This window comes from Schistocerca piceifrons, chromosome 5 (assembly GCF_021461385.2).
Source record: "Schistocerca piceifrons isolate TAMUIC-IGC-003096 chromosome 5, iqSchPice1.1, whole genome shotgun sequence".
In the NCBI taxonomy this organism is placed as follows: Eukaryota; Metazoa; Arthropoda; class Insecta; order Orthoptera; family Acrididae; genus Schistocerca; species Schistocerca piceifrons.
The window spans coordinates 519,717,351-520,276,966 of record NC_060142.1 but is presented as its reverse complement, the minus strand read 5'-3'; the positions used below and the strand labels follow the sequence as shown (position 1 = coordinate 520,276,966).

Genomic DNA, 559,616 nt, shown 5'->3' with positions numbered 1-559,616 from the left:
GATTCTGTTTGTTGAATTACTAACAAGTACGACATTCTGCATTATTTTGGTTAGATATGACATGTTCCATTCGTTTACTATACCATCTGTCCCATAAAACGTAAATTTATCTAGGAGCATACTATGATTCCCATGATCAAATGCCTTAGATAGGTCACAGAAAATACCTACTGGTGCTATTTTGTTATTTAATGCTTGTAATATCTGGTGTGTGAACATGTAAATGGCATTCTCAGTAGAGCAACCATTCTGAAACCCTAACTGTGATTTGCTGAGGATTTTATTGTTGCCAAGGTGAGATATTATTCTAGAATACATCACCTTCTCAAAAATTTTGGAAAATGCTGTCAGCAGTGAAATAGGTCAGTAGTTACTGATGTCTCTCTTATAACCTTTTTTAAAGAGGGGTTTAACAATAACATATTTTAATCACTGTGGAAAAATGCCTTGAGTCAGTGATGCATTACATATTTTGGACAATACCAGACTTATCACATGGGAATAAGTCTTTAGTACTCTATTGGAAAAACCATCACAACGTGAAGAGCTTTTATCCTTGAGAGAATGTATGAGACTCTTAATTTCAGAAGTAAAAGTTGGTGGTGCATTTATATGATGTAATTTATTGAGAGTTACTGCTTTTTGATACCTGTGACTTGGCATTTATAACCCTTCCTTTCAGTTCAATAGAATGTTATCCATTTCTGTTGTCAATTGCTCTGTCCCTTGCTTCACTATATTCTATATTGCCTTAACTATGTTGTCAGTCATACTGATTTCTGTCGTCATATATATGTTTCTTGATTTTTTAGTAACCTTTCTTAGTAATTTTGAGTAGTTTTTGTAGTACACTGCTGCAGGGTCTCTACTTCTTCTTGCTAAAACATACATTTCCCTTTTCCTTTACAAGATAGTTTCATCCCCTTAGTGAACCATGGTCTTTTACATGGCTGTTTAATGACCCTTCTGATTAGCTTATGGGAAATGACCTCCTCATAAAATTTCTTTATAGGTTTAAAGAAGCCACCAAGTATTCCAAGTGGATAAATCACATCATTTTTCTTACTATTTATTTTTCCATTATTAAATATGTCATTCCATACTTATTTTATCAGCAAGAGATGAAATTAAACATAAGAAAATTGTTGATGAAATAATAGGGTGTTTAGTCCTAGACAGAATATTGTTTCCTTTCTTCATGGTTATAAATTCAAATTGCTCTACCAAATAGCCATCAATTAATTTTTTATTGAATGTTCCATCATATTTTTGGTTGTCTGATCCATCAACTCATGTATAATTGAGCGTGGTTGGGATGTACCCATCCATCATCAATATTAACCTCAGTATACATGTTTGAAGTATTTAGATTATTTTTTTCTTTTCTCAATCATAAGGAATGAGTAGAACTGATGGCTCTCTATTTTGTTCATTATTTATTAATCAATAACATTTTATTAAGACACTTCCAATATAACTGTCAAACAAGCTCCACTGAATTCAATTAAATTCTCATTTTCATCACTTATAGTAATTTCTAAATCCTGTATAGTATCAAAAATTGGAATATAAACAGGATAATATGGTTCATGAATTAGCAGTCCACCAAATTCAGCATTAAACTTGACCTAAGCTACGATATTAGTTTCTCAATGAAAATGATTAGTATGTTTAAAATTTATATTCATTATCTTGAATGGAACAATCATATGGAAAATCGTTAGCAACAGATTTTATCAGCTTGAATAATTTGGTTACTAAATCCAAGTGCACTTCCAATACTATCTTTTATATCCATATATAATTTTACCTCACTCTCAATAATAATTCTATTTGAAATTTCATCTGCTTTTATGTGTACATTATGCTTTTATGAATGAATAATTTTTTCCAAGCTTTTCAAACTATATTGGCCAACAGCAATTTCTGTCGTTTCTTCATCACAATATAATGTATTATTTTCTGTGTAATATTTGGAGTTACAAGTGTTGCATAAAAATCAGCTAGTACAACATCATCAAAACTTTCTTGTATAGGTACAATAAATTTTTTTTAACAGGTGACTACAACTTAATTGACATATGTGACTCATTTAATATTATTAAAAACTAATTTAATTAAATGAAAACTGATTAGGAACTCATCCAGAGACGAGACCAATAAATAAAGACAGTAAGTCTTTACCTACTTCTATTGAATATGCCATAATAGGCCAAAGTGGTTGTGGGAAAACAACATTAATGATTGATAGTTATATTCTAGCTCCAGCATGGGTGAACTGAAATAAGATAAATCACTTGTAACTTCACTCCAAAATTTTAGACCAGCCAAAATATCGAGAATTTATGACAATGTGTAAAAAAGTTGAACATGATATGATGAGATGATTACTACTTTTATTGAGAATAATGATGATTTGTATCATTGGATCAATCCCAAGTTCATCACTTATGGTATTCGACGATTTCGTTCTTGAAAGTAAGAGTGTAGTTACAGTATATTTCACTTGAGACAGATGTAATGAAAGAGATTGATTTTATTTAGCTCTGACATATTCTAAAACACCTAATCAATTAGTCATAGATTATCTATATTTTTTAAATATTCTCAGACAAGATGACAATTACATATATCATATCAACCGCGAGTATGTTGGTGCTGATTTAAAATATATGGTTCGTAGTAAATGTTGGAAAGATCAGTTTTGGATTTTTCACGATAGACATTTCAGAAAACCCAAAGAAATTCTGGTCATATGTAAAGGCTGTTAGTGGGGTTAAAGATATTGTCCAGTCCCCAGTGAGTGACACAGGAAATGAAATTGAGGACAGCAAAGCAAAAGCTTAAATGCTTAACTCCATTTTCAAATGTTTCTTTACGAAGGAAAACACCAGAGTTGCTCCAATTTAATCGTAGTACCACTGAAAAGACGAGTGAAGTAAGTATTAGACTCAGTGGTGTTGTGAAATAACTGAAGTGAAACTTCCCAGCAGATTAAAACTGTGTGTTCGACCGAGACTCGAACTCGGGACCTTTGCCTCTTGATTAGATTAGATTAGATTAATACTAGTTCCATGGATCATGAATACGATATTTCGTAATGATGTGGAACGAGTCAAATTTTCCAATACATGACATAATTAGGTTAATTTAACAACATACTTAATTTAATATAACAACTTTACTCTTTTGTGTTTTTTTATTTTTATTTTTTTATTTTTTTTTTAATATTTTTTTTCTTAATTTATATCTAAAAATTCCTCTATGGAGTAGAAGGAGTTGTCATTCAGAAATTCTTTTAATTTCTTCTTAAATACTTGTTGGTTATCTGTCAGACTTTTGATACTATTTGGTAAGTGACCAAAGACTTTAGTGCCAGTATAATTCACCCCTTTCTGTGCCAAAGTTAGATTTAATCTTGAATAGTGAAGATCGTCCTTTCTCCTAGTATTGTAGTTATGCACACTGCTATTACTTCTGAATTGGGTTTGGTTGTTAATAACAAATTTCATAAGAGAGTATATATACTGAGAAGCTACTGTGAATATCCCTAGATCCTTAAATAAATGTCTGCAGGATGATCTTGGGTGGACTCCAGCTATTATTCTGATTACACGCTTCTGTGCAATAAATACTTTATTCCTCAGTGATGAATTACCCCAAAATATGATGCCATATGAAAGCAATGAGTGAAAATAGGCGTAGTAAGCTAATTTACTAAGATGTTTATCACCAAAATTTGCAATGACCCTTATTGCATAAGTAGCTGAACTCAAACGTTTCAGCAGATCATCAATGTGTTTCTTCCAATTTAATCTCTCATCAATGGACATACCTAAAAATTTGGAATATTCTACCTTAGCTATATGCTTCTGATTAAGGTCTATATTTATTAATGGCGTCATACCATTCACTGTACGGAACTGTATGTACTGTGTCTTATCAAAATTCAGTGAGAGTCCGTTTACAAGGAACCACTTAGTAATTTTCTGAAAGACAGTATTGACAATTTCATCAGTTAATTCTTGTTTCTCAGGTGTGATTACTATATTTGTATCATCAGCAAAGAGAACTAACTTTGCCTCTTCATGAATATAGAATGGCAAGTCATTAATATATAATAAGAACAACAAAGGACCCAAGACTGACCCTTGTGGAACCCCATTCTTGATAGTTCCCCAGTTTGAGGAATGTGCTGATCTTTGCATGTTACGAGAACTACTTATTTCAACTTTCTGCACTCTTCCAGTTAGGTACGAATTAAACCATTTGTGCACTGTCCCACTCATGCCACAATACTTGAGCTTGTCTAGCAGAATTTCATGATTTACACAATCAAAAGCCTTTGAGAGATCACAAAAAATCCCAATGGGAGGTGTTCGGTTATTCAGATCATTCAAAATTTGACTGGTGAAAGCATATATGGCATTTTCTGTTGAAAAACCTTTCTGGAAACCAAACTGACATTTTGTTAGTACTTCATTTTTACAGATATGTGAAGCTACTCTTGAATACATTACTTTCTCAAAAATTTTGGATAAAGCTGTTAGAAGGGAGATTGGACGGTAATTGTTGACATCAGATCTATCCCCCTTTTTATGCAAAGGTATAACAATAGCATATTTCAGTCTATCAGGGAAAATGCCCTGTTCCAGAGAGCTATTACACAGGTGGCTGAGAATCTTACTTATCTGTTGAGAACAAGCTTTTAGTATTTTGCTGGAAATGCCATCAATTCCATGTGAGTTTTTGCTTTTAAGCAAGTTTATTATTTTCCTAATTTCAGAGGGAGAAGTGGGTGAGATTTCAATTGTATCAAATTGCATAGGTATGGCCTCTTCCATTAACAGCCTAGCATCTTCTAATGAACACCTGGATCCTACTATATCCACAACATTTAGAAAATGATTATTAAAAATATTTTCAACTTCTGACTTTTTGTTTGTAAAGTTTTCATTCAATTTGATGGTAATACTGTCTTCCTCTGCTCTTGGTTGAGCTGTTTCTCTTTTAATAATATTCCAAATTGTTTTAATTTTATTATCAGAGTTGCTGATTTCAGACATGATACACATACTCCTGGATTTTTTAATAACTTTTCTTAATATAACACAGTAGTGTTTATAATTTTTGATAGTATCTGGGTCACTACTCTTTCTTGCTGTCAGATACATTTCCCTTTTCCGGTTACAAGATATTTTTATACCCTTAGTAAGCCATGGTTTGTTACAAGGTTTCTTACGAGTATATTTAACTATTTTCTTGGGGAAGCAGTTTTCAAATGCATTTACAAAAATGTCATGAAATAAATTATATTTTAAATTGGCATCAGGTTCACGGTACACCTCATCCCAGTCTAACTGCTGTAGGCTTTCCCTGAAATTTGCAATTGTTAAATCGTTGACTGAACGTACTACTTTGGAGGACTGTTTAGTATTGCTGAATGGAGCTATGTCATATATTGTAACTAGCTGTGCACCATGATCAGAAAGACCATTCTCAACAGGCTGAGCATTTATCTGGTTAAACTTATCTTGGTCTATAAAGAAGTTATCTATCAGTGAGCTGCTATCCTTTACCACCCGAGTAGGAAAATCAATAACGGGTGTCAAATTGAAAGAACCGAGTAATACTTCAAGGTCATTTTTCCTATTACCCTCTTTCAGAGAATCTACATTGAAGTCCCCACAAATAATAATTTGCTTCCCCCTGTCTGACAGATAGCACAACAAGGAGTCCAAATTTTTCAGAAATAGATGAAAATTTCCTGATGGGGACCTATATACAGTTACAATTATAAATGTGCCTTTATTTAATTTAAGCTCACAGGCACATGCATCTATATGTTTCTCTACACAAAACTTTTTTGTTTCTATACTTTTTGCACAATGATAACTTTTGACATATATGCCAACTCCTCCTTTCTCCATATTTTCTCTCATTACATGTGCAGAGAGCTTATAACCACTTACATTTACCTTATCCATATCAGTAACAATGTGATGCTCAGACAGGCATAGTATATCTATTTCATTCTCAGCTTCTAAATCTTCTAAACAAACCAGAAGCTCATCTACTTTATTCTTTAAACTCCCAATATTTTGATGAAATATACTTACATTATTTTTAATTATACTTTTATGAGAACCTTTCCTTATTCTAACATTTGCAGTACTCTCCTGTCTGAGTTTCTCATTGTACTTAGGCCTAGTTCCTATACCAGTGGTCACATGGTGTTCAGAGAGGCAGATTATGTCAACTGGGTTGGGTGACTTTAATTCATCAATGGAATTACCTAGGACTGAGATACAACTTGGTGGAGATAAAATTTCTGGTGATTGGTGAAAATTTATAATTGATAGCTGTGATTGGTGATCCAATGTGCTAGAATTGTGCTGTTTAATTTCTTTCCTAAACTGAAGATTTGTTTCAATCCTGACCTCTCGTAGAACTTGACATCTTTCTGTCGTACCTATCCTAAAAAAGGTGCTGCTCCAACACCTGTAACCACTGGTATTTTACCATTCATGGCAGTGCCTCCCCCCCTTAAATTTCCTGCTATTACCCCAGCCAGTTTCCCCTTCCCTTTCCTGTTGAGATGTAGGCCGTGCCTGGTATAGTCCCACCTACTGAGATAATCAACAGGAACCACACCAATATGAGCCCCCGCACCCGATCCAAGCAGCCGTTCCAACTCCAAATTAACTCTCCCAACAGAAGAGTTCAAATGAGGCCGGTCATGGCGTCTCAGGACAGATACAAATTCAACGTTGGTGTGTCTCGATGCTGACGCAATCTTTACCAGGTCACACTCTATACTGTACCCAGGATCTCTGTCGATGCTGTTCCCTGGCCCTCCCACAATAACCACGGAGTCTTCCCTAGTAAATCCTTTACAGAGTGAACCTAAATCCTCTGTCACCTGATCCAGACTAACACTTGGTTTGAAAAAATTTGTGACCTGGTATTCTGGTCCTAATTCCTCCTGCAGAAGTTGGCCTACACCTCTGGCATGAGAACTGCCTAACAACAAAACTTTCTTCCTTTTCGATGACTTTCCTACATTCTTTTTCAATTTCCTATTGAAAGTTTGTTGTGTCCTGTCTACACCTACCTCTGCTTGAGGCTCATCAGTTTCTAACTGAAGCAACAGGTCAAACTTATTTTTGACATTCACCACAAAACTGTCAGACTTAGTTCTAGGCCTATTCCTTCTGCTACCTGTTGCCACTTCCCACCTCTCTTTGCCCTTCTCCCTCCTTAACCTGTCCAGATCTTCCCTAGCCTGATCTAGCTCAGCCTGAAGGGCAGCAATTTTCCCCTCCTGTTCCACTATCTTCCTATCTCTGCTGCAAATTCTACATAACCACCGATGAGCCTGATCCACTTTCCCAACACCCACGCCACTGCAGTCCCCCCAGTGAAAAAAACTACTGCATCCATCACACCAAACCCCGGAGCTAACAATTCTATGGCAAGTCAGGCACTTCTCACTCATGGCAAAAATAATACTTTAGCTAGAATAAATCAATTAAATTACCGAAAATCAAAAAAGACGTTACAAGAATTAAGCCTATTCACAAATGTATATAAGCAAGTTTCTGATTTAAAATTCCGCTGTTTTTCTGAGATCTGTATTAAAACAACGACGGTATACGCTATTTATTATATATTTCACTCGATGGAATGAAAAAAAGGACAATTAAACGAGATACGTTAACTTTGATTCTCCAAAAACGTTACGAGAATTAGGCCTATAAACAAATGTATATAGGCAAGTTTCTGATATAAAGTTACGCTGTTTTTCTGAAATCTGTATTAAAACAATGAAGTTATACGCTATTTACGGTAGTTTACTTATTTGTTAGCGAGAAACTAGTTAAATTACCGTGAAACAAGAAACAAACACGTTTACAAAATTTAAGCCTAAGCGCGACTTCGCGAAGTTACGATCTTTTCGTGTTTTCTGAAAAAATACGCAAAGAAAAGTCAAACCTTTAACGGCAAGACTAAACGATACACTAATGCACGTATTTCATTTGTTGTCGGCGTTAAACTAAATTATATTCCTGTCTAAATCACTTAACTTTCTGGAAATGGTTTCTGGCGTCACTTACTCGGCGGCCATCTTGGAACTCCAAGTGCTCTACCACTGAGCTACCCAAGCACGACTCACGCCTCGTCCTCACAGTTTTAATTCCGCCAGTACCTTGTCCCCTTCCTTCCAAACTTCACAGAAGCTCTCCTGTGAACCTTGCAGAACTAGCACTCCTGGAAGAAAGGATATTGCGGAGACATGGCTTAGCCACAGCCTGGGGATGTTTCTAGAATGAAAGACTCATGCTAAATAACTGAAGTCATCAAAACTGAACAAACCTCCAAAACTGAACAAACCTCCAGGGCCCGACAAAATCCCTATCAGATCCTACACTGAATTTGCTCCTGAGTTAGCCCCTCTTCTACCTATAATCTGTTGCAGATTCCTCGAAAAAAAAAGTTGCACAGTTCTTGGAGAAAAGCACAGGTCACACCCATCTACAAGGAGGATAGTAGAAGTGATCCACAAAACTACTGCCCAATAACCTTGATGTCGATATGTTGTAGAATATTTGAATTCTGAGCTCAAGCATAATGAAGCATTTTGAACAGAATGTCAACCAGCATGAATTCCGAAAATCAGGTGTATGCAATATTTCTTGATTTCTGCAAAGCATTTGACTCAGTATCACACTTACCTTTATTGTCAACCGTTGGATCATATGGGGGTCCAAGCGAAACTTGTAACTGGATTGAGGACTTTTTGGTAGGGAGGACACAGCATGTTATCTTGGAAGAAGAGTCATTGTCAGATGTACAAGTAGCTGGTGTACCACAGGGAAGTTTGTTGTGATCTTTGCTGCTCATGTTGCAGTCAATAGCCTTAGTCATTTTAGAGACGATCCAGTTATCTGTGATGAAGTACTTTCTGAAAGAATCTGCATAAATATTTAGTCAGCTCTTGATAAGATTTCAAAATGATGCAAAGATTGGTAACTTGCTTTAAACGTTCAGGAATGGAAGACTGTGCTCTTAACCAAACGAAAATATGAAGTATCCTATGACTATAATATCAATCAGTCTGTTGGAATCGATCAACTCATACAAATGCCTGGTTTTGACACTTCGTAGGTATATGAAAAGGAATGATCACAGTCGTGGGTCAAGTTGGTGGTGGAGTTGGGTTGTTTGAGGGAAGAGACACAAACAGCGATGTCATCAGTCTCATCGGATTAGGGAAGGATGGGAAAGGAAGTCGGCCGTGCCCCTTCAAAGGAACCATCCCGGCATTTGCCGGGAGCAATTTAGGGAAATCACGGAAAACCTAAATCAGGATTGCCCGACGATTTGGTGGTGGACTTTCGGTTGATTAGTAGAACAGTGAGGAAGCGCAATCAGTCTATAAGGGAGATTGCATACAAACTGCTCATGCAATCCTTTCTGGAATACTGCTCATGTGTGGAACCCATTCCAAACAGCCATGAGATTCCATCATTGTGAGTGTCTCACTTCCAGTAAAATGCATCACTGCACTGGCGTTTCGGACTGGAAACTGACGTCACGTGATCATACCCACCTGGCATCAGAAAACAAATGCTACGCATGTTCTACCGTTCTGGAAGTAGCTGCTAAGATGTGTGCTATGTGTGTCTCATTCCAAATTGCTTGCTTATTCTCATTTCGTTTGCTTTCTTTTTTATACTGAATGTATACAGAGAAGGGCAAGTAATGAACTGGAAGACTCTTGAAGATTTAAATTATATCTCTAGAGAGATACCACAATCCCCTACACATCACTGGCATAGGGATCGTGAGAATAAGATTTGAATAATTATTGCAAGCACAGAGGCATTCAAACAATCATTCTTCCCCACTCCATACGCAAATGTAACAGGAAGAAACCCTAATAACTGATTCAATAGGTTGTATGCTCTGCTATGCACATCACAGCGGTTTGCAGAGCACAGATGTAGATATATCGTAAACGGATTTATAAATCTATTGTATCTGTATTTCTGCATTAAAATCTACTGTTTGCAACTGACACTGTATCTTCAGGAACAAAGTTATGTGTTATTTTTGTTATATGATATCGGGAATAAGAAAATTATATAGAGAGGTGAATGTGGCACGGGAGCCTTTTGGTAGTTAAACAAGTTTAATAAAAGATGAGACAGGGAATATAATAAGTGATGAGAAAGGAATATGTGAAAGATGGTGCAGGTGTTTTGATAGTCTCCACAACCCTAGAATAGCTATACCAGGGAATCCAATAGAAACGAATGGGGCAGAGGATCCAGACAACAACATTGCCCCACCAAATATAGAAGAAGTGAAAATTGCCACGAAGAAACTGAAAAACAACAAGACAGCAGGGCCAGATGGTATTCCAGCAGAACTGTTTAAGCAAGGAGGCAGAGAGCTGCAACGAAGCCTTCTGAAAATGGTCACCAGAATATGGGAAGAGGAGAAAACGCCACAACAATGGAAAGATTGTATCATATGTCCCATATATAAGAAAGATCAGATGGAGTGTGGCAGTTACAGAGGGATCACACTACTAAATCTGTGATATAAAATATTCTCTAAAATACTATTCGACAGAATCCTTCCAAACATACAGAGGGAGACGAGGCCATACCAATGCGGATTTCTCCCCCTGAAGTCAACTATAGATCAAATATTCACTTTAAGACAAGTCCTGAAAAAAAAAAACAATACGGGGTTGGCATGCGCCACCTCTTTATAGATTTCAAAGCAGCTTATGATAGCATAAATAGAGAGCAGTTATACCAAGCTCTAGATGAACTGGGAATATCGAGAAAGTTGGTAAGGCTGGTAAGAATGACAAAGAGCGAAACACAAGGTAGTGTAAGAATAGGAAGAATAATGTCCAATGCACTGAGTATTAAAAACAGAGAGCGACAAGGGGATGCATTGGCATGTCTTCTCTTTAATGCCGCCCTAGAGAGGGTGATGAGAAACACAAATCCTATGAATAGGGGAACGATTATCTATAAATCAGTGCCGATACTGGCCTAAAAGGATGACATGGATATAACAGCAAGAACCCAAAAAGCAATGGAAGAGACTTTTATGGCTCTCGAACAGGCTAGTAGGAACATGGAGTTGATTATTAATGAACAAAAAACAAAATATATGGCAGCTGGAAAAGCACATAGAGAAAATATGCCAAGTGCAATAATAATAGGTAATTATACGTTTCAGAGAGTTGAACATTTCAAGTAACTGGGCCCGACAGTTAGCCATCTAAATGATACGTCCTATGAAATTAAGAAGAGATTAATACTAGCCAATAGAGCCTATTTTGCCCTAACAAGACTTCTATACTCAAGGCTCCTGACTTGTACCACTAAATTATCTATCTATAAATCACTTATACGACCAGTGCTTACATATGCCTCTGAAACCTGGACATTAACAACTAAAGATATTGAAATACTGGATGCATTTGAAAAAAAATTACTTAGCCAAATTATCGGCCCAATCTGTGAAAAAGGAAGATAGAGGAGGAGATACAACCATGAGTTGTATATCACATACAAAGACCAACCCATAAGAAGGATAGTGAAATCATCCAGACATGTGGCTTGCATGAATGATACAGAAGTACCAAAACGAATATTACAAGGAAAGTTAGGAGGGCAGAGAGGACGAGGTCGACAAAGAACCAGATGGGAAGATGGAGTAATCGAAGATCTTAGGAAGATGGGCTATAGAAACTGAAGAGTATTTGCAAACGAGCGAGAGAAATGGAAGCAAACAATAGAAGAGGCCTAGGCTCATCATGAGCTGTAGAGTCAAGAAAGAAGAAGAATATTCAGATATAGAATAAATTAATATCTGGATTCTCTGTTCATGAACAGCATCTGTTCCTCACTCCTGTCTCCACTAAAGAAGCTCGCAGCATGCAAAGCAAGATGTAAATTAATATCTGGATTCTCTGTTCATGAACATCATCTGTTCCTCACTCCTGTCTCCACTAAAGAAGCACACAGCATTCAAAGCATGATGTAACACTCTTCACACTACTTTATTCCATGGAAGCCTCTTCATCTCTGAATAACTGCAGCAACCTACATCATTTTGAACCTGTCTCCTGTAGTCTTTTCTTTAATAGCACAAACTGTTTAAAAACAGGTAATTCCAGCAGTGAATATAAAACAACAGAAACAAAAACAAAAAATAAAAAGGAAAGCCAGCGAAATGAGAATAAGCAAGTGATATGGAAGCAGACAAGCGCAGCACACGTCTTAGGGGCTACTTTCAGAATGGTAGAACACACACAACCACGTGTTTTCTGAAGCCAGGTGAGTATGCTCATGTGACGTCACTTTCCAGTCCAAAACGTCAGTGCAGTGGGGCGTTTTACTGAAAGTGAGACACTCACCTGGGTGGGATCTCTTGGTTCAGAGTAAATCACCTTCTCTCACCTGTATGTTGATGATGAGCTAGCAAGAAGATAAGGACATTGGGTGCTCAGTCTGCTGTTATATTATTGTCATTTCAATTCCATTGAATTCATATGAGCTCAAGTTAAGTGTTATGTGGCTATGAACAACATGAGATGTATGCTGGCAGCTGTGGAGATTGGCAAATGACACAGTAAACCAAAGTTCATTGTCAGATTGGCATAATGTTGTAAGACTCACGTAGGAAGTATAGTCGAAGCATGGGAGAATGACTGTCTAATAGAAAAAAAACATAGAAGAACTTATTATTTCTTTAATTCTGACAGCAGCTCCAGTGACTATACAGATGATAGTGAAACTGATTCAGATCCAGCTGACGTTCGTCCATTCGTTATATAGTACGTTGCCAATTCAGCTGTGTTCAACTCTTACAATTTTCTACCCTTATTTAGATAATCTGCTACTCTGGGACATGTATGTGAACATTCTTCTTATTGCTGTTATTTTTCTACAACGTGTAAATAAGGAATCTTGGTAGGCACTGTTACCAATTGGAGGATAATTACCCAGTTTTCGTGTAAAACCTTGATCGGTGGGTATTTTAGAGAGTTGTGTGAAATGGTGGGTATTTTCCAGATAATCTGATAATTTTGATACCAAACATTTTTGTTCATATTCAAATCATTCTTTAATTTTTAAAATGCAAGTACAGATAAATGGACTGGACAGTATCTTGAAAGAAAGATTTAGATGAACATCAACAAAAGCAAAACAAGGAAAAAAGAATGTAGTCTAATTAAAATAAGTGATCCTGAGGGAATTAGTATAGGAAATGAGACACTTAGAGTAGTAAATGAATTTTGTTATTTGGGAAGCAAAATAACTGATGATAGTTGACGTATGGAGGATATAAAATGTAGACCAGCAATGGCAAGAAAATCGTTTCTGAAGAAGAGAAATCTGTTAATGTCGGGTATACATTTCAATGTCAGGCAGTCCTTTCTGAAAGTATTTATATGGAGTGTAGTCATAAATGGAAGTGGAACATGTACGATAAACAGTTTAGACGAGAAGAGAATAGAAGTTTTGGAAATGTGGTGCTACAGAAGAATGCTGAAGATTAGACGGGTAGACACGTAACTAACGAGGAGATATTGGCTAGAATTGGGGAGAAGAGAAATTTGTGGTACCACCTGACCAAAAGATGGGATCGATTGGTATGATACTTTCTGAGGCATCAAGGGATCACCATTTAGTACTGGAGGGAAGTGGGGAGAGAGGCGGGAGGGGGTTAAAATCGTAGAGAGAGACCAAGAGATGAATACAGTGGGCAGATTCAGAGGGATATAGGTTGCAGTAGCTACTCACAGACAGAGAGGCTTGTACAGGATAGAACAGCATGGAGAGCTGCATCAAACCAGTCTATGGACTGAAGACCACAACAACAACACAGGTATAGGTATGGTATCAGCATAACAGAATTGTAAGCCGGCCGCGGTGGTCTAGCGGTTCTAGGCGCTCAGTCCGAAACCGTGCGACTGCTACGGTCACAGGTTCGAATCCTGCCTCGGGCATGGATGTGTGTGATGTCCTTAGGTTAGTTACATTTAAGTAGTTCTAAGTTCTAGGGGACTCATGACCACAGATGTTAAGTCCCATAGCGCTCAGAGCCATTTGAGCCATTTAACAGAATTGTAACACTGTTACATTGTGGAATGGATCTGGAAATTCCTCAGTTTCTCTTCTCTTGCTTCCGCTGTTTGAACTTCTATGTGCCGCAACTCGTAAATCTACTAGTCAGCTTGTTGTTCTTGTGATAGCAGTATCTCACAGTTTCAGCAAATTACTGGACTGAATGTTCTGATGCGAGCTATACTTCCGGTCAGTAATAGTACAGTTATTAAACTATATCGGTTTTATTTCACTAAAATGGATAAGTGGTTGCATAAAACATATGTTAGTGCGAAATCTGTAGAGAGTCTGCATACTCCTCCCGAATTTCCTTCCTCACCTAATTTACCTGAACCTCCTAAATTGCAAAGTGAGCTTACTGAAAAGAACCATAATGCTACATCTATGTTATCATCGTGTTGTTTGAGTGGGAAATCAAAGAAATCCAAAATAAGTGATTCCTGGTTCAGCTTGTCTGAGTGCACTGGTTCGTTACAGAAGAGCAACACACAGAGGAATGGACCTGATTTGGCATACAGCAAGGTATGTGATAGTGTTTCAACAGTTTGAAATTTTGAGGCTCAAAAGTTTTCCACACATATTAATCAAATGAAATCTGTTGCATCTACTTCTAATATATCTTCAACACCAAATAGCAATGCTGAAGACGTAAAAGAAGCTGCTGATTTGCTACTAAACATTGTGCATTAACAGCCATGTATTTTGATATGGATTCAGGTCAGATTAAAACTAGTTTCTTCAATGTCTTTGAAGCTTTATTGAGTTCTGCCGAACGCATTCTACAAGGCAATTATAAATTCTTTTAAATCATAGAACATTAACCTTGATAATCATGATTGGAGTGCATCATTCAGTTTTCTCGAGCCTGAAAAGCGACTTTCCACATGTAGTGTGTATCAAATGCTCATGTCATCTGATGCTTCTTTGTGCTTCAAAAGCATGCTTAAAACTTCCAAGAACTGGCGAAGATTAGGTTCTCATTTCTGTAGAAAATATGGCAGTAGAGCGACATTTAAAGAATTTCAAGTGTTTTTTCGAACCGAAATACACAATTGATTGATTGATTGATTTTTATTGCCCAAAAACAGACATTTACAGGGATGTAAAGCTTCTATAAGCAACATCAATAAATGTACAAACAACAATACAATAAATATACAAATAATTAATCTATGTTAGAAATTATGCTCACAGAAATCTTTCATTGTATAAAAACGATTTAGATTTAATAAAGTTCTTACAAATATCTTAAATTTTTTCAGCTCCAGACTCTTAACTGACGCTGGTAGTTTATTAAATAGCTTTACAGATGTGTGTTTGAAGCTGTTTAGAGTTTTGGTAAATGAGCAGTAGTCTTTTCTTACGTCAATACAGTGCCGTGTGTTATAACTATGTACATCAGATAAAAGCTAGACAAGTTCTTTTTAATGTATAAGACACATTGAAATATGCATATATATGGTAAGGTCATAATACTAAGTTTAATAAATGATTCTCTACAGTGAGTTCTAGGTGGTACTTTACGTATCAGTCTGTTCTGGGCTGTAAATAAGCATTTTGAGTAGCAATTATTTCCCCACAAGATTGTCCCATACGTCAAATGAGCGTGAATATAACTATAATAGACTGAAAGCAAAATTTTCTCATCTACTGTAGCTTGTAATTTTCTGAGCATAAATATTCCTTTAGAAATTCTTGGTGTTAAGTAATTCACATGTGCCTGCCAGCCTAAATTACTTTGCAAAACAATGCCAAGAAACTTTACAGGAACAGTCTCTTAGGTGATTCTTTTGTTATAAGAAATGTTTAATTCATGTGTTTTATTTATGTTCATAGACAGGCTATTGGCATTGCACCAGTCAGAAAGTATATCTACCTTGAGTGAGGTGTTATTGTTTGTAGGCACTGTAACACTTAAACTGATATCATCTGCATAGAAGTAACAGTTTGTAGTATCATCTATTACATTGCAAGGTAGGTCATTCATATATAATATGAACAAGAGACGGCCCAAGATTGACCCTTAAGGAACACCATGGTTAATGGGTAAGAAACTAGAATATTGTTTATAGAAGTAAACAGTTTGAGATCTATTAGAAAAGTATGACTGAATAATTTTAACCGCAGAGACTGAGAAACCTACAGTTTTTAATTTCAGCAGCAGAGTGTTGTGGCACACAGTGTCAAATGCTTTCGATAAATCAAAAAGCTTTGTACTTACAATAAATTTTTCTTCTTTTGCTTCCAGACAGTTACATATGTAGCTCATAACAGCATCACATGTTGATGGATTTTTCCTAAACCCAAACTGGCTATTTGAAAGTAATTGATGAGAATTTAGAAAACTGATTATTTGAATACTCATTAGTTTCTCAATGACCTTGGATAAAAGTGGGACAAAAGAAACTGGCCTATAATTGCTAGGCAAATTATTGTCACTTTTTTGTGGACTGGGATTACTTTAGCTACTTTCAATTTTTCAGGGAAACAACTTTCATCAAAGCAGTAGTTTATGATGTGACAGAGAACCTCTGCTATATAATGACTACTAAGTTTTAATATTTTAGAGCTGATATTGTGAATATCCAGTGAATAACTCTGACCTTGTGCAGCTCGATGGTTGTCTGTCAGATCATGTGTGTCTGGGGTATTGGAACAGTTTAATACACTTACTGCTTACCTGAGAAATGTTGTCATGGAAGATCCATCTTCAGCCACAGAACATATGCTTTCAATTATGGATAATGCATTTACTTTGGCATATTCGGTAGTTACGTCATATGTTTTAGTCATACTTCCAGATTTTAATTACTTTTCTCAAAGTGAAGTCCCTCTCCTTCACAAACAGAAGTCAGAAATAGAAAAAAAATGCTAAGAGATCTGTGTTTTAATTTTATTAATTTTGATGTTATTAAGGCAACTCCAGTTTTGCTGTTAGATCACACAAATTGAAGGCACTTCGTTGGATTAGTTACGATGTACTTGGGTATCACTGTGCAGGGAACATTTCATGGAATCGAAGCCAACATCGAAGTACAGCAAGACATAAATTGTTTTTACAAAATTTGCTTGAATTTCTGTGTAGAGCTTGTATCACAGGTCAAAAGACGATTTGATTTCTCAGAACCTATTTTTGAAATAATTTCCATAGTGGAACCTAATGTAGCCGATTCCTACACAGTTAATTGCTCCCTGTCCTAGAGAGGTTGCCTGTTCTTCAAAAATTAATCAACTGTCAGCAGCTGGATTCTGAATGGAAAAATCAGGCTGTGCTGGAGCTTGAGAAACTTGGGTTTGATGTATCTAAATCTGCTACTGTATATTGGAAGAAAATCCCAAATTTACAAAAGGTAATCTTCCTTCTCATCTGTTTTACCATTTGCAATGCCTCGGTGAAACGAATGTATAGTATTCTTAAAAACTTGAAAACTGCTCATATTAACACACTGAAAATTGAAACAATAGTATCATTGATGGCTGCAAAAGCGGGACTTGAAGGCGATGGCGGATGTGTTTCCTTCAGTGATCACTGGTTTGCTTCGAACCGACGAGAGAAACGATGAGCAGTAGTATATGGTAGTGCTCAGTGACAATAAACTCGGATCAGATAAGTAAAATGTTTATTTTTTAATGCAGTTTGTAGTCACATTTCTTGTATGTTAGCATTTTCGCAACTGTGTTTGAAACGGAGGGTATTTTGAGGTAAAAGCGGGTAATTTGACGATTCTGAGTGGGTAATTTAATGTATAAGCATTGGCGATACTGTCGGTAAGCAAACGACTTGTTTCGTTTGTTTTTTTTTTTTTTTTTTAATTTTTTGTGCGCGCGAAGCTATCGGTGTTCGGTGGTGTCTAGTACCTTGTTCGTGAATCAGCTGGCAACTGTACACAACACAAATACCATTTTTCAGTGTCATTCGCAAAGTAATTGTAATCGGAGTGTGGACTTTTTGATGGGTATATGATATGTACGTTCCGATTAAGAAGTGGAATGAATGACGCATTATCAAGTCCGTGTTACAAACTACTTGTGAAGCATATACGTTCATGCACTTGGAATGTGGCCGATTATTGGCAACTTAAAGTCACTGCTGATAGTAACCATACAGCCACGCTCACATTCAAAATGTTGTGGCTACAGGGCATAATTCAAGATGTTTTAGATGAAGACACTATTGTGATTAGAGACGAGTCAGGCGTAGCAAAAATATGCAAATGTCGTAACTCTCCTGGAAACCATGATTGGATTACAAAAGGTATAGTTCAGAAGTGGTAAACATTAAATTGCGAACGGCTGTAGATGTATTCGTTACCTCGGATTACAGTAATATCAGTCTTGTCACCATAGGCATGATTTTGTAGAAGGGGGGGGGGGGGGGCGTCCACCATCTCGTTTTAGTTACGTTGATTTTTGGTAACCTGTGTTTGTTCTTTTCGATTTCTTTGTATGCTGTGTTATCTTTAGATTGTGTAAGAAAAAGCAACACTCATTTGTTAGAGGAAAGTGATTGAGATATTATTTTTATATTGTCTGCACCAATTGACAGTAACACATTGCCCATCATCATCATATACACTGAAGATTGACTAGGCCCTAATTACCACTTGGGTTTCCTCTCTGAATGTACCCGACATGGTTTTTAAGAACAAAGCAACCTTTCCTGCAGAGGTTACCATTTACTTTCCTTGTGTTCTCTGTTAGTGTTTGTATTTGCTGCACTAAGTTGTTAACATCCTAGCAATACATTTATGAGTACTTTTGCAGTCTGCTGTTTCTGTCTACTTGGTAAGCCCACATTCTACTAGTGCACAAGCAACAGTAATTTTCCTGTCAAATACGGTGAATTTTTGCAGTTGTTTGACTACCTAATTACAGACTTGACTTGCTTGTCCCGGTTCACAATGGTTCATAGACTTGCCCCAACATATTTTAGCTAAGTGCCAGCCTCGAGATGTTTACCACTAATCTTGTAATCAGATATTATCTGACTCTCTGTTACATTCATTATCTTACACTTGTCCATATTTAAAAACTTGTATCATTACACCAGACAGTCTTCAGATGGCAGACCCAACATATTATTGTAGAAATGTGTGTGTAAAATAATTGCAAGCATTTTTTTGGTAGCAGTATTTATTTGTAAACCAAAATACGTTAGTTGTGCAACTGTAATATTTTATTCTGTACTAGCACTTGTTATCAACAATCATTTTAAAGTGACAGGCACCCTTTGAGCAACTAATAACAAAACATAGTAGGCCCCTACAGCAATCTGAAGTGGGGTTACCGCGATGAACATCTGTAACTGGTGAAGTAGTTACACAGGAACAATATTTAAAAAATTCTAATTACAAGAAACAGGTCATAAGTTTTGATAGGAAAAATCACATTTTCACATAATCAGGCCATCTAACTTCAAGGTACAGTTTTTCCAAAATATAATGAAATCACAAAGTGTTTGTAGTCTCAGGAAGTTGTGTTTGTATCTCTTCACATTTGTGCTTTTGCAGTAAAAGAATCTCTATATTTTTTATTTTAAATTTTTCACATCTAATAGGTATTTGAGAACCCAATTAGCCAAATGAGAATAATGCTTATCAGATATTTAAATGTAATATCTGTACTACTTCCAGGTATATATTGTTCCATCATTGGCACACTTAAAAAGCAGCTGGATGTGCCTGAAGTAGAAGCTTTGAAGCTGACAAAGTTGGATGGATCGATACACTCTCGTATGTGGACAGAGGAAGTGGAGGATTTGAAACTATTTCTTACAAATAAAGCCAAACCAGATATGAGTGTTAAAAATAAGTAAAAGTAGCAAGAAATGTTACGCTCCTCAAACTGACCATAATCTGTACTTTCTCTTGTCTGTTATACCAAGATAGTTGATTTACATAACTAACTTTTGGTATTTTTTACTGTTCATTTACTTTTGATGATTTTCTTCATGTCTTTTTGTGTGTGTTGTAAGATGTTAAGATGAAATAATATTAAAGGCTGAAAATGCATATTTTTTAAAATAAAGTTGGTCGACGAGAAAAAAAATTCTTTGTAAGTTGAAGGTATTGCATTACAACAAAATTTGGAAGAGATGTAGGGTGTTATGTTAGTAACGTGCATTGTTGAATTGAATTTTCATCCTTTATACTTTTACATTATCGTGGATTTAGTCCTGTAACCTGAAATGGCCATTCTTGGCCAAATTAGTGAGTTATGGTGTTAGTATTTTATGTATATAGACTGAAGCAGCGAGCTTCCAAGGCTGGGAATCGAACCCGGGTCTCCTGCTTACTAGGCAGTTGCACTATCCGCTAATCCAACTTGGCACAAGGGTTTGCACAACTGCATCGAACATAAATGGAGGATCCAATGAAACCCTGGTGCAGGTACTTGTGACAAATGAAATGACACAATTTTGGAGATTTTACTCGTCTCGTACAGATGATTTTGCGTATACAGACTGAAGCGATGAGTGAAAATTTGAATCAAGGCCAGAAATTTCAGGCTGGATCTCTCACATTCGATGCTGAGGTGCTAATCCCGATCATGGAGGGCGTTAGCAATTCTGTTGGTGTGTAAGGGACTGGAACGACGGTGAGAATTTGGATTGGGGGGGGGGGGGGAGGGGGGGGGGAGACCTGACAGGGTAATCTGTGCAGTTGTGTGAAAAGCTATGCCAAGGTTGCTTAGTGGCTAGCACACCTGCATTGTAAGCAGGAGATCAGAGTTTGATACCCAGCCTTGGTACAAATTTCAGTCGTTTATTAAGTCCATATACATAAAATCATATCTGTATGAGACCAGAAAAGTCTTCGAAATTGTCCCATTTCATTTGTATGATATTAGTAGCCCAGTTCATAAAGTTTAGGGTTCCAAATTTTTTCACAAGAACTCAAGAGTTCTCAAAAGTACAATGAAAATAAACCATCTTTGCATTGCTGCATTGATATATTATTATCTAATGAGTGAGCAAAGTGTTACTGTGGTCTTCAGTCTGGAGGCTGGCTTTATGTAGCTCTTTGTGCTAGTTTATTCTGTGAAAGCCTCTCCCATCTCTGCATCAGGAAGTTACTGCAACCTAAATGTATTTGTACCTGCTTACTGTATTCAGGCCTTGGTCTCCCTCCACAAATTTTAATTCCTCTCCGCTCACCACCTACTCCATGACTTTCATCTGACTGAGCCCTTAAAACTAATTGAGGGAAGTTGTTGTTGTTGTTGTTGTTGTTGTTGTTGTTGTTGTTGTTGTTGGTGGTGGTGGTGGTGGTGGTGGTGGGGGGGGGTGGTGGTGGGGGGTGCTCTTCAGTCCAAAGGCTGGTTTGATGCAGCTCTCCTCGCTGCTCTATCCTGTGCGAGTCTCTTCATCTCCAAATAACTACTGCAAACTACATCCTTCTGAATCTGTTTACTGGATTCATCTCTTGGTCTCCATCTACTTTTTTTACCCTCCATTACTGAACTGGTGATCCCTTGATGTCTCAGAATGTGTCCTATGAGCCAATCCCTCCTTTTAATCAAGTTGTGCCAGAGATTTCTTAGTGCCTCAATTATGTTCAGTACCACCTCATTAGTAACATGATCGACCTATCCATTCTTCAGTGTCCTTCTGTAGCACCACGTTTTGAAAGCTTCTGTTCTCTTTTTGTCTAAACTATTTATTGTCCACATTCCACTTCCATACATGGCCACAGTCCACACAAATACCTGCAGAAAAAAGTTGCTAACACTTAAATATATATTCAGTGTAAATAAATTGCTCTTCTTCAGAAACACTTTTCTTGCCATTGACAGTCTACATTTTATTCGATCTGTAATTTGGCCATCATCAGTTATTTTGCTGCCCAAATAGCAAAACTCATCCACTACTTTTAGTGTATTGTTTCCTAACCCAATTCCCTCAGCATCACCTGATTTAATTTGACTACATTCCACTATTCTTGTATTGCTATTGCCAATGTTCATTTTATATCCTCTCAAGACACTGCCCATTCCCTCCATCTGCTCTTCCACCTCGTGTACTGTACTGCCTCCGACAAAATAGCAGTCTTATTGGCAAACCTCAGAAGTTTTTGTTTCTTCTTCCTGAACTTTAATTACTGCTCCAGATTTTCCTTGTTTTCCTTTACTTCTGGCTCAATGTACAGATTGACTAGCATTGGGGATAGGCTAAACCCTATCTCACTCACTTCTCAATCACTGCTTCCCTTTCGTGCCCCTCGACTCTTATAACTGCTTTGTGGTTTCTGTACAAGTTGTACATAGCCTTTCACTCCGAGTTTTACCCCTGCTACCTTCAGAATTTGAGAATATTCCAGTCAACTTTGTCAAAAGCTTTCTCTAAGTCTACAAATACTATAAACTTAGGTTTGTCTTTCCTTAACCTATCTTCTAACATATGTCGTAGCGTCAGTATTGCCTCGTGTGTTCCTAAATTTTTGCCAGTATCCAAACTGGTCTTTACCTGTGCAGTGTCGGAGACTAGAATAGACTTGCACCCATTCTTTGCTTGTCATAACAGGCAACTAATTGGAGTCCTTTATTTGGTCACTTTTTACTGTGGTATTTTGGGCTTCTATAGGTTTTCACTTTTTTAATGCTTTACCCTCTCCTTTTTTGGTTTTTAAACTCTGGTCCCCACTTTGGGTTTGACTTCCACTTTCCAAATTTTACGGAAGTGTGGGCCATGTGGAGAAGAGTGCCTTACTGTGGCACTTTAACTCTCCACTGTGCACTGTTATCTTTTGCACTTAACAATCAAGTGGGTCTACCTTTGCACCTGAAATCCGGTGTGGTAGACAGTCAGTCATGCTGGGGTTGTTGTGTATTCTCTCGATGGTAGCCCCCTGACAATGCAGGAATCGCACTGCCTTTGCCTGAGCTCTAACTTCTCCATGTCAGCCAAGGAGTAGGTACCTATCCACTTTGGATTACTAGGACTGCAGGCAGTGGCTACTGTAGCAGGTGGCCTTTGCCTTTGTGGGATGGCGACCTCCAGTTGGATGCTCGCCAATGAAACAAATCAAATTTTACGGTGGTCATGCCAACATGGCCGTCTCAAAAGTCAGGAACAGTGATTTAACTGCAGAGGTTTACAATCCTATGGCATTTCCGTCTTTGACAGTGCCTCAAGATGAGAGCCAGGTAAGGAGAATTGGAAGTGGGCAGTTTGCTGTGTTCTTGGTTTGTTCCCAAACTAGACTGCGTGTCTTACCAAGGTGCAAAGAACAAGTTTCCGATTTCTTGATATAGTCTCAAATTTTGCAGCTTTAGTGTGACAGTGCATACCTTATGACAGAGTCTCACGCGACACATCCTGGCCTGTAAAATTGGGGCAGGGAATGTCAGATCCCTAACCCCCCTACAGCCAGAGATGCCTAGCTATCCTGTGGCATCATCAGGGATGAGGATACCTGTCAAGCTGCCCCCCCGCCCTCTTATGACAAGGACCAGCAGCCACAGGTTGCTAGTGAAAAAAAAGTTTGATCTTCTTTGCTCCTGGAAGATAAAATTGGGAAATCTTCATGTAAACTACTTTCTGCGGCTTCGGATGTTCTGGTTCCCATCCCTGCAACACCAGAGGGGGCTCTCCACCCTTTAGCAACCACAGGGCCCCAGTCTTTGCAGCATCTTTTCTCTTCCATGCTGCATGTCTATCCTCTTGCTGTTCTTTTCCCCCTCCCTTGGGGAACATGTCTGGGTATTCTGCATTTTTGGTATTCAGTATCAGAATGTTCGCCACTGTTTTTCATTCCTTTTTTCTTTCTTGATTCACCTTCTCCTATCCTTCCTCTGCTTCGGTGTTTGAGGTTCCTCTTTTTCTTCTTCCTCCCTGTGCGCTCCTGAAGGCTGGCCCACACTTCTGATGTGTTACAGGTGACTGGGTAATGCATAATTCTCAACCCTGGGTAGGGTTTGCTCGTACCCCTGGTACAGGCCAGGCCCAGGGAGGGGTGATTGCCTGAGCTGCTACCTTTCCGAATTGCTGATTGGTCACTCTGTCAAGTGTTCAGGTGTGTTCTGAGGTGTGAACAATCACATAAGCCGAGTACACTCCCTTCTGGAGGGGGCCCCCAGTTGGAAGGAGCGCGCCATCGGAGACGCTGGCAATCATGGGGATTATTTTCTTGCATTGAGCCAATGTTCTTCACAGTCAACGGCTACGAAACTTAAATGGAATGAGGCTAAAGATTCAAAGACCCTCCCAGCTGCAACACAGTTCCTTGTGGTTTCACATACAGAAGACGGTCAGTCCTTCACCATGGTAAATCAGTTTATTATGCATACAGGTGTTGATGCAGTTGCTGGGCTTGTGAAATCCTGCTCTATTTTACACAATGGCACTTTGCTTTTTAAGACTACTTCTGATTCTCAAGCACAACAACTGCTTGCAACTTAGCTCCTCCATGGCTATCCTGTTCTTGTCGACACCCATCTATTTATTTATTTATTCCATGTGATCTGATGGTACACAGTGTGTTACAGATGTCAGAAAATATCAGTTAACATTGTTAACATATAGTATCCTAATGTATTATATTGCAAAGATTCGTTAAGTCTACTTCACTCCATTGCTCAATGTTTTCAATTTAACATAAATAGCAAGATTACTGTTACAGGTGTTCATTTATAGGGTAAAAACAGTGACACAACAAATATGACTTAACGGCTTTGCTAAATTTTATGTTGTCTTCAATGGACTTAATGCTAGCGGGAAGATTGTTGAACAGTTGGAGGCCCATGTGGAAATCTCCCTTTTTGCACAGCTGAGTGTTTGTACGTAAAATATGCAGATTTGAGTTTTTCCTGTTGTGTTTATGTATTTCATATTTTTTACGTCTCTGGAGTCGGTTGGCACTATGTGGTTTCTGAAAAATTTTAGTCTCAAGAATGTATAAGCAAGGCAGTGTAAGGATTTCCAACTTTCTGAAGATGGGTTTGCAGGAGTCTCAGGGTTTGCTCCCAGTAATAATCCTCATTGCTCTCTTCTGGATTTTGAAAGTGTTAAATTCTTCTTGTGTTATTTACACAAGGCTGTTCAATGGTCTGACTGAGACAGAAATCCAAACATACCTCTCTGATCAGGGTGTCATTGCAGTCCATCGGGTGGTGAAAAAAGTAGATGCCTTCTTAGTGCTCACACACACTTTCTCATTTTTGATAGAGTGGTTCTTCCATCAAAGATAAAAGCAGGTTATGAAGTTTTCAGTCGGACCATATGTTCTGAACCCGATGCGCCGTTACCGGTGTTTTCATTACAACCATACTCGAGAGTCCTGTCGACATCCAGCCAAATGTGCAACCTGTGGTAGGGGTGCTCACAAGGGCGATTGCCTCCTCCTCCATGCTGTAATGATGACCATGCTGCCTCCTCCCGTGATTGACCCGTGTATCTTGATTAGCAGGCTGTCAAGGAGATCCAGATGAAGGAAAAAGTGCCTTACCCTGTCACTTGCAAGCTGTTGGGTGGTTGGAAATCCTTGTTCTACCATCTGACACCTACAGTTCTATTCTTGCTACATCACGCTCCATGATGGACATGGCCATACAGACATGTGATCTCAAATTTAGCACTGCAGTTATAAAATCGTCCAGCATCCCCATCTCCTCCAGCTGTGCAACATGCCACCAAACTTTTGCCTCATGGGGCTAAGTCACCAGCTGCACAACCAGCGGGCCGGAAAGGGCAGAAGGAATACTCTTAGGAAGACTTCTTACGTCACTCCAGCCAACCAACATTAGAGTCTTCCTCTGCCAACCAGAAAGGCTCCAAAAAGTCAAAAGGCAAACGGTCTTCTCCTTCGGCGACTCGTAGATCCTCTTCGATGGTGTCGCCACCTGATGCCCTTGTCTGGCCGACCTCTGTGTCACCAGTGTGCACCACCAACTGTTTTTCTGCCTTGGAATCCTCAGACTGACAGAAGGAGAATGGTGTCGCTTCTGTAGACCTCATGGTGCAGAACCCTCCTGCCCTGTAGCAGTGAGTGTTCAAATTATGTCACTTGTGAGCCGCTGGTGTTCGCCTTGTCTTTTCTCACTTGATCTTTCCCTGTTGCAGTTTGCTGTTCCTTCCTCACTTGACCTTTTCCCTTTGTACCTTTTACATTCCTCTGTCACTCAGTGTCACAAGGGCAGACTAACTTCAGCTTATTGGGCAGCCATCTCACCCCTTTCTGCTGTTTGGTGACTAATGCACACCATCCACTATGAGGTTCCCCCAGAACCTGTCAGAGAGGTGCCCTCTAAACCGACCTCAATCAACCTAACCGCTTCTGCCTTAACACTGGAGCACCCACATCCTTTCAGACTCCACGCACACCTATTTCCGTTGGGACCTATCCTGCTGTGCCCAGCTTGCCCATCGTCTTGAGTGGTCCATTCTCTCTGACACATGCTCGAACGACCATCTCCCGTGTGCTATCCATTTGCTGACTCCTACCCCACCTACATGCACACTCAAATGGCAGCTTACTAAGGCCAATTGGAGGCTTTACTCCTCCATGGCAACCTTCGACAAACATTTTCCCAGTTGTGATGACCAGGTAGAAAATCTTACAAACATTATACTTACCGCCACAGAACATTCCATTCCTTGTACTTTCTCTTTACCACACTGTGTCCCAGTCCCTTGCTGGACTGAGGTGAGCCGCATGTGGAGATGTGCTCTCTGCATTTTTAACTGTCGTCTTATGATGGCGAACTGCATTCATTATAAACAGTTGGATGCACAGTGTTTTCGCATTCTTCAGGATAGCAAAAAAGCTAGCTGGATTTCATTCAATAATTTTTTAACGGTTCCACTCCCTCTGCTGTCATGTGGACCAACCTCTGATGGCCCTCCATTCCCCAATTTCCAGCTTAATAGTAGTAGATGATTTCATTGTGGACCCTATTGCTGTCTCCAACACCTGGGGCCGCCATTTTTGCAGAAATTTCAAGCTCCTCCCGCTGTCACCCTGCCTTGCTTCATCAGATAAGAGCGGAGGAGGCTCGGGCGATACCCTTCTCTTCTCCGAATTGTGAGAGCTACAATGCTGCGTTTACTTTGAGGCAGTTGATCATTCTTTCACTTCATCCCAATTCCTCCACCCCAAGGCCAGACGATGTTCACATTCAGATGTTGCAGCACCTTTCTCTTGCAGGCAAGCACTTTCTGCTTCATATGTACAAGCACATCTGGGCAGAGGGCATGTTTCTCAGATGTTAGCATGAAGCCACTGTCATACCCATACATAAGCCCAATAAGGACAAATACCATCCTTCTAGCTACTGCCCCATTCCTGACACCAGTTGTGTTTGCAAGGTGATGGAATGTATGATCCATGCCTGGTTGGTGGCTCGAGTCTTGCAATTTACTAAAGACTGCACAGTGTGGATTTTGAGTTCGCCGTCCTGCAGTTAGCCATGTCGTCATTTGTCCACCCATGTCATGAATGGTTTTCTGCGGAAATCTTAGACTGTGACATGTTTTTCAACTTGGAGAAAGCCCCATTTCGTTCAGGAATGTTTAAAAGATGTAGTTTTCAAGATATGTGTAGGTTCTGCCTTGTCGGACACCTTTATCCAGGAAAACGGTGTGCCTCAGTTTACGGTCCTGAACGTTGTCCTCTTTGCTATCGCCATTAGTGCTATAATGGCCTGTCTCCCACCAAGCATCTCCAGCTTCCTTTTCATTGACAATTTTGCAACGTATTTCAGTTCTCCATGGACATGTCTCATTGAGCGGCATCTTCAGCTGTCTCGATCGTCTCTCCCCATGGAGTATTGACATTGGATTTTGTTTTTCCACTGACAAAACTGTTTGTATGAATTTCTGGCAGCACAGTTGGTATCTTCCACCATCTTTACATCTTTGGCCTGTTGCTCTTTTGTTCATTGAAACTACGAAATTCCCAGGGCTCATGTTCAATAGGAAACTCCCACATGTTCTACCTGACAGCCCACTGTATGTGGTCCTGTGTGTCCTCAGTGATACTTCTTGGGGAGCAAATCAAACCCCCCTCCTCCATTTGTGCTGGTCCCTTGTCCATTCAAAACTAGACTATGGGTGCTTTGTTTATGCATCAGCATGTCTGTCCCTCTTATGCCGTCTCAGTACTATCCAGCATTGTGGTATCCGTTTGGCCACTGGCGCTTTGTACACTAGCCCAGTTGAGAGTCTCTATGCAGAAGCTACCGAACTACTGCTGTTCTACAACTGTGACTGTCTCCTCGGCAGATATGCATGCCATTTGTGTGCCATGCGTGGCCACCCATCCTATGCCTCCTTCTTCGATGACACCTTTGATCGCCCCTCTTCTGTTACCTCCCGGAATTTGCTTTCTTCTCTTGCTCTGGCAGCTTAATTTCATGCTACCTGCAACTTTCCCAGTGGGTATAAACTGTTCACCTTGGCCTTTATTTGCTTCCTAACAACACTACTCCAGTCTTGCTCTGTCACCTTCAGTTTCATGACCTTCGCATGGAATTTCACGATAGTACCCGTGTGTACACTGGTGTACCATGGTGTTGGGTGTGCCTTTGTCATTGGCACATGTTTTTTGGTTTCGGCTTGTGGAACACTGCTCAGCATTAAAGCAGAGCTCTGCACCCTGTATCAGGCCATGGAGTACATCCGGTGACACAGGCTTTTCAGTTGCGTCATCTGCTCCGACTCTCTCTGTGCCCTTCAAAGCTTCTGTTTGCTGTACACAGTCCATCCCTCAGTGCAACAGGTCCGGGAAAGGTGTCAAGGAAACTAGGCTGCTGACGCTGCTGCCGTGGCTGCAGTCCTCGTACCTCCGCCTGCTAGTTCTTACATTCCCTCCGATGATCTTCATGTTGCCATCTGTCAACAGGTGGTGTCACTTTGGCATTACCAGTGGTCCTTCCTTCATGGGAACAAACTCTGGATTGTTAACCCTCGCATTACCAAGCGTGGTATTCTGAATACCCCAGGTTGATTTTTTCCGTATAATGTTATCTGAAGGGCCACATGCCTGTGGTTTCATGACTTTGCACTAAAATGATTGACGTTGAATTCGCACCCACGACTGTCTAATTTTTTGGCTTTATCGTTGTTATTAAAGTCATTTATTGGTGGGATTGTGAGACTACCCCGCTTGGTATGAAACGTCTTATTTTCTTATTTATAGAAAAAGAAGATTTTGGGAAATACATCGGTCATTCATCTTCTTTGTTGAGTTTTGCCATAGATCCAATGTTTGTTATTGTTGCTGGTTACTATTGTTGACTTGAATTTTACATTCAGTGTTGAGCTGACATTACACGAGTCAGTATTTCATCTGCAAGTAAGGATGTCCAAAGGACTTTCTAGGGAAGAGATCATGGAAATTCTATACAATTCTGATGTCAGTGACGATGAAAATGAGTGGGACATTGATAATGAACTGAATGCATATGTGGAACCTCTTGACAAAGACCATAGCATCAGATGAAGCTGATGATGAAATATCAGAAGACACTACACATTCACGTGAACAAGAAGAAGAAGAAGACACTGGAGATTTGTTTGTTTCTAGAAGTGGACTACAATTTTCTAGTGAACCACCAAAAGGTGGGCGGCGTAAATGTCACAACATTTTGAACATAACACCTGGCCCAGTGAATGATGGAAAAACAATCAAGACACCAACAGAGTCATTTTCATTATTTATCTCACCAGAAATTGTGAGCATCGTTGTAGAAGAAACAAACAGGGAACCCAAACAAGTAATTTCTTTGTGGAATGTAACTCATTCTTCGAACAAAACGACATGGAGAGCTATAAATGCAACTAAAGTGTACGCTGTGTTAGCAATTCTAGTAGAAGCTGGTTGAACTCGTGGACATCGCCCAAGTGCTTCTGATCTGTGGGGAGGTAATGTTGCCTTTTCGCAACCATTCTTTTCTGCTTCCATGTCAAGGAACAGTTTTTTGTCTACACTGAAATTCTTGCGATTTGACAACAGAGACATGAGCACAGAGATTTGAAGAATCCAAGGAAAAGCTACAAGCTATCAGAGTAGTGTTTGATAAATTTGTCTAATTTGTGCAAGAACTTCTATCCTTATGAATATGTGACTATTGATGAACGATTAGCAGCGTACCAAGGAAACTGCCCTTTTAGGGTTTATATGAAGAGCAAGCCTGGCATGTATAGCATTAAAATTTGGGTTTGTGCTGATGTGAAGACATTTTTCTTATTACAAATCCAGGTTTACACAGGAATGGTGGACAATACTTGGGGAAGTGAATCAAGGACAGAGATTTGTTTTGGATCTGATGGAACCGTTTCTGAATAACAGTCATGTTGTAACAACTGATAATTTTTTCTTCCATTGGCTGCTGAACTACTAAAATGAAACACGACATTGATTGGTTCCTTGCCTTCCAATAAGAAAAAGATTCCGAAGGAATTCCTGCTAAACAGAAAGAGAAGTTCAGTCTTCAATGTTTGGTTTCACGAAAGACTTGACCCTAGTTTCCTATGTTCCAAAGAAGGGAAAGGCAATAATACTACTCTCTACTCAGCATAATGAGAGACAAGTGAGTGATGAAGAAAGTGAACACAAACTCGAAATCATGCTGCACTACAACAAAACCAAAGGTGCTGTAGATAATGGGGACAAAATGACAAGAGAATACAGTTGTGTTAGAGGAACAAGCTGGTGGCCTTTAAGAATCTTCATGGAAATGATAGATATTGCAGCACTGATTGCATATATTCTGTACACTCAAAGATTTCCTGACTGGCAGAAGAATAACCGAAGCCAACGTAAACTCTTCATGACTGAACTGGCATTTGGACTCGGCAAAGGCAACATGGAAGAAAGGGCCCAAAATATCAACAATCTTCATAAAGATGTACAAGATGCACTGAAAGCTTGTGGTATTGCAATTCCTACAACAGTGATCCAGACCCAGTGTTCCAAGTTACCAACGCCACAACGATGTCAAACTTGCAAGAGAAACGAAGATCGGAAAACAAGATTCTGTTGTGCAATGTGCAAGAAACCTGTTTGTAATATACACAGAGAAGAAACTGTTACTGTGAAGTGCATGCAGTGCAAAAATGTACTTGACTGAAAAGTTGAAAAAAATCTTGTGTAATTTTACTGCAATGACTGTTGAGGTACACAGATTATTAATTTTCTGTTCGTTGAGTACTGAATTTAGTGAAAGATATAAAAATTTTTTGTGCTTTGTGATCTGATTAAATACTTCTGATAACCTGAAATGTTGCTTTTCAATACTAAATAAACCCATTCAATGGATATAACGAAATCTGAGAACAAATATTACAATAAAACACAAAACTCTTTTGGGGTAGTCCAAATACCCCGCTTGGTAAAATTGACTTGTGAAAAAGCGTGGCAGCGGGAGGGTTAAGCCTCTCCCAGCGGCTTAGACGACTTCCCGTCAGCCCTCTCGCTGTGAGGACATCATTTTAGCTAGGTTGCATATCGGCCACTATCTTTTTAGCCATCGCCATTTGTTAAGTGGTGCTCATTGAGGTCCACCTTTGATAGTCTGCTATTTCCTGACGGATAGCATTTTTTTAACCATTTACGTTCACATTTGCATTTGCCATCTGAGATATTGGCCGTTTAAGTGAACGACGCGCGGGCTATTAAGTGCATTTTACTTTTTATCTGTTGTAACAATATGGCGAATGCCATTTGATTTTTAGTTCATTACCTCTGTGTCTCTATGGCATATTTTATAGACCTTTCTCCATGTCCCTGTTTTTAGCTGTCTTCTCTTCCGTTGATTGGGATTAACTTGTAGTCGTTTTTAACTCCTCTTTGTCTTAAGAGATCTACAGTTCTGATGTGGGTGCATATGACCCTAGTTGTTTTTGCACTCTAAAACAAAACAAAACAAACTAACTATCCCTGCAGAGGTCAAGACTATGCATACAGATGATGGATCACTCGTTTTCATTTTTTCACTTTCTCAGACATTTCTTCAATGGAACTGTAACAGCTGCTGTCGCCATTTGACCGAAGCTTTTCATTTAACGACTGCATATTCTGTAATTGGCATAGCACATCAGGAAACATGGTTTACGGCAACACACCTCCCTTCTCTAAAAAAACTACAAACCCTACTGTACGAATCACATTAACATAGAGAGAGCTTCTAATGAGGTCTGCAACCTCATACACTTTGATACTTACAGTTAGTTGGTGCCTCTTGCCACTGCCACAGCCGTTAGTGTCTACTTGTCTGTTCTGATGTTTATCTACCCCCAGATAGACTTTTCCAATATCATGAACTGTTAGAGTTAGTGGAACAGCTACCTTCTCATAATGCTCATAATCCTCTGTGGGGCAGTAACACTATGTCTCACAGAGGCCGAGTAATAGAACACTTCCTTTCACAATTGGACATGTGCCTTCTCGACACTGGAGCTGAAACACAATTAAGTGCAACACATGGAATGTTTCCAACTATTGATGTTGCAGTTTGCAGCTTGAGTATCTTGCTCCTGATTCAGTGGTGCGTGCATGGCAATCTTAGTGACAGCAACCACTTTCCTATTGTTCTCGCCCTCTCCCCCCACAGACATCTGGAACATACTCCAAGTTGGTTGCTTCAGAAAGCAGACTGGAAAGCTTTCTCCTCTACAGCCACCAGTCATGCGACGGATATCACCACGATGGTACAGTATACTATTGATACTATTATTATTCATGCTGCTACAGCAGGACAATACCCTAATCCTCCGGCTCATACAGATGACCATTGGTGCCATGGTGGTCTGAAGATTTAGTCACAGCTATCGGAGAACACCGTAGGGCACTTCAATGGCACAAACACTGTCGCTCTATGGATAATTAATTGCATTCGAGAGACTCAGAGTGAAAGTGTGGTTTTTAATAAAGAAAAGGTAGCAGGAGTGTTAGGAGCAATACATATCATATATGCGATCCCACACTCAATTGTCCCAGGTCCGCATTTGCGGCTGCCCACTACCCATGATAGTTCCTGATGCCCTTGTCAATGGTAACAATCTGCACTAAAACCGTGTTACTTGCTGAATGTATTGTGGCACACTTCGCTTAAGTGTCCGCTTGCAGTAACGATCATCCTCATTTCGTGACCTGAAAAGTCTTAAAGTGCTGCCCTTCCATACACATGGCTCTCTCTCTCTCTCTCTCTCTCTCTCTCTCTCTCTCTCTCACTCTCTCACTAAATGTCCCTTTTAGTGAATGGAAGCTTCACAGCACTTTGGCAGTGTGTCAAGATTTGGCCCCAAGACCCAACAAAATCTGCAACCAAATTCTCGAACATCTTTCTGCTGACAGCAAGGAACATATCCTTGGGCATTTTAATTGTATTTGGTGGGAAGTTGGCACGATTCCTGTTCTGAAATGGGGAAAGGACCCACATATTTTAACCAACTACCAGCCAATCTGTCTGATGAATGGTCTGTGTAAGTTATCTGAACAAATGGTTAACTGCCATCTTTGTTATTGCCTTGAAGCTGGAGGGCATACATCACGATTCCAAAGTGGCTTTTTGACTTTCCGTTCCACCACACACCATCTTGTTCATCTGGAATGTGTAGTGTGCAATGCTTTTACACATCACCGTCTGATTCCCATGTTCTTTGACCTACAGAAGGCATATGGGGTTTCCAGGGCAGTTTACCCATTTTTCTCCAGAATTTCCTATCTCTCTTACTTTTACGGGTCCAGATAGGTTTGACCCTTGCAACCAATATGTACAGGAAACTGGAATTCCTCAGGGATCAGCTCTGAACATAATATTGTTCACTATGGCCATCAATGGTATTATAAATGCTGTGGGCCCCACAGTCTCTCTATCACTGTATGTGGATTATCTTTGTCTTCTGTGCCTCTGCATCACTGTGCACCTCTGAGCACCAATGTCAGGGGGTTGTCTGGAGAGTACATGATGGCACTGAATCATGGCTATCAGTTTTCTCCTCCAAAATCACAAGTTGTACATTTTTGCCAACTCTGTGCACGTGCACCCAGGAATTTATCTTGGTGACGAGTTACTTGAAGTTGAAACTTTCAATTCTTAGGTATTTTGTTTGACAACAAGCTAACTTAGCTGCCATATGTCCACTGGTCAAGGCATCTTGCGTGAACAAGCCAAATGCTGTCCATTTTCTTAGTAACTCCTCGTGGGGTGCGGACCACATAGTACTGAGATTTTACAACACACTGATTTTATCTTGCTTGGACTATGGGTGTGTTGACTATAGGTTGGCAGCAACATCCGTACTGAGCTTTCTGGACTCCACACTGGCATTCGGTTGACAACGGTGGCCATCCGTAAGAGCCCTGTTAACAGCATACTGGCTGGAGTTGGTATCCCACCACTGCAGGTTAGACAACAGCAGCTTCTGGCAAATTACGCAGTCACAATCTGTGAGTTGTGTACTCATCCACGTCACTCAAATGAGTTCTACAATCAACAGTTCAGACTGTTCGTGCATCACTCAAAACTGGATAGACCAGCTGGGATACCCCTCCCTTTCCCTGCAGGTCTGGGGATTAGAATATGCCCAAGGTATTGCCTGTTGTAAGAGGCGACTAAAAGGAGTCTCACACTTCTCGGCCCCATGAGTTCAGGTCCCATTATATGGTTTGCCGTGCCACTTTCCAAAGTCTAAGGAAGTGCGGGCCACATGGGGAACGACACCTTACATGGTGCACAAGTCATCCATAGTGTCCATAGATTCGATTTCCTGAATCTCTTGTCATGGCTTTGCTTCTCCATCTGAGATTCAACTGTTTGGGCAAGGACACTTTCCAGGGTTTTCATCTTCTTCCGTTGTCTCTTGTCCTCTTTCTCCCCTTGACAATATTCGATCTCTCTGTGCCCAGTTTCAAGCATGGTAGCCAGTCTGTTGTGGTGGGGCCGTCGTGTACTCATTTGGTGGTAGCCCCCTGACAACACAGGGATCGTACTGCTGATGCCTGAGCTGTAAACTCCCCACGTAGGCCCGTCTTCCTGGGGCATCAGGACTCCCGGCAACAGCCATCATGCCAGGTGGCCTTTGCTGTGGCTGGGTGGTGCCTGTGGGGAGAGCCCCTGATCGGATTGAGTGGCATCAGGGTGGATGACCCGCAATGAAGCAGACTAAGTAATCTCTTGCTGGTGCCCGTATGGTGCCAGCAGTCTCTAAGAAGGGCAAGATCGAGTACAATGCCAACAGGTATGACCCTAAATCATTTCCCTCCCTCGCTACACCATGGGAGAAATGTAGGGCTACGGAACGAAGAGAGCCATATTCACTTTGGTTTTTAGTCTGCAGCAGAATTGATGGGGTCTCCTGTCTACCTACAAAGCCTCAAGTTTTTGTTGAACACCTTGAAGGATAAATTAGGAGAAGTGACAGCACTGCCCAAGATGCGAAACAATGCAGTCTTTATTCAAATAGCATCCCCAGCCCAATCCCAAGCATTACTCGCCTGTGACAAGCTGGGTGATATTCCTGTTTCCATCACACCCCATAAAAGCCTCAACATGGTCCAGGGGATTATTTCCCATTGCACTCTCCTCTTGCAGTCTGTTGACGAGCTCTGCGCCAATTTAGCACGGTGGGGTGTTCATTTCATCCGGCACATTTACAGGGGACCCAAAGACAACATGTTTGCTACTAGTGCCTTCATCTCGGCCTTGCCTGAAAAGGTCAAGGTGATGGTTTACCGCTGTGACGTTAAACCATACGTCCCTCCCCCTATGCGGTGCTTTAAGTGCTGGAAATTTGGGCACCTATCTTCCTGCTGCACATACAGCACCACATGTCAAGACTGGACGTCCACTGCACCCAGATACTCCATGTGCGCCATCTCCCACTTAAATCAATTGTGGAGAGCACCACTGCCTCTGCTCACCAGACTGCCCTGTACTTCAAAAGGAGCAGAAAATCATGGAGTACAAGACCCTGGACCCATTAACTTACACAGAGGCTAGCCACAAATTTGAAAGATTACACCCCATTCGGTTGACGTCGACATTTGCTGTAGCTACTTCACTATCACCGTCCCGAGTGCCAGTGGTTCCTCACTCTGTGCCATGAACAGTGGGCCCTCCGGGCTGCCAGACTAAATCTGATCCTTTGGTGGTAGGGGCCAAATCACTTTCCGTTGCTCCCAAAGTACCTACTTCGGGAGCAAGCCACCCCTCACCCCCCAAACGCAGTGGACATTGGTCCCCTCCCCCGTGCCGGAGAACCAACAGCCTCCTCCGGCTCCTCTCGTGTGGAAGGGGTCTCTTGGGACCTTCTCTGCTGGACGAAGAGCTTCATGTTCTTCCTCCGAGCCTGAAGCTACTTTGGAGAAGTCCTCTCAGCAAGCTCCTAAATAGAAGTGAGGGGGCAAGCAAAAAAAGTAGTAGTCTGCTAAGAAACAGGACCCTCTGGTGGCCCCAACACCACCACTCCCTACCAATTCTGCATCTAAGGATGAAGTGGAGATCTTAGCATCCCCTGAGGACCTGGATCTCATTGATGGCTCGTCCACCATAGAAATGGATACAAATACTCAGTCAGTGGAAACAGGTGACCCTGAGGCATAACCTGCCTCCTTGCATACTTCATGCCTTCCCAGCCTCACGTTAATGTCATCCTCCAGTGGAATTGCTGTGGTTTTTTCCACCACCTGGCTTACCTATGGCAACTGCTAAGCTTCACACCTGCTTTCTGCATTGTCCTCCAGGAAACCTAGTTCCCGGTAATGCAGACCCCTGTCCTCCATGTCTATAGGGGATATTACAAGAACAGTAGTGACTATAATAGTGTGTCAGGTGGAGTTTGTGTCTATGTCCTGAACTCAGTTTGCGGTGAACCTGTGCCCCTTCAAACCCCTCTTGAAGCTGTGGCTGTCAGGATAAGGACAATGCAGGAAATAACTGTCTGCAATGTGTATCTTCCTCCAGATAGCGCAGTAGCCCTGAACCCATTGGCTGCACTGATTGCTGAACTCCCTAAACCTTTCCTACTTTTGGGAGATTTTAACACTCATAAATCACTTTGGGGTGGCACCATGCTTACTGGCTGAGGCAGAGATGTCGAAACTTTACTGTCTCAGTTTGACCTCTGCCTCTTAAATACTCTGAGCCCCACACATTTCATTGTGGCTCAAGGCACTTACTCGGCCATTGATTTATCCCTCTGCAGCCCAGGACTTCTCCGATCTGTCCACTGGAGAGCTTATGACGACCTGTGTGGTAGTGGTCACTTCCCTATCTTCGTGTCACTCCCCCAGCGTATTGCCCACAGGAGCCTACCCAGATGGGCTTTCAACAAGGCAAACCGAGAAGCCTTACCTCTGCTATCACCATTTAATCTCCTCCACATGGTACCAGCGATGTTGTGGTTGAGCAGGTTCCTGCAACGATCGTTCCTGTGGCGGAAAATGCGATCCCTCGTTCTTTAGTGTGCCCTGGCGAAAGACAGTCCCTTGGTGGTCGCCAGAAGTCGCTGAGGCCATTAAAGAGCGTCGGTGAGCTCTACAGCGACATAAGTGGCACCCTTCCCTAGAGCACCTAATAGCATTTAAGCGGCTCCATGCCCGCGTTCGGGAACTTATAAAACGACAGAAGCAGGAGTGTTGGTAGAGGTACGTGTCGAATATTGGGTGCCATACGTTACCTTCCCAAGTTGTGCGAAGATCAGATGTAATTTTGGGTACCAGATCCCAACAGGTGTCCGTTGCGTTAACATCAGTGGCATGTTTTCTAACGACTCAAACACGATTGCTGAGCACTATGCTCGAACCTCTGCGTTGGAGGAGTACCCCCCGGCCTTTCGCACCCTCAAACGGCAGACAGAAAGGAAAGTCCTCTCATTCACTACACGCCACAGTGAAGCCTATAACACCCCATTTACAGAGTGGGGGCTCCTCAGTGCCCTTGAACATTGCCCCGACACAGCTCCTGGGCCGGATCGGATCCACAGTCACATGATTAAACATCTTTCGCCTGACTACAAGCGATATCTCCGCATCATCTTCAACCAGATTTGGTGCGATGGCGTCTTTCCATCGCAATGGCGGGAGAACACCATCATTCCGGTGCTCAAACCTGGTAAAAACCCACTTGATGTGGATAGCTATCAGCCTCATCAACGTTCTTTGTAAGCCTCTGGAACATATGGTGTGTCGGCAGTTTGGTTGGGCCTGGGGTCATGTGGTCTACTGGCTCTACGTCAGGGTGGCTTCCGCCAGGGTTGCTCTACCACTGATAATCTTGTGTCCCTCAAGTCTGCCATCCGAACAGCCAACACCTGGTTGCTGTCTTTTTTGACTTACGTAAAGCATACGACATGGCCTGGCGACATCATATCCTTGCCACATTGTATGAATGGGGTCTCTGGGGCCTGCTCCTAATTTTTATCCAAAACTTCCTGTCGCTCTGTACTTTCCATGTCGAAGTTGGTGCCTCCCATAGTCCCCCCCCCCCCCCCCCCCCCCCTGTATTCAGGAGAAAGGCTTTCCGCAGGGCTCCATACTGAGTGTCTCTCTATTTTTAGTGGCTATTAACAGTCTAGCAGCAGCTGTAGGGCCGTCGGTCTCACCTTCTCTGTATGCAGATAACTTCTACATTTCGTACTGCTCCTCCAGTGGTGGTGTTGCTGTGCAGTGCTTACAGCCATTCACAAGACGCAGTCATGGGTTCTAGCCCACGGCTTCCAGTTTTCAGCCACAAAGTCGTGTGTCATGTACTTCTATCGGCATTGTGCTGTTCATCCGGAACCAGAACTTTACGTTAATGACGATCCACTCACTGCAGTAGAAACATATCAGTTTACCTGGCTACCTCACCTTCGTCAGCTTAAGCAGAAGTGCAGACAGCACCTCAATGCCTGAGCATCACCAACTGGGGTGCAGATCGCTCTACACTGCTGCGGCTCTACAGAGCCCTGTTCAATCCCGCCTTGACTATGGGAGTGTGGTTTATGGTTTGGCAGCGCCCTCAGCATTGGATTTACTCAACCCAGTGCACCACTGTGGCGTTCGCCTAGCGACGGGAGCTTTTAGAACGAGTCCGATGCTCAGTGTCCTGGTGGAGGCCCGAGTCCCTCCATTGCAGATCCAATGTGTACAACTGCTCGCCAGTTATGTTGCACACATTCGTAGTTCTCCTGAGCTTCCGAATTACTGTCTCCACCGGCGGCAGTTCATCTCTTGCATCAGCAGCCCAGGTCAGGGCTAATGATTGTGGTGCACGTGCGATCCCTTCTGTCTGAACTGGAGTCCCTCCCCTTACCACCAGACTTGAGGTCCATTCACGTACACTTCCATGGCGTACACCTCGGCTGAAGCTTCGTCTCGACCTTTTGCATGGCCCGAAGGACTCCATTAACTCCGCCGCTCTCTGCTGTCACTTCCTCTCGATTCTTGACGTGTTCCAGGGCTCTGAAGTTGTTTACACGGACGGCTCGATGGCTGATGGTAATGTTAGCTTCGCCTGTGTCCACAGAGGCCTTATTGAACAGCATTCCTTGCTGCTGGCTGCAGTGTATTCACCTCAGAGCTTGTGGCCATATCTTGTGCACTTCAGTACATCTGTACCTGTTCTGGTGAGTCATTTCTTCTCTGTTCCGACTCCCTGAGCAGCTTACAAGCTATCGATCAGTGCTACGTTTGCCATCCTTTGGTAGCGACCATCCAGGAGTCCATCTCTACCCTGCAATGGTCCAGTCATTCAGTGGTGTTTGTGTCGACCCCAGAACATGTCGGAATCCCAGGCAACGAACTTGCTGCTGACAGGCTGGCCAAACAGGCTACACGGAAACTGCTTCTCTAAATGGGCATCTCTGAAACTGACCTGTGTTCTGTCTTAAATTGCAAGGTTTTTCAGCTTTGGGAGATGGAGTGGCTTAACACTATGCACAACAAACTGCATGTCATTAAGGAGACTGCGAATGTGTGGAAGTCTTCCCTACAGCCTTCTCGCAAGGAATCAGTTGTCCTTTGTTGGCTCCATATTGGCCATACGTGGCTAACACGTGGTTATCTCCTCCATTGCGAGGACCCACCTCAGTGTTGCTGTGGCTCGCAAATGACGGTCGTCCACCTTTTCCAGGACTGCCCACTTTTAGCTGCTCTGTGGTGGACTTTTAATTGTTGGGCAACAATAGCTCAATAGCAGCTTTAGTTTTATGATTTACTCGTGAGGGTGGGTTTTATAATTTGATTTAAGTTTTAGTGCATGTCCTTTTTCCCTCTGTGTCGTCCACCCTTGTGCTTTTAGGGTGGAGGTTTTGATGTGTTTCAGAGTGGCTGGCTTCTCCTTTGTATTCTCACAGTCAGTCACTTATGGTAATCTGCTTTCTTGTTTTAATCTCTTCTACCTCTTTCTTGAATCTCTCTGTGGTTTTCTTGTCCTCTTTTGTTCTTTGTAGTGTTTGTTGCCTTTCTGTCATTCTTAAAAGTAATATTTCCTTCCTTTCAGTATTGTGCCATATGTCTCGTTTGTTTTCTTCTTTCCCTGTATGATTATTTTAACAGGAACTAGGGACTGATGACCAAGCAATTTGGTCCCTCCCCCCCTCTTTTAAAGCAAACCAAACCAGCTGGGATTCGATTCAGTACTCTGTTGAAGGACCTTCAACAGTCTCCTTTAGTCTGTGTTTCTCGAGCTCACGCTTGAAACCCTCAGTGGTCTGTACCGTGTCCTATGATACAGGTGGAACTGTTTTGTGGCCCAAGAAGGATACTGATCCTACCATTCTTCGACAGCTGCTCCCTACAATCCTCCTCAATTTTTCTAATTTGGTATTTGTGTGAGAAGTAGTAGAAATGAGAACAGTGAGAAACTTAAGATCAGGATTGATGGTCACGAAATAGAGGCAGTAAAAAAACCAATGATGGATGGAGCAAGGAGGGCATCAAAAACAGACTAGTAATGGTAAAAAGGGCATTCCTGGCCAAGAGAAGTCTACTAATATCAAATATCAGCCTTAATTTGGGGAAGAAATTTTTGAGAATGTACGTCTGGAGTATAGCATTGTATGGTAGTGAAACGTGGACTGTGGGAAAAACAGAACAGAAGAGAATTGAGGCATTTGAGATGTAGTGCTACAAACAAATGTTGAAAATTAGATGGACTGATAAAGTAAGGAATGAGGAGGTTCGGTGCAGAATCGGAGAGGAAAGGAATGTGTGAAAAACACTGGTAAGGAGAAGGGACAGGATGAAAGGACATCTGTTAAGAAATGAGAGAATGACTTCCATGGTACTAGAGGGAGCTGTGGGGGGCAAAAACTGTGGAGGAAGACAGATTGGAATACATCTAGCAAATAATTGAGGACATCGGTTGCAAGTGGTACTCCGAGATGTAGAGGTTAGCACAGGAGAGGAATTCATTGTGGGCCACATCAAACCAGGCAGAAGCTATGAGATAAAAAAAAAAAAAAAAAGTGCCTACACAGACAGATCGAAAGTAAATGACAGGGTTAGTTATGCTCTTGCACATACAAGGGGACATGAGAAGCACTCTCCGCTGAGTGCTGGTTGTCATATCTCAGTCTTTGTAGTGCATCAGACCCCCTGGTCAGTGAACTTTCTGAGCTGTAGCAATTCCATGAGTTGCTTAAAAGGCATATCCTTTGGCTATCCCAAAAAGTAATTTGGTCACCAACATCCAGGACCTACCGGTTGATAGCTGCAGCTCTGGAAAGACAGTGACCCTCATCTGAACATCGGGCCACATAGGCATTCCAGGAAGTGAACTCCCCACCATCTAGCTAAAGTGGCAACTACAGAGATCAACTTGATGTCAGAACACTAGACACTGACTTACAGTAACAACTTTGACACAATATTTTGAGGCTCTGGGAAGTGCAATGGCAGGTTACTGTGACCTGAAACAAGTTGAGAGTGATTAAAGGGTCCACTAAGGTGTGGCATATATCCTTTCAGGCTCTCAGAAAGATACAATTGTGTTGTGCTGACTTATGCATCTTCCACATGAGACTCACCCACGAGTTCCTTCTGTATTGGGAGGATCCTCCTCACTGTAGGTGCAGCAGTCTACTGATGGTACCATGTTCTCATCAGCTTGCTTACCTCGCTGCCTCAGATCCTTGTGGAGGATGAGAACCACTACCAAATGGGTTGCACTTCCTGAGGGACAGTGGATTTTACGGTGAACTATAATACCCTTCCACTTTCAGTGTTAGGAGTGGTTGTGGTGGGTGGGTGGGTGGGGGGGGGGGGGGGAGGGGGGTCTCCTCCTGTGGCAGGTAACCCCCCATCCCCTGTGCGGTTTAGGTTACTTTCTTCCCTCCTCATATTGTTGTGCCTTTAGACCCTCTTGTGCAAGTTGCTGCCTGGATTTTTTTCTGTTACCTGTCATGTTACAACTACTGTCATGCCCTTTCTTAAACTGTTTGACTTGCATATATAGTTGGAGGAGCCAAGTCCCCAATTTTTTCGCTTTTTGTGAGTTTCTCTCGTGAAGTGGAGGACTGATGACCCAGTAGTTTAATCCCTTTAAACACATAATCATCATCATCAAACTTATCTTCACTGAGGTCGGCTTCCACCAGTTTTTCCATTCATCTGTAAAGAATTCGTGGTAGTCTTTTGTAACAATGATTTGTTAAACTCACAGTTCAGTAATTTCACATCTGTCAGCAACAGCTTTCTTTTGAAATGGAATTACTGCATTCTTCTTGAAGTCTGAGGGTATTTTGCCCTTCTCATACATCTTGCACACCAAATGAAAGAATTTTGTCATGGCTGGCTCTCCCAAGGCTATCAGTAGTTCTAATGAAGTGTTATGCACAATCTTAAACAGTGTCTGAAAAATCTCACACATACAAATGTTGTAATTGTGAATATTTTGCATCACCACGAGCTTATGAGGTAATCGTGTGCTAATAAAGAGATACAGAGTGCCAATAATCAGTTTGCTATCTACAGGCATTTTAAAAATGTGAAAAAATGTGTTGACAAGAATAATATAGAACATAGATTCTTCACACAATATGGACTACACCTGAACGGCTGGAGTAAAGCATATCTGGTGAACCTGATAACCAAGAAAATAAAAAAAAAACACTAAAATAACTTCAAAATCAAATCCATAGTCACAAAACCATCACCAGACCTGACAGGAACAACAAAACACCTCAAAAAATGTAGAAGCTGATAAAACCATCATCAGTAACAGAAAAACATGCAAAAATTTGTGAGGAGTCAGCAGAAACAACATTGGATAATGAAGTGAGTGACAAGGAAACTGTAGCTCCTTATCATCCAAATGATTTTTTTAGAGGAAGACAAGGAAAATGAGAAGGCTCAAAGGTAAGAAGTGCTCAGTATTTCTCAGCTCTCCACCAAAAAATCCTATCCATAAGAAATAAAGTGCAACAGCTGGAAGTGGAACTGCAGACTATTGCATAACAGAACTGAAATTACGCATGTAGCTCTAAGCTTGTATAATCTAGCATGTAATTATAGTAGAACCACTATGAGAGGTTTTGGATCATGTATATATTAAATGAAGGGATTATGTATAGAGTTAGAAATGACATTATTTCTTCAAGTTAGGAAAAACATGTAGAAATATCAGCTGTAGAGATAAGAAAGCTGTATATGTTCCAAAGACTAACTGTACTATGTACTTACCATTCTCCCAGTGGTGACATAAATACATTCATACAAAACTAATGGTATTGGACAAGGTTATTAATCCTAAGGGCAAAATTCTAATTTTTGGAGATATAAACATCAACACATTGAACCCATATGGGTTATGTGACACATTTTTGAACATTATGTACAGCTATAGAATATCACCATTGATTAACACAGCCACAAGGGTAACTCAGCATCAGTCATTGACCATATACTAATTGACTAGGAGAAAGAAAATTGTGTTTTTGTAGGTAACCCCAGAGCAGTCCAGTCAGCTCTTAAAATTAAACATAGGTGGAGAAAACAAAACTAAATTACTCACATATAGAAGGGTCTTCTCTAAACAAAAAAAGGGTTGAATTCATCATGCAAATGAAGATGTTAGATGTTAAGAAGTGTACTTGGAGACCAATACAGATAGGAAGTTTTCAGAATTTCTATCAAAATTTAAATTCAGGTTCAAAGAAGTGTTCTCAAAAGTACTATGAGACACTAAAACACAAAACAAAATTAAGTGGGTGACTAACGGGATAAGATCGTCTGTAACACTCAAACACCTCAGCAGCATAAAAAAACAACAAAAATGGCCCTGCATTTCAAAAGTACTATTGCACATGCATAGAAAAGTTTTAGTAAAGACAAAACAGGTTTCAATATGGTAAAATTACAGAAAAGGCAGAAAACAAAATAAAAACAGCCTGGAATGTCATCAAATAGGAGACAAATGGAAAAGACAAAACAAGTAAACATAGAATTACAACACAATGGTACTACAATACATGATCCAATAAAAATTTCAAGCTGTACAAACCAATATTTCAAGAACATAGCTACCAAGCTACAACACAAATTTGACAAACTACAGCCTGTACTAACACTAAACTATGTTCCAAACCCAGTGACATTGCAACCCACCAGCTCAGAAGAAATAAGCAGTGTTGTTCAGAAACTAAAAAATAAATCCTTAGAAGTTATAAATGCAGTGCCTGTGTGCTTGCTGGAGGACTTCATAAATAGTAACAAAGACCTTTTAGCGAACATCATAAATGAATTGTTCACCATAGGCTGCTTCCCAGAGGCTCTAAAGAATGCAAAGGTCCTGCTCCTACATAAGAAAGGAAACCCTGAAAGTGTAGAAAAATTATAGACCCATCTCTTTACTGTTATTATTTTCAAAAGTAATGGAAACCATAAAGAAAATTACTCATAGGATACCTAACAAAGGACAATCTTTTGTGTAAAGAACAGTTTGGGTTCAGGCCTGGTAAAAGCAATCAGCTACAGCTCATTTTACAAATGGTGTTCTGAAAGCACTAGATAAAGGAGATCATATTACAGGAATGAGATTTTCACTCTGCAGCGGAGTGTGCGCTGATATGAAACTTCCTGGTAGATTAAAACTGTGTGCCCGACCGAGACTCGAACTCGGGACCTTTGCCTTACGCAGGCAAGTGCTCTACCATCTGAGCTACTGAAGCACGACTCACGCCCGGTACTCACAGCTTTACTTCTGCCAGTATCTCGTCTCCTACCTTCCAAACTTTACAGAAGCTCTCCTGCGAACCTTGCAGAACTAGCGCTCCTGAAAGAAAGGATACTGCGGAGAGCTTCTGTAAAGTTTGGAAGGTAGGAGATGAGATACTGGCAGAAGTAAAGCTGTGAGTACCGGGCGTGAGTCGTGCTTCGGTAGCTCAGATGGTAGAGCACTTGCCCGCGTAAGGCAAAGGTCCCGAGTTCGAGTCTCGGTCGGGCACACAGTTTTAATCAGCCAGGAAGTTTCATATTATAGGCATCATTCTTGACCTCAGAAAAACCTTTGATACCGTAGAACACGCAGTCCTGTTAAATAAGCAGGAAGTTCTAGGTATAAAAGAGGGAGCAAATAAGTGGTTTCTTTCGTACCTAAAAAAAGCCGAGTGCAATGGGTACAGATCTCTCAAACTAATTTCAATCATACCATAAAATACCTTTCTGACCCAGAATACATTAATGTTGGAGTCCCACAAGGAAATGTGCTTGGCCCAATACTCTTCTTGATATGACTTTTACTCAGTGTTGAACATAGCATTCCTCCAGCATGAAACAAGGGCATGTATGCCCTGCAAGTACCAGTCCTTGTTCTGGTGGCGGAGCCAGTGCTTCACTGTGTGAATCACCTCATCGTCCTCAAAAGTCCTCCATGAATGGCATCCTTTAACTGTCTATACAAATGGAAGTCGGAGGGGGGCTAGGTCAGGTGTGACAGCCGTGAATGGTCTCCCTGACCACTGCAAATCATGGAGCTCTGCCAAACCACCTTCTGATGACTTCACCCTCTGTGCCCAGTGACTAACTGTACTTCTGTTGACAGCAGGTGCTCCATAGGCTTTGCACAAGAGTTTGTGAATATTCCCCACAGTTTCTTTCTCTGCAGTGAGAAATTAAATGATTGCACGTTACTTGTCATGTACATCACCTACAGACACCATTTTGAAACTACCCTGCAGCTGCGCTATCTGTCGGAAATGATGGTATCTGTCGGAAATGATGGGAACTTGGCGTGCTCATTCTGGGCAACCCTCATAAAATGGACTGAGCATGTTACTGCCCTTGGAATTGAATAGCTTCAGCATTCCTTGCACTGACAATAGTAGATTGAGTGTGTAGTAGCTCATGCAGCAGAACAACATATTTTGCATTTGTTCATTTTCCGATGAGTTATGGGATAATTTTCTGGGGAACAAATGGGCAGAACAGACAAACCATCTATTAGCTGCAAAAAAGGGGTGTACGAATTACGACAAAAAGTAGCAAGAGAACTCAATGCATTGAGTTGTTTAAACCTATGGAAATTTTGACTTTTCCATGTGAGTACATTTTGCAAACAGTGATTCACATTAAAAAAGACATTTATCAGTATCCAACAAACCAGTTTCTACATGAACATGGAACCAGATACGGCCACCTCTTACATCTCAATAGAAAAAACAATACAAAAACCCGAAATAGTGTGCTGTATAATGGAATTAAACTATACAATTAACTACCACAAGAGATCAGAGATAAAAGTGAAATACACGCATTCAGGAATACCCTAAAAATTATTTGCTATAAAAGTGTTTTTATACTGTAAAAGATTACCTAAAATGATGTGTAAATTTTGTTGACAGTAGTGCTAATGATTAATTACTGCAATTAAGAGGCATTTTGCAACGTGTTCAATAGAAAAGTGAAATTTAACATCCAAATGTGTAACTCAGGAAGACAAGAAATGTATGTATCTATGTATGTGTGTAATTCTGTATGTTTATGTATCTCTGTGTTGGCAACATCCATACAATTTACATTGTGTACTGATGGATAAATAAAAACAGAATATCGTCTATCTCTGGGCCCTTGTTTCAATTTAATCTTTTGGAGCTCTGCCCAATTCTTCTTGCAGTAAGATATCTTCCATCTTATCTTCCTCTATGTCCACTTCCCTTTCTATAATATTGCCTTAAAGATCATCTCACTGGTATAGACCCTATGTATACTCCTTCCACCTTTCTGCTTTACCACCTGTACTTAGGATTGGTTTTCCATCTGAGCTCTTTATATTCATACAGCTTCTTCTCTTTTCCCCAAAGGCCTCTTTCATTTTCCTGTAAGTGGTATCTAGTGAAATCTACACCTATACTCTGCAAACCACCATGAGGTGCACATCAGAGGATATGTCCCATTATACCGATTATTAGTGTCTTCCTGTTCCATTCACCTATGGAGCGTGGGAGGAATGATTGATTGAATGCCTGTGTGCATGCCGTAATTAGTGTAATTTTATTCTCATGATCTGTATGTGAGTGATGTGTGGGAAGTTGTAGTATATTTCATGCTTCTAATTCCAAAATCTGTGTCTGACCATTATGTAATCAATCTGAAGCCTTTTGATGTCTCTTCCACATGTACAGTCTCCTTTTATTTATTTTTTTAATCAAATGTTAATGGTGATTACATTATGCTCTGTGCAAAATTCTACCTGGCAGCTAGCTCTTTCATTCCTTTCCCCCAGTCTGTATTCACCTACTATTTTTCCTTCTCTTCCTTTTCCTACTATTGAATTCCAGTCCCCCATCACAATTAAATTTTCACCTTCTTTAACTATCTGAATAATTTATTTTATCTCATCATATATTTCTTCAATCTCTTCATCTGCAGAGCTAATTGGCATATAAATTTGTACTACTGTTTTAGGTGTGGGCTTTATGTCTATAAGGCAAAATAAGAAATACCTAGAAGTGGTTTTATCAGCCAAGAGGCATTGTAGTGAAGCACATAGATGTAGAAACAAAAATATCCAGGTAGACCAATTAACACAAATATTAAACATAGTCAAGTATTTGAATTGTCTGTATTTAAATGTTACATGCATTCAGCACCCCGAAAGGTTAATATAATACATTTTTGCATACCGTGTATATTGTATTGAGTATTATACACGTATTTCAAATAGATACACCAGCAAAGTACACCAAAAGTAATGCATCAAAATCTGTTTATTAATAGAGAAAAACATATGTTAAGGAATAAAGACCCAAACTCAAACATCAAGGAAAAATATATCTTTCAAATTAACAATTAACATACTTGAAAAACTAAAATGAGGCCCTTCACTTTATGAATCTCTTACTTATGTATACTAATATACATAAAGCATAAAGAATACTGGATAAATGATATGTAGTTAAACATCAGTATCTCCCATACGCGGTTTGACTAAGGTAGCATCAGGGATTGAGGAATGTTTCAATCTATAATAACACTTCCTATACAAACAATATCCAAGTATTCACATGATTAACAAAGCTGTGATTGTTAATGAGGTACCATACAATGTTGGTTTGAGTATTTTGTTGTGATTGATAATGTGTTGTGATAATGCAAGTCCATAGCATCCCTCTACCAATGAGATTTGCTCTTTCCCTTTGTATGATAATTGTTCTGAAGAAATAATCAGTTCACCATAAAAAAATCTGTCATTTCTGACAGTGATTCCTGATGTCCTAAACTGGATGTGGAAGTAGGAGATATAACAAGAAGGGCTGCAGTATACCATTGACCATTTTAGCAAAAGAACAGTGAACAAAACGGTATTCTATTTTCATTTATATTAACACATTTTATCTTTAAGTAACATATATCTGTGTTCCTAAATGCTTGATGAGCAAAACATGCTTGAAGCCTGTTGCAGTATGTTAAACATGAAATAAATAAATAAATAAATGTGACTGGTAGCAGGAAATCACAAGTAATTAATTACACGATGAGATTTCCAAAATGATTATTCAAACACAAGAATTGACAGTGATTGATCAGTTTTTAACATAGTAGGTGAATTTCATCCAGCTGTTATGTTTTTCTTCCACCCCATTTTTTATTTTATTTTGCCCAAATATCTTGAATAGTGTTATCTGCATGACATACACATTTCAAAATCTTGAATATTAATTTAGGGTTTTTCTAACTAAATATTTGTTACATTCTGTTGGCTATTAGGAGTTGGTGAGCTAATTAGTTTACCTAAAAACTGTTCTAATTACACATTCACAGTCAGTAATTTTAGAACATTGTTATCATTGTTCGTATGTAAACATTATACCCAGTTACATACTTTCAGATAAAAGAAGAGCTAAAATATATATACCCGTGTGGGGTTGCTAGTCCCCCATCGGGCGCCTCCCCGTGTGGCGGATTGGGGAATGCTCTCCAGATATGGGGGGTACCGGGGAAATAAAATACCCGGGGTGGACCAAAACTAGCACGGGTAGGGAAGACTCGTTAAGCCATGGTGAAGGCAAATCCCTAGGGGTAGAGTACCCCAAAATCAAGACTCCTGGTCCTCCAGGTTGGGGGTTGTGCAGAGGGCTACCAACCCACTCATGTAAAACAATGGCCGGTCAGGACACTCAAGGTATGCCTCGGAAACAGGACAGAATTTACTGGAACAGAAATTGGCGAAGTCACAAGGATTTCTCTTTTGGTTCGTGGAATGTCAGAAGTCTATACCGCCCAGGAAGCACACAAATACTAATAAACAAACTAGGAAAATACAAGGTACAACTGGTAGCGCTCCAAGAAATAAGATGGCAGGGAACTGGATCAATGAAAATAGGAGACGGGACAATAATGTATGGAGACTGCGGTCAGCGCCATGAATTTGGAACGGGCTTTTACATTCATAAAACAGCAATTGACACAATAAAGGAATTCAAATCAATTAATAACTGAATATCACACATTACAGTTCAGGCTCAGTGGTTTGATATTACATTTATAAATGTTCATGCACCCACAGAAGATAAGGAAGATGACGTGAAAGAAGAATTTTATAGTCAACTGGAACAGACATATAATTCAATAAGTAGACATAACGTAACAATAGTGTTAGGAGACTTTAATGCCAAAGTAGGAAAAGAAGAAATCTAGAAACCAACCATTGGGAATTACAGCTTACATGATGAAAGTTCAGAGAATGGTGTGCGACTCATAAACTTTGCAATGGCAAATGGTCTCACATTAAGCAGCACAAAATTCCAACACAAACGCATTCATTTAGGGACATGGATATCACCAGATGGAAAAGTAGCGAACCAGATTGACCATGTCGCCATCCAAAGACGATTTCAAAACAGTATTAAAGACGTTAGAACTTTTAGGGGAGCAGATTGTGAGACAGACCATATGTTAATCATAGCTCAAATGAAAATAAAGCTAAAAAAGAAACAAAGTACAAATAGGGTTGAAATTAAAAGGTATGATGTAGAAAATCTGGCAGAAGAAAAAATAAAAGAAAACTTTAGGAAAGAAATAGAAATTAACCTATCGGAATCTAGACTGACACATAGTGACCAGCAAGACGTGGAAAGTAGATGGAGACACCTCAGAAACAGTATTCAAGATGTAGCTTCCAAAACTATAGGTAAAAGAAAACGAACTAACAAAATCTGGTTTAATATAAAGTGCCAAGAAAGAGTACTGGAGAGGCAAAATGTGAGGAAGGCATGGTTACAAGACATGGACAATATTACACTAAAGGAGAGATACTATAAAATCCGCAAGGAAAAGAAAACACTACAACAACATGGCAAGAGAAGCGGAGGATGATTTCAAGCATCACAGAGCAAGGCAGATGTACCAGAATATAAAAAAGTCCTTGGGAAAATTCACTAAAAGGGAACAGTTTATAAAGGACCATAATGGGAAAATACTTACAAACAAGAATGACATACAAGAAACATGGAAGACATACTTTACACAGCTGCTCAACTGCAATGATCCACAATATTACTTTACATTTGAAGAACCAGATACAGTTGATATACAAGTCACCACACCATCAGTAAATGAAATAAGACAAACAATAAAGAAATTAAAGAACAACAAGGCCTGTGGGGAAGACCAGGTATATGCTGAGCTTTTAAAAAATGGAGGACTACAATTGGAAATAGAACTACATTCCTTAATTGAAACAATTTGGGAGACAGAAAACATACCGGCCGATTGGAAAACTGCAATTATATGCCCCATCTTTAAGAAGAATGATCCCCTTGTCTGTGATAACTACAGAGGAATTGCCCTACTCGATGTCACGTATAAAATTTTGTCGATGTGTATACTACACAGACTGATTCCCATAACCGAAGAACTGATTGGGGACTACCAATGTGGTTTCCGCACTAACAGATCCACTTTGGATCACTTATTCACATTGAGACAAATAAATGAGAAGGCATGGGAATTTAATGTAGATATCCATATTCTATTTATAGACTTCAAGAAGGCCTATGATAGCATACACCGACAGACACTCTTAAACACCATGAAAGAATTTGAAATACCATTAAAATTAATCAAATTAGTTAAAATGTGTTTGGAAGAAACCATATGCAAAGTTAAGACACCTGCGGGAGAGACTGAAAATTTTAAGGTGTACACTGGACTGAGACAAGGGGATGCCATCTCACCTATTCTATTTAATATTATCTTAGAGAAGATTGATAGAGAATTCACCAAAACTAATCCACAAGGGATCCAACTGCAGGGACAGAACATTACTAGACTTGCTTATGCAGATGATGTAGCCTTAATAAGCACTTCAAAAGCTGAATTAATCAGGATGATGCAAAATTATTACAAAATAGCTGAAAAAGCTGGACTTCATGTGAATGAAGAAAAGACAGAATATCTAGTCATAAGTAAAAAACTCCAAAAGAATACACCACTGACCGTAAATGGTCTCACTTTCAAGGCAGTTGACCACTTCAAGTACTTAGGGAGTCTTTTTAGCAGAGACAATAGAGCAGAAATAGAAATAGACGCCCGTCTAGCAGCAGCTAATAGAACTTTTTACAGCTGTATCAAAATTTTAAGGATGAGATCACTTAGTACTGAATTCAAAATCCGTTTTTATCAGTCAACTATTGTACCAGTAGCATTATATGGATGTGAAGCTATTACATTCAGGAAAAAAGATGAAGAAAAACTGTTGATATTTGAAAGAAAAATACTAAGAAAAATATTTGGACCAATCTTCGATGAAAATGTCATGGAGTGGAGGATAAGGAAAAATGAAGAACTACGGGAGCTGTACAAACATAGTACCATTGTGGAAATGTTAAAGAAGAGAAGACTGAACTGGGCTGGTCATGTAGCAAGGATGCCGGAGAACAGACTACCCAAAATAGCATCCACTAAGAAATTAGAAGGAAAGAGAAGAAGAGGAAGACCTTGAATTAGGTGGATGGAGAATATCCGGGAAGATGCAGCTAGGATGGGCATCAACTCTGATTGGACAACAATTTCCCTGGATAGAAATAATTGGAAGACGCTCGTAGAGCAGGTGTATGGTCGATAAGGCCTTAGCCATGTGTAAAGTAAAGTAAGTAAAATACATATAAATAAGTGAAATATCCATACAGCTAATGCTGAACACTTGTTAGTAACTTTTGCACTCATATTTCAGAGTAATTAAGTTCTTCCATAAAAAAACATTGTTACTGAAGAAGAGTCTCATATTTTGGCAAACTAGTCAGTATAATTTAATAGAAATTATTGTTGTATCTAAAAGTCCTCAGTCAAACAAATCTTATTATGTTATTCAGAAATGGAAATCTTTAATTGTAAGTAATGAGAGTACAGCAAGCAACAGTAGCTGAATGTAATTTTAGTTATTGAAAACTTATGTAAGAAGCCATTTGAGTCAGTCTGTGGAAGGTTATGATATGAGCGAGATATGTGCCCAAAATTAGTGCACATTTTACGCGGACAAGGTAATACAAGTTACAGGTTGGGGAATTGTATCGCCTTTTGTCTAAATTCTGTGTCCAAGAGTTAATTCAGTGACTATTTTTTAATGATTTTCTGTGAACTGGTAATTATTTTCAAGAACTGTGTTTATCTGTAATAATGCCTTCTGCCAACTGTGACAGTACGGCCGAAATGTAAAAAATTGCTGCTTCCATTAGTTATTTGCTGTGGACATCGTTTTCATATTTATATGATTGGTATATTTCAAGGACACTATTTTAAGAATTCATACAGTGATTGTATTAATAATAAAACACATGAACTTTGCTGAACAATTAAGTCTGCATTAAATTACTGCACTCAAACTGTTTCGATATAGGTCTGAACAGAGTGTAGTATGTGACTAACCATTTATCTGTGCATAAATCATTATAAATGAGACTCGATCTGACCATAAACAGTAAATTATTCAACACATAAGTGCAATTACAGGGTGTGAACTGCAAACCTAGAGTAGACTCATCATTTAAAACAGCCTACCTTTGAAAACTGCTTTTCAGCCACATTTTGCTGTTACCAAGAACATATTTGCGCAGGTAAAAAAGGTTATATTGAAATTTTTCAAGTTAGTGGCTATCAAAGGATCTTTATCCATTTTGTTCCAACAAAAAATATTTAATATTCGTAATTTGAAGTAACTCTGCCAAAGCTGGTCCCAAGCCCAGTTGAGAAAGGAGGAGGGGGAGGAGTAACACCTCGTAAAAAAACCTGGGTCCAGCTGGCCCGGCTGGTAGTACCTTGTAGGGGCCCCTTACCAGGGTACAGGTGAAGAGGATCAACAGCTTTAGTGGCGAATGAAGATGAAGATCTCACCGGCAGAGAAGGCGGAAGAATTCTCTTCTTAAAACCCAAGCAGCGTCTGTTGCGAAAACTACTGGCAACTTGGTCAGTGACTGTTCATCCAGTGAGTGTGGCTGTAGCAACTGCTCCAGGAACTAACAATCCCTAGTTCTACCCAACCAGCCTAGGTGGACAAAATTTAATAACAAGCACTACGGTTCGTGAGAACAACAACATTACCCCAGGTGGGAATCAATCCACCTGTCGGCAGGCGGCAACTGGGCATTCGGATTCTGGGGGACCTGGGCAACCATGAACTCTACAGACAAAAAAAATCCTTTTACTAGCACTTCAGGAAACACGATATACTGATGATTCCACAGATTATGGTAACTACCACATATTCAAGAGAAAAACTGATAGGCAAATTGGCAAAGGTGCCCCCTTGCTGGAAATGGCGATACTTGCACACAAGAAGATCATAAGCTCCGTCAAGGAAGTCACTCCCGTCAACAACAGACTCATAACAGCATGTATACAGTTCGCCAACAGAAATTATAAATTTGTCAACTCTCACACCCCAGCCAAAATGGACAACAAGAAAAACCCTACCGAAGTGGAGAATTTCTGGAACCAACTAGAGGAGACTATGGCGAAGATTCCCAAGAAGGACACCATCTTACTACTTGACGTTAGTGCACAACTGGGCAGAGAGAAAGAACACAGGAAGACTATAGGCAGATATCCTGCACACAAATTTACAAACAGAAATGGAAGGTGACTAGTTATCTCTGCTATCAATTCAACCTGAAGGTATTGTCGACATCTTTACGAAAGCACCCCAGAAAGCAAAAAACTTGGTGCTCTCCTATTCAAGAACTTGTGGAATTCCAGATTGACCATATAGCAATCACCCACATACAGCAATGAGAAATTCGTGATGTACAAGTCCGAAGAGGTGCCAATATTGACTCAGACCATTACCTTACATGAATCAAAGTAAAATTCACTCCACGAAAGTACAAGCCCAAGAAATCGCATCTGCAGAGATTCTACGTAAATGGTCTTCACAAAACAAACATAAAGGATGAATGGAAGAAAGAGTTCAGAAACAAGATTATACATAGAGCACAGGAACTACCACCACTGAGAAAAAAGAAAAAACATGCATGGTGGAACAACAACTGTGGAAATGCCCTTAAAGCATGCAAATTGGCCTTCCAGAAATACAGCAGCAAGAAAACGCCAGGAACACAACAGAATTTCTTCAAAGTATGGAAAGAAACAGCCAGAACCATCAGACAAACCAAGAGAAGATACCTAAATGAACAACTGGAGAGTGGCTTTTGGAATGACAATATAAGAGATTTCTACAGGACATTTGCAAATAGGATAGAAGGATACACACCACAAAATCTCTGCTTGAAAAAACAAAATGGAAAATTAGCACTTACTAATGAAGAAAACTGTAAAGAACTCACAGTTTACTTCGCCAATTTACTGAATTGTCCAGAACCCACAGAACGATTCCGACTTATTGAACCCGCACACACCAACCAAGACTCAATACCACCCTCAAAAGAAGAAATCCTCAAGCACATCCACCATCTCAAAAACAACAAAACAGTTGGTGAAGACAATGTAGTTGCAGAACCACTGAAAAATTTAGGCCCTAAATCACTTGAGAAGCTCACAGAAATTATCAAAGAAATGTGGACAACCGAAGAATTACCTGACAATTGGAAGTGTGCACTTATCCACCCCCTGCACAAAAAAGGAGACAGAATGGATGTCAACAATTACCAAGGTATTTCACTACTACCAGTCACCTACAAGATCTACTCTTCTTGCTTATTGCAGAGAACACAGGAACAAATTGAACACAAGATTGGGGAGTATCTTTACAACAAAAAGTGCATGTTAATGCATGCAAAAATCAGGCAGTAGAGCACTGTCATTAAGCCTGAGGTGCTATACGCTGCAGAAACCTTGTCACTCCATAACAAGATGCTACTACAAAATCTACAAAAAGAAGAACGAAAGATCATTAGGAAAATCCTTGGACCACAAAAACCTGAAGCTGGATATAGACTGCAAACCAACAAAACTACAGAGGAAATTTCAAATATTGCTGCTGACATTAGAAAAAGATGCCTTAAGTTCTATGGACACATACACAGACTCTCTGAGTGTAGAGTCAGATGCCAGATACTCACAGCCACTGAAAACCTTAAAGGTATGACATGGCTGAACAAGTACAGAGAGACCTTACTGATGGTCAACTCACCATTCAGGACATTGCAGACCGTAACATCTACAGAAGCAAAATAGACAAGTGGGAAGTCCAGCCAGAGACAAGAGCCAAAAAGACTGGTAAAAAGTGGACGGATGAAACAAAGAAAGACATGAGTGAGAAAATGAAGGTTTCATGGATAAACCACAGGAAGAACTGTAGAAGCTTCATGTAATCCACAAAGAGTCCACTACATGTATAATAATAATAATAATAATAATAATAATAATAATAATAATAATAATTTGAACTTTAAAGCACTTCCTAAATACAAACTGTTGTTGTTGTTGTTGTTGTTGTTGTGGTGGTCTTCAGTCTAGAGACTGGTTTGATGCAGCTCACCATGCTACTCTATCCTGTGCAAGCTTCTTCATCTCCCAGTACCTACTGCAACCTACATCCTTCTGAATCTGCTTAGTGTATTCATCTCTTGGTCTCCCTCTACTATTTTTACTCTCCACGCTGCCCTCCAGTACTAAATTGGTGATCCCTTGATGCCTCAAAACATGTCCTACCAACCGATCCCTTCTTCTAGTCAAGTTGTGCCACAAATTTCTTGTCTCCCCAATTCTGTTGTGAACCTCTGCATTTCTTCTGTGATCTACCCATCTGATCGTCAGCATTCTTCTGTAGCACCACATTTTGAAAGCTTCTATTCTCTTCTTCTCTAAAGTATTTATCGTCCATGTTTCATTTCCATACATGGCTACACTCCATACTTTCAGAAACGACTTTCTGACATTTAAATCTATACTCGATGTTAACAAATTTCTTTTCTTCAGAAACGCTTCCCTTGCCATTGCCAGTCTACATTTTATATCCTCAACCATCATCAGTTATTTTGCTCCCCAAATAGCAAAACTCATATACTACTGTAAGTGTCTCATTACCTAATCTAATTCCCTCAGCATCACCCAATTTAATTCAACTACATTGCATTATCCTCATTTTGCTTTTGTTGATGTTCATCTTATATCCTCCTTTCAAGACACTGTCCATTTCGTTCAACTGCTCTTCCAGGTCCATAGTTGTCTCTGACAGAATTACGATGTCATCGGCAAATCTCAAAGTATTTATTTTTTCTTCATGGATTTTAATTCCTCCTCTGAATTTTTCTTTTGTTTCCTTTACTGCTTGCTCAATATACAGATTGAATAACATCAGGGATAGGCTACAACCCTGTCTCACTCCTTTCCCAACCACTGCTTCCCTCTCATGCCCCTCGACTCTTTATAACTGCTGGTTATTGTACCCCCACTGAGAGAATCTCTGCTCTCACAGACCAACACCTTCAGGCTATTTACCCAAAACATACCCTCCCATATAAAAGATACCAACCATTTCCACCACCAACTATCTACAGTATCTGTCCCTTTACCACACGGTGCCCTGCTCATCACTATTGATGTCACCTCCCTTTACATTAACATCTGTAATGCCTATGGCATTACATCTGCTGAACACTACCTTTCCCAATGCCCAATGGATTCTAAACCAACAACCTCATTCCTAGACACCATGACCAACTATATTTTTACCCAAAATTACTTCTCCTTTGAATGCCTTACCTACAAACTAATCCGGGGTATGGCTATGGGCACCTGCATGGGACCATCCTATGACAACTTATTCATGGGCCATCTAGAGGAATCCTTCCTAAACACCCAGAATCCTAAACTCCTTGCTTGGTTCAGATTCATTGGTGACATCTTTGCAATCTGGATCAATGGTGAGGACACCCTGTCCACGTTCCTCCAGAACCTTAACAGCTTCTCCCCCATTTGTTCCCCTGGTCCTACTCAATCCAACAAACCACCTTCGTAGATGTTGACCTGCACCTCAAAGATGGCTGCATCAGTACCTCTCGCCACATCAAAAGTACTAACCACATCCAGTGCCTCCACTTCGGCAGGTGCCACCTGTTCCATACCAAGAAGTCCCTTCCATACAGCCTAGCCACCTGTGGTCATCGCATCTGCAGTGATGAGTGGTCCCTCTCGAAATATACCGAGGGTCTCACTGAAGCCTTCACAGACCGTAATTATCCTCCCAACCTTGAACAAAAACAAATCTCCCATGCCTTACCTTTCCAGTCTCTGACAATCTCCCAAAGTCTCACCCTCCGGCCACAAAGGAGCATTCCCCTTGTAACTCAGTACCACCCAGGACTGGAGCAACTGAATTATATTCTCCACCAGGATTTTGACTCCCTATTGTCGTGCCCTGAGATGAGAAATGTTCTGCCTACTATCCTTCCCACCCCTCCTAAAGTGGCATTCGAACCTACACGATATACTCATCCATCTATACACAACCCCTGCTCCCAACCCCTTACCTCATGGCTCATGTCCTTGTAACAGACCTAGATGCAAAACCTGTCCCACACATCCTGCCACCACCACCTAGTCCAGCCAGTCCAGTCACAAATATCAACTGTGCCATTAAAGGCAGGGCTACCTGTGAAACCAGTCATGTAATCTATGAGCTAAGCTGCAACCACTGTGCTGCATTCTATGTGGGCTTGACAACCAACAAGCCGCCAGTCTACATGAATGGCTACTGACAACCTATGGTCAAGAAACAAGTGGACCACTCTGTTGCTGAGCACGTTGCCCAACATGACATCCTACATTGCAGTGACTGCTTCACAGCCTGGATCCTCCCCATCAACACCAGTTTTTCGGAATTGCACAGATGGGAACACTCCCTGCAATATGTCTTATGTTCCCGTAACCTCCTGGCCTCAACCTTCGTTGGTCATTTTTCTCACCCACCCAGCCCCTTCCCTGTTCTCAGTTCAGCACCACACACCCTTCATTCCACCAACACATCCAGTCTTTGTACTTTTCTCCTTTTCCACCCTCCCCCCACCCCCCTCCACCACTCCTCTGCCCTCGTCTAACCTCCTGACTGCACCTAGCTGCCCTATCCTCTCTCCACCTCATCCTTGTGTGCTCCACAGCAGCACTTCGCTGTCCCCCACCCCTATCCTGCTATCCCTCCCAGTCCCCACTCTAGTCTCCTTACCCCCACCCAGTTGGCACTCCCATCGTGTACTGCTGCTGTTGCTCACAGTGTGGCTTCAGCTGCCAGCAGCTGCGGTTATGTATATGTGAGTTGCATATTTGTGTGTGTGTGTGTGTGTGTGTGTGTGTGTGTGTGTGTGTGTGTGTGTGTGTGTGTGTGTGTGGGCGCGCGCCTGGGTGTGCTCTAATCAACAAATGCCCTGTTGGCCGAAAGCTTATATTGCGGCAGTCTTTTTGTTGTGCCTGTCTGTGACTCAGCATCTCCACAATATGGTGAGTAGCCACTTTCCTTTTCATAATATTGTCACATTCCATCCTGGATTTTCCGTGTTCAACTGACATCTCTAATATTCTGTAGCGATGGATGCACATTTTTATTCCTTGAAAGAGACGGTATAAAATTGCTCAAGGTAATGCCCATTACCAGGTTACCTGCCATTGTCACATGTTGCCTAACAACATGGGCTTCTGAAGTTGAGCAGTTGCTACAGGAGGATTTATGTAAACTTTTTCATTCCCACCAGACATTTACCTCATTTACAACATACTATCAATGCTTCCCTCCACAACTGAAGTTCTTCAACTGCATGTATCTTTTCCCTGGGCTCTAGTCTTGACCATTATTTTTCTCAATATACGTTCTGAACACGTCCCAACTTCCAAACAAAGAGTAATGTTATTAAATAAGAATTACTCGTTTTTGAAAAAAATATACATTGTATGCTATTGACAGTCTGCATTTTATATCAGTTCTACTTTGCCCATCATCAGTAATTTTGGTGCCCTAACAACAACAACAACAACACTCATTTACTGCTTTTAGTGTTTTGTTTGTTAATCAATTTCCTTAGCATCACCTGAATTTATTTGACTACATTCTGTTACTATTGTTACTTGACGATTAAAAGACATACACATGTAACTTTCGACCACAGCCTTCTTCACACACACACACACACACACACACACACACACACACACACACAAAAGCAAGCAAGCACATCTCAAGCACATACAACGACCAACTCTGGCATCTCGGGGTGTCTACATGAAGTTTCCACTGTTAGATAGTTACAATGTCATCAGCAAACCTCCCTCTTTCTGCTTCCTGAACTTTAATTCATTTTCCCAATTTCTCCTTGGTTTTCTTTGTTGCATTTTCACCTACATGAAGCCTACAATAATTTTTAGTCAGATCCTGGTTAAAGATCTACGAAAATCTGAGGAATATTTACATAAAGTCAATGAAAGTCTCAAAACTTATTGTTTAATAACTCAGATCCCCTGCTGTTGAAACTAAAGACAGCAGACAGAAAGCATAAATATGAATTGCACATTTAAAAATATATTTATGCAAGAAGCTACTGTCATACCAATAGTTTGACCCAGCCACGTGTATCACATATGACAGATAAGACCTCCCTCCCCCAGTATTGAAAAACAATTAACACTTCTTAAATTGAAAAAAGTACTAGCCCTGATGAAATTCTGATTAGATTTTACATTGAGTACACCATGGAATTAGTTCATTTATTATCTCAAGAATGTCTTTCACAGCAAAGAGTCCTGCAAAGGTCACTCCTGTTTACACAAAAGTATGCAAGACCAGATGCACAAAATTACAGATTAATTGCAAATACAGAATTGCAGAGGTATGTTTTTGGCAGGATCTTAATATTCTAGGCTCAATCATTATGATTTTTGTGGAGAAAACAAGGTTCTCTCAAAGAATCGGCATAGATGGGACAATCATGTAAAATCTGTATTATGGATGGCTAATGGAAGACTCAGATTTGTTGGAAAGGCTCTGAGAAAGTACAGTGTACCAGTAAAACAAATTACTTGAAAGATACTAGTGCAACCAGCTGTAAAGAGCTGTTACAGCATCACATTAGACATGGATAGTAATCTCTGCATGTCTAATCTAAAGGTGAGCCTGAAAAGGCTCATGAACTAGTTAATGATAATAAATATTTCCTAAGTGACAGGTTGTCACTACATGTATCTTCATTTGATATACAGTCACAGGGTTCCACATTATCAATAAATCAATAATGGATAAGCTCACTTTTTTGTTCCTTCATTTGAAGTCTTTATCAAGAAAGCATAACGACTACCATGAAACAAATTCTGAGTTTGTAAAAGGTTGGTGTAGCCAGGCCCATATTTAGGATATATGACGAACCTGTCCAGTAATTTATTTTATGCTCTCTTCCTAAATTTTGACATTGTTATTCATTTACAGTCTACCACCGTTTGCCTCTTTCATCAAATTTGTTACTGTACTTACATTGAACACATATGGAATTCAAAATTCCATCTGGTTTTGGTATGTCCATGGGCAGTTTGAGGTGGCAATCTTCTTCTTTGGTCTAAGGAGCGTATCTCGATAACAATCCCTAAGTTTTCTCCAGTCTTCGTTTGCCATTTCCCCTGCAAGAAGAAATTCTTGAATTTAGTTTCTCATAGATTTTCGTAGAAAGTGACATAAGAAATGCGAATAGTTATATTTTCAAATAGTATTGCCCCAGTTCCACCTCTTGTCTCAGAAACAATCTGTGATTTGTGTACACATACCATAAATGTGAAAACACATAATAACTTGTTGTCCACTCTGTTTATGCGACAACAGATTGTTATCTTTTCTTCCGTTTTAGGTCTTTAATGATGATGGCCATGTTTAAAACCATCACTCTAAGTTACCATGTGGGTTAAAAGGGTAATGTCCAAGATAGTATATTATGATGTGTGTAACAATATGGAAGCATCTAAAACTCATCTATCTACCTGAGCTTACAATACCTGTGTGGGAAAATATTGCTTCTGACTTTTAGAGGAAATGGCAGTGTCTTGGAGCTGTTCATGGGAAACATGTCACCTTGTGACAACCTTTCTTATCCGGTCCAGTATTATAAAAAGGATAGTTGCTACTTACCGTATAGTGGTGATACTGAGTCGCAAATAGTCACAACAAAAAGATTGTCGGAAAGTGAGCTTTCAGCCAACAAGGTCTTTTTTCGAATAGACAACACTCTCTCTCTCTCTCTCTCTCTCTCTCTCTCTCTACCACAGTCTCTGGCAGCTGAAGCCAGACTGTAAGCAGCAGCACTTGATGGGCCACCCCTCTCTGTCTTCATTCTCAGTGCTGGGCATGGACTGTTCTTTATATGCAAAAGTTATTGCCTGTTTATACTCAATTAATCTTTTGACTTGTTCTTTGGAACCATGTACTATGTTTGTGACACTAGTGTTTCACAGTTCAAGTGCAATACAAAGGCTGGACACAAAGTTACAGTGGTAACACCACTTTAATGTCAAACCAGTTAGTTGCCGAGCTACGTTCTATGTTCAATCAATGAAGGACTGCAAGACAAGTTTGTACAGCAAGTGGGGACAGTACTCTGTCAATATACTGCAGTGTGTATACAATTGAATGTCATAGCAATAGTGCAACTGCTCTAACAGCATGCTTACAAAGATAGAGCAATGTTCTTGGCTCAAAATTGAAGTGGCACAAGATCAAAGTACGCAAGAATGTTCCCAGTGACTGCATGAAGCATGTGGTGGTGCAGTGTTGTCATACAGCACAGTCGCATGATGGGTTTAAACACTCAGATTAGGCAGAGATGCTGTGAAAGATTACCCTCATACAGGATGACTCCATGTGGAGGACAATATAGTTCAACTTCTTGTTTTCTTGTTAGACATTGATCACTGCTTCATTATGCATGAGTTAGCAGAAGTCACAAGTACGCCACAAAACTGCACTCCACATTCTGTTCAACATCCTATAGCACCACAAAATTGCAGCACATTGGAGACACCATGAAATGTCCAAGGTACAACTATGGCACTGCTATGCCATCGCACAGGCTTTGCAGGGCCAGTACCAAAGGGAAGGTAACGACTCTCTGTGATGCATCATCATTATCTACAAAACTTGGGTGTGCTTGTACATACCAAACCTGAAACGCCAGTCCAATGAATGGAGGCACCCGGGTTCTCCTTGTCCACTGGAAATGCACACTACACCAAGTGCTGCGAAGGTGATGTTCATTGTGGTGTATTACACTGGTGGGGTAACAATGCATCACATTGTACCATCAATGGTAACGGTAGATGCTGTCTATTAATGGACGTTCTTGCAACCCCACCTTCGTCCAGCACTCGGGCAAAAGTGACATCATTTCATGAAACAGCACCCCACCATTCTGTATGACAATGCATGATGCCACACCACTGCTGCTGTCCAGTATCTCTTGCATCACTGACAATGGGAGAGTCTGGAACATTCACCATATTCACTTGACATGAATCTCTTTGCCAAAGTGAAAGAACAACTGCGAGGTGTCCGGTACAACACCAGAGAAGACATTATCCACATGACTCAATAAGGAATAGAGGCACAGATAGTATATGACACTTTCCAAACATTTTGCAAAAAGTGATAAATAATAAGGTAGCTTACACTGAAGGTGTGTAACGGTAAGTACCCCTGTCAATAAAGTCATTTCAGAGAAAAATAATAGTTCTCATTATTCTTTATCCAGACCTTGTACACCAGTGGCTGATGTGGGTCACTCTTATTTATGTTATGAGTTACAGCACAAATGGCAACAATAATGGTCGAATATAGTGCTATGTTGTGTGAACACAGACCCAGAGCAGCATCAGCTGCCCTCAGGCTCATCCATGGAGGCCATTTTTTCAACAATTCTTGCCACAGCAGTTGAAAAGACAGAAGCACTAGGAGGCCCTCTTGGCCAAGTTGCTTTCAGATCAGATGGCTATACATCCGCTTCTTTTCCCGCCACGTGACGAAATTGCTGAGGAGGGAGAGGCATATGAGAAGTCAATGCAACAGCATTTTGCTGCATTAAGATACCAGATTCTTGAACCGTTAAACTGCTCTTTTTGTCATGGGTTCAGCCCCATACATATTGGCTGTTTTAAAAACTTTGCCTCCTCGCTGGACTGGCCCAGCTCAATTTTTATGAGATGTGTGCTCTCTTAAATGAAAATTATTCCATTCCATCATGGCATGGTGATATAACAATCTTGTTGTTGTTGTGGTCTTCAGTCCTGAGACTGGTTTGATGCAGCTCTCCATGCTACTCTATCCTGTGCAAGCTTCTTCATCTCCCAGTCCTTACTGCAACCTACATCCTTCTGAATCTGCTTAGTTTATTCATCTCTTGGTCTCCCTCTACCATTCTTACCCTCCACGCTGCCCTCCAATGCTAAATTTGTGATCCCTTGATACCTCAGAAAATGTCCTTCCAACCGGTCCCTTCTTCTTCTCAAGTTGTGCCACAAACTCCTCTTCTCCCCAATTCTATTCAATACCTCCTCATTAGTTATGTGATCTACCCATCTAATCTTCAGCATTCTTCTGTAACACCACATTTCGAAAGCTTCTATTCTCTTCTTGTCAAAACTATTTATCGTCCATGTTTCACTTCCATACATGGCTACACTCCATACAAATACTTTCAGAAACGACTTCCTGACACTTAAATTTATACTCGATGTTAACAAATTTCTCTTCTTCAGAAACGCTTTCCGTACCATTGCGAGTCTACATTTTATATCCTCTCTACTTCGACCATCATCAGTTATTTTGCTCCCCAAATAGCAAAACTCCTTTACTACTTTAAGTGTCTCATTTCCTAATCTAATTCCTGCAGCATCACCCGACTTAATTCAACTACATTCCCTTATCCTCGTTTTGCTTTTGTTGATGTACATCTTATAGCCTCCTTTCAAGACACTGTCCATTCCATTCAATTGCTCTTCCAAGCCCTTTGCTGTCTCTGACAGAATTACATGTCATCGGCGAACCTCAACGTTTTTATTTCTTCTCCATGGACTTTAATACCTACTCCGAATTTTTCTTTTGTTTCCTTTACTGCTTGCTCAATATACAGATTGAATAACATTGGGGATAGGCTACAACCCTATCTCACTCGCTTCCCAACTGCTGCTTCCCTTTCATGCCCCTCGACTCTTATGACTGCCATCTGGTTTATGTACAAATTGTAAATAGCCTCTCGCTCCCTGTATTTTACCCCTGCCACCTTTAGAATTTGAAAGAGAGTATTCCAGTCAACATTGTCAAAAGCTTTCTCTAAGTCTACAAATGCTAGAAATGTAGGTTTGCCTTTCCTTAATCTATTTTTGAAGATAAGTTGTAGGGTCAGTATTGCCTCACGTGTTCCAACATTTCTGCGGAATCCAAACTGATCTTTGCCGAAGTCGGCTTCTACCAGTTTTTCCATTCGTCTGTAAAGAATCTGCATTAGTATTTTACAGCTGTGACTTATTAAACTGATAGTTCGGTAATTTTCACATCTGTCAACACCTGCTTTCTTTGGGATTGGAATTATTATATTCTTCTTGAAGTCTGAGGGTATTCCGCCTGTCTCATACATCTTGCTCACCAGATGGTAGAGTTTTGTCAGGACTGGCTCTCCCAAGGCCGTCAGTAGTTCCAATGGAATGTTGTCTACTCCCGGGGCCTTGTTTCGACTCAGGTCTTTCAGTGCTCTGTCAGACTCTTCACGCAATATCGTATCTCCCATTTCATCTTCATCCTCTTCCATTTCCATAATATTGTCCTCAAGTACATTGCCCTTGTATAGACCCTCTATATACTCCTTCCACCTTTCTGCTTTCCCTTCTTTGCTTAGAACTGGGTTTCCATCTGAGCTCTTGATATTCATACATGTGGCTCTCTTTTCTCCAAAGGTCTCTTTTAATTTTTCTGTAGGCAGTGTCTATCTTACCCCTAGTGAGATAAGCCTCTACATCCTTACATATGTCCTCTAGCCATCCCTGCTTAGCCGTTTTGCACTTCCTGTCGATCTCATTTCTGAGACGTTTGTATTCCCTTTTGCCTGCTTCATTTACTGCGTTATTATATTTTCTCCTTTCATCAATTAAATTCAATATTTCTTCTGTTAGCCAAGGATTTCTACTAGCCCTGGTCTTTTTACCTACTTCATCCCTCAGAGCTACCCATTCTTCTCCTACTGTATTTCTTTCCCCCATTCCTGTCAATTGTTCTCTTATGCTCTCCCTGAAACACTGTACAACCTCTGGTTCTTTCAGTTTATCCAGGTCCCATCTCCTTAAATTACCACCTTTTTGCAGTTTCTTCAGTTTTACTCTATAGTTCATAACCAATAGATTGTGGTCAGAGTCCACATCTGCCCCTGGAAATGTCTTACAATTTAAAACCTGGTTCCTAAATCTCTGTCTTACCATTATATAATCTATCTGATACCTTCTAGTATCTCCAGGATTCTTCCATGTATACAACCTTCTATCATGATTCTTGAACCAAGTGTTCTCTATGATTAAGTTATGCTCTGTCCAAAATTCTACCAGACGGCTTTCTCTTTCATTTCTTACCCCCAATCCATATTCACCTACTATGTTTCCATCTCCCCTTTTCCTACTCTCGAAGTCCAGTCACCCATGACTATTAAATTTTCATCTCCCTTCACTACCTGAATAATTTCTTTTATCTCATCATACATTTCATCAATTTCATCATCATCTGCAGAGGTAGTTGGAATATAAACTTGTACTACAGGCGTGGGCTTCGTGTCTATCTTGGCCGCAATAATGCTTTCACTATGCTGTGTGTAGTAGCTTACCCGCACTCCTATTTTTTTTAATTCATTATTAAACCTACTCCTGCATTACCCCTATTTGATTTTGTATTTATAACCCTGTATTCACCTGATGAAAAGTCTTGTTCCTCCTGCCACCGAACTTCACTAATTCCCACTATATCTAACTTTAACCTATCCATTTCCCTTTTCAAATTTTCTAACGTACCTGCCCGATTAAGGGATCTGACATTCCACATTCCAATCCGTAGAATGCCAGTTTTCTTTCTCCTGATAACTACGTCCTCTTGAGTAGTCCCTGCCCGGAGATCTGAATGGGGGACTATTTTACCTCCGGAATATTTTACCCAAGAGGACACCATCATCATTTAACCATACAGTCAAGCTGCATGCCCTCGGGAAAAATTACGGCTGTAGTTTCGCCTTGCTTTCAGCTGTTAAAATATACATGCCGTTAAAATATACATGCAAACGTTAAAATGAGAAGTCCTATCTCTTCTGCTGTATTCTCCATATGTTGCTCTCCCTGCCTACCACCTTGTCCGATCAGTAGCATACAGTCTAGCTGAGCAGCACTTCCAGTCATATGAACAAGTGCAAAATTGAATCGATTCATGGATCCCCACAAAAGATGCCCAGTTCTTCCGCCACAGGATTCATATGCTATCTGAAAGATGGGAGAGTGTAATGGCCAGCGATGGGCAATACTATGAATCATAATTTTTTTGTAAGTTTTTCACAATAAAGTCCTGAACTTCGAGAAAAAACGGTGGAAGCAAAGTTGTAGACCTAGTATTATTTGTCATTTTCTTCTTCCTGAACCACCTCCAGTTTCCAGATGTGATGAATGAATGCTATCCTCATATTTCTATCCAAGTAAGCATTGTTGGCCATTAACTGCTGCATATACAGGCTTTGTACTGTTGGATAATTTTTAATCTGATTGATCCATTTCTTCACTGGTTCTTGTTGGTCTCTTGCTTGCAAGTTCTTTCTAGTCTTTTTTGTGAAACTATTATTTTTTGATGGCTGTACTATTTCAATCTGGCTTCAATGTAAATCTCATCAAGGGATAATTTCACTTGGACAAAAGGGTGTATTTCATAATTATTTTGTTTTGCCCCTACTAATTTTCTGAATCAGTTCTTAAGAAACTTCTTTTATGATCTAATTAACATTTATTTAATGAAATATAAATGGATGTGAATAATCTACACAAAGACAGAAACAAAGTTTAAAGATACTGCAAATGCTGCATTGGAGATGAAAGGTCCTCTGCACTGAAACTGCAGAGTCACTGCTTGCAAAATCAAAACTGCAGAAAACTTTACACAGCACCATAGTCATCTTACAACATAAACTGGATGTATGTTGACGTGAGCATTCTAGCAGTTTACACGACTGTCAGTGTTCTAGTAGTGGTAACAAATTTTCAAATGGTATAAGGTTTATTCAGGTCAAATTTATATTTCATGATATAAAAATTAATGAAACTGAGTCCATCTTTTTAAATAACCCTGTAGTTTGTTGTTTACTGTTGGACTGGGTGCAGTTCACTAGACTGAATGAGGTAAATGGTATGAAAAAGATCTTGTAGAGTATGAATTTTGTCTTAACTGAACTTTATCCGGGAGAAGTGTTCATGCAAGATGGTAAAACTGTGTTCCATTTTGTACTCTACTGTATTACACTGCTAAGGTATGTGAACTGATATATTTTTTCCAACTTTATTCAATGTGATATTAGTAAAACTGTTCTCTCATTTAACATACAAAACTAAAGTTTTGAGTGTGTTTATCTTGAGTCTAAATTGTTTGAGTATAGCATTTCAAAGGTTCAGTTTCTGTTGTAATTCAGTCTTATTTTCATCCTGAATGTTAAACACATTGACAGCAATTTAATTCTGTTTACTAAAACACAAAGTACAGGTTTATTCTCAAGTTATTCTCAGATTTTACGTCTGTATGCATTGTGAAACAATTGTGATCATTACACTCCAGGCTGTGTTAATCACGTTGACTTTGGCATTGTCCATACCAGTCGTTTTGGCTTTAGACATGTTCTTCGGTTTGTTTTCATTTCCGCTTCTGACCATATAAGAGAAAGTTCAGCATGCTGAAACCTCCTGCTTTTGTTATCTCCTGTAATTTTATATTTGAACTTTCAAACTTACATACTGTTTTGGAAAAGTATCACACATTATGTCTTTGTCTATAATGAAAAGAGTTTTAAAATGAAGGAATTGCAGCAATAACAGTAAAAATGTAGAACAAAACTTTAAGTAGTTCTAGGGAGAATACAACAGAGTAGAAGTGCCTAAGAAGGGATTAGATATTGTGTTCAAAGACACCTTCAAGAAGTTGCGATATCTACAGAATAGTTCAAGATACAGATCTCAGTGATGAAATATATGCAGTGGTCACGACAGCAAGCGGTTGCAATACAGTGTGGCAGCTGTTGTAATTATTGGTCATTACAAGTGACCAGAAGGCATGTGAGAAGCAGATGATGTACATGAGAAGAAAGTATGGAAATAAGAAAGAATAAAATATGTACAAATAAGTTCGAGGTAAGATAAGTTTAAACGAAAATAGGTGCAGTTACAAAAGAGATTCAGGAATCAGTTTATCCCTTTTCTACATCCCCCCCCCTCCCCCCCCCCCCCCCACACACACACACACACACACACACACACACACACACACACACACACACACACACACACACACACACACACACACACAGAGAGAGAGAGAGAGAGAGAGAGAGAGAGAGAGAGTGTGTGTGTGTGTGTGTGTGTGTGTGTGTGTGTGTGTGTGTGTGTGTGTGTGTGTGTGTGTGTTGGGGGGGGGGGGGGGGGGGCAAGCGTGTGCATGCATGCGTGCCGAGGAAAGAGCATCAGCTTGAAAGCTAGAGAAATTTTGTTCATCTCATAAATTAAATATAATTGGATTTGTGAAAAAATCTACTCACAAAGTGGTGGCAGGAGACTGAGTAGATTTTTCATCTATCCAGTTACATTATATTTTCAAAAATTTATTATTTTCATAAATGAAATAGGTTACTAGGTGTAATTAAAAAGCAAACTTAAAAGTCAACATTATAAAAAAATGTGACTGGCTATCCCTTATTCGAGAGCAGTTTGCAGTAAAAGAGGGTGGGATAGACTGCGCTGGTTCTTTTTCATATATTGAAAAAGCCCGGGGCTGCTAATTATGGGAACATTGCTTCATATTTTTCTTATTGATCAAAGATAATATGTGCTTATGCCAGACAACAGAGAAGATTCTAATACGAGTGATGAAGGCAAAAAAAAATTTTTTTTTAGTTATCTAAATCTTTAATATAGTTAAAAAATTTTCTCTCACATTTTAGGCTGTTTCTTTACTTTTTTCTCCTTATCTCAATCCCCTAATTCTCTCCTCACCTCAAGATATCAGACCAGTGTTGATTATGAATGGTCACACTATTCATGAAGAAAGGACTTTTAAAAAATGAAGAAGTGGTAAGTACAAGTGCAAAGAAGTTTGACAAATTAATACTGAGGAATGTTGTTGAAATGATAAATGAAATAATATTGTTTACAAAAATTATTACTTTTCTTTATTCTGCAACAACTGTATATATACAATATAAAAAGTATACAACATGAGTAAAACTCTATAAAAATTAGTACTTGGTTCCAACAATTTAAGATATGTACTTAAAAACAGTAAGTTACTGATAAGAGCTGAATCCACTACACTGAGTTTGTTAGACAGTCTTACAGGGAAGACTAAAATTTTTGTTCTTCAGAACATAAAATTACCATCAAATAAGAAACCATTTTAGTGGGCTAAAATATGTTCCTCATGCATACTAACAAATGACTCTTTGAAGTCAATGTTTTTGAGGTACAATACCAAGTATATTTTAACATGGATGTAAGTCTCAGACAATGGTCTCTTGACAAAATAAAGTAAATTATTTTGTCAACTGGTGACTCCTCTTAGATATGTACCTCACAATTTTGAAGCAAAACTTTTTGACACTACTGAACAGTTAACTTTATGAAATAGCATTTTAACCTCTTTTTAACACTTACTGTTTTATTTTCATTAGGTAGAGGATAAAATAATTAGATTTATGGCAACAGTTTGGAGAGTAACTCTTCATGTGTCCACTAAAATTTTTCTCTCTTTTCCTTCAATACATATATACTCTTCTTGAACTGTGAACTTAAGTCTAATGACTGACTACTCCATAAACAATTTAAGTGTTATGTTGTCAATAAAACTTGATTTCACCACAAAAGTAAAATGCTATTTAAATATCTTCATAAGTAAATAACAAGTTAAATTGCTTAAATGTAATTAAAACAATAGTTTTCCAACTCTAAGTAGTATCTATAGAAAACTGTTGTACTAAATCTTGCAATCATTAATTAATTAACTGAAACAGTGAGGCGGATGGGAGAGGTGGGGGGGGGGGGGGGGGGGGGACGATGACTGAACTGTATGTCACAACACTAAATTTCACATGAGCAATTACATTATTTTGATTAAAACTCCTGAGTAGATAATGCCATATGTATGTAAAACAACATCTGTTTGCGGTTATTAGAACATCTTAAATTATGTAGCTGAGTATGAATCTTTTCATTAAATACATAAATTACTTTAAAATATCTGTCTTCATAATTTCATTGGTTACTGCCCAATGTATTATATCTGTTGAAGGCGTGTTTCATTCTCTCTCTAGTTTTAGAATCAGGATGAAAACTTGAAACCTCCTAACAACACAAATACTGTTCATCCATATTATTAGATTTTCAGATAAATATGCAAAAGTGTGTGTAGAGGATTAATCCAATGGAAACTTTCTAATCTCAAGCCCTACATACATCAAATAATGTAACTAATTATGAGCAAGTAATTCATATCATTAGATTTCTTCACTTGGTAATGAGAATTCACAACTGTTCATAGAACATATAAGCAGGAAATCAGTCATCAAGTTTATATCACATTTTGATTCAGGTATATAGTTATAACTTTAGCCCATCATAGTTGTCTTTCCTGATATGCATAATGTATGGAGTTCATGAAATACACTTCTTGTCTTTATTGGCCATATTATCAATAAATGCAGCATGTGTTACAACCATACCTCTGGTTTCTTGTATCTAAAGTTGAAATTTTACTTGTGTATAAAACCTCTTTCATTTTACAAAGAAAATGGAAATCACTCTACCTGGTACTGCATAACACCAAATGCTGACATTTTGTCCACATTTATTATAAATTAAATTATCACCACAACTTACTGACGAGTTTCAACAGAAGGGTGGACCAGTCTTACAAAATTTTGTAAGGCAGGGTATGGCAAGGTAGTGTGGGGTGGGGACAAACTGCATAAATAATGTTTTAATTACAGGCAAATAATCTCAATAAAGCAATTTTAAACCAAGGTGCACCTTTATCTGTGTAGCAAACTGTGATTGATAAAATATTAAATAATTTAAATATATGCAAGACAAAAAGCTGTCATCATGACTGTCAGAAACCACTGACAACAAGATCAGGAATTTTTCTTCAGTTTTAGATAAGATATGAAAGAAACTCAAATGCTAGAGAACCAACTGGCATATATACGTTTTCATGAATGGAAATGAGAAACCTCACATGGTGCAAGGATTTTTTTGTGTCACCTATTATTTCTTTCATCTTTGGCAATAGTTTGTGCATGTGGAAAAACCAAATTTAACCATGGTTTGGGGTTCATGTATGTCCCTAACAATTGGCTAAGTAAGTCATTTCCAAGATGGCACAAAGGTTTGAACATACTGCCTCTAATAGGATCATGACTAAGAAAGAACTGCAGTATTCATACTGACATTTGGTTTTATAAAAACTTAAATTACAAACAAAAGCTTAAGTGACCAAAAATCTTAGGGTGTCCACAATTAACCCCCACAGTATCAAGAAAAATCATGATTCACATAAGTATGATGACTAAAATAAATGGAAGGGCAGCAATATGCTAATTGTACATCACTCCAATAAATAATCATTATTTCTAACATGTCTATTGGAAGTATGGAGACTAAATCTACAAATGGAACAAATCTGGTGGGAGCTGTCACATACAAAGTCTGACTCATATTTTTCAGAGTAATTTTAGAGCTTTCAGTTATAAGCAAGGGGGCATGTTATGTTATGGTCTGTCAAAAAAAAAAAACCACCCACAGTGCAGTCTGGAGTAGTGAACTACGGCAGAAGTCTGGATTGGAATTGGAACATCTACCATTAAACTTTGACTTAGAGGAAAAAAGATGGTAAACATAAGACATTTCTTAGAATGCACTGGAACATTCAGAACTACTAACCATTACACATGAATAATGAGTACTATTAGATGAAGGTTCTTGATTGCACACAAACAACCCACTTTGGAACCAATTTGACTTTTTAATTCACTAAGTTTATGTTCATGCACAGTGAGTATGATTTAAATAAAAAGATAGCATACCAAAAGGAAGTAGTCTGTCTAAAAGAAGAGATTTGGGCGCAGCAACAAATAAGGAGCAACTAGGGTATTACAAAACCTTTTAGTCAGGCTATTACAAAATATGCCAGCCATTACAACTAATTATGGAATTCAAGGAAGCAATATTTTTAGTGTAACAATACTCCAGTTTTGTACAGACAATCTACTTAGTAAAAATGAAAATACTGTTTAAGAAACAGCTTAGGAAGTCTTGACACAAAATGCAATGTTGATTGTAAGTTTCCCATACTCTGAAACATTTATGAAGCATGACTATATTAAAAAGTAGTTCGCAGATGCCACAAGTTCAGGTGATTCTAGAGAAGAGAAGAAAATTGTTAGTGGACTACCTCTACATCTACATCATTGCCATTAGAAACTTTTAGTGGGGCAATTCATTAATATTTTAGTTACATAAGTGGCTTAATTGATATCATCTAAGGAACACTGTAAAGATAATTATGCTACCCCTAACAAAGAGTTATGATACAACTTTACTAAAGAAGAACAGGGAGGCAGATAAAAGCTGAACACAGCAGGATGAGGATTATTAGGAAAATTTTAATTCTGGCATATGCAATACGTTAAGGAACTGTGATTTAAGTTGAAACCACACCCAAAGTGAAGAGAAATATATACTTCTCAAAATACTCAAAGTGCTACAAGCTTCTTTAACGTGAGAGATACTGTTATGGAATCAGATACAACATACTGGTTTGCTAGTGTTATATTTCACCTCAGTCGGACATGATAGTGTGGTCATTTACTAAAATTAAAAAACATTCCAATTATAAGTAGAGTGTACCCTGGAGTAGCAGTTGACAGCTGGTACAATGTTTGCAAGAAGTCTGGTACAGATCTGGTAAAATACTTTATAATTATGTGATACTATTTTTGATATGAAATTAATTTGCTGTTAAATTGTAACAAAGGGATAAGACAATTAGTGAATGAAAGCTGTCATATTTCCAGATGAGCAACAGTAATTTTTACAAGTTATATCAAAATGCCAGAAAACTATCATTGAAATGTTAACCAAATTCCAACATCTGTCACCTCTTTAAAACACAGCTTGCACCACATTTAACATAGATATTTTTTACAGTTATATTTATACCACATACATTCAAAATTGTCAGGCAGGGAATACACTATTGCTGTAACTAAAGTTAATGCTTTTTATATTGTCAAAAGAGGAATAGCATATTTACCCCATATGAAATTAACAGCAATGTGAGAATTTGCGCAATTCCATGGAAATGAGTTATGACCACCTTTCTTTGTCAGAATTCTTGCCTGACCTGTCAGCAAACACAAAGACCTGATGCTACACATGAATGGAGCAGAGCAAGATGAATATAATATTTTCATTTTGAAAAGGCTATGAAGATTTTAATGGCTCAACAAAATGAGATCATTTACTTTCAAGCAGAACATATTCTGAAGCAGCAGTTCTCAAACTGTACTTCTTGAAATCATAAGGTTCTATGTTAAACAAAACAAATTAAAGTAACAAAATTCATATTTACAGCATAGACAATTAAATGTTTTTATACCATACTTCATTGAGATTGTGAAACAAGTTGTGTGTTTTAGTGCTCATTAAAATTATGATTTGCTCAGTATTCCCTTGATGGAGAGCTTTCTTAAATGTTCATGGCTAACAATATTTGGTAACTGCCAGATGCTACAACACAGGTACTTAGAATTAAGACTGTTGAAAGTAATGCCATCACAGATTGAGAAATAGCAAAGTCAAGTACAGTTTTGTTTTAAAAAATTCCATTCAGCATCATGTAATATGCTGAAGCCAGTCCTCAATGAGAAATTAACATCACATGTAAAAGTGGAAATAAAACACAGTTCAATAAATTACAGTGACAGCAATGAAAACACTAACATATATTCAGTGAACAGCTTCAGATACATTAGTCAATCACTTATTCCCTACAGAAATTACAGCTACTGGTGACTACATATGTATATGTAGCAACAGCAAAGGATACCACTAGATTGAAAACAAGGGCCATGAATATTCTATATACACTGCTCAACAGAATTAGGGGAACACATGTATCAATGTCCAGTTTTTGCTGCAAAGGGTACCTGTGGTCTCATTGCACGGTTTAAAATCTTTGCTTTCAATGTACGCAAGAATTAAAATCATTGCCATCTATTGGTTGTGTTATGCATTACAGTGCCAGGTGACCCCTCAGAATGAAGCGAGTACTGGTGTCCCAGTGTTTTCTAGTGAGGTAATACAGACGGCAGATCTCATTTTATTCAAAAAAGGACATGCAATGCAACATCTTAAAGCAGTGCAAGTTGGAAGGGCAGTCTGTTTGACCCAAAAAAGATAGACTTTTGGTCATGTCGCTGCAAATGCCAATACCTTTCCATGTGTCATCCATTGATTATGGACATGCTACAGGGAGACAGGTCAGTACCCAAGGCGAGTTCCACAAGGTTGCGTAACACCACGTGAAGAACGATATCTGGCCATCTCTGAGTTACGATATCTGGCCATCTCTGAGTTACGGCACTGTACGGATACCATCAGGGCATTGCAAGATGATCTCAGAAGAGCCACTATGTCTGATCAGACTATTAACTAACATGTTAAGAGAAAGGACCTTATGGTACAGACATTCTGCTTGAGTACTCCACTTTACATGACTGCATCTTGGAGCTTGCCTTCATTTCTGTTTTTCCCATGTTAAGTGGCAACACCACTACTGGTGAAATGTGTCAGTCACAGATGAGTCCAGATATCCTATGACACAAGGTGATGGCTGTGTTCATGTTCACAGACAAGACGGGCAGTGTGTGCCAGATGTTATGCTCTGTTATGTTGTGGGGAGGCTTCAGTGTAATCAGCCACACGGATCATATGAATCTCGTCATCGTCCATAGTGCGTAACACCACGTGAAGAACGATATCTGGCCATCTCTGAGTTACGATATCTGGCCATCTCTGAGTTACGGCACTGTACGGATACCATCAGGGCATTGCAAGATGATCTCAGAAGAGCCACTATGTCTGATCAGACTATTAACTAACATGTTAAGAGAAAGGACCTTATGGTACAGACATTCTGCTTGAGTACTCCACTTTACATGACTGCATCTTGGAGCTTGCCTTCATTTCTGTTTTTCCCATGTTAAGTGGCAACACCACTACTGGTGAAATGTGTCAGTCACAGATGAGTCCAGATATCCTATGACACAAGGTGATGGCTGTGTTCATGTTCACAGACAAGACGGGCAGTGTGTGCCAGATGTTATGCTCTGTTATGTTGTGGGGAGGCTTCAGTGTAATCAGCCACACGGATCATATGAATCTCGTCATCGTCCATAGTCACCTTACTGCCATGGAGTACACTGAACAGATCCTTTTCGAGCAAGTGGTGGGCACTGCATGTGTGTTAACCCGGAAATCCTACTAATGCCAAGGCCTATGTGGTGGATGTCAGCAGGGATGTCTTTGCGAAGCCTGGACGATGAAGTAATGGAATGGCCCGCAGTGAGTCCCAACCTAAGCTGCATTGTGCTTATGTGGAACATGCTTGACAGAAGTGTTAATCGTTGTCCTGTTCCACAACAGACTCTCCAAAAACTCTCATGTGCTGTCATTGAAGAATGGGATAGGATACTACAGTGTCACCTCCACAGACATATATGAAGCATGCCACGTGTCGGGCAGTGATAAATGCTCACACACGCCATACTTGTTATCGAAGCACTAGGTCCAATGAAAAACCCCCAGAACAATGAGATGAAGGACTGTTTTCACTTTGTTTTTGACACGAGTCAGACTTTTCAGTTCTCTTTATGTAAATGATCGAGGATGTAATGATGTTTTGTTGTGTAGTTCCTTTGTGAAAGATAATAGAATTTGGTAACATATCCAATCATCAATTATTGCGCAATGGAGTATGGCAGATGCCCAAAGTCATGCCCCCTAATTCTTCTGAGCAGTGTATTGATGAATCACATCCTGCAGAAAAAATTCAAATATTAAGAAAATGTTGAAGTATGCCATGCTCTTCAAGATAAAAAAGTAGCTGAGAATATACAGTCTTTATTCCATTTCCACAAACTGTGTGACTGTATTTACACTCAAACCTCTGGATGATTAGGAACAAAATGCAGAAGCCTCATTATAATCAGTATGCACTGAAGTATACTGTTATAATTCCTGGAGAGTAATCACATTGAAACCAATGTAGATAAGGCACAGAGTCACTGAGCAAGATGGTAAGTTACCAAATATATATTCAGTGTTTATATTACAACTGGCAAAGTGAAACTGTAAAACTGATGCCTGCTAATCTCAAAGAATATGTGCAACACCATCAGGGAAAAAAGAAAATAAGTATTCATAGTTTTACATTTGACTACTATGGTGTTTTACATGTTATAGCTACCTGTTAAGGAATCAGTTATGGTAATTCAATAAGTATTATTGCTTAAAAACAGCTGTAAAAGAGATGCTGTTAATCATTTAAAGTTTTCATTTTCTTAAAAAAATAACTTGTTATATACAATTTTTAAGTCCATACACCAACTCGTCACATGATAATTTCACTGCACATTGTACAAAAAACAGCACACCAGCACTAAACAAATAGAGCACACATTCTTTCACTAACTGTGTTTTGTTTTACAATGTTAATACAACCAGGACTATGACACAGTGCAGACAGATCGCTCAGATTCTTCTTTCCCGTCTTCTATGGAATCAGTTTCTTGTATTTCATTTTCTGCATCAGTAGCTTCTCTTGCATCAAAGACGGAATGTAAATTTCTTTCACGAGTCCTCTCTGAACGGTGCAATTCATTTCTTAACGTATCATGGAATCCCCCTGAACTGCTTGAATGGGAGGTTCTTGCTTGTTGACCACTACTGTGATGGCTGCTGACATCTACGTTAGAACTTGCCCTTCTAGAATGAGGTGCAACAGCTGGCAGTAATTGGGGTGAACTTGGATTCTGCTGAAGTTGCTGCTGAAGATGTTGCTGCTGTTGTTGCTGTTGCTGTAATATTTTCTGTTGTTGCAGATACTGTTGTTTGCTGCTCAAGATTTTACTTAATACTGGAACTTGGTTCTGCACAGCTAACAGGAAAGGCCTATAACCAAGGCTGTCAGGAAAAAAGTATTTCATTAAACAAATAGAGAGAATAGCAACTGTTTAAAAATACTAGTCATCAAGATCAACATTATATGCAAGGTAACATACACAATAAACCATTATAAAAGGAATACATTTATGATATTAACTTTGCATATTATATTATCCAACAACAACACGGTTTTCATGATACAAAATTCATTACTCCAATACATAACGTATTTGCTATAAATCAAAATTTTAAAAAACTAATGAGTTATTCAATTTTAAATTATTAAATACATTCAAAGTTATGTAATATGTTGTTGTTGTAAGCTTAATGGAGAAAAAAATCCAATAAATATAGAATAGTTAGGAAGTACAACAGAAACGGCATTAGAAAAAACTCATTCCAATACTGTGCCACTTATCTGTGTGTGTGCATAGCAGGATGGAATGATAGCAGCAAGGTAATTTAATCATCAACAGAACAATTTTTCATCTTTGCTGGTTTTCTGTTTATGCAGAGAATCCTTCATGGAGGCTCTTAAGGTGGATGATATTAGTGTCAAAACAGTTGGAATCATTAAAACTGAACAAGGCCTTATTACCTGAAGGAACCCATGTGAGTTTCTATATTGATGAAAATGGAAAGTGTTATATCATCAGGCAAACCATGACTAAATGCTACCAACACAATACTCCAATGTTTCCATGCCCGTGAGAGATGATGTTTAAAATTTTATCCTTATGCAGGCTTATTTTCAGTACAGAAAATGGCCATTCCTACAGATGAAAAATGGTGTGAGTACAAGATGGCTATCGGACGTGTGTAATGTTACTGGAATTATTCAGGCGAGAGATTGAAATACAGCCCAGAGGACACACATGTGCAGCTTACTGGCATCATCTGGACTTAGAGGAAGGTCGAATCGTTTGAATGAGAGAGATGCGAGCACCACCCCAACAGTCTGCACTGATAGCTGGCTGTAGATTAGTGACTGCAAAACTAGTTATGACGAGTTGTTTTAGATCAACAGTATGGCAAGAAGCATAGACTTGGGTCCTTCCAGTAGGATTCCACCACAAGAAGAGCAGAACAGCACAGGATTGTCTGACAGGCTGTGAGAGAGATGGAAACCAGCTGAAACCGAGGCAGACACATTCAGAGTACCAGGTAGAAGGACTGGTGGTGCATGTAAACACGTTCAGAGCACAAAGGGACAGGTACAAATGATCGCGTGTTAACACGTCCAGAGCAGTTGAAGGGTTAAGGCTAAAAAGGGCTAAGGGAAACAGTAGAAACCTCTAGGATTGGAAAGATACTCCAATGGTCAAACTTAATGCCTCCAGTAATAGGGCTTGCAAGTAACCGCTTCCTAGAAGCGTGCAGATGCAGTCCACACTACATGTGACACAACCAACTGAGTGCTGATAAATCAGTCACATCAATGTGGAAATATATGAATCAGGTGAGTGATTTCACAAGCCTTGCATTAACATGTTCCAAGGAATGATTCATCCTGATCTTGTCATACCACTCAAACGCTGCCATGATTTTATTTTAATATGAAGAGCATTCTCAGCAATGTATCCAATATCATTCTTAATTTCACACATCTACTCTAGATCTACATCTTTATTCTGTAAACCACCATGAGCTGCGTGGCAGGGTCTCTCCCTGTTCTGTTCATGTATGGAGTGCCAGAAGAATGAGTGTTTGAATGCCCCTGTGTGTGCAGTAATTATTCTAATCTTGTCTCACAATCCCTCTGTGAATGATACATAGAAAGTTGTAGTATATTCCTAGGGTAATAATTTAAAGCTGGTCCCTGAAACTTTAACAGATTTTTTCGGGATAGTTTATGTTTAACTTCAAGAGTCATCCGGTTCATTACCTTCTGTATCTCGGTGACACTCTGGCATGGATTAAACAACCTGTGACAATTCGTGCTGCCCTTCTATGTATATGTTCAATATCCCCCGTTAGATCTACCTGCTACGGGTCTCACACCTTTGTACAATATTCTAGAATTGGTTGCATAAATGATTTGTAAGCAATCTCCTTTGTAGACTGATTGCACTTCCCCAGTATTCCACCAATAAACTGAAGTCTACCACCTGCTTTACCCACAACTGAACCTATGTGATCATTCCATTTCATATCCCTATAAAGTGTTACACCTAGGTGTTTGTAGAGTTGTCTGATTCTAACAGTGACTCATTGATATTAATGTCATTTATGTGAGATCATAGTCCAAACTGTCACTTGGATGCCAGTTTCCTTTGGCCGAAATTCTTTTCCCAGTGAATCTAAATCAAAGGAGATATCACTGATAACACAAATTTTGTAGGATTTACTCAATTAAACAAACTTGTTTGGTGGAAGAGTTTTTAAAATTCCAAATTATGCTTTCTATGTCTAAATACTTTCATAATTTAACATGTTTTGTGAAAGTCAATCTTGAGATGAGTTGACATGATTTTGAATGCCTTGTATTTGGCCTGAACAATTTAATTAATGAAAATTATTCAACAGGAAATTACATTTTTGAGACTTTTTTACTGTTCCAGAAACTGACCTTCAATAGCTCATGATCACCACACAAACAGAACTGCACTAAATGTACCACATCCAGTAGATTGTTCCCTCATAATTAACTAATGAAAATAGGACCATCAACGTTTTAAAAGAATGTGAGAATGTATACACCAGTCGGCTAGATATAACATTAAAGGACACACACTGAAAGTAGGCATCACATTATTTGAATTAATCTTAACTATGAAAATTATGATCATGATTGATACCACTAAATTTTCTGAACTATCTTGCTTTAGTCCTAATTTGTTCCCACATAGCACATTTCAAATTTTTCACATTTTATTGCAATCATACCTCCTCCTTTAGGAATAAATAACATCATTATTCACAACCAGTGGTTTTTATTTATTTTTCCATTGGTGATTTAGCTTGCTAGTGTAATGTTTTCCGAAAAAGAATGACCTGATTTAACTATTTATGCATACTGGTGGAAAAATTCTAGAAAAAAGAGCTAAACATCAAAATACTTATAAAGCTTTAAAGTTGTATGCTGTGTTATCACAATTGCTCTGGTTGTTGCCCACCAGCAGAATGGACGACATTTAGACAACTACTAAATTAACCTACACTTCATGAAAGATTTCTTCATCTATACAAGTCATTGCTGCTATAATTCTGCTTGAGCTCATTTATGGTCAGGAACTAAAAGATGAATATCCTATTCCTTCATGTATTCCCACACATTACGGCTGAAAATCTTCGAGGCCAAGAATGTAGGGAAATATCTTGTTCTCCTGTGACCCCCGTCCAGTGTTGAGACAGTGTGTCATTGGGAAACTGTCGTACACTTTTATGTCAGTCTGTTATAACCCCATACAGTGAGCAGGTATAATTTAACATCATGGGCCTTCAAGGATAGGCACAGATGGCGCAAAAAGTGCTGTGCTGTGCGCAAATATGGCCTCATATCATCTGGTGCACCGGGCCCTCAGCTGCTCTAATTTTCATGGGACAAACACATATTTCACTGTTATGTGTCTCTATACTGATCACTATGTTATTTGGTCTCTTATTATACACCATCAGGTGGAAGCGGGATAAAAGTTGGTCGGTGGGAATTTTGATGTTGTGTTTGCGCAAAGTTACAATATTTTTGGTGACAATGTGTGTTCATTTTGCAGTTCACTATGGCCAATATGTCAGCGGAAGAAATTCTCGAATATCTTGTTGAGCAGCAGTGCACTCTCACCAATCACCAGCAAGCTCTCTCCATGGTACTAATCACTTTGGCAGCATCATTGATGCACCAGGGTTCACTGCTGTTGACACAACCCCCACAATTTCCTCCATATGATGATTCTGCGGAAGATTGGGGTGCATACAAAAAATGCCTTTGGCAACATCTCCTAGCTTTTGGTGTCACTGATCCTAATGTGTGTAAGGTTTTCTTTCTATCATGGATATATCCTCATGTTTAGCATCTTTTGTGTCAGCCAGCTCATCTTCAGGTACCTGCCAGTCTCTCATCTGATGAAAGCTGTCAGTTGCTCTCTACTTATCACTGCAAACATACTTATGTTACTGCTGCTCGCATTGAGTTCTACCATTGTCAAAAGTGGCTGCAACAGTCGTACAGAGCTTGTGCAGGGAACTTCATGGCCTTATGCTTGGTCCCGATAGAGAAGTTCGTGACAGTGCTTTACAATGTGAAAATCCCTCTCTCACATATGCTTCGAACACTTCCCAGTCTTTTGAAATAAAATAGAAGCTTGGAGTGAAGTAGCCACCACTGGTTCTCTTCATCAGCTGCCTTCAGTTAGCTCACGTGGGAAGATGATGCTGTAGCCATGCAATCGTGGTTTCCACGACACATGGGGTAGCACCATGCTACACAGCAACACCAGTCAGTGCCACAATAGCAGCCACATGCTCCTCTCCTATAATGTCCTTATTGTTTCGTGCAACTCTCAATCTCATTCATCAAACATGACCGTGGATATGAACAATGTTCCCAAGTGATGGCAGCCCCAAACAAACCTTATATTGTAGAGCATATTATGGACAAGATGTTAAACATGCAAACAGACATGAGTGCAGAAGTGACTTTGTTACATTCTCAAATATATGTGGATCTTGGATCATCAGCATTGTCCCGTCCCTCTTTGGTTACAACAAACAACAAATACTTATATTGGGACCATTTTCTACTCCCTTAGCATATAAAGCACTTGCCTGGCCTTTGACCTTTCTAATTTTGGTTTCTCTATTTCTGACCAAGTGCAACTGGTATAAAGATGTGCTCTGCTCAGAATTTTCCTCATTGTTATAGGAAAGTTTAGGGTGTGCTACCAGTTTCAAGAATAACATCACAATGAAACCGAAGGCACACCCCCATTTTTTCTTTTTGTATCTATCCAGTCCCATGACTCGTCTAGTGAATAGTCTACCCTGTTGGTAATTGCCGAAAAACCTAATGGCAACCTTCAGCCCTGTGACGTTTCTAAAATGTGTATAAATTCACAGTCTCTTATTGATACATACTCCTTATCCCATCAGGATGAAGTCTTAGCACAGCTTTCTTGGGAACAATATTTTTCCAAAATAAACTTGAGAGAAGCCTACTTGCAACTACCTTGGATTATGATTCCAAACGCTTCACCATAGTGAATACCACACCTGGCATTTGGTGTAGCTAACGCCTCTGCTATTTTCCAATGATTTTTGGAACAATTCATGGGGCCTTTGAGCTAGAGTGCATTAACTACCTGGATGACTATGGTCTCCAGTTTCTCAACAGACAAACACTTGCGGAACCTCTGTGCCTTATTCACAGTACTGGATGTCGCTGGTTTGAAATGTAACTTGGACAAAGAGCAATTTTTTCAGCTATCTGTTGTCTATCTTGGTTTTGAATTCTTGTGTATTGGGGTCAAACCTTAACACCAGCATGTTGATGCCATCGTAGCTTTGCTGCATCCTACCAATGTCAAAGAATAGCAGGCCTCTCTCAGAAAGATTGCGTACTAACAAATTTCTTCCTGATGGGGCCACAGTGGTCCAGCCTCTTAGTGCTCTCTCACATAAAGGTATTCCTTTTCACTAGTACCCTGCCTGTGAGCATGCTTTTACCCTATTGGAGTCAAAGTTACACTCGGTACTTTGCTTGTTACCTTTCAACCATGCCAACATCTTGGTTTGGCCACAGACGTCTCCCAGTATGGCCTTGGGACGGTTCTTTTGCACAAATACAGGGACTGTTGTGAACATGCTATTGCATATGCTTCCCAAACCCTGAACCAGGCACAACAGCACTAACTACACATAAAAAAGCAGCCCTTGCTATTGTGTACGCACTCAAAATTTTCATGTTTTTCTATACAGTTCCATTTGATTACTGATCGTGAATCTCTGGTTTCTCTTTTTCATCCTTCAGCTGCTATTCCAGACAAAGCAGCCCATTTCCTGCAATGCTGGGCTCCATTTTTGTCATGCTACAACTACGAGATTCACTTCTGCCTCACAGCACAAAATGCTAATTTGGACCCCCTTTCTCTGTAGCTGGTTTGCCACAATCCAGCATTTGATCAGGATGAATTATTGTCGCTTTCTTCCACTGCCTCTCTGTTCTTGATGGTGTGTTATTGTTGGCTGCTGAAGAGGTAATGCCCTGGGTTATGTTCCTGTTCACATTGTGGTGGGACATCATGTCTCTTCTCCACCAGGACCATTGGGGTTTCTCTCACACAAAATTGCTGGCCCCCTGCCACATCTTTTAGCCAGGTATTGACAATGACATACAAGAGTTGTGTCAGCCTGCCCATGCCCACAGTGCAACAACCATTGAGAGGCACCATGCGCCCCCCCCCCCCCCCCCCCCTTTCATCCATGGTCCCATTCAGTTTCACAGATGTGATGTATGGAGTAAGGATTGCAAAGTAATAGTGTCTTGCAGAGGGAGAAGACATGGTTCTGGGATGCCTGTGCCATGGAGATGAGTTTTTGTGGTATCAGGTTTGTGAGGGCCAGGGATTCACAGAATCTGAAAAGGTGTAGGTCATTGTGAAAGGAGGGATGGGATTCAGAGAAAGGAATCTTAACAGTTACGCTGTTTGGTGGGATTTCTAGGCAGCATTTGAGAAACATGATGTGGGACTGGGTTTTAGCCAGGAAACTGGATACTTTTCTGAACTGGTGCAGAAAGAAGGAGCAAGGGTCCATTGTGGCAGGAATGGTGTCCAGGCAATAGGAATAATATATAAATGGACAAAATAGGTATTGATGGTTGAGAGGAAAGCTGGATAAGGGAAAAGATGCGTAAAGATGCATAAAAATATGTAGAGACACACAGACACATGCACAGATATGCAAAAATATGCAGACACACGTAAAAATATGCAAAGATACATGAAACCATGTAAAAATACACACAAATGCATTAAAAAGCTTACAGCAACATGGGTGAAAAGGAACACTGAGGTATGGGAATTTCAGCCCTCATTGACCAACGCCTCCAACCAACTGCCTGTAACCTGGTCTCCCACATCAAAGACACCAACCACTTCCTTCACTGACTTACCACAATTCCCACCTCTTTACGTACTGGATCCCTACTCATCACTGTTGATCTCACTTCCCTATACACCAACATCCTTCATGCCCATGGTCTTACCACTATTGGACACTACCTTTCCCAATATCCTTCAGACTCCAAACCCACTACCTCATTCCTCATACATCTTCCTAACATCATCCTAACCCACAACTACTTCTCATTTGAAGGAAATGCACCTGCATGGCATCATCCTATGCCAACCTTTTTTGGGCCATCTAGAGGAGACCTTCCTAGCCTCCTAAAACACCAAACCTCTAGTCTGGTTCAGGTTCATTGATGATATCTTCATGATCTGGACTCAGGGCCAAGACAACCTATCTTCGTTCCTTCACAACCTTAACGCCTTTCTCTCCCACCTGCTTCACATGGTCCTTCTCAACCCACCTTCCTAGATGTTGACCTCCTACTCTCTGATGGCTCCATCCACAGTTATGCCCACATTAAACCCATCAACCACCTACAGTACCTGCATTTGGACAGCTGTCATCCATTTCACACCCAAAATCCCTCCCATACAGACTGGCCACCCGGAGACAGCACATCTGCAGTGACAAAAACTCCCTTGCTCTGTATGCTGAGGATCTCACCAAGGCCTTCATAGACAGGCATTATCCCAGAGACCAAGTCCGCAAACAGATCTCCCGTACCATTTGCCCTCACACCACCAATCCTCCCACCATCCTCAAGAATTGGCCACAAAGGAGTGTCCCCTTCATCACCTAGTATTATGCTGGACTGGAACAACCGAACCACATCCTTCACCAGGGCTTTGATTGCCTATCATCATGCCCTGAAATGAGTGACATCTCACACGAGATATTTCCCACCCTGTCTAAAGTGGTGTTTTGTCCCCTACACAACCTCTACAACATCCTAGTCCATCCCTGTGGAAGACCCAGGTGCAAAAGCTGCCCAATCCGCCCATCCAGCACATTCTATTCCAGTCCTATTACATGTTTATCCTATTCCATCAGGGGCCGGGACACCTGTGAAAGCAGTCACGTCATTTACCAGCTCTGCTGCAATCATTGCACTGCTTTTTATATTGGTGTGACTACCAACCAGCTACCCACCAGGATGAATGGCTACTGCCAAACTGTGGCCAAGAGCAAAGTAGACCATCTGTGTCAAACATGCAGCTGAACAGAACACACTTGATTTCAGTGGTTGCTTCGTTACCTGAGCCATCTGAATCCTTCCTTACACCACCAGCTTTTATGAACTGTGTAAATGGGAATCACCCTTACACCACATTCTTCATTTCCATAACTATCCCAGCCTCAGCCTACAATAACATACAGTCCCCCCCCACCCAACAGTTTCTATTCCCTCTGTCCTATCTCCTCCTCCCTCTTCCCATCTCCCACCCTCTGCCAACATATCCACCAGCCTTCCCCACTACTCTCCTTTTTTCCCCCACCTCCCTTCCCCACAACCTCCTGACACTGTACCTGCTGGCAATCTAATCCCTGCACACTCCACCAGACAGTGTGTCTCTCTCTTCATCCATACACTACTATCCCTTCCCCTTCCACACCCATGCAGACTGCTGCTTACATTCCACATGATAGTTGCATTCTGGCTTGAGATGCTGGAGGTGGCAGTCTTGCGTGCATGAGGTGTCCTTGCTTATGTGTGTGAATGGTATTTGTCTTTCTTTTACTGATGAAGGCTGTGGCTGAAAGCTTTATGTAACTGTTTCTAATTGTGCCTGTCTGCAACTTAACATGTTTTCTTTATGGTAAGTAGCAATCTGTCTTTACCTAAATTATTGATATTTGTACAATGAGTGGCAACCAGCACATTACAGCCCCTCCATTTCACACTCACTCCAATGGAGATGCAGAGCAGTTGGTCCGTACTTTCAAAACTCACATAAAAAAATATATCACATAATCTTCTCCTGAAGAAGCTGTCAACAGATCCTTCAGCTCATAAAGGTTCACTTCAGTCGACAATCGTAGCCCAGTGGAGATGCATGCTTCACATCTAATACTCGTCCACCCAGCAGCACCCGCCTCGCAGCAGTTCCATCTGGGCTCTTCCATTTGGGCCCACGGGTTTGGCCAGTGCCCTTAAGTAAACACCAGTTGTCATCGATCACTACCAAGACTGCCGCCTGTACGTTTTGCACACCTCCGATGGCTTGGTATCATGACACTATGACCAGCTCTGCTTATGCGAGACCAACCATGTGGTGGAGACTACGCTGGTCCCATGGTTGCCTCCACAGTGTGCTCCACACCCCCTCCAGCTCCTGCACCACCTTCATTCTGTGTGCTGCCACCACCGGGAAGAATAGTTAACGTCTCCATCTCCACAGCCTGTCGCCTTTGCTGCCTTTGTCTTCTCTGCAGCCTCGATCACAAGAGTGCCTGCCCTGGTATGGACATGGATATGGCACCTCCATCACCTCTCCTGTGAAGGCATGACACTTGTTCCAGCAGTCATCCTGTTCTGATGAATACATTGACATCTCCACAGTGAACACTTTTCACCAAGGGGGAAGGAGTGTTGTAACCATTTTCAGTGCGTGTGCATAATTAAACAGTGCATGTGTCAATGGCGTACCCCAAAGAGGCTGCCTCACACTGGCACAGATGGTGCAACAAGTGCTGCGTTATGTTCAAACAGCCTTACATAATCCGAGGCACTGGACTCTAGACCACTCTAATGTTTATGTGACAAATATATACTTCACTTTTAGATTACATCTTAATGTACACCTTGTTTAAGAGTGTTTATACTGATTACTATGTTATTCAGTGTCTTAGTATATTCCTTCAAGTGGAAGTGAGATAAAAGTTGATTGATGGGAAAACTGACATTGTGTTTGTGCAATGTTACAATATATTTTGATGGGGTTCTAAGCTGTTGGAATATGATGTCACAGAATCCTTCTCAAATTGTGGAGAAAGGCAATCATCTCATTTCACGATAGTTCATTCTGGACACTTTGTTATCATCATTTTAAATAAATCTATTTCATGGTCAATGTTTTCCTTTGTGTTCTGTAGTCCTCTTGTTAACATCTTATGCAAGTAACCTTTATTGATAACACAAAAATGTTACTTCATCACTAGAAGTTAACTGGTAACAGGTATAACAGACGTTTTTCACTAAATGTGGAACAATCCCAAAACAATGACAAAAAGTATGCAGAATGCAATTACTTAGGCACACTTGTTCCACTGCAACATGCAAAAAGGCTTGTGTTCATTGGACACCATTTAAATTCAGAATGAGGCTATAAATATTACCAAAGCACTTCCTGGCACATTAAAACTGTGTGCCGGACTGAGACTCGAACTCAGGACCTCTGCCTTTTGTGGGCAAGTGCTCAATCAATACATTTCTCCACAATTCTAGGCCATGCCCATCTTTCTACACATCTGCTTCCCAGAATATCCACAGTAGGCCACAGTGCAACTAAACAAGAAAAATATAGCAAAATAACCTAAGAAAAGTACTCAAGGTTTCACGAACATTTTTATAATTTGTCCTTATTTCTGTAGTATTTGTCCATCAACAAATATATATAGTTAAAATCAGGTCATTCTTTTTCAAACAAGCTGTATTCTAGCTTCTGTTTATAACACCATTCTACACAGAAGTAATGAACATGAAACTCCATACCATTCACTGCTGCTCCACTGACACAGACTAACAAGACCATTCTTTACCCTCAGGACAGCTTCATAGGAATGTTCTGTAGAGCGAGTGCTGTTAGTGATACGTACAACAGCCAGAGCATCTCGCAGCAAGACAGATATTACCAATGCCCACTCAATGCAGCCGGCTTCTGTGAATAATTGTAAGAGGTACCTGGAACAGAAATGTACAGCTATGTACATATAAACAGTTCAAGAGCAACATTTAGTCGCTGATAACACTTCAGTGTACAGATCCTGAAATTTCACCATCAGCATCAACTATCTGACTGTGTTGTTCTATCTTCCAGAACGTTCAGACTGTTTTGACACAACTCGCCATCATGTGAATCTGCGATTCTCTCAAGCTCACTGGACAAAAAATTAGTCATCCCTAAAGAAATGAATACAAGCATCATTTAATACCCTGTACTCTGCCCCTTGATTTGAAAACTGCCTAGATTCAGTTAGGATGTGAGTCCACAAGGTTGTGCAGGTTTGTTGCCACTGATCGAGGATTTAATCACACAACTGAGGGGATGCTGATGTAGTATCACCTGCTGTTCTACCCTGTCCCACAGACTTTCTATGGGGGTTCACAATCGGATGATTTTGCAGGCCTATCAAGAAGTAACATGCTGGAAGAGTGTTCACAAAACCAGTCACATATTCTTCCAGCCTGATGAACTTTGCTGTTATCTTCATGCATGCAGTTCCTGTTACAACGTTCTCTCACTGTCGGAATGGACCTTCACTCATGTTGTTGTTGTGGTCTTCAGTCCTGAGACTGGTTTGATGCAGCTCTCCATGCTACTCTATCCTGTGCAAGCCTCTTCATCTCCCAGTACCTACTGCAGCCTACATCCTTCTGAATCTGCTTAGTGTATTCATCTCTTGGTTCCCCTCTATGATTTTTACCCTCCACGCTGCCCTCCAGTACTAAATTGGTGATCCCTTGATGCCTCAGAACATGTTCTACCAACTGATTCCTTCTTCTAGTCAAGTTGTGCCACAAATTTCTCTTCTCTCCAATTCTATTCAATACGTCCTCATTAGTTATGTGACCTATCCATCTAATCTTCAGCATTCTTCTGTAGCACCAGATTATGGAAGCTTCTATTCTCTTCTTGTCTAAACTATTTATCGTCCATGTTTCACTTCCATACATGGCTACACTCCATACAAATACTTTCAGAAACGAGTTCCTGACACTTAAATCTATACTCGATGTTAACAAATTTCTCTTCTTCAGACACGCTTTCCTTGCCATTGCCAGTCTACATTTTATATCCTCTCTACTTCGACCATCATCAGTTATTTTGCTCCCCAAATAGCACAACTCCTTTACTACTTTAAGTGTCTCATTTCCTAATCTAATTCCTGCAGCATCACCCGACTTAATTCGACTACATTCCCTTATCCTCGTTTTGCTTTTGTTGATGTTCAACTTATATCCTCCTTTCAAGATACTGTCCATTCCGTTCAAATGCTCTTCCAAGTCCTTTGCTGTCTCTGACAGAATTACAATGTCATCGGTGAACCTCAAAGTTTTTATGTCTTCTCCTTGGATTTTAATACTTACTCCGAACTTTTATTTCATTTCCTTTACTGCTTACTCAAGATACAGATTGAATAGCATCATTGCCTGTAGAAATCTGTGTTGGGTGTGAAAGCGATTTTGATTCACGAGATGTGAAATGCATCTCTGGTACCTCTCAGTCAGAACCTTTTCCTGACAACAATTCTCACATTGTGTTTCGTGGCCATGTGTGTTACACCACTAATTGTAGACATGTTGAACAGTTCATTGCAAAACACTAACAAAGTCAGCAACTTCAGACATTGTATGATCATCTGCATGATCAAACATGAATGTCCCTTTTTGACATTCTCTCGTGTCCTTATATTTACCCAAGTTTATGTACAGCGTTGCAGCAATCACTGTGGCCTTATGCTCACAGAGGCAGCATGTGTGCAGTGGGGCACATGACTCGATCTCTGCATAGTACATAAAGTGTAATAATTCATCTGTGCACGTATTGAGGTGACTAACTTTTTGCCTGGTGAGTTTATATACAGTCCTAGAAAATGAGACATATGGAAATGACAATTCCACAGAGCTCAGCCTTGAACTGGAAAGCAATTTTCTAACCTAAGTGATGGTGGTGGTGATTAGTAGGATGATGATATTAGTTTTACGGCCCTCAATGGAATGGTTATCATTGTCCTTGCAGAAAACAAACTAAAGTGAGCTTAGTTAGAACAAAGTCTTTCTCATAAGCATTCGTCTTTGGCAACAGTGCATGGACACACACATATTAGACATTTTAAATGTGTCTGGCAATGACAACACAGGGGTGGTTGCTCATCAATATATTAAAATTGATAGCAAAAATAATGCATGGGAGCAAGCACACCTACATTTACTTTCACACTCTTTCCTCAAGCTTAAATAAAATAAATGTTGTGTGACTAGCGCCTCCCATCGGAGTAGACCGTTTGCCAGTTGCAAGTCTTTCGATTTGATGCCACTTTGGCGACTTGCTTAAATAAAGCTATAAGATAGTCATGACAAAATACTAAATAAAACAAGGATTAGTTCAAAAAATTGCTTTAAGTTATTCTCCAGTACGTGTGTCCAGCTGACCACCAGTGAAAATACAGAAAGAGCTGTGAGAATGGGAACAAGTAAATACTGATTAACAGTTCTATACATGAATGTTAAAAGTGCTTAAACAAAACCTGAGTGTCTGTTTAAAAATTTATATTAAAAAAAGAAATGGACAAACAATCAAATATGTAAAACTATTATTCTGATAACTGTGGCTGGCTTGACCACTGACTAGGAAGGGATGAAACAGTTAATCTGAGATCCACTAAAATAACCAACCCAACAACATGATGAAGAGTGCACACAGCATACAAAATCTTAAAACCTTACTGAAACTCATCTCATTGATATTTAGAACAGTGGATGAATTGTTATAAAAAAAAATTGCTGGCCTCTTGTCAAAATATGAAACACAATTATGTAAAATACAGTGCTATGACAATGGTACATCACAACACTGCACATTGGTGGATCCTCCTGCCGGAGGTGGTGTGCCTGTGTCAGAGGATGGTGCATTTTTCTCAGTCATATTACAGGTATTTCTTTCCATCTGTCATATTCACCATTACAGAACTGTAGGCATAACCACCCTTCATTTATTACTTTGTACCTCCAGCCACACAGTCTCTCATAGATACATAATTCTCTTTCTCAACAATAAGGCAACAGCACATAAGAAGAGACCACAGAGCAGTACATTATTTTCATTGTACACATCTCTTGCTAACATGTCAGCTTGCCCATTGTCTTGGATTGCCACATGGTCTGGTATCCAGCACAAAATAAATGCTTCACTTGATGTTTTAGTATGTGATGAACTATTATGTTTTGACTGAGGAAGATTAAAGGCTGTAGACTGTGGGACTGACAGTATCTTATATGTGAGTCGCACCAGGAGGTACTTTTGACAGATGGCTAGGGGCAGTTCCCCTGCCTCAGAAAAGAAACTTGGTATAGGGCTTTCCCTGAGGACCCCTGTCACCAATCTAATGCCCTCATGAAAAATGGAGTCGAAGTCCTATAAACAGAATTTTTGTACAGAGCCATATACAACATGGCCATGGTCCAGCTGCAAGCTGTAAAATAGCAACAGGGAGGGTATGTATGTATGTGTCTGCAACTAGGACACTTTATGATGTTTACAGCCTTTAGAGCTGAGGTGCTTCAGGTGCGGCAAAAATGGGGAACACTTCATAATTTTGCTGGTCATCCTTGTGTAAAGCCATGTTAATAATCTCTGTACCATTTCAATCAAGTATATGTAGTTCCAAAGCAAATACTTGACTTATGCATATCAAGATAATCTGTCACCTGGTTAAAAATACAGGCCCTTTTTTAGTTTGGAAATGGTTCAAGTGCCCTTCTGAAAAAACAGTACATGAACAGAGTTCCCACAGATTGTATTGGCTTTTTCATATATGTTAATATAAAATTCTGACCATTACTTAATGAGGTACTAAATTCAAATGAGGATGAATATGAAACAAAATCATTGATACAATTTGCTACAAATTCTATACTCTGGATGTTGATAAAACTAAGCTTCAGACTACTACATCACTGAACATCTTGGAACAGACTTATAAAAATATTTGGAATAACATCCTACTCAAAATTCCTTAGTAAGCTGAAAGAAACTTTTTACAGTGAAGAGAAAATGTTTTATTGGTACTTAGGCTGACAACGAATTATGTTCATATTTGTAACCATTTTGACTGTTAATCAACTTACTGTTTATTAAAACTAATAAATATGTTCCTCAGGAACCACTACAATGGCTTTCCCTGGATGTCTTTGTTTTGAAGTGTGTGTGTTATTCAGTCACTGGTCTGCTAATGTGTGTGTGTGTGTGTGTGTGTGTGTGTGTGTGTGTGTGTTCTGGGCACTCAAATGAATGGTGATGTTACCAATGCCCTTAAAAATACTATGAGGAATAAATGTGGTTAAAAACATCACAAAACAAGGAAGATTAAGTCTTACACAAATAAATGTTCTAAACACGGCAATTAAAACACAAGTAATATAAGAGGAAACCTAAAAGAACTACACAAGGAAATGTGGCTGGCTGATCACTAACATGAATGTGCCAGTCACTATGACAACACGTTAAAACTTCCTTCCTAAAATTTTTGGAAACAAATCGGAAATTTCATGAAACCTGGAAAGTGATACCACATTCATTTGAGTGTTAGTTAAAAGAGAGGGCACATCTTTTGAGAAATATGCTCCCACCCTCTTCTCTGAATATAAAACACTGTATACTAAAGTGTAGGCCACTGTGATCTGTATGTCACAAGCATTACACATTCAAGTTTCGTTTTGCCGGAGCAAGAAGCCCTGTGTCAAAGGGCTGTGTCCTATGTGAAGATGAGACGACTGAGAAGGACATCAACCCACCGGCATGGCTGGAATAAGGTACACCATGGCTGAGTTGTTGACTTTAGCAGACACAGCTTACTATCAGCTACTTATAGCCACTCTTCTTATCATCAACACATGGCACTGCACCACAACAATGAGGTGATAGCATGTACGGGGATGACTCACTGAACTATCGGAGTATCACAACTTGAGTCCTTGGCTGCGTCGGCCAGCATTTTGGTCCCTTAATACCTATGAAATGCTTAACTCCATTTTTAATGTTCCTTTACCAAGGAAAACCCAGGACAATTGCCCCAATTTAATCCTTGTACCACTGAAATGATGAATGAAATAAGTATTAGTGTCAGTGGTGTTGAGAAACAACAGCAATGGTTAAAACTGAAAAGGACTCCAGGGCCTGTTGGATCCCTGTCAGATTCTATACTAAAATCTATTGTAGATCTCGCTCACAAAAAACTGTGCCCGGTTCTTGAAAAAAGGCACAGGTCACACTACACGAAGGGTAGTAGAAGTGAGCCACAAAACTTCCATCCAACATCCTTGACACTGATTTGTTGTAGAATCTTATATCATATTCTGATCTCAGGCATAATGAGGTAACTTGAACAGAATGACTTTCTCAATGCCAACTAGCTTGGATTCTGAAAACATCAATCATGTGAAACCCAACTGGCACTTTTCTCACATGACATACTGAAAGCTTTTGATCAAGGCAACCAAGCAGATGCAGTATTTCTTGATTTCCGAAAAGCATTTGACTCATCATCACACCTACGCTGATTGCCGAAAGTATGATCATATGGGGTATCAAGTGAAATTTGTGACTGGACTGCAGAATTTTTGGTAGGAAGGACACAGCATGTTATCTTGGATGGAGAGTCGTTATCAGATGTAGAAGTAACTTGGGTGTGCCCCAGGGAAATGTGTTGGGACCTTTGCTGTTCATGTCGTATATTAATGACAATGCGGACAATATTAATAGTAAAATCAGGCATTTTTTACCTCATTATAGATAACTGCGGCATCTATAATGAAGTACTACCTGTAAAAAGCTGCATAAATGTTGTCAGATCTTGATGAGACTTCAATGTGCTGCAGAGATTGGCAAGTTGCTCTAAATGTTCAGAAATGTAAAATTGTTCACTTCACAAAATGATAAAATGTAGTATCCTATGACTATAATATCAACAAGTCACTGCTGGAATCAGCCTACTCATACAAATACCTAGGTATAACAATTTGTAGGGATCTGAAATGGAATGATCACATAGGTTCAGTCATGGGTAAAGCAGGTGGTAGACTTCGGTTTATTGGTAGAATACTGGGGAAGTACAGTCAATCGTGTGACCGGTTCTAGAATATTGCTGAAGTGTGTGGGACCAGAACCAAATATGACTAGCAGGAGATATTAAACGTATACAGAGAAGGGCAGCATAAATGGTAACAGGTTTGTTTAATCTGTGGGAGAGTGTCACAGAGGTACTGAAGGAGCTGAACTGGAAGATTCTTGGAGATAGATACGAACTATCACAAGAAAGTCCATTAACAAAGTTTCAAGATCCAGTTTTAAATGATTACTTCAGGAATTTATTACAGCTCCCTACATATCACTCACATAGGGATCATGAGGACGAGATTAGAACAATTACTGCATGCACAGAGGCATTCAAACAATCATTCTTCCCACACTCCATACATGAATGGAATAGGAAGAAACCCTAATAACTGGTACAATGGGATGTAGCCTCTGCCATGCCCCTCACAGTGGTTTGCACAGAGTAGATGTAGATATGCCCTGGCACTCACCATGAAGACATCAATTTCCGCAGCCTTTGCAAATGGAGAATGTCATTCTGGATATCCTGGACTACTTTACCTGCTGAGTACAAATGCTGTAGAGAGTGAAGTGCACTCAGGGAGTTGGAACAGCTGAGGAATTTGGCAGTCACACACAACTTGTTTCATCTGCTCCAGTTTCTGCAAGACCACAATAATTCTGCATCCAAGCTAGTGAAGTCTTGAAGCAATCATATCTCAAGGAAACAATCAGAGAAAACAACAGAGCAATAAATGGAGTCCCCCTTTTAGATCCATCCTTGATTGCAGCATCAAAATCACCTCCCTTCATGAATTGGGCAATTGTCCTGTTAACACTCGTGGCCAGCCTGATCTCCTTTTGGTGTGTAATGTCAATGTTCTTCAGGTAAGAAGATCTTGAAGATCCATACTGCACACCCATAGTCTAGCCACAAGCCTAAAAAAAGCCCTTGAACACTGACGCAGTTGTGCCCTGTCCATTTTCGTAGATCTGTGACAGAGGCACTTCAAGATATTTAGTGACTTCTGGGTCCTTGGCTTTATGTCCTTTAGCACTAGAAGGACTGAGGGGCCAAATTGGCCCCTTTTCGATCTTTTCACTTGTGTTCTGAGCAAATCGTAAGTTCGACTGACTTGATATTTTGTGACTTTTCGTCAGTCATATGAAATATTAACCACCGCATTTTGGAGTGTCCTATTTTAATTAGGTTGTGAAATATGAAGCTTACCACCTAGAAGGACGGCGGGGCCAATTTGGCCCTCCAACATTTATTTGTATTTAGAGGCCACTTCTTTGCAATACTGCGTATGAAATTACATGAACTGTTGCCCCTCTGTTGTTCAAATGTGCGACAACAATGTCATTCAATCCAGCGCTGATTGTTGGTTAGCTGATGTAAGGATTTCAGTTATTGTCTGTTGTGACGGTATCTGAGAGTCGTCCCTGCAGTCATGACCTATGAATACAAGAAGTGGCTAACAGACGCTGAAATACTAGCAGAACTGAGAAAAATAGAAGATAAAAGTTCAGGTGAAGAATTTGAGTTTTTTGATAGCAATCAGGACAATGAAGAAAGTCTAGTAGTTCCAGTGTGTGCAGATGAAGAATGTGATTCATGCAACGAATGTGATGATGTACACACAGCCAAGAACAGTTTTCTGCTAAATTTAGGGGAAAATGAAGCTTCTACATCCAGCACGCCTTCTGATGTTCCAAATTCTAGCTCTATAAGATCAACAACCCGGACAACATTTGCTTCCCCCGGAAGTCAGTCAAAAACTGATACTGGGCAACCTACTAAACAAAAAGAAACAGCAAAAGATGGGACTGTGTGGAAAATTGTACCAGTGAGTTCTAATGCAGGTCAGTAATATTTCTGCTCTTTGTATAGAGTTTTAGTTTTTAAAAATTACAAGAACATATATACTCATATAATATCAGTACATTACACGTTCTAAAAGTACCGTTCTTTTTTCACATGTTTTCAGGTCATCTACAAAAGTCATAACATTTTGTGGGAGAGATCAGGACCAACATCATATGCTAAAAGGAAAACTCAAAGTGGGAAACTTCTTAGTGCTTGGCGGTTAATTTTCAGTGCTTCCACGATGCGCCACATCAAGCACTGTACTGAAGCTGAGGCTTGTCGTCGAACACAAGACGATTCCTGGACAGTAGACACTGAAGAGCTTGATGCTTTTGTCACCACAATGTATGCAAGAGGAGTGTAGGCAAAGAATTTTCCTCTCAAAAGCCTATGGTCAACAGTATGGGGTCCTCCGTTTTTCAGACAAACTATGGGACGAAACAGAGTTATCGAAATAATGAAGTATATGAGGTTTGACACTAAGTCCACTAGATCTGAATGCCTCAAGGCTGGCAAATTTGCTCTTGTCTCAGATACTTGGAATGCTTTCATAGAAAACAGTGGGTCATGCTATAAACCAGAACCTTATCTTACAGTTGATGAACAACTTTTGCCGTCTAAAACAAGATGCCCATTCACACAATATATTGCAAGCAAGCCAGATAAGTTTGGCATAAAATTCTGGTTACTTATAGGTGTTTCTAGTAAATACATAGTGAATGGATTCCCATACACTGGTGCTGATCCCCTTTAACCAGCTAACCAAGGCATAAGTGAAAATGTTGTTCTTAGGCTTATGGGATCATACTTAGGAAAAAGTTTGAGTGTCACTACTGACAGTTACTTTACTTCGCTAAGCCTTGTGAACCATCTGAGGGCAGCATCCACAACTTTAGTAGGTACTTTGAACCATAATTGAAGGGAGGTGCCTCCTGCTGCAAAGACCAAAAAACAACCACTCCACTCGACTACTGTGTATAAAATGATGATGGAACAACACTAACAGTTTATCAAGGAAAAACAAATAAGAATGTTTTGTTACTGAGTTCACTTCACTCTCATGTATCCCTGTCCGATAGTCAGAAGAAGACTCCTGAAACAGTGCAATTCTACAATGAAACAAAATTTGGGGTCGACGTTGTTGATCAAATGATAAGGATGTACTCCACAAAAGCTGGTACAAGACGTTGGTCAACGCACGTATTTTACAACATTCTTGATTTGGCTGCCATAAATTCCTGGGTGTTGTATAAGGACGTATATTTTTTATTTGTGTGAAGAGTTTCGAGAGTGGTATGTATCATCAAGAAATAAGGAGCCAGACCAGAATCATGCAGACACTAAAGGCAGACCACAGAGGGCAACTAAGAGAGAGAAGTGTACAATTCGTACCTCATGTAAAGAAACCATACTGCTACTGTTTGTTCGGGTTGTGAGAAAGCAGTATGTGGCAAATGTGAGAAGAGAAGACGAGCATGGTGCGACAAGTGCAGCAGTAAACAGCAGTGAACTGATAGCTAGATAGATAGAGAGAGAGAGTAGTGCATTTATTTTATTAATAAAAATCAACTAAAGCTATATATGAGTGTTACATTCCATTGCCTATCACAATTTGATCAAATAATCAAAAATAAACATGTGACCAATTTGGCCCTGTCGGTCCTTGTAGGTAGTAGCCTGCTTGCGGTCCTCCTAATGTTAGGTGTGGTAACCACAACAATTTCAAATAAAAAATCAGGCCCAGAACCCTCGCTGAGTCTTTAAAATGTGGAATGGTGTCCTTCATATGCAAGCTGGATAAAAATGAAAACCTGCCTTTGCAGTCTACTCTTCCAACCTCTTGACAACAAATCGTAAACGACAAGAAGTGCAAAATCATCCACAAAAAGGAGCGTTGCACAGTTACACTGTTAATGGCTACAGCAAAGAGGATAAGACTTAAAACATTTCCCTGGGAAACACTATTCTCTTGCTTGAACCTATTTCATATTGTGCCATTAATTCAGCACCGAAAGAAAGCATTCTGATAAGAAAGACTGAATGAATATGGGGAGATGGCCACAAAAGCTCCATTGGCAGAGCTGTCCAAGAATATTGTGCCTCCAAGTAATGTCTAACACCTTACTGGTGTTGAAAAACATCCCTGTACAATACTGTTTACATAGAGAAGCTCGTTTCTAGCGTGGTCAGGTTATAGACAGTGGACTGATACTTCCTGAATCCACTCTGTAAGCAGCTGAGAAGCTGCCTGGTCTCTAAGATCCATGCCAGATGACTGTCGACCATTCACTCCAAGGTATTTTCTACACAGTTCCTTAAGATGACACTCTGGTAACTACTGGGACAGATTTAGTCCTTTGCTGCTTTGAGGAGAAGCATCAAAATTATCTCCCTCCATGAATTGGGAAATTGTCCTGTCTTCCAGGTGAAATTGGAACATTCTAAAAGCATTTCCTTTGATGCTGCTTACAAGTTTCGCAGCATATTGGTATCAGATTTCGTCATGACCAGGTGCTGCACCAAGAGCTTCAGACAGCAGCAAATCCAGCTCCCACAAGGAGAAAGGGTAGTTATATGACTCAGGATTGTTGGATCTGAAGCTTAGTTCATCCCTCTCTGTAATGGCAGAACGCTGGGTCCTGGCTGGACATAGGAGGAATCATCACAAAATGCACTGCCATCATCTGAACGATGTCTCCGTTGATTGGAGACATCCCTGCTTCAGCACCACTGATATGTAAATGACTCCATTTACCAGAAATTCTCCTGATGGTCCATAATTTTGTAAAACTAGTGGAATGATTGATAGAGGCCTGGAATGTGTGCCATGATCTCTTCTTGCTCTCTTTGATTATGAGTCAAATGTTGGCTCTCACTATTTGAAAGGCTGTGAAGTTTTCTGATGTCAGGCAGCATTTAAACCACCACAGAGCACATGCCTGGCTCGAATTGCTCAGTGGCAATCATAATTCCCCCGAGGTACAGGCTGCCTTCTAAGATGATCTGAGGTCTCATGGACAGATGAGTCAGACACATGGCAGACCACACTTGTGATGTACTCCACCCATGATAAGATGCTACAAGGGTGTTTGAACACAGCCAGCTATTGGAACAATGTCCAGTTAAGCTTTGCTGATCATCCATCTTGGCAGTCAGTGGAGTGCAGTCAATAGTGAGTGTGCACAACAAGCAGTTAATTTTTGTGCAGTGAAGTATTGCACAATGTTGAATAGAAGTGTCAGCTCAGTGCATTTATAGTAGGAACTGATATCAATCATGTAACGGCTCTGATGCAAGATTTTTCGAGGCAAAGTAATGTTGAAATTGCTTTGACTACAACTCTAGACAGATTTCGATTCAACAAATACAATATGGCTAACAGTGATAACATATTTAAATATGAGATGTGAAGCTACTGTAAAATATTAACTGCTAACTGCCTACATATCTGCGCTTTAGTGAAAAGGCAAGAACATTTTTACACTACTATTAGAGCTGTAGGACGGGGGTCAGTTATGTTAGGGAAAGTTTTTATTATTTAGTTTTGGACAATACAAGTGTGTGATATATAATAACAGGTGGTAGTACTACTTGAAAGTTTATCATTTCCTTTCTCCCAGGTTATCTTCCAAAGTAATTTTGTTAATTGAAAAATATTATTTGGAGTAAAAATGTTCATGAAGTAATGCTAATGTTTTTAGTAGTGGTATAAATGAAATGCTTTCAGCAGAAAGAAAAAGTGGTTAATTTCTAAACGCAAATTGCTATTATTTGGGTTCTGAGCAGTAACTGCTGCAGTTGATTGTTAATTTGAGTGTGCTTCATTTTTTCACTAAATTCAAGGCGAATTCTGTTGTTGATTTGGAGAGCAAATACAAAAACAATTTTCAGTTTTGTCCATTTAGAACTGGTGAACATTTTCTTTAGCTTATAATCCTTTTTCTCAGATGGAAAAGGCACAAGGTAATGTTGCATTGATTTTTGACCTAGAATTGAATACGAGCGCTGAAGTTTAGAGGATGTTTCAAAGTCATTTGAGTAATGGCTAAGATAAGAAGTGCAGGATGACCCAACCGAACATTTGTTAAACACTTTGGAATGACATGACTGCCTTAACAACAACAACAACAATAATAATAATAATAATCCATACAATTTTTAGACCACAGTTAAACATTTTTTAAATCCAAAGTCCTTAAAAATTTGAATATAAAGCAATCGCTTCAAAGTCTAGCTGTTACAATGCTAAACTGCTCATATGTAGAGCTAATCCACATTTAGTATTACATTAAGTATACTTAAATGACAAGTGTAAAGGTGTGGCATGACACATGGAAATTAAAGCCTTATTCACAGAAATTACAAAAGCATCCATGTTAGAAACTGACAATAAACAATCACTTTTCACGGTTAAAGACGACACAGGAGCCAGTTGTATTGGCCTAGTTGTGGTTTACTTACACTGCAGTACACACATTTGTGGACATGCCTGCAAAGCCTAATTTTATATGTAAGAAGCTGTAATACCTCAATAGTACAACAGTTCACAATAAGATTTGGGTCATTCCATGAAAAGTTTGTTTAGTAACAAATCAACACAGCTCACACCATCAAACCTTTGCTGTATACAGTGTCATATTCAGGTCTATAAGTTTTTTATTTTCACATTAATACTTAAATATCAAATGTATAAATTATATGTCTGAAACCACAGAATGACCCATTTATAATGTCTTAAACTCAGAACATAGTTTTAATTAGCATATTTTACTATCTACCCTACATCTAATTGCCTGCCAGGGTACCTGATAAAGTACCTGTAATGAAAGCTTACCTAAGCTGGACTTCTGATTTTGCTGAGCCTTTATTAGTTAGCTCCTGCGATAGTTGCTCCAGTAGATTTGCACTTGGAACATCAGGCCATGTTGTGTTAGAAACATCTTGAACTGAGCTCTCTCTGTCATCACCCCAATAGGAACCTTCTTCGCTCCGTATGCTTGCCTCTTCTGCAACAATGGAACACCAAATTAACAGGTTTCTCTATGTAACACACAGTGAAGCTATTTTTCTCACAAGAAGCATCTTTATCCAGTGGTCTTGTTAATCCTTGAGCGGACACTTTTTTAACATGAAAGGGTGCTTGACGTACTTCATACAAATGTAAGAAATACCTGTCTTTACCTAAGGAATACTTGTCTTTATGTTACTAAGGTAAACATTTTTGAGCAAAATCACAGTTTAATTAAAGAGTGATAACATAAACTGAAATTATATGAGCTAAAAACTAAACTCCGTCTGAACAGGCCATTAAGACCCAATAGTGCTGACTGGCCGCCATGTCATTCTCAGCCCACAGGCATCACTGGATGCGGATATGGAGGGGCATGTGGTCAGCACACCACTCTCCCAGCATATGTCAGTTTATGAGACTGATTATATGAGTTATATCACTGTTTGGTTAAACAATAATAATAAAAAAAAAGTTCATTATCTCACTCTGATGCTGAGTGCAGTTGCATCAGAGCACAGCTGACCACTTATTCAACTGCTAATTATCTCTCACATAATTACTTCATAGTGGGATTGTGACCCTATCTTGGAATCTGGGTCATTTTGTTGCACAATTCACAAATTCTTTCTCACCTAGCTCGTCATTTGTTTTATATTACTGCAGCACACTTGGATGTATGACAGCACAGTTCATCACCGAGTGAACTGAAGCAATAATCAAGGAACAGGTACGGGTTGCAATTGCAAAGCAACAATGGAACTGTACAAGAGTTTGTGTTTGGCACACTTTATACATAGGCAAGCCGGTTCGAGTGCAAACAGAAAACTGACATGCTAAAAATAACACATGATAACATTAAGAAAGCACAAGTTACTTTCTCAAATACATACAAATGAAGCTAGACATATTTGGAAAAATAGAAGTAAATTAATGTTTAATTATAGTAAGGAAGGGCAAATAACAATTCATGGGGCCGGTACAAATACAATACTAACAAGACGTTCATCCCAGTATTATCTGAGATTGGCATCTGGCCCTAACAATATTTATCTGCTTAAATAATCTACAAATCCTACAGTTTACTACAACACTTTCCATTTGAATTCATTCACAAGGAAAATCATTTCACCATTGTGTCATGTGTAGGCACATCCCTGTGGTTGTTAGAGTGAGACAAATGTTTTACGTTAAATCTAAAATTCAGACAGAGCATTAAAGGAAATTAAATTGACAAAGACTCCCACTTCATCGTGCAAGAGCAGAAGGAAATGGGAAATTAGCTTCTTTCATTAGAATAATAGGAGAGGAAGGAAAAAAGTAAATGAGTTATTAGTTAGTTTGAAATCTCTGCGGTTGGAAAGAAATTGGTGTCATCTGTATGTCTGAAAACCATATAACCAATGGGACAGAAAATATTACAGAACATACATACAAAATCCATATCAGCTGCAAATTCATGTAGATAGAATATGAATAAAGAAGGAGTTACTATTCCATAAAAAATGACCATAAATTCAAATACAGAAATAAGTAAATTTTGTACACACTGAGATAAAGAAGTCTGTGCTTGTAAGTTAGTATTGGACAGTATAACATTTACAATGCACGAAAAGACAGATTGCTACTTACCGTAAAGAAGACACGTCAAAATGCAGACAGATTGCTACTTACCGTATAGAAGAAACGACAAGTTGCAGACCGGCTTTCGGCCACAGCCTTCGTCAGTACACACACACACACACACACACACACACACACACACACACACACACACGACCGCCAGCTCCAGCATCTCGGGCCGGAATGCAACATCACATGGGATGAAAGCAAAGATCTCGAGGTGAGGGGAAGGGGAAGGGATAGTAGTATATGGGTGGGAAAAGAGAAGAATGCTGCCTGGTGGAGAGTGCAGGGTCTAGATTGCCAACAGGTACAGTGTCAGGAGATTGTGGGCCACGGAGGTGCGGCAAAAAGGAACAAAAAAGGAGAGGAGCAGGGAAAGACAGGTGGATGCAGTGGCAGAAGGCTGCAAATAAACAGATTGGGAGACAAGAATAGGGAGGAGTGATAGCACAGAGGGAGGGGAACTGTTGGGCAAAGGATGCAGGGACAATATGTTACCATTGGTTGAGGCTGGGACAATTACGGCAGCAGCAGAGAAGGTGTTGTAAGGATGATTCCTATCTGCACAGTTCAGAAAAGCTGGTGATGGAGGGAAGCATCCAGATGGCTTGAGTAGTGAAACAGCCACTGAAATCAAGTGTGTTATGTTGTGGCACAGGGTGATCTTCTTTGCTCTTTGCCACAGTTTGGCAGTGGCCGTTCATCCTGGTGGACAGTTGGTTGGTAATCATACCAATGTAAAAAGCTGTGCAATGATTCCAGCAGAGCTGGTAAATGACATGGCTGCCACCACAGGTGGCCTGGTCTCTGATGAGGCAGAATAAATCTGTGACAGGACTGGAATAGAAAGTGCTGGGCGGGTGAACAGGGCAGGTTTTAAGCCTGTGCCTTCCACAGGAATATGATACTTGTGCAAGGGGTTGAGACTGGGAGTGGCATAGGGATGGACTAAGACGATGTGGAGGTTGGGTGGGTGATGGAACATCACTTTAGGACAGGTGGGAAGTATCTCGTGAAGGATATCCCTCATTTCAGGGCATGATGATAGGTAATTAAAGCCCTGGCGAAGAATGTGATTCAGTTGTTCCAGTCCAGGGTGGTACTGGGTGATGAAGGGGACTCTCCTTTGCGGTTGGTTTTTGGGGTTTCCATTGTTTGACAGTACATTTGTTGTTTTTACAATGTATAGGTTCCCAGAGATTAACTGATAAATTTTCATGAAAAGTTTTGATAACTTATTGTGCCTCCTGTCAGAAGGAAAGAAGGGATTTACCATTTGTGGTGGTTTTAAAGTAAATTTCTTAAAGAATATAATAGGAAAAGTGATCTACAGATATTATTAGCCACATCTGATTTACTGTCAGTTATACATTTCCTTACTCGAGTAGCTCACTGTAGTAGTACAATCTATTGAAACAACAAACAAAAGTTAAGCAAACACATGTCTACCAGTCACACTGTAAAACTTTGCTATTTGCACAGTCCAGAAACACTCAATGAAAATGGGGTGGGAGACAAGAATGCAGAGGAGATGATAGGACAGAAGGGGTGGAAACTGCTGGGAGGAGGATGTGGGGACAGTATGTTACCTTTGGTTGCACCCCTCTGCCAATGCATCCGCCCATCTTTCCCTGCTTCTTTCCTTTTTTTGTTCCTTTTCCCCCCACCTCCCTGCCCCACAATGAGGTTGAGCAATGATGAAACCATGGAAGGTTTTAAGAAAAGCTGTAAAATAATGACTGGGATGAAGTTTAGAATGAGTCTAATGCCAGCTTTAAATTTGACATATTTCTTAATACATTTGTAACCAAATTTTCCAAGTACATTATTAAATGCAGTACTATAAAGTCTACACATACATCTTGGATCACTGCATATGTTAAAGTATCTTCAGAACACAATACAAAATAGAACAAGTAAGGATCCTGAAGCATTTTCTTAATATACACAATACTGTAACATTCTAGGAAAATTTGTAAAAAAAATAAAAAAAAAATAAAAAAATAAAAAAGTAAAAATAAAAAAAATAAAAAAATAAAAATAAAAATATAGATAATTAAATAAATTAAAAAATTCAGTAATTAGTGGATCAGAGAAATCAAATCACAGTACTATGGAATCTTGTTAAAAGACAGACTGAAAAAGAAGCCTCAGAAGATCAAATGATTTTTGTAAAGAGAACAGGAGCATTATAGAAGACCGTCTGGGTAGCAGATATTTTTAATAATTTATTTTTAAAAGCAGGTAAGAAAATTGGTCAAGAATTTCAGAAGTGAAAGGGAAACAACACACAGAAGAAGCAATACAGAGGAGATTTTATGAAATGAAAATTTGTCACACATCACCATCTGAAAGAAGGAAGATGATTATGATCCTCAATAGGGAAACAGCAAATGGAGTTGATGTAATCTCCAAAAGACACTAAATTTTCCAACAGGAGTTATTGCTGAAATGAGTAGTAATGAAATCCTTACCCACAGTTTGGATTTCAAAAGGGCTGCTCTAGTGAGAAGACTGGTTATACATTCCCCGAATACATAACATTTTTTTTAATGATAAATTATCACCAGTTGGGATCTTCTGTGCTTTACTGAAGGCATTTTACTGTCTGTCATGATATTCTATTTTAGAAATCAAGTTTTTATGGAATATATTATTCAGTGTCTGCCTGATTTAGTTTCTATTTAAGAAACAAAATGCAGAAGGTTACCTTAGGGTCTTTGAACAATGCAAACAAGGTTGCCATATCTCTGTCATGAGGGCACATCGCAATGGACATGCCATTTTCAATAATGGCCCCTTTACTCTTCTTGCTCTATCTCAGGAATGTTCAAGAACTCAGTTCATGTGCAGTACTCATGCATGCATGCATGCATGCCAGCCTTTCTCATGTGGCTGTGCACTTCTCCCTGTGTCACGTCGTGTTGTCAGAGGGAGAAGGTGGGGAAGCTGCAAAAATGTTGCATGCAGCTATGTTTTCTATTTTTTAACAACTCAGCAGACAAACAAAAACTTTTAGTATTATTTAATTATTTTTGGCATGCTGAAGACAAAATACATTTTATATCTGGCACATACTGTTGACATACGGGCAGAGACAGACAGTTTTGCAGATTTTCGTCACTCAGGTTGCCAGGTAATCACAGCCTATTTAGTATCACAACTGAAAAAAAGCCTATGCTGATGAAATATTGATACCAGTATTACGTTTACAACATCATCACACAGGTGTGGAAACACTTCCTGAGAGAAACAACATAGAACTTCTGGGCAGTTTCAACATAAAAGTGTTTGTCTTTTAAATGGGAATTACACTGCTGACTGACCAGTTACATCTGCAAATCCACAGGCATCCTCTAAAATTGAAATGGTAAATGATCTTGAAACAGGTCAAAAACAGATGTAAGATTGCCAGTGTCCTCAAATGTTATGAAAGCTATTACTGTAATTCTGTCAACACACAATGGAGTGCTCAAAATTTGCATTTTCTTTAACACCAGAGAGCTTAGGGAAATGGATAGTGTTCCTTGTCAGAAGTTCTCCCTTCCACAATAAGATTTTCTTTTTAAATGCGTCCACTTTCACGATCCAGTCATAAATGAGTCGCTTCTCACCATGCAATGTCTTACTGAGGGCAGTCTGCAGTTAACTCTATTTCGAATGTAAGGGCTGTAACCCATTCCAAATGCACCAATTTTAATTGTTGCTTTCCTTTTTCCTTCAGAAATTCAACAATAATGGGGCTTAAATTGAAAACTTTTTTCTGGCAAATCCGTGTATTTTGCAGTAATAAATAACACCTCCATGCTCTCTGTTCATTTTTTTATAAGAAACTGCTGCAAGTGATGATGTAATAATTCTGGCAATTTCAGAAAATTTGCTATTCACACATGTTCCATGCCTGCACATTTAAAACAAAGGGTTTCTTGATGTACTGAACAATGCATCCTTGCTGACTGATGGTTGGTAATTACATTTTTTTAACTGTTTCATCATCAACTATATTTTTAAATTCTTTCCATATGGCACTGCAAAGCTGTTTCATAGCACATTTGTGGTACCCATCAATCAAGCACCCATAGTCAGTCTGCAAACTCATGAGCGAGCAAGACCCCACTGGGTCCACCTAGCTACTTCCCAAGGTACTTCTACAGTCTAAAGTTGTACCATTCCTGCTGCACAGCACAATTTAAATCCATGGTGACGAAGTCTACAGATACACCCGGGCAACATTTATTTTTGGATAAATGCATTAATACCATACAGAATAGAGAAGACAACTGCCTTTTTCAAAACAGAACATTATATAGTAAATTATACTAACATAGGAATGGAAGTCAGGATGCACATATATATACTACAAATATAGAACCGAATGCCTGTTCATCTACTACCTCTTCCTGAAACTGTTTGGGACCTATGAACAATATATTTTGTATTTGAATGTGTGTTCAGCAAAATATGCTGTATGGAAGGTAATAAACCTCTATGACTGTGCTTGTATACTCTGTGGCGTTACTCTAACTACAACAAAAGAAAAACAAAGATAATGGAATGGAAGATTTGAAACAAATACTAACAAAGAGATAGAGGGGCTGGCCAGTACTTACCTCAGCTCAGTACAGCCAATAGATACACAAAAAACAGAACCAAAAATTTACATTCCTAGCTTTCGGAACAAATGTTCCTTCATCAGGGAGGAGAGAGGGGAAAGAAAGGGAAGAAGGGAAAGTGGGTTCGGTTACTCACAACCCAAGTTATGAAGCAACAGGGAAAGGAAAACAGGGAGGGTAGCAAGGATGGAGGCATGGTTGTCAGAGGGAAGCCAAAGATATTCTACTGTAAGTACTGTGCCAGCTTCAAACCAAAGAGGATTCATACAGAAGTAAAGAGGTATACAGTATAAAGATAAACACAACTATGTAGGATGAAAAGATGCGTGAATGGCTAAAGACGAAAGGGAAAGAGGAGAAGACTGAAGAGTACATGGGAGTGAGGTGGTTTAACGTAGGTTCAGTCCAGGGGGATGGTGGGATGAAAGGATGTGTTGGAGTGCAAGTTCCCATCTCCGCAGTTCAGAGGCACTGGTGTTGGGTGGGAGACGCCAATGGCACATATGGTGTAACAGGTTCCTAGGTCCCTAGAATTATGCTGGAGGGCATGCTCCGCTACTGGGTATTGGACATCTCCTAGGCGGACAGTCCGTCTGTGTCCGTTCATGGGCTCAGCCAGTTTAGTTGTTGTCATACCGATGTAAAAGGCTGTGCAGTGCAGGCATGTCAGCTGATAAATGACATGTGTAGTTTCACACATGGCCCTGCCTTGAATTGTGTATGTTTTACCAGTAGCGGGGCTGGAGTGGGTGGTTGTGAGGGGATGCATGGGGCAGGTTTTGCTGCGGGGTCTGTTACAGGGGTAGGAACCGCTGGGTAGAGAAGGTAGTCTGGGAATATTGTAGGGTTTAACAAGGATGTTACGGAGGTTAGGGGCGCGACGAAAGGCAACTCTGGGTGGTGTGGGGAGAATTTTGTCAAGGGATGATCTCATTTCAGGGGTTGACTTGAGAAAGTCATATCCCTGGCGGAGTAATTAGTTGATGTATTTGAGGCCAGGATAATATTGGGTGACAAGAGGGATGCTTCTGTGTGGTCTGGGGGTAGGAACATTGTTGTTGGGCGGGGAGGAATGCATTGCTCGGGAAATCTGTTTGTGGACAAGGTCTGCAGGATAGTTGCAGGAGAGGAAAGCACTGGTCAGGTTATTGGTGTAATTGTTGAGGGATTCATCACTGGAGCAGATACGTTTGCCACGAATACCTAGGCTGTAGGGAAGGGAACATTTGATGTGGAATGGATGGCAGCTATCAAAGTGAAGGTACTGTTGTTTGTTTGTGGGTTTGATATGGACAGAGGTGTGGATGTGAGCTTCAACAAGATGAAGGTCAACATCCAGGAAGGTGGCTTGGGTTTTGGAGAAGGACCAGGTGAAATTCAGATTCAAAAAGGAGTTGAGGTTATGGAGGAAATTAAGGAGTGTTTCTTCACCATGAGTCCAGACCACAAAGATGTCATCTATAAACCTATACCAGGCCAGGGGAAGCAGCTGTTGGGTCTTCAGGAAAGCCTCCTCCATGTGGCCCATGAAGAGGTTAGCATAGGACGGAGCCATCCTGGTTCCCATGGCCATTCCCCTGATTTGTTTGTAGGTCTGGCCTTCAAAAGTGAAGTAATTATGGGTTAGGATGAAGTTGGTAAGCATGATAAGTAACGAGGTGTTTGGAAGATCTTTGGGTGGGCGTTGGGAGAGGTCGTGTTCAAGGGCAGAGAGACCATGGGTATGTGGGATGTTTGTGTAAAGGGATGTAGCATCTATGGTGACAAGAAAGGTTTCAGGTGGGAGAGGAGTGGGGAATGGATTTGAGGCATTCTAGGAAGTGGTTTGTGTCTTTGATGTAGGATGGGAGTGTGCGGGTGATAGGTTGGAGGTGTTGGTCTACCAGAGCTGAGATACGTTCTGTTGGGGCTTTGAAGCCTGCTACAATGAGACGGCCAGGATGGTTCTCTTTGTGGATTTTGGGTAACAGGTAGAAGGTAGGAGTACGGGGCTCAGGTGGAGTGAGTATGTCTATGGAAGCCGTTGTGAGGCCTTGTGAGGGACCTTGGATTTTTAGGATTTTCTGCAGCTCAGTCTGGATGGAGGGAATGGGATCCTGGGTAACAGCTTTGTAGGTTGAGGTGTCGGAGAGTTGATGCAGTCCGTCTGCCACATACTCCACACGGTCAAGTACCACAGTTGTGGAGACTTTATCTGCCGGGAGGATGACAATAGAGCGGTCTGTTTTCAGCTCCTTAATGGCACGGGATTCAGCTGGGGTGATGTTGGGGGTTGTCGGGATGTTCTTCAAGAAGGACTGGGAGGCAACACTGGATGTGAGGAATTCCTGAAATGTCTGCAAGGGGTGTTTTTGGGGGAGGGGAGGAGGATCCCTTTGAGAAGGCGGTCAGAACTGTTCTAGACAGGGTTCAACACTGGGTCTTGTATTTGGGGGCTGTGTTTGGGTAGTGAAGTGATATTTTTGCAGTTGAGGTTCTGGGTGAATGAGAGAAGATCTTTAACCAGGGCATTGTGGTTGAATTTAGGCGTGGGGCTAAAGGTTAAGCCTTTTGATAGAACAGATGTCTCTGGAGGAGAGAGGGATCTGGATGAGAGGTTTAGAACTGAATTGGGACTGGTGATATGTGGCATTTGACTGTGGTTATAGTTGAGATGTGGTCTGTGTGGGGTATGTGCTGGGATGGGGAGACTGAGTAGGGTGGCTAGGCTAGGTTTGTTGGCTATACGGGGGGTTTGTTGAAGGTTCTGTTGTGGTTGGTGTTTGTGAGGGATAGGGAGAGGGACCCCACTTCTTAGGTGTTGCACTAGCACTGTGGATAGTTTTTTCAGGTGGTGTGTGGCATGGAACTCAAGTTTGCAGCTGGCTTCTAGGATGATGTTCCTGAGTGTGTTCTCCAAGCAAGGGTTTGAGAGGTGGAGGACTTTGGAGAGAGATAGGAGCTGTTGGGAGTGGTGGTTACATGAAGTAGTGTAGAGATTCAGGACAAGTTGGGTAAGGGGTAAGGATTGAAGTTTCTGGAAGTCCAGGAGAGACTGGTGGAAGGAGGAATTGCACCCAAAGATGGGAACTTTTAAGGTAAGTCCTTTAGGGGTAATTCCAACGGTTAAGCAGGACTGGAGGAAAAGTATGTGGGATTGCAGTTTGGCTACGGTGAATGCATGCTTCCGGAATGAATGTAAATAATGTGCTACAGGATTAGGGTACATAGTGAGTAACTGGTGGGTAGGGAAATTAAATAACTAAAGTTAAAATAGTGATCATAAGAAGGAATAAAACACGGAGGGAAGGACAAGAAAGAAAGAAATTGTGTTGGTAATGTTCAATACCAAAGGAAGACCACTAAATAAGAAAAATACGGAAAAAGTTGATCAGACCAAGCAAGTATGTCCAGATCAGGGGAAAAAAACACACGTTGCTCAAAAACTGAGATAGTGAGTGGCGAAAAAAAGATCGCAAGTGCCGAAAAAAAGATTGCGCGTGCCGCAAAAAAAATCGCGCATGACGCACAAAAGATCGGGCGTGCCGCAAAAAAGTTCACGGGTGGTGCAGAAATGTTCCAAACAAAATTTCCTGTGGCAGAGAAAGATAGCCAATGGCACAAAATTATCGCCAGCAACACGAAATCGACGGAAATGGATGATACTGGTAGGTGTGGAAGGGATTGTTGGCAGTGATTGTTGGCTGGAAAACAGCGAATAACGAACGTTAAAACTATGGAATGTTAAATCAATAAATAAAAAAAGAGAAGTGGACTAGAAATGGAACAAGATAATAGGAGGAAAATGAAACTAGCACAGTTGGTGACGAACCTATATATTTATGTATATATAAAACACTGAAGAAGAGAAAGTGTTTAGATGACAGATGTAAGTGATAGCTAACAAAAGCGACAAAACAATAAAGGATGTGGACCATATAGGTGATCTAAATGATTAATGGAAAATCACTTATAAAGATGTGAAACAAATACTAACAAAGAGATAGAGGGGCTGGCCAGTACTTACCTCAGCTCAGTACAGCCGATAGATACACAAAAAACAGAACCAAAAATTTACATTCCTAGCTTTCGGAACAAATGTTCCTTCATCAGGGAGGAGAGAGGGGAAAGAAAGGGAAGAAGGGAAAGTGGGTTCGGTTACTCACAACCCAAGTTATGAAGCAACAGGGAAAGGAAAACAGGGAGGGTAGCAAGGATGGAGGCATGGTTGTCAGAGGGAAGCCAAAGATATTCTACTGTAAGTACTGTGCCAGCTTCAAACCAAAGAGGATTCATACAGAAGTAAAGAGGTATACAGTATAAAGATAAACACAACTATGTAGGATGAAAAGATGCGTGAATGGCTAAAGACGAAAGGGAAAGAGGAGAAGACTGAAGAGTAAATGGGAGTGAGGTGGTTTAATGTAGGTTCAGTCCAGGGCGATGGCGGGATGAAAGGATGTGTTGGAGTGCAAGTTCCCATCTCCGCAGTTCAGAGGCACTGGTGTTGGGTGGGAAAAGCCAAATGGCACATATGGTGTAGCAGGTTCCTAGGTCCCTAGAATTATGCTGGAGGGCATGCTCCGCTACTGGGTATTGGACATCTCCTAGGCGGACAGTTCGTCTGTGTCCGTTCATGGGCTCAGCCAGTTTAGTTGTTGTCATACCGATGTAAAAGGCTGTGCAGTGCAGGCATGTCAGCTGATAAATGACATGTGTAGTTTCACACGTGGCTCTGCCTTGAATTGTGTATGTTTCACCAGTAGCGGGGCTGGAGTAGGTGGTTGTGAGGGAATGCATGGGGCAGGTTTTGCAGCGGGGTCGGTTACAGGGGTAGGAACCGCTGGATAGAGAAGGTAGTCTGGGAATATTGTAGGGTTTAACAAGGATGTTACGGAAGTTAGGGGAGCGATGAAAGGCAACTCTGGGTGGTGTGGGGAGAATTTTGTCAAGGGATGATCTCATTTCAGGGGTTGACTTGAGAAAGTCATATCCCTGGCGGAGTAATTAGTTGATGTATTCGAGGCCAGGATAATATTAGGTGACAAGGGGGCTGCTTCTGTGTGGTCTGGGGGTAGGAACATTGTTGTTGGACGGGGAGGAATGTATTGCTCGGGAAATCTGTTTGTGGACAAGGTCTGCAGGATAGTTGCGGGAGAGGAAAGCACTGGTCAGGTTATTGGTGTAATTGTTGAGGGATTCATCACTGGAGCAGATACGTTTGCCACGAATACCTAGGCTGTAGGGAAGGGAACGTTTAATGCGGAAAGGATGGCAGCTATCAAAGTGAAGGTACTGTTGTTTGTTTGTGGTTCAAAATGGTTCAAATGGCTCTGAGCACTATGGGACTTAACATCTGTGGTCATCAGTCCCCTAGAACTTAGAACTACTTAAACCTATCCAACCTAAGGACATCACACACATCCATGCCCGAGGCAGGATTCGAACCTGGGACTGTAGCAGTCGCGCGATTCCGGACTGAGCGCCTAGAACCGCTAGACCACCGCGGCCGGCGTTTGTTTGTGGGTTTGATATGGACAGAGGTGTGGATGTGAGCTTCAACAAGATGAAGGTCAACATCCAGGAAAGTGGGTTGGGGTTTGGAGAAGGACAAGGTGAAATTCAGATTCAAAAAGGAGTTGAGGTTATGGAGGAAATTAAGGAGTGTTTCTTCACCATGAGTCCAGACCACAAAGATGTCATCTATAAACCTATACCAGGCCAGGGGAAGCAGCTGTTGGGTCTTCAGGAAAGCCTCCTCCATGTGGCCCATGAAGAGGTTAGCATAGGACGGAGCCATCCTGGTTCCCATGGCCGTTCCCCTGATTTGTTTGTAGGTCTGGCCTTCAAAAGTGAAGTAATTATGGGTTAGGATGAAGTTGGTAAGCATGATAAGTAACGAGGTGTTTGGAAGATCTTTGGATGGGCGTTGGGAGAGGTAGTGCTCAAGGGCAGAGAGACCATGGGTATGTGGGATGTTTGCGTAAAGGGATGTAGCATCTATGGTGACAAGAAAGGTTTCAGGTGGGAGAGGAGTGGGGAATGGATTTGAGGCATTCTAGGAAGTGGTTTGTGTCTTTGATGTAGGATGGGAGTGTGCGGGTGATAGGTTGGAGGTGTTTGTCTACCAGAGCTGAGATACGTTCTTGATTTGAAACACAATCTTCCCAAATCGCTATATAATGAGTGACAACTTTCCTTTTCGTGATATTGTTACAGTCCAAAAGAAAAGTGATTTCAGAAAGGATGCTGGGGGAAAAAGGGGCAGGGTGGGGAATTTCCTTTCACATTTGTCTTTGATTTTTTTCCCTTTCTTTTATAGCTTTCATTTCTTTCCTGTTTGTCACATATTTATTTCTTAACAATTTACAATTAAACTCACATCTTTCAAGCTCTTTTCCTTCAAGCTTAGCTTATAATTTTGTCTAACAAACAACTTCTGGCACATTATCAGGAATGTGTAGCAGTTTGAATCTAGGTGGTAAAATCAATATTACTATTTCCTATTCATTCACTGTGCACTATATTTCTTCTTGAGTGACATCGTCTTCCTTTAGCATAAAACATATAACCTACATCTACAGCTACATCTACACTCTATAAACTCCTGTGAAGGTGCACATCATCAGAGGCATTTCCCATTGCACCAGTTATTAGAATTTTTTCCCGTTCCATTCACGCATGCAGTATGGAAAGAACAACTGTCTGAATGCCTCTGTGTGTGTGTGTGTGTGTGTGTGTGTGCAGTAATTAATCTAATCTTATCCCCATGGTCCCTATGTGAGTGATATGTACGTTTTAGTATATTAATAGAGTCATCATTTAAAGCCGGTGCTTGAAACTTTGTTAGTAGGCTTTCTCGGGATGGTTTACATCCATCTTCAAGAATCTGCCAGTTCAGTTTCTCGAGTGTGTCTTTGACACTCTCCCATGGAACAAACAAACATGTGACCAGTAATACTACCCTTCTCCGTACATTCAATATCCCCTGTTAGTTCTATTTGGTATGGGTCCCACACACTTCAGCAATATTTCAGAATTAGTCGCAAGAGTCATTTGTAAGCAATCACCTTTCCCAGTATTACACCAATAAACCAAAGTCTACCACCTGCCTTTACCCATGATTAAGCCTGTGTGACCATTCCATTTCATATCCTTACAAAGCATTACACCCTTGTATTTGTACGAGGTGGCCAATTCCAATATTTACTCACTGTCTATGATTTACTGTGATGAAAGACTTTCAGAAAATTAAGAAGTTCAGGATTCAAATGTATTCTTAAATTTATCTATTAGTCCAGGACCATTTGGAACTTCTTTGGGTCATCGGTAAACAATCTTCTTTAGATACAAATATTATTAGTATTCATATCTGACTCCCTCCTTGAGTATGCCATTGCATTATTAGTGAGTAACATACCTTGTAACAGATGAGGAAGCAGCTGGGCTTCGACAACAGCACTACTGGGATAATCATTGCTTGCTGACACACTTGGAATGTAACAATGTGCTGCTTTAGTTGGTATAACTGCACCTAATGCACAAAGTGCCTCATTTTGAGCTCCTGTGTAACTCATATACCCACTGTCACCAACTCCACTTCCAGACTGTGATGTGACTGGGTCAATGGAGAAACTTTTCCGGCTGTTGTCAACAGCAGGCGAAGCCGGCGTTGAGCCTGAATCCAAACAAGAAAGAAATTGTTTTAGGATTCATTACAGATTACTACAGCAGATCTGTTACTTAAAGCTATCAAATTTCTTAAAAACACATCTGTTGTTAGTTTTACATGTTCTTATGAAATATCCACCAAGTTTTTCTTGAGATTAAGTGTTTAGAATTTAGGTTTGTATATAAACTTGCTAAAGGAGTTTACATTAGGATACTATTATTTCAGAATTAGTGATGTACTTTTGTCAACTTTAACATAAATTTAAGGTTACACCGTAAAAAATCCAAGTTCTAAAACAGTAAAGATTACTCCCACTATGCTCAGCAATTGTTCCTTTGCTTATGTGGTGTTCCAAAGGGACTTCAATTCTTAAATAGTAAAATTTACTTAACATCAGACAAACATACGAGAGAGAGATTGTGGCATATGTAGAATTAGTAGTAGTTGCCGTAGTCTCAGTCATTGTCGTCATCATCATATTACTGAAACATGAAACTAGCTACCTGTTACTAACACCCAAAAGAGGAACAGGTAGTGCTTGAAGGCATGTGAACAGAAAAAAATAGTTATCAAATCCGTAGATGTCCGAATTTTGTACATCGATCCACTGCTGGAAGAAACAGTAACAAGAAAGAAGAACATGCACATAGTTCAACTAAATGAAAGTGGCTAAGAACTCTGGACGAGAGCAGATGCAACGTATCTGTATTTTTTATTTCTGTATTTTTACACATGTAACACAAGTAGCTTGTTTTGCAAATGATATGGTTTACTGATTAGTGGAAGGGTGTTCAGTATGTTGCACAACTGCAACTAATTCCTTCGATATGGCTTCTTCGCTTAGTCAATGAAGATCAAAAAAAGGGGCAAATAGGGGAAAATAGGGGAAAAAATCCTGTAGTCACAAATTTTTGTGCAGGGGAGTGTCATGAACAACCTACTACAAATCCCCACATGTAGCTTGCAGCACTGGGGTTCAGGAGGCACTTAAAAATCACTTTTTAGTTTTGTCTTGAATAACTCGAAAACCACAGCTTGTAGCGAAAATGTTTCCCAGCTCAAAATTAAACTACTTCAAACATCCTACAAAAAAGGTCCTAATCATTTTTTCTTTAGAACTAATAGTTTCTGTGTTGCAGGGGATGGAAGAAACACAACTTATTAAAAATAGTGTTTCAATGGTATAAAATTAATGTTTAATGTTAAAATAAGTTGTTTAAGACCAAATATTTAATGACTAATACCATATCTAAGTACATTAGAGCCTACTGAGAGAGATTTTGTGACTGCTGCCAGTGGGAGGCAGTGGGGCTGGAGGGTAGAAGTGTGAGGCACAGTAAGTTGTTGGAAGGAGGGCACTTACTTCCCACATTTGTGAGTCTGCAAAATGAAGAAAATGGAAGTGAGTCCCCATTCTCTCTACATCACACGAAACAACTGCACCCTGTTTCACAATCATACTGATCCCTCAGAAGCATGCCTTATAAATCACTGGTGACGCAGTGTGCAGACACATCTGGAGAGTGTTTATTTTCCACAAAATGTGTTAACACTAAATGGAATACAGATATTAGTTACTAATAAAACTACCCATACAGAGAGAATCTACTTAAATCTCCGCATACTGCCATGCACTGCTAGTAGGGAAATTAATTGTTAGTCGTCCTGTATATCTGTTGTGGATTTCTTCTGGGAGAGGTCAGTTCCCCCACCAGGAGAATTGCTTATCTCTTGAGTTTACACACAGAACAACTCACTATATACTCCCCTGGATTTCCTATCCAGTTCTATTGTGTGAGCAAAGTAAGTTCACTGTGCTTATGTTTAAATAGTAGAGTGACTTTCAGTTTATTAAGTGAGCATTTATTTGTCATAATTAACCCTTGAGGGAGTATGAAGATTTTCATAACATGAGTGGGTGTATGGTGTATTTTATACACATGGAAAGAATAGCTGTCTTTATGTTACTAAGGTAAACATGTATGAGCAAAATCACAGTTTAATCTTAGTTAAATTAAACAACAATATTCAGATCCAGCCAAACACTTATTCAATTATTAATTATCTTGTAGGCAACTGCCTCAGTAGGTGGTGTGCTGCAAGCTAGGAATCTGGACCATTTTCTTGAATGGTTTGTAAATTTCTGACTTGGTTTGTTTATTTTATATTCCTCCTGCCCACTTGCATACATAACAACACAGCTCATCGCCATATCAGCTGAAACAATACTGAAGGAATAAAAGTGGGATAATAAAGGAATACAACGGTAGATTATCAATGGAATGGTACAAAATAATGTTATTTGTAGTTGGCACACTTTATAAATAGGTACGCCTGCTCAAGGATTAAGAGAGCTTTTATATAAAATATGTTCCTACAAACAAAGGCTGAGAAATGTTTGATCTGTGTTAATTATGTTGTCAATGACCTCTGCAATGTTGACGAGGAATGAATAGGTGGACTGGTAAATGCCAGTTATTTGAGAAAAGATGGGAAAGCTGGCAGTTCTAGGAACAAGAAACATGGTGGGCATTCGTGTATCTTACAGAAAAGATTACAGTAGAGTTAAGACAATTAAAAAGTTTCTACGAGAAGTTGTTTCAGAGCGAAAGCTGACTGTCAAATGTTTGCCTTCTGTGGGATGGAATCTGATTTTAAAACTAGCTGTTTGTTTTGTGTGGACGCTACTGCAGATGAAGATTTTGATAAAAATAAAAAAAAGACAGAATAAAATTCACAGAGTCTGATCCTTCAGTTATGACCAGATAACTACAGTTTGTGTAGAAGAGAGAATAGGTGAATGGAATGGGAGACACCATCCAAAGATGTATCTGCTCTGTTGGGGATCTACACGCTGTAGATGCAAGATATCATAAGAACTGCTATAAAAGGTTCTTTATAGGCTGCGCACCTAAATGTAGAAAAAGTGGTCACCCTGAGGATGAAGGAATTAATGCGTCAATGGACGAACCATTCAGTTACATTGAGGGGAATGATGACTGCCAGTTCACCTCAGATGAGTTGCTGAAGCAAGTTTCGGGAACATTACGTCATATAAAGACAGTCACGGACAGATTGAGAGAATAAGTGTGGGGACTACATTGTTTTCAGCACAGTCTGCAACAGAAAAACCATTGTGTGCTTTCATAGTTCAGGTGAAAAAAATTTCAAATGATACATGGTATTCTACAAAGTGCAAAGATGAACAAGCAGAAAGGGAAAGAACTGTAAAAGCAGCCGCCACTGTAACTTTAGAAGATATGATAGTTCTGTTTTTCCACCTTGTGACCAGTTCTGTAGTGGGGCTGAGGGAATGGTACCTCATACACACTGTGTCATCATGGACTGCATTTCAGCTAAGAAAAGGACAAAACAGAAATTTGCAAGGAAGCTGACATCTATATCACACACCCTCATTGATGCCACTCTCCCTCGATTACTCATTAAATGCTAGCGCTATGTTCATTGACAGGAAGGATGGACTGCTCTACCCAGTAGCCCACTAGCACAAAAATGTATACTGAACATCTGTTTCCAATGTTCTGCTGGTGGGGGGAAAGAGGGGGAGGGGCAATGTGGATGCCAAAAAGTTAGCATTACACATTCTATGGCTTGCGGCGTGTGGCATGGTATGTGTATGAGTGGGGCACTGTTACTCAATCTGATCTGCAAGATGACAATAGACAATTGTTCATTTTTGAAATGTACCCATTCAACCTGTTATTTTATAACTAACATGGATTTTTTGTTATTTCTAAGTTCAATGGGCATTAAACATTTACTTTAAATCATTAAAATGCTATTTTTAATCACATGTGATTTTTACTTTATCTGTAACAAGGAAATTATTTCTTCTAGAGGAAAAATGAATAGGAATTTTTTTTTTGTAGTAAGTTTCATGTAGTTTAATTTTGTACTGGACACATTTTAGACAGAAGCTATAGTTTTTGAGATATTCAAGAAAAACTTTAAAAAAAGACCTTTAAATGTCCTCCACTTCAACATGTAACACCCCACAGGTGGAGATTTTTAGTGTTGATGACACTCTCCCCCGCCACTGTAAAAATTGTGTGACTAAATGAATTTTTTCCTCTGATTATCCTTTGCTGACTGAACTATCGTGTTGCTTATTGTATAAATTCAGTGTGTGTGTGTGTGTGTGTGTGTGTGTGTGTGTGTGTGTGTGTGTGTGTGAGTGTGAGTAAGGGGGGGGGGTGCAACACTACTCCAAGCAGTATTTGGGCCATTATGTCCTATGATAAAGGAGATACATATCGTAAAGCGAGTGGTGTTTTTTTGTATGCAATACATTACTAAGTTCTTACAGAATTGATAATTTAATATTTCCAATATTATTCATAATGAATACGTTCCTATGAAGTTCTGATTGCCACATAACTTTTGTTGTTTGTATTGACTTAAACAGCCAGTGTAAACTGTATTCCACAAATGCCAATGCCAGTATGCCAAGAAAGGAAATTTGACTAGTGGCTAGCAATACGATATTCATGTTGCTGTTGACAAATGGCCTCCATTTTAGAGACCTTTCAGCAGTGTACCTTGTAAGTTAAATACCCCTGAATAATTAGGACAGTTAAAATTTATAATGGATGACGCTGAAGGGCTTCAGTGTCTCTGAGGAATCAACTATGGCTGTCAATTTGATTAACAGTACAGATTATGTAACCAAGCATTTAATGCCCTTGTTAAACTGTAAAAGATCTTTGTGGAAGACTTTGTTTAAAGACATTGTGTAGAATCTTTGACAATGCATTAGGATAATTTTATCAGCTTACTCAAAAGACAATACAGACTGGCTCATATATTACAGTACTGTAATTTTTGAGATGATGTAGTGTGTTCAACTTGCAAGTCAACTCAAAGTGACCTTTAGTCCAGTCAACAAAAGGAGTTCATGATGAACTGTGGTGTCAATAAATGTATCTTCAGAAAGATAAAGACAGTGTTTGTCAACACTGCAAATGTAGACTAGCCATTCTCTACTGTAGAATACTCTCTTCCTGCTTTAATGGAAAATATGAAAGTAAATGATGATGTTTTCTCTGATTGTCCAGAGAGCAAAGCAACACATTTTGTAGTGGATGCACAAAAAGGTGAGGATTTTTCCTTCTTGCAATCTGATTACAGAATCATAAGTGAGAGCTCACATAAATTGTTCTCTCTTTGCACTGAAACAGCTAAATTTAGTATTCTTATAATGACCTCACGTGGCAAGGTGTTGATACAAAAGCTTTTATTATATCATTGCTGGTGTTAACATACAACACCATCTAAGATTTCTCTTAGCAGGAAAATATTTTACAGTTTTTTTAAAGGGGGGGGGGTGATTTGCATAGAAAGTAATTTGACCTACTTAGTACAAAAGATAATTTTATGGATTAAAAAGTAGGACACAATTCCTCTAAGTTATGAAAAGTGATTTCAAGCATCATACCTGTTTCAGCAAAAATCAAAATATCAACAGACACACGCCCCACCCACCCACAATGGTGTCTGTCCTTTCTTAGGAGTCTGGTGCATTTCACTTCAATGAAACCACTATAAATGCATGTGCTTCCTCTGAATTACAAATTTAGTTTTCCCTGGGCAGGGCGGGTTATTAAATTTGCCTGAAGCTGTAAGATGACATTCATACACGACAGAATTAAGTCATATTTTTAATCAACTGACTCATTAATTTGCTTAACATTGCTTGGAATCATCATACCAGCTCTCATACATTCTCAGGAGGTCTACAAGTGATGGTTTAGTCAGCAAGGTTGAATAATATCTGGATCAAGCAATTTCATCAAAACTTTTTTAATTATTCATAACATCCTTATCAATTCTCTGTTAATAGGTCCATGGCCAATTATTGTGATGACTGATGTTTTCCAAGGTCATGCTTAAATATATTTGTTTTCTGCATTGTAGTATTCTTAGAACACCAATAAAATAATGAGCTATCTCTCTTAGTTTTGATTTGAGTGTTCAGTCATTGAATGACGAACTTAACAAGTGGTGATGTAAAAAGTTTCTAATGGTGTTGAGCCACATGCAATACCTTTTCAAATAGTAAACTGCCTTTTGACTGACAATTACAATATTTATCTTCTGTATTATCTAGATTTCAGCTTTTATGCCATTATAAAGTGCAGCGAATGGGTGAGCTATCTACACCTTCCGTTAGATATATACCTAACAGTTGTAAAGTAAATCATCAAGAGAAGAAGTAAAGGTTGCATTGCTTTCTATCAGACATACCCATTCCTAAAGCATGAGGTTAGGGGTTTTCAGAAGAGATTAAGCTACAGATCAACAGGAGTATGATCCTTCTTACAATGCTGTACAAATCAGATGTTTGATCAGTGTCAGGAGATACACATGTAGGAAAACAGCAATCACAGCAGAGCATAATTCTCTCAACCATAGTTGATGCTGATCGGTATGCATTTGAGACACCTCCTAGGAGAACTATCTATATATACCTACACTAAAAAGAAGTCAGAAAAATCTCTATGAGAAGCCTTCTACTTAGACTCACCAACTCATTCATCAGGTACACAACAGCTGTACACTACAGATAAGAGATCCAACTCGACACTCACCAGCCAATTTACATTATAATAGTTTACAGATGATAGTTATATATACACACAAACATTTAGAACTGTAAAAAAAACACGAGTTTCATTATCATCAAAATCAAGCTAGAACTCTGACAGGCAAAGCCCTGTGGTGCTTGTATGGAATAATGTAAGACATTCAGATGCTTCTCCAACAGAATAGTCAGCATCTGCTGTAGGGTTCTGCAATGTGTACAGATTACTGATGTTGTTCATACTATATCACCACAAACAGCTGTTGGTTAAAATTTTCAGTAATCAGCAGAAATTTTATTTCCACCCAGTTTTATCTAGGCCATGCAAAATGCTTGCTATCTTTATTGCATCAAAATTTTCAAAGGCTACAGATATAAAATTAATTAACTACTTATCTGCATTGATGAATTAAGAGTCATCAAACCCATTTGACAATCTGCCACTCTGAACACCATGTGACCACTGATACAGATCTGATAAGCGTCACAGGATTTCGAGTAGCATCTCACTTTTATACAGCAGGAATAGAGAAAGAAGGATTCGCCACATTAATCAGGAACTGTCAAAAATTCAAAAGCATAAAGCATTCATAAATGTCACCTACAGCAAGTAAGAAACCATGTACGACAGAAATAGAATTTCGTAATAAATGCTTCATAACAATAAGTGTATCACTGCACCTGCAGATATTTTTAATCTGTTCATAAATCACCTCCAAGCTCTATTGTCCTATTTAACAGCAAAAAAGCAACAGAATAATAGCTGGTGTTTTAATGCAGATTTCCTAAAAAAACTCTTCCAGTAAGAATTGACTACAGTCAATAACACTACAATTCAACTTAATTCCCAGTAATTTCTTTCCTTCTCATCCTGTCCAGGAAGCCTCCCATGACATAGGATTCTGGACAACTTTTCCACAACTTTCCATTTAAAGGACCTGTGGACAATGCAGTGGCTCTTTAACAAAAAGTTATCAGCAATAGCACCCCACAGTTATCCTTACCTTCTACTACATTAAATGAGATTGAAAGAATAACCGAATCATTAATAATAAGAAATCCATTATTGGGGGCAATATTTCTAGTAAAATATTGAAATATTGTTGTATACTTAGAAGTCCAGTCTTATGCAACATATTCAATACACCTCTCCAAGAAGGAACAGTCACTGATAAAAACTGACTGCAACTCTCTTTAAGAAAGGTGATACAAATAGTCACAAACTAGCACCCAATCTCCTTTTCAACTATCTTTTTAAAATTCTTGAAAAACTCATGCACAGATTGATTGTAGATCATCTCAACTGCAGCAATATCCTCAACAATAGTCAATTTGGGTTTTGTGCTGGTTTTTTATACCGAAGAAGCAATACTCTCTTTTAACAATCAAGATTTGAAAGCCATTAGCAAAACATGTGTCCAGTACGTATTTTTTGTGATCTCTTGAAAGATTTTGATTGCGTAAACCATCAAGTTCTTTTGAAAATGGCAGAATATTATGGACTAGGTTGTACTGTTGGTTCATGGCTTCAGTCATACCTAGAGGATTGAAAGCAGACCATAATGCTGAATAGCTTATCCGGAGAACCTAGCTCATTTTATTGGGGGACCTTAAGTTGCAGTGTGCCACAAACCTCTGTTTTAAATCCACTGTTACTTCCTATTTTAATTAACAACCTGAGTCTTTCTTCTCATACAAAGTGTAAATTTACCCTTCTTGCAGATGATAATATGTTTCTCACTGATCAGTTGTCAGGTAACAATCTTGAACAAACTACGAACAAAGTTTTTCCCTCAAATTTGAAATTGATTTTCTTCAAATGGTTACTCACTCAATTTACGTGGTGTTCAAACCTACCAGTAACAAATCTAACAGCCCACCTCTGAATTGCTTCGATGTCTTCCTACAATCCAACTGGGTATGAATCCCAAACACTCAAGCAGTACTCAAGAAGAGGTCGCACCAGTGTCCTATATGTGGTCTCCTTTACAGGTAAACCTCTCTTTCCTAAAATTCTCCCAATAAACCAAAGTCGACCATTCACCTTCCCTACCACAGTTCTCACATGCTTCTTCCATCTCATACTGGTTTGCAATGTTACGCCCAGATATTTAAAGACTTGTCTACGTCAAGCAGGACACTATTAATGCTGTATCTGAACATTACAGGTTTACTTTTGCTATGCATCTGCATTAAATTACATTTTTCTACATTTAGGACTAGCTGCCATTCATCACACGAACTGGAAAATTTTTTCTATGTCATCTTGTATCTTCCTACTGGCACTCAACTTTGACACCTTAACGTCTTACTGTACAACATACTGGATTCTATTACTTAAGAAGTCTTCGAGCCACTCGCATATCTGTGAACTTATTCTATATGCTCATACCTTTGTTAACAGTTTGCAATGGGGCACGACATCAAATGGTTTCCAGAAATATAGAAACATGGAATCTGTCTCTTGCCCTTCATCCATAGTTCACAGTATATCACGTGAGAAAAGGGCAGCTGAGTTTCACATGAGTAACGCCTTCTAAAGCTACGCTGATTCATGGACAAAGGCTTCTCAGTCTGAAGAAAGTCTATTAAATTTGAACTGAGTATACATTCAAGGATTCTGCAACAAACAGAAGTTTGCTTGTCTATTCTTTTCACCAGACTGTTCAACAAGGGAGTGAATGGAAGCCTTAGACCCACTTAGCTATTTTACATAAGATCAGAATATCCTCCAGTTCTCTGCCAGATCTTTTGCTAAGGTGTGACGATGGTAGGTGTTGCATGCTTCATGCATACATCTTTTCACAGACGCAGTAATCTCTACTAACCTTCACTTGTTGTCATTTGTGCATTCCTTTGTGAACCGAGAGTGCAATAGCCTCTGCTTCCTCAGCATCTTCTGAATTTCATTATTAAACCAGGGTGGGTCCTTTTGATACTTTATCCACTTACTAGGCACATAACTCTCCAGACCACGATTTACAATCTGCTTAAACTTTGCCCATAATTCCTCTATTGTCTAAGTGAGACACTGATAACTGCTTATCTGCTCTATTTTGTAGAACAATTTTCCTAGCCTTCTTGACTGATTTATTAACTTTTGTAGTCATAGTTGCTATAAAGACATTATGACTGCTAATCCCCATTTCTATACAGACATTATCGATAAGGCTCAACCTATTTGTAGCTACAAGGTCCAAGATATTTCCAATGCACGTGGGCTGTCGAGCTAGCTGCACAAGACAGTTTTCAGACAACATATTCAAAGGTATTTCGCATGACTATCTGTCTGTATCCCCTGCAATGAATCCATAGACAGCCCAGTCTATACTCGGTAGGCTGAAGTCACCTCCAATTAGATTGCATGATCTGTGTATTTACGCACTATTGGGCATAGACTTTCTTTTAATTACTCTAGAACTGTCACAGCATTATTGGGTGGCCGGTAAAAACACTATTAACTTGGTTTCACCTACACCTATTATATGTGACCAGATAACTTCACTGGCACATTCAACTACGACATCACTAGAGACAATATTCCTGTCAACTGCAATGAGCACTCCCCCTCCTATGGCCTCCAATATGTCTTTCCGATATATGTTCCACAACTTGCAAAATATCTCAGAGCTTTCCACTTTATGTTTCAGCCAGCTCTCACCCCCAAGAATAATTTGTGCGTGAGAACATTCATGGGGGCAGTAAATCCAGGGACTTTATTACAAATACTTCGACAGTTTACTGATAAAATTACGTCAGTCAAAGAGTCTTTATTCAGAATGTCATTCGATTTCCCTTGCTGCATATTGACTGGTGAGTGTTCATCAGAGCACCTCAAGCTACTGCCTAACCTATAATCCCCACACAATAACACAGGTCTAGAAATCTCCAACCAAGACCACCACAGTGTTGACAAAACCTTCGCTTGAGACCTTACACTAGACTCCAAACCAAAGGACCCCTATCAATTCTGGGAACAATGCTTCAAATTGTGAGCTGTGCTTGCACCCATGCGAGGCTAGCAGTCTTCGCCACCTCTGCCAGCTGCCTGTACAAACTGAGGATTGCCTCAAAATCCATATAACAGATGTTGACATAAGCCACAACTTGCAGATAATTGCACCCTGCACACTTGATAACTGCAGGCATGGCTGCCTCCACATCTTGTCTCGGATGAGCCCTCTGAGCAGACATACCGAGTGCACATTGGCTTTCTTTCCAGTCCTGAATGCAATCTGCCTAACACACCTAACTTTGGAGCTTCCTATAACTAGTGAATCCCTCCCCCCATGTGCCTGCTCAGACCTTGTTGAAGGAGCAGCCACCTGCCCACCCACAGGATGAACGGGCAAGGCCAGGCGGCCAGTCTCCGCATTGGCCCTCTGTCTCTAGCGACGAAATGCAATACCAGCAGCCACTCACCCTGATGTGAGGGCAGACCACCAATCGGGTGCACTAGTAGTTGCCTTGGAAGCAGAGGCTGTGGGTAAAACAATTGACACCTAAGGTGTACCATGTGACACATCAGATTCTCCACCACTGCTACACCCCAAGGCTGAAGGTGATTGACCATAGCCAAAAGGGCATTCAGCTGTTGGTGGACTGTGGCCAGCCTTTCCTGCATTGGCATACACCCTAGCCATAATAGCAAGACTAACTGAAGAAGTAATCTATAAAAGCAGACAGACAGTAAATAAATATGGTTTCCCAGGAGGTTCTATCTTTGGGCTCATACTTTTTCTTGTGTATATAAATGAACTTTCATCTGTAACATTACCGGATGCCAAGTTTGTTTTATTTGCAGATGACACATACATCATGAATATGACATTTCGTAATGATGTGGACTGTAACACTTTAACAGAAGTTTTCTTTATGTGAAATAATTAATTAATTAACTTTTTTACAGTTATTACTTTATATCTAAAAATTCATCTATTTAGTAGGAGTTGTCATTCAGAAATTCTTTTAATTTGCTTTCAAATGTTGGTTGGTTATCTGTCAGACACTTAATGTTATTGGGCAAATGACCATAGATTGTTGTGGCAACATAATTCACTTCTTTTTGTGCCAAAGTGAGATTTAATCAAGAATAGCAAAGATCATCCTTTCTTCTAGTGTTGTAGCAATGCACTTTGCTGTTATTTTTGAATTGGGATGGGTTATTGATGGCAAATTTCATAAGTGAATATATGTATTGCGAAGCTACTGTGAATATCCTGAGTTCCTTAAATAAATGTCTGCAAGGTGATCTTGGGTGGGCTCCAGCTACTATTCTGATTACACACTTTTGTGCAATGAATACTTCTTCTCTTAATGACGAATTGCCCCAAAATATGATACCATATGAAAGCAATAAATGAAAATAGGCTTAGTAGGCTAATTTATTGATATGCTCATCAATAACCCTAATATCATAAGTAGCTGAACCTAACCATTTCAGCAGATTGTTGTGTTTCTTAAAGTTCAATCTCTCATCAATGCACACACCCAAAAATTTTGAATATTCTGCCTTAGCAACAGACTTCAGTTCATAGTCTATATTTATCAATGGTGTTATGCCATTTATTGTATATAATTGTATAAACTGTGTTTTCTCAACATTTCGTGAGAGTCCATTTGCAGAGAAGCACTTAATAATTTTTTGAAAGAAGCTTTGTATCTTCATGAATATAGAGTGGCTAGTCATTAACATATATTAAGAACAATATGGGACCCAAGACTGAACCCTGTGGAACACAATTCTTGATACCTACCCCATTTAGAGGACTCTGCTGATTTTTACAGACTATCTGTACTGTTGATTTCAACCTTCTGAATACTTCCACTTAAATATGAATTTAACCATTTGTGCACTGTCCCACTCATACCACAATACTTAAGCTTATTTACAAGAATTTCATGATTCACACAATCAAAAGTCTTTGAGAGATCACAAAATATCCCAATGGGTTATGTTTGGTTATTAAATGCATTTAATATTTGATCAGTGAAAGCAAATAGGCTTTTCAACAGAAAATGCTATTTCTGAAAACTGAACTGACATTTTAATAAATAACAAATCGAGTGCAGTCTCACAACGAATGGTTAATGAAATTTTAATTGAGTGTTGTAAATGGTTCACAACCAATTCTTTGTCACTTAACTTTGAAAAAAGACACTCTATGCAGTTTAGAACTTTTAAGTGGTTTCTTGCCAAAACATACCTAAAATATGGGGACAAATAGATAGAAGTAAGTGTTGAATTCTTGTGGTTATAGCTTGATTTCAAATTCAACTGGGAGGAGCATAACACAGAACTGCTGAAATGTCTACCAAATTTCTATTAGCAATCCAAATGTTGTCACACATAATTGACGTCAAAGTGAAAAAGGTAGCACACTATGCTTATTTTCATTGTGTAACGTCCAAAAATGTTTAATAAGAATTATTTGTGGTGTGAACTCAAGGACGTCCAGTGGAGGCCTGTTCAGGAAACTAGGGATGCTAACTAATGCTTCCCAATACATTCATTCATTAATGAAATTTGTCATTAAAAACATATATCTTTTTCAAACCGACAGCTCAGTTCATGGTATCAGTACTAGAAACAAGAATAATCTTCACAAAGATTTACAGTCACTTACTTCTGTCAAGAGATGTGTGTATTATTCAGGAATACACACTTTCAACAACTTGCCAACAGCCCTAAAAAGTTTAATTATAAGTTCAGTTAGGTAGAGCCTAAAATATTTATTAGAGGCCAACTCCTTCAATTCCATTGAGAAACTGCTTAGTAAAACTTTCTGATGTACATATGTTACTAATAATATCAAATAATCCAGTGTATTACATGAAATCTAACTTCTGTACAAATTAATTGCAGTAGTGTGATCATTGTAAATGTGATGATGCATGGGTCAAACAGCCTAAGAATTATCATATTCATTTAAGTGTATTGAACATTTTCCTGTTATGTGAAAAGTGTGCTGTTATCTTGCAAATGAAAATATATTTAATATTTTATACTCATTCCACAACTATGAGGACCATTTCACTTGGTATTTGCAAAGGTACATTAGCATATTTGTTTTTCTTTGGTAATTATAGTCTGTTCTTGTTTTTGACATGTTCGACATCCTGGAGGATATCCTCACTCAGAATCTTTAGGAATGAAAAGTACATCTAACCTAATTTAACTAGTGCAGTTTCATCAATTACTGCCTGTCACACAGTCACGTCTGGAAGTCTGGATGAATCTACAAAAATACATTTTATTTCTTAAGTAATATTTCTAGTAAAGGTTTTTGGTGTTGCCTGTCTTTCTAATTAGCTTGTTTTAAAGGGAAAAACAGTTTAAGTTTGTTACTGTAACACAATAATTTTTATGGAACAAACTATGCACAAAATGATGACCATATTATACACAATAAATTAAATACCAAGTTGTGGAAAACATGCAGTCTAACAGAACTTGGACATTATTTGCACTAATTCTGGCATATTTGTGCATACAGTCATACCTGAATTTGACATACTTCGTTGCAAATAGTAAGACACAGGTTGAGTGAGAGCTGGGTATGGCCATGAGAAATCATTATGCAGTTGTTTTAAAGCAGCAACAAAATCTTCAACTCTGGCAACTCTATCCCTTTCTTTTGCCAGCCATGTGACTAAATGAAAATCCAAATGAGCTGCAAAATGTCCTAAATCTGCCAACTGTCGTGCAGAAAGTAAACGTCGAGCATGGCGCTGTAGTATCACATCAATAAAGAAGTCTTCAGCGGACTCGGAAGACTCTCTGAAAACACAATACGTTTCAGAACATGTAATTTATTAGAACTGACAAATGTAATGGAATAATCATTACCTATCATCTCCACGCCCAGTAGGAACAGACTTTTTTCGCCTTGTTGGGACTGATTTGCTGCTTTCTGTTCCACTACTATTTGACCTCAGGAGTTCGTGATGAAGCCCGCCAACACTGGGTGTTCCACTTTCCACTTGCTTAATCTTAGGTGTACTAGTTGTACTGAAGCTACGGCCTCGAGAAACCTATTGACAGAGTAAAGAAAGCTATGAAATTTTAACAAAAAAGTGAGAGCTTCAGTTATGACACAATTACATGAAAAATTTCTACATTCTGACATAATTGTCATAAAGAAGTGTGACTATAATATAAGATGAATGTTTATTTGACACTACAATAGTGAATCCATAGTCACAGTACATAAATTTTTCTTTAAAAAGAAGGGGTTACATTACCAGTTTCAACAAACTACGTTGTCATTTTCAAATTTCAATTTACATTTGAAAATGATGACATAGTTTGCTGAAACCAGTAATGTAACCACATCTTTGTAATGAAAAATACACGGATAATAACTGCAACCTTACTTGGCAAAATCTGATTTATTCAGTCAAATATTTCTATTGAACTTTAAGTGAAAGTTGCTTTCATCAAGCTGGAGTGAGAAGCAGAAGTTCAGGATAATTCTAACTACAGAGAGAGACCATAGGCAATGAACTGCTTAATTCCTATATATTGTTACTTCATGTTGTGTTCCCTGAACACGCTCTATTTGTTACTGAATTCCAAGGAAAAAAATTGTTTTTCAAAATTTGGTACACTAAAATATTACATACTTGGATGCTTCTTTCACAAACTGAGAAAGTAATGTGTCGCAAAGAAGTGCCCTGCCTGAAGACTTTTCGGCTTCAGTCCAGCTCTGCTGCCACCACTTTTCATGCTTTAGTGTCATTCCATAATGCACAATTTTTAATATAAAAAGCATAATAATATACAATAAATAAATTAATGAGGCTTACTTAATAAATGTAAGCTGTACCCAGTTTTGCTCGAATCATCAAATGGCTCTGAGCACTATGGGACTTGCTTGAATCATGCTTTCATCTTTACCTATCATGTGATATATCACACAATTAGATTCCCTGGTCATTATTTATTCCACCTCAATATCAGCTTGAACCTTGTGTGTCTGTGCATTTCAATCTGCCTTGTGTACAATGCAAGCATACATTCTACAATTTAACATAACATTACTTCAAACAGCATATCGAAGAAGTTGATCACTCTCTGGCATCAGCAACATTACATCTCATCGGAACGACATTCAGAAGGTGTATGGAGTAGTTCGTTCAGGAAAACAGGTACTTGTTTGAACATCCAACTTGAACAAACATTCTCCTACCATAACATCTGCCTGAACACAGCCAAGTACATGAAGCATGTTGCATTCACCTCAAAAACTTTGAAAGTTTCGGAGTCCCTAATTAAAACTGATAAAAATTTGATTTAAACTTATTTGTACACCGTTGGTTTAAGTACATCAGCTACATGATAGGAAAAAATGTTCTAATTAATAAATTATAGCTTACTGCTACAACTCATAGGAAAAGACCTAAATAAACTACATTCATAACTCTGCAGAAACAGTAATAGTTTGTATGTTTACTTATTTAAATAAACATTCTTTTCACTTATAACTTTGTAAGTTACAGATAAATCACCTTGTTTGAAAGATACTGTATATTAATAGTCTTGTACACTTGAAAATGGCAACATAGTTACAACTCGCCACTAATTGTTTAAATACACACTTATCTATGCAGATAACAACAATATTAGGATAAGAATATATTGCTAGTAACTGTAAAGATGACTCATTGAGTTGCAGACAACTCAACGGGTCATCTTTATGGTGAGTAGCAATTATCTGTTTTCTAATATTGTTAATATTCTAAACTGGAATTTTGATTGTTTTATCTATACAAATATACAGTCTAAACAGAAATAATATTGCCTTTCAAAAAATTTTCCCATGAGCATACACAATGATAAGCCAAATCATCATTACTGTTGCCCACCATGAGATCGAATACCACCCAGTGGCACTGTGGGCATGCGACTTTGAAAGGGAAGTGTATATGCAAAATAGAGATGAATGGTGAATCTCACTAACAGTGATAGACACTGCAAATAGAGAAATCCACTAACATAAGCAACTATCACAAAGGGTAGATTGTGAAGTCCGCTCAATGTGAGACTGGATGGCTGGTCAAGAGTCTATTGCGAGCATCTATGGAAAATATTCGACAGACAGTGAAGCCACGAGTAGGTAACAAGGTGTTGGATGTTCAGCCTTAATCACAGTACATGGAAGTTGAAAGTTGACCCATTCTATAAAACAGGATAGACAGCAATCTGCGGCAGATCTGATGACACAATACAATGCTGGTGCAGGAACAGTATTAAACATGGGGCTTTGTAGCAGATGGCCACTACATATTTCCATGTTGATATGATGCCATCATCAATTACAATTGCTCTGGACATGGATAATTGAGACTGGACAGTGGATCAATGTAAACACGCCATCTGATCAGATCAATGATGTTTTATGTTACACCAGGCCAATGGTAATGTCCAGGTATGCCGCCATCCAAGCAAATGGCTGCTTGAAACATACTTCGCACCACAGATGCAGACCGGAGCTATATGGTACATTCATCTGGCCTTCCCTGGGACCTACCATAAGTTCTGTGACAAGCTAGGCTAAGACTTCCTGGACTTGTGCCTTAGGGTTGAGAACTGTTGCGTCCTCCTTCATGGGTCAGATGTGCACTATACATCAGAGGCAGCTACCAAGGTAGCTCACTGCATGTGGGGTACACACACAAGTCCTTTAAATTAGATGGTTCTCCATCCAAGCTAGATAACAACAGTTGTAAGAAACCCAGAAGTATTAGTGTAAGATCAAAAAGAAATGTCTTCCACAAATGAGAGTATTAAAATCCTAGTGGTTAACTGCCAGAGCATTTGCAACAAAGTGCCAGAGTTTGAAGTGCTTCTGAAAACCAGTAAAGCTCACATATACTAGGTAAAGTAAGCTGGTTGAAGCCTGCAATTGACAGCAGTGAGATTTTTGGGGAAAATTTGTGTGTTTACTGAAAGGATAGGTGAATAGGAAATAGAGGGGGTGTATTCGTTGGAGTAGACAAGAAACTCAAAATCCTCTCTAAGATGGAAATTGAAGCTTCATGTGAGATTGTTAGGGGAAGACTCATTATCACTGTTGGGCATAAAATGATAATTGGGTCCTTCTATCACCCACCAAACTTATCTCGTGATGTAATCAAAAACTTTAGAAAAAAACCTCAGGTCAGTTGTATGTCGCCCTCCGCCACACACTGTCAGGTGGCTTGCGGAGTATGGATGTAGATGTAGATGTAGATATGTAAGTTCCCCAACCATACTGTAATCATCAGTAGAGATTTTAACCTTCCAACAATCAATCAGGAAAATTACAGTTTTGTCAATGATGGGCATGATAAGACATCTGTGAAAGATTACTAAACACCTTCTCTGAAAAGTACCAAGAACACATAGATCAAATCTCACTCATGATGTGAATATATCAGATATAATAGCAACAAATAGACCTGACCTCTTTGATCACCGTATTTTCTTGAATCTAAGCCGCACTCGAATCTAAGCCTCACCTGAATAATGAGACTCTAAATCGAGGAAAAAAAATTTTCCCGAATCTAAGCCACACCTGAAATTTGAGACTCTAAATTCAAGGGGAGAGAAAAGTTTTAGGTCACAGCTCCAAATCGAAACAAAGTTAGTCCATTGTAATATGAGACACAATTTAGGTCGAATGAATGACAATACAGCTACAGTAGTTTGGTTCAAGTTGTAAGCTTAGCAGTTAAGCTTTACCAGGTAGCCATTGCTATGCGTCAGGCACTCCGTCCGTATCTATACGGGTACCCTTCCTTTTTCACGTGCTTCGTCTGGTTTGAATTGATTGCTAATTTTTCTTTGATCTGATAAGTGCCGTTCTCTTTGTTGCAGGTGTTTCCGTCACTTAAAGCTGAAAATGCATTACTGTACTGTGTCATGCATTGTTTGTCGCATTCTCATAATGAGTGTTTACAGCCTGTCGCCTCTCGCGGCATGGCTTGCTTTTGTACGCGCTACCGCCGCTTACAATTAAAAAAAGAGAGAGAAAGAGGAATCGTCTCATTAGCAAAACAATGGCAAGAGACTGCTATTTGTTGTTACTTACACTGCTGCTTTCTTTGATAATGATCAACAAGAACCAACAAATATGATAGAAGGTGCTGTGAACGAGAGTTTAGTGAAAATTTTTCTCCATTTGAAAATCTTTGCAGATGCTTCTTTAGTACATTACATTCTGCACAGAAATTAGAGTCATCTTAGATTTAAAAATCTAGTCAATTGCCGTGCTTCATTTCTGACTGTATCACTATTAGGCATAAGAATAATATGAATATAAACATGACATGATATGTATATTCTTCCACGTTTGCTTTTGTCTAACTCTAGTTTCGTAGTTTATTAGACAGACAGGATTTAAATGAGATAGCAGCTAACACGAAAGAATACATGGCAAAATGTTTGTATTCGTATGATGCTTATGGTGAAGAGAATACAGCATGTGATTCACAATTCATAATAGATTAATGGAAAATCTCATATAAAGATGTGACACAAATACTAACAAAGAGATAGAGGGGCTGGCCAGTACATTCCTCAGCTCAGTACAGCCGATAGATACACATAACACAGAACCGAAAATTTACGTTCCTAGCTTTCGGAACAAATGTTCCTTCATCGGGGAGGAGAGAGAGGGAAGAAGGGAAAGGAGATTCAGTTACTCACAACCCAGGTTCTGAAGCAACAGGGAAAGGAAAATAGGGAGGGTAGCAAGGATGGAGGCATGGTTGTCAGAGGGAAGCCAAAGATATTCTACTGTAAGTACTGTGCAGCTTCAAACCAAAGACGATGCATAAAGAAGTAAAGAGGTATATACGAGGGCGGTTCAGAAAGTAACCTCCGACTGGTCACAGTGCGGGTTGTGGGGGGAGTAGCGACGCCATCTGTGCGTTCACGCACTCAACACGTCAGTCGGCATCAAGCCGTGGTCGAGTGAACATCGTACCTGTGCTAGTTTAGTTTTTGTGACAGTTTGAAATGTGTGCTGCAATAGAAAACCCCGCCAAATGTGAAGTGCGTGCTGTCATAAGATTTTTTACAGCCAAAGGATATTCTGCAGCAGCTATTCATCGTGAGCTTTGTGCCGTGTACGGACCAAGAGTTATGAGTGAAGGAGTTGTCCGTGAATGGGTACGTTTATTTAAAAGTGGACGAGAAAACGTTCATGAAGAAGAGAGGAGTGGTAGACCATCATTGGTGACTGACGAACTCGTTCAGACAGTTGATGCAAAAGTTCGTGAAAATCGACGTTTCTCAATGTCGGAGTTGTCTACTGGTTTTCCACAGATTTCTAAGACTCTCTTGTACGAGATAGTGACAGCAAGATTGGGTTACCGTAAGTTCTGTGCACGATGGGTGCCCAAAATTCTTACCGACCACCACAAAACTCAAAGAATGGCCTCTGCATTAGACTTTCTGTCACGTTATGAGGACGAAGGAGAACCATTGTTAAACAGAATCGTGACCGGTGACGAAACCTGGATTAAGTACGTGAACCCTGAGACAAAAGAACAATCAAAGATGTGGGCACATTCAAATTCGCCTACCAAACCAAGAAAAGCCTCGCAAGATTTTTCTGCCAGAAAACTGATGGCAACGGTGTTTTGGGATGCCAAAGGGGTGTTGTTGGTTGAATTCACGGAACGTGGTACGACCATTAATCAAGACGTGTACTGTGAAACAATAGAAAAGTTACAACGGGCTATACAGAACAAACGCCGTGGTATGCTGACTTCCGGTATCGTTTTTTTGCACGATAACGCCCGTCCTCACTCTGCTCGCAGAACAATGGCCCTTCTTGAGTCCTTCAAATGGGACGTTATCAACCATCCGCCTTACAGTCCAGACCTGGCGGCAAGTGATTATCACCTCTTCATGCATTTGAAGAAATGGCTCGGGTCACAGCGGTTTGATGACGACGAAGAGCTCAAAGATGCGGTCACAGGCTGGCTCCAGGCACAAGCGGGTGATTTTTATGCAGAAGGAATTTCAAAGCTTGTGAAGAGATACGATAAGTGCCTCAATCGCTATGGAGCTATGTAGAAAAATAGTGCAAAGATGTAGTTGTAAGATGTATATATTAAAATATTTTTATTTAACTTGGTGTATTTTTTTAAATCAACCGGAGGTTACTTTCTGAACGGCACTCGTAGTATAAAGGTAAACACAACTATGTAGGATGAAAAGATGCGTGAATGGCTAAAGACTAAAGGGAAAGAGGAGAAGACTGAAGAGTAAATGGGGGTGAGGTTGTTTAACGTATGTTCAGTCCAGGGGGATGGCGGGATGAAAGGATGTGTTGGAGTGCAAGTTCCCATCTCCGCAGTTCAGAGGGACTGGTGTTGGGTGGGAGGAGCCAAACGGCACATACGGTGTAGCAGGTTCCTAGGTCCCTAGAATTATGCTGGAGGGCATGCTCCACTACTGGGTATTGGGCATCTCCTAGGCAGACAGTTCGTCTGTGTCCGTTCTTGCGCTCAGCCAGTTTAGTTGTTGTCATGCCGATGTAAAAGGCTGTGCAGTGCAGGCATGTCAGTTGATAAACAACATGTGTAGTTTCACACGTGGCCCTGCCTTGAATTGTGTATGTTTTACCAGTAGCGGGGCTGGAGTAGGTGGTTGTGGGGGGATGCATGGGGCAGGTTTTGCAGCGGGGTCGGTTACAGGGGTAGGAACTGCTGGGTAGAGAAGGTAGTCTGGGAATATTGTAGGGTTTAACAAGGATGTTATGGAGGTTGGGGGGCGACGAAAGGCAACTCTGGGTGGTGTGGGGAGAATTTTGTCAAGGGATGATCTCATTTCAGGGGTTGACTTGAGAAAGTCATATCCCTGGCGGAGTAATTTGTCGATGTTTTCGAGGTCAGGATAATATTGGGTGACAAGGGGGCTGCTTCTGTGTGGTCTGGGGGTAGGAACATTGTTGTTGGACGGGGAGGAATGTATTGCTCGGGAAATCTGTTTGTGGACAAGGTCTGCAGGATAGTTGCGGGAGAGGAAAGCACTGGTCAGGTTATTGGTGTAATTGTTGAGGGATTCGTCACTGGAGCAGATACGTTTGCCACGAATACCTAGGCTGCAGGGAAGGGAGCGTTTGATGTGGAAAGGATGGCAGCTATCAAAGTGAAGGTACTGTTGTTTGTTTGTGGGTTTGATATGGACAGAGGTGTGGATGTGAGCTTCAACAAGATGAAGGTCAACATCCAGGAAGTAGGCTTGGGTTTTGGAGAAGGACCAGGTGAAATTCAGATTCGAAAAGGAGTTGAGGTTATGGAGGAAATTAAGGAGTGTTTCTTCACCATGAGTCCAGACCACAAAGATGTCATCTATAAACCTATACCAGGCCAGGAGAAGCAGCCGTTGGGTCTTCAGGAAAGCCTCCTCCACGCGGCCCATGAAGAGGTTGGCATAGGACGGAGCCATCCTGGTTCCCATGGCCGTTCCCCTGATTTGTTTGTAGGTCTGGCCTTCAAAAGTGAAGTAATTATGGGTGAGGATGAAGTTGGTAAGTGTGATAAGGAATGAGGTTTTTGGAAGATCTTCGGGTGGACGTTGGGAGAGGTAGTGCTCAAGGGCAGAGAGACCATGGGTAGGTGGGATGTTTGCGTAAAGAGATGTAGCATCTATGGTGACAAGAAAGGTTTCAGGTGGGAGAGGAGTGGGAATGGATTTGAGGCGTTCTAGGAAGTGGTTTGTGTCTTTGATGTAGGATGGGAGTCTGCGGGTGATAGGTTGGAGGTGCTGGTCTACCAGAGCTGAGATACGTTCGGTTGGGGCTTTGAAGCCTGCTACAATGGGACGGAAAGGATGGTTCTCTTTGTGGATTTTGGGTAATAGGTAGAAGGTGGAACTTTTGAAGGCCAGACCTACAAACAAATCAGGGGAACAGCCATGGGAACCAGGATGGCTCCGTCCTATGCCAACCTCTTCATGGGCCGCATGGAGGAGGCTTTCCTGAAGACCCAACGGCTGCTTCCCCTGGCCTGGTATAGGTTTATAGATGACATCTTTGTGGTCTGGACTCATGGTGAAGAAACACTCCTTAATTTCCTCCATAACCTCAACTCCTTTTCGAATCTGAATTTCACCTGGTCCTTCTCCAAAACCCAAGCCTACTTCCTGGATGTTGACCTTCATCTTGTTGAAGCTCACATCCACACCTCTGTCCATATCAAACCCACAAATAAACAACAGTACCTTCACTTTGATAGCTGCCATCCTTTCCACATCAAACGCTCCCTTCCCTGCAGCCTAGGTATTCGTGGCAAACGTATCTGCTCCAGTGACGAATCCCTCAACAATTACACCAATAACCTGACCAGTGCTTTCCTCTCCCGCAACTATCCTGCAGACCTTGTCCACAAACAGATTTCCCGAGCAATACATTCCTCCCCGTCCAACAACAATGTTCCTACCCCCAGACCACACAGAAGCAGCCCCCTTGTCACCCAATATTATCCTGGCCTCGAAAACATCGACAAATTACTCCGCCAGGGATATGACTTTCTCAAGTCAACCCCTGAAATGAGATCATCCCTTGACAAAATTCTCCCCACACCACCCAGAGTTGCCTTTCGTCGCCCCCCTAACCTCCGTAACATCCTTGTTAAACTGTACAATATTCCCAGACTACCTTCTCTACCCTGAGGTTCCTACTCCTGTAACCGACCCCGCTGCAAAACCTGCCCCATGCATCCCCCCACAACCACCTACTCCAGCCCCGCTACTGGTAAAACATACACAATTCAAGGCAGGGCCACGTGTGAAACTACACATGTTATTTATCAACTGACATGCCTGCACTGCACAGCCTTTTACATCGGCATGACAACAACTAAACTGGCTGAGCGCATGAACGGACACAGACGAACTGTCAGCCTAGGAGATGCCCAATACCCAGTAGCGGAGCATGCCCTCCAGCATAATTCTAGGGACCTAGGAACCTGCTACACCGTATGTGCCATTTGGCTCCTCCCACCCAACACCAGTCCCTCTGAACTGCGGAGATGGGAACTTGCACTCCAACACATCCTTTCATCCCGCCATCCCCCTGGACTGGACCTATGTTAAACAACCTCACCCCCATTTACTCTTCAGTCTTCTCCTCTTTCCCTTTAGTCTTTAGCTGTTCACGCATCTTTTCATCCTACATAGTTGTGTTTACCTTTATACTATATACCTCTTTACTTCTTTATGCATCGTCTTTGGTTTGAAGCTGGCACAGTACTTACAGTAGAATATCTTTGGCTTCCCTCTGACAACCGTGCCTCCATCCTTGCTACCCTCGCTATTTTCCTTTCCCTGTTGCTTCATAACCTGGGTTGTCAGTAACTGAATCTCCTTTCCCTTCTTCCCTCTCTCTCCTCCCCAATGAAGGAACATTTGTTCCGAAAGCTAGGAACGTAAATTTTCGGTTCTGTTTTATGTGTATCTATCGGCTGTAATGAGCTGAGGTAAGTACTGGCCAGCCCCTCTATCTCTTTGTTAGTATTTGTGTCACAATTCATAAAAGTTCCTATTAGCAACCATCTCTTCTCACAAGTAGGAAAAAATTCAGAACACAGAGTTGGCCATATTGACAAACATCCCAAACAGTCTTACCAGTCGGATTTTTGTAGTACATTGAAATGCTGCTACATTCGAAGATGAAATTTGTATTTACTTTGTTGGATAATGTATGAAAATGCAGTGGTTGATCTTGGGGCGGAGAAAAAAAGCTCGTCTTCCACCTTTTTTTTAATTTATTTACTGACGCAGAGGTTTTGGCGCCCGTATTTATCTTTGTGCCTGCAAAGCATGCCTGCGTAGTGCTACATATATTCGCCGACAGAAGTTAGTTGTGGCAGCACCTACCAACATTTTTCAGAACTTCCGCTTACTTTGCACTCGATTCTAAGCCGCAGGCAGTTTTATGGATTACAAAAACCGGAAAAAAAGTGTGGCTTGGATTCGAGTAAATACGGCAAGTCCACATTGAAAAAGGTATCAATGACCAGGATGCGGTTGTGACAACAATGATTACTAACGTACAAAAGACAACTAAAACAAGCAGAAAGATATATATGTTCAGTAAACTAGATAAAAAAGTCAGTAGTGTCATATCTCAAAGAGGAAGCTGAAACTTTCAGCACACAGCAGGGTCATGTACAGGAATTATGGCTCAGGCACTGGCTGGATACGTACCTAGTAAATAATTCATAATGGGAGAAACACTCCGCAGTATACAGTTACTGTAAAGAAACTTCTAAAAAAAACAGAGACTACTGAGTAATAGGTGTAAACAAAGCATAGAATTATACATAAGGAGGTACTAAATGAAACATGTATGGCTGTCAAGAGAGCAATGCGTGAAAGCTTCAATGACTTAACATAGCAGAATACCGTCAAATTATCTTTCACAGAAACCAAAGAAATACTAGTCATACATAAAGACTGTTAGTGGCAGCAAAGTTAGTGTACAGTGCCTAGTGAATGAGACAGGAACTGAAATTAAGAAGAGCAAGCAAAAGTTGAAATACTTAACTCTGTTTTTACAATACGAGAGAAGGAAAGCTGCTACTCACCATATAGTGGAGATGCTGAGTCGTGGTAGGCACAATAAAAAGATTCACACAATCATAGCTTTCGGCCATTAAGGCCTTTGTCAGTAGTACACACACACACACACACACACACACACACACACACACACACACACACACATTCATGCAAGTGCAACATGCACACCCGTCTGCAGTCTCAGAGAACTGTAATTTCATTTACTGATGTGAAAAAAAGAGCACTGCTGCTATAGTGTCTTCCCAGTTGACTTCTCTTGCTGTATTGACTGGAACTAGACTGTGAGTTTATGTGTTAACTGGTTATCATTAAAAAATCTCAAATGTTTTCTTGAATATAGACAACATCATTTTGCAATCCGTTTCATTGAAAGTAATACTGAAAGTGTCCATTTTTGGTCAAGGTGAATTATTTAAGTACAGAGGCTTTTTGTTGGGTTTACAAACTTTTTAAGCACAATTTTGTGTGGGATTTCAATTCAGTGATCATATCTGATAGAAGCTGCAGTCATTTTAATTTAAAAAGTCTGATATTATTCCTAAATAATGTTTCCTGAAGGGAAAACATTATTTCTTTCCATAGTTCATTAAAAATTACCAAAATAATGTTATGGCAAGCTAATCGTGGGCTGTAGCTACTTTAAAAAGTACTATAATAAACGAAAATCATAGCATCATTATCTTTTTCATGCACTCATTTACAAAAATGAAATATTTTCACTTTCTGGCCCCAGTTTCTCTTATTACATTACTACCAAAGACAAAATTCTCTGTGTTCGATTTATGTAACTTACAGCTTGACGGTTACAAGATTCAGAAACTAAGTTCAACATTCCAAGTTACACAGACAGTAATGTTATAAGAGAACAGACAGTGCACTACTGAGTACCTCATTTTATCTGTACCCTTTATTAAAGAATATCAACAATGTAGGAAAAGACAGATTGCTATTTACTGCAAAAAAGCCACGTTGTGAGGACACAAGCTCTATGGACTTCCGTCCCCAAGAAGATCACTGCAAGAACAGTATCTCTGGACCTTGGGCAGTGTGATCTGAGACGCCAAGTGTTTAAGTTGTATCTGTCCACATAATGTGTATAAATAAATAGTGTGCATGTGAATCGGTAACACTGACAGTCATTACACATCATGAAGATCGTGTCAGTTACCCAAATCTTACAACATCAATTTGCAGATAGGCACAATTATAAGACACTCACACACAGCTTTCTGCCACAGCCATCATCAATAAAGTGCGCGTGCGCATGCCCACACACACACACACACACACACACACACACACACACACACACACACACACACACACATTCTGGTCCGAGATACTGGAGTTGGTGGTCATGCATGAGGTGTGCTTTGTGTGTGTGTGTGTGTGTGTGTGTGTGTGTGTGTGTGTGTGTGTGTGATAAAGGCTCTGGCCGAAAGCTATATGTGAGTATTTGTTAATTGTGCCTGTCTGAAACTTGACATGTCTTTTTTATGGTAAGGAGCAATCTGTCTTTTCCCACATTGTTGATGTTCCTACCAGGAGTTTCCATTGTTTGGCTTTATTAAAGAAGAAATGATACTGGCAAAAAACTCACTGCAAATGAGGAAGGAAGCATGACTGGATTGGATCATGTATTCCCTAAGATTATAAAACATCTGAGAAACTCGGCTGCAGGCTGGCTTAAACATTTGTACACCAGTATTCTAAAATCAGGACAGATGCTGTGCCAATTCGAAATATCTAAAACTAATGCCAGGGAATCAAGTGAAGACCCAGCAAGTTACTACCTAACAGCACCCTCTTATCTTACAAACTGCTTGAGAGGATTATTTATAGCAGAATGCACAGTCAGCATTCTTCTTCCTGAACAATATGGCTTTATAACTAGCTACAGTTGCTGTAATCAAATTAACTTAGCTTTGACAATACACACTAAATCAGGATTCCATAAAGGACTAAAACAGGAGTTGCATTCATGGGCTAGACTGCTGTTTACGTCACAGTGGGAGATATTGTCTCATGAAGCTACACTAAACATTTCCCTTTGAAAGGTTAACAGGTTCATGAACATCATAAAGAAATCTATGCTTCAATAAAAATAGTCAGCCATCAAGTATTAAAAAAAAAAGTGCTACCACAACATTCCAATTTAGCATGTCTTCTATTTAATCCTTATACTTCTGACATGCCTGTAAAGCTTCGCAGAAATTATGCTATGCTGATGATGCGAAGGAGAACACGTTCTGATAGTGGCTCGCAACAGCTGAGTATATATTATAAGAAGTGGCAACTGTGTCAAATCCAGCTGATTGCGCATTTCACCTCAGCAATCACCTAGCACATACAAAGCTTAATGTTTCACTTTGCAACAAACAAACACAGCAAACACCCAAAGTACCTTGGCATCATTCTGAACTGTGCTTTACAACACAAAAAAGGCTTGCAGCTGACTGGGCAAAACCGAAGACCAGAAACAATATAATAAGGAAACTGACAAGAACATCCTGGTGAGTGCAATGATATCCTATTCACTGTTGTGCAATCCCTAGTGTGCTCAGCTGCACGGTATTGTGAACAAGTATGGTGTACGAGCAGGTGCACACTAACAAAACATATGTCCATCTGAATGACTCAATGCATGGTGAATGCAGAATGCCTTATCAAGTAAATTTTTTCGTAGAATTTTTTTGCCGAACACTGAAACATACATTCCCACCTTCACTCCATTGCATCTGAACACTGTTCTACCAGACCTTAGAAGACAGCAGATGACAATTAAACACTGGAACAATCTTCATGCTCCCTTACTCCCAAGAGTAAGTCTACATCTAAATCTACATCAACATACACTCTCCATAAGCGACTGTACTGTGCATGGCAAAGTGTACAGTGTACCACTACTACTCATTCCCCTACCTTTTCCACTCACAAATAGACAGGGAAAAAAAACAACTGTCTGTATGTCTCTACATTAGTCCTAATTTCTCTTATCTTGATGGTCCTTATGTGAAATGTATGTTGGTGGCAGCAGAATCATTTAAATGTCAGTTCTCTAAACTTTCTCAGTAGTGTTCCTCAAAAAGAATGTTACCTTCCCTCCAAGGATTCCCATTTAAGTTCTCAAAGCGCGTCTGTAATACTTATGCATTTTTTAGAACCTATTAGTAACATATCTAACAGCCCACCTCTGAATTGCTTCGATGTCTTGTCTCCTTGTCTCAGATGTACACTGAACACTGGCAATCAAGGACAACATACTGGGTTCTTGAACCACTCACATACTTGGGGAATCTACTTACCTTGGTTAACAGCCTGCAGTAGGGCACCATGTCATATGCTTTTCGGAACTGTAGGAATACAGAATTGGCCTGTTGCCCTCCATCCATAGTTTGCAGTACATCATATCAAAAAAGGGCAAGTAGAGTTTTACACGAGCAATGCTTTCTAAAACCAAGCTGATTTATGGATAGAAGCTTTTCTGTCTCAAGAAAATTATATTTGAACTGAGAATATGCTATAGAATTCTACAGCAAACCAATGTTAAGGATATTGGTCTTTAATTTTGAGTCCATTTGTTTACACTTCTTATGTATAGGAGTCACCTGTATTTTCTCCAGTCATTTGGGATTTTGCTCTGGGCAACAGATATGCGATAAATGAAAACTAAGTAAGGGGTCAATGCCAGCTAGATTGGCCATATGGGAGACTGTGCAACTGTCAAAAGACATTGTGTTTGTATAATTCTCCAGCATGAATGATTTCTTGCATGCAAAATATAAAACTTCAGCTTTCCTTTTGCTATCTTCTACTGCCACACAAGAATGGTCAATGGGTGACTGGACAGAAGCCTTAGACTCGCTTAGCAATTTTATGTATGACTGGCATTCTCTACTGACTTTTGCCTGTCTTCATTTGTGTGTTCCCTTTTGAACCAAGAGTGCAACAGCCATTGCTTCCTCAGCATTTTTCGAATTTCATTCTTACCTACACCATAGTTGGTCTTTCCCATCCTTAAGTCCACTTACTATGCACATACTTCTCCAGAGCATGATTTACAAGGCATTTAAACTTTATCCATAATTCCTCTATGTCTCGTATACAGGAATGAAATGATGTCAATTCATTGTCTAAGTGATATGTAACAACTGCTTACCTGCTCTTTCTAGCATAAATACTTTCCTAGCCTTCTTGACTGATTTAGTACACATCGTCTCTAGGATGACATTATATTAGCTCACTCAGAAGATGACTGAATGGTATACAGCTGAAATATCTTATGAAGAAATAGGATTTCTGCAGCTGCATGCTCAAAATTTAATGGAGTATTCCTTGTTCCGCAAAAACAAGAAAATGCAAATCAACTGGATACTTGATAACAATCCATGCTCCAACCTGAAGCCACAAATATCTGTGTGAGGATGTGATCTACTGGAGTAGGGTCAACCAGTTCTGCTGGAGCAAGCATGTAAAGAGAGATGAAAGTATTTCAAAGGTTTACACTGTAATGGTTATGAACACCTCACTACATCAGTGTCATGGTCTGAACCAACAAGCAAGATCTGGTGCCAACTAAACAGGTTTTGAACAGGCCATATCAGAACTAAAGCTATCCTACAGAAATGGGGTGTCATTGTTAGCCTTGGACACTACTGTGGAACAGCAGAGCAGACTGTGAGGCAGAGTTTCCACCACCGCTCCAAGAAAAAAAAAATACTCTCAGAAATGGAGTGATGTCTTGGAAGCAACATCTGAAGCTGTTAAATTAACATAAAATGGTGAATGCGGAATGCTTTATCAAATAATTTTTTTTTGTAGAATTTGTGTTTTGTTTAATCCATAAGTTCCAACTTTTTGGGATACTAATGTTTCTTTATGATCAGCACTGCAGAATCAAAATCCTTTTTGGGACTCAGTAGTGAAAGAAACTATGGCAATTCATTTGGAATGGAATTTAATTAATAGAGATAGCAGTTTCAACCTGGACAAAACAGGTAATCTGGAGTTTGCTTTAGTAAATGTGAAAAGATGTATCTAAAAGTACAGCCCATAGTGATATATCAATATCCCAGTAAGGATAGACCATGTAGTCACAAGTGCAATTTATGAATAGTTCTTTGTTGTCAAATAAAGTCTGCATGTTTGAACAGATGGAGTGAGTGCTGCAGCTTCAGTCTGCTGACTCATTCACAAGATGGCTGAAGGGTATACAGCTGAAATATTTAATGGCTCATTCTTTGCACTGCAAAAACATGAAGATGCAAATCAAGTACCCTTTCTGCAAGCACAAGGTTTTAAGCGTTCAAAGTTTGGATAAGTTATTATATTTGAGAGTAAGATTATCAAGCTCTTTCAGCTTTTGATTACGATACTAGAATCATGGCATAATTCAAAAATTTGCCAGGATAGTACACTCATCTTCCGTAAATAACAAAATATTAACAAAGGCTGGTTCTGCTATTATTAAGGAGAGGATATGGTTTACATGCTGACGCTTGGATTTGGTTTCTAAACAACTATATCATCTGCACCTGGAGTTGTCTGTGGAGTTATTCTACAACTCACGGACTTGGATTGATGGTATGGCGTAACTAAATCTGACTGGGTTCACATGATGGCCACAGTGAGACAGACTGTAAAGTTTAACAAACTTAAGATGTTTTCACAGCACAAAACTTATTCAGGCACCATCATTAATGTGAAGGGTAGGTTTCTGGACAATGCAATGAACTTGTCATCCACACCAAATGTTTTGCCAACTCCCACAATAATCAGCGCTGTCGCAGGAGTTTTTCATCCACTTTCCACAAACTCAGATGAAACAAGATGAGAGACTTTGTTAATACAATATACAGGTTCAGTTCCTATGATTTCCTTGTCTCTTGTGTTAACAATGCAAACTCCTGGTAGGAATATCAACAATGTAGGAAATGACTGATTGCTACTTATCGTAAAGATAACATGCCAAGTTGCAGACAGGTACACTCAAGACACTTATACATAAGCTTTTGACCACAGCCTTCGTCGGAAAAAAGAAAACACACCCCATTCATTCACACAAACATACACACCTCACACACTCATAATCACCAACTCTGACAGCTCAGATGAGAATGCCGCTGCTGGAATTAGCAGACATGAGTGAGTGAGGTGTACTTGCTTGTGTGAACGAATGGTCTGTGTTTCTCTTTTTCCAATGAAGGCTGAGGCCAAAAGCTTATGTGTAAGTGTCTTGATTGTGCCTGTCTGCAACTTGGCTTATTACTTTTATAGTAAGTAGCAATCTATCTTTTCCTACATTGCTGATACACCCTCATTCAGTCTTCCATGTTCCTGTTAGTTCTTCCCCTCGATGGAATCTACAGAATGTGAATGAATGAGCAAGATAGTATTTGAATACTCTAATAATTGGATTGGTTAGTTAGTTAGTTTCATGTTCGTTGGATGATTTGCATGATAAATCATAATGATTTCTTCTTCAGTAATCTTAAACAAGCAGTAAGCATAAAGTGCACTTAAGACTCCTTTCCTTCTAATCCTGTCTGGTAAGTCTCCCCTGACCCAGGTTTCCAGCCGGCCGGAGTGGCCGAGCGGTTCTAGGTGCTACAGTCTGAAACCGCGCGACCGCTATGGTCGCAGGTTCGAATCCTGCCTCGGGCATGGATATGTGTGATGTCCTTAGGTTAGTTAGGTTTAAGTAGTTCTAAGTTCTAGGGGACTGATGACCTCAGAAGTTAAGTCCCATAGTGCTCAGAGCCATTTGAACCAGGTTTCCAGGTGACTTTTCTAAAATGTACCCCTTTCCTAAACCTCTCCCTTCCCCTTCAACTGTTCCACCAGGAGGACGAGCCACTAACTCCGAAAGTTTGTAAAAGTTAATTTTTGTGTGTGTGTGTGGGTGTGTGTGTGTGTGTTTTTTCCCTGCTGCCACTTGGTGAGTAGATATTTTTTATCTGTCCATTTAAATAATTGATTATTTTCATTGTTGTAATTAAATATGAAGTATCCCAAGAATCAGCAATGGGATCACTTCTGCTCCTTTGGTAGATTTATAACTTATGCTAAAACATGAATGCTCATAAAGCTAACATATTTGCAGATGACATCACAAATCTATCAAATTGGAAAATGAGGATTACAGTAAATGGTAAACACCGTCAAAAAACAACTTAGGAACTGGCCACAGAATAATCCATTTGTAATAAAGAGTAAAAAAACTGCCCCACTAAGTTTCAAAAGGCTCAAAACAAAGACATGAACAACCCATCTATCTATAACACTGATGAACAAATAATAGAGGACAAACTAAGTTCTTAGTATTATCCTTGCAAAGCAATTTTAAGTAATATAAGTAAAACCTGCTAGCTCATTTCTTTGGTCACTAAAACCCTGCTTTACTGAGAAAACAGTAAAGTGTGCATATCTCGCCTACTTTCATTCTCACCTTAAAACTTTACTCAGATTACAAAGCTGCTAAGAAAAGATTTTGCATGAGCATAGACTGAGTCAATTCTATGTGCAACACAGAAGCCAGTAAATGACTGAAAACCACATGGCTTTTGTACAAGAGCTACATATATTGTCTGCCTACTCACACCTTGGTTGGGGCTGCCCACCGTGCTCCAATTATAGAATTACTTCGAAACAAATAGGAAGTGATGAGAATTGCTACAGAGACTGCCCATATCATTCTGAGCATGTGTCGTAGTCAGATTAGCACAGTTCTTGTTCGTGTTTGCCGTTCCAATAATTCTTCTCTCAAATGTGTCACTTTTTTGAGTGAACAGGAAAATTTGGAAGTTTTAGAGCAAGAACTGAATAATTCTGGTTCAAAAAGAGTAATATCGGAGTGTGAATAGTGGGCAGAAGATTAATATTCAGGAAAGCTGCCATCTAATACAATTTTACCATGTTAATATTACTGCAACTGACAGTTTTGGTAGTGTTTTTGTTATCAACTGACTTATTGGTCTTTGTCTCAACTTTTCTGCAGAGGAATCTGATGGTGAGCCTGAAGTTGTTCAGACTTTGTTTAGTCAACCAAGTATGTCCTCTGCAATACAGTCATCTACACATTCAAGAAAGAGGCAGCTAAGTTCTCAAAATAAACCAACTGATGCTAAATGAGGCTGGACTTTTGCTGACCACCAGCCTACTACGCCAGAGTTTTTTTGAAAAAAGTAGGGAAAGAGCAACAGGTGATGAGCATTCTATCCATCTGGATGTATCTCTAATCTTATTTCCTCAACCCATGGTGAAGAGTATAGACTTTTTTAAAAAATAAAAAAAGGGAAAAGTTCAGTGTTGATGCATGAAAGTTTTTCTGCATCAACAGACTTGTAGGACGGCACTTCCCGGGAGGGGGGGAACCAGCCACTCAGAAGGAAGAAAGGAAGAACGTCCAACAAGAGTGCGCAAAGTTGGTTTGGAAAAGACATATCAATCTAGTGGCACATCAGGGAGGAAGGAAATGACCTGATGGTGCTGAAAGAGAGCCAGCTGGAATCTCCCATCTGCTTTATTATACCTCTACAAATAATTATTATTTTTTTAATTTACTTATTTTTCAATTTGTGTACATTTTCTAAGTAGTATGCAGGTGGTAAGTGCTCAAATATTTCAAAATCTTAAATAATACACCAATGAAAATAGCCGCTACCTAATACAGTTTTTCCTTGCTATTATTACTGCAAGTGATATTTCTGATGATGTTTCGGGTATCATACAACTTATTTGTCTTTGTCTCGTCTTTTTTGCAAAGGAATCTGATGATGAGCCTGACTGAAAAGACAGAGACAGAGGGTGTATACTGGCAACACACGATATGCTGTTGCAGAACATGTTCTACAACACAACACGTGTGACCTCAGTGCCTGTTTTGAGCGTGTCATGTCTGGATTCTTCCCCCCCAACACAGTTTCCCAGAGCTCCGCAGTGAGAACTGGCATTACAAAATGTTCTTTGTTCTTAATTTACATTAATTTTTTCAGACCCAGCATTTCTTCTCAGTAACTGTTCCTTCCTTCACTCCTTTTTAGTTTTTTATATCTTTTATTTTTCCCCACCCCTATTTCTACCTTGTATAATGTACTTAGCTTTAAGGCTGTAACTCTTGCAAGATGTTTGGTCAGTAATCCCAGTCTTGCTTAATACACTATCTTCCAATTTTAAGCTCCCTGGGTTTCAAATTCGATACAGTGCAGTCTTCTCTTCTCATCCTGCCTAGTAAGACTCCCCTGACTGAGGTTCTGGCCGCCTTTTCTGTAGTTCTCCCCATTTCCTAAACCTCATCAGTATTTTCCTTCAACCCTCTTCCTTCCTCTTCAACCCTTCTGCCACAGAAGGAGCCACTGGCTCCATAAGCTTCCACATTTCCTTAAGTTTTGTATCTGTTTGCTTCTGCCACTGCTTGGTGAGCAAATTTTTTACCTATCCAGTTATACACTGACAAGCCAAAGAAACTGGTACATCTGCCTAATATTGTGTACGGCCCCCACAAGCATGCAGAAGTGCCTTAACACAATGTGGCATGGACTCGACTAATGTCTGAAGTAGTGCTGGAGGGAACTGACACCATGAATCCTACAGAGCTGTCCATAAATCTGTAAGAATACGAGGGGGTGGAGATTTCTTCTGAACAGCACGTTGCAATGCATCCCAGATAGCTCAATAATGTTCATGTCTGAGGAGTTTGGTCACCAGCAGAAGTGTTTAAACTCAGAAGAGTGTTCCTGGAGCCACTCATTAGCAATTCTGGATGTGTGGGGTGTCTCATTGTCCTGCTGCAATTGCCCAAGCCCATCGGAATGCACAATGGACATGAGTGGAAGCAGGTGATCAGACAGGATGCTTATGTATGTGTCACCGGTCAGAGGCATATCTAAACGTATCAGGGGTACCATATCACTCCAACTGCACACACCCCAAACCATTACAGATACTCCACCAGCTTGAACAGTTCCCTGATGACATGCAGGGTCCACAGATTCATGAGGTTGTCTCCATAACCGTACACATCCATCCGGTCGATACAATTTGAAATGAGACAAGTCCAACCAGGCAACATGTTTCCCATCATCAACAGACCAGTGTTGGTGTTGATGGGCCCAGGCGAGGCATGAAGCTCTGTGTTGTACAGTCTTCAAGGGTACACAAGTGGGCCTTCGACTCCAAAAGCCCATATAGATGATGTTTTGTTGAATGGTTCACACACTGACACTTGCTAATGGTCTAGCATTCAACTCTGCAGCAATTTGTACAGTGGTTGCACTTCTGTCACGCTGAACGATTCTCTTCAGTTGTCGTTGGTCCCATTCTTGCAGGATTTTTTTCCAGCCACAGCAATGTTGCAGATTTGATGTTTTACCGCATTCCTGATACTCACGGTTCACTTGTGAAATGTTCGTATGGAAAAATCCCCACTTCATCGCTATCATGAAGATTCTGCGTCCTATCGCTCATACGCCGACTATAACACCATGTTCAAACTCACTTAAATCTTGATAACTTGCCATTGTAGCAGCAGTAACTGATCTAACAACTGTGCCAGACACTTATTGTCTTATATAGGCATTTCCGACCCCAGCACCATATTCTGCCTATTTACATATCTCTATATTTGAATACACATGCCTATGCCAGTTTTCTTCGGTGCTTCAGTGTATTATATTTTCAAAAACCATGTATGTATTTATGGAGTTTGAAAGGCTGGCAATACAACTTTTCACCAACATATTTCAATTTCCATGAAACTAACTTATCAGATAACTAACGTTGAAGTTCAAAAGGAGCTACAATATAAATTGCACATTTTGCCCCTGTGCTTGTTAGATTCCAATCTTTATGATTATACTTTCGTTGAACTAATTTTCATGCACAAGATGACATACTTTACAAATTTATTAAGCCATTAATTTGGATTTTTGTATCATTTACCTTACTTTTCAATGAGGCAACTGTACTCATAATCAAGGTATTCCAAATGTGGAAGCACAAAATGATTTCATAAACTTTTCTAATTTCCTAGATCACCACATATTTCATAAACAGAATTACTGTCAATACTCCATAATCCATTCTGATTGGCAAAATCTAACCTAACCATTTTTCAAATGTCTATGTAGTTTCAGAGATCGCAAAATGTTCGTACACCAGTCTTTAAATAGTTGGATGTTACCCAAAATCTTCAGTCTGGGTTCAGATTCAGCAATGGTAATATTACATGCAACAAATCATAAGAAGTCTACAGGTGGAAAGTAAACATTTAAAATCTGTGCTTTATCATGAAAGTCCTGGTGAAGCAAATAAACAAGCATACCTATGTTGAAAGGGTCTGAAAACTGCTAGTATTTGCTCAACACTTATGTGCAATTTTGAGAAACCACAACCAGCCTGAGTAGCATTTAAAGTTGATTTACCATTTGAGTTCTATCTCTCCTGTGTTGCTGATTTACCATGTTGACATTCACACAACTATTCAGTATTTGCTAAATTTGCATTTAACATTTCTATGAATAACATCAGACTATGTACATATGATTAACAGTGTGTGTGGATTTTATGATGCCTTTTATCAAGCAGTTGTTGCGCTAAGTCTTTTAAACTGACAAATGCCTGGTATTGGACTATGTACTTTGTGTTCAGTCAACTCGGTGATACTCTAAAAACTCGAGTGTGTGCACTGTTTCAACAATTCACGACCACTGTGCTCTGCAAATACTGTGTCTAAAAAGGATTGTAATTTCAGACATTAATGGTATTTGCCACTGTGGTACTGTGCCGTAATAGTGCAGATGTCTCCTTGCACAGAAACATTTGATACTGTAACGTTCCCTAGCAGCACAGACACTATTAATAAAATGAAATGACATTTAATTGTACTATGTACGCCGCTATGAAGCAATTCGTATGTACTGTAATTGTTTAACAAAAGATATTATTTAATTTTGTATAAAGGACGTTGTTTATTATTGTAATATTTTCTGTAATAATATTCTCGATGTATTTATGATTGTAATATTTCTATACTCATAATGTAATTACGAAATATGTTAATATCTGTGATGAAAAAATGTAAAATATAGCCACAGAGGAAAATAATGTTCTAAGATTACAAAGAGATATGTATTATCAGCAATACTATAAATAGCACTACATAATGTGCATTCTTTGTCGTCTTCCTCGAGAGCTGAGAGAGAGAGGAAACTGTGACGTAGCATTATATGAATGAGTAGACTTCTTTTGTCTGTATCTATCTTTAGCCGCCATTAGAGGAGAAATTATAAAGGTGTGTAATTTTAATTATTGTTATGGTCTAAATACATTATAATTTATCAAAATTGTGTATTACTAATGTAAATTAGCTTGCCCATGTCATCTATAATATTTCTTTAAAGAATTTTCAGCATTTTTAGCGATTATCGTTGGTGTTGCTGGACTGTGCCGCGACCGAACGATTTGCAGCGGCGGCACATTTAAAAAATTGTTCCGCTAAAAAATTAACCAAACCCGTAAATCGGGAGCAGGTAAAATTAGCAGTGAATTACGAAATATTTTTCTTTTACAGCGATCCTGAGGCTGACTGGATTTATTACTGGTTTTACATTTGTGCATTCATAGGCGGATAATTAACGTTGAAGTTGTTAATCTGTTGGTTCTTTCAATTTCTAAAGGAAATAACTTAAAACGTATAGTGAAGTGTGTTTCGTCAATGATAATTAAACGTTCAGGTCGGCTTGGCAATATTTAACCATTTTATGCTAACAGAGACAGTCTTGTGTTCCATAGCTAACGCCAGGAAAGAATTCAGTAAATATTTAAAAACCCACTGCATCTAGAAAATTTGTGCCAAGGCCGAAATATGTAAAAAATTTAATTTAAATAATTTTCAAAGTCATAAATGTTATTAATCAGTTAGTTTGAATTTATCAGCATGAGAGGGTTGCTAAAGTTCACGTAATTTTAAATGTGCTTAATTCTGTCTAAATGAATTTTTATTACCACACATAAAAAAGGGGTTCTACAACAAAGTTTGTATTGAAAGATTGTGTCTAAAAAGGATTGTAATTTCAGACATTAATGGTATTTGCCACTGTGGTACTGTGTCATAATAGTGCAGATGTCTCCTTGCACAGAAACATTTGATACACACCCAGATCTGATCATCACAGTGTTTTTGGTGGTAATGAATGTGAAAAAAGCCATGGTACCTGGAAATCTATATAGTATACTTCATTTGCACAATTTCTAGAAATCAATTTACAGCTGTTCGACAAGACTTAGATTGCTGAGACTCCGAGGGTTTAACAGGCAATGCAGGCAGTGTCATGACTGTAACATACCACTCTGCATGCCAGAATGCTTCAAAATCTTTCACATTTGAGGCAGTTACCAGTGAAATTAAGTATCAACTGAAAAAATATTTGTTTTGTAACAAACATTTTACTTTATTATGAAAAGGAAAGTTGCAATTCACCATATAGCGGAGATCGTGAATCACAGATAGGCACAACAAAGAGACTGTCGCAATGTAAGCCTTTGGCTATCGAGGCGTTTGTGAAAAACAGACAAACAGACACAAACACATACACGCGAACACACACATGCAAACGCAACTCAGTCACACATGACTACAGTCTCTGGCAGCTGAAGCCACACTGTGAGCAACAGCAGCAGTGCAGGATAGGAGTGGCAACTGGGTGGAGGTAAGGAGGAAGCTGGGATGGGGAGGGATAGCAGGGTAGGGTTTGGGGACAGTGAAGTGCTTCTGTGAAGCACACAAGGATGAGTTTGAGAGTGGCTAGGGCAGCTAAATGCAGTTGGGAGATTAGACGGAGGGCAGGGGAGAGGTATAGGAGGAGGAGGGGGGGGGGTGTTTGCAGAAAAGAAAAGCAGTAAAGAGATTGAGTGCAATGATGACTGTGTAGTGCTGGAATGGGAACAGGGAAAGGACTGGATGGTTGAAAAAATGACTAATGAAGGTTTAGGCCAGGATAGTTGTTACAGAAACACAGGCTATATAGGAAAGAGAGTGTTCCCACCTGCGCAATTAAGAAAAGCTGGTGCTGGTGGGAAGGATCCATACGGGACAGGCTGTGAAGTATTCATTGAAATGAAGGACGTCATGTTCGGCAGTGTGCTCAGCAACAGGGTGGTCCACTTGTTTCTTGGCTACAGTTTGTCGGTGGCCACTTATGCGCACAGACAGCTTGTTGGTTGTCATGCTCACATAGAATGCAGCACAGTGGTTGCAGCTTAGCTTGTAGATCACATGACTGATTTCACAGGTAGTCCTGCCTTTGATGGGAGAGTTTATGTTTGTGACTGGACTGGAGTAGGTGGTGGTGAGAGTATGTATGGGACAGGTCTTGCATCTAGGACTATTACAGGGATATGAGTCACAAGGTAAGTGGTTGGGAGCAGGGGTTGTGGAGGGATGAACGAGTATATTGTATAGGTTCGGTGGATGGCAGAATGGCCTTCAAGACTGCAAAAAAGATGGCAAAAAGAGCAGTGGCAAAAGAAACGGCTAAGGCAATGGAAGAGGTGTATGAAGAGCTAGAAAGAAGACAGGATGACAGGCAACTCCTATGGATTGCTAAAGCAAGAGGTAAGGTGACTAAGGACATAACATCAATGAGGCAGATAAAGGATAAATCAGGTGTAGTATTACACAATCTTGTGAAAATCCTGAATAGGTTGTGGGAGTACTTTGAAAGGCTAATGAAAGAGGAAAATGTACGAGAGAAGTATGAGGATGGAGATATAAATGAAGGAATGACCCAAAGTATAAGTAGGGAAAAAGTCGAACACACAATGAAGAAAATGAAAAATGGGAAGGCCCTAGGGGAAGATCAAATCCCAATATAAGCATGAAAAATTCTGGGAGAACAGGGAACTGATATTACCTGGGGTCTAATGCAGAAGATCTGGAAAGGAGAAAGAATGCTGCTTGTGTGGAGAAGCAGTACTTGTTCCGATACATAAGGGGAAATGGGATCTCCAAAATTGTAGCAATTATAGAGGGATAAAACTGATGTCCCACACAATGAAGATCTGGGAAAGAATAATTAAGAAGAGGTTGCGTCTAGAAACTGAAGTATGTGAAGAACAGCTTGGATTTATGCTGGGAAGAGGAACAACCGATGCAATATTTGCACTAAGGCAACTGATGGAGAGGCACAGAGTAGTACAAGCTGAACTGCATATGGTCTTTATCGATATTGAGAAGGCATATGACAGAGTGCTGAGACAAGACGTTTAGAGATGTCTGAGAAGTAAATGCCTGCCAGAAAAATATATCAGGGTGATGGAAGACATGTACGAAGGCGCAATGACATAAGTCAGGAGCAGTGCAGGTGCAACAAAGGTATTTCCAGTGTGAGTAGGACTGAATCAGGGATCTGCTCTCAGCCCATACCTCTTTGACCTTGTCATGGGTGTACTAGTCAAAGATGTGAAAAAAGAGGCACCTTGGAGCATGATGTTTGCCGAAGATGATGTAATCTGTAAACTCACCCAGGAGGCACTTTAAGACAAGCTTGAACAGTGGAGAAAAGCTCTAGAGGAAAGGGGAAATGAGAATTAGCAGGATGAAAACAATGTGTATGTGTACCAAGAATGCCAAAGATCTATATAATTAACCTGCAAGGAGAACAACTGTAGCTGGTCAAGAAATTTAAATACCTAGGCTCTTAAATGCAAAGTAATGGAGGACTGGAGGCCGACATACAGCACAGGATAAAAAGTGAATGAATAAACCGGAGGAAATTGAGCGGAGCACTGCGTGATAAGAAGATTAGCTGCAGAATGAAAGGAAAGCTTTACAAGTGTGTAGTGAGGCCTGCAATGCTGTATAGTGCAGAAACTTGGCCAACTACAAAATCCCAAGAGAAAAAGATGGAAGTGGCAGAAATGAGAATGTTAAGGTGGATGAGTTGGATGACACGGAAGGATAGACTAAGGAATGAGTACATCAGGGGAACAGTAAAAGTGGGGCCCAGAGGGAAGAAGTTCCAAGAAAGTAGGCTAAGACAGTACGGACATGCCCAGGAAGAGGGGAGTAAAATGTGGGGAGAAGAATTGAAGACCTAGAAATCGAAGGATCAAGGAGAAGAGGAAGACCAAAGCTGAGATGGAAAGACAAGTTAGCAAGGGACCTACGGGAGAAAGGATGGCTCAGAGAAGAAGCACTGGATAGGCATTTATGGAAGAGAAGGATCCAGCAGAGCAATGCCTACCCCACATGATGTGGGAAAAGGCTGAGATGGTGATGGTGGTGCTGGTGGTGGTGGTGGAGGAGGAGGAGGATGGTGGAATACCACTGTGGGATGGTTGGGAAGGATAGTGGACAGGACATTTTTCATTTCAGGGCACGAGAGGTAATCATAAACCTGGCGGAGAATGGAATTCAGTTGCTCCAGTTGTGGGTGTAACTGAATTATGAGGGGAATGCTCCTCGGTGGCCAGAGGCTGAAACTTTGTGAGAGACTGGAAAGATAAGACCCAGGAGATTTGTTTTTGTACATGATTGGGAGGATAATTACGGTCTGTGAAGGCCACAGTGAGACCCCTGGTATATTTCAAGAGGGACCGCTTGTCACCGCAGATGTGCGACCAGGGGTGGCTAGGTTGTGTGGAAGGGACTTCTTGGTATGGAATGATTGGCAGCTGTCAAAGTGGATGTATTGCACATGGTTAGTGTGTTTGATATGGGCAGATGTGCTGATTTAGTGGTCTTTGAGGTGAAGGTCAACATCTAAGAAGGTGGTTTGTTGGGTTGAGTAAGACCAGGTGAAGCAAATGGGGGTGCAGCTGTTGAGGTTCTGGAAGAATGTGGATAGGGTGTTCTCACCCTCGATCCAGATCACAAAGATGTCATCAATGAATCTGAACCAGGTGAGGGGTTTATGACTCTGGGTGTTTAGGAAGGATTCCTCCAGATGGCCCATGAATAGGTTGTCATGTGATGTTGCCATGCGGTTTCCCAAAGCCGTTCCCCATATATGTTTGTAGGTAATGTCTTCAAAGAAGAAGTAATTGTGGGTCAGGATATAGTTGGTCATAATGACTAGGAAGCAGGTTGTTGGTTTGAACACTACCTCTCCCAATACCTGATGGATTGCAAACCAACAACCTCTTTCCTAGTCGCCGTGACCGACTATATCTTCACCCACAATTACTTCTCCTCTGAAGGCATTACCGACAAGCAAATATGGGGTACGGCTATGGGCTTCCACATGGCACCATCCTATGCCAATCTATTCATGGGCCACCTAGAGGAATCCTACCTAAACACTCAAAAACCTAAACCCCTCAACTGGTTCAGATTCATCGATGACATCTTTGCAATCCGGAAAGAAGGTGAGGACACCGTATCCACATTCTTCCAGAACCTCAACAGCTTCACCCCCATTGGCTTCATATGGTCCCACTCAATCCAACAAACCACCTTCCTAGATGTTGACTTCCACCTCAAAGATGGCTACATCAGTATCTCTGTCCATATCAATCCTACTCACCACAGGCAATACCTCTACTTTGACAGCTGCTGCCCGTTCCATACCAAGAAGTCCCTTCCATACAGCCTAGCCATCTGCGGTCATCATATCTGCAGTGACAAGCAGTCATTCCCAATCTTGTACAAAAACAATCTCCAGTGTCTTACCTTTCCAGTCTCCCTCTGGTCACAGAGGAGCATTCGCCTCGTAAGTCATTACCACCAAGGAATAGAGCAACTGAATTACACTCTCTGCCAGGGTTTCAACTACCTCACTTCATTTCCTGAAATGAGATATGTCCTGCCCACTATCCTTCCCACCCCTCCCACAGTGGTATTCCACCATCCACTGAGCCTATCCCATGTACTAGTCCATCCCTACACAACCCCTGCTCCCAACCTCTCACCTTGTGACTCATATCCCTATACTAGACCTAGACGCACGACCTGTCCCATAAATACTCCCACCACCACCTACTCCTACACGGTCACAAACATAACCTATACCATCCAAGGCTGGGCTACCTGTGAAACCAAACATGTGTTCTACAAGCTAAGCTGCAACCACTGTGCTGCATACTATGTGGGCATGACAACCAAAAAGCTGTCTGTGCGCATGAGTGGCCACAGACAAACTGTAGCCAAGAAACAAGTGGACCACCCTGTTGCTGAGCACACTGCCCAACATGATGTCCTTCATTTCAATGACTGCTTCACAGCCTGTCCCGTATGGATCCTTCCCACCAACACCAGCTTTTCTTAATTGCTCTCTCTCCAATATAGCCTGTGTTCCTGTAACCATCCTGGCCTAAACCTTCATTAGTCATTTTTTTCACCCATCCGGTCTCTTCGCTGTTCCCATTCCGGCACTACACAGCCAACATTCCACCAACACATCCAGTCTTCTTTACTTCTTTCCTTTTCGCAAGGCCCCCCCCCCCCCCCCCCCCCCAACTCTTCCCTGCTCTCTGTCTAATCTCCCAACTGCACCTAGCTGCCCTAGCCTCTCTCCAACTCATCCTTGCATGCTTTCCAGCAGCACTTCACTGTCCCCAAACCCTACCCTGTTATCCCTCCCCCTCCCCACCTCAGCCTCCTCCTTACTCCCACCCAGTTGCCACTTGCCACTCCCATCATGCACTGTTGCTGTTGCTCGCAGTGGGGCTTCAGCTGCCAGGTGCTGCTGTTTTGTGTGTGTGTGTGTGTGTGTGTGTGTGTGTGTGTGTGTGACAAAGGCCTTCATGGCCGAAAGCTTATGTTGTGACAGTTTTTTTGTTATGCCTTCCTGTGACTCAGCATTTCTGCTCTATGGTGAATAACCACATTCCTTTTAATAATATTGTTACATTCCACCATGCGTTTTCCATTGTTTGAAAAATTTTACTTTCTGTTTTTGTTATTATTAAGGTTGTCAACAGACAGAGAATTAAAATAAATATGTAACACAAACCTTGATGTGGCTCTTTTACAGAATGTATAATTCTTCTTCTTACTGGCCTTATCCCGAGTCTTCAGGGGATCAGCTTGTTTATCTGGATTTGGCAATGTTAATGGCAGCGGATGGCCAGATGCTCTTCTGACCCTGCCCCCCTCCCAAACTGAAATTGATTGTGTACCCCATCTGTTTCCATTTAGCATTAGTCATAGGAAAGTGTAAGGCTGTTTTTGAAATGTTTGCAAATTGTGTGACGCAGTCGGGATGTGGATACCAGCCTCTTATTCACCCAGTCGGATGTGGGAAACTGTCTAAAAACCACATCCAAGATGGCCGGCACACCAGCTCTTGTCATCACCTTCTGGCTGGATTCAATCTGTGGCCAGTGCAACTCCCTAAAGTTTGGAAATGACATGCTAAAATGCATAAACTAGCTACCAACCTTTTTAAAAATGCCATAAATGGCCAGTTGTTCAGTCGCATAATTGATACAGGTGGCTGGTCTTCAAAGTGTTATATATTAGGCCACACTTTGGGGAAACACTTACGCAGTTATCAACATATTCACATCACAAAAAAGGGCCTTCAGAGTTATGTTTGAATGCAAATATAGAAAATTATTTAAATCACTGTTTCATATATCTAGTATTCCATCTTTACCGGGTATTTACATCACAGAAACTCTTGTTGTTGTTGTGGTCTTCAGTCCTGAGACAGGTTTGATGCAGCTCTCCATGCTACTCTATCCTGTGCAAGCCTCTTCATCTCCCAGTACCTACTGCAACCTACATCCTTCTGAATCTGCTTAGTGTATTCATCTCTTGGTCTCCCCCTACGATTTTTACCCTCCATGCTGCTCTCCAATACTAAATTGGTGATCCCTTGATGCCTCAGAATATGTCCTACCAACCGATCCCTTCTTCTGGTCAAGTTGTGCCACAAACTCCTCTTCTCCCCAATCCCATTCAGTACCTCCTCATTAGTTATGTGATCTACCCATCTAATCTTCAGCATTCTTCTGTAGCACCACATTTCGAAAGCTTCTATTCTCTTCTTGTCCAAACTATTTACTGTCCATGTTTCACTTCCATACATAGCTACACTCCATACAAATACTTTCAGAAATGACTTCCTGACACTTAAATCTATATTCGATGTTAACAAATTTCTCTTCTTCAGAAACGCTTTCCTTGCCATTGCCAGTCTACATTTTATATCCTCTCTACTTCGACCATCATCAGTTATTTTGCTCCCCAAATAGCAAAACTCCTTCACTAATTTAAGTGTCTCATTTCCTAATCTAATTCCCTCAGCATCACCCGACTTAATTCGACTACATTCCATTATCCTCGTTTTGCTTTTGTTGATGTTCATCTTATACCCTCCCTTCAAGACACCATCCATTCCATTCAACTGCTCTTGCAAGTCCTTTGCTGTCTCCGACAGAATTACAATATCATCGGCGAACCTCAAAGTTTTTATTTCTTCTTCTTGGATTTTAATATCTACTCTGAATTTTTCTTTTGTTTCCTTTATTGCTTGCTCAATATACAGATTGAATAACATCGGGGAGAGGCTACAACCCTGTCTTACTCCCTTCCCAACCACTGCTTCCCTTTCATGTCCCTCGACTCTTATAACTGCCATCTGGTTTCGGTACAAATTGTAAATAGCCTTTCGCTCCCTGTATTTTACCCCTGCCACCTTCAGAATTTGAAAGAGAGTATTCCAGTCAACATTGTCAAAAGCTTTCTCTAAGTCTACAAATGCTAGAAACGTAGGTTTGCCTTTCCTTAATCTTTCTTCTAAGATAAGTCGTAAGGTCAGTATTGCCTCACGTGTTCCAGTATTTCTACGGAATCCAAACTGATCTTCCCCGAAGTCGGCTTCTACTAGTTTTTCCATTCGTCTGTAAAGAATTCGTGTTAGTATTTTGCAGCTGTGACTTATTAAACTGATTGTTCGGTAATTCTCACATCTGTCAACACCTGCTTTCTTTGGGATTGGAATTATCATATTCTTCTTGAAGTCTGAGGGTATTTCGCCTGTTTCATACATCTTGCTCACCAGATGGTAGAGTTTTGTCAGGACTGGCTCTCCCAAGGCTGTCAGTAGTTCCAATGGAATGTTGTCTACTCCGGGGGCCTTGTTTCGACTCAGGTCATTCAGTGCTCTGTCAAACTCTTCACGCAGTATCCTATCTCCCATTTCATCTTCATCTACATCCTCTTCCATTTCCATAATATTGTCCTCAAGTACATCGCCCTTGTATAGACCCTCTATATACTCCTTCCACCTTTCTGCTTTCCCTTCTTTGCTTAGAACTGGGTTTCCATCTGAGCTCTTGATGTTCATGCAAGTGGTTCTCTTTTCTCCAAAGGTGTCTTTAATTTTCCTGTAGGCGGTATCTATCTTACCCCTAGTGAGATAAGCCTCTACATCCTTACATTTGTCCTCGAGCCATCCCTGCTTAGCCATTTTGCACTTCCTGTCGATCTCATTTTTGAGACGTTTGTATTCCTTTTTGCCTGCTTCATTTACTGCATTTTTATATTTTCTCCTTTCATCAATTAAATTCAATATTTCTTCTGTTACCCAAGGATTTCTAATAGCCCTCTTCTTTTTACCTATTTGATCCTCTGCTGCCTTCACTACTTCATCCCTCAAAGCTACCCATTCTTCTTCTACTGTATTTCTTTCCCCCATTCCTGTCAATTGTTCCCTGATGCTCTCCCTGAAACTCTGTACAACCTCTGGTTCTTTCAGTTTATCCAGGTCCCATCTCCTTAAATTCCCACCTTTTTGCAGTTTCTTCAGTTTTAATCTACAGGTCATAACCAACAGATTGTGATCAGAGTCCACATCTGCCCCTGGAAATGTCTTACAATTTAAAACCTGGTTCCTAAATCTCTGTCTTACTATTATATAATCTATCTGATACCTTTTAGTATCTCCTGGGTTCTTCCATGTATAGAACCTTCTATCATGATTCTTAAACCAAGTGTTAGCTATGATTAAGTTGTGCTCTGTGCAAAACTCTACCAGGCGGCTTCCTCTTTCATTTCTTAGCCCTAATCCATATTCACCTACTACGTTTTCTTCTCTCCCTTTTCCTACACTCGAATTCCAGTCACCCATGACTATTAAATTTTCGTCTCCCTTCACTATCTGAATAATTTCTTTTATTTCATCATACATTTCTTCAATTTTTTCGTCATCTGCGGAGCTAGGTGGCATATAAACTTGTACTACTGTAGTAGGTGTGGGCTTCGTATCTATCTTGGCCACAATAATGCGTTCACTATGCTGTTTGTAGTAGCTTACTCGCGTTCCTATTTTCCTATTCATTATTAAACCTACTCCTGCATTACCCCTATTTGACTTTGTGTTTATAACCCTGTAGTCACCTGACCAGAAGTCTTGTTCCTCCTGCCACCGAACTTCACTAATTCCCACTATATCTAACTTTAACCTATCGATTTCCCTTTTCAAATTTTCTAACCTACCTGCCCGATTAAGGGATCTGACATTCCACGCTCCGATCCGTAGAACGTCAGTTTTCTTTCTCCTGATAACGACATCCTCTTGAGTAGTCCCCACCCGGAGATCCGAATGGGGGACAATTTTACCTCCGGAATATTTTACCCAAGAGGACGCCATCATCATTTAATTATACAGTAAAGCTGCATGCCCTCGGGAAAAATTACGGCCGTAGTTTACCCTTGCTTTCAGCCGTTCGCAGTACCAGCACAGCAAGGCCGTTTTGGTTATTGTTACAAGGCCAGATCAGTCAATCATCCAGACTGTTGCCCTTGCAAACTCTTATGTTCTTCAAAATAAATGTAATATGTGAGAACAGTAGAACAGTAGACAGAAAAAAAGAAAAAAATGATATTCATGATCGCTACAGCACACAAAATGAGAACTTACATTTGGCTCAGATCGACATTTCTCTACACTTGAATGGTATTTTCCACATGAGAGTCACACTTTATCACTAACTTCCCGAAAACACAGAAGTAAATACTGAAGTCAAAATGTTTACAAAAATTTTAAAGTCATGTTTATGGCAGTTATTCTCTGTTATTATCTTTAAAAGCCTTGCCTACTTCGGTTTCATATTTTACGGTTAGAAGATGCAATCATTGTTGTGCAAGCTAAACATCTGCATGGATTTTCCATATCTGTGACTATACCACTAACAGTCATCAGTGTGATAACTAAATTATATCACATTTCATAACTAATTTTGAGGTTGAAATCCTACTGTTAACCAAAGAAAACCAAGTATTTGCCAACACAGTTGAAGAAAATGATCCAACAGTGGCAGTTGAGATGGCTGGCATCTCAGTTTTTGCAAACACCCAAATTATGCAGTTTTTAAAATTGGAAATTACACTCAATAGTTTTTCAGAGAGTTCGAACTCTCATGCTGACGTATGTGATCTATGGAATGTCATACTAAGCACATTTTAACATAATGCTCACATAGATTTTTAATTTAAATGTTAATGCCATTCTAGTATACAGCTATAAACAGTACAACAGACTGAATTTACAAGATAAGTAATAAATCAACATATGCTCAGTGGATGCTCTAGCTATCATAGTGAAAGTTAATTTCATTTCCATACATAACATTAACTAGGCACCAAAACACTGAAGTATAAACCAATATTTCTAGAAAACCTCCAACCCTGAAAACAGACAGATACCTGCATAGTGCCCAAAACAAGAGATAAATCTTCCTCATTTGGACTGATTGGTGGTGTCTGAGTATTAACTCCATACTTGGCCGGCAAAATAAAAGAGGCACGTGGTGATTCAACATCATTGGGATCTGTAAATACAAACCATATATTAAAGAAAAAGACTTAGCTCTCAGTGCCAAGAGAGAGGGTGGGGTTTCTTAGTGATCGCTCTTTGACAATGTCATAATCTAGTCTGGTACTTTATATTTTAAAATTTTGAAAAAAAATATTTGTTGTTTTCAATGATTTCTTCTCTTAAATTCCACAGCTGTTTTAAAGTTTTCAGTAAAAGTTACCCCAAAAATGTACGTCTTAGCAGTGAATGTTAAGTGCTGTCAGGCTTGGATAGCACTTGGATGGGTCACCATTCAGGTCTGCCAAGTGCTGTTGGCAGGTGAGGTGCACTCAGTCCTTGTGAGGCCACTTGAGGGGTTACTTTATTGAGAAGTAGCAGTACCGGCCATGAAAACTGACAATGGCCTGGAGAGCAGTGTGCTGACCACATGTACTTCCGTATCCACATCAGGTGATGCCTAAGGGCTGAGGATGACACAGCGACCGTAGGTACCATTGGGCCTTCATGGCCTGTTCGGCCGGAGTTACACAACAATTATTATATTCATATTTTCAGGTTCAGGATGCTTCTTACACATCTATATAACTTTCAAAGGTTTGTTGTGAATGAAAATTAATGAAGCTTTTACTTTTTTTTACTTTTTGTGGTGGTCATGAAGAACCCCCCACTCAGTGAAAACATTATGGAAAATGTGTCAGCACTGCAAAGATTGTGGTAAAAAGATATTTTCAGTCCATTAAATTTAGGGCTCACAGCCGCGCAAATGTAATTTCCTCTGCTGGTATTTTGGCCGTGTATTGTCCGGCCATCCTCAGAGTCAGTCACAAGATTAACAACAAGATGCCAAGCACGGCCTTATATGCTCCACCGCGGTGGTACTGCGCATGTGGGTCACAGATACTGGTCATCAGTAAAGAAATATGCTTGTACATACACCACCTGTGGCAAAGGTTTACAGACATTCAATTCACTTTTCAATGTATGTTCAATGGTGGTGATATGACGACAACTTCTCTGCAGTTTCATTACACCAAGAGCTGGATTCCATGATCTGTCCAAATTATAACCATTACCTCTTTTTATTAAATGTCGTAAATTTGACAGGTAAGGATCTGGATGAAGCTACGTTTACGTTATCTGTCTTAAGTAAAGGGCTAAATTTTGCCCCTACTCCAAAGACTTTGCCAATATCATCTTTCTTCAGCAGCATGGAAGAAGCTGTCCGACCACTATTAGAGGAGTCTGCTGAAGAAATCAGATGTGAAACCTGCCGAGCAATTACAAAACATCGTCCACAAAGAAGTAATGTCTCCAAGGAAGAAAGATGTGCAATACAAAAGCTGCTTGAGGATACTGACACAGTCATCCCAGGGACTGATAAAGGTAGTGCTACCGTCCTTTCGTCTCAGTAAGTCTCCAAGGAAAAGATATGTGGTCTACTTAGTTCTGGTGCATACCGGAAGATCAACAAAGATCCTACCAACAAATGATAATAAGGACTGCTGCCTTGCTGAATGCTTCATCACTACTGAAGGAAGTCATAAGAAGTTTAAAAGTGCGAGGTGCAGTAGCACCGAGATTTTATGGGCTTCCTAAACTTCACAAGATGGATAAGGATGAGCAACTAGAGGACTTGTCGATGAGGCCTGTAATGAGCACTGTTAGTTCACCAACATATTTTTCTGCCACATATTTAGTTTCCTTATTAAAACCATTGGTAGGAAAATGTAGTCACCACATTCGTAATTCTATGGATTTTATTCAGGGACTTACCAATGTCAGGCTAAATAGTATGGATGTGCTTATTAATTTTGACATGGTATCAGTATATACCAAGGTACCTTTAAAGGACTATTTATCTCTTATTGGTCAACATTTTGATTAGACCATTACGGCCTTATTTGAACATGTGCTTTTATCATCTTATTTTCAGTTTAATGGTGAATTTTATGAGCAGATTGATGGTTTTGTTATGGGAAGTCCCCTCTCCCCTCTGCTAGCTATATTATTTATGGAAGACTTCCAGGACAAGGCACTGGACTCAGCAAGTATTAAACCAACGGCCTTCTGGAGGTACGTGGATGACACATTTGTGGTATGGCCGCATGGGGTGGATGAATTATTTCAATTTCTTGAGAATTTGAATTCTATCCATGCTAGTATCGATTTACTATGGAAATAGAAAAAGATGGCTGCCTCCCCTTTTTGCATGTTGCTGTTTGCCGTAAAGTTGATGGCACATTAGAACATGCCGTATATCGGAAACCAACATACACAAATCTATATCTATGTGCCAGCAGCTGCCATCACCCTTCACAGACCGTAGGTGTCCTTAATACCTTAGTGCATAGGGCACACTGTATACCCGATAAAGATAATTTGCAAGAAGAGCTCACATACCTCAAAGGCATTTTAAAAGAGAATGGATTTTCTCCGCAACAAATTCATAGAGGAGTCAATGCAAATCCTAGAATGCAGGTATGTGATGGGGAAGAAGATAGTAATTCCTTCAGATCAAGTGCGTTTTGGACCTACGTGGGTGCTCTTGCATCTAAGATAGGTCATATTCTTGAGAAACACTGTGTTAAGGTGATCTTCTGGCCCCCCACAAAGATTGCAGCTTTATTCGGCTCTGTAAAGGACGATTTACTGCTTCGTAAAGTGAGTGTGTATCAGATTCCTTGCAAAAATTGTGATAGGTCAAACACCATTCATGAGAGATGTGTGGAGCATTGAAGATACACATGCTTATCACAGCCAGACAAGACAGCTGTGGCTGAACATTGTATTAATACATTGCATTTCATGAATTACAGTGATGTGAAGATTTTAACATCCACCTCTTCCTTTTGGGAATCTGTCTTCAAGGAAGATATAGAGATTAGATTAGCTAATAAATTAATAAGCAGAGATAATGGTTTTAATTTCAACAAAGCATGGAATCCAGCTATTGGTGTAATTAAACTGCAGAGAAGTCATTGTGGTATCACTGCCGCCGAACATACATTGATACGCTAATCTAATGTCTGTATGCCTTCGCCACACAGGCGACGCATGTGTAAACATATTTCTTTACCAATGACTAGCATCTGTGACCCGCATATAAGGCCATGTTTGGCACCTGAGGATGGCCGGACGATACGCGGCCGAAATATCAGTGGAGGAAACTCTGTTTGCACGGCTGCATCCTCGAAATTTAATGGACTATTCATTATGCCACGAGAAGTTGAAAATGCAGATATTTTCAGGTTCTGTACCCCACTTTTACATCAGTACCTATTTAAAAGGTTGTTAGTAATAAAAGTTAAGCACATTTAACAAAATATGATTTTTTAAAGTTTTTTTTTGTGGGTAGGTACAAAGTTCTTCTTCGAATCTCTTAATATAATTTATGGAAAATATGTCGGTATTGCTAATGTTAACAATGAGACTACAATAAAATAAAGCTACAAAATATCACACTTACAAACCATGCAAAAACTGACAATTTTGCAAACCACTTATTCCTTTATGTTACGCAGCAAAAAGAAAGTAATTGGTTGGAGAGAAATCACCCTGCATCCCTCATCAGGTGAGAAGGGCAGGATACAATGAAAGTGAATTCAGCTGTGTGTAACTAACTTTTAAAGGATTGCAAGCCTAATATGTTGCCTTACCCTGATCAGCCTCAGCATTTTTTGGGATGGTCCCTCTAATGCTGGATTCATACTTTACAATTTACAACCAGTTGTTTCTGGCCACTACTCTACATTCTTAAATGTTAGTTGCAACTGATGTGTGAGATCTGGAAGGCTAGACGAAGTACAAAAATTGAAAAATAATCCAAAAGGAGCACTGTACAAAGTTCCATAGACTATTTACAGCTTCAATATTTAAAAAAAATGATCAAAAAATGGAAAGTCCAGGTTGCAATATCAACAAAATTATGAGGAGGAAAGATTGCTACTCACTGTAAAGATTGCACTTTGAGTTGCAGACATGCACAATGAAAGGACTGTTACATATAACCTTTTGACCAAAGTCCTCTTCAGAAAAGAGAAATGCACACACATTCACACAAACAAGAACACCTCTCTCTCTCTCTCTCTCTCTCTCTCTCTCTCACACACACACACACACACACACACACACACACACACACACACACACACACACACACACACACACACACTTACGCACACGCGTGCGCTTGAGCGAGCGACTGCTAACTCTGGCCATTTCAGCCAGACTGCAACAGAAATGTGTTTAACAGGAGCAACAACCTGAAACAGCTGGGAAGGGTGAGGGATAGCAGGATACAGATGTGAGGAGAGGAATAAGCAATGCCTGGTGGACAATGCAGAGACTAGACGTGGCAGGACAGGGCTGAAAGGTGCAGTGTCGAGAAGCTGTGTGGCAGAGAGAGGATGGGGAAAAATGGGGAATGGAAAGGAGAGGAGCAGAGAAGGGGAAAATACTGGAGAATCCACCAGCAGAGAGCAGCACACAATGAGGGTTAGGGGAGGCAAATCGTGAGGAGGTGACAGGATAGAAGGGCCGGAAACAGTTTTGTGCAGAGTGCGGCGACAGTAAGTTACCAGAAGTTGAGGCTGAGATGGTTTCAGAAGCGAAGAATGTGTTGTAAGGATAACTCCCATCAGCACAGTTCAGAAAACCTGGTTGTGGAGGGGAGGATCCTGATAGCCTGGGTTGTGAAGCAGTCATTGAAATCAAGTACGTTATGTACAGCTGCATGTTGTGCCACAGTATAGTCCACTTTGCTCTTGGCCACAGTTTGGTGGTGGCCATTCATTCTCGTGGCACCTAATTTGTAGTCATACCAAAATAAAAGGCTGAACAATGTTTGCGGCAGAGCTGGTGTATAACAAGGCTGCTTTCACACTTGGACACGCCTCTGATGAGGTAAAATAAGCCAGTGACAGGAATGGAATAGGAAGTGCTGGATGGCTGGATTTGGCATGTCTTGCATCTCGGTCTTCCACAGGGATATGATCCCTTTGGCAAGTGGTTGGGGTTGGGAGTTGCCATACAGATGGACTAGGATGTTGTGGAGGTTAGGTGGGCAACACACCTATTTATGGGCCGTCTAAAAGAAACTTTCTTGGCCCCAAAAAACCCAAACCCCTGGTCTGGTTCATGTCCATTGATGGTATGCTCATGATGTGGACACAGGGCCAGGACATCCTGTCCTCATTCCTTCACAATCTCAACACATTCTCTCCCATTCACTTCACTGGGTCTTCCTCAATCCAGCATGCCACTTGATGGATGTTGTCTCATCCTCTTTGATGGCTCTATCCATATCTTTGTCCACATTAAATCCACCAACCACCAACAGCACCTGCACTTCGGCAGCTGTCAACACTTACACACCAAAAAATCCCTCCAATATAGCATGACAAAAAAATGGGACAGTGTACCTGTAGTGACAAGAACTCCCTTTCCCAGTATGCTGAAGGTCTCACAAAGGCCTTTACAAAGAGAGAGAATCCCCAGACCTTGTCCGCAGGCAGATTTCCTTTGCCATATCCCCACACACCTCTACTCTTCCCACCATCCTCAAGAGGCAGCTGCAGACAAGCGCCCCCTTTGTCACCCAATACCATTCCAGGTTGCATCAACTGACCAACTGACCACATCCTTCATCAGGGTTTTGATTATCTATCCTCATACCCTGAAATTAAGGACATACTATGAAAGATCCTTTACACTCCTCCTAAAGTGATGTTCCATTGCCCACCCAACCACAACATTCTAGCCCATCCCTATGCCACTCCCAACCACAGCCCCTTGCCACAGGGCTTATACCTGGGTGAAACATTAAGGTACAAGAAGTGTCCAATCCACCTACCCAGCACTTCTTATTCCATTCCTGTCAGTGGCTTATCCTACCCCATCAAAGGCCGAGCCACCTGTGATAGCACTCATGTCATATACCAGCTCTGCTGCAATCATTGTTCAGCTGGTACAACTATCAACCAGCTGCTCACGAGGACGAATGGCCATCAGCAAACTGTGGCCATAAGCAAAATGGACTACACTGTGACATAACATGCAACCTGTCCTCCTCAAAATACACTCCTGGAAATGGAAAAAAGAACACATTGACACCGGTGTGTCAGACCCACCATACTTGCTCCGGACACTGCGAGAGGGCTGTACAAGCAATGATCACACGCACGGCACAGCGGACACACCAGGAACCGCGGTGTTGGCCGTCGAATGGCGCTAGCTGCGCAGCATTTGTGCACCGCCGCCGTCAGTGTCAGCCAGTTTGCCGTGGCATACGGAGCTCCATCGCAGTCTTTAACACTGGTAGCATGCTGCGACAGCGTGGACGTGAACCGTATGTGCAGTTGACGGACTTTGAGCGAGGGCGTATAGTGGGCATGCGGGAGGCCGGGTGGACGTACCGCCGAATTGCTCAACACGTGGGGCGTGAGGTCTCCACAGTACATCGAAGTTGTCGCCAGTGGTCGGCGGAAGGTACACGTGCCCGTCGACCTGGGACCGGACCGCAGCGATGCACGGATGCACGCCAAGACCGTAGGATCCTACGCAGTGCCGTAGGGGACCGCACCGCCAATTCCCAGCAAATTAGGGACACTGTTGCTCCTGGGGTATCGGCGAAGACCATTCGCAACCGCCTCCATGAAGCTGGGCTACGGTCCCGCACACCGTTAGGCCGTCTTCCGCTCACGCCCCAACATCGTGCAGCCCGCCTCCAGTGGTGTCGCGACTGGCGTGAATGGAGGGACAAATGGAGACGTGTCGTCTTCAGCGATGAGAGTCGCTTCTGCCTTGGTGCCAATGATGGTCGTATGCGTGTTTGGCGCCGTGCAGGTGAGCGCCACAATCAGGACTGCATACGACCGAGGCACACAGGGCCAACACCCGGCATCATGGTGTGGGGAGCGATCTCCTACACTGGCCGTACACCACTGGTGATCGTCGAGGGGACACTGAATAGTGCACGGTACATCCAAACCGTCATCGAACCCATCGTTCTACCATTCCTAGACCGGCAAGGGAACTTGCTGTTCCAACAGGACAATGCACGTCCGCATGTATCCCGTGCCACCCAACGTGCTCTAGAAGGTGTAAGTCAACTACCCTGGCCAGCAAGATCTCCGGATCTGTCCCCCATTGAGCATGTTTGGGACTGGATGAAGCGTCGTCTCACGCGGTCTGCACGTCCAGCACGAATGCTGGTCCAACTGAGGCGCCAGGTGGAAATGGCATGGCAAGCCGTTCCACAGGACTACATCCAGCATCTCTACGATCGTCTCCATGGGAGAATAGCAGCCTGCATTGCTGCGAAAGGTGGATATACACTGTACTAGTGCCGACATTGTGCATGCTCTGTTGCCTGTGTCTATGTGCCTGTGGTTCTGTCAGTGTGATCATGTGATGTATCTGACCCCAGGAATGTGTCAATAAAGTTTCCCCTTCCTGGGACAATGAATTCACGGTGTTCTTATTTCAATTTCCAGGAGTGTAGAATAGTGTTAAAAACATGGATACACTCAAAACCGTATGTTGGGGGAAACTGCTCTCTTATACTAAATAATTTAATTAGATATTATCAAACTAATATTCAAAATAATGCAGGGAGAAAAATACCATAAACAGGGAGGAATCACTGTGACTAAACAGATATTATGCCTCCCAGTACTATCAAAAAACTTGTCGAAGAAAATATGTATTGGATGATTTTGGCACAGGAAAGCTAGTCATATTGCCAATTAGAGCAAGATCAGGTTACCAACAGTGGAATGATATCTACTGAACCTACATTAGAGGGGTACCAGGATGCCATAATCCACAAAAAAACAGCAGGAGAATATATGTTCCCAGGACTTCCCCACATAGTGAGGGCAACACTGTAATAAGTACCAAGGCAAATTTGATGTTTCTGCATGAGGAGAAGTGTGTGACATGCCACAGATAATGCCAAATCCATCTCCCACATTTAAAAAAGGGTAATTTTGACTTCAGCTTTGCTAAAACTGAAGTCCCAGACACTCCTCTCAGTTTTAGTTCAATGATGCCAGAAAGCTGGTTCATGGCTGGCAGTGGCAATATTTCGAGCAAAATACTCTGCCTTGTCTCCTTTGATGGTCTGGCTATGGAAACCCATTCCTCATTACAGCATTAAGGGAACACCTAATACACTTTTCTAAAATTCTCCTGATGGGCTGGTGGAATGATTTATTGAGAACAGGCATTCTTGTCACAATCACTTCTTGCTTTACTTAATTATTCAGTGGCATTTGGTTGCCACTACCTAGAAGGAAACGAAATTTGCAGCAGTTGGTCTCTACTGAAATTTCTAGAGAACCATCACCTGTCCCCAATTTCAGGGTGGCAATCCCCACTCCCCAAGTGTACAGGCAGTCACTGTAGTTCAGAATACTTAAGAATAAATGCACCAGTGGCTTGGTGGAGAACATTCATGATGTGATCCACCTTCCTGGACATAATGTAATAAAATGGAACACATACAGCCATCCTTACGATGCTATTTATTAAATGGCTACCAGTTTCAGTGCTTCAGTAGACCATCTGCAGGCCTTGACTGACACTGAGGGAGTTAAGTCCACTCATATACACGATTCATCAGTGGCCAACATCTATGAACCATTTTTCACAAGCTACCTGTAACAGTGATGTTGGGTGTGGTTTGAGAGACAAAATCGGTGTTACAGGTACTCTATGAAACCCAGTTCACAGGTGTTAGCCACTGATGAATCATGCATACGATTGGAGTTAGTCCCCTCAGCATCAATTAAGGCCTGAAGATGGTGTTCTGAAGCACCAAAACTGGTTGTCATATAGTAAATAACATTGTAGGGACAGCTGTAGGTCTTCCCATTTCACTACATAAGTGTATGGCCAAATTCCCTTAAACTTCCAATCAGACACATGGACATACAAAAACTTTCTGGACATTGTCTCAGTGTTCAAATACAGGCAGCTGGTTGTATAATATCGTTCTGGCTTTTCTGAGCATCCGTTTCAGTGGCTTTATTTTGAACACTGCTAAGTCAGTCAAATGTATCCACATCAGGAAATGGTCAAAAGGGAGTAAATAGCTCTCTCAAGAGATTGATGGCAGAGAATGACCATACCATGTTTACCCACTTACAAGCCGAGTTTTGTTTCCAAAATTCATCATTCGAAAAATATGGCGTCATTCTATATTCAGAGATTTATCTAGTGTCTCCTACATTTAAAGATGAGGCTTTGGCTACTGAGGTTTCATACAAATTTACTTTGAACAATCCAGAAGAGCAGGGTATATCAAACAATACTTGTGTTTGAATATAGGCTTGAAATTTCACGATATGTTGAAGCGCATGATACAGTAACAGCCTTGCTCGAACAGTCTTGTGACATTTGACCCATGGTGCTAGGACAAGGGATACACGAGAAACTAGGAACTAGCCACTATAACGAACTAATGCTCTGCTTAAAAAATTGACAATTTTGTGAAAAATAGGAGGAAATAATATTAAATTCCATCAACTTACAAATTTTTGTTGTATCTGAACAGGTTCGCAATAAAAATCTGGGCAAAAATCTTCTCTTTCAAAAGTCATTACTCGATTATGAACCCAAGTCAATTTTCTATTGGGTTATCAGAAACTAATGATTCAACAAAGTGGGTTGCAAATGACAAATTCGGTCGCTATACAGCATCAGAATACAGGAGAAAATTGTTACCAACTTTTAATCAGCTTTAGAAGACGATGATGACATTCAGGTGAAACGAAAAGGAAAATTAATCCAGACTGAAATGTCTAGCAAATTTAATAAATCATATTAAACTCACTGTAACTACTGTTGTGAGAATAAATTACTCTGAAAGACCAATGGTGAAGAATGTATGAACAGATGTCACTAGATCACAGGACAAGTGAAAGTTTGAGAATTGGACTGAATAACGATTGCAATCTTTTATTTATGTATTAGTTGCTGTTGTTACATATGAATTGCAACTTACATGATATTGCTGTCAATGTTTCACTGTTGCTCATGCATAGCACGATGGAAAGTTGGATGGGGAATAGTGACCCAGGTTGGGCAGAATTACAATGAGTGTAATGAAGCCTCAGAGCATGTTTTACATTAAAATCTCCATAAAGGAGGAAGACATGGGAGTTATATTGAAAGATGAGTTAGAGCTTCTTGGTCTAATGGTTCATGAGAAGACACAGAGACTGAACAATGAGCTATCCTATGATGGACATACACAGTTACAGTAACTGCTTGATAGTTGGTACTGAGAGTGTGAGGCAAGGACTGATATGAATCATCTACAGAAATTGTTACTCCTCCTCTAGCTTCCACACAACTGATGTCGTTTGTTCTACTGAGGCTGTTGTAACCCCACAGTACAAGGGTATTAGACTCAAAAAAGTGTTTTTGTAAGCAGAAACAATCAGCTGAAAGTTTATCTAACGGAATGCAATCAAAGCACAGATCTACAAACAAACTGGCAACTATTTAAGAATACGAATGTAAAACAGTCCTTTACTGACAAACAAAAACTTGGTGATGACTAATCTTACCTAGGTGCCCCCCTGCCCCCCTCCCCAGAAAAAGACAAACATAAAAAAGTAGTTTCCAAATACATTACAAAGAGCATGCTGGCGTTTTCAGTCTCAACCACTACATATAACACACAGAATTAACTAACTACACCAGGACAGACACAAACTAAATGCCACACTCAACACCCTCACAGTACTTCAGTCAAAAACTTAAGGAAAGAAACTGTTGTTGTTGTTGTTGTTGTTGTTGTGGTCTTCAGTCCTGAGACTGGTTTGATGCAGCTCTCCATGCTACTCTATCCTGTGCAAGCTTCTTCATCTCCCAGTACCTACTGCAACCTATCTCCCAGTACCTACTGCAACCTACATCCTTCTGAATCTGCTTAGTGTACTGATCTCTTGGTCTCCCTCTACGATTTTTACCCTCCACACTGCCCTCCAATGCTAAATTTGTGATCCCTTGATGCCTCAAAACATGTCCTACCAACCGATCCCTTCTTCTGGTCAAGTTGTGCCACAAACTTCTCTTCTCCCCAATCGATCAATAAAAAAACTTTACATAACTTTTCAAAAAATAAAATTTTCTGGGTACATTTAGTATGAGTAAATTAAACTCAACAACAACTTTTCGCAGTAATTTTATTAAATTTTTTCCCTAAAAAGACCAAAATCTAACTGTATACAGCACACAGGTCATTTCTCAACTCAAAACAACGAAACAGAAGGCTTTAACCTTCCTTACCCATAGCCACATCCTGAGGGACAGGGAGAGGTATGTAGCTAACACTTGGCACGTTTACATTTTTGTAGCATACCCAAGACTTGAAAATGTTGATGTATGTATGAAAACTAGAGTAGCTTCCTAATAATGTGTTTTACAACCCTATTTATCTTTGTTTGTAAAACAGATACTACAACTTGTAAGCAATTTTCTAGCTAGTTTTAACTCCTAATTCTATTAGCAAATTAAGATGAATGTGTGTAATAGGACTAAAAAGAACTGCTATGCACAAAGAATGACAATATAATTACACTAAGAGCCTAATGATGAGCCTTCAGGGCTCAAAATGCTATGTGCATTTTAATAAAAACCACAATTTGAGACTGAATGTGGATACTTTGCCTTCTGTGTGTTCTGAATGTTAACTATCCTGTAAGTAACATGTTGTGCCCATGATGATGTTAGGTGCAGTGACCTGGGTCCCACATTCTCCACACTGATATAATAAAGCTTCAATTTTGATATAACCACACTTGGACCTTAAAATGATCCCATCATCTTCCTTCACTCACATGTATTTTTGTATGTTGACCTGGTCCTACCTAGGCCCCACGTATATTTTCACACCTTGTACCTTAAGAGCACCTCCCCATTCCCATAATCAAGCATGCACCTTCTGCCATATCTCCACTCTTATCCAGCCACTCCTCCCCTCCTCCCTCTCCCCCTTACTACAGTGCATTTGCTTTTGTCTTTTATGAGTCTGTAAGATATTTTACCTGTTCTTTATAATCCACTTTGGGTCCGTGCTTCTTCCATTTGTTTGTGCCAATACAGAAATGTCTCCCTATTTCTAAATCAGTATTCAGTCTCACATACTCTTGGCCTCCCCCCTCCCCTTAGAAATAAAATAAAATAAAAATCTGATGATCAAATTACCCATCTCCAGTTGCAGCCTATCCTGCAATGACCTCGACCTGTTCAAGTTACATCAGTCCATAGTCCTCGCTTACATAGTGCTCTAAAGCCATATAAGTAAGGGCCCAAGCCTGCTTGCACTACCACTGCTGCACCCTTAAAATCCTCCTGCTCTGCAATCCCAAATTTCTACATACCATCTCCCAAGATTTAAACTCATGCCCTCCTGGAACTGGAGTAGGACAATGCCACCTCAAAAATCTCTCCATTCTATTCACTTCATAATTGTATTTTGATGTTGCTGATCCTCCTACTTTCTGTGCTTGCTATGAAAAATTAGAGAGAAATTCCAACTTATGCAAGACATGACATTTTGCATAAGGCAGGATTTCTTTACTACTATTCATACTCCACCTATTACTATCAGTATCCACCACCACCAATGACAATGCTGTGAGTGATAATTTACAAGGCACAAGTATTTTTAACAATAACTTTCTACAAGCAAGAGTGAAAAAATGATTAAATGGTTCAGTTGAAGAAACAATAGAATATACGAAAAATGTCATTCCATAAAAATGTAATTAACTAGAAGTAGCACCAATATCCCTCACTGAAATAAATGAAATTACCGTATAAAAGTTCTAAAAAATGGGAGCTCATATGGTACAGTTGGAATCTCAAAATTTTGAAGAGTTGTCTAACTTAATAAGTAATTTCCTTATTGATATACATAATGCATCACTGGTTCAGAGAATTTCTCCAGATTGACCTCTTTACAAAAAAAGCCTAACATTCAAGAAGGAACAATTCACTTAGCATGTAACAGTTTGGGTTCCAGATGGGTTGTCAAACTTAAAATGCTTTTTATATATTCTCTTATCAAATGTAAGGGGCAATCAAAATGCTTTTTATATATTCACTTACCAAACATAAGGGGCAGTCTTGTTTGTCTGAAACCGACATCCACACATCTTTCTTTCTTCAGGTCACAAACGATATGAAAATCACACGATGAATGATCCAGGCTGTACAGAAGATGCTGCATTGTTTCCCAACCAAACTGCTGGAGTGTAGCCTTTGTCTAATTGGTGGTGTGGGGGCAGGAGTTATTCGGCGACTGGATGATTCTATCTGACATCATTTCTACGCGTTTTGACTTTAGGTTCATTGCAGTTTCAGGAAAGTGTCTTCATAGCGCCGTGCATTGATTGTGCTTCCGCACTCAAGGAACTCAACAATCAGAGGGCCCCTGCAGACAAAGCTGCACTATAACACCTGCCAATCAGACAAAGGCTACGCTTCAGCGATTTGGTTGGGAAACACTGCAGCATCGTTTGTACAACCCAGAAGGTTCGCACTTTATGGTTTTCACATTGTTGACAACCTGAAGAAAGACATGCATAGACGTCGGTTTCTGTCAGACGAAGTGCAAGAGTGGGCATGGTTGTGAATCCGTCACCAACCAACTGTTTTCTATGAAACAGGAATCAATTGTCTTGCCTCCAATGGGGATAAATGTCGTAAGGTGTGTGGTGATTAATTTTGAATGTAATGGCATCAAAAACAAATCAGTAGTGTTACTTCCAGCAAGCATTAAATGTGCCAGTTCTCCTGTGCACCCAGTATGAAGGCTAAACAAATAGTAACCAATGATTGATGACAGCCCAATGGAAACTTAGTTTTAGTTCCATCCATGAGGATGAATCATGCCAAAATCAGTTGTGCAAGTTGAACTTGGAGTTTTCAGATATCATTAACATGAGAGAAAAAAAACCTTTGATGACAAGCTAAGGGCAGAAAATTTTAGTACACCATATCGACATCTATGGGAGGAAGGAAGAAAGTAAAAGAACAGAAACCACCAACAGAAGTAATGTCAGTAGAAATAAAAAGGAAGCTAAAACAGTCTGCTAAAATATAAGGAAGACCTTGCAAAAAGTCAGAAAGCTGTCATAATGCAACATGGCGAGTGATTACTAGAAAAATTAACATGAAGTCATCAGAAAGAGATAGAAAGAAAGCAAAGTTAAAGAAAGAAGTGAATCACGGATATATTAACTGAAAATAAAAGAGTGGTGAAAGAACTGAAATGATCAGGACTAACGGGATGCTACAATAAAGAATCAGGAGGATCATAAGAAGAAGGTTAAAGATACAGCCCATGAACAAGATAAAGAGATTTTAAAGCTACAGCTTGTCCACAGCAAGTTGCAGATCTGTGCAGCAGTTTTCAGGAATGACAGGAGGCATGCCTTGCCATTGCATTAGGTCACAGGGGGGAGGGGGGGGGGGAGGGGGGGAGGGGGGGAGGGGGGGGGGTAAGAGTGCACCATTACCCACATTTTGTGCTTACACGAAAACAGAGACAACACTATCAGAAGGACTGCCTGCTTGAGTGATATGTGAATCGGATTGTAAATCATTTAATATGTTGTGATATACTGAAGCACAAGAGCTTTTACAACAACTTAGTTATTATTTATTTATCAAAAATAATGAAAAATGAAAGTAGAGGAACATAACACTTGTGACACTAAGAATCAAATACCAAAACCCAATTTTCAGAATCTGAAGAAACATCAAATTTATACAGCACAGCACAGCAGTAATGACTGGAATAAATAATTAACCATGCCTGAAATAACTGTCACAATGGTGTTTGCTCAAGATCACTGCTATCGTCTGTGTTTGATTCGAGATCATCATCATGACCATCACCACTTGAGGGCATGGCATTGATGACAACTTCAGCGACAGCCACTTCCCATTAACCCATTTCGTGACCAATACTCCTGTTCCAGCTGCTTCACTTTCCTTCAGTAAACTTCTCAGTCCTGTGCAGTAACTGATAGGAAAGCAGCATTAGCAAGACTCTGAACTCTTTCCTTTCACATTTCAGCATGGCATTGTGCTCTCTGAAATTGGTTTTATTTTAGCCCAGTCGCACAGCAGGAAACGGACTATTTGCGGCCTCCACTTTCAGTGATTTTATCCGTGACATATACCTTCTCGGCCAGTTTGTTAGCCTTTATTTTAGCTAATAGTTTGGCCTTCCTCACTGAGTTGTCACAGTCTATTTTATTGTCTCGCAACCACTCTAACATCGTAATCCTCAGATCATATTTGGTAGGCATCCTGCTGTCCTGCCTGCTATGGTTTGATGCATTACACATCAGAATTACAGAGCTGGGATGAGTATTTGGAAAAACTATACCGACAAACCACTTTTCAAAATTAGCAAAGTTCTTTTGGCTGTGGTAACCACCCACAATTGACTTTGCCCAGAACTGGAGGTCTACTTTCATGACAAATCTGTTCTTGGATCCTATGCTACCTCACACAGTAACACCTGTTACACTTTCTGCTTGCCAGTATTTGCCAAATGACATGTAGTTATCTATCCACCCTGCCCCACATTTTTCATCTGAGTCACAATCCCAAGATGGTTCATCGATTCAGTTCATTTCTGTAGTCAATGCCAAATGAAACTCAGTGATTTCAATACTTTTGCCAGGGAAGACCATCCTCATCTCCATCCAATCATCTCTTGTAAAATTGGCAAATGCTTTCACAAGCTGTATACAGTATGTTTGATATTATACTACACCTCCAGAGTGGTACGAATGATTTGTCTATTGAAATAATCTGTTTCATGTATAACGTCACCATATTTTGTCTTAAGTGAAAGAGAATGTATTTATCAGATAGTTGGACTACACTGAAAGCAAAAATGGCTCTGAGCACTATGGGACTTAACATCTATGGTCATCAGTCCCCTAGAACTTAGAACTACTTAAACCTAACTAACCTAAGGACAGCACACAACACCCAGCCATCACGAGGCAGAGAAAATCCCTGACCCCACCAGGAATCGAACCCGGGCGTGGGAAGCGAGAACGCTACCGCACGACCACGAGATGCGGGCACACTGAAAGCATTTCAATAGCAGCAATTTAATAAATCTGTATGTGCACTGCAATTTGGCACTTTGTATGAGGAATGCTAGTAGCAGAGGAATAAGGGAAAGTCCTGTTCATTAACTCTCATCCTTCATCTGATGCACCAAGATTATGATGCGCTTTCCGTAATTCTCTGCTAGGGCGTATATACATTAAAAAAAAAGTTCTTCTCAGGTGAAAATACACTACACCCCTGATGAAAGTACTTTTTTCCAAGTTATGTGGCAATATACTTTCCCTAAGAGATGTAAAACTTACCAATCCTTTGAAGGTTTTATACACTGATATAGATCTTCCAGCACTTTAGGAAATGAAACCCAGCAAAAAACAACACATTTTGGATAGATTTTTGATGCCCAGCTACACTTACACTGTATATGTGCATATTGCAAAAGTATAAAAAAAATTGCACCAAACACACAAAATTGCTTCCAAAGCACTGAAATCAAGACTGCAATGTGTGATGCACTTCCATAGCCAATGATAAATCATGTCACATTATCTCACCAGTCAACAATGAGGAGGAGGAGGAGATTAATGTTTAACATCCCGTCAACAACAAGATGAGTTTTGCAACACTTCCAGAGGAACACAACAGAAATGTATTAATGTCACTGGAACTTCAATGATGTGGTGTGTTGATATAAAAAGGAGATTGCATTTCAAAATAAAAGGGTTTCAAAACATAAATTCTTATTTTCGCTATCAGGAAAAAAACTTTTTGCATCACACTTTCACAACAAACCCATATGATTGATATCTAGTACTGTTTCTGAACTCTGAAATATCTTACCAATTGCTCTCAGGAAGCGAACCAGATCTTTGGAGAGTTCCCATCTGCAGCTGTCTAGTGCAGCATTCAGCAGAAGAGTAGCATATTGTCTGCTAACGGATGAGTGCTCTAGGTTCTAAAAGAGATCATTAACAAATATTAATGCCAGAAATGTGTAATAACTATGCTATCATAAACAAGACTCTGAATTAAAACTTACTTGCAAAATAATTAAATATGAAGCAGCTGTATCCAAATGTTTCTTCATGAGACAGTCTTGAAATAAATCTTTAGGTTTACCAGCTGCTGAGAATAGATATGGCCACAGAGCGATTTCTGTTTTACGTGCACACTGAACAACAGTTTGCAAATAAATAGGAAATTCCTGTATGAATTCAATCACACTTGGAAGCAATGCATCAGGGATAGGCTCTTTACTTGTCGCTTCTTCTTCCAAAACCTGAAAAGGGAAATACTCAACCATTAAACAGAAAATTTTCCTTACTGGGCTTGCTTACAACATATTACAGTAGTTTTTTTTTTAATTTATTTGCACAGTTGTTTGGTTCTTGACATTAGGAGTGGCTCAAAATTGACTAAATTTAAATTGTTCTCTGTTATGTATTTGATTACATATTAGTAAAAGTTACTCGCAGTTCAGATAAAATCCTTACTTATTCATACACTGGTTGAATGAACAAAAAGGCTAGTGACACTGAGCAGGTGCATCTTATTTTCTTGTAGGACACCATACTTATTTATTGTCACTAATAAGTTTTGTTTATACGTGATTAACAAAGATGGGTATGTTGCATGTAATTTGATAGCGTTAAATGATAAGATGCCATTAAGATGACAAAAAAAAAAAAAAATATTGAGAGAGAAGAAAAGCAGCACTATTCTGTTGATTATAAGTACTACACGGTCCAGTCAAATTAATGAGACCACCGCCTATATTCAATGACAATGTGCAATAGTAATTCACAGACTGCAGGTGGTAGCACTACCAATGGAAGGTATATATGAGGGGCATTTGAAAAGTCCATGCTAAGACCAAGAGATGGCAGCATCAGCGCATATCAAGGTCATGTTTAGTTAGTAGCATCTTTGGAAAGAATGCACACCAAGTTTAAGCCATATTGGTCTATTTCTTTGTGTTTGGCATTCGTGTGAATCCGAAGTCAAGTGATTGTCAAAAAATGGACAAAAATGAATTTCATGTGGTGATTAAACATTACTTTATGAAAGGCGAAACACCTCAGGAGACTAAAGAGAAGCTTGATAAACATTATGGTGACTCTGCTCCCTCAATTAGAAGAGTTTATAAGTGGTTTCAAAATTTTTGGAGTGGACATATAGGCACAAGTGATGCTGAATGTTCTGGATGCCCTGTGGAGGTTACGACTCCAGAAATCATTGATAAAATCCATGATATGGTGATGGATGACAGAAGAGTTAAGGCGTGTGAGATTACTAGTGATGTGGGCATCTAAAATGAATGGGTACATAATATTTTGCATAAACATTTGGAGATGAGAAAACTATCTGCAAGATGGGTTCCGCGATTGCTCACACTCAACCAAAAACGGAATCATGTGAAGTGTTGCAAGGATGGTTTGCAGCTGTTCAGGAAGAATCCACAGGACTCTACGCATTGTATCATCAATATGGATGAAACATGATACATTACTATATTCCTGAGACCAAACAATAATCTAAACAATGGGTTACCAAGGGAGAATCTGCACCAAAAAAAGGCAAAGACCATTCCTTTGGCCAGAAAGGTTATGACGACTGTCTTTTGGGATTCGCAATCGATAATCCGCATCTGGAAAAGGATAAAACTATTACAGGTGAATATTATTCATTGTTATTGGACCATTTGAAAACCGAGTTGCAAGAAAAACGCTGGCAACTGGACCGCAAGAGAGTCCTTTTCCATCACAACAATCCACCAGAACACACCTCAGCAGTTGTGGTCACAAAATTCACATCCCCCCCCCCCCCCCCATGCTCCAGATTTGGCTCCCTCGGACTACTATTTGTTCCCCAATTTGAAGAAATGACTGGCGGGGCAAAGATTTTATTCAAACAAGGAGGTGATTGCAGCAACTAATACCTATTTTGCAGACTTGGACAATTCCTATTATTCCGAGGGGATCAATAAATTAGAACAGTGTTGGAAGAAGTGTATAAGTATAAAAGGAGACTTTGTCAAAAAATAAAAAAGGTTTACCCCAAACACGTACATAGTTTTTATTTTTGCACGGACTTTTCAAACGCCCCTCGTAAAGCATGTCTGAGGGATGCGGAAAAGAGTGCAGTAGTTACTGTAATGCAGAAATGAAGCATTTATCTGATATTCAAAAGGGCATGATTGCTAGCTTCTGGGCCAAGGGTGGAAGCAATTTCAAAACAGCTTAGTTTTAAACTGTTCGCATGCCACCATAGTTAAAGTATATCATGCATGGCAAAATGGCGGTATTCAAAACCTGCACTGTGGCAACTGTGTTGGAGCAGGATGACAGAGGTGAACGACGGCTGCTGAGATGCAACTGAACACCCAGATGAACCAAGCAGCTATGTCGTTGCATATGTGCCTCCATAGCAGGTGCTGGTGCTGGTGAATGCACTCATGTTGACTTCTGTTCATTAGCAATGAAGGCTGGACATCCACTGAGTAGTGGCAGGTGACACTCTCAGACGAATCACATTTATGTTACATTGGGAGTGAAATGTCTGAAAGCAGGCACCCTGCAACAATTGTTGGAAGGGTCCATGCTGAAAGAGGAAGCATTATGGCCTGAGGAATGTTTTTGTGGCATTCTCTCAGTAATCTCATCATCCTGGAAGGCACGATGGATCAACACGTAGTTTCCACTGACAAGGCTGCAATAACATACAGCGACAGTATGTATGCGACACAACTCTGTTGCACCTCTTCCTTCAGTGGGGATATTAATGGTGGGGTATAAAGTTGGTAGCAGGAGTGTCATTTGGACAGATGGAGACATCCCACAAATTTGAATGGGTGGCGGACACCACTTTGTGAGGAGTGAGGACTGCAGTGGAGAACGTATTTAACCTTTCAAAAAATGATGAGAGGTAACTTAATCTCTAATGGCAAATGCAGTTCAGTTGTTTGAGTTGTAAACAAATGAGGGAAGTGTTCTTTTGCGGTTGGACAGTTGGTGTGCAGCCAGTGTTGGGTGTACAAACAGGTAACACACAAGGAATCAATTTCTAAAGAAATAAGGGAGTGTTCGTAAGCTATAAAGTAAGTTTAAAGCTGAAGAATGAAAAGTGAAACTCAGCCAGTTACAAATATGATCCAAAAAGATTATTTATCTAAGTTTGTCCGTGCAGTGTTTATGTACTTTCTCATTATTCCTTTCTCTTGATACACTTTCTTTACGATCTACATTTCGAAGTTTATTCCCATTCTTCAAATCCATCTTAATCTCCTTTTGTTAACAAATTAATCTCTTCCTGCATTAACAATTGATTTCATACACTTATACCTACTTATTTTCCAATAATCATCTCAACCAAACCATTCTAAATATCAGGTGGCTATCAGACCCATGACTACAAATAATGCTCCCCCACCCCCCGTAGAAATTTTAAAAAAGTTGCTACTTTTGAAGTACTACAATTAAAAAAGCTCAACAAAGATTTCATATAGAAATTCACAGAAACAGACCAAAATATACAAAATTTCACTAAAATTGCAAATTAGAATTTCGCAGAATTAAAAGAAGATTTAGGCACTTGTTTAGGCAAAATTTCAAACTTTAAATCTAAATTTCAAGAAATTGAAGATTCCGTTGCTGTGAAATCTTTCTGTAGTTACAGTTCATTGTGGAATAATGTTAACATAAAAACAATTTCTGGGGAGGGCACTATACATCCAATTGATTTCATGTACAAGATAAAAGATCACTCGACTGATAAAATGAGCGATAGTTTGAAAATTAAATTTTTTTAAAAGTTTTTAGATGGGGAGGCTTTGTCATGGGCGAACCAATCAATCAAACCCAAAATGTCATTTAATGAGGTAGAACAAGCTTTCATGAACAAATTCTGGTCACAAACTAAGCAAGCCAGAATTAAGTCAGAATTTTTGAATGGGCCAAATTTCAAACTGGGTAGTGGACGCATGAAAATCTTTTGTGAACAACAGTTAAGAACTTTAGTACATCTTGATAAACCACTTGATGAAATGATCCAAATAGATGCATTAAAACGTAGATTGCTGAACAGGTACAGTGGACTCTTGTCTATGGACCTGATGATACAACTGAACAATTTGTTAGATATATAGATAAATTGGATTTAGCATGGGAGAGAAATGAAAGATGTAATGACAGACCTGATGATAACAGGAATAACAACAACAGAGCCTTCAATGATCATTTTAATAGTAGATTCAGAAATGATGACAGAAGAAATGGGGAGAGGAATGTTAGGCAAAGACCTGAGAACAGGAATTTCAAACCAAGAAATAGGCAGTGGGGGTAAAATCGGGAAAACAATAGTAACAATTTTGAAAACAGAAGAAGTGGTCCGGTAAACTAAGACCTGCCTCTTTCGGAGCCTGGCGAAATGGGGCAAATAGACATGGGAATTGCAATCAGGCACACTGTAGTAATTTCAGAAGGGGAAGGGGGAGAACAAATAGACTGTACCAAAATTTTGTATCCAGAATACAACCTGAAGTGAGTAGAATGAAGTTTGATAGGGAATTTTGGAAATTTTTATCATCTCAAAACAAAGGTGAGCAAAAAAGTAAAAAAATCTGAATTTGAATTAGAAGAAAACACTTTGACAAATTTCTTTGACTGTAGTAATGCAGTAATAGTTGTTGATAGTGATGAGAACAGATCTGATGAGTATGGTTTAGTGAGAATGTTGAGTGACTGTGAAATGAGTGAAAATGCTGTGTGTGTGGAAGTTGATGTTCATGTGCTAGGCAATGGAAGCGACTAATTCCAGATGAAATTGCAGCAGATAATAGACAGGAAAATGAGGATGTGATAGAACAGAGTCGTCACAGTGTTGAGGTTGTTGAAGAAGTGTGTGAAGAGAGGGATGAGTTTGGCGTTGAAAATAGTATAAAGTGTGATGATAATGTTTCTGATGAGTGTTTCAGATGATGATGATGATAATGATGTTGATGATGATATGTTACTTACAGAACTAGATGGGATGATATATGTAGGAGTTAAAGTTGATGATTTGATGCTGAATGATTCTGGAATTTCTAGTGTGTGTTTGAGTAATGAGTTATAAACCAGTAGAGCAGTGCCTGATAGATTAATGTTACCAGCTGATGTTAGTCATGTCGTGTCTGGATGTGTTTGTGAAAATGGAAAAGATCTAATTAGTGATAGAGTACTAAGTGCAGTCAGTAACTATAGTATCAAATATCAGTATGGTGATCAAAAGTGTAAGGTCTTAAGTGAAATTTGTCAAAGTGTGTAATCAGATGATAAAATAGCCATGAAAAATGTGGAACAGTCTCCTGGCGATAATATGATTACTAAATGTGTAGAATCTGTAGTAAAAGGTAGTGATTGTGATAAAGTGGTGAAAATAGTTAGTGACTATGGTGACAGATGTAACCATAGTGGCCAAAAGTTTGAAACCATAAATGAAATTTGTCAAAATGTGCATTTAGGAAAGGAAAGTTGTTTTAGCAATTTGGAACAGACATCTGATTATAACTCAATTAGTGGATGTGTACAAGTAGTGGAGGAAGGGAATGTGTGTGTTGAAATCAGTAGTTTGCAGACAGATTTGAAGGAGCTTCGCAAAAAAATTTACCTAGTTAATGAAAGTACCGTAAAACCGAATGAACAACCAGCAAATAGTAAACTTGTGTTGAAGACTGTATACTTTATGCCACACAATACTTTGATCCAGTAGTCAAGAAAATACTAATTGAAAGAAAATAACAACTCATAAAAGGTACAAGTAATGTTCACTGCTTTTTGCAAATGCAAACACTGACGAGTGAGAAATCGAATAACTTAACACATTTGAAGCTAATACTGTAAAATATTTTTTGTAGTTTATATTCATATTTCTTTTATGTGTGGATATTTGCATATTTTACCTATATTTTGTTTATTCATAGAGTCAGGGTTGAAAAGGGTATATTTGAACACTAGTTTATGCTTTTACCTGGCATAGATTGGGGGTTATTTGATATTTATATAGGACCATTTGAATTTGTTGTTATTTGGACCCGTTTAGCATCATGATATTTGTTCTTTGATATTTGAAACAGCATTGGAAATTTATTTGTTATGCATCTTCCTTTACACAGTGAACGTCTTACTGTATACTTTGGCAAACTCCACGGTGAGTAACCCAGTGAAAGTGAAATAAGCAATAAGAGGGAATATATTTTCATTTTTGTAATCACTGAATATTTGAACACTTTTTTTGAATTCTTATGTCCATCATAAATTATGAATTAAATAGTGATTTAAGGAGTTGAAATAGTTGAGAATATATTCTGTGCACTGTATCGTCAAGGCAAAATTTGGGGCTGAACATCCTTTCAGAGATGTTTTTCATTGACATACGTCAACAGGAACAGATAAAATGTGTGACCCGACCGGGACTCAAACCCGGGATCTCCTGCTTACATGGCAGACGCTCTATCCATCTGAGCCACCGAGGACACAGAGGATAGTGCAATTGCAGGGACTTATCTCTGGCACGCCTCCCGCGACACCCACATTCTCAACGTATTGTCCCGCACTACATTCATAGTGCCCCCGCCCATTATACTCATTAGTCGCGGCGCGTTGCCGCTTCCTGTAAGAGTTCGGGCACTTTTTTTGTGCATCGGCACAGAAGAAGAAGATGGTCAAGTGGTCGGTGAGCCATTTATATATAAATAAAAACACAGATGATGTGACTTACCAAGCGAAAGTGCTGGCAGGTCGATAGATACACAAACAAACACAAACACACACACAAAATTCAAGCTTTCGCAACAAACTGTTGCCTCATCAGGGAAGAGGGAAGGAGAGGGAAAGACGAAAGGATGTGGGTTTTAAGGGAGAGGGTAAGGAGTCATTCCAATCCCAGGTGTGGAAAGACTTAACTTAGGGGGAAAAAAGGACAGGTATACACTCGCGCACACACACACATATCCATCCACACATACACAGACACAAGCAGACATTTGTAAAGGCAAAGAGTTTGAGCAGAGATGTCAGTCCAGGCGGAAGTACAGAGGCAAAGATGTTGTTGAAAGACAGGTGAGGTATGAGCGGCGGCAAATTGAAATTAGTGGAGATTGAGGCCTGGCGGATAACGAGAAGAGAGGATATACTGAAGGGCAAGTTCCCATCTCCGGAGTTCTGACAGGCTGGAGTTAGTGGGAAGCATCCAGATAACCCGGACGGTGTAACACTGTGCCAAGATGTGCTGGCCGTGCACCAAGGCATGTTTAGCCACAGGGTGATCCTCATTACCAACAAACACTGTCTGCCTGTGTCCATTCATGCAAATGGACAGTTTGTTGCTGGTCATTCCCACATAGAAAGCTTCACAGCGTAGGCAGGTCAGTTGGTAAATCACGTGGGTGCTTTCACACGTGGCTCTGCCTTTGATCGTGTACACCTTCCGGGTTACAGGACTGGAGTAGGTGGTGGTGGGAGGGTGCATGGGACAGGTATTACACCGGGGGCAGTTACAAGAGGGTATATATATACTAAGATGGTGCAGTTATTATGTCTAAGTACATTTCAACAGCTGAAAACTACTGTTTCCTGTACATTTCTTGACAACAATCTTTACATGATACTATGCCTACTATAATCATATGTTTAATCTGGTCTATCTACACTTAATACAATGATATACTGTTACAAGTAATATAATCCTTTATAATCACCTATTATCAATGTAATTTCAAACTTATGAATGTTTATTCATATGCACGGCTGCTTGTAATATTTTCTGCCTATACTTAATACAATGATATACTGTTACATGCAACATGGTTCTCAGTAATCACTTATTATCAATGTTCTATTCCTTTCAAAAGAAATGCACTTACTATAATTAATCTACCACTTACAGGCACAAAATAAAAAACTAACAAACACAAACATATACACAAAATTCAAGCTTTCGCAACCCACGGTTGCTTCATCAGGAATGAGGGAAGGAGAGGAAAAGTCGAAAGGATGTGGGACCCATCTCCTCTTCCTCAAAATCGCCCTCTCCAAACCTTCCAGGAATTTCTCACTTCCAGCCTTGCCTCTCAATCCTCCTTGAAAAACCTTAATCCTACTCCCAACATCACCACAGCTGAAGCCCAGGCTATCCATGATCTGAAGGCTGACCGATCCATCGTCATTCTACTGGCGGACAAGGGTTCCACAACCGTGGTACTTGATCGTCGAGAGTATGTGGCTGAGGGACTGCGTCAGCTTTCAGATAACACTACATACAAAGTTTGCCAAGGTGATCCCACTCCTGATGTCCAGGCGGAGCTTCAAGGAATCCTCAGAACCTTAGGCCCCCTAAAAAACCTCTCACCTGACTCCATCAACCTCCTGACCCCACCCACACCCCGCACCCCTACCTTCTTCCTAAAATTCACAAACCCAATCATCCCGGCTGCCCTGTTGTAGCTGGTTACCAAGCCCCCACAGAACGTATCTCTGCCTACGTAGATCAACACCTTCAACCCATTACATGCAGTCTCCCATCGTTTATCAAAGACACCAACCACTTTCTTGAATGCCTGGAATCCTTACCCAATCTGTTACCCCCAGAAACCATCCTTTTAACCATTGATGCCACTTCCTTATACAAAAATATTCCTCACGTCCAGGGCCTCGCTGCGATGGAGCACTTCCTTTCATGCTGATCACCTGCCACCCTACCTAAAACCTCTTTCCTCATTACTTTAGCCAGCTTCATCCTGACTTACAACTTCTTCACTTTCGAAGGCCAGACATACCAACAATTAAAGGGAACAGCCATGGGTACCACGATGGCCCCCTCGTACGCCAACCTATTTATGGGTCACTTAGAGGAAGCCTTCTTGGTTACCCAGGCGTGCCAACCCAAAGCTTGGTACAGATTTATTGATGACATCTTCATGATCTGGCCTCACAGTGAAGAAGAACTCCAGAATTTCCTCTCCAACCTCAACTCCTTTGGTTCTATCAGATTCACCTGCTTCTACTCCAAATCCCATGCCACTTTCCTTGACGTTGACCTCCATCTACCCAATGGCCAGCTTCACACATCGGTCCACATCAAACCCACCAACAAGCAACAGTACCTCCATTATGACAGCTGCCACCCATTCCATATCAAACGGTCCCTTCCCTACAGCCTAGGTCTTCATAGCAAACGAATCTGCTCCAGTCCGGAATCCCTGAACCATTACACCAACAACCTGAAAACAGCTTTTGCATCCCGCAACTACCCTCCTGACCTGGTACAGAAGCAAATATCCAGAGCAACTTCCTCATTCCCTCAAACCCAGAACCTCCCATAGAAGAACCCCAAAAGTGCCCCACTTGTGACAGGATACTTTTGGGACTGGATCAGACTCTGAATGTGGCTCTTCAGCAGGGATACGACTTCCTCAAATCCTGCCCTGAAATGAGATCCATCCTTCATGAAATCCTCCCCACTCCACCAAGAGTGTCTTTCCGCCGTCCACCTAACCTTCGTAACCTCTTGGTTCATCCCTATGAAATCCCCAAACCACCTTCCCTACCCTCTGACTCCTATCCTTGTAACTGCCCCCAGTGTAAAACCCGTCCCATGCACTCTCCCACCACCACCTACTCCAGTCCTGTCACCCGGAACGTGTACATGATCAAAGGCAGAGCCACGTGTGAAAGCACCCACATGATTTACCAACTGACCTGCCTACACTGAGAAGCTTTCTATGTGGGAATGACCAGCAACAAACTGTCCATTCGCATGAATGGACACAGGCAGACAGTGTTTGCTGGTAACGAGGATCACCCTGTGGCTAAACATGCCTTGGTGCACGGCCAGCACATCTTGGCACAGTGTTACACCGTACAGGTTATCTGGATACTTCCCACTAACACCAACCTATCAGAACTCCGGAGATGGGAACTTTCCCTTCAATATATCCTTTCTTCGCGTTACCCACCAGGCCTCAACCTCCACTAATTTCAAGTTGCCGCCGCTCATACCTCACCTGTCATTCAACAACATCTTTGCCTCTGTACTTCCACCTCGACTGACATCTCTGCCCAAACTCTTTGCATTTACGTATGTCTGCTTGTGTCTGTATATATATTCGTATTTCCCTCTCCTTCCCTCTTTCCTGATGAAGCTTGAATTTTGTGTGTGTGTTTGTTAGTGTCTCTATCAACATACCAATGCTTTCGTTTGGTAAGTTACACCATCTTTGTTTTTAGATATATTTTTCCCACGTGGAACGTTTCCCCCTGCCTTATATAAAATTCTGTAACATTATAAACACATGAACTATGTCCTTGAACTTGATGTAAGACTTATATATGCCAGGAGATTTGTAAAGGGAACATCTATATCACTTGGCTGAGATTCCAGTAATTTTAATTTTATATCTCAGACCTGCCTCTTGTTTAATTTTGAAAAGGTAACAAAAATTTCTTTTGCCATTATCACACTTGACTCTGTGATGTTTAGAAAATATATTGATGAATACGAAAGTACTTCACATAATGTGAACATTTGTTTATTTTTTTTATATGAGATATGCTGTAATTTGATGCATTTGGCTACCTTATTTCTATTTTTTCATATTTATATAATAATTTATGTTTGAGCAGCAACAGATATCAGAGGAACACAGTAATTCTGTACCTCGCTCTAGTAATTTTCATGTATGTGTCTCAGATTTCAACACTGTATGTAATTTATTATCTTTGATCAAATCCAGATACTAGAGGGACTGCTTATTAAGTCAGCTCATAGGATCTAGCATTTGTTACATGGTTAAACAATACAGCACTGTATTTGTCATTTACTCTGTCCAGCAGAACGCTATTTGTTCACCCTTCGTTGATCACTCAATAGAGAGTGTTGGGGTTAATTTTCGGGGACTGGGATGGTAAAGCTGTGCAAGTCTGTTCTGCAGAGAATGTCGAACACTCTTCTCCCTCCGGCGCCACAGTGGAACACACTGGAACAGTGGGGGTCCTAAGTAGGAGGGTATCCTGTCTTTGGGGTCTGTCGTCTTTTCTTCTTCAACTCCAACACTTCAAACCTTCTATTTCATTTCTTACTTCTCATTAGAGTACCAAGCTACCCTTCCCTCTGTCCACATGCATATGTCTCTGTTGCTGAGACCCTTCTCATTTACCGTGTCAGCTTTATTAAGCAACTAAAACCTATTCTATAGGAGGATCTGGGGAACATTTCTGCATTATTAGATGTAACTATTCTCAGTCATACTATATTATTTATTTATGTCTAATTTTGTTGAATGTTGTCACCCAAGTGGTAAACATTTACTTATGTATTTACTTTGCTATATACTAGCATCTGAATCTTCTGTTTCATTTACTACTACTCATTTGAGTACCAAGTTATCCTTTTCTCTGTCCACATGCATATGTCCTTATTGCTGAGACTCATCTTATTTACCTTGTCAGCCTATTAAATGACTAAAGTCTATTTTATAGGAGAATCTGAGAAACAAGCTAGTATTTCTGCACTATTGAAGATACTGAATTCACTTAAATATGTTATAATATATAATGCTCAAACCAACTTACCAATGTATAAAACCTATTCATATTTTGTCGTGAAGTACCAATCATTTATAATTCATTTATTGTGTATTTTCACCCAAGTGGTGAACACGTACCTGTATATAAGGCCCAACCACATAGTTGTTGCTGCTGTTTCAATTATTTATAAAACACAACTAATATGATTTATTAGTCACTTATTCAAGTTATTGTATATTGTTACTCAAAGTAATACGTAACCACACTCTTATGTCTCATTCCGTTATTGTCAGCACTTACTGTAAAGAGAAAAGCAACAACTGTGTTGTGCAAATATTCCTGAAAAAATACATTAATTTTTGCACGATTGTAAAGGACAAGATTGAAGCATCGGAAGTGTCTTGACAAAAGAAAAATGGAAAGATTGGACATCGTTCAGACATTGCATTCTATATATGTAGGGTGAATTATGTTAAACTGCTGAGGAACTATACTCCAAGAATTTACTTTTACTACACTATAATAATATATTTGTTATTCAATACTAAATGTAAATGTCAATATAAACTGCAGAGAATAGGGGTGTAGCACTTTAAAAAAATTGTACTAGTATCATTTTAGTGATATGTTATCAAAGAACAAGTTAAAACTACAATATGAGATTTAAGACGGGAAATGTTTAAAAACGAACAGTTAGAATTTTTCTGAACTGAACTATTCTATTCAAAACAATCAATTATGCAATATATATGATGGTCATAAATAGTGGAGTATGAGCCACATTTCAGGTTTTGCAACGAAGAACTTCCGAAGAGCTGAGATCTACAGTGTACTTCATTTCAGTGTTCTTCATTGCGCATAGAGGAGACTGAACACTTTGTTATATTATGGTCCAATACTTGGCGTACTTGCCAAAGATAGGAGATGGATAAATACAAACAGATATGGATTTTAAGTATTGTAACATCTGATAGTAACATTTGTTCCACAATGCATCGCCAATATTGAGAAAGGGTTATACACACCAGTGTCTCCATTGCACTCAGGAGAACCTGGAGGATCTAATAACAGACGTAAATATACAGAAACAAGACCAATTCAGCTAACCTCCAACGGATAATTTTCTGACTGAAATAGATCTTCATATTCATGTTGTAATACAAGCTGCAGACAAATTCTGTGAATTAACTTGTTCTTTCTTTGTGCTATTAATTAATATTTTGTTTAATTTAGTTGAATCTTATACAAAATAATTTATGATAATTTTACGTATTTGGTTGCACATATCTTCCACGAATTGTTTGTTAATCCAATTGATTGTAAAATGAAGACTGTTATGAAGATCTGTCAGAAAAGGTTTTGTTTAACTTTCAGTTGCACAAATCCTTTCGGGGGTTGTTGAAACATAACAGTCTAATAGAAACTTACTATACACGTAAATTTTAACCATAAACAGTAATTTTTGACATAGAGGTGTATGGAAATATGTACTTGTGAAAAAGTTACGGAGAAAACAATTACAGAATCTTAATTACACTAATGTGTAGAATTCAGTTAACTGGTAGAAACATTTTATATATCAATCTTCTGCAATTAGTAAATATAACAAGTGTATTGTTAACATTTGACACCTAAGGATTTATACACGATATAATTAGTATATAGAATAGAATTCACTTGTGTTTAATATATTAGAACATACATACTCATTGAAATGTGTCATTTGTTTTAGGATGAGAATTTTAATTGTTAATTATTGAAATAATCATTTTAAACAATGCTGAGGATTGTTCGGGATTGTTAAGAAAGTATAAATAGTTACAGCCATGTTGGCAAAGGAGGTCATTCTGGTTTTGGTTTCTGAGCAGTGAGCATGTAGCTGCTCCTTTTGTATTTTAAGTATAGTTTGCCTTTGTAATAATACTTTAATTTTGTTTTGAAAGTATAATAAAAATTATGAAACTTAACACAAGATTAAACTAAATTAACTCTTCAGTAGTTGAGTTACAGTGACTGACAATGTACTCAGGACGACGGCTGTGGCAGATCATGAGTAACTATGAACAACCCAATTATTATGAGTAGTTAAGACATGTTATAAACTGAAATTTGACTCCGAAATTATTGGTATGTTGGAGCACCACTTAAATAATTTGACTGTTCAGGGGCTTCCTTTACCAGGATACAGATTAGCTGTCTGTTTTTCAAGGAGTTCCTTGTGGGGTGTGGGACTGGCTATGTATGTAAATAACAGTATTCCATTTGAGTCCATAGACTTATCATGACACTACAATGAACAGATACAGTAGAGCGTCGATTATCCGAAGTAATTGGGGGACATGGGTGTTCGCAAAACTGGTTTGTTCGGATAATTGAACTGTACATGTTTATTTGCCAAAAAGAAGTACTGTACAGTAAATTTATTCATAAAAACATGCATCTCTTTTAGTATTAGAAAGTAACATACAAAGGCAACTTCAGTAGGAATACATAATATGTGGCACAGTTTATTAAACAAAAATATATACATATTACATACGCATTTTGCATGAACAATACACACAGTATACAAAATTAACGTTTAAAAAATCCTTTATTTTGGTCTGTCTAAACAAACCTACATGCTTACGAGCAGCTAAGTCACGTACTTTTTTCATTACAGATATCTGAAACCGGTCACTCTCATCTTGGGCTTCAAACCATTGCAAGGCAGTATCTAAACAAGTGAACACCTCAGAAGCTGTTGGTATACTTTCATCTTCACTTTCTGGAGCACTGATTGATGAGATGCTGGCGGCGTCATCTTTATCAGTGACGACGTTTACAATCTCGCTGCCCTGCATGATTTGGTGTCCTGGATCTGCATCATCGATATTCATCCATTCATGAACGTCTTCTTCATCACATTCGTGGCAATCTATTTCTTTTAGCATACCGAGAATTTTGCACATATCATTCTGTTCGTCATTTTCAATCATACCTTGTGAATTTTCTTCTGTGTTCAAAATTTTATTCCAGGTTTTCTTCAAATTCTCTTCCTTTACACTATTCCATGCTGCGCTGATCATGTAGGACGCGTCTTTCACGTCAATATTCTTATGATTTCTTAAGAGACTTTCTTCTCCATCCTCTTCTCTTTCTAACAATAACTTACGCAACAATTCTTTCCTGTAATATCATTTGAAAGTCTCAATAATGCCTTGATCCATGGGCTGTAATAAGGAGGTTACTTTAGGTGGAAGAAATATTACCTTTATGAACTCGTCTTTTTCGTTTAAAATATCACATGACGGATGAGTTGGTGCGTTGTCAAGGAGAAGTAGTGTTTTCTCCCTCTTCCCATTCTTTAGCTGATGAGCTTTTACAGAGGGAACAAAAATGTCCAGAAACCACTTCATAAAAATCGTACTATCCATCCAGGCACTCTTTTGTGAGGTGTACACAACAGGCAAGGCTGACATATTAACGTGCTTGAAACAAAGCGGTTTGTTACTTTTACCAATGACGAACATACGCAGTCGGTGATTTCCAGTAGCATTAGCACAAGCCAAAGCTGTAATACGGTCCTTGCTTGTTTTAGGACCAGGTGCTGCTAATTCATGACGTGAAACAAGAGTTTTTTTCGGTAAAGCTTTCCAGTTAAGTCCAGTTTCGTCAGCATTGTAAACGTTTTCAAGAGCATAATCGTCTTCCCTTAATACGTCCCTTAGTTTGACTTTGAAAGAATCAGCTGCTGAAGAATCAGCCGACAATTTTTCTCCCTGTATTGTTATCTCACGAATGCCGTGTCTTGACTTGAAGCATTTTAATAAGCCCATGCTTGCTTTAAAGTTTGAAGGCCCTCCAAGTTTTTCGTTGAACTGCATTGCCTGCTCACACAGAATGGGACCTGAGATAGGTTCTCCTTCCAATCTCTTTTGTGTAAACCACTTGTAAACAGCATCATCTAGTTCTGTGTTAGTGGCGAGCTTCATAGTTTTACGGCTTGTTGATCCATCAGTAGAATCAAGCAGAGCTATAAAATTTTGCTATGCTCGTCTTTTGTTTTTTTATATCCGTAATTGTCGACTTCCCCACCTTGTACTCATTGGATAAAGTGGTTGCAGATTCGCCTTCTTCTAACCTTTTAATAATCTCTTACTTGTGCCTCATAGAAAGGACAACACGTTTACGTTTAAGCATTTTGTATCGTCAAGTTCACTTCTTCACGCAGCAGCACACAAGTGGTCGTAACAGAGAACAGAAGGTGACTGTTTGCACCGTGAGAAGCTCTTCTTGGGGGCAATCCTTCAAACTGCGCGGAGCAGCACGCCTCAACTCTAAGCTGGCGCAGCTGTTGCTGTGAACAGCTTTGATACTGCCGCTACTTCTACTGCCAGTGCCAAGCCGACAGAAGTGTGATGATTGTTGAAACACAGCGACTGGCGGCTTGGCCGGTCAGCAGCGCCTTGTGAAGGCCCCATTAGAAGCAATGTTCCGCCAGCGGTGGCCCAGTGCGGCGACTACTGTGGGAAACTTGGTTTGGGAGTGAGGGGGTTGACGGACGGCAGGGTGGGAGAGTAACAGGTGCGAGCGAGTACACAGTTCGGTTAAGCGGTCGTTCGGTTGACCAACGTTCGGATAATCGATGCTCTACTGTATTTGAATGTTGTGAGGGACAGTTGAATTTCGTGAAACTAAACTTCTAATTATTGTTGTTTTCTGCTCACACTAGAGAGGGCTCTTGATTCACTTTGTAGGAAGTACCAGAAATTAGTTATATGTGGTGACTTCAGTATAAATTTTGTGTATGATGGTAAATTCATATGATCTGATGCACACTGTGTTTTTCTCCAACTAGTATGGAAGGGAACAGTAGCTCAGTCATAGACAATATTTTTATTCATTCTTCATTACTAGATGGGCATTTTGTTAGTAAAAGTGTGAATGGCCTTCCAGATCATGATGCACAAATTTTAACACTAAAAGGCTTTTGCACTCAAACAAATGTCACATGTAATTACAGACTATGTAGGAAAGTTAATCCAACAGCAATAGAGTGTTTTTTAAACCTCGTCAAGAAACAAGAGTGGCAGGATTTTTATAGTGCTGATAACACGGACGATAAATATAATGCTTTCCTTAACACATTTCTCATGCTCTTTGAGAGTTGCTTTCCAGAAGAACATTCTAAACGGGGTACTAGCAGTAACAGGCAGCTCGGCTGACTAGCAGGATAAGGATATCATGTAGAACAAAGCAGGAAGTACATCAAAATGTTAGAAGTAGTTACAATCAAGCTGTAGTACCCCATTACAAACAATATTGTAAAGTGCTTACAAATGTTATTAGGAAGGAAAAGAATATGTGGTATGCAAGAAGAACAGCTAATTCACAGGATAAAATTAAAACCATATGGCCAGTTGTGAAGGTAGTGCCTGGTCAACAGCACAACGTCGACGATATAAAGTCAGTTTGCAGTAAAAATATTTCTGTTACTGATAAATCAGATGTGTGTACAGTATTTGACAATCATTTTCTGAGAATTGCTGGTGAATTAAATAAAAATTTAGCTTCTACAGAGAATCATATAAACTCTCTTGGCAAATGCCTTTCGAAGACTGATGTCTGAAATACTCCTCTGTGATACAGACAAGGGGGAGACTGAGTCAATAAATAAATCACTGAAGATGATGGAGTGCCTAGCAGAATATTAAAGTACTGTGCTGCACATGTTACCCCTGTATTTAGCCATATTTGTAATTTTTCCTTTACGAATGGTCAGTTTCCTGAGCGATTAAAGTACTCAGTAGTAAAGCCGCTTTATAAAAAGGAAGAAAGGGATAATGTAGACAATTTTAGACTTATTTCTATGCCACCAGTGTTTGCTAAAGTTATTGAAAAGGCTGTGTATGTAAGGATAATTGATCATTTTGTATCGCACGATTTGCTATAAACTGCGGTTTAGAAGCCGCTTAACAATTGAAAATGCTATATTCTCTTTCCTGTGTGAGGTACTGGATGGGTCAAACAAAAGATTTTGAATGCTAGACATATTTTTTGATTTAAGTAAGGTGTTTGATTGCGTTGGTTGCAAAATATTGCTCCCGAAATTGGACCATTATGGAATATGGGGAGTAGCTCACACTTGGTTCACCTCTTACTTTAGCAACAGACAGCAAAAGGTCATTATTCACAGTGTTGCGAATGGCTGTGATGTGGGGTCTGAATGGGGTACGGTCAAGTGGGGGGTGCCCCAGGGATCAGTGTTGGGGCCACTCCTGTTCCTTATTTATATAAATGATATGCCATGTAGTATTACAGGTAATCCTAAAATATTTCTGTTTGCTGATGACATTAGCTTGGTAGTGAAGTATGTTGTGTGCAACATTGGCTCAGTTACAAATAGTGCAGTTCATGACTGAAGTTCATGACGTGTAGAAAATAAAACTAAATCACAGTAAGACTCAGTTTTTACAGTTTCTGAGACACAATTCAACAAAACCTAATGTTTTAATTTCATAAAATGGTCATATGATTAGTGAAACTGCAAAGTTCAGATTTCTAGGTGTTCAGATAGAGAGTAAACTGTCATGGAACACCCACATTCAGCATCTTGTTCAAAGACTTAATGCTTCCATTTTTACTATTCGAATGGTATCTGAAGTGAGTGATGATTTGATACGAAAATTAGTCTACTTTGCTCATTTTCATTTGCTTATGTCATATGGTATTATATTCTGGGGTAACTCTCCCCATTCTAAAAGGATATTTTTGGCTCAAACAGGCAGTTCGGGCAAAAAGTGGTGTAAGTTCAAGAACCTCTTGTCAACCCCTGTTCAAGAGTCTGGGCATTTTGACTTTTGCCTCTCAATATATATATACCTTGCTGTCATTTCTTGTCAACAATATTAGCTTATTCCAAAGAAAATCAGCTTTCACTCAGTTAATACTTGGCAGAAATCAAACCTGCATTTGGATCGGACTTCCTTAACTGTTGTGCAAAAAGGTGTGCAGTATACTGCTGCTTCCATTTTCAATAAGCTACCACTCAAATTCGAAAATCTTAGCAGTAGTAAGCAAATTGAAGAGTTTCCTAATGGTCACTCATTCTATTCTGTCGAGGAGTTCCTTCAAAAAGTACGCTGATTCTTGTTGTATTGTTGATTGTGTTTACTTGAACTTATGGATTGACTTTTTTCAGGTTCATAAACTTTTTTTTGTCTGTTATTACTTTTATGTTTTTTAATTTCATGTACAGACACATTCCATGGCCTTTGAGATTTGCTCCTCAATTTGGTCCTACAGAACTTTACGTGTAAATAAATAAAATAAATAAATGTCAGTTACCTCATGTAGTAGAAGTTCAAGAGAATGGGAGAAGTAGGGAAGATTAGTGCAACTTCGGGCTATTTCCCAAGCATGAAAGCCTAAATTTCGACGAATTAGTTGTCTGAGGATTTGATGTAGATACACCTGGCTCTGAAACACACAGTAATGTACACACAAGACATTTAAGGACATTTACATTTCTTTTGAAGTACAGTATGAAAATTAAGGAAAATCACGTTTTCCTCAATTAACTGACAATTTATAAGAACAACACAATAAAGTGGGGTATTTAAGACATAAAGTCAGTTTCAGCAATCTCCTAACCTATTTATCAGACTAAATGTTGCACTGTTATTACTTGCCTTGGCAGATGCTTGTCTTGCACATGATGTACTGTTCCCTGTATAACATATTATAAAATAATCTAAACGATGAAACCCAATTCACACTTTTCTCACATGGCATCCTGAAAGCTTTGGAACAAGGTAGTCAGGTAGATGCCGTATTTCTTGATTTCCAAAATGCATCTGACTCAGTGCCACACCTGTGTTCATTGTCAAAAGTACAATCATATGGAGTATCAAGTGAAATTTGTGACTGGACTGAGGACTTTTTGGTAGGGAGGACACAGCATGTTATCTTGCATGGAGAGTCATTATCAGATGTAGAAGTAACTTCAGGTGTGTCCCAGGGAAGCGTGTTGGAACCCTTGCTGTTCATGTTGCATATAAATGACCTTGCAGACAATATTAATAGTAACATGAGACTTTTTGCAGATGATGCAGTTATCTATATGAAGTAACCCTACTATCTGAAAGAAGCTGCATAAATATACAGTCAGATATTACTAAGATTTCAAAACGGTGCAAAAGTTGGCAACCTGCTTTAAATATTGAGAAATGTAAAATTGTGCACTCCACAACAAAACGAAAAAAAGTACTATCCTATGATTATAATATCAATGAGTCACTTTCGAATTGGCCAACTCATACAAATACCCAAGTGTAACACTTTCTAGGGATATGTAATGGAATGATCACAAAGACACAGTTGTAAGTAAAGTACGCAGATGACTTTGATTTATTGGTAGAATACTGGGAACTGCAATCAGTCTACAAAGGAGATTAGTAAGCAATCACCTGTGCAACCAGTTCCAAAATACTACTCAAGTGTGTGGGACACATACCAAGTAGGACTAACAGGAGATATTGTAAATACACAGAGAAAGGCAGCATGAATGATCACAGGTTTGTCTGATCCATAGGAAAGTGTCACAGAGGTACTGAAGGAATTGAGCTGGCATGCTCTTGAAGACAGACACAAACTATCCTGAGAAAGTCTATTAACAAAGTGGCAAGAAATATAAATTAAATAATGACTCTGGAAATATACTACAACCCCCTACATATCGCTCACATAGGGGTCATGAGGGTACATTTAGGACAATTACTGCACACATAGAGGCATTCAAACTATCATTCTTCCATGCTCTATAGGTGAATGGAAACAGGAAGAAATTCTAATAATTGGTGCAATGGGGAGTACTCTCTGCCACGCAGAGAATAGATGAAGATGTAGGTAAAGATGTATATGGACAATAAACTTTTCTTGAAAAAAAATTATGACTATCCACTGATTGTTTTAGAATTACCCTCATACTCTACTATTCAGCATGCAGTCTTGCTGTGCCAGAGGATGGAACAAAATCATTATTTATAGCATTCTGTTCTACCTTATCAGTGATCAAATAGTTTGGATTATAACACATATCCTTTAACAGTAGTACAAGTTAATAATGTACTACAATAAATATTCACCTGAAAAAAATAAGAATATTCAATGCTACAAGACTCTGCAGTGATAACTGCTATTTGTTGAGTGCTAATTTGCAGCAACTGATAAAATATAATATTATTGTAATTATCTTTGTATTTTAATTATTTACTTCTTTATAAGTTTTACAATACAATTGTTTGTTTAAAGATACATAGCTATAAGGCAGTAATAAACAAAAGTAACTGAAAGCTGTTAAAATCCATACCGTTTTCTCCAGAAGGCAAAATGGTAAAGAAAACGGTGAGTTGCTATCAGATGTAAACAGCATTGTATCATTTTCAACTCCCAAAAGAATTGCATCTTCAAACAGTATAGCTGCAAGGAAAAAGAAAAAGACTTCTGTTGAAAGTTGTATGATAGTATAAGCAACATCTGATATACAACATGCAATCAATTCCAAGAAATCTGAGCGAAAGCTCAATCTATGAAGAACTTTGGTAGTGTAATGATTTTACAAGGTAGACCACATACACGACTCTCTTGTCTGGTATTCTGATAAGTTTCTGAGACCACGAAGTCAAACTGCAGATAAGCGGCAAGAAAACTATTGAGGCACATAAGTGTGAAAAGCTGTTCTCAACCCAAAGACTGATTTAAACATTTCAATTCTTTCCTAAGCACTATTCTGTTGGACGTAATAATATCCTTGCTTTCCTTCAACTGATGTACTAATTTATCCAGCCAGTCATTGGGGGCAGAGCATGGACCTACAGTTTAATGTGGTAACTAACGAATCATTGTTAGAAGTGAAATAAGCAATAAATAACACAAACAAATCCAAGGACCAACTGGTGGTATAATTGTGCACCTTTGGATTTGTCGTCAGGCACTTACCTACTGAACCATGAAGCCACTTTCAAGATGTTTCAATGATAAAAGATTCCCTAATGAGTTATAAGAGAACCAATATTTGAAACAGATAAAAAAACAAGACTGCTACATTCATTGTGAATATTGTGTAAAGACAATAACAAAAGAGTAATAAAGAAAACAGTATATATGGCCATAAAGCTAGTCATTCCCTTTTTACTCTATTAATGGGTGAAACTAATTCATCGTTAATGCTTAGAAGAGGACAGCAACCTGTTCAATTCTGTAACAAAGTGCACACTAGTATAACAGATCAAAACAATCAGGCCTTGATAGAGCACTAATTAAAAACACTGCTTGTAAAGGAGAACAGTCTTGGTTCGAGTCCTGGTTAAGCATACAATTTTAATCTCTCCAGAAATTCTGTAACAGTGCTCACTTTGCTGCAGTGTGAAAGATTCATTCTGAAAACAACTCCCAAGACTGCAACCAATATTTTTCTGTGATGTACACTCTCCTGATAGTGTTACTGTAGTAATATATGTCAGCAAGTTTGTAAAATAAGAGAGACAATGAGAGAATTGAACCTGTGCAGCCCATTCATGTCTTGAGTCTGCGCAGTTCTGTCGGTAATGGTAAGAAAACCACACTTGGAAAGCAAGGAAGCATGGATTCAATTCTAGCTCGTTTGTTTCTTTATTCTGTTTCTGGATCACAACTATGGTAATCTTTATGATGAAAAGACTGTCACAATTGAACTAACTGAATACTTATTTGCATTCAATAAATCCTTTATGGTATGGAATAAGCTGTAAAGGAGAAACAAATTGAAGCTGCATTTAAAAATATTTCTGCTGTCTGTTACACATTTTTCTCAATTTGCTGACTGTAAAGACTTTTATAGCTGTGTATTTCATTGCCTTCTGTGGCAAAGCAAGATCCACTAGAGGGATATGCAAATACTTTACCCTTCCAATACTGTTTTCTCTTACTACTTATATTATTTTTGAACTGCAATGAACTTTGTCCACTGGATAAATGTAGTATGATGCTGTTTTTTGTACTTCCAATGACTTAAACAGATACCTGCAAGATGTATGTGTGTGAACCTCACAAACAATTCTAATTAGTTTCTTTTGCACAGTCAATAGTTTTTATCTAATTGAGAAGTTAAACAGGAATATTATTCCCCAGAATAGAGGTCTGCCAGCCTGATATTTTGTAAGGGGTAAAAACTAAGAGGATGTGTCTACAATTGAGCAATGAAAATAAATTATTTTTAAAAAAATCATCATACAGTGTTGTTAATATTATTATTATTTTTAAGTGTCCAATAATGATCTAAAATTTTCACCTGTGAGTGTTAATGTGCGATACACTTCACTGCAAGTGAAAGTTTTTGAAACAAGTGTACAAACACCATTATTTTAAATTCCCAAGCAGTCAGTGATGAACTCTCATAACTGCAACCAGTTACTAATTTGACAGGGAGACCCAGAAGTCAGACCAAGCTGTCGTCTCACTTGTCACTCTTTGCTTCATCATTCAGTTGCTGGTTTGTGACCAAGTCATAATATCAGATAATGTGTTTATTTCCAAACTGACATTCCTTTTGGTGTTCCTTGCTTAGGAGTATGGTGAATATTTGAATAGCATAAGGTTGCTAATGTTTTTCACAAACTGAAGCTTCACCAACACAGGGCTGAAGCTTTGCACTACCGTGAAATAGAGGGTAGAGCACCATGGATAGGATTTGTGAACTGGAGTGGCAATCATCAAAACAAAGGTGTTTTTTGTTGTTACAGGATCTTCTCATGAAACTTCATTCAACTTTCCGCTCAGAATGTGAAAATATTTTATTATATTACATAGGGGGTAACAACCATCATAATAAAATAAAACAAAACTCGCACAGAAAGATTTAAGTTTTCTGTGCAAGAGTGGAGCAGTAGGGAAATAGCTTTGTCAGGTACTTAATTGTGAAGTGTAGAATAATCATGCAGATGAAGATGTAGAAGTTGTGTTTTAGTCCTTTAGGTGCCAGCCTCTGGAACATGATTTCAAGGTGGTGGAAGTGGTCCTCTTGAGATGTGACACAGTTGGAGCACCTTGTAATAATTTATCCATAAAACAGAGGAATATGGCAGGTGCTAAAAAGTTTTTGAACGGTGACCAATTATAATGGTAGAGGCCATATGGCACATTGATCACTAGGTAAGCTTGTGACACTGTGTCCAAAAAAATTTGAAATTGAACCTCTATGAGGACAATATTATTGAATAAGGTGCCCTGGCTTAATTTTGCAAAGGGTTCATCCAGGGTCAATAAAGAATAATATTCCACTTCAGCTTTTGCATTAATCGTACTTTAAAATCCCCAGTCTTTAGGTGCTGTTGAGTTTGTGTACTGTTACCAACGGAGAGGTGATTTGGATTGTATGGCATGTACAGTTTCATGAACAGTGCATCTTTAAGTGTGGAAAAAGTCTATCCCAAAAACATTACCCACTTTGGGAGCAGCTACATTAGTTTCAAGGTGCAACTTCACATAGTGTTTGCTTAAGAATGCAACTAAGTGCATTTGCTAGATTTCATTCTGAGAAGTCTGCACTTCTAAAAGTGTCCTCTGGAAATGGCATGTTGTCCCTCAGAACTTGTGCTGGAGAACTGACTGCCAAGTCTTCTTTCATCATAAACAACTCTATGCTACACATGCCATTTCATAAGCATGAGCTATTTGCATTACTCAAAAAAGGATCCGATACCAGCAATAAGTGGTTTCTCACTTCTGAGTGGGGATAAGATGCACTATAACATCCCCAATTAGAGAATCAATTTTAGCCTGGTGCTGACTTGTCAGAGGGCGCACCAGCTGACATGTGCCATCTGGGTATTGAAACCAAGGAGGATGACATGATTGTTCTGCCAGCTAGTAGGTCTCCATAATGATGTCAAGTGGCACTACAAGCTTGCTCCTCTTATTTTCCACAGAAACTGTGTCTCTTCCATTCCCATAAAATGGGTCACATATTTTGCAAAAGAAAACACACACAATACTCAAAAATACCAACAGCCTATACATAGGAACACATATGTATTGTCCAATTTCACAGGCTTGCATGGTGATTATTTTTCCCTTGCTCACATCAGTTACTTCATTTAAAATAAAATAATATACAAATTTTGTGGTGGCTGCCATTCTCTCACGAAAGAGTAAAACACTGAAAAGAGCACGATTCAAAGCAATGTGTGATCTGAATGCACAAATTACACAACTTAGGCAATGTGTTTGTTTAGCTTCTGTTTGTTGTGTGAGTACTTAATGCATCAGGATAATAGCACCTGTCACAACTCAAGTAGGAAAATTTATGGCTAATATTAAATGCAAATGGGTAATGGCTTATCTAATGCACTCTTTCCGTCAGATTCCTTTACAAAATATAGGTAGAAAGTTTACGAGTACTAATCAATACACCCCTTTGTTGCTTTGACACGCCAAAATTTCTGAATTATATATTAACTCGCAATCAAGTGCTTTTCTCTTCTACAACCTGATTAATACTGAATTTAGTTATTTCCATTTTTTAAATTTACACTCATGTATTTGGGAAATCCTCTTTATCCATGTTTGATCTGCAAGAATTTCAGATTTTCTATGCTTGTGGTTATGTGATGCTCAAATAGAAATATGAATTTGTTTCGAACTACTGAGGTCCTTCAAGAAAAATAACTCATATACTTCACTTAAGCCCTTCCTTCCTCATTCCATAATATTCTGAGGAAGAAAGTTGATTTTCCCTATCCCTCTACTCTTATGTGGTGAAATTGGAGTGTTTGTCAGTTTAATTCCCTTCAATTCAGACTGACTGAATCCTGAATTTTTTGCAAATTTCCTAGTAGAAGACATCAACTTGAAGCATGGAGCACAGAGAGATTAGGATACAATACTGCCTGTGATGACATTTGCATAAATTCATAAGACACTATAGGCTTCGAACTATTCTTTCTGCTCTGTGCTTGCAAGGCCGAAATGACAGGGGATGCATTTGGTCCCGGCTTCAACTGGATGATTCTCAGGATGACTATGTGAAACATCCCATCGCCAGGACCAAAGAAGCAAGACACTGGCTTGCATACAGGTCCTGAACACCCAGGAGAAAGATCAAGAGTGCTGTAACATCAAGGAAAGGCCAGTGAGATACAGACCAGAATACTTGAAATGGATTTTTATGCTTGTGTAGAAAGTGCAACTATCAGATGAACTACTAAAATGCTAATTTGGGCCATATCATACATTTTGTTGGTTGTTGGACATCACAGACAATTTGAGGATTATGATCCTATATCAAGAAGATAAAACTGCAGAGATGTTGTCCACATCATCCAATTGAAGCCCTACTAAAGTCATGAGGTACATAAGAAGATTGAGGCTTCTTGTTCAAGGAAACTGAAGAACAACTTTATGACTGTGTAGCTTTGATGGTGGGGAGAGGGGAACCTCTGTAGTTCATCATGAAGAGGATGCAACAACTTGACCACAATGTGAAAATTCATCAGCTCTGTCATACACAGAACCACTGACAAGATTTAAATCCAGGATGCTGTAGATGGCTCCAACGAGAACTTCTGAAATAGTGGGTCACTACTTCTCCAGGAGAGTGAACAATATCACAAACTGCAGTGCATGCAGTGTGGTGCAGCAGTTAGTGCCACTGGCTGGCATGTTGCAGGTTCCCAGTTCAAACCTGATTGATAGTAAGTATTTATTATTTAGTATTTGTCAATTGTGTTTCCAATGTTAGTAATTCTGGAATATTTGATGTTTGTTTGTATAAACATCAGCCCTCTGTTTTGGCTGTACACTGGAGTTTGTAATAAATGTGCTTTCAAGTACTTGTTGTATTTCATGTATGACTCTGCTTTCAGATTTGGACTGTAGTGTGGTTATAACACAACAAAATCTTAGGATCTTGAATAGCTCTCCGGTATTCAGCTGGTTGGCATCGTGTAAAAGGCATGGCATTTCAGCAAGCATACTTGTTGCCATCTTCAAGTGTTCCTTTTGATGGGGTGAAATCTCCTGGCTGCCACCTTTATATTCTCCTTCCTGCCCCTCCTGCTGGTGCCTGCAGGCGTGGACCTAGTGTGGTAGTGGAGGAAGTGTAGTGTCAGGCATTGAGGGTTCGGTTGGGTTGTTTGGGGGGGGGGGGGGGGCGGGGCAGACCAGACAGCGAGGTCATCGGTCTCATCAGATTAGGGAAGGATGGGGAAGGATATAAGCTGAGCCCTTTCAGAGGAACCATCCCGGCATTTGCCGGGAGTGATTTAGGGAATTAACGGAAAACCTAAATCAGGATGGCCAGATGCAGGATTGAAACGTCTTCCTCCCGAATGAGAGTCCAGAGTGCTAGCCACTGTGCCACCTCACTCATTCGGGCATTGATACAGGGCCTTCAGTAGTGCTGCAGGTAGTGCCAGATGGGGATCCCTCCTTGTGTAGTGACAGTTGTTCATCATCCTCTTCAGCTGTCAATGGGAGGAGACCTCCATGTAGAATGCTGCTGTGCTTTGATCACACCCAAAGCTTTGTCCTGGGTCTTTTTTAACTGAAAACAGCTGTCCTTTCTCATTAGTCCATCAGCCAGTCAGATCTCTACAGCTTCTTTGATAATACAATCCCAGAAGGTGTTGGCTTGTTACAACAACTTCTTGTTATCATAATATGTGGTATGTTCATGGGAGATGCAGTGCTCTGCAACAGTGGATTTTTGTTGGCTGAATGTTGCCTGCATGGTACTTATGTTCAGTGTATCTTTCCTGAACTGTCCAGAGAGTCTGGCCTACATGAATTTTTCCATACTGACAAGGGATGTGACAGAGTCTTCGAAGTGTTAGGTCATCCTTGACTGATCCTAATAAGGTTTTCCTGTTGGCTGGTGGGTAGAAATGCACTTGATGTTGAGTTTCCAGAGTGTTCTTCTAGTTTTTGGTGAATGTTCCCAATCTATGGAATAATCTCCATCACAATCACTTTGTCTAAGCCTTCAGCAGGCTGTGGCCTTGATTTCTTAGATTTTAAGACACATTGCGGTTGCTGTAACCATTTGTACGAAACATGGCTTGTAAGAACTGCAATTTGTCTGCTGTCATGATCTGAGATTTTGTGTCCTCTGTGCACTAGTATGCTTAGCACACCTTCTTGTTGTCAAGCGGCTTGCAAGTACAGATTGTATGTGTTTTTTTATGGTAGAAACTGTGCCAAGCATGTCATTTGGTCTTTGGTTGATGACCACATCCAGAAATGGAAGTTCATGCTTTTTCTCTATCTCCATCATGAAATTCGTGTTCTCGTGCAGCGAATTCAGGTGTTGCAGATAGTCTTGTAGGTGACATTATCCATGTGGTCAGATTATAAATGTTTTGTCTAGCTATTGAAAGAAGCACAAAGGCTTGTAGACTGTCAAGTCCAGGGCTTGCTCTTCTAATGCCTCCATAAACATACCGGCCGCCACTGGTGATAGTAGGCAGCCCATTGTTACTTTGTCTGTTTGTTCATAACAATTTCTGTGGAACAGAAAGTAGGTAGATGTAAGCACAAATTCAAAGATCTTGGTTAACGCTTGCCCAAAGTGTTCTACTATTAGGCTTAGAAAGTCTCTTACACATTGAGATACAATGTCGAAGCTCACCATGAGGTCTTCTAGGCACCAGTTGAAAGTTCTGGAGTGGCAGAATGAAATGTGCTGAATTTTGTATGTGGTGCTGGCATTTGCTCACTAAGGGGCGAGCATTACTGTCAGGCATTTCACTAATTCACATGTCGGTGTAACAATGTTGCTAACACTGGACGAAGAGACATTTCTTGCATGTGGACTTTAGATAGTCCTTAAAGGCAGTGCTCGTGGATGAAGTTTCTTCATTGTCTTCTTGTCTGGAAATGCATGTTGGAGAAGCTTGATGGTCTTCCTCTTCACACCCTAGTAGGTAGGATTTTCTTCAATTCTCCTGTATGTGTCATCCTCTAATAGGTCGTACAACTTTTGTTTGTAGCTAACTGCTTTTCTCTCTTCTTTGCAGATGTTTGGCTTTGGTAGACCTGCCCTGGTAAGTGTACAGCATTTTTCACCTTTTATCTCCTCTGTAGCGTCCCATGAAAACGCAAGAGAAACCTGTTCCACAGCGCTGATAAATTCAGCTGTTGGTATACACATTGCTGCCGGTGTGAAATTTAGTCCCTTTCTTTGTACATTGTTAATTACTTTCTCTGTACTCTTAATGACAGATTTCCAGTTTTTCTTGAGATAGTTTAGCTGCAAGGCTTTCAGATTTAGCAGTTTGTCTGCAGGTGGCTGATTGCTATGCCTTGTTGGCTTCAGACCAGCTAACTGCATTTATCTATCACCCCAAGTCAGGGGAGGGGAGAACATTGACACCAACTGCAGGTGGAGCGAGGAGAGTTCTCTTGAGGTCTCACTGAATCTGCATCGATGTACCAGATCCACTCCCTGACCAATACCAGGAGGGCTCTTCTGGTGATCTGGTTGGTGGCCGGAGTTCTGACGTGATAAATGACTTTTGCAAAGGATGGTATGATTTGGTGCTCTCGGTATCTCAGCAGAAACACAAGGGAAGCCAAAACACTCCATCCTGTTCCAATACTTATCAAGCTTCTTAATTATGCTGCACATCTCCTCCCCATAAAGGTACTTGATGTCCGATTTTGAACAGTTCTCGGGTATTCAGCCAGGTGGCATTGTTTATAAGGTCGGATATTTTGGCAAAAAGACTTCTTTACCATCTTCAAGTGTTCCTGATGACTGGGTGATAACTGCTGCGTGCCATCTTCATATCCTGTCTCCCCCCCCCCTCCCACCCCTCCTCCTAAAACTTCCAGCCAGTGCCTTTGGGCGTGGGCATAGTGTGGTGTTTTAATTTTAACTGGCAACTGGTACTATTTCTCCTTATGGATACTCAGTCATCACTATATTAAGTTTACCTGTATCCACCTTGCCACTACTGGCCCATTTGTGGCAGTTTTAAATTTAAATTTTACCTTTAAATCATCTTAACAGATGGTTGGGCACTCTCACTATTTATATCCAAGTATACAATTTTTACATTTTAAATTTATTTTGACGATTCATATCTAACCATGTTTTAATCAGTTATATATTTGTATCCACCTATGTTAATAAGTGGGCTAGTCAGCTCTGATGCTATTTGCCACTAGATTGCTTTACTTTCCCCTGCAATACAATGGTCAGTACTTTTTGTGCATGTTTGTCTTCTACCGCCGTATAAAACCATATCTCGCCTTTATGTGCAGCCGTCACTACCCTGCAGCCCAATGTTTCGTGTGTGGCAGCCACGCATTTCATTGTGCAAATTATTTTGCATTGTTCATTGATATTCTCCAAGTTTTTCTCTTTTTCTCCTCTGACTGCCCATTTCTTTACGTAATTTTGTTGATTATAAGATGCATAACACTTTTCCATCGTAACTATGCCAACCACATTAGCTTCATATTTACAGATGGGCAGTGAATTCAAATGGCTCTGAGCACTATGGGACTTAACATCTATGGTCATCAGTCCCCTAGAACTTAGAACTACTTAAACCTAACTAACCTAAAGACATCACACAACACCCAGTCATCACAAGGCCGAGAAAATCCCTGACCCGGCAGTGAATTCCTATTATTATAACCAAACAAGTGTTAAGTGGTTTATAATCTTTTATTACAGCTTCTCCACGTTCCTACTGCAGTCGTATTTCATCTGAATATGGGCTTATAATCGCCCAAAACCAGTCATGACTGAACAAATAAATCTTTTACAACTGAAATGGTTTATTAAGTGTTTCCAAGTTCTTTGAATTTGTGCTTGCATTAACCTCCTTTCAAAATTATCTTCACCTTCTTAAATTCCACCAGTACTTGTCCCACATAACCCTTTTACCACAAAAACACATATCCATGGCGCAAGCATCCCAAAACCATCTCTGTTCCCTCCACAAGATACTGCTACTGCACAATCCCTATTACATATACCACATCTCTAAAACGGAATTCCTTGCTCTTGTCTACCTGGAAGAGCATTCAAGACACTGTCTCTATAATTTATCCAACCTGCTGACATCCTACTGCCACTTTGGGACACCACTACCCAATCCTTATCCTACCCAAAGTCTTCCTCCTCATCGACCCCTTGTAGTATACTGCCAAGTTGACCTTTTCAAGCTGCCACATCACCAAAACTCCTTACCAACACTAAACTAATCAACAATCTTGGATCAACTAATCAACAATCTTCAGCCTCACAGAAGTTTCAGTCCTATCCAGTGGCCTCACCTTTAGCCCCACACTCAAATTTAACCATTTTGGACTTGTCAAAGGCCTACTCTCCTCCTCCCAATCCCTGCAACGGAAACATTTCTTTGCCACCAATCCTTGAACCAAAGTCAACCTTATTCCAACAGTGAACTCTGTGTCTTCCATTTTACACTACCATCCAACCATGATCATCGCCCCCTCATACATAACCAACCCCTGGTCACCTGCCAGGAATATCTAGCCTCCATCTTGGCCTCAACATCGTTCCCCAAGTCCAGTCCTAAGGATACCGAACTTTCAGCAGAAGAAAGGATAGCCATATACAGCCTCAAAACAATTCCTGACCTAATCATCCAGCCTATCTGCAGACAAAGCTTCAAGCACTGTCATTATGAATCACAGTGACTACCTGGCAGAAGGCCTCTACCAATTATCTGACTCCTCCACCTATAAACTGCCATCCCATGAGTCCAACATTACCTCCAATCCCTTCTTAAGGCCTTAGGTCCTTCCCAGAATCTCTCCCATGAATCCATTTTCATCATCAGCACTGTGACACCATGTACAGCCACCTTCCATATACTCACCAAAATCCACAAGCTCAATGATACCCCAGTCTAGCTGGTTACTGTGCCCCTGCTGAAAGAATTTTGGCCATCACTGATCAACACCTTCAACCAATTGTCCAAAATCTAGCCTCCCAGATCAAAGACACCAACCACTTCCATCGGAGACATCCTAAAAAATAATCCCTAGTCTCATTCCTTCACAACCTCCTCCTCTCCCATCCACTTTACCTGCTTCTCCCCAGCTCAGTGTACCACGTTCCTGGATGTCTACCACCTCCTCTTTGATGGCTCCATCCACACCTCTGTTCACATTAAATCCTCCAATCCACAATTCCTGCAGTTCAGCATTTTCATCCCTCTCACACCAAAAAGCCCCTGCCTTACAATCTGGTCATGAGAGGATGACATATCTGCAGTGATAAAAACTCCATTGACCAGTACACTGAAGGTCTCATCAAGGCCTTGACCAACAGACACTATTCCGCCATACCTAATCTACAAACAGATTCCCCAAGCCATTTCTCCACATGCCCCCAATCCTCCTATCAGCCCCAAGAACCAGCTATGAAGCAGTGCCTTCACCATCACCCAATACCACGCCAGAATGGAAAAGCTGAACCACATCCTTCATCAGTGCCTTGATTATCTATCATTATGCCCTGAAATGAGGAACGTCCTACCTTAGATCTTTCCCACCACTCCTAAAGAGGTGTTCCATCCCTCACCCACTCTCCATAACATTCTAGTTCTTCCCCATGCCACTCCCAAGCCTAACCTCTTACCAAAGGGATCATATCCCCATGGATGACTAAGGTACAAGAGCTGCCCAATACACACACCCAGCACTTCCTATTCCAGTCCTGTCACAGCCATCTCCTATCCCATCAGAGGCCAGACCATCTGTGAAAGCTGCTATGTTATGTAGCAACTCTGCTGCAATCATTGCACGCCTTTTATATTGGTATGGCTACCAACCAGTGACTACCAAGATGAACAGCTACCGCCAAACTGCGGTCAAAAGCAAAGTAGCACAATATTCAGCTGAACATAATGTGTTCAACTTCAATGGCCTCTTCACAGCCTGGGCCCTCTGGACCCTCCCCTACACCACCAACTTTTCTGAATTGCAGATATGGGAGTTATGCTTACAACACATTCTCTGCTACCAAAAATAACCCTGCCTTAACCTACAATAACCTGCTGTCCCCACAGTCTCCACCCAACTGTTATCTCTTCCCTTTTTACATGTCCCCTCAGCCTCACAGTGTGTTGTTCTCTGCCAAAGCTCACACCTGTGTTTTTTTTACGTTCTCTGCTCCTCTCCATTTCCCTTCCCCATCCCTGTCCCACAGCCTCCTGACCCCGAGCTGTATCCTGATAAGCCCCACTCCAGAGTGTGGCTTTCATTCAACATTACAGTTGCATTCCAGTCCAAATTGCTGGTAAGAGTGGTCATGCGCACGCACGTGTGTGTGTGTGTGTGTGTGTGTGTGTGTGTGTGTGTGTGTGTGTGTGTGTGTGTGAGAGAGAGAGAGAGAGAGAGAGAGAGAGAGAGAGAGAGAGAGGTGGGTACTGGCTTGTATGAATGTGTGTGTGTGTGTGTGTGTGTGTGTGTGTGTGTGTGTGTGTTTTCTTTTCTGAAGAAGGCTTTGGCAAAAAGTTAAGACATGTAACAGTCTCGTCACTTCATTGTGCCTGTCTGCAGCTCAAACTTTCATCTTTACAGTGAGTAGCAATCTACCATTTTTAATTAAAATTTCAGGTGCAGAATGGATGGAGTTGCCCACCAATTAAACATGAATTAATTTTGTGAGCCCAAAACTCACTGTTTTCTGTGCTACAGTCATGTTCAGTAAATATTATTGGCCGTTCATTTTTCTACTGCTCTATGAACACAACCACATCTTCAAATTATTAGGATAATTTCTGACAAATAATATTAGGATCATAAGACATCACTGAACGCAACTGCGCTAGATATGTTAAAATACTGATTTATTTATTTTAAGAGCAGCAAACATTAAGGGGTACAAAAGATGTTGAATTTAATTTTTTAGACAATCGGAAATATATATTGTACAAGGTGGCAGCGAGTCAAGGAATGTTTTAGGCAAGTGATTAAAAAAAAATTTGAAGGTCCCAGTAAAATCTTCACAAGTTTTCTCCCTATGTGACAAGTTGCCTGCCTTCCAGAACACAAGCAGTTCTGTCCAGTTAAAGCTGCTGACAAGAGGTGCCCTCAGCCCTCTGATGAAGTCTGCTAGCAAATTCATACCATCGGCTTAGCCAACAGCATTCATGAGAGCCAGTTAACGTGTGTGGACCCTTGGAGGGATCTGCAGAGCAGAATACAGTTGCTTCTCTCTCTTGTGATTGAGACCTGAGTAGAACAGACCTTTTACTTCAGAGGAAAAGCATCTGACTCTGCATCCCATGACCAGCCACCAACAGAACTTAACATAAAATACCTCCCTCCCATTGCAGACTTGATTTAGTTTGTTTTCTTGGACTGGCCTACACCCAGTAACTTGATACCCTGTGCCCACCCCATGTATCATGTACCCTGCAATATATTCTGTTTAATTGACTTAATTTTTTCTGTTGTTTAACGTCAGCCCAGGACACACCTTGATGAGCCCTGATCACTTCACCTCCTGTACAATGCCATCCCTCTAACCGCAATTTTACATTGGTGTCAGAAGTGGGATGGGTCCCCATCATTCACTCCATAGGGCAGCAGTTTACTTTTGGTTCATGTTCGATGTTGTGTGGCCAGTCAGTAATCGCCATTGTTATTCTGTTGTGAGACAAGCCTAGGTACTGCAGTGCATCAGCCAGATGCTGTCTTCACACATTCCAGTGCCAGGGGCAAAGTCTATTGCGCTGCCTCAATGGCTGTCACAGCATGGCAAATGTGTGTTGAAGAATTAGAGTTGAGCAAACCAGTTAATATAATCTGCCTCTCTGAACATCACGTGACCACTGGTATAGATACGTTAAATCTTACAGGATTCAAGTTAGCTGCTTATTTCTGTAGAGAAAATATGGAGAAAGGAGGAGATGTCACATTTGTCAGAAACTGTTTTGATTTCAAGAATAATGTTAATAAATTTTGCTCAGAGCAGCACTTAGAAGCTTATGCAACAGAAGCAGCATTTCATGATAAGACCTTTATAATAATAGGTATACACATATAAACTTCAGAGAATTTTAACCTCTTCATAAAAAATCTGGAAGCTCTGCTGTCCCATCTCTTAGTGAAAAACAAGGAAATACTGGTTGCTGGTGATGTTAATGTGGATTTATTGAAAAGCTCTGTCAGTAAACAATTATTGCAATCAGTAACACTATCATTCAATTTAGTTCCTACTGTGAACTTTGCAACTAGGATACCTAAATGCACTGAGACTGCTACTGATAACATCTTTGTAAACAAATATAGGGAAAAAAGTCGTATTATACAAAACCAATAGTAAATGGGCTATCTGATGCAGTATCTTGTGATAAATGTTGAAACTTGTCAGGATAAAAAAATCTATTAAATCTGAGTACAGGAGGGTAATGAATAAGCCAAAAATTGAGATATTCAGGAAATTACTCAAAGACATGAACTGGATAGATGTTTACAGCATTTCTGACTCAAATGGTAAATACAAAGCATTCATTAATAAAGTTACCTCTATTTTTGAAAACTGTTTTCTCCTCAAGGTAAATCAAATCACACGGAAGTCAAAAAATGAACTGTGGATTACACAAGGTATAAAGATATCATGTGGAACAAAAAGGAGACTGTATCTCCTATCTAGGAACAGCTCTGATGTTAGAATTGTATTGTATTACAAACAATACAGCAAAGTATTGAAGCAAGTAATCCACAAACTGAAGCAGCTTTATTATGAGTAAAAGAAAATTACATCAGGCAACAAAATAAAAACTGTATAGGATATCTTGAAGACAGAAGACAGGTGGGGCCAAAATCAAAGGGGAACAGATAACTATAAAAATAAATGAGACTTTGGTAACAAATGCATGTAGTGTTGCAAACCTCTTAAACAAGTACTTCATTTCTGCTACTGACAGCTTGGGGTTATCAGGTTTGGTGAAAAGTGCAATGGAGTATCTGAGACCAGTCTTTAAAAATAACTCGATTCTCCCAGAGAAGTATCATCCATTGTACGAAATCCTTAAAATCTAAGTATTATAGTGGGTATGATAACATATCAATGAAGTTAATCAAAAAGTGCTCATGTGAGTTCAGTTCTATCTTAAGTTATTTGTGTAATCAACCTCTTATCAGTGGAACATTTCCAGACTGGCTAAAATATGCTTCAGTTAAGCCTCTTTACAAGAAGGGGGTTAAAGAAATACCATCAAACTATCTACCAATTTCACTTTTGCAGGTTTCTCAAAAATATTTGAAAAGGTTGTGTTCAAGCGTCTCCTTAAGCGTCTGACTGCAAATATATATTGTCCAAGTAACAATTTGGATTTCTTAAGTATTCTGGCATAGAGAAAGCTATTTACACTTACAGTGTGAATGTACTTAATTCATTAGATAATAAATTACTGGCTACTGGCATTTTCTGTGACCTGTCTAAAGCCTTTGACTGTATGAACCACAGCATTCTTTTAAGTAAATTACAATATTACAATGTCACTGGCAATGCTGCAAAATGGTTTGAGTCTTATCCATCTAACAGGAAACTAAGGGTGTTGTTGCGAAATACCTATGCAGTAAGCAGTCAGTCTTCATCTGATTGGGAATTAATTACATGTGGTGTTCCTCAAGGTTCCCTCTTGGGTTCTAACGTTCTGATGACTTAAAGTGTGAGTGTGGATCTGGGTTATACCGTCTTATTCCCCCAAACCAACCCCAATTCTTTACGAGGTGACTTACTCGGAATTTGCAACCACTCTTCTTTACTGAACAGCCAGCTGCTGGAAACCCTCTTGACTTCTTCTCCATCTAATAACGCTAGGTACAGGAATTTTTAGACTCTTTCTACTTATGTAACAAGTAGACGTACAAACTTTACTTTTCGTCAACTAACGATGTATTTGACCACCAAACACAATGAAAATTTCACTTTCCACATGAATATGTAACTTTCTGCATGTCTCTCATAGAGTTGTATGTTAGAAACAAATTGAGTTACAGTTAAAAGAAAGTTGGCTCGGATACCATGATCTTTTTTAACGTGAATCATAAAATGAGCCTTGCCTCTAACAAGGTTGCATCAAGAGTCTACAAGAGTACTTTTTCAACTGTTCTTGTTTTAATAACAATAGTCAATAACACAATAAGTACAGAGTTGCATATAAACTCCATGGTTTTTCCTTACACACTCACTAAAACATCTATGGATTGCCCAACAGGTACTTGTCGGTGCCGTCCAACCGCCGCGTGTACTTTCTTCCCGCGACTGATTTGAAAACCTGCACACACAAACATGTGACGTGAAGTAGGTAGGATTCTACCGTCCCACACTCATACCCAGAATATCATGTGTTCGAGACGGTAGAAGGCTGAGCGGTTCTAGAATTTACACATAAATTTTTGAATCAATACAGGGTCCATTGCTTTTTCTTGTGTACATTAATGACCTCTCATCTGTTACATTGCCAGATGCTAAGTTTGGTTTGTTTGCGGATGATACAAACATTTCAATAAGTAGCAAGTCAAGTACAGAAATAAATCTAAAAACAAAGATGATGTGACTTACCAAACGAAAGCGCTGGCATGTTGATAAACACACAAACAAACACAAACATACACACAAAATTCAAGCTTTCGCAACCAACAGTTGCTTCATCAGGAAAGAGGGAAGGAGAGGGAAAGACGAAAGGGTGTGGGTTTTAAGGGAGAGGGTAAGGAGTCATTCCAATCCTGGGAGCGGAAAGACTTACCTTAGGGGGAAAAAAGGACAGAGGACAGGTATACACGCTCGCACGCGCGTGTGCACCCACACACACACACACACACACACACACACACACACACACACACACACACACATATCCATCCGCACATATACAGACACAAGCAGACATTTGTAAAGGCAAAGAGTTTGGGAAGAGACGTCAGTCGAGGCGGAAGTACAGAGGCAAAGATGTTGTTGAATGACAGGTGAGGTATGAGCGGCGGCAACTTGAAATTAGTGGAGGTTGAGGCCTGGTGGGTAACGAGAAGAGAGGATATACTGAAGGGCAAGTTCCCATCTCTGGAGTTCTGACAGGTTGGTGTTAGTGGGAAGTATCAACAAAACCCGGACGGTGTAACACTGTGCCAAGATGTGCTGGCCCTGTACCAAGGCATGTTTAGCCACAGGGTGATACTCATTACCAACAAACACTGTCTGCCTGTGTCCATTCATGCGAATGGACAGTTTGTTGCTGGTCATTCCCACATAGAAAGCATCACAGTGTAGGAAGGTCAGTTGGTAAATCACGTGGGTGCTTTCACACGTGGCTGTGCCTTTGATCATGTACACCTTCCGGGTGACAGGACTGGAGTAGGTGGTGGTGGGAGGGTGCATGGGACGGGTTTTACACTGGGGGTGGTTACAAGGATAGGAGTCAGAGGGTAGGGAAGGTGGTTTGGGGATTTCATAGGGATGAACCAAGAGGTTACGAAGGTTAGGTGGACGGCAGAAAGATACTCTTGGTGGAGTGGGGAGGATTTCATGAAGGATGGATCTCATTTCAGGGCAAGATTTGAGGAAGTCGTATCCCTGCTGGAGAACCACATTCAGAGTCTGATCCAGTCTCGGAAAGTGTCCTGTCACAAGTGTGGCACTTTTGGGGTTCTTCTGTGGAAGGTTTTGGGTTTGAGGGGATGAGGAAGTTGCTCTGGATATTTGCTTCTGTACCAGGTCAGGAGAGTAGGTGCAGGATGCGAAAGCTGTTTTCAGGTTGTTGGTGTAATGCTTCAGGGATTCCGGACTGGAGCAGATTCGTTTGCCATGAACATCTAGGCTGTAGGGAAGGGACTGTTTCATGTGGAATGGGTGGCAGCTGTCATAATGGAGGTACTGTTGCTTGTTGGTGGGTTTGATGTGGACGGAAGTGTGAAGCTGGCCATTGGACAGATGGAGGTCAACGTCAAGGAAAGTGGCATGGGATTTGGAGTAGGACCAGGTGAATCTGATGGAACCAAAGGAGTTGAGGTTGGAGAGGAAATTCTGGAGTTCTTCTTCACTGTGAGGCCAGATCATGAAGATGTCATCAATAAATCTGTACCAAACTTTGGGTTGGCAGGCCTGGGTAACCAAGAAAGCTTCCTCTAAGCGACCCATAAATAGGTTGGCGTACGAGGGGTCCATCGTGGTACCCATGGCTGTTCCCTTCAATTGTTGATATGTCTGGCCTTCGAAAGTGAAGAAGTTGTGGGTCAGGGTGAAGCTGGCTAAGGTAATGAGGAAAGAGGTTTTAGGTAGGGTGGCAGGTGATCGGCGTGAAAGGAAGTGCTCCATCGCAGCGAGGCCCTGGACGTGCGGAATGTTTGTGTATAAGGAAGTGACATCAATGGTTACAAGGATGGTTTCCGGGGGTAACAGATTGGGTAAGGATTCCAGGCATTCGCGAAAGTTGTTGGTGTCTTTGATGAAGGATGGGAGACTGCATGTAATGGGTTGAAGGTGTTGATCTACGTAGGCAGAGATACGTTCTGTGGGGGCTTGGTAACCAGCTACAATGGGGCGGCCGGGATGATTGGGTTTGTGAATTTTAGGAAGAAGGTAGAAGGTAGGGGTGCGTGGTGTCGGTGGGGTCAGGAGGTTGATGGAGTCAGGTGAAAGGTTTTGTAGGGGGCCTAAGGTTCTGAGGATTCCTTGAAGCTCCGCCTGGATATCAGGAATGGGATTACCATGGCAAACTTTATATGTAGTGTTGTCTGAAAGCTGACGCAGTCCCTCAGCCACATACTCTCGATGATCAAGTACCACGGTCGTGGAACCCTTGTCCGCCGGAAGAATGATGATGGATCGGTCAGCCTTCAGATCACAGATAGCCTGGGCATCAACAGTAGTGATGTTGGGAGTAGGATTAAGGTTTTTTAAGAAGGATTGAGAGGCAAGGCTGGAAGTCAGAAATTCCTGGAAGGTTTGAAGAGGGTGATTTTGAGGAGGAGGAGGTGGGTCCCGCTGTGACAGAGGATGGAACTGTTCCAGGCAGGGTTCAATTTGGATAGTGTCTTGGGGAGTTGGATCATTAGGAGTAGGATTAGGATCATTTTTCTTCATGGCAAAGTGATATTTCCAGCAGAGAGTACGAGTGTAGGACAGTTGGAGTGTTGGACAGCTGACACCAACCTATCAGAGCTCTGGTGATGGGAACTTGCCCTTCAATATATTCTCGCTTCCCGTTACCCACCAGGTCTCAACCTCCACTAATTTCAAGCTGCCGCCGCTCATACCTCACCTGTCATTGAACAACATCTTTTCCTCTGTACTTCCGCATCGACTGACATCTCTGCCCAAATTCTTTGCCTTTACAAATGTCTGCTTGTGTCTGTGTATGTGCGGATGGATGTGTGTGTGTGTGTGTGTGTGTGTGTGTGTGTGTGTGTGTGTGTGTGTGTGTGTGTGTGTCAAGGTAAGTTCTTCCGCTCCCGGGATTGGAATGACTCCTTACCCTCTCCCTTACAACCCACACCCCTTCGTCTTTCCCTCTCCTTCCCTCTTTCCTGATAAAGTAACAGTTGGTTGCGAAAGCTTGAATTTTGTGTGTATGTTTGTGTGTCTATCAACATGCCAGCGCTTTCGTTTGGTAAGTCACATCATCTTTGTTTTTAGATATATTTTTCCCACGTGTAATGTTTCCCTCTATTATATTCAAGTCAAGTACAGATTTAGAAATAGCTGCTACTCAAATTTTCACTGACATTAATAGGTGGTTTAAAGCTCATTCACTGTCATTAAACTTTGAGAATACCCACTACATGTAGTTCAGAACCTGTGAGAGAATTCTTCCGGCATGTGTACAAAATATGAAGACATGCAGATCGAAGAGGTTGACAGTGTTAAATTTCTGGTATTACTACTCGATAATAAATTCAGTTGGGAAGGGCATACCACAGAATTGCTTAAGCGCCTGAACAAGTCTGTATTTGCCGTGAGAATGATGTCAGATGTTGGAGATATAAATATAAAAAAACTTGCATACTCTGCTTATTTTCATTCTATTATGTCATATGGGATCATATTCTGGGGCAATCATCAAACCGAACAAAAGTTTTTAGGGTGCAAAAGTGTGTGCTAAGAATGATTTGTGATGTAAATTGAAGATCATCATGTAGAAACCTGTTCAAGGAACTTAGTAATCTAACCACTCCTTCTTAGTATATTTATTAGTTAATGAAATTTGTTGCAAGTAATACATCTCTACTTCCAACCAATAGCTCAATACATAATATCAATACTAATTACATAACTACTAGCACCACAAAAATGTCAGATAAATACCGTAATATCATTAATTCTGGAACAGGAAATTAACACTTACTTCAACATAAATGATATAAATTGCTTCTACAAATGAAACAAAATGCAGTGATGATGTAAGTTATGATACTGGGGGATCAATACAACTTCCTTAACGTAACTGATGTAATCAACTCATGTGAATTAGAGGTGACTTTTATGCTCTTATGATTAATATATGGTGTAGTTTCCACATGAATTCTTACCTAGAGGATAAATTCGAAGCTGAAATGGTAACATAATTCTTTTTGACATGAACGTATGAGATTTGTCACCATCTTTTGGGAACAATGGTAACCAAACTCTCATGCCATGTGAACCACAAAACAACCACAGAGCTTCTGTTAGGTGAGGTTTTTCTCTTCGAGATTTCCTAGGTACCCAGACATTTTCAACACAGGATGCCAAAACTGTTGGAGGTTGAAACTAGGGGAAAAAATTAAATCTTAATAATATCATTAACTCTTAACATTAACCAAAAAACCGACTAGGTCTAGCATAAATTAGTATGTTCCATCCACAAACTGGCATTCTTCATGAATAAAATCCTAAGAATATTTTGTTAAATAACTGTTCATCACAAGACAACAATTAACACAACTACTTGGAAAAGGGGTCAGGGCACAAAAATTAAGTGAATAACTAGTTACACTGTGTTCACAAATGAGATAATTATGGCAATAATAAATTTGAAAAATCCATTCATTTGCTTGAGTTTCAATGTTAGTAATAAATTAACAATTGCATGTTGTATGTTAACTGGGGACCTAGAAACGACGGAGAGGCTCCGTCCCCGCTGCAGCCGCAGTGGTCCACAACCCCCACGACGACTACCGCAGTCCACTACACCCCTCTGCCACCCCACACCGAACCCAGGGTTATTGTGCGGTTCGGCCCCCTATAGAGCCCCCCCCCTCCCCCCCCCCCCCCCCCCCTCCCCCCAGGAAACGTCTCACACCAGATGAGTGTAACCCCTAAGTTTGCATCGTAGAGTAATGGTGGTGTGCGCGTACATAAAGAATTTGTTTGTGCAGCAATCACTGACGTAGTGTAACTGAGGCAGAATAAGGGGGAACCAGCCCGCATTCGCCGAGGCAGATGGAAAACCGCTTAAAAACCATCCACAGACTGGCCGGTTTACCAGACCCTCGACACAAATCTGCCGGGCGGATTCGTGCTGGGGACCAGCCGCTCTTTCCCACTCGGAAAGCCGTGCGTTAGACCACATGGCCAACCGGGCAGGTGACCTTAGCATAGTTGGAGACTTAAATGTTAATGCAAACTCCTGTAGTACAACCTATTTGAAAGTAACAGATTTGTTATACTTATATAATCTCACAAATATAGTGAACTCTGACACTAGAGTAACAGAGTCAACCTCGAGTAAGATGGATTATGTAATAGTCAACAAAAAAGTAAAAGACAGTGTTAACTTTCAAAGGGTTGATTTTCATTACTCAGATCACTATTGTCAGATGTTAAAATATTTAAGGTTTGCTGTACCAACAGCAACTAAGATAATTGAGAAGAAGCAGATCCTGAATAGCACCAACATCAAAGCTAAGTTAGCAGAGGAGAAATGGGGACACTATTTATCAAACTAAAGGGTCAGAAGGCAAATGGGAAAAAATTTTATAGGACAGGGCTGAAGCATTTCAACTGCTGCTGCCCTCTCAAAAAATAACCAGGGTATGAACCAACTCTCATCTTGAAAGTAATATTAAGCTGAAACTTACACCTAGGCTGATTAAGTTAAGGCAGAATATATATGACGTTGACTGTTTATATAAGGAAACAAAGCTACATATATTTACGGAAAAGTACAATCAAGCCAAAAAAAACTTTTCAGACAGATCTTTTACACTTGAGGAAACTGCTAAACAATAATGCAATACAGCATTCAGCCAACATAGGTAAGGCATACTGGAGACTAATCAATAAACATCGTAAAGCCACCAGCAAGGGACAGAGTGAACCAGTTAGCATTAGACACGAGGGCCATCTAGTGAAAGATCCAAATGAAGTATATAATTCATCAATAACATTTTATCTCTCCTTTTGACCAACCAGCCACTATTACAAAGATCTACAGGCTGGCACACCAAATGATATCACGGGTGGTATAGAGTTCGAATTTATGGAGGTGAATCAACATAAAATATTTAACACAATACAATAGCTAAAGAACAAGCATTCATTTGGATGGGATGGTATCTCAGGTATGGTGTTAAAGAAATGTGCCAATGAAAAAACTAAGCCCCTTACCTATCTTATCAACTGTAGTATTAATGAAAACATATACCCAAATGCCTTAAAAATAAGTGTAATACAGCCAATCCATAAGAAGGGAAGTAAAGAAGAAGTTTCAAATTATAGACCAATATCACTAATACCTACCTTCAGTAAAATATTTGAAACAGTTATCCTATCACAAATCTCAACATTTTTCTCAAGACACAAAATGCTTATCGAATCGCAGCATGGGTTTAGGAAAGACCTAAGTGTGGCCACTGCTGTTACCAGTTTCTTCCATGAAGTATATAGCAATATAGTATGGGGTGTACATACAGCCAGAATATTCCTTGACCTGAGCAAAGTTTTTGACTCAGTAAACCACGAGTTTCTCTATTTAAAAAAAACTGTGGGCCTACAAAATCAGTAATGCATCAATGAAACTTCTATCCACCTATCTGGTCATTCGGAAACAGTGTACCAAACTTGCACATCAAATTGAAAATAAGATCTTAACTTTTAAATCCACAAATGAAACAGTGACACAGGGAGTTCCCTCAAGGCTCAATTCTTGGACCTTTCTTCTTTTTAGCATATATTAATGACATTGTCCACCCCATTGACTCACACACTGTAAACTATGCTGATGACACCTCAGTTTTATTTCATGGTAAAGATTGTGAGAATTTGAAATTTTCAGCAAGTAATGGGATATAGAATTAAGTTCATATTTTCATGCACAAGGATTAAAAGTCAATGTAAATAAATCCCAGATGCTAATATTTACAACTGGCACCTCATACCACTCGAGCGTAAATGAGGTATGTGGCGCAGTGGCAGAGGAAGCAAACGAGTGTAAATTTCTAGAGGTCCATCTGGACTTAAACCTCCGGTGGATTAGCCAAATTAACGCTGTATGCAAAAAAGTCAGCAAAGGTCTCTATTTTCTTAGCTTACTATCCAAAATAGTGCCCACCCACATGCTTAAAACTGTGTATTATGGGACAACATATCCCCATCTTAGCTACTATATAAACCATTGGATTGTGCTGCAGGCAGTACATTAACAGGGTACTGTTGCTACAAAAAAGAGGGTTAAGGATTATACATGGACTAGGCTATAAAGACTCCTGCCGTGATGTTTTCAGACAACACAAGTACTTCACCATATACTATTTGTATCTTTATAAATTAATCCTTTTTTTTTTTGTCTCACAGAAAACTGAAGTAACTAAATGTAGTGATATACATGACCACAACACCAGGTCCAAACAGAATTACTACCAACAAAGAACAAGATTAAAAATGACAGACCAGAGCCGATACACTAATGGACTGTATGGTATCATAAACTGCCCGAGTCCACGAAAAACAGTAATAAAAAGCAATTCAAATCAAAACTAAAAGAATTCTTTATTGAAAAGTGTCTCTATTCACTCAAAGAATTTTAAATGGTTAAATTTAAGAGCTGTAAAATAATGCATAAAAAAATTGGCTTCATTAATATGTGTAGGATATAATGTATTTTGACAAGCATCAATTTACTGTTTAATTACTACCTGTAAGGCTAAGATCTAGATGTATTTTATGTTTGTAACTACACTTGGCATTTGCAAAAGCTATCACATTGATGACTCCGCACAAAAAAATCTAAATAAATAAATAAAATAAAATTAACCTAATTGGTACAAAATTTCAAAAAGCAGTGTTCATGTGAAAGTGAAATACAACCTGCATCTTTCACAAATGGCATGAAGACAACCACAGTAGAGGTAATGAAGTTAATCTGATGGTACTAGACTTACAAAAAACTTGTTACACTTATGCCAACTAAAGAAACTTTACAGTGATATCCGAGAGATTTGGTACATGACCTGAAAACTTCATGATTGTCATAATGCTGAATTTTGCCTCAGGCGTTAATTAACAAAAATATTATAATATCCTGGTCTCGGAAACTGACATACAGTCGGGAGAGCAGTGTGCTGACCACATGCCCCTCCACTTCTGCATCCAGTGATGCCAATGGGCTGAGGATGACACAGCGGCTGGTCGGTACGAATTGGCCTGTTCGGGAGGAGTTAAGTGTTTTTTTTTTTTAAGAACATCAGGACAAACTGAGCGATGTTTCAGGTAAGAGGTGTAGTGTAACATAAGATTTCCTGGAATAACATGTACCATTATTCTCCTCTTAGGCCAACAAAAGATGATCGTGTGAGTTGAAAACGTTCTTGCTAGCTATTAGTAGCAGATGCATACTGTGTTCACACTTTTTGGGTTGATGTGCAGATAGTAAGGAAGAAAGGTACATAAGAAGTTACATACTAAGCTACTGAAATCTTCAACTCATAATTTCGAAAGTACAAATATCCAAGTTTCTAATACACGGGATGATGTCAAGGCTTCAGATCATTGTGAAGAATTTACTGAAGTAAATACTATGTATTGATAGCAACAATACCACGACGTAGGTGCAAGTTCATAAGTTGGCCCTACGAGACCACCGACGACAGCCCCTCTAGCCAGCGCTGTGGAGGTCTACGAGTGTCGCTCCAGATTCGGCCCATTTGATTCCGAGGAGACGACCTAGCAACACTGTTTCTACTTCATAGAGGTCATTACTGACTTTGTTACTTCAATGATAGTTTGTCGTACTACTAGTGGCTATTAACATTGATGCCTATCCAGTCGCACCTACAGGCTTTTCAGTGTAAAGTTACATATGTAATTGACTAATAATTAAATGTACTTTCACGTAAAAAGCTGTACTGAGAATCTTACCTCACCTGCTCCTGCTCACTTCCTACATTCGATCTCCCCATTTAGTTTACAGGAGCAGACGCACGCGCCACCTTCCAGGCGGGATACAAAATCTGGCAACGAGGTTTCCCCTTACCTCTCCTATCATTGCATTTTTGGCTCGGTACTGCTTCAGCTTTTTTGTGATATCGCCATGCGACCGTGTGAGTGTATGGCTGCTTCCCCCAGTCGCTATAATACTTTCATTTGTGTAAACCATGGTTTCACCACAGGAACAGGCTTTGCTGTCCGATCTCATACATTTTCAGGCTCAGCAAATGACGCAGCTGCTTGCTGCCATAAATGGACTGGTCACACAACAAACTGCAGCTCCTACGTTGCCTCCGATGCCACCGCCTGTACTGACGCTGTACCAATGCCGTCGCCGACGGCGCCACCATTTAGTGCCTTCAATCTTGACGTTGAACGCTGGCCAGAATACATCGCCCAGCTCAAGGCACACTTCGCAGCATACAAGATACCATGTACAGAGCGGCTTGCCTTTTTCATTGCCAACATGGGTGTTGTGTTATATCGTGTGCTCGTCAAGTTGTTTCCCACCACTCGCTCAGAAACTAAAATGTATGATGAAGTGATTGATGCTTTGAACTCCCTCTTCCACGATACTGTAAATGTTGTAGCTGCACGCTACAAATTCTTTCGCCTCCGGCGTGGCCCTGCTCAGTCGAATAAATGTTGGTTAGCGGACCTTCAGGGACTAACTTCTGATTGTAACTTTAATTTGTCGTGTGGATGATTATATGCGAATATAATGATTAGACACAGAATGTGACAGATCACAGCATCTGCGAGCAAATCCTCGAATTTAAAAACCCGTCTTTGCAGGAAGTAGTGGACATGCTAGACAGACAAGATACATTAGACATGGCTACTTCAACATTCAACATGACCCTGTGTGTGTGTACTGTTATCGCAGCACAACACGTGCCCTTCCGCCTGGCTCCAGCACGGCCAGCCACGCCGCACCGCTCACGCGCACATAAACAAATTTCACTCCTGGCACCTACTCAGAAACCGAAATCATGTCCGAACTGCTTTTATGCCCACCCACGGGACAATTGCCCATCCCATCAAGCACAGTGTTATTTTAGTAATAAGAAAGGACACATGCAAGCTGTGTGTAGTAAGGGAAACTCTAATTCACAACTTGTCTCTCGTTCATGTGACTCGCATGGGTGTCATCACAACGGCAACCGCCATGGTCACGATTAACATCAGCCTATCGGCGTTAATGCCATTTATTCGAAGCCTTCTGCTTCACATGCATCAACAGCTCATCATGTGGATCAAGTTTTGCTAGACACTTCCTCTCGCATTGAGCGTAATGCGAGGAAACTTTTTGTCACTTTGTACATTAGTGGACGTTCTGTTCACATGCAGCTGGACACTGGTCCGTCGGTTTCTTTACTGAACAAATCAATATATGACTTGCTTGGTTCATCCCCGCTTCGTCGTTCACATTCCACGTTGACTGCATCTACTGGACAGGAAATCTCAGTGCTCGGCGTGTGTAGTTTGCAAGCCATGTATGGTACAATGACCCGTACAGTGTTTTTCCATGTGCTCCACTCTAGTGATGCTACGAACATTTTTGGCATGGACGCATTTGAACTTTTTGGCCTCGCAATTCAGGACAATGTACGTTGCATCAACGCTAGCGACCATGCAGACAGTGTTGCTGCACTGTGCGATGATTTTGCTGAACTCTTTTCTGATGGCCTTGGTTGTGCCACAGACTTTGCAGTGCATGTTGTACTTAAAGACAATGCCATGCCTGTTTTCCGGTGGGCACGCCTGGTACCGCACACACTGCGTGACACCGTAGTTGCTGAACTTACGCATTTGCAAGAAGTGGTATCATTGAACCTGTTTCCACCTCGCCATAGGCTTAACCTATAGTTTGTGTGAAGAAACCAAACGGTCGTCTCCATATTTGTGCTGACTTTAAGTCTACAGTAAATCCCCAGACATTGGTAGCTACACTGCACTTAGCAGGTCCTTAAGACATTTTTGATAAGCTGGGTGAGGGAAAATTCTTTTCCACGATTGACTTGCGGGATGCACACTTTCAGATTCCACTCAACGAACAGTCTCAGTGCTATTTTGTGATCAACACCCACCTTAGATTGTTCAAGTTTCGCCGCCTTCCGTTCAGTTGTGCTTCGGCTCCTGCTATTTTTCAGTCTTACTTGCAGCAGTTGTGTGCCACTGTCCCTGGCTGCTCTAATTATCTGAATGATATAGTTGTATCAGGTCGCATCCCTGATGAACATTTGCAGAATTTGCATGCCTTATCTAATGTACTTTTGCAGGCAAGACTAAAGTGTAACAGAGACCAGTTGAAAATTTTTCAAACTGAAATTCAGTATTTAGGACATATGATTAACGGACAGGGTGTCCACCCTCGCCATCACATCTCAGTGCGATTACAGACTTGCCAGCACCCAGGAATTTGTAAGAACTTCAGTCTGTGTTGGGTAAAATCACTTATTATATTTGGTTTATACCAAATGCGGCACAGATTGCAGCGCCATTGCATCGCCTTCAACGTAAGAACATTCATTTTGTTTGGTCTTCAGAATGTGTCACTGCTTTCCACAAGCTCAAATCTGCTTTGTTGAGTGATCGCTGTTTGATTCCTTTTGATCATACCAAACCGGTTGTTTTGGCTGTCGATGCATCTTCTCACGACATCAGAGAGGTTCTCTTGCACCGCATTAATTCTGTCGATCGCCTGATCACTTTTGCGTCTAAGTTGCTCAATTCTGCCCAGCAAAACTATTCTCAAATCAAGAAAGATGCTATAGCTATTGTATATGGTGTAACTAACTTTCATGATTTTTTGTATGGTCGAAAGTTCTATTTGGTCACCGAGCATAAGCCTTTGATGTCGTCGTTCCACCGGTCAAAGCCAATTCCGGCCCGTACTGCACAAAAGTTGCACTGTTGGTCCTTGTTTTTGTCTAACTACAATCGCGAAATTTTGTTTTGGCCTACGGCCCAGCATGGCAATGCTGATGCTTTGTCTCGACTACCTATCGGTCGTGACGAAGTGTTTGATTCTTCCGAATTGTCCTGCATGTTTATAGATTCGCAAGATAAGGACTTAGCTGATGGTTTTCCAGTGGATTTTCGTCGCATTGCTTCTGCGACAGCCGCCGATGCTTCTTTGCAGATTCTTTTGCAGTATATTCATACTCAATGGCCTCCATCTGCTACACAGATTCGAGATCCCCCTGTATGGCATTACTTCGTGCAACATCACAACTTGTCTGTACACCATGGTGTTATCTTGTTACGAACTGACAATGATCAGTTTCATGTGGTTGTACCTCATTCGTTGCAGTCAGAAATCCTCATATTGCTGCACACTTGTCATTGGGGTATTGTGCGGACGAAGCAATTAACGCGTCATCACTGCACTTGAGTCAGCATTGATAAACAAATTGAGAACTTGCTTGCTAATTGTCGCTCTTGCGCGGAACATCAATCTGCTCCCCGCAAGCGCTTCTTTGCGTGACCGACTCCTACTGCGCCCTGGCTGCACGTTCATATTCATTTTGCAGGTCCTATCTGGGACACCCGCTGGTTGTTGTACCTACGTCTTCTACTACTTCTGCCAGTACTATTCGGGCTTTGACATCTATTTTTTGCATTGAGGGCCTTCCTGAAGTTACTGTCTCGGACAATAGCCCCCAATTTGTGTCCTCAAAGTTTGAAGCGTTCTGTGTTGCTAATGGCATTCACCATCTGACCTCGGCCCCATTCCACCCCCAGTTGAACGGTAAGGCTGAACGCTTTGTGCATACGTTTAAGTCGCAGATGAGCAAGTTGTGCTCCATGCACTCTCGTGAACACACTTTCCCCAGCGGAATTGCTACATGGCCACGCCCATCGGTCGCTCCTGTAGCTACAGCACCCGCCGCCGCACGATCCCACTCCTTTGCCTCGTTCTGGCTTGGCGCTGCATGATTTGATGTTCTATAGCATTTTCTCTGGCAGGCAGTGCTGGGAGCAAGGGCGCATTCTTTGCCAGCTTGGCCGCACCCAATTTGTCATTTCTGGTCCTTCCGGCACTGTCAAGCGACACCGGAACCAGATCCGTTTGTGCTGTCCTCTGTTTTCTGCCGCTGGTTGTTTTCCGGCAGAATTGGAGGCTTCGCAGCTTCTGCTGCGTCAGCCCACGACCCCACTAATGGCACCTCTACCGCTCGTGCCTCTGCCGCGGGCGCGCCTGCCATCGTCACCCCAGCCGGTCCAGTCACCTGCACCGAACGGGTGCCTCTTGCCGCCACCACGGCCCCACCTTCGGCTGCTGTCGCCACCGCCACCGTGTTCATCCGCTGTGCCAGAACCGATGGACACAGGCTGCCATCACATCGCCGCCGCCGTCGCCCATTGAGGTCGTTGCTCCGCCTCCTCATCCAAGCATACCCAGTGGAGGTGTGCAGCCTGGGGAGGTTTTACACGGGGTGTTTTACTCGCCTCCTCGCGAGCAATTCGGGCTTGCAGTTGGAAAGCGCCCCGGCAGTTCTGCTGTCCGCCCCCTCAGCTCCGACACCCGTGGGTCCCTCCAACCGCCGTCGGAAGCCATACTCAACGACGGTGCATCATTTCAGGGAGGAGGGATGTGGTTTCGATAGCAATGATACCACGGCATATGTGCAAATTGATAAGTTGGCACTACGAGACACCGACGACAGTGCCCTCTAGCTGGCGCTGTGGAGCTCTACGAGCGTCACCCCAGATTCAGCCCATTTGATTCCGAGGAGGCCATTACTGACTTTGTTACTTCAATGATAGTTTGTCCTCCTACTAGTGGCTATTAACGTTGATGCCTATCCAGTCGCATCTACGGACTCTTCAGTGTAAAGTTACATATGTAGGTAGGCATTCTACAGCCCCATATTTGCTAGACATTTATTTCTTGTTTTGGACCATACTACCACTTCAGAAAGTTCATAGGAGGTGTTCTGCTACATCCTGTATAAAATTCTACATTTCATGAAACTTGAAAATCTTGTAGCCTTTAATTATGGAACTAATAAAATGTAACTTGAACCGGTCGTATCATACATATATACCAGGGAATAACAATGTGTCTGGGAATATGAAGCAGAAATAAGTCACGGGCTCAGTTGTAAGTGAAACAAATCACAGGCTTCAATTAAAGGGAAAATTCTGATATAGCGATACACTGTTCAAATTTGTGGAATCAATATTAGATGAAATTTAGAAAACTGCAGCTTGAATGGTCAAATGTCTGTTTATGTCATGAGGGAGAATAGAGCAAATACTGAAAGTTTTCAGATGGCTGACCCTTGAAAAGAGATACTGAGTATCTTGTGAAAATATTCTTAATGTTATAGAAAAACATCAGATTGAATTCTTAAGGTAGCAAGAATTTTTTTTTTTTTCCAGTGATATGTTGTCGGCTGCTGTGCAGAGCTCCCGTAGACACTTTAAAGACAAAAAAGACTGCACATAGAGAGAAATATAAGCAATCATTCTTCACATGGTGCACAGATTAATGGAACTGTAGGAATCCTAAAACGTACAGTGAAACCCCTATTTTATCTTTTTGTACAGTCCAGACAACAAACACAAAACTGAGGAAAATGTAGAATTGAGGGGAATGTTAAAACCTCCCAAAATATGGGCAAAAACACATGTAATTGGTACATATGATTAAAAATCGCAATCCTTTCCAATACTTTATATAAAATCTGGTTAAATGAAGAAAATTAAATGTACAATACAATGTTTGTACAATAATTTGTGGTAATGAATTTCATCAGTTCTTAAAAAATCGCAGATGTGTAACAGCAAGTAAAAACTCTTCAAAAATTTAAATTGGTATCTGGGCACAAGGTAATCAAGCTGTTTTCCGACATGCCACAAACACAAATTATATGTTCAATACACGTTTTTGAGAAAGAATCCTTTATGCTCACCCAAAAAAATAAAACAAAAATTGATTAACATGTTGAATTAAACCAAAAACATCACAGCAGCTAAGTGGTTAAACCATAAGCATAAATGCGGACATCATCTTAATGACATACTTTGTCACCACTGCTGTTATTGTTTAAAGCTTTCCTTATGAGCCACACTTCATACGCTCACCACTGTTAAAGTGTCATTTTATGCTCAATGAGAGAAACAGAGATGTGAAAAAATGTGATTACTTCCCCAATTGAGGTTACAAGCTTATTAGAAGTCGGCTAAGTGATTTTCTGTACACTGTGTAAAATGTAAATTTGAAAGAAAGCTCAGGTGATACAGTTTCACTTCATGCCCTTTATCACTGCTGCCTCTCCACACATCCAGTAGGCGAGCTCATTTTACGTGTGTTGGTGTGGTGTGGTGGCTGCACTGGCTATTGGGTAGTAACTTAACAAGCTACCAGCCCATAAGAGTTCACTAGCCACAAATGGGCAACATTTCCTCGACTATGACCAAGCGTATTCTTGAAGACTCAGTGTTTGAATTTAAAGGGTTGCTGATTGATACTGTTACTAAATACAGTACATCAGAAATACATGGAAAAAAGATGAGACTGAGTTATAACTGGCACAAGAAAAGGTGGTGGCTGGGCCCCTTCATCACATATCGACTCATTCTGGAATATCTTGCATCAACTGTCTTGTTTTTCCATTACTGCTGCAACCTAGCAGTAGCTGTATCATAACTGCACGGTGAAGCTAAATGTTGCAAGCTGTGTTGACAACAACAATTGTGGATTATGTCAGCATTTCCTCTGCCATGTCTCCCCTCTCCACAACGGCCTACAATATTCGCGTAACTCTGCCACTACTCGCGGTGCGAACCATCTATTTTCTGTGCCACTTATAACTCGTTCAGTCACATCACATGTCAATAGGAAGAAAACGGGACCAAGTTAAGTGAGATGTCCAGTAAGAACTTAGAATCAAGGTAAACCATATTAGGAAGAAATGTAAAGTCAGGAATTTTAGCATTGATGTTATGGGTTTTTAACAGAGGCTACAAATTTATGGTTTAAAACTGCAAAAAAAGTAAAATCAGACAATGTAAAATTGAAGTTCCACTGCTGTACAATAAATGTGCTTTACTATGATGTATGGAGTATAAACATAGTTGCAAATAATAGATCTGCAAAATAATTCTCTCACATCCTTTTAGCAAGAAAATGGATTGTACACCATCATTTAATGAAACTGTTTCCCTACTGTGATCTTTCGGCCTTAAACATGCCTGAAACTCACAACAGTAATTATCACTGCAGCTACACCAATGAAAGAAAGAACCTCACTAAATAAATAATTCCACGAAATGTGCTACTTGATGTAATAGAATATAAATCAGAAACAGGAAGACGGAAGCTGAGAGACAAATACAAACTTACAACATCATTGATTTCATTCACGTTCTTCATTTCTCGCTGAACCATAAGAAGTCTTCCACTTATGTTCAGCATAATACTTTCAAACTCTTTCGAGGCATGACGACCTATTTCTGTACGTAGTGCAGTTAATGTAACAGACACAACACAAGCAGGATGCACACACAATGCACTGATATCCAAGGCCTGTAGTCTTGTTACTTCCACAGCTCCCACTAAGTGCATGAAAGAGAGGAAAACAATGCATTAAAATAAATCACACTTCCTATTGGTAATCTCTATTCATGATAAGCATTAAAATCAAATCTCTAAACAATGATAACAATTTATATCATCTACTAGATGTACTAAAACCATACTTACAAGGTTGGTTATCTCGTGCCAGAAGTGAATAAATAGTAAGCTGTCCATTTGCACAGAATATTATAAGCTTATCCCTGAACATATTCAAAAGTAGTACCTGTGCTGATACTTTAGTGATTTTTGCAAAAGCATTGTCTAGCCTCGCTTCTCGAGGGTATATGCGAATTTCATCTCTATTTTCTATTATGCTGTAACACCCCATCACCAAATGCTCTCGCCACCACATCAGTCCACCAGTCACCACAAAGTCTTTCTCCTGAGTTTCATTTCCAAATAATTTCCATTTGCGGCTGATTAAGGAATAATGTGCTAAACCAGTACGGCCTGCAACAGCTAAATTTTGGCCTTCCGAATCTAGAGCTGTGTACTGCAATAAATGAATTGATTAATAAACAGTATTTTCAGATTTTTTACTGTAAAAAGTAGCTGAAAAGGACACTAGACTTACTCTTATTGGCCAATTTGTGCTAGAGTATGCAGAAGGAATAGGAACAACAATCCACTGTTTACTGCCCATCAATGTGCTTGTAACAGTAACATTTTCTGTATCTAAAAAGACTTCTCCTGAGCTGTAAAGAGGTGAACGTTGGTCCTTAGGATGCTGATGATAAACTTTCATTAAATTTTCTCCAAGATTGATGTATGTCCGATCTCCACCTTGAAGATACAGGTGCCCCTGATGACTCTGTGCACAGAAATTTATGTACGAATATTTTACTATCAAAGGATTTTTGAGCTTAAGGGTAATATGGAAAATAACATCCAGCAATAAGTAAATCTAATGTTGTACCTCAGGGAAATAGTGTTTCCACAATACATAAATCATAAGTGTTGAGGATGGGAACAATGAGGGGGACGGGGAGGGGGAGGGGAGGTGGAGGGGAGGAGGATGAGGAGGGGGAGGCAGTGGGGGAGGGGTGTGAAGGGGAGGGGTGTGGAGGGGGAGGGGTGTGAAGGGGGAGGGGTGTGGAGGGGGAGGGGAGGGGGTAAGGGGGTGGGAAAGGAGGGGAGGGGAGGGGGTGGGAAGGGAGGGGAAGGGTGGGGAGGGGAAGGGTGGGGAGGGGAAGGGAGGGGAGGGGAAGGAGGGGGAAGGGAGGGGAGGGGAAGGGAGGGGAAGAGAGGGGGAAGGGAGGGGAGGGGAGGGGAAGGGTGTGGGAGGGGAGGGGAAGGGTGTGGGAAGGGAGAGGGTGGGGAGGGAGGGGAAGGGTGTGGGAAGGGAGGGGGTGGGGAGGGAGGGGAAGGTTGTGGGGAGGGAGGGGGAGGGGAAGGGTGTGGGGAATGGGGGGGAGGGGAAGGGGGTGGGGAATGGGGAGGGGAGGGTGGGGAGGGGGAGGGGGGGAAGGGGGAGGGTAGGGGAAGGGGTGGGGAGGGGAGGGGGAGGGGAGGGGTGGGGAAGGGGGAGGGTAGGGGAAGGGGTGGGGAGGGGAGGGGAAGGGGGAGGGTAGGGGAAGGGGTGGGGAGGGGAGGGGAAGGGGGAGGGGTGGGAGGAGAGAGGTAACAAAATGTGAACAGTGAAATTCTATATTTTTGGAATTAAAAGTGAAACAATCAGGATTGACTAGTACTATGTACCAAATAGTTGTACCAGCTGCAAGTAAATTAATGCCTTATTAACAAGGGGATGTCCTCAGGAGAGGGATTGACTTTTTTAAACCATTTATTTGGTGGTGTACTTGAGGGTGCTAAGTATCACACTGTGCAGCCGTTCATCAAAGCAGACCCACATTTGTGATTAATGAATGAAACTGAATTTTGCATGATAGCCTAGAGAAGGGGTTGTCACCTTTTTTTCCTTACTGTCCACTTTTATATTTCTGTTAGTAGTAAAATTTTCTAATCGCCCACCAGTTCCTGAGTAATGTTGATTTACAAAGTAGCAAAGCAATTTTACAAAATTTACTAAGCGGTGTTAAAGCAAGATAAAGTGTACAATAGTAGTTATATACCAAGTACTCCACATCAAAATGTTATGAAAAGGCAATCCCTTGCCACCTACTGATCACTATGAAAGCTGGAACATCCACTAGTGGGCATTAGGGCCCGGGTTGACAACCACTGCTCTAGAGCCTTAATAATAGCAGCGTTATCACAGCAGCGATTTAGTGTAGCAGTTAAGATCCTTTCCTGATGTGAAGGTTGGGGGTTTCAATCCTGTAACGTGCTTTTAAACTTTTATTTTTAAATCTTTATCGAAATTACTTTGATCATTGTTTTTATTCAGTTAATTTGTTTAAATTAATGTTTTTATTTCTAATATTTAACACATCATTTTACTCATAACTTTATTATCTGCTCTCATTTTTTATTATGATCATTATTTATCAAACATAATATTTGAAGATCTTAAAATGCTGACTCACTGGTTCAAAAATAAAAGACTAAATAATCAATCAAAAATGTATTTTTCATTACAAGATGTAATTCTTTTTTATAGTAACTATCATACATACATTTAAAATATAAATTTTTGTGTACTTTGGGCAAAAAAATAAAATGAAGATTTAAATGAAAAAAGGTATTATAAAGAAATAGAAATTAAAATAAAATGAGCAACAGCAGTAATGAATACAGTAATATTGACAAAAATGTAAAATGATAAAATGGAAGAAATTCAATCATTAATAGACAAAAATAATGAAAAAAAACACATACACAAATACTCCAAATAAAAAAATCATATAGTAAGAAAAAAATGAGAAAAAATAAAAAGTTAATATGATAATTAAAATGATGTGGCAAAGAATTAAGGAACTGAATAAAAACAACAATCAAAGTCATTTTGATAGACACTTAAAAATGAAAATTATAAGCACGTGATAGGATTCGAGCCCACAACTTTCAGCACATCAAGAATTGATCTTAGACAGTGCACTAAGCCATCACCACAATAACACCATTATTAATAAGGCTCAAGAGCATAATGTAAAACTCTTTTTCACTGATTACTCACCAATGAGAGTCGAAGCAGCTGTTGAAACCATTAACGCTGCTGTGCACAGCATGTTTGGCAACTAGATGGTCAACTTCGCATTTTGCCATATCTGTCAGTAGCCATTCATGCCAGTAGACAGATTGTTACTTGTCATGCCCACACAGAATTGAAGCTTAATTAATACATAACATGGCCGCTTTTACACATGGCCCCTTTTACACATGGCCCTGCCTTTTATTGGGTAGGAAATGCTGGTGACTGGACTGCGGTAAGAGGCAGTGGGAGACAGTGGGTGAATTTTAAGGACAGGTCTTGCACTTGAGCTGACTACAGAGGAATGACCCATGGGCTGCTGCATTGGCAGCAGTATTGGAATAGGAACGAACAAGGACAGTCCGTATGTCGAATGGGCAGTGAAATACAACTCTGAGTGATGTGGATAGGATTTCGGGTAGGACATCCCTAATCTCATGGCATGACGACAGGTAGATGAACCTACTGTGAAAAATATGGGTCAGCTGTTCAAAGCTTTGGTGATACTAGGTGAAAAGGGTGCTGATAGGTGGCTGGCTACCATGGTTACTGTTGTCAGAGGATGAAGTGAATTGTAGCTCTGGTAAGGTTTTTGGTATATTTCAACAACTCCTGCTTTCCAATGCATATTTGGTGTTCACAAGTGGCAAGGCTGTATGGAAGAAACTTTTTGATGTGAAAAAGGAGACAGCTAACAAAGTGGAGTTAATAGCAGTGGTTAGTGAGATCCATATGAACAGACATATTTATGGAGCCATTTGAAAGATAGACATCCCCACCTAGGAAGGTAACTCATTAATTTGAAAAAGACCAGGACCTCCACCTACCCAAAATCCTACTCACGTCACCCCAGTTGTGCTCTGCTGCCCATCCATCCTAAGAATATCTTTGTCCATCCCTATTCCAAGTCCAATTCTTCACATCATGGTTCATTCCCATGTGGTCGAAACAGGTGCAAGATCTTTCCCATGCATCTCACCCACCAACACCTACCACAGCGCAGTAAATATCATTTCCTACCCTATAAAAGGCAGAGCCTTGTGTGAAAGCAGCGATGTTACATATCAGCTAAGCTGGAATTACTGTACGTGACAAGTATCCAACTGCCTACTCACAGGAACGGCCACCACCAAATTATGGCAAACTGCAAACGTGACCATCCAGATGCTTCGCACTACAACACTTCAACAGCTGCTCCACTGTGCGAACCATTTGGATACTCCCTCTCAGCACTAGTTTCTCTTAACTATGCAGGTGGGGATTCTACCTCCAGTGTATGTTGCACTCTTGTGATCCCCCTGGTCTAAACCTCCACTCACCTGTTTTCTGCTGTCTCATCTTAACTTTTTGCTTCTCTCTTCTGTCCACACCATTCCTTCCCCGTCTAAATCATATACTGCATTCTCCCACCACTTTACCCCCAACCCCATGTTGGCATTCCTCCCCCACCACTGCCTCACCCCTTTTTTCCAACTCTCCCTCTTTTTCCGTCTCCCTTCTCATTTTCACCTTTGTCTCCTTTCCTTCTTTCCCTTCCCTTCCTCTCCTTCCTCTACCTTTTATAGGCTCTACTCTCTGAATTTCTTTCACCTTGTTGTGCAACCCCTAAGTCATCTTTCGAGAGACCTGCCTCACACTTTCCTCACCTCGTGTTTCCCTGCCTACCCTCTATCCACATGTATGTGCCCAGGCAACTGACGTCAATAATCAACAGCCAGTCTCGTTGTGGCCACAGGTGCATGCGTTTGGGTGTTGGTGTGAGTGGATGTGTGTACTTCTACCACAGAAAGAGCAAAGGGCTAAATGTTTTCTGTTGCACGTTTGTATGCACCACATGGGAATTTACACATTGTAATACACATACAAATTCAGTATGCACACAGCAGATTCATTATGTAGCAGCATTACCTCAAAACAAAATTTCTTAAAAAAATGTATTATCACGCTAGTTTTCATCACACATCCCTTCCCTTGTAACACACATCTACATCTACATCCATGTGATTACTCTGCTATTCACAATAAATTGCCTGGCAGAGGGTTTAATGAACCAACTTCAAGCTGTCTCTCTACCATTCCATTCTTGAATGGCGAGCGGGAAAAAACGAGCACTTAAATTTTTCTGTGCAAGCCCTGATTTCTCTTATTTTATCATGATGATCACTACTCCCAATGTAGGTGGGTGCCAACAGAATGTTTTCGCAATCGAATGAGAAAACTGGTGATTGAAATTTCATGAGAAGATCCCTTCGCAACGAGAAACGCCTTTGTTTTAATGATTGCCATTCCAATTCACATATCACGTCTGTGTCATTATCTCCCCTATTCTGTGATAATACAAAACGAGCCGCCCTTCTTTGTACTTTTTCAATGTCATCTGTCAGTCCTACCTGATGCACATCCCACACCGCACAGCAATACTCCAGAATAGGGCGGACAAGTGTGGTGTAAACAGTCTCTTTAGTAGATCTGTTGCACCTTCTAAGTGTTCTGTCCATGAATCACAGCCTTTGGTCTGCTCTGCCCACAACATTATCTATGAGATTGTTCCAATTTAGGTTATTTGTAATTGTAATCCCTAAGTATTTTGTCGAATTTACAGCCTTCAGATTTGTGTGACTTATCGCATAATCGAAAATTAGTGGATTTCTTTTAGGACTCATGTGAATAATTTCACACTTTTCTTTGTTCTGGGTCAACTGCCACTTTTTTTACCATACAGATATCTTATCTAAATCATTTTGCAATTCGTTTTGGTCATCTGATAACTTTACAAGATGGTAAATGACAGCATCATCTGCAAACAATCTAAGATGGCTACTGAGATTGTCTCCTATATTGTTAATATAGATCAGGAACAATAGAGGGCCTGTAACACTTCCTTGGAGAATGCCGGATATTACTTCTATTTTACTTGACAACTTTCCATCTATTACTATGAACTGTTACCTTTCTGACAGGAGATCACGAATCCAGTCGCACAACTGAGGCGATATTCCATAGGCATGCTGTTTGGTTAGAAGATGCTTGTGAGGAACGGAATCAATTTGACATCCCCTGACGATAGCACTCATTACTTCATGAGTATAATGAGCTAAATGTGTTTCACAAGAACTATATTTTATGAATCCATTCTGACTACGTGTCAATAAATTGTTTTCTTCAAGGTACTTCATAATGTTCAAATACAGTATATGTTCCAAAACCCTACTGCAAAACGACATTAATGATATGGGCCTGTAATTCAATGGATTACTCCTACTTCCCTTTTTGGGTATTAGTGTGGATTGAGCAATTTTCAGTCTTTAGGTACAGATCTTTCAGTGAGCGAGTGGTTGTATATAATTACTAAGAATGGAGCTATTGTATCAGCATACTCTGAGAGGAATCTGACTGGTATACAATCTGGACTAGACACCTTGCCTTTATTATGTGATTTAAGCTGCTTTGCAACACCGAGGATATCTACTATGTTTCTCATTTTGGCAGTTGTTCTTGATTGGAATTCAGGAATATTTACTTCGTCTTCTTTGCTGAAGGAGTTTTGGAAAACCATGTTTAATAACTCTGCTTTAGTGACACTGTCATCAGTGACTTCACCATTGTTACTGCACAGTGAAGGTATTGATTTCGTCTTGCCACTGGTGTGCTTTATGTATGACCAGAATCTCTTTGGGTTTTCTGCCAGATTTCAAGACAGAGTTTCGTTATGGAAATTATTAAAAGCATTTCGCATTGAAGTACGTGCTATATATCAGGCAGTCTTGGGAATTTTGCGTTCTTTTAAATTTGGCATGCTTTTTCTGCTGCTTCTGCAACAGCCATCTGACCCATTCTGTGTACCATAGGGGATCAGTACCATCACAGATTAATTTAAGTGGTATATATCTCTCAATTGTTGTTGATACTATCTCTTAGAAATCATTCCATAACTTTTCTACACTTTCATGATCAGATCGGAAGGAGTGAAAACTGTCTCTTAAAACAGCATTTTTATCAGCTTTTTTAAATAGATATACTTTACGTCTCTTTTTGGCAGTTGTAGGTGTTATGGCATTCAGCCTATCAGCAACTGCCTGGTGGTTGCTAATCCCCGTATTCGTCACGATTTGTCCAGGATTATTTATTGCTAAGAGGTCAAGTATGCTTTCACAACCATTTATGCTTCGAGTGGGCTCATGAACTAAATGTTCAAAATAATTTTCTGAGAAAGCATTCAGTACAATTTCAGATGATGTTTTATGCCTGCTGCCAGCTTTAAGCACATAATTTTTCAAGCATATCAAGAGTAGATTGAAGTCATCACCGACTATAACTGTATGAGTGGGGTACCTATTTGAATTGAGACACAAGATTTCTTTGAACTGTTCAACAACTATATCTTCTGAGTTGGGGGAGTCAATAAAGCGATCCAATTAATAGTTCAGTCCGATTGTCAAGTATAACCTCTACCCATGCTATTACTCAGGAAATATCTACTTCAATTTCACTACATGGCAAACTACTTCTGACAGCAATAAATACTCCACCACCAACTGTATTTAATCTATGCTTTCTGAAGACTGGTAGATCATTTGAAAAAATTTCATCTGAACTTATTTCCGGCTCTAGCCAGCTCTCTGTACATATAACTAATTGAGCTTTAGTGCTTTCTATTAGGGCTTGGAGCTCTGGTTCTTTCCCAACACAGCTATGACAATTTACAACTACAGTACCAATCGTAACTTACAGTACCGATAGTAACTTACTGTGTTTTACCTGTCCCCTTTTAGACGAACGCCATTACTGTGGTTCCCTGGGACCCTCTAACCTAAAAAAACTGCCCAGTCCCTTCCACACAGTCCCCACAACCTGTGTAGCCACTTCCTGTGTGCAGTGGACTCTTGACCTATTAAGCGGAACCCGGAAACCCGCCACCCGATGATGAAAGTCAAGGAATCTGCAGCCTACATGGACACAGAACTGCCTGAGCCTCTGATTCAGATCCTCCACTCAGCTCTGCACCAATGGACCACAGTCAGTTCTAATGATGATGCTGCAGATGGTGAGCTCTGTCTTAATCTCACAAGCAAGACTGGCAGTCTTTACGATTGCTGCTAGCTGCCCAAAACCAGAGAGAATCTCCTCTGATCCAAAGCGACACACGTCATTGGTACTGACATGAGGTACCACCTGCAGTTGGCTGCACCCTGTACTCTTCATGGCATCCAGAAGCACCCTTTCCACATCCGGAATGACTGCCCCCAGTATGCACATGGAGTGCACACTGGTTTCCTTCCCCTCCTTGGCAGCCATGTTCCTAAGGGGCCCCATTACGCACCTAATGTTGGGAGTTGTCAATTCCCAGCAAACCCACCATTTGTGAATGCCCAAACCTTGCGAGCTGAGAAGCTTCCTCTGGAACAGGGTGGACAACTGCATCCAGCTCAGAAACATCCTGAGCCACAGATAACAACTGAAACTTGTTCGTCAAACGAACTATAGAGGCCCTACAATTGACCCTTTGGAAAGTTTTTTGCTGCCAGCCAGACTTTGGAATGACCTCCCACTCAACCATGGGTGAGGGGCCAACCTCAGTGCAGTCAGGTTCCAGGGCAGCCACAGCAGTGGACCGACTGGGGGACACATGGGACATGCTCGATGTCCCTTGCACCCCTGCGTCCAACTCCCCACAGTGATGCCCCTTGGCAGCAGCCTCAAGCTGTGTGATGGAAGCCAACGCAGCCTGGAGCTGTGAGTGAAGGGTCACCAACTAAGCACACATCTGTACACAGCAGTCACAGCTCCTATCCATTACTGCAGTCGCTCCTGTTTGAAACTCATAAAAATATCTAACAAACTAATGGCATACTCAGCTTATTAGCAGCAGGAATACGAAGCGCTCTCTCGCTAACAGTCTAAATGACACTGAGCTATATAAACTAAAACACACAAAATCCTATATGATACGATGGTTGATAACAGTACCGAATGCTAAGCTGTTGTTAAAATAAAAGCTTGTGCCTAGTAAGCACTTGAACATGCAAGAAATTACAAAAATAATCTAGTAACTGCATAGGTATCTGTAAATAAGTTGTTCCTGTTGGAAGCTCGTAAAAATATATAACAAATGAACATTGTACTCGCCTGCATCAATTGAAAAGATCTACGCTTATCACTTAAATGAGCTTTCTTATTTTGGAGGGGGGAGGCCAGGGGCTAATCAGTCTTTTGACTGGTTTGATGCAGCCTGCCACAAATTCCTCTCCTGTGCTAACCTCTTCATCTCAGAGTAGCACTTGCAACCTACTCCTCAATTATTTGCTAGATTTATTCCAGTTTCTGTCTTCCTCTGCAGTTTTTGCCTTCTACAGATCCCTCCAGTACTGTTGATGTACCCTGATGTCTTAATAGATGTCATATCATCCTGTCCCTTCTCCTTGTGTGTTTTCCACATATTCCTTTCCTCTCTGACTCTGCACAGAACCTCCTCATTCCTTACATAATCGGGCCACCTAATTTTCAATATTCATCTGTAGCAACACATCTCAAATGCTTCGATTCTCTCCTGTTCCAGTTTTCCCACAGTCCATGTTTTACTACCATACAATGCTGTGCTCCAAACGTACATACTCAGAAATTTCTTCCTCGAATTAAGGCCCATGTTTGATACTAGTAGACTTCTCTAGGCCAGGAATGCCCTTTATGCTCATGGTAAGTCTGGTTTTGCTGTCCTCCTTGCTCCATCTGTTACTGGTTATTTTGCTGCCTAGATGGTAGAATTCCTTAGCTTCCTTTATTTCGTGACTATCAATCCTGATGTTAAGTTTCTTGCTGTTCTCATTTCTGCTACTTTTCATTACTTTCACCTTTCTTTGATTTACTCTCAATTCGTATTCTGTACTCATTACAGTGCTCATTCCATTCAGCATATCATGTAATTCTTTTTCACTTTCACACAAAATAGCAATGTCACCAGTGAATCGTATCACAGATGTCCTTTCACCTTGAATTTTAATTCCACTCCTGAACCTTTCTTTTTATTTCCATCATTGCTTCTTCCATATACAGATTGAATAGTAAGAGCAAAAGATTACATCCCTGTCTTACACACTTTTTAATCCAAGCACTTTGTTCTTGGTCATCCACTATTATTATTACCTCTTTGTTTTTGCACATATTGTATATTACCTGTCTCTCCCTATAGCGTACCCATATTTTTCTCAGAATTTCGAAAATCTTGCACCATTTCATATTTTCAAACGCTTTTTCTGGGTCGACAAATCCTATGAACCTGTCCTGATTTTTCTTTAATCTTGCTTCCATTATCAAGCGCAATGTCAAAATTGTCTCTCTGGTGCTTTACCTTTTCTAAAGCCAAACTGATCGTCATCTAGCACATCCTCGATTTTCTTTTCCATTCTTCTGTATATTATTCTTGTCAGCAACTTTGATGCATGAGCTATTAAGCTGATTGTGCGATCTTGAACTTGTTAGCTCTTGCAGTCTTCGGAATTTTGTGTGTGTTATTTTTCCAAAAGTTAGACGGTACGTCGCCAGACTCATACATTCTACACACCAACATGAAGAGTTGTTTTGTTGCCATTTCCCCCTTTTATTTTAGAATTTCTGATGGAATGTTATCCATCCCTTCCACCTTATTTGATTCTAAGTCCTCCAAAGTTCTCTTAAATTCTGATTCTAATACTGGATTCTCTACCTCTTCTAAATCAACTCCTGTTTCTTCTTCTATCACTTCAGACAAATCTTGCCCCTCATAGAGGCCTTCAATGTACTCTTTCCACCTATCCGCTCTCTCCACTGCATTTAACAGTGGAATTCCTATTGCACTCTTTATGTTACCTCCCTAGCTTTTGATTTCACAGGCTGTTGTTTTGATTATCCTATATATTGAGTCAGTTCTTCTGACAATCATTTCTTTTACAATTTCTTCACTTTTTCATGCAGCCATTTCGTGTTAGCTTCCCTGCACTTCCTATTTACTTCATTCCTCAGCAACTTTTATTTCTGTATTCCCAAATTTCTCTAAACTTTTTTGTACTTCCTTCTTTCACAGGTCAACTAAAGTATTTCTTCTGTTACCCAGGGTTTATTCACAGTTACCTTCTTTGTACCTATGTTTTTCTTTCCAACTTCTGTGATTGTCCTTTTTAGACATGTACATTCTTCTTCAACTGTACTGTCTACTGAGCTATTCCTTATTGCTGTACCTATAGTCTTAGAGAACTTCAACCGCATCTCGTCATTCTTAGTACTTCCGTATCCCATTTCTTTGTGTATTGATTCTTCCTAACCAATATCTTTAAAGTTCAGCCTACTCTTAACCACTACTACATTGTGATCTGAGTTTGCACCTGCTCCTGGGTATGCCTTACAGTCCAGTATCTAATTCCTAAATCTCTGTCTGACCATGATGTAATCTAACTAAAATCTTCCCGTTTCATCTGGCGCTTTCCAAATATACCTCCTCCTCGTGTGATTCCTGAACAGAGTATTCACTGTTACTAGCTGAAATTTATTACAGAACTCAATTAGTCTTTCTCCTCTTTCACTCCTTGTCCTAAGCTCATATTGTTCTGTAACCTTCTCTTTTACTCCTTCCCCTACAGCTGCATTCCAATCCCCCATGAATATTAAGTTTTCATCTCCCTTTCTGCACTATAATACCCTTTCAATACCCTTATATACTTTCTCTGTATCTTCATCTTCAGCTTGCGACACTGGCATGTATGCCTGAACTATCTTTGTCGGTATTAGTTTTCTGTCAGTTCTGATAAGAACAACCCTATCACTGAATTGTTCACAGTAACACACTCTTTGATCTACCTTTCTATTCACAACAAATTCTACTCCTGTTACATAATTTTCTGCTGCTGTGATATTACCCTATACTCATCTGACCAGGAATCCTTGTATTCTTTCTATTTCACTTCACTGGCCCCTACTACACTCCTGGAAATGGAAAAAAGAACACATTGACACCGGTGTGTCAGACCCACCATACTTGCTCCAGACACTGTGAGAGGGCTGTACAAGCAATGATCACACGCACGGCACAGCGGACACACCAGGAACTGCGGTGTTGGCTGTCGAATGGCGCTAGCTGCGCAGCATTTGTGCACCGCCGCCGTCAGTGTCAGCCAGTTTGCCGTGGCATACGGAGCTCCATCGCAGTCTTTAACACTGGTAGCATGCCGCGACAGCGTGGACGTGAACCGTATGTGCAGTTGACGGACTTTGAGCGAGGGCGTATAGTGGGCATGCGGGAGGCCGGGTGGAAGTACCGCCGAATTGTTCAACACGTGGGGCGTGAGGTCTCCACAGTACATCGATGTTGTCGCCAGTGGTCGGCGGAAGGTGCACGTGCCCGTCGACCTGGGACCGGACCGCAGTGCCGCACGGATGCACGCCAAGACCGTAGGATCCTACGCAGTGCCGTAGGGGACCGCACCGCCACTTCCCAGCAAATTAGGGACACTGTTGCTCCTGGGGTATCGGCGAGGACCATTCGCAACCGTCTCCATGAAGCTGGGCTACGGTCCCGCACACTGTTAGGCCGTCTTCCGCTCACGCCCCAACACCAACATCGTGCAGCCCGCCTCCAGTGGTGTCGCGACAGGCGTGAATGGAGGGACGAATGGAGACGTGTCGTCTTCAGCGATGAGAGTCGCTTCTGCCTTGGTGCCAATGATGGTCGTATGCGTGTTTGGCGCCGTGCAGGTGAGCGCCACAATCAGGACTGCATACGACCGAGGCACACAGGGCCAACACCCGGCATCATGGTGTGGGGAGCGATCTCCTACACTGGCCGTACACCACTGGTGATCGTCGAGAGGACACTGAATAGTGCACGGTACATCCAAACCGTCATCGAACCCACCGTTCTACCATTCCTAGACCGGCAAGGGAACTTGCTGTTCCAACAGGACCATGTACGTCCGCATGTATCCCGTGCCACCCAACGTGCTCTAGAAGGTGTAAGTCAACTACCCTGGCCAGCAAGATCTCCGGATCTGTCCCCCATTGAGCATGTTTGGGACTGGATGAAGCATCGTCTCACGCGGTCTGCACGTCCAGCACGAATGCTGGTCCAACTGAGGCGCCAGGTGGAAATGGCATGGCAAGCCGTTCCACAGGACTACATCCAGCATCTCTATGATCGTCTCCATGGGAGAATAGCAGCCTGCATTGCTGCAAAAGGTGGATATACACTGTACTAGTGCCGACATTGTGCATGCTCTGTTGCCTGTGTCTATATGCCTGTGGTTCTGTCAGTGTGATCATGTGATGTATCTGACCCCAGGAATGTGTCAATAAAGTTTCCCCTTCCTGGGACAATGAATTCACGGTGTTCTTATTTCAATTTCCAGGAGTGTATATCTAGAGTGAGCTTCTGCATTTCCGTTTTCAGATTTTCTAACTTCCCTACCACATTCAAGCTTCTGACATTCCACACCGCAACTCATAGCCGAATGGGGGACTATTCTGGAATCTTTTGCCAATGGAAAGGTCATCATGACACTTTTTCAATTACAAACCACATGTCCTGTGGATACACGTTGTGTGTCTTTAATGCAGTTGTTTCCATTGTCTTCTGCATAATAGTGTTGAAATGGATGGGCAAGAAAGAGGAGGCCTTTTTTCGCAATAATGCAGTTGCTACCGAAGTCAAAAGGAGCAATGAGTTACGGAAAGCCTCAGTACATTAAGGGACATAGTGTTTTTTATGGGCAGTGTAGATACAAAAAATCAGGAACTACAACTTTTTCTTCATATGGAAAGAAAACAATTTGCAAAGTGTACGCAAAAATCTTTAAGAGGATGTTATGTCTTGACTTGAATAGGGTGCCAAAATGTTATGCCTGATCCTATGCTGAATGTTAAAATGTTATATCTCGCTCCACACTGGGTGCCAAAATGTGACATCAGTAATTTGGATACTCTGATCATATGGCTCTGAGATGTCTTCCAAACAAACAAACCTAATCTGAATTGTTCAATAAAATTTAAGGCGAACTGCTAGATCTCAGTAACATGCTGCCACAATATTTCAGCACAGTCTTCTGATCATCTTTAGGTGTATACTGGTGACAGTACAGTGATCACTCTCTATTTAAAATCCCTCTGATGTATGCATGATATACCCAGATGTCACTGTGCATGGATTGCTTGAGCATATGCATTTCTGCTGCAAGTCTGTGAGCTGCTGAGGGCGTAGACACTGTGATTTTAATTTCTAGTAGAACTAATTTGAATGAGGTTAGTTTATACTAGGAAACACCCAGTTTGATAACTACAAGCCAATTAAAACATTTTGCAGTATGCAAAGAATCCTGAAATAGACATTAGGAATGTTACACCACTCAATGATACTGTATGTGATTCATATAGGCCTTTGCCTCACACAGGTTGAAATGCACATAAGAACAATCCACCATTTTTGAAATGTTGTGTACAAGGTTTGGGAAACAAAACAGTCGATTTTGAATTATCATCATCCTCAACCACAGGCAATTAAATAAAACAGAATTACAATCATATTCTAAAATTAGCTCATCACTGTGTCCAATTGCTGCCAAACAAACTTGATAATCTCAGCATCCTCCTTACTGATGACTGGAGAAATGTTTCAGTTTTATGTATGTGTGAATACTGGGTGTGCAATGGCTATTTACAAAACTTCAAAATTGAGAACTTTAAACTTACAACCTCCTTCTGCACAACTACATCAAAACATGCAGGAAATTGTATGTATGTCAAACAAAACATACTAGACGCTGTTTGTTAAATTTCAAAAGAGAAAGTGTTTGAGGTTACAGCCAAAGAATTAACCACAGCGAAAGTAATAATTTATTGATCACCAGACAACAATATATATATATATGAGTTTTTAAATACCTTGAGCTTGCTGTATATAAACTCAAAAGTTATGAATGAACTATAGTACAATGTGGTGATTTAATATCTATTTTGTAAGTAGTAGTAGTAGTAGTAGTAGTACAGAAAGAGAGAACTTGCTTAATGTTATCAAAAGTCACAACCTCTGTGTAACAATCCACTCCCCAATCTGTATTACAAAAACTAGTGACAGTCTGTCCGACCAAGCAGGTGTAAATGCAGATAGGTACTCAGATCAGACGTTCAGCAAGGGATATAGTGATGATCAGGCACAGTTACTTACTGTGCCCCACAGCTGCCCTCCATCTGTGTAGGAATCTCTTGTATACAAGAGAATCTCCAGCAAGCAAAATATAGAATATTTTCTGCAGTTGCAACCTAACTAATCGTGGAATAATGCTCTTAACACATCTAATACAAATTACAAGTTCTACGATAGCATACTAAAATTCAGTGAATATTTTCAAAAAGCCTTCCCTAAAAATAAAGTCCAAAAACATAAACATAAACCAAAAAAACTGAGTTACTGTAGAAATTAGCATCTTCTGTAACAGGAAGAATGCTTTATTTAAACTTTCAAAAACGAGCAATAGCAGTGTTCAAAAAAGAACAGTCACCAGAATTTCTAAGCTATTCCAAAAAATATAAATTAGTTCTGAATCAGGTCATAACAGAAGCTAAATTAAGAGAAAATGACTGATATATCAGAGAATCATCAAACAGGACTAAGTCATTACGGAAAGCTGTGCAGAAACTTACTGGGAAGAAGGAAACTCATAAGAATATTGCTCTATCCCATAATGACTTCTTATTACTGATCCAAAGTTAATTGCATATCCGTTCATTTTGTAACTTTCAACAACTGTGAGTGAAAATTGGTAAATTAATTATGAAGGACACCCACACATTTGCAAATCTCAATATATATAAAAAAATATAAAAAAAGCTTGTTCCTCAGTCCTGGTAGTCAAGATAAGCTATGAAAAATCATAAGCTCATTAAAAAAAATTCAGCAGATGTTGATGAGATCCCTGATAATATAATAAAATTGTCAACAAGCTTTTTCTCACATCATTAGACATTTGCAATTGTTCATTATTGCAGGGCATTTTCCCAGATCTGCCACAAACTGCTGAAGTCATGCCTCTTTATAAGAAAGGTGACCCCCAGAAAATGTCAAATTATAGAACTGTAGTGTTGCTACTATCTGGATTTTCAAATACTACAGAACAGCTCTGCTCAGCTCGGCTAACAAATTTTTTTCAGTCAGAATAATGTACTATTGGTATGCCGGCATGGTTCCAGAGCATAGCATTCCACTGAGACTGCTACCTTTCATCTTATCAACTATATCTTAAGTGCCACAAACAATCACTCCAAAATTTCAGGTATTTTCTTAAATTTAACTAAGTCTTTTCATGCTACAGATCATTCATTTCTCTTAAAAAACTTGATTGTTACGGTGTGTGACGGGTGCCAAATGAGTGGCTAAAATCCTACTTAAGCAATCGATTTCAGGTTACAGAAGTGAAACACAGACACGCTTACACTACAAAGAACTATCTTTCAGTTCTATCCTCACTGACTCACGGTGTTCCACAGGGCTCTTTCTTAGGACCATTTCTTTTTGCAGTATACATTAATGATTTGCCTTCATGTATTAACAATATCCCCTCATGTGTAAAGAAAGCACAAGCAGTACTATTTGCAGAAGCCATCACAAATGAATTTTCACAATAGCTCTATAGGTAAAGGCATGTTTTAAACCCACAAAAAACAGTTATTCTTCACTTTCAGCCTCAGCAACATAAATATACTGTGAAGCCAACAATTCAAATGAACAACCACGAAATTCAGGATGTCACAGTGATCAAGTTTCTAGGTCTTTGCCTGCAAGACAATCTGAAATGGAACTACACACAACAGCCTTAAGCTTGCAGCTCTCTATACTAACATATGTAATCCGGGTTGAAACTGTAAAAACTGTGTATTTTTCTCAGTTACACTTGCTATTAAAATATGACATTATCTTTTGCAGAAATTTTCCTCCTGCCATAACATCACTCACGAAGCAAAAGACAACAATATGAATAATAAAAAAACAGTAGAAGTTCATGTAAACCTTTTTTAAAAATATTTAAATATTCTCCCTCTTCCCTGCATTTATATGCCAGAAATTGTGCTCTTTGTAAAAAGAAGTACGGTGAAGAAGGAGAATCTGTTTATCCAAACCACTGCTGTATATGAGCACCATACTTGGTTAAGGGGAAATATCCATGTAAATTATTCCAGCACACATCTCCCTCGAAAGGGTGCTTATCACTCTGGTGTAAAAAATCTACAATAAGCTGCCAGAAATTATTAAGACAACCAAACATATAAATGCATTTAAAAAAAGCTGCCAAAATATTTTTATTAAATGACTGTTTTTACAGTTTGTCAGATTATAGGAGTAACAAAGTAGAATAGTTGCCTAATACTATTGCATTGTAAAATATGTCCAACATCAGTAATACACTGTATGTATATAAGATTTACTGTACCAATAAATAAATAAAGATACAGAAATTTGGGTTACCAGGCAAAGAAATATTAACACGGTAAGGATATGTATTCAACCACTGCAAATAACATGAAAAAAAGTCTGTACAATCAAGTAACTGACTGGGAAAACCAAATATTTACATACTTTCAAAGAGCAACAGTCTTCCAGGATTATTTGCCTCAGCAAAACACTAGAGATACATGATATACGATGTGTCTCAAACCTTTTGGGTCGAATAGAAACAAGTCATAGTGAATCCACAACCGAGAAGGGAACCAATTGTCAGAAATGCATATTTAATGTGTTATGGACACATACAGCATACATTGCATAACAACACTGTAGTTCATAGTAATAGTTCAAAGCTATGACCGCCAGGCTCAATGCGTGCATTGCAAGGGTGTATGCAGTTCTGCCACACTCTCTCTAAGATCCTAGGTGTCTGTTGTATACTGTAACAAGCAGTGGGTGATAAACAGCGTACACCCTTGCTTGTTTTAAATTTTGAGAAAAGCAGAATTATGCACTTAACAAAACAAAATGAAATATCCTATGACTAAAATATCAATGAGTCAGAGATGGAATCTAACATCTCACACAAATACCTGAGTGTAACACTTTGTATGACTATGAAATGGAATGATCACATGGGCTTAGTTGTGGGTAAAGCAGGTGGTAGACTTCAGTTTATTGAGGAAGTGCAATCAGCCTACAAAGAGTATTGCTTACAAATCACTTGTGCGACCCATTCTAGAATATTGGTATGTGGGACCCGTAAAAAATAGGACTAAGGGGGAAAAATTATTCCGTTCCATTCTGACAGAGTGCTACAGCGCCCAGTTGCGATTTATTTCAGAATAAAAACAATCATGGCTGCAAAGTTATTTAACATCAATTATGCATTTCATCCTTTTGGGGCATCATCAGATTCTATAAAAGTAGCTGGATGTGCAACACCGCGACTGACTTCCCACCGGTCATCATTCACAACTACGGAGACCTAAGTCTCCTAAACAAGGAATTTAACAATCAGCACAGTCCCACAACATACTACTCTAAGCTCACCGGGGAACACGCCACACTGTACGTGGCGAACAAGGCAGACTACACAAATCTACTGGACTTTCTCAAAGAAAGGAAAGTAGAACACTTCACGTACAGGTAGTGCATTCGGGTAAACCGAATGTCAGAGTTCGGCACAGCAAGACCGTCTCATAACTACATGGCGGAATTGGCCGATACGGCCAAGTCCCGCGACCTGCTGAAGTTAAAGCTATTTCTTCACATGGTCGTCAATGTAGAGGTTTACAACATGCCGCGCACCCCCCAACAATGCCACAACTGCCAGCGCTTTGCGCACGCGGGTATCAGATGTGGTCTCGCACCCCGCTGCCGCATTTGCGCTGGCGGTCACACGAGCCAACGCTGCAAACTCCCCCATACAGCACCTCGCAAGTGTGCCAACTGTGGTGCTGCCCATCCGGCAAACTACAGAGGGTGCATTGCTTACAAAGCAGCTCTGAGGCGCAAAATCGCGAAACATGCAAAACCTACTGCCATCACAGTTCCAAAACCGCCCCCGCGCCTAGTAAGAAGTGGAATATCCTTCGCTGGAGTGGTCGCTGGCAGCCCCAGCAGCACGGGACGGTCAGAGGAGCCCCAGAGCTCAGAACACGCTCGGCAAACACCCCCAGCAACAGACACACAACAGACAAACACAACACCTGACACCAAACCCACACCGGGCACACAACACAAAACCAGCAACAACACCACTCTACCCCCTGAAATCACGAACTGCAGCCCACCACAGGCTACAGAAAACGCACCTACACAAGGACAACCACAGCGCCAGAGGAGGAGGAGGAGAAGGAGAAACAGCCGCAGCACGAGGAACACAACCACACCACAACAAGTACACAGACAACAGGACACCAACACTCACGAATACAACCCGGACACCAACTCAACAACCCACATAACACACCCACTCACCACAGAGAATACACAGGCGCCCACAACTGCCACACGAACAGCCGACTCTCAGGCCAACCCTCACCAAAGGCCAACACTGGAACAAGCGGCCGCTAACACGACCAATAACTCGCAGGCCGACATGACCAACATTACGACAACATTCCAGAGAATAATGGAAACATTATTCCCCGGACGCACGACCACCGAAATAGTCACGAAGATTATGGGGTGTGTCTCACAATTCTTCATGCAGTTCATGTCGGGTACGCTCAACTGGACTAGCTTCCAAGCCACTATCACACCGCTTCTTACACTACTACACGGATAATACACCACACCAGCCCCGAAACGCACAGTCACACAGATCCTGTTTTGGAATGCCAACGGGATCGCAAGCAAAAAAGCCGAGATGGCCGCGTTCATGGAGCGAAAGGGTATCCGAATCGCTCTTGTGAACGAAACACTGCTTACGCCTCGCAAACAACTAAACTTCCCAGGGTATTGCGTCTATCGTACCGACCGAGCAGATGGCAGGAGGGGGGGCGGCACGGCAATCATCATACACAGGGACATAGAACACATGAACATCGAGCTCCCAGCACTTGAAAGACTAGAGGCTACGGCCGTCAGGGTCAAGCTCAATGGGGCCAACATCACACTGGTATCACTATACAACCCTCGTAAAAACATAGTAACACGTGATATCAGCACAGTACTCAACATAGCACCGCGGGTAATAGCCACTGGAGACCTCAACGCAAAACACCCTGATTGGAACTCACGAATACGAACCTCCAACGGCAAGAAACTGTACGAACACGCACTAGGCCGAAACTACATTATACTTGGGCCGGACGTTTCCACGTTCGTGCCTACACAGGCTCGACATAGGCCAGACGTGTTAGACATAGCCCTCATAAAGGGCATCACATGCACACTCAACCTAACGGTTGAAAACGATCTGGACTCGGACCACATGCCTGTAATACTGCACGTGGAAGAGACACTGCAGGACATCGAACCACGCAGGATGCTTAACTACAAGCGTGCGAATTGGACACTGTTCAAAGAAACGCTTGATAGTCGCATTCCTAACACTCACGAAATTAACAACACACAGCAAATCGATGAGGCTGTGGAGGCTCTCACAACTGCCGTCCAAGACGCAATGACTGACGCCATTCCATTTACAACACCAAGACAACACTCGACGGCCCTGCCCCAGGAAATCCTGGGCCTTATCTCAATGAGGAACCGCCTCAGGAGATACTGGCAGCGTACCAGGCGCCCGTTCTATAAACTGCACATCAACAGACTCCACGGCATAATACGGAATAAAATACAAACATTCAGAAACGAGCAATGGGGACAGAAACTCGCTGGGCTGGATACCACATGTCCTGCCGTGTGGCAGCTGGCCAGACACTTCACCAGGGAGAAACATTACATTCCCACGTTACAAGGACCAGACGGCCCGGCCTACTCCGTGACGGAAAAGGCAGAGCTTATGGCCACAACACTTGCAGCGTCCTTCATGCCGAATCTGGTTCCTTCAGACCCAGCATTCACACTTGAAACGGACCAGGAGGTTACACGACTTGTAGCCCAGCCCTCGCGCAATGAAATAAGACATACTAGCACAAATGAAATCACATGGGCTATCAAGCACACCAACGCTTGAAAAGCCCCTGGGCCTGATGGCATTCAAAACCGTGTCCTCCAGGAGTTCACAGATAAAGCCGTAGAATACCTCACACACTTAACGAATGCCATCCTGACACACCAACACTTCCCTGACTTTTGGAAGGCGGCCAAGGTCCTGATGTTCAGGAAGCCAGGGAAAGACCACTTCCTCCCACAAAATTACCGACCCATCAGTCTGCTGTGTTTGCTCAGCAAGATTGTTGAGAAGGTAATACCGAAACGTATCACTAGGCATTGCATCGCCAACGACACCCTAAGACTGGAGCAATTCGGCTTTAGGAATCACCACTCGACAACACAACAACTCCTCCGCGTAGTCGAACATATAACACACGGCTACAACATTAACCTGTACATTAATGACTTCCCAGCGACACAAAACACGACGTTAGCCGTCTACGCGGATGACACAGCCATCCTCGCGCAAGACTGGAAACTGTCGAACATCAATTCACGAATACAGACAGCACTCAGAACAGCTGAGCCTTGGTTGGAGCGATGGCATATCAAAGTAAACGTCGACAAGTGCGAAGCAGTTCTGTTCACACGCAGACCGAAACTACTGCGCAAACACCAACACTGTAGACCAATAACACTTCATACACGCCCAATACGTTTCCGAGAGAAAGTCAGGTACCTTGGTGTCTGGCTGGACCGGAAACTTACATGGGGGGACCACATCGAATACGTTGCCAACCGAGCGCACGTGAGGCTCAAACAGCTCTACCCAATGCTCAACAGGGAAAGCACACTGAATAGGAGGGTGTCGAGGTCCTTATACATGACACTGATTAGACCACTGATGACGTATGCAGCCCCCGTCTGGGGATATGCAGCTCCCACACGACTGCGCCGCCTGCAGATCATACAGAACAAGGTGCTACGAATCATTAGCAATGCTCCACGCTACACACGCACCGTGGATCTTCACCATGAATACCGCCTTCATACCCTCAAGGAAGTATTCAAAAAACACGCCACACGACTATACAGGAACTCGAGACACTCGAACAATCCTTTCATCCTCACTCTGGGAAACTACGATCACAACCACAGGTGGAAACACAAGCGGCCAAAGACACTGCTAGCTAGGGCATAGCCACCTATGGTTAACTAACACACGCAAACAGCGACAAACGTCGGCAAGCCCCTGCATATCAGCAACACTGACTGGCAACTACCAGCTGCTATTAGTGCCGACCAACAGGCCACAGCAGGGACACCGACGAGCTCGCCCAGACGCACAAACAATCTGCCAACATTCCCTCACACTGTGCCTCCGGTATATGACCTATCGGACACAAGATCGATAACAAACCTAACTGTTGCAGGTTGCTGACGCTGAACGAGGACTCTGTACCAGCACCCAGCGCCAGCCGCCGAGCAGCTCAAACGCACAACGTCAAGGTATCGACATGCATGATACCCACTACTAACAAAGCCTATCCTTACACAACCTATCGCAGGCAGCAAGACAACCGCTACTGCTCTTGCCGCCCGACCTAACTTTCGCAGAGATTTTTTTCCCTTGGCCCTTGCCTTGGCACTTTTTTTCCTCTACCCTTCAAACCGCTACCCTTCGTCAGATTTCGACCAATCTATCTCCAGATGAGCGCGTATTAATGGTTAATCCTAACCAGACGTACGCAAACATCGCAGTACCCACATCCTGCGACACCTCACCTTAGTGAATACTAACCCTATGCAGAGAAGGAAGTAGACCTTTTGTGTTGGCCATCATGCCGGTGTGGGCGTGGAGGGGCTCCACCTCTTAAAAAAAAAAAAAAAAAAACCTATTCATCGTAAACCCATATAAAATGGAAGATGGTTGCAACAGTAACTGAATATGTATGATGGATGGATTATGTATTCAGTTACTGTTGGGTCCACTTCCCATTAATATGGCTTTATGAGGGATGGGTTACATTTCCAGATACTTTTACACAATTCGATGATGCATCAAAAGGGTGAAATGCATCAGTGATATTAAATAATTTTGCAACCAAGACTGTTTTATTCTGAACTAATGGGGGATATTGAATGTATACAGAGAAGGGCAGAATGAATGATCACACGTTCGTTTGACCCAAAGGGAAGTCTAACAGAGATGCTAAAGAAAGTGAACTGGCAGACTCTTGAAGATAGATATAAACTATCCTGAGAAAGTCTACCCACAAAGTTTTAGAAACTAGATTTAAATGATGAATCTAGGTATGTACTACAATCACCTACATATCGCTCACATAGGGACTGTGAGGACAAGATTAGATTAATTACAGTACTCTCCCCGCACTCCATAAGTGAACGGAATGGGAAGAAACCCTAATAACTGGTACAATGGGATACCCTCTGCCTCTTCATGGTGGTTTGCAGAGTATGGATGTGGATGTAGTTGTAGATGTACATCCTTGACCACCAGACAGACATCCTGTACACAAATTAACTCACAGCATGTGTGTTATATGACAACCACACATACTGCACTGACACATTAGCCTGTGCTGCATGCACGAATGTACAGAGGATGCTTTCCCAACAGGTGTCATCCTAACTGGAAGAAGTTTATCCCCATGGATAGCAACTTATGTGAGACAGGGTCATTCACACCACAGAGAATCGGCCAAGGTTCCCGCCAAACAGATGCCCAAACACCAGTTTCTATGGAGATACGCACCCGTCAACACTTCGAGGGATACCGTGTGGACGACACTGGTGGAACAGGTACTACACGCCTATCATAAAGGTGCAAGCACTGGGACCAATTGACTTTGAGCACTGCATTCACTTATGATGATGATTATGATGATAATTATGATGATGATGTTTTGTGTGGCACTCCACATCGTGGTTATCAGTGCCTGTACAAGATCCAAATCTTCCCATTTCCAGTCTCAGCACTGCCCAAATGACGATGAGATGATGACAGCACAAACACCCAGTCCCCGGGCAGAGAAAATATCCGACCCAGCTGGGAATTGAACCCAGGACCCCATGATCCAGAGGCAGCAATGCTAGGCACTAGACTATCTGGAAGCTATGTTGTCCCATCTCACAGCAAAAACAAGGAAATAGTTGTTGCTACTGATTTTAATGTGGATTTATTGAAAAGCTCTGTCAGTGAGCAATTACTGCAGTCAGTAGCACTATCATTCAATTTAGCTCCTACTCTGAACTTTGCAACTAGGGTACCTAAATGCACTGAAACTGCTACTGATAATATCTTTGTAAACAGTTCTAGGGAAAAAAGTCATATTACAAAACCAATAGTAAATGGGCTATCTTATGCAGCATCTTGTGATAAACGTTGAAACTTGTCAGGATAAAAAAATCTATTAAATCTGAGTACAGGAGGGTAATGAATAAGTCAAAAATTGAGATATTCAGGAAATCACTCAAAGACATGAACTGGATACATGTTCACAGTATTTCTGACTCAAATGGAAAATACAAAGCAGTCATTAATAAAGTTACCTCCACTTTTGAAGTGTTTTCTCCTAAAGGTAACTCAAACCAACATAAGTCAAAAAATGAACCATGGATTACACGAGGAATAAAGATATAATGTGGGCCAAAAGGAGACTGTATCTACTATCTACAAACAGCTCTGATGTTAGCATTGTAACGCATTACATACTGAAGCAAGTAATCCAGAAATCGAAGCAGGTTTGTTATGACAAAAAGATAATTACATCGTGCAACAAAATAAAAACAGTATGGGATATTGTGAAGACAGAGACAGGTGGGGCTGAAAAGGAAAAATAAATGAGATTTTGGTAACAAGTGCATGTAGTGTTGCAAACCTCTTGAACAAGTACTTCATTTCTGCTACTGACAGCTTGAGGTTATCAGGTTCAGTGAACAGTGCAATGGAGTATCCGAGACCAGTCTTTAAAAATAACTCATGTCTCCCAAAGAAGTAGCATCCATCATACAAAATCCTTAAAATCTAAGTATTTAGTGGGTATGATAATGTATCAATGAAGTTAATCAAAAAGTGATCATGTGAGTTCAGTTCTATCTTAAGTTATTTGTGTAATCAACCTCTTATCAGTGGAACATTTCCAGACTGGCTAAAATATGCTTCAGTTAAGCCTCTTTACAAGAAGGGGGTTAAAGAAATACCATCAAACTATCTACCAATTTCACTTTTGCAGGTTTCTCAAAAATATTTGAAAAGGTTGTGTTCAAGCGTCTCCTTAAGCGTCTGACTGCAAATATATATTGTCCAAGTAACAATTTGGATTTCTTAAGTATTCTGGCATAGAGAAAGCTATTTACACTTACAGTGTGAATGTACTTAATTCATTAGACAATAAATTTGAGACTACTGGCATTTTCTGTGACCTGTCAAAAGCCTTTGACATGAACCACACCATCCTCTTAAGTAAATTAGAACAGTACAGTGTCAGTGACAGTGGCAGTGCTGTGAAATGGTTTGAGGCTTATTTAACTAACAGCAAAGAAAGGGTGTCACTGTGAAATACCTGTGCAGTAAGCACAGAGTCTTCATCTGATTAGGAATTAATAACATGTGGTGTTCCTCTAGGTTCCATCTTGGGTCCATTGCTTTTTCTTGTGTACATTAATCACCTCTCATCTGTTACGTTCCCAGATGCTAAGTTTGTTTTGTTTGCAGATGATACAAACATTGCAATAAGCAGCAAGCCAAGTGCAGATTTAGAAATAACTGCTACTCAAATTTTCATTGACATTAATAAATCGTTTAAAGCTAATTCACTGTCATCAAACTTTGAAAAGACCCACTACATGCAGTTCAGAACCTGTAAGAGATTTCCTTCAAGCATGAGTATAATGTATGAAGACAGGCAGATCGAAGAGGTTGACATTGTTAAATTTCCGGGCCTACAACTCGATAATAAATTTAGTTGGTAAGTGCATCCACAAAACTGCTTAAGCACCTAAACAAGTCTGTATTTGCAGTGGTGAGAATGATGTCAGATGTAGGAGGTATAAATATAAAAAAAAATCTTGCATACTTTGCTTACTTTCGTCTGTTATGTCATACAGGATCTTATTCTGGAGTAACTCATCAAACCGAGCAAAAATTTTTAGTACGTAAAAGCATTTATGGTGTAAATTCCAGATCACCATGTGGAAACCTGTTCAAGGAACTTTGTATTCTAACCACGGCTTCTCAGTATATTTATTCCTTAACGAAATTTGTTGCAAGTAATATATCTCTATTTCCAACCAATAGCTCAATACATAGTACAGGGTGTTTCAAAAATGACCGGTATATTTGAAACGGCAATACAAACTAAACGAGCAGCGATAGAAATACACCGTTTGTTCCACTATGCTTGGGACAACAGTACATTTTCAGGCAGACAAACTTTCGAAATTACAGTAGTTACAATTGTCAACAACAGATGGCGCTGCGGTCTGGGAAACTCTATAGTACGATATTTTCCACATATCCACCATGTGTAGCAATAATATGGCGTAGTCTCTGAATGAAATTACCCGAAACCTTTGACAACGTGTCTGGCGGAATAGCTTCACATGCAGATGAGATGTACTGCTTCAGCTGTTCAATTGTTTCTGGATTCTGGCGGTACACCTGGTCTTTCACGTGTCCCCACAGAAAGAAGTCACAGGGGTTCATGTCTGGCGAATAGGGAGGCCAATCCACGCCGCCTCCTGTATGTTTCGGATAGCCCAAAGCAATCACACGATCATCGAAATATTCATTCAGGAAATTAAAGACGTCGGCCGTGCGATGTGGCCGGGCACCATCTTGCATAAACCACGAGGTGTTCGCAGTGTCGTCTAAGGCAGTTTGTACCGCCACAAATTCACGAAGAATGTCCAGATAGCGAGATGCAGTAATCGTTTCGGATCTGAAAAATGGGCCAATGATTCCTTTGGAAGAAATGGCGGCCCAGACCAGTACTTTTTGAGGATGCAGGGACAATGGGACTGCAACATGGGGCTTTTCGGTTCCCCATATGCGCCAGTTCTGTTTATTGACGAAGCCGTCCAGGTAAAAATAAGCTTCGTCAGTAAACCAAATGCTGCCCACATGCATATCGCCGTCATCAATCCTGTGCACTATATCGTTAGTGAATGTCTCTCGTGCAGCAATGGTAGCGGCGCTGAGGGGTTGCCGCGTTTGAATTTTGTATGGACAGAGGTGTAAACTCTGGCGCATGAGACGATACGTGGACGTTGGCGTCATTTGGACCGCAGCTGCAACATGGCGAACGGAAACCCGAGGCCGCTGTTGGATCACCTGCTGCACTAGCTGCGCGTTCCCCTCTGTGGTTGCCGTACGCGGTCGCCCTACCTTTCCAGCACGTTCATCCGTCACGTTCCCAGTCCGTTGAAATTTTTCAAACGGATCCTTTATTGTATCGCTTTTCGGTCCTTTGGTTACATTAAAACTCCATTGAAAACTTCGTCTTGTTGCAACAACACTGTGTTCTAGGCGGTGGAATTCCAACACCAGAAAAATCCTCTGTTCTAAGGAATAAACCATGTTGTCCACAGCACACTTGCACATTGTGAACAGCACACGCTTACAGCAGAAAGACGACGTACAGAATGGCGCACCCACAGACTGCGTTGTCTTCTATATCTTTCACATCACTTGCAGAGAGATTTGTTGTTGAAAATTGTAACTACTGTAATTTCGAAAGTTTGTCCGCCTGAAAATGTACTGTTGTCCCAAGCATATTGCAACAAACGGTGTATTTCTATCGCTGCTTGTTTAGTTTTTATTGCCGTTTCAAATATACCGGTCATTTTTGAAACACCCTGTAACAATACTAAGAATAACAACAATCTACATAAAGATCTACAATCACTTACCTTGGTCCAAAACAGGGTCCAATATTCAGGAACATACATTTTCAATAAATTGCCAGAAACCATCAAAAAGCATGGTTTAAACAGAGTTTGAAAGACTTTTTGATAGGCAACTCCTTCTACTCTATAGATGAATATCTTAACAGAGACTGTTAGGCCAGCTTAAGTCTATTAGATTTCAGTTTTGACAGAACTTTGTCACAGCAGTCAAGATTAGGTATTTTGTGTATGATAAATTTATTAATAGTGCACAACAATGTTTCATTCTGACACATTTTGATTCTGTAAATATTAGCTGTTCCAGTTTACTGTATTGCATTCACCTATTTTGACACTCTCCTGACAAATGATCAGGGTAGTAATTATTATATTCAAATGTTTTATGTTTTTTATGTTATACTTTCTGGCATGTTCCATACCCATGCGAATTCTCATTTTTTGGGTCTAAGGAATGAAAACTGAATCTAATCTAATCTAATCTAACAGAACAGCTGGAAACTCTTGGGTAGACTACAGCCTCATCTTGATGTGGACAGCTTTCCAAAATGGCTACACTTGAACAGCTCACAGCACAGTACTTCATGAGAATATCCCACCAACAGATAAGAAAAGTAAGCCTATAAAGAAATGGTCAGTGTGAAACTTCCTGTGTGCTGGACCAAGACTCTAACTTGGGCCTTTGCCTTTCACGGGCAAGTGCTCTACCAACTGAGCTACCCTCCTCACAGCTCTATGCCAGTACCTCATCTCCTACCTTCTGAACGTCATAGGTGTTCTCCTGCGAAACTTGCAGGACTAGCACTCCTGGAAGAAATGACATTAAAGAGACATGGCTTAGCAACAGTTTTAATCCATCAGGAAGTTTCATATCAGCACACACTTCGTGACAGAGTGAAAGTCTCACTCTGGACGGGTAGTATGATGCAAGAAGACAGGGAATAAAAGGAGATTTAATTCTGCTGCCAAGACTATGGGTCATGACTGTTTCAAAAATTGCTTCAAAGGTTGCCGCATCAAAAGTTTATTTTAAATGGTCATGTCTGTTTTAAATATAATTAAGGCTGTTGTTAAAAATTCTTGAAAATTTCATTAATTTTGGACAGATGATGTGTGTGTTTAAACATTTCAAGAAAAAAGCTCTGCATTCCTTTACCAGCATGTTGGATAAACTTCTGCCAGTAGTCCATGTGCCTGCATGGAAATCATCAATTTTAAAAATTAAGAAAGCTTTCACTATTTCAATTTTTAACTATAGGTATATAATATTTCATTTCAAACATATGCATAGGACTGGACTGTCCTACAACATAAGTATGTGTCTAGTTTTAAATTAATTCAATGCAGTTCCATAATGTATGTGAATAACAAAATATATTTCATTTAGAGGTATTACCATACATGGGTTGACAGTAAGAGCACTTTTCACAAAATCCAACTGGATGACACTGTCTGTTTCAGCATCTTGCCCTCCAGGATCATGATTGAGTTGCTGTTTCACTAACCATAACTGATAACCCTCAGCTGACCATTCCTAGAAAAGAAAACCAGCCTTAGAGAAGTAAATAAATTTAAAGTATCCTATGTTTAGTACATGAAAAAATTGAAATGCAAAGTATGTGTGGAGATGTTAAAAACAATGAAATGATAAATCTAGCTTGAAAAGGAGAAAAGCACAGTATTATGAGACACACATCTTTAACTGAGACAAATTAAGATACTCTAAATTCTGCTACACACACACACACACACACACACACACACACACACACACACACAGAGAGTTGTTAAAAATGATAAATCTAACTTGAGAAGGGAAAAAGCACAGTATTACAGGACACACGTCTTTAACTGAAACAAATTATGATATCTAAATTCAGAGAGAGAGGGAACACCTTACTGAAGATGCTTATAGCTGGGACTACTTTCTCAAATTGTGCAGACTAGAAGTATCATTCCTATGATACAGAAGATCGCCCCCCCCCCCCCCCACCACTTTTGTACTTGTTGCTAATATCGTTTTTCTTGCTGTTCCAGTTGTTTTTGCTGCTGTCCAGTGAGGTAAAGAAATGCTGCCGCCATCACTGACTTCTTGTCATTATGAACTGGCTATATCTAGATACCACTCAGCACAAGTAATACTTGGGGGGCACTGATATTGTAGATGCATTGCACACATGAGACTAATATCTGGCCACCACTTGCTGTAACCTACAGCAATACACAAATACTTGTACAGGTACATTATTTACTGGCCATCGAGCATTAATACAACATGAACTACCAAACTGTTGTATCCACAAAAATTTAGGTCCTCAAGAAAATAAACAAAGTAGAAGGAACTGACACTTTAAATCCCAAAATTTCTTGATGTATCACGGGATGCAATCAGTGACACTTGATAACAATATAAGCAAGGTTTATTAATGCTCCCTATGACCTAGGCCATGTCAATACAAATATCCAGACAAAATGTATCCAAGTCTGTTACTGCTAGAGATTCAGTGCCCTACAGAATGCAACAGATTGAGATGATGAATTTGTCAGGGTACAACAAAGCGGTGGAAGGTCATAATCAAGAGTCCAGGAGCAGTGACAGCGAGAAGACAGTAGCTTAGTGTCGCTGGCAATCATCTGACTGCCAGAAGGGAACTAACTTTTGCCTCTTCTGCAGACAATTATATCATCATTCCCATACAGCAGACTTGCTTGGATGGTGGTCATATGATACAGTTGTCACCACTTGTGGTGGAGCTGTTAAACCTATGATGTTCACAGAATCTGTCATCGCTGCATCTTTGCCCACTGTTGCAAAGATGTAAAAAGCATATGAAATGCATTCTGTTAACATGTGGCATACTGAAATAAATACATCAGAGCCATCATGAACAGTTGGACGCTTCCATCTTAATAAAAAGCCATTGTGAGAGGTCACTGATCTACGTGAAAACAAAGCTGTGCAATTTCATACCATATCTGCGACCAGAAGACAGTGACACGGCAAGACACATTTACCTACTCACTGCCATTTGTCTCTCTCATTCAGCCACTCTTGATCCCATGACGCATGGCCTTCTGGCTCAGCAATGAGATGACAGTCCACAAAGGACAATTATGTAACCTATATCTCTGTAAATTCTCTCTTGACTAAAAGGACATCCTGTTTGTTTCCCTTATTATTAAAAGCAACCCGCAGAATCCCACCTCTTTTCTATGTTTTTGTATGATTTGGACCATTTTATCTGCTGGATATGTTCATTAAAGGCATGAAGAAAGCTAAGGAAACTGGAGCAGATAAGAAACTTCATCATTCCTCCAGATTCAGTGCTTCAAGACTGTAAATATCTCATTGGTGCACACTGTGAATCAAAAGCCACAGAATAATCAAAGGAGAGTCCCACTGTCTTGATTCAACAATATACCTGATGTTAAAATTTTGGTGTTCACCTATTGTTTTCATTTACAAATCATATTTGGAAAGATTTCTTTCCTAAACTTTATAAAATCCAAACCATCTCTGGGCCTCCTAAGGAGGCAAGAAGGTGATTTAGTACAACCTCAGTGGTATAAAATTAACATCCATTTTTGAACAAATCCGGAAGTTCTCATTGTTTGCAAACAATCTTTGAATAGTTATTTCAGAATGGATGAATAACATTGTGGTGTGCTGGCACCAGAGGTACAGACTACACTTTTATTACTGCGATCATTTTTAACTTTCCTTCTTACTCAATCAACATGATAAGTAAATCTATGACTACCAGTAATTGGAACATCACTACAGCAGTTTCCACTTTATAATTTTTGTCTGTTTTCACTCTGAATATCACTTCCACTGTTTTATTTTGCATTATCATTTGTGTAATGCTTGTATTTACAGAAACTTAACAGTTGCCAAAGGAACAAAGAAAAGTTGAATTCCTTGAATTTTTGACAAAACAACGGAAAAATCATTAACTACTAACATTATATATGTAGTGTAGTGTATCAGGATGCTTTATCAAGTTTACTAGGCCACTATCAAGGATTTCCCAGCAAACAATGACTGTAATAGAGGAAATAGGTATAAATAATAAGCAAGATGCAATTAGAGACTGTCAGCGCCACTTTATTTTGGCACAGATGCTACAGGGGGGCAGAGGTACATTGGCAATGAACACACACCAGCTACCAGCTGGGCACACATGTTTACACTGTGATGACTCCAGTTGAAGGTGCCATGAGCTGCCCAGAATAAGCAGCCTACCAACCATGCCACTGTCATCAAGACAAATGAATTACCTTTTAATGAACCATTGATTGTCAGTATGACCTTCAAGTCAGATGGATTAGATTGATGTTGGTTACCACTGATCTAGCCTATTTGAGCTACTGTAATATATGTTAATGAGAAGTAATGAACTTTAAAATATTGAAGAGTTGAAACAAGAGTTCATTTGAAGTCATTTTGTAGCTCAGAATAGAAGCTGCGATTTTTCATTTAGGATTCCCTGCAAGACGGAATGACATCCAGAAAAAATGGATGTTCAAGCACGGCAGTGGCATAGAGGATCTGAACCACAAGAATGAAGTAGCAAGACAAAAATTCATCAAGAAGAGATATCTGAGGCAACAGATGGCAATCTAAAATAGTTGTCATGGTGTACGTAAGCTATATAGAACATACCCACAGCTTTTACCATAGCCATTCACAAATCTTATGCTGGAACAGTGGTTTTGAATCATGAAAAGACTAATAAAACCACTGAACACAGAACATCACAAAACCACTGAAAATTTCTATAATACTTTACTACAAGCACAATTTTAAAAAATTAAAGGAGACAGCCATTAACATAATAACGTCAGCACGGTGCATATGTATTAAGTATGGATAAATACGTAAACTGCACATCTTGTGAATCCTCTGGTTAGAAAAATTGCAACAGCTTACAGACGAACACCTTGAATTTTGTGATGGCACTTGGTTTGAAAGCTTTTTTATTTCTATCCTTTAAGCTGACACATGCAGAAGAAAACAATTTCCCTAATCATTCTGTATAGCCTATCTTAGTAAGCTGTGATGAAATCATTCATAGACAGGTTTACTACGTACTTAGGAACGGAATCATTGCAATCTATACAACATTTTAGTAGCATAATATTAGTACAATGTAAACAGTACCTTTTTTAAAACATCAAATTGTAAAATGTCTGTTTTCATAACTTTTAGTAACTCTCCATAACTGTGTAATTATGGTGATAAATCGATAACAATCACGGACAATAGTTGATAGCCATGGGGATGTATTGTTACCTATAGCTTCTGCAAACATCATGCTTATAAAAACATGCTATCTTGAGGGACATGGCTTTCCTTGTTTAGTGTTTGGGCACCATTGGTTTCACATTTTTTATATATATATATATATATATATATATATATATATATATATATATATATATATATATATATAAAAAAAAACAAAGATGAGGTGACTTACCGAACAAAAGCGCTGGCAGGTCGATAGACACACAAACAAACACAAACATACACACAAAATTCAAGCTTTCGCAACAAACTGTTGCCTCATCAGGAAAGAGGGAAGGAGAGGGGAAGACGAAAGGAAGTGGGTTTTAAGGGAGAGGGTAAGGAGTCATTCCAATCCCGGGAGCGGAAAGACTTACCTTAGGGGGAAAAAAGGACAGGTATACACTCGCACACATGCACATATCCATCCACACATACAGACACAAGCAGACAAGCAGACCCTCTCCCTTAAAACCCACTTCCTTTCGTCTTCCCCTCTCCTTCCCTCTTTCCTGATGAGGCAACAGTTTGTTGCGAAAGCTTGAATTTTGTGTGTATGTTTGTGTTTGTTTGTGTGTCTATCGACCTGCCAGTGCTTTTGTTCGGTAAGTCACCTCATCTTTGTTTTTATATATAATTTTTCCCACGTGGAATGTTTCCTTCCATTATATTGAATCATTAATTTGAATCCAACAATTACGTTTGTTATTGTCACTGTTGCATTTTGAAATCTTTTCTGTCGTCTTATTTTCCTCTTTCTGTTTTTGCCAGTAGTTTCACTTTGTATTCACCTTCTCCTTTTTACCGTAATCTGCTATACTATTTTATCCCGCCTATATATATATACTCAATAATACGTAACCCACCTCCAAACAAAAAAAAAAAAAAAAAAAAAAAAAAAAAAAAAAAAAAAAAAAAAAAAAAAAAAAAAAAAAAAAAAAAAAAAAAAAATTTTGCCGCTTTCAGCACTACCGCCGCTATAATATCCACCGTTTCTAGGTGACAAACAGCTCCTTTCACCTTTTAAACAACCATTTCGGCCAGTTCTAATAACTTTCGCTTTATTTCCGTTTTTCCCACATCACTCATCATTTTTAGCCGCTTCCCACAGGTTTTAACGCCATTATTTCTTCGTCAGACAATTGTTAGCCTCATTTTCGTAACCTGCCACCACAATACCATTCCTTTTAATAGACTACACGCAGTTTTTTCGAAATTTTCCCGAATTTCTCCGTCCTTTAACGTGTTTTGGCGGCAACACAACCACCTAACCTTTATGCACATCGTTGTCTACCAACCCAAGTCCAACATAGCCCAGCTGTAACCAACACCTTTTCGCCTTTTTTCATTCCAGATCTCCAGTTTCTTTCCGGTTGAAAATATGTCTGCTTGTGTCTGTATGTGTGGATGGATATGTGCATGTGTGCGAGTGTATACCTGTCCTTTTTTCCCCCTAAGGTAAGTCTTTCCGCTCCCGGGATTGGAATGACTCCTTACCCTCTCCCTTAAAACCCACTTCCTTTCGTCTTCCCCTCTCCTTCCCTCTTTCCTGATGAGGCAACAGTTTGTTGCGAAAGCTTGAATTTTGTGTGTATGTTTGTGTTTGTTTGTGTGTCTATCGACCTGCCAGCGCTTTTGTTCGGTAAGTCACCTCATCTTTGTTTTATATATATATATATATATATATATATATATATATATATATATATATATATATATATATATATATATATATATATATATATATATATATATATATATATATGTGTGTGTGTGGATGGATATGTGTGTGTGTGCAAGTGTATACCTGTCCTTTTTTCCCCCTAAGGTAAGTCTTTCCGCTCCCGGGATTGGAATGACTCCTTACCCTCTCCCTTAAAACCCATATCCTTTTGTCTTTCCTTCTCCTTCCCTCTTTCCTGACGAGGCAACCATTGGTTGCGAAAGCTAGAATTTTGTGTGTATGTTTGTGTTTTATTTGTGTGTCTATCGACCTGCCAGCGCTTTTGTTTGGTAAGTTTCATCATCTTTCTTTTTAGATATATTTTTCCCAAGTGGAATGTTTCCCTCTATTATACTTATATATATATATATATATATGAGAGAGAGAGAGAATAATTTTAAAAAATATGAAAATATCAAGAAACTCCAGCACAGACTCAGTTTTTCCCTCAGAACACTTACCTGCGCAACTATCTTTTAAAAATTGCTCTGTCTGTCAGAAAAATTCAAATCAGCAGAACAGGAAGTGGTCGTTGGAATGCAGATCACCGACATCTTCCCAATGAGCAGATGCTCCGCTGACTTCAGGGTGCCTACTATGTGCTGGAGACTTTTTTAAATATATGAAAAGTTAGGTACATTTTCAAAGGACTCCTATATTCTTTCAATAATTGAGAAAAATTGTGGGAAACACTAGGTATTACAGTTAACTACATGTTTCTGAGCTAATGTTCTCACTGAGTTATCTTTGCTCAGTTTCTTGAGTATGTGATATCGCACCCAGGTTGTATATTCAGAGAGCTGAATGTGTTTTACTTGATAAACTGGAAGCTACTGCATTTGCATGAGCAGCTAGGTAAATAAAAATTGTGTTAGGCAAAGTTCTGTTTACTTGAGCAAGCATAAAATATTGGGATGTGATATGTGTCCATAGTATTGCCTACTAAAAAATGTTTTGTCTCAAAACCCATGCACTGTATTAGTTCAAAGCTGACATTAATGTTCAGAGATTTCAATTAAGGTCTACAGCATCTCACTACCTAAGAGAGTTAAGCTAAGATTTTCCCTCCCTCCAACACACAACATTCCATCATCATCCAAATGGTGATCGCTGGAACAAACTCAAAGTTCACAATAATAAGAGTACTGACAATGTCACAGAGCAATTGAGTAGGAAATCCAGAGTTCACTGAGAAACTCCCTCAGATGTTCACCAGTGGCTATGTCTCAGGAGATCATGCAGTTTACTGAAACATTATGGGCATTACTCCCCCTTCTATGTGTAAATGTATGCATGATGATACATACAATGTGGGCACACATGCATCTGGTTCTCTCTCCCCCCCCCCCCCCCCCCCCAAAAGCACACACACACACACACACACACACACACACACACACATTTTAACAGCAACTATTTGCAATTAAGTAGTGAGTTGTAATGGTGGGGAGTTATGCATGTCATTATCATAACCAATTTCATCCCTTAAATGCAAACTGTTGTGTTTTAACACAGTTGTTTCACTATCTCATAAACTTGTGTTTCAGCATGTGGCCAAGAAACACCAATTCTTTCATATGAGACCTAATCTCATATTACTTGGTTCACATGTACATTTATTTATTCAACTAGTAAAGTAATATAACAACCCAGGCACTTTTTTTGGCTGACAGTGAAGCTGCAAGGACAAGAATATCATTAACATCGGTTTGTTGCAGGATTCTCGAAAATATTCTCAGTTTGAATATAATGAATTTCCTTGAGACAGAGAAGTTGCTGTCCATGCATCAGCACGGCTTTATAAAGCATTGCTCCTGCGAAACGCAACTTGCCCTTTTTTCACATGATATCTTGCGAACCATGGATGAAGGGTATGAGACGGATGCCATATTCCTTGGCTTCCGGAAAGCGTTTGACTCGGTGACCCACTGCAGACTCCTAACTAAGGTACGAGCATATGGGATTGGTTCCCAAATATGTGAGTGGCTCGAAGGTTCTTAAGTAATAGAACCCAGTACGTTGTCCTTGATGGTGAGTGTTCATCGGAGGTGAGGGTATCATCTGGAGTGCCCCAGGGAAGTGTGGTAGGTCCGCTGTTGTTTTCTATCTACATAAATGATCTTTTGGATAGGGTGGATAGCAATAAGCGGCTGTTTGCTGATGACGCTGTGGTGTACGGGAAGGTGTCGTCCTTGAGTGACTTAGGAGGATACAAGATGACTTGGACAGGATTTGTGATTGGTGTAAAGAATGGCAGCTAACTCTAAATATAGATAAATGTAAATTAATGCAGATTAATAGGAAAAAGAATCCCGTAATGTTTGAATACTCCATTAGTAGTGTAGTGCTTGACACAGTCACGTTGATTAAATATTTGGGCGTAACATTGCAGAGCGACATGAAGTGGGACAAGCATGTAATGGCAGTTGTGGGGAAGATGGATAGTCGTCTTCGGTTCATTGGTAGAATTTTGGGAAGATGTGGTTCATCTGTAAAGGAGACCGCTTATAAAACACTAATATGACCTATTCTTGAGTACCGTTGGAGCGTTTTGGATCCTTTTCAGGTCGGATCGAGGGAAGACATAGATGCAATTCAGAGGGGGGCTGCTAGATTTGTTACTGGTAGGTTTGATCATCACGCAAGTGTTACGGAAATGCTTCAAGAACTCAGGTGGGAGTCTCTGGAGGAGAATCGCTACTGAGGAAATTTAGAGAACCAGCATTTGAGGCTAACTGCAGTACAATTTTACTGCCACCAACTTATATTTCGCGGAAAGACCACAAAGATAAGATAAGATAAGAGAGATTAGGGCTCGTACAGAGGCATATACGCAGTCATTTTTCCCTCGTTCTGTTTGGGAGTGGAACAGGGAGAGAAGATGCTAGTTGTGGTACAAGGTACCCACTGCCACGCACCGTATGGTGGATTGCGGAGTATGGATGTAGATGTAGAATGTATCTGTGTGTCCCTCTGCACTGACCAATGCTTCCTCTTCAAAGTGAGTGGTTATCCCTACTTACTCCAGTGCATGGCTTTCTCTCAGGATTTCCAAGTACAGTGTTGTATTATTCTAGATTACTGACATGTACAAGCAACTAGCAAGAAATACTTTTTGTTTCACTCCAAATTTTTTAAAGAGTATAAGAAAAGTTATGTAAAATTAACTGTAGTATTGTCATTTATGGAGGCTTCAATGTTAGTTTTGCACGAGGGATTATTTCTGGCAATAAAGTTCACAAAAAGGGTTAAAGGGAATTTTGAAACAGCTGCTGACAACTTGCTTTTACGTCTAATTGTAGTCCAAATGACAAAAGAAGAGTCCAAACAGTTAGAATGAGTTTGGTCAGGTTTCTTTCCACATCTATCATAACCGATCAGGTCACAAAATTCTGTGTACCATATTTTAATGACTATAGGCCCTATGAGAATATAGGCCATACCTAACTTTTGACACAAGATAATAGTAAAAAGTAGATATCTGATAAAGCAACACTAATAAATTTATGAGAAAGTTCAATACTTTTTCTGCATTTGTCTAACTAAAGTATACCGGTCCATATACACATGAGATGTGTCATCCAAATACTAGATTTATTGGAAGGTCTGGTGACGTGATTAATTCAGGGGACAGTGTAAGAAAGTTGTGGACATTTGAAAGGTTGAGCTTTTGGTTTATGATCGACGATGGTGTAATGGATCTGGGAGATGTGTTATTTTCTACTGGATTTGTCGATACCAAATTTAATGAGGGAAGTTGTAAATGTTTTCTTATATTTTTGTCAGAATTTTTTTTTAAATTGTAATTTGCCTTATTTTATGCTAATTTACTTATATTTTTGAGAGTGACAGCATATTGATTACTATTAGTAGATGTGACGAAGAATATCAAAGAGACTGATTACAAGTGGAAGCTTGTGTGTTGTGTAAAATGTCTTTGACGCTGGAGTCGTCTTTGACTGTAGTCAGTCGGCAGTGAACTCTTGGTGTGTGTTGATGACAGAACAATGTGTAGGTCGCCGTTATAAATATTTGCTAGCGAACAGGAAAAAATGAATTATGTTACTACTTTTTTTATATAAACTTTAAGAAGAAACCACATTCGAAGAAATGGTATTTGAAGCACCAAAAATGAGGCAAACGCATTGAACCAGGTCATTTCTGCAGCCGACGAAACTGCATTGTGGAATCATACTTCCACTAGATGACTGAAGCCAAGACAAATATCGTCTTGTAAACATTTCACGAAAAGGTACTGTCACGAAATATGCTAAATACAGTATATAAAAATAGTGAGCATATTTCAACTGGGGGCTGAGCCGGGATATTGTGTTCATATGATCTTCAACAGTGCTACGAAGAAGAAAATTTGTGTGTGTTCATACCAGTTTTTCAGAATGTGTGTTACAGTATTTGTGTTCATCGGGAAGTAAAAGTTTTGGAGAAGAAATGTTTTGGCAAAAAATATAATTTTCAACAGAAGAAGTAATTTCAAGAATTTTGGTCAACAATCACATGGATGGAAAATGTGGATTTGCAACAGTAGAAGAGTGTTCCACATAAGTCACGAAACCCTCGTATTTTGTTAAAACAATATTTTTATCTTCTTTTGTATTGTTGTATATAATTTTTTTTTCACAATGACTTATGAGATTTTCGAGAGTATTGTGCCTAAAGTAGAAAATAGTAATTTAATAGACTTCGAAAATCAGGACAGGTCAAATGAAACAGAAAGAACCGATCAATTTGATTTAAAAAGTTTCTTGTAAATTTCACGAAACAAATTAAACAATCAGTTGACGACAATAAGACTTACTGGGATGAAAAAATTGATAACATTTTGTTGCAAGTCCAAGCAGTCAATACCCAAGTGGGTGATCTTTCGAACAGAGCTGGCAGTGTTGAGGAAAAAATTGAATCTGTGGAAGAAAAAGTAAATGAAATTGATGCTAAATTGAGCGATGAAATTAATACTGTGAAAAATGAGTTACTGGCAGATAGGGAAAGAAATTTAATTGATTTTAATGAAATAAAAGGGGAAATTAAAAATTTGGATGAGAACACAAAAGTTTTAGTAAAAAATGTAGAACAAAAAACTGACAATCATTTCGTTACTCTAGAAAAAAAACAGTAGAACGCAATGATTTAGAAAACAAAAAATCTGTCAAAGAACTTAGCGAAAAAACTTTAACATTGAATTTCAAAGCAAAAATCACAATGTCAACACATGCAATCTTGTATCTAATATTCCAGTGAAGCACTTTTCAGTAGGTGGACCCTTACACCCAGTTGATTTTATACAGTGTTGTAAGGTGTTGTAAGGATTGTTGTTTACCTCACTCACCAGATGATATAAAATTAAATTTGTGAAAAAATTCTTGGAAGGGGAAGCTTTGACTTGGGCAAACCAGATTGTAACTGTGGGGATGACCTTTTCAGAGTTTGAATCAAAATTTCTGGAAAATTTTTGGGATGATCTTAAACAAACTAGGATCAAAAGTGAATTTTTGAATGGGAGAAACTATAGAGAATCAGATGGGAGCATGAAACAATTTTGTAAAAGTGAACTTCAAAAACTTATTCATTTAACAAAACCTTTGGATGACTTGATCAAAATTGATACCTTAAAGAGAAGATTGCCATCAGCAATGCAGTTGAGTTTAGTTCATTGTCCCGATAGTAATGTTGAGCAGTTTCTCAATTATATTGAAAAGTTGGATAGGGTAACAACAAGAACACACAGTGGGTTTACTCAGAAAGGTAGTGGTCAAAATTGGGGAAACGATAACTTTCAAAAAAGGGAACATAACAATTTATCATGCTGTCAGTCAAAATTCAGGGGGATATAACAATTTTCAAAAGAAGGACTATAACTTTCATCCAAAACAAGAACAACATTTTCGCGGAAATAATCAACTAAATAGAGAACACTTTAGGGATCAAAATCACATAAATTTTGGTAGAGATCAGTACAACAGAAACTACCAACAACCAGGTAATGTTTGGCATAGGAATGGGAACAGAAATGTTGATCAGAGACATTGGCAGAACCACAATCAGCAGTTCAAACAGGAACCAGTTGTAATTCAGGAAATAAAAAACGAGTAGACGCCCCCTTGAAGGTCCACAAGGTTGAGGCAGAAGGTGAGCTTGATGAAAGGACCAATGGATGTGATAATCATAAACCCAAACATGACAGTTCCAAACCTAAGCTATCACATGAGGTTATTAGTTGTTACTTATTGAAGAAATTTCAAGAGGAAAATAATGATGATATCGATGAAGATAAAATTTTCAGTACACAAGAACATACAGTAGATAAAAGTAATTGTGATTCATATAATTTTATACTTGGGCAGAAAAGAACAACACTTTGTCAGATGATGTAATCTGTAGTAGTTCAAAGACGTGTGTGAATGAAAGAGAGAACGCATGCTGTGACAATGAAAATATTGGTGAAAGGGATCTGGTAACTTTAGAAAGGGGAAATAATATTTTGGGGGATAATTTGAATGTGTGTGACCTGAATATGTATAATGATAATGATGTTGATGATAAAGTTGATAATGATGGTAATGGTATTGATGATGATGTTGAGGAAAGGTGTTTCATTAGTTTAAATAGGGAGTTTAGTATACATATGGTTGAAAATGGATTAAATAGTGAGAATATTATAGAAATTCCCAGGGATGTTACCAGGATGAATAAGGCTCGCAAGCAGGGTGTATGTGAAAGTGTGAATTTTGATGTTGTTGGTAAAGAATCTGACTACACAAATAATGATGACACATGTATAACTTCTAGCCTAAGTGAAACATTTACAGATACTAATGACACACACACATTTCTTATGAATCTGTGGCTGAACAGTGAAACTATTTCTTTTGACAAGAACTTTAGAAAGATGCTTATTAATGTATGTGAAACTATATGTCCTGAGTGGTGGAAAAAGATGAGATATTTTATTTTTGAAAAGCTCAAGGATAAGTACTTCAATAGTATACAATGTGATTTGGATGAGAATTCTTGGCTATATGAGATAATAGAGAGCACTAATGACAATTCCGTATCTTGTCCAAATTTTATAATTGTGACAAATAATGCATATAATGGTATACCATATAATTCTGATAAGTATAGGTTTGGGGAAATTGAAAGTGATTTATTACATGAGGATACAGGTTCTGAGAAAAGTGATCAATTTTGCAGTCCTTATATAAAAGTTCACATTGGGTCATGGATTGGTAAATGTTTAATTGATACAGGAAGTGAGATCTCGGGAATATCTGAAAGGTTAAGCAAGAAATTGAAAGTGGGGAAAGATTATGTTGAAATGCCAGTTGTTGGCGTGAAGATAAAAGGTGCTACTGGGAAGAGCAGTAAATTGGTAAAAAGCCAGGCTTTAGTGACATTTTTAATTGAAGGCAAGTTGTTCACACATGGATGTTTTGTAATTCAGGAATTTAATGAGGATTTTCTTTTGGGTATGAATTGGATAGTAAAAGTAAATACAGCATTTGATTGGGTTGGAAGAAAACTTTTGATAGAAACTAGTGAAAGGGAATACATTCAGACAAATTTTGTGAACACACTTGGTGATCAGAGTAAAGGAAATTTTGACAGTATCAATTTACTAAAAGAAAATAGAGTGGAGAATATTGAAATTCATAGATTTGATACTGATGAAGTTGGATTTGGGAATTTAGTAAATGGCTCTGAGCACTATGGGACTCAACATCTTAGGTCATAAGTCCCCTAGAACTTAGAACTACTTAAACCTAACTAACCTAAGGAGATCACACACACCCATGCCCGAGGCAGGATTCGAACCTGCGACTGTAGCAGTCCCGCGGTTCCCGACTGCAACGCCAGAACCGCTAGACCACCGCGGCCGGCTGGGAATTTAGTAAATTTGAAGATTTCAGAAACACAAAATTTATCTGGGGAACAAAAACAAAAACAACAGTTAGAAAATCTGCTGTGGGAACACAGTGATGTTTTCAATGACATACCTGGTAGGGTAAAGGGTTATCAGTGTGAGCTTCAGGTAAAACCTCATGAACCATTTTTCATAAAACCATACAGAATTGCAATATCAAAAAGACCTGTTGTTGAGAAAGAGCTGAAAAAGATGGAAGGATGTAATATAATAGAAAGGAGTATGAGTGCATATAATAATCCTCTAGTAGATGTTTCGAAAGAAGATGGTGGAGTAAGATTGGTTTTGGACTCTAGACACTTAAACAAAATTTTGTTCAGACAGACAGACCATCCTGAAAATATTGATGAGTTACTCTATAAATTTACAGATATAAAATATATGTAAAGTTTGCATCTAACTTCAGGATTTCATCAGGTACCACTTTTGGTTAATTCTAGAAAATATACTGCTTTCTTGTACAATGGTAAGAGTTACCAATATTGTGTTGTGCCATTTGGGTTAAATTCTTCTGTTTCCAAGTTTATAAGAGCTTTGGATCATGTACTGGGGCAAGAACTTACATCTAAACTGATAATTTATGTAGATGACATTTTGGTTACAGGGCAAAATTGGGAGGAACATTTTTCAATTTTGAAGTCAATTTGTGAAAAACTTAGAAAAGGGGGGATGACATTGAAATTAGAGAAATGTAAGTTTGCAGTTTCTCAATTAAAATTTTTGGGTCATGTTGTCACAGACAAGGGAATTTTGGCAGATCCAGAAAAAATTAAAACAATCTCAGAAATTCCTATTCCTAAGACTAAAAAACAATTAAAGTCGTTCTTTGGGTTATGCGGTTATTACCGAAAACATATAAGTGATCAGAGTCTGAATGCACCACGTTTAAGTCAGTTACTTAAAAGAAAAACACTGTTTGGGTTTGGGATAAAAGTTGTCAGGAAGAGTTTGATAAAATTAAGCAAGAGTTGAGGAAGCAACACTTATTACACAGACCTGATTTTAATTTACCATTTTGTTTGAACACTGCTAGCAGTAATTATGGGCTTGGAGCAGAGTTGTTTCAAGAAAGAGCAGAGAATGGAGTTAAGATACATTGTGCCATAGCATCTGCAAGCGGAATGTTGCTCAAGCACGAAAAAAATTATACAGTCACAGAGAAGGAACTTTTGGCAATTCATTGGGCTTTTACAAAATTTAGAATTTACCTTATTGGACATAAAAACATAGTATTTTCGGATCACAAAGCTTTGAGTTACTTACCAGAGTGCAAATTATACCACAGTAGATTGACCAGATGGGCAATATTTCTGCAACAGTTTGACTTTGAAATCAAGTACATAAAAGGTTCTGAGAATGTAGTAGCTGATTCACTTTCGAGGTTACCAATTGGGGGAGAAAAGGAGATTTTTGAAAAAGAGGAAGAAAAGCAATTTAAAATTAGATACTTGAAAGGGGTGGAAAATGGGAAAACAATTAGAACTATGTGTAACAAAATTAGGAAAAATCAAAATTTAGATCAAAGTTGAAATTAATCAAAGAATGTTTAGGCAAGAAGGGGTATGAGAAACTTGATAAATTTTACAAATTACATAAGGGGATTTTATTTCGGAGAACAGATGTAGATTCTGATAATTGGAAACTGTGTTGGTCAGAGGCAGATGCTGAAAAGCTGATTATTTACATACATGAAAGTTTTGGTCATTGTGGGATACAGAAGTGCATTCAAAAGATACAAGAAAACATTTATTTTTACAATATTGGAAAGAAGGTAAAAAAAGAATTGACAATCTGTGACAAATGTCAGAGAGTGAGCAATCAAAGACGTGGTGGAGAGATGCAAAACATTATTCCGGAAAAACCTTTAGATCTTATCGCTGTGGACTTATATGGAATGTTACCAAAGAGTAAATATGGTCACTGTTACATATTTGTTATGGTAAATGTATTTTCAAAATTAATTAAACTACATCCAGTGAAAGAAGCTACTAGCTATGAAATTATAATAAAAATTGAAAGAGATTATTTCGCACAGGTGGGTAAACCAAAAGCTATATTATCAGATAATGGTTCACAGTTCACCTCTAAAATTTGGAAAAAGTTTATTGAAAGATCAAAATTGAAGCATATACTTATATCTGTTTATTCTCCATCCACCAACCCTGCAGCAAGATATATGAGGGAAATTGGGAGACTCTGCAGAACCTATTGTAGCCATAAACATCCAACCTGGTTTGACCACATTCGAAATTTTGAAGATCTTATGAATAGCCTACAACATAGTTCCACAGGATTTTCACTGTATGAGATAATGTTTAATATCAGACCTCCAAATCTTATATCAGAACTTATTGAATTTCCTAAATGTACATCTTTAACCATGCAAGAGAGAGAAGATATTGTCAGGGAAACTATGAGGAAACAAGGGGAAAAGAGGAATAAAAGACATAACAATAGGGTAAAATTAACCACTTTCAAAATTGGGGATCTTGTTCTGGTCAAATCTCACGAAAAATCAAAAATGTTAACTTCAGAAATTAAAAAAAAATTTTATATCTATATTAGGCCTTTTGAAGTCATAGAAAATCCACATCCTAATGCTTATCGTTTGGTATACCCTAAGTCAAAGAAATTATTTGGTCTCAGGAATGTTGTCTCTTTGAAACTATATAAACAGAAATCATAATTTCAAAATTTAAATAACCTATTATCATCTAAAACAAAAGTCCTCCACTGGAATATGCTTGCTGGAACAAAACTACCTGTACAACCAAGTATGTATATTTGCATGTATAAATTAATAATTTGAAGTCACATGTTAATTGAAAATGATGAAAAAACACTGTTGTAACGAAGAATGAGAGAAAGTTTTATTTTTACTTTTATTACAAAAAAAAGTCTCCATAGTGATCATTTCTGTATTTTTCTAATTTTTAGAAGCTAAGTCTTCCCTGTGAGTGAAGGCATGCATGTGAGGACATGCATGCAAAGGTATAAGTTTCAAAACCAATTTTAGATAAAGCCTCATGATATATGAGCAATTTATTGTTCTTTATACTGATGTTGTGGGGAGCGAAAGTACTCTTCACAAGAATGTGACTTGTAGTAATATTGTAGTAGAGAGGCAAGTGTACATAAATCATTGTAAAAAAAAATTAGATAATACTGATGTATCTTTAGCTGTACTAAAAGAAAGAAAAGCATAAGAAAAAAATATATATATATAAAATTCAAAAAGAAAATCATAAGCAATATATATATATATATATATATATACACACACACACACACACACACACACACACACACACACACACTCCTGGAAATTGAAATAAGAACACCGTGAATTCATTGTCCCAGGAAGGGGAAACTTTATTGACACATTCCTGGGGTCAGATACATCACATGATCACACTGACAGAACCACAGGCACATAGACACAGGCAACAGAGCATGCACAATGTCGGCACTAGTACAGTGTATATCCACCTTTCGCAGCAATGCAGGCTGCTATTCTCCCATGGAGATGATCGTAGAGATGCTGGATGTAGTCCTGTGGAACGGCTTGCCATGCCATTTCCACCTGGCGCCTCAGCTGGACCAGCGTTCGTGTTGGACGTGCAGACCGCGTGAGACGATGCTTCATCCAGTCCCTAACATGCTCAATGGGGGACAGATCCGAAGATCTTGCTGGCCAGGGTAGTTGACTTACACCTTCTAGAGCACGTTGGGTGGCACGGGATACATGCGGACATGCATGGTCCTGTTGGAACAGCAAGTTCCCTTGCCGGTCTAGGAATGGTAGAACGATGGGTTCCATGACGGTTTGGATGTACCGTGCACTATTCAGTGTCCCCTCGACGATCACCAGTGGTGTATGGCCAGTGTAGGAGATCGCTCCCCACACCATGATGCCGGGTGTTGGCCCTGTGTGCCTCGGTCGTATGCAGTCCTGATTGTGGCGCTCACCTGCACGCCGCCAAACACGCATACGACCATCATTGGCACCAAGGCAGAAGCGACTCTCATCGCTGAAGACGACACATCTCCATTCGTCCCTCCATTCACGCCTGTCGCGACACCACTGGAGGCGGGCTGCACGATGTTGGGGCGTGAGCGGAAGACGGCCTAACGGTGTGCGGGACCGTAGCCCAGCTTCATGGAGACGGTTGCGAATGGTCCTCGCCGATACCCCAGGAGCAACAGTGTCCCTAATTTGCTGGGAAGTGGCGGTGCGGTCCCCTACGGCACTGCGTAGGATCCTACAGTCTTGGCGTGCATCCGTGCATCGCTGCGGTCCGGTCCCAGATCGACAGGCACGTGCACCTTCCGCCGACCACTGGCGACAACATCGATGTACTGTGGAGACCTCACGCCCCACGTGTTGAGCAATTCGGCGGTACGTCCACCCGGCCTCCCGCATGCCCACTATACGCCCTCGCTCAAAGTCCGTCAACTGCACATATGGTTCACGTCCACGCTGTCGCGGCATGCTACCAGTGTTAAAGACTGCGATGGAGCTCCGTATGCCACGGCAAACTGGCTGACACTGACGGCGGCGGTGCACAAATGCTGCGCAGCTAGCGCCATTCGACGGCCAACACCGCGGTTCCTGGTGTGTCCGCTGTGCCGTGCGTGTGATCATTGCTTGTACAGCCCTCTCGCAGTGTCCGGAGCAAGTATGGTGGGTCTGACACACCGGTGTCAATGTGTTCTTTTTTCCATTTCCAGGAGTGTGTGTGTGTGTGTGTGTGTGTGTGTGTGTGTGTATATATATATATATATATATATATATAAAAAACCATCAGTAAAAAAATACATTAAAAAAAATTCAAAAAGAAAATCAGAAGTAAAAATATATAAAAGGCAAATATATAGAAAAAAAAAACACTACACTATATATGTCCAGTATCATTTTTATTGTACAATATGTAAGCAAAATGAAATTAACATTAATATGGGGAACAAAAAATTTAATTATGAGAACCAGTTGGCACAGTGTGATCAAAGAAGTGGTTGTAGATATCTTATTCTAGAAAATGAGTTTTATCTTACTATTATTTTCAATCTGTATGCTGTATTTTAGAATATTTCTCATGTATGTTTTATGCCATGTATATTTGTCATGTTAAATAATTTCTTTACTTGAATTTTTTTGTGTATGAGATTGATGGGGAAGGATCATTGCAACAACAGCCAGTAACAAGTCCACAGATTTAAAGAGTCCAAATTTGGAAGAGGTTATCAGACTGCATCATTAATGTACTAATTGTGTAATACAGATCCATTACTGAGTGTGGTCGGGATTTTGTTGTATATGTTCATAACAACAAAAGCCCGGGGAGCAGTTGTAATGGATCTGGGAGATGTGTTATTTTCTACTGGATTTGTCGATACCAAATTTAATGAGGGAAGTTGTAAATGTTTTCTTATATTTTTGTCAGAATTTTTTAAATTGTAATTTGCCTTATTTTATGCTAATTTACTTATATTTTTGAGAGTGACAGCATATTGATTACTATTCGTAGATGTGATGAAGAATATCAAAGAGACTGATTACAAGTGGAAGCTTGTGTGTTGTGTAAAATGTCTTTGACGCAGGAGTCATGTTTGTCTGTAGTCAGTCGGCAGTGAACTCTTGGTGTGTGTTGACGATAGAACAATGTGCAGGTCGCCACTATAAATATTTGCTAGTGAACAGGAAAAAATGAATTATGTTACTACTTTTTTTATATAAACTTTAAGAAGAAACCACATTCAAAGAAATGGCATTTGAAGCACCAAAAATGAGGCATAACACATTGAACCAGGTCATTTCTGCAGCCAACGAAACTGCATTGTGGAATCATACTTCCACTAGACGACTGAAGCCAAGACAAATATCGTCTTGTAAACATTTCACAGAAAAGGTACTGTCACGAAATATGCTAAATACAGTATATAAAAATAGTGAGCATATTTCAAGTTACCAGCTATGCAAAGGAACACAGGAAACAGGGAGCTGAACACACATTTGATGTTGACGGGAAAAAAAAAAAAAAAAAAAAAAGGGTTCACTGGTGGTGCGCAACAGAACAGAAACTCGTAAATCCTTCAAAAAGTAAGTATGCATTTCAAGCATAAAAGTGTGAATGTCCAGATGTTGAAAACTTGCTCAATTTTGCAATCCAAAATAGGAAATGTGGATCTGCTGTTACAACAGAAATGATTCTAATTACAGGTTGCAACATAGCACATAGAAGAAATAGTTTTCCAGTAGGATTTGAAGTTTTGCATGGGTAGGTTTGGCAATTTATGCAGCAAAATAATTTGTTTGTTGTAGAACTACAATTGCGCAAAAACTGCCTCAAACTCATGAAGACAGTTTATTATCTTTCCAGCATTACGTAATCTGACTCTGACATGAAAATTGTTGTTTACCTTCCCAAGTAGGGAATGCAGAGCAATCGCCGGTATACCTTGATATTCCAAGCAGCACTACAGTAAATAACTTAAGTGAACGTAGTGTGCAAATACGAACATTTGGTGCTGAAAAGCAGCGGTGCAGAGTGATGTTAAGCATTATGACTGATAGAAGAAAATTGCTACCATATGTGGTTTTTTAATCACAAAACCCTCCCCAAGGGAGAAAGCTTCCCACCTGGTATCATTCTAAGAGCTTGCGACGGTAAGCAGATGACAAGAGAAAATGGTCCTAGATTGGATTTCAGTAGTTTGGAATAAGTGGCCAGGAGCTCTTCTTCGTTCAAAATCATTGCTGGTGTTGGACAGTTTTCATGGGCACACTGGTGACTGAGTGAAACGGAATCTGAAAGAAGGAAACTGTGACTTAGTTACTATTCCCAGCAGCATGAGAAGTGTGTTGCAGCCTTTGGCTGTATGTATAAATCATCCAACTTTGATGCCAGGTGACCATTTGCAATGTTCTTCTGAGTCAATGGTGTGCCGTTGGATTTTGACCACTGGGCGACCTATATGGGAAGAACTTATAATTAGAAGTTTAAAAAAAAACAGAACTTCCAATCATTTTGATGTGACTGAAGATGACCTTTATGGCAGTGGATCTGAGCAACATTCTGGCTCATCTAACAAGGATGAAGATTCATATGCTGGTGATGCTGAGAAGTGATTGTGCTTAATTTGGGTGAAATAGTATGGAGTAAATCGGACCAACTGTGTAAAGTTTTTATGTGTTCAGATTTATTGCACTTTTAGATATATATTTTCAGCCAAAGCCATAAAAAATTATCGTTACTGGTAATCTGTTCAATGTTGGGTGAATTTTGCCTCCATCCGTCTAAACTAGATTGAGTACAATTCTTCGTTTAAGTGGCCATGGATTTGGCAAATGCTATACACCCGCTAAAGGTATTTGAACTCCATATTTGCAACAACTAAAAATGTGGAAGCAGATAACATATCCAGATGTAAGCAGAAATCAGACAAAAATACCTCACTGACAATGTTTTCAATAAATAAAATGAAACATGTATCTCTACGAGCAGGAAAATGGCTTTCTAATACCTTTAATAATAAATATGATGTATGCAGTCACTGCTACATATTTTATAACAAACCGCAACTCCATTGAATACATCATCAAATTTAAACCACATCAAATTCAAATACATACACTCCTGGAAATGGAAAAAAGAACACATTGACACCGGTGTGTCAGACCCACCATACTTGCTCCGGACACTGCGAGAGGGCTGTACAAGCAATGATCACACGCACGGCACAGCGGACACACCAGGAACCGCGGTGTTGGCCGTCGAATGGCGCTAGCTGCGCAGCATTTGTGCACCGCCGCCGTCAGTGTCAGCCAGTTTGCCGTGGCATACGGAGCTCCATCGCAGTCTTTAACACTGGTAGCATGCCACGACAGCGTGGATGTGAACCGTATGTGCAGTTGACGGACTTTGAGCGAGGGCGTATAGTGGGCATGCGGGAGGCCGGGTGGACGTACCGCCGAATTGCTCAACACGTGGGGCGTGAGGTCTCCACAGTACATCGATGTTGTCGCCAGTAGTCGGCGGAAGGTGCACGTGCCCGTCGATCTGGGACCGGACCACAGCGACGCACGGATGCACGCCAAGACCGTAGGATCCTACGCAGTGCCGTAGGGGACCGCACCGCCACTTCCCAGCAAATTAGGGACACTGTTGCTCCTGGGGTATCGGCGAGGACCATTCGCAACCGTCTCCATGAAGCTGGGCTACGGTCCCGCACACCGTTAGGCCGTCTTCCGCTCACGCCCCAACATCGTGCAGCCCGCCTCCAGTGGTGTCGCGACAGGTGTGAATGGAGGGACGAATGGAGACGTGTCGTCTTCAGCGATGAGAGTCGCTTCTGCCTTGGTGCCAATGATGGTCGTATGCGTGTTTGGCGCCATGCAGGTGAGCGCCACAATCAGGACTGCATACGACCGAGGCACACAGGGCCAACACCCGGCATCATGGTGTGGGGAGCGATCTCCTACACTGGCCGTACACCACTGGTGATCGTCAAGGGGACACTGAATAGTGCACGGTACATCCAAACCGTCATCGAACCCATCGTTCTACCATTCCTAGACCGGCAAGGGAACTTGCTGTTCCAACAGGACAATGCACGTCCGCATGTATCCCGTGCCACCCAACGTGCTCTAGAAGGTGTAAGTCAACTACCCTGGCCAGCAAGATCTCCGGATCTGTCCCCCATTGAGCATGTTTGGGACTGGATGAAGCGTCGTCTCACGCGGTCTGCACGTCCAGCACGAACGCTGGTCCACCTGAGGCGCCAGGTGGAAATGGCATGGCAAGCCGTTCCACAGGACTACATCCAGCATCTCTACGATCGTCTCCATGGGAGAATAGCAGCCTGCATTGCTGCGAAAGGTGGATATACACTGTACTAGTGCCGACATTGTGCATGCTCTGTTTCCTGTGTTTATGTGCCTGTGGTTCTGTCAGTGTGATCATGTGATGTATCTGACCCCAGGAATGTGTCAATAAAGTTTCCCCTTCCTGGGACAATGAATTCACGGTGTTCTTATTTCAATTTCCAGGAGTGTATTTCATTTCTGTGGTTTGGGATTCCTATGTTACGTACATCTGCTTCTGTTTACAAGCATGTGTTGAACTATATGTTGGCTGCACTGTAACAGTTGTTGGTGCCAACTGACGCCATTTGATTTATACAGAAACATCTACTCTCATCAGTCGGTGTGCATTTCAAGGGCAAAATTCCGAATATCCAGATGTGGAAACAAAGTTCCTTGTCTTTTTTGAGAGCAGCTACTGTATCAAGTTTTTCTATACACAAGATACATGCACTTGTCATTTTGAAATTGATGATTTATGATTTGAGGGCAGGAATTCCAAATTATAGCATGCACCATTATTTTTCAAGCCAAAGTTTAGGGAAGAAAAGTGTGACCTATATTCGTGCAAATATGGTACATCTATTACAATGTCTCAGTGATGTTGCAGCTGTATAAATAACTAATGTTTTACGTCAGATAGCTTAATTATCACCAGCAGTCTTTTGTACATCGTGGTTGAAAGATACCAACAGCCCTGCCAGCTTCTTTCACCATCCAAAGTAGTACAGCTTCCATGATTTGAATGAAAAGTGATAACAAATGGTTTACTTGAGCATCAGAATTATCTGGTAATAATTAACTGTACTAATCAATAAAGGTTAAATAAAAAAGAGTAATTCAGTATATTAGCAAGACTCACCATACTTGTTACAAGTAGAGGGTTACTGCAAGAAATATCTACATTAAGGCCATAATCCCAACCAAGAGTGCACATCAGCAGAGCACCAAATGTGCTCCATAAGGAGATTCCACCCTGTTCCCAAGCTACAGCCATAGCACAGCCATCTGGTGTCCAACGAATACATTTCACAGGTCCAGGCAAACCTGGATAATCTTTATTTGACAACATAATATGATGTGACACTTCCAAACCACCAGTGCTCTCATCAATACAATATACAACAGCCTGGGAGCTGAAACAACAGAATACATGCAAATTTAATGTCAATGCCATTTTTAATATCCAAAGCATGGGATATCATTCAAAGTATTTAATACATTATGTTAGGTTCTGTAGTAAAAGCATGACAATTTATATCAAAATTATTAAGATAGTCCAGGATTTGACTTCTCTGTCAGCCACAAAGTAGGAACTCCTGTTGTATATTAATGCCCAGTAGGTAACCACAACTAATTAAGGAAAAGAGCAGAAAAGTAAGACAGTATGAAAAATCTTACTTTCTCCTTCCAAACACAATGAGTCGGTACTTGTGATTAACACTAGCACACGTGGCATCTTCTAAGCTTTGGGCCCAAATACCTTGCACCTGCTGTAAGGACAAAGAAGCATCCAATTATGTCTTGCATATCAGTTTTACTTTTTTTATGTTAATACAAACTAAAACAAAATTCTAATGTACTGTCTCAAAATAATATTAACTTAAATGCTGAACAACATAGAAATAGTACTCATTAAAAGCAACAAACATCTTTCAAGAGAAAACATACAGGAATGTATCAAACTGCCCACACTTAATCTCAAGCTTTCAAGACTCTTTCTTCAGAAACTATAGAGCATAAAATGGAAAACCAAATATGTAGAAGATTAGTGTGTTCACTTAGAAATATCGGTCAAATGAGGATACGAGGTAGCATACAGAAGAAGCAGAATAATAAAATGTAACTGATACGATTCTGATTCCCCACCTTCAATCAAATGAATTAATTCTCTGACTGCTGCAGACAAGTTAACTTCTCAAACTCCACTATTCTCCACATGCTGAGGACATTTTTAAACATGGCCTCTGGCTTTTTTTCTTAACTGCTGTGTTTACACATCCTATTCTGCAAACCCTCTCACTGCTGTGGACAACTTACTTATATATCTAGCTTATTACTGACACAGGGAGAAACATCATGGAACAAAAATTAATTTCAACGAAAATTTTCCAATAGATGTAAGCATCTTAACATAAATGAGATCAGCTACAAATGACAGATGAATCGCAATACAACGGCTAGAGTTTGAAATGCACATTATGCCATCCGTAACGTTCACTATGCATGGCTGCATAAGTTTGGCAGTCAACAATTGTGGCACTATTAATCAGGTAACGCCATCCACCACAGCAATGTTGTACCACAGTGGATGGGAAAAAAATCAGTTTTTAGTTGTCTTGAGGCCAACAATGGTTTCTAACTGTTGAGAGTCTGTCGCAAGGTGTGTTCAGTATGCTGTCCAACATTTTCTGTCTCAAGTTGAAATCAAGAAACAGTATGTTCTAAAAGAGATCAAAGTGTCTTTGGGGTCATGTCCAGAATGTTGCACAACGCATGTTTTCAATCCAGCTACATTCGTAAGTGGCCGGTGTGGAGTTGCTAGTCTCCCATCGGGCACCTTCCCAGGTGCTGGATTAGGGAACATTCACCAGATATGGTGGAAACCTGGGGTGGACCAAAAATTGCAAAACAACAACTGCTGCCTTGCAGTTGGGAGTTGTGTCACCAAAGGCTAAGGGAAGAAAACCCTGATTAAAAATCATCCGTCCCCTGGTAGGGGTTAGACGCAGGGTTGACAGCCTGCTCTGTAAATAACAATTGTTGCGAAACTTCTACAAAGTGAAGTCGGGCGGATGAAGGAAGACAGACCTGGCATGGAAAAGGACGAAGAGGATGGAATACAAGTAAATGACGGAGGGAAAATAAGGAAGAAGAGAAATATAAGGCGTAGATCAGATCTACGTATTGGTACTTGGAATGTGCGATTCCTATATCTACCAGTAGCTCTGAAAGAAATGCTGGATCAAATAATGAATCTGAAGCAAAGTATAATAGCACTACAAGAAATTAGATGGACAGGGAGTGGAGTTTTACAAAAGAAAGAGGCGAATATATTCTATAGCTGCAGCGAAAGAGATCATGAGCTAGGGACAGGATTTGTTGTACACCATCAATTAAAGCATTTGGTAATAGGGTTTACTTCCATTAGTCCAAGATTATCAACACTCAGGATAAAGGGGAAATTCTTTAACTATTCCATAATTAATGCCCATGCACCAACAGAAGAATCCAAAGAAGAAGAGAACGAAGTATTCTATGAATCTTTGGAAAGAGTATATGATGAGTGCCCAAGCCATGATATTAAAATAATAGCCAGAGACCTAAACACTCAGGTGGGAAAAGAACAGATTTATAGACTGGTAATTGGCCCCCACTGCAAACATGCAACAAGTAATGAGAACGGAACAAGGCTTATACTGTTCGCAGCATCTAGAAACATGGTAATAGGATCAACACTGTTCCCACATAAAGAAATACATAAGGGAACATGGAACTCACTGAACGGAAACACAGTAAACAGATCGACCATGTGATGACAGATTTGAGACACAAATCGGACCTATGGGACGTGAGGAGCCTCAGAGGCCAAAACATAGATACAGATCATTTTCTGGTATGGGCACGGGTAAGGGCAAGGATATCTAACGCAGTGAAAGGAGTCTGAGCCAGGGCACAGAAATATAACAACTTTAGAATCAGTGGAAGTTAGAGAACAGTATCAGGAGAAGATAACTTGGATTCTGGAAAATGTTGGAGAATATAACAATATCGAAGATAAGTGGGAAGCGATAAAAAAAAGAGGACATCGGCAAGAGAGAGACTTGGAATTGGGACAAGACAAGTAAGACCATCATGGTTTGATAATGAATGCGAAATGGTAACTGAAGAAAAGAACAAAGCATATAGAAGGACATTGCGATCACATTGTATGAGGAGGATATAAGACGAATACAAAGAAAAATGGAGGACTGAAAAGAGGACTCACCAAAGAAAAAAAGAGAGAATGGATGAAAGCAAGTGTCAAAGAAATGGAGCTCATGAGAAGCAAAAATTAAATAAGAAAATTCTGTAGAGATGCGAATGCCGCACGGAAGCCTTTTGATAGTAAAACAAGCTTAATAAAAGATGAGACAGGGAATATAATAAGTGAAGAGAAGGGAATATGCGAAAGATGGTGCAGGTATTTTGATAGTCTGCTAGACCCTAGAATAACTATACCAGGTAATCCAGAAGAAACGAATGGGGAAGAGGACCCAGACAACAACACTACCCCACAAAGTATAGAAGTGAAAACTGTCATGAAGAAATTGAAAAACAACAAGGTGGTAGGGACAGATGGTATTCCAGCAGAACTGTTTAAGCGAGGAGGCAAACAGCTGAAACGAAGCCTTCTGAAAATGGTCACCAGAATATAAGAAGAGGAGAAAATGCCCTAACAATGGAAAGAGGGTATCATATGTCCCATATATAAGAAAGGAGATAAGATGGAGTGTGGCAATTACAGAGGGATCACACTACTTAATTTGGGATATAAAATACACTACTTAATTTGGGATATAAAATATTCTCTAATATACTATTCGACAGAATACTCCGAATCATACAGAGGGAGACGGGGCCATACCAATGAGGATTTCTTCCCGGGAAGTCAACTATAGATCAAATATTAACCTTAAGACAAATCCTGGAAAAAAAAAGAATAGGGGGTTGGCACGCATCACCTCTTTATAGATTTCAAAGCAGTTTATGATAGCATAAATAGAGAGCAGTTATATCAAGCGCTAGATGAACTGGGAATCTCAAGAAAGTTGGTAAGGCTGGTGAGAATGACAATGAGCGAAACGCAAGGTAGTGTAAGAATAGGAGGAATGATGTTCGCTACACTGAGTATTAAAAACGAAGTGTGACAAGGGGATGCATTGGCAAGTCTTCCCTTTAATGCCGCCCTGGAGAAGTTGATGAGAAACTCAGACCTTCTGAACAGGGGAACAATCTTCTATAAATCAGTGCAGATACTGGCCTATGCAGATGACATAGATATAATAGCAAGACACCAAAAAGCAATGGAAGAGACATTTACAGCTCTCAAACAGGCTAGTAGGAACATGGGGTTAATTATTAATGAACAAAAAACAAAATATATGGTAGGTGGAAAAGCACATAGAGAAAATATGCCAAATACAACAACAATGGGCAATTGTATGTTCGAGAGAGTTGAACATTTCAAGTAACTGGGCTTGACAGTTACGCATCTAAATGATAGCTCCTATGAAATTAAGCAGAGATTAATACTAGCCAATAGAGCCTATTTTGCCCTAACAAGACTTCTATCCTCAAGGCTCCTGGCTCGTACCACTAAATTAACTATCTACAAATCACTTACATGACCAGTGCTTACATATGCCTCTGAAGCCTGGACATTAACAACTTAAGATATTGAAACACTGGATGCATTTGAAAGAAAGGTACTCAGATGAATTATCAGCCCAATCTGTGAAAGAGGAAGACGAAGGAGGAGATACAACCATGAGTTGTAGATCATATACAAAGACCAACCCATCAGAAGGATAGTGAAATCATCCAGACTGAGGTGGGCAGGGCATGTGGCTCGCATGAATGATACAGAAGTACCAAAAAGAATATTACAAGGAAAGCCAGGAAGGTAGAGAGGATGTGGTCGACCAAGAGCCAGGTAGGAAGATGGCGTAATCAAAGATCTTAGGAAGCTGGGCTATAGAAACTGGAAATTACTGGCAAAGGACTGAGAGAAATGGAAGGAAATTGTAGAAAAGGCCAAGGCTCATCATGAGCTGTAGAGCCTATAAAGAAGAAGAAGAAGAAGAAGAAGAAGAAGAAGAAGACATTCGTAACTGGAGCACTGAACACAAGATCTTTCAGGTAACCCCATAGCCAGAAGTCACACCGATTAAGATCAGGTGATCTGGCCAGCTAAGCTGAAGGGAAATTACAGCTGATAATTCTAGCATTACTGAAATGCCTCACCAGAAGCCACATCACTGCATGTGCACAATGTGCAGAGGACAGTCATCTTGCATAAATATCATCATACCCATATCCTCATGGTGTTGAAGGACTGGAATGACATTGGTGTGTAAAGGGCTCTTATAGCATTTACCATTGAGTGTACACACCTTTGCAGAGTGAAATGGTACCATTTGATATGCATGCGGTTTTGCTGTTACCCATATTCTGCAGTTCTGAGTATTGACATGTCCTTGCGGATGGAAAAGGGCTTCGTCTGCCCACAGAATGTTCCATGGTCATCACTGTCTACTGACGTGCAAGCAAGAAATTTCAGAACGAATGTTTGTCTTGCTGGCAGGTCAGCAGCAAGCAACTCCTGAACATGGGTGACTTTTAATGCATAGCAATGCAGGACATTTCATAGGATTTTACACACCGTGCTCACAGGTATGTCCAATGTTCAGGCAATTCCCCATGCACTGCATGTTTGTACACCACTGCTTGACCCCTCTTGCAAACACTGTGGCCCCATCTTCAACAAACATCAAATCAACTACTTTCCTCCCTCTGATTCATTGGGCTTCTAAAGAACCTGTCCTTTCAAATTTTGTAATTATTTTCTCCAGACCCTTAGCAGACATTGAACAAATGCCTTTTTTCATACCCTTGAGTGTCTGGTACTTTTGCAGGACTATTTGTGCATAGTCATGGTTCTTGTAAAAGAGCTTTACCATCAGCGCACAATCCTTCGTAGAGACAGTCATTCTGGGCATCTCATGCGTAAACTGAGGAATAGTCGAGTGTTGTGTGTCTGTTGGTGTACATGTTCTGACGCTTACAGTACCATCTATTGGTCAAATTTTCATTAATTGTTTTTATCCATGATGCTTCCCCTTGCATCAATAATATGCTGTTCAAATCTGACATCATTCTCAGCAGTGGTTCTCTTTCTACTGGATTTTGAAGCTGAAACTTTAATTATGGACATCCTGTATTTACCATACAATATACATACCACTTTGCATGCTATCATTTGCAGAAAAACCTTGTTCCACTATTTTGAACTGTTTATGAAATATGACAATTGTTATGACCACATGATTCTTGGTGCACAGGGACAGAATTGGGTACGCCGTGTACATCAGTTGGATGAGTATAAAAACCAATAACTCAAGAACAAAACTAATGTTCTCAATTTTCAATAAAATTCTGATATCTTACCTACATTTCATACACTTCAATGTATGAGCTACAATCAACCATGCGCAAAATCCACTCAATGCGTTTTACCTCTGCAAACTCTTTAAAATTTCATATAATGCTTTTCTCAATTTGACGCAACACAGAAACCATGACAAATAATGAAAAGAAATTCAGTAGCCTGTCAAGAAAATATATCAGACTCAATGTGCTAAAACCAATTTTTTTCAATGAACAGTTTTCTTAAAATCAGGTAAGTATTTCACATCAGCTGGCAAATCCAAAGGGGCAGCGGCACATTCCATATGACCATCCACTGGTTATGAAAACAACTAACTCTAAAACATAATGTGATACTGTCCTGCTCTCAGTTGTATCTTTTCTACATTTTGTACACAACAATGTACGAGTTAAAATCGACCCTACACAAAGTTTATGCAATGTGTTTTTACCTCTGCAAACTCTCTAAAATTTCGTGCGATGCTTCACTTATTTGGTGCAGTACAGTCACTATGACGAAAAACGAAAAGAAATTCAGTCCTTTATGAAGTAAAGATTGTGGTTAAACAAGGGCTTTATGAAGATAGCGGTCAATAAATGATGACACATTGTATTCGTACAAGCACTATGATGCAAAAGAGATGACAGGTGAGTTAGTTAAAAAATATCGTAAATTACATGAATTTCCGATATGAACTTTTAGTCACTGATGCACAAATGGGTGCTTCATTGTTGAAGAGCTCCAAAAATCAACTATAGTGGTTGTTCACACAATGTTATTCGCAAATTTAGATACAAGAGTTTAATTTTATTGCTTTTGCAACAAGTTAAATAGTGAAAAATTACAATAGTCCAGTTAACTTAGCCTATTTTTTAGTTTCAATAACTGTAACTTTATTTCCAAAACTATTAATTTTGTTGTCACTTCAAGTTGAGTTGCCAAAATGTTACTGGTTGTGTACAAGTATAAGGGTAAGATTCATGTTTCAAATAAATGAGTAATCTTGTTCATTGACATGTAGGATTCATTACATACAATTAGCTAGGCATTTACTACTATTCCGCATTCTGTTATGTTCGAGGTGCTCTAGGTATGTTGTGTGGCAACGAGACTGCCACCCGGCATGCTTGTATCATCTGAAGTATATGTCTCTGATATGTTTGTTTGTGTGGCCATCTTCTGCAGCAGCTGTTAACATCTGTTATTATAGGTTATCTGTCTTGAGCTGACTGCACTGTAATTAAGAAGAATTACACCAGATGCGTTTCGCTTTTATTTACAAACCATCTTCTGTGGTATTCTGTAAATTGGATACACATTTTTGTACATTTATTTTTTTAGTCTTTTAGGTTAATAACACCATTTTCTTTATGAAGTTGGTCTGCAAGCTACTTATGGTGTTTCTTTACTTAGTCTGTACCTTCCCCTCTTGCTAGCAGTGTTTGGTGTTGACAGGCTTCATTTCACATCTGCAGTTTTTGGCATTTTGTATTGTTTCCTGCACTGCACTATTTATAATTGACTTGTCTTGTATGTAGGTACAGACGTGAGGGGGTGGTTTTTTTCACGTCTCTACTACATACAAGACATTTCTCTCTCTCTCTCTCTCTCTCTCTCTCTCTCTCTCTCTCTCTCTCTCACACACACACACACACACACATATACACACAGTCCCCATTTGCGAGGGTTCCAGTTGACTTTCTTTATTGTGGGTTTGAAATCTGTCAGTTGGACTCTTGCTCTGAAATCCATCTACCCTGGTATTAATCAATCACTCTTGGAATAGGCATGAAAGAATATATTTCTCATAAGCAATGTATTTATTAATCAGCTAGAAAGATTTAACACAGCCTTCTGAGACACTTCTTCCCAGGGAAGCTCTTCATTCTTGGGAAGCCCAACACCATGGAACTTCCCGCAGGAGGACCCCCATGGCACATCATACATTGCAAGGTGCAGTACACTCTGAGAGAGTTATGTCTGATGACATAAGCATGTCAGGTGGCAGCCCTGAAGTTGTGAACTAGTCTAACCTCCATATCTGCAGAAGTAAGCATTATGACTGTTGGATAACTGTCATCAATTAAATTATTTAGTTCAAACCAATTGCTGTTAAGCACAATTTTAACATTATCTTTTGTAAATAGTTTTTGTTATCTGTTATAAATTTCATTAGTCTAAATATTCACTTGCATGTGTGAATGGACAGACATCGTTGACAAAAGATAGACAACCAAAATAACTTCAAAATAAATTCACTAAATGTGAATAACTTGGCTTCAGCTGTGTTAGGTATCAATGAACTATCAATTGATGAAATATGAAAATTTGTGCAAGGCTGGTACCCAAATGCAGATTTGCCACTTATCACGAGCAATCGCCTTGATCATTAGGCTCTCCGTGTGTGCCTCCCAGACCAACCCAAAATTCCACATGTCACACTATCTACATCCCTATACCACAATATCTTACATTCATAACTAAATGCTTGCAGCTATACCCTGTGTTTTCACACCAATAGGAAGAGACTATGAGGAATTGAGACCTATGATACGCACACCTTGGCATGTAATATTTATCTGCATATGTCAGCAATAGGTAGTATGACAACACTTAACACAGCTGATGCCAATTTCTTCACATTTAGTGAATTTATTCTGAATTAGTCCGCAGCCCTTGGTAGCATTCTCACTTCCCAAGCACGGGGTTCCGGGTTCGATTCCCGACAGGGTCAGGGATTTTCACCTGCCCTGAGATGACTGGGTGTTGTTGTGTCATCGTCTTCATCATCCATCCATCCATCCCAATTAGGTCTGTGGAAGGCAACGGAAAACCACCTCCATTAGGATCTTGCTTAGTATGGTGGTGCGGGTCTCCTGCATCGTTCCCCTATGCTCTGTCAAGAAGCATAGGACTTCATTTCTATTTTCCATTCGGAATTAATTTTGGTCAGCTGTCTCATCTACAATGTCTGTTTATCCAGCAAATATCACATGTTGAGGCAGACAAAAGACAATAACATCATAGGTCTCCATTCTCATTGTCTCAATTTTACTGGTATGGAAATATAAAATATAACTATGAGCATTTAGTGATTAATGTAGGAGACTGTGGTACAGGGATGTACACAGTGTGACTTATGGTAGTTTAGGTCAGTCTGGCAGGCAAGTACAGATAGCCCAATGGTTCAGAGGACCATTTGCAATAAGCAGGAATTTGGGTCTGAGTCCCAGTCTGGTACAAATTTTCACACGTCACCAATAGGTAATACATTGAACCTCGCATATCTAAATATTCACATTGTCAGAGTAAAAATTTCTCAAATTAACTGTAGGATGATTTTATGTTACAACAGCTACAGTTGGTATCTAGTTTGAATGATGTTTCAGAGGCCCTTGGGTGTTGGAGAAGTGTCGGTGCACAGGCAAGGTAGCAGAAACAGGCAAGCATATGCACCTCGTGGTTCACTGGTTTTGAGCCACCATGGAACCATGAATTTTTAGATAGATCTCTACATGATTAATTTTGACCTGAGTGCCTGGCTAACGACAGTTGACTATTCATTTATTTTTATTTATCATAGGACGAAAATAAATACAAGCAATACGATCTTAAATCTCCAGATCTAGTTCCTGATCCATCTGATGTCCCTTTGTATGCTCGATGGGGACAGTCAGTAATGACATAGTGGACTGACAGTAAGGAGGCACCACTGTCAGTACCTGCATTTCCACTGTAAGTATTGACACTGGAAAGGGGCGCAACAGGGTTGTTTCCCGAGTGCCAGAATGGTTTCATGGACTTCAAGCATTGGTGTTCTGCTTGTGCAATATCCAGTGAATGGGAAGCTGAGATCTTTTGCATAGTCAATGTAAAATCATACAGGTAGCTCATTAGGTCCAGCAACCCTTCTTCTGTCAAGTAATTTTTAGTTAATTTTGTGTTCCACAATCAGTTATCTCAATAACTTTCACTTTGTCAATTTTGTGATGATTAAAGGAAGAATGATAGTACAGTACTATCCTTAACTATCAAACAATTCTGGAAGACTGAGTTCAGTACTCTGGTCTCCTCTGAATTATACTCCACTTCAATGCCAATACGATCACTGAAATCTGCACATACAGCTTTTATCTGCTTATGAAAATAACATTAACATCAAAACTGTAGCAAAAATGTTACTTCATGTTCGTTGAAGACTTCTTACACTGCTTTCCTTATATTCATTTGATTTAATTTGGTTTAAATCTAACAAAAAACTATTTTTGATTCTGTAACAACTTCGTAACACAGTCATTGAACTGGGACAGGTCTTTCCTATATCACATGAGAGTGCTTGGCACACACATCTAAGACAAATTGCAAAATACTCTTGAATTTTATACATTGATACTCCACATTTTTATACCCAGAAATGAATAGTTGAGACTGGTTGCACTATTCTGTAATTTGTTTCTTGTTGCACTTGCTAAGAAGAAATATTTCACTACCTTCCTAATGCTGCTTACAGGCATCAGTTCCCTCCTTATAAGTTCAGGTCTGTTTATCATGAGTTAACTGGACTGGTTAAGAGGAAACTTCAGAATATCATGTTGTTATTTGCCAGAAATTGTGTAGGCAATTGTAATAGCAAGAGCAAACACAATATACTGAATATAGTACTAATATAGTACTCTATAGCACACCACATAAGATACAGGTTGGGCATATCGCTGTACACATTAATTGCACGAAGGGAATTGTTAGACATCGAACGCCGAACTGTAGTTGGAATTAGGCACATTGGACATTCCATGTTGGAAATCATTAAAGAATTCAATATTCTGAGAGCCATAACAACAAAAATGTGCCTATAATATAAAATGTCAGACATTACATCACAACATGGACAACACAGTGGAAAACTGCTTCACTTAACAACAAAGAGCAGCAGTGTTTGTGTACACAATATTCACCATACAGTGGAGATGCTGAGTCGCAGATAAGCTCAACAAAAAGACTGTCACAAATCCTTCCTGGACTTTCCAGAGTTTGTGTAGAGTTGTGAATGCATACAGATAACCAAAACTGTGAAAAACCACAGAAATCACAGTGGGACATGTGACGAACATACCTGTTAGGGCAGTGCGGCGAAATTTAGTGCTAATGGACTATGGCAGCAGACAACTGACACAAGTGCCTTTTCTAACAGCATAACATCGCCTGCAATGCCTCTCCTGGCCTTGTGACAATATTGGTTGGATCTTAGACGACTGAAAAACTGTGGCCTGATCAGATGAGTCCCGATTTCAACTGGTAGGAGCTGCTAGTAGGGTTCATGTGTGGTGAAGACCCCTTGAAGCCATGAACCCAAGTTTTCAACAAGGCATTGTGCGAGCTGGTGGTAGATCTGTTATGGTGAGGGCGGTGTTTACGTGGAGTGGACTGGGCCCTCTGATCCAACAGAACTAATAATTGACTGAAACGGTTATGTTCAGCTACTTGGAGACCATATGCAGCCAGCCATTCTTGGACTTCATGTTCCCAAACAACAATGGACTTCTTATGAACGAGAATGCACCATGTAACCGGGACACAATTGTCCAAGATTTGTTTGAAGAATATTCTGGACAATTTGAGTGATTGATTTGGCCACCCACTAAGCATTTATAACCGAAACGTCAGTTAAATCCTGCAACGCCAACATGTTCACAATTATGGACACCTACAGAGGCAGTGTGGCTCAATATTTCTGCAGAGCACTTCCAACGACTTGTCGTGTCCATGCCACATCGAGCTGTTGCACTACCCCGGGCAAAAAGAGGTCCAACATGATATTAGGATTTGTCACCTCAACGTATCTCTCAGTGGTGGCTGCAACTCAAAGCAAACATTTTGAAAGGGCATTTATGCTCTACAAAACTGAATAAGTAGTCAGTGGCTGATTGTAATACCTTAACCACTACACTACTCAGACTTACAAAAGCTGTGAGATGAAATCGAAGTAAATGTGGCACTTTAGCAAACCCCCAGTAACTTCAAGCAAATCTAATTTCTCACATTTTATTTTTTTATCTGAAATATCATTAACCCATTTTCTTCACATAAGGTACTTTCCAACCTCACACATGTGATTTGCTCCATTTTGTTAGGTGTTATTTCTATCCTCCTCGTCATTTTCTGCTGATTGTGCTTAATTTCTTATTGAAGATCCAACTGTCTCTTTTTGGTGCTCTATTTCTTCTCAAGAATTTTAATGACATATTTTTGTTTCCAGTGTTAAAAATATGTTGCACTTTGATCCTTGAATTTCCTCGATATTTCTCTCAAGAAGTGGCTCTTGACAGTTTGAAAATCAAACCACCTTCATCTCATTCCACTGTTCCCATTGCTTTTTCCTCCATAGCTCCTGAAGAATAAACCATGTTAGAGCAAAAGCTTGAGATTCAGTGTCAAAATATTTTTGGAGCTTTATGTCTTGCAAAGATCTATTATGTACTAAAGTTAGGTCACCTAACCTATATTTGAGACAAGTTACAATACAATACTGAATTTACGTATTGGCTGTCTGCTTACCAGCTCTTCCTCTGAGAGTCCCAGGGGATGCTTAAATAATTGGCAATGTAACAAAACAAAACTCATAATAAATTATAACAAAAATATTAAAAAATAATAACTGCAATTCACACATTTCAAGATTTTTAATAAAAAAAGCATAATTCTAATACCTACTCTTACCTGGAGAGAGAGAGAGAGAGAGAGAGAGAGAGAGAGAGAGAGAGAGAGAGAAACAGTAGTCATTCTATTTATGCATAAGTGTTGGCATGCAAAACAAAGATTAAGTAAAGTAAATAAATCAAGTCAGAGCAATATATAATAATAGTGAGATGAAGCTGAAGATTCACATAACAATCAAAACAAGATTTTGGAAATAACTTACATTCGGGTCAAATTTCAAAGACGGAGCTGTAAGGAAAGCTGCCCTTCCATCACTAAGAACAACTGCAAAACCACCAACCAATGGAGAATACTCTATGTCAATGACATGGACATTCACTTCTAAGATGGGCACAGCTGTAATCACAAACATCAATAAGGCACTTTTCATTTAAGACCAGGGAATTAACTATTTACAAAAAGTATCTCACCTTTAGATACTTGCTGGTCTATGCAAAATGGCACTCTTTTTAAATCTAAACAGTAATCACGGTTCTGACTCCCATCCCATTTATATCTCAATACATGTCCCAATGAGGTTGCCAACATTAACTCATCTCGAATACATACTAAACTTGTTATGCGGCCATCTACAAGTACCTCCTTGTCCTGCAACCAACCACACAATATTATCAAAGAGTTCAAACTATAGAACTGTTATACTTGGTTGATCAGCGCGTTGCCATGCCTGTATGTCATACGTCTTCAACTGAGGAAGGAACACAGGGAGATGGACGGAGGGGGGGAGAGGGGGGGACAAAACATAAAAATTATTTATACAGGTTCCACACAATAATAATACACATAATTGAATAAGTATTTAAAAAGTAACACTAATATCTGCATGGTTCAAGTCATCTAGTTTATTTTAGTTAAATAATTATCTTACTGGTCTGCAGAATGTGGTTAATAGTTTTTTTTCTAGTATTTACATTCAAATTTTTTCTACTCAAGCAAAATTACACAACTATTACACTGTAACTAAATAAAAATGATGCAACACTCACTATTATAGTGTTGGTGTCCAGGAATTGTGGAATCAGTAATGAAGGAAGTACATCCATCCCCCTTACTACCTGGTCCAAATCTACCTTAACTGATTAAACAATATGAGAGAAGGAAAAATGCTATTTACCATATAGCAGAAATGCTGAGCCGCGATAGGCACAATAAAAAGATTCACACAATCATAGCTTTCAGCTATTAAGGCCTTTGTCAGCAGTACACACACACACACACACACACACACACACACACACACACACACACACACACAAGCGTAACTTGCACACACATCCGCGCTCTCAGAGAGCTGAAACTACAGTGCGAGCAGCATCACCAGTGCATGATGAGAGTGGTGACTGGGTGGGGGTAGGAGGAGGCTGAGGCGGGGAGGGGGAGGGATAGCATGGTGGGAGTGGCGGACAGTGAAGTGTTGCAGTTTAGATGGAAGGTAAGAGAGAAGGTGCGGAGGGGGGAGGGGGTAAGTAGTGGAAAGGAGAGAAATAAAAATAAAAATAAATTAAAAGACTGGGTGTGTCAGTGAAATGATGGCTGTGTAGTGCTGGAATGGGAACAGGGAGGGGGCTGGATGGGTGAGGACAGTGACTAATGAAGGTTGAGGCCAGGAGGGTTAAGGGAATGTAGGATGTATTGCAGGGAAAGTTCCCTGCGCAATTCAGAAAAGCCGGTGTTGGTGGGAAGTGTACCCATATGGCAGAGGCTGTGAATCAGTAACTGATTAAATGTGTCTAGTGAATATAAGTTTTTATTTTGTCTTTTTCATCCTCTTATTGTTTTCAATTGTTTCTCTTATCACTTCTGCATCCATCCTTTCACATCTGCATCCATCCTTTCACATCCTCTCAAAAATTTCCAAATAGATTTGTTTATTTCAGCATATTGTACCATATTTATATTAGGGTTTGCTTGAAACTAATAATTACTTCACTACATTTGAGATTATTTCCTTTTGATCTCTTTGTACCTATCCAGCTTTTGCAGTTCAGATAAACACTTTTGTTCCCTTTAGCCTATGTTTGCACAGCTTTCATTTTCTAATGTGCTGAACTTGTTGCTTAGTTTAATTTGATACACCTCATTTTTCTTAGATAACTTCTTTATAGTTTTGTATCTGTTTTACACACATACTGTAGTATTTTTTAACTGTAAAATATGACCAATTTTATTTTTAGTTCTACTTGGTGCTTACCACATCTATGTCTTGTATGTTTTCTTTTGGAAGAATGTATTAAGGACAAACATTTTGTTCTTAGCAAATTTAATTAACATATGACCTCTGTTATTTCTGCCAAAATTTCCCACTGGACCCAATAGTTTCAAAACCGAATGTTCAGCTCAGCCACACACCTGGCAATCATAGTACAATCAGAACAAGTTCAGGGTCTAGTCAATATGGCATAGAGTAGCATGATCTGCATCCCAAAAATGTGGGCAAGGGAGCAGAGAGTATTAAGCTTTCACATTCAGCTGGCCTTTATTTACAAATACGGGGTTGCCATGTCAGCTTTTTATCAAAGCAGAGGCCCAAAACTCCAAAACTTCGCATGGTGTAACAATCTCCAAGTACCCAAGTAGAGTGCTGGACCAATATGGACCATGCTACGACAGCAGAAATAAATGACTTGTGATTTTGCAGGTGAGAAATGGAAGCCATGTGAAAAGGAGATCCTTCAGATGACTCCTTGGAGCTGCCATTCAGCCGAGACTACAGATTGAGAGCTATACGAAATACAAAAGTAGTCCACATACAGCAGATGGGTGACAGAGGTCACTAGCCTACAAATGGACACACTGAAGAGTGTAACTCTCAGCACAGAGCCCTGCATGATGCTGTTCTCCTAGACACATAGTGAACTTACAGATGTACAATCTCTAACATGAAACAACAGATGAGACAATAACTGACAAATAAGAAATGGTAAGGAGCCTTAAGTGCCCTTTACTGCCCCAGTCATGGTGTGTAAGTAAAATATGATGGCATCAAGCAGTGCTGTACGCCTTATGTAGTTCTAAAAAAACTGCAGTGAAAAGTTGGCATCTAGAAAAAGCCTGTCAGATGCTATTTCCAACATAACCAGACGGTTGGTTGCATAACTGTCCAGCTACCATCCTGTGAAGCAGTTTTCTGAGCACACTGCTGAGGCTAACTGGTCAGTAGCTGTCAATGGATGTTGGGTTTTTGTCTGGTTTAAGGAGAGGAACAATGATACTACCTGGGAAGTGTGAAAGGAAAACACCTTCTAGCCAAACACAGTTAAAGACCCTAAGTAGATGGAGTCTGAGTAGCATTCCAATGTTGGAGCATCTGATTATGAAGAGCCTGAAGCAGTTCCTAGTTAGTGAAAGATTTATTACATAATTCAGCATGTCTTGAACATTCGAAAGGCGGCTGGATAAGAAAAGAATGCCAATGCTACTGCAAAGTGTGTCACGAGGTGTTCAGCAAGAACCGAAACATTGGTAGATATACTGTCATGAACGAGGAGACCATTGACAGTTGTTGATATTAAGTGACTCAGTAGATTACGGAGCTTGGCCCACACCTAGGATTCCCAAGGATGAGGTGTAACACTCCCAGAATCCCTTCTTACTGCATTTAATTGGACAGCAAGAATTAGTGTGGAGCCACTTCAAAGTGATGAGAGTGGTCTACAACTGATGTTGCTTGAGACAATGCAGGCCCTTCAGTGATCCTGAATAACTGTCCAAGTGCCTTCAGTCCGATTGGTACTGGCTGGTGGACGAGTGAGCCCATAGAAAGTTGGATAAAATTTCCAGCAGCACGGGATCATGTCAGAGACATCTCCTGCAACCTCTCTTACATTATCTGAAGGATGGGGCACAAAGTTAGTGATGAAGGTATAATATCACTGTCTGTTGGCTCTCTGAAGAGCCCAGTGTGGCAAGTGGTCCATCAGGCAGTGACAAGGATCACCAGAAAGTGGTCATTGTCATAAAGATTGTCATGCAGTGTCCGCTGTGGTGAAGCCATCTGACAGGAGGGAGAGATCATAAGGCTGATATCCAAAAAGTTGCCAGGGGTGCCAATAAAGTGCGTAGAAGTACCATCATTGAGAAAAGACAGATCAAGGTTTAAGCTGATTAATTAGAAAGCCCAACCAGTTGAAGTGGTACTTCCCCACGAGGGGTGGTGCACAATGGCATACTCAAATAGAAAAAAGTGAGAAAGGGGGCTGGGGCAAAGTGACACTTGTTTGATTAAGACAGTCATCTCAAGGCAAGTAATTGTCTGCCTCATTCATTGTTGTAGTCCTCTCAGATGACAATAACATCCATTGCAGTTCCATTGAATTATCACATGGAAGGTGTTCTGCTTAGGTGTGAATGTCACCAGTGGTGGTGGAACGAACATCAACAGATATCAATTCGAAATATGACGACATGTGGGGATCTGACACCTCAGGTGTTGGCAGAGAAGCCTCCTTAAGAGATTTCTTCTTTTTCTCTTTCACAGCTTTTGGCAGTCAAGGATCGTGTGAGGACCTGCTTATCCATTGCTGGTGTAGGAATGGACAAAGAGTAAGCGGCACTGGGACCCACAGTCGGGTTCTCGAGCCACTGGGTCATGTTGGATCAGTGGTATGTAGATTTCTGAGGGGACTGTCCTGAAAGGGGGGGAGGGGGGGGTCCTGTTACCAGTAGATGCCACGGGAGGATGTTTCTTCTCTTGCCAGGTGTGGAGAATGATTCCCGAAGATGGTGGCACAGGAAACACTATAGAGGGGGGCCTATCAACTCTCCCAGAGGTCGACTTCGAGGGAGCAAAAACAACAGGCATTGCCGATGGTATGGTCACAGTAGCAGTGGAATCTGATATCACAGACTGGATAAAAACAAGTATTTTTCTGAGCTTAAAAGTGAGAATTCCTGGATTTTCCATTCCTTGGTTAGGGTGGCACTTTTTGGGGATAGAGGAGGGTGGTCATTCGCATAATTAAAATAGATGTATGGTTGTGTCATATGTACAATGGGGAGACATACACCCAAAGCAGAGACATTTACAGCCCCACATGAGAGGTGGGAAATTTAGCTTCGCACTGCAGCAAAAAACAATGATTTTGACCTCCTCTGGAAGCACATCCACCTCAAAAGTGAGGAAAAAAGTGCAGGTATCGGTCTTGTTAACTGGTGGGCCTAACCACCTCAAAAAAGAGGGAAAAAGTGCAGGTATCGGCCTTGTTCACTGGTGGGCCTCAATATACATGAAATAATATGAAGTGCCCCCCCCCCCCCCCCCATGAACTATGGACCTTGCCGTTGGTGGGGAGGCTTGCGTGCCTCAACGATACAGATAGCCGTAACGTAGGTGCAACCACAACGGAGGGGTATCTGTTGAGAGGCCAGACAAATGTGTGGTTCCTGAAGAGGGGCAGCAGCCTTTTCAGTAGTTGCAGGGGCAACAGTCTGGATGATTGACTGATCTGGCCCTGTAACACTAAACAAAACAGCCTTGCTGTTTTGGTACTGCGAACGGCTGAAAGCAAGGGGAAACTACAGCAGCAATTTTTCCCGAGGGCATGCAGCTTTACTGTATGATTAAATGATGATGGCGTCCTCTTGGGTAAAATATTCCAGAGGTAAAATAGTCCCCCATTCGGATCTCTGGGCGGGGACTACTCAAGGAGACGTTGCTATCAGGAGAAAGAAAACTGGCATTCTACAGATCGAAGCATGGAATGTCAGATCCCTTAATCGGGCAGGTAGGTTAGAAAATTTAAAAAGGGAAATGGATAGGTTAAAGTTAGATACAGTGGGAATTAGTGAAGTTCAGTGGCAGGAGAAACAAGACTTGTGGTCAGGTGAATACAGTGTTCTAAACACAAAATCAAATAGTGGTGATGCAGGAGTAGGTATAATAACGAATAAAAAAAATAGGAATTTGGGTAATCTACTACAAACAGCATAGTGAACGCATTATTGTGGCCAAGATAGATACGAAGCCCATGCCTACCACAGTAGTACAAGTTTATATGCCAACTAGCTCCGCAGATGATGAAGAAATTGATGAAATGTATGATGAGATAAAAGAAATTATTCAGATAGTGAAGGGAGACAAAAATTTAATAGTCATGGGTGACTGGAACTCGATCGTAGGAAAAGGAAGATAAGGAAATGTAGTAGGTGAATATGGAATGGGAGTTTCCAGAGGTCGATGTGGACTCTGACCACAATCTGCTGGTTATAAACTGTAGATTAAAACTGCAAAAAGGTGGTAATTTGAGGAGATGGGACCTGGATAAACTGAAAGAACCAGAGGTTGTAGAGAGTTTCAGCGAGAGCATAAGGGAACAATTGACAGGAATGGGGGAAAGAAATACAGCAGAAGAAGAATGGGTAGCTTTGAAGAACGAAATAGTGAAGGCAGCAGAGGATCAAATAGGTAAAAAGACGAGGGCTACTAGAAATCCTTGGGTAACAGAAGAGATACTGAATTTAATTGATGAAAGGAGAAAATACAAAAATGCAGTAAGTGAAGCAGGCAAAAAGGAATACAAACGTCTCAAAAATGAGATCAACAGGAATTGCAAAATGGCTAAGCAGGGATGGCTAGATGACAAATGTAAGGATGTAGAGGCTTATCTCATGAGGGGTAAGATAGATACTGCCTACAGGAAAAGTAAAGAGACCTTGGAGAAAGGAGAACCACTTGCATGAATATCAAGAGCTCAGATGGAAACCCAGTTCTAAACAAAGAAGGGAAAGCAGAAAGGTGGAAGGAGTATATAAAAGGACTATACAGGGGTGATGTTCTTGAGGACAATATTATGGAAATGGAAGAGGAGGTAGATGAAGATGAAATGGGAGATATGATACTGCGTGAAGAGTTTGACACAGCAGTGAAAGACCTAAGTCGAAATAAGGCCCGGAGTAGACAACATTCCATTAGAACTACTGAAGGCCTTGGGAGAACCAGTCCTGACAAAACTCTACCATCTGGTGAGCAAGATGTATGAGACAGGTGAAATTCCCTCAGACTTCAAGAAGAATATAATAATTCCAATCCCAAAGAAAGCAGATGTTGACAGATGTGAAAATTACCAAACTATCAGTTTAATAAGTCATAGCTGCAAACTACTAACGTGAATTCGTTATAGACGAATGGAAAAACTGGTAGAAGCCGACCTCGGGGAAGGTCAGTTTGGATTCCGTAGAAATGTTGGAACGCGTGAGGCAATACTGACTCTACGACTTATCATAGAAGAAAGATTAAGGAAAGGCAAACCTATGTTTCTAGCATTTGCAGACTTAGAGAAAGCTATTGACAATGTTGACTGGAATACTCTCTTTCAAATTCTGAAGGTGGCAGGGGTAAAATACAGGGAGCGAAAGGCTATCTACAATTTGTACAGAAACCAGATGGCAGTTATAAGAGTCGAGGGGCATGAAAGGGAAGCAGTGGTTGGGAAAGGAGTGAGACAGGGGTGTAGCCTCTCCCCGATGCTGTATATTTAGCAAGCAGTAAATGAAACAAAAGAAAAGTTCGGAGTAGGTATTAAAATCCATGGAGAAGAAATGAAAACTTTGAGGTTCGCTGATGACATTGTAATTCTGTCAGTGACAGCAAAGGACTTGGAAGAGCAGTTGAACGGAATGGACAGTGTCTTGAAAGGAGGGTATAAGATGAACATCAACAAAAGCAAAACGAGGATAATGGAATGTAGTCGAACTAAGTCGGGTGATGCTGAGGGAATTAGATTAGGAAATGGGACACTTAAAGTAGTAAAGGAGTTTTGCTATTTGGGGAGCAAAATAACTGATGATGGTTGAAGTAGAGAGGATATAAAATGTAGACTGGCAATGGCAAGGAAAGCGTTTCTGAAGATGAGAAATTTGTTAACATCGAATATAGATTTAAGTGTCAGGAAGTCATTTCTGAAAGTATTTGTATGGAGTGTAGCTATGTATGGAAGTGAAACATGGACCGTAAATAGTTTGGACAAGAAGAGAACAGAAGCTTTCGAAATGTGGTGCTACAGAAGAATGCTGAAGATTAGATGGGTAGATCACATAACTAATGAGGAGGTATTGAACAGAATTGGGGAGGAGAGGATTTTGTGGCACAACTTGACTAGAAGAAGGAATCGGTTGGTAGGACATGTTCTGAGGCATCGAGGGATCACCAATTTAGTACTGGAGGGCAGTGTGGAGGGTAAAAATCATAGAGGGAGACCAAGAGATGAATACACCAAGCAGATTCAGAAGGATGTAGGCTGCAGTACGTACTGGGTGATGATGAAGCTCGCACAGGATAGAGTAGCATGGAGAGCTGCATCAAACCAGTCTCATGACTGAAGACCACAACAACAACAATATGAAGTGAATGCCTTGCGTCTTGAAATATTTTGCATAGTTCTTCATCCATCTGCAGTCTTAGGTCTCAATGAAAAATTGATCCTTGTGCAATGTGGAGGTTCTTACGGGATATTATGTAAGAGCTAAATCACCAATTTGTTTACAAGAGAGGAACGTCCCGACTGGGTAGGATCTGCCATCTAAATTATTATGGAACTTGCTAAGTGCTGAGAGATCACCAAATTTGTTTTCTATACAAAAAAAACCTTGGTTTAGTAGAGAGAAAAGACCCTCCATCCATTCTGACATTAATCAGGTGAGGGGAGTAAGTATCTTGAAAGTCCCTTAGCTCTTTTTCTCTCTTTTTTCTTCTTTTCTTTTTCCTAAATGGGGTGGGGGGGACAAAGAGGGAAAGTACTTACAAGGGAACCTCCCCATCACACCCCCCTCAGATTTAATTACAAATTGGCACAGTGGATAGGCCTTGAAAAACTGAACACAGATCAATCGAGAAAACAGGAAGAAGTTGTGTGGAACTATGAAAAAAATAAGCAAAATATACAAACTGAGTAGTCCATGCGCGACATAGGCAGCATCAAGGACACTCGAAACGCTGAAGCACCGTGGTCCCGTGGTTAGCATGAGCAAATGCGAAACGAAAGGTCTTTGGTTCAAGCCTCCCTCGTGTGAAAATTTTTTTTTATTTTCAGACTATTATCAAAGTTAAAGCACTCAAACATAATCAACTTTGCTCTCCAAAATTCCATGACATGTTCAGATTTGCTTGGACACATGCAGGATTTGACGGTCTACACGCGGAAAAATTTGAAAACGTTAAAAACATATGTTTTGACAGAGCACAGGGAAAACTGTGCGACTGTGAAACTGTTGCATTCATTTGTTGCAGTTCATGTGACAAACTCTTATGTTTTCATCACTTTTTTGGGAGTGATTATCACATCCACAAGAAAACCTAAACCGGCAAGGTAGAAGAATCTTTTTACCCATTCGCCAAGTGTACAAGTTAGATGGGTCGACAACATATTCCTGTCAGGTGACGCACATGCCGTCACCAGTGTCGTATAGAATATATCAGACGTGTTGTCCTGTGGAGGAATCGGTTGATCTATGACCTTGCGAGCAAATGTTTTGGGTGCCCATTGGAGAGGCACATGCTTTCGTCTACTAATCGCACGGTTTTGCGGTGCGGTGGCAAAACACAGACACTAAACTTATTACAGTGAACAGAGACGTCAATGAACTTTCAATCGATGGAAGACTTGAACCAGGGACCTCTCATTCCGGAGCTGCTCACGCTAACCACGGGACCACGGTGCTCCTGAGCTCACAATATCCCTAATGTTGCTTATGTTACGCATGGACTACTCAGTTCGTATATTTTGCTTATTTTTTTCGTAGTTCCACACAACTTCTTCCTGTTTTCTCGATTGATCTATGTCCAGTATTTCAAGGCCTATCCACTGTGCCAACTTATAACAAAATCTGAGGGAGGGTGCGATGGGGAGGTTCCCTTGTTAGTGTCATAATGTTTTGCACTGAATTGTCCCCCGTCTCAAGAGAATGCCAGAGCTTCATTGCCACTGCCTGATAACTTTGGTTGTTTCATGATGTCAAATACCCACCGTAATACTCTGAGCACAGACTCACTTCACATGTGCCACCAAGCCAGAGCAAAGACCACATGACATGACATGACGCCAGTGCCTGGGGCCCCCAAGTGGGCAGGCACCTGTTCCTTACCATGAGTGGGAGGGTGACAGCTCAGTCATCAATAGCATGATTCCTGCATGGTCTGGGGGATTACCACCATATGGACACCTGATGACCCCACACATGGACTGGATCCAGGGTGGGCACAGGGTGACCTCCCATATATTCTGTAAAATAACTTTGCGAAAACAGAGCTCAGCCCCAGATGTGAGGATCAAACAGAAGTTAACCACACTGTGTAGTGTAAATAAATGGAACAAAGTGAGAAAATCCTCAACACAAGTCCTAAGAGAGCTATTTTGTAACTGATGATGGTCAAAGTAGAGAGGATATAAAATGTAGACTGGCAATGGCAAGGAAAGCATTTCTGAAGAAGAGAAAATTGTTAACATCGAATATAGATTTAAGTGTCAGGAAGTCATTTCTGAAAGTATTTGTATGGAGTGTGGCCATGTATGGAAGTGAAACATGGACGATAAATAGTTTCGACAAGAAGAGAATAGAAGCTTTTGAAATGTGGTGCTACAGAAGAATGCTGAAGATTAGATGGGTTGATCACACAACTAATGAGGAGGTATTGAACAGGATTGGGGAGAAGAGAAGTTTGTGGCACAACTTGACAAGAAGAAGGGATCAGTTGGTAGGACATGTTCTGAGGCATCAAGGGATCACCAATTTAGTATTGGAGGGCAGCTAGGAGGGTAAAAATCGTAGAGGGAGACCAAGAGATGAATACACTAGGCAGATTCAAAAGGATGTAGGTTGCAGTAAGTACTGGGAGATGAAGAAGCTTGCACAGGATAGAGTAGCATGGGGAGCTGCATCAAACCAGTCTCAGGACTGAAGACCACAACAACAACAACAATAACAACAACAAGGATTAAACCCAGGCCTTTGGATTTTTAGTCTACCTATTACCCCCTGAGACACCAAGTCACACATATCATACCTATGTTTTCTAATTCCCAAATCTTGTTATCTATTACACAATCCAAGGAAGTTATGAAACAAAAACTTTTACTGTTGTTGAAACAATTGCAGTGTCACACCACAGTAAAATTAGTTGCATGTGTTTATGGATATAAATGGAACTCTAACATTATAGAGATTTTCCTGACAAATGTTCAAATTAAAATGTGGTGAGCATAATGGTTAATTAAAACTAGTTACAAAAGCATTACTGTTGTGAAAAAATCAGAATGAAGCATGGAAAGAGAAGCTTCTCAATTGTACTTACAAGAGACAAAAGAAGAGGTGGAACAACCTCTTTTATAAAAAGTTCAGCACTATCTCGTTTCAAATTGGGATGAGGTGAGTCAATCTGCTCATAAAGACCTTTCTGCTCAGCAACCACACCAAGTTTATAAAACAGTAAATGTCTGTCTGATGTCTGCAACAGTATAGAAAGAAAACTAATCATTGTCACATATGTATTAAACACAAATACAAAAATTAAGTAATGTTGTGTATTGTGAATAAATGCTATAAATTGAATTAAGACAGAGAAATTTAGCACTCACTAAAAATAAATATTGTGATGAATCTCACGGCAATACAACTTAATATTTCTGAACTACAGTTTGTACGAAGCATAGTCCAACGTAAAGGTCATACTCTACACTACAATAATACAGTGAGAGGAGGAGTCAGGCAATCTCAAATAAATTAAGACTGAGAAGTTGATATGCACCATTTAATAGAGGATTAGAGCAAATGGCAAAATTCTGATAAACAAGAAGCAAAAAAATTATGAAGGAAGAACACAGGGGATAGAAAAGGTGTCTGATGGCAAAACAAAGGAAGACAAAGAAAGAAAAAGAGCTTTAAGATGCTGGTATCAGCAGGTAATTTAATCCTTTGACTGAGGCAGATATCCACAACAGCCAAGTGTGCCATGCCCCAGACAGGGTTAACAGTAACAGCACTTTCTCCTAATGTATCTATAGCATAAGTTTTGAAACTCATGCTTGTTAATCACTTAGTTGCGGGTGGGCTTTAGTGTCCATTTTGTGCAGTGCTATAAATGGACTCTCTCCAAACTTTGCAGTTTCTTTTGTACCTAACACATGACATTTTTGTGTACAGTATACAATACTGGTATATGACATTTATCAGTTCTAGATCAGAGCTAACAGGCACACACTTTATTTTATTGCTTACTGTAAACATATGAGACAGCTTTTCAAATAAATTTTGTCAAGAATTGAATAGCTTTCATTTTTGTGTTTCAACACATACCAGAAAGAAATAATCAGTGGTAAATAAATTTGATATAGCTTGTTTGGTGATATTGATCATACACACATTCTATAAAAATACTTCACACATGAATGTAAACAAAACAAATATTTCATTTGAATATAATAGAGGGAAACATTCCACGTGGGAAAAATGTATGTAAAAAACAAAGATGCTATGACTTACCAAACGAGAAAGTGCTGGCAGATAGACACAATAAAAAACACACAAACACACACACAAATTTCAAGCTTTCACAACCCAAGGTTGCTTCATCAGGAAAGAGGGAAGGAGGAAAGGAGAGGGAAAGACAAAAGGATGTGGGTTTTAAGGGAGAGGGTAAGGAGTCATTCCAATCCCGGGAGCGGAGAGACTTACCTTAGGGGGAAAAAAGGACGGGTATACACTCGCACACACACACATATCCATCCACACATATACAGACACAAGTAGACATCTCACAAGGAGACATATTTAAAGACCATGTCTGCTTGTGAGATGTCTGCTTGTGTCTGTATATGTGTGGATGGATGTGTGTGTGTGTGTGTGTGTGTGTGTGTGTGTGTGTGTGTGTGTGTGTGTGTGCGCGCGAGTGTATAACCCGTCCTTTTTTCCCCCTAAGGTAAGTCTTTCCGCTCCCGGGATTGGAATGACTCCTTACCCTCTCCCTTAAAACCCACATCCTTTCGTCTTTCCCTCTCCTTCCCTCTTTCCTGATGAAGCAACCTTGGGTTGTGAAAGCTTGAAATTTGTGTGAGTGTTTGTGTGTTTTTTATTGTGTCTATCTACCAGCGCTTTCTCGTTTGATAAGTCACAGCATCTTTGTTTTTTATATATAAATATTTTATTTGTTTACATTTGTAACCTCATGTTTTTGGAATGAATTTTTCATTCTGCAGCGGAATGTGTACTGATATAAAACTTTCTGGCAGATTAAAATTGTACATTGGACTGGGATTCGAACCCGGGACCTTTTGCCTTTCATGGGTATGTGCTTAAATAAATAAATAATATATCTGGAAATGTCTCCCAGGCTGTGACTAAGTCATGTCTCCACAATATCCTTTCTTCCAGGTGTGCTAGTCCCACAAGGTTTGAAGGAGAACTTCTGTGAAGTTTTGAAGATAGGAGATGAGGTACCAGCGGAAGTAAAGCTGAGAGGATGGATCATGAGTCATGCTGGGATAACTTAGTTGGTGCAGCTCTTGCCTGCAACAGGCAAAGATCCTGGGTTCGAGTCTTGGTTGGCCACACTGGTTTAATCTGCCAGGAAGTTTCATATCAGCGCACACTCCGCTACAGCATGAAAAATTCATTCTGGAAGCACTGCCCAGGCTGTAGCTAAGCCTTGTCTCTGCAATATCCTCACTTCCAGGAGTGCTAGTCCTGCAAGTTTTGCAGGAGAACTATTGATTTGAAACGTAGGAAATGAGGTACTGGCATGTGAGAACAAGACATGAGTAATCTTATGTTTTTCTTATGATTCTCCTATTTTTTCTTTTCTTTTTAAAAGTTCAAAGTCACATCCCTCCTACTCCTTCATTATCCATGCTATTTATGAGGTTCAGTAAGAGCTCTAAGTATAAACCTAAGCATTCTGTTGTAGTTAGAGACCTACTTTCTTTATTTTACATCTTTGAAGCAGAAAGCCTAGCATCTAGTCTTACCTTTAACAGTTTTGCACTAAATTACAAGTCTTAATCTCACAATCAATTTCTGTGTTGATACAAATATCTTTTTATGTTGAAGTCAACAGAAAGTCCATACATCAAACACTAGTTCCCTGATTCAGTTGCTAGACCATGAACCAATCATTGATTTTCTGCAGGTCTTACATTATCCGCAGAGTCATTTTTATACATTGTGAATGGTGAAAGTTTTATCTCACTCCACCAAGTTGTGCCCTAAGCTACTTTTACATTTAATGATTTCTCCCCATTAAGATGACATAGTGAGTTCTATCTGCTAGAAATTCCTTCATCCAATACAATGATACTCTAATATTTTCTGCAATGGTGTGGAAATAGTACACAACATCAACCCAGGTGCCATTATATACTGCCTTCTGGATCTTATAACAGAACAAAGCAGAGTTTCACAGAGCTGTGGTGTTCAAAATTCATGCTGAGTACTACAGGGGAATCTTTTAGTCTCCAAAAACATTGTAAAATGTGTTCCATAATTCAGCATTGAACAGACAGAAGTAATATAGGCCTACAGTTATATGCTTCTGTGTGATGACACTTTTTCATTACAGGAATTATTTGCACAGGCCAAGAAATTAATGTGTGATGCTCAATGAGAGGTAAGTGAGGGATGAGAAGCTAATGTGACAGGGTAATCACATGTGTAATTTTTGGATTTCTGAAGACAGACTTGGGTGCTACAGTTATGATGTCACTAACAAGCATTATTCCCAATAGGCAATCTGGCAAGCTTCTCAAGTATGTCAGAGTACATCAGATCGAAGAGACTAATCAACAAGAGTTATTCTCAACTGCAAGTAACATACCATTACGACTTATTTCCGGTTTACAAGACCGGCGTTTTTTTTTAACTATTAAAACTAATGTTTATATTCTCTGTCTTTACTTCTTTATTGGTTTATTTTGCTGGTGTTTGTGTTTTTTCTTCTAAACGTAAGCATTTATTGATGGTTCTTTTGAGATTAGAATATATTGTTCTTTCTTTATTTATATTAATTATTGTTTTTCTTATTGAGTTTGATTATGATTATTTTTTTCCTGTTTTTTTTTGGTTTTTTCTGTTTGTGAAGGTGCTTTAGGTCTTTCTATTTTAGTTTCAATAATTCGTTCTCATGGAAATGATTTTTTTAATTCTTTTGGTTTATCTTTATGTTAAAGTATTTATCTATAACTATTTTTTTGATCCCTCTTTGTTTGGTTAATAATTGTTGATGATTGGTTCTTTAATATTTCTGTCTAGTTTTGTTTTTATAATTTGTGTTTATTCTTACGCAGATTTGAATATAATTAGATATTATTTTGGTATTGATTATTTTTCTTTTAGTTTGATTTTGCTTAGTTTTTGAATTTGTTCTTTAATAATTACTGCTAGAGGTTCAGTTTATTTAAGTTCTTATCATTCTAATTTTTTTTGTTTTTATGGTCTTAATTTTAATGATTATGCTCTATTGTTCATTTGCTAGATTGAGTCTTCTTTCTTTTTATATTTTTTTTTGAGACTAGATTAGTTCCCACTTTACTTTTGATTTTGGGTTGAGGTTATCAACCTGAACGTTTACAGGCTGGTGTTTATTTAATTTTTTATACTTTGGTTGCTAGATTACCTTTATTATTAGTTTTATTTAGGGTTTATGATTTTTCTAATACTTTATATTTTCCTTTATTGGTTGATTTTGGTTCTTATTATTTTATGTTTTATGTATTTATAATTCTTGCTTTTTTAGTTAAGATGCCGATATTTTTGGTTCATTTATGGCTTCCTAAGGCTCATGTTGAGGCCCCTATTTCAGGTAGAATGATTCTTACTGGTGTTTTATTAAAGTTAGGTGGTTATGGTATTTTTCGTGTTATGAAGGTTATTTCTTATTTGGGTTTAAAGTTTAATTATTTTTGATTGTCTTTACGTCTATCTGGTGGGGTTATTGTTAGATTTATTTGTTTTTGTCAGGTTGATTTAAAGTCTTTAATTGCATATTCTTCTGTTGCCCATATAAGAATGGTTATTGGAGGATTGATGACTATGAATTGGTGAGGTTGTATAGGTTCTCTTTCTTTAATGGTTGGTCATGGTTTATGTTCTTCTGGGTTATTTTGTTTATCTAATATTATTTATGAACGTTTAGGTAGACGAAGACTATTAATTAACAAGGGTATAATTAATTTGATACCAAGAATGGCTTTATGATGATTCCTTTTAAGATCATCTAATATAGCTGCTCCTCCTTTAAATTTGGTAGGTGAACTTAGATTATTAAATAGAATTATGTCTTGATCTTCTTTTAGATTTTTTGCTTTAATTTTTTGTCTTTTTTTAGAGCTGTTTATACTTTATATATGTATTCTTATTCTCAGCATGGTAATTATTATTCTGGTGTTTATGCTTGTTCTCTTGGTTATTTTCGTGAATATCATCTTTTACTTTTACATTGATTGCCTTTAAATATTCTTTTTTTAAAGGGTGAATATTTTTTTGTTTAGGTTGCTTAAGTATTTTAATTAAAAATGTTGTTTTGTGGAATCAATGATATGAATTTTTTCATCTTAGGCCGTGAATTTATTTTCTATTTGTTCTTTGAGTTTTTTTCTTTATTTTTTTCTAGAACTATAATTTTTATTTTGGGTATTTATTATTTAATAATTGATTATAGAGTTTTTGTTGAATGAGAACTTTTTAATTTAAATGGTTCTATGGTTGTTATGACTTTAATTTTGGATTGAATGTCTCTTATTTTTATGTCTTTTGTTATATATATTTCTTCTTTGGTTATTTATTATAGAGAAGATTATATATAGAGGGGAAAGAATATAAATCGTTTTATTGTTATAATATTTATGCATTCTATAGGTTTTTTAATTATTAGCCCTAATTTGGTTAGGGCTATCTCTTCCAGGTCGAAACTGACTGCAATATTTCGCTTCTTATTCTATTTAAGGTTGATTGATTATATCAATACTTTTTGAATGCAACCCAAATGTTATAGTTAACTACAACCCTTTATTCTGCTCATTGTAAGGCTCCTTGATTTCATTCATGGTATAGTCCACCTAATAATACTATGATAAAAAATATTGTTGATACTGTTCAGATTATAATGTCTGAGGTTTTAAAAATAATTACAATTGGAAGGATTAATGCGATTTCTACATCAAAAATTAAGAAAATTACTGCAATTAAGAAGAATCGTAGTGAGAATGGTATTCGTGTTGATCTTTTTGGGTCAAATCCACACTCGAATGGTGATCTTTTTTCTCGGTCATTAATTAATTTTTTTGATAATGTTGTTGCAAGGATTATAACAATTATTGGGATAATAAATCTAATAAAAATTCTTGTAGATAGAATCAAGATTGTTTTTCTTGATTTATATCAAGCTTTCTGATTGGAAGTCAAATGTACTATTTATACTAGAAAAACAGTTATCTACCTCATCAATAAATAGAGATGTATAGGAATAATCATACTACGTCTACAAAGTGTCAGTATCATGCTGCTGCTTCAAATCCAAAGTGGTGTCTTGGTGAGAATTGATTTATTGAATGTCGAAGTAGGCATGTTGATAAGAAAATTGTTCCAATAATTGCATGTAGACCATGGAATCCTGTTGCAACAATGAATGTTGACCCATAAACTGCGTCTGCAATGGTGAAAGGTGCTTCTCAATATTCGTATGCTTGAAGTATAGTAAAGTATAGTCCTAGTAATACTGTAAAGAATAGTCCTTGTAATGCTTGAGTATGATTAGATTCTATTAAACTATGATGTGCTCATGTTACTGTTACTCCTGATGCTAAAAGAATAGCTGTATTAAGTAGTGGAATTTGTATAGGATTAAAAGGTTGAATTCCTATTGGAGGTCATAGTATTCCTAGTTCAATAGTAGGTGCTAGTCTTCTTCTAAAAAATGCTCAGAAAAATGAAACAAAGAATAGTACTTCTGATGCAATAAATAAAATTATTCCTCATCGTAATCCAATTGATACAAATCCCGTATGTAGCCCTTGATATGTCCCTTCTCGTACTACATCTCGTCATCAGTGGATTATAGTTAGTAGGGTAATTCCGAATCCGATTATGAATAAGTTAATGTTAAATAGGTGAAATCATTTTGCTAATCCTGATACTAGAACTATTGCTCCAATTTCTCCTGTTAGTGGTCAAGGTCTATAATCTACTAAGTGGAATGGGTGGTTTGAGTGAGTTGTTAACATAGGTTTAGTACACTTCTCTAGAATATAAAGTTCTTAAAATTGAGAAAACATAAGCTTGAATTATTGCTACTGCTGATTCTAGGATTAATAGAAGTATTTGTCCGATAATTAATAGTGAAATTAAGTTTATTGCTATAGATGGTCCTGTATTTCCTAGTAATGTTAATAGTAAGTGTCCTGCAATTATATTTGCTGCTAGTCGAACTGCTAGTGTACCTGGTCGAATGACATTTCTAATTGTTTCAATTAATACTATAAATGATTTTAATGCAGGAGGTGTTCCTTGTGGAACAAGGTGTGTAAATATGTGATTGGTATAATTAATTCATCCAAATAACATGAATCTTAATCATATAGGTAGAGCGATTGCAAATGTTAATGCTAAATGTCTTGTTCTAGTAAAGATATAAGGGAATAATCCTATAAAATTATTAAATAGTATTATAATAAAAATTGAGATAAAGATGAATGTTGTTCCATTAAATGATTTTGGTCCTAGTAATGTTTTAAATTCATTGTGTAAGGTTAAGTTTAGTTTATTTCAAATAATATTAATCCGTGATGGTGTAAGTCAAAACACTGATGGGATTAATAATAGTCCTAAGAATGTTCTAGTTCAATTTAATGATAAATTGAAGATGTTAGTTGATGGGTCAAATGTTGAAAATAAGTTTGTTATCATTTTCAATTTAAGTTTTTTATATCAATTGTTCTTTTTTCTGCTCTTTTAATAAGATTTGGCTTAAATGAGAAAAAGTTTATTTGATTAAATAAAATTAATGTAGCTGAAAATATGATGAATAGGGAGAATCATATGAGAGGGGATATTTGAGGGATTTGGATTAAATTTCCCCATCAGAAGTAGTCGTTAATTTACTATTTTTTGGTTTAAGAGACCATTACTTACTTTCAGTCATCTGATGTATTTCAAGGTGTACTAATTATTTAGTTATTTTAGATTGACACTCTAATGTTATAATTTTAACTAACACCTTAGATTATCTTAGATAATCACTTGATAAATAAGTTTACTGAAGTTCTTTCGATTACAATTGGTATGAATCTGTGGTTTGCTCCACAGATTTCTGAGCATTGTTCAAAGAACAGTCCAGGTCGGTTCATTGTAAATGTTCCTTGGTTTAGTCGACCTGGCGTTGCATCAATTTTAACCCCTAACGCAGGTACTGCTCATGAGTATAGAACATCTGATGCTCTTGTTAATACTTGTACTTCTGTATTTATTGGTAGAATTGTTCGGTTAGCTACATCTAGAAGTCAAAATCCGTCGTTTTCTAGGTCTTGTTCTAGTGTTATATAACTGTCAAATTCTACGTCTATAAAGTCTGAATATTCATATCTTCAGTATCATTGTCGTCCAATGGTTTTAATTGTGATTATTGCATCTACTGAATCATCAAGTAAATATAGTAGTCGTAATGATGGAAGTGCAATAAAAATTAGCGTAATTGCTGGTAATGCTGTTCAGATTGTTTCAATTAAATGTCCGTATGTTTCGGTTTGTATAGGCAATAAATAGTAAATAACTTAGGGCATAACCTACAATTACTGTAATTAATAATAATACGACCATAGTATGATCATGGAAGAATGATAGTTGCTCCATTAATGGTGAAGCTCCATCTTGAAGGGATAAATTTGATCATGTTGCCATTAATGAATTTTTCTAATAAAAGGTCAAACCTTTATTTGTAGAGCTTCAATCTACTGCACTGATCTGCCATATTAGAATCTAGAAATTAATGGTAGTTCTGAGTAACTGTGTTCTGCAGGCGGGTTATTTTGTAGTCATTCTGTTGATCTTCTTATATTAGCTCTAAATAAGATTGCTCGGTTTGTAACCATTCTTTCTCATATAATTACAATGAATATAATGATTCCTACAATAGAAATTGTAGATCCAGTTCTTGAGACTACATTTCATGATGTATATGCATCTGGGTAGTCTGAATATCGTCGTGGTATTCCTGCTAGCCCTAAGAAGTATTGAGGGAAGAATGTTAAGTTTACTCCAATAAATATAATTGTGAATTGGATTTTTAATCATGTATTATTTATAGTTAATCGAGTAAATAGTGGGTATCATTGAATAACACCTCCTATAATTGCGAATACTGCTCCTATAGATACTACATAATGGAAGTGGGCTACTACATAATATGTATCATGTAATACAATATCAAGTGATGAATTTGCTAATACTAATCCTGTTAGCCCACCAATTGTGAATAGAAAAATAAATCCTAAAGCTCATAATAGTGGTGGATTGAACTTGAATTTAGTTCCATATAGTGTAGCTAATCATCTGAATACCTTAATTCCTGTAGGTACAGCAATAATTGTTGTTGCTGATGTAAAGTATGCTCGTGTGTCAACATCCATTCCTACTGTGAATATGTGATGTGCTCATACAATAAATCCTATTAGTCCAATTGATAGTGTAGCATAAATTATACCTAATGTTCCAAATGATTCAATTTTTCCTCTTTCTTGACATACAATGTGAGAGATGATCCCAAATCCCAGTAGAATTAAAATGTAAACTTCTGGGTGTCCAAAGAATCAAAATAGGTGTTGATATAGAATTGGGTCACCCCCTCCTGCAGGGTCAAAGAATGATGTATTTAAATTTCGATCTGTTAATAGTATAGTAATAGCTCCTGCTAATACTGGAAGTGAGAGGAGGAGTAGAAGGGCTGTAATAGCTACAGATCATACAAATAAAGGTGTTTGATCTAGAGTTATACTTTCTGATCGTATGTTGTAATGAAGTTTACTGCACCACGAATAGATGATACACCTGCTAAGTGGAGTGAGAAAATAGCTAGGTCTACAGATGCACCCCCATGTGCGATAGCTCCTGCAAGAGGGGGGTAAACTGTTCATCATGTACCAGCACCGTTATCTATTACAGAAGATGTAAGAAGGAGGGTTAATGAAGGCGGTAGTAATCAAAAACTTGTATTATTTATTTGTGGGAATGCTATATCTGGTGCACTAATTATTAGTGGTACAAGTCAATTACCAAATCCACCAATTATAATAGGTATTACTATAAAGAAAATTATTACAAATGCGTGGGCTGTAATAATAACATTATAAATTTGGTCATCTCCAATTAGAGATCCTGGTTGACCAAGTTCAGCACGAATAAGTATTCTTATTGATGTTCCTACTATTCCTGCCCACGCTCCAAATAGGAAGTATAAAGTACCAATATCCTTATGGTTTGTTGAGAATAATCATTTTTGCGGTAAGATGGCTGAATTTTAGGTGGTAGACTGTAAATCTACTTATGAGATGTTTTCTCTCTTACCATGTTTTAGGTCTTATATTCAATTATGATTCTAGACTGCAAGTCTAGAGGTGTAAAATTTTACTAAGGCCTAAAAGATTATTCTTTTAATTATAACTTTGAAGGTTATTAGTTTAATTAACTTAAGTCCTTAGTATAATGAGATTAAGGTTGATGTTGAGATCAATCCTATTGTTGAAATTATTACTGTTATAGGAAAAATAATTCTTGATTTTTGAGACTTTATCTTTATAGATCATGAATTTTCTGTGTATGACATAATTAGGGCTGAGAATCTAATACGTATATAATAATAAAGTGTAATTGTAGTTAATACAACCATAATGGTTATAATAGTTATGTTGTTTTCTATTAATGATTGTATTACAATTCATTTTGGTAGAAATCCAAGGAACGGCGGTAATCCACCTAGGGATAGGAGAGACAGAAATATTATGAATTTAATCTCAGTTTTTATATTTCTGGCCGAATAAATTTGGTTTATAAAAAATAGATTTATTTGCTTGAATAATAAGACCATAATTAATCTTAATAGTGAGTAAATAATAAAATATAGTTCAGATGTTTTCTCTGACTGTTAGTGATCTAATTATTCACCCTAAATGTCTAATTGAAGAATATGCTAGAAGTTGGCGTAGAGATGTTTGATTTAAACCACCTATTGCCCCAATAATAATTCTTAGAATGATAATTGTTCAAATGAAAGTTCTTAGTTGAATACAATAAGATAATACTATTATTGGGGGAATTTTTTGTCATGTTATTAGTGTTAAACAGTTATTTCATCTCGAAGCTCCTATTACTTCTGGAAATCAGAAATGAAAGGGTGCAGCCCCAATCTTTAATAATAATCTAGATCTAATTATTATTGAGGGAATAAATTCTGTTTCTCACCCTATTGGATACTTTATTTGAATCAGCAAAATTGAAAATAATAGTATTTTCGATGCTATTGCTTGGACAATAAAATATTTAATTGACAACTCATTTATTATTATATTTTTATTTCTTGTTAGGAGCGGAATAAATGAAAGTAAGTTGATCTCAAGTCCTATTCAAACTCCGAATCAGGAGTTTGATGAAATGGACAGGATCATTCCTATCGTTAATGTTGATAGGAAGAGAAGTTTTGTAGAGTTGTTGGTCATTAAAAGGGAGAGGATTGATACCTCTATAAATGGGGTATGAACCCATTAGCTTGTTTAGCTGACCTTTTTACATTAAGGTGTATGATACTAAAGGAGGTACTTTAATTCTGTCTTATGTAATTTTTAATGAAGGTAATTTTTATTTACTTGATTTACCCCATCAAGGTAACCCTTTAGTCAGGCACTTCATTTATATTTAATATATAAATTAAAAATTTTGTATTATTTTGGTTATTTCTAATTAATTTATCTCGATTCGGATAATTTGACAATATATATATATATATTACATTTAATTAAATTTAAATACCTATAATGTTATTTTATTATTATTAAATGATTATTTTAATACATTTATTTACGTAGGATTATAGCTAAAATAGGTTATTATATTATAAATTATATACTAATATGTAATTTAATATTAAATATTATTATAATTGGATATAATAAATATAATTAATAATATTAAATATAAATTATTATATTAATATAAATAAGTATATTAATTATAATAATATAATTACATAGTTTTATATAATTAGATCATTTAACTAATGAATATTTAAGTTAACTTAATATAAACTTAATTTTATATTAATAACATATTACATTAATTTACATAATTGTATAAAATATATTTATTATATTATTTAATCTTTCTTTATCATTAGTGAAAAGAAAGATTAAATAAGAAAGAATATAATACATTTATTGGTATACATGTTCCATATTACTCTTTATTTATATACAATAGAGAAGTTGTTGTGGTCTTGCGTGGGAGTGTTTCTTTTTTTTTTTCATTGTTTGTGGTTTTTTCTTTTTTTTCTTTAAATATTTGAATCTTTTATTTTTTCTTAATTTTATAAATTTTAAAATTTCTTATTTTTGTTTCCAAAAGTTTTATTCTTGCCTGTTTATTCACTTTTTCTTTGTATTATATGTAAGTTTCGTTAAACTAAATGTTCTTTTTGCAGTAATTTGATTTAATTATCTAGTGATTTTGGATTTAGCAATTGATTTAGTATCGGCATAATTCGTGCCAGAAGCCGCGGTTATATGATTGATACAAGTGAATATTATTGGTTAAAACAGTTGTTTATATTTTTAGGGTTAAAATACAGATTTGTAAGGTGAAATGTTAAAATTTATTTATAGCTCTTTTTATGAATCTGTGAAATTTAAATAATAAACTAGGATTAGATACCCTATTATTTTAAAGGTTAATTATATTTACCAGGGTACTATTGGTTAAGGTCTTTAAACCCAAAGAATTTGGCGGTATCTCATTCCATTCAGAGGAACCTACCCCGTGATTGATAATACACGATTTACTTTACTTGATTTATTTGTTCGTACATCTCCGTTATCAGAGAATCTTTTTAGAGTTATAATTCTCAAGATTTATAATTATAAAATATTTCAGGTCAAGGTGCAGCTTATAGTTAAGAGGAGGTGGGTTACAGTAGATTTTTGTTTATAACGGATTTGATGGTGAAATACTGTTAATGAAGGTGGATTTGATAGTAATTTAATTTATTTAATTTAACTGATATTGGCTCTGAGGTGTGTACACATCGCCCGTCGCTCTCATTATTTATTATTCTATTTTATTATTTTGAGGTAGCTTCAATTTAGACGAGATAAGTCGTAACATAGTAGATGTACTGGAAAGTGTATCTAGAAAGAGTTTCAAGATATAACTTATTAGTAAAGTGTTTCATTTATATTGAAAATTTTTCTGTGCAAATCAGGATATCTTGATTATTTATTTTATTATATTTATTTTTTGTTTATTTAATTATTTAATATAAATAATTTTGTCGAATTTTGTCTTAGTATATTTTGTAGAATTGATTTTTTAGATTATAGTTTATTGGTAATGTAATTGTTTTATGAAATATTATTTTAAATTTTTAAAAGTAGATTTTATTTATTGTACCTTTTGTATCAGGGTTTATCAAAATTTTGGTATTTACTTTACTTGTCTCGATTTGGGTTGATTTATAAATAATTTATAGTTAATGTATCATAATTATGATTAAATTATTTATAGAAATGAGATGTTAATCGTTTCCCAAGATATCTAGTTTCTTAAGAAAAAATTTAATTTTTTGAAGTTAATTGTTTTCATTTAATTTTTTAAGTATAAATATTAACTTATTTATTCTTTAAGGGATGAGCTTTGAAGTTAATAACCTATAATTTGCTTTATAAAATATAATAGTAAGCTTTAAACCAGCTATCTTTAAGATTACGTTTTAGTTCATTATTTTTTATTTTGATTTTATAAGCATTTTAGGTTTTTTTTATTAAGATTATTAATTTAATTTTAAAATTTTTGTAATAATGATAGAATTAGAATATTTATTTGTATATAATTTTTACCTTGTAAATTTATTATAAGGAACTAGGCAAAATTGATTTCCGCCTGTTTATCAAAAACATGTCCTCTTGAAAATACTTTGAGGTCTGGCCTGCTCACTGAGCGGATTTTTAAGAGCCGCAGTATTTTGACCGTGCAAAGGTAGCATAATCACTAGTCTCTTAATTAGTGGCTGGAATGAATGGCTTGACGAGAAATCAACTGTCTCTTAATAAATTTTTGAATTTAACTTTTGAGTCAAAAGGCTTAAATTCTTCTTTAGGACGAGAAGACCCTATAGAGCTTAACATTTTACTTTTATATAGTTTTTTGTTTGTCTTTCTATATTTAATGATGATGTTTTGTTGGGGTGACATGAAGAATAAATAAACTCTTCATTATTATATCATTTATTTATGTTTGTTGTTTTGATCCATAATTTATGATCATAAGATTAAGTTACCTTAGGGATAACAGCGTAATTGTTTTTGAGAGCTCATATCGACAAAGCAGATTGCGACCTCGATGTTGGATTAAGAAAAATTTTGGGTGCAGGAGCCCAGTAATTAGGTCTGTTCAACCTTTAAATTCTTACATGATCTGAGTTGAGACCGGCGTGAGCCAGGTCGCTTTCTATCCTAAGATTATTAATTCATATTAGTACGAAAGGACCATATGATTGAAATATTTTTTATTGTATTGATTAATATTAATTAGATACTATTTTGACAGATTAATGTGTTGAATTTAGAATTCATTTATGTAGATTTTTTCTACAAAATTGTATTGATTAATATTAATTAGATTACTATTTTGACAGATTAATGTGTTGAATTTAGAATTCATTTATGTAGATTTTTTCTACAAATAGTATTGATACTTTATGATTTATTTATGTTTATTTTGAATTTTCTTTTATTAGTTATTTGTGTTTTAATTAGTGTTGCTTTTTTAACTTTATTAGAGCGTAAGGTTTTAGGTTATATCCAAATTCGAAAGGGTCCAAATAAAGTAGGATTTGTAGGAATTCCACAACCCTTTAGTGATGCTATTAAGTTAATTTGTAAGGAGCAGCCAATTCCTATTATATCTAATTATTTACTTTATTATTTTTCTCCTGTTTTTAATTTACCTTAGTCAGGTATGAAGAAGTAATGAAAAACATATGTTAACAGATGCAACTGTGAACCAAATCTAGCAGCATGAGGTAATTAGAGATTATGTTGCAAACCGATCAAAGATAAACTACTTACTGAGCCTAACAGACACGTTCCAAATCTGAGAAACAGATACACAAAACAGTAATCACAAAACCAGCAATGTACGTCTTGCTGTGTGTGTGTTTCCATTTGTTGTTGCTGTCTTCAGTCCCGAGACTGGTTTGATGCAGCTCTCCATGCTACTCTATCCTGTGCAAGCTGCTTCATCTCCCAGTACATACTGCTACCTACATCCTTCTGAATCTGCTTAGTGTATTTATCTTTTGGTCTCTCTCTACGATATTTACCCTCCATGTTGCCCTCCAATACTAAATCGGTGATCCCTTCATGCCTCAGAACATGCCCTACCAACCGGTCCCTTCCTCTTGTCAAGTTGTGCCACAAACTCCTTTTCTCCCCAATTCTATTCAATACCTCCTCATTAGTTATGTAATCTACCCATCCAATCTTCAGCATTCTTCTGTAGCACCACATTTTGAAAGCTTCTATTCTCTTCTTGTCCAAACTATTTATCGTCCATGTTTCACTTCCATACATGGCTACACTCCATACAAATACTTTCAGAAACGACTTCCTGACATTTAAATCTATACTCGATGTTAACAAATTTCTCTTTTTCAGAAACACTTTCCTTGCCATTGCCAGTCTACATTTTATATCCTCTCTACTTCGACCATCATCAATTACTTTGCTCCCAAATAGCAAAACTCCTTTACTACTTTAAGTGTCTCATCTCCTAATCTAATTCCTTCAGCATCACCCGACTTAATTCAACTACATTCCATTATCCTTGTTTTGCTTTTGTTGATGTTCATCTTATATCCTCCTTTCAAGACACTGTCCATTCCGTTCAACTGCTCTTCCAAGTCCTTTGCTGTCTCTGACAGAATTACAATGTCATCGGCGAACCTCAAAGTTTTTATTTCTTCTCCATAGATTTTAATACCTACTCTGAATTTTTCTTTTGTTTCCTTTACTGCTTGCTCAATATAAAGATTGAATAGCAGCGGGGTAGGCTACAACCCTGTCTCACTCCCTTCCCAACCACTGCTTCCTTTTAATGGCCCTCGACTCTTACAACTGCCATCTGGTTTCTGTACAAATTGTAAATGGCCTTTCGCTTCCTGTATTTTACCCCTGCCACCTTTAGAATTTGAAAGAGAGTATTCCAGTCAACATTGTCAATAGCTTTCTCTAAGTCTACAAATGCTAGAAACGTAGGTTTGCCTTTCCTTAATCTTTCTTCTAAGATAAGTCATAAGGTCAGTATTGTCTCACGTGTTCCAACATTTCTACGGAATCCAAACTGACCTTCCCCGAGGTCGGCTTCTACCAGTTTTTCCATTCGTCTATAACGAATTCACGTTAGTATTTTGCAGCTGTGACTTATTAAACTGATAGTTTGGTAATTTTCACAACTGTCAACATCTGCTTTCTTTGGGATTGGAATTATTACGTTCTTCTTGAAGTCTGAGGGAATTTCATCTGTCTAATACATCTTGCTCACCAGATGGCAGAGTTTTGTCAGGACTGGTTCTCCCAAGGCTGTCAGTAGTTCTAATGGAATGTTGTCTACTCCCAGGGCCTTGTTTCGACTCATGTCTTTCAGTGCTCTGTCAAACTCTTCACACAGTATCGTATCTCCCATTTCATCTTCATCTACATCCTCGTCAATTTCCATAATATTGTCCTCAAGTACATCGCCCTTGTATAGACCATCTGTATCCTCCTTCCATCTTTCTGCTTTTCCTTCTTTGCTTAGAACTGGGTTTCCATCTGAGCTCTTGATATTCATACAAGTGGTTCTCTTTCCTCCAAAGGTCTCTCTAATTTTCCTGTAGGCAGTATCTATCTTACCCCTCGTCAGATAAGCCTCTACGTCCTTACATTTGTCCCCTAACCATCCCTGCTTAGCCATTTTGCACTTCCTGTCGATCTCATTTTTGAGACGTTTGTATTCCCTTTAGCCTGCTCCACTTATTGTATTTTTGTATTTTCTCCTTTCATCAATTAAATTCAGTATCTCTTCTGTTACCCAAGGATTTCTACTAGCCCTCATCTTTTTACCTACTTGATGCTCTGCTGCCTTCAGTACTTCATCCCTCAAAGCTACCCATTCTTCTTCTACTGTATTTCTTTCTCCCATTTGTGACAATTGTTCCCCTATGCTCTCCCTGAAACTCTGTACAACCTCTGGTTTAGTCAGTTTATCCAGGACCCATCTCCTTAAATTACCACCTTTTTGCAGTTACTTCAGTTTTACTCTACAGTTCATAACCAACAGATTGTGGTCAGAGTCCACATCTGCCCCTGGAAATGTCTTACAATTTAAAACCTGGTTCCTAAATCCATGTCTTACCATTATATAATCAATCTGATACCTTCTAGTATCTCCAGGATTCTTCCATGTATACAACCTCCTTTCATGATTCTTGAACCAAGTGTTATCTATGATTAAGTTATTCTCTGTGCAAAATTCTACCAGATGGCTTCCTCTTTCATTTCTTACCCCCAATCCATATTCACCTACAATCTTTCCTTCTATCCCTTTTCCTACTCTCGAGTTCCAGTCACCCATGACTATTAAATATTCACCTCCCTTCACTACCTGAATAATTTCTTTTATCTCGTCATACATTTCATTAATTTCATCATCATCTGCAGAGCAAGTTGGCATATAAACTTGTACTACTGTAGTAGGCGTGGGCTTCGTGTCTATCTTTGGCACAATAATGCTTTCACTATGCTGTTTGTAGTAGCTTACCCGCACTCCTATTTTTTAATTCATTATTATACCTACTCCTGCATTACCCCTATTTGATTTTGTATTTATAAGCCTGTATTCACCTGACAAAAAGTCATGTTCCTCCTTCCACCGAACTTCACTAATTCCCACTATATCTAACTTTAACCTATCCATTTCCCTTTTTAAATTTTCTGACCTACCTGTCCGATTAAGGGATCTGACATTCCACGCTCCAATCCGTAGAACACCAGTTTTCTTTTTCCTGATAACTACGTCCTCTTGAGTAGTCCCCGCCTGGAGATACAATCATCATTTAACCGTACACTACAGCTCCATGCCCTCGGGAAAAAATTACTGCTGTAGTTTCCCCTTGCTTTCAGCCGTTCGCAGTACCAGAACAGCAAGGCTGTTTTGGTTAGTGTTACAAGGCCAGATCAGTCAATCACACAGACTGTTGCCCCAGCAGCTACTGAAAAGGTTGCTGCCCCTCTTCAGAAACCACATGTTTGTCTGGCCTCTCAACAAATACCCCTCCATTGTGGTTGCACCTATGGTACAGTTAACTGTATTGCTGAGGCACACAAGCCTCCCCACCAACGGCAAGGTCCATGGTTCATGCACCATGTAGTAAGTGTAAAAGCTTCACAAAGATGCACATCTAGTAGCAGACAGTACTATAATTATGGTGTGAAATAAGATATGTGTATCCTATAATTGCATGGCACAATTTTGACATGCATACAGAATATCTAAAGTGAATTTTACATCCGTTTGGTTATTAAACTGAAGTACTGTCTCCAGATGATACGATGGGGGGAAAAGTTAAGTATCAGCCTCCTTGATTGATAACAGATGATTTTACATTATTTGCCATGGATGGATTTCTTCAGAGTATGAGTGTCAAATATTAGCTCATCAAACCCCAGTGGACTATGCAACTGTATTGATGTTTTGCAACTTAAGATGAATCACTTTCAAAAAATTTAAAGATCAGTCTTCCAAGAAGGTCAAAGACTATATTACAACCTATGATGTATCATGCAGCGTAACTTGCTGTGACAGTGCGAGAGAGAGACAAAGATATTGTTTATTACTCTGTGGCGGACAGCGCTCACATAATTATTCTTAGGATATAGTTTTTGTTTGTTCTTGTTAAGAGTAATTTTGAGTAGATGAGAGCCATTCTTGTGATGTAAAAAAATCGACGCCATTGCGAGGTTTTGATTCACATTGTAAAATATAAGTGCATATGGAAGGAAATCAGTTAATAGAACAATAAAATATTGTTCATTTCAAGAAGGTACGTCTTATTATACACCCAGCGATGTACTGCTATTGTGATGTACTAATAAACACCAGTTGAGAACAGTTCCGACGGGAGCGTTCAGTTCTAGTGAAATAGTTCGATGTTTTCTTCGGAAAAGAAGTCATTTCATGGATCATTCAAATCCACAATAGTAACTGGACATTTCTCAGAACTGAAAGCAATCTGATTGCTATGCAACAGACCCCCGAAGAATATTTCTCCGTATTTTGGTTACCACTTTCAGCTCAACACGGTATCTGCAGCATCTGGAGCAGATTTCTACAACAGCGGAAGCGTGTAATCGCCATCAGTTTCACACACCGCCCTGTGTACGCTGTATGTATTTACCCACAACAGTGAACATACAGTTACTCACACAAAAAGAAAGAATACTAGGTGGTGTGGGGAAACATTTCAGTATAATGGCCCTGTAGAGCTAAACAGTAATTAGCCTAGTAATAAGAGGAGTCGTTAAAAATGTCTACCGTTAGACAGGACACGATCCTGATACAACACTCATAGTGAAACTGCAATACAAATATGTTAGTAATTTAGTAAGTAATGTTTCATTGTGTGTATATATGTCTAGTCTTATAGAGTAACTACATTATGGTCCTTTGTATGTTTCATGCTAACGCCAACGTGCGGGAGTATCTTGTGAAGAGAACGAGTGCGCCTTCCCAGCAGCCGAGCAGAAACTTCAAAAAGGCCAGAACATTTGAATTACTAGCTTTCTTGAGCATTTATGCATTGTAGTGACCCTCATGTAGAAATTTTCTAAGTATAAATAGAGTTGCTATATTACTTTTACTAGAATTCCAGTATTTCAGTAGATATAGTAAGACAACATTTTATGTGTTATCTATGCACTGTTTTTGTGTCACATTGTAAAGTGTACATTAACAGCATTAGGACATTAACATTTTTGCGTGTGTAAAAGTTTAATAGTCTCTTTTGTAGGACTTATTTAGAGGAGAAACTGTCAATTGCTCATTCACATGGTGATAACTAGATCTATGTTCAAAGCCAATAAGCAAGCAAGCATCACAATGCCACAAAATGAATTAAATAGTGTGAATGCATCGTCAACTAGTGCCACAGAATTTAATACCGCCGTAGTTAGCGATATGTCGATTACGGCTGAGCAACCAGCAATAATTAATGCGCTCATGCCGTCGACACAAACGGTTGCTAGTTCCGACATTCATATGTCGAAAGAAGTCCAGAGAAATATGCAGCAACCAACAAACAACATGAATTTCATCTCTGACACAGACGCGTGCGAAAACGAAATGACTTTACAGAAAATTGTGTCGGTACAATCCTCATTAAGCCCAGTGCAATCGCCAATTGCTGAGAATACCGATTTGTTATCCCAGCTGATGTCAAGTTTGACTGTCATAACACAAGGGATTAAGGCATTGGAAACATCGCAATCTAATCTTGCAACGGCACAATCCACGTCTGCAAACGACATGAATCGTAGATTCCAGGCATTGGAGAGTGCGCAATTTAATTTGGCTCAGGAGCAATCTAATAAACTAAAAGAAATAAATGATAAGATTACTGTAAAATTCCAGAGTTTGGAAACAAAGCAGAGTCACTTGATTACCAGTCAGGCACAACTCATAGTTACACAAGAACAACAGTATCAGGAATTAACAAACAAATACAAAGACATCTTATGTCGTCAAGATACACTAAATCATCAAGTGCAAGAAGTTATTCATGTACAGAACACTATTGCGCAAGACGTGAATACAATTAAGCACGATAACGAGCAAGCTGTCATTGAGCTTACTCGGAGGATAGACACTCTCAGTCTCGAAGGCGAGAAACACATAGAGAAACTTTTCAATGAACATAAGATCGCATTCTCTAAGGACATTGAAGATTGGGCGAAAGAGCAAACCGAGACAGTGCGAAATTATGTTGACAAAACCTTGAAAGAAACGGTTTCTAACGTGCAAGTTAACAACGAAGCTGCACAAGAACAACTTAAGGCAGAAGTTAAAGAGATTAAGGAGAATATAGGAGATGAATTTCCTGCTTGGAAAGCAAAGATAGAAAATACATTAAAAGCATGGCAGCAAGGTCTAGTTAATACTAGAGGGGCACATACTACTGGCAGTTTATCAAAAGCAGACATTATTCCTGATGAAACCAGTGAAACCGAATCCATGCAACAATATCCATGTACTGGTGCATATTTACGTAATCAACCAGAAACAAATTATCGAGAATATCATTCACCGCGTAGTAGCCACCAGAATACACCTGTGACTATGAATGAAGAAAAAATGCTTAAATATCGTCAATTCCAGATATTTATTCCCGAAAGGAAGTCGATCAATCCCGTGGTATTTATCAAGCAATTTAAAGGGATATTGCCGCGAATGTGGACTGAGCAACAAAAAATTATGTACGTTGCAGGATTCATACATGGAGATGGATTGATGTGGGCGTCAGAAGCATCCGACTGGTGTCAAGATTATGACCAATTTGAGCGCGCTTTCTTGCACAAATACTGGAATAAAGGTGTACAAGAAAGACTACGTAAGGAAGTTTTTGACCCACTACCTTTTTCTTTCAAAAATGGATCTTTAAGAAAGTATTTCGAGAAGTATATAAATAAAAGTAAATACTGGAATGAACCAATCCCGGCGCAGGATATCATTCGAATATTAAAGGGCAAACTTCCACTTGAAGTTAAGGAAAAGCTTCTACATGTGCCTGAACAACATGTGGAAGATTTTCTAGCCACATTGGATTCAATAGACATTCTGTTCGAAGAATCACGTGTGCGCTATAACCAGCCAAGTTACCAACCTAACAAATACAATAGTAACAACAAACAGTATGGAAACAAACCTTTTGCACACAATTCACCAAACCCACAGGTGAATTATTTCCAGAAAAACGTGAAATTTGGTAACGAAAATCCCGACCAGTGTAATCATGACCAACAATGTGAACAAACATATAAACGGAAATGGAGGAAGAATAATAAGAAGAGGAAAGGATACTATCAAGAAGGGAATTATCAGCAAAAAGGCCGATATCAGCAACCAACCCAAGAATATCACAACCAACCACAAACTTCAGGTTGGATACCAAATGATAATGCAAATGAATGGAGAAATCAACCACCAATAATAACCGACGTAACGGAGCAGACATCTACTAATAATGGACAATCGTCAAACTAAACTCGACTGTCAGAAGCCCCGACGGTGCAGTCGAGGAAGTTTTCAGGGGCGAAAATTCGAGCGTCAAAAATTTTTCCGGTACAATGAAGGCAGATTATTAATAGAAGAACTTCAGCAGGATATGATGCCTTGTCAAGAGGAACATATCACTGTACCTGTTGCGAAAATTCAGGCGGCGATTGAAGGCATTACTGTGCAAGTTACTTTAGATACAGGAGCAGCAGTAAATGTCATTTCTGAGAAGTTATTTCAAAGAATACTTCAGAAAGCAAATCCACCGATTTTTCCTGTTCAATGTTGTAGAATTGTAGGTCCTACTGGTCATAAGTCTTCTCAGGTTAAAGTGCAGACTCAACTCCAGTTAGATATAGGAAATGTAGCTATAAATTGCACGTTCCTTGTAATAAAAAAATTGGTTGAGGACTGTATCCTGGGTATAGATGAATTTAGAGAGAGAAATTGGCATATCGATTTTTCTCTAGGCCGTGCCAGTTTTACAACAATGGATCAGAAACATCAAGTGAATCTTCTCAGGGAATATAGAACCCATGGAAAGTATTGTCATGGACGAAAGCTGCAAATAAAGTGGATACATAGCAAACCTGTAAGGTATTACAAAATTAATTACTTGCAACCAGTTTTAAACCCTGAAGATATGGTATATGAAAAGGTACAAGAACCTGAATATTTGCAACAACATCAAAGAAAGCAATTATATGATCTTCTACAGGAATATCATGAAGTCTTTCAAGAAAGACCTGGTGTAATCAAGGGATACACATGCCATTTAGATGTGATACCACACCAAGTTTTCTGCCGTATTTTTTATCCAGTACCGTGGCACCAACGAAAGGCAGTTGATGCGGAAATCCACCAGATGCTTGAATGGGATCTGATCGAACCTTCGACGAGTCCATACTGTAGTCCGCTTCATGTTGTCTCGAAAAGGGGAGGAAAAGTTCGTCTCGTGCTAGACGCACGGCAGATAAATAAAATTATCATGCCCGTGCGAACTCACCCGGAAAACATCGATGAGCTAATTCAAAAGTTCGAGGGGATGAAATACTTAACAAATATTGATTTGAGAAGTTCATTTTGGCAGGTGGCTCTAGACGAACCATCAAAAAAGTACACCGCATTTGTACATGCAGGTAGAAGCTATCAATTTAAGGTTTTACCTTTTGGGCTAACCGTGAGCTCAGGAGTTTTTATAAATGCTCTAGATCATGCATTGGGACCTGCACTTCGAAGCAATTTAACTTTATTTGTGGACGACATGCTCATAGCTACGAGCACATGGGAGGAGCACGTTGATTTATTGAGAAGCGTGTTAGAACGTTTCAAGGAAGCAGGCATAACCGCAAATCTGCAAAAGTCCCATTTTGCTCGAGATAAAATCAAATTTTTGGGTCATCTTATAAATGAAAAAGGCATCTTACCGGACTCCGAGAAACTAAAGGCAATCAAAAACTTTGCAGTTCCAGGAAATTTGTGTGTGAAAGATTTCCTACATCCTATTATACCCACTAAACCGCTGTCAATCATTTCGGTCGACGTCTGTGGTCCTCTACCATCATCAAGGGGAGGATGCAAATATATTGTAGCTTTTCTTGATATATTCACTAAGTATGTCAAACTTTATCCATTAAATGCAAATATATTGTAGCTTTTCTTGATATATTCACTAAGTATGTCAAACTTTATCCATTAAAATCAGCTACTGCTGCATCCATAGCCAAGAAGCTGGTCAAAGATTATATAGTCAAAGTAGGCAAACCAGAGGCTATTCTTTCTGACAATGGGTCAATGTTCACTGGATTTCGTTGGAGGCAAACATTAGCCAGTTGTGGTATAAAACAAATTCTAACATCAGTGTACCACCCTTCGGCGAATCCCGTGGAACGAATTTTTCGTGAATTAAACCGGTTCATGAGAACATATTGCCACAACCAGCAACCCAAATGGATCGATTATCTTCACGATTTTCAGGAAATTGTAAACAATATGCCACATACTACGACAGAATACACCCCATACGAACTGATGTTTGGAAAACAGGAACAGAATGACTGGATTCGATCAATTCCTAAAGTAGCTATTAACAAAATAGACCTACAAAATAAAGTACGACAATCCTTACTCAATATAATGGACAAGGCAAGAAAAAGGAAAATATATTTTGACAATCGACTTGGAAAAATAAAAACATATAAAGTGAAAGACCAAGTTTTAGTAAAAACTCATCCTAAGGCTTCACTTATACAGAGGAAGAACACAAAATGGCAATTATTGTATCAAGGACCATTTGTGATTACCAAAATACCCCATCCAGGAACTTATGTTTTGAAGGATGTGAAGAATGGAAAGGTGAAAGGAATGTATCCTCATCACTTGTTAAAGCAATTTCATGATGACTGAAGATTCTGAATATTGAAAATACTATTCTTATCAAATAATATTGATTAGAGAATTTTCATTAAACCTATGAATCATACTCAGGATAGTTTCTTTTTTTTTGCAATTTAGTAGTTAGTTTTCTTTTCAGGCATACTGTACGAGAGATATGCAGACATTATGTATAGGTTTTCCACTGTAAGGATAAGTTTTCTTTTCAGTATGCAGAGAATTTAGCTATAGTATGAACGATTTCTTTTAAAAAATTTTTATTTAGTAGATAGTAATTTCAATCAGGTTACACAATGCATAATGACCATGGGTTAGTGACTCAAATGAATCTGGTCTATGGCAAGATATTTTTTCTTATGTCAATTTAACAATCTCAATGTATGTTTGTATTTGCTTTTTTACTCGCTGAGCTGAAGTCATGCTGTTCGGAAGGGGTAACCCGTTCTCAGTTTTAAAAGGACGCCTATTACTTTGTTTCAATCTTTTGTGATGAACATTGTCTTTAGAATTCTACTATTGTTGTAACATACCTGTGTATGTAAATTATGTTGTATCAATTGTTGCTCGCGAAGTTACCAACTGAGCGAATGCCTTTCAGTTATAAGCCCATCAACAAGTGTTAAAGTCCATCTGAAAGATGACGAGCATAAGTTGACACGGCAGCTCCAGTTGGATTTGTGTATAGTGCATTCTAGGGTTTTTGATAGAAATGAAGAACACCTTACGACTTCCGAATATTTCGAATTCAGGACAGAGAATTAGAAAGAACTTTAGATTAGATTCCATTTCAGCTCAGCATAGATCAAACACCTTTTCCACGGAACTTACACTGACTCTTATTTTCATGTTAACCATATGCGGAAAACCATAATACCCACGAGGAGACGGTGAAATGGGAATAGAATTCCATCAGTTACCAGGAGATGACAGATAGAAGGGAATCGTAGATGGACGTAAACCAACGCGTCGACGGTTCACCTCAAGACACAGAAGATTAACAGTGTTGTGTTTCTTTTGTAAACAGTGTTTAAATTCATTCAACAAAAAAATCCATATTGTAAATATTTTTTTATTTTCCATTGTAATTCAATTAATTATCCTTGCAAATGAGAAATATGAGGATGGTAAATCTACCCCGAGGTTTTCCTTGGTTTTCCTTTGTGGGGCTTGGCCGAATGGCTAGATTATCCGTTTGAGACATCCCAAGGCGAGTGACAGAAGCTTTGAATGATGATAAAAAAAGGTTTCTGATCACATCTCATGCCATCCTCGACAAATGAATAAAAGCAAGCATGTAAGCTATGCATATATGCTGCATCAGGAATTCAGCACAGGCTTTGTCAGCAGTATATGCACCCAAATCAATAATTTACATTTAGATAGTCATTCACTAATACCAAAATATCATAAGAAATACAGTGGACGTTAATACTCTAGTGGACTTTAATACAGCGTCATAAACAATCACCGATATAGTGTTGTGTGAACGCTCGTGTTTGTTTTTGCCCAAAAACGTTCGTCCACAAGAGGGGCATATATGATGTATCATGCAGCGTAACTTGCTGTGACAGTGCGAGAGAGAGACAAAGATATTGTTTATTACTCTGTGGCGGACAGCGCTCACATAATTATTCTTAGGATATAGTTTTTGTTTGTTCTTGTTAAGAGTAATTTTGAGTAGATGAGAGCCATTCTTGTGATGTAAAAAAATCGACGCCATTGCGAGGTTTTGATTCACATTGTAAAATATAAGTGCATATGGAAGGAAATCAGTTAATAGAACAATAAAATATTGTTCATTTCAAGAAGGTACGTCTTATTATACACCCAGTGATGTACTGCTATTGTGATGTACTAATAAACACCAGTTGAGAACAGTTCCGACGGGAGCGTTCAGTTCTAGTGAAATAGTTCGATGTTTTCTTCGGAAAAGAAGTCATTTCATGGATCATTCAAATCCACAATAGTAACTGGACATTTCTCAGAACTGAAAGCAATCTGATTGCTATGCAACAGACCCCCGAAGAATATTTCTCCGTATTTTGGTTACCACTTTCAGCTCAACACGGTATCTGCAGCATCTGGAGCAGATTTCTACAACAGCGGAAGCGTGTAATCGCCATCAGTTTCACACACCGCCCTGTGTACGCTGTATGTATTTACCCACAACAGTGAACATACAGTTACTCACACAAATAGAAAGAATACTAGGTGGTGTGGGGAAACATTTCAGTATAATGGCCCTGTAGAGCTAAACAGTAATTAGCCTAGTAAGAAAATGGACTCGTTATAAACCTCCCACATACACATGATGCCTCTCCTGTGAAACACCAGGTTCATTTTCCCTGGTGTTTCCACAGATATATACAATTTCATTTTTGCAATATGTATGTGGAGTTATCCATAAAAAACATACTTTTCACCTGATGTTTCAAGCTATGTCTAGTGTCAACAGAAAACGTTGATTTGTTTCTCGCTACAAGCAAAAAGGTTTACATAAAGGAATTTTACATGCTCTTTTGATAGACTGATCCCAAACAATCTGATATTTGTTATAATAAAAGGAGTAAAAAGGGGCAGCAAAACTCAAGGAATGGCCACTGCTTCTGAAGGAAATTGTATATGATCAAAAGAACATTGAACAACTAGGATCAAAAGGAATGAGACAGTGCACCTATTAAGACAATGAATTCATAACAGGACAATTGAGTTTGCCCAGTCTGGCCATTCTGATTTAGGATTTCCATTTTTTTCCCCCTCTAGCATTCAGGCATATGCCTAAAGCTATTTATTTTCATTGTATTATGATGAAAACCCCTGTATCATTGTGATACAATCCTTGGATGGATGGATGAATGAATGAATACATAAATACATAAGTCGTGAATACTTCTTTGCAAGACCTGTGACTGCAAGTACCTGGTGAAACACAGAAAAAATTCACCTGATGATTCTTAAGGGAGACAGTTGGTATAATGTGAAATGACCACAATTGCAAAGCTACAGAAATTTGGATTCATACATCAGACTTTACAAATGAGGTAAGAAGATGTACTGTACTGTGACAGTACATGCAAATATTTGCTATCCTTCATTATGGATCCTTGCTCTTTATATTTTCACCAATACAGAAAAGTTTCCCTTTCGCTAACCAGAATCTAGTTCCACATACTGTTCCCATATTGGTGCCTAGCTCATGGGCTTGCCCCAAACAGACTTCCCATAAAATTATCCATCTCCTCCTTCCAAAATGATCTCTGTCTGTTCCAATTCCGTCAGTCCACAGCCCTCAACAACCTAGTCCTGCAAAACCTTATGAATCAGGCCCGAACCTTCTTGAACTACTTCCTCTCCATCCACAAAATTCTCCTGCTCTGCAATCCCCAATTCCTGCAGCCCGTCTCCCAGAGTGAAAACCATGCCATACAGGAACTAGAGCAGTATGCACAATGCAACTGAACCATCACCACAAGAGCCACCATCAGACTTCCACACACCCCCTCACAGCTGCCAAGCAATGCCTTGCAGACCTACTACACATTTACCACAATCTCAAAAACTCACTCCCACCACCCTACGTAACCCAGAGTTTTAACAGACCCACAACACAATCATGAGCCTGTTTCCCAAATGCCTCAGCCCAAAAAAGTATCAGTCCTTCCCAAGGGCCTTACCTTTTATCACACTCCCAAATTCAATCATGCTTGTTTTGTTAAATATATTCCCTCATCCTTCTAGTACCTAAAGCACAAACACTTTCTCGGTACTAATTATACCAGACTCAACCCAAACCAATACTGAACCTTGCCTAACACTCTCTCTCTCTCTCTCTCTCTCTCTCTCTCTCTCTCTGTGTGTGTGTGTGTGTGTGTGTGTCTTTACTGATGAAGGCTGTGGCTGAACGCCACATGTGAGTGTGTTTTAATCGTGCCTGTCTTGTCTGCAACTTGACATGTCTTCTTTACAGTAAGGAGCAATCTATCTTTTCCTACATTGTTGATATTCCCACTGGAGTATCCACTGTTTGAAAAAGTACATTTTAAACTCCTAAAGCAACTCAGTTCAGCCAGATTTGAGCTTAGAATCATTGCAAATGTTGTGTAGAGACAAATCAGTAAACTGGCATATTTTGTATATTTTTATTCAGTAATGTCATCTGGAAAAATTTTCTGGGGTAACTCATCTTTTAGAAAGAAAGTCTTCATTACCCAGGAATGTACTTAAAGAAAAATATGCGGTGTTCATCCATGATCATCTTGTGGACATAAGTTTAAGACATTGGGCATTCTGACTACTGTTTCACATTATATTTATTCCCTCATGAAGTTTATTGTAAATAATCCACTGCAGATGAAGAGTATATCAATGATGTACCAGAAGGAAAAATGAGATTCCTTACTACACATTAAATTTGTCTTTAGAAAAAAAGGGTGTACAAAGTTGCAACAAAATTTTTTGATAACTTAGCCAGTGATACGTCTGACAGATAGCAAAGTAAAATTTCAAAACAAACTAAATAAGTTTCTCCTTGCCAATGTTTCATGTTCTGTAGAAGAATTTCTATTATTGTCATGTGTAAAAGATGGTGGATAGGAATTACTAACTCACATTTGAAGATACTAAAAAAAATTAAAAACATTACATGTGCTCAGTATGTAGCCATATTTAAAATTTAAGTTGAGATGTGTATGCAAAATGACTCATTCCACATCATTCCAATTTATTATGCAAATGAGTCATGGAATATGAAAATAATTAACTCATTCATTGTGTCTTTCTGTGACTCAATGTTTCTTTATGTTGAGTAGCAATCTGTTCCTTATTGTCATGATGTCCAATCTGCCACACTTGTACAATGGCTTGTACAGTACATTCACAGATTGGGAGACCATATACAGAGATGCCATTGTTAAATAATTATTAAGGTTCCTGTCATCTTTTAATTGTTTCTGAAATTTGTATGCACCTAAGAGATGTTAACACAGCTAACCATCAGACACCATATGACTGTCCATTTACAACAGGATGAGTAATTGCTTATTTAACTTCAGCTGTTTCTATGAACACGCTGTCAGCATACCCAGATCATCTACATCTACATTTACGCGCTATATGTAAACTTATTATGTGAAGTGAAGGGTCTTTGTGTTACAATGATTAATTACCCCTCCCCTTTTATTTCAGGTTGTGAATGGCACATAGGAAGAACAACTGCCAGAAATCCTGTAATTCCAACGATCTTCTCATTGTGGTCACTCTTGAGACATATGTACGGAGAAGTAATATGCTGCCCAACTCTTCTTGGAAAGTATGCCCTCAAAATTTCAACAGCAACCCCTCAGTGATGCACCTCCCCCCCCCCCCCCCCCCGTCTCTCTCTCTCTCTCTCTCTCTCTCTCTCTCTCTCTCTCTCTCGCTCTCTCTCTCCTGCCCCCCTCTCTTCTCTCCATCCCTCCCTCCCCCTCTGCCTCTTTCCCTATGACCCCCCACCCCACCCACCTCATTACTTCAAGCTGGTATGGGTCCCAGACTAATGAGCAACACCTAAGAACTGGTCCTGGTCCAAGAGTGTTTTGTAAGATACTTTTTTCATGGTTGAATTGCATTTAGTTCAGATTCTTCTAACAAATCTCAGACTGCCTACTTCCTGGATAAGTCAAGAGGAGCAATACCTACCAAGCAGTACAATTTGTCAACAGTGGTTGGTTTCAGACATCCCATAATTAGCCTTGGAGATTCATTATGAGCTACGCCCACTTCTTTTGTCTGGGCGGGCATATATACCAGTCTAGAAACATTAAAGTGCCATGGCAGAATTATGGTCCACCTGGAATTGGATATCCTAATTACTGCCAACAGGTTTCCATGTGATGATGTTTCGGGCTGACATCTTATGTTTAGTATTATGGCAGTGCCACCAGTAAGTGTGTGAGCTACCTAAGGTAACTTCAAGGAAGTTGATGCCTCCCAAGTAACACAGTTTTCTTCCTATCTGTCTGGTTTGCACTAACAGAGCCAAATATCACAAGATCTCTGCAGAATCCATAGAGATTTTTATACAAAATTTCCATTCTCCAGAACTATCATAACACACAAACATAAAACATGTTCTGGTAATTCTACAACAGATGGCATTCATGTGATAAATAAAAGAAGAAATTATATAATGGATCTTCCGCAGTGAAACAATTTTGGATGACTGAATTCAGTACTTCAGCCTTCTTTCTTTCTTTCTTTCATCTTACACTTTCGTGCCAGTACAATAGTTGAATGACCGAACAGATGATTTTGATCCTCTTACTGACTTCACATAAAACTTCTTAGGGTACTTAGGCAGGTCAGCCAGCAAAACTGTACTTCCAAACTCAAGGAATGATTCTCCCTTACACTCATTTTACCTTCGATCAGCTACTGTTCGCCAACAAGAGTTTTACTCCGCTTAAATCATGAGCAGCTAAGGTGAGAATTTTATGATTAATACTGAATTGTATTTGGCTCGAATCATAATAAGACATATTCTGTTTTGAAATGTAACCCAAATTTGAGAAAAATAAACAGTTCATTTATTTTGACTGACCAACAACACAATAAAGTGTCCAAATTTTTCATGAAAATGCTTACTCTTCCATTGGGGACCTGTGTGTAGTAACAATTATAAGTAATAATTTTTTCAGTATTAAGCCATACACATGCTTTCATGTATACGTAAAATTGGTTTCAATATATCTGAGCTTCTATTCATCTCATATTGATATGAAAACTTTTTCACCATCAATGTTGGATCAGATTTTCTATGCTGGTGGTTAAGTGTGCACATTAAAACTGGACAAAGTTGTTAAGGATTCTTAAGTTCTTCCATCCAGACTGAGTTCATTTCTTAATTACAGATTTTTACTTACAGCAACAACCAGCATGCTAGAATCAGGTCTCCACTCAACAAGAATATTTGTCCCATATTGTTTAATGGAGTTTTGTTCACGTCGATGGTAGACAATTGGCACACATGGCTGAAAAATGGAAAAATACTCCAGTCAAAAAAAGTTCTTACAAACAGCACATTAGTAACTTGTAACAACAAAAGCAAAATACGTCAAGTAGCTTCATTACAACATTGTCACAGATTCCAATACCTTTAATCCAAGAAAAAATAGTACTGGCAACTATCATCAAGGTATGCTGACTCAACTAGTAGTAGGAAGCTATTAAGTAATGCAACTGTGATGTTACAGTCAGACTGAAGGACAACGACAGAGTGCTTGTGGGGTAAAATACTATTTTAACTACATCATGACCAATTTCCTTCTCTGCCTTACCCAATCAAACATCTCTAACACTATCAGCATCAACAGAACATTAAACTCTAATGTTCTGTTTCCTTCCATCCACTATGTCTACTACATATTCACACAAATCTATTGTTCTCTGCCACAGTATGTGAACACTGCTGCTTTCTCTATTTGGTTAATCCTACAGTGAACAGACCTAACTGATTCTTCAGTGATAGAACCCAACTGAGTGGGATGCTTTAAGTATGTATATTTCAGTACACCACATGTTGAATGAGTGGTTTGATGAGAGGGTTCCATTTGGCTGATACTTTGATCTGACTTATGTTTTATCTACTAACAGATATGATTAAGATTCTGTTTTATATCTGTATTTGATTTAGTCCATATCATCCTCTCTACTAAAATAGTCTTGGTTAGGTGGGAAAGATAAACTCAACAACTTAAAAAAACTGAAATTAATGTTACTGAAAATGTGTATGTTAATTCCAGCTTCTCTAGAAACATTTCATCCCTAAAAAACCCATAAAAATTTCTTGTAACTAATTCAACCTAATAAATCTGTGCTGCCAAGGTGATTTTAATGCTGAGTACTACCATAAAACATCACTGTTGTCAAATAATACCAATAATTATTAGAAGATCTAACAATAATTATGGATATTATTGTGGAACTATCTTTACAATATTTACTAAATGTAAATGTGGATCCTTTACAGATTAATCATGGTAGTAGTCATAACATACTGGTGTTAACAAATATCTAAGTGTAAAAATCCATTAACTTCGTAAACAATCTTAAAATTTATAAATTCAACTGATTGGATAGATATGAATTTGGCTTCACAAATTACTTTTGGAAATTCATTTAATTACAAAGTGATGTAGGACATGCTAAACCACAGGCTGGTAACCAGTGGCCATCGGGCCAGATCTGGTCCATGATTGGTTTCAATCCAGCCTGCAGAAGCAATTCTTGGAAGAGTGTGGCACTCATATTGTACTTCGCCAGTGATGCATTTTTGGATATTTGCCAGTTTCGCTTCTGTGTGAGACTGCCAATATACGTTAAGTTCAAGCTATTTAGACTTTACAATATTTATAATGAACAAAGAAATGACAGCTTAATTTATTTAGTATTACAGAAATGACCCATATCAAGACAAAAAACCAAGTTCTTGTCAGTAAATCCCAAACCATATCATTTAATGCAGAATTTGGTGGAACTTCAGTTGTCTATAATATATTTGTTATTGCAATCAATGAAGAAAGATGTTAGTGCTGCCAGGTTAGAATTCTAGTACTGGAGAAAAGGCCTCAATCTTATGCACATTGAGCTCCTGATCTATAAGAATTACATAAAATTTGCCATTTTAAATGTTTGTGCAGACAAAATTACACAGACACTCCCAAGGGATGTTATTGTGTGCCTTACCTCTGACTGGGAAGTGAGGAACCACACACTGATGGAACCGGACCCTTCTCTGATGTAAGCAGTGCCAATAGCTGAAGCCTATGAAAATGTCCATGCAGCCCAAATTTTGTTTATTATGGAAGAAGATGATGCAACAGTCAGCTCTCCAGCACCAGAATTGTGGGAAGTCTCACCCCCTCCAAACAACCCGCAAAAACAAATATACGAGCAGCAATGGGCTGTGGCAGTGTCTGGTTATAAACATTGCTTCTTTCACCACACACCTAACACATACCCCATCGGCGAACCATATACCACAGGCACTTGCAAGTGGAATATTTTTGCTGTTATGCTGCAAATACACCCCAGCCTGCAGAAGTGAACCATTTGACTGATAAATCTATGGAAGTGCAAAATTCTCATTCTGGAATTCAGCCCAGAAAATCTTTTTAGATCTCTTCATAAGCACACACTCATTGTGGTTACTCCTGGACACTATTACTTCTATGTCTCTCCTGAAACAATCCATTTAGAGTTACTGTATGTCCATCTTTTAAGAGAGGGCTGCAGGACTCGGCTGTTGGATAGAGGATATCAAATTAAACACCTTTCACCCATCAAATTTCGAACCTCATTTTATTTGGCAAAATAAGATTGGAAATTTGACGCTGAAATGTGTTTCGTTTGATATCCTCAATCCACTTAGAGTTTAGGGTCGCCACCTTGCAGGCAGCTGAGACAAATCTTTCAGCTTATTGGTGTCATCAGATATCCACACTAGGGAAAAGTTTGATGTTTTTCTCACTTACAACTGATTCAATTGTTCATTTAATTTTTATGGTAGTTGACCCTAAACCAGGCAATGTGTTTGTGATATACTTACCACCCTCTTGAGTTTATGGATCATGAAACAGTACACGTAATTCAACACAAAGGGCCTCGTGCCACTCTGAAGAGTATCTCTACAATCATAAAAAGGATAGATTGCTGCTCACCGTAAAGATGGCACACTGAGTTGCAGACAGGCACAATGAAAAGACTTCTACACTTTTACACACAGAGCTTCAGCCAAACCCTCTTCAGAAAAGGAAACACACACAAATTCACATAAACAGGCACAATTCACGCATACATGACCTTTATCTCAGTCCACTCTGAACAGCCTGCAACTGTTGTCTTGAACAAAAGCAGCAATCTGGAAGGATAGAGTAGAGGTGGAAGGAGGAAAAATGATGATAACCCAATGTCCCCACATCCTCCACACAACAGTTTCTGTGCCTCTGTCCTATCACCTCCCAACTCATATCCTGGATAATCTGACTAAACCAGAGGTTGTACAGAGTTTCAGGGAGAGCATAAGGGAACAATTGTCACGAATGGGGGAAAGAAATACAGTAGAAGAAGAATGGGTAGCTTTGAGGAAATAGCGAAGGCAGCAGAGGATCAAGTAGGTAAAAAGACAAGGGCTACTAGAAATCCTTGGGTAACAGAAGAGATACTGAATTTAATTGATGAAAGAAAATACAAAAATGCAGTACGTGAAGCAGGCAAAAAGGAATACAAACATCTCAAAAATGAGATTGGCAGGAAGTGCAAAATGGCTAAGCAGGGATGGCTAGAGGACAAATGTAAGGACGTAGAGGCTTATCTGACGAGGGGTAAGATAGATACTGCCTACATCTGTTCCATTTTCCTGCAAGACATTAAAAACTCTGCCATGCACATCTCACCATGAGCTATTTCACGTGGAATGGCGATTTCTATGAACAGCTGGAAGGCGTTGCCATGGGTAGTCCTCTTAGTCCAGTGGTGGTCAACTTCTTCATGGAACAATTCGAAGCACAGGCACTGGACTTGGCGACTTGCAAACCTAAGGTGTGGTACAGGTACGTCGATGATACTTTCGTGGTGTGGAGCCATGGTGAAGAACAGCTCGGTGACTTCGTAAGACACTTGAACAGCCTCCATGCCAACATAACATTTACCATGGAAGTAGATAAGGACAAGAAACTGCCATTTCTAGACGAGCTGGTCACAAGGGACGGCGAAAACCTGGGACACAGCGTGTATCGAAAACTGACCCACCCAGACCGACACCTGCACAAACTGTCAAACCACCACCTGGGCTAGAAAAGAGGCATGATTAGTATGCTCGTAATGAGAGCAGGACGAATATGTGAGCCGCAACACCTCAAACAAGAAATGCAACACCTGGAAACTGTTCTGAGGAGCAATGGGTACTCCACAAATTATATTAGAAGTATAACAGGGCCAAACACTCGGCGAAGTAAGGAACCAGAGAAAGAAATGTCGGGTATGGCCTTTCTGCCATACATTCCCAGAGTGACGGACAGAATAGGCCGTATATTGCGCAAACATGGCGTAAAGACGATTTTCAAACCGACAAGGAAGATCAAAGAGTGTCTTGGATCGCCAAAGGAGAAAAGAGACCCACCTGCAATGTCGGGAATATACCATATACCATGCACATGACGGAAAAGTTTGTCGGAATGACTTGGACAATCAATTAACACCGGGATCAAAGAGCATAAGCGACATTGCAGGTTGGGGCAGGTGGAGAAATTGGCCGTGGCAGAGCACGCACTGAGTGAGACCAACCATGTAATAAAATTCGCCGACACGGTAGTTCTGGCTGTAGAGAAGCACTATCACACACGCTTGTTCAGAGAAGCTGTAGAAATACAAAAACACATGAACAGTTTCAACAAGAAAGAGGAAAGCCTTAAGGTAAATGGATCCTGGCTTCCTGTACTGCAGCGAACGACCGTCGTAGGTAGCAAGAGGAGAACCGCACTGGAAATGACCGCGGAGAAGCCCTCGGACGTTGGTGCGGCAGGTACATATAGTCTGCGGCCACGAGCTCGGCTCCGGGTCACCACCAGCAATGGAGGGTGAACCTTTGACAATGCCAGCCACTCGTGCTGGCGAAACGTCGGGAAAATCTTTAGATGAACGTCGACCAAAGAACGCGAGACAGAAGCCGCCAATAGGCAGTTTCTCAACAAGTGGGCACAAAAGCCTTAACAATTTTGTAATTGATAATGTTTTCTTTAGTGGAGCCAGTAAAAAACACTCTTCTCATGATGCACAATCAATTAGGATAAATACCAGTGACACAGTAATAACCCGCCAGGTTAGCCAAGCGCACTAACGCACTGCTTGCTGGACTCGGGTAGGCGTGCTGGCCCCGGATCGAATCCGCCTGGCGGATTAACGATGAGGGCCAGTATGCAAGCCAGCCTGGATGTGGTTTTTAGGCGGTTTTACACATCCCCCTAGGTGAATACCAGGCTGGTTCCCACGCCCCGCCTCAGTTACACGGCTCACAGACATCTGAACACTTTCGCACAATTCCATGGATTACACTAGTCGCAGACAGTTGGGGTACACTAATTCCTTCCTGGGGGATACAGGGTGGCAGCAGGAAGGGCATGCGGCCACCCCTTCAGCTAACATTGCCACATCCGATTAACCATGCTGACCCTGCGTATCCACGGGAAAAAACGGCACAAGCAAAAGAAGAAAGAAGAACAGTGACACAGTAATGGATACTCTACAGTGAAAATTAGAATAATTAATGCCTCCAGACAAAGATTTTTAAGAATAGTTTACAAGTGATGAATAGGGTTTAAATCTGTAATGAACCAAATGCTAATACAAAATTTAATCTATTTCATAATTCATTCATAACATTATTTAAAATAGCTTTCCCCATAAGCTAATCAGAAAGGACATTAAACAGCCATGTACAAAGTCATGGATGAGGAATAGATCTGTTGGCAAGAACATGTAGGTATTCTGCAGTAGCTGCACACTACAAATCTACTAAAAATTACTAAGAAAAGTTGCTAAAAAATGAAGGAACACACCCATTATGTCAGACATTTGTAATTCTGACAGCAGACTTAAGACTATATGGGATATTGTGAAAGGGATGAGAGGACAACCAGCCACGGAGCAGGATAAGATCACTATTGAATTGAACAGTGGGGCTATAAATGACAAGTCACATGCATCAAATACATTTAATAAGCAGTCCTTGAAATTAGTAGGAAGTATAGGGACAAACAGTTCAAGAGAAAAATCACAGTAGTATGTCAAAAGAGTCTCTCTCATAAAGTTCAGTCAAATGAAAGTATCACCAATGAAATTAAGAAAATTATACATTCTCCCAAAAATAAAAGATCGTCTGGTTTTGATGGTGTATCCAAAACAGTGGGATATCATCAGTCTGGCTCCACAACCATATTGTGATGGGGTTCGTTACACAGGAGGACACACTGGGTGAGTCTGGTATGACCAACGCATAGACGGCATAAAGCAGTGGACTCCTTCCAAGAGGAGCGGAAGGAAGAGCACCAAAGGGCAGCAGTCTCCTTGATTGTGTGGAGTTTATTACTGAGAGCAGTAGTGCACCAGATGTCATTCCAGTTTTGGACAAAGAGAGATTTGACAAAGATCTGCATATCTGCAGCTGGAGTCAGGAAAGGGAAAGGAGCAGAAGTATCAGCTTATCTAGCCAAACAGTTAATTCCCTCGGATACCCACATGACTTGGGACTCAGAGAAAGACAACTGAGCAGGCAGCATGGCCAAGAAAGGAGAGGGAGGTCATGGAAAGCAGAGACCAAAGGAAGACGGGAGCAGCAGACCGCTCAATGAGTCAGTACATATTAAAAAGTGTGGAGGAAGGCCTGAGTAACAAAACTGATGGCCTTGGTAATGGCTAGCAGCTCTGCTGTGAACACACTACATGATTCCAGTAATAAATGGTGTTCTAAGCCAGTAGGAGACGTGAAAGCATATCCGCTTTATCTATTGTCTTAGAACCATCAGAGTAGAAGATGGTAGCACCCTGGAACTCTGCACGGATGGAATGTACAAGACGCCAGAAGACCATAGGGGCGAAGAGACCTTAGGACAATGGAATAGGTCAGTCCTAATCTGTGGTCTAGGCACCATCCAAAGGGGGGGGGGGGGAGGGGGGGAGGAAATACACGGCGCACATTTCAGTGGATGGAGATGGAGGAGATCCCGATAGAGGGAGGTGAGACGCATTCCAACAGGCAATCCCACCCGAAGGCAGTGATCAGGAGGGAGATGTTCCTCACTTGCAAAGAGGACAGGGTACACGGGATAGTCAGGGAATCAGCGAACGGCGTTTGCATAAGAAACCAGGAGTTAGCTTCATTATATTTGTAGAGGGAGGAAACCCCACTTCTGTGAAGAGACTGTCAATACGACTAGTGTAAAAGCATTAAAACCCAGACGCAACCCACAATGGTGAACAGGATCAAGTATTTTCAGAGCAGAAAAAACTGGTTGCCTAAATAAAATTCTGGGTCAGAGTATACTAAGAACTGACGACAAAAATGCATAACCCGCATTTTGGAGGGAGAAAATTGGAAGTCATGGGAGACAACCCACACAGAGGTCCATTGGATGTGCCTCAGAGCTGGCACTCAGCAGACGCTACTGTGTGGGAGCTGCAACAGATGCAAAAATCATCGACATACAATGCCGCCGTGGTAACCTGATGACAAACAAAGGTTGCAAGCCCACTGTGAAGAGTGTGACATGTAATACAGAACCCTGGGGGATACCATTCTCCTGGATCTGAGGGGTGCTGAGTGAAGTGTCAACTGGAACCCGGAAGAGCCGGTAGGGATAAAACATCGCGAATAAATACACGGCGCACATTTCAGTGGATGGAGATGGAGGAGATCCCGATAGAGGGAGGTGAGACGCATTCCAACAGGCAATCCCACCCGAAGGCAGTGATCAGGAGGGAGATGTTCCTCACTTGCAAAGAGGATAGGGTACTCGGGATAGTCAGGGAATCAGCGAACGGCTTTGCATAAGAAACCAGGAGTTAGCTTCATATATTGTAGAGGGAGGAAACCCCACTTCTGTGAAGAGACTGTCAATACGACTAGTGTAAAAGCATTAAAACCCAGACGCAACTCACAATGGTGAACAGGATCAAGTATTTTCAGAGCAGAAAAAACTGGTTGCCTAAATAAAGTTCTGGGTCAGAGTATACTAAGAACTGACGACAAAAATGCATAACCCGCATTTTGGAGGGAGAAAATTGGAAGTCATGGGAGACAGCCCACACAGAGGTCCATTGGATGTGCCTCAGAGCTGGCACTCAGCAGACGCTACTGTGTGGGAGCTGCAACAGATGCAAAAATCATCGACATACAATGCCGTGGTAACCTGATGACAAACAAAGGTTGCAAGCCCACTGTGGAAGAGTGTGACATTTAATACAGAACCCTGGGGGATACCATTCTCCTGGATCTGAGGGGTGCTGAGTGAAGTGTCAACTGGAACCCGGAAGAGCCGGTAGGATAAAACATCGCGAATAAAAATCTGAAGGGGGCCTTGAAAGCCCCAATCATGGAGGGTAACTAAAATACAATAGCTCCAAGCCATGTTGTATGCCTTATGTAGGTCGAAGAAAACCGTGAAAGTGCAGACAGTTAGTAAACGCCAATCAGATTGCAGTTTTGAATCTGAGTAAATGGTCAATTGGAGATCGTTCTTGTCAGCGGTCACACTGATACAGGGATAAAAGGCCTTGAGATTCAAGTACCCAACACAATCAGAAGATAACCATCCTCTCAAGCAGTTTATAAAGTATGTTCGTCAGGCTAATTGGGCAGTAGCTGTCGAGAGACTTTGGGTTCTTCCCAGGCTTAAGGACGGGGACACTGTGAGGGGAAGGCACTCATGAGCCAAATGTGGTTGAAGACCCTGAGTATATATTAGCTCTGCACAGTGTCCAAGTGTTGGATCATCCGGCTGTGGATGGAATCTGGGCCTGGGGCCATGACGTGTGAAGAGGTAAGGGCCTGCAAGAATTCCCATTCACTGAAGGGTTCGTTATAGCACTCAGCTTTGGATTGAAACAGAAGGGGGGGGGGGGGGAGGGGGGGTCTGTTCAACTCTGTTTTTCTGCCAGAGAAGGGTGACAGGATACAAAGAGGTTGTTGATGCTGTCGCAAAGTGTGTTGCAAATTGTTCTGCAACGACCAATGGATCAGTAGACAGAGCACCTTGGAGGATAAGCCCATGGACAGCTGACTGTGACTGGTGGCCCAGAGGGCTACTGAGCTAGGACCAAACCTGCGATGAAGAGCAATACGTCCCCAGGGAGGAAACATAGCATTTCCAGCATTCCTTTTTACTCTGCTTAATAAGGTAACGAGCCTTAGCACGGAGACACTTGAAAGCAAGGAGGTTGGTCAGTGGAGGGTGTCGTTTAAATTATTGCAGTGCCCGTCGGCAGTCCTGGACAGCGACTGCTACGACCTTGCCCACCGTGGTACTGGTCGACGACGATGGGGACCTGTGGATAGGTGGACAGCAGTGCCAGCAGCATGAAGAATAGTGGCAGAAATACCATGCACGACCACATCACTGCAGTTCGAGAGAGAGGTGTCGAAATGCACAGCAGATGTATATGAAGGCCAACTGGCCCTGCGGAATACCCAACATGGAGGCCAGTCTGCCTGGTGGCGGCAGGGAAGGACAGAATCACTGGAAAGTGGTCACTGTCACAAAGGTCACGGAGTGACCAATGTAGACAAGTCAAGAGAGCACAGGAGGAGATTATGAGATCGAGAGCAGTAAAGGCTCCATGAGCAGCACTGAAGTGGCTACAGAAATTGTCACTGAGGAGATGCAAATCAAAGTCTGTAGTACGCTGGTCACATAGAAGATGCCTACCAAATGAAGTGGCACTTCCCCACAGGGGTGGTGTGCATTGACATCCCCAAGAAAGAGATATGAGTGTGGGAGTTGTTATGTTAAGGTAGACAGTTCAACATATGGAAGCGGCCTACCTGGCGGGAGGTAGACATTGCAAACAGCGATTGCCGCAGTCATCTGCACTCTAACTGCTATTGCTTCTAGGCTGATATGAAGGAGGATCCAGTCACTAACGACATCGGTGCGAACCAAAGTACAGATCCCTTATCCTGGGGCCATCACAGTTCCAACAGAATGCCCAATGACACAAAACTTTAGAGAGTGGTCATCATGAAAGTGAGTTTCTTGAAGAGCAAGACAGAACAAAGAGTAGGAGGAAACAAGGCGTTTCCAGGAGGTGGCGATAATATCCATCACAATTCCACTGGATTATCATGTGGTGATAGTCCAGGTGAGGCATAAAGAAGCTGAGGGGAGGTCAAGTCACTTGGTCAACGGTCTTTGCCAATGAGGATGGGGTGACATCCATAAAAAATGGGTCTGATTTGAGATGAGATGGAGGGCCGAAGCCCTCCGAGTAGCCAGGGAAGCCTCATTCTTTGACTTGTGCTGTTTCTTCTTCTCCCTCGGAGGGACGGAGGGAGCATTATCAGTACAGGAATAGGTGGCAGTGATGTCAAGATCAAACAGAGAGTGAGTGGCCTTGCAGTCCTTGGAGCGCGGGTCTCTTCTCCGGCCTGAGGGTGCAAGCTTCCTGTCCTGAGAATGCCGGGGAGGGGTGTTATGAGATGGAGCCCCATCCCTAGCAAGAGCCAGAGAAGAGGATGTTTTCAGTGGCCCAGGATGAGGATGAGGAGGAGGAGGAGGAGTCGTTCCAGGAGGGGAAGGGACAGGAGCCACCGAGGGTGAGGAAACAGAAGGGGGCAGAATGGTGGTAAGAGGGATAGGTGACGAGGGGAAGGCTTGCTGAGGCATAGGTAGAGGAGAGATTTACAGGGTGAAGTCTGTCAAATTTCTTCCAGGCTTCAAAGTAGCTGAGACAGTCAAGGGTCTTTATTTCCTGAATTCTTTCTTCCTTCATGTACACTTGACACTCCAGTGAGTGGGGACAATGGAGATCATAGCAGTTTACATAGTTAGGTGGTGGGGTGCAAGGGCTCCCCATATGAAGAGAGTGGCCACAGTAACACAGATGTGACTGGCATTGCATCGCGAGGACATGTGGCTGAAATTGAGGCAATGGAAGCAATGTATGGGAGGCTGAAAGTACTGTTTCACATCGCCACCATTACCTTGACCCTCTCGGTCCAGGTACCCCCTTCAAATGCCATTACGAAAGCACCAGTGTCTACATGACAGTCCTTAGGGTCTTTCTGGACATGCCAGATGAAATGAATGCTATGTTGCTCCAGATTAGCCATAAGTTCATCGAACTCAAGGAGGAGGTCTCTATGGAAAATTACATCCTGTGCCATACTGAGTGACTTGTGAAGAGCAATAGCCATGGGGTTGTCTCCTAAATGATCACAGACACAGAGGGAGGGAGGCTGGCTGACTGGCAGAAGTTGTCTTTATAAGGATAAAGCCAGAGCCCATCTTGCTTAATGATTCAACTTCATTGAACTTATCCTCAGTATGTTCCACAAAGAAAAGGGGTTTGGTGGTGGCAAAAGTCTTCCTGTTGGTCCCCTCGGTCCTGGTACAGACTAGGAACCGTAGAAAGGTTCTTGCCCCACACTGGCACATCTGGCCCTCCTCCCAGGGTGTATTCAAGAAGTGTAAGCTTGGAAAGGCAGAAACAGGAACTGAGACAGAACTACGTAATCGAAGAGATGTGGTTGCAGTAGAGCAGCCAGAGAGTTTAACACATTTCATGTGCCAAACGTCTGGCCTGGTACCACCCATCTGAACACTCCGCCTTGTGGGCGCCACCCAGCCACAGCAATGACTGCCCTCAGGACGGCCGTTGCCAAGAGTTCCGATGCCTTGAAAAAATGGGCAATCACTCCTAGGTTTGCACAGGGCATTCACAGCACAGGTACCAGCAGTGTGATCCCTGTGGTATTAGGGGGCTCGGCCAGATGGGTACATAACAGCCCCACCACATGGACTGCCTATCAAGTTGTGACCTAACAAGGAGGCAAAGAGGGGCGAGAGGGGGGACAGGGGGGAGAGGGAGGAGAGGGGAAAAAGGGTGTAGAGGGGGTAGTGGGGAAAGGGGGGAGAGAGGGGAGTGGGGGAAGAGGGGGGAAAGGTGGGAGAGGGGGGAGAGGGGGGAGAGGGGGGAGAGGGGGGAGACGGGGGGAGGGGGGAGAGGGGGTAGAGGGGGAGTGGGGGAAGTGGAGGTAGAGGTGGGAGAGTGGTGAGAGGGTAAGAGGGAGAGGGGGGCAGAGGGAGGGAGGGGGGAGGGGGGAGAGGGGGGCAGAGGGGGGAGAGGGGGGGAGAGGGGGGAGAGCAGGGCGAGAGGGGCGAGAGGGGGGACGGGGAGAGGGGGAGAGGGGGAGAGGGGGAGAGGGGGAGAGGGGGAGAGGGGGAGAGGGGGAGAGGGGGAGAGGGGGAGAGGGGGAGAGGGGGAGAGGGGGAGAGGGGGAGAGGGGGAGAGGGGGAGAGGGGGAGAGGGGGAGAGGGGGAGGAGGAGGAGGAGGAGGGAGAGGAATCCACACCAAAGATGCTAGGGAGGGAGTTCTTCCCCATCTGGCTCGCACTATGGATTTCAAATTTGAAGATGGAGGTCAAATGCCTGAGGGGTACCAAAAAAGAAAAGCAACCAACCAAAACCGCAAGATGAAACAAAGTCATGAGGACAGCCGGCCCAACATAAGAAGAACATCAAGAGAAGAAGCGGAAGAGGCAACGAGAAAGGAGGGAGGACAAGGAAGGAGAAGGAAGGGGAAGAGAAAGCAGCCCAGAAAAGAATAAAGGCTGCAATAGCTCAGGGAGCCATGCGCACCATACACATACCCACCAAAGAGCTGTTGGCCCCCTGGGGGGAGGACAAATTTTTAGATCTCAAGGGTAAGTAAAGACATAAGTTGACAAAAAATGCAAGGACTTCTGTATTTCTAAGCATGTGAGCAAAATCTTAAGTACTAACATCAACATCCACTATTTTCTTCCTCTTATCAATCATACTTTCCAATATGTAAACTAGATTCAAAGTGCCAAAATGTACTAGAATAAATAAAGTGTCTATAAAATGTCGCACTGTACAATGTTCTTGCAGTGAGACAGTCACAATTCCTGAAATCCATTGTCCATGACCTCTGGCCTGCCAAGTAGCACCACACTCCTAAGTCCACGGATAAACCATAAAAATCTACAGCTTTACACCACATACAAAAGGACCTGGCCTGCAGGCAGATCGGTGAGACTAGAACAATGGGCAGGGCCTGCACGTTAGTGGGAAATGATGGGCTTCATATTGGCTGGCCTGATCCATTAGAGATACCCACAGAAATGGCCACTGGGGTGGCCAGCTATTTACATGTCACAGACACCATGTTGTTGAAATGAGACCACAGTGATGAATCCATGCAACAGATAACTTGTGTGAATACTGTGAAAATCAGTACTAATGAGGATAGGTAACAGCTCACCATGAAGATCGCTGAGTCGCAGACACGCTCATACAAAAGACAATCAACATTCTCACAACTACATTTTAGGCAATGGCCTTTGTCAGAACACGAGAGCACACATGCATTCAGACAACCATTCACACAGCTTTTCTGAACTGCACAGATGGGAGTTATCCTTACAGCTCATTCTCTGCTCCAGTAATTATCGCAGCCTCAACCTACAGTAACATACAGTCCCCACACCATCTACCCAACAGTTTTCACTCCCTCTGTCCTATCATCTCCCATTCTCATCTCCCACCCTGTTTATTTGCCACCCTCTGCCAACGCATCCGCCCGTCTTTCCCCACTCCTTTTTTCCCCACCTCTCTGCCCCATAACTTCCTGACCCTGCACATGTTGGCAGTCTAGTCCCTGCACACCCCGCCAGACAGCGTTCATCTCCCTCCCCACGCTTACACTACTATCCCTTCCCCCTCCCCGCCTCTTCTAGGTTGCTGCTTGCTTCCCACAAGATAGCTGCATTCTGCTCTGAGACACTGGAGTTGGCGGTCATGTTTATGTGAGATGTGCTTGCTTGTGTGAATGAATGGAGACTGTCTCTCTTTTACTGATGATAGCTGTGGCCCAAAGCTTTTAATTGTGCCTATCTGCAACTTAAGGTGTCTCCAATACAGTAATTAGCAATCTCTCTTTTCCTACATTGTAGCTATTTTATACAAGAGAAATAGATTCTTTAAAGAATCAGAGGTGGGGTTACTGGTTTAAACTATTCCATTATGTACAGAAATTGCATCGTCATGGACAACTGACAGTTGCTCATCAACTTTGGTCCTAAGCATCACTCGCCTGGCCTGACTGGAGTGGACCGTACTACCCATGGCCGCCAGGGCTGAATGCTGTACTTGTACAGTTTTCATGTTCTATACACTGTCAGGCAATGGTGTCACACACTAACACAGATGCACTGTCCCTGTTTCCTATGGGACCTGACCCACCTTTTAAACAACATGAGTTGGTGTACTTCCAGGATTCGTGTATTTCAGCTTTCCCCGTAACATCATGTGACATCGCAGCTGCCACATGCAAGGAGCCAACGTTATGCTGGCTCACTCACTTCGTTCAATGTGGGGGACCAGATACACCTTCAGGACCATACTTTTGCCCCTACTGGCTGCAGAAAAATCAATAGCACCTGAACAATGGGGTTCTTTGTGGATTTCAGATGAGAGCCACTGCTGCATTCTGATTCTGCCATCTCTTAAGTTGCAAGAGCTGTACCTCCTGCACACTGCCCACTGTGTAATTTCACAATGAAAAGTTTGTTCTGGCAGCACATTTTTTGGCTCAATATTGACTATGACAGAGTAGACTGTCTGCCAATGTTTCACCTGTTAAGACCATCAAGCTGTGCCTCATCAACATTTTCTCCCTGGCCCTATGCTGTGAAGTCATGGGAGCTTATTCACCTAGAAAGTACTGGCCTGTTTTTAAGCACTGTGTGTCCTGAATGTCCTAGCTCACTTTTGCTACGCCTATCAAAGCCTTGGAAAAAATTTTCATGTATGAAGGAACACTATACACTTTTGCTTCAGGGAATGGGACAGTCTTCATATCCATGACTTTGAAGAGCTGTGTGCCCATAACAGGATTCAACACCTCCATACTATGGCCTTTCACCCAGCCTCCAATACTCTTGTAGAATGCTTTAACTGCACCGTCAAGACCCAGTTCTGCAAGGAAATGATGTCAAACACTGCAGCTAGCATCCTCTGCAGTTTGTAGCAATTTATAGGGCCACCCCAATTGAAGGCTTGGAGCCCAGCTATGGCGCTTCACAACCATCCTCACCACACTCTCCTGGACATTCTGCACCCATCAGCAGTGCACGTCATTGCCAAGGCTTCTTCCTTCCTGGGGGGCTTACCGGTGTGAGCCTGTAAGTTTGGATACCATCCAACCTGGATCCATGGGATGATCTCTGACCATTAGAGGGCCACAATGTATGGCATGACCTACATCTACAGCCTTCTGCAGCATCACAGAAATCAACTTTGTCTCCACTATTCCAGTCAGATGCTATCTGCTTCTCCGCCCCTGGCAGAACCACCAGTCCCATGGCAGCTAATGTATCTTACATCATGCCTCCCTGCTACTGGGGCACTGGGGAGGGGGAGAGGCAAATGTAGTGGCAACACCTGACGTCGCAATGGACACTGGTTAGCTGGTGTAACATTGCTGTTGACTGCAGTGGGGCCACTACCCAAAAGGCACTTGGAATCATAAAAGCCCTTTCCAGATCCCACATGTAAGTCATCCCAGGGCAGGTCGAAGTCACTTGTGAAGCAGTCAGTGAAATGCACACCAGTCGGCAATTATTTTGGTGTATGGTGTTAACGTTGAGGACTCTGTCATTGGTGGAACTCTGATACTTGGATTGGATAGCTTATTCTAAGATAGCTTGTACTGGTCCAGAAGTGTTCTGCTCCAGAAGCGTTCTGTAACCAATCCCAAACTGCCTAATAAATTGGAGTGAGTCCTGTCAGTTTTGTGTGCAGTTTGTCTTTACAAAAGAAACTATCAATTTTTTAAGCAAACAGTTTCCTCAAAATAACTAGAGGACAAATTAGTTTCTCTGTGCATGAACATGCAAATTGTGCTGTGACCTTATAAGATGCCATGTGTCACAAAATTCAGGTGCGATTTTAAGTGCTGCAATGTTTGTAGTACAGTTTCTGCCACATCAATGTGAGGAATGGCTTGTGCTGTTAGACTATTCTAGGCTGAAGGTGAAAACTGTCTCAGTACTTTGAGGAAAATGTCCATGTACTACCTATGCCAATTCCTGTCTGCATACTAGGAAAGACAGTCACCTTACATTCATTAGGCAGCTAATTTACATCACCATAGCAGAAAAGCACATCTGAATGCATGTCACCATGTGTGGGACACCACATGCTGACTCAATGATCATATATATGATCGCTCAACATGCCACTGATGAAGCAGCAAAAAGAGAAGAAATAAAGCTTCCAAACCTAACACTGAATGAAGTACCAGCAAGTACTCAGACTTATGAAGCTACTTATAAAATAAAAGGTAAAATGTACAGCTCATTGGTTGGTTGGTTGATTTGGGGGTAGGGGATCCAACAGCGAAGTCATTGGTCCTATCGGATTGGGGAAGGAAGCTTTCTGTCCCCTTTCAAAGGAACCATCTCAGCATTTGCCTGAACTGATTTAGGGAAATCACAGAAAACCTAAATCAGGATGGCCAGATGCGGGTTTGAACCGTCATCCTCCCAAATGCGAGTCCAGTGTGCTAACCACTGCACCATCTCGCTTGGTACAGCTCATGGATAATCAATATTTGCGACAAAAGAAAAACTTGCAGGCTCCATCTCAGCAGGTCTCATATTCAAATCACGTTTAAAAAGTGTTTTTTGCACATGATGTGCAAATTTTCTTATGGCAAAGCATATTGTGCACAACGTGAAGTATGGTTGGAAGAATTAAAGGAATTCATTACACCAGAATTAGACCATTCCAAAGCAAGTGGACTAACTTTGTGGTGAAACAAGCGCTGTATCATTATGAGAGATACAGAGGCAAGCGAGTTTGTCGGGACTTACTCCAGTTCACTACTAGCGTCATGTCGTCATAATGCGCCTGTGCGTAGCATACAAAATATTGTGCCATCATCTAAGAATGAAATTAAAAAATACAGTAGCTTTTCCAAACTTTATCAGCAAGTGTTTCAGTTTATTAACATTAAAATTATTAAATCTCAGATGGAATTTTGCTAAATACGTTACTTCAAGAAAAAATAAGTGGCACTAAATAATAAAGCTAAAAAGCCAAAAATTGTTCAGATTGTTCAAATGTACGCCACAATCAAAAGTTACATGTCTCAACTTAATCAGTCCAACGTTTAGGTCAAAATAGACATTTTTCCGAAAAATTGAAGGTCCTACTTATTAGACTCAGAGATGAAAATTCATATGTAGCATCAGTTTGATATACAAACATTAGCTATGTGACTTCCTTAAGCTACCTGTATTAGTTTTCAAGTACTTTACTAAAAACTAAATTTGGAATGGAATTGTCCTTACTCATAATAGATTAAGTATCACTTGTATTTATGATAGAACGTTTTAATTACAGCACTCAATTACATTTAAAAAAGTATACATCTGTACCAAGTTTCAAGACTTTAGTGTAAATAACTATCAATACAAGGAATCTTAAAGAGGTAGTTCAGAGTTCATGTTCTACTGTCTGTTCCATTCTAAAAATACCAGCCGGCAAAATTTTATTAGTAGTAGAGCTGAAACCTTTTCAGTGACTACAGCCAACTTAACCTCATTTATATTAAAATTATAAAGATTGTAAATTGTTACACAACAGAGTTATTAAATAATATGTGTCCAAGAAAGTGGCTATTTAGATGCTGTTGACTGTGCTTAGAGCAACTGACAGCAGATGTTTCGTTCTGGGGTCTGCTGCGCCCATGTATAAATACGGCCACAGAGGCAGAGAATGAGACATTTTGTACTGAGCTATCAATCTGCCTGCATCAGTCAAATGCCTGAATACACTCTGCCTGAGATGATGTCAGAGGTAGGCACCTACAAATGTGTTTTCAGTAAAAGTAGGAAGTGAACTCGCAGGGACTGGATCACATAGACTTCACGGAAGTAGCTTTTTGTGTGCTGTCCGTAATGCTGACAAAACCACATGGGCAAATGGTGAGATTATTTTCCAGTTTTGTAGCAAGCAATTAACTTTGATGATTAGACTTCAGGGCGACAGACCATTTTACTTGAAATTTACTGTGGACATCGCCTCTGTACTATATTACTTATTTAAAATGTTTAGACCCATAGAGGATCACAAAAAGCAAACAATGATCTGTAGTTGCTATTTTTCTTGTCCTTCCAGAATTGTTTCATTCTCTCACTATGTTTAGCTCAACATTCTTCCATCCATTTTCCCGCAGATCTTTTGGGTTTTTTTTCTGATGCAACTTCCCAACAGTGGATCTTCTGTCTGAAGAGATCAGTTTGAACTTGTTTGATCCAGACTGTTGTCATTTTTAGTTTCTGTGAGTACATTAGGATTTTCTTTGTTAATGTGTTGTCTAGCTATATTATTACTATTAGGGTGTGTGTGTGTGTGTGTGTGTGTGTGTGTGTGGGGGCGCGCGCGCGCGCACGTGCTGACTTTTAATGAATATATTAATCAGTTAAAACTCAAAAATTTTATTATTAGTCTTAGTTCCTGATCCCACTGAGTAAATAGCTAGTAGGGACATTTTCTTTCAGAAAGCACAAGAATAATGTGGACTTGCAGACTGGAAATTATGGTCAGTGTGGTCTCCATTGCTTTCTGGCTGACTGCAAAAACGGTTTTCATGCCCTTGTAAGTACGGCGACAATACCATAAATTAACCCACTGCCCCACAACTTAACAAATCACTTATAGTAAATAGACCACCCCATTGGTTGTAATTAAGAAACCAAGCAGAACCTTGCACATTTGCAAGGATTTCAGTGAACTGTACACTTACTGTTGCAGCACAACATGAATCCCTTGACTAAGTGTGTAAACTACTTAAATGATAATAGTTGCAGGATCACTGCAAAAATAGGTCATGGAACTCCTCACTTTACTCTTCAACAGCTTATGGAAAAATGGGCAATCAGCAGAAATTTTGCTATTTCAAACAAGTTGAAAATTAGGATCACATGTTAAACACAAGTAGGTCCATCTTCAAGAAATAGAAAATCTGTAAATTTCTCATGATGTTAAAGAATTTCAATATCTTCTTGGCAAAATTCATCGAGAAGGTAGCAACAATAGACACATCGTTTAATCACATGCAAACAAAAAAAGTTCTGATTGCGTAGTAACTGGCATGCAGTGAAGCATGTGAGAAATTAAAGCAAGAATTGCCTCTTTATTTATTACTATTTCATATTGAGAAACCATTGTAGTTGGACTGCAAGTCACAACACAGGACTGGGACATGTACTATGCCACAAAAATAGTGGATTTTTGGAGCTATATGTGCATCAGAGACATTTGATAAAGCCTAGTCACTTTATCCACACAGAGAACAAATGGTACTGATACTTGGTACACGATGCAGAAACCTGAGTACCAACATGGGGTGAAATTCCACCTGATTGTAGACCACAAGGAACCATTTTATCCCAGCCAGAAATGTACTGAAATGAACAGAATGGCATGATCAGGGATAAGCATTTGTCAACTATCAATACAATTCTAACCTTTTGCAACTAACAGTTCTGAAACTAGGACTGTCTTATAATTTTTTTATGTGTATCAGTCATACTAAAATTTCATCTCCTGAAGTACTGGCCAGCCACTCTCTCTCTCTCTCTCTCTCTCTCTCTCTCTCTCTCTGTAACATTATTGTCAATACTGCCTATAATGGTCTGATCTAACTTCTCCATCTGCTTTTACTTCATGTGACTTCCATACAACCATGCTCTTTGATGCAACATCCATATTAATGTATTATTCATTATTTATGACAACATATGTAATTGTAATTAATCTATGAATGTAATTTCAAAAGTAATGTGCTGTAAAAGAATGTAAAAGTTAAAACTTTAATTGTAATACTGGCTCATGCACATAGAAAGTAGATTTGTAATCACATAAAACTTGGAGGGAAGTCCCTCCACAATGAGACTGGCTAGGCGGAAATAGAAAAGATGAATCTGGCAGCCGAACTGCAAGGTTTCTGTGTTGCATGAGTCAGTCGGTGGCTAGCAGGCAAAGAGTGTGTATCTCGTGAACTGACAGTGGAAAGAAGAACTGCAAGAGTATATAATAACGCCTCAGATGTGGAAGTAACGTGGCTTACTATTCATGGCATACTTTGGTTAGCTCTCTACTATGAAAATCCAACGCTAAGGAGAGAATTTTCAGAGCTTGTTACACAGGAAGAACCATGGATACTTTTGCTGCCTTTCTTTAATAGCACTGATTGACACTGCCACCACCTTCAGCTGAGTTCTGTAACTTTGCAAGGACCAGTTGTGTGGATTCGTTTTCAATAATAATTTTGTGTTCTGCAAGCTTTGTTTTGAACCTCTGTGTTTTATACTTAGTTGTTTACCTAGACAGGGTCCTACACTAAGTGCAACGATGAATCCGAGTATCCTACTCTACTGAGCTAAAAAGCTGTTGTCTTCCTTAGCAGAAGTTCATAAACATTGTGGAGTAAAAAGTACGAGGGTAATCCCAAAAGTAAGGTCTCCTATTTTTTTTATAAGTACAGAACTCTGTTTGTGTGGCAGTTGGTCACACTGTTATGAAGAGTACTTCATGCACTGCGTGTACACCCGTGCACGCCGCGCTGAGGTGCCCAGTCTTGGTTTGGCAGCTATTGAGAATGGAGCTCCCACTGGATGTTACCGCCAAGTGCGAATTGCGCGCAGTTATTCAGTTTATGAATGCAAAGGGCACTGCGCCAATTGAAATCCATTGCCAATTGACGGATGTGTATGGTGAGTCATGCATGCATGTCAAAGATGTTCGTAAGTGGTGTAGACAGTTTGCAGTTGGTCGGACGAAAATTCACAACGAACAAAGGAGCGGGAGACCATCAATTTCTGAGGAGACAGTGTTGAAGGTTGAGCAAAGCATGCATGAAGATCGGCGAATCACCCTGGATTATCTCTTCACATTGGTTCCTGAGGTTTTCCGAAGTACCACTCACAGAATTTTAATGGAAACATTGAACTATCGGAAGGTGTGCGAAAGATGGGTGCCATGCATGCTGACTGAGGACCACATGCGGCAACGAATTGATGCTTCCCGTGCATTTCTTCACTGCCTTGCAACCGAACAGGACAACTTTCTGGACTCAATTGTCATGGGTGACAAAACCTGCGCATACCACCTACACCTGACAGCAAGCAACAATCGTGTCAGTGCATAACTTTCTGAACAGCATGGCGGCGAGCTGGTATGGCAAGAGCATACAAAAACTGCCACAGCGTCTACAAAAACGCATCGACAGAAATGGTGATTATGTCGAAAAATAGCTATATGTTCAAGCTGTAAACTGATGTAAACCATTGTAGAAATAAACAGGTCTATGAACTTATAAAAAAATAGGAGACCTTGCTTTTGGGATTACCCTCATACAGACTTATTTAGTGGTAATACGTTTTGAAATACTCCATGTACTTTTCATAAATGGACAGTTAAAGTTTCATCAAAGTACAATTACTAAGATAAGATTTAAAGTATTAAGTTCACAAATTTTTCTTATTGAAATAATAGTGTTTACAATTTCACATTTTACGCATATGTTTCCAATATTGCATAGTGACTGAAGTGTTCAGACTCTGTGTTTACCGACAGAATAGTTTCTGGACCCCCATGCCAATAGTTGAGCCAGATTTAGAATTCATGTTTCTATAACAGCAATCAAGAATAAGCAACTAGCTACAAATATTCGAACTAAACTAGACCCACGCATCACATGTTCCACTTGAGTTAAATAATTTATGGAAGTGAATGTTCGTTGAGAATGCAAATGATAATCAGTAATAAAGATGCAATTACTTATATCTTTCTTATAATTAACTGACAACACAACCTTGCTACTGCTTCCTTTCAATAGAAATCTTTAGGAAAACAAATTTAATCCGATACCTTTCCATTACACACAGTCATGGTCATTACAATCCTTTCACAGGAGTAATGTTATCGCTATATTACTAATTTAGTAGTAGCCAGTAGTGTTGTATCTTTGTAATTTTCAACTATTGACTACTGTCTCAAAAATTTCATTGCAAAATTTTGACAGTTTCAACTAGATGGTGATCCTGTAGATTAACTACTTAATACTGAAAGCTAATAATTTGTGGAATTACCAATAACATATGTAGGTAACTACAAATCAAAAATGAACAAAATACGAGGTGGTAAGGTGGAATGTTTCTTAAATTTGATTACTTGCCCTGGAATCCTTCTGTACTGAAACATATAACACACATCATTAATACAACCATCATTAGACTTCACCAGGACAGCGAGAAATTCAGAACTGAAAGATGAGTCAAGCAAGGAATTCTGTATCACTAAAATTATTTTCTTCAGTCCAACAGAAAGTTCTTCTACACTTAGAATTGCGAAAACAAAGAATACATGTTAACAGAGCATACTTCAACCCCTTCATTTTGCTGATGACACTGTACTATTTGCTTCTAGTGTACATAAACTTCAGCAATGAGTGGAGGAACGAGTTTGAAAGTAAGTTTGAAAATTAAAATCAATGACATTAAGACAAAATAATGTATAACCAACACATTGATGAGAAAGTTGTGTGAATTAACAATGAAGTGAAAAAAAATATACCAAATTTTTAGAGCAGTCAAAGACCATGAATGGACAGATAGGGGGATGGGAGAGGGAGGAGGGGGGGAGGGACTGGAGGGGGGGGGGGGAGAAGAGCAAAAAGACCTGCACAGCTCATCTTAAGTAAACAAAGTTCTGAAAACTAAACTCCACTGTGTTTAAAAAAAAAAAACAGAAAGTTTCCAAACCACCAGTGCTATTATATCTGATTCACAGCAGTACAATGTGCACTTGTAATGTGAAAACCATTCAAAATCTGTTTGTCCATAAGCACTCTAAAATGCATTGTAAGAAAGGAAAACAAACAAATGTTTCAGATGATTAGAGTGTGAGACCAATTCCAACAGCAACAAAAAAGAAGTGGAGAGGTGGGGCAAGTAGCCAGGTGGCTGGATGGTAGATGGAACATAAAAGTTCTTGAGTTGCATTCCAAGAAATAGATAAAGAACAAAATGAAGACTTAATGGAACTTAATGGAACAAAATGTGCATATAGCAGCAGACCGTAATCCATGGAGAAGTCTTATGGCTTTTATACAGAAGCACTGTCGCATTGTGGTAGAAGTCCTAGCATCAGCTTGGGTGAAGGTGTTCCTAATGTAGTTGACAATATCTCCATTGTTGGCTAAGAACCACTAATCACTTTTCATGGAGCATGAGGACACAGTTTCCTACGGTGCTTAGCACAGGTAATAATTATGAGATGCGAAGTTTTAATTCATAGGACGTGAATAATGGTGCGAACACTTAAGGATTATATTTAAGAACAATTGCAGTTGCTGTATAGCTTTGAAAATCAATGGGTGCACCTTACTGTGGTATACTGGCTGCAAAACAACTATGTTACACATACAGCAGATTATCTTCGCCCTGCGGGTTTGTCTACCCTTGGCCCACAGGCATTTCTCCTGTGTAGATTATTTACAAATATCACAAGGGCATCACGTTTTGTGGATGTGATACCGCTTACAAACAACCTGTTGACACATCGACTGTTAACAGGCATCACCAGGGGACACTAGTCATGCTCCCGAGCAGCAAGACAGAAGTGCCGCTACTGGGAAACCAATTCCCATCTGTGGGACACATGCTGTGACGTCATTCTGCACCACACTGCAAGCCTAATAAGCCTCACTGCAATGCACTACAGATGTCACTCCAACAGGCACCTGGGATACGATTCCACAACTAGACTGCTATTATGGCAATGGGCATTGTTTCTGTTACCCTTATGTGATCACAGATGATCTTTCAGTTGTTAGCCAGTACCAAACTTCGTTGTGGACTTGTGCTGTGCCTACATGTGTTCTTAAATGCAACCTGCAAAACATCACTCGCGACAGTGGCAACAAGGCAAAAACATGTTTTCTGCTATCCTTGCATCTGTTTCGGTTCTAGGACTTCTTTCCCTGTGTCTTTGTGCTCAACTGGGTTGCCTCCCCTCTGCATTGAAGCTAATTGGTTTCACTGTCTGTGCTAAGAAGTCACACATATTGTGCTTTCCAATTCTTATTAACATCATTTTCTGCAAGAGACATCGCTTTCCTGTATGTATTGGGTACTGTTTCATGTGAGTGATGACACTGTGTGCACATTTTTTGCACTTTGGTGGACTATATGGACATGGGTTACTGTGTGTTTTTGTTCACTTTTCCCTTTGTGTTTCTGGACATCACTGCCTGCAGTGAAACAATATCAAGAGAGACAGTTTGTCACTGGTAGCTGGTATTGTCAGTTGCTTGTCATGGCTTATGTAGTGGCGGACTTGGCTCCAGTGCCTGCACTGGCTCAGGGCTTCTGCTGAATCCAGTGCCAGCTTTAGATCTCATCAGTCACACTGTCTCCGAGCTCCTCTGGCTATGCCCAACCTTCCTACAGCCATGTCTGACCTGACCCTCTTTCAAGGCCTGCCTGCCCAGTTCCAAGCTGGTGACGAGGCTACTGTCCATTCATGCTGTGCCTCATTTCATCCAACACCCATCTACCTCCTACCTCCAGCTGTGCCCAACACTGCTCTGCACCCAGCAACCATGGTCAATCCTCCTACTGATGTTGCCATCGCCTAGATATCTGTTGGTGATGAGATTCAAGTCCACACACTGCAGCTCCCTGGATCATCATCCATTGTTGTACTGCCTGGCCACTATCTCCCTCCCTTTGGCTGTGCCCAGTGCTGCCCTGGTACTTCACACCATCACCATAATGATGCAGCCCTGGCCAGCCTCCAATTCCGGGGTGGCACAACATCTTTGCTGATAACAAGCATGCAGTCTGCAGTCCTAGTGTTGTCCTCTGGCTTCACTGCAGCCAAACCCAACACTGTCCTCCGATGGTTGATCATAATGCTGCCCACTGATATGTATAGCTGCTTCACTGTTGCAGGATGCTTATAAGAAACTCAGTTGTCCTCTCTCAAATGTTTACAGACTTCTCGGCATCTTACTGCTCCATTATCACAGCACACCTCTATAGCGACTTCGAGGCTCAGCAGTGGTACTACTCCTAACTGCTAATTCTTCAACTGCTTCCAGGTACTGACTACTTCTAACTAGTGGTACTGACTGTACTGGCTGCTTATATATTGATTTTACACAGCTTTCAAAGGGATTTCTTTCACGGCCTCACTTTCCACTGACTCTTCCGAAGGGCTTCCTAAGAACCAAAATTTTTTCAGTACATTCTGGCTGATCTGAACGTAATGCTACTGCTGGTTACAGTCACATTGGCACCTCGAAGCCATCCTAGTGCTGGTTGTTTTTGCCAGCAGTTACAGTGTGTCCACTTATCATCCCAGCCATGAGTATGTCTTACTTCATATGGAGTTCTGGTACCCACCCCACACCATGCTTCTGCATTGTCTTAACATTCCTATTTGATAAAGCTCCTTTCTTTTCAAAGCAGCCATGACAGTACATGTGGAGTCAAATCGTGATGATGATGATGATGATGATGATTATTGTGCAGGGTTGCTGACCCCCCCCCCCCCCCCATCGGGCACCTCCCCATGTGACAGATACGGGAACGTTCTCCAAATACAGATGGTACAAGGGAAATAAAATACCTGGGGCAGATCAAAACCAGCAGGTGCTCAACTGGGTTGCCTCCCCTCTGCATTGAAGCTAATTGGTTTCACTGTCTGTGCTAAGAAGTCACACATATTGTGCTTTCCAATTCTTATTAACATCATTTTCTGCAAGAGACATCGCTTTCCTGTATGTATTGGGTACTGTTTCATGTGAGTGATGACACTGTGTGCACATTTTTTGCACTTTGGTGGACTATATGGACATGGGTTACTGTGTTTTTGTTCACTTTTCCCTATGTCTTACTTCATATGGAGTTCTGGTACCCACCCCACACCATGCTTCTGCATTGTCTTAACATTCCTATTTGATAAAGCTCCTTTCTTTTCAAAGCAGCCATGACAGTACATGTGGAGTCAAATCATGATGATGATGATGATGATGATTATTGTGCAGGGTTGCTGACCCCCCCCCCCCCCCCCCATCGGGCACCTCCCCATGTGACAGATACGGGAACGTTCTCCAAATACAGATGGTACAAGGGAAATAAAATACCTGGGGCAGATCAAAACCAGCAGGTATGAGGGGCAATAGCTTGGAAGAAAGGCAGAGCAGCCCCCATCCATCAACTGCTGCCTTGCAGTCAGTACAGGGATCTACGAAGGCTAAGGATGCTCCCATGAAAATGGGGCCAGCTACCCGTCGAGCTGTAAGGGGCAACCCCTGAAATGATTGGGCAGAAAATTAACAATCTTCCCCTGTAAAAATCACATGCTGTGAATGCTAACAAAGGAATAAACCAGACGGATATTTTGATAATGACCCCACCAAGCAAAAAAAGGATAAAAGATGTATACATAGGAACATGGAATGTGCAGAGCCTATACCAAGCTCGAGCCCTATGCTAGCTGCTAACACATGTAAACAACTATGGTCTAAGTCTGGTACTGTGTGCCGCGGAATTTGAATCCGCGCCCGACGTAATGGACGTCGAAGCCACATAGAAGTCTCTGCACCATCGTGCCATAAGCTGTGGCGGCGCGCGCCTCCTGGCCCGCTTTTAGTGTGAGGGCACCACTGTGGAACACATGGTCCCAGCGGCCAATAGCGGCACCCCCGATAGCATACTTAAGCACCTGCCTCGCACTCAGCCAGCAGTCTAACATCACATGTGTCTCAGGACACATCGCTTCAGACAGTGTATTGACTTTCGTGTTTCTATTCCAGTGGACGTGGTTGTCTTGTTTGGTTCATTACTCTGTTGTCTGTTCTTGTTGTGTCGTAACGTCCTCCGTTGGTCGTGTCTGTCCTCTCCCCTTGTGTTGTTGTTCGCGAGCCGCTCCGCGGATCCCGCCGCTTTTCAGTCAGTGACTTAATGGACTCACAAAATTTCACTACCTTCTATAGTGGTGGGAAGACGAATACCTTTGGTACGGTTTTGTGGTCGCTAAAGGGCTGAAACGTGCTGTGATGCACTTCGAACCAATCAAAGAATGGATGTCCATGTTAAAATTAAGGGGAAATTTTTCAACGTACAATTATAACACGCACTCACAGAGGAGGCAGATGAACAACAGAAGGCCGAGTTTAATAGCAAGGTAGAGCAGTTGTATGATCAGGCTCCCAAACATGATGTCAAGATCTTAATGGGAAACCTGAATGCAAAAATAGGAAGAGAAGAGGCTTATCTGCCAACTATAGAAAGACATAGCCTCGATGAAATATTAAATGACAATGGAATTAGGGTTGCCGATTTTGCTATGAGTAAAAACGTGACTGTCAGCAGTACATGTTCTCCACGCAAGAAGATACATAAAAAAAACATGGATGTCACCAGATGGAAATCAAATAGACCACTAGAAATCAAATAGACCATATATTGATTTATCGGAGGCACAGATTGGACATAATGGATGTTAGAAGACAATGTGGAGCTGACTGCAATTCAGACCATCATCTAAAGAGAATTAATACAGGCAAAGGATCTCACTATTGAGTAAACAAAAAGGCCACAAACAGAAGAGTTTTGACACTAAGAAACTGGAGTTAGAGGAAATACAGAGAGCTTATCAGACAAAAACAGAAGATGGGATTAAGAACAACACCGACATGTCATATGAACATATAGAAATAATGTGGAAACAATGTAAGACTGCAATCCTCAAGGCAGCTGGAGAGGTTTTGGGACACGTGCTGGCTCAAAGGAAGGCAGATTGGTTTGGTGAAGAATTTATGACAAGAATTGAAAAGCACAGCATAGTATGAATGAAATTATTTCAGAGAAGAACTAGAAAAGTTGAAATGAATATAATGAGAAGTGCTGTGTAGCTAAGAGGGTTTGCAGGCATAAGAAAAGAGCACTAAAAACGAAAAAATTGGAAGAAATTGAATAGCTACGGGAAGAGAACAAGTACAAGAAATGTACCAAAACATTAAAGATGGAAAGGCTGGGTTTCAAGCCATAACAAATACATATAGGAGTAAAGAAGGGGATTTGATAGGGGAGAGTAATAAAATACCTGACAGATGGGCAGAATACTTCCAAGAGTTACTGAACCCAGAAGTAGAAGGATTAGAACAAGATGAACTGGTGGAAATAACTTATTATGGACCAGAGGTCTTAACACCAGAACCCACAGTGGAGTAAGTGATACAAGCCATTATGACCTTAAAAAACAATAAGGCACCTGGAGAAGATAGGATCCAGGTGGAACTTCTCAAATATGGTGGGCAGACACAGTGGAAAGCAATATGTAAAGTAATACTGAGCATCTGGCAGGAGGAGAGCATGCCAATTGAGTGGAAAACGGCTGTTACATGCCCCATACTTAAAAAAGGAAATAAATTAAACAGCTAGAACTACCAAGGAATCTCCCTGCTAAATATTATTTATAAAGTGTTCTCCAAGATCCTAACTAGGAGGCTTACTTGCTATGTGGAAGAGAGAACTGGAGACTATCAGAGTGGCTTTAGAAAAAATTAGTCAACAACTGCCCAAATTATGCATACTACTTGAAAAATATTATGAACACCAAATACACATACACAAGCTTTATATTAATTTTAAACAAGCCTATGATAGCATCTAGAGAGTGACATTGTGAAATGTGGCGGAAGAGGCTGGAATACGTAAGAAGCTCGTTCAACTTACTATGTCAACCCTCTCCACCGAGGAAGTGGAAGTGAAGAAGGGATGGAGACAGGGTAACAATACACATTCACAATATATATATTCAGCCACTGCTAGAAAAGTCATACGTCAGATAGAGTTAAATAGAGGAGGCACTTTTTTTAAACACTCACTGCAGTACCTAGCCCACACAGATGATGTGGCGTTACACAAAACACTGCTGTGCTGGCCAATGCCTATCAACAACTGGAGAGAGGTACAAGGGAACTTTGCCTGGTATTCAATGTCACACAGACCAAATATATGGCAATGACCAACCAGCAAAACCTACCAAATCTTGGGATAGCTGACAAGGAGTTTGAAAAGGCGAGAGTACCTCGGATCACCTATCATAGAGGCAAATGACATCAGCAGCGAGGTGAAGTATAGAATAGCAGCAGGTAACAGATGCTATTTTGCAGCACTATCCATACTTTTAGGAGCTCATTTCTATTGCATAAACCTAAATCCTTATTTACAAAACCATCACTGCAAATGAGGAAAGGATCCTTAGCTATTGGGAGAGAAAGGTTCTGCGTAAAATATATGGCCCAATATACGATCAAAAAGATTGGCACATCTGTACGAATGCAGAATACGAACAACTTTTTGAAGAACCTGACATTGACACTACCATTAAAATAAGAAGACTGTGGTGGGCAGGACACATGGTCAGAAAGGAGGAAGACAGAACATGTAAGAAGATTTTTGATGGCAAGGCTGGAGGCAAATGACGAAGGAACATCCCAAAGAGGTGGGTGGACGAAATTGAAGACGATATGAAGCTGGGTGTCAGAGGATGGAGACAGAAAACCATGGACCGGACAGCATTGCAGGATGTTGTAATGCAGGCCAAGGCTGTTCAAGGGCTGTAGAGCCGAGGAGTAAGTGGGTAAGTAAAATAAAAGTACAGATCTTAGCAAGGGCTTCAAGCTACATCTTTTTATCGTTTTCCAGCAACTGAAAATATATGAAAACTCTTCAATACAGTTCACTACCATCTTTATTTAACTGGACAGATAAAAAAACTACTCACCAAGTGACGGCAGAACACATACACAAAAGACTGTTGTGATTGACAAGCTTTCGGTGCAGTGGCTCCTCCTTCAGGCAGAAGGGTTGAAGGGGAAGGAAGAAGGGTGAAGGAAAAGGACTGGAGAGGTCTAGGAATAGGGGTAGATTTTGGGAAAGTCACCCAGAACTGCAGGTCAGGGGAGACTTACCGTACAGGATGAGAAGCAAAGACTGATTGCTAGGGACTGCCACCATCTTTGAAGTGGAGATAATGTATTTCAGTTTATTACTGCTACTTCTATCTTACACTGCACAGTTCTTTCCACTTTGTCTCTCGTTCTTCACCTCTCTCATTTAGTTTAATCTAGACTTTCCACCTATCCATTGCCTGTCTGCTACTTTCCCTCTTTAGATATTTGTTACTTTTGTCATTGCCTTATTTGGTCATTACCTCTCTTTTTGTTAAATCTTCAATCACTTCTTTTTTATGTTCATGTAATGAATTACTGTCCTCCTCTGTTTCTGTCATGGTTCTTAGTATTTAGCTTTGATGTGTCAACTGATTCTACCTCCGAAACCTTGGGTATTACATTTCCGTGTTATTTTAAACTTCCACTGTATATCATTTGTGGATATGTCTCAGTAGCATTCAGTAGCTTTACATTTCCATAAAACCAGTCATATTTTGTCCACCTCTCTCATCCACTGTTTACAGAACTCCACAAGTGAAATACCACTGCCAGGCCACTGAGTTTCTAGGTCTTCTATGAGTTACTTTGGCCGTTCACTCCTCTATGGTAGTTTTATTAAAATATAGTACACAATGATAATGACTTAATTTTTCGCAATATATGCAATGCGACTTTTCCGGCTATCCTGGAAGCCTACTGCAGCAGTAACTACTGTAATCAACTGAAGATGCCAAACAGTTGATTCAAAGAAATATTGGGAGACTTAACACAATGTAGTCCAATGGAAAACCCAAGAAATGCATTTGCATTATACCTTTGTTATGTAAAAGAGAAAGTATAGTGAACAGAAATAAAAATTAAAAAGAAAATCTAACACAGAAACATCATTACATAACAAGGGTCAATGGAGGCGTCTGATCTCACCCATCTGATGTAAGGATGTTGTGGTGTGTCACGTCATGAAGGAAAAGAGTTTAGTTTATGACTGTGTTGTGTTTGTAGATATTGTCCTGTTGCGGTTAGTGGTGTCCTCTGGCAGTGTGTGTATGGTCCACGTATTATGTGGTCTATTGGGTTTATTTGGGTATCACTGCTTTGAAAAGTGCATTTATTGGTCATGACTGTTACAGAAGAACAGAAATTGGTTTTAGTGAGTTAATATTTAAGTTTCTGTTGTGTTTATGTTGTTGCGGTACTTTTGGCTGTTTGTCACATGGTAAGTAATTTAATTTAATTTTTGGCTTCTTTTATTAGGTATGGATATGACTTATAAGTTGAACAGTGTGCATCTGCGGGCTGAAATGGGGGACGACATGTTGTCCCTCATTAAGTTTCTGCAACTTTTTGGGCTTGTTGCACAGATTGTGAAATGCGGCGTATGCAAGCAGAATATGCGGTTGGCCAGAGTTCCGGTGTCTCAGACCAGCGACAGTTACATGTAGCGGTGCCGAAGGGATAACCTTTGGCACTCCATAAGGCATGGTACCTGGTTCAAGAGGTCTAGGTTGGCCATGAGAGAGACAGTTTTGATGATGTCTTATTTTTGTTATAGATCCTCCCATATTTTTTGTGCACATGAGGCTGGTGTGAGCGATAGAATGGTGTTAGACTGGTTTTCATTTTGTAAGGAAGTTTGTTCAGAATATATTAAGTACAGGGGTAAGTTGGATGGGCCTGACGTAGACAAGTTGCAGTTTCGGAAGAGGAAATATGAGAGGGGTAAGTCTCCTGTTGGTTTATGGGTGTGGGGAGCCGTTGTCTCTGGGGGTGGGTATTCAGAGTGCGTTTTCAGGGTTTTGGAGGGGCATACAAACAGGGAATTTGTGGGGTTAATTGAGGAGTATATAGAGAAGGGGAGTACAGTAGTTTCTGACGCATTTATGTCTTATAGGGGTTGGGACAGAGGGGTTATGATCATTTAGTTGTCAATCATAGTTTAGAGTTCAAGAATTACGAGACTGGGGCGTGCACTAATGCAATAGTGGGGTTTTGGGGGGGGGCGGTTAAGTCAGTCATTGGGAGGGGGAGGAGGTGCTCCTCTAACCTGCACTCTCACTTAGATGAGTATTCCTGGCTGAAAAGCATCCCTGGATATATATATATAGGGAGAGGGTAAGGTGTCATTCCAATCCCGGGAGCGGAAAGACTTACCTTAGGGGGAAAAAAGGACAGGTACACACTCGCGCGCGCCCACACACACACACACACACACACACACACACACACACACACACACACACACACATATCCATCCGCACATACACAGACACAAGCAGACATTTGTAAAGGTAAAACTCTTTGCCTTTACAAATGTCTGCTTGTGTCTGTGTATGTGCGGATGGATATGTGTGTGTGTGTGTGTGTGTGTGTGTGTGTGTGGCGGGGGGGGGGGGGGGGGCGCGTGTATACCTGTCCTTTTTTCCCCCTAAGGTAAGTCTTTCCGCTCCCGGGATTGGAATGACTCCTTACCCTCTCCCTTAAAACCCACTTCCTTTCGGCTTCCCCTCTCCTTCCCTCTTTCCTGATGAGGCAACAGTTTGTTGCGAAAGCTTGAATTTTGTGTGTATGTTTGTGTTTGTTTGTGTGTCTATCGACCTGCCAGCGCTTTCGTTCGGTAAGTCACCTCATCATTGTTTTTATATATAATTTTTCCCACGTGGAATGTTTCCTTCTATTATAATGATATATATATATATATATATATATATATATATATATATATATATATATCAATATCTTTAAATATGTCTGCTTGTGTCTGTATGTGTGGATGGATATGTGCGTGTGTGCGAGTGTATACCTGTCCTTTTTTCCCCCTAAGGTAAGTCTTTCCGCTCCCGGGATTGGAATGACTCCTTACCCTCTCCTTTAAAACCCACTTCCTTTCGTCTTCCCCTCTCCTTCCCTCTTTCCTGATGAGGCAACAATTTGTTGCGAAAGCTTGAATTTTGTGTGTATGTTTGTGTTTGTTTGTGTGTCTATCGACCTGCCAGCGTTTTTGTTCGGTAAGTCACCTCATCTTTGTTTTTTATATATATATATATATATATATATATATATATATATATATATATATATATATATATATGGCTTAGTAAAATGTATAGGCCAAGGGTGGTTAGTTAAGGTTGTTAAGGGTGGGGGCCTGCGGCTCGGGTGGGGGGGGGGGTCATTGTTGGTAATGTTTATGGTTGTAGGTGGGTGGGGGGGAGGCGGTGGTTGTTTTATGACTATGTTGAGGAGGATCTGATTTGTTGCAGTTGTTTTTGAGTTTTAGTGTGTGATCGAGTTTCATTCATTTTTGGATTTTTATTTGTTGGTGGATTTTTGTTTTTTTTTGGGGGGGGGGGGGGGTGAAGGTAGGGTGGGGGGGTGGGGTGCTGCTGGTAGGTTGTGGGTGGGTTGTGAGTTAGTTTTGGTTGTGTTTTTTAGGCTGTGGCTGTGTGTCATTAGGGTGGCTGACCTAGTGTGTAGCGCCAGAGCTTTTTTGTCGTAAGTGGTCTTTTTTGGGTCTATTGTTCTTGTGTTACGATATTTGGTGGGGTTTTTATGTGGTGTTGGGTCGATGCTATTTACTGTTTTGGTATCATCACTTGGGGTTGATTTATGTATCTTAGGGGAATTACTCGATTTCAGTTTTTTTGCTGTCGTCAGTTGCATTTAAGCTATATAGGTGATGGGAAGTGTCCAATTCAATTTTATCATCGTAGCTGTGTGTTTAGGTATTGTGAGCTGCTGTTGCCCTATATAGATGTGTCAAGGAAAGTGTCCGATTCCAATGTGTTGTCGCAGCTTTGCGTGTTTTGGTATCTTGAGCTGCTGCTGACCTACATGGATCAAGCGAAGTGTCCGGTTCCAATTTTTGTTTAGGTGTTGGTTTTGTGGTATCATTAGTCACGGTGTTCTTGTAATTTTTGGAGTTGTAGGTTTTTCTATTGTGGTAGCGACAATTATGGTTGAGCTATGTACATGAAGGGTGTGACCGATTCCTGTAGATATTGTGAGTGTAGTCGAATTTTGTGTTTTGTGTGGTTCAGGTTCATGGTGTGTATCTCTGTGTGTTTATATTTAGTTTGTCCCCACTTAAAAACCCCCAATTTCCTGTGTTGGTCCTGTTAGTTAGATTATATTTTTGGAGGAAGATGTGTTTGTTTTTTTAAATGTATTTTCGTGTTTGTTGTAGTGTTTACATAATGACACCATAGGCGTTATATGGAAGACGTTGTGAATGGTCATTGCCACCATATTGGTGATGTCACTGGTTAAAGTTGACGGGTGGAATCGGATGTTTCTGTAATTCTCATAACAAAATACATGTTTATTGCAGGTGGGGGGAGGGGGTAGAGGGGAGGGGGTAGAGGGGAGGGAGGGGGGGGAGGGAGGGGGGGAGGGAGAGGGAGAGAGAGAGGGAGAGAGAGAGAGAGAGAGAGAGAGAGAGAGAGAGAGAGAGAGAGAGAGAGAGAGAGAGAGAACTCAAAAAGCAAATGTGATTAAATATTATTAAAGTGTAAAGCACATGATACACAAAAAGAGTTCCAGATGAAGAATTTACAACAGAACACCGACAAATCTCATTTTGTGTCTATATTATTTTTTGGAATGTAAGTTGTGGTGACAGTCTGCAATGGTCAAAGTCAGTTTGAAGCGTAACACTTTGGCCACGAGGAGGCAAAGTGGTATTGAAAGTGTCAGTTAAATCCAAAATTATAAGTCAGTAAAAGAACTTGGTACTGGGAAAATATTGTACACACGGAGTGTGACTGACCCAAGCACCAATACAACAAAGTCACAGATGCATGCTGCTGTTAAGGGCACAGCTGGTGCTCTGTTACATTATACATATATTCTCTAAGACTATGAACCCAGCTGTAGATCTAGACAGATATCCGATGCTGTGATAAGAACTGGTAGATTCTGCATGATTCTTCTCCATGGGAACTGCAGAAATGGTATCCAATTAGTTTTGAGAGACCAGCTGACAAGACAGTTTTAATGTAAAACAATAACAAGCAAATCAAGTTTAAGTGATTATGCAAAGGTGAGGCAAAACTTTCTCATCTTCATTTCTTTTTAAAATGTAAATCCATACAACTGCAACCAGTCACTGTGACTAGTTACAGTTTTATGTATTTATGTTAAATAAACAGTCATTGGTTCTAAAACATCTGTAATGGATGAGCTTAATCTTTTTAAAATGCTTATGGCCTGTTGACAGTTACAGTAACTCCTAAGACATATGAGTCACAGGTTATCCTCAGCTACAACTTTATATTGTAATGAAAGAAGGAAGATCAAAGTTTAATGTATAATCATTCTCAAGGTAATAGGATATTGAATAAAGTGACAGTACAGTTGGACAAAGCTGTGGCAGGAAAGCACTCTTATCCTAGACAGTATCCACATACAATGATAAAGCAATGAGACCTACACAGCTCTTGATTAAGGGTCAAGAATTTGTAACATAACAATTTTCCACAGTCACAATCAAAATCTATTTCACTATTCCCCTACAAAGTTAATGCACATTTTAAATAAGCATGTAACTAACAACAGCATCATGGTATATGAATACCAGTTATCTGGGAACATTATAAAAAGTGGCAGTATTTACTGCTTCAAATGTCACATCTTGGAGGACAATTTTAACATATCGGTACATCTTCAAATGCAGATTTGAAAACATTGATTCGAATACTATTGCTGTATATGCAATACTTTGTATCTCGCCATTTCACAATTTTTTTTAAAAAAAGAAGAAAAAAACGCCCTTTCAAAATAATAAATGAGATAAGATAAACTGCATTTAATCATAAAATTAAGCAGAGTGCCCACTAATTACTGTCACAGCTAACATGCTCGTTCATTCGTTATGAAAATCCCAACATGAAGAAGAGATTCCAATATAAGAAATTAGTTCAGTTAACACATCAAAATGCATAAAGTGGGGCTGGCTTAACCCACCGATACCATTCCATACTATAATGATGTCATGTGTGTGCAAAAAGATGTGAGTATTTTTTTGTGTCTATTAGTTCTGGGAGCAGTGATAGAAATGGCATGTAGTGTAGCCTGAGATTTATGTTGGGTTGCTATGTGACAGTCTGGTTCTGGTTTAGAAAAGTGATATCAAACCCTTCAGTTATTATAAAAGCTGCCCTTGTAGGCAACTCTTTTACAGTACACTATAAACCAGTTACAACTATGGCTAACCTAAACAGTTTTTTAACTATGGGAATTACTTTTACATTAGGACTATTTTTATGCAATATAAACCTGAACATTAAACAAGCAGCTACTTCGTGAAGGCCGCTGCTTTTCCCTTACACTTCACAGGCACAGATTTTATCGGCCTGTTACTCTATACCATGCATTTATATGATTTAACTGACTTCAGTGAATATCAACATCTATATAAATAAAGGTAGGAAATCTTAAAACTTGTTTAATGTAAAAACCCTTTAGTCTGATGAACTGATATTGTTGTGATTTACAGTTTATCTTAATTTTATTGTTAACAACAAATAGCATTATGAAGTAGGGCCCAAATATAACCCGCGCGCGTGTGTTCCACAAATGTATTGTAAAGGGATTCTGCAAAATGTTTAGTTTGTTTAATAATGAGTTTATTCAATATTCTTGATGTTGGCCTACATTTATCACATAACAAAAACTAATACAAACGTCCAATGTCAAACGACATGACGACTACATTACGTATACAAATCAACTGTTCAGCAGGAGCATAGCTCAAAGTCGTATTTAAATTAAGGGATATGCTGTTCCTAATCTACCGTTTCCGATTACGTAAATCTATGGATTGTTTTTAATAAAAAGTGTACGACGTTATCTTTGGAAAAATGAGAGGTCAAAATGTGTCCGATTTCATTGACTGGAAACCTTTCACTCCATCTACGATAATACATGATTATTCTATATTCTTTCTTTATAGATGCCTCAGTATAGGTTTTTGCTTCATCGTACACTAATCTTAACCATTTATGACTTTAATTGGCTGAACTAACCTTACAAAACCAGACGGATAAACTGACATCTGTCAATATAGCGAACAATATTTTGTCTCTGTTACAAACAACCTGACGAATCCGACAGGGCCCACAACGAGGTACGTTTAATATTCTTGGCCAGCCTATTGGAAAATACATTTTAATGCGAATATAAACAGTTCAAGCACTCGTTTAATCACACAAAATACAGCTGACAGCCATTTTGAGCTACTGCCACACACACGTGTATTTACAAGCTCGACATTGGTTCCCATAAGGCTGACCAAGCCAATCACTTCAGTTGCTCCCTCTGGCGGCATTTATATAAATGTGCAAGGGTATTTCGTACAGAACTTCGCACAACAATAATTTTCATTGCGCATTGCGCACCCTCGGGTTATATAAAACGACAGACTTTTGACTAGTCATCCGCTTTTGCATTATTTGCAGTGATTATTTGAAAATCGTATATGTTCATTATTACGCAAGATGACATTTTCATTCAATCCACCGCTGCAATACGTGACTGTTCAAGTATCACTTTATATTGCTTCTTTCCTATTTTCCATCGAGTGGCAGCAACGACGTTGCTTAGTCTGCTATCACGTAAGGCGAATGTTCTATGTTACATTAATGGTTAACATTATTAGCTGGAAAAGAAAACAAGTATTTGCTCGTTTCGTAAGTTAACAGTTCACTATTAAGCGGTAGTCTCTTAGCAAGTACGTGGTTTATATTTCTATATGAAGCTAGTGTTCTATACAATTGAACTTGAAAAGAAATTTCAATTGATGAATTCAAATTTTTCTCTTGAACGTACTCGTCAAATGTATAATTTTCTCTTTGTCTTTCTCATGCATGCTCCATGACAAACATAATATGTCTCTCTATGTCAAGCTTTGTTATCCACGAGAGAAGGGAAATTGGTGAAGCATAGCGGAATACTTGGTACTGATTACTGCAACTGCAACTACTACTACTACTACTACTACTGCAACTGCTACAATAAACACAATGAAGAACCTTTGTTCTTTGAGGGATAACCGTCATCTCTCTTGGTGCAAAGAAACTCATCAACAAATTCACAAGTGGCATATCGTGTTATATAAATAGCGTACTTGTAGGTAGTGATATCGTATTTCATTATTTAATCGCAACATGAAAACTTGTTTTTAAATATGACCCCCTTTTTATACCAGAGAGAACGGATGCGAGTGACCACTCGCAGAATAATTCCCTAATGTTCACTACTATTCGGTGATGAAGTAAGCAAAACGGCGTAGCGGTAAGAAATGTGTCTGAACTACTGCGCTAATGCAAATCTCATGGTGGTTGTGTACTAGTCAGTATCGTGCAGTCCCAACTTTCCAGTTAGGCGTGTTGTCGGTAGGCGGATCTCGCTGACTTTTCACTGCGATTGAGGGGAATATTGCAAAGTAGGATACTTAACTATAAATGAGTAGGACCTGAAAGAGTCTCCCTTTCGTAGCGAATGGAAACAGTTACGGTAGTCTTAAGACTTAATTCGCGCACTTGTATCAGACAGTTCGCGATATACCAGTATGCAGTGCCAAGTGCGAAGCACTTGAATATTCTGTTGGAGTAATGGAGGTAATGGTAGTTCAAATGGCTCTGAGGTCATCAGTCCCCTAGAACTTAGAACTACTTAAACCTAACTAATCTAAGGACATCACACACATCCATGCCTGAGGCAGGATTCGAACCTGCGACCGTAGCGGTCGCGCGGTGCCAAGCTGAAGCGCACAGAACCGCTCGGTCACACCGGCCGGCGGTAATGGTAGCAGAATATGAGTAACGTAACGTAAAAGCATACAAACTACCAGTACTGGGACAATGTATATTTAAGTCACTCTGCATTTTTGCCACATGTGTCCAAGATGGCGACGACAACATCATCCAATATGGCGACCAAGACACCATCAAAGATGGAGGCCATGACATCATTCAGCGTAGAGGCAAGTTTGAATTTTGGCGGGTAAGTACCCACGCCTCCTCCCCAGAAAAATGGCGCAAGGTTCAGATTATAACAGGATAATGCACCACATCTCTATTATTTCTACTTAGCAAAGAAAATTGCGGGAAAATATCTCACTTGGGCTTCCTCCACTAACCTAAGTCACCCGACCACAACTTCCTCCAACGAACTGGCGCCAAGTTTCAATTCCAACAGGATAATGCACCACACTCCTGTTATCTCTACCAAACAAAGAAAATCCACGGAGGATATGCCACTTGGGCTACCTCCACTAACCTAAGTCAACTGAACGCCAATTCCTCTGACGAACTGGCGCCAAGTTTCAATTTTGGTGGGAAGATACGTCACATGGGGTTTCGCTACTAGCACGAAAGAAAGTACACTTGTACTAATCTCAGTCGACCCCTCCACCTAAGGATTCATTGAGAAAAAAGACTTTTCTTTATTATTTAACCAATATCAAACAGGTGTGTTCAGCACTGGGTCTGGACTCCAACTGGCTTAGTTCAGATCGCCACCAGCAGAGGGCGCTCTCAAGTCGTCAGGTGATGACGCAAGTACCGTTATCCAAGATGGCGCTGCCAAGTATGTCCACCAAGAGGTCCAGAGCCCAACTGGCTTAGTTCATATCTTCACTACCAAAGGGTGCTACCGTGACTTCGGGTCATGACACAAGTACCGTTATTCAAGATTGCTGCTTACATTTTCTTCACCATGTGCTCCAGGACACACAACCACTGCCAGTCCCATTCCGTAACCCCAGATCGTCTGTTCTATCTCTCTTGCGTCTGTGGCATATGAGTATGCGACCACTGACGTCACAACCTCCAGCCTGCACGGTCATATCCGCGCCACAGATAGTCTTCTGCAAATACCCTAACGAACGTAACTCAACACATGTGACACCCACATCTTGCATCTAACATATCAATTACCTAAATACTTGATTCCAACTCAATTTTAATTATATTTCATAAATCAATGTACTATTTGTATATTCAATTATCAAATGAGAATTTTCACATTTTCCCAACAGTAGCACAACGCTCATTCATTCATGATGTAGCACCAACCCACCCGTAGAAGGCTGCACTCCTATTGGCTACTGAATTAGTCATGTGATTCTACACCATAGAAGCCCAGATGGTGATCTGTACGGGGAAAATTGCTCGAAAATGACTCAGGCTGTGCTGGGCTGCTGGGGGAGGAAGAAAGGAGTGCACTCTATTTATTTTTGAACATTTTATTTATTACACTCATACAAAATCCATATTCGTGCCATCTTACACAGTCCACAGACCTGTAAACTACTTCTAAATAACACTCTTCAGACACGCAAACAACTCCTGATTTTCCCAAATAATTTCATTACACACATGCAGACTCCTCCTAACTAATGCAGCACAGGGATATGTAGACATGCTCAGTACTCGTAAACTGTGCAAATAATGCATAGAACAGCCTACAGGCCCGCTCCCAAAATAATGCAATCAATGCGCTCAAGCACACGCCACCAGCCCCTGTCCAGTAGAGCGCACAGACAACCCAACAAAGGGGCACGGCCATCAGCTGTCAAACCACTCACAAGCCCCCTCTCGGGTCCCGCAAGCATGAGGCACCACCATCCCTTTTCATACTTGACACCAGAGAAATTCCTGTCGCAATACGTGTTCACCTAGACACATGTCCTGGCGCAACCGGCCAGGGCCGCACGTGCTGTCACAGTCACGAGCCGCCTCCGAACGCAGGTGAAAGTTGCCTGCCCATATTTTCTTGTATACACTCACTATTATACTGACGTCATGGAATTCTAAAATGCGCTCATACTAGACAGAATAGCACAGGGCGCATTGCTCCTAGCCGGCCGGTGTGGCCGTGCGGTTCTAGGCGCGTCAGTCTGGAACCGCGTGACCGCTACCGTCGCAGGTTCGAATCCTGCCTCGGGCATGGATGTGTGTGATGTCCTTAGGTCAGTTAGGTTTAAGTAGTTCTAAGTTCTAGGGGACTGATGACCACAGATGTTGAGTCCCATAGTGCTCAGAGCCGAACGCATTGCTCCTAGTGCGACATGAGACACCCGTTTAACCATACTTAACTACCCAGTGTGGCTCTCTTCTAAAATTTCCACTTGATCACGAAAGCCGCCCAACACATACAAAGTATTAGTTCACTATTCGGTCGTCTAGAGGACTGCAAAGTTAACTCACATACATTCCCACACTCCAACAGGCCTATGCATTCGGACAGGTGCTGCCGTTAACGGGAAACATGAATCATTACCACCACAGGCCACGCATACATGGAATCATTGTAGAAAACCGCTCACATATATCTTTTATCATTACACTTATAATTAAATGTTACCATCGCCCTCTCAATTGAATGGCATTCAACAATGACCGAAGTTTCAGAAATACACCCTGATGTTGTCAGTGGCTCTGGAAATTGAAATATCTGTACCTTCCTTATGACTGAACATACTCTTCCCTTTGCTATCACAGTACTCCAAGTCAAATCCATACCCTCCTTAAGACTGTACATAGTCATTTCCTTACCACACACACATACTTTATAAAATCTGATGCTCAAATGCGAACATATGACGCATCCCTTACTACTAAGTATAATACTCTATCAATAACTGATTGCCTACGATACCAAACAATACTGAACCAAAATCAACGATCAGTGTGTATGTCTGTTAGGTTTTGCTTGTGAGTCCCACCAATGTGTCTTAGAAAGAGAGACGTAATCCGCTAGATGTTAAAGAAAAAATCGATCGCACCAACTACTGCATGTTACTGCCACAAGCAGTCTTGGTTCTACAGGTGCACACGAGTATCCACGTTAAAAGCTATATCCGCTTTTACAAATCGAGGTACGACACGACCTCTGAATGAGGTGGTTTTTTTCCGGACAAATACCGTCACAGTTATCGTAGGTATGCATATTATCTTTCCACGATGCAACCTCGTAATAAAATCACTGAACTTTGAAAGTCGTTTGGCTATGGAACGTGATATGTATGCGGTATTTGCGACTCCCTCACACGCCCCAACTAGATAATTCTGTAGCATTTGTAGCGCATTCTCTCTCAATACCATATCAGAGCTTCAGCTATGTATCGACTGATTGAGAACGAGCACAAACAGTAGCAGTAGTAGATGATGTGCTGATTGAGGTCGTAAGAAGAAAAATGTACACTAGCTTCTCAGATCTCTAGTGTTACGCTAGCCGCTAGAAATGATGTCAATAATTTCGAATAAAGTCTCTCTATTCAATCACATACCTGCATCTGATGACACTCACAAGTGAATCATATTTCTCACACTCCAATATCTGGAAACGAGTCACGTTCCTCGAACCTAGCTGCTACAGTAAAATTCCAACTTGGTTTCAGCCAGCCTCTACGCATCTTGCTCCTGATCCCATTTTTACAGCTTCACTCACGTGATCGTTCCATTTTAAATCGGAACTGAGCAGAAGACGGAGAAAACCATACGCATCACCTTCTGCAACCTCAGCAGAAGTAGGAGAAAACCATAGCCATCACCTTCTGCAACCCATGTAGAACAACCTGAGTTAGTGCAATAGGACTGTGTCTGACCATTCGACGGAAATGGGCTCAATGTGCTATGTCCCCATACTACATACAAGTACTACAGATCCGCATCCATTCAAATCAATCAGCCCAACATGCTATCATCCTTATTCTCTACCCCTCGCCCCCCCTCCCCCAAACAGAGAAACATTACGAACTATAGAACTTCCATTAACTTCATCCCATATATAAGTCACCTAGACACCGATGCTGACGCAATTACGCAAAGCTACGGTGGCGCTCCAGCGCAATGCTCCCCCAGAATACTGCAGCATGCAACCATCCACGCATTCGTAACCATTACCAAGTCCATCACCTCAAACTGCTAATGCTACTGCCGCCTATTAAATATACAGGCACCACAGATGCCACTTTAAAGTTTCATCACCTATACTCTAGGCGAATGATCGTATGAGATGCTCCCTCTGGTCCTGTTTATTTATTTCAAACACTGTTTTCTAACATGCTTTTGTACAAAGTCAAACAATTCCTTTTTTTCTGCCACGACTTCAAGACCTGGGCAACATTCTAAACTGACAACAAGAAGTTCTGATCGATGACCTCTCACAGGAAACTAGACGTTGCACAGTGTAAATCATATTCTTACGGCTGATAGCATAACACTGGATCATTTTAAATAAAAGACAGTTACAGTGTAAAATCGAGACTTCAGCGTCATAACTAAGTTGGCGATATGAACCTGTGAGGCGTTGCAATCCCCTGTACACATCTGCCTGACAGATGTGCTGTTTACAGAGTTAGTGGTGGAATTACTTGTAATTTTCACATGTCAGACGCTGCTTCATGCGTTTCTTTGTTTCCGTGTAGGATTTACCCCCCATTACCAACGATCATTTTATATAGGTCTTATGTAGTCATTGTATAATTTCTGAACGGTGTTCGGATGTGAACAGTGGACACTACACATCTCCAGAAAGCTATATTGTGCTTGTTTCACGCAGAGCAAGTGTTTTATGGTTCGGTAACCTAGTTTATCGTAGAGAAACCGGGAAGAAGGATGTCTGTCATTAACAACGCTACATTCAATTAGTCTGATAGGTCGCAAGCGCAGGTGAGCTAACATTATAGGCCCGTTTTAAGTGCAGAACATTGTAGCCTTAGCAGTGCATGTGTTTGTGTTCTCTCTTACCAATATCTTCCAGGTACCGATCCTAGACTCTAGAACAGTACTTTAGAGTTGATAACTTGGTTGATGTAGGTAAAAATGCGTCGAACTCCATCTGTCTGGAGCTCTATCGCCTATAAAAAATGATTCCTATCTTCTTCTTAACTGTCTGAAATTACACGATGGCAATTTGAAATCTGTTACTATACATCTGTAAGGAGTGCTAAGCTCCTCGATGTGGTCGCATCTCGAAAAATCTCGTGCACTTGGATGGTTTAGGACTCGGAAAGCTCAGTTCATTCACAAAATGTGGGGGTAGCGGTCTTCTTCTGGTCGGTTGCAGATTAATTCGCTAACGGTGCTGCACGGCTGGTTGGTCAATGACAGTGTGAGGAGGGTCTTTCACTCTCTAATTTTACCCTAAGACAGCGAGAATAATCTATGACTCCCATACACAGAGAGATAGATTGTAAATTATACACTATGTTCGAGGCAATAGAAATATGTTGAGCTCTGTCTGGTATACTTTGATGATTTATGCGTTCGAGAATTAACACTGAATGGACGTACTGCACAGTCATCTATCCATGTTTGCAATGATAATCACAAAGTGGAGGGTGGCTGGTTTAGCTATAACATGATTGGCAGGTGTTGAAGGTATTGTAAAATTCTTCACACTATGAAATGTTATGTTTATTATTAGAGTACATCGATGGTGTCTTTTCCATCCCATCCGTGCACTGGTTACCACTTAATGATTGACTGATATTGCTTGTTTGAGATGGAGAACAAGTTTTAGTGGGTGGGCAGCAACCTCTGGGGGGTTACTAACAGTGAAACAGTGATCGCGTACATGAGTGCAATATTATGAGGAATCAGTCGAAAGGGAACACAGAGTCTCAGCTATTCCGTCAGTGTGAGAGACCAGTCTAAATGTATAGCTCGTGAATCAACTTCGTACTGTAGTTTGGTGACCTATGCCAGCACCGTAAAACTGTTACAGTTTGCTTATGTTGTAACTGTCTTTTATTTAAAATGATCCAGTGTTATGCTATCCACCATAAGAATATGATTTTCACCGTGCAATGTCTAGTTCCCTGCGAGAGGCCATCGATCAGAACTTCTTGTTGTCAGTTTAGAATCTGGCCCAGGTCGTGAAGTCGTGGCAGAAAAAAGGAAATATTTGACTTTGTACAAAGGCGTGTTAGAAAACAGTGTTTGAAGTAAATAAACAGGACCAGAGGGAGCGTCTCATACGATCATTCGCCTAGAGTATAGGTGAACAAACTTTAAAGTGGCGTCTGCGGTGCCTGTATATTTAATAGGTGGCAGTAGTAGTAGCAGGTTGAGGTGATGGACTTGGTAAATGGTTAGGAATGCGTGGATGGCTGCACGCTGCGATATTCTGGGGGAGCATTTCGAAATATTTTTCTCCACGCTGGAGCGCCACCGCAGCTTTGCGTAATTGCGTCAGCATCGGTGTCTATTATAGGTGATTTATACATGGGACGAAGTTAATGGAAGTTCTATAGTTCGTAATGTTTCTCTGTTTGAGGGGTGGGGGGAGGGGAAGGTGGAGAACAAGGATGATAGCATGTTGGGCTGATTGATTTGAATGGATGCGGATCTGTAGTACTTGTATGTAGTATGGGGACATAGCACATTGAGCTCATTTTCGTCGAATGGTCAGACACAGTCCTATTGCACTCAGGTTGTTCTACATGGGTTGCAGAAGGTGATGGTTATGGTTTTCTCCTACTTCTGCTGGGGTTGCAGAAGGTGATGGGTATGGTTTTCTCCGTCTTCTGCTCAGTTCCGATTTAAAATGGAACGATCACGTGAGTGAAGCTGTAAAAATGGGATCAGGAGCAAGATGCGTAGAGGCTGGCTGAAACCAAGTTGGAATTTTACTGTAGCAGCTAGGTTCGAGGAACGTGACTCGTTTCCAGATATTGGAGTGTGAGAAATATGATTCACTTGTGAGTGTCATCAGATGCAGGTATGTGATTGAATAGAGAGACTTTATTCGAAATTATTGACATCATTTCTAGCGGCTAGCGTAACACTAGAGATCTGAGAAGCTAGTGTACGTTTTTCTTATTACGACCTCAATCGGCACGTCTTCTACTACTACTACAGTTTGTTCTCGTTCTCAATCAGTCGATATATCGCCGAAGCTCTGATATGGTACCGAGAGAGAATGCGCTACAAATACAATAGAATTATCTAGTTGGGGCGGTGTGAGGGAGTCGCAAATACCGCTTACATATCACGTTCCTCAGCCGAACGACTTTCAAAATTCAGTGATTTTATTACGAGGTTGCATCGTGGACAGATATTATGCATACCTACAATCACCGTGACGGTATTTGTCCGAAAAAAAACCACCTCATTCAGAGGTCATGTCGTACCTCGATTTGTAAAAGCGGATATAGCTTTTAACATGGATACTTGTGTGCACCTGTAGAACCAAGACTGCTTGTGACAGTAACATGCAGTAGTTGGTGCGATCGATTTTTTCTTTAACATCTAGCGTATTACGTCTCTCTTTCTAAGACACATTGGTGGCACTCACAAGAAAAACCTAATAGACATGTACACCGATCGTTGATTTTGGTTCAGTATTGTTTGGTATCGTAGGCAATTAGTTATTGATAGAGTATTATACTTAGTAGTAAGGGATGCGTCATATGTTCGCATTTGAGCATCAGATTTTATAAAGTATGTGTTTGTGGGAAGGAAATGACTATGTACAGTCGTAAGGAGGGTATGGATTTGAATTGGAGTACTGTGATAGCAAAGGGAAGAGTATCTTCATTCGTAAAGAAGGTACACATATTTCCATTTCCAGAGCCACTGCCAACACCAGGGTGTATTTTTGAAACTTCGCACATTGTCGAATGCTGTTCAATTGAGAGGGCGATGGTAACATTTAATTGTAAGTATAACGATAAAAGATACATGTGAGCTGTTTTCTACAATGATTCCATGTATGCATGGCCTGTGGTGGTAATGATTCACCTTTTCCGTTAATGGCAGCACCCGTCCGAATGCATAAGCCTGTTGGAGTGTAGGAATGTATGCGAGTTAACTTTGCAGTCCTCTAGACGACCGAATAGTGAACTAATACTTAATATGTGTTGGACGGCTTTCGTGATCAAGTGGAAATTTGAGAACGTGGTGCGTTTGCACTGGACCGTTATTCCGTCCCATGTAAACTGTTCGGTTGACTGCTTCTGCACATTTCGCTCATTTATTTAGTTAAGAGAACATCGAATGTGGTGTGTGGAAGACACGTTTGCCTGTTCTCTAGACATGGGAAAGACTTTAGTTGGCTTGTAAATTACAGGGTTGATTTGTGATCTGTTACAACACCAATAACGGCATTCGTGAGTAGAAATAACAGTTTCCTCTATTTGTTTCTAGTTACTGAGTGGTTTACAGCACGCTGCACCTCGCTAAAGTTAGGAGTTTGTAGAGAAATAATTTCGAGTCTATATCTTGGTAATTATGTTGTGCTAGCGATCGATAGGACGCCGCCTAGTGCTTGATATCGAGAAGTACGGTGAAAATGGTATAATATTATGTTCTTGTAATCTCGGAGTCTGGAGATGTGCGTTGAAAAGCGAGCAAGCAAGGAGCAGAAATAGTAACGCGTTTGTGCCGAGGGGAAACGATTTCCAATTTGAAGAAGAGTCCTGACATTGACTTCGGTCCACTGATGGTGCTCTGATGCAAAAGGGATGATTCTGTCTGGCGCTGAATGACACGTCTGTACAATGAAAGCTAGACATGGAAAGACCTTAGTTGGCTTGTAAATTATAGATATGATTTGGAATATCTTAGATCACCAACTTCGGTATTCGAGAGTGGGAATATGACTTTGCTCCATTTGTTTCTAGTTACTCGGTGGTTTACAGCACGCTGCACCTGGCTACAGTTTGGAGCTGGTAGATAAATAATTTACGGTCTATATCTTGGGAATTATGTTGCGCTAGCAATTGGTAGGAGGCCACCTAGTGCTTGATATGGAGAATTACCGTGAAACTGGTATAATATTATGGTGAACAGTAGGTATGTTCTTGTAATCCAAAGGTCTGGAGATGTCTGTAGGAAAGCGAATAGTTTCGGAGCTGAAACAGTAACGCGTTTGTGCAGAGGGGAACCGATCTCGAATTTGCAGAAGAGTTCAGACATCGACTTCAGTCTGCTGAGGGTGCTCTGATGTAAAAGGAATAGTTTTGTATGGCGCTGAATGTCACAACTGCAAATGGTTCAAATAGCTTCGTCATATACAAAGTCTCTTAAGGTAACGGCACAAAGAAGCTGGCTCAAATGGCTCTGAGCACTATGGGACTTAACATCTATGGTCATCAGTCCCCTAGAACTTAGAACTACTTAAACCTAACTAACCTAAGGACATCACACAAATCCATGCCCGAGGCTCCCCAAATAGCAAAACTCCTTTACTACTTTAAGTGTCTCATTTCCTAATCTATTTCCCTCAGCATCACCCGACTTAATTCGACTACATTCCATTATCCTCGTTTTGCTTTTGTTGATGTTCATCTTATATCCTCCTTTCAAGACACTGTCCATTCCGTTCAACTGCTCTTCCAAGTCCTTTGCTGTCTGTGACATAATTACAATGTCATCGGCGAACCTTAAAGTTTTAATTTCTTCTTCTTGGATTTTAATATCTACTCTGAACTTTTCTTTTGTTTCCTTTATTGCTTGCTCAATATACAGATTGAATAGCATCGGGGAGAGGCTACAACCCTGTCTCACTCCCTTCCCAACCACTGCTTCCCTGTCATGCCCCTCGACTCTTGTAACTGCCATCTGGTTTATGTACAAATTGTAAATAACCTTTCGCTCCCTGTATTTTACCCCTGCCACCTTCAGAATTTGAAAGAGAGTATCCCAGCCAACATTGTCAAAAGCTTTCTCTAAGTCTACAAATGCCAGAAACGTAGGTTTGCCTTTCCTTAATCTTCCTTCTAAGGTGAGTAGTAAGGTCAGTATTGCCTCACGTGTTCAAATATTTCTACAGAATCCAAACTGATCTTCCCCAAGGTCTGCTTCTACCAGTTTTTCCATTCGTCTGTAAGGAATTCGCGTTAGTATTTTGCAGCTGTGACGTATTAAACTGATAGTTCGGTAATTTTCACATCTGTCAACACCTGCTTTCTTTGGGATTGGAATTATTATATTCTTCTTGAAGTCTGGCGGTATTTCGCGGTCTCATACATCTTGCTCACTTGATGGTAGAGTTTTGTCAGGACTGGCTCTCCCAAGGCCGTCAGTAGCTCTAATGGAATGTTGTGTACTCCTGGGGCCTTGTTTCGACTCAGGTCTTCCAGTGCTCTGTCAAACTCTTCACGCAGTATCATATCTCCCATTTCATCTTCATCTACATCCTCTTCCATTTCCATAATACTGTCCTCCAGTACATCGCCCTTGTATAGACCCTCTATATACTCCTTCCACCTTTCTGCTTTCCCTTCTTTGCTGAGGACTGGGTTTCCATCTGAGCTCTTGATATTCATACAAGTGGTTCTCTTTTCTCCAAAGGTCTTTTTAATTTTCCTGTAGGCAGTATCTATCGTACCCCTAGTGAGATAAGCCTCTACATCCTTACATTTGTCCTCTAGCCATCCCTGCTTAGCCATTTTGCACTTCCTGTCGATCTCATTTTTGAGACGTTTGTATTCCTTTTTGCCTGCTTCATTTATTGCATTTTTATATTTTCTCCTTTCATCAATTAAATTAAATATTTCTTCTGTTACCCAAGGATTTCTACTAGCCCTCGTCTTTTTACCTACTTGATTCTCTGCTGCCTTCACTACTTCATCCCTCAAAGCTACCCATTCTTCTTCTACTGTATTTCTTTCCCCCATTCCTGTCAATTGTTCCCTTATGCTCTCCCTGAAACTCTGTACAACCTCTGGTTCTTTCAGTTCATCCAGGTCCCATCTCCTTAAATTCCCACCTTTTTGCAGTTTCTTCAGATTTAATCTACAGGTCATAACCAATAGATTGTGGTCAGAGTCCACATCTGCCCCTGGAAATGTCTTACAATTTAAAACCTGGTTCCTAAATCTCTGTCTTACTATTATACAATCTATCTGAAACCTGTCAGTATCTCCAGGCTTCTTCCATGTATACGACCTTCTTTTATGATACTTGAACCAAGTGTTAGCTATGATTAAGTCATGCTCTGTGCAAAATTCTACCAGGCGGCTTCCTCTTTCATTTCTTCCCCCCAATCCATATTCACCTACTACGTTTCCTTCCCTTCCTTTTCCAGTCACCCATGACTATTAAATTTTCGTCTCCCTTCACTATCTGAATAATTTCTTTTATCTCCTCATATATTTCTTCAATTTCTTCGTCATCTGCAGACCTAGTTGGCATATAAACTTGTACTACTGTAGTAGGCGTGGGCTTCGTGTCTATCTTGGCCACAATAATGCGTTCACTATGCTGTTTGTAGTAGCTTACCTGTACTCCTTTTTTTATTCATTGTTAAACCTACTCTCACATTAGCCCTATTTGATTTTGTATTTATAACCCTGTATTCACCTGACCAAAAGTCTTGTTCTTCCTGCCACCGAGCTTCACTAATTTCCACTATATCTAACTTTAACCTATACATTTTCTAACCTACCTGTCCGATTATGGGATCTAACCTTCCATACTCTGATCCGTAGAACGCCAGTTTTCTTTCTCCTGATAACGACGTCCTCTTGAGTAGTCCCCGCCCTGAGATCCGAATGGGGGACTATTTTACCTCTGGAATATTTTACCCAAGAGGACGCCATCATCATTTAATCATACAGTAAAGCTGCATGCCCTCGGGAAAAATTAGGCTGTAGTTTCCTCTTGCTTTCAGCCGTTCGCAGTACCACCACAGCAAGTCTGTTTTGGTTAGTGTTGCAAGGCCAGATCAGTCAATCATTCAGACTGCTGCCCCAGCAACTACTGAAACGGCTGCTGCCCCTCTTCAGGAACCACACATTTGTCTGGCCTCCGTTGTGGTTGTACCTACGGTACGGCCATCTGTATCGCTGAGGCATGCAAGCCTCCCCACCAACGGCAAGGTCAATGGTTCATGTATATATATTGCATTGCAAAGTTATTATGGCGTATGTTATGGCCTGACTAGAGAGGATGGCTGTGTGTCCTATAGTAAGAGTCTTTCTGTATTTGACGAGATGTATGGTAGTTTGTATGATTTAATTGTCAGTGCAATATGGCGAACTGTGCAAAATAACCCCTGAAAGTCTAGTCTGCAGAGGGAAAAGGCAGTCAGTGCCTTGATATCGGAGGTATCTGTAATTCGGCTGGTAAATTCGATAAGAGTGAATCATAATGCTTGATTGCCTGACATCCTTTGTGCTGGGATATACGAGCCTCTACATAGCGTTGAGGACGTTTGCGTATGTTGTTTGCAGGAAGGGTTTCACGTTAGGTGTGCTGGGACGAGTGAATTGGATGCTATTTTCGTAAACAGGTTCTGTTAGGGTGAGAATTTCCGTATATACAAGCTGAGACATGTAGGAATCGAGTGTTAACTATTTCTGGGACACTACCAAGAGGTCTACTTCCGTATATACAAGCTGTGACATGTAGGAATCGAGTGTTAACTATTTCTGGGACACTACCAAGAGGTCTACTTGGCTCTTATTACTTTTTTTTTACAAAGCCATGTGATGTAAGAATAAGATTGAGAACGTTTTGATGGCGAGTCGCCTTGAAGACGTTTCACGGCGAGGTCAGAGCCACTCTGGCTAGTTAAGTATGGTTAAACAGGTGTTTCATGTCGCGCTAGGAGCAATGCTCCCTGTGCTATTCTGTCATCAGTGGTAAGGACATCTACTACTCGGAGGTGTCTCGTGTGAGCGCGTCTTGAAATTCTGTGACGTCAGTATAAGCGTGAGTGTATACATGAAAATATGGGCAGGCAACTTTCACCTGCGTTCGGAGGCGACTCGTGACTGTGACAGCGCGCGCGTCCATGGCCGGTCGCGCCAAGACATGTGTCTGGATGAACATGTATTGTGATCGGAAATTCTCTGGTGTCAAGTATGAAAAGGGATGTGGGCACCTCATGCTTGCGGGACCCGAGAGGGGCCTTTGTATGGTTTGACAGCTGACGGCCGCGCCCCTTTGTTGGGTTGTCTGTGAGCTCTACTGGACAGGGGTTGGCGGAGGGTGCTTGCGCGCATTGATTGCATTATTTTGGGAGCAGGCCTGTAGGCTATGCTATGTGTTATTTGGACAGTTTACGAGTACTGAGCATGTCTACACATCCCTGTGCTGCATTAGTTAGGAGGAGTCTGCAAGTGTGTAATGGAATTATTTGAGAAAATTAGGAGTTGTTTGCATGTCTGGAGAGCGTTATTTAGAAGTAGTTTACAGGTCTGTGGACTGTGTGAGATGGCACGAAGAATGTCTTTTGTATGAGTGTGATAAATAAAATGTTCGAAAATAAATTGAGTGCTCTCCTTCCTTACTCTCCCCAGCAGCCCAGCCCAACCTGAGTCATTTTGCACCATTTTCCCCCTAAAGATCACCATCTGGGGTTCTATGACGTAGAATCACATGACTAATTCAGTAGCCAATAGGGGTGCAGCATTCTAGGGGTAGGGGAGGTGCTACATCATGAATGAATGAGCATTGCACTCCTATTGGGAAAATGTGAAAATTCTCATTTGATAACTAAATATACAAATAGTACACTGATTTTGAAATATAATTAAAATTTATATGGAATTAAGTACTTAGGTAATTGATACGTTAGATGTGCGATGTGGGTGTCACCTGTGTTGACTTACATTCATTAGGGTATTTGCAGAAGACTATCTGAGGCGCGGATATGAATGTGCAGGCTGTAGGTTGTGACGGCAGCGGTCGTGTGCTCGTGGGCTGCAGACGTGAGAGAGATAGAACAGACGATCTGAGGGTACGTAATGGGTCTATGCAGTGGTTGTGTGCCCTAGAGCACATGGTGAAGAAAATGTAAGCAGCAATCTTGAATAACGGTACTTGCGTCGTGACCCGACATCACGGTAACGCCCTTTGGTGGCGACGATATGAACTAAGCCAGTTGGGCTCTGGACCTCTTGGTGGACACACTTGGTAGCACCATCTTGGATAACGGTACTTGCGTCATCACCTGACGACTTGAGAGCGCCCTCTGCTGGTGGCGATCTGAACTAAGCCAGTTGGAGTCCAGACCCAGTGGTGAACACACCTACTTGAAATTGGTTAAATAATAAAGAAAAGTCCTTTTTCTCAATGAATCCTTAGGTGGAGGAGTCGGCTGAGATTAGTACAAGTGTTCTTTCTTTTGTGCTAGTAGCGAAACCCCATGTGACCTATCTTCCCACCAAAATTGAAACTTGGCACCAGTTCGTAGGAGGAATTGACTTTCGGTTGACTTAGTTTAGTGGAGGTAGCCCAAGTGGCATATTCTCTGGGGATTTTCTTAGTTTAGTAGAGATAACAGGGGACTGGTGCATTATCGTGTTGGAATTGAAACTTGGCGCCAGTTCGTTGGAGGAAGTGGTGGTCGGGTGACTTAGGTTAGTGGATGTAGCCCAAGTGAGATATTTTCCCCGCCATTTTCTTTGCTTTGTAGAGATAATAGAGATGTGGTGCATTATCCTGTTGGAATTTGAGCTACACACCATTTTTCTGGGGGAGGTGGGCGTGGCACTTTCCCGCCAAAATTCAAAATTCCCTCCATCTTGAATAACGTCATCGCCGCCATCTTGGATACATCTGGCAAAAATGCAGAGAGGCCTGAAACATATATTGTCCCAATGCTACTACCTGCCGTATGGCTTCCAGTAATTGAAAAAAATCTGATTTACAGTTTCTTGTATGAGAAATAGCATGAATGTCTGAGTCCTCTTGCAAATTTTCTCCCAAGCATCCTTTTTTTTTCTCTTTAATTTTATGGTATGAAAGCAGTACGTTGTCACTCTTCTACTGAGAGCATTTATGAAACATACAGGAATAGTTTTCTGGGAAAAAAAGAAATATGAATCATGTATTTTTTTACTTTATTACAATGGGCGATGGTACATTGAAGACTTTAAGTTAAATTTTGCTGTCTTGTAAAATACAGGAAAGGATATAACACTCCTTTCTGCTACAGCTATACCATAACCTCGAAGCTGGAGACAGGTTGTGAAATAAAACTATTTTATTAAAGCAGTTATGGTATAACGCAACAGAAGTGTTACCCTCTGAGAGGAATTTTGTTATGTTGACCGTGTAGTACGTAATGGAAATGGCTTATCGGAAATGAAAGTCAGAATTACGTAAATGTTCGAACAGTAACAAACACTATTTTTGCCTATCTATATTGTTTGAAGAATAAGGAAAACGGTCGCCAGCCTAATTAGGCAAGAGAAAGATTAACGTTCTCGTTTAAGAAAGTAGGTACGAGTAACTTTAACGGACAAACACAACCTATCCTTGGTCACACGCGAGTGCAATGAACTCTGACACATACATATGTTTACGGTAAGATTGAAACTAACAGCTAGAGCAGCACAAACTATTTGCAAAAATATAACAGATACCGAAACACACTATTACTTTGTTCAAACTGAATGGTCTTTATAACATTGCTATTAACATTCACTGCAGATTCATAAATAGGACATAGATTAAGTATTATTTTTCAAACACTTTCATAACTGACATAGAATTATAAATGGTGTTCACTGCAAAATTAAGAGCTGGTAACAGGTTAAGTCTCTCTCAGTTAAATACCGTACTATTTAAAATGAAAGTTAAATGGAATTCACTAACAGGTTACATTTCACTGTCTTTTGAATAAATAAATTATTGTTTTCTTAAATAGTGGTAAAGGATGACCTGTGGATCTTATTACACTATTAATGTGCACTTTCAATACCCAAAAGAAACAAGTGCTTAGCAAGTATGATTATATAACTTTCCATAAATGCAGTTCACGACTTTTACTACGGTGGGACCCAATGTTGACAAATTTACAAGAAACTGACTCACCTTTTAAAATTTACTGCAGGCAGCACCATGATCATTAACTAAGCAAAACTTTATAAGCCTCAATTTTAAGAACTTTAATTTATAAAAGAAAAAGCAAATTGTTTTTATTACCACAGTCTTCTACTTTCAAGTAAATGATTAAATAGGTGACTTTGAAACTTCACAAAACTACGTTTACTGCCTCCCCCAATTTCACTAAATCCACAGTAAATCTGAATATGCCCTTCTCATCAAAGATCAAACAACATTATGTAATTAACTGTCTAACTTTGAGGCTTTCATTTTTTCCACAAAATAGGACACTCGGTAATCATAGTTCAGATGGAGAGGAACCTGAGTGGTGTTGTGACAGGAAAAAAATCAAGGTAGGTACATAAATTCAGTAATAAGTTACCTTATATTTGTGCACACTAAATCGCCCAATAAGCTGATCCTTCACGGTACATTATTATACTACTCCTTTATAGTGATTGCGCAATGTGGTGGCAGCTGCATGTTGGTAGGCGGATTTGCAGACAGAATTGCTGGACTCTGGCCCTTCTTGGTGGCAATGATGAATACCAATTCCAGAATCGTTCCAGCTATTTATCCATCCATCCGAGGCATTGGAAAGTAGCAGGAAAAGTCTCTCTCGGAACCAGCACAATATTCAACTATTACATGGCAGTGCACAGTTTAGTAGCTCGTCCCCGACTGACTCTTGGTTCCACCTTTTATACCTAGCAAACCACAATTTGCGCGCCCTACACAGTTCCGTTCCCGAGGGGAACTACTACACCATTTACATACAAACTAACTAAGAACCCTAAGTGAGGACCAGCAGTTTACATAACAGTAACCAAACGCATTAATTAAAACAGAACATTTACACATATTGACATTTCTACAAAAAATTATTCACACAGAAATTAAGTAAAACAGAACATTTACACATATTGACATTTCTACAAAAAATTATTGACACAGAAATTACAATTATATACAGTAAGTTTTGTTCCCTCCAAATGGGACAAAGAATTTAAATGACAGATACACTACTTTGCATAGAATCAAACCATGACATCAAAGTTTTTGCAAAGAAAGGAGTAAACAATTTTGTGTTATCGATTCACACTTTTACAGAAGCTCAACGATGTAACATTAAATAAAATAAAAGCAAAATAAATCAGTGGAGTATTAGAGTTATGGTGTTACAAGGAGAGCACTTCACATTACATGAGTAAGGAGGATTTTTGGAAAGAGAGGGGTTTGGAAAGAATGTATGGTGGGAAAATTATGGAGGAAAGCATCATTTTGTGCTCTCAATCCGTGAATCCCTAAGGGCCATCAACACAATCGACAGATAACTTCTAGCGCATGACGTTCCACTACGGCTCCATGCTTACAAAGCGAGCTGAGCTTCTACGAAGTGAGCCAAGCTTTGACACAACTTTCGAATTCCAGTGATACTCAATCAGTGCGCAGTACGACGACGGCCTTATGCTTACAACCTACATACCAATACACAGTAACCTCATTGGAAGCACTTCCTTTGACAGAAAAGTTCCAGTATACTTGTTTTGGTTCAAATGGCTCTGAGCATTATAGGGCTTAACTTCTGAGGTCATCAATCCCCTAGAACTTAGAACTACTTAAACCTAACTAACCTAAGGACATCACACACATCCATGCCCGAGGCAGGATTCGAACCTGCGAACGTTGCGGTCGCGCGGTTCCGGTCTGTAGCGCCTAGAACCGATCGGCCATCCCAGCCGGCGACACTTGTTTTCTTATTTCTAGGTTTGTAGTAGTAAAAAAAATATTGTTTTGACGTTATCTGCTATGAGTGCGTCCTTAAATTGACCTTGGCCATGCTTCCGCGCAAACTCACTACGTGGCAGGGCTGTGCCAAGCAACACATTGGGTTCATGGTGCATTAGTTACGGTGACACATTGGAATCTGATTATGTGCAAAGAGTGTACATTAAATTCAGCGTTAAGCTCAGGAAAACCCTAGTGAAACATGGACAATGGTTAAGCAGGTAAGACACTTCCAAGAAGTAGTGTTTCCGAGTGACACAAAAGGTTTTGTGACGGCAGAGATTCAGTGCAAGACGATCCTAGAGCTGGTCGCCCATATACAGCACGTAACTATGCAAACGTGGAGTGTATAATGCAGTTGTTGCAAGAAGACTGACGTGTAACTGTGTGTGCGTTATCAGCAGAACTATTTGAATCGTGATGTGTGTCATAAGACTGTATGCGAAGATTTGGGCAAGCAGAAAGTTAATGCAAAACTCGTCCCTCGCACACTAACAGACGAACAGAAAGAGGAGAGACGAAGAATTTCTGCTGAACTAGTGGATAGAGCCAGACGTGATTCCACATTTCAGCCAAAGATTATAGCTGGGGATGAAATTTGGAGCGACAGTATGAACCTCAGATGAAGTCTCAAAGTGCTGAATGCGGGAGTCCTGAATCACCATCCTTGAAGAAAGTCCAATGACAACCTTCGAAAACAAAGACAATGCTCATCCCATTCTTTGATAGCATTAGTTCACCATGAGTATGTTTCTCCGGGTCAGATAGTGAATCAAACTCTTTAAATCGAAGTCTTGAAATGTTTGCGACTAGCAATTCAATGTTGCCTCCCTGATTTGTGGTATTCTCAGGACTGATTCTTACTGCAAGACAATGAAAGACCCCACACTGCTTTATCTGTTACCGAATTGTGGCCAGACATTCTTTTATTGCCATCCTACATCCGCCATGATCGCCAGACCTCTCGCCTTGTGATTTTGTCTTGTTTCCGTGAGTGAAAAGGCGATTGAAAGGAAAGCACCATCAAGATATCGCAGACATCCAACGGGCCGTGATAAATGAACTTATAAACATTGCAGTTGAAAAGTCCCGTCCCTGCTTCCAACACCTCCAAAAACGTTGGCAATTGTGTATAGATAGCCAAGTGGACTAACGGGCTGTGACAAATGAGCTTATAAACATTGCAGTTGAAAAGTCCCCTCCCTGCTTCCAACACCTCCAAAAACGTTGGCAGTTGTGTATAGATAGCCAAGTGGACTACTTCGATAGCAGGTAGGATCATTACTCGCTAAGTGTAATTTTCTATTCTTAAAAAACCTGTCCTGAAATTTTCTGACAAAGGGAGTGGCCCATTTAAATGATATGGAGCTGTAAAAAAGAGATCTTTCGCTTACTGTATCATACACTAATACTCGTTGTCTGACGGTGGCAGCAGCTGAATTAAAAATCGTCCAACACATGTTATCTTCTTCTTCCATATCAATGACACTCGAACCTCTTAAGGTTACTTTTCACTCTATATCTACATCTGCATGGATACTCTGCAAATCACATTTAAGTGCCTGACAGAGGGTTCATCGAACTACCTTCACGATTCTCTATTTTTCCAATCTCGTATAGCACGCAGAAAGAACGAACACCTATATCTTTCCATACGAGCTCTGATTTCCCTTATTTTATCGTGGTGATCATTTCTTCCGATGTAGGTCGGTGCCAAAAAAATATTTTCGCATTCGGAGGAGAAAGTTGATGACTGGAATTTCGTGAGAAGATTCTGTCACATCGAAAAACGCCTTTCTTTTAATGATGTCCAGCCCAAATCCTGTATCATTTCTGTGACACTCTCTCCCATATTTCGCGATAATACAAAACGTGCTGCCCTTCTTTGAACTTTTTCGATGTACTCCGACAGTCCTATCTGGTAAGGATCCCACGCCGTGCAGCAGTATTCTAAAAGAGGACAGACAAGCATACTGTACGCAGTCTCCTTAGTAGATGTGTTACATTTTCTAAGTGTCCTGCCAGTAAAGCGCAGTCTTTGGTTAGCCTTCCCCACAACATTTTCTGTGTGTTCCTTCCAATTTAAGTTGTTCATAATTGTAATACCTAGGCATTTAGTAGAATTTGCTGCTTTTTGATTAGACTGATTTATCGAGTAATCGAAGTTTAACTAATTCCATTTAGCATTCATGTGGATGATCTCTCACTTTTCATTATTTAGGGTCAACTGCCAATTTTCTCACTATTCAGGTATTTTTTCTAAATCGTTTTGCAATTTGTTTTGATCTTCTGATGACTTTATTAGTATATAAACGACGGTGTCATCTGCAAACAACCTAAGACGGCTGCTCAGATTGTCTCCAAAATCGTTTATATAGATAAGGAATAGCAAAGGGCCTATAACACTATCTTGGAGAACGCCAGATGTAACTTCTGTTTCTGACAGGAAATCACAGATCCAGTCACATAACTGGGACGATATTCCATAAGCACGCGATTTCACTACAAGCCGCTTATGTGGTACAGTGTCAAAAGCCTTCCGGAAATCCAGAAACACGTAATAGATCTGAAATCCCTTGTCAATACCACTCAACACTTTGTGTGAATAAAGAGCTAGCTGTGTTTCACAGGAACGATGTTTTCTAAACCAATGTTGACTGTGTGTTAATAGACAGTTTTCTTCGAGGTAATTCATAATGTTTGAACACAATATATCTTCCAAAATCCAGCTGCATATTGACGTTAACGATGTGGGCCTGTAATTTAGTGGATTGCTCCTACTACCTTTCTTGAATATTGATGTGACCTGTACAACTTTCCAGTCTTTGGGTACGGATCTTTCGTCTAGCGAACGGTTGTATGTGATTGTTAGGTATGGAGCTAATGCATCAGCATACTCCGAAAGGAACGTAATTGGTATACAATCTGGATCAAAATATTTGCTTTTATTAAGTGACTTAAGTTGCTTCACTACTCCGAGGATATTTACTTCTACGTTACTCATGTTGGCAGCTGTTCTCCATGCGAATTCTGGAATATTTACTTCGTCGTATTTTGTGAAGGCATTTCGGAAGGCTGTGTTTAGTAACTGTGTTTTGGCAGCACTGTCTTCGATAGTATCTCCACTGCTATCGCGCAGAGAAGGCATTGATTGTTTCTTGCCGGTAACATACTTCACATACGACCAGAATCTATTTGGATTTTCTGCCAGGTTACGAGACAAAGTTTCGTTGTGTAAACTGTTATAAGCATCTCGCATTGAAGTCCGCGAAAAATTTCGAGCTTCTGTAAAAGATCGCCAATCTTGGGAATTTTGCTTCTGTTTAAATTTGACATGTTCGTTTCGTTGTTTCTGCAACAGTGTTCTAACCCGTTTTGTGTACCAAGGAGGATCAGCTCCGTCGTTTGTTAATTTATTCAGTATAAATCTCTCAACTGCTGCCGATACCATTTCTTTGAATTCAAGCCACATCTGATGTACACTTATATTATTAATTTGGAATGAGTGGAGATTGTGTCTCAGGAAGGCGTCAAGTGAATTTTTATCTGCTTTTTTGAATAGGTATATTTTTCGCTTATTTTTGGAGGATTTGGAGATAACAATATTCAATCTCGCTACGCTACGACAACCCCGTGTTCACTAATCCCTGCATCGGTTTTGATGCTCGTTATTAACTCAGGATTATTTGATGCTAAGAGGTCAAGTGTGTTTTCACAACCGTTTACTATTCGTGTGGGCTCATGAACTGTTTTATTCCTGAGTATAGCAGAAAATAAAACTATTGTGAAAGAGGGAAAAAACAAGCACTGCATAAATTCAAGTTATCCAAATTTATCAAGAGAAAATATTCATTTTTTATGTCACTGATTGAAGTATTCTAGCAACAGCAAGAATTACCATATGAACTGCAAATCACGACAAATCATTAGAAACAAGAAATTATGTGAGATACATTTGCATTGTGTAAAAGTCAGTAACTGTTGCCTGCCTTGTAAAAGAGAAAAAGTAATGTCTTGTGCCTCAGTTGTACATGGTGTGATGGACTTCACACAGGCCTGACTATCCTGCCCTCTGGTGACTGGTCGCCTTTGTGAGTGGCAGGCAGGTGCCAACTGACCCAAGATACATCCCCCCCCCCCCCTCTTGGTTGACCATTGTTGTACGCCAAAATGCAGTTGTGAAGAGTTGAATGTACACATTATCATAGGAAGCAGCAAAGGCGACATCTGGAAGTCTCTACAGGACTAAGACGGCAATGTGAAATGGACAATATGAAGTTTGTTGCGACTGCCTTTTAGTGTATGCATTTGCTCTCTTGCCGAGAGATGTGTGGTAACATTAGCAAAGGAGAAGGAGGAGGAGGGAGAGGAGAGGAGGACCCGACAAATGGAGGGGGCGCAGGATTCCTACTTTTAACTGGTAGCCTAGATTTTGCCCAGTGAAGGAATTCCACTCGTAATAAAATCTGCCTGTGATCTTCCTTTCTTACCATGAGAATCTGAGAATTGTGGATGGCACAAATATATTTCACAATGATGGTGAACAGTTGACCAGAAGAAGAAAAAGAACCAGCAAATCGAGTGTGTGACCCCATCCAGGGACATAGCTCGGAGGAACACAGAGAGATTGCCTGGTGGAAACTTGTAATCGAGCTGGCGAAAAAGTGGTCACTTTTTGGTCAGATGGGAAAGATGTGACTTGTGATCGAGATGGCACTGCCCACTAGATATATGCCACCAGAAGATTTGGCCAGCCAACCCCCAGCATTCCTGCTTATTGCTCTCTCGCTGCCACGAAAAGACGCTAGCCAACCTGCATCATGTATTCTGCCGTGAAACCTGCAGCTCGATCACTGCTCAGTAAAATGCATTACAGCTCTCACTTGAGTCTGCCTGACAGTTCCGGTTGTCTCATAGTAACTATGATTTATACACCCTGGTAAAGACACTGAGATTCTTGTAGCAGGTAATGGGCAATTACTATTTCCTTTTCCCTGAGCAAAAGTTACATGTAGATTCTATTTGAATATGCATGATCGAAAGGGATATTTGCTTCTTGCAAAAATATTTGTGACTAATCTCTCTGCATTCTTGTTCACAGCGTTCCTAATCCCTATATATAATATGCAGTTGCTGCAGTCAGCTGCAATTCAAGGTATTGTGATTCCTTTGATTTAACACATAAGTGCTGCATTTGAGAGCAAATTTAATTTGTAATCATATCTTGGAAAATTTCAACCACTGGAATGGTTTCTCGAAGTTCTTATCGTGCCATATTTTTCTGCTGTTATTTGTAGAGAACAGTGGTTTCTGAGTGCTTGTTCTCTTCTTGATACAGGAATGCAGAGACTAATTCGTCGATCACTTGTGTTTGAGTCAACAGCAGGTAATGTAGGTACCTTTCAGAGTTAACATTAGGCATCTTAAAAACCTCCAATTGCCTCTGAGAACATACTGTGTCAATCAGATCGGCAAATTTTTGCTTCATTTTCTCCTTCTACTGACTTAAATCTGAAGGCTCACTACTTTCTTTGCTGGATTCGACCAATATGTTTCTTTTCTTAATTACTGACTCCCCACTTCATACATGTGTGATGTATCTTAGTGGATGCCATGCCTAACAGCATGAAAGTTATTGACGTTTGTTGAACTGGATGGCTGGCCCTTTTTTTGTTTTTGTTTTTTTGGCAGGCAGAATGAAACAGTAAACTCCCAGTTCCTCAAAGAATCAAACTCCCATGTATAAAACAGCTCCAAAGTCTGATTACTTTACAAATGAATTTGTCCTAAATATTTGACTTTAACTTTTGATTAATGTGGTGCTCCCATTTTGACAGTGCACTCTTATTAACTGCTGTGATTTAGCCAGTTCTCTTCCGATTATTGCGTCCATAGGTTCGTTAGCTTCAAGTTTAGCTGTGAGTATACTGGCAAAGTGAGAGGTGTTATCCATGCTTCTATAACGCGAGTAACTTCCTTTTGAAAACCGCTCATGGTCATTTTGACCACACTAAGTTGTTGGAATAAATTTTCTGCTTTTATTTTCGTCACATATTCTTGAAATTTTTTAATTTGTAGCATTTTGAATAGCCTAAGCGAGAAATTAGTAATTCTGTAGTTAAAGGAACTGATTCAAATAGAAGACAATGTGTGAAAGGTTCAGACCCTAAATTTGAGATAACTGTGAGCAGATGGTCAGAGAAATCAGATAATCTTGAAGAAATTGAACCTATTTCAATTGAGCATGACATATATTCAGATCAAAGTGAAATGGTAAAATAGAACATTCTCGGGCTACTTGCCGTGTCAGATCACGCTAAAACCTCGAGCTTTCGACGATTACCTCCATTGCCTTCGTCGGGAGCAATTGACTGTCAAACCAGGTGCTGTGGTGGCCTTGTACAGCCCACTGGTGGCTTCCGATTAGTCGGTAACTACATAAAGCCGTCGCAGATGGTGTCTACGTTTGCACTGGTGACGCTACCGCTCCCACCATACTGTAAATATTTTGACGGATATCGCTGGCTTTTTTCTGCATCGACAATTTCCGTACACCACTGAGATTACATCCGCTGTTGCTGTCGAAGATTTTCTCACACATTCTTATTTCTACAGCTTCTTTAAGTACAGAGTCAGAGTATGTAGGAGCATCGGACAAAACTTTTCTTTAGTCAATCAGTATTTTATGTTTGTTTGTGAGAAGGTGCTCAGCAACTGTGGATTTTCGCAGTTCTCGATTTTTAACATGATGTTCTGCACAGCGGTCGGAAACGGTGCGGTCTTCATGACCAGTGCAATTGCTGTCACACTCACAAGGGACATTGTAGATCCCAGGGATGCTGAGGCCGAGATTGTCCTTAACGGAGTGTAGCATCTACTTTATCGTCTTAGAAGGTCGCAAAATACGCCTTACACCTCGTTTACACCAGGACTGTGGCCATTTTGCTGGATGTAGCGCCGCAGAAAGGAAGGAATGCAATTGGTGGTTTATCAAGTGAATGTTCAACAGTTTCACATTTCCTTTTATTGGAGAACACCGATTTCATATTACATGGCCCATAGCCGTTCTTTCGGAGCACATAATTTGATGATTAATTTCGGAATACTAATGGTCCTCGCTAGAAAATATTTTTGCTCTGTGTACGAATGAATTAAAGCTGCTCTCTTCAGCACTGGACGGTGAAAACTCTGGGAGCTGAGATATAAATCAGTGTGTGTCAGCTTGCAGTACACAGAGTGGCCGAAGCGTCCATACAACTTTCGTTGTACCAAAACGTCTAAAAATGCCAGCCTTCCCTCTTTCTCTGTTCTGACAGTGGACTGGACGTTGGAATGCATAGTGCACATATGTTCATGGACGTGCTCAAGAGCTTCTAGGGCGTGTGGCGAGACCATGAGCGTCTCGTTAACACAACGATAAAATGAAGATAGAGGAAGGAGAGCCAAATTTAATTCACATTCCTCGAAACGTCCCATAAAAAAGTTCCTCGTTGCTGGAGATAACGGAGAACCGACAGCCATTCTGTCCGTCATTTCATACAATTTACAGCCTTACAAGGAGTAGGTGATCGTCGTAACATGTAGGATCAAATTTCTCATTTCAAGAGGAAAACGCTCTTTCAACAGTTTCAGTGCGTCCTCCACAGGTACTTTTGTAAACAGTGAGACCACATCCGGAATGATTAAATATTTAATTTGGATCAATTGTAACCTGTTTAATTTTCTCAATGAACATCTGAGAGTTTTTGATTTGATGTCCATACCCGCCAGCTACGTGATTTATCAACTCAGTCAAATATTTGGCCTGTCTGTAAGTAGGAGACGCAATAGCACTAACAATTGGCCTCAATTGTTTACCTTCTTTTTGGAATTAGATAATCCGTAAAGCCTATGAGGTCTAGGAGTCTGTGCCTTAAGAGTTTTGATGATATCCTCTGGTAGACTAGAATTCTTCAGGAGCTTCACCGTGTTCTGCTGTGTGACAGAGTTGGCCCCTGTTTTAGTCATTTGCCTTCAAACAACAATGCCACTTTGCTGTGATATTCATTGGTATTAAGAATAACAGTGGCATATTCCTTGTCAGCTGAAGTACCACAAGATCTTCATCATATGCACAGAGCCCCTACCCCTCTGCTCTGCTAATGTTAACTTGGGCGGCCTGGCTGAGGCTAAAATACAACTGACAGTACGTCATGTGTCGTCCATGTCATCTTGTGAGAGACACTGTACCGCCAGCTCCACTCCGCTAATGAACTCCATGATAGGTGAAGTATATGGTGTAAGAACGAAATTTAGTTCTTTGTTATGGGCCGAAACGGCTCCTTCATCCATGTTCTTGTCCAACAGATTGATGACAAAGCGTGCCGTTCCCTGAGATGACAGTGATCTTTGCATGGTTACAAGACGCTCAAATTTCTTTGTTTCTTTAGGAGTTGTGTCGTTATGGTGAACTGACATAAACATTCGAGAGATGAGAGAACTACAGATAAAAAGACATGGCAGTTATGTAAACTGCGTGCATTAGTATTCAGGTTGTACCTTTGTTTGAAGATGGCCAGGCTGGTCTTTCGAAATATTATTCACCCCTGCCGATCTTATGTGATGTTCAACTGCAGCAAATTCGGGCACGCTCTCCTTATCCCGACAGCTTTGCAGAAATGCGAAAGTACTCCAACACTGTGCATATCCCGCGCGCAGCTTCTCCGGTTGACGAACCTGGTGCGCAATGTCCTCCCCAAAGAGCAAAATTATATGAGAACGAAGTCTTTTGCGACGGCTCTGTTGTATAAAACATTCTCGGACTTCTTCCTGCATCAATTCAGGGTAAAACCTCGAGCTTTCGACGGATACCGCCATCGTCTTCGTCAGGAGCAACTGACTGTCAAAATTGCTGCAGCTGCAGTGGTGGGCCTTATACAGTCCATAGATGACTTCTGATAAGTCGGTAATTACGTAAAGCTCTCGCAGACGGTGTCAACGTCTGCACTGGTGACGCTACCGCTCCCGCCGTAGTGTAAACACAGTGATCTCCATACTAGTTAGTATAGAGATCACTGTGTAAACATTATGACGAATATCTCTGGCTCTTCTCTGCATTGAGAGCGCACTTCTGTGCAGCGCGAAGACTATTTATCCGCTATCACCGTTGAAGATTTTCTCTCACATTCTTATTTCTAAAGCCTCTTGAATTACAGAGTCATATTATGTAAGAGCCTAGAATTAAACTTTTGTTTCATCAAACAGTATTTAATGTTTGTTTGTGAGGATGTGTTCAACAATTGCACGTTTCTCTAGTACTTGATTTTTAACATGTCGTTGATGTTCTGCACAGGGGTCGGGAATGATGCGGATGGATTGACTGACGTAATTGCTTCCGCGCTTACAGGGGTGTTGTAAATCCCAGGGAACTTGAGGCCGAGATTGTCCTTAACATGGCGTACACCTACTTTATCTTCTTAGGAGGTCGGAAAATAGATCTTATACTTCGTCTTCCCAGGACTCTGCCTATTTTGTTGGATGTAGCGCCACAGAAAGGAAGGAATGCAGTAGGTGGTATATCACATGAATGTTCAACATTTTCACGTTTCCTTTTCTTGGAGAACGCTGACATCATATCACGTGACACAAAGCCATCCTTTTGGAACACTTACTTTAGACAATTAATTTCGGAATACGGGTGGTCCTCATCAGAAAAAGTTTTTTGCTCTGTGTACCAGTGTACGTATTTAAAGCTGCTCGCTTATGGACTGGGACGTGAAAACTCTGGGCGCTAAGATATTAATTAGTGTGCATCGGCGTCCAATATAACTTGTCGGACAGGAAACTGGATGAACTAGCCGTTTTGGCCCTTAATAAAGGAGTGAATTTCGCTCCTACAATACGCACTTTACCTGTCATGGAGTTCATTGGTGGAGTGGAACAGGCGGTACGGGGTTTCCCACAAGATGACGCCGACGACGAACGACTTATCACCTGTCGCATTTTAGCCTCAGCCAAGCTGCCTGAATCTAACATCGGCAGTGCAGAGAAACAGAGGTTCTGTGCCCTACAGAAAGATGAATATCTTCTGGTATTTCCGGTTAACAGAGGAAACACCATGGTTGTTCTCAATACCACTGAATATCACAGCAAAGTGGCGTCTTTGTTGGGCGGTAGCATATACAAAAGCCTAAAGCAGGACCCAACTCTGTCACACAGCAGAAAAAAAAGGTGGAGTTCCTGAAGACTTCTAGTCTACCAGAGGATGTCATCAAAAATCTTAGAGCACGAGTTCCTACACCTTCTGGACTACATGGACTACCTAAAGTCCACAAAAAGGTAAACCATTGACCTATTGTTAGCGCTATTGGTTCTCCCACATACAGGCAGGCCAAATGTTTAAGTTGATGACTCCAGTAGCTGGCTGGGTGTGAACATCAAATCATTGTGAAAATTAAGCAGGTTACAGTTGGCACAAACAATATTTTAGTCACTCTGGATTTCGTCCCACTATTTACAAAAGTTCCTGCGGAGGACACACTGAAACTGTTGGCAGAGCATTTTCTTCCTGAAGCAATAAAATTGTTCTGACGTGTTATGATAGCCACCTAGTTTTTGTATGGGAGTAAATTTTATGAAATTATGGATGAAATGGCTTTTGGTTCTCCACTGTCTCTAGCAATGGCCAACTTTTTTATGGAATATTTTGACGAATATGCATTAAATTTGACTCACCTTTGTCCATCTTCAGTTTATCGTTATGTTGACGACACATACATGGTCTGGCTACACAGCATAGCAGTTCTTGAGAGCTTTCATGAACTATAAACACTGTGCACCCAAACATCGAGTTCACTGCCGAAACAAAGAGGGAAGGCTACCATTTTTGGATGTTTCCGTAAAATGAAAGTCGGATGGATGCCTTAGCCACTCAGCGTACAACAAGCAGACGCACACTGATTTATGTCTTAGCGCCGAGAGTTTTCACCATCCAGTCCAAAAAAAGAACAGGTTTAAATATGCAGGCGCATAGATCAAAAACGTTTTCTGGCGAGGACCATTTGTATACTGAAGTTAATCATCGAAAGTTGTGTTTCGAAATAACGGCTTTCGGTCACATGATACGAAGTCAGCGTTCTCCAAGAAAAGGAAACGTGAAAATGTTGAAGATTCACGTGATGTACCACCGATTACATTCCTTCCTTTCTGTAGCGCTACATCCAGCAAAATAGGCAGAGTACTGGGAAGACGAAGTGTAAGATCTATTTTCCGACCTCCTACGCCATGAAAGGACATATCGGTATCAGGATCCCTGGAATTTACAACATCCCTTGTTATTGCAGAAGCAATTACGTCAGTCAATCCATCCGCATCGCTTCTGACCGCTGTGCGGAACATCAACGACATATTAAAAATCGAGAACTGGACAAACCTACAATTGCTGAGCACATCCTCACAAATACATAAAATACTGTTTGGCGAAACGGAAGTTTAATTCCAGGCTCCTACATACTATGACTCTGTAATTCTAGATGCTGTAGAAATAATAGTGCGTGAGAATAACTTCAACTGCAACAGCGGATATAATCTCAGCATTGGATGGGAGCGAGCTATCGACGCAGAGAAGAGCCAGGGACTGACGTCACAATGTTTACGCTACAGCAGGGAAGGCGGCGCCACGAGTGCAGACGTAGACACCGTCTGCGACGGCTTTACATAATTACCGACCAATCACAAGCCGTCTATGGGCTACCGCAGCAGCAGTCTTAACATTCAGTTGCTCCTCACGAAGACGATGGAGGTAATCGTCGAAAGCTCGATGTTTTACCCTGAACTGTCACGGCAAGAAGTCTGAAAATGTTACATACAACACTGCTGTCGCGAAAGACTTCTGTCTCAAATGCTACAATAGAGTGTGCCAGGCAGAACTACTCTGACAAAAGCAAAGCTCCCCCCTGCTGGTTTGGGAGTTAGAATTGGCCGGCGGTATTCCTGCCTGTCGTAAGAGATGACTAAAAGGAGTCTCACACTTTTCGGCCTTTATGTGTTGGTTTCCCCTCGGGTTTAACCTCCATCCTTTCCAAATTTTTGTTGCTAGTGCATACTATTTGGGGAATGGCGCATTACATGGTGTTTTTTGTTTGTCCATCATGCACCAAGATCTTGCATGCTACTTATTGGGGCTTTGCACCCAATGTCTTATGGGTTGCCTACTTCTCGTCTCGTGCGCCATACCATCCTTCGTGGCACGACAATTCTGGACCATTTCGGAACCCGAAATCCAGCGCAGTAGCCAGTCAATTGTGGTGGGTTTCTCACGTATCCTCTTGGTGGTAGCCCCCTGACAACACAGGGATTGCACTACTGATGCCAGAGCTGAAACCTCTCCGTGTATGCCAAGGAGCAGATGCCCGTCCTGCTGGGGTACCAGGACTCCTGGCAATGGCCATCCTGCCAGGTGGCCCTTGCTAAGGCTGGGTGGCGCCCATGGGGAGACCCCCTGGTCGGAGTGGGCAGCATCAGGGCGGATGACCTGCAATGAAACAGGTTAAATCAAATCAAGCTGGTGGTCGCTCAGCCCCAGCAGTCTCTAATCATGTACAAAATGAATTTGATGCTGCAACCTATGATTCACGATCGCGCCCCTCCCTGGCCACGCTTGGGAGGACCGTAGGGTGACTCGGTCTCATGAGCTGTATTTGACTCAGTACCTAGTTTGCTGCAGGACTGATGGAGAGACCTTTCAGGCAATGAAGCCCCAGTTTTTCGTAGACCACCTTGAAGATAGGTTTGGGCAGCGAGGCAGCCTCCCCAGCCCAGTCACAGGTGTTGCTCGCGTGTGACAAGCTGGGTGATATTCCCATCTCGTTAATTCCCCATAAAAGCCTTAATTTGGTCCAGGGTCTTATTTTCCAGCACGACCTCCTTTTGGAGTTGGATGAGGAGCTACGTGCCATCTTAGAGCAACGAGGTGTCCACTTCATCTGACGCATGCATCGGGGACCCAAAGGCAACAAGGTTGCCACTGGTGCCTCATCTTGGCCTTTGAGGATGACTCGTTGTCTGAAAAGGTCAAGGTGATGGTTTACCATTGTGACGTGAAACCATACGTCCCTCCCCCTATGCAGTGCTTCAAGTGTTGGAAGTTCAGTCACAAGTCATCTCGTTGCACTTCCAGCACCACATGAAGGGATTGCAGTCCTCTTCTGCACTCGGGTGCTCCGTGTGTGTCTCCTCCCACTTGTGTCAACTGCTCGCCTGACTGCCCTGTTCTCTATAAAGAGTGACGAATCAGGGAATTAAAAACCCTGGACAGGCTCACCAATCAGGATGCGAAGAGGAAATATGAATGGCTTCATCCTGTGCAGATAACTACATCGTATGCTGTGCTTGCAACTTCGTTGCCCCCAGTGGTGGCAGCTGTCCCTGTGGTTGTTAAGCCTCCAGTGGGTCCGCAGGGCCGGCCTTGCTCTTCCCCTGTGTCTGTGATGGGAAACACTGCTTCTACAGATGCTCCCAAGGTACCTCCTTTGGGAGACTAACAACCAAAACTGACGGGGATATCGGACCCCCCCCCCCCCCACACACACACACACACACTCCAGAAGTACACCAGCCTCCTCCGATTTCTCTCGTGCGGAAAGGGTCCCTTGGAAGTCTATCTTCTAAGGCATCCTCTAGCACAACAGCTGACATCAGTCAGTGGCTCAAGACACTAGGAGCGATAGATCACAGAGCTTCCTGCTCTTCTTCTGTCGCTGGCCCTCCTTCTGAGACTCCCTCCCAGGTTGCTCCTAAGGAGCAGTGGGAGGAGGAGAGGAAGAGGAAGAAGAAGAAGAAAAAGCTGGGTACGATGGAAGAGGTTGCCTCTGTGCAACCTGTTACTACCAACTCTACGTCTGAGGACGATTTGCAGGTTTTGGCGTCTCCCGACGACCTCAATCTCGCCTCTTCCTCAGACGCAATGGTCCTCGATTCAGGCTCTCCTTCGGTGGCGGTAGATGACCCAGCGGCATAATCTGCCTCCTCAGTCCCTTCACGCCTTCTTCAGTGTGGAAATGCAGCGGTTTTTTCCACCTCCTTGCTGAGCTCTGACAACTTCTCAGTCTTCACCCTTTCTTTTGCATTGCTCTCCAGGAAACTTGGTTTCTGGCATTGCGAACCCTCACTCTCTGTGGCTATATCAAGGTAATTATAAGAATCAGGCAGCTTATGAGAGGGTATCTGGTGGAGTCGGCGTCTACGTCCTTAACTCTCTTTACAGCGAGTGTGTGCCTCTTCAAACACCTTTTGAGGCTGTCGCTGTTAGGGTGTGGACGTCACAGGCTGTTACCATCTGCAGTATCTATCTTCCACCAGATGGTGATGTCCCACACCATGTATTGGCTGTTCTGATAGCTCAACTGCCGCTGCCTTTTCTGTTACTGGACGACTTCAATGCCCATAACCCTTTGAGGGGTGGATTGATGGCAACAGACCGAGGCACTGTCATTGAGCAAATGTTGGCACAGCTCGACCTTCCTCTTTTAAATAATGGTGCATCCACACATTTCAGTGTAGCGCATGACACTTACTCAGCAATTGACCTTTCGGTCTGCAGCCCTGGCCTTCTATCATTTATCCAATGGAGTGTGTATGACAACTTGTGCGGTAGTGGTCACTTTCCGATCTTTCTGTCACTGCCCCAGCGTTACTCACCTGAGCGCCTCCCCAGATGGGCTATGAATAAGGCTGACTGGGACTCGTTCACCTCCATTGCCACTATTGAACCTCTTTCTCATGACACCATTGACTTGGTGGTTCACACGGTAACCACCAGCATCGTTTCTGCTGTGGAATCTTCTGGGTCCCCTCGGCCGAGGACTGTGCCTTGGTGGTCACCAGAGATGGCTGAGGTGATTCACAATCGCAGGCAGGCCCCCCAACTACATATGCAGTACCCGTCACTGGGTCACCTCATTGAATTTAAGTGGCTCCATGGCCGAGCCCAAAACCTTACTCACTAATGGAAGTAGGAATGCTGGGAAAAGCATGTCTCCACCATTGGCATCCGTACCTCTCCATCGCAGATTTGGGCCAAGATTAGGCGACTCTATGGCTATTGAACCCCTGTCGGCGTACCTGGGCTTTCCCTGAATGGAGCAGTCTGTACTGACTCCAACACGATTGTAGAACTCTTAGCAGAGCATTATGCTCAGAGTTCTTCTTCTATGAATTACCCACTGGCCATCTACTCCCTGAAAGAGCGGTTGGAACGTCGGATCCTTTCATTCCATACACGCCACCCTACAATATTCCATTCAGTGAGTGGGAATTCCAAAGTGCCCTAGCCGCTTGCCCTGATCCCGAGCCAGATCACATCCACTATCAGATGCTCAAACACCTCTCTGTGAACTGCCAGCGACGCCTCCTTGACCTTTTCAACTGTATCTAGGTTGAGGGTGAGTTCCTGTCACAATGGCGGGAAAGCATCGTCATCCCTATGTTGAAACCTGGCAAGAACTCACTGGAGGTGGACAGCTACCGCCCCATTAGCCTCACCAACGTTATCTGCAAGTTGCTCGAACACATGGTGAGCCAGAGGTTGAGTTGGCTACTTGAGTCTCGGGACCGTCTGGCTCCATCTCAGGGTGGGTTGTGTAAGGGGCGCTCTGCCACCAATAATCAGGCTTGCCTGGAGTCTGCCATCTGTACACTTGCCCGCCAACAGCATTTGGTTGCCATCTTTTTCGACATGCAGAAAGCATATAATACAACATGGTGACATCACATCCTCACCACACTTCACGGGTGGGGTATTAGGGGCCCACTCCCGATTTTTATTCAAAATTTTCTGTTGCTTTGCTCCTTTCCCGTGCAAGTTGGTCCCTCCCATAGTTTCTCCCGAGTCCAGGAGAATGGCGTCCCACAAGGCTCTGTCTTGAGTGTCAACCTCTTTTTAGTTGCTATCAATGGGCTCACTGTAGCTGTGGGAATGTCCATATCGGCTTCTTTGTATGCTGATGACTTTTGCCTGCACTATAGCTCCACTGGCATTGCGGTTGCTGAACGGCAGCTGCAGGGCGCTATCTGCAAGACGCAGTCTTGGGGCATATCGCGTGGCTTCCAGTTTTCGGCCGCCAAGAATTGTGTCATGCATTTCTGCCAGTGTTGCACTGTTCACCCTGAGCCGCGATTTTATCTTAACGGCTGACCTCTTGCTGTCATGGAGATGCATCGGGTTTTTGGATTGCTTTTTGATGTCCAGTTGACTTGGCTCCTCTTATTTGGTAGCTTAGACAAATGTGCTGGCGGCATCTTAACGCTATTCATTGCTTGAGTCACACCAGTTGGTGTGCCGATCGGTCTACCCTTCTATGACTGTATCAGGCATTGATTCGATCCCGTCTCGATTATGGGAGCCTGGCTTATGGTTCAGCATCACGTTCTATGTTGTGGTTACTTGACCCCATACTTCACTGCAGGATCCGACTCGTAACTGGAGCTTTCCACACAAGCTCTATAACCAGCACACTTGTGAAGGCTGGTGTCCCTCCATTGCGGATCTGGCGCCAGCGACTACCGGCCGTTTATGCTGCACATGTTTGTAACTTGCCTGGGCATCCAAATTACCATCTCCTGTTCCCCAACTCGGTTGTCTATCTTCCAGAACGGCGGCCTCAGTCAGGGTGTACGATCACGGTTCATGTCCGGGCTCTTCTCTCTGGGCTTCAGTATTTCCCTCTCCCACCTCTTTTCTGGACCCATATACTTATACCCCCATGGTGTGTGCCGCGTCCCTGCCTTTGGCTGGATTTGGCACAGAGCCTGAAGGATCCAGTCCCTCCTGAGACCCTCTGCTGCCACTTTCTTTCCATCCTTGCCGCGTTTCACGGCTCTGACGTGGTCTATACCGATGGTTCGATAGTTGCTGGTCGAGTTGGTTATGCTATTACTCTTGGGGATCATTCTGAACAACGCTCATTGCCAGCTGGCTGCAATGTTTTCACTGCAGAGCTGGTAGCCATCTCTTGTGCCCTAGAGTATATCTATTCCTGCTCAGGTGAGTCCTTCGTCATCTTTAGTGACTCCCTGAGCAGTTTACGAGCTATCCACTAGTCTTTTCCTCGCTCTCGCCTGGTGATGACTATCCAGGACTCCATCCATACTCTTTCCCATTGTGGCCGCTCCGTGGTTTTTGGGTGGACTCTGGGTCATGTCGGCATCCTAGGTAATAAACGTGTTGACAGGCTGGCCAAACAGACTATCGGTGAACTAGTCCTGGAGATTGGCCTTTCGGAATGTGATCTCCAGTCCGTATTGCGGCAGAAAGTCCTTGGTACCTGGCGTGATGAATGACGCACACTGCCTTCACCCAACAAACTTTGGGTTATCAAGGAGACTACAGATGTGTGGCACTCCTCCATGCGAGCCTCTCGCAAGGGCTCCATTGTACTCTGTCGGCTATGAATTGCTCATACATGGCTGACGCATGGTCATTTATTGATCCACGAGGACCCGCCTCTATGTCGCTGTGGATCAGCGTTGACAGTGGTCCACATCTTGTTAGATTGTCTGCTTTTAACTGCACTCAGGCAGACGTTTGCGCTGCCTGATACGCTCCCTGCACTTTTAATGGATGACGCTGCAATGGCAGGCTTAGTTTTGAGTTTTATTCATGCAGGGGGCTTTTATCGCTCAATCTGAGGGTTTGTCTCTTTTGTGTGTTGAGTCCGGCCTTTGGCCTACGGTTTTATATTGGAGTTTTTAGTGTGTCTCTTGGTGGTTGGCTTTTCCTTTTTTTGGTTTCCATGGTCGGCCAACCACTGTAACACTCTATGTGCTCTTTTCTGGTCTTTGTCTATGATTAGATTAAATTAGATTTACTTTCATTCCAATTGATCCATAGTGAGGAGGTCCTCCAGGATGTGGAACATGTCAGAAAAACAACAATATGTGACAGATATATATATATATATATATATATATATATATATATATATATATATATATATATATATATATATATATATATACAAATCAGTTGGTTTTACTGAGAAATTCATCAATGGAGTAGAAGGAGTTGGCCACCAATAAATCCTTTGGGCTTCTCTTAAACTGAATTTCATTGGTTGTTAAGCATTTTATTGCTGTTGGCAAGTAATTGAAAATGTGTGTTCCTGAATAATGCACACCTTTTTGTACCAGACTAAGTAACTTTAAATCAGGGATCCCCAAACTATTTTGGACAAGTGACCCCATTTTCAAAATGAACTGTTACCTCAGACCCCCATGGCCAAATTACCTACTTTTAAGATCAACCCCCTTATTCATAATGGTCCGCTAACTTAAAACAGCCACTACAGAGTGTTATTTTTCATTCTGACTTAGGTCAATAGAAGAAGACAGAGTTAGAATTAGCAATGCTTTAGTTAGCAGACTACTATGAATAAGGGGACCTATCTTTAGTTTTTTCCTATTGATACAAAATACCTAGGTACTAAGGTACCAATTGGAAAACTTTGCACTTGGTTAAATGAGTACTTATATGAGTTATTATCGTTCAAGCTCCAACGAATTTCAAAACGCAAATGAACTTTCAACCTAAGTGCAAGCTCGTTAAATAGTTAAATATCAGGAACATGTTTGGACTTGATCATGAATTCGTTCATGTTAAATCGTGTAAGCGTCAAATAGAGAGCAAGTCAAAATGCGCCTGAAAGACATACGCTGGAACTCATTATCTTGCACAAACTTGTCCACACAGACTTGCAGAGTTTTTCATCTTGTACCAACTTGAGACTTTACATTACTACAACAATGCTATTTCCTACAAAAATAGCAATTATTCTTAGTACACGTAACACAGCTTATACAATACAGTACCTACCTATCTTGAAAGTTTAAAATAAGAACTTGTGTTAATTTAATAGGGGTCGATTTTTAGACCTCGTCGACCCCCAAAATCAGTTTTCGTTTATGTCGACCACTAGCAAACCGATATCGACCCCAAGGGGTCGACCACTTTGGGAATCCCTGCTTTAAATCCTTGTGAAGATTATTCTTATTTCTAGTATGGATTCCATGAATTGAGCTGTTGGTTTGAAAAAGTGATATATTTTTAATGACAAATTTCATTAAGGAATAAATATATTGGGAAGCAATAGTTAGTATCCCTAGTTCCCTAAAGAGGCTTCTACAGGATGTTCTTGAGTTCACACCCCATATAACTCTTACTGCACGTTTTTCTGCCCGGAAAACTTTAGCTTGGCTTGGTGAATTACCCCAAAAAATAATCCCATATGACATCATGGAATGAAAGTAAGCATAGTATGCCAGCTTTTTTATTTTTATATCCCCTGTGTCTGACAAAATTCGCATTGCAAACAGAGATTAGTTAAGACGCTTCAGCAGTTCTGTGGTGTGCTCCTTCCAGTTGAATTTATTATCAAGCTGTAATCCCAAGAATTTAACACTGTCCACTTCTTCTATCTTCTTGTCATCGTTCATGGGACACCCCTTACAAGTTCTGAACTGCATGTAGTGTGTTTTTTCAAAGTTTAGTGACAAAGAATTGGCTAGGAACCAGTGATTAATGTCCACAAATATTTTATTAGCTGATCTTTCTAAGATTACACTTGATTTGATATTTATTGAAATGTTTGTATCATTGGCAAACAAAACGAACTTGGCATCTGGTAATGTTACTGATGAAAGGTCATTGATATACACAAGAAAAAGTAAGGGCCCCAAAATGGAACCTTGTGGGACCCCATATGTAATTAGTTCCCAGTTGGATGATGCCTGATAGCTTGATACATGTCTCTTTCCTAATAACACCCTTTTTTTCCTGCCAGAGATATAAGATTTGAACCATTTTGCAGCATTTTCTGTTACACTATAATATTCTAATTTGCTTAAAAGGATATTGTGATTTACACAGTCAAATGCCTTTGACAGATCACAAAATATACCAGTTGCCTGCAATTTTTTGTCTAATGAATTAAGCACATTTTCACTGTAAGCGTAGATAGCCTTCTCAATATCAGAACCTATTAGAAATCCAAACTGTGACTTTGACAGTATGTTATTTGAGATAAGATGGTTATAAAGCCGACTGTACATTACTTTTTCTAAAATTTTTGAGAATGCTGGCAACAGTGAAACTGGATGGAAATTTGATGCTATTTCTTTATCTCCCTTCTTAAACAGTGGCTTAACTTCAGCATATTTCAACCATTCAGGAAATATTCCACTGATAAACGACTGCTTACACAGATAGCTTAATATGTTACTTAGCTCAGAATCACATTCTTTAATTAACTTTGTTGATATTTCATCATACCCAACTGATGTTTTTGATTTTAAAGATTTGATGATGGACATTATTTCTGTTGGGGCAGCGAGGCTCAAATTCATATTATGTAAGTTACTTGAAATGTCTGGTCTGAGGTACTCCATAGCAGCATCTACCGAAACTGACAACCCCATCTTTTCAGTAACAGTTATAAAATGTTTGTTAAAAAGTTCTGCAACACTATACGTATCTGTCACCTATGTATCATTTACTCTTAATGCTATTAGTTCCTCTTCATGTCTGGCTCTACAGGTCTCCTCCTTCACTATATCCCATATTGTCTTTGTTTTGTTATCCAATATTACTATTTTTTCCTTGTAATATACTTGCTTTGATATTTATATTTGCTTTAATATTTTGCAGTATTTCTTGTAAAGTGCTATAGCATCAACACTGTAACTGTTTCGGATTGACAGATACAGTTTTCTATTGGTTTTACAAGATACCCCTATTCCTTGAGTAATCCATGGCTTCTTTGTAGACTTTGCTCTAACCTTGGTAAGTTTTGGGGGAAAACAGTGTTCGAATAAGGTAAGCCCTTTATTAGCAAAAGTGTTATATTTTCATTCATGCCATGAGCACTGTAAACATCAGTCCTGTGAATGTCTCTGAGGAGTGTCCTAAAATAATCAATTTTTGGCTTATTGATTACCCTCTTGAGCTCAGATTTAACAGATTTTATATCCTGTTCAGTATTAATATTTAACAGAAGGAACTGCCTGTCATGGTCTGAGAGGCCATTGACTATTGGTTTTGTAATATAATTTTGTTCATTGGACTTTTCTATAACAATACTATCAATGGCTGTTTGTGAGCAAGTGCCTACCCTAGTGGGGAACTTTAGGGTGGAAATTAAGTTGAATGATAGTGTTACTAACTCAAATAAGTTCTTATTGGGAGAGTCTTTAAGGAAATCTACATTGAAATCACCAGCAACCACTATTTCTTTGTTTTTGGTTGTTAAATGGGCCAGTACAGCTTCAAGGCGGTTGACAAACTGATTCAAGTTACCTGCAGGTGCTCGATATACACTTAATATTATGAAGGATTTTTTTGTGAAATTCTACTTCTGTTGCACATGCTTCCATATGCTGTTCTAGGCAAAATTTATGAATATCTATGTTCTTAAATTTATGGCAATTCCTGATGAATGTGGCAACTCCTCCTTTCTCCATTTCTGATCTACAGAAGTGAGATGCTAACCTAAACCCTGTAACACTTAAAAGTTCTATACCAGTGGTCACATGATGTCCAGAGAGGCAGATTACGTCAGCTGGGTTTGAAGGCTCTAATGCATCTATGCAGATAGTTAATTCATTAATTTTATTTCTCTTTCTGTGTCGTCCCTTGTTACCTCTGTTGATTGTTTTTATTCCTTGTGGGTTTTCATGATCGTGGAAAAAGGGACCGATGGCCTTTGTAGTCTGGTCCTTCAACCCCCACAAACCAACCAACCAAAAGCAAAGCTAAGCATCAGAACCTGGATTTGAATGAACTTTCGGCCTCTTTAGATCTTCTAACATTTTCTTCTGTCTTTAAATCTAGCCACGAAAGTGGAAATCACATTCTTGTAACTGATGATTTAAGTTGGTAAATCTTCAAATGTGTCATGTCCAGAAAAATTTCCTACTGTTTTTTAAACTGCTGATATTTTGATGACTTTCTAACCAGAAAAGTGAGGCTCAAAGTCGTCAATATGGCAGCAGCTTCTTTTCTTTTTAGAAAAATTATGGAAAACTTCCAAAAACAGTACAATTTAGGTACATGTGGGTATTGTAGATGAGTAACTAGTCTCCCTTGGTGGTAAATGCTCATTATGGTTTGCAGGCCCAAGAAGCCTGTTAAATACGGCTTAGTACTGATTTCCTTGTGTGAGGCAAAGACCAGTTACTTCTGTAATGGGTATTAGTACACTGAAAAACGCTCTGATGGCGATAAGCTGCCAGTCAATGAAATGAACTAATAACTCCAATGCATTCTTTGTTGTGATTGTATAAACCGATCTGTGCAGTAATTGCAGCATTACTGCTGATAACTGGTTCAGCTCACCTACAGGCTGTAGAAGAGTTAAGAAATAAAGGATCGAATTTTTTATTTTCATGAAATAAGAATAGGCCACTTGGTTCGTCTTTCTAGTTTTATGAATGATGCTACTCTGGTGTCGCATGTGCCAAAGATAAACAGAGCAGTTCTTCTTGTTTCATCCATGCATCATAGACCTGCTGAGGATTTGTCTTCTCAAAAACTAGAAATCATATCATACTATATCGCTACTACAAGAGGTGTCAGCAAACTGGACAAAAAGTGCTGCATATGCTTTTTCAGTCAGAGAACTCGACTTTGGCCGTTGTGTTTATTTTACCATATATTGAACATCAGTACAGTAAATGTATATGTTCTACAGAAGAGTGCATGAGATGGTGCTCCTGTCGACTGACATATGTTCCTGAAAAAGCTAGACCATAATCTTGTGCTACAGTGGATTCAGAACCCAAGACTTCCACGTGAGTCACAACAAATACCCACCAGCTTTTAGGCCCAGATGCTCCAACAGAAGAAACAGTGGAATAGATGTAGTCCCTAAGAATACAAAAACATGCAGAATCTTCCCAACTATCAAAAAAAGTAAGACTTCGCATCTTTGCTACATCTGCATGAAAGCAATATGTATGCAGTGCTGTTCCCAGGTCTGCAAGCAGTGTTGTAAAAACCTGTTATTTCGAAGACTCAGATTTTACATGTGGTTTTCTTTAAGTTTGAAAAATTCTGTTTGGTTCGTTCTTCAAGAAAAAATACGAAATGTTTCAAAGCGTTAATTTCATTATTAGATTATGGAGAACACATAAATGAATTAGTTTACGAGGTGTGCAGTTGTTTTGCTAAATATAACTGAATTCCAGTTTGCCAGTCATTAATGAATGTTAATGTTTGGTATTTTCAGGTATATTTACTTCATATTAAAGGCTCTTTCATATGCAAATCAGAGAACTTAAAAGGGATTCAAATTGTTAAATTATATGCACCCTAAAATAAGAGGTCTGATTGAACTCACTATGGTGTAAGTATTATATGTTTGCCACTATATTAGCCAAAGGTTAAGCACATAATGGAGAAATTATGAAATACTGGATGAATATAGTCTTGGTAATTTGTGCTCCATTTTAAGCAAAAGCTAGTGTTTCTTCCATCTCAGTGTTTTATGACATCATATCTCCTGCACTGTGTTGTAACCCTGTACAGTGAGTTACATAGTTAAACAGCATGTGCCTGCAAGACCAGCCTACGGTGGCCGTCTTACTCGGCACAGACGATGCAGCAAACACTGCACCATGTGCAAACAGCATTATATGAGCTGTCACACCAGGTCCTCGGCCACCACATCCGAACCCTGTACATCATTCGCCACAGACTCGATCCCCCTCACACCCTGGAGTCTCCTATCCTCTATATCCTGAGCCCATTGCCTCGCCTCTACCGTTGTGAGCTTCGCCCTGATATCTACCCCTCCTACCAATTCTAACTCCATCTTCGCCCCCCCCCTCAGGGCTCTCTCTCCCCTCCTTTTCCTTTCCCATGGGCGATTTTACCCTCCCTCCTATGCCCCTACCTTTCCAGCGAACCCCTTTCGCGTCACTGCACTCCCTCCTGACTTGGTTTCCGTCTCCTTGCCCATCTCCTGCCCCTTGCTGCACCACTGCCACATTTTTTATCCCACCCTTTCCAACCCCCCTTCCACCACTACCCCTTACTTTCTCCTCTCTTCCCTCCTCCCAGGCCTCCATTCCTTCTGCACTTTTTACTGTTTGTCATGTGTGCTCTGTCTTGTGGAGTCGTTTTCAAATGCTGTCATTCTGGTGTGGATCTTTAATACTGTGGCCAACTTACCTTGTGCTTGTGATTTCGGTGTATTTTATGTGCTATGTTCATTGCCAACTATGTTTTTGTCTTATGTGGACATTTTTTAACGATGTCCCACAATGGAAACTCTTGTAAGCGTATATTTTAACGCCCATTGGCTCCCCTCTTATTGTATTCTTATGTTCACCTTTTTATCACATTTTCTGCATTTCGTTTTGTCCTTTGGATACTGTACTGTCTCTCAGCTGAAGATTGTCGGATGTGTCGCTGGCAGCACTCCCCTGCCCATATGAGGCCGGGGAATGAAATTATAATAAATAGAAAATAAAAGTCCTCAGCCTCTCTTAGTGCATGTTCATTTGGCTCTATATGCTGACGACATGGCGCTGCTCGCCCTTGGTAACAATGCAGCAGAAATAGGGACACTTCTGCAACCTGGACATGACGCTCTTGACGTGTGATCATCAAAATGATGCTTGAATTGTAATGCCCCCAATGCAGGCAGTGGTGTTCATGAGGAAGCTACTGCTTCCATATCTGCCACCAGTCACAACCACAGGAGGCCCAATACCATGGAGCAAGAATGGCAGCTAACTTGGGAGTACCCTGGACCAACAGTTCCTGCACATCAGAGACATCAAGAGCAGGGCAATAGGGCGACCTTGCGCCCTATACCTTCTACTGAACCCATTGTTGTCGTTGCCTCCACACCATGACATAACATTGTAACTGATACAGATCAGACCAGAGTTAGAATACGCAGCTGTGGAATGGGGAAACACAGCTCCCACTAATATCCAAATGGTACAGAGCATGCAGAATTGGGTGCTGAAGCCCGTTTTCCAACCTCCAAAGAAGATACAGTACACAAATGCTACAACAAGACACTGGCATCATGCTACCATGAGAAAGTTTCAAGCAGATAGCAGTTTTACGAAATTTCTCAGAACAGGCTCATTCAGGATTTCAGACACCAAATACACCGCAGGCCGACCGCGCTTTGCCCTAACCTGCTGTGGGAGTAAATACTTCCTACAGCAGCCTAAGGATGACACTGAAGCTAACCAAATACGAGGAAAATCCACAAAGACAGGCAAAACTTCACCGAAAAGAAGAAGTACTGCAGCAATAGCATACCAAAAGCTTAACCTGCACAACAGGACAGACTTGTTATTTTAAGTTAACAGCACCAGTAGTAGGGTAATATTGGTATTGGGACTGATTGTTTGTGTGAGTTGAATACATTCAGGGGCAAGTTTACATTTGGGGGAAAACCTATTGTTATCAACTTGAGCGCTGACTTATGACCCTCAGGGGATAATTAGTCTTTCTGAGAACCCCCACCCCACCTCCTCATCCTCTTCCTCCACCACAACTATCTGGGAAATCCCCAACTCTCGGCCCTCTCACTCATCAATGCAAGCACACATTTTATATCAAATTGATTGACTAATTAATTAAATTAATGAGTTAAGTACCCTGTCCCCCTCTGGGAAGTTCCACAGCCCACCAATCCCCTCAACCCAATCCCCTTCTCTTCCCCCATCTGGAAACTGGTTGGAAAAAGATTGCCTGAGCTGAGCTGCTGGAGAGAAAGGACATAGGGTGGTTTATTTTCTTTATTTTTGGTGCTACCCTCTAGAAAACTGGCGGGGGAAAAGCTCAGAACCCCCACCATCTCCCCCTCCCTCACCTGAAGAAATGATGGGAAATGCAAAGTCCGCGGTGAGCTACGTGACTGGAAAGTGCAAGTATTACCTTGTCCAGCAACATGCCCTAATTATATAATTACACTGATGCAGATTGGAGGTGTTGTTTTCTTTGAAGATCTCTCTCTCTCTCTCTCTCTGTGTGTGTGTGTGTGTGTGGGGGGGGGGGGGGGTGTTCTCACCTTAACACACAGGGATCGATTGAGCTAGTGCACAATCCACCCTGCACCCCTCACACTCGTCACCCCTCCCACACTCAAAAGCTGGCCGGGGTGGCCGAGCGGTTCTAGGCGCTGCAGTCTGGAACCGCACGACCGCTACGGTCGCAGGTTCGAATCCTGCCTCGGGCATGTGTGTGATGTCCTTAGGTTAGTTAGGTTTAAGTAGTCCTAAGTTCTAGGGGACTGATGACCTTAGCAGTTAAGTCCCATAGTGCTCAGAGCCATTTGAACCATATGAACCACACTCAAAAAAAGCCTGCAGGAAAAATCGCTGAGTTGCTGGACTTGATAGACCCTATGACAGGTAATTCAGTTACATTGGTAACGAGATAATAATAAATAATAATAATATATTGTTTATTATAAAACTCAATTTACAGCAGTTCTATCTCTCTTTTATTTGGAGGGAAAAGCTCATCATTGTCTACCTTTTATTTAGCTTTGAAAGATGTAGGTCTTATAAAATACGTCGAAAAGAAGTAATGAACTATGTAAATAAACTATTTTTTTCTTGAACGCACAAGGAATAATGTCATGAAATTAAAGTGAACATAATTCACTTCATGTAATTACACTGTTACAGATCATGCTAAACATATCTGGCGAAAAAAAAAACAACTTTCCGATTTCACACACTTTCTTCCTCATGCACACCATTTGCAGACTGCTGGGTGGTGATGGGCTCACAGCTGAATGTATGTTGAACAGTGGGCACCAACTGTGGGAGTACCGATCTGCCATCAGTAGCAGCCACCAGTCCCCTGCTACTTAATCCCCAAACAAAGCATGAGGTGCTGCCATCCCATTGACACCAGATTCACTTCTTGTTTTGCTCCCAAACACACACATTCCATATGAGGTCAATGGAAGCAGCTGCTCTATGTGCTCGCCCAATTGTATAAATATTGACTTAGTTCACAATACCACTAGCAGAGGAAGTTGGGAGAAGCAAACTCCCTACCCCTCCTCCCTCTAATCGCCTTCTCATCTCTCTCTCATCCCTCCAGTTACTTCCTGTTGGACAAAGCATCAGGTGGCAGTGATTCTTTGATATTGATACCTGAGAAACACCTATCGAAACACATGCTCTCTGTCTCTGTCTCTCTCTCTCTCTCTCTCTCTCTCTCTCTCATCTGGCTACTTCCTATCCAGTGATGAGCATCCTTTGTGTAGATGCCTAGCCATCTACAAAATGCTGGGATCTGGACGTCTTGGAAATAGTCCATTTGCACTAACCCCACTCAATAAAATTCATTCACTAATTAATTAAATCGATACCTTCTGTGTGGGACAGTTTTCCCTTGCTTCCTATTAGTGGATACTAGGACTGGAATAATTGGCAGGGATTTCTGGGATTCGATCCCACAAATGCCCAGTTTCCAAACCCTACTCTCCCTCCTTTCGAATTTTTTTCTCACATTCTGTTGGTGGATACTGGCACAGGTGGGACATTTGGTGGGAAATGCATTACACTGAAAGCAGCTGAAAATGATAGTGAGAATTTCAAATTTCAGTTCAATTGCACAATGTCCTTAAGCAATCTGTCGGAGACATGGCAGGCATTTGAGTGGAGTGTGCTCACAATAATACTATTGGAAACAATAACTTGATAAAGGAGGAATTTAACATCGCAACTGGAAGCAGTACTGTATAAAATCATAGCTGTAATTTCAAATTTTGGCTCAAATTTACACCGTCATTGTTTCGTAATATCCGAGACCACCTACAGATCTGCTAAGCGTATTTTTTCAAGGCGTATAGAATTCCCAAGTTGGTTCTCTCTACTACACCAGGAAGAAGAAATACGAAAGGGGCTACCACGTGATAGTTTAGTAACAACAACAAACCCACGTTTATTTCAACAAATACCACTCCACCACTCCATTGCAAGACAATGTCCACTGGAATGTATTGAGAAGCACTGAGGCCACACACAGCACCTATCAGCACATGTGCAGGGCTCTTTGTAACCACATACACTTAAAGCATGATCAATTCCATAGTAGTTGCCACGATTAAATATCTGAGACCGGTGGTCCCGGTCGCCTACGGTGGACTGGAAGCCGAGCGGTGACCTCTCCAGTTGACAGGATGCTAGGAAATGACTGTGGACGCGTCAGAAACGCCAAAGAAACATTATGAATTCGTGACACCTTTATTCCTGCCGAGTTCAATGTGGCCTGCGTAACACAGGCTGGCTGAGCTTGGTGATATCAACGACCTTCCCCAAGTCCTTGCTGACTCGGAGCGATGACACCAGCTCCAGGCCGCACCAGTCTTGCTAGCGCAGCGCCGCGTACTGTGACGTAGCGGTGGAAAGCCCTTACTTCCGGCGCGCATGGCTGGCGGCACCCGGCTGGCCAGCTGGCTCGGTGGCGGACAGCAGGCCGCTGCGCGTAGAGGCTCCGGGTTGGAGTCCCGGCGCTGTCGGCACGAGAAGCGTTCTCGTAGTGTGGAGTGTACTCTATCCCACCCCGTCTTCTTCCCTGCTCCTCCTGGTGGCTCGTCCGCGGTGGACGGGCGGAACGGGCTGCAGTTTCCCAGCATAGTCGGCTCACCCTGTTGTGACGGTGGATGCACAGGGCCTAGGCCCCGCACGACCTCGACGATGGCTCACTGATGTGGTCAGCATTGGCGGCGAGCGAGTCTGCCACGATGTCTGCTAATCCTGGGTTGATGATTGACAGCGGCAACAGCGAGGACCAGAGCTGGTACTGTCCCCTCACGTCTGCTGCTGGATGGGCTGCCCTTACTGCAAGATCTCCTTAATAAAGATTAACATGTCGATCACCGAGCTGAGCGCTACGCAGCGTCCCAGTACACATCTAACTGCAAGTCTAACTGCGAGTGCCTGTTGCTATCAAAGCTGGCGTATTTAAAAGAAGCACGAGCGACGTTCTGACGTCATGCTCCATTGTAATGAATGCATTTGTTCCACTTATACTGCTGATTTATCTGTCGTGCTCGCCCCTTAGGTGTTCTTCTGACAGAGTTACGTGTTGTTACGGCAGACTTACGCGAAGTTATGAAATGCAGTACAGCTGACGCTATACCTCTGTCTTACACTCTACGAAAGTCTCCGTCTAACACAAACTGGCGTGCTAAGCAATTTTCTCTCGCCTGTTGTGTGTAACCAGGCCATTGCCCCTGCCTGACGACACATTCCATACATGTGCAATCCTCTTACATCTTGGCTAACCTACTGCCTCTGGCTCTCGGCATAGGCAACGAAACTTTGACAATATTCCGCGTTTCCAACTCTTTACTATTCCGTGACACTACATGTAGGCCACCGCCTCGCGTTGACCACGCCAGCAGCTGCGCGCCCATCCCCCGGCATCCATACACCAGTCGCACCAAATGCTCAGAGGTAGGAGAGACTATCACCAAACACTACGGTATGTTGATGATTTTCACTTTTGGACCGTCTGACAGCAACTGAATAAAACACAATTTTAGTGCCATACGCGTTTCGCCTTTATTTTCTGCAAGGCATCATCAGTGGCAGGTTGCGTAGACAGTTTCTTACATATTACGCTCCTGTTGCATTTTTGGTCTTGTTCTTCTTCCTATGAGCGCCAATTTGCTGTTTTTTCTGCATTCCACAGAACTATGCACTGAACGCTTTTTTTAATGCAATGTTTTGGTTTCTGTTCAGCGGCAGAAACCAAAACATTGCATTAAAAAAAGCGTTCAGTGCATAGTGCTGTGGAATGCAGAAAAAACAGCAAATTGGCGCTCATAGGAAGAAGAACAAGACCAAAAATGCAACAGGAGCGTAATATGTAAGAAACTGTCTACGCAACCTGCCACTGATGATGCCTTGCAGAAAATAAAGGCGAAACGCGTATGGCACTAAAATTGTGTTTTATTCAGTTGCTGTCAGACGGTCCATAAGTGAAAATCATCAACATACCGTAGTATTACTCGCAACTGAGGAGGACAGGACCAAAAAATTGAAGATTATCACCAAACAGTCAATCGATCGAGTTAGATGGGGGGAATAATCGTCCAGCACAAATATACATCGTAGTGAACTTTCTCGCGCAACACACATGTCCGTTTCTGTCGTCATTCACGCAGCATACTGGTTACTGCGCTAGTTCAGTCATCCAGACAGCGCCGCCGCTGGGACACGTCCTTGTGTCCGCGGGCAAGAGCCGGACATTCTTTGTAACTAAGCCACGTCTTTCGGTCATTCGAACCCTCATGCTCAGTCGTGCCGCCGGTCGCGACGCACTGCGAGAAAACTAGGAGTGGCTCGAATGCTCGTATAGTTATATTTGCAATTCCACCCCGACATAGACTCTCACCAGTATACCCAATTCGAGACAGCGATGTTGTTGACCATACACCTCGAATTTCCCACGTGAAATGTAAATTCCCGCCTTTTGTACGAGTTATTTTTTAAGACAGTAGAAATTGGGGCTTGCACGGTTTTCATATTGCTAAGGTATCGTTACTTGTGAAAATCAAGTAACAGTATGGCATAGGCTATATTTCCTTTTAGTATTCCCTCATAATATGACAAAATCTGTTGTAATCAGCTTAATATTTGTTACGTCCTGCATCACAGAACTAGAATATTAAACCCATTTTAGGCTCATAATGGAGTGCTAGGAGCATCCTCTACCTTTGCCGCAGGATGCTTCATCACTTTCGAACCCCTGTAAAGTAAACAAACGCTTTGTCATATACAAAGTCTCTTAAGGTAACGGCACAAAGAAGCTGGCTCAAATGGCTCTGAGCACTATGGGACTTAACTGCTGTGGTCATCAGTCCCCTAGAACTTAGAACTACTTAAACCTAACTAACCTAAGGACATCACACCCATCCATGCCCGAGGCAGGATTCGAACCTGCGACCGTAGCGGTCACGCGGTTCCAGACTGAAGCGCCTTTAACCGCACGGCCACACCGGCCAGCAAAGAAGCTGTAAATATCAGATATATACTACGTATTATTTCGTAAATTCGGTAATATAGCTTATTTTATAATGATGGTCATCTGTCCCTGTGTACTGGGAGATTGAAATTTCGTTAAAAGATATCGCCGCAACGAAAGAAACGTTTGATTACCGCTCCAACTCACGAAACATATCCGTGATACTCTAGCTCTCGCTTCCACCTATTAGGCGGCACGTCATCGATATCAAATTGAGAGTTTAATTAACTAAATTGATCAAAAGAATCACTTTGCATGGGGAGTTATTTTTTCCAGCAGTCGGACTGCACTCGCCAGACAGCTCAAATGGAAATCCCTGGAGTGAAGACGATGGTCTTTTCGAGGAACACTATTGAGAACCAACATCTAAAGCTGACTGGATAAGGATTCTAACACTGCCAACACACATTTCGCATAAGGACCACGAAGATAAGATACGAGAAAATAGCACTCATAAGGAGGCAAGTAGACAGTCTTTTTCCTTCTTTCTATTTGCGAGTGGAATAGGAAAAGGAATCACTAGTAATGGTACTGGGTACCCTCCGCCACACACACACACAGTATGGTGGCTTGCGAAGTAAGCGCATAGATGTGAATATAAATTTAGTCTACCTATAAATAGTGACTCCATCCATTTATAGGCACAAAAAACTCCCGGAAGAACGTTGTCTCTTATTTTATCGAGAAAACAAAGGACAGAACATCTGCTGCTGATTGTCTCTCGGTAAATAATCTTCATATTAGTCCCTAATTTTCTCATTGCAGTCATTTCCTGTGATGTATGTGGGAAACTGTAATATATTTGCCCATAACACTTAGAAGAAGCGGTATAGAGCTCACCTCTCAACTCCCCTTTCGTCGGAGTATCACTTACCTGCTGTTTTCTCACGAATCTTCCAGCTTTCGATATATAGCATTTGAATTCACATGATTTCCACGAGTAAGAGATGAAGAGAGAGAAGGCATAAGCACATACAGAAAAGTAGCGCAGTTGCAGGTGTCGACAATTTTACTACATTTAAAATCAATTTCAGACTATATAGCGAGAAGTGATGTCATGATCACAAGATCGGAAGAGAAATGAAATCGGTAAAATTACGAATATTGACGGAATGTACGGATAAATTGAGGTAATTATGCCAAAATGAAGGGAGAAAGAGGGAGTACTTACATGTCTGCGTGGTGCAGGAAAATTCTTGTGCATGGGAACGAATATGTAACCACATGAGAAATATGAAAACAAGCTGACATGGAAGCTCTGTGAACCAGGGAAACAGTCATTTTTTTGCCGACAGCAATAGGATGGTTGGAATAGAATGATTAAGGTGGATGACTACAAAATGCAGAGTAATAAATTGATTTATGTCGGATCACATGCCCAGTTATCGGCAACCGCCTTATAAATTTTTATAAACTGTCCCTAGCAAAAGAGCATTTTATTACCAGCTTGGGGACTGCAATATACAATTACAGAATGGATTGCATGTTTGACTCTGTGCTAAACTGTTTATGTGTTTTGAACTCTAATAACCAGTGTTTAAAATGTCCATCAATGTACTCCCTACCAATCACAACCATGCGGTGACAGCTAACAAATACCTTACAGAATCGTTGCTGCATGGTTTTCAGCAACATTGTGCTGTATGTCTGTTGATGTGACAGGGATACACACGAGTTAACTGCTGTCTTCGATGTTTTCCTGTAATGGGGAACCACTTGCGGCTAAATTGACGTGGATTTGCATTAAAGGACGATAGAAAGTAGATGGACTAATCAGTTGAGAGAGGTTGGAATGAGGTGTGATTTAGTGGTGGACTGATGCATTCTAGAGAGAGGGAGATGTTCCGGCAGGTCATTTATCACACAGATACCCATTTTTTTCGTTGTTCTGTCGAGAGTGTATCAACTGTGTGGTAGAACCTGCGTTTTACTCTTATATAACTGTGTGTTCTGTGAGTGACTTAGACCGATATAGGGATAAAAAATTTCACAGACAATGTATGTCAGGTGTTGGAAATATACTGTTTCCTGCATTGGAGTATTAATAGCGTTTCATTCCACGCGACTAATACATCGGAAATCACACTACTTTTGCATTATAGCATGTTTAAGGACAGAGCCATGTAGCCTCATGAGTGTGTGTTGATGTTATACAATAATTTCTCTCTTTCCAATACCTTCTTGGTATGGAATCCAACCCTTCAGCAATACTACAGAATTGATAAAACAAGTGATTTACATACAATGTTTGAAACACCTTCCGTCTGGAGCTCCATCAGGCAAAAACCATACCTTTCTTATTCTTCTTAATCGTTTTTTATATCACCACAACACACTCAAATGTGTCAGGCTTGCATTAACTATAAGCCAAAAAGGGGTGCTAACGTCCTCAGCATGCAAGCCTCTAGAGAGGTCACGTGTGACTGGATGGGTTACGTGAGTAAGATTGGTACAGAACAGTCTTCGCAGGACGGTAGTTATGATATTGGCGTGAGAATACTGGTCTATATCACAGGCGTTGGTCGTTTGTGCAAGTTTGGAACATGCGATATGCTCTTTCCAAAAGCAAAATATCGAATTGTGTTGATTATGTGGAAACTCAGCTCGTTTTGTTCCTAAATAAGTCGTGGGAATGTAACGAATATAATGCTCTCCTAATTCTGGTCAGTTCCAAATTAAATCAGAGACAATATTATAGAATGAAGGCTTTCACGACAGGATGGCATAGTTGCTGGTAAACCTTTCTTGGACCACAACCTCACATCCCGAAAGTTTACCAGAGACAATTGCAGAGAGGGTTGGTTAAAGACAGAGAAACAGGTACAAAATGCATAGAGAGACCATCAAGAGTTTTGTTTAAGATCCACGAATGCAAGAATGCATTATGACTCCCACCCACATAGAAAGAGATGGCCATTCGTAACAAAAACTTAACAAATTTATAAAGTGTTTGACTAGGGAACGTAATTTTTGCAGCTTCTCTCTGCTGTTGGCTATTTCCTACAGAAAGAAACAGTATTTGCATTATGAGGTGTAGACAGTGTAACAAGGTTCGTAATATGTCCTCACGTATGAGGATTGCTCAGAAAGATATGCACTGCATTTTTTTCTTCAACAATTCTTTACAGAATAGAATGAGAAATACACACACGACACAATGGTCTTTTATCTACACACCCTATTTTTGCACGTAAGCTCCATCTCATTCTATGGCCTTTCTCCAGCGCGAAAAAAGTGTGTGTATGCCCTGTAAGTACCAGAGGCTCTGCCTCCCAAAAAGATATCAGTTCTACTTGAGGTCTGGAGCACAAGACAGAGAAGCAACTGTGTTCTAAACACTTCAGCGTCCACATATGTGACCTGTATACCACGCACACTATTGGATAAAACTGGCGTCGTGAATTCACTAGCAGTTTCAGGAGAGGGCTCAAGGTGTCTCTTCTTGCCAGCAGTTTTAACTGGAAAAAACTGTCTCAGTTCTGAAAGGCAGGAAGCTTACGTCACGTAGGCACAGCTAAGTTTCTCTGGTAGAAAACTTGTGAAGATCCAACCGGGACCTTTGAAATAAATGTTTTACACAAATTCCCTAAAAAATACCTTGTGTGGCTGGCATTCTGTACAACTGCAAAGAGAAAATTAGGGTCTAATATGAAGATTTTTACCAAGAGACAATCAGCAGTAGAAGTTCCATCTTTTGTTTTCTCGATAAATAAGAGACAGCATTCTTCCATGAGCTTTTTGTGCCTATAAATGGATGGAGTGAGTATTTATACGTAGACTAAATTTACTTTTACATCTATGTGCTTATTTCCCAAGACATCGTGCAGTGTGTGGCAGGGGTAACCTGTACGAACAGTAGTCATTCTCTTTCGTATTCCACTCACAAACAGAGCGAAGGAAAAAGACTGTCCTTATGATCGCTATTTTCTGGTATCTTATCTTCGTGGTCCTTACGGAAATGTATATTGGCGGTGGTAGAATCCTGCAGTCAGCTTCAAATAATGGTTCTCAATCCGTTCGTCGGAAATATCATCATCTTCCCTCCAGGGATTCCAGTTTGAGCTACCTGGCGATTGTAATCCGACTTCTGGAAAAAAATTACTCCTCATGTAAAGTGACTCTCATGATCAATTTAATTAATTTACCTCTCAATCTGATATCGGCGACGTGTCTCCGAGTGGGTGGAAGCGAGAGCGACAATATCACGGATATGATTTGTAAGTCGGAGCGTTAATCAGGCGCTTTTTCGTTGCGGCGAGATCTATTAACGAAATTTCAATCTCCCACCTACACAGGAAGAGATGACCATCGTCATAAAGTAAGCTACACTATGTGGTCAAAAGTACCCGGACACCTGGCCGAAAATGACTAACAAGTTCATGGCGCCCTCCATCGGTAACGCTGGAATTCTATATGGTGTTGTCCATCCTAGCCTTTATGACACCTTCCTCTCTCGCAGGCATACTCTCAGTCAGATGCTGGAAGGTTTCTTGGGGAATGGCAGCCCGTTCTTTAAGGAGTGCTGCACTGAGGAGAGTTATCGATGTCGGTCGGTGAGGCCTGGCACGAAGTCGGCGTTCCAAAACATCCAAAAGGTGTTCTATAGGATTCAGGTCAGGACTATGTACAGGCCAGTCCATTACAGGGATGTTATCGTCGTGCAAACACTCCACCACAAGCCGTGCATTATGAATAGGTGCTCGATCGTGTTGAAACATGCAATCGCCATCCCTGAATTGCTCTTCAACAGTGGGAAGTAAAAAGGTGCTTAAAACATCAATGTAGGCCTGTGCTATGATAGTGCCACGGAAAACAACAAGGGGTGCAAGCTCCCTCCATGAAAAACACAACTACACCATAACACCACAGCCTTCGAATTTTACTGTTGGCACTACACACGCTGGCAGATGACTTTCACCGGGCATTCGCCATACCCACATCGTGCCATCGGATCGCCACATTGTGTACCGTGATTCGTCACTCCACACAACGTTTTTCCACTATTTAATCGTCCAATGTTTACGCTTCTTACACCAAGCAAGGCGTCGTTTGGCGTTTACCGGAGTGATGTGTGGCTTATGAGGAGCTGCTCGACCATGAAATCCAAGTTTTCTCACCTCCCGGCCTAACTGTCATAGTACTTGCAGTGGGTCCTGATGCAGTTTGGATTTCCCGTGTGATGGTCTGGATAGATGCCTGCCGATTACACATTACGACCCTCTTCAACTGCCAGTGGTCTCTGTCAGTCAACAGACGAGATCGGCCTGTACTTCACTATCACATGGGAAACAGTGGATCTTGGGATGTTTAGGAGTGTGGAAATCTCGCATACAGACGTATGACACAAGTGACATCTAATCACCTAACCACATTCGAAGTCCGTAAGTTCTGTGGAGAGTCCCATTCTGCTATCTCACGATGTCTAATGACTAGTGAGGTCGCTGATATGGAGTACCTGGCAGTAGGTGGCAGCACAATGTATCTAATATGAAAAACGTACGTCTTAAGTGTATCCAGATACTTTTTACCGCATAGTGTATATTACCGAATTTATGAAATGATGTGTAGTATATACCTGATGTTTACAACTCCTCTGTGCTGTATATGACGAAACGTTTGGTTACTTTAAGAGAGTTCGAAAGTGAGGAAGCATCCTGTGAGAGAGGTAATGTATGCTCTTAGCACTCAGACATGAGCCTACGATGAGGGAATACTAAGAGTAAATATAGCCTATGCCATACTATTACTGGATTTTCGCAACAAGTAACGATAGTTTAGCATTGTGAAAACGCATGTATGCCTCGATTTCTTCTGTGTTCGAAAATAAGTCGTATAAAAGGGAGAAATCTACGTTTTGTGTGAGAAATTCGAGGTTTATGGTCAACAACATCCCTGTCACGGATTGGGTAAACTGCGGAGGGCTACATCGGGGTGGAATTGCAATTAGAACTATACGAGGGTCCAGGCCACTCCCGCTTGTCTCGCAGTGTGCCGCGGCCGGCGGCATGACTGGGCACGAGGCTTCAGTCGATCACAAACAAAGAATGGTCCGGCCTGTCGCTTCTTGCCTGCAGCTGCAGGGACAAGTCCCAGCGTCGACAAAAGCACAAGTGTGTGTTGCATGAGAAGATTCATTTTGACAGGTGTTGACGCTGGACGGTTATTCCACCAATGTAAGCTGATCAGTTGACTACTTGGTGACAGTCTCACCAACCTCTGAGCATTCAGTAGGACTAGCGTGCGGGTGGCAGAGGATGAGTGTGCAGTTACCAGTGTGGCCAACGTGCGGCGGTGGTCTACGGAAGTTTCTGCAATCTCTGACATCTAATCGAGGCAATTACTACGAAACGGATCGTGTATGTGTTTACAAAGTGCCCTGTCCATGTGGTGACGGCTGCTGTGTGTGGCATTGAGTGCTTCTCAATACATCCCAGTGGACTCTGCCTTGCAACGGTAAGGTGGAGTGGTATTCGTTTAAATCAATGTGGATTTGTTGTTGTTACTATACAATCATGCGGTAGGCCCTTTCCACTACTTCTTCTTCCTGTTGTAGCACAGAGAACCATTTTGGGAATTCTAGAGTGCTTTAAAAAATACACATAGCAGAGCTGTAGGTGTTCAGGTATCACACAACCATGACGGCATAAATTCACGCCGTAATTTGAAATTACAACTATGATTTCATACAGCACTGCTTCCAGTTGCGATGTCAAATTCGTGACTGATTGATGTATTGTGTCCAATAGTATTGTTGTGAGCATTCTCCTCTCACACCTCTGCCAAGTCTCCGGCAGATTGCTTAAGGACATTCTGTAATTTGAAATTCTCACTAGCATTTTTAGGATCCCCCCCCCCCCAGGATGCAAGGAAAATGTCCGGAAGGAGGAAGAGTAGGGTTTGGAAACTGGGCAGTTGTCAGATAGACTCCCACAAATCACTGCCAAATACTCCAAGCCTAGTATCCACCAATAGAAGGCAAGAAAAACTGTCCCACACAGAGGGTATCGATTTAATTAATTAGTCAATCACTTTGATTAAGTGGGGATAGTGCAAATGGGCTATTTCCAACACATCCACAGCCCAGCATTTTGGGAAAGGCTGGGGATTTACCAGGAATCCACTACTTTGTTCAGGGCAGAAGATGAGTTAGTGTGGTTTCTGGTGGCACACGACAAATGCTCGCTGGACAGGAAGTAGCCACCTGAGAGAGAGAGAGAGAGAGAGAGAGAGAGAGAGAGAAAGAGAGAGAGAGAGAGAGAGAGAGAGAGCGATAAAGAGAGAGAGGGAGGGAGCGAGGGGGGGGGGGGGGAGAGACAGAGAGACTGAGAGCATCATTTTCGACAGGTATTTCTCAGGTATCAATACCAAAGAGTTGCCATCACCGGATACTTTGTCCGTCAGGAAGTAGTCGGAGGGGTGAGGGAGAGAGCAGAAGGCAATTGGAGAGAGGAGGGGTAGGGAGGTTGCGTCTCACAGTATCCTCTGCTAGTGGTATTGTGTACTAACTAAGTCCATATCCATACAGCTGGGCAAGCACATAGAGCAACTGCTTCACTGGCCTAGTGTGGAAAGTGTGTGTTTGCGTGCAAAACAAAAAGTGGATCTGGTGTCAATGGGACCCCAGCAACTGATGCTTTGTTCAGGGATTAAGTAGCAGGAGGCCAGTGGCTGCTAATCACGGCGGTCTGGCAATCCCAAAGTCGTCGTCCGCTGTTCAACACACATTCAGCTGTGTCCCCGTCATTGCCCAGTAGTCTGCGAATGGCGTGGGCGAAGAAGCAAGTGTGCCATCGGGGAGTTGGTTTTTTTATTCGCCAGATACAGGGTGACAATTATTGAGCTATACGAAAAAAAGGTAAATTAGTTACATACTAAAGCGTACACACGCTTTAATCAATACATAAACGTCACTACAGATATTTGGATTTAGGCTATGACATGTTCGATATGCCTGCCATCATTGGCGATGATGTGGCGCAGACGAATAGCAATATTCTGCATGACCCGCCGAAGTGTCGGAACATCAGTGCTATCAACGATCTCCTGAATGCCTGTTTTCAGCTCAGCAATGGTTTTCGGGTTATTGCTGTATACCTAGTCTTTAATATAGCTCCAAAAAAAGGAGTCGCATGTGTTCAGATCTGGAGAATATGGCGGCCAATCGAGGCCCATGTCAGTGGCCTCTGGGTACCCCAGAGCCAGAATGCGGTCTCCAAAGTGCTCCTCCACGACATCAAACACTCTCCTGTTTCGATGGGGGCGAGCTCTGTCTAGTATGAACCACATCCTGTCGAAATCAGGGTCACTTTGGATAATGGAGATGATATCATCTTTCTAAACCTTTCGATAGTCACTGTGCCACCAAGGAGTAATGCACTGATTATCCCGTGTCTGGACATTGCAAACCACACAATCACCTGATGAGGTTGAAGAGACTTCTCGATCGCGAAATGAGCATTCTCAGTCCACAAATGCGCCAGTTTTGCTTATTGACGAACCCATTTAAATTCAAGTGGGATCCGTTGCTAAACCAAACAATACATCGCATACTAATTCCCATCATCTCCATGGCTAACCGTGCCGATTGAAGATCCTAACGGAAATTGTTCAGAAGTTACGACGATTTTATTACATATATGCACACATCAAAAAAAGTTCTGCATAGCCCTGGTTCCCAGAACTCCTGAAGACTCTGGGTATTGTATCACAGACACAGTCCCTTTGACTGTTCAGAGATGTAACTAAACCCGCCCAAATATGTAAACAACCATGCATGAGCAGCGCCAATTAGACAGAGGAGGTCTGTAGTTCAACCATGCCTAGACGGTCAATACCGAGGTTCTATCGCGTCCGCATTGTTACTTTGTGCGAGGAAGGGCTCTCAACAAGGGAAGTGTCCAGGTATCTTGGAGTGAACCAAAGCGATGTTGTTTGGACATGGAGGAGATACAGAGAAACAGGAACGATCGATGACACGCCTCATTTAGGCCGCCCAAGGGCTGCTACTGCAATGGATGACTGCTACCAACAGATTATGGAACCCTGACAGTAACGCCACCATGTTGAATAATGCTTTTTGTGCAGCCACAGAACGTCATGTTATGACTCATACTGTGCGCAATAGGCTGCAAGAAGCGCAACTTCACTCCCGACGTTCATGGCGAGGTCCATCTTTGTAACCACGACGCCATGCCACACAGTACAGATGGGCCCAACAACATGCCGAATGGACCACTCAGGATTCGCATCACGTTCTCTTTTTATGCCTTCAACCAGACAATTGTCGGAGACGTTATTGGAGGCAATCCAGCCAGTTTGAACGCCTTAGACACACTGTCCAGCGAATGTAGCAAGGTGGAGGTTCCCTGATGTTTTGGGGTGGCATTATGTGGGGCTGACGTATGCTGCTGGTGGTCATGGAAGGCTCTGTAATGGCTATACTATAGGTGAATGCCATTCTCCAACCAATTGTGCAACCATATCGGCAGCATATAGGTAAGGCATTCGTCTTCATGCACGACAATTCGCGCCCCCATCGTGCACATCTTGTGAATGACTTCCTTCAGGATAACAACACCTCTCGACCAGAGTGGGCAGCATGTTCTCCAGACATGAAACCTGGGACAGATTAAAAAGGGCTGTTCATGGACGACATGACGTACCAACCTCTCTGAGGGATCTACGCTGAATCGCCATTGAGGAATGGGACAATCTGGACCAACAGTGTCTTGATGAACTTGTGGATAGTATGCCACGACGAAGAGAGACATGCATCAATGCATGAGGACATGCTACTGGGTATTTGAGGTATCGGTGTGTACAGCAATCTGGACCACCACCTCTGAAGCTCTCGCTGTATGGTGGTACAACATGCAATGTGTGGTTTTCATGAGCAATAAAATGGGCGGAAATGATGTTTATGTTGATCTCTATTCCAATTTTCTTTGCAGGTTTGGGAACTCTCGGAACCAAGATGATGGAAACCTTTTTTTTATGTATGTAGTTCAATAATAATCATCCTGTATGTTTGGCACGATCTTTAAGAGTGTAATTACGTGTGGTGAGCTATGTTGACGTCGACTTCATGACAGCACTCCTTGTATGACTGAAAAAAAAGTGATCTGTTTACATATTTAATTACTTTTTTCCCAGTCTATTTTACAGGACCTGCATCTTCCAAAATAAAATAAACAGCAGAGAATAACGAGCTTTTCCCGCCAAATAAAACAGATTCAACCCATATAAACTGCATTTTAAAATTAACAATATATTATTATTATTTATAATTATGTCCTCATCAATATAATTGAATTTCCTGTCATGAGATACTTCCAGTCCAGCAGCTCAGCGGTTATTCCTGCCAATTTGTTTTTGGTGTAGCGATTAGGGAGGGGGCGAGGGGTAGGGGTGTAATGTCCTCTATGGCGGCATTGTGCGCTAGCTCAGTCGATCCCTGAATGTCAAGATGAGGATACACACGAAAATTTTCTGACAAGACAACAACTCCAATCTGCTTCAGTCCAATGGCTCAGCAAAGACTCATCATATCCCACCATTTCTCCAGGTGAGAGGAGAGAGGTGAGGGGAGAGCTTTTCCCACATATTTTCGACAGGGTAGCAACCAAAATAAAGAAAATAAACTACCCTACGTCCTTCCTCTCCAGCAGCTCAGCACAGTCTGAATCTTTTTCTCACCAGTTTCCAGATGGAGGAGGAGAAGGAGTGTGAGTTGATGGGATGAGAGGGCTGGGGGACTTCCCAGAGGGGGAGGGGGTAGTTAATTGATCAATTTAATTAATTAGCCAATTAATTTGATGTCAATGTCTGCGAGGATCGGCGAGGGGTAGGGGGAGGGCTGGGGATTTCCCAGAGGGTTGGGGAAGGAGGAGGAGGAGGAGAGGCGAGGGGTTTCTCAGAAAGACTGATTATCTCCAGAGGGTCATTTATCAACCCTCAGGGGATCCTAAATCATTTAGCATAGCAATAGGTTTGCCCCTGAATGTATGGTTGTCCCTGAATGTATGCAACCCACACAGACACTTTGTCCCAGTAGCGCCCTCGGCCTCTGTAATGTTTTTGTGACTAAGGAGCACTTAACAATTAAACCGTGCATTAAGGTAAGTCATGTTTTCATGTGCTAGTTCTTATTAAAATGTCCTTCATTGTTTCTGCATCTGCCTTTATATAGAAGTGAACTAAAGCTTGGTTGATGGGAACTGAAATACTGTATTTTTACAATGTTACAGTGTTTTTGAGGGTGAGTGGGGGGATTCTTCTTTGCGTGTTTCGTTTCTTGGTTTGCTATAGCCAATATATCAGTGGAAGAAATTCTTCAGTCTCTTGTTCAACAACAGCAGGCTTCACCATGGCACTAAACAATTTGGCAACTTCATAGATGCAGTAGGGTTCTTCACTGTTGATGCAACCCTCACCGTTTCCTTCATATGATGATACTGAGGAGGATTGCGGCACGTAGAAAGACCACCTTTGGCAACATTTCCAAGCTCTTGGTGTCGCCGACCTCGGCGTGCATAAGGCTTTCTTTCTGTCATGGATTATGGATTCCTGCTCATATTTATCATCTTTTGTCAGCTAGCTCCTCTGTAGGAACCTACTGGTCTCCTTTTTGATAAAATGTGTCTCTTGCTCTCTAATTATAATTGCAAACATAGTCATGTTATTGGTACTCACATTGAGTTGTACCATTTTCAAAATTGGCTGAACAGTCGTCAGAGCTTGAGCAGTGGAGCTTTATGGGCTTAGCCGTCATTACCAGTTTGTTACTGAAGTTCACTGGGATTCATATGCTGATTCGATAGTTCGTGATGCTATAAAACACTTGGCCCCTAATAGAGAAGTTCGTGAATGTGCTTTACAATGTGAAAATATCTCTCACACAGAGGTTTTGAACATTGCCCAGTCTTTCAAAGTATCTAGGGAAACAGGAACTCAGACAGAATATTGGTGTGAAGTAGCCACCATTGCATCTCCTCCTTAGCTGCCTTCAGTTAGATCATGGGGGAGAATGATCTTGCGGCTGTGCAGTCACAGTCTCCATGTCGCATAAAGCACTGCCATGCTAAGCAGCAGCAGTCAGTGTCACAACAGCACTAACATGCCCCTCTTCCATCGTGCCCTTATTGCTTTGTTCTATGTGAGCAAGCCCCAAAGCATTGGGCGACGTGTAACCATTGCAACAAAAAAAGGGGGGGGGGGGGGGGACGTATTGCATCTGTGTACAAATCTCGTCTCAGGCATCAGATGCTAACATAGATGTTTCTCAAGTGATGGTAGCAACAAACAAACTTTATATTGACGTACGTTTTATGAAGAAAATGTTACAAATGTAAGAAGACATGGATGCAGCAGTGACTTCAACAAATTCTCAAACTTATGTGGATCTTACATCACCAGCTTTTACCCCTGTCTCTTGTTGATTGCTGAGTTACAACAAACAATAGGTACCTATACTAGGACAGCTTTCTACTCCCATAGTGTATAAAACACCCGTTCAGCCCTTGACCTTTCTAATGACAGAAGATTGCAACATTGAAAACTTATATGGGTTAGACGCCTTCAAAATTTTTGGATTCTCTATTTCTGACAAAGCACATTTGGTATCAGATCAAAATCCATACCAACAACTGCTTTATGGGAGTAATTCAAAGTGGAGCTCGATCGATTTACATCCTTGGGTGTTTCACATCAGTCTCCTCTAGTGGATAGCCTACTGTGTTGATAATTGTCGCAAGACCTAATGGCAACTTTCGGCTCTGGTGTGATCCCTTAACTCATCAGGTTGAGTTCTTAGCATGGCTTTGCAAGGATCAATATTTTTCCAAACTAGACTTTTCTGAAACCTACTTGCAACTGATTCTGGAAACCCCCTCTTCAGGCTATACCAACACCACTGCCTGCCATTTGGCATAGTTAGCGCCCCTGCTATTTTCCAGCAATTTCTGGAGCAACTCACAGCCTCCATGCCAGGGTGCATTAATACCTGGATGATATTGTGGTCTCTGGTTCCTCCACAGATGAGCACTTGCAGAATCTTCATACCTTGTTTGCAGAATCTTCATGCCTTGTACACTGTGCTGCAGGTCGCTGGGTTGAAATGTAACTTGGACAAAGCACAATTTTTCCAGCTGTCTATCTCGGTTTTGAAGTCTTGTATGCTAGCATTAAGTCTTTACACCAGCATATTGATACCATTGTAACTTTGCCACATCCTACTAATGTCAAAGAGTTAAAAACATTAAAACACGCTACATCAGCACAATACTCAACATATCACCGCGTGTAAAAGCCGCTGGAGATCTTAACGCAAAACACCCGGACTGGAACTCAAGAACACGAAACTCCAACGGCAAGAAACTATACGAACACGCACTAGGACGAAACTACATCACACTAGCGCCGACCGAACCGACGCACATTCCCTACCGGAGGGAACACAGGCCAGACGTGTTAGACATGGCCCTCATCAAGGGCATAACAACGACACTCAACGTTGCCGTTGAAAACGATCTGTCCTCAAATCACCAACCTGTTATACTGTACATTGAAGAAACACTGCAGCACATGGAACAACGCAGGATGTTAGACTACAGGCGCGCGAATTGGACCCAGTTCAAGGAAACGCTTGACAATCGCATCCCACCCACCCACGCGATTAACGAGACAGCCCAAATTGACGAGGCAGTTGAAACCCTCACCGGCGACGTCCAGGATGCAATAGCCGACACCATACCAATCCACGCGCCACAACAACACAGTCCTGCCCTGCCCCAGGAAATCCTGGGCCTTATGTCAATGAGGAACCGCCTCAGGAGACATTAGCAGTGTACCAGGCGTCAGCACTTCAAACAGCACATTAACAGGCTCCAGGGTATAATCCGGGAAAAAATACAAACATTTAAGACACAACAGTCGGACCAGAAACTCGAAGGGCTGGACACCACGTGACCTGGCGTGTGGCAGCTAGCCCGAGACTTCACCAGGGAGAAACTGTACACGCCCACGTTACAAGGGCCTGACGGACCAGCATATTCTGCGGAAGAAAAAGCAGAACTGATGGCCCTCACACTCGCAGCGTCATTCACACCGAACCTGGAACCCTCAGACCCAGCGTTCACTCTTGCTACGGACGAGGAGGTCACACGCATCTTGGCCCAACCAGCGCGCAACATCATCCGACAAACTAGTACAGCAGAAGTCAAATGGGCCATCATGCATACCACCGCTAGGAAAGCCCCTGGTCACGATGGCATTCAAAACCGTGTCCTCCAGGAGTTCACGGACAAAGCTGTAGACTACCTAACACATCACGAATGCCACACTCAAGCACCAACACTTCCCCGCCTTTTGGAAGACGGCCTAGGTCCTGATGTTCAGGAAGCCGGGGAAAGACCACCCCCTCCCACAAAATTACTGACCCATCAGTCTGCTGAGCGCGCTCAGCAAGATCGTTGAGAAGGTAATATTAAAACGACTCACCAGGCACTGTATCACAAACGACACCCTGAGACCGGAGCAATTTGGTTTCAGGAATCACCACTCAACAACACAACAACTCCTCCGCGTCGTTGAATACATAACACACGGATACAACACAAACAAAGCAACTGGGTCGGTGTTCCTGGACATCGAAAAGGCTTTCGATCGTCTATGGCACAACGGCCTAATACGCAAACTTAGCGACGCAGGGATCCCCGACGGGCTCGTACGTCTCATACACTCATATCTCACGGACAGGAGTTTCAACTCCGACGCGCAGGGCAAACAATCGACACGACATGGTATACAGGCAGGAGTACCCCAAGGAAGTATCCTAGGGCCCTTACTGTTTAACCTCTACATTAACGACCTCCCAGCTACACACAACATGATGGTAGCAATCTACGCGGATGACACCGCCATCCTTGCGCAAGATTGGAAGCCGTCTAACATTAACTCACGACTACAGACTGCACTCAGAACGACGGAGCCTTGGCTGGTGAAATGGCGTGTTAGAGTAAACATCGACAAGCGCGAGGCCGTTCTGTTCACTAGAAGACCGAAGCAACTGCGCAAACATCAGCACTGCAACCCAATAACACTACACACACGCCCAATACGTTTTCGCGAGAAGGTCAAATACCTCGGTGTCTGGCTGGACAGGAAACTACTCTGGGGGGGGGGCACATTCAACACGTGACCAACAAAGCTAACGCGAGGCTCAAACAACTCTACCCTATGCTTAACAGGCGTAGCACATTGAACAGGAGGGTGTCTAGGTCCATGTACATGACACTTATTCGACCCCGGATGACGTACGCAGCCCCTGTCTGGGGATACGCTGCGCCAAATCGCCTGCGCCGACTGCAGCTCACACAGAACAAAGTACTCAAAATCATAAGCAATGCTCCGCGCCACACACGCATCGCGGACCTTCACCGGGAATACCGGCTAGATACTATCTTGCAGGTATTCCAAAAACTCTCCACACGACTGTACAATAACACGAGACACTCGCGCAACCCGTTTATCCTTTCTCTGGGTAACTACGACCACAACCATAGATGGAAGCATAACAGACCAAAGACATTACTGGCTAGGAAGTAAACATCTACGGTCCATAGAACACTAACATGACAGTACTGGCGAGCCTCTGCAACACAGTTATTACTGGAAACCCCAGATGTTCGACCAGCCGAAAAACCAGGCAACCGCAGGGAAACCGTACTGTACACAGCACGCAAACCTGCCACACACACCCCCTACACCGTCTGTGAGCCGATCTATGACCGATCGCCCACTAATCTACAACGACCTTGAACTGTTGGAGGGACGCAGCAACTGTAGCAAGCTCCAACAACGAAAAAGGTAACGATGCACGATACCTCGAACTAACATAGCCACACCTTGCATGCACTGTTGCAGATAGCAAGCCGCTACTGCCCTTACTACCCGTCCTACTGTCGCAGAGGTTTTTTTCCCTTGGCTCTTGCCTTGTCACTTTTTTTCCTCTGCCCTTACAACCGCTACCCTTCGATCGCTTTCGTCCACTCTCTATCTCCTGATGGACCATGTTAATGAGTAATCTTACCCAGACGCATGGACAACATCACAGCCCGCATCCTGTGACTCCTGATTCAAAAACTAACATGTTATACGGAGGTGACAATAGAACTTTTGGTTTGGTCACCACGTTGGTGTGGGCGTGGAGGGGCCCCATCCTATATTTAAAAAAAAAGTGCTTTCTCGGAAAGATTGCATAATACTACACATTTCTCCATAACGCAGCCACAATGGCTCAGCTCCTGCATGCTGTCTTACATAAACATGTTCCTTTTTACTGGTCACCCACCTGCGAGCATGTTTTTACCCTGCTGAAGTCAAAATTACTCTCAGTTATTTTCCAACCAGGCCAACATCTTATTTTGGCCATGGATGCCTCCCAGTATGGCCTTATGGCTGTTCTTGTGCATAAATGTGCGGATACCTCTGAACACCCTATCGCATACACTTCCAAAACCATGAATGGGGTGCAACAATGCTACTCCCAGATAGAAAAACAAGCGCTTGCTATTGTCTTTGCACTCAAAAAATTTTATGTTTTCCTCTGTAGAAGAATGTTGGGCGAGGATGGGCTGTCAGGATGCGCCGTATTAAAACTTGTTCGAGTTTCCCAAGTGATTTATCATTTCCAGGTACAGTGCCCCAGTTCCTCTTGGTCTACATCACCAGGTCCTGTAATGCTGAGGACACCACTTCGCTGTCTGCAAAAAGGCTTGGTGCAGAATGGCTGCCTCAGCGACCTGTGCAGTGCGCTGCTATGTGTCGGCCTTGTACGGCCGCGGAGTTGTGACGATGTCAGGATGCACCAGCAGTCAACTCAGCAGTCTCTGTTCCTACCGCCTCAGCGCTGCCTGCTGAGAACTGCAAGGCAGCCCGCAGCGTGCTTTCTCGCCGGTGTGGCTAAGATCGTACCAACAAGTGCCCGCGCTCCAGTGTCCGAATCTGCGGCTCTCGCCTTGGGATGCCTTCGGCATGTGTTGTGAGCCAACAAGACTGTCTGCAGTAACGAGCCATGGCGTGGCCCACCACTGGCTGGCTGCACCCCCGCATTGGCCTCAGAGGGTCGAACCAGCGACCTGCCACGGACTGGAATGCTGGTGCCCATCTGCTGCTGCTTGTAGCCAGTGATGTGACACACCCTGCTGTCCAGGTGAGCTGTCACACTTGAATGCCTTGTTATTGAACCAGCGCCTATTTATAGATGCCTGTGCACCTCTGTTTTGCTAACGTGACGCTCTGAGTCACGTACTCGTCTCTCCAAGGGTCTCTCTCCTCCCCAGCCCACCCCCAGTGCCCCGGGGAGCATATTCATGCTGTTTTTATGTGTCCCTTCCTTAACATCCTTCATACTTTTTAAAAATTCTCTTATGTGGTTCACTGCCCATCCACATCCACAATGGGTACAGTCACGGCTCTCACAAAAATTTTGCTTGTGATGGACAGTGGCCTGCAATTTGTTTCCCAGAATTTTTAAGAGTATTGTTCAAAGAGTGGCATTCAGCATGTTATGGCCCCTCCATTTCACCTTCAGTAAAATGGTGAGGCAGAGTGTCTGGTCTTTACTTTAAGAACTCAGAAGAAAAAATATATCACACAGTCTTCTCTTGAGGAAGCAATCAATAGGTTCTTGAGCTTCTATAGGTTCATTCCCGTTGGCAACATTGTGTGCTGCTTCATCTGCTGTGGTCAACACCCAGCCACCTGCCAACACCTACCTCGCAGCAATTCTGTCCAGACTCTGCTGTGCCCTAAGTGGATACCAGCAATCATCCACCACTGCAGAGGCTGCTGCCTCTGCCCTGTGCACACCTCCAATGGCTTGGTGTATTGACACTACAACAAGCTCTGCCCATGCATGACTAATCACACTCGGGAGACCCTGCCACCCCCACAGTCACCTCTGCCGTGTATGCTGACATGCTCCCTTCAGCTTCTGTGCTGTCTTCTCTCTGGGTGCTGCTGCTGAGCAGAGTAGTTAGCACTGAGCCACCTCCATCTCTGCAGGCTGCAGAGACACAGAGGTCAGTCACATTTGTAGGAGATTCACTGTCAAGGATATCTACCCCAGGATCTATTTCTTTTTGGTTTATTTCCACCAATTGCTCCACTGCTTTCTTCATAGAAACTTTGGCAGTATCACATACATCAGACATTTCTTTATTTATTTTTTCAAACCTTGCACAAGGTGGAGGCATATTTAGAAAACCACACAATAAATTACCTCCTTCCCTGCCCTGTCCAAGGCATCTCAGACCAAATACTAACCTAAAATTGCTTTCATAGGTACCATGTCAGTTTTTTGGAGAAGGAATATGAAAATTTACAGTCACGTGAATTACAAATTAATTTAAAATCACAAGCTATTCCCAATCTTCTTTCTTCAACAACAGTCATGCATTCTGTATTTTTACAGCTAACACATGAACATGAAAACTCTGTAGCCTGGCAAGGAAGCTCTAAATCAATAAGTCTGAATCCAGTGGAATCCATTTCAACATCATTCACATGCTTGTACAATTCTCCTGTCGTTTCGAGCTGCTTCCTCTTTTTCTTTGGTAAACTGATTTCCATGAAACCTCTGTTTCCTAAACATAGTTTTTCCACCACCCATTATGCATAAATCTTGACTTCCATGTAAAGATGGGATTCAACCTTCCACCTACTAATATGAGTTAGTATTGTCAAAATGTAAATAAACCACATGCAAGAAAGTTTACAGGCAAAGATATAGAGGTCAGCCTGAGATATCGTAAGAAAATAGCCTTCACACTGACAAAACTTCTGCTGAAGCAAGCAGTTTTCCAAATGTCAGAAAAGGTGGGAGTGGTCACCAATGCAGAGTTAATCAGTTTAACAATTTAAAAGCATTTCTAAAGCTGCTATCACGATAAAATTCACACACAAACATGGATTAAACTGTGTAGATCAAGAAAATAATATTTTTGAAAAATCGATTTTTGGGACCAAGATCTATTACATCCCCCCTTAACAGACGACGATACCATCAAAACATTCTTCCCGTGAATCCTTGACTTGACGCGAGGTGACAGTCCATTGACGACCTGGGTGAATGCTGCCATTTTAAATGCTCTGTGGAATGTTTTGACGTGATGTGACCTGACGGCCAATGTGAATTGGCCTTAAACAAACAGCATCATTCCAGGATCAGATAACAATTCCAGCTTAATGTTGACAAGCACAGAACGCAATGCTCGCTCCACAATATTTTCTACTATGGCTCACTCCAAAGATTCACTGATGAGCCAAAACATTATGACCACCTACTTAATAGCTTGTTTGACCGTCTTTGAAGCGAAATACATCACTGATTCTGCATATCAGGGATCCGACACTTCATTGGTAGGTTTGTGGAGGTATGTGGCATTAGATATCTATGCACAGGACAGGTAATTTTTGTAAATGATGGGCTGCTGATTTGCGTACACAGTGATGGTGCCTGAAAGCTACCCAGATGAGGACCGTAGGATTTACATCAAACGAATTTGGTTGCCAAAACATTGATGTGAGTTCACTTTAATTTTCCTCAAACCACTGTAGCACTGTTCTGGCTCCAAGACACATATAGTCATACTGCTGAAAGGTGACATTGCCATCGGGGAAGACATCACACATGAAGGGATGCTGTGGTTCACAGATGTCAGCGTGTCTTATAACACAGGTCCCATACAAGTCTGGGAGTATGTCTCCCATAGCATAATACTACTCCCACCATCCTGCATCCATTGTAGCTGAACGTTTAGGGCCACTGTTCACTCTGCCAACGGCGTATGCAGAGACGATCAATGACCCAAAGTAGCAAAAATGTGGTTCACCCACAGAACCAACACGTTGGTCCTGATGGCCCCATACTCACTGCAATCGTAACTGACAGTATCGTTGGGTCAACATGTGAACATGTAGGGGTGATCTGGGGAGCTCCATGTTCAACAATGTACTACGAATGGTGTGCTCCAAAACACTTGTATGTGCGACAGCAGTGTGCTCTTTCGGCAGAGATGTCACAGACCACCATCTATTCTACTTTACAAAGCAGACAAGCCCATGTTCTGTGAAGAGCCGTAGACGTAAACAATTTAGCAACTAGTGATAGTTTCACTGTCCTACCTCTTTCCATAGATGCTCACGACAGTGGTATGTGAACACTCGACCAGCTTCGCCTTTTTCGAAGTATTCGTTCACGGTTCTGCGTAATAATAATCTACCATTAGTCAAAGTCGCTTATCTTAGTAAATTTCCCCATTTAGCCCCTATCTTCCCTAGTGTGATCTGTTGTCCGTGTCTGCTCCGTTTACATACTTTTGTTTCCGCGTTACGTGCCCGCAATACCACCATGTGGCATCCAACGTTGCGCTGGGCAGTGGTCATAATCTTTTGGCTGTTCAGCGTATTTCTACTCTATGAGCTACCTACTGAACAGTGCGTTATTTTCTGTCTGCTACCTCGGGCAGCTTCGGCTGTTTCAGTGAGAGATCGGCTCCATGGAGCCGTCATCTGACACTGGCATTGAGCACTAGACTTGTTCTAGATATTCTCCTGTTACCATTCTCTTCTGACCTTGGCTGACAAATCACATTCAGTATTACAATAGAAGGAAATTGCGCGTGGAAACTATAAAACTGTGGATGCGATTGCTCTCTTCTATTCACATAGACGCCGAGAGTGTGCATACTTCGTTCAACACATTCGCTGCCGCATCGGTGCAGCCGCGCAACTCTCCAGTGCGGCCCGGCAACGTGCGAGTGCGGGCCGATAAACACTCTGAAACGGCAGGTACTGTCATGAAATGGATTCGAAAGCTGTGCTTCCACGCTATCATCACTCTGCAATTATTCTCCAGCCTCTAAATGATAATCTCCGTGGTATGCCTCGTCCTCACTACACAGAAAATCACTGTCGTCTAGTACACTAAGTAACTGTTCCTCTGTCAATTTAACACTTTTCTTGCTCCTTTTCACATTGGGGGTCCAGGTGTCTGTTCATTAGTCTCCATTACGAACAATGTATGTTCGATAACTGACCACACAATGGTGCACACGCTTTTATGCTAGCTTAGACGCTGCAACTAGACTGCGTAATCCGACAGTGAGCGCGGACGCTTATAAGCGTCAGCCGCACTGGCTCGTGGCTTGTGACGCTTATAAGCGTCAGCCGCACCGAAAGTGTTAATTAACGATTCGCCGAAAGAATGACAACCAGTAACAATTGCAAACATGAGTGACTAAGTATCGTTCATAGTGCGCGGTTGAAATCGGTAATCTGTCATGAGACATCCCTCGCTCGCTGTGTGGTGCGATCTTCGTCTAACTGCCAGATTAACGAAAACATTCTTAAGGATTCGATCACGGCTAAATATTTGTGATAACCAAGACCAGAAGTATGACTGCTGCTCATTTCATTGGCTTCTGCGAACCACGTCCTCGGAAACCAAGACATAGTTGGAACAAATTCAAATATTTGTGATAAAGAATACAAATGTCATTGCAGGTTGTTTTCACTAACTGCCAGACCATCTTTCACTTTTCAAGCAGATTGAAGTCGCAAAATTGAATAACTCATAACTAACAGAGCACGCTCGCGTCCGTAAATAACATCGAATATTGCAGAACGTACTTCTGTTACATGCATTAAGAAAGTCTCAGCGTGTCTTACAAACCCGAAAATGGGTACAAAAATATTACCAAATTCCAGGATGCAAACGTACTTTCTTCAGCTCTGTAACTGCATCGTTCTGACTAAGTGACAATAGCGGTAGATACAGTCATGTACATTATTCCTGTTATCTTGAAATCTCCTTAGAACTTTTACAACTGATGTTATTACCTGACCGTTATAACAAATCGTACCTAGAGTGAAACGTTTGTGTTAACTTTTCAATGTGCTGTTGCCTTGAAACAGCATACGGTCACAAAACCAGAGTTGTAATATAGAAACAACGAAATACGATGAATCCAATATCGTCTCGACAGTTGCGAGCGAGTAACGTCACATGACATTTCCGATTTCCCAGTCACCGATGTCTGGTTTCAGCCTAACTTTAATCTCTTGATTGCAAACCGAGCCCTGTGGTGGCATGTCATACTATTATCCACCATGTTTTGTGTTCCACAGCTATTCTGGAACAGAGATTGATGAGTAGTATTGCAAGTTATGAAATTTCTGAATTTATATGCGATGTGCTGAGAGTACAAATGCACGCATATATCTCAAAGAAGAAAAAAAGTTTGGTGTAAATATTTTTATGTATTTCTGTAACTTGTTTGTATACATCGGTGTATTGTTTAAAAGTGTAACAAAGCTTGTTTCATCCACTTTCTCCTTGCCATATAATGTACTGAGAATTTTGTGACTAAGGAGAACCTTGACAAAGGCTTGCATCACACTTATCAACATTTTCGAAATGTCAAGACCAATAGATCATAAATTTTTGTTGTGATTTAAAGCTTAACTGCTGCGTGGGAGGTATGATTCGTAAAATCTTATTTGTATAAGTGTTTATAAAAGTTATTCAGTTTTTTTTTTTTTTGTTTTTTTTTACAGCTGCTGTAGTCATTACTCCAATAACTGTTTTTGTTGCTTTCTGGAAATGTGCACTTCGTTCTTTGTAAGACTAAACCTGATGCAAACAAACACAAATGCGATGACTGGTCAGCAGCCGTAGCATGGGTATAGATGTAGGTCCTCTGCCATGCGCCTCACGGTGGTTTGCGGATGTACTGGTCGTGGTGCGCTCTTGGAAGTAGGTCCTACTTACGTATAAGATATCTTATTACTGTGTTGCCGTAAATGATAATTTAAGATGTTCTGATGTGCTGACAGCCATTTAAGTTTTTCTCAGTCATACATTAGCTATGTACATTATTTCAAAAATCGTGTACAGTCGCTGTCTCTACTCTTGTGCTCTGCTCGTCGCGCTGCTAATGCGCAGTCTGAAAATGGTTGACTGCTTCTAGATCAGTAGTGAAACACGCACGTGGAAAACAGCTACAAAGTGGAGAGAAACTGATTGTTCTGAATGTTTTTAACAAGTTTACGGAGAAATATACGTCGCTAACGGTACGGCAGACTGCAGAAATGACACCTGAACTTGCAGGTATTTTCGTGTCAAGTACTGACAGACTTAGCGCTCCAGGGAAGACGTGGGAACGTCAGTCGTGTGTCTTTACAGAAGTGTGACGGTTTTGTGAAAAGTCTTGTATGGTCAAAAGTGCAAGCGTTTTTCTTCAAAAACGAAGCGCCTGCAATAAATACACAATGTCTTAAACGACGATGATGACCTGCCCAGTTTTAAAACAACATTTCACGAACTAATGAGAAACACTAGTTTCCAGTCTGAAAATAGGAAACGAAGTAGTATAACAGGCAGCGATGATATTTCTTTGTGGAGTAGGCGTTATTTTTGTCAGATTGGCGAATTTCGACGTGAGAAACGTAATATTAATTACCGTAATGAACCTTTGGTTAATGCGAAACACGTCACACAAAAACTACGGATTGACAACAGTTACTGCTAACAGACATGCTTTTGTTGCAAGTCTATCACAGGGGATAAAACGCCCAACGGGAAAAGGAAAGGTTAATTATGGAGCGTACAGGTAGCAACTGTGATTTAATTTTTGAGTCTAAGAAAACAGGAGACTTATCACTAAGAAATGAATGGTGAATGGTCCTTAAGTCGTTTAGAGATGATCTGCCCAAAATTGGAGCCCTCTAGCATTATTGTAAAGGACAATGCATCTTATCACAACGTGAAAGTTGAGCTTAGGTCGCAAAAATTATGGAAAAAACAGGACATTGTAAACTCGCTGGTGGAAAACGGAGTCAGTGTCGATCCTTACCCAGTGGCTGCTAGCGAGTATACATTCTGGGTGTTCACAAATTTTTAGATTCAGAAAATTTGAGAGTGAAATTAATAGCGTCTCCTGTACAGAAGTTATTCTTAACAACTTTATCTCAAACTACAGCTGCTGCCATTAATAATAGCAACAGTAGTAATGATAAAGAAAGACATTTTTTTGGAATTTTGTTGCTTTGTATGAAATTAAGTACAGTTTGGGGCAATGACGAAATTAAGTGTAAGCTTTCACAACTCTTCATTTTGCATTTTTGTCTAAGTGGTTTTCGTGATTTTTCATATAAATGTACAATATCCCTAAATTATGTGTTCACTAATTTACTTGCAGGCTGAAAATCAGATATTCTTATGCTGCACCCACAACAACAACTTTGCTAACTGTACATTTCCTTATTGACAGCTTGTAGTCACGCTTATTTGATTTCATCACTCTTTCGGTCGAACGGGCTGTCCTCCGAGGCCCTGATTCCTTTGCAGCAGACTTTACCTAGTAATTTGCTTTTCTGGTCCCAGAATGAGATTTTTCACTCTGCAGCGGAGTGTGCGCTGATATGAAACTTCCTGACAGATAAAAGCTGTGAGCCGGACCGGGACCTTTTCCTATCGCAGGAAAGTGCTGTACTGACAGTTACCCAAGCACGACTCGCAGTTTGTCCTCACAGCTTTACTTTTCTCTTAACATTTAAGATAGATTCAACTTAGTTCGTGTTTACACCGCACACGAAAGCCGATTCCAGCACAGTAAACAACCAACTTCGAACAAACTGCCGTTTGTGAAAATGGTTAAATTCAAGTAGTAATGTCTGCCAACTTGGTCATTTGACTAAAACATAAATGACTCGCTGAGATTCACAAGGGCTAAAGCACACTGCCATCGATCCCACCTTAGGCTGAATATATAAAAAACCAGTGAAAGCTTTTCGTGAATTTTCATATAAACAATGTGGGACTACAGCACAGATGAACCTGACTCACCATAAGATCAACAGATTTCAGAAGCATGATATATGCTGCAGCCTCCCAATCTACAGTGATGTGCTTAGGTCTTTATGATTCTCAGCGCCTCAAATGGATTACTCTATGATAAAATTCATAACTTAATATACTAGAACTCATTCACAAACCCACAAAATAGGTTTGCTGCCAGTACAACTTAAAACATATACCGATGTCCGATCTAATTTTACCACAGTATAGTGAGTGAGTTATCTGAGGAGTGTGCTGTCATCTACCAGGATTTACGCCGAACGAACAGGGATAAATGTCTGCCGCAGTGTACTACCACATGGTGGCACTGACTTAAAACTTGTAGGTGAGTGGCAAGGGATAGCTGGGCACACCGTGAACTGTGCACATTGTTTATCAAAGCCGTAAGGCAATTACGTCACGCGAGTTACGAATGCGTAGAAGCTCCTTTAAACGTGCACAACTTGCGGTGTGCTCACGATCCTGATGCCAAGTTTCACGGATTATAGAGGACCAGTAGCGCGGTAGGTTTAAGTGCCCTATCTTGCCGATTGTAGCATCAATGTTGCTTTTAACAGCATGCAAAGTAAAGTAACCAATAAATCCGCAAGATATTTGAATTTAGGGTGTCCATGTGCTCTTACACAGCAGCTGCCACTGGTCCTACCGCAACAGGCTGAAAGTTAACTCTGCAGACAAATACATTATTGTTGAAGCTGCTAAGTTTACAGTTCACATTGTCGTTACATTACTGCCTTACCTTTCAGTCCAAACCCATTAGAGCCAGGTTAAGGGATATGTCACGAGAAATACATTTAGACATACTGCAATTAATGCACGAAGCTTTGTCACTGCTGAATGCTGGCGGAATCCAGAACAGCATGTCATAAAATGAGAAAATGTGGTGCCTGCATGGTTTCGTGGATTTTCTTATTTGATCGCTTCAGTACCAACAACTGAAATGCAGTCCACGGATTCGGATATGGAATGAATTCAGAGATTACCAGACAACTGACTGTAACTAATCCATTCAGTGGCTTCCATTTTCAACTATACGGTGAAATTCCTGTAATACTCTTACGTTGTCTACAGCTTACGTAGAAAAATTAACTTGTTAGGAATTTTCATCACTCCTGTTTTTAATAACAGCATGTTAACTAAGAACAAAAGTTATGTTTTCCATGTGGTCTCCTAATACACTTATTGTGGGAGTTTTGCAATATATTATTTCAGTCTGCTTCATTATTAAATTACATTCGAAACTATATTGATTCTTTGTATTTTACGCCTTAGCTGCAACTCTTAACGACACTGCAGGGTAGTTGTACCAGGTGACTGGCCAGCGCATTAAATAAGAACGGTAAAACTGTTATCCTGTATTATCGCTTAGTCTATGTGTGCATTACACATGGCATAAAACGTATCCTACTTATCGTATTTGACTGTAGTCTACACAGATTGGCTTCCGCTCCACTTGAAATGAAATCCAATCAGATTCCAGCAAACGTGGAAGAATACGTAGTGTAATGTCTACATCGGGTTTATTTTTATGATGAACACAGCACAGTATGCTTTCACAATAGAAAATATGGACTACAGACAGTCTTGTAATTTCCTGTGAGCAGATAGTTACATTTTAAATAATAACTTCAAATTATAACAAGAGCTCTTTGCACACAAAATAATGGAAATTACTCTATGAACAATTGTGGTATCCTTTTGTATGGACAGCCACTTTGCAAAGTTTTGTCCTATATAATGTACAGATAAACTAATTCATTATTTAGGTCAAAACTTTGCAAAATGACTACCCATGTGCAAAAGGATATCACAACTGTTTCATTTAAATTTTTCATCAGGCTGAAGCCACAAAAATTATAATTATTAATTAATGACGACGGGCATAAGGTATGGACGAAGTATGTACATGTTGAAATGGTGAAGGCAGCAGAGTAGTTGGGAAACAGTGGCACGTATCGTGATGAGTATGGAGTGAAATGAGAAGACCCCAGAAAATTTGAAGAGGGCACTACTTGTCCCTATGTTTAAGAAAGGCAGTAGTAAAGATAGAACCTACACATACTTCTAATACCACACTGTGCCAAGGTATATGAAAATATCCTGGAGAGCAGAATCCAAACAATGGTCGAGAATAAATTAAGAGAGGAACACAATGGCTTCAGACCTGGGAAATCAACTTTTGACATCATTTGCAGCAAGGCAGCTCCAGGAGCACAACTTAATTTAGGAAGAGCTTATGATGGCTTTTCTCAAAACATAAAGGTTATTTGATAGTGTCTAAAAAAAAAGGTCTGGGATGCACTAGAAGAGGAGGAGGTGGAAAAACACACAACAGAGTGGAGATGTACTGTGTAACTGAGTTGTGTGAAAGTGGGCAGTGAAAGGACAGGTTGGTTGCAGCAAAGAAGTGGTTAGAGATAGGGCAGTGCATTGTCACCTCTCCTCATAAGTGTTGTCTTGGATGACAAAGACTAAATTGGCAGAAAAAAAACTAGAGATGATGAAAGCAATAAAGTTCACAGATAACTTTATCTGGGGAAACAAGGAGGAGGAGATTCATGAACAGCTGGATGCTTGGGGAGAAACTGTGAGGCAGTATGGGATGACATTTAATGGTAACAACTGTGGGAGCTTGCTTACAACTAGAAAGAAATATGGACCAACTAGCAAAATAAGGACTGGAAGTGAACAGTTGAAGGTGGCGAGTGTCAAGAACTTTGGAAGTTTGATAGAGGAAAATGGAAGAAATGAGAAAGATATGAATGTGGCAGATGGAAAAATCATTACTGCAAAGTGTTAGGAGCCTTGTTTGGAAGAAAAATGTCTCACAAAAAAGCAAATAGTATATAGAAGTTACTGCATGCCAGTACTGATCTGTGCACCTGAAACATGGGTATGGGCAATGAAAGATGTAAGATTACAGGAATGTAAAATTACGTTCCCCAGAAGTAGGATAAGAGTAACAAGGAGAGAATGAGGAATGAAAGAGTAAGGGATAAGTGAAAGAGGGACACTTGCAAATCAGAATATAAACATCAAGGCTAAAATGGTATGGATACTTTAAGAGAATGGTAAACAATTGGATTCCCATGAAGATACATGAAATGGAGATGCGTAGGAAATGACCATGAGGAAGACCAAAGGATAGATGGCTGAAAGTTGTGGAGGAGTGTGTTAAAAATAGAGGTGAGGACTGGACTAGAGTGGAGTGGAAATGCAATCAAAAGCTCTAACTACCACACCTCAATACTCACCAAGACAACAGTGAAAGTTCATTCTGCTTTGTAAAATTGTACATGGTCATTTGGCAGGTACTGCACCATTTCAATCAAATCTACGAGGGTTGTTTTTTAAGTAAGGGCCGTTCGCACGTATAGTCCCGTAGTTCGCGCGGACGCCGCAACAAGCCACTGCGCCACTTGCCGGCATCCTTCCCGTTCACACTGATGCAAGTTGCAGCTCTGTAGCTGACGTGTACGCATCGCTGTGCTACTTTATAATGTTTACGATTATTGAATCGCCCGCCGCGTGTGAGATACGGTCAGTGATACGTTTTTTGACCGCGAGAAGCCTATCAGCTGCAGAAATTCATCGTCAGTTGACATAAGTTTATGGCTTGAATGCAATGAGTGAAGGTAAAGTGCGTCAATGGGTTAGAGAGTTTAAAAATGGCCGTCAAAACGTCCATGACGAAGAACACTCAGGCCGGCCCTCTGTGATCACTGATTTGGTGGCTGCAGTCGAAACAAGGATTCATGAGGACAGAAGATTCACAATTGCCACTCTTTCTTTGGAATTTCCACAAGTTTCAAGATCAGTTTTGTACAAAATTGTGTCCGAAAACCTAAACTTTAAGAAACTGTGTTCTCGGCGGGTACCCAGTCTCCTCACAGAGGACCACAAAGAGAAGAGATTTGCCACTTCATTGGACTTTTTGATTCGTTACGAGGAAGAAGGGGATGACATGTTGAGTGAAATTGTCACTGGAGATGAAACACGGGTATCCCATATCACTCCCGAAAGCAAGCGACAATCGATGGAATGGCGACACACAACCTCACCTGTCAAGGTCAAAGCCAAACAGACGCTGTCAAAGCACAAGATTATGGCAACTGTGTTCTGGGACCAGCGCGGTGTTTCGCTAGTGGACTTTATGCCACGAGGAACGACAATCAACTCAGATGCCTACTGTGCAACTCTAAAGAAGCTCCACAGAGCAATTCAAAACAAAAGGCGTGGCATGCTGACAAAAGGAATTTTGCTCCTGCACGATAACGCCAGACCTCACACCTCTCAAAAGACTCTTGATTTGATTGATTCTTTTGCATGGGAAGTTTTGGACCATGCACCATACAGCCCCGACCTTGCTCCTAGTGATTTTCACCTTTTCCGGTACCTGGAACACCACCTTGGCGGGCAGCGCTTCAATGACGACAATGAAGTGAAAGCGGCTGTGAACTCTTGTCTGTCGGAGCAGGCGGCCGAATACTTTGAAGAGGGAATTAAAAACTTAGTTGTACAGTGTGACAAGTGCTTAAATAAACAAGGCCACTATGTAGAAAAATAGGTAAAAGTTTGTAGAATCAGAAATTAAAGGTTTTTTTACAAAAGTATTTGTATCTTTTTTTAAAATAGAAACGGCCCTTACTTAAAAAACAACCATCGTATCTATCCTTCCTTCACAGATGTGGCTTATAGCATCCAGGGCAGGTAGAAGCACTTTATTGATGATCTGTACTCACACACCATTTCTCAAAATACTGACCTTCCCAGGCCTCACTTTCATTTAAGCCTCTCCTGGTCTTAACTACATTGGACTTTAGTTTGTCCAACCATAGCCACCGTACTTTGGATACCTTTAGGCCTGTTATGTCTGCATTACAATCTGCCACTTTTGAAATCTAAGTAGTCAGATGCATTCATGTTACTGACGATAAATGGTTTTATTTGTCTTAATTTCCATATCATGTCCTTCACACCTTCTGGAACAATACATTTAGTAACTCAAGAATAAACATTTTGTCCTGTTATGGTGTAGGTTAGTGAATAGTAAGCAATGAGACTTACCTTTTGTGCTTGACAAGCTTTTTCAGGAACACATTCACTACTTCAACTTATGAATTTAGTAGTATTTATTACCTCCATTTTTCAACTTTCCCCTCATTGCTGAGACAGTACTTCTTCCTTTAATTTGTCATCTTTCCACTCAAACTATTACAAGCTGTCTCCGCCATTTTATCTAACACTAAGTAGTAAGCAAACTGAACATAGAGCCTCTCATACGTTAACAGTGGTAGCTGTTAAACTGCATACCATCTGTTGTCTGCATTTGATAATAAATTCTCATTCGTGGCAGTTTCAAGCCTTTTTATATGGTGTTAGGCTTGACATATAGATCTCATTTGACACAAAACATCAAAGTTCCTTTTTATGGCACTTGGAGCCTTCTCTATTTCAAATTTTGCATTTATTTACATGTACATATACACTGTGCAAGCCACCTTACAGTGCATGGTGTAAGTTTCTTTGTACCATTACTAGTGATTCATTTTCTTGTTCCACTTGCAAGTGGAGTGAGGAAAATTACTGTCTATATGCCTCCATATGAATCCTAATATCTCTTATCTTGTCTTTGTGGTCCTTGTGTGCAACATATGATAGTGGCAGTACAATCATTTAGCAGTCTGCCACTAAAACTAGTTATCTCAATTTTCTGAACAGTATTTCACAAAACAAACATCTTCCCTCCAGGAATTCCCATTCAAGTTAACAAATCATCTCTGCAATAATTGTCTTGACTGAACCTACCAGTAAAAATATAGCAGCATATCTTTTAATTACTTCAATGTCTTCCTTTAATCCATCCTAGAGGGGGACACCACACACTGATTGTACTCAAAAGTTGGCAGTAGAAGTGTTCTATACTCTGCCTCCTTTATTGATGAGCTACACTTTCCTACAGTTCTCCCACTAAACCTTAGTCAACCATTCACCTTCCCTGCAACCAACTTCATGTGCTCCTTTCATATCATATTGTTTTGCAACATCATTTTCCAAAATTTAATTGGTGCGAATGTCAAGCACCACACCACTAATACTGTATTCGAGAATTAGATGATTGTTTTTCTTACTCATCTGCATTAACTTACATTTTTTCTCACTTAAAGCAAGCTGTCATGAATGACAGCAAATAGAAATTCTGTCCAAGTCATCCTGAATCCACCTGCAGTCAATCAGCAAAGACACTTCCCCATACACTGCAGTGTCATCAGTGAACAGACTAAAATTTATTAGTGAAGAGTCTCAGATTGCTGCTCACCCTTTGTGCTGGAACCACTCTTTCTCTGTACACATAAAAATCTATCACTCTTCCCTGTGGCACTTCTGATGACACCCTTGTCTCCAATGAATAATCACAGTCCATGACAACATACTGGGTTCTATCGTTTAAGCAGGCTGAGCCACTGTCATTTTTGAGAACCTGTTGTGTGCTTTGACTTCCACTGAACAGTCTGCACTAAGGCACAGTCAAATGTTTTCTGGATAACTAGGAATGTAGAATCTCCCTGGTGCCCTTTGTCAACAGTTCACAGGATATAATGCTTTTTGGGTGAAATATGCTGTCTAAATCTTCGCTGAGTTATGTGTAGCTTTTCAGTCTCAGGCAAATTTATTATATTTGACAATGCTCAAGAATTCTGCAGAAAACCAATGTTATTGATATTGTTCTGTCTTTGCCTGCTCATTTTCTTTACCTTTCCATGTATAGGGGCCACCTGCATTTTTTCCAGTCACTTGGGATATTTGACTCAGTGGGAGATACGTGACAAATGTAATACCGAAGATTACTCTCCGTAAAACCAAACTGGGATCTTACCAGGAACTGACAATCATCTTTTTCTTTCAGTTCTTTCAGCTGCTGCTTCTCAACACCAGGGATGACTATCACTGTATCACCCACACAGTCTTGCAATAGTACATTTGTACTATCTGTCTGTGTGAATGACTTTTTACAAGCAAAATATAAGACTTCAGCTTTCTGGTCATCATCTAATGCCGCAGCAGACCTGACAAGTGACTGAATAAAAGACTGACCTGCTTAGCAATTTTACACAGAACCAGAGTTTTCTCAGTTTCTTGGCAAAGTATTTCACTATTATATGATGGTGGGAGTGGTCTACAACAATTATTATTTCTAGTACTGGCAGATCATATTATTGGATGAGTGATCCATGTTCTAATGAAACCACAATACAATGTAATTTAATGAGTAAGTTGTCTTCATTCATGTTAACAGAACTTGACACAATAAGAATAATCCTTATACTCTAACAAGGCCACAATAGGGGTCATTCCTTATATTTGTATCATTGAAATGAGCTATGTAATAAGTCTCCTCTGTCATGCAACTATTTGTTAAAAGTTTCATAAGCAATGCATTTTTTTTAATTAAATGAGTGCTGACTCTTGTTTCAATCTTGTTCATTCAGCCTTGGATTAGAAAGTGAGAATAGGAGTAGAAATTTATACCCATCATGGAACACTTAATTATCCTGTCTGTTCCACACTGCCATGTGTGGATTGTTATCTACAGGATAATACATGGACTCTTACCTTTCTGTTTTGTAATATAAAGCAGTAACTTCATAACAGAGTGAAGGGGAAACTCCACATTGTTTTCACAACTTAATTTCAATAACAGATATAAATTTTAATTTTTTAAGTATTACAATAAAACACTGATTTTTAAAGTGTTTCATATATTATACAAAAGCACTAAAATAAACAGCTCACATACACTGGCAAAAAGTCTTGCGCGTTTGTTACTTTAAATATGATCAACCTATTTAGTTGTCTCTTCTGTCCATTCCACTTCCATCATTCACTTTTTGCTGCTACTTTCGATGGAGGTTCACCAGTAGAATCTGCTGAGGTTTGTTTCCTTTTCCTGTCACCTCTGAATCCACCTCTGCCACCACCTACCAACATATCACAAATTGAAATTTCATGATAGCTACAGCATAAATTATTATAAGTAACTGGAGCACACCATACCTCTGCGGCCACGTTTATTTTGGTTGTAATGGAATCTCCTCTTCTGTATGTCTTCCATAGTCTTCTTGAGGAACTCTTCCTCCTCTTCACCTTCCAGTGCTCTCACTTCAATTTTTACATTCCCGATTTCTATAGTTGACTCCCCAATTTTTTCAAGGACCTGAAAAATTGTATTAATGATGTTAATGTGTTATCAGAGAATCAATCTTGAAATCTTACATAGTACTTCAACTGAAACAATATTTTCTAAACTATCATTAACTTAAAACTCCTTTTGACTTATTTTTCGTGAAGTTCTTCCCTACACACTACCTCCTTTCACAAAGAAAGACAATGTAGCTTAAGAATTAATTTAGGTAACTTAACGCTTCTATTCCATCATCCATATTTACAGCCATTCTAATTCAGTTGCTACTTTAATTGTGTTTACCATGTGGGTCATAGTCCTTAGTAACTTATTGTTTGTACTGGGTATGTTTCACCTAATCATTTTGTCTTTTTGTGGTCTATTAGTACATAATCAAGAGCCAAGTTGCATACAAAGCACGGATGACGTAAGAACCTCTGAAGATGCCTAATACAATTAGTGATAAATGCAACAAAAACAATAAAAATACAGCTGTAAAAGCCTGATATTCTTCACCACCACCACCCACTCAAATTCTAATGTAGATATCCTTTTACAAATTACTAACAAAGATAATGAATGAATTGAGGCACTGAGCCCAAAGTACATCATCGAATTTGAAGGTTTTAGCATACTCCTGACATCTGTTGATCTTATATTGAACTACCTGTATCTGTAAGCCTACACTTTGTATAAAACATTCCAGAAAAGCTGTCTCACCAATTTATTTGATCTTCATTTTCATATGGACCCGAAGCACAGAGCGTAATTTATGTTGCTTTGTGCTAATTGCTACAAAGGGTCAACAACATAATTTAGTCTCTACATCATGTACACTATGTGATCAAAAGTATCAAGTCACCTGGCTGAAAATGACTTAAAAGTTCATGGTACCCTCCATCGGTAATTCTGGAATTCCATATGGTGTTGGCTTGACCTTAGCCTTGATGACAGCTTCCACTCTCACAGGCGTATGTGTTCAATCAGGTGCTGGAAGGTTTCTTTGGGAATGGCAGCCCATTCTTCACGGAGTGCTGCACTGAGGAGAGGTATCAATGTCAGTCAATGAGGCCTGGCACGAAGTCGGCGTTCCAGAACATCCCAAAGGTGTTCTACAGGATTCAGGTCAGGACACTGTGCAGGCCAGTCCATTACAGGGATGTTATGGTATAACCACTCCACCACAGGTGCTCAATCGTGTTATAAGATTGAATCACCATTCCCGAATTGTTCTTCAATGGTGGGAAGCAAGAAGGTGCTTAAAACACGACCACAACATAACACCACGGCCTCCGAATTTTACTGTTGGCACTACACACACTGGCAGATGACGTTCATGGGCATTCGCCATATCCACACCCTGCCATCGAATCGCCATATTCTGTACCGTGATTCGTCACTCCACACAACGTTTTTCCACTGTTCGATCAGCCAATGTTTATGCTCCTTATAGCAAGCGAGGCATCGTTTGGCATTTACCAGAGTGATGTGTGGCTTATGAGCAACAGCTCAACCACGAAATCCAAATTTTCTCACCTCCCGCCTAACTGTCCTAGTACTTGCAGTGGCCCCTGATGCAGTTTGGATTTCCTGTGTGATCTGGATAGATGTCTGCCTATTACACATTACCACCTTCTTCAACTGCCGGGGGTCTGTCAGTCAACAGACAAGGTGGGCCTGTACGCATTTGTGCTGTAAGTGTCCCTTCACATTTCCATTTCACCATCACATTGGAAACAGTGGACCTAGGGATGTTAAGAAATGTGGAAATCTCACATAGATACTTACGACAAGTGACAATTACCTGACTACGTTCGAAGTATGCAAGTTCCATAGAGTGCCCCATTCTGCTCTCTCACAAGGTCTAATGACTACCGAGGTCACTGATATGGAGTACCTGGCATTAGGTGGCAGCATAATGCACCTAATATGGAAAACTTAGGTTTTTAGGGGTGTCCGGATACTTTTGATCACGTAGTGAACATAATTAGCAGTACTTCACAATCTGAGACATATCGGCAGTTTTTTTCCAATTCTCAAGCCACAGAATGTGCTGAATTAAAGTAACAACAATGCCCATGAATCAATGGAATAGGCCATTAGTGTGTGTGTGTGTGTGTGTGTGTGTGTGTGTGTGTGTGTGTGTGTGTGTGTGTGTGTGTGTGGTGAAGAGCACCTGTCTTCAATTCATTATTCATAGAAGTGAACTCAACTAAGCTTCTATATGACATATATAATGCATTAAAAAAATCATTAAAAATTTGCTGAATAGTGTCAATGTGATGCTGAAATACTGGATATGCAAAGGGTCAAAGAGAAAGTTTCATTCCCAATTATTTGTGACTGAATATGCTGTATTTGGGAAGTGACTATCTGTTACCGACATGTTCAAATGTTAAGGTAAGAATTCTTAAACACAGCTCATTGGGGAACAAGTAAGATGGTGTGTAATGAGAATTTGTTTTATAGGAAGGAATTCCAAAACAGAATTTCCAACTGCAGAATGTATAATAATGTGTGAAAATGTATAAAAACAATATCTGTAACAGCAACTTCAAAGACAACCAGAAGATTGTTGCACTGACTGGTGCCCCACATTTAGAGCTCTGAACTAGTTAGAGCAAACAAGGCTTATCCTGAAAGTGAATACTGCACAATCCGTCCCTGCAGGAAGTATTGCTGTACTGGGCAATGTAGTGGTGCACACATGCTAGTTACCTCTAAAAAGACATCCAGTATCAGCACCACATAGGTGATCCATCAGCAGGGATAAGACAAGACGAGTGTGTGGAATGTTCTCCATAGCAACTACCACTATCCGTATCAAACCATGGAGACCTTATCACTCATGGACTGCCCCACGGTGATAGTTTCATTGCTGGTCTGTCTCGCAAGCCTCCACGACACAGATTTCTGTCATCCAGTCCAATACACAGATAAGACCAGCTATATGGGGGAGGGGAGTATCAAATCTGGGTGTAACACTTTGTAGGGATATGAAATGGAATGATCACATAGACTCAGTTGTGGGCGAAGCAAATTGTAGACTTCAATTTATTGTCAGAATACTGGGGAATTGCAATCAGTCTACACAGGAGATTGTGTACAAATCACTCATATAACCAGATCGTGAATGCAGCTGAAGTGTGTGAACCCGTACCAAATACGAACGATAGGGGTAGAGGACATATACTCATGTGACCCACTCTAGAATATTGCTCAAGTGTTTGGGACCCACACCGAATACAATTAACAGGAGTACTGAACATATACAGAAAAGAGCAGCACAAATAGTCACAGGTCTGTTTCATCTGTAGAAGGGTGTCACAGATTACGCTGAAGAAATTGACCTGGCAGACACTCTAAGGTAGACATAAATTATCGCGACAAAAATCTATTAAAGTTTTACGAACCGGCTTCAAATGATTACTCTAGGAGAATACTACAACTCCCTACATACTGCTCAGAGTGATTATGAGCATGACTACAGGCATTCAAACAATCATTCTTCCCACACTCCATACATGAATGGTATCAACAAGGCATTGGGCCAATCACTGTAGCAGATATTAAACATCCTGAGCAACGTCTGGAACTGATGCAAGTATCCAATAATTGTTTTGTGAAACATTCAGTGGATGCATCATGTTTTAGTTGGACACGCAAACTCGTCTTCAAAGTTAGTTTCCGAATGTTTCACCATAAAACTGATGATTTGAGATATGGATTAAGTTCATCGAAGGCTGTTAAATGCTGTATAACTGGTAGAGTTTGTTGAAAATCATCAGACAGTAAAATTAGCTGTTCATTTCCTTTCAAATCTGTGTGTGCCATCAATGGTTTTGTGTGTGCCACAGTACATTTATTCCATATGAGTTTTTTTGTTGATACTGCATGTTTGTGTCCCAGATTTATATATTCAACAACAATTTCAGTGCTGAATGTGCTGTTTAGCCACCCTCCAAAAGAGGTGCCATAAAGTACGGTCCATCACCTTTGCTTTTAATTGTATGCATAATTTTGTTGTACACTGTGTTTTTCTGGAATCAATTTCAGATGAACATAAGTGTTTGTTTCTCATGACAAAACATGATCAAAAAGGTCATTCACACATCAAATTTGGCACAGCCTTTCCCAACTGTACTAGCACTTCGTTAGCAATTGCCAAACATATGCCCTCAATCTAAACCACTGCCTCATGAGACACATTTGGTAGGAACTGAATTTTCAGATTTTGATCGTAGCATGCAAACTATGTAGGGTGTATTCACTCATTTAGTCTGTTTTTTTTCCAAAAGATCTTCCCGAATGAGTGGGAAGCACAGTTTGAATACAAATGTAAACATGCACATTTGCTGTGGTTGAATAGTATTATATGCATCAGCAAGTGACATGTCCCAATATGGATAGTTTTCAAGAAGATTTTATTATTGGCAAGCTTCACAGTAAGTGGCACATATTTCATCAAATACTTCAAGGAAAGGGACTTGTAACCTATTTCAATTTTCTTGTAATTCCATTTAAGTCTTTTCAAACGTCAAGATATACGGACTTCCATCTCTATATTAACACTAAAAACACACTATAGCTAAACTAACTACACCTTTCACAATCATTTCCACAACTAAAGAGAAGACATGCTATTTTATTGGAACAGACTAATTAGTTATTTAAGTGAAGTATGAATGAAATTCACATACACCGTCACGTCTGGAACACATTATCAACACAATTCTGTGATAACTGCAAGGCAGATTAAAGATGAAAAACAACAAACTACTACAACACAAGGTGTCAACAAAGAAAAGATCATTGTTCTCAACAGCCCAGTAAGTTCTCAATATGTCAATTCAACTTGACAGCAGCCCCACTAACAACACAATCTTGGGCATTGCTTTGATCCTGATCTACAGGATAAAGGCACAATGGGGCCCACCTCGCATTGTTAATGAGGTCACTGTTACTAATACATTTGAAGAAACCCAAATCCAAGACATTGGCTGATCATTCCAAACTGCACCAGCAAATCATTGTCTGATCGTTACTAACTGCATTGCCTCCAAGATCACCAGATTTGAACCCATGTGATTTCTGGCTGTAAGGTTACCTAAACAACGGGTTTTATCAATGGTACACTAACACTTGTACGTTGAAGATGTGCATAGCGAGGGGAGTAGCCAACATCCCATATGATATATTTTGGGCAACAGAAGAAAAATCTATAGTGAGGTTTCACGGTGTTGTGGATGCAGACTGTCATCACACTGAGCAATGTTTGTAACCTGGAACATAAACACGGTATACGATTAATGAATGTTACCTTCTTGTGTGAGAATTAAAATTGATTCTCTTGCATGTCCTTACAAATATTTCCACAAAGTTTCATTTCATTTAGCGATGTTCCGAATTTGTTGACAGAGTGACAATTTTCAACAAATATGCTTCCACACCTTCCTCAGAAGCCAACCCTACATTCATCAATCACTGTAGCAGCCTTATACAGCTAGATGAACTGAGGTCTTCAAATGCTAATTGTAAATTTTGCCAGGTTTCTTTAGCAGTCACTGCTGCACAAAGTTTTGGATATGCAGATGATGTTGGATAATGCTTTCTGTACTTTTTTTGGGTCTTCCATTAGTGCCAATGATTACTGCCCATAATGCTTTGTTTTAAGAAAATTTCAACTATGAATTTCCAGCTCTCGCTAGTTATACGAGTCAACTCTTCACCATTAAACAGTGTTTGTCCTGCCAAAGCCACCTTAGATATATTAAGCATGTTCAGAAAATGACAAATTTTTCTTAACAAAAATACGATACCACCACATGGAACACATGTGAAACACGATAACCCAATTAATAAAAGATGGATACTAGCGGTCATTACATTCCATTTCCAAACAGATGGTACTTTATGGGTGTGAAAACTTGACTAATCTCTTCCTGGGCTCATAACCTACTGGATATTGACTTAAAACAGTCTTAAGAGATTACAAAATTAACTTAGTATGAATGAAATTCACATACAACATATTGATGTCAAGCACACAGATAATCAAAACAATGTATTCTATGATTACGATGGATTTTAAGAAGACTAAACACTTATGATTATCAGTCTCTGCATACATCATCCATCTGCATCTAGAGTACACGTAACTCATGTGCAAGTGCAAGAATGTTTCCTAAATGTCTATCATTTATCAAAGGCAGGGCATGGGAACCAGCCTGGAATTTTCTGTAGTAGGATGTGGAAATCTGCCTAAAAACCACATCCAATATGGCCATCATCGTCATCAATCTACGAGGGTTACTGGATGCAGGTCAGGGTTGCCTCTTAGTGTCCTGACACAACACACTTATGCACTCTGCTATCTGGTGGAGGGAGTTTAGTCTGTGATAATTGCAATATGATCAAATATGGAAAACAAATTACTGTCAGCACATGAAATACAGTTACAACATATTTGTACTTTTCATAAAAAGAGTTGCAATATAATATGTTAACCCAGCCACTGCAGTTCATCTTACAGATGTGACTCCCCCAAATACAACAGCATGTATGAAGTGCAATATGGTACATTCAAGAAGTTGCTGTGCACTGGATTATGGCTGTAGATTACACTGGAAGTTCCAAACAAAATTGGCAGAACTGTTTTTTCCTACATATTTATATGGTTTCTAATTCATTCAACTTTTGTCTAAGATTTAACGGTTTGGTTCAGTTGCTGGTAACTATTTAAAGCAATGTGTTGCATTTTGATTTTTTTTTAAATATGTTGCTTTCAACTTCGAAATGCATTTTTTCAGATGGCACATTGGACCATCATTTTTTTTAAGAAACCGTGAACAGTGTGTTTCGACAAGGCAATACTTCTTTGTAATGCAGTTCGTCAACTAACTGAGAAAGTTGACGACACAGGCTAAGTGTTTCATGCCAAATGAACTGGAAGACCACCTAAACCAGACAACCAAAAGTTGTTTGATATTTTGGACTATGCATGAGAGACCAGCAAAATCATTCCACAAATTGTCACAAGAAAGAGCTACTGGACTTGCAACCACACAGTAGTAAGGCAAACATTTAAATCTTCCCACATAAAGTGACAGCAATGCATGAATTGAAAGATGAGGGAGGGTCATTAGAAGTGTATCCGTTACTGCAAATTATTTACATCTTTTACTAGGAGGAACACCACTTATATTTCTGACTGCACGTACACAGATGAGGCTGGTTCCATCTCTGTGGTCATGTTCACAGAAGACTCATTGTCGACACAGGAGCCTCATGCTGTTCTTTTAATGCCATTGCATGATCACAAAATTGGAACGTGTGTAGCAATATCCAGATGGCACATTGGATGTTCATTATTGTGTTAAAGGAAGACAAAATCAAACCAAGAAATTCATCACAACAACAGTGAGAAGGCTAAAAACATAATTGACATCTTTTGTATTTGCAATACTAAAGGCAAGATGAGAAAAATAGGGAAGCCAGCAGGTGGGCATCCCCAGGGCTCTGCTTTCAATAGCAAACTTCTCACTCCTGAGCCATTACAGTCAAGAGCACAACACACTCTTGAGAGTCCAACATCTACAATGGAAACTTGGCTGTGGCAAAAAAGGAGGCAAACTGTATCTAAAAGTAACTGAAGCACAGTAAAAGGGATGGTCTGGCCAAGGAGGCAGATCCCTAGACCCACTACACAACAGGAGCTACCCCTGCTCCAAACAGATTAAGACCTAAAAACTGAGAATAAAAATCACATTCATGAAGAAAGCTGAGAACCAGTTCAATCACTGAAGAGTCTGTCAATATCCAAGGCAACAAGTCATGAAGTCCATATTTAGCTATGAGGACCAAACGTAAGGGGCATTCCACCAACCATAAGGCTCTGCAACCACAATGTGAGGGTGTCTTAACACAAAACTGATATGATTAACATGGAGACAACATAGAACAGTGGATTCCTTCTGGGAGAAGCAGAAGGCTGAGTGCCATGTTGCAGTAGTCCCCTCGATTGTGCCATGGTTATCAGATGGGGCAGCAACCCACCATACATTGTTCAATTTCTGAGGTGAGCAGATAGTTTATGTACACCTGCAAATCCACATGTTGGATCATCAAAGTAAATAAGTGCTCCTCTATCCAAACTGTTGGTCTATTTGTTGCCCTGGATACCCACATGACTTGGGATCTAGAGAAAGGCAACTGTCCACAACTGTAAATTTTATTTGGAACATTTTTACTGTTGACTAAGCCCTATGGCTATGGCATAGCATTTATATGGAACATTTTGCTGTTGACTAACCCTTATGATGTCTCTTCTCTTGTCACACAATACGTAATGTGTTATGACTTGTTCTGAGAAGGACCAGTTTATATCAGAATTTTCGATGCGCAACTGGCTGACTATGATTCCCATTGTATCCATTGTGTAAAAGCTTAATACATGGCTTGTCTTAAATTTGTTGATGAAGCTTTCTTACCTGAAGACAGGCAGAATTTTAATTTGATGTTATAAGTGTGGGATGGGCTGCACTGTTACTAGTTTAGCATAATGTGGTGAGGGTAGTGATGGTGGTCAGTGAATTTCATCATGCTGTCAACAATAGGAAATACCAGTACCTAGCTTTTTATGAACATTTTAATACATTTAACCAGCAGGTCTCCTGGATCCAAATATAATTGAAACTGAACTGATTTTATGAATAGACCAAATACCTGGCAATAGTATATATACACTGCTAAGGGAGAAAAATTAATTCATGCAATATAATCACACTGAACGTAGCACTACAAAATCAGGAGGTTCAACAAAGGTACTAAAGCCAGAACTGTTTAGACAGCATTGTTGGTTTTCAAGATTAGCAGCAAATTATTCCAGTGTAACATCAGCCCAAAGTGGTCAGATTTCTGCTGATTCAGTGCTTGGGAACTGAGAGGTTAAAATATTGTTATTCATTTTGCTCAGTGAAAGTGCTATAATACAGTAAATTGTAGCGATTAATAACTGATACAACTCACAGCTGTGACTGTTGAGAAATGTGGAAGTTAATACTTCATGAATCTTAGGTTAAAAACAACCACAGCAGGAAGAAAATTTGGAGTCACAGAAGTGGCATCACATGAAGATCAGATCAACAATCACCAGTTCAATATGCCAAATTTTCAGGGGACCCATTCAGGGAAGGATTCATTAACTGGAGCAGAAGGTTTTTAGTGCTTGCCAGGGAGACAACGAAGACTTCCTGATTACTCAAACAATCCAAATGAGGACACTGGAGACAAACTATGAAGTTTTTAATTGCACATGTTGTGGAAATAGAATCAAGTACGAGCTGCTGCTTGTCAATCCTGAAGGGGATGGGGCTTAAGTTACAATACAGAACATTCGCTGAAGGAGTGTCCACAACATTTGACAAAAAACTATAATTAGTATATTAGCATCATATAATCAATTTAAAGAGTGTTTACAATAGACAGTGTTAACTTTTTAAGCAGATCTTTAGACAGTTCGCCTCAATGCAATGAAAGACACCTCACATCGTAATTTTAATTTGTAATAACATTAAAGATAAAAATCACAAAAGCTTGAAAAGGGTCCATTTGACATCTGACACCACCATGCACATTAATTCCCTGAAATATCATTTAGTGCCCTGGAAAAAGAAATTTTAAGTTTATTACATATTTCTGTAACTCATGTGAGAAAGTGAGTGAAAATATTGTAAAGAGAAGATGAACATGTTTCAAGACTTGTTCAGATTTTTCACTTAATGAAAAGGGTAGCTTGTTGCTGTAAATCTAAACAAATGGCTCTAAGTGTTTGCAGAAGGTCACCTTATAGGAGATTACAAAATAATCTATATATAACTTTAAAACAACAATGAAGATCATGTCCAGAGCAAAATATCACAATATGACAATATGACCAAGACTCAAGTGGCCATGTGGTGTTCTTTAGTTTTGACAGACTGAAAGCTGAAAATATTCCTACCACTATTTCCATTATGCTTTCCTATGACTCAACACATTCTCTATGTGATGAGTAGTAATCTAGTCATTCCATATAATTGTTAATATGACCAAAGAGATTCACCAGAAAAAACAGTAATTACACAGTTAAAATAAAAGCAGACAAATGTTGATCATGAGGCAAAATTCAAACTAATGCTGATTGAAACTCTTAAAAATAGAGGGGAAAAAACTAGTCCAGCTTTTTGAACTTATGTTCCTGTTCAGGAAGGAAAAGGGTTGAATGGGTGTGAACTTTATTTTCTGAAGTCTTTTGTATCTTTTGTCTCTTATCTCTCAAGCTGGAAGTTGAGAACCAATCCTGCTTTCCAACTTAGCCCAAAAAACCCAATTTTCCTCACAAATAAAGGAACATCAAAATGCTGACACTTAAGGATTTTTCCTTCTCACTTTAAGGTTTTATACTGGCAGTATTTTGAATTTCTGCTTGATTAAGGTAAGTACCGGCCATCAATTCTGCCTGATATTAACTGGTATTTCATACTCACAGCTTTTGTAGAGTTTTCACCTTGAAGTCTGATCCAGCCTTCTTCATCCCCTTTGTCATAAGAAATGTAAGCTACATCTGCCTCATATCCTGACAGTTTCTCATTTATTTGCTCCCTTGAAATATCACTGGTAAGGCCTTTCAGATGCAAGATTGCACCCTTGGGGAGAGCCTTTTTATCAGCCTGAAATAAACATGTTAAATGATTAATATGTGTTAGAAGACATTTCTAGAATGAATCAGTAACTGCATTCATCACAAGAAGATAATCACTGAAGTGACACTATGCCAAAGAATCAAACAATGGAAAATCCAGGAAGGACTGTATCAATATTAGAGAAGGAAAGTTGCTACTCACCATGTAGCAGAGATGCTGAGTCACAGATAAGCACAACAAAAAGATTCTCATAATTATAGCTTTTGGCCATTAAGGTCTTTATCAATAAAAACACACACACACGTGTGTGTGTGTGTGTGTGTGTGTGTGTGTGTGTGTGTGTGTGTGTGTGTGAGAGAGAGAGAGAGAGAGAGAGAGAGAGAGAGAGAGAGAGAGACCTTAAGGGCCAAAAGCTACAATTGTGAGAATCTTTTTGTTGTGCCTATCTGTGACTCAGCATCTCTGTTATATGGTGAGTAGCAACTTTCCTTCTCTAATACTGTTACTTAACCAAATAATTCCCAGCTTTTAAAATAAGAGATGTCTCTTGCAATGACACTGAAGATTAATTTCTAACAACAAATTAACCTCAGTGGTAAAAATCTCCCCCTTAATTATGTCTCCTGGAATGAACTTTGTTTAGGACTGCAAGTTACGGTCTGTGAGATACATACTTGGACTACTGACTGTACAGTATGGATTTATCTACAATATTTTTCTTTTATATTAATATTTTTGAGTTCAGTTAAGTGTAGATAAATATACAAACCTCATTCTGTGCACCACCTTTCCTCTTTGCCTTTGCTTCTTCTCGTTCTTTTCTCTTTTCTTCTACATAGACAGATCTGTGTAAAATAACATTTTTTTCCTAAATTAATGTTTTAAAATAAGTGTATTATCTCTATCTTACCAGACAGCAAAAGGAAAGTAACAACAAATAGCATATATACGAAATAATCAAGAGCAATTTGCTGAAAAAATTACCCATTGGCTGATTTGTTCACTTATTTAGCATACTTTAAATTTTAATAATTTTGACACCTAATTTTATTTAAACATGTACTTCACTGATGTTCACGTACGAACAAAATATAAACAAATAACTTATTCTTCGGTGAAGAAAATGTTATTAGGGGAGTGTGGAGGGAGAAGATTCAGAAATTTGTGGCTGACTGAACTCACTAAAAATTGCCAAGGCAACCATCCATACAACACTAAAATACTCTTTTAAATCTTTTGGAGGTGCACCCACACACTGCCGCCCTTTTCTGTTCAACTGTGCACATGTCCTTGCAATAGGTGGAAAGATTAATTTCCACTAGCACAGAAGTTAATACACTATGATCAAAAGTATCCGGACACCTGACTGATAGAGACTTAAAAGTTCATGGCACCCTCCATCAGTAATGCTGCAATTCATTATGGTGTTGGCCCACCCTAAGCCTTGATGACAGCTTCCACTTTTGCAGGCATACATTCAATCAGGTGCTGGAAGGTTTCTTGGGATTGGGAGCCCATTGCACTGAGGAGTGGTATCGATGCCTGTCAGTGAGGCCTGGCATGAAGTCGGCGTTCCAAAACATCCCAAAGGTTTTCTAAAGGATTCAGGTCAGGACTCTGAAGGCCAGTCCATTACAGGAATATTATTGTCATGTAACCACTCCACAACAGGCCATGCATTATGTGTTGGGTTGTTTGGGGGAAGAGACCAAACTGCGAGGTCATCTGTCTCATCGGATTAGGGAAGGAAGTCGGCTGTGCCATTTGAAAGGAACCATCCCGACATTTGCCTGGAGCGATTTAGGGAAATCACGGAAAACCTACATCAGGATGGCTGGAGGCAGCATTGAACCACTGCGCCACCTCGCTCGGTGCCATGCATTATGAACAGGTGCTCCATCGTGTTGAAATATGCAATCATAATCCCCAAATTACTCTTTAACAGTGGGAAGCAAAAAGGTGCTTAAAACATCAATGTAGGCTTGTGCTGTGATAGTGCCATGCAAAAACAACAAGGGGTGCACGCCCTCTCCATGAAAAACATGACCACACCATAACATCACCGCTTCCGAATCTTACTGTTGGCACTACGCATGCTGGCAGACGACGTGCACCAGACATTCGCCATACCCACACCCTGCCATCGGATCGCCACATTGTGTACCGTGATTGGTCACTCCACACAACGTTTTTCCACTATTTAATCGTCCAATGTTTATGCTTCTTACACCAAGCGAGGCGTCATTTGGCCTTTACCAGAGTGATGTGTGGTTTATGAGCAGCTGCTCGACCATGAGATCCAAGTTTTCTCACCTCCTGCCTAACTGTCACAGTACTTGCAGTGGATCCTGATGCAGTTTGGATTTCCCATGTGATGGTCTGGATAGATGTCTGCCTATTACACATTACGACCCTCAACTGCCAGCGATCTCTGTCAGTCAACAGACGAGGTCAGCCAATACACTTTTGTGTCCCTTTATGTTTCCACTTCACTATCACATCGGAAACAGTGGACCTAGGGATGTTTAGGAGTGTGGAAATCTTGTGTACAGACGTATGACTCAAGTGATACCCGATCACCTGACCACATTCTAAGTCAGAGAGTTCTGCAGAGTGCCCCAGTCTGCTCTCTCATGATGTCTAGTGACTACTGAGGTCACTGATATGGACTACCTGGCAGCAGGTGGTAGCACAATGCACCTAATGGGAAAAACAAACATTTTGGGGTGTCCGGATACTTTTGATCATGTAGTGTAGGTTATAATATTCCATTTTTGTTTAGGCCATGTGTAGAGTTTGATAGTCAGCCAGAACCCCAAATCAGGGGAGAAACGGAAGGACTGATTGTTGTTGTAGAGGTGGGGAGGAAATAGAAAGGTCAGAAAATAAAATATATAGAAAATTAAAAGGGCTGAAGAAAGAAATAGTTACCAAGAAGAATTGCTGAAGCCAAAGAAATTAACCTAAGTTAAAGACAAGCCCCCACCCGTAGAGATCTGAGCAGCTAGTCTCTGGAGGAAGAATCCACATGGCACATATGCAACGGGCACCGGGGTCAGAACTGTCACATTTTACACAATGTTCTGCAACAGGATAGTGTGTGTTTCAATTATACACCATCTATCCCCATTCTATCCAGTAAGTCTCCCATGACCGGGGGTCTTGGGCGACTTTTCTGAACTCTTGCGATTACTAAACCTCATCTGTCCTTGTCCTTTTCCTTTCCATTCAAACCTAATTTTCAATAGCTTTTGTACGTGTATTCTGCTGCCATTGCTTGGAAAGTAGATTTCTCATTGATGTATTAACCTTACTTACAGATATTCATGTTTCCCAAGCACAATAAATTCTTTCTGTGTCACTATTTTGAGGGCACTGAGACGTGATAGCACATATGCACTCACAGTATATATTCAATCCATTTTACACATGCCCTTTGACATACTTATGCACTAGTGCAGAAAGACTCTCTCTCTCTCTCTCTCTCTCTCTCTCTCTCTCTCTCTCTCTCTCTCTCTCACACACACACACACACACACACACACACACACACACACACACACACACACACACACACAATTTCAAAAATCGGTACAAACTAAAATATTCCACAGTTCACACTGACAAGCTGTGTGTTCCAAACAAAAGAAAATTCATTGTCACCACACTGTCTGTTGCACATACAACTTTTGTTACGTCTTCTTACTTAGAATGAGATAGTGTACTTCCCTTAATCAAGTACGAGACATTTACTTTCTGAACTTACGATATTACTAACTTTACTATGCTTATGGCCTTTTCCCTCCTTAAGAAAGATGCCTATGTCCAAGAAAACTATTCAAATACATTAATAATTGTGTTCTTCCCATATAAATTTCAAATGCATTTTAGGTCAGTAAAGAGGAAAGCAAAAATTTTTACTTACTGCCATTTCCTGATTAGATCATTCCCATCATATTTTATTTCCTTGTTCAAGAATTCTTCAGCTTTTTCTTTAGTAGGGAAAGTGGCAAACACTGATCCCTTGAATACAAATTTATTTGTTGCTTTGTCCTTGTATGTCCGCATCTGTAATAAATGACTAGCTTAAGATTTTTTATTTTACCTGTTGTGTGACAGGTTCATAATGAATATGGAAGTAATTTTCTTCATAGGAATAAAATTCTCTCCCCTGCAAGAGTGAAGTAATGTAAACTAAAATGGTATATACAGTACCTTGAAGGCTTCAGACTAGACTATATTGCATTGTCTCTGAACAAAGAACAGGACCAATTGACTAATATGACTAACTACCCACACATAAAAGTCAATCAGCATATACACAATGTGGAATAGCTACAGATTATTGGATTAGCATTTGCACTTAACAAAATGTATTTTCCTCCTGCTGCTTGCAGCAAGTTGTCATAAATGCACTTATCTTCATGAACACTTTCACCTGAGCTTGCAAGCAACAACAGTTTATTCGTTCATTTTTGGCATTACGTACTTCTTGCGTTTTAATTTGAACTTAGTTATAGTGTTTCCAAGTTACAAGTATTCAGGTACAATTCTGCTTTCATGTGAAATGTCTCCTAATCTGGTCACAGCTCAGACCTGTTATGTACTTTAGTGCATCTCTATGTTTTACAGTTCATGAGAGTGATATTTCAAGCACCACCACTTGGCTTAGTAAGTCCATGCTTATCAAAGACTGGACAGCCATTATTCTAGATGCACCTGAAAGGTGGTGACCCCTATGTCATTATGTTGTCTCAAAGCAGCACCACCAAAGATAGACAGTGATACCATAGATCATGGAGTCCTTCCTTGACTAATGCTGCATCTTCTAATGCAGATCATTACATATGCTGGTATCATCTCAAGTTCAATGAGCAGGCAGAGAGATGTACTGCACTGAGTTCCTTCCCAAATGTTAGCAGAAGACTGTTATAGGTGCAGCTGTTTATCAGCAACAGGAAATCAGGATAAAAATATTTGGTGGACAATGGTTTTCATTTAAGTATATTGCCATGAACTATAGTGCATCGCTGCAGACCTCTGATGGCATTCTGTTAGTCAGCAATGAGCAAGTATTCCATATTGACATAGGGAACACAGTTAACAGAACTGGATTTCAGACTATGTCAGCCCTCTATAGCAATAATGGGTGCTGATATTTTGTCTAATTACCACCTACATCCATACTCCGTAACTATTGAAATGCATGATGGACAATGAATGCTCGGCTCATTGACAGCATTACTGACACAACTACTACAGGATTTCACTGCAGTGCAGCAATGCACAGCACCAAGCTAACACAATGGAGTGATTAAAGTATGCCTCTGTTATATTAATTCGAAGCTTTGACTCCTGAACAAGTGCTACATAATACAGTGCACCATACGAAAATTACTGATGTCCCACTAATATCATGCAGACCTAGGAGTTTGTCACCTAATTGCCTGGTTATCACTAAAGCAGAATATTACACCACACTCAAAGAAGGCATTATTATAACCTACTGGCCATGGTTGTCCCCTCTACACGTAGTACCTAAGAAATGTGGAGCGTAGTATCCATGTGGAGAGTATCACACTAACGCCAGAACTGTGCCATATCTCTACCCAGTGCTGTCAATGCAAGACTAGAATTGCACCTTGGATGGTGCAACCATATCCAGTGTACTCTACTTTGTCAAAGCCTATACCTGGACTCCAGTAGCAGACAAAGGCATACAAAACTAGCTATTATCACTTCATTTGGGTTATTTGAGTGTGGTGTACCAGGTGTAGAAGTATGAAACTGGAATTTGGTTGCAATAATTACACATCTGTAATTTTATTCAAAATAATCTCCATTGCTATTTATACATTTCTCTCATCTCTCCGGCAGGCTTTGAATGGCACACACACAAAAAAAAAAAAAAAAAAAAAAAAAAAAAAAAAAAAAAAAAAACAGCTCTTTTGAAGCGAACCAGTCAGTGAGCCATTTTCATACTAATTGAAGCATTGTTCAGTGAGTGTGTCTCCCAGTGATTGCAAATAGATGAAATTCGCATGAAGCCAAGTCAGGAGGATAAGCCATATGCCCTAGTATTGCCTAATTCAATGCCTCGATCGTTTCCCTGAGCTGTTTTGCTGGGTGTGATGGGGCGTAATCATGGGGCAATATGAATGTGTTGCCTTTTTCCTTATTCCGGTCTTTTCATATAACGCTCAATTTAAATTTATAATTTGCTGTTGGTAGTGATCAGTGTTAATGGTTTCACCAGGTTTAAGCAGCTCATAATAGATGACATGCTGATCCTACCAAACACACAGCATTGTCTTCTTTCCAAAGTGATTTGGTCTTGCAGTGAGACGTTGATTCACCCATGATTTGCGACACAAGGGAACCTCCCCATCACACCCCCCTCAGATTTAGTTATAAGTTGGCACAGTGGATAGGGCTTGAAAAAGTGAACACAGATCAATCGAGAAAACAGGAAGAAGTTGTATGGAACTATGAAAAAAAAAATAAGCAAAATATACAAACTGAGTAGTCCATGTGCAAGATATGCAACATCAAGGATAGTGTGAGCTCAGGAGTGCCGTGGTCCCATGGGAAGCATAAGCAGCTGCAGAATGAGAGGTTCTAGGTTCAAGTCTTTCCTCGGGTGAAAAGTTTAATATTTTATTTTCAGACAATTATCAAAGTTCAGGCACTCACACAATCAGCTTCGCTCTCCACAATTCCAGGACATGTTCAGATTTGCTTGGACATACGCAGGATTTGACGGTCTACACACGGAAAAATTTGAAAACGTTAAAACCATATGTTTTGGCAGAGCACAGGGAAAACTGTGCGACTGTGAAACTTGAATTCACTTTTTGCAGTTTATGTGACAAACTCTTCTGTTTTTATCACTTTTTTGGGAGTGATCACCACATCCACAAGAAAACCTAAATCGTGCAAGGAAGAAGAATCTTTTTACCCATTCACCAAGTGTACAAGTTAGGTGGGTCGACAACATATTCCTGTCATGTGACGCACATGCCTTCACGCAGTGTCATATAGAATATATCAGACGTGTTTTCCTATGGAGGAATCGGTTGACCTATGACCTTGTGATCAAATGTTTTTGGTTCCCATTGGAGAGGCATGTCCTTTCATCTACTAATCGCACGGTTTTGCGGTGCGGTTTCAAAACAGACACTAAACTTTTTACAGTGAACAGAGACGTCAATGAACGAACGGACAGTTCATAACTTTGCGAAAATAAAGAAAGTAAACTGTTCACTCAAGGGAAGACTTGAATCAAGGACCTTTCATTCCACAGCTGCTCACGAACAACAGAACCACGGCGCTCCTGAGCTCACATTTTCCTTGATGTTGCCTATCTTGCGCATGGACTACTCAGTTTGTATATTTTGCTTTTATTTTTTTCATAGTTCCACACAACTTCTTCCTGTTTTCTTGATTGATCTGTGTTCAGTTTTTCAAGCCCTATCCATTGTGCCAACTCATAACTAAATCTGAAGGGGGTGCGATGGGGAGGTTCCCTTGTTAGCATTCTCAAAATATATCCATTGTTCATCACCTGTCACTATTCATTGGAGAAACTACTTTCTTTTATATCTGGCAAGAAGCATTTCCCAAGCGGTCTTTCGATTTGTTTGCTGTCTTTCATTCAGTTCATGTAGAACCCATTTTCCCACTTTCTGCACCCTTCCCATAGCTTTCAACCAAATAGAAACAGCTTTCTACATCACATTCAGTTGTTTCGAGAGTTCCTGTTGATCATCATCTTTATCCAATAAGGCCTGCAATTTGTTGTCTTCGAACTTCTTCGGCGGCTTCCAGCACTTTCCAAAGAGGTTGTTTGCTGAAAGCTTCAACAAGCATTTATGCGATTCTGCAGCAATTTTCTTCAAATGATAACATAAAACCAATGCTGTCTGCAAATATTAGTTTGTAGACACATAACTCTTAATTGTTTATGGGTTTGAAACATACACCAATGTGTGGAACTTCGGTTACTGTGTGTTGACATTCGTTGTCAGCCGTTACAAAAGCAGATGGCGCTGCAGCTGTGGTCTCAGGGGCCTTACACTGACGGCTAGCACCATTTATAGGGAAATTCCGGTTTTGTACTTTAACACCTGGTACATGACTTGGCTTACGGAATGTTGGTCAGACATGGCAATGATTGCGTCAGTTCTGCAAGGCATACATTTTAGCTACTTTGATATTCTAAACTTTACAACAGCAAGGAGCAACACCAACGTCATCTTATTGAAGTGTTCAAGCGTTCAGAGCAGTATGTGTGGTCTTCAACATGGTTAAATGTGTGTTCAGGCAATCCGAGATTAATTTCCTTGGCCATACGATATCTTCTGCAGGCTCCCTACCATTCCCGGAAAAGGTTGAAACCATCCTGCATACACCGAAGCCAAACACTGTTAAAGAATTATGCAAGTTCCTAAGACTGTAATTTCTATTGCTGGCATGTATTGTGTTCAGCAGAACAGGAACAATAACTGCAGCACTTGCTGGCACAAAGGTTAGAGGCAATACTCCAGTTCAGTGGAACAATGCAATGTGCTCCACTTTTAACACTGCAAAACAGTGTGGTGAATGCTGCACTTCTGGCACACCCTGGCTTGATGCACCTTAACATTAGTGGCAACCCGAAGTCAGTCAGCTATTGGTACAGTGCTGCAGTAACTGTCAGCCGACTCATGGCAACCACTTGCTTATTATTCTCACCAACTGTCACTGTCACCAGAGAAGTGAGGTGCCTATTACCATAAACTTCTTGCCTCGTATAAAGCACTCAAGTACACACATCAAAAAGTTGTGCATCACTTCTGTTCCAAGAGTTCCGGAACCTGTACAGAAAATTGGAATAGAGAATTCATCATGGCATACTATCCATAAGTTCATTAAGGCACTGTTGGTCCAGACTGTCCCACTCGTCAACAGCAAATCGGTTTAGATCCCTTAGAGTGGTTGGCGGGTCACGTCGGTCATGAACAGCTCTTTTCACTCTATTCACAAGATGTGCACAATGAGGATGCGAATTTTCATCCATGAAGATGAATGCCTCACCAATATGCTGCTGATATAGTTTCACTATTGATTGGAGGATGGCATTCACGTATCGTGCAGCCGTTACGGTGGCTTCCATGACTATCAGTGGCATATGTCGGCCCCATGTAATGCTACCCCCACCTTGCTGCACTCGCTGGACAGTGTGTCTAAGGCACTCAGCCTGACCAGGTTGCCTCCAAACACATCTCCGATGAGTGTCTGGCTGAAGGCATAAGTGACATTCATTGATGAAGATAATGTGATGCCAATCCTGAGCCATCCATTCAGCATGTTGTTCGGTCCATCTGTACTGCGCTGCATGGTGATGTGGTTGCAAAGATACACCTCACAATGGACGTCGGGAGTGAAGTTGCGCAAGCTGCACCCTACTGCGCACAGTCTGAGTCTTAACACAATGTTATGTGGCTGCACAAAAAGCATTATTCAACATGGTGGCATTGCTGTCAGGGTTCCTCCGAGCCATAATCCATAGGTAGTGGTCATCCACTGCAGTAGTAGCCCTTGGGCAACCTGAGCAAGGCATGCCATCGACAGTTCGTGTCTCTCAATCTCCTCCATGTCCCTTTCTGAGAGTCCTTCCTGGCAAAAGTAACAATGCGGATGCGATGGAACTGGTGGAATGACGAACTGACCAGCTGTTGGACCCCCTCCGTCTAATAGGCGCTGCTCATTCATGGTTGTTTACATGTTTGGGCAGGTTTAGTGACATATCTGAACATTCAAAGGCCAATATCCACAGTTGGCATCTATCCTCAGGAGTTCTGGGAATTGGGTTGATGCAAAACTTTTTTTGATGTGTGTACTTTTGGCCATAGATGGAAGCAAGGGAATTTAGCATCTAAGCCTTCAAGTGGAACAGCAACAACTGCTTCCCTCATCAATATAATAACCTAGCATTTAGCACCGACAAAGCACATTTCCAGAATTGACAATGTAGATACAGACTGCCTCTCACACATCAACAGTGTGTCAAATTCAATAGATTTCAGATTGGTCGGTTTAAATGGGGGTGGGGGGTCAAACTGCAAGGTCATTGGTTCCTTGTTGCCAGTAGAACAATTACCCAAGGGAAAGAAGAAAAAGACGTATGGCACAATAACAGGCGAAAGGAAGAATGACAGGAGGACAACAAACACTACAATGGACGAAAGAGGACAAGAAAATCACAGATGCAAGAAACAGGGAAAGAGAGATTAAAAACAAGAAAGCAGATTACCATGGCTGGCTGACCATGAGAATAAAATAAAAAGGAGAAGCCAGCCACTCAGCAACACATTAAAATTTCCACACTAAGAGTAATAGGGTGGAGGACACCAAGGGACAAAGGACATGCACTAAAGCTAAAGGTGGGCAGTCCAGCAAGAGGTGGACAACATAGTGACACTGAGGCAGGTCCTCACAACAGAAGAGATAACCATGTCTGAGCCATGTATGGCTAATGCGGAGCTGACAAAAGACAACTGATTCCCTGCGAGAAACCTGTGGGGAAGACTTCAATACATTCACAGTCTCCTTAATGACATGCAGCTTGTTGTGCATACTGTGATGACACTGCATCTCCCAAAGCCGAAAAACCTAGCGGCGTAAGACAGAACGCAGGTCGGTTTCCGAGATGCCTGTCTCTAGAAGCGGTTTCCGTGTAGCCTGTCTGCAAATTCGTTGTCTGGGATTCCGACATGTCCCGGGGTCCACACAAACGCCAATGAATGACTGGACCATTCCAGGGTCGAGTAGGACCCCTGGATGTTCGCTATCAAAGGATGGCGAGGGTGGCACTGGTCAATAGCCTGTAAGCTGCACAGGGAGTCACAACAGTGAAGAAACGACGTACCACAATAGGAACGGATGTACTGAATTGCACAAGCTCTGCAGTGAATACGCTGTAGCCAGCATGCAAGGAATGCTGTTCAATCTAGCCTTTGGAGACATAGGGGGAGCCAACATTACCATCAGGCATCGCGCCATCAGTGTAAATAACTTCAGAGCCCCACCGGTACGCATCAAGAATCGGGAGGAAGTGATAGCAGAGAGCAGCGGGGTTAACTGAGTCCTTAGGGATATGCAAAAGGTCCAGACAAAGCTTCAGCCACGTTGTACACCATGGAGGTGTACATGAATGGACCTCAAGTAGAGGTGCTGAAGCGAAGGGCTCCAGTCTGGAGAGAAGCGCTTGCACACGAACTGCAATCGTACGCCCTGACCTAGGCCATCGATGCGGGATATGAACTGTTTGTGTGGGGATAAGGAGACGATAATTCAGGAGCTGAGAACTACAAATGTGTGCAACATAACTGGCGAGCAGTTGCACACATCGGATACACAATGGAGGGACTCCGACCTCCACCAGGACACTGGTCACTGGACTCTTTCTAAAATCTCCCATCGCTAGGCAAACGCCGTAGTGGTGCACAGGTTCGAGAAAATGGAACACTGAGGGTGTCGCTGAACCACAAACCAGACTCCCATAGTCAAGGCGGGATTGAACACGGGCTCTGTAGAACTGCAGCAGTGTAAAGTGATCTGCACCCCAGTTGGTGTTGCTCAGGCAGTGGAGGGCACTGAGGTGCTGCCAGCACTTCTGCTTAAGCTGACAAAGGTGAGGTACCTAAGTCAATTGGGGATCGATAACCAGTCTTAAGAATCAATATGTCTCCACTACAGTGAGTAGATCATCATTAAGGTAAAGTTCTGGTGGATGAACGGTACGACGCCGACAAAAGTGCACGACACTCGACTTTGCAGCTGAAAACTGGGAGACATGGGCTACAGTCTAGGCTGCGCCTTGTGAATGGCTCCCTGCAGGTGCTGCTTAGCAACACCAGCACTGGAGGAGCAATATAAAATGCAGAAGTCATCCAAATACAGAGAGAGTGAGACCGACAGCCCTACAGCTGCTACTAGGCATCCTGCGGAATGCCATTCTCCTGAATACGGGTGAACTATGGGAGACACAAACTTGGACATGGAAAGTACGGAGCAACAGAAGTTTTGGATAAAAATCGGGAGCGGGCCCAGGAGACCCCACTCATACTACGTGGGAAGGATAGGATGTCGTCAGGTTGTGTCATATGCTTTACGTAAATCAAAACAGACGGCAACCAGGTGTTGGCATCTGGAAAAGGCTGTTCGGACGGCAGACTCTAGGGACACAAGATTATCAGTTGTAGAGTGATCCTCACGGAAGCCACCCTGACATGAGTCAATAGGTCATGTCACTCCAGGACCCAACCAAACCACTGACACACCATACATTCCAGCAGCTTACAGAGAACGTTGGTGAGGCTGATGGGCCGATAGCTATCCACATGTGGATTTTACCGGGTTTTAGTACCAGAATGATGGTGCTCTCCCACCATTGTGTGTGTGTGTGTGTGTGTGTGTGTGTGTGTGTGTGTGTGTGTGTGTGTGTGTGTGGGGGGGGGGGGGGGGGGTAGAAATCAAGTGTGAACGTAAACAGTTGCCATAGTTCAACCAGTTGGTGGAACAAACAGTCGCCATTTCACTAGAGAATGACATCATCATGAGACTGGGAAAGCAGAAAACAATGAGGCAGTCTATGCCTCAGTGTCACCTGCTGCCACCGAATTACTGCCTGAGCAGTCTATATCCATTGTGTCTGACGGTCTGGAGAGATCTAGCTCCTGAGCTGACGCCACAATCTTCACCTATCCTCTGAAGCAGAGCTCGTAGGCAGCGGTGGTGTGGGTGCCACCCCAATTCCCTTGGTTTGGGGGTCTTCTTTCTTGATTTCTCTCGTTGATCTTTGGGTCTCTCTGGTTGGGAGGGCTTCACTGATTCTGTCTCCGGGACAGAGGATGATTGTGAAGCCCTACAACCAGCTGCTTTTGGGCACTTCAGAGGCTGGCAGGTGTCATCTTTCCCACTAGCAGAAACCTGAGAAGGGAGTGACCCAAGGGACCCCTTCCTAGAGAGGAGCCGAAGAAGAGACATTTCTCCAGCTGAGAAGTGGGGAATGGTGTCCCAGATGGTTCGAGGGACAGTGCTCCTAGGTGCAGGAACAACAGGGAGGAAGTACCCCCACTATCAAGGGAGCAGGTGTAGTCTTCCGGTTCAGAGCCAACTGAAACTCACAAAACTGATGGGGCTACAACAGTTCTCATAGCGGCAGCATAAGAGGTGGTCATCGATACAGGATGTAGGTACTCAAGTTTCCTCTTAGCCTTGGCCAGTCAGTCCAGGGTCTCTTATTCCATGATTTTCCTTTCTCGCTGTAAAATCCTGCAGGCTGGTGAGCAAGGGGAATGATGCTACTCACAGTTGACAAAGATGGGAGGCAGAGCACATGGAGTATTGGGATGGGATGGACATCCACAATCTCGACATGTTATGTTGGAAGTACAGCGGGAAGACATACGGCCGAACTTCCAGTACTTAAAGCACTGCATTGGGGGGAGAGATATATTTCTTGACATCACAGCAGTAGACCATCACCTTCTTGCGTAATACGTCACCCCCGAAGGCCAAGATGATGGCACCTGTGGCAACCTGATTATCCCTTGGGCACCAATGGACGTGCCAGACAAAATGAACTCCTCGTTGCTCTAAGTTGGTGCACAGGTCGTCAGACTACAGAAGAAGATCCCTGTGGAATATAATACCCTGGACCATATTTAAGCTCTTATGAGGTGTGATGGTAACGAAAACATCTCCCAGCTTGTCATAAGCGAGTAATGCCCATGACTGGGCACAGGATGCCAATTTAATCAAGACTGACCCTGACCGCATTTTGGACAAGCCCTCCACCTCCCTAACTTGTCCTCCAAATGATCTACAAAAAACTGAAGTTCCATCAACGCAAAGGAGCCCCCATCAGCTCTCGTACAGAGAAGGTAACGGGCCAAGTAAGGACCGCTGCCATCCTTCCTGGCGTTTCCTTCCATGGTGTGGCCAGGGGGAGGAACGATTTAGGATCATACTTCCTTGCACTGTACTGAGACTTTGAACGTTTAAGTGATTGCTGGTGTTTGATCACCAGGAAGTGATGACATGGTACACTTTATCGCATGTGTCATCCAACCTGATGCCACCCTCTTCGAACAGGTGTCCTCCGCATGGGCGCCACCCAGCCACAGCAAAGGCCACCTGGCAGGATGGCCATTGCCGGGAGTCCCGATGCCACATGGTGACTGGCATCTACTTCTTGGCATGTGTGGGGAGTTACCAGAGCAGGCACCAGCAGAGCGATCCCTGTATAGTCAGGTGGCTACAACCAACAAGGTACATGGCAGCCTCACCACAACGGACTGGCTACTGTGCTGGATATGAGGTGCAAAGAATTCCACAGTCATTGGCACAAAAATGACACTGCATAGTGGGTGGAGGAAAATATATCCAGGAAGGTGTCCTCTCTCGAGGAAAGGATCACATCCTTTCCTATCAGCTGCATTTTGTAGACAAGCCTTTGACAGCCTACACAACTTGACACCATGGGGTCCATCCAACTCTTCACCTGGTGTTAAAGTGTTTTGTCTGGCTTCAGATGGAGAAGACTGCCAATAGTGGACATATACACGTTTGAAATGAAACTTAGCAAAGAGTCTCACCATGTGCATGCACTAGTTCATTATTTTCCCAGATACAACTTACATTTTGCACATGTGTATATTGTCACCTTATGACAGGGTCTATATGAGGACAAGAAAAATTTCCTGATTCCCCAGTAACAAAGACACTTTCCTGAGTGCAAATATACTTTTCCCAGGTGAAAGTATTTCTGTGTGTTAAGTGACAATATACATTCTGTTGGAACTATAAAATGCCTTTTTTTTTGTTGTTGTCTTCAGTCCAAAGACTGATTTGTTGCAGCTCTCCATGCTACTCTATCTTGCACAAGTCTCCATCTCCGAGTAACTATTGCAACCTACGTCCCTCTGAATCTGATTACTGTATTCATCTCTGCCTCCCTCTACGATTTTTACCCCCATGCTTCCCTCCAGTACTAAATGGGTGATACCTTGGATGCCTCAGAATGTGTCCTACAAAATGATACTTTCCTTCAGACAAGTTTTACCACAAATTATTGTTCTCCTCAATTCTATTCAGTATCTCCTCCTCCTGATCTTCAGCATTCTTCTGTAGCAGAACATTTTGAAACCTTCTATTCTCTTCTTGTCTTAACTATTTGGTGTCCATGTTTCACATCCATACAAATACATTTAGAAAAGACTTCCTGACTCTTAAATCCATATTCAATGTTAAATTTCTCTTCTTCAGAAACTCTTTTCTTGCCATTGCCAGTCTACATTTTATACCCTCTATACTTCAATCATCAGTTATTTTGCTTCGCAAGTAGCAAAACTCATCCACTTACTTTAAGTGTCTTATTTCCTAAACTAGTTCCCTCAGCATCACCTGATTTGATTACATTTCATTATCCTCATTCTCCTTTCGTTGATGTTCATCTTATATCCTCTTTTCAAGACTGTGCATTCCGTTCAACTGCTCTTCCAAGTCCTTTGCTGTCCCCGACAATTACAATGTCATCAGCAAACCTGGAAGTTTTTATTTCTTCTCCCTGGACTTTTAAATCCTACACCAAATTTTTCTTTTGTTTCCTTTACTACTTGCTCAATATACAGACTGAATAACATCGGGGCTAGGCTACAACCCTATCCCACTCCATTCTCAACCACTGCTTCTCTTTCATGCCCTCAATACTTATAACTGCCATCTGGTTTCTGTATAAATTTTAAATAGCCATTCACTCCATGTATTTTACCCCTGACACCTTTAGAATTTTAAACAATGTATTCCAGGCAACATTGTCAAAAGCTTTCTCTAAGTCTACAAATGCTATACCTGTAGGTTTGCCTTTCCTTAAACTATCTTCTAAAATAAGTCATAGGGTTAGTATTGAAATAAATAAAAAGAACCAGATTGCTTTTGTTCTACAATATTGTAGAACAAAAGCAAACTGGTGCTTTTCATTTATTATAATGTTGTTCTATCAAGAGCTGATGGAAGATTCTGTCAACATGGGTCAGTATTGCCTCATGTGCTTCTACACTTCTCTGGAATCCAAACTGGTCTTCCGTGAGGTTGGCTTCTACCAGTTTTTTCATTCTTCCGTAAAGCATTTGTGTTTGTATTTTGCAGCCATGGCTTATTAAACTGATAGTTCAGTAATTTTCACACCTGTCAGCACTTGCTTTCTTTGGAATTGGAATAATTATATTTTCTTGAAGTCTGAGGGTATTTCACCTGTCACCAGATAGAAGTGTTTTGTCACAGCTGGCTCTCCCAAGGCTGGCTATCAGTAGCTGTAACAGAATATCATCTACTACCAGGGTCTTGTTTTGAATTACATCTTTCAATGCTGTCAAACTCCTCACGCCGTATCGCATCTCCCTTCTCATCTTCCTTTATGTCCTCTTCCATTTCCTTAATATTGCCCTGAAGTACATCTCACTTTTACAGACACTATATACTCCTTCCACTTTCCCGTCTTTTGCTTAGGATTGGTTTTCCATTCAGCTCTTTATATTCATACAGGTGGCTCCCTCTTCTCCAAAGACCTCTTTAATTTTCCTGTAAGCAGTATTTATCTGACCCCTAGTGATATATGATTCTATATTCTTACATTTTTCCTGTAACTGCCTTCTAGCCGATTCATTTATTGAATTTTATATATTTTTTCTTTAAGCTTACAATTTAAAACATGCTTCCGAAATGTCTAACCATTATATAATCAATTTGAAACCTGGTGCCTCTAGCTTTCTTCCATGTATGCAACTTCCTCTCATGATTCTTAAATCTAGTGTTAGCTATGACTAAATTATGCTCTGTGCAAAATTCTCCAGGAGTCGCTTATGACTTAAATTTTCGTCTCCCTTAACTATCTATATAATTTCTTTTATCATACATGTCATCAATCTGCTCCTTGTCTACAGAGCTAGTTTGCTTATAAACTTTTACTACTATGGTGGTAGTGGGCTTCATGTATATCTTGGCTACAGTAATGTGTTCACTTTGCTGTTCATAGAAGCTTATCCAAGTTCCTACTTTTTTTACTCATTATTAAACCTACTCCTCCATTACCCCTATTTGATTTTATAAGTATAACTCTGTATTTACCTGACCAGACATCCTGTTCCCCTTCCACCGAACTCCACTACTTTCCACTATAAGTAACTTTCAATCTATCCTGACCAGACATCCTGTTCCCCTTCCACCGAACTCCACTACTTTCCACTATAAGTAACTTTCAATCTATCCATTTCCCTTTCTAAATTTTCTAACCTACCTGCCCAACTAAGTAATCTGACATTCCATGCTTTGATCCACAAACACCTGTTTTGTTTCTCCTGATAATAACATGCTCCTGAGCAGTCCCTGCCTAGAAATTTGCCGTCTGGAAGATTTGGATTTTGCAGATGACACAGTTTTATTAGCTAAAGGCTGACTGATATGCAAGCTAAATTAAACCTGCTGAAAAAAAAAGAAAAGAAAAGAAAAAAAAGACTGCTGGCCTCAAGATAAATATAGGCAAAACAAAGGGAAAGAGTAAATTCAGAGAATGTGGAGGTGCCACTGTTAATAGGGGAGCAGTGGGTGGAGACTGTCAACTCATTCCTGTATCTGGGTAGTATGACAGAAGATGGAGCTGGAGATGTGAAAAACTGCATTAAAATGCAAATGCTGCCTTCATACACTGTATACAATAAGGAATAATAGAAATAACAAGTACAAAAAAATTCATATTTTTAATACAAATGTGAAGGCTGTCCTGTACACCAGTGAAAGCTGGAAAAAGATAACATCCCAGTTACAAAGCTTCATAGATATATGTCTCCAAAGAATAATGAATATCTGGTGGCCAGAAAAAAATATGTAATGAGGAGCTATAGCAAATAAACCAGATACCTATAGAACACCAGATACGAGAAAGAAAGAGGGGGTGGCTGAGGCACACATTGAGAAAGCCAGATGGAACCATCGAGAAAAGCATTGGAATGGAACCCCAGGGAACAAGGAAGGGGACAAAGGAAGGGGAAGCAAAAAGAGCTGGCTAGACCTAGGCAGAATTGAGGCAAATGGCAAAAGACCGAGACGGATGGCAAATTTTCTCAGATGTCCTATGCCCCCATAGGGGCTAAAGGAATTAAGAGACGTATATTTGGAAAGTTGTATTTATGGCTTATTGATTTATGATTAGATTACCTACTAAGCAATCTGAATCGTCAAACTTTGTAATACTATCTAGTTTCAGATTAAAACTATGTGTAATTATGTCATTGAAGCTACTATTATCCCACAAATCAAACAGCTGGAGAGAACTTTCTCATATCACATATACCAATGATCCCTACCAACTCATCCACTCATTTTCAGCAATTCCCAGTCAAAGTTTAGATTGCAATAACAATAAACCAGACTCACTGTCAACAATGTAGGAGAAGAGACTGCTACTTACCATAAAGAATTGAAGATGCATACAGGCACAATTAAAAGACAGGCACTGTATACAAACAGTGTTGCCTATTTGGAACTTTAAGTGTCTTCTTTATGGTAAGTAGCAATCTGTCTTTTCTTACATTATTGATATTCGTACTTAAAGTATCCATTGTTTGATTCTGCTGAAAGACACAGTCAGACATTCAAATACATTGGAAGTCATTTATGACCAGTATTTTTTGTATGGTCAGCTGTATATTGTTCTTTTACAAACCGGGAGTTCAGGAACCCAATTTATACTACTACTGCACAGTATCCAAAAAACCAAAAATGTTGGGTATTCAAAAGTTTTGTAAATGTGTCATCAAAAATTAAAAACCTAAAAAACAATAAAAATGAAAAAGGTGGTCTTTTCATTCATATTCTATATGATTCGTTAATTTTGAATACCATACCTTCAAAATAGGTGAAGTCACAAGAGAGTGCACTATTATATAATGCGCCTGCGCATGCATGCCCCTGTAACCCCTGAATCTAGTGGCAAAGTGGCCAACACGTTTCTTCTACAATGTCCCAGAATCTTCAAGAATGTTGAACAATGGTTTCAAGCTTTCCATTATACAGTTTTCATGGGGATGTGTTCGAACTTAGGGGGCATATTTAGGCAAGAGCAAGAGACAAGCATCAATATACCTCTGAAAATCGATTAGATGAATGAAAGTTAAGTAAATGTAAGTGATTGCTGAAGGTAATGAACAATGTATTTCCTTTCACATTAGGGTTTTGTTGAATACTTAGTGAATTCAGAAGTACTTCATGTTTTTAGGTATTCGAGAGTATTTGGAGTGAAATACTAACATTTTTATGATTTTTTATTGTTCCTTTTTACAATGTTTGAATGATCTGGACTGTTCCAAACAACTGACAATCAGGACCAATCAAAGTGGGTCTTTCAGTTATTATGTAGTAGTAAGTATCATCTAAACAGAGTATATGTTCTAGCACATTCATTAATCTCCTGGGTGACCAAGGCAGAAAATATAGGACATGGGACTTGACCCATGCTGAAACAGTAGATAATAATTTGGTTGCGTGTTGGCAAAGCCAATAAACCCAATAAATGTGATGTCATGAAAGTAACTAATAACTTATCTGGCAAATATTGTACTGAACCCTAACCTTTCCTTCATGTACAACACAAGTAAACCCAGCACCAAAACCCCCAAGAAACCTTCTCGTGCTGCACAATGCAAGGTAAATTTTACTCCAGGGGTTGAGCTTGTTAAGAAGACAAAGACCACCTATGCTGTAAGAACATCAAAGTACTTTTCATTGGTCAAAGAGAATTTTATGTATAATGCTACAAATACTTATGAAGCAAAATTAGTTTTCAACTGTATGACTCAATCTCCCCTGTAGTTTTACACCAGCACAATATCTTGAAATTGTCTGGTGCCACTGCTTACCTGAACATTTTCAACTGTCGAGTGCTGCGCAAAGAAGTCTAACAGTTTGTCAAGAGTAGTATCCTGTACAGGAAAGCCTTTTAAGTAAAGAGTGCGAGTCATTAGCTCCTTCCGCCGTTCTTCATTCCATACAGGTAGTGGCTGGTCTGGCGATCTACGTATTTTGGAGCGATCTTCACTTATCTGCAAACAAAAAGAATGATAAACCTTGGACACACACACCTGACCCTTTCCATATCTTAATAACATGTAAAACACATACATATTACAAACTCAATGTGAAGTTCTAACAAATTCTGATTAGAGTTACATCCCATTATGCCTGTGGGCTACTCTAGGACAAATCTGAAAATTGATGGATAAAGAGCTGTCACAGATACAGAAAATCTGCTTTGACCAATGACAAACCATCTATCCACAAGGAGCGTAACCTCTGAACTCATACTTCATCTTTTCAATAATTTTAGAACCTCTTCAGGTAGCACATTTGTTGGTTTTTCTAAACCTCAACCCAACCTACAACAAGCTAAACTATGGATAACTGTCACAACAAAATTCATTCCAAATAGATGTAGTCATTCCATCAAGTGATCAAAACTGGCAGCATAACCAACTCCAACAAGATACAAATTAAATTTATCAACATCCAATAATCCCACAACTCTTTTCTATTAAAATTCCATTAGAACTTTATCACATGTTCAAAGGACAGTATACAGATATAAGGTTGCTCACAGAGAAAAGTATACTGCACAAAGCAAATGAATACAAATTTACTTAATTTTGAAAAGGTCATTAATGGGTGTGCTAGAGAGGAAACAGCTCCCCACTTTCATTTGGTAAGAACTATTTCAGCACATCTGAAATGATTTGGGTAAACTGAAATGAGAGTAGGTGATAAGGTAAATAATACTTGGTTTCTATTTGAAAGTTCATTTCAACACAGCCAAAAATGAAATTTCCTTATAGTATCTGTTGAGACGAAATAGGAAAGCTCTCAACTTTGGTTTGAAACCCCTCTGCTTTGTCACTAGAAGCAGACCCTTGAGCAGCACTTTTGAAAATATATTTTGACACTACTTTGAGTAGTACTTGAAGAGAGAATCACAGCAATTTCTTGCAACAGTGGAGTTCCCGGAAGCAGCTTTAACTGGAATGTGAATGCAAAGATCACAATCTGTTAAATGTAACCTAGAATGAAGTTTTTGTACAGAAGAAGTGGCTTGTTTTGGGAGTAAAATTACTGTAGTTCATTACTGTCCCACACAGAATCGATAAAGCAGCTGAGTTTCAGTACATTCTTGCAGTCACTTAGATTCTACAGTGATGACTAATGGTTTTCCTTTACAGAAGAGTATACTTTACTTATATTTATTGTAACTTATCTGTTTTCCAGTTTGCTAACTATATCAAACCTCAAAAAGTTTGAGGAAACTAGCAATTTTTACCACATTTTCTGTTGCCTTAACAGAAATCTCATCTTGTGTACTTCCTTCAATTCTCTTAAGGAGTTATTTAAGTTTTTAGCTCAGCGGATTAAAAGATAATCAGGAGACTAATTTGAAGATATTTGTTCACTGTCCTTTAATACACTGCACTAGCCAAAATGCAACCCCTCTGTAAATGCTACTTCTGAACACGGAATGAATAGGTTCACATATGTAAGGAGCTGGAAATTGCCCTGACTACTGTCAAACACTTGGCAGCTGCTACAAATCAGTGCACTGGGAGAACTCCCTAGGGTCACATACCTGTGGCACCTGTACCAAAGGTACATGAAGTGCTGTCCCTCTTGGAGATCCTGTCTCCTGTGCAGAACGTTTGGGATACATCATTACTCATCCATTTGACTGAATGGTGTTTCAATGGTAGATTTAGGCATCCTGTACAGGATGGATAGAGACCAGGGAGGACTGGGGGCAGTTTTGTTTTACAAATCCCCTCCAACCAACAAGTATGAGGTGCTGCCTTTCACTGAAAAACTGAGCCAGTGGGACTCCCTTAACCTGTTTTGGACGAACCTCCTTAACCTGTTTTGGACGAACCTCCTTAACCTGTTTTGGACGAACCTGTTTTGCCCAGTGTCAAGAGGAAGCAAATGCAGAAGGGTAGGTGGTCTATTGTTGGCAGTTAAAACATATGGCAAATGTTGGTACTCACTTAGGGATATGACAAGTGCACTGTGGGTAAGTCTGGGGACCTCATTCAAAATCTTGAAGATGCTAATCCAGTAGCCATCGAGGGTGCAACCAACTCCAGGCTGTGGCACACACTGGCACAAATGATGGCTGTCGTCTGGGCTCCAAGGTCATCCAGCACAAGGGATTGAGAAGACTAACCTTACTCATGGAGTTTTAATGAAGCTCACAATTTGCACCACTGTCCCAGAACTGATAGTGGCCTCTGGTTCTGAGTTGAGTGGAAGGTTTGAATCACATACTTCAAAGGTTCTGAGGTAAGCTAGGCTGTGTCTTCCTGGACTTGCACCATAGGGTTGAGAACTGTAGGGTCCTCCTAAATGGGTCAGGTGTGTACTACATAAAGGCTGCAACTCAGGAAGCTGTGTGTGGGATGCATACAAGAGCTTTTTAGATTACAAGACTCTCCATCCAATCCAGATAATGATACGTGTAGGAAACCCAGAAGCATCGGAACAAGATTGAAAGAATTGCCTCCCACAGATGAGAGTATTAAAATCCTAATGGGAAACTGCTGAAGCATTCACAACAAAGTGCCAGAGTTTAAAGTGCTCATGAAAAAGCAAGGAAGCACACCTAATACTAGGTACAGAAAGCTGGTTGAAACCTGAAATTGATACCAGTGAGATTTCTGGGGAAAATTTTAGTGTATACCAAAAGGATAGGCAAACAGGAAATGGAGGATGTGTATTTGTCACAGTAAACAAGAAACTCAAATCCACTGAGATAGAAATTGAAGCTGCATACAAGACTGTTTGAGGAAGACTCGGTATCAGGGGAGGGCATATAATAATTTCATCCTGTGAAACATTACTAAATGCCTTTTCTGAAAACTACCTAGAAAAAGATAGCTACAAAACCCACTCATGCTGGAAATATATTGGATCTAATGGCAAAAAACAGACCCGATGATGCCCGCATTGAAACTTATCAGTGATCATGAAGTGGGTGCAACAACAGTGATTACCAAAGCAAAAGACAGACACCATTCATATACACAAGCAAGCACACCTCATGCACGCATGACTGCCAACTCCATCTTGGCCTGGAAGGCATGTATCACTTGAGATGCAGACAATCTGGAGGGGGAGGGGGGGGGGGGGGGGGGGGGAGCAGAGTGTGGGGACAGTATGTTACCACAGGATGAGACCGAGATAAGCATGGGAGTGGAGAATGTGTTATAACTCATATCTGTGCAGTTCAGAAGAGATGGTTGTAGTCTACAAAGGAAACTGCTTACAATTCACTCATGTGACCAGTTCCAGAATATTGCTTGATTGTGTGGTACCAGTACCAAACAGGACTAATGGACTGATTTACTTTCATTCCAATTTATCCATAGTGAGGTGGTCCTCCAGGATGCAGAACATATCAGAAAAAAAGCACATGACAAATATTTACAACTGGAACGATTGTCTTGTTGAACGTATAAAAAAAATTAAAGGCAGCACAAATGTTCTCAGGTTTGTTTCATCCACAGGAGGGTATCACAGAGATACTGTGGGAATTGAACTCTGAGACAAACTACCCTGAAAGTATCTATTAAAGTTTCAACAACCAGCTTAAAATCTTGACTCTAGAAATACACTACTTTCCCCTACGTACTGCTCACAGAGATCTTGAGGACAAGTCTAGAATAATTACTGCACATACAGAGGTATTAAAACAGTTATTCTTCCCACACTCCATAAGTGAAAGGAAAGGAAAAACCCCTAATAACTAGTACAGCAGGATGTACCCTCTGCCATGCAACCTCACCATGTTCTGCAGAGTATAGATGTAGATACAGATTTCAGATGGCTGTGATGTTAGTGTCAACCTCATAGTTCAGATAAACTTAAGTTTCTGAAACCAATGTGTTCCATGGGTAGTATGGTTAACAGTCAGAAAACAAAAAGTTACAGCACAAGACTTGGGAGATTGCTGTCAGCAGTAAACACTCAACATATGGTTGGTACGTATTTTAGTTTGTAGCCATAACCTTGACTACAATTTGTTACAGTGCCACGTATTTAGACAGTTTCTGAATCAAGGTATTCATGAAGCACTGACAGAACTGTCAGTAGAATATGGGGTCTGCGTTCCCTTTAAATCCATGAAGTAGGTCAAAGGGAGCCACAGACCAACGAAGACCCCAAGGAAAAGATTTTTACAAGCAGTTGAGCAATGGATGCTGCAAGTTATTCCTTGAAACTTTCAGTCTAACTCCAACTGGGCTATTAGCTCTGGGGTGGTCGAGTTTAGACTCCTGACCACCAAATGGAGCCACGTAATATAGATGGAAAAGCTTCTGTGTAATTGTTATAACACAATTAAGAATATGCTGCTGGCACTTTACTAACAATGACAGTGTTCCCACATTCCCAGATGAGTGTCAATGGGACTTTTACAACAGGTTCCAGCTGTCAGTCCCACCACACTGCTGTGTTTAACAGGATTTATCAGGTTTAGTAACGATGGCACTGTGGATCCATAACAGAACTGTAGCATCAGCTCCTGAGTAGGTGTCATGAAGGAATCAGGATGCAGAGTCTTTTTCATACGGTTTACCTTTAACTAGTATATGTGCAATAACCATGTGTTGTGTTGACAAAAGCACCAAGCAGTGCTTTAAACCAATATCGTGTTGCCACCTGCTTAATTAGTATCTGTGGATGTTCGTGTGTTGTGCAAAGCCAGTCGAAATAATACATGGCCTATGAAAGAGGAAGCCACTTAGTACAATTTTGCACAGAGCATAATTTAATCATTGCAGACAGTTCAAGGATCATGAAAAGGCTGTATACATGGAGAACTTGCAAAGATAGGAAATTAAGGAGATGGACTTGGATAAGCTAGGAGGACAGGAGGTTGCAGAGTGTTTCAGAAGGAACATTAGGCAACAGAGGAAAGGAATACAGGAGAAGATTGGGTTGCTTTGAGAGATGAAATAGTGAAACAGCGAAGGATCAAATAAGTAAAAAGTAAAGGACTAGTAGAAATTCTTGGATAACATAAGACACACTGAATTTAACTGATGACAGAAGAAAATACAAAAATGTGCAAGTGAAGCAGACAAAAGAGAATACTAATGTCTAAGAAATGAGATTGACAGGAAGTTCAAACTGGTTAAGCGGGAATGGTTAGAGGACAAATTTAAGGATCTGGAAATTTATTTCTCTAGCAGAAAGATGGAAACCACCTACAGGAAAATTACGGAGGTCTTTGGAGCGGAGAACCAGCTGTATGAATATCATGCACTCAAACAGAAAACCAGTCCCTAGCAAAGAAGGGAAAGCTGAAAGGAGTATATACAGAGGGTCTGTACAAAGGAGATGAACTTAATGGCAATACTGTAGAAATGGAAGAGGATGATGATGATGATGATGATGATGATGATGATGATGATGATATGGGAGATATGATACGGTGAGAAGAATTTGACAGAGAACTGAAAGAAAGTAGAAACAAGGCCCTTTGAGTACACGACATTCCACCATAACTACTGCAGCCTCGGCATAACCAGCCATGACAAAACTATTCCATCTTGTGAGCAAGATGTATGACGCAAGTAAAAAACTCTCAAAATTCAAGGAGAATGTAATAAACCCAATTCCAAAGGAAGTAGATGCTGTCAGGTGTGAATACTGCCAAACTATCAGTTTAATAAGTTGTCATTGCAAAATACTTACTTGAATTATTTACAGAAGAAGAATGGATAAAACTTTTAAAGCAACCTTGGGGAAGATCAGTTTGGATTCCAGAGAAATACAGGAACATGCAAGGGAATACTCACCCTACATCTCTTAGAAGGTTGGTTAACGAAAGGCAAACCTATGCTTATAGCATTTGTAGATTCCCAGAAAGCTACTGAAAATGTTGACTACAATACTCTCCTTGAAATACTGATGGCAGCAGGGATAAAATATATGGAGCAAAATGTTATTCACAACTTGTACAGAAAGCAGAAAACAGAGTCAAGGGGCATGAAAGGGAAGCAGTGTTTGAGAAGGGAGTGAGACATGGTTGCAGCCAATTGTCAATGTTACTCAACCTGTACACTGACCAAACAGTAAAGGAAACCAAAGGAAACATTTACAGTATGAAAAAGTTCAGAGAGAAGAAATAAAAATTTTAGTGTTTGCCAATAACATTTTAATTCTGTCAGAGGCAGCAAAGGACCTGGAAGTGCAACTGAAGGGGTGGACAGTATCCGAAAGGAGGATATAAGATGAACATTAATGAAAACAAAACAAGGGTAATGGAATGCAGTCAAATTAAATCAGGCAATGCCAAGGGAATTTGATTAGAAAACGAGACGAAGTATTAGATGAGCTTTGCCTTTGAGCAGTAAAACAACTGATGATGGCTGAAAGAGAATATACGATGTAGACTGACAATGGCAAGAAAAGAGTTTCTGGAGAAGAGAATTTTGTTAACATTGAATGTAGACGTAAGTGTTAGAAAGGTGTTTTCTGAAGGATTTGCCTAGAGTGTAGCCATGTATGAAAGTCTAAGGATACTCACAAATGAAATCATAAAATAACTGCTCACACAGGAGAGCACAAATATTGTCCAGTTCTTATTTACATGTGAAGAATCATGCCAAGGGACAACATGTGTCTCAGATGTGATGGTGATCACAGCAGCTTCAAGAAATGCAATATTTGCACAGATGCAAATACAGACGTTCCAGTTATCATAGACTTGAGTGAAGAAGGGCCGAAGTCCTTGGGGAATATATAATTTTGAGAATTGCAATGCGATTCAGCAAATGAAAGATTAATGAAATATTCATTCTATTTCAAGTTTTCAAGTTGGACATAAACCTTGACAAGTCTGATATATAGTTTCTAGTGTATACGGTTATAGGTAATATACAGATTATAAATACCGATGGGCTGTGTATTATTCAAGAACAGAGCAGTAGTATTTAATTCCTTTACAGTAATTACCATGCAGCCAGTGAACAAGTCTGCTACAGCCTTACAAGAGGTCATGGTCTAATACCATAAAAAGGCAACAGACCAAGCCTTATGCACAACATCTAGCAAAAAGATTAATAATCCTTTAGCCATTTCTTCTGAAATTTTCCTCTACATTTTTGTAGATCTCGTTACTTCTTATTTTCAAGCCATCTTTTGGTTTGTACTGCACCCATTATTTTTCTAATAATCCATCTTTCCAGTACCCCTTCTCAGTCCGGCTTACAGTTAGTCAGGCATTCACATCCGTATAAAAATTCTGGTCAACCATGGTGGTATAGTGTTTTAGTTTCTTATCTCTTGTCGTAAATATTCTTTGTAAAACCATATGCTCTCCCCATTTAATAACACATCTACCACAAATTTTTCTAACCCATTGCACGGTATATTTTCTTCCACGATATTTAAATTTACTTACACTGATTTACTTAGATTTGCTTTTCTATAAAATTTTGTGCATTTTTATATTTTCATGAATCTTATGTTTTCAGCCAAGATGTTGAGACCAGCTAAATTTGCTGTTTCTTCGTGAACATTTGTTTGATAACTGTATCCATCAGATTTTCTGAAAGTATTGCAGAATTGTCTGCAAAAGCCAGGAAGTTTACCTTAACATTTTTACCTTCCTAAAATTATTGGTTCATTTTTTTTTATTTTTAGCTCCAAATTCCAGATAAATACTATTTTTCTATAATGCATTTAAACAGTAAAGGTAATAAACAATCCCACTGTCTAATACCAGTTCTTATTTAAAATGAGATAGATCTCCCATAAATTAACTTTAGATATCGTATTCATCACAGTTTCACAAATTATGTTTGCTAATCTTGCTTTAACACCAAATTTTCTAATTATTTTATCTATTGTTCCTCCATCTACCAAATCAAATGCTTTTTGGAACTCAATGAATGATACTACTTTGGGTTTGTTAACTTTGCGGCGAATTATTGATTAAATTACAAATCTGTTCTGGGCAGGATTTTCCCTTTTGAAAACCACTCTCATATTCTTCCAATTGTTTAAAGTTTTTAGAGCTCTGCCCCAGAGAATTTTTGATAATATTTTGTATGCCACTAGCAGAAATGGCACTCCCTTAATCGTTGACTTTTGTTTATCTCCTTTTTCATGTAGCAGGTGGAGTAATGCTATTTTCAAACTCTTCTGGATTCTTTTCAGTTTTCTAAATGTTCAAGAAGCAGGTTTAAAAACCGTTTATAATCTTTGGTTCTGACCTTTTCAATAATTCTGCTGTAATGGAGACTTCACCACTTGCTCTGAAGTTTTTGAGTGATTTGATGGCTTCATGAATTTCTTGCTTCATGAGTGGGAACACCCCCCCCCCTCCTCCTCCTCCAGATTTTATGGTACTGCTTGCTGGATATTCGAATTTAACTGTATAACTGGACAGTTTACGAACCTGTCACAAAATTTCAGTATTTCACAATTGTCTTTAATCCTATTCTACCTTTCTCATCATTGAAACCAGTAACTGGCACTGGATACCCTTTAAGTACACATTTAAAACTTTGATAAAAATTTCCAGTAATATTTCTGGTAAAATTTTGTTGTATTTTCATAGGCCAATACATTTCAAACATCCTTTTGATTTTCCAGATTAAAGAGGTTTCTTTCCATTTTTGTCTCAACTCTTCGATATGTCTTTTGAACAACCTCATTTTCAAGCTCTTTGCTGTAGTGCTTCTTCATGCACTTTGGTCGACCATGTCTTTTTTCTCTTTGTCAGTCCTATGTTCTCTCTATTGCCTTAGTAATTTGTAACTGGTGTTTATGCCAATCTACCTTTTTGTTTTCTCAGTCTCTTCTCTAAATTTTTGTATATTTTCTATTGTAATATCAGCTGTAGAGTTGTTCACGATTACCTTCTTGGCTGTGTTTTCTGTTTTAGATGAGAGAAACCTTATTGTAATCTTAGAGATAATGGTCTGAATTAAATCCTCCATTTCTGCTTACTTTGACAATTATGATATCCTTGATATTCCTTTTAGATATGCCTATGTAACACAGTTTAAATTCGTGTTTAGATCTGGAGATAGAAGTTTTAGCTCTTCTTTAAACTACTATTTAACAAATAGAATAAAGATGGAACTTCAAACAGGTCAGGCGGTAAATACTTAAAATGGCATATCCTATAGTGCCATTGGATCCTGTCCACAATGTGACAGTACGACATGAAAACAAAAAACCTAAGTCAGAACAAGCTGAAATGTATCTGCTATAATATATATTCTATTTCAGAGAACATATATCCATTCTCAGCCTGGGACTATTACTAGGTAGAATTAAAAATGAAATAGAAAACAAGGGAATACAGAAGTGTCCAATTCCACCTGTCTGCTTTGACCCACGACATCACCAATATGGCAGAAAGGATCATTCACATTACCAATAAAGCACCTACGACATCATTACATAAAAGACAACAAACAAAAATACATATGAAACCAACACACACCTCTCTCCAAAAATATAATCAAACTAACAGTACCAGCACGGGAAATTGGGGTTTTTTGGATGGGCACAAACTAAATATAAACACATACAGGCACACACCACAATCCGAAATCACACAAAACAATGATATAAACACCACAAAATTCGCAAGTTCCGTTACACTTACAATATCGACAGGAATCTGTCACTGCCCTTCACCTACATAGCTCAACCACAATTGTCAATAGCACAAAATAAAAACCAACTACTCCAAAAATTATAATTACACAGCAAACTATTGATACCACAAAACTAACACCTAAAACAACAAAAACTGGAATCGGACACTTCCCTAGACCTATATACGTCAACAGCAACTCAATACCAAAACATGCACAGCGACAATGACATTAGAATCTAACACTTCTCTTGACCAGTGTAGGTCAAGAGCTCACGATACCGAAACACACACACCTACGACGACAAATTGCAATCGGTCACTTCCCATAACCTATGCAGCTCAAATACAACTGACGCTACCAAAAAAAATTGAAATCTGGTACTTCCCCCTAAGATACATAAATCAACCACAAGTGCTTATACCAAAACATCAACCACCAACACGTGCAGTAAATAACACCAACCCTAAAACACACAAAAACCCCACCGAACATAACACGCGAACAATAGACCCAAATAAACGACTACTTACCATAAAGTTCAGTGCCGGAAATGTAATTCTTAACTCACTGAAACTAATTTCCGTTGTTCTACAACAGTCATGACCTACAAATGCATCGACAGCCAAATGAACCCAATACACCACCAGAGGACACCACCCACCACAACATGACATCTACAAACAAAAACCACAAACTAAACCCCACACCATCGTGAGGTCACAACAGAACACCCTTACGTCACGGGTCAAAGCTGATGGGTGGGATCTGACGCCTCCATTGACCCGAAAACGGCCTTATGAGCGAGCTGTGAGTTACAGGTTGGATTCAATTAATGAGCATTACTGGGATGCTCATCAATTCCTACAATTTTAAGCAAATATTGCTTGTTACATGTTTCTCTCCATACCATTAAGGTAAAACTAGAGAGATCCCTACCACCAGACTTCATCTACCATAATTTGTGACTAACAGGGAAAAGGGGTGGGGGGGGGGGGGGGGGGGAAGTGACAATGGTACGCAATGTACTCACTGCCATGACTGAACAGAGTGGTAGTCACAAAATTAGCCACCTCAAGGTCACACCCACACCCTGCCATCTGTCAATGCTGTGATTTGTCCACCTCATGGCTTTGATGCCCCCTGTACACCATTAATAGTGCCATAGGTCAGCACCAACTGACTTTTCAGTGTTTCCATGGCATATTGTGTGGTTTCAGTCTTGGGTGGAATGGTGCACTGATGTGTGTTTGGTAAGGGTGATATTCAGGAGCAAGGACCTACATGTATACTATGGTTGGAATGTGTAAAGGGCAAAAAGCCATCGAAAAACTATCTAAATCTGTTTTGAATTGTCTAGTTTGTAACAATTTGGCCACCAGTGAAGAAGACAGAAACAATATAAATTCTGTGCAAATTCATAAATGACAACAAAAGGTGTGATGTTTCCACATCTTTAGGATATATTAGCACATCCCATCTCCAGATACACAAGTGTTCAGATTCTCCAAGAAAGGGATATAAATGAGAATAAATATCTACAGAATTTGATAATTTCAATAAGGAGCTTGTTTGTAGAACTGTACTTTTTACGACACAGGAGAGTGTCCAAGGACTAAAAATATTAATTATTCTGTCTCAAAGACATCTGTCCCTCTTTTCCACTCCCTTGGTTCATTTTTAGAAAATATGACAGATGACAATTTCTGATGAAATGCAGACTGCAGCAGCAAAAAGTTTTTGTGTCCAGTGTACTTACTGTGTGTTGAGGCCAACAGGCCTTGCAGTGTACTTAGATGAAACACAAAACAGACATGTTGGCCTGAACATTCGTACAGTTACTTTTGTATAACATATTGGCAGTTTGTGTGATCGGTGCAGTGACAGAAGGGTCATTGTGAGAAGGAAATAATTTTTTTTCCCAAGAGGTAGGGAATACGCCGAGTTAAAATCCTGGTGATGGCACACGCAAGTACTCTCACACTCTTGTGAACAGAGCCTCTATCAAACAAAAAGAGCTCATCTGTTATATGATACAATGATTATGTTCAAATGTTACCAAAAGTAATTTCACAGTTTCCTGCACAACTATCTCGCTGGAAGAGTCTACAAGGTCCAACAGACCACACTGTCATCCCTTATGGTGTATTTTTTTATCTTTGAATACTTATGTTTTCATGATAAAATGTATCCCATCATAAACTTTGAAATTGTGAATACATTACTTTGAGTCCAAATATGCCCACAGTTTTGTTTTTCTACAGGTGAAATAATTTTTGTTCAAAATTTCTTGTAACATTGGAGTTAATTGTTTTTTGTAGCAGCTGGTCTTAATTGTGCAGGTTAGGACAGAAAGGGATAACAGTAATCTCACAACCTGATTATCGCCTCTCAACTAAGTCTGACTATGCTACATTTCCATCCACCACTTTGATCTTCAGTCTGAAAATTATTCAGGCAAAATAAACATGGGTAAACTTTTGTCTCTCCACTTCCCTACACCAACTGGCAGCAGGATAAAAGCTTTACAATGTGAAACATTTTGCAGAAGGGTACTACTAACTATCCTCACAATGGGACAATTTAGCCAAGAAACATTAACCTAAAGATTACATACAAATCTGCATGTAGTCACATGCTTTCACATAGCCTTCCCTGGAGTATTCTATCATACAACAGAAGTGTCAGCTGATAACATCTAGCTTCTTTGATCACTTAGAATACCTTCTGTAACCCTAGTACCTATTATATCTTTACTACATTTTCTTCTAACAACTCAAACTCTGAAAAGCACTTAAATTTCTTTGTTAAATATATTTTAAATAACAACAAACCTCAAGAAGTGAAGACTTTTCTAAGGCATTTGCAATTATGCTTGTGTCCTTTGTTAAATTTGATAGACGTTGGAAGTTCAACATCACTGTTAAAGGCACCCATCCATCATCAAGCTTAATTTGCTCCTGGAGGAACCTGTCACGTGGAAGATTGATGTCTCCAAAGTAATACTGAAACAATCAGTTATGTCAATTGAATATGCTGAGCATTGTAATTCTAACAGAACATTACAAAAAATGCAATTTGTTGCACACACATATAGAGACAGGAAATTCAAATATGGGAAGGGCTCTTACCTCGACCTGCCTGATTATTTGTTTCTCCAGCAGTTTTAGATCGCCATTTTTAGGAGGTTCATCTTTGTCTGCTACACTCTCACATGAAACTGCGTCTTTCCCTGCCTCACTTTTGCTTTCGTCAGTCTTTTCATTTTTGCTTTCATCAGTCTTCTCTTCAGTACCAACTGAAATATCATTCTCTTCAGCCATTATTCCTGAAAGCAGTGAGCATTAGATTAGATTAGATTTACTTTCATTCCAATTTATCCGTAGTGAGGAGGTCCTCCAGGATGTGGAACATGTCAGAAAAACAACAATACATGACAAATATGTACAACTAAAACTAATAAGCTAATGTACCATTCCACAGGTCCCAAGTGGAATGATCGTCATTTTTTAATGAACATTAAGAGTTATTTTACAAATACTAATGCACTGAATTTAAAATAAAGTTTTTTATTTATTTATAAGGTAATAAACATGTAATACAACTACTGTAATACTTATTTACAATGAACACATTACTGCACTGAAATGGTGCGGAAGTTAGATTATACTTACTTACTTACTTACACACACACACACACACACACACACACACACACACACACACACAAATTTTCAATGAACACATTACTGCACTGAAATTGTGCAGAAGTTATGTTGTACTTATATACAAATCAGTTGGTTTTACTAAGAAATTCATCAATGGAGTAGAAGGAGTTGGCCACCAATAAATCCTTTAGGCTTCTCTTAAACTGAATTTCATTGGTTGTTAAGTTTTTTATGGCTGCTGGCAAGTTATTGAAAATGTGTGTTCCTGAATAATGCACACCTTTTTGTACAAGACTAAGTGACTTTAAATCCTTGTGAAGATTATTCTTATTTCTAGTATTGATTCCATGAATTGAGCTGTTGGTTTGAAAAAGTGATATATTTTTAATGACAAATTTCATTAAGGAATAAATATATTGGGAAGCAGTAGTTAGTATTCCTAGTTCCCTAAACAGGCTTCTACAGGATGTTCTTGAGTTCACACCCCATATAACTCTTACTGCATGTTTTTCTGCCCGGAAAACTTTAGCTTGGCTTGATGAATTACCCCAAAAAATAATCCCATATGACATCATGGAATGAAAGTAAGCATAGTATGCCAGCTTTTTTATTTTTATATCCCCTGTGTCTAACAAAATCCGCATTGCCAACAGAGATTTGTTAAGACGCTTCAGCAGTTCTGTGGTGTGCTCCTCCCAGTTGAATTTATTATCAAGCTGTAATCCCAAGAATTTAACACTGTCCACTTCTTCTATCTTCTTGTCATCGTATGTTAGACATATACTCTTGGGACACCCCTTACAAGTTCTGAACTGCATGTAGCGTGTTTTTTCAAAGTTTAGTGACAAAGAATTGGCTAGGAACCAGTGATTAATGTCCACAAATATTTTATTGGCTGATCTTTCTAAGACTACACTTGATTTGATATTTATTGCAATGTTTGTATCATTGGCAAACAAAACAAACTTGGCATCTGGTAATGTTACTGATGAAAGGTCATTGATATACACAAGGAAAAGTAAGGGCCCCAAAACGGAACCTTGTGAGACCCCACATGTAATTAGTTCCCAGTTGGATGATGCCTGATAGCTTGATACATGTCTCTTTCCTAATAACACCCTTTGTTTCCTGCCAGAGATATAAGATTTGAACCATTTTGCAGCATTTCCTGTTACACTATAATATTCTAGTTTACTTAAAAGGATATTGTGATTTAAACAGTCAAATGCCTTTGACAGATCACAAAATATACCAGTTGCCTGCAATTTTTTGTCTAATGAATTAAGCACATTTTCACTGTAAGTGTAGATAGCCTTCTCAATATCAGAACCTTTTAGAAATCCAAACTGTGACTTTGACAGTATGTTATTTGAGATAAGATGGTTATAAAGCCGACTGTACATTACTTTTTCTAAAATTTTTGAGAATGCTGGCAACAGTGAAATTGGACGGAAATTTGATCCTATTTCTTTATCTCCCTTCTTAAACAGTGGCTTAACTTCAGCATATTTCAGCCATTCAGGAAATATTCCACTGATAAACGACTGCTTACACAGATAGCTTAATATGTTACTTAGCTCAGAATCACATTCTTTAATTAACTTTGTTGATATATCATCGTACCCAACTGATGTTTTTGATTTTAAAGATTTTATGATGGACATTATTTCTGTTGGGGTAGTGAGGGTCAAATTCATATTATGGAAGTTACTTGAAATGTCTGGTCTAAGGTAATCCATAGCAGCATCGGAAATACGGAAGCGTCCGATCCCACCCGTCTGCTTTGACCCCTGAAGTCACGAATATGGCAGAAACAAAAACAAACACACACACTTTCCACAAGAAGTCTAATGACACTAACGGGACAAGCGCGGGAAATGGGGTGTTTTGGGTGGGGTGGGGTGGGCAAACTAAATATAAACAAATTTAGACGCCTTGTGTAGCTACAACGTGTAAGTGAAGACAGCCATGCATGAATACCCACCCACCTCCCCAGGGGTCGTAACCCCTGCAATCCATAGACGATAAAGATGCTTCAGTAGCTGATTAGTGTTTTTTGTCTTTTAAAAAAAATCTCACGGCATAGAACGAACAGATCAGAAAGATAAATATAATAAACTAAAACAGAAATTCAAGGAAACATAATTAAAATAAGTAATAAGTGTTTTTAAATTTAAAAAATCTCACGAGATAGAACGAACAGATCAAAAAAGTAAATAAAATAAGATAAAACGAAACTGGAGACAGCCACACTCAAACCAAACTCAGTGCCGTCATCACGTCACACACGACAACACCCTTACGTCACGGGTCAAAGCCGACGCGTTGGATCGGACACTTCTGTCAACCCGCAGCATCTACCGAACCTGACAACCCCATCTTTTCAGTAACAGTTATAAAATGTTTGTTAAAAAGTTCTGCAACACTATACACATCTGTCACCAATGTATCATTTACTCTTAATGCTATTTGTTCCTCTTCATGTCTGGTTCTACCGGTCTCCTCCTTCACTATATCCCATATTGTCTTTATTTTGTTATCTGATATGACTATCTTTTCCTTGTAATATATTTGCTTTGCAATCCGTATTACAGTCTTTAATATTTTGCAGTATTTCTTATAATGTGCTATAGCATCAACATTGGAAATGTTTCGGATTGACAGATAGTTTTCTTTTTGTTTTACAAGATACCCCTATTCCTCGAGTAATCCATGGCTTCTTTGTAGACTTTGCTCTAACCTTGGTAAGTTTTGGAGGAAAGCAGTGTTCGAATAAGGTAAGCACTTAATTAGTAAAAATGTTATATTTTTCATTCACGCCAAGAGCACTGTAAACATCAGTCCAGTGAATGTCTCTTGAGCTCAGATTTAACAGATTTTATATCCTGTTCAGCATTAACATTTAACAGAAGGAACTGCATGTCATGGTCTGAGAGGCCATTGCCTATTGGTTTTGTAATATAATTTTGTTCATTGGACTTTTCTATAACAATATTATCAATGGCTGTTTGTGAGAAAGTGCCTACCCTAGTGGGGAACTTTAGAGTGGAAATTAAGTTGAATGATAGTGTTACTAACTCAAGTAAGTTCTTATTGGGAGAGTCTTTAAGGAAATCTACATTGAAATCACCAGCAACCACTATTTCTTTGTTTTTGGTTGTTAAATGGGCCAGTACAGCTTCAAGGTGGTTTACAAACTGATTCAAGTTACCTGCAGGTAGTCAATAATTTGTTAAACACAAGCAGAACAATTCGACACTGACATCTTCAGGCGCGAATGACGCAAAAAAATTAGGAACTCTTCTAGGCAATACTAGCAAAAATATTCTTCCAAAATTAGTCATTCTTTAGATGCCTCACAGCCACACACGATAAATTAAATAAAAGTGCACCTTAACGAAATTAAAGAGTACCACCTATTAGCAACGCTCATAACCTTAATACGATGAGCTACAGTAGGTCTAGTCTTATTAGTCGGTGCCAAATAGTAGACAACCACCATAAAATAGGCTGCACAAAATTCATAATAATTCAGCTCTACGAGTGTAAAGTTTTAAGATACACATGACCATGATTCCAATAAATTTTGTCAACCATGTATGCCTCGTATTCCCCCCTCAATAGGACTCTACAGCAGTGCGATCTCTAGAGTGTTTTCAGCAGATTGTTCAAGTTCCTTGCAGGATATATCACGTAATTTTGCAACATATTCCGATGACGTCGTTGATTATACTATAAAAGCACTTTCCTTATACACCATGAGCTCCTCTGTGGAAACAATTATACGTATAACTCTTCTGAGTCAATTACGTTTGACTTGTGAAGTTTGATGAACTTGGTTTCCACACGGGTTGTGGTAAACACTAACCTCTCATGCACACGTGCTTCAAAAGTTATATGATTCTATGCGAAACCCAAATCGTGTGAAAACAGCACATACTATGTAACACTCAACTAATACATTAATTTCACTATAATACTGTTAATTACCAGCTTCTACACTCCACCACCCCAAATTGCATACGCACGCACAATTCCAACAAGCTCCCAACTCCCGCTAAAGCACCAAATCTTCAGACTGGCAAAGACTCAACGACAAAGATATCCCGTACCACCAAACTACAAACGAATCGATTTTCGGCATTCTGCAGGAAGTCCCAGGTCCACATACAACGATCTGTCTGCGCAAATTCTTGACCGGAGGTATGCATGCAATAAATCGCCACCAATCCGTTCGTTTACACGACGTCCATATAGATTCATCTGAATAAAGGCCAAGTTACTCTGGCACTCACTTAACGTCAAAATTTACACAAAGCATTTCAAATAGCGGTGTTCACACAGGCAATCAACAGAACTTCATGACACATCCAGGTTCTCGGAGAGAACGTTTTGACAACGGTATCGTCTGCAAATATCTAAGGTTAATCATAGCCCGTCGGCACGTGGGAGGAGGCAGCTAAAGAGCAGTATACATAGGAGATTGCTTACCAAATCACTCCTGTGACCGGTTCTAGAATATTCCTCAGATGTTTGGGACACGAACCAAATAGGACTGAAGGGGATATTGAACATGTACATAGCAGGGCAGCACAAATGGTCACAGGTTTGTTTCGTCCATGGAAGGGTGTCACAGAGATACTGAAGGAACTGAACTGGAAGACTCTTGAAAATAGATGTAAATTATCCTAAGAACGTCTATTAATAAAGATTCAAGAACCATCTTTAAATTATATATTACAGTCCCCTAAGTATCGCTCACAAAGGAATCGTGTGGTTAAGAGTACAATAATTACTACACGTAAACAATCCTTCCCGTTTTCCATGCGTCAGTGGTATGGGAATAAACCCTAACAACTGGAACAGTGAGATGTACCCTCTGCCACGCATCTCGTGGTGGTTTGCAAAGTATAGATGTAGATGTAAAGTTGGGGAGCATTCAAAATGTAGGAGGAATATCCAACATCGCCAGACACAGTGCCATCGGCAAATGGCATGAGCTGGTTTACGTGGTTTTACGCTCTCAGCGCTCTTCAGGTGCAGTCTTTGGCTTTATTTGACTCGCAGACAATACAATTTGTTCACGAAGATGGACGCAAGTAGAATTACATTACCTTTGTTAAAACACACATTATCTCTCTTAATCATATGGTAGTAATGTAGTTCTATATGCGATATGTGTAAATAAAAACATTAATGTCCATGAATGTATAATAAGATAAAAATCAAAGATACATGCTCACTCAGTAAAGACATCAGTAAAGTCAAAAGTTGACCAAATCGAACAAACTCTGTCATTATGGAGAATGCACTTATATTTACATAAAATCAAATATTACATAAACTATTTCTATGAACTTCATAAGAAAGTACCATAACCTTTTAGAAAACTCGAAAGTGAAAAAAATTGCTTGTAGTAGGATATGAACCCTCCACCGCACTACCACAGTTCTGTTACATGATGCCTCTACCAACTACACTATGTTGAAACTGCGCTACTAGTGGCCTTGTGTTTTATCTTAGTCTTCTAACTGCTTTAATCGTCAAAATGTTATTTTTAACTGATAATTATAACAACTCCTAACAAGAATGACATTTTTATGAATCTTCAATGCGTTATTGCCTTAAAATGGCTTGTAGTGCACTCATAACACACCAGTTATAAATATCTAAAAACGAAAATCGTTCAACCAGCGATATGACGATTCCCCTCATTTTATTACAAGAAAAAAACATTTTATTACAACATTCAATGTGCTGGTGCTTATAAACAGCAAAGATTCGTAGGTTGTAATGCACAACGAAATACCCATTGAATATGGGCTTCTACTGAACATGACAAATAAAGTGTGGTGTCTTGGTTTCTGCTTGTGATATAGGGAGCGTCCTTGTATCCCATTGGTTCTACATTTCGTGGCTCGTTGCCGAAATATCACAGAATTTATTTTGTGTTTCACGTGACGAAGTGGCTCCTGAATGTGAAACTCCAGGACGTGATATCACGAACCTGGCAGAGCACCATGTTGAGATTAGTTATTTCGTCATATTTGCTGATGCCTTAAGACCAGGCCATACTGGCTATCATGTCACCATCACATCAGAGTGTATTCAACTTGTATCACGTCACGTCATTTCAAGCCCAGGACGAAACGTGAAGGTGAGGTTGTGAGTTACCATCCATGATACAAAACGTCAGCGTATATTATCAGAATTGAGGAATTAACAGCGATAAAGTTTCTTAATGTCCAAAGTAAACTTCATAAGCAATGTTCTTTAACAATTTTGTATGGTAAAATGTGCAGAAGTGAAACAATATTTCAAATCAGCGATATTTATTTGTTACCGAAAATATATACAAACAAACACATCGAACACTATATGATGGGAATTAAGGCAAATTGACACTGGCCATCACACGATGTCATATCACAGCATGACAAAACATTCCACAACATATTTGGAATGGCGGCATCAACGAGTTTAAATTTAATTTTAACACGATGGGCGATATTCATCTACATCTACATCAACATGGATACTCTGCAAATCAAACTTAAGTGTCTGGCAGGGGGTTCATCAAACTATCTTCACAATAATTCTCTTCTCTTCCACTCTCAATCAGTGTGTAGGAAAAACGAACACCTATATCTTTCTGTGTGAGGTCTGATTTCCCTAATTTTATTGTGATGATCGTTTCTCCCTATGTAGGTCGGCGTCAACAAAATATTTTCGCATTCAGAGGAGAAAGTTGGCGATTGAAATTTCACGAGAAGATTCCGCAGCAACGAAAAACGCCTTTGTTTCAATAGTGTTGTGGCGGGCTGAGTGAAGCAAGCTGCAGATTAATGTACACCGACCCCAGTATAGCGTTCGTTCACTATCCATTGCTCTGCGTTCATAGGTTAAAAGGAGCGTTGAAGAAAACAGTCATCCATACTTACGATTGCATAGTCCACATAACTCAGGTAAAAAAATTAACCTGTAAATCTCTAGTAATAACAGGCAAAAGTGAATGCTTCTTCCCTTCATTGAAAAGGTCCGATTCTCATTACTAATGTTTTTTATTGTCTTTTAGTTACGGTGTCAACAAGTCCACATTTACGTCGATAGCACATCTACTACTAGTTCATGCAGCTTATATCACACACAAGATAGCCAGAAATGTACTAAATCCAACCCGGAATATTACGAGATTAATAGAGTCAATACTCTGCTACGAAATGAGTTTCACACTCGGTCCTTTTCAGTGGATTCTTCAAAGGAAGATACTCGCCAAAAATGTTCTGTAAATGCATACAGAACACGTCACGCAGAATTGTTACAAAGACAAGTACGCTTGGACATACGTCATCAGCAATGCGGGTACAAACATCTCTCCTACGCTATGTTTGCATAATGCATTATATAAAATTAATCTTGAAATTTAACAAATGTCCCACATACATACTCTCACTCACTTTTATTTACTCCTACAAAGACATAAGACACAAATAATAATTTTGTCCGAGTTTTATATTACGAAAATTAAAATTAAAGTTTTAATATGAAAATCTCAATTAATTAAATCTGCACACTGAGTGTTCTGTTTATGTTTTCAAATAATATCAAAAGATAAACTATTATAGTTCGTATCTGAATTTACTTTCTTTAGTGTCAGTTAAGTACTTGTTTAACAGGTTTTTTATATCCCTGAAACTATTATAGGCAGCACAATTTTGACACAAAGTTCGTCTGAATAACAAAAGGTCAGGTACCGAATTTGGAATAAAATAGATAATATTTAACATAGTTATTTAGTTTCTTAGGTGAGGTGAATCAGTGATTCTAGTACGTGCTGCAGTGAGAATTCTAACAGTCTGCTTTAGTGACAGGTGTGGCTATGACACATACAGGAGGCCACAAGTCGGCCGCGGCCGAATGCTAGCATACTGCAAAACCGCTTACCAAAACGTAACAAAACTTACTGCAAAAATCTGCAGTCACGTAATAGCTGCGACACTACAGTGTCTGTCCCAAACCCTATGTTATGTGCATGACACTCTCTCCCATATTTCGCGATAATACAAAACGTGCTGCTCTTCGTTGAACTTTCTCAATGTACTATGTTAATCCTATCTAGCAAGGATCCCAAACTTCGCAGCGTTATTCCAAAAGAGGATGGACAAGAGTAGTGTAGGCAGTCTCTTTAGTAGATCTGTTACATTTTCTAAGTATTCTGCCAATAAAACACAGTCTTGCATTTGCCTTCCTCACAACATTTTCTCTGTGTTCTTACCAATTTCAATTGTTTGTAACACACTGGTCATCACATCACATCAAGTACCGTCATTGTTTCTTGGGAACACAGTTTTGATGGCTAATGTCATAATTTATTGTTGATCACATGACTCCCAAACCCATTTCCTTCTGATATATAGGCGTTCTATATTATCCATTCTTTGTTTCATTGTGCTTTCGTTAGATCGTTGTTTCCATGGTTGATATCAGTTGTTATTTCATGTCTTTGTTATTTTTTGTTATTTGTTGTAGATGACAGCTGTCTGACAAGGGGCTTCCAGTCTCGGAAATTCCATTGGGGAAGAGACTTAGTAGGTTAGTAGTATACCTCATGGATGTGCACTCATAGAATTCTGAAAGCACACTATCCAAAAAATTGCGCAAAAAGGACCCTAAGTTTTAAACGTAGCCCATACAGACCTCATATAAGTGTCATAAGCAGTACGGTAGCAAATAAGTGAAGTAGCTCCGTCACTACAATGCAGGAAGGTCATTGGCCAAGATGGGTTCTATCTTATCTGCAGGCTCGATTTTTATTTTCTTAATTGTTTTAAAAAATATAGCAAATTTAAAATTTAGTTAATAATCTAAAGTATTATGAATTAAATCATAAATTTTTTATTTTGTTTATGAAATGGCTGTCACAGCAACTTAAAATGTGAATAAAACACATCAGCATTTTCTTTTTGAAAAGCTGAATAATTTCATATGCATTTTTTGATGGAAGTAAATTAATTGTCACTGTCGCAAAATTCTTGGTGGACTTCTAACTATACAAAACTTTTTCCACTGATCATGTTCATTTGTCAATTTTTTATTTTATGTGCAACACCAGAATGATAACTGTCATAAAAACATTGAAAAAAAAATTTGGCATCTTGCACAGATGTTGACTAATTATAAAATCTGGTCTAAGTGCCAAAAATAAAGAATTTCGTTTTATTGTCAAAAATGGGCTGGTGCCCAACCAACACCAGTAAAAACTAGGCTGTCTAGTAACCAGTGTGGAAGTGGTTTAAAACATTGCCACATTGCCACCAAAATGCGCCAGGTGCTAAGTGCCACATGTTCTGAAACAAAATCTGCACTATGTGCCCGTGCTGTTGTTTCTAGTTTGAGGTTCGATTGTGTTCAAGTTGCTGTGATTAGTCCTGACTGTTGTGTTTACTATTGTGGTTTATGTGATGGAAGAAATAAGAAAAGATCGGAAAGAGGTGAAGGTAGTGTTTCACAAATAAATAAGAAGGTCGGTGGCGAGAGGAAAACACATGAGAACAATAAGAAAGTTACTGTACCTCAAAAACAACCTCCATCTGATGAGGTAATTGTATTTGATAACTTTAACGCCTTAAGAATAAGTTTTTTTTTAAGAACTTCGCTTGATTATGATTTTTCTGTGGTATCTGAAACTAACCTATGTTTAGATTCTGCAGACCACGTTAGGTTGTGTTTGACTTGGTTCCTACTAACTGTGAAGAGTAGCAAACAAACAGGTTATTTGTGGCAATCACAAATCATTTAATGGGAGTTAAAATGGAAAAATATTTTTTCACATTTTCCGATTTTTATCTCATTATAAAATTAGCAATTTTCCGAATAAAATGATATATATACAGGGTGTAAATTTTAAGTTGACAAACCACAATAACTCGAAAAATAAGCTTCACACGAAAAAATATGTAGAATCCAAAGTTGATTATTTTTGAGGGGGACATCAGCTGTTGCTAAAATTAGGCCACCATGGGGGTGGGGCAGGAGGCAACTTTCAAATTTCAAATGTGAACCCCCATTATTTATTGTAGAATTAGATTCTACATAAAAACTATATACATTTTGTCTTAAGCATTGATTCTTGGTAGTCAGCAATGTAATTCAAGAAAATTCATGTTCTCATTTTTGCGTGGAAAATGGTTATGGATAAATAAAAAATGAGTTCACTCGTTAGTAAGTAGGATGTTTGGTTAGTTAGTTACGTAGTCAGATGATTTGTTTGATAATTAAACGTTGTATGGCCTCATGACCACGAAATAAACAACTTACCTGCATCTGCAGAAAAAATTAATTTTGTATTTGGGTCAAGATTTGTAAAATTGTAATTCCTCTGTCTCAAACCCCAGCCTATGGGGAGAGAGGGAGAGTTTTAGGTTTATCAAATCAAAATTTATGAAGTAAACAATTATTTTTTATTTATCCGTAACCATTTTCCACACAAAAATGGGAAAAAATGTACATAGTTTTTTATGTAGAATCTCATTCTGCAATAAAAATGGGGTTCCCATTTGAAATTTTAAAGTTGCCTCCCACCCCACCCCCAGGGGGCTGGGGAGGGGGGCGGACTAATTTTAGCAACAGCAGATGTCCCACCTCGAAATTAATCAACTTTGGATTCTACACATTTTTTCGTGTGAAGCTTATTTTTCGAGTTATTCTGGTTTGTCAACTTAAAATTTACACCCTGTATATCACTTATAAACTCACATGGGAAGTATTTTATTTGATTTTTTAATATAATCTACAACAGTTGAAAATGTTAAAATTTTTACTTGGATTACTTCAAAATTTAATGAAATCGGTAATTGTTTATATAGAAGGCTATGGACTGCTGTGTTATGAGGCTTAAATTATGTGTTTGTATTGGTAGCACTGTCAAAAACAGTATCGTATCGTTTCATGGTATGAACACACATTGTATGTCGAATCATAAGAGTCAGGCTGACAGACAAAATGATTGATGAACTATAGCAGTATTATGGGATGACCATTAGAAATAATACTGAGGATTTGTTGAAAATGAATCAGGCAGTATAGCCTACCTTCTTCCGCAGAGTGTCAACTGATGAAAAACCAGTAGACCACCTTTGCTCTCCTGGATCTGATTCATAGTGCAATTATCACAATGCCCAGTATTCAAACAATTCATACAGCCGTCAACACTCCATCCCAGCAGCAGTCATGGATATCATAAAACCTGATGAATCCTGAATGACTGAAGAAGTGTCTGCATGTCAGACTCAAAATCCCAATGAGTCTTTCAATAATCTTATATTGACTCACTTACCAAAAAGATGTTTTTGTTGGAATGAAGACGCTAAAGTGGGGGTGGGAGGAAGGGGTCAGTGATGCTGTTATTGCTATTAATGATGGCAACAGTGGTAGGTAAAAGTGCTAGAGCATATGGGAATTAGTCCTGGAGCAAACCCCATCAGAAAACTTGAATGGATGGATGAGGTTCGCATGATAAAGCAGAATATGCAGCACAGTTGGCCACTAAGGAGTCCATAAAGAAGTAAAGAAAGATCAAGGGGATGCTATACAGTATGGTGCAGGGTGCTTCCGAGCGACTAAATATAAAAAATGAAGCACATATTAAATGAGTTACAGTCTTTTGAAACTTTAGAAGCCATTCCTGAAAATTTACGTTTTCAGTTGCATTTTCCCCTAAATCTCAGAAACCACTTCAAGTAGAGTATTCAAATTTTCAGGGAGTAATAACATACATATCCTGAGTCTACTGAACTAAAAGAAGAACATAACGTTCTGCATAATTAAAATTATTTAGGATAATGTACAGAAAAAGTACACAAAATTTTAACTGTGTAATTAAAAAATTGTATTTCTGAAAGTCGTAGCTTAAATGCAATTATTGTCGTTCAGGAGACTCAGAACATACAGTTTAATATCCTGTAAAAAGTTTCATGTCAATGGTTACAGTGGTTCCTGAAACACATTGAAGCCAAGTCACTAAATTTAACATTGTCGGGATAGGGCATTCCAACTCCCCTTAATGCCTCTAATTCCCGTGTTTGTTTGTTGTAGGTTTCAGACATTGCATTCGAACACAAATTAAAGATATTCAATCAGTTCTACGAATTAGGTGATAATGTTAAGCAAAACTCTTATTTGATGGGAAACATAAGTGTATGCAACTTTAGAAAAAGGCGCCATGGTTCTTACAAAGAACCCAAGGACGGTCGCAGACAGGATAGTGTTTTTACAGAGTTCTTGATGACAAAGGCAAAATTTTTCAAATTTGCAAAAAAAGCTTTCTGGAAACACACAAAATTACCAGGTGAAGAATGGAAACCTTGAACGTAAGGGAAATAAAAACAAAGAAAGGAAATATACAGCTGCTGATGTAAAACGCATTGTTGAACACATCAAAAGTTTCCCCAAGGACGAAAGCCATTCCACAAGGGCTAAAAGCTCCCTTCTATTTTGAAGCCAAAATTTAAATTACATCAGAATGTATGATGCTTTTGTTATACTTTATCCAAACGCAAACATTAGATATTTGTACTAAAAAAAAATATTGAAAAACAGCTTCCCAAACTGGGATTTCACTGCCCAAAGAAAGATACCCGTATCACGTGTGATCTGCTTAAAAGTAAAATGTTGAATGACTCAACCAATAGCGCTGTACATCGTACCTCACTAGAATTTCATCATAGACCCGCTGAAAAAGCTTGAGAAGAGGTGAAGCGTGAGCATTTATATTCTACCACTCCTGCAAGTGATACGTGCACAGTATCCATAGATGTACAACAGGTTTTCTCTTTGCTAACATTGTCCCACTGCCAAATGTATTATTTATGTCAAGTTTCTTGTTACAATTTGGGATTGCCTATGCCAGATAATAATAAAGGTTTTATGTTTCTTTGGAGTGAGGGAATGAGTGGCAGGGGAGGCAACGAAATAGCGAGCTGTGTGTTAAGTGGGATTAAAGTAAAATTACCCAAAAAAACTTAATAATGTCGTCTGACAACAGCTGTAGCTAAAACGAAAATCAACTGGTATTGTTCCTATGGATATACTTGGTCTGTAATTTCTTTGACAAAGTTCACCACAAGTATTTCGCATCTGGTCACTCTTGCTTAACCTGTGACCGAGACTTTGCTCTAATTGAAAAAAGGAAAAGAGTAGAAAAATGTGAAAAATTCCTTTTCTAACCACTATGATGAACGATGATGATTTGTATGACTTCTCCAAAGTAGCTAAAGAACACCTCATCACAAAAAGTTAGAAGTTTCCAAGGATTGTTTGGTTCAAAGTTTCCAAAACCAACACAGGAAAAAACATTCACTTAATTTGAAAAGTCGATGCAAACAAATGTATTCAAAGAAGTCTGAAGACGAAACCCATAACAGGCTTAGCTCTACCCTGGCTTGAACTAACAGCCAGATTGAAAACTGAGAAGAAGTTGGAGTTAAAAAAGACGATATCTTATCTCAAACAAGAAAACAAACTGTTTTACCAAAATCTGACTGTAACATTGTAATATTTTGTTTATAAAATAGTGGTAAATTAATAAGAAATGCAACTTATTAAACTTCGTAAAAGGCATTTATTTTGAAATAAAACTTGTAAGAACACAGCAACTTATTTGAATTTGTCTTTATTCTTTAACTAGTTTGTTTGCTAACACAGCACTTCTCTACGACTAACTGACTTTTCATAATAATATAGTTGTTATAGAAAAACTGGAAACAGTAATTTCCAGATATTTATAATAGTGAAATTATTATTATTATCCTTCCCACGCCGCTTTATTTACAGATATAAATGATGGACTTAGCCCGGTTTTTATGTTAGAGAGGGTGGCACAAAGCCCTGTTCTTGTTTTGTTCCATCAACAATTTTTGGTTGTAGCTTTAGCCTAAAAATTGTCTGTAGATTAAATGTCTTCATTTGTTTAGGTTATAAAAAATAAGGATATCAAAAAGGAATGCTTTCTGGAAATTTTTTGCAATTTCCTCAAAACCGCAGTTGCGGAACTTGCCACGAATTTTATAATTAAATGACAGTTTATGAAGGACGATTGTTTACAGGAACAACTTTTTTTTAAAAAGGTCTGCTGAAAAACATCCTTTGTTGACATTCTTTAAAACTTCTCTTTCATCAGGAAGCTTGGAAGTGTACCAGGCATATCAGATCATTTCCTTAAAAATTGGCAAGGACAGCTGATGATGGACTATTGGTTGTATTTTTACATAGTCTTCTTGAGAATTTATTTCTCTACTATTTTCAATAAAATAAGCACTATTTTGTATATGTTTTACCAGATTTTTTTTTCTTGTCTACAAAAATAGATCTCATGTGATGGAACAAGTGGAGTACATTTTGGAGGAATCACTTTAATTTTATATGTTGGTGATTTATTGTTATCTTGAAAGATTTCAACGTATAATTCAGGCTTTGCTTGTCCACCCCAAGAGTCAATAATTAACAGAAACCGTTCTGAGTCACATAAAGACTTCATACACCGTAGTGAAATTCAGTATACAGTTCTGTCGTTAACTTCCCAAATTTGGAATCGTTATTACAAAGTTTTTATAATTTTGCTCATATTCTTTTACTGTTTTCCAAAGTTACCAGTTGCCTATTGCAAACATACATACATTTGAGGTAGGATGTTTCCAGATAGAATGAGAGTGTACTGTGCAGTATATGTACACTTCACTATATTCATGTCATGTCTTTTGACATAAATAGTTTGGCTCCCTTTGACAGCCAGAGTCCTGTTGTACCCCAACTCATATTGACATCATGGAAAGCAAAGACAGCAGAAACTGAGGTATTTTATCAGATAACCCACACATAGAGAGCAAAACGATTTTTAAATATCCTACAGTAAATGCCTTTCTGGTCAGTGTTGATAGCAATATCTTTGTTAAAATTTTAACATCTGGGTTCTAAAAGTGTCTGCAGCAGCCAATGTTCCTTTGATCGTCGGTGCTTCTTTTCTTGAAACAATTGTTGTCACTTTTCGCTGATGAACCCTGTACTTATTTTTGAATTTGTGGGTCCAGTTGCCAGAAGCTTTAAATTCAAAATCTGTAAACTGTTGTGCTGCTGCTATGGGCTACTGTTGTAAATTCCGTGTAGTCTCTTGCTGTAGTCTCTCGGGCTTCAACAAAACGATGAAATGTCCAGGAACTCATTCCTCGTATTTATCAAATTGATTGCCTCCTCTTTTTATTTCTTGTTCCCTTTGGGATAAATGTTACTTATCTCTTTGTCAGCTGCAGCCTTTTTTTAATAATATTTTTGGTTTCTATGTGGGCTGAACCTTTTCGATATTAAGATCGTTGGTTTTGTATTCCAAAGAAAGACGGTCTTCTTGTCTTGTCTCCTTTTCTTCTGGTTCATATTCATCCAGTGAGCTGTGATCTTCATACTTTTCGAAAGGTTCAGCTTCATAGGTAGCATTCTCGTGAGCAAGTTCATCATGAGTCACAAATAGTGTTTTAGCCAACATGTCCATTCAACATTGCTTCATAAGAAATTGTCGTTGAAGATTCTGATACAATCAAATTATTTGCAGCAAGCAAGCTCTCGTAATAAACAAAAGCATCTTTTAACATCACCATCGACACTTCACTGTATAATGAATCTGCAGCTTCTGATACTTTCGCGATGTCTTCTTCGAAAGATTTTTTAATTCACAATATTGTAAGAATCACGCTAAATACTCCACAGTACAAAGCTCTCCAATCTCTGCGAAATGCAGGAACAAACTGGGACTGTAGCAGGTGAGGCACATTGCTTGATTAGTTCCAAGCGGGCCCTTAACACTTCCTAACCTTTTGCCTGTTTGTGTATACAAGAGGGCAACAGCTACATTCTGCTTTTCCTTGAAGTCACAAATTCCGCGAATTTACAACGAATATTTATAACCTTTCCACAGCATATAACATCGCCCAATTTTGTAACAGCATTGTAACAACACTAAGTAATGCTTTGGTTTACCTCCATTAAAAATAGATTTGAAATTATTCAACCTTTTAAAAAGAACATATTGACAGGTGCAATTCACATTTTAAGTGGCGTGTAAAAGCAGTTTCATAAACAAAATAAAATTATCGATTATTTAATTGATAATAATCTAGGTCATTAATTTTATTCAAAAGATGTTATAATTTTAAAGCAATTACGAAAATGAAAGAAAATCCAGCATGCAGGTAGGATCGAACCTGGATCAGCCGTATATTTAACTCTACTGACTGATCTATTCCCCTGTTTGCTGCAGTGCTACTTCTGACAATCTACAAGGTGCATATGAGCCACGCTTAAATCTTTAAGAGCCCTTTTACTTGGAATTTTCAGGATAGTGCGCCTTCAGACTTCTATGAGTGGAAACCCTTGAGGTATACTACCAACCTGCAAAGTCTCATCCCAAACTTAACTTTCGAGACCGGAAGGTCCTCTTTTGAGCTGAGATTATACAACTGAATTGATTTGACATGATGCAATGTGACATACAGTGTGCATACAACCTTGTGGCGACATTACATACTGTACACACAGATGGAGAAAGAGACAGAGAAAGGATCTTTGGTGCAGCAAATAATTTTTATTAGCAATGTAGAATTTATATGTTGTCCTTTGAATATTTGGTAATTACTAACTCAGTTTCAATAAAGAGACTTACAAATTACTTTCACTTGTGAGTCACAAGGTAATTATAGTACTCGCAGCATAATTACCCCTAGTGGTGATCCCAATGTGATTTCATAAAGAAGAGAATCAGAACTGAAAAATTTCGTTTTGATAATGATAATGGCAGAAGTGGCAACACTTCCAAAGGAGGCAGAAGTTAAGGTAGAGCCAACCAAGACTTCAACTACGCTGCAACAAGCAATAGTCGACAGTAATCATCAAGATAGGTATTGTATGAACAAACTGTCTCACATCTATCTCCCACTGTTCTGGCATAATCGTCTGTGAACCATGGCTCACGCATATGGCATGTACAGTGGGGGGCGTTAGTAAAGGGATGTAATATTACAAAAATTTAATTTTTTATATTTCAATTTTTGTTCGCCAGTGCCTTCTGCCTACTGGCTAGTTTCAGCTCGTAAGTCACATTGCATTATATCAGACTGAACCACTTCAAAACTCACGTGTTGAACCATCAGCAGCTAAACTCACATGTTGCTGATGAGGTAATGCTACTGAACCGCACATCTACAATTTGGCTTTCCAATAGGGAGGTTTGGAGGTGATCATGAGGGAGTGGAGCTGCAGCCAGCCGTCAGGAGCGGACACGCCGTCCACTCTCTTCTGCTGGCAGCTTCTGACCCAGTTAGACGCTCTCCTCTCCTGCTCTCTTGGGCAGCAGCCCATTCAGTTTCGACAGCTTCTCTAGGTCTGCCTTCAACCACTTTTTACTGGAATAAACCATCATGTTTATCATAAAATATTTAACTTCATCACCTCAATGGGTGATAACTGCCTTCCCTTCCTCGCCTATCCTGACACAATAACATCTGCTGTCAGAAATGAGATCGCTCACGGTTAGGCCCATCTTATCGACTTAATTGAAGTTCAACATGCCGTACCCAATGAAGCTGCCAGTAGTTCTTCATGCTTGATGTGCCAGATGCTACGCACAATGACAAGAACACGCATTCGTGGTTCGCCACCAAGCCTTCCACTGTTTCGGCGTTCTCTCCTATCAGCTGCCGACACCGAACACCAGGCCACTTACATGGCCAGGCACTTCGCCGAACCACACAGCCAGCTGCTGCTACTGCTGTTCCCTGGCAGTCTGGTGATACGCCACGCTGTGGATAGCTGTCTTACACACCATTCCGATGCAGCATGGTAGTATGTTCCAGCTGCGCGCCACCATCCAGCAAACACACATGTTCCGGATGAGCAGCTGAGGCATGTTGCACAGCTGTCGACACCGCCGACATCATCTTCGCTGCAGTCCCTGCTGCCGTCGTCCAACGGGATGCAGCTGTCGACGACCCACCACCGCCGCAAATACAGCTTTTGTAAGTTTATCGATCAATTTTTCTTTGCCGCCGCCTCCTTGCTGGCAGCTAGCCGTCATCTTGTCGAGTGTTGGCCCTTTTTTGTGCTCTAATTGTTAAGTTTTCGGCGAGCACTAGGTGTCCTAATATTGTAACCATGTCTCAAACCCGTAGTACTGCCACTGGTGAAGGGAACTCCCCACCTACAGAAAAACCAGACCCAGTAGCTGCCCTTCAAGTAGAAGTCGATAAGTTAATCTTGAGAAAGAATTGACGGAAGAATGCCAAAATTTGGCTCAAACCCAATCTGCCGATTATAGTGCATCAGAAACACACTCTGCTGCGCCGCAAATGATGGCTGCAAGCATCTTAAGCAGCACAGTACCCCAGCCATCGATTGTAACTTTGGCTAACAGTTTCCCTGCAGACAATTTCATTCCGACATTTTCTGGGAAACCTACTGAACAAATAAATTTCTTTCTACAAACTGTCCGAGATGTAGGCCTCGCTTGTGCTTGGCCAAACGATTTCCTATTAAATGTACTCCACCTTAAATTGTCAGGTGAACCCGTTCGTACATTGAATCAGTTCACACCCTTAGGGACACCACCTCTTTTGCCATATTAGAGGCTGCGTTGAAAAGAGAGGTATTCGGACAATCGTGACGAGAGCTATTACAGGGACAAGTTGTCCACCCTTCGCCAGAAGCAAGGGGAGATTTAGAGACATTTGCTGACCGAATCCGAGCTGTGTCTTGCCGCACTTACACGCTGTGTTAGGATTCCGCCCGTAACGAGGTGACGTATTTACACGTGAAATCGACCTATATGTTGCAGGAGGAGAGGTAAAAACAGCACCACCCACTTCGTTGCATGATGCCACATGACTCGCCATGATGCGAGAGGAGGTAGGACATTTTATTGCCAGTTCGGTGCATCTGAACGAACAACCGCGTCTAATTTTTAAATACGAGCACGAAAGTGCACCCTGGACCATAACTCCAGCTATACACCCAGTGTATCTAGCATGCAAGCCAGCTGCGGTGGCCGAGCGGTTCTAGGTACTTCAGTCTGGAACCACACAGCTGCTACTGTCACAGGTTCGAATCCTGCATCGGGCATGGACGTGTGTGATGTTCTTAAGTTAGTTAGGTTTAAGTAGTTCTAAGTTCTAGGGGACTGATGACCTCAGATGTTAAGTCCCATAGTACTCAGAGCCATTTAAACCATTTATAGCATGCAGACAGGTTGGTTGCAGGCCCTTAACTGGCCTCATTCTAACCAACACACAGCCATGATTGGCACTGTGGCAGAATCAACTTCATCAGAAAACACAACAAACCTCCACCCTATCCACCACTGAGCTCTCGCTTGACACCACTGAAGTAGCAAACAGCGGTGGTTTGGCGTCTGGCTCAGAGCTGTCTTTGAAGCAACCGATTTATAATAGTCCATTGTATCACTGTGGTGCCAGATGCTCTGCTGCTCAAATTGCTGCTGCAAATGAATTATAATGTACATCGAACACAGTGGTTTTCCTTCTTGGTAAAGCCACGTCACCTCTGGAACTCGGTCATCTTGCGACCATATATTCTCGTAACGACCACTGCCATCTATCATGTACAATGGCTACATTCCTGCAAAGTCTTTCTGCAGTATCGCAGAAGAAACATCCAGCTTCTTGTAGCCCTATTATACGACCTGGTTGAAAGTCAGTGAGGTGTTGATTATGCCTCCTTTGTCGCTTTAAATGCATTCATTACTAACACCGGCTCACCACGTCCACTCTCAAAGGGCACTAACGTTCACGACCGCTACAGCGTGTATTTAAACCAAACCTTATTTGCATCCTCATCATGGTGCTACTAGAGCCACTGTTAAGGAAATGGCGAGAAATTTGAATAGACATCATCCTTCAGATGTAGAAACATGCCTATTGACTTCCATTTGTGTCGCACAACTCCTTCTTGGTACTGAGTTTTTTTTCCACCAGTGTATTTCAGGACCTTCTTTGGCTATGATGTTGTGATTTCAATTGCACCACCACCTACTAACTCGCCAGTAATGGGATGGTGGAGAGGCTGCACAGCACACTAAAGGCGACGTTGACGTGCCACTTGGTAACATGGACGGATGCTCTTCCACTTTTATTGCTGGTCTCGATAAGCTGTAAAGGAAGATCTCCATAGTTCACCTGCCCAACTGGTTTATTGAGAGCAGTTGCAGTGACTGACTGACACCCATCGCTTTTTACTATTGCAAGGTACTTTTAGAATCAGCATCACGGCACATTTATTTTCTGATTTCCTAAATCTCAAGACTGACTATTCAAGTAGAGCCTACATTTTCTTCCACAAACAAGTATCAAACACAAAATTTCTGATTAGTGGGCCAAATGTATTTAAATATTAATTAATCAAACGAATAAAAGGCCGCCACCTCCAGATTATTTGATGGTCTAATAAAATACTAATCCATGTAATGGATATACGACAATCATGATAAATTTCATTGAAACATTATTAAAGGGACGTGTAAATTGATTGATTTTTTTAAGGGTCCTGATGAGGAAGTAGAATGGCGCTGTGAGATGTAATGGCAGCGAATTTCGCAGTAATTAACATATATTCCTCGCTAAAAGTAACACACAAACAAATCATAAGTTAAAACACAGTTACTTGGAATGCTGATGTTTGAACCTCGACACAATGCACGTTTTACAATGCAAGAATTGAACTGACATGTGTGGGGACAAGTCTGCTAAATTACTGATTACAGTTTATCAAGGTCGTACACATCACATTCACACTGATCGGTAATACAACAAAAGACAGAATTTAGAAGAAACCTGCCATACTCCACATGTGAACTCCCTGGGTCAGAGCACTACTGGCTTTAACGGTCAGTTTCAGAGAACAAAGCTCACTTTCAAAATTCCGTACATCTCAATAATTTTGTCAATAAATTTACCAAACATGAGGACATCTCCTCCATTATGAAACTGAGGATTCAGTTTGAAAACGAGAGGTGTTTGTTTTGAATTGGAGCCTTATGGTTTACAAACAACTCAACTGACATATGTGGGGAGGCGTCTGCTAAATTACTGGGTACAGTTTATCAAGGTCACACACCTCACATTCACACTGATCAGTCATTATGTGGTGCAGCTTAATATGTGCTACTAAGTCCATGGGAATGAAACACGAATTGGATGGTAAATTAAACAGAATTTGACATAAGCACTGCACATTCATAAACAATACACAAAACTAACTAAAACTGTACATCATATGGTGTCACTGTTTGCCCAAGCCAAGTTGCAGTTGTACAAAAGATCTCATAGAATAAACTAAATACTAATGAAATTAACACTATTCTCTGATTGAAATAGTTGGTGTGGCGTGATTATCAATGTCACACACAAGAGTGACTACCAGAAACTCAAACAAAGCTAATTCTTACACATTTCAACTTAGCAACTCGAGATACTGCTCAGATCATCCTTACTCTGTGGCGTCCTAGGGAGGAGTAAAATTAACCCACCCTGGGGACTACACAGAAACCCAGAAGGGCTCAGCGAGTCTAAGTGTTTTCTTACGGTACCAATTTCGCAATAGATACTGACAAGTGGCCGCTAACGTCTCTTTAACCCAATGTAACCACATTCAAAGCTCTACACAAACGTTGGTTAAACTTCCCTTAACATTCAAGGAAACCTCCTGACAACTAAGAAAACCCAAATGCCAGCTACAGACAAACCACACATTAAATTTTATACTAGTAGACGACAGTAGAGACAGGAGAGATGTGACATGTATACATGACAATGAATTCCATAGATACATACAGAACATAGTTATGAAGTTGAAAAAGACATCTCCTTTGGCATTGAAATGTCGCTGAGAAATGCCACTACAATATCACACAGTCCCTTGTCCATCTTTATCTCCACGAATAGTTTTACCAAGTATTGGAGTTGTTAAGATTGTAGCAAACATAAAGGATGCTTTCCAAGATCAATGGAACGGCTCACATGGAAAAGTTTTAATGGACACCATGAGAACTTATTGTTTTGACAACACTTCAACCAATATTGACAGAAGTAATGACGGAATTCACACAGCAGTTGAGCTCACGTATGTCACAACTACATACAGCTCCATCCATCAGGCATGCTGAAAGGAAAGTCTTCATTTACAAAAACCTGGGTGCAACATCACATGTCTGGCTCACAGACAACACCATACAAGTGGTATTGTTCACACCATATATTGGCCCATACAGAGAGATGGCAAAAGGAATGAACACCTTTACTATTGATCAAAATCGCAGGCAGAAGAGCGATTAAAGCCGCCGAACTCGACAGAGAAGTCTCAGCAAAATAGTTATGGCAGTTTTCCGCCAACCTGCAGCTGATCTCAATCAGCTGGCAGCTGGTATGACACATCCACCACTGCTGATTGTCATGAGAATGGGTTGACAAGCTAAACACTAGTAGATCAATATTCCTGGAGTACAAGGCGTAAAAATAGGGGAGGCTGGTGTGGTGACATTAGGCACTGTGTGCACAGATGCAGCAAGAGATGGAGAAAGGATCTTTCATGCAGCAAAGAACGTTTATTAACAATACACAATTAATGTATTATTCTTTGAATGTTAAGTAGTTATCAATTGCGTTTTAGTAAATAGACTTACTGATTACTTGCACATATGAGTTACATGATAATTGTGTTATTCACAGCATAATTACCCATTCCCTGATGTGATAGTGCCATGAGGTTATGTTGCCATAATGGCTAGTCTTGCAACAAGGTTGGTAAATCGTAACCTCACTTTCACCATTCGGTCCTCGGCTAAGGAAACTTATGTGACATGATGTGATATCCAGTGTCAATACGTCTTGACGTGACGTGATGGCCAGTATGAATTGGCCTTAATGGTCGCAAACGACAGGATGATGCTAATGCGGTGGGCTATGACAAGCCAAAAGCCGTCCGAGAGGTGGCCTCTGGAAGATAACGAGTGCCGACTGACCAGAAGAAATTTTTCTGGGGCTCCAAAGCGTTTATCACCTTGCTCCACAGAGAAACGTCCGCCCACGTTCAGTCTCGTACCCCCCTCGTTGAAGGAAACAAGTAACAGGTTCCTGCTAGCCTTTTAAAGGGTGAGTCATCTCAAACACTGCCCACTATATAATAGTCGGGACATTCTCTCTCGTTTTTTGTATGCAATGTGATAGTTGTGGGACAAGTGGCCAGCAAACTAAACTTCTGAATACGATATCGGATGAGTCCGAATGATACCGTTATTAGTGATTTTTTAATATAATTTTTATCATAGAGAGCGTAAGTAGTGACAAAAATCGACAAAACGAAAGTACGACACGCCATTTTTCTTTCTTTGGCGCCTAAGGACTCTGTGAGGTATGAAACGGTGCATCAGAGGGCAGTTTATTTAGGTTCCTTTGTAATGTAGAGATATATACTGAAGAATGTCGTTTTCCTTTAAGAACAAAAAATTGCTAGTAAACACAGAAAAGCTACTCTTTTAGGCGAAATAGTCATATACGATGAGGGACCAAAAAAACTGGAAATTCATCATAACGTCTTAATTTCTTAACGTTTTTATATCAAATTTTGATCATCTTCAACGTATTCTCCATTGACCACAACTCACTTCTTCAAACGATCTTTCCATTTTCAAAACAGTTTTAGAATTCACTTATCGGGATGTTCTTTACGCCTTATAGCGCTTTTTGTTTTACCTCCTCCATAGTGGCAATACACATTCCTTTTGTGTCCCTTTTGAGTCTGAGGAACAAAAAGAAATTACAGGGGGCTAAATCCGTCGAGTAGGGGCGTGAACAATCTGTGTCAAGCCAAGCCGTTTTTGGTGAAAAACTACTTTACAGAGGGCGGTGTGGGGCAGCACGTTGTCATGATGGAAGAACCAGTCCCCTGTGCGCCAGAGATCTACACTTTTCTTCCAGATAATCTCCCTCAATCTTTTCGGAACCTCAAAGCAGAAATCCTGGTTGACAATTTTGACCTGGGGGGGTGAACTCTGCGTGCACAACACAACTGCAATCGAAGAAACAAATAGCATTGACTTCACTTGGCGAGTTTTTTTGGGACAAGCAGAGCCACTTGTCTTCCACTGGCATGATTGCTGCTTTGTTTTGGGATCGTACCCATAGCACCTTGATTCATCACCAGTGGGCTTATCACCTTGGGAAAAAAATTCAGGGTCCTCTTTGAGCTGATTCTGAAGCCCAAAGCATACCTTAAGTCGATGCACCCTTTTCTCATCTGTGAGGAGTCGAAGGGACAAATTTGGCTGAACCCTTTTCATGTGCTAATCTTCAGATAAAATCCATTGAATCGAACTCCATGATATTCCAGACATCTCACAGAGTTGATAACTGGTTCGGCGACGGTCTTCACGAACGAGGGCATTGATTTTGTCGACGTTTTCGTCACTTGTTGACGTTGAGGTGCGTCCTGAATGGGGCTGGTCTTCATTGATTCTCCATTTTTAAAAAGTGGAAACCACTCATAGACTTTGGTTTTACTTAGGTCAGTATCCCCATCAGCAGTCTTAAGCACTCCAATAGTTTCTGCAGTTTATTTCCCCAACAGGTAACAATATTACAAAACCATGTGTTGCTTTCGACAATCTGCCATCATGTTTTCGCTGAAATGGAAAAAGTTGTTTTACTAAAAAAAAAACTCTCATGGGCGAACCGATGCACTTATGGTGACACAACTTCGCACACTGACTCAGTTGGCGTGACAGTAACGGACACCTGGACGAACAATGGCTTCTCCTGCTTTCCCTTCCCACCACTACCCAATTCCCGTTACTTTCCTTTTAGGACCCTCCTTGCATCTACCCAACAAGAAATCAGTGAATGTGGAAGTTCGGAATCTTGTATGGAATGTAACAGCTACATTATTTAATGTACCAAATAATCCAAAACACCTATAGCTGAAGGGAAAAGCCTCACAAACTTGATAAGAAAACATCAGAACTGTTCTCAACTGAGAAGAAACCAGTTGCTACATCTGAGCCTCAAAGAATGTTCAAGTCATTCACGTCTAAAGCAAAAGTAATTAAATTTATAAAAAATATTTGTGTATTAGAAAGTTGAGTGAGTTGCAAGAATGGACGAATCATTACACTTCACAAAAGATTTTTAGATGTCAAGGAAAGTGCCTACCACATTAACCCTTTCACTGCGCATTTACTCTCAGCGGCTCCAGCCCTGTGCGCATTATTATCACCCGGTGCGTATATATACGACTGTAGCAGTTATTATTGAGATAAAAATGAGACACAAAATCCAGTATTGTCGGTGTAAATCATTTCCTTTTTTTAAAATCTTTGTTCAGAAAGCCTTATTTTGTTCAAAAAAGGTTATTTATTAGGAGAAAAAAAATACAAAACATATTACATTAGTAATACTTCAAAGTGTGATATCTCTCGAAACATAAATTCAAACATAAAGGCACATTACATTTTACGCAAACGTATCTTGTGTCACTTCGTTTATCATGTTTTGCACATACAATACACCTTCTCTGGGCGGCCTTCTTCTTTGAAGTTCCTGGGATTAGCGAAATAAAGTGGCGCTCGGTTAGGTGTAAGGGAGTGTCACCATCAGCCGATCTCCTTCCACGACGTCCCTCTGTTTGCAGTTGGTGGTGAATCTCTATGATCTCCTTGATAAGTTTCTGTTGAAAATCAGATACTGAAATATTTGGTCCCGTTTGAGTTTTATATAATGCATGCGCATTGACCAGAGATAGATCCACCAAATGAAAAACATACTTTTTTATACCATTTTACAGTTTTTCAGAGTGCACCATTTTTCCACGTCTTCTATAGTCTCCTGTAGTTTCTTTAAGTTTTTTGAGCCTATCACAATGTCGTCTGCATAGGCATATGCTTCGACATCTTCGTCATGAGCGATTTCCATAATGTCCTTTGCCGCCAGAATGAACAGGAGCGGGCTTAGTGAGTCTCCTTGGAGTACTCCGTTTGTTTGCCTTATTGGTTCAGACAGGTCGAGGTTGTCCGAGATCCTTATCTCATTCCATTCATTTATGGAATTTATAATCCTCGTCCAGACGCTGTCTCTTGGACGACCTCGACCTGTCTGAACCAATAAGGCAAACAAACGGAGTACTCCAAGGAGACCCACTAAGCCCACTCTTGTTCATTCTGGCAGCAAAGGACATTATGGAAATCGCTCATGACGAAGATGTCGAAGCATATGCCTACGCGGACGACATTGTGATAGGCTCAAAAAACTTAAAGAAACTACAGGAGACTATAGAAGACGTGGAAAAATGGCGCACAAAACACAAGTTTGTAATCAACACCGACAAAACGGAAACGATGGTATTCAGACCAGGCGGGCAAATCCAAAAACGACAAGAATTGCATTACAAGGAAAGCAAATATCTATCACAAAAGATTACAAATATCTAGGGATAACACTCCAGCCGTCTGCAAAGTGCTTCACTAAACTCACAACAGAGAAAGCCACACAGGCCATCAGAGCGATAAACGAAGTAAGTTCCATCAGAACACTAAATCTAGACACAGCTATGGCACTTTTCAAATCAAAAATAATACCGATACTGGCTTATGGGATAGAAATCATATAGATACACCTAAATGAAAAGAACTTAGAAACATTGGAAAGAGTAAAAGCAACCTATATCAAAAGAGCATTAGGGGTAGCAAAAACCACAAGATCAAGATTAGTCTCCCTTCTCGCCTGAGAATCTTTCCTCATCGAGGATTTAAGGACAATGTTCTTACTTCCCGACACATCAGCATCGGAGAACCTACTAAGATCACTACTCAAAAAAAGAGAGGAAGTACCAACGGTATTCTATGGATCTGGGGCCATGATCGACCGCACTTGGACAGCAGCAAATTTTGAGATGAGACACGTACTTACAAGACTCGCAGTACACGGATTCCACCATGAAATTTGTGCAAATACAACATACCACGAACCGTCAAACCTTTGCAAGTGTACACTATGTGGGCAGTCTTGTGAGAGATACCATATAGAAATATGCAACAAGAGGACCAGATCAATTAGAGACTATGCAATAAATGGTTCAAATGATAATCTGTTATAATACCTGCACTGAATGTAATCTACTAAGAATTATGCAGACACTTAATACATCCTTGTAATTCACTCTCAAGTGATTGTAATCTAATATTTAACTATAATGGCTATTTTGCTGCAATAAATCATTTATTTTTTACAGTTTTTCGTATACATTCTACTGAACTTAGCTTCATGTCGCTCCTGTCGACGGCCCCCATATTTTCAGTGTAGCTTAGGATGCAAGCTGGTTTTGTTTTTGGTTCATTCGTGGTTCTGTCAGTTTTCACAGTCACCGTAATTTCGCTTATATGAAGAGGTGAAAGCATCCTCACTTCCCGTTTGTCCTGCCACTTCAGAGCAAGAAGTTTATTTGTTGACATAAACTCGATCTCGCCTTTTCTAAGTTTTTTTTGATAAAGCAGGCATGCGTTTGCATTTTGTTCTCACAGTTCGACAGGCATTAGTCACTCTGTCATGCAAATAAGAAAATAACGTTGGGCTAGTGTACCAATTGTGAACTTGTAATGTGATCTTTACCAAGGTAACGTTCAAGTAAAGAGAGAACAATGCCTCCAGGTATTCCAACATTTACACCAAAGTCAGTTTCTTTTTCTTACGTCTGTTGCTGCACCCACATAAATAATAAAGCCAAGAATATAACCAGTTTCACAATCACATAACACAAAAAATTTTACACCAAATCTGTGGCATTTGGAAGGAATGTACTACTTGAAGAAGACACGACCTTTGAAGAGAACTAAACTTTCGTCAATGCACAAATTTTTAAAAGGATATAAAGCACCTGGAAATACTTTTCTTAAGTAATCCACAATTAGACGTAATTTCCAGATTTTGTCATCTCCAGGGTCCTTACTGTTATCAGCAAAATGTAACATTCTAAGTAACAGAAGATATCTATCTCTCGGCGTGATTTGCGCAAACATTGGAGTAGACAGTAACTGAGATCATTGGTCCAATAACTGTTTCTTTCATTTTTTCTCACTTGAGCCGTCAGCAAGGAAACAGTAAACTTCGTCACTCTGTTTGTTTTTCCAACGTCGCAGTCTTGATTTTTCACTGGTATCATTGCAGAGGTGTTCATAACATAACTTACATTGCTCAGCTAAGTAGCTCACAATTTCTTGGCAAAAAAACTTGGAAGCAGTGTATACAGTACATAAATCATCTAAACTGACGATTTTGCAACCGGAACCACTGTTATCAGAATTATACATTTTAGGGTCCAAATCAGAGTCTTTCCATCTAAAATCAACTGTTTTGTGTCTCTTAGTAGATTTTTCAGGTACACGCTCAGGCTCTTCTTCGGATTCGGAGAAAGAATCGACGATAACATCAAAATCTGGATCTGCATTTACTGGTTCAACGTTTGTTGGTTCACAAATATTTTTTATATTTGTGGTGACAGATTTATCTGCCAGCTCGTCGTCGTCATCATCTGTCCACCCACAATCAGCTAAATTGGGCATGATGATGTCCTCGTCATCACTTTGGTTTAGAATACTCAGCAGCTCATCGTCTGTAAACGGACGGTAACGTCGCGTCATTTTATTTGGTAACGCGGAAACGTCGCACATAAAATAGGTAATATAGAAATATGAATGAACTCAGCAGAAAGAGAATTCAGCATTCAATAGTCGTTCAGGTATTTCCTAGTATTCCAACAATTAAACTGCATACTTGCTCAACAATTACCTCCGACTCGCTAGCCCGATTGTCGGCGTTTACGTAACTATGCGACTGCAGCAGGGAACCGCTGCAAGTATTTTTTGTAGCAAATAGTATATATACGTCTGGAACACTGAAACGATTAGCGTATATTTACGTCTGGAGCAGTGAAAGGGTTAAGAACTGACAACAACAGAAATATATTTTTCTCATGCATGAAATATGTTTTTTTAGTCACTTCCTTTCAGCAGAGTAAGTTGTAGCTACACTCGCATTCAAAAGTATTTCTTCGTGAATAAGTTGTAACTTATCTCATGAATCAGTGATATTTGGCTGTTTTTGTATTTATTTCACAGTAATTGGCATCTCTTGGAAATTTGCTAATGCACAGAATGAAAAAAATGTAATAACTATTTAGTTAACTATACAGAAAATAGTTTAAAACAGTTGTTATCCTCACAGAGTATGTGACTGTCTGGTTTCTCACCACCTGGGGCGATAATGTCACTTCAACTCTCAAGTCGAAACAACTTCAACAGCAGAGTGCATCACAACTGTGTTAGACTGTGATCTCAACCTTGTGATAATTTAATACGCCCTCGTGTAATTTGATTCCTCTCAGGGATTTTTCTGCAAAAATATGTTGTGTATATGAATTCTTGGGTACTGAAAGTAAAATGATCTCACAACCCCCTGTTAATTTCACTTTGAAAATAAGTAAATTTCTCTCTTCCGTACAAGGATCGGATCACAGGATCCAATAACTGTGGATCACATACTATATTTGTTACTATAAATGGCATGCACACATTTCCTTTAGAGGGAAGGTGACAAAGGTGGAAATGAGCATGCTATACTGTTACAAATATGATGGTGAAATTAAGCTGGATATCAGATTTATAACCACTGGACACATTGCAGCTAGTCCCTACCAATGTCCAGTGATAATCTCTCTCGAAGTTAGATAATTCCCAGCATTTGTAATGTTTACACCTTTACTGCATTCTGGTTTATTAACACTTACAATACACAGCTAGTAAGTGGCATCAGTGAGCTACAAAATGTATGCTACCAAAATCAATGAGACCACCTTATCAAATTTGTAATTATATGTGCATAACCAAAATATGTAAAAAGGCAAGGAATAATTCAGTATTTCTTCAGTTAACATTTTGTATCACTGCTGTTTCTAAAAGTACCCATCACAATTGGGAAGCAGAAATGTTCAATCCAATTTTAGTTATCATAGTCGATGTTTCTGGAAAGCCTGTGACTGTCTTTATTATTTATATAACGCCACACTGCACCTGCTAAGTTTTTTCATGCTTTACACAACATGTTTCAGGATTTTCTCATCATCTTAAGGAAATATTTACATAAGTATTTTGTTGCCTCTCTTGCACTCTAGTAGTATTTTTGAGGTTATAAAATACTGTACCCTCTCCATTATCAAGAAAAGCACACACATGAAAACCATCACTGTTCGTGAATATAAAACTTCATTCTGACTCTGCACAGGGATTGATAGTCTACAGTGAACTGTACAATTTACCTTCCATTCACTTTTCTTATGAACCAGATGTTTCATTACAGTGTGTACGTGTGGCTTTCTGCATAATGGCGATCGCACAGTAACCTATAACCTCAAATAAGACGACAGTGCGTTGCAAGAGACACAGAAAATGCAGATAGTGTACAAACACCATACAAAATACTTATATTTATTTTTATTTATTATTATTTATTTACATTTTTTATATGAAGCTACCAAGCTGATGACTTTTGTAAACATCATACATGGATTGTGTAGTAAATTATTATAAATAATGCTTACATGTTGATGTGGAACTTATGTTCCTCTTAATATTCTAAATTTATTACATTTTGCAACAGAAGATGTATAACTTAGAATTCATCAAATGAATACAGACATATATTTGCTAGAGGCTTTGAATTCCCTATGGCATAGATTTTCTTTGCAGGTTTTTAAAGCACTTGGCAGCTTGTTGAACAATATCTGACCACTTATGTATGGACTCTTATCAGTTATTTTTAATTTGGTCCTCTACCAGAAATAGTTACCATTATTCTAATATCATACTTATATGTACAACTGCATTTCTTTACCTCAATTTCTCTATTCACAAAAGTTTACTACATTTAAACAAATATGAGAAATATACTGTTAAATATTTATGTTGGACAACAATTTCAATACAGGACCCTCTGGGTGTTAGTTCCTGCATTAATCTAACTGCTCTCTTCTGTAATATTAAAGTTCTATTCAGGTGCAGGTACACAGTTCAGTATATAATTAAGAAATGGATAAATTGTTCCATAGTATAAGATTTTTAAGGTTTGACTTGAAAATAATTTGTGTCAGTTGGCTTATCAGATACAAAATACTGCTGATTTTCTCACATAGAGAATAAATGTGGTTTGCCCAACGATGATTTTTGTCCATATGGACACCAAGAGACTTTATGTCACCTGTTTCTCCTGATGTAATACCACGTATATTGTTTATTGCAACCCCATAAGAGCCAGTTGTTTTAAAGGTTAGTGGCTATGACTGTCTGATGATACTGTTCAGGCCTTGACATATGCGGTTATTTCTATTATAACCTTAGTTGCAGCAGACTGTAATGTCTCAAAATCTTTCCATAAAATCAGAGAGAGGTGTCATCAGCTTAGCTTATTAGATGTAATTTGATGCATTGTTTCATGTCAGTGACAAACCAGGGTTGGGAAGAGACCAAGGGTTGACTCAAGTGGCATGTTATGGATTACTGTATCTCTAGAAGTTATTTTTTTGTCTATTTTGCATTAAAGTTTAGTACACTGCCTTTTAATTGTTTAGTATGTCAACAGTAACTGCATAGAAGTGCTTTTGATGTTGTCTGCTTCCATTTTCTCAATAAGCAGACCATGAATGAATGAGTAAAAGGCTTCTAATGAATGTTAATACTTTGACATGCCCTATATTAGACATAGGCTACATGTACTGTACACAATGTAATCTTACAGGATCAAATAAAATTCAATTCAATTCAATTCTTCGGAAAGAGCTAAGAATATGCTCATTGTCTTCATTCCTTTGTCTAGGTGAGTGTATACTTTACAGAGAAATTCAGTAACTGTAGTTATTGTGCATCAGTCTTTCCTAAAACCATGTTGTATCTGTTAAGAATTTGTTTTTTTGTAAAATGACCATAGTGCTGAGAAAGGGTAACAATCTCAAAAATCTTACTAAAGGTGGTGATCAATAATATCAGGCAGTAATTTGAAGACTCTTGTACTTTACTTCTTATGACTGGTTTGACAACGCTCGTTTTTAGATTACTAGGGTAAATCTTTTCCCTAATACTACAGTTTATGACATAGGTTAATGGTTAAATTAGTTCTTTTATGAATTTTTAAGTGCAACATTTGATGCACCATCCCATCCAGCTAAGCATTTGTTCTTTAATGTGACGATTATCTTGCTTATTTCATTTTCATTAATCTGATCAAATCCAAAATTCTATGTTTGAATAATGTGATTCGATAGCTTTCAGTGTATGTGACCGGGTTGGTTGCAGATTCCTTGACTTGCACCATAGGGTGGTGGGTTTCCAGGTTCTGCTTAAGAGGTCAGGAGTCCACTACACACAGGAAGCGACTAAACGGGTAGCGGGGGCTGTGAGGAAGGGACTGGGTGGTTTTTAGGTTAGAGGGTCTCAGGAAACCACAGAAAGGGCGTCCGTGTAAGAAGTGACAGGTAAAACACAATAAGGTAGTTGTAGAAAGGTTCGGTATTGTAGTTGTAAATTGTTGTAGCTGTGTTTGGAAAGAACCAGAGCTCCAAGCTCTAATAGAAAGCACTGAAGCGCAAATAGTTATAAGTCAGAAAGCTGGCTAAATCCGGAAATATGTTTGACTGACATTTTTTCAAATGATCTAACAGTGTTCAGAAAGGATAGATTAAATACAGTTGGTGGTGGAGTATTTATTGCTGTCAGAAGTAGTTTGTCTTGTGGTGAAATTGAAGTACAAGGGTCACTCCAAAAGAAATGCACATTTTTTTTTTTAAATTCATCTTTTATTCTACAAGTTTGAAAGTTTTACAGTGTGTAGATAAATCCTTTAGGAACAATATTTTCATTTCTCCACATAATTTCCATCCCTCTCAACTGCCTTACACCATCTTGGAACCAGCGCCTGTGCTCTCGCAAGGTAAAATTCTGGACCAACCTGTTGGAGCCACTGTTTGGCAGCATGCACAAGGGAGTCATCATCTTCAAACCTTGTTGCACGAAGAGAGTCTTTCAGTTTCCCAAAGAGATGATAGTCACTTGGAGGCAGGTCAGGACTGTAAGGCGGGTGTTTGAGTGTTGTCCATCCGAGTTTTGTGATCGCTTCCATGGTTTTTTGACTGACATGTGGCCATGCATTGTTGTGCAACAGCATAACATCCTGCTTTTGCCAATGTGGTCGAACACAACTCTGTTGAGCTTGAAGTTTCTTCAGTGTCGTCACATATGCATCAGAATTTATGGTGGTTCCACTTGGCATGATGTCCACAAGCAAGAGTCCTTCGGAATCGAAAAACACCGTAGCCATAACTTTTCCAGCAGAAGGTGTGGTTCTGAATTTTTTTTTTCTTTGGTGAATTTGCATGATGCCACTCCATTGATTGCCTCTTTGTCTCTGGTGAAAAATGATGGAGCCATGTTTCATCACTTGTCCAAATTCTTCCAAGAAATTCATCTCCACCATTCTCGTACTGTTCCAAAAGTTCGCTGCATACCGTTTTTCTTGTTTCTTTATGAGCCACTGTCAACATCCTGGGAACCCACCTGGCACAAACCTTTTTTAACGCAACACTTTCAGTATTCTGCAAACACTTCCTTCCCCTATCCCAACGTAGTGTGACAATTCGTTCACTATGATGCGTCTGTCAGCAGTCACCAATTCGTTAACTCTCTGCACATTGTCTGGAGTGTGTGCAGTACGAGGCCTGCCGCTGTGAGGACAATCCTCAATATTGCCGTGCCCACTTTCGTCACATAACCTGCTTGCCCACTGACTAACTGTACTGCGATTGACAGCAGCATCTGCATACACCTTTTTCAACCTCTTGTGGATGTTTCCCACTGTCTTGTTTTCACAGCACAGGAATTCTATGACAGCACATTGCTTCTGACGAACGCCAAGTGTAGCAGCCATCTTGAAGACATGCTGTGACAGCGCCACTCACGGGAACAAGTTGAACTAAGCTTGAAAACAAGCAGGAAGGATGTATCTACACATTGTAAAACTTTCACACATGCAGAATGAAAACTGTATTTTTACAAAAATAGCGTGCATTTCTTTTGGAGTGACCCTTGTACTTCAATTTCACTACAAGACAAACTACTTCTGGCAGCAATAAAAGGAAAGGATAGATTAAATACAGTTGGTGGTGGAGTGTTAATTTCGCATTGCATAAAACCATCTGGTTCAGTGGATAACGCAGCTCCTGTACCACGAGAAATACGGTGACAGGTCAACTTCAGACTTTTATTGGCATTTATGTGCTATGGTGGACCCTTCCGTGTTCTCAGACACCTTACTTGTGCACATCTAGCAAGAGCAGTTACCTTCACAGGTGCACTTAACCTTAATTGCATATGAGGACCAGCCGTTAGGTGAGTTTCTGCAAGTGGCCATTAGAGTGCACTCCCTGCTCAACTCCCACGCCACAGTGCCTCCAGATTATGCCGCCATGAACGCACTATGAGAACTGGACATGACAGAAGATTTCTGATCTCTCTGCGCTGCCATCGATCAACTGACCACCCATCTGCAGCAGTTGGAGCCACATGCCACTGTAGCGGCTGACAGACACATGTGTCCTTGCCAGCCGATGTGCCTGCTGTGTCAGATAAACAACGGCACCAGTATTGCTGGTTTCACTAGCGTTTCAGCGTGCAAGGTATGAAGTGTAAGGCACCGTGCTCGCATCCAAATGCATCCCACAGCCTGCTTTAGGCGCAGCCAACTGTGACAACAAGCAACTGCACCTAAACTCAAAGAAGTATGGTAGGAGAACATCCCCATTTCAGTGCGAGCCTACGTTATGCGGATTGGCTGCACCGACAGCTGTCAGGTACACAGCTTCACAAAGACTTTTAGTTCCTGATCGCTCTACGGGATGGATGTTTCTGGTTGACACCAGTTCAGAAGTCAGCACTTTGCCAGTAAATTTCTTTCATTCAGACAAGGGTGCTGAAGAGACCACTTTCAAAGCAGTCAACGATTCAGTCATCCACACATATGGACAGAAACCACTGGCAGTGGCCATTGGGCTACCAGAAAAATGCAACTGGACCTTCGTTATGACTGTTATTGACCAACCTATACTAGGTGCTGATTTCTTGGCAAAACCTGCATTGTCCTTGGATTTACACAAGCCACACCTCAACCATTCTGCCAATGGATGGGTTACTCTGGGAATACAGGGACGTCTGACCTCTCATGCGTGCCCACGAGTAGCAACCTCAGTGCGCGTGGGAGGACACCATAGCGACAAAGGAGTCTGACCTGTAGAAGGCCCAAATGACATCAAAACAGTTGACGGAACAACAACAGGCTTCCACTGTTTCAACCACAAAGGCAACACCCAAGCCACAACACGGAACAAGAAAGAACAGGGCGAAGCATGAGACAGTGCACCACATCTGTACAACTCCAGGCCAACCAGTTTCCTCGTGTGTTCGCAGGCTTGCACCTGATTGCTTGCGGGAAACCAAGACGATTTTCAATGAGATGCTACAAGAAGGAACTATACGGCCATCTGACAGTCCATGGTCCTCTCCTCTGCACCTTGCCCATAAAAAGAATGTTTCTTGGCACCTGTGCGGTGATTATCGAGCTCAGAATGCCCGAACTGTTCTGGACAGATACCCTGTGCACATACCCTGTGGCACATATACAGGATTTCACCCATTCACTGGCTGGGATGACCATATTCAGTGTTTTAGATTGCCATGAGGCTTATAATCAGATCCCAATGGCAGAGCAGGAGATACTAAAGACTGCAGTGACAACTCCATTCAGGCTATTTGAATTTTTGGTGATGCCATTTGGGCTGAAAAATGCTGCCCAAACATGGCAACGGTTTCTGGACAGCATGCTAACAGGGCTACCATATTGTTTCGCTTGTCTAGACTATATTCTGTTGTTTTCTGAGAACATTTCTGACCATCGGAAACACACAAACAAGGTGTGAAGCAGGCTTAGTAGTCATGGAGTAACATTTAACAAGGACAAGTGCATGTTTGGGGAACCCATGGTGACCTTTCTGGGTTATAAAGTGTCAGCTCAGGGTCTATTCCCATTGCCAGAGAAGCTGGAGTTGTTGCATACCCTCCCACAGCCTAAAAACTACCGGAATCTCTGACGATTCGTAGGAATGATAAATTTCTATTGTCGCCATCTCCCCGGAGCAGCAGCTATCCAGACACCACTGAACAGTGCTTTGGCCAGACACAACAAAACTGGCAAGCGCCCACTCCCATGGACACCCAAGGTGGACTCTGCTTTCAAGGCACTGCAAAACAGCCTACACGATGCAGGGTCGTTGGCAGCCACTAAGTTTTTTCTCACAAAAGCCACAGAGAGGTCAAACGTGTTGGACTGCATACAACAGGGAAGTCCTCACAATGTATGAAAGAGTCAGGCACTTCCGCCCTTTCATTGAGGGCAGCCCTGTTCACCATATACACTGACTATAAACCTCTCATGGCAGCTTTCTACAAAGTCAGTGACTCATGCCCCCCGCCCCCCCCCCCCTCCAGCGCCTCGTGTACCTCCCCGACGTCGTTATGTAGCAGCAGCGGCTAAGTCAACACTGCCATGCATAAACACCCACCCACCTCCCCAGGGGTCAGAACCCCTGCAACCCACAGATTGATAATAAATCTAAATAAATAATTTATAGATCTAAAAGATAATAGTTTAAAGGTAAAGTTAACGTAGACTTTAAAAAAAAAAAAAAAAATCTCACGAGATAGATAAGGATGCTTCGCAAGTTATAATGAACAATAAAATTAAAAATGTATGAAAGAGTCAGGCACTTCCGCCCTTTCATTGAGGGCAGGCTGTTCACCATATACACTGACTATAAACCTCTCGTGGCAGCTTTCTACAAAATCAGTGACTCATGAGCATGTAACATATGACTGACCATGTGAAAATCATCAATTTTTCAGATTTAATCTACACATTTGAAGCAAGTGGGAACTGCAGTCATTTGAAATGAAATGGCATGTTGGTGGGAGTGATGAGATTACATGGAATCAGCACATCATCTTTGTTTTTTTTGACTTGTCATTTTGATGACATTTGGTAGCACGTGTTGACAGTGCAACCAGTCCCAGTGCACAATTGTGGTGGATCAACGTAGTGCAAAAGAATTATTTGTCTCAAGTTTTTAAGCAACAAACTGTGCAGTGGCACACCAGAATGAATTTAGATACTCAATTAAATACTCTAAAATTGGTGGTGCTATCAATCAATTTGCAGGTGACCTACTTATCCACAATTTGTTTGTGGATTACATAGGCAATTGCATTGGCATCAGTTGGTCTTTGCTGCCAAAACAGCATGCTCACAAAGCCACTGGTTATTTTTAGGTGGTGACAAATTGTGTTTCTGAATTAACCAGTCAATAAACGGAACAATTACATGAAAGTTTAAGCATATAGCAAGTGGACTTAAACTCAGTACAAGTCAGATCAAAACTTAACAACATAAGGAAAGAGATAGATTTTACACACCATAAAGATGACACACTAAGTAAAAAGACTGCTGCACATTTAGTTTCCAGCTAAAGCCTTCTTCAAAAAAGGAAACACACTTTTATTCACACAAGCAAACACACCTCACACAAATATGACTGCCATCTCCAGCAGCTCAGACTAGAATGCAGCACAGGGATAGATAAAGAGCAGACAACTGTGGGACACACAAATCGTGGCTCCTTGTTGGTATTGGGTATTGGAATTGGGTTTAGTTTTGGGCCTCCAGTCCAGGGATTGCTGGGGAGAAGGATCCTGAGAGGGAGTCCCTATCACTGGTAGGCACTGAAGAAAGAGAATGCTTCTGTGGATGGGTGTGAGAAATGGTTTTTGAAGAAGGGTACCACGGGAGAGGAAGGTGGGGGGATCTGGTTTGGAGAGGGAGGGGGTACTGGTCGTGACATTAGCATGTTCATATTTCTTCCATGCCTCAGTACACAGCAGGTGGCCCATAGATATGTGTTCCTGGATCTTCTGTTCTTTCTTGAAAACTGGGCAAACTAGCAAATGTGGAGGGTGATGTTAGCGCAGTTGACATACAAAGATAGATGTTCATAAGGACTACCTTTTGTGAAGGGATCATTCACAACTGCCAAATTTTGGATCCACCATGTGGCGGGATAACCTATGCCCAAAGTGTAATCATGTGATGCAATTCATGGTGTTAGGACATATGATTTCACATAACACCTGTACACCATGACCTTAACTTTCTCTGGAAGAACATTCCCTTAAAGGCTAAGATAATGGCAACTGTATCCATACAATTATCCTGGGGCCCTTTTTGCACACATCTGATAAAATGTATGCCTCTCCAGTGGAGATTACTTCAGAGCTCCTTCTCACCTATTTGAAGGATAAGATCTCTTGGAAGATGATTCCTTGGACTGTGTACAAAGTTTTGTATGGGCAACAGTCACAGATACGTCAATGTCACCCAGACAATCACATGCCTGAAGAGCTGTAGATTAGGCAGAAGAGGAAGTTTAAATTAATAACAAACCATTTTGTATTTTTTCCCAGAGACTCAACTTCTCCATATTTGTCTTCAATGTTTTCGACAAAAATAATGGCTTCATTGCAGTAAAAGTGTCCCCACCTGCCCGAGTAAATACCCAGTATTGGGTGAAATGTTTCACCTGCAGACATCTGTCTTGTCCCTCATTCCACAGCCTAATAATCTTCCCCATCTGAAGAGACTGCTGGGGCTTGGCGGCCACCAGCAGCAGAAAGTTCAATTCACTTCATGTGCAAATATTCTGTCATTGTACTACCCTCTCCGAGTGGGAGTTTTCTCCATGGGTGCCACCCATCCTCAGCAGTGGTTACCTAACCAGTAAATGGTTGTCTAAAGTCCCCATGTCCCAGCCATGATGGGCACATACTGCTTAGCATGTATGGTGAGTTTCCAGCTCAGGCACAAGCAGTGTGATCCCTGTGTAGTCAGGGGGGCTATCACCATGCAGGTACTTGACAGCCCCCTCCAAACAGAACGGCTCCCATGGAATATACTATGTGTCGGGTGACCTTCCCTGCATGATCCATCTTTCTGTAAAATTTGGAAAAGAAATAGCAGATCAAACCCAACAGTGGAGGTCCTACAGTTGAGAATGAAAAGTTGTAGGCTGCCAGAAGGGAGAAGCAAGTGTCCAAAATCATAAAATAAATGTGAGCACAATCAGCACTGAGAAGAGCATCCAATGGAAATGCAGAGAGGAAAAACAGAATCATAGGAGGATAGCCATAAAGCATAGAAAGTAAAATAGTGCTGCATGGTTTGGGGACCCACAGTGGCCCAGCTTGTACTCACTAAAGAGATGTAGATATGTGAGTCCCTCTGGGAGGGGGAGTGCCATGGGTCCACAAAATGGCCACCTCTGGTTCACATAGCCGGTAACTTTGACAGTAATGTTAATTTCAGGCATGTTATGGCTAGTTGATGCTCCCTATCTGCAATGTCTCCATGAATTTATCAATAAAATTAATAACACAAGATAATATGTTGCCTGTTCTGCCCTCACCTGCTGCTATACAGAGAATATTTGACTGTGCATTGGCTAGTATGTGTTCCAGATCTCTCACTGAAAATATCTGGTCTTGGTTACTATGAGGCTAACATGTGACCACTAGCCAAAGACTACGAAATGTAACAAGCATGTGAAGTCAACAGTAGGCAAGGTGAATGTTTCTTGGGAGAATTCCGGGAGAGAGCAGGTCATCTATAAAGGATCACATACTGCACACTAGTCCAACACATTCTTGCATACTGCCAGAGTGTTTGGGTCCTCACTGGTTGGATTAAAGGAGGAAACTGAAGCTGCTATATTTATTACCGGCTGATTCGATCAACATGTGAGAAGTATGGAAATACTTATGAACTCAGATGGGAATCCAAGGTAGGAAGACAGTGTTCTTTACATGAAACACTTGCTGAAGAAACTTAAGAGAATTGGTATTTGTGGCAGACTGCAGAACATTTCTACTGCCACAAATGTACATTTTGCAAAGAACTGCAAAGACAAGAGCAGGAAACTTAGGACTCATTCGTCGTCATATAGACAAGTCATTTTTCCATAGCTCCATTTGAAAGAGGCACAGGAAAGGGAATGACTGCCATGTACCACATGGTGGCCTGTGGAATATGTATGTAGATAACTCTGGCATAAAGTCAAAGCAGCATTGGATGAAGGGCCTACATCTGTCATTCAAAGTCATTTCAGGTCAAAGTGCACCAGAGGTCAAAGTTCACAAGAATTATAGTCATCATTGCTGCCAGTGGTGTCAGGCCGGTGAAGTAAATTGCACATCCTTTACACCCCCAAAATCACCTACAAATTTATTCACCTATTCTTCCTACTTACAGTATTAGTACAACAAGTAAAATTTCACTATTTGCTCTCATTCCTGACAATTTAAAGACCAGCTGGGTAAATACTGTACCTGGTTTTAAGTAATGAAGTAAGTTATAGAAGGATACAGAGAAATACAACCCCTTTTCATATCTACCAACTTTGATAGATATCTTAAGAATGAAGTCCACAAGTTTTTCAATGATCTATCCTCATGACATTTCTCTTCTGCTTCCACCAAAACTGATGTTGATTAGAACTTCATTTAAAGTGACAATGTCACAACATTTTTGTGTACAAAACTTAGCAGAGCTGATATCGAGTTACCTTGAAATATGTATCTAACAGAACACATGGCTGTTACAAAAGCTGAGTGTCCTTCCTCAAGCAAAAAAAAACTTACATTCTACACTTACATTCCACTACAACATCAGTTATGTGGCCTGGAGATACTGTCAATAAGAGAAGGCTGGTGAATATGGTCACATAATTGTTTGTGGCACAACTTGACCAGAAGAAGGGATCGGTTGGTAGGACATGTTCTGAGGCATCAAGGGATCACCAATTTAGTATTGGAGGGCAGCGTGGAGGGTAAAAATCGTAGAGGGAGACCAAGAGATGAATACACTAAGCAGATTCAGAAGGATGTAGGTTGCAGTAGGTACTGGGAGATGAAAAAGCTTGCACAGGATAGAGTAGCATGGAGAGCTGCATCAAACCAGTCTCAGGACTGAAGACCACAACAACAACAATTGTTTGAAGGGCTGGAGAGTGTGACAGAAATGTTGAAAATTCTTAATAGGTAGAAGTTGTGGCAAGACCTGCACCTCCTGAATGCAAAATTAGATATTATGATGATGAATACTTTTAAGTACCTCAGAGAACAGTGAAAAATCACAAACTTAAGGCTTGCTTCCTACATTACAGTACACATGATAATCTGTAGCAGTCTGTAGATCACAACAGTGAAACTGATAATTTTTAGGATGTTCATACTCTTAACTATAGTGGCATGCACATAAGAAAGCAGGTGGTGGTGGGGTGATTTGCAGTGGGAAGGAGCAGAGTGCCACATGATGCTCCGACCAATAGCGTTATTCTGCCACATCTGCCATTATCAGGGGCCACGTGAACATACAACACTTATTTTCATGTTAGTTTATGTGTAGTGACAGTACTTGGCCACAGTACCGTTCATTATGGGTAGTATAAAGCAAATGTGATAAACATTATGTTAAGAAGCAACAGCAATAGTTTTCTGAACATATAAATTCTACTAGGGAGAGTTGGAAGTGAAAACTGTGGCCTGGTGCAGCAATCACCCAACATTGCCAGTAAGCAGAGTAGGAAATGGCTGGAATGAGGTGTCGGGCAGAGATACAGAGCACACTGGCAATGAGGCACAAGACATTCTCTATCGCTCTCTGCACAGAAAACATCATGTAGCTACCTTCTTTAGTGCACAACAAAGAGATGGCAGGTGACACTTAAGAAATTTTTCATTATGCATAGAGAGGTAAATAATATCTAGCCTCCTTTTTCAAAAAAAAAATCTTCTAATTTTCTCATTGTGCCATCATTTCTATTGTTCTCTAGGATGGTCAATTTTCACTCTCTGTACTACACTTTAAAATCCGAAATACAGGTGCACTTGATGTACTTTCTTCACTAGCAAGTCTCCATGCTCCAAAATACAGTTATCACCTGGCACAACCAATGCTGACAACACCAAAAATGATTAAATATATCAAAATATGGAATATAACAACAGTTACTTACACAATATTATCAAATTAAGGGGCTTACAGTTTATAGCTTTCTGTTACAAAGGTAAAACAATAATGGAAGAAAAATAACTGTATATTAAAGAACATCTTAGGAAGTGCTTCCACCACAGAATGTGAGAAAGAAGCAACCATCCATTTTCTGACATTTGGGAATTCACTGGCTCCTTCTTTGCAGCTGAAAGAATATTTCCTTATTTACTTTCAACCCCGTGGTTATTTTATTCTATCTTTATACTTACTATACTATATACTTTTACACTGTATCGACCTGTACATCTTACTGAATCCCTGCCATCTTTCAACTGAAACTGGCATAGTTCTAACTGACCTACTCTGACATATTTTTCCCTCCCTTCCTTCTCAGAAAAAGATAGGTCCTGCTGGACCTGGTTTCTCAGTGGTTTATCCTCCTCATCTCTTACACCTCTAATATTCCTTCTTGACAACCGTGAAGTCCCTGAGATGCAATATCTATCCTTGTGTGTGCAGCTATAGGTGATAACGGGATTTGCATCTTCCAAAAATACATTTAATTTTGGCACATACTTGTACAGAATGGAAACAGTTCAAATGTTTTGCATCTGATATGGACAAGGGCAACAATCTTTGGTTGAGAAAAATAGTGAAGCAGAAAGAAAGACAAGTCTGATTCCGAATTAAGAAACTACCCCAAAAATATGAGGGCAATCACAAAAGTGTGGTCTCCAAAGTACCTTTTCCGCAGTGTGACCTTACCAGTGACAGCACTGTAATGATGCTGGGTGACTAGTTGCCTACCAATTCTGCTATGATAAAGGATGTTACTCTGGGTGAACAATGGCTTCCTGCCACCTAATTTTTCAGTACACTTAGCGCTCCAAACTCCATGTGGAAAATAGTGACACTTATTCCTGTGGACAATCCTTTAGTGCCAGTTAATCTATGTGCATCGTCACTCCCAATATTTTGGAAAACTATAAGGGCACCCACCAGACTGCCATGATAGGAACCTGCCACACCTACCATGCCGTGCATCTCTTCGCTGCCTTACACTGTGCTCTCTGTGATGCCTTTGCTCCTGCCACATCTACTGCACTGGGCAACCCCCACCTCATGATGGTGTCAGCCTCACATAACCATGGCCCTTACCATTCCGCATGTCCTCGGGCAAAATTTCCTTCATTGAATGTGGACTTGCCTACACTGTGTTTCACGCTTAGTGAGTGCATAATGCAGTCCACAGGCATCACTGAGGAGAATGACAAAATCGCAATACTTCTCAACCACCTCGGTGATAATGCTGATCTCTTTAGTGACGTTCTGCTTGCTGTGCGCATACAAACAAACAAGTACAAGACTGTCAAGGCACTTCTGCTTCAATGCTTATCCCACTCACCAGAGTAATGACTTCATGTGGTGATAAATGAAACCTCGCTTGGTCTCAGTATGCCTTCTGCCCTGTGGTGCAAGCTTTGCCTACAAATTCATACAAGCCTACTCCCGTATCATGCACTGTGGAATTTGTTGCTATTAAAACTACCAAAGAGTTTCCAAACTGTGATGCTCGCATACGAGGATGCTCCACCAGATTTCAAACTATGCCTGGCTAACATAATGCTAGCACTCGCTCAGCACCGCTCATTAATTAACTCTCATCATGACCACACTACAGCTGACAGCGTTCCGACATACATTGCTGACAACACATGACCCCAGCTGAACCTAGCTGATGCCCCGCCTGCACTCCCGGCCACTACTGCACATCCCCTACCACTGAGAAGCTGGCCACCCGACATCTACCAGGACTCATGACACCTTGACAAGCCAGCAACTGCTATTGCTCCGTGTTCTTTCATGGAGACGAACATAAACAAATGCCTACTGTGCAGACGTATCACCAGTGCATCTCTGCCTGGTCACCAACCTTTGCCTGCAAGTCAAAACAATGCGAGTTGGCACGCCAACACTCACTGCTCTGTTGGTTCATCACTCACTTTGGCTCCAACACGTTACGTTGCAGACAGCCTTACTCATATGCAAACTGATCTTGCAGCCTGGTATCAGGATACCAGATCGCTCATCCTCTTCAAGTCACAAATCATCACTTCACAATAGCATCTGCAGGTCTACGACCACATGGCTCTTGCCTCTTCATTTACGACGCACAACTGAGTTCTTAACATGTAGTCGATACCGGCGCCGACATCAACAAGATTCCACCTTCTCTCACTCCTCCTACACTTTCACCTCCACCCGTGCAATTGTGCACAGCTAATGACTCCATGAAGTGATGGTTGGCACTGCTTCCATCACTCTCGGTTTCCTCAACCACACACCTATGCCCTGGATGTTCTTGTGGCTGATATATAGTGGAACTTGTCTTAGGAGCTGACTTCCTCAGGCACTACCATTTCATGCCAGACCTGAACCACACTCTGCTCCTGCACCACAATGGCCAATGGCTGATCAGCAGCGAGATCAGTGACTCCCTTCCTGCCTGTGATACACCATCATCTCCTACTTTGCAGTCAGAGGCTCCTCTCATTCTTATCTTGGAATGTCAAATGCTTCTAGATGAGCTCCACATGACATCTGCCATGCACTCCAAATTATGGTGTTTCAACTTGGATATGTGAGTAACTAACAACCTTCCCCACTCACACTGTGCCAAGACATCTAGCGAGCTTTGTACAGCTCAATAGCAACTTACCAGTGAGCAACATCTACACCCACTGCCTGATGATGAAGACATTGTGTTGGCCTCAAAACAGGTCAGCCTAGTGCTATAACTTAATTGTGCTCACATGACCACACCCAGTGTTCCTGACAGTGCCTCCATGGCTGGGTTGTCCGTTGATAATGGTGTTATTAACACCTATCACTGTGCCATTGGCCCCAACTTCACACCAACCCATCCGGCCATAAACTATTTGTACCTTCCTTGAAGGGACAGTTCATCACATCAGCACCACTTCTGGTCTACCATTGCTCTAACGCATACCTACCCACAAACTCAAAGCCACTGTGGACAAACTCTTGCGTCCTGGTATTGTACGGCCATCCAGCAGTGCCTGGTCTTCCCCTGTCAAGCTTGTTCTCAAAAAGGATAATATTTGGCGATTATGTGGTGATTATCAGAACCTCTACACCCAGAGTAGAATAGACAGCTACCCTTTACTGAACCTATAAGACTTCGCACATGAACTTGCTGGTGGGTGTCACTATATTCAGAGTTGTTGATTGCAAACGGGCCTATTTACAGATACCTAAAAGTTGATGAGGATACATCAGAAACTGCAATAATCATGCCATTTGGTCTGTTCGAGTTTTTATTTATGCAGTATGGGATTTAAAAAAAAAAAAAAAAAAGCTCAGACGTGGCATAGGTTTACTGATGGCCTCCTATTTAACATGTCCTTCTACTACACTTACCTCGATGATGTGATAGTTTTCTTGCAGTCTCCCGATGAACCTGAGATTCGTTTATGCACCATCTATGACAAATTAGTGGCAAACGGCTTTGTAATTAATAATGATAGATACCACCTAAGGCAATCATGTGTCACCTTCATTGGACATATGTTGACACTTCGGAGATACGCCCCATGCTGGAGAAAAGGGAACAAATCCGTTTCCTCCCTGCCCCTTCAGACTATCAAGAACTATGGCATTTCCTTGGAGTCATCAGTTTTTACAGGTGTCATCTTCTGCATGATACTGAAACACTCTTGCCTCTGACTGAGCCACTGTGCAGCAAGAACACCACTGGTAAACAATGCCTGATGTGGATGCCTGAAATGCAAACAACCTTCAACAAGATTAAATCCAACCTCACACAGGCTGTCACCCTCACCCTTCCATCACCAGATGCACACCTCATGATCACCACAGATGCCACTGATTGCACAATTAGCATCATACTGCAATAAGAGATCACTGGTGTTATATCCATCGCCTTTCTTCTCTTGAATGTTGACCGATACTTAGAAGAAATGGGCAACTTTCTTGGTGATCTATGAGGCAGTCTGCTGTTTCCAGGATGACATTGAAGGATGCCCTCTAACCATTTACACCAACCCCAAGCCTCTTGCAGATGAGACCAAAAGCCCTTCTGTTAACACTGTGCCAAGGCACTTTCACCAATTCAACCTGGTCTCACAATTTACATGTCCAAGGTGTGGAAAATATAGTTGCAGACTACCTGTCCACACCTACTCAACTGGACTTTGATCTACTCAATGATGCACAGGCCACAGATCCCGATGTACAAGAACTACTCACCAGATGAGACACTGGGCTATAACTACAACAGCGCATTTTGCCAGGAGCCACCAAACCCATCTGCTGTGTCGCATGAGAGGATATGATCAATTGTCCTGCAGTCCTATCATAAAACTGTGTTCGACTTGTTGCACAATCTTACACATCCCAGTGTACATTACACACTCAAATTAGTCTCAGGATGCTTCTTCTGCCCCAACATCAAGGCAAAGGTAGAATGCCACGCGCAGCCCCCATTTGGGAAATTCGCTATCCCAAAGGGGCATTTTCAACAAGTGCCATGACTGACTGCAAGACGCATTGGGTTGAGGCTGCCCAGTTACCAGATATTTCAGCTGACACAGTTACCAAGGCTTTATATGCAACTGGATCGTCAGGTTCAGTTGTCCTACATCGCTGATGACAGATGGACCTAGGCCAGCAGTTTGAGGCTGTCTTATTCAATGAACTGTGCCGACTTTGCAGGTGTCATCATTTCCTCACAATTGCTTCACCCCCAGTCCAAGTGCCTAGTGTAACAATGACACTGCATGTGCAAGGCAGCGTGCTCTGCCACTCACAGCAGTGGACCAATGCCCTGCCCTGGGTGCTTCTCAGAATTAGGACTGCTATAAAAAAAATTGCTACAGAAGAATGCTGAAGATTAGATTGGTAGATCACATAACTAATGAGGAAGTATTGAATAGGATTGGGGAGAAGAGAAGTTTGTGGCACAACTTGACCAGAAGAAGGGATCGGTTGGTAGGACATGTTTTGAGGCATCAAGGGATCACAAATTTAGCATTGGAGGGCAGCGTGGAGGGTAAAAATCGTAGAGGGAGACCAAGAGATGAATACACTAAGCAGATTCAGAAGGATGTAGGTTGAAGTAGGTACTGGGAGATGAAGAAGCTTGCACAGGATAGAGTAGCATGGAGAGCTGCATCAAACCAGTTTCAGGACTGAAGACCACAACAACAACAACAACAACAACATAAAAAAAATTGAATGCCTTGTTTGCTGAGGTCCTCCATGATGAGGCACTCTGTTCACAAGGACTTAAACACCTGTTCCCATGTTATGCACGGCAGGGATGTTGTCAAGCTGGCTTTGCAATGGTCATTCTGAAGTTCACGACAAAGGAAGGGACGCCAGGCTGTCAATTTTTGATGAGAGAGTTGCGGAAGTCATGCATAAAGATCAGAGGATTAACTGTGTTTTGGGACGAGAAGAGGGTACTGATGGCCAACTTTCTGCCTGCTGGGACATTAATAAATGCCAGCAGGTACTGTGAAACAAAAACAGTAAACTCGGAAGGAGAATTCAGAACCTGAGAGGAAAAATGTTGAGTAAGAGGGTAAGTACTCTCCATGAAAATGCCCACCCACGTCACCCATCAAACTGTTGATCTCCTGCAAAACTATGATTGGGGCATCACCACCCACCCACCATAAAGTCTGAACTTGGCACCACGAAACTACCACCAGCTCCAAAGTCGAAAGAACATTTGTCTGGACAGCAGTTCTGCTCTGATGAGGAGGTGAAAGATGAGGTTCAACACTTGTCTGGTATGACATGGGCATTGTAGAACTGTCACAAAATCTACAAATATCCATTGATTAGAATGGCTATTTTGTAGAAAACTAGTTAACCCAGTAATGCTTTTCAGTTGTTATATATGTATGAGAACAGATGTGTTGTTGATGTCTTCAGTCCTAAGACTGTTTTGATGCAGCTCTCCACATATCCTGTGCAAGCTTGTTCATCTCCAAATAACTACTGCAACCTATATCTTTGTGAATCTGCGTACTCTCTTCATCTCTTGGTTTCTCCTTATGATTTTTACTTCCCACACGTCTTTCCAATACTAAGTTGGTGATCCCTTAATGTCTCAGAATGTACCTTATGAACCAATCCCTTCTTTTGGTCAAGTTGTGCCACAAACTTTATGACACCCCCATTCTATTCAGTACTTCCTCATTAGTTATGTCTGTGATTCACTTCCATATATGGCTACACTCGAGACAAAAACCTTCAGAAAAGACTTTCCCCCACTTAAATCTATATTCGATGTTAACAAGTTAATCTTCTTCAGAAATGCTCATCGTGCCATTGTCAGTCTACATTTTATATCATCTCTAATTTGTCCATCATCAGTTACTTTGCTGCCCAAATAGCAAAATCATTTACTACTTGAAGTATCTCATATCCTAATGTAATTCCCTCAGCATCACGTCATTTAATTTGACTACATTCCATTATCCTCATTTTGCTTTTGTGATGTTCATCTTATATCCTCCTCTCAAGACATTATCCATTCTGTTCAACTGCTCTTCCAAGTCCTTTGTCTTCTCTGACACAATTACAGTGTCATCGGAAAATCCTCAAGTTTTTATTTTTTTCTCTCAGAACTTTCGTTCCTAATCCAAATTTTTCTTTGGTTTCCTTTACCGCTTGTTCAATGTACATATTGAATAACATCAGGGATAGGCTACAGTCCTGTTTGATTTCCTCAACTTATCTTAGCAGCTATGTTGTAGGGTCAGTATTGCCTTGCATGTTCCTACATTTCTCTGGAATCTAAACTGATCTGCCTCGAGGTCTGCTTCTATCAGTTTTTCCATTCTTACGTAAAGATTCCATGTTAGTATTTAGCAACCATGACTTATTAAACTGACAGTTTGGTTATATTCATACCTGTCAGCAACTGCTTTCTTTGGAATTGGAGTTACTACATTATTTTTGAAGTCTTAAGGTATTTTGCATGTCTCATACATCTTGCACATCAGATCAAAAAGTTTTGTCGTGGTTGGCTCTCCCAGGGCTGTCAGTAGTTCTGAAGGAATATTGTTCTACTCCCTGGGCCTTGTTTTGACTTAGATCCTTCAGTTTTTTGTCAGATTCTTCTTACAGTATAATATCTCCCATCTCATCTTCATCTATGTCCACTTCCCTTATATTGCTTTCAAGTTCATCTCCCTTGTAAAGACATACTATATACTCCTTCCACCTTTCAGCTTTCCCTTCCTTGCTTAGCACTGGTTTACCATCCGAGCTTAAATATTCATACAGCTGCTTCTCTTTTCCCCAAAGGCCCCTTTTTAATTTTTCAGTAGGCAGTATAGACTTTTCGCCTAGTGAAATATGCTTCTACATCCTTTCACTTGTGCTCTAACCATTTCTGCTTAGCCATTTTGCACTTCCTGTCAATCTCATGTTTTAAACACTTTTATTCCTTTTCACCTGCTTCATTTGCTGCATTGTTAAATTTTCTCCTTTCATCAGTTAATTTCAGTATCACTTGTGTAATCAAAAAATTTCTACTAGCCCTTGTCTTTTTACCTATTTCATCCTCTGCTGCCTTCACTATTTCATCTCTTAAAGCTACCCACTTGTCTTCTACTGTATTCCTTTTCCCTGTTCTGGTTAACCTTTGCCTAATGCTTCCTTTGAGGCTCTCAACAACTTCTGGGTCTTTCAACTTAACCTAAGTCTCATTTCCTTAATTTCCTACCTTTTTCCAGTTTTAATCTACAGTTCATAACCAATAAATTGTGGTCAGAGTCCATATCTGCCCCTAGAAACGTCTTACTGTTTAAAATCTGGTTCCTAAATATCTGTCTAACCATTACATAATCAGTCTGAAACCTTCCAGTGTCTCCAGGTACACAACCTCCTTTTACGTATCTTAAACCAGGTCTCAGAAATGATTTATTTATGCCCTGTGCAGAACTCTACCAGGTGCCTTCCTCTTGCATTC

At 40.4% G+C, this 559,616-nt stretch overlaps 3 protein-coding genes and 1 non-coding gene across 5 annotated transcripts; 1 reads left to right on the top strand and 3 right to left on the bottom strand.

The window, feature by feature from the left end:
* Window positions 1-17,969: 17,969 nt before the first annotated feature.
* LOC124798576 (recQ-mediated genome instability protein 2-like) lies at window positions 17,970-20,180 on the top strand. Its single transcript, XM_047262038.1, has 2 exons — window positions 17,970-18,417; window positions 19,796-20,180. Exons 1-2 carry the CDS (start codon window positions 18,123-18,125, stop codon window positions 19,975-19,977), a joined length of 477 nt encoding a protein of 158 aa, XP_047117994.1. The 5' UTR covers window positions 17,970-18,122; the 3' UTR covers window positions 19,978-20,180.
* Window positions 20,181-76,325: 56,145 nt separating this feature from the next.
* LOC124798690 (guanine nucleotide exchange factor subunit Rich) lies at window positions 76,326-381,737 on the bottom strand. 2 transcript variants are annotated; one of them, XM_047262195.1, is made up of 24 exons: window positions 381,507-381,737; window positions 344,573-344,680; window positions 313,024-313,176; window positions 302,150-302,327; window positions 301,942-302,075; window positions 301,578-301,607; window positions 289,235-289,326; window positions 288,696-288,969; window positions 265,415-265,552; window positions 236,553-236,789; window positions 236,105-236,471; window positions 235,745-235,956; window positions 223,512-223,731; window positions 203,323-203,432; window positions 201,300-201,431; window positions 182,450-182,689; window positions 182,251-182,365; window positions 165,189-165,313; window positions 130,808-130,992; window positions 130,461-130,738; window positions 116,106-116,363; window positions 102,294-102,465; window positions 89,268-89,456; window positions 76,326-78,505 (listed from the first exon to the last, which is right to left on the bottom strand). In XM_047262195.1, exons 1-24 carry the CDS (start codon window positions 381,645-381,647, stop codon window positions 78,049-78,051), a joined length of 4,545 nt encoding a protein of 1,514 aa, XP_047118151.1. In that variant the 5' UTR covers window positions 381,648-381,737; the 3' UTR covers window positions 76,326-78,048. The 2 variants fall into 2 exon arrangements, with proteins under 2 accessions (XP_047118151.1, XP_047118152.1); XM_047262196.1 differs by lacking the exon at window positions 301,578-301,607.
* On the bottom strand, window positions 93,068-93,172 carry LOC124799738. The gene has a single exon (XR_007017079.1). It is a non-coding gene; the product is annotated as a U6 spliceosomal RNA (small nuclear RNA).
* Window positions 381,738-464,714: 82,977 nt separating the features above from the next.
* Window positions 464,715-513,418, bottom strand: LOC124798132 (la protein homolog). Its single transcript, XM_047261396.1, has 9 exons — window positions 513,297-513,418; window positions 508,770-508,966; window positions 508,473-508,643; window positions 495,847-496,029; window positions 479,814-479,956; window positions 476,658-476,733; window positions 475,733-475,915; window positions 465,080-465,239; window positions 464,715-465,003 (listed from the first exon to the last, which is right to left on the bottom strand). The coding sequence occupies exons 2-9, from the start codon at window positions 508,959-508,961 to the stop codon at window positions 464,903-464,905; spliced, it is 1,209 nt and encodes a 402-aa protein (XP_047117352.1). The 5' UTR covers window positions 508,962-508,966; window positions 513,297-513,418; the 3' UTR covers window positions 464,715-464,902.
* Between the last annotated feature and the right edge of the window lie 46,198 nt (window positions 513,419-559,616).

Bases quoted from the DNA above. Each gene is read 5' to 3' on its own strand.
- LOC124798576 (XM_047262038.1), top strand. From the start codon at position 18,123: ATGATATGTACGTTCCGATTAAGAAGTGGAATGAATGACGCATTATCA. The intron at 18,418-19,795 runs GTATAGTTCAGA...TACTACTTCCAG, and splicing joins CCATGATTGGATTACAAAAG to GTATATATTGTTCCATCATT.
- LOC124798690 (XM_047262195.1), bottom strand. From the start codon at position 381,647: ATGTATTTTCCAATAGGCTGGCCAAGAATATTAAACGTACCTCGTTGT. The intron at 344,681-381,506 runs GTTAGTTCAGCC...TCCATTTTTCAG, and splicing joins TATCCGTCTGGTTTTGTAAG to CCATGTGTGCCAATTGTCTA. The intron at 236,790-265,414 runs GTAATACCTCTA...TTCTGTGCACAG, and splicing joins TTACTGTCAACCCATGTATG to AGTCATCAGGGGCACCTGTA.
- LOC124798132 (XM_047261396.1), bottom strand. From the start codon at position 508,961: ATGGCTGAAGAGAATGATATTTCAGTTGGTACTGAAGAGAAGACTGAT. The intron at 508,644-508,769 runs GTAAGAGCCCTT...TGATTGTTTCAG, and splicing joins AAATAATCAGGCAGGTCGAG to TATTACTTTGGAGACATCAA. The intron at 465,004-465,079 runs GTATGGTGTGCT...ATATGTTGGTAG, and splicing joins AAATAAACGTGGCCGCAGAG to GTGGTGGCAGAGGTGGATTC.